The sequence below is a fragment of the Phyllostomus discolor genome, chromosome 10, assembly GCF_004126475.2.
Source record: "Phyllostomus discolor isolate MPI-MPIP mPhyDis1 chromosome 10, mPhyDis1.pri.v3, whole genome shotgun sequence".
NCBI lineage: Eukaryota > Metazoa > Chordata > Mammalia > Chiroptera > Phyllostomidae > Phyllostomus > Phyllostomus discolor.
The window spans coordinates 39,477,238-40,053,953 of record NC_040912.2 but is presented as its reverse complement, the minus strand read 5'-3'; the positions used below and the strand labels follow the sequence as shown (position 1 = coordinate 40,053,953).

At 34.9% G+C, this 576,716-nt stretch overlaps 1 protein-coding gene and 1 pseudogene across 13 annotated transcripts; both read right to left on the bottom strand.

Moving 5' to 3' along the window:
• Positions 1 to 105,948: 105,948 nt before the first annotated feature.
• Positions 105,949 to 559,681, bottom strand: CACNA2D1 (calcium voltage-gated channel auxiliary subunit alpha2delta 1). Of its 13 annotated transcripts, none has more exons than XM_036010681.1 (41): positions 559,260 to 559,681; positions 477,835 to 477,916; positions 460,689 to 460,805; positions 329,140 to 329,199; positions 293,566 to 293,607; positions 272,813 to 272,942; positions 242,662 to 242,793; positions 235,705 to 235,774; positions 233,464 to 233,514; positions 231,169 to 231,268; positions 202,376 to 202,534; positions 197,252 to 197,356; positions 181,735 to 181,813; positions 180,825 to 180,874; positions 179,304 to 179,393; positions 174,444 to 174,521; positions 172,221 to 172,295; positions 171,872 to 171,946; positions 168,255 to 168,311; positions 164,241 to 164,312; positions 163,124 to 163,195; positions 160,725 to 160,786; positions 156,360 to 156,436; positions 155,080 to 155,100; positions 154,368 to 154,428; positions 146,180 to 146,277; positions 142,908 to 142,995; positions 141,450 to 141,512; positions 140,704 to 140,807; positions 139,785 to 139,871; positions 138,401 to 138,468; positions 136,111 to 136,149; positions 134,316 to 134,387; positions 133,279 to 133,431; positions 133,142 to 133,194; positions 131,557 to 131,612; positions 131,034 to 131,163; positions 128,832 to 128,941; positions 127,622 to 127,704; positions 125,777 to 125,865; positions 105,949 to 110,035 (listed from the first exon to the last, which is right to left on the bottom strand). In XM_036010681.1, exons 1-41 carry the CDS (start codon positions 559,352 to 559,354, stop codon positions 109,999 to 110,001), a joined length of 3,342 nt encoding a protein of 1,113 aa, XP_035866574.1. In that variant the 5' UTR covers positions 559,355 to 559,681; the 3' UTR covers positions 105,949 to 109,998. The 13 variants fall into 13 exon arrangements, 12 of the variants coding, with proteins under 12 accessions (XP_035866574.1, XP_035866575.1, XP_028381147.1 ...); XM_036010682.1 differs by having other exon boundaries at positions 164,241 to 164,297; XM_028525346.2 differs by lacking the exon at positions 125,777 to 125,865.
• LOC114508241 lies at positions 187,909 to 188,009 on the bottom strand (annotated as a pseudogene).
• Positions 559,682 to 576,716: the final 17,035 nt, after the last annotated feature.

Sequence of the window (576,716 nt, the reverse complement as noted above, 5' to 3'; positions counted from 1 at the left end):
TGAGATCAATATATTTCTGAAGGGCAATTTGGTAAAAAGGGTTAAATTCTGAGTGCACCACAATTTCCACTCAGCAAATTTACTTCTAAGAATTTATTTTAAAATATTTTGACTCATCAAAATGGTGGTATAGGTAAGCATAATACTTGCAATCTCCCATGCCACATCAAAAATACAACTAAATTATAGAAAAAACATCATTCAGAGCAACTTTAACTCTAGTTACAACTAAAGATATAAACAAGAAACAACATAGAGATGGCAAAAGGGGCGGAGACATAGATCCAGCTGGTCTCACACCCACAGGTGGCAGATAGAAATTGGGAGGGCTATTTTAGCTGTACAGGTCCCCCCTGAAAAGCAAGGGGTCCCAGCCCCACACCAGGCCCACTAGCCCAGGATTCTAGTACCAGTTAGAAAAGTCCCCATAACTTCTGGCTGTAATACCTAGCTTGGATTTTGGTTGAGTGAGGTAGAGGTCTTCTGGAGTCCCAGGCAACTCCTCTTAAAGCACCAGCACAGGAACTTACTGGGACTTTCTCTGGGTTTCAGTGCTGAGACAGCAACTCGAAAGGAACCAGGGGCACATGAGAGAAACTGAAGTGTCTGGCATTAGGATGAGAGCTGGAGGGGAAGCTTTATTACAGGCAAAAGTGTTAGCAGAGACCATTGCTCTTTTCCTGAGCCCTCCCTCCCCAGACCTGGCAGTCAGTCACCATTTCTGAGTCTCCATCAACCTGGTGATTCCCTGAGAACTTGACCCACCAACTTCTGAGCACACAAGTTGTTTCCATACAAATGTCCTATCCTGGCTCAGGCTTTAGACTTTCCTAAAACATCTCAAACAAATAGCATCTGGCTTCTCACTAGTGGCCCCAGGTCTAGCACTAATAGCAGCTGGCCTTGGTTCACAGTCTGGCCTCTTCTGGGCACCTCCAAGCCCAGCAAAGGTAGTGGCCATCCACAGGCACTTTGTAGCTCATACTTGGTGGCCCTGGGAAGAACACAAGCTGTGACTGACTTTGGCTTACACCTCCTGGCAGGCCCCAGAGGCAGCACACCTGGTGGACAGCTTCAGACTATGTGAAGCACAACCCAACCACCTCCACAAATGACACACTGGAGGTGGAGACTCAGTGGATGTCAGAGCCCTGCTAAAGTAGGTGGGCCCTTACACAGCTGATTTTCCATGGTGGTCACAGCCAGTGCTTGTGGCCAATTCCCCAGAGGGAAAATCCCTCTCACTGACATGCAAAAGTCAATCAAGGAAGGCTCAACTTCAATAGGAGGATGTACACAGTCCACACAGTAGGACAAACCTGGGGTGCCCAACTTGGGTAAATGATTAGGCTGCACATGCCATTGGACCCAAAAGCAAACCTACTACATTACACCACTCTACCAAGCACAGGAGACATAGCAGCTCTACCTAATACAAAAAAACAAAACAAAACAAAAACAAACAAACAAAAAACCCACACAGGGAGGATGCCAAAGTAAACAAACAAAGAAATATGGCACAAATGAAAAAAAAAAAAAAAAAACAGAACAAAACTCCTAAAAAAGAAAACAAGCAATCTACTAGATGCAGAATTCAAAATACTGGTTATAAGGATGCTCAATGAACTTAGGGGACTTAAGCTCATAAACTTAAAAAGGACTTAAGTTCATGAGCTTAGAGAGGACTTAACAGCATAAAAGGGACATAGTAACCATAAAAAAGAATCACTCAGGAATGAAGGATATACTAACGGAAATGAAGAATAATTTACAGGGAATCAGCAGTAGAGTAGATCAAGCTGAGAATCAAAACAGCTATTTGGAATATAAGAAAGTAAAATCACCCAATCAGAAAAGCAAAAAAGAGAAAACAATAAAAAAAAAATGAGGATAGTATGAGCAGTTTGTGGAACAACTTCTAGCATACAAACATTTGCATGGGGGTATTAGAAGTAGACAGGAGAGTACAAGAAATCGAAAAAACTATTAGAAGGGTTTTTTTGTTTGTTTGTTTTGTTTTGTTTTTAAGATAACAGCAGAGTAGGTAGATCTTGCATTTACCTCCTTTCAGAACCAAACTGGGAATTCAATTAAACTGGGGAAAAAATCAGCCCAAATGATCAACTGAAGACTGGCTCTAGATGAGATTTATAACCAAGGAGCTGGAAAAGAAGTCACGTCAAGACAGGTAGAAAAGGCAGAGAAGAAAAAGGGGCTGGCTCTGCTCCCATGGGTGGCTGAGGCACTGGAGGGATATCTTAGCTGCAGGAGGTTCCCTCTGAGAGGCATGGGGCCTAAATCTCAGGTCTGGTCCTCCAACTCAGAGCACCAGAGCCAGGAAAAGATGCCTACATAGCATCAGGCAGTGAAAAGCAGGGGGCTTTTGGCGGCCAAGGAGAGGTGGAGTCCATTGGAGGTACAGGACCCTCTTAAAAGAACAACATGCAAAATTCCATTCAGAGCCACTTACCCTAGGCTCCAGCAGAGGAATGGTGGTACAGTCTAGAGTCTCCTGAGAAGGGTCTGGGGCTTGTGTCTCTTGGGGGATGTGTTGGGGACAGCCACTAGGATCCTAGTGCTGATTCAAAGGCAGTAGATACATTTTTAGGTAGAGTAATCCCCTCTGAGTAATGTCAGCCTAAGTACAATTATTTTACCTTTAGGAATTTCTCCCACCCCACCCTTAGGAATTTCACTCACCTCACCAGAGAAACCAATGGCATAGGTCTGGACTAGGTGTAGCAGTCAATGGGCAGACTCAAGAAGGATACATGACTGGTTGTGGGGAGATGACTTCTCACCACTTTCCTGGGAACCACACAGGTACTACCCCCGTCACAAGAGAACAAATAGAAACACTCTTCCAGTTTCCAGTATACCCAACCTCTCTTCTCCAGAGGCCCTACCTGCCTGAATACTAGGGGTTCCACCCTGCCAAAGTCAGGGCAAAATCCAGGACAGACTCAGTGGCTCTGGGGAGAGGTCCACACCCACCACCTTACCTGAAGGCTGAATGGAACTTTCTCCTCACCTGAGACCCATTAGCTTCATTCTCTTGATCCTGCCACAGTTTCTCTCAGTGACTAAGCTTAGCAGGTAACTGGAGAGCCCACAGAGGCAGACAGTGCCTTAGGTTGCCTTAGGGTGTTTGCTGGCCCACCCCAAGGGACCCTGCTGGTAAAAGCTGGCCTTGGCAAGCATCTTGGTCCTTTACACACACAGCCAGGTCCAGCAAAAGCAGCCACAAACCGTGGATTGTTTGTTGCTTCAAGCAGGTTGCTGAGGGCAAGACATAGCCTGTTTGATGCTGACCTGAGCTAGGGTCGCTTCCTAGGGGCCCAGAACCAGCAAGCCAAGTGACCATTGCCAGACAATTTTAGAGCTAGAGCCAAGAAACTTGAAAACAGTATATCAAAGAGAGATCATAGATGACAACAAACTGTGCTGAGAAATATCCAGTTTTTTTCTTTTTTAATTGTTTTAATTTTTTGCTTCTGTTTATTTTCTTTGCTTATTTTCTTTTCATTTTTCTTTTCCTTTTCCTTTTTTCTTATTATTTTTAATCTTTTTTCTTTTCTTGTTTTTTTCTGCATTTCCTATTTCTTTTTCCTTTTTTAATTATTTTTACTTTATTTCCATATTTTTATTTATTTACATATGTTATACACATGCTATTTATTATATATATATTTCTATATTTCTTTTCTTTTCCTTTTTTTTCTTTTCTTTTTTTTTCTTGGTCAACACCCACAAAACAGCTTGCATGTGGTGATTTCACAGTCAGCAAGCCTGAGGGTTGATTCCATGTACAAATGGGTCAACAGCAATTAAGACTCAATTATAACAGGAGACCCACAAAAACCAAACAAGGACTTCCTGTACACCCAACTCAGGATGTCAAGGAGACTGCACCACTAGATCCCACAGGACATTTACTACAGAAAGACATCCCATGCAGTGCGAGTCATGGCAGATCTATCTAAAACAAAGGAACAAGCACAAAGAGACAGCTAAATTGAGGAGACAAAGCAAGGGCCCCAAATGAATGGGAGGAGTCTCTAGAAGAAGAGCTAAATTAAATGGAGGCAAGCATTTTATTAGATACAAAGTTCACAGTAATGGTTATAAAGATGCTCAAGGAACTTAGTGAGAACTATAACAAATGAAAAAAAGACTTAGAGACCATGAAAAAGGACCAGTCAGAAATAAAGAATAGCCTATCTGACATTAAGAACACACAGAAATGAATAAAAAGTAGACTGGATGAAGTAGAGTATTACATCAGTGATTTGAAAGACAAGGTAGAATAAACACCCAATCAAAACAGCAACAACAAAAAATAATTATAAAGAATGAGGATACTTTAAAAGAACTTTGGGATAATATGAAATGTAGCAATATCTCTACCAGAGAGGTACAAAAAGGAGAAGAAAGTGGGCAAGGGATAGAGAACCTGCTAGAAGTAATAATGACAGAAAACTTCCCTAACCTGGTGAAGGAAAGAGTCATAGATGCTCAGGAAGCACAGAGAGTGCCAGTCAAGGTGAACCCAAATAGAGCTGCACAAAGACACATTATAATTATGTCAAAGTATAAAACCAAAGAGGGAATATTATAGACAGTAAGAGAGACACAATTACTTACAAGGGAATTCCCATAAGGCTGTCAGCTGTCAACGGAAACAGTTAAGGCCAGAAGGAACTGGCATGACATACTCAAGGTAATGAAAGGACAGGCGTGCAACCAAGACTACTCTCTGCCAACATAGCTATCATTTAAAATTGAAGACAAGGGGTTTCAGATGGTTACAGAATAGCTGGAAGTTCTGTCCATTTGCTCCCAGCCCCACACTGGTCTTGCAGCTAAATCACAGAGCAATCAACTAAAAAATCCAGCTGAGTGTGAGTGAGAATGTATGTGTGGGTGAGCATGTATGTGGGTAAGTGTGTGGGCATGTGTGAAAGTGTGGCCCATGCTCTCCGGGCAGAGTAGCTACCACTGCCACTGCCCTGCCCAGTGCCTCTGGCAGTGCAGATGTGGGGTGGGAGCCATTTTGAGGAATTTAAAATATCCTACCCAGGAAGAAGACTCTGGAGAGCCCACACCTAGGTGCCCAGGCTGGTGCCCTTCACCTCAGACAGGGCTGCAGAACCCAGTGCCACTAAGAACCAGGGTATGGAAACTGCGGAACTTATTGGGGAGGCAGCTGTCACCTCTCCAACCAAGGGCACCACAGGAACCATGAATGGGGCAGAGTCTGACTGAAGAGGCTGGTGGCAGAGACCATCCTAGGAGGGGGAGCACAGCTGCGGTGGCTCAGCAGCAGAAGCCCGATGCTTTTTTGTGTGTGTGTTTTTTTACTTTTTATATTTACATTTTTAATTTATTTTTTCACATTCTTTAATTGTTGTTTAAGTACAGTTGTTTCCATTTCCCCCCCGACCACTACCCCCCACCCCAGACATCCCCACTTCCCACCCTTGGTCCTTCCCCCCCTTTCGTTTTGTCCATGCGTCCTTCATACATGTTCCTGAAAACCCTTCCTCCTTTCCCCCCCATTTTCCTCTCCCACCTCCCCTCTGGTTACTGTCTGTTCTTAATTTCAGTGCAATGTTGACTCACTAGAGGGAAGCAGTGTGAACACCCCCTGCAACAGCCCTGTGCTGTAATATAGCTGCTGGACTCGTCCCTTCCTTCCCCATCTCCATTAGGATGATAGGAGATATGAAAGAAGATGATGCATAACAGGACATAATCTATTAATTAAGGAAAGAGGGGAAGAGGCATGGTATGAGAAAGAAATGTGGATAGGTGGCCTCCTGTATGTGTTCCAGCTGGGTATTCAATCCACACCTAGAAGCCCTCTCAAGGCAGAGGAAGTTGTGATAGGGGCTAAGCCCCTCAGTCAGCCAGATAGGGGAAAGCTCCCAGCGATAAACAGTCTCTCTGCTTTGGGGCAAGATGAAAAACTACTGGAGACAAATCCACCATCTTCTTTTTATCCTCCCTTAAAGGGTCAAGGCACAGATTTTGTGTGTGTGGGTACCCACCTTTGGCCCCAGCAAAGGGAGTGTGGTGCAGTCTGGAGTTGTACAAAGAGAGTCTGAAGTGGGAGGCACTGGGGAGAGTCATGGGGAAGCAGCTGTGGGGTTTGGGGGCCCTGATATACCTGAGCTCCACAACCATCTTCCTTGAGAGAGCTAGACCCTCCAAGGGGAAAATCAATCACCTTACCCTGTGAAATACCGCTCCCCCCACCCTCTGGAAATCCCCTCACCACAACCTCTGTAAACCTGTTTGCTCCATTCAGCACATCCTTTTTTTTATTTTTTATTTTTTTGCTCTGTTGTCAGTTTTGCTCTGTCCAGGTGTTCTTCTCCATTTATCATTTCTTTTTTCCCCTGCCTTCTCTCCCATCCTTCATCTTAACCCTTGCTGAAGAAGCAGCAACATAAACAGACTCGGGGTAGTCAGAGACTGGAAGTAGGGCGCCACCAATCCGTACACTATCCTGGAAAACAGCCTGGTACTCTTCCTTCAAAGGAGAGCCACAGGAACACCCTTCTGTTGTCTGGCAGACCCAACATCTGGAACCCTAATAGGGGTCTCACCCTGCAGAGTACAGGTTGATAATCCTGGACAGATTTAGACTAGTGGCTCTGGGGAGGGGTAAAAAACACACCAGCTTCCCTGAAGTCTGAAAGGCACCTGCCATGGGAGGCCCAGAAATCACCGCCTCTGTTTCCACCAGAAGCTCTCAGAAATAGTCAGGTCTGTGACTAGTCTAAGATTGACAGCAGGCCAGCAGGCAGAAACAGTCAGAGGTGGATCCTGAGGTGACTTGGGACATTTGCTGGCACACCTCTGGACCTAGTGCTGATAAAAGCTAGCTTTGCAGAGCAGCTTGGCCTAGCCTGGGGGCAGCCAAGCTTGGAGGAATCAGCCACAAACTGTGGATCACCTGTGGATCAGCTTCAAAAAGGTGGCCGAGGGCTAGGGGTGGAGAGTACCTGTCATTGGCTTACACCAGACTCAGATATCAAAGTGGTGTCCGAAGAGAGAAACCAAAAGGCAAGGTTTAAACTATACTGAGACAAATCCACTTGGCTTTTTTCTCATTATCTCAGCTATTTATTTTTCATTTTCATAGCCATTTTATTTATACATATCTATTTTTTTCTTTTATTTTGGTGCTCTAATTTTTCTTTCATTTCTCTTAATTTACTCTTCCCTTAGAGTACTCCACTGTTCCCTTCTTTCCATTTATTATTTTTTGTTACCTTTATTGTGTCCCTTTTCTCTATTTTCCTCTTTGATTACTCTCTTCCCCTTTTTCCTCTCACAATCATTTTTGTTTTGATTGGTCTTCTCATATTCTTTTTATTTTTCTCCTTTCTCTACTATTCCATTTCTTTCTTCCCTTTCACTATTTTTGCTTTTTTGTTGATATTGCTGTAGTGGGCTGGGGGGTTGCTTTTTTGGGGGTTGTTTTGCCTTGTTCTGCCAGAACCTATATAATAGCATACAACGTGTGGTAGGGGTTGAGCCCCTTAGCCAGACAGACATAGCAGAGCTCTCACTAACAAATGGGCCAATAATAATCAGGATACAATAGGAGAGTCTATATAACCCACACAGAGCTCATTCCTAGAGCATCCAGTTCAGGAGATCAGGAGTCTGTCCCATTGGGTCCTAGAGGACTTTAACACACAAGGCCACTCCACAAGACAGAGAGTCAAAGCAAATCAATCTAATGCATAGAAACAAACACAAAGAGACAACTAAAATGGGGAGACATAGAAACTACCACCAAACAAAAGAAAAGGAGGAATATTCAGAAAAAGATGTAGTGAAATTGAGGCAAGCAACTTACCAGACATAGATTTCAAAGTAATGGTTATAAGGATGCCCAAGGAACTTTGTGAGACCCACTAAGAATTTAGTGGGACCTACAGCAGCATGAAAAAGAATATCGAAAACTTGAATAAGAACGAGATGGAAATGAAGAATACAATATATGAAATGAAGAACACACTAGAAGGAATTACAAGCAGGCTAGAGAAGCAAATGATCCAATCAGTGAGTTGGAAGAGAAGGTGAAAAAAAAACCACACAGTCAGAGCAACAAGTTGAAAAAAGACTCAGAACGAATGAGAATAGTCTAAGGGAGCTTTGGGACAATATGAAACATAATCTTCATATAATAAGGATATTAGAAGGAGAAGAAAAAGTGCAAAAGATAGAAAACCAGTCTGAAAAAAAAAGTGATGGGAAACTTTCCTAACTCAGTGAGGGTAAAATTCACACAAGTCCAGGAAGCACAGAGGGTCCCAATTAAGATCAACCCAAAGAGGCCCACTCCAAGGTACATTACAATCAAAATGGCAAAATTTGAAGACAAAGAGAGAATCGTAAATGCAGGAAGGGAGAAATAACTAGTAACATACAAGGGGGCTCCAATAAGGATAGTAGCCAATTTTTCAATACAAACACTACAAGCCAGAAGGGATTGGCAAGAAATATTCCAGGTAATGAAAAGCAAGGACCTGAAACCAAGAATAATCTATCCAGTAAGGCTTTCATTTAAAATGGAAAATGAAATAAAGAGCTTCCCAGACAAAAGAAGGCTAAACAAGTACATCTCCACCAAATCAGCACCATAAAAGATGTTAAAGGGACTTCTTTAAGAGGAAGAAATAAAGAGGGGTGGCACTCAGGTGTAAAGAGAAAAGTGGCAATAAACAAGTATCTATCAATAATAACCTTAAATGTAAATGGATTAAATACTCCAATCAAAAGACATAAGGTAGCTGACTCAATAAGAAAACGTGACCTTGTCTACAAAAGACCCACCACAGAACAAAAGATTTACATAGGCTGAAAATGAAAGAATGGAAAAAAATATTCCATGCGAAGGAAACAAACAAACAAAAAAACAAAACACCTGGAGTAGCAATACTTATATCTAAAAAATAAACCTCAAAATAAGAACTATAACAAGAGACAGAGAAGGTCATTACATAATACTAAGTGACTAATTCAATAAGAGACAGTACCCTTGTAAACATATATGCACCCAATATAGGAGCAGCTAAATATGTAAAGAAATTCTTGGTGGACTTTAAGGGAGAGAGCAATTCAATCATAGGAAGGGATTGTAATATCCCACTGTCATCAATGTATAGATCATCCAGACAAAAAAATCAGCAATAATTCAGCAACCTTAAATGACACACTAAATGGATGGATTTAATTGATATTTGCAGAATATTTCATTCCAAAGCAACAAAATATATTTTTTCCCAAGTACACATGGAACATTCTCAAAAATAGGGCACATATTAGGACACAAAATAAGTCTTAACAAATTCAAGAAGATTGAAATAATATCAAGCCTCTACTTAGATCACAATGTATGAAACTAGAAATCAATTACAATAAAAAACAACCTCAAAAACATTCAGACACATGGAGGTTAAATAACATGTTATTAAATAATGAATGGATTACCAAGGATATCAAAGAAGAAATGAAAAATTACTTAGAAACAAATAAAAATGAACACACAAAAATCCTGTATGTATGAGACACAGCAAAAACAACCCTACCCCTAAAAACAAGAAAAAATCAAATAAATAATTGAACCCTATACCTAGTAGAACTAGGAAAAGAACAACAAAGCCTAGAGTAAGTAGAAGAAAGGACATAATAAAGATCAGAGTGGAAATAAATGACATAGACACACAAAAAAATAAAAAATATCCATGAAACCAAAGAGTTAGTTCTTTGAAAAGATAAATAAAAATTATAAACACTTAACCAGACTCATCAGGAAAAAGAGAGTACCCAAGTAAATAAAATCAGAAAAGCAAGAGAAGTAACAACCAACATTACAGAAACATGAAGTATTGCAAGAAAATGCTATGAACAACACTATGGGAAATAATTAGACAAACTGGGGAAATGAACAAATTTCTAGAAACAGAGAACCTTCCAAAACTCAATCAGAAAGAATCAGAAAACCTGAATAGACCAATAACATCTAATGAAATTGAAGCAGTAATCAAAAACTCCTAGCAAATGAATGTCCTGGACTGGATGGCATCACAGGCAAATTTTACCAAACATTCAAACAGGAAGTAATATCTATCCTCCTCAAACTTTCCAAAAATTTTAAGATGCAAGAAGACTTCCAAGCTCTTTCTACAAGGCCAGCATTATCCTCATTCAAAAAACAGATAAAGACAACTGCAAAGAAATGCAGGCCGATACTCCTAATGAACATAGATGTCCACAACAAAATATTAGCAAACTGGATTCAGCAATACATTAAGAAGTACATACATGATGATAAAGTTGGATTATTTTGAGGATGCAAGGTTGGTACATATTCACAAGTAAATAAATGTGATATGTCACAAAAACAAAATGAAAGGTAAAAATCACATTACCATATTGATAGAAGCAGAAATGTGTTTGATAAAATTCAGTACCCATTTATAATAAAAACTCTCAGCAACATGTGAATAGAGGAACATACATCAATATAATAAAGGCCATATGTGAAAAACATATAGTCAACATCATACTCAATGGGAAAAAACTAAAATTGTTTCTGTTAAGATCAGGAATAAGACAGGAATGTCCACTTTAACTGAGGCAGGATAGTACAAAGCTAGGAAAATTCCTGGGCCAGTGGAATGGGGAAACTGAGGTAAAAAATAAATAAGACCAAATGGTTTAAGCAACTTATAGCCAGCTGGTGAATCACAAGAAATTATCTCCCTTAACCAAGGACACTTGAGAGTGAATGGCTTATACCTCTCCTCCCTAACCAAAGAATACAAAGCTTAAATTACCCTGATATGTCCCATAGAGAACAGAGACCTAATCAATGTGTGCCAGCTAAACCAAGGACAGATGGAGTCAGGGGGACAAATAACAAAAACCCCATTAAAAGCCAGGCGAATGGATACCATCAATAAATCAGCAAACAAAAAGGGATGGCAAGGATGTAGAAAAAGAGGAACACTTTTGCACTGTTGGTGGAATGCAGAATGGTACAGCCCCTGTGGAAAACAGTATGGATTTTCCTAAAAAATTTAGAAGGAGAATATACCTTTTAACCCAGACATCCCACTTCTAGGAATATATCCTAAGAATCCCAAAACACTAATCAGAAAGAAATGTGCATCCTTATGTTGATAGCGGCATTATTTAAAATAGCCAAGTGTTGAAAATAGCCTAAGTGCCCATCAGTAGATAAGTATATAAAACAGCTGTGGTAAATTTACACAATGAAATTCTACTTGGCCCCCCCAAAAAAGGAACTCACACTTTGCAACAGCATGGATGATCCTAGATAATATTATGCTAAGCGAAATAAGTCAGTCACAGAAAAAAAAGTATCATATGATCTCATTCATATGTGGAATCTAATGAACAAAATAAAATGACTAACTAAATAAAACCAGAGGAATGGATACACGGAAGAGCCTGATAGCTTTCAGAGGGGAGGGGTTGGGGGAACTAGAAGAGATTAGCCAAAGAACATGTGTGCATATATGTTAAGCCTATGGACACAAACAACAATGTGGTAAAGGCCAGGGAGGAGGAGTTTGGTAAAGTGGGGTAAAATGGGAGACATCTGTAATTATGTCAACAATATATTTTTTAAAAATTATACTATAAAAAAGAAGAAAACCTGTCTGAAAAAAATAATGACAGAATGTTTCCATAAACTAGTGAAGGAAATGTACATACAAGTCCAGGAAGTGCAGAGCTCTAGATAAGATGAATCCACAGAATTCCACATAAGACACATCATGATTAACCTGTAAAAAGTTAAAGACAGAGAGAGAATCTTAAAAGCAGCAAGAGAAAATCAATTAGTTACTCACCAGTGAGATCCCATAAGATTATCAGCTGATTTCTCAAAAGAAATTTTGCTGGCCAGAAGGATTTGGCGAGTAATATTCAAAGTGATAAAAGGCAAAGACCTGCAACCAAGATTACTGCACCCAGCAAAGCAATCATTTAGAATCAAAGGACAGATGAAGAGCTTTCCAGACAAGAAAAAGCTGAAGGAGTTCATCACTATCAGTCCAGTATTACATGAAATATTTAGGTCTTTTTTTCAACATTTTAAAAAATATTTATTTAATTTGAGAGAGAAGGGAAGGGAGGGAGAAAGAGAGGAAGAGAAACATTGACATGTGAGAGAAACATCAATCCATTGCCTCTTGCACACCCCCACCTGGGTACAAGGCCTACAACCCAGGCATGTGCCCTGATTGTAAACTAAACTAGCAACATTTCGGTTTGCAAGTCAGCACTCAACCCACTGAGCCACACCAGCCAGGGCTAAGGTCTTCTTTAAGAGGAAGAAAAAATGATAAAAAACATATGAACAACAAAATGGCAATAAATACATAGCTATCAACAATTGAATCTAAAAAACAAATTGATAAGCAAAACAGAAACAGGCTCATAGATACAATGAACATTTTGATGGTTGCCAGATGGGAGGAGGATTGGGTAGATGGTTAAAAAAGGTGCATGGATTAATAAGTACAAATTAGTTGTTACAGAATAGTCATGGAGATATAAAGTATAGCATACAGAATATAGTCAGTAATATTATAATAACTATATATGTGTCAGATGAGTGCAAGATTTATCAGGATGACCACTCAGTATGTCACATAATATTAAATTGCTGGCATGTGCTACTGAAAGTAAAATAATATTGTGTATCAACTATAATTAAAAAAACTAAAAATGACTAAAAAATAATAATTTGACATGTACAAAAACACATATATGCTTGGTTCTTTGAACACAAGCGTAGTAATTTGGAAATAACCTGAATTACCACTGTTGGTAAATTATTAAAACACATGTAGAAGAAAATGCAGAAATATATCATACAGTCATTAAAAGTGTGAATTATAACTATATGTAATAAGCAGTTGTTCATAAAATATCAAGTAAAATAGAACATGTTGCTACACTCAGTCTAATAGATTCTACTTTATGGAGTATGGTTCCAGACTATTAAACCAAAGTCTGGAAGAATATACATCAAATATTAGAATGATTACTGGGGGTTAGAAAATTAGAATTTTTAATGTTTTTACTTCATACATTTTTGTACTGCTTGAATGTTTACACAAACCAAATATTATTTTTAAATTGGACCATACTAATATTAGTTTAATTTTGAAAGAAAAGTTTGGTCAAAAAATAAATCACATATTTGAACTCAGTAATCTCACTTATCATAGTTGATCCAAAAATATAAAAAACAATTCAAAATATGAAAAGTATTTTACAGAAGAATTCTGTAGAAATAAGCAAAATGATTAAAAATAAGGAAAATACATAGAATTATTTCATTGGATCGTAACTTATATCATAAAATATTAAGACTACCATATATGCCCAACAAAAGAAAATACATATAACATTTGAGAAAATATTGCAAAGCCATTAAAATGTAAATGTGAGGCTTTGTAGGAATTTAATACAACATACTTGACAAAAGTAAGTGAAAAAACAGTAAAAGTGAAAAATTTTATGTGTATAATAAACTTATACACTGTTTGCATATAGATGATATATTTAAACAGGCACTAAGGTTGGTAGAATTCTTGTTAGCGTGTACATATATCTAAATTTTAAACTCTTGTTAATGTCGTTCAACTTTATTTTGTGAAAATACTTTTTAAAATGAGGCATACTTTCTTTCTTTCACATGAAGTCTCATTGGCTAGCAGGTGAACTCTGGGGAGACAATTAGTTTTACTGTTGGTTTTTCACTATTTCATATTACTCATCACAGCTTGTGATTATTTGTTTATTTGTATACTTATTGGTTTATAATCCTTACAAACTTAACCATACATTTATAAGTTCTATTTTTTTAAATTTATTTAGTAAATTTTAACAACTTGAGGGCAATCACCACATCTTTATTTACATTCTTTTCTAATAAAGTTATTATAATATTTCTACATTTACAATTAGGTGGTATTAATCACTCAGAAAAATATCATCCAGTTGGGGGAAATATATAAAAAAGAGAGAGGAGCACTGTAAGGAGAGTGGGGGATGAACACACAAATGGACATTTACAGTCCTTTGTTAGGTAATAGCCGCTGTTGTAAGCACTTCAAGTGTATTAACTCCTTTAATTCTCAGAATAGTCCTAAGAAGTAGGTTCTACTGATAAGCTATTTTTGCTGAAGAAAACAGCTGAATTATAAAAAATATAAAAAACTAAGTAAATCCTGTATATAAACCCAAGCAGTCTTGGACATTCTGGCTGCAGATTCCACCCATCTTCATGAGCTATGGCTCATCCATATTGTTATTAAACAAGTAATTCAATTAATGTTATATGACATATACACTGAATAATTCATTTAAATAAAACTTGAATATATGCATATATATTGCACATAGTGTTAAAATTTTGCTATTTGTAAAGGTTGAGGATTTAGTGTACTTACAGGAGTTGGTCTCTGGGAACCCATTATGATCTATCTACACTGTAGTTATGATCTAATTAATAAAGATTTCTCTATGAAAAACTGTCAGATAGCATTCCTTTTGTCTAATTCCAAAACATCATTTAAAATTAAAAACTGAAATTTCATATATTTAACTTACATAAATTCTAGACTATTTTGGAAGTTCATCTGTGTTTATTGTTTTTTAAGACAAGCCAAGTAAAAAAGACCAGCAATTGTAAAATATAGTTGGAAGAATTTTCCTTGAGTCATCTTGATGAATTTATAGCAGTTGAATAGGAATTTCTATATATAGAGAGAAGCTTCCCACTAAGTCTACTTAAAGCCAATCATATGAGAGATTATGTTGAAAAGCCATTTGCAATGCAGCACTGAAAGATTTCCAGGAAGACAAAATGACTATTTTTAGCAGATAGATTCTTTGACATGAAACAAAAGTGTTCTGCACCTGTACATCCTATATGCTTGGTAAATTGTGAACTTACAGATTAAGTTTTATATCTGTGGCCAATGCAGTACAAAGTCAGCTATTAAGCTATTTAAAACATAAGAATAATTAAATTGTATACCTTAGAGATAATACTTTACAGATGTAATCATAAATTTATGATCGTTTTCTATTTCAAAATGACCTCAGACTATTTTATAGCTATATCTGGAATGGTCCTATCTAGTCTGATATTATTTTATTATTTAGGTACATTTGACCATAAGGAACATAATTATATTTTCAACCAATGTAGTAATAATACTGTGAGACATTAGGAACCTATGCAAGCAAAATACTCATATTCTTATACCTTTTTTACAACAATTAAAAGGGTAATAGTGATATATGACAATTTAAAAAATTTGAAGCATCCCATGCCTTCTGTAGAGAACAAATCTCATTCAAAGAAAGAATAAAACAGTGAATATAAAAAAGATAATATATGTAAGTACAAATTTAGCAAGATATTCTTCATCATTTTTATATCTTAATTCTTGTCTTTTTTTATTGTATTATATCTCCCTCTCCCTTCCCTTCAGTCTAAATATTAAGCTTCTCTCTCGTCATCATACAAAGGGTAGATTCCCCTCTAGTTACTAATCAATGGAGCTATGCAGCTTACTTGGAGTATGGTCAGGAATCTTACCTCCCATTCCAAAATTTTAATTAGCTTATGGTTTAAATAATCAGAAGAGATGTATTGTCTACTCACCATATTGTTTTTAAAAAATCCAACATATTTAGTTAAAGAATTTGTTATTTGATATTTCCTTTTTGGTCTTTAAATTCCTATGTCCACTCCTTCAAACAGAGCCCACTTAGATTCACAATAGAAAATATCGGGTAATATAAAACACATGAACTCTGGAATCATACAGAACAGGGTTGCCATCTGTGTTTTGCTATTTTGTGTTCATGGGTTTATAATTAACTATGTAATTCCTCTAGACATTAGTTTTCACATCTGTCAAGTGAGTCCAGTGATAAAACCCATTAAGTTGTCATAAAGCTTAATTTACAACCTATGTCATTTAGTTAATTCTATATGTGTGATATGTGTTATATTTCCTTTTTTCTACTAAGGTCAATTCCCCTTTGGACAGTTATTTTTTAAAAGTTCTAAACAGTCTTCTTTGATGGTACCTATATGATAGGAGTTATAAACTCTGCCTCTGAATTAACAGGAGTGACCAAATTATATGTAAACCAAATGTTTTAAAAAGTTCAAAATGTTATGGTATTTGTTTGAGAATTAGATGTATCTTACAGACTAATTTGGATTCTTGATGTTTAGTGTCCTCTTTCTTTCTGCTCGTAACCCAGATAACTGAAATGAGATATAAGGAATGTTTACAGTTTAGTTTATCCTCTCATGTTCTTCATTAACTTACTGTGGGTGTTGTTTCTTAAAAGGCCAAAGTTCATGGCTCTGTTTTTAATTGCAATTCACTCTTTCCTACTTCTTCCAGGAGCATCAGCTTTATCATTGCTTGTGAGATTTACAGCGCTTCCTTCCATCGTCAACTTGCTAATAGGCAGTTGTTGAACTCCCTGGAGTCTAAACTAGGAAATATGAGCAGTATGTAATTGCTACAGCTGGAATTCCATTCCACTTCAGAAGCTTCTTAACAGCATTCTCATATGTGTGAATATCCATTAGTGACCCAGGGGGATTACTCCCTGGCACCAAGTTTACCTTTATGAGGGCCCTGGATGATGAGACATTCCCTCCCATAAGCAGAAAGTGAAGAGATGCAAGGGATTCAGAGGTTCGTGAATTCTAAAAGAAAGTGCGTGGGAAAAAACAGTGCTTTTAAAAGAATTCAAAAGGAAAACTGAAATGTGGCCTCGGGAGTATGCAAGTTTATTATTTATATTGCCAACATATTTATCAAAACATCCAAGGGCAATAAAGCTAACTAACATGACTTGATCTTCCTGTGTCTGTTTATGTGGATGGTAATTGACAGTAAGCAACACTGAACTTTCGCTTCCTGTTCTCTGTATCTAGGACAGACAATACTGTGAGGATGACTCAGTTACTCCAACAGCAACTGCCCTTTGAGGAAAAGGCTTCCTGATTTCACCATGTCTCTTTTTAAATATTTCTACTCTTCCTGCCCACCCCCGACAGTTCTTCAGCTTCTCTTTTTGCAACCACATCTCTAACCCCTGCTCCTTGGATGCTATAACAATCAGAAATACTTCCCTTCAGAGTTTTCAGATTAAGGGAGAAATATTTTTGTGTAGATGTGACTATTTTACAGAAGAGCTTCACGAGTGTTCTTGCATAAATGATTTCTGCATTATTACATTTGTGCAATCAGTATGAAAGGCTACCACATGTTGAAATAATATGCAGAGTGAGAAGATAAGTAAGAAAAAATTCTAGGGTTAAATTTGTCATTTAAACCCATGATATTAGCAAAGTGAGAAAAGAATTCAATCAAATCAGAATCTGGAAAGTATCTATTCACATTGTGTAGTCTTTCACAACTCCTAGTAGAAAATTTGCTTCTAGTAATATACTATTTAACATTAGTATAGCAAATGTTTAATAACGTGACTTATAATTATGTTTTGAGCAAATATAAGAATGAATGAATGAATATAAGGATCATTTAATTAGAATTAGGAATTTTCTATACCAAGAGTCATGGTTTATATGTATTGTGAACAGATGGGTATTCTGATTTCATCCATTAGAGCATGTTTCATAGCCTTGGCTGAACACTAGAATCATCTAGGGAGCTTTATAAAAATGATGCCCCACCTCCAGAAATGCTGATTTAATTGGTCTGTGGTGGGCCTTGGCATGGGTCTTTATTGAAAGCTCCCAAGGTAATTCTATTATGTAGCCAGGTTTAAGAATTACTACATTACAACCTTATAGCTTCTTAGAATGACTTAAAGATTATAGAAATAACATCTCCTAATGAGAGAGAGAGACAAAAGAATGGGGAGGAGGGAGGGTGACAGAGAAAGAGGAGAGGAAGAGAGGAGAGAAGAAGAGAGGAAAATGGAAGGGGAGGGAGAGGAAAAGAGAGAGAGAAGAAAGAATAGAAGGAAGGGAGAAAAAGAGAAAGAAAAAGGAAGGAAAGGAGGGAGGAAGGAAGTAAAAAGAAAAGAAAGAAAATTCTGGTTATTCCACATATGACATATTTATGCAACAACTGATAAATATATATTGAGTTCTTACTGGGTGTCACATGTTGTGTTAAAAATTGATGCTATTTAATAGTGAATATAAGCAGAGTATAGTGAAGCTTGTAGTTTATTGAAAGGAAACAGACATTTATCATATAAAACAGAAAGGCCTATGAAATAATAATTGGAAAAAGCTGTGAAACAAAAAGCAAATACTGCTATAGGAAAAAGGGTTTTCTATATTCCTTGGGAGGCAGGGGTTTCCCAATGAAGTGAATTTGAACTGAGATCCTATACAAACAAAGATGAGGGAGTGAAGTGATATAAGACCAAGGGAACTGCATGTGGAAAGCCCATGAGCCTCCAGGGACCACTTGTTCAAAGGAAGCCAGTAAGGCTGTCATATAGAGATAAAGGGGAAGATTACTTGATAGGTATCTGAATAAATAGGCAAGAGTCAGTTCATACCTGTTGGCCATGTAGTGTTGGTTTGTGGAATACTTTAAAGCTTGATTATTACCCTAACAGTAGAGAAAGTAAAGTATTATCAGGCTTGAATTTGTAATGACCATCTTTGAAGAATGTGTTTAGAGGAGATAAAAGTGGATAAGGGAGACCAGCAAACTACAGGCAACCTGTTTTATTATACTTTGCAAATATTGTGATTTTCACAAATTGCAAGCTCTGGCAACCCTGCATTGAACAAGTCTACTGGTGCCATTGTTTCAACAACAATTTGTCAGTTCATGTCTGTGTCACATTTTGTTAGTTCCCACATATTGCAAACTTTTTCATTCTTGTTATATTTGTCGTGGTGATTGGTGATCAGTGATCTTTGATGTTAAAGTTTCAATTTGTTGGGAGCCACCCTGCCTGGTTTCAGCTGTAACTGCCCCCCATGGCTAAGGCTGAGTGAGTGACCTTCGGACCATAAGCCACTAAGGAGACAAAGCTTATCTCCCTGGTAGGAGTGCCACTTCTGCTCCTTTTTCAATAACTGGCCCCCAATGCTTGGTCAGTTAGCCAAAGATGGGTAAGGTTCCCCAAAGGGAGAATGACTTAAGAAAGGCATGATCATGTGGAGGCTCCAGGGAAGGACTTGGGAAGCTATGGAGAAAGGGGGTGATGGACCCTGGCCCCTTGGCTTTGACAAAGACTGAGTCCTCATTCTGCCTGTGAGAAGTCTCCTAATTTCTTGGCTATCTTGCCTCTGCCTGACTTAATCCTGCAACAATGACAGAGGGTAGTGCAGCCCTATGCTGGAAAGGGTGGGTTTCCCCAGGTGATCAGGCCTGAGAAAGAATACATAAACTCCTGTGAAACCTGTTTTGCTAAGAATGTTCTCAATTAAATGAAAAAGGTCTGAGCAGGAAATGAGTTTGTTTCCCAAAGTTTTGTAGCCCTTTAACTAACAGACCCTGCCTCAGAATAAGCCCTTATAGTTCTTCATATGCTATCTATTATTTGATCCTTACTGTCTGACAATGATTAATGAACTTTACCTGTATTCCTGTGCAATTTAAAAGCCAATAAACACCTATGAAGGGAAGGATCGGGCACTCTTCCCTAGAGAGAGTGGCCAGGCCATTTCGAGGCACTCTTCCCTTGAGAGAGTAGCTGTGCCACCCCTTTTTGTGCACAGAACTCAGTAGTCTGTGTGAATTTATCTCATATCTCATCCATAACACTGAGGATACTGCAGGCAGGTGCCTGTGACATCAATTGTTTTGAAGAACCACAAACATCATTAATATAAGATGGCAAACTTAATAGATAAATGTCGTACGTGTTCTGTCTAATGGGCTGGTTATTCTGCATCTCTCTCCCTCTTGGGTCTCCTTATTCCCTGAGACAACAATATTGAAATTAGGTCAGTTACTGACTCTACAATGGCCTCTAAATGTTCAAGGGGAAGAAAGAGTTGCACATCTCTCAGTTTAAATCAAAGGCTAGAAAGATTAATAAGGAAGGCATATCAAAAGCCAAGACAGGCCCAAAGTTAGGCCTTGTGCCAGTTAGCCAACTAGTGAATGCAAATGGAAAAATTGTTGGAAGACATTAAAAGCACTTCTCTAGTGAACACAAGAATCATAAGAGAGTAAAATAGCCTTCTTGTTGATTTGAAGAAAGCTTTAAAGTCTGGACAAATATCAAACCAGCTACAACATTTTCTTAAACCAAAGCCTAGTCCAGAGCAAGGCCCTAACTCTCTTCAAGTCTATGAAAACTGAGAGAAGTGAGGAGGCTACAGTACACAAGTTAGTTGAGTTGGTTTATGAGTTTTAAGGAAAGAAGTCAACTCTGTAAGATGAAAGTACAAGGTGAACCAGCAGGTGCTGATGTAGCAGCTACAGTAAGTTATCCAGAGGATCTGGCTGAGAAAATGAATGTAGGTGGCTACACTAAACAACATGTTTCAATGTAGATGAAACAGCATAATACTAGAAGAAGAATCCATTTCGGACTTTTATAAGTAGAGAGGTGAAGTTAATGTCTAGCTTCAAAGTTTCAAAGGACAGGCTGACTTTTTTTTTAGGAAATAATGCAGCTAGTAAATTTAAGTTGAAACCAATGCTCATTTACTATTCCCAAATTCCTAGGGCTCTTAATAATTATTCTCTTCCTGTGTTCTATAAATGGAACAACAAAGCCTGGATGACAACATATCTGTTTATAATATGGTTTATTGACTATTTTAAGTCCACTGTTGAGACCTACTGCTCAGAAAAAAAGATTCCTTTCAAAAATATTACTGTTTATTGACACTGCATGTAGTTTCCCAGGAGCTCTGCTGGAGATGTGCAATGATATTAATGTTATTTTCATACCTGCTAATATAACATCCATTGTATAACACATAAATCAAGGGGTAATTTTGACTTTCAGATATTATTATTTAAGAAATATATTTCATAAGGTTATAACTGCTATAGGTAGTGATTTATCTGATGCATCAGGGCAAACTAAAATAAAAATTTTCTGGAAAGGATTCACCATCCTAGATGTCATTAGGAACATTTGCAATTCTAGGGAAGAGGTCAAAATATTTTCCAGGAGTCTGGGAGAAGTTTTAATTCCAAATATCACCATGATGAATGACTGCAGATATGGTGGAAATAAAAAGAGCACTAGAATTAGAAGTGGAGTATGATGTGACTGAATTAAAGCAATCTCAGAATAAAACTTTTAACAGAGAAAAAAGTTGTTTCTTGCGAATGAGCAAAAAACCAAATGTTTGTTTTGAGATAGAAACTACTCACAGTGAAGATTTTATGAAGATTGTTGAAAAAAACAACAAAGGACTTGGAATATTACATAAACTCAGTTGATAAAGCAAAAGCAGGATTTGAGAGGATTGACTCTAATATTAAAAGAAGTTCCATTGTGAGTAACAATATCAAACAGTATCAAATAATTTACTAGAGAAATTATTTGTGAAGGGAAGATTCATTGATGCAATAAATTTCATTTCAATTTTAAGAAATTGCCATAACTACCCCAACCTTTAGCGACCACTAACCTGATAAGTCAGCAGCCATCAACATAGAGGTGAGAACCTCTACCAGCAAAAAGATTATGACTTGCACAAGGCTCAGATAATGGTCAGTATTTTTAGCATTAAAATATTTTTAATTAAGGTACGTATATCAATTGCAAAATTTTCTTAAACATAATGCTACTGCACACTACAGAATAGTGTAAACGTAACTTTTATATGTACTGGAAAGCAACAGTAAAAGTGCGAGTTGCTTTGTTGTGAAGTTGGTTTTATTGGGGTAGCCCAAAACCAAACCAGTGATATCTTTGAGGTATGCCTGTAGTCCAGGTAAGAGAAGATAAAATATGAAATATTGTGAGGAGGTAAAATGTTGAAGAAAAGGACCAAATTTGGGGTAAAAATGATAAATTATTTTTTGTACATTTTGAATTAAAAGTACTTTTATATCACCCAAATGGAAATATCAAGCAAGTTATGAGTTGGTGGATCCGAAGCTCAATAGTTTTTTATAGAACAAATACAAGTTTGGGAGTCATTGTCAAACAAAGTGAGTTAATAAATGCCATTGGATGATATTTCCTTTGGAGAAAGTACAAAGTTTGAAGGAAGAGAACCTGGGATCTGGTCTTTAAAGACATACAGTGTTCAAACCAACCAGAAATGTAGTCTATGTTTGATTCAAATTTTCTTGCATTTATGCATCATGATGTAAAAGTTGCCATGAATTTGGAATCAGTTTAAACCAATGTGGTCATTAATATCTTTGCTCCTATACAAATGAGTTCTCAAAGTTCTACATTTTTTTACATCTAATATTTTATATTTTATCACTTTTTTGAATTTTTAATATTTATTGATTTTATTTTTGAATAATTTTATTGTATTTTTTCCATTATCATTTAGTCCCCTTACACCCCCACAGCTCCCCACAATCACCACCCTGTGGTCCATGTCCATGAGTCCTTTTTCCTTTTTGCTCAATCCCTCTACCCTCTACCTTACCCCCCTACCTTAGCTGTCATCCCCCTCTCTATCTATGAATCTGTCTCTATTTTGTTTTATAGTTCATTAATATTTGACAAAGGAAGCAAGCACATACAATGGGCTAAAGATAGTTTATTCATTAAATAGTGTTGGGAATATTGGACAGATACATGAAGAAAAATAAAATTAGATCACCTCTTACACCACACACAAGATTAAATTCAAAGTGGATTAAAAACTTAAATGTTAGACCCAAAATCATAAAAACTGTAGAAGAGAACATAGGCAGCAATACTCGGACATAGCTCATAGCAATATTTTATCAGACAACTACTCAGGCAAGAGGAATAAAAGAAAAAATAAACAAATGGGACTACATCAAACAAAAAATTTTTCATAGCAAAGGAAAACAACAAAAAGACAACCCATAGAATGGGAGAATATATTCACCAATATATCTGATAAGAGGTTAATATCCAAAATGTATAAAAATCTTATAAAGCTCAACATCCAAAAATCAAACAACCCAATTAAAAAATAGACAAAGGACCTGAATAAATACTTCTCCAAAGAGGTCATATAGAGATGACCAATAGACATGAAAAGGTGCTCAGTGTCACTAATTATCAGAGAAATTCAAATTAAAAGCACAATGAGATAGTATCTCAACCTGACAGAATGGCTACCATCAATAAATCAACAAACAAGAAGTGCTGGCAAAGATGTGGAGAAAGGAGGACCCTCATTTGCTGTTGGTGGGAATGCAGACTGTGCAGCTACTGTGACCTCAAAAAATTAAAAATGGATTTGCCTTTTTAACCAGTGATCCCACTTCTGGGAATATATCTGAAGGAACCCAAACACTAATTTGAAAGAACATAAGCACTACTATGTTAATTATAGTGTTATTTACAATCACCAAGATGTGGAAGATGCCCAAGTGTCCATCAGTAGATGAGTGGATAAAACAACTATGGGATATTTACACAATGGGATACTACTCAGCTGTGTAAAAAAAAAAGAAAGAAAGAAAGTTTTCCCTTTGTGAAAGTATGGATGGACCTGGAGGACATTTGGTAAGTAATATGAGCCAGTCAGAAAAAGAAAAATATAAATACCATATGACTTCACTCATATGTAGAATCTAATGATCAAAGTTCTACATTTATAATAGTTTTTATAATATAGACTGAGAAAGATCCATCTGCTGTTCAGAAAAAAAAGATTAATCGAAAGGGAATAAGAAGTTTCAAGATTATTATAGCATCCAAAATGTTATGAAAATTAATATAGATCTAATGAATGGTGAGCTGGTAATTACTTCACAATTAGTTCTCTAAAAAAAACTGATTTGGAAAAATTGGCCATTTTTATGATGTTAATACTCCCATCATGGCTGATTTCTATCTTCAATGGTGTCACTGAACCCAGAATTTAGAAGAGATTCATAAAATTGGTTCTTGTAAGCTAGTGTGAGCCAGCTCACTATGATAAATGCAATCTAAAGAGACCACCTAGATTCTACAATTTCATAGGTCTAGCAAATGCAACATCTGAAATTGCACCCAGATCATCTCACAGTTGTGCTTCTTCCACTCTCCATGCTAATAATAGTCTTATAGACCAATGGTTCTCCAAATAAGATTTGGAGACTATCAGCCAAATAGTATCCGTGAAATTCTTAGAAATGCAGACTCATAGTCTTGGCCCCATACATACTGGCCAGAAAATCTAGGACCAGGCAGTGTGTATTTTAATAAGCCATCCAGGTGTTTCTGATGCATAGTAATATCTGAGAACCTTACATCTGCATGATAACATATCTGGAGGTATTAGATGCTTTTCAGAGAATTACCATCCTCTCAGCCATGTTGTCTGCAAATATTAATTCTGATACCAGTGTAAAACTGTTGTGTAAGAAGATCAACCTGGTAGCCTTGTTAGATTCAGCAAAGAGAAATTGAAAATTGAGAAATGAGCTAAGGTCCCAACATTGTACCAATTCTGAATGAAGAAAGGAATGGTCCCAGGGTAGAATCTGTAGAAATAATCTGTTATTGGAAGGGAAAGATAACACACAGAAATTTAAAATGCCTTCAAGGTTTTCAGCTTGGTTAGCTGGAGAAGCAAGGGTTTCACAAAAATAATTAATAAAAAATCCTGTTCACAAATGTATCCCAATTTCTTTCCAACTTGTTGCTATCGCTTCCCTTCTCTTGAACACACTCAATGCTTTACAGATATACCTCATAAAACACGTATTCTCTTGAATAGTATTTTATTTTTAAGCTCTCCACTTGAGAATACAGGGCTTTGTTCATCTTTATATCCCTTGCCAAGCTTGGCAGAATGTTTCCCACATAGAAGATTCCCCTAATGCTGAAGTAAGAGATCCATTTGTAGGGATTATTTCAGAAAGGTGATGAATTTTATCAATACTTAGCTTGATGCCTTAGAACAAGGGGAATCATGATGTAAAAATATGGAGACCAGTTGAAGTCACTATTTTAGGAATGCTCACAACCACATATAAACCTTCAAACAAGCTTTAATCACAATTTAGTTCAATCCAATATATTAAGTGAGTTTCTTTTGCTTAAGCCAGCATGCATTCTATATATGCCAAGTCATTGATTTTAGTGCTTCCCCTGATATTTTTATAGTTCCTATTATTTTGGGTTCCAGAAACTATTAAGCCTTGCATTTCATGTTCATGTAGAAATCAACCTCAATTATGGAACCTATTTTTAAATTGAAAATGTAGAATTATATATCAAAATATATTTTAAATATTAATCATCTAACATTTCTTCTCAGAACTATTTTAGTAAGATAAAAAGCAGTTATTTATCTCTACAATTACATGCCAAGTTATGCATAAACTTTGACAAAAAGTAAAAATAGAAGTTCCTAGTAAATTTATTAAGTAAATAAGCATTTCTGAATTGATAGGCAAAATTTAATTATGTTTACTATCAAAACAAAAGAAAAAAGAAAGGAAAAAAGAAAGGAAGGGAGGGAGGGAGGAATTTGGATAATTAAATGAATATGGAATTTTAGGAAAAAAGTGGTATATTTATTTGAGTATAATTCCACTTCTTATATTTGTTTCCCCTCAAATTAATTATATGGACCTCAATAAAGAAGACTACAAGTACTGGACTAAAATGCCAATAATTGAACTAGTTCTGTTATGACCTTAGGAAGTCTATTTCATGTAGGTCTCAATCTGAAAAAAAGAAGAGATATATATTTATCAAAAAGTGCTGTTTAGATGACTAAAATTTTATTCCAAATAAATAAATTAGCATAGAACCTGAATCAATGGTAACATAAACATGTACAGCCTAGAAAAGAACACTCTACAGGGTTAGAATTTAATTATTTGAAAGTTAATCAGATAAATTATTATTCATTTTAGTTGTCATAATTATATTGTGCTTATGTTTTTAAGGAGTATTTGTCTTTTAAAGATTTATTAATGTATGTACAGGTGAAATAATAGAAAGTCCTGATTTTACATAAAGTAATCTGGAGGGAAATGGATGAAACAAAATTAGACATATTATTGAAATTAGACTATGTATTCATGGGTTTTACTTTATTATTCCATTCACTTTTGCATATAAAATTTGTAATAAAAAATAACTAAGAAGCAATGAAGGAACTATACTTTCCCATGCTCTAAATAATTTTGCTAGTCTCTGAAAAGCTTGTCACGTGTGTAGGCAGGTGCCTAGGCTGCACGCCCGTGGCTTCAGTGATGCCAAATGCACTGAGTTCATTAAATGGGGAGTAAAATGCCTGCTTCCACAGCTCCTTCCTAACAGTAAATAGGTTCATCCCTCCCCATATAAACAAATAAAAATAATTTTTATGCAAATAAAGTACATTATATATGGATAAAGTATTTTTTTAGTAAATATTAGTATGAACAATATCTTTTATGGCTCATAGTTCTAATCTACTTGGGTGAGTATATTTATATGTTGATAAGACTTCAAGGAATAAGGCAATTTTAGCATAAAGTTATAAGAGTAATGAAAATATTTCCATTACTATAAAAATGTGAATATTTTTCCAAACTTGTGCCAATCTACCCTTGTGGAAAAGCTAAGCAACAAATGTGGTCTATGAGAATGAAAAACAAAATGCATGAACAACATTGAATTTCATTTAATCTAACCAGATCCTAGATAATTGCTAGGAGGCAGTTTTTAAATCATTTCAAAATGAACAAATGTATCCCAAGATTACAAAAAATACAACCGGAGACATGGAAACAAAGAACAAACTGACAGTGACCAGAGGGGTGTGGGGAGAAATAACGTGGGAAAGAAGGGGAAGGCTCAAGTCAAGTAACATGTATGAAGGACCCATGGACATGGACAAAGGGGGGAGAGGATTGAAAGTGGGAGGTGGGGAGTGAGTAGGGCAGGGGAGAGTAATTGGGGGAAATGGGGACAACTGTAATTGAACAATAAAAAAATTATTTTAGGAAAGAATAGTACTTGTCCACATTGAACAATAAAAAATACACACATTTGTCCCATTTACACCTAATTTTGGCTATCTCCCTTATTGGTTATATTTCCATTATATTTACCAGAATAACATTGCTCTTAACTCAGTAAACTTTTCATATGAGTCATTGTTAAGTCATTGTGGTGAAGGGTGAATGTCTGACTCCCAAAGAATTTTTTATGATAAGGAGGTATTGTACTTCAAAGTCACTTTTTAAAGTGACTTTGGTGACTGATGTATTTTAAGTAAGCATGCACTTACAAATGTTAAAAAAAAAAGCCTAAATTTTTGGTTTTATCTTTTACAATATGATTTTCTGACAACCAGATACTGGTAATTAAACATAGTTCCAGTGTAAACACAAGAAGCCATAAATCATAGTATCTTTTTAAAACTAACTTAGCATACTGCATATGTATCTTAGAAAACCCAGAACTTGTTAAGCTTGCTCAAAACAAAGCAAACAAAACCTCCTTTATTATACTTGAGATATTATTATTATTATTATCAGTGGTAGTGGTGGTGGCATTTAGTGATTAAGACAGGCAACAGGGACAAACATCTAATTCACGAAAGCTGAAATTTAAAAATAAAAATCCCTCTGTTTAATCTCATCACTTATTCTGAGCTGTCATCTAATTCGGATAATCAGAATATTAAAAAGCAGTCTTCTGTGAAAAAGGGAAAGGTTAAGTTGAACAATATTATTTTTATAAGTTACACTAAAGAGCATTGACACTCATGGAGAAAATTCATGGCATTTTTCTACTTAAATGATTATTTGCATATGGTTTAATTTATATGCAAAGAGTATATTAAGAAACCACAGAGGGTTGTCTTTTTTTTTGACCTTACATTCTTAGTTTATGGCAAATAGTATACCATCCATAAATAATTTTCTCTAATTTTAAGTTAATGCTAATGACTTATGAAAGGAAATAAAATATGTCCAGATTAGGTCTGCAGGAAAAAGTGCTTGGAGTTTTAGTTTTGTGATACTTTTTTTTTTCAAACAGAAAAGCCCCTCCTTGGCCCACATGAAATTATTATAGGATGTTACTCACTATTAGTGATAACCTTTGACTTTTGTCATGCTGTCAAGTAGTGGGCTGAAAAAATAAGTAGCTTTGTGACAAGATCACATACTCTTTCCAGCTGGATTTAAACAGAATTAGTATCCAGTTACATTGCATTCATCATGGTGACATGAGCATGAACGATGCAGCATGGAAACAGACACCTGACCCTAACTTCTGAACTCAGAGTTATTCTCCTTTACCATGGGTGCTTCTTGGTCTATACTCTGAATAATAGAACAACTCTTTCAGTTTGCCTGAGAGGCTAATCAAAACTGAGCATACTAAAAAAACATCAGATGTTTCAAACTGTACTCCAATCTTTTTGCATTTAATTTTGTATTGTATTTTACTTTATATTATACTTTATTTTATATTAAAATTTATTTCATTAAGTTGCATGCTATTTTTCACCTTTTTTGTGCACAAATCTCCTGATATGTATTGCCCTTTGGAGTAGCTGCTAAAATCAGAATGTGCTCTTGTAATAGAAGGAAAATTGGCAAAGAAAAAATTCATTTTGTATTTGTCACATGCATACTTTAAAATGGAATTCAAATGTCTTTATTGTATGGAAACCATAAACATTTTGGGGAACTCGCTCAAGAAATGTTTGTTCCCTTCTTGGAAGAAGAAGACGTTAGCGCATGTACACCAATCTACAAGTCATTTTATTTATAAACTGTAAGAAGAAGAATTTAACAAACAGAACTCATCTTCTCACCAGTATTCTTTTGTGTCCATCAAATCTCTCTCTCTTTCTCGTACACACACACACAAACACACAGAGTTGCAGATTTTCTGTTTTTTGGACTTTCTATAACTTTTATGCCACAAGAACATTTAGGTTCATTTGGGTCTTGAAGAAAACATTGTAATTAGTGATGTTAGACAAAACGTTATTTTCTGTTTTTTTCTTTTAGAATAGGTGAGGTGTATTTTTTAAATTTTATATAGCTCTCAATACAGAAAGAAAATATTTAATATATTCTTTAATTTTTTTATTCTTATGCGAGTACATTTTTTCTCATTGCTTTCAGAGAGGGAGGAAGGAGGAAGAGAAAGAGAAACATCAATGTGAGAGAGAAGCATTGAGAGGTTGTCTCCCATACATGCCTCAACCAGAAATCAAACCCACAACTTAGGTGTGTACCATGACCAGAAATTGAACCCAAAGCCTTTTGGTTATGGGATGACGCTCTAAGGACTGAGCCACACTGGCCAGGGCAAATATTTAATATATTATAGATTTAAAAAAAATTCAGGTTAGGAATAATATTTTAAGAAAATGTTGCAAAGAAATTAAACAGAAGTGCTCTAAGTTCTGTGTAAGGCCATGATTGTTAGATTACATGAGCTTATGAAAGTTTTAAGGCATGTGTAGAATTAACAAACCATCATCCTCTGCAGCCCATTGGGTTATTGTACACTTTTGCAAGAAAGATTATCATAAGGATTTAATGTTGGCTTCTAAATCAGTGTAGTGTGTGTGTATATATTTATGTAACACACACACATATATGTAATAGATATTAGCAATATGAGGTTAATAATGGTATGATTACTAATTAGATGTTGTTTGTTTTTTACATTTTCAACCTTATAATTATTTCTCATAATCCCCCCATGGTATGAACAACTATTTAGTTTTAATATCATGTGGATTATAAAGGCAACAGGTATATCAAAACATCTTCTCCATACAGTCCAGATTCCGACTACTCTTTACAATTTAGATATTTGGTGAGTTTCTTCCCCAGAAGATACATTTTTGGTCAAGCCCCTGGTAGAGAAGGGCTTCCTAGAATAATGATTTCTATAAGGAGTCCAGTGACAAGTGTCCTTATAAGAAACACACATAGGAAAGATATACCAGGAGAAGTAGAAAAGCCTAATGAAGAGCTGGAAATTAGAATTGTGCAGCCACAAGCCAAGGAATACCAGCAGCATCCAGGAGGAGGCATGGAAAGATTGTTCCCCTAGAGCCTCTGGTGGGAACTTGGCTCTTCTGACTCCACAACTTCAGACTCCTGGTCTCCAACACTGTGAGAAAAAAAAATTCTGTTGTTGTAAGCCACTCACTTTATGTTAATTTATTATGGCAACCCTAAGAAACTAATACAATGTCCAATTGCATAAATTAAATACACACTTCAGTTGTAATTACAGACCATTAAACAGACACGGACAGGAGCTTCACTTCTTTGGAGTTGCCACCAAATGCAGAGAGCCAGGCACACTGTAGGTGATCAATAAATAAGTGTGAAAAATGGCCTCTCTTTTCTTTTAGTACCACAGTTTGTATAAAGTGAACAATTTAAAGGACAGAAAGTAAAGCAAAGATTTCATAACTTGAGGGTTTTTTAATTTTATTAACATAATGGGGAAAAATTTTAGTGTTTTTAATGTTGTGTGGAATGGACAAGAAACAAAAGGCCTCAAAGAGAATTTCATACCTGAAAATACACTGTGCAGTGTGTGTCTTTTTCATGAAAAGAAAGTTTCAATGGAAAAAATTAGCAATTCAATTTGCTTTTGTCACAAAACCACACATAAAATATCATAAGAGTTTTAAACTATTTTATGTAATATGAGATACATACAAGATAAAAAAGTATAAAGTGTTTTATATGTGTTATAAAACACAGTTAAAAAGCAACCATGGGACTACTTCCGGCCAAGATGGAGGTATAGGTAGACATACTGTGCCTCCTCACACAACCAAAATAAAGACAACAACAATTTAGAAATAAAATAACAACCAGAACTGACAGAAAATTGAACTGTATGGAAGTCCGACAACCAAGGAGTTAAAATAGACACATTCATCTAGACTGGTAGGAGAGGCGGAGTCGGACGGCAGGGTAAAGAGGGGTTGCCGCACAAAACGCAGTGGCCCTGGGCACCCAAGATGGCAGTGGGCGAATCCTGGGCGTGCAGGCAGCGGCTGGCGGACCGTGGGTGAGGGGTGGCAACGGGCAGACCCAGAGAGGCAGCAATTGTGAAGCAAGGCACTGTGTACAATGTGGCTGGCTGACCGGGTGGTCCCACATTTGAGTGCAGATAAACCAGGCAAAACTGGGTAAAACAAAAGCAAACTAAGCAAAGAAATAGAACAGGAACAGAACCACAGAAATGGAGATCACATGGAGGGTTAGCAACAGGGGAGTGGGAGGAGGAGAGACGGGGAAAATGTACAGAGAATAAGTAGCACAGATGGTAGGTAGAAATAGACAGGGGAGGGCAAGAATAGAATGAGAAATGTAGAAGCTAAAGAACTTATGACACATGGACGTGAACTAAAGGGGGGGGATGTGTGTGGGAGAGGGTGTGCAGGGTGGAGGTGAATGAAGGGGGGAAATGGGACAACTGTAATAATATAATCAATAAAATATGTTTTTTAAAAAGAAACCATGAACCCCTTCCCCCTATTCATTTAAGAATTAGAACATTAGGAACAAGATTATTTTTACCCTTCTGTTTCTTTCTTGTATCATGACCCTTTCTCTGCCACTCACCCCCTTGTATTAGTTTTATTTGGCTGCCAAAAGGATTAACAAACTTAATACCTTAAAACCACACCCATTTATTATCTCAGAGTTTGAGTTCTGTGCTAATGAAAAAATTAGATTCATTGAAAATGGTTGACCAAAGCACAAACTGCAAAAGCATATGTTCTTTTTGTATTAAATCAAAGTATCCGAACATTAGTTTCATATCATTGTATTAATAAACAGCTTCTGTTTCCCTACGTAATTGGACCCAAAATGCTGCTGGTTCCTAAGTCTTTTTTGCAAGGTTCTGGGTCAGCATACCCAATGTATTCTGAACCAATTTTAAACAGATTCAGGGATTAGATGGAAGTGCAAATCTACTTCTATTTGTAGTAAAGCTAGATTAGAAAATGAAGTTTGATTACCAGAACAGATTCAGATGTTACACTAGTCCTTTGCCTACCTCTGAATTTACCCACCCAGCCAGGAAGAGATTGAGGAAATACGGTGTCAGATTTGATGGAACTTTGTATCAAACTAGTTTGAAGGAAAGAAATAGAGAACCTCATTGACCTAGATAGATGACCAGGAGACCCAATTCTATGATCCAAAGGGAAATGATTAACATGGACTTAATTGTGTCTGGCTTCTGTACTGAAGGCAGCCCAGCAACTAGAGTCATCAGGTAATCACATTACATTGGCTGAAGGCAATGTTATTAAGATATCCATTCATTTTCTTTATTCTCACCTTAGGATATTTTTATTGATTTTAGAGAGAGAGGAAGGGGCAGAGAGAAAGAGAGAGAGAGAGACATCAGTGTGAAAGAGAAACATCTACTGGTTGTCTGCCATCTGTGCCCAGACTGGGCACTGAAATCACAACCTAGGCATCATATGTGTCTTGACCAGGAATCGAACCCACAACATTTTGGTGTACAAGATTATGTTGTAACCAACTGAGTCACCCAGCCAGGGAGGGATCTCAGTTCATTTTAAGACAGTATTTTAGTCAGCAAGTGAAAGGACAGAGAGTAGAGAGTGTAAGATTCATCCCTACAAGACAAGAACACAGGCTATCCATGCAAGTGTGGGCTTTGAGTGTAGCAGCACTGAATCTAACAGAGAATCTAACAGAGTAACGGCAGTGCTAACTAGGAATTGGAACACATGTAGATATAATAAGTATGGTTGTAATAAGAGGACAAGAGAAAACTCAGGTTCAGTGTGTTTTCTGGTATCCAGAGTTAAATTATAGAAAACTATTGTGCATACATAAATGTATCAACACCAAGGATAGTAAGCATTTTGATATGAAGCCAACCTTGGCCAGGAGGCTTTGCTTTCAGGTTAAAAGCAGGTGTGCATAAATTTGAAAGATACTTTAAAAGAAGAGAACTGAAGACAATAATAAAAGCTTTAGAAGAACAAACTTCATCAATAATGTACAATTATGTAATATTTAGCTCTCTTAAGAAATGGTGATATGAAATTATACTAATCCATTGTTTTATAAACCTATAATATATTACATTAAGAGCATGATGAATTATGTTTTTTATGCAATCTTAATTTTCCTTACAATAAGGCTGGATTCAAAATGAGATACATTTGTTGGTTGGGTTTTTTTCCTAAACACGTGAACTCATAAGTTCACATTCATGAACATCCCTCTCAGTACATGAAATTTAAGAAATGTTACTATATTTGACTATTCCTATCATAGGAATACCACAAACATGATGACTAGGACATTTTATTAGCATCTTCTGGGGTCTTCCTGATCTCAGTAAGTGTGGCACAGCATGACAGCAACATCTCGTCTTCGGAATCTAGGAAAGACTGTATTTCCAGGTTTCCTTCAGATTAAGTTCAGAGCATATGGCAGGCTTCTCACTGTTAAAATGGCCTCTTCTAGGCTTGTGCATTTGTTCTCTGTTTTTTATGTCAAAGTGGGTGGAGGCCATATGTTCAAGCAGCAGGGTCACAAGGTGGAGAAACCCGTGTACCTGGGCCCCTGAGTCACCACTTGACCAAACCATCATCTTATTTATGACATAAAAAAGAAATACCATTATGCATTATACTACTAAATTTGGGTGATTACCTTATAAACATTAGTGTTGGTTAATTTGACTAATTCTTCTAGACTGAGTAAATATCTTCCATTTCACTATAGTAACTATAATAGTCTCGTAACTTTTATCTTATCTCAGCAACCTCATTTTAGTTTACTTCCCTCTAGCTCTTCTCTCTCATCCTCACCTGAAATATAAATACATTATAGCAGCATTAAGATATAGTAAATAACAAACTATAGAAATGATCCTGAATGTATAGTCTTTAAATACTATGTATGTTTTTATTATCATAGCTAAACCTCAAAAACAACTTGAAGAATTATTTCATGTCAGAAATGAAGCAGGAATATAAAGGCAAATGGAAAATTCACCAGCTCACTCATCAGGAGGAGGAATTAGGCCCCAATCTAGAATCTATCATCCAGGGAGCTGGAGTTTTAATAACCAACAGCAAGAGAAAACATGGTATCAGATCTGAATTCAGTGTAGAATTATGGAAATAAGACTTATAAATAAAGCTGGAATTTACAAGGTTTTTCTACCCAAGAAAAATAAAAAAGAGAGTCTATAAAAACAGCTGTGTGCCAGTTTAAGAACCAGAAAAGCTTACCTGTGTCAAAGCTTTGGTGGCAAAAAGATGTCTTCCATTAGAAGTAAAAATCCAAGAGTTCTCACAACTCTGGTGGAGAGAGTTGGTGGGGTGGGGGTAAGGGTGGGTCTCTCACAAATAAAAGTAGAGGACCACCATTTGAAAACATCTGCCATGAAGAAGACTCAGTAAACAAGGGGTCTGCTGAAATGGATCTGTTAGACACTCAGGCCAATATGCAGAGCAGATATGCAATACAACATTTATTTTCCCACAAGCAAAATAAAAATGATTTCTCATCACTAGTATAAAAGGCATACATCTTAAAATGCCTATATAATAATGGACTTTGTTTTTTTGAGGATACTGTATGTTTCCTAAGGCAGCTATAACAATTGATCACAAACTGGCTTAAAACAATAGTTTATTCTTTCACAATTTAAGAAGTCAGAAGTTCAAAATCAAGTTGTCTGAAGGGCCATGACCCTTTGAATGGCTCTAAGGGAGAATGCCCTTTGTCTCTTTTAGCTTCTGGTCACTCCCAACAGTCCCTAGCATTCTTTGATTTGTGGCAGCATAACTTCAACCTCTGCCTCTGTCTTCATAGGGCCTTATTCCCTGGGTCTTCTCTGTCTCTCTATGTCTCCAAAGCTCCCCACTCCTTATTAAGGTGTCAGTCATTAAATTTAGAGCCCACCTTAATCCAGTATGCTCTCTTTTGAATTAATTAGGACTGTGAAGACCCAATTTCATACATGGCTCCACTCTTAGCTGCCTGGGATTAGGACTTTACCATATCTTTCTGGGAGACACAGTTCAACCTACAACAGATATATAAATGCTAGTGGTGACTTAAAAAGACATTCTCATAATTGCTGTCAACTATTTGGCAACTTTTCCAGAGAAAATTATCAAGAGATATAAAATGTTCATATTCTTGTCTTGTTTGTATTTTTAAATGTTCATACTTTTTGACACAATGCTTTCACTTCAAGAAATGCATTCTCTAGAAATATTTGGAAAGATGTAAAAATTAGATGTAAACTACAGAAGCTTAATTTATTAAAAAACATTTAAAAAGCCACATGATTTAAATAGTATCAAAGCTTTTAAGTTATATATCAATTAATTTTAATTATAGTAAAGTGCTAATGCAATAATATAAATTAAGAAATAATTCATTCCATGGTTTTTTGAGCTTTGTTATTCATATGCTAAAAGATGTTTTTCTAGGTGTGAGTTTTTCTTTTTCTTTTTATATATTTATATATTTATTTTTTCCCTCTAATGTGCTACACATGTGTTACTTTTATAAATCAGGAAAAACATAAAACAATGTTTATTTAAAACCCACCTATTCTTGTGGTCATTCCAGCTGCAAGGCCCTCTCAACCTCCAGTTGTAACTGATTGTATCTGTTCATCTGCTATGTTTTGTTTTGTTTTGTTTTTCTGAATTGCAATTATGTCTTTCCTCAGGCGCTTTTGATCAACACTGTTATTGTTTTTCATGTCCTACTGAAATAATAATGTCCTGTGTGTGATTATAGATCCAAGGTAAACAATGACTCTGAGAAAACAGCTACTTAAAAAAATCAGAATGCTGCAAAAACCTCTCAGCCCCACATTTAGTGACTCACATGACACTCTAAAACAAACTGAAAAACTGTGTTGTCTCACAGATGGAACAGAGAGCTGTCAATGAAAGGGCCCCAAAGTAGCCATTGCAAGAAGAAAAAGGATCAAGGAAGATTATAGTAATCCACATATTGAAAGCTAAGGAATTAATTAGCTAAGAAAGACTCAAAGTTTTGGGGTTATTTCAATATAACAGAGGATTTTAATCGGTTTTGTGTTATTCTTGTTTTAAAAAGGATATAGCCTAACAAGCAGACTCTGTCTAGAACTCAGAAATGAGCACATGCTGAAAATATTGAAATGCCCAATGTGCATAGAGCTCCATGAAGACCTGTTCAGGCAATCCACCTATTGATCTGCAATGTAGGGATTTATAATTTGGTCAGGAACTGAACAGCCTGACATTTAGAACACTGTAAGGGGAAAAAAATTAGATTAACTTTGAATATAAGTTACCAGAGTGTTAAAATACCATAGAGTAATGCATTGAAACAAGAGAAGTTAGACCTCAGAGCATAAATTTCAAATTGAATATTGGGGTCAAAGAAAGTACAAAGAAAAACTCAGGAGGTGGAGCAAGCTTGAAAGGAAGAAGGAGCTATGGTCCAATAGCCAGCTGCAATATCTCTGTAGTGAATCTGTGTTCTTGATGGCTTCCAAGATGAGACTTGGTTCTTGATGAATGTGACATTTTAGTAATAATATAGTGAAACATCTTGAATTCCACTTGATTTTGTGTCTTCCCCTAAAAACTTCATGGATAATTAAAGTTTTGAGATGGGTATGCGTCACATTTTAGTGAACTGAAGTTGTATCCTGTTATGTAACAGAGATATACAATTACATTGAGTTGCCACTACTTCTAAATCTGTTACATACTTTTTCTAACCTTAGATTTTTTTTTAAACAAGCAATTACTGCTAAGAAATGTATTTAAAACAGTATGTCATGCTATTTTTTATATCAGATTGTAAAACTTTAACAAAAATGATAGTATTGAGTGTTGGCCAGTAAACAGAGAAATATGCAAATTGGTACACAATTTCTGGGAGGAAATTGCTATATCTGTTGTGAATGTGACCACATTAAGGAATTTTGCTTCTGGGAATTCATCCAGCTAAAATAATAGCCTATTGTATAGTAATATATAAATAAATATGCTAACTCTAGTCTTATTTACAAAATTTATTTTTTAAGGACTAACACCTAAAATAAGTGCTTATTAAATGTGAAATATTAAATATATATGAAATAATACAAATTAAAAGCTAAATATATATAAATAGATCACCTAACAGCTATTAATACAAAGAAAGGTCATTGATACAGGAAAGTGTCTTTTACCAAAATGAAATTAAGAAGTAGATTTTAATTATTTAAGATTATTAAGAACATATGTGGTATGGCCCGTTTTTATGTAGAGTGTATGGCACAATACATACCAAAAAAAGTTGTCAGTTGAGGTGTGTGAGCAATCAAATGTATGGGCATTATTTGCTTTTTGCTTTCTTCATTGTCTAAAATTATACAATAATTTTAGGTAAAAGTGGGGAGGCAGTATATTCAGTACTTTAACCATATGAACTGCTAATTTGGCTTGTGCTGTATGATCATGAGGTTTTCTAATAACCTTAAAGCACTATCCTTTTAATAAGCCTTAAAACACCAGAGTTAAAACAATGAACACAGAATTGTTGTGAAATGTATTAACATATTGTGAAAACATTCTTCATTTTATAGTTATAAAACGGTATTAACATTATAGCAGAGATTATGTGCAGAGCCTTTCTTGGACTCTTGGACAATTTTTGAGTGCTTAAACTTGAACAATTTAAGCTGTGCATGAAATAGAATTTTATTCAACAAACATCTGTGGAATGTACCAGGCACTACTCTAGGCACTGGGAATTGAGTAATGAACAAATCTGGGGAATTCCTACTTTATGAAGACCTCACTGTGAAAGAAGAGGCAGATAATAAACAAAATAAATAAGCAAGCTATATAGTTTATTAAAGAAGACAGGTGCTATGAAGAAAAATAAAGCCAGGATATGTAAATAGTGCCAGAGGGAGTGTTGCAAATTTTAATGGGAGGATCAGAGGGTTAGGGAAGGGTACCAGTTACATCTCATTTACTTACTCAGATCTGTTCCCCACACTTTTCTGTCCTGTCCTGTGCCCCAGAAAAATTATCTCTATGACTGCATCTTCCAGGCTTTTTTGTCCTCTAGATTCTGGTTGATTTTGGACATTGGAAATTATCAGTAGGAAATCTGAAGGGAGCAAGTTCTAATTTTTTTTCTCAACTACCCACCTGAGTCATAGCGGTGGTCCACTCCCCTGGCCACAGTTACTGTTAAGCAGCTTGTATAACACAGAGACAGTTCTCAAGTGTCTCTTAATAGTCCCTACATTTGTCTATCAAACCTATGGATTTTAAGGACTTCTCATCAATGATTCTTTCTAGGTGATTTTTCATCCTTATTGCTCCTCTTTATTCTGTTTACACCTACATAAATAGTTCTTATGTTAAACTGTTGAAATACCCTTTCCAATGTGTTGTTTTATGCCTGGAAAATTTTGATACTTTAATTTTTACCAAGTATTGGCAGCCCCAAATAGACCCTTGATTGGATTTGTGGCTGCATTAGTATCAGGATTACTCAAATTATGACTGGTGCTGGCATGAGATGAAATGCTAGTGGTGAGCAAGGTATTTGCAAATCTTGTAGTAGTGAAGCTCTTAGTTGCCATGGTGATGGTGATGCTTATAAAAACTGAGGGATGAGCTAGCTGTTTCTGAATAAGCTGAAAGCTTGAAAATAGAGAGATATACTGAAGGCCCAGAGCATGGGTGGAAAATCAACTGGCTTTTGGGCAGTTGCAAAAGAATTATCTTATTTAGTCACAGGAAAGACTTGGCCAAGGATCCAGCCCAAGGCCTGATTGCTAGCATTATGGAATTTCAATTCCAGTTAAATGTACAATATCTTCAGTCTCTTCTTCTGGGAGAAAGATAAAGAGTTAACAGGAATAGCACCCTGAGATGTGCTACAGAGACCTTTGGGCACAGACAAGACAGAGACAACATAGCAAGCACTGAACACTCAGATCCTTCTCCACATTACCTGGAAGATGGAACTGCCTCTTTCTCCACCCAATCCCCCAGAGAGCATGCCTCCCCATCTACAAAAACTCTTAAATAACTTTACTAATAACAAGGAATTACAGATTCTCTTAATTGTCATTCACAAAAAGTTTCCATCAGAATAGAAAGTAGGCCCATAGAATGATTTATATCTCAGTGTAGTCCAGATATAAAAGTGAAAAATCCACTCTAAGCATGAGGCAGCTTTAACAAAGGATCGTGCCTATTTTCATAGTCAGGAGTTTCAGCAACATAGGTAGAAATTATTTACAAGAGTATAAGAAAAAAGAGGATAAAATACAAGATTGATTTTAGTTGAATTTAAGAATCCCACCTGGGATGAATTTATACGTTAGCTCAAGCATTTGGGAGAGGAGTTAACAATGGCTTGGTTCATTAACCAAATGAAAACTGAACTCCATGGTGAAATACTGTAAATGAGCTGACAACATTTCCTGGCACGCTAAAGAAAGGAGTGTGAAAACTTAAGGAATGTTGGATGGATCAACTTTGCACAAGTGGGTCAGCTTTGTCCTACTATCTTCCTGGAAAAGCTAGCAGATACAGGCATACCTCATTTTATTGTGCTTTGCTTTATTGCACTTCACAGATGTTGTAGTTTTTACAGATTGAAGACAAGACCCTCTACCAGAAACAAAGACTGTGAGTTTCTTTATTGTGATATCCACATTAGTGTGGTGGTCTCAAACCAAACCCTCAATGTCTTCTCCAAAACATTATTGAAAGCTCTTGGTTGACTGTCTTCTGTAGGCTTGAGATAATGAATGAAGATGATAGATTGGAACTCAGTTCTTTGAGTTTAATTTTAATAATAAACTCCTAGTCATAGGTGCCAGAAGCAGGCTTAACACATCAAAGAAAATTTGGTCATAAATACTTGGAAAACAACTTCAACGTGTCCACTAGTTATACCCTGAATCTTTTTCTATCTTCTCTTAATGGAGGGAGGTGGTGGTAGAAGTCTACACCAGAGATGAAAATACAGACATTTTGGAAGACTATTACCTCTACAAAGAGGCTCTTCACTGAGGCTAATCCCTGGTTGTGTAAAATGCCACTGATACAGATTAGAATGAGGCTTACTGAAGTACAATGACAAGTGGAGTCTTGGTCTGAGTCTGTCTCACAGTCAAACCAGTGACCCAACCTGTGCTTATTTACCTAGCCCAAGCATGCACGGTAAGATGTGCATATTTAGTAACTGGCAAAACTCTCCATGTTAACTACCTGATCTTGGATTAAGGGCCATCAGGATAGAAAAATTCCAGTGGAAGCTGCTTTCAATGCAAAGTAGTACAGTCAAGGCAGCACTGTATTTGTAAGAGAATTACAGAGATTAGGACCATCTTTAACGTCTTGACAAATGCAGGGTGTGTGATTCCTCTCACATCTGTTTAACTTGTCTCTTTAGCCATTACAAAGCCAAATGAGTCTTGAATAACAACTGAATTTTCTTAAGGATCCTCAGTAGCTGGAGCTAATGCCAGCTGCTGTTCTTGATATCATTGCAGCAAATCAATCCTTAGTACCTGATAGACAGCTGTTGAATAAGACATCGCTTTCTTTTCAGTGTTCACCAACAAAGATAAGCAGAAGTAGTTGACATGCATCTGGAAATGTATAAGAGTTTTATTTACTGGATATGACATACAGAAGTAATCGAGCACAACTACATTGCACTTGTCTGGTATAATGCCTCCGTAATGGACCAGCAAGGTGATCAAGGTTTCTCTGGACTATAACAGAAAGAAGAGGTGACATAGCCCTAAGGTAAGGAAGTGAACATACAGATACTGCTGACCTTTCTAGGTGCCACTCAATTAATTTCAGTTATCTTTGTTGATGATAACTTACCTTTAAAGTAGTCAACTTTGTGCCATGTAATCTATTCTCTAGATACAGCAATTATTTAAAACAGAGCATATTCTGAGAGTGGGAGAGGAATGGATGCTGTGGTTATTTTTCTTTTAACTAGCAGATCAATTCCCTGAGTTTCCCTCCCCTCCCCTACCCTACCCTGAGCTCTCAGTGTCTAGCTCCCAGATTCCCTCTCACTTTGGGCCTCTAAGTACTGCCAATGTGACATCTCAGCAGCCAATCACAGCATAAAAAGAGAGAGACAGAGATCAGGGTATTTACCTCCTTTATTCTGTCCCTGATGGATTGTTTGTTAGTGACTTCGTTTCTCTATCTGTAATCACAAGCTCCTGTCGAAACTTTCCTCAATATTACAGTTCTCATTACTTTCAGATAACAACAGCTTTTCTCCCTTTTGCTTTCACTCTAGGGATGGTAATGGCTTCCAGCTGTTGCTAATCTCTGGGCGCTTCACCACCTCTTTGTAATTTCCTTTAGCCTTCCCAGGCTTTGTAAATAGTCCCTAATTATCTCTTCAATTACACATTTGCACGCTAGCAACTCTTCTGCCAGACCCCAGCTGACTTGGGAGTGAGATGTGAGAAGGTAAGATTTGCAAAAATATTTTAAGAGGGAGCAAATAATATGAATATGTCGGAAAAGAGTGCTTTATGCTTAGGTAAGAGCAAACACGAAGGCCTTGAAGCAAGAGAATAGCCAATTACATTGCTTCAGGAGCAGAAGAGAGGAAAATTTTGCTGAAGTGGAAAAAGGAAGGGGAAGAGCTGCAGGATGTGAGGTTGGAAAGAGTACAGGTCGAATGAGATTATGTAGGAACAGAAAAGTACTTGTAGGGACTTTGGGTTTTACTTAGAAAATGAGAAGCCATTGGCAAATTTAAATGCAAGTTATGTTGTAACAGAATCACTCTGTCTTCTGGGCTATGAACAGACTGTAAGAGCAATGGTAGTGGAAGCACTTGGAATAGTGATGCAGTACTTCTGGCTAGAGATGATGGTGGCTTAGATTCAAGTGATAGCTGTGGAAGTGATGAGAAATAGTTACAGTCTCAACATATTTTAAAGTAAAACCAACGACATTTGCTTGTGGATTGGATAAAAAGTGTGAGAGAAATAAAAGAGTCAAGAATGACTGTCACCATTTTCGCCTGAGCAGTGGGAAAACTAGATTCACCATGCATTGAGATGACCTGTTTCAAAGGAAAACAGAACACTCTTTATATAATCAATACGACCTCAATTATTATGAAGAAATTCAGAATTTTATTTATGTGATAAAGCAATATATTACATGTTATTTTAGTTATTCATTTCAAAAATATATAGGGTTTTTATATTTTATTTTCTTAACAGTGTAAAAGGCTGTGTAAATTGAAAGGAATCATTTGATAATGACTACTCTCTTTAGAATTATTCCTCTTTCTTTCATGTAAATAATACACTTGTATTGCCGTACTAAAAAATGATAGAACTGTTTCCTGAGTACAGCTAGAACTCTGAAGGTCATAAAATACACTATCAGAAGTATGTTTTAAAATTCAAGGAAAAAATAGTACATGTGGTTAGGTCACTGACATCAAAGCAATGACGTGTCTCACAAGGACAGATGTGGGTTTTCAAAAATTCAAAAATTTCACAAATTAAACACTTGTTTTTTGCATAAACAACTGAAATATATTGTTTCACAGTTGTGCAGGCTGGAGGTCTGAGGTTAAGATGTGAGCAGGGTCATGTCCCCTCTGAAGGGGCTAGGGCAGGATCACTTCCAGGCCTCTCTTCTAGCTTCTGGTAGTTTCTTGGCTTGTGGCAGCCTAACTCCAGTCTTCACACAACATTGTCCTGTGTGTGTCCCTCCTCACGTGATGTTCTTTTTTAAGAACACTACTCCAGGTCAACCTTGCCTTAACCATGTCTGTAATGACCCTGTTTCCAAGCAAGGTCATATGCTAAGGTATGAATTTTGAGGAATTTAATCCACAACTGAATTCCAGGGCTAGTATTTATTAACTGTGTGGCTTTGGGTAAGTTACCCTTTCAGAGTCTCCTGTTCTTCAGTCGAATGGAGGTGGTATTGATAGTTAGGTAGATAAATTCATATAAAGAACACAGGGTGTGCATCACCCAGAGTAATCTCCCAATAACACTGGCATTCAAACAAATGGGCATCGAACCTCTGGAGGATGTTTCTGGAAGTGCGCCCCCTTCATCACATTGTTTTCTCAGAAGTCTTCAGTAATTAGAATCTTATGTCTTTTTGAAAGAATCTGAAATTATTGCTATAAACAGCCCTAAAATTTGCACAGGATAAAAATGAACAATACCAATGAATTAAGATATTGTTTAAGGCTTTATATTTTAAAAGGTTTATTGACCCTGGCTGGCATAGCTCAGTGGATTGAGCGCAGGCTGTGAACCAAAGTGTTGCAGCTTTGATTCCCAGTCAGGGTACATGCCTGGGTTGCAGGCCATGACCCCCAGCAACCGCACATTGATGTTTCTCTCTCTCTCTCTCTTTCTCCCTCCCTTCCCTCTCTAAAAATAAAATAAAAAATAAAAATAAATAAAAAAGGTTTATTGAAACTTAAGAAAAAGAAATTTATTAAATACTTATGCAGGTAATTTAAGTTGAATGTGATTAAAGAAAAATCCATTCTTCACACGTTGATTCATCAAGGCAAAAATCATAAAGTAAGAGAATATTGCCTGTAATTTCTTTTAATGCAAGCTTTGTTGTATTTATTTTCCTCTGGATGTTATTTGTTTAGACAACTATTTAATGATAGGCATCTGAAAGACTAACTTTGTCTTGTAAATCTTTAAAATATCAAATGTATACCTGTCAAGGGCAATGGACTTAGAAAAAAAGTAGAATATCTGAATGTCTAAAATAACAATAATAAGAGTAAAAATTGCCATTCTCAAACCACAGTAATATAGCATTTTATTAAGGCTTTAGAGTTTCAATGCCTTCTCATTGAAAGTGTATTAATTTATGTAATTCCTACAATGGCTCCATGGCTGTCCCAGTAATTAATTTGCACTTATGGTACAACATGACTCAGATTATAAAAGTGTTTCTATTTAAAAATCAGTCATTTTCCTATACCTTCATGGCTCTCTGGACACAAATCAATAGACCAGTTATCGATGGCTTTCCTCTCCCCTGAGACTAAATATATCATGATGATTACTTCTTGCTCCTTCACTCATACCTATTTTTAAATGAAATGCTACATTGACCCTCTGTGTAGTCATCAGTATTTCTTATGATAGTATTGGCACATATACTTTCATGAATAATAAAATAAAACAAGTAACATGATATCACTAGTCCCCCAAAATATAGAAAGCAGATACAAATGTATTAACTATTTAAATTATCATTTTAATCTAATTTTATCAATCTCAGTAGACAGCATTTAAAACTACATTTATGGGTTCTTTGATTAGGTTTATTATTCAAATATACCTATTTGTTTTTGCATTTAAGTAGCACTTCTGTTTTTAAAACTTTGCCCAGTCTTGTTTGCACCATTAATTTGCATTGAAAAATATTTATTAAAGCCTAACAGGTGTCAATTTAAGTCTGGTTACTGTTCAAATTTTCAGAGTTTAACTTGGTAGAATCTAAATTAATGCCAGAAGTTAAATGTTGTCCTCAATTTCTCTTACCTATACTCTAAACCATGCAGTCCTCTTCAATAATGGCCTTTAAATATCTGTTCAATGTATACACGAATCATTTGTGTTATAGCACATGTACGTTTCCCTAAGAAGCATATATCTAGTCAATATCTTAGTCTTTGTACATCCAATTTTAATTGCTCTGATTCTCAAAACAATGACAAAGATAGCAAAGATGCCTCTGAAATACAAGCCTGAGCCATTCATTTCTTTTAAATCCTCTCCAGCTTTCTATAGCTTCAAAAATCATATCCAAAATCCTTAATGATATTGCAAAGTACTTTTTTTTAAAACAAATACATTTATTCAATACTTAAAAGCAAGTAAAGTATAAAAAGTGATGAACAACCACACCAAAATTCATCTAAAATAATTCTTTATAAATTAGATAATGCTGCTTGTTTGTTTTACCACATGAGATTGAATCTCCACTACGTTAACTTAAGTTGTGAATTAGTTCCTGTTGGTGTCTGAAGTTCACATGATTCCAAATAACATCCATATGCCTTACCATTTCTTTTATGGGTTGCCCTCCTCCTTCAGGATGAACTGAATGCACTTTTACTTGTAGACACTTAGAGTAATGGTGGGTTTTTGAGGACTCGTTACTTTTTCCATCATTCACTGTTAATAGTCTTTTTCATAGTTTGATGGCATTGCTCTGATGTCAAAGTTGATAGGGTATCAGCTGTAATTCTTTGTTAAATGTCTCTGTCCTATACTTACATTTGCTAATTATTGAATATCTCCCCCAACTTCCATAACTTTGCCTCCTAGACACTGAATCCCAATAAACAAACAAAATAAACAAACCTCCTTGGCTCTTGCCTTAGCGTCACTGAAATCCTTGGACGTTGCTTGACTTTACCACACACTCCCTAGCCTCCAGTCTTTGCACATGCTCCTGTCTGCCAGTTTTTAATCTAAAAGTTGTATCACTCAATAAGCTTGTTAGATCGTCCCACCTTTTTAAGAACTAGCTTAAGTGTTCCACCTGTCATAGCATCACATTCCAATATATTAATCACTTTGTTTATTTGCCAATATGCCCCATCTAATTGGAAGTTTCCTAAGTGTCTTCTGTTGACGTAAGAACATTCAAACCGGAAGAGAATTCTTACAAGAGTTTATTTGAGCTAAAACTGATGAAAATTGCCAGGAAGCAATATCTTAGATGTTCCTGGGAACATCGGTTTTTTGCAGTTTCTTTTATGCATTTGAGATTAAGGAGGGAATGTAAAGAAGGATACATGAAGACAGGAGAAAGCGAGGTGAGAATTAAACTACTGGACAGTTGAGAAGATTATGTGCTCTTTTGAGGGTAGTTATTTCAAAGGTGTGTTAACCTAGATTCACCAAAACAATGGACAGGGCTTGCTTAAAACAAAGATAAACCTTTTACTGAAAAGGCTTTATGCTTGGCGTGTGACTACCCACCATCACCTGCCCAGTTAGGAATTTATGGTCAGGTCACCCATCTACAAATAAATTGATTTGATGCAATGAAATTTAAATTTCTCCCAGAGCATTTATTTTATTTTAAGTCACCAAATAAAATAAAAGTTGCTAGCACAATAGAGGACTGGCAAATTTTAATATGTTAATAATTACAATTGTTGAAGTTCTTGCACTTCACTCTGCAGAACTGCTCTCCCAACAAAACAGTACACAGTAGACACCAGGAGCTGTAGAGATGACACAAACCAAACTCTGGTCATTTCACTTCTCACCTCATCTGTAAAGCCTCACAGGGTCTAACCCCATCTCCTGCCATGCACAGACCTCCCCAAGACTCTGTACATATCTCACAGTTCTCTTGTGGTTTTCAGTAGATCCTTTATGGTTTTCTGTAGGTATCTTGCAGTTTTCTGAGTGCTTCATTTTTTCTCTTAGAGTCCTGGTACATGTAATTCTCTCTGCCCTGAGTTACTTGCATGACTCTCTCCCTCATTTAGGTTTTGCTCAAATAATAGACTCAAAGAGAACAAACTGTCCTGGGCACCCTGTATCAGCTCCTTGTATTCCATCACGCTCTTGCTTTATTCTAGTATCTGTGTTTTCTTAATAGATCTTTTCAATACCTAATATTGATTCATATATTCATTGAACCCCCCCCTCAATTAGAATATATCTTCAATGATTTTAGAGATTGGTCCTATAAACAATTTTATTTCTAGCACCTAGACTAGAAATTCATACAAATTCACACAACATATGTTCATAGAGTATTTCTGGAAAAAGGAAAGATGAATTAAAAATTTTATACTGTGTAATAAAAAACCCAGTTTATTTACTGTTTTAAACCAACTGATTGGATGAATTTGTCATACACTTAATAAATTAGGTGTGCAGTCATTGGTCTTTAATAAATTTAAAATAACAAATGGATATGTTGGATTTTACAATTATGTATAAATAATCTTATCAGAATTACACTTTAAAATATTTGAATACAGTGAAGATTTATATATCTAGAAAAATTATAATAATAATTAATTATGGATTACAGACACAGGATGTTTATTAATTATTCAAACTTTTTAAAATGTTTCTATTTTAACAAAGTTGTCTTTGGGATATTAATTCCATCAATATTTGTTGAGAACTGACCATTGCAAGGCATTGGGGACATAAGCATGGACCCCAGCTGGATCAATGACGGTATTTTATTCCTCAGCCATAGTGATTCAGGTGTTGGCAAGTGCCCCAATCTGACCCTATGGAAGCCAGAATCTTTTCAAAGGACTTTTTTTCTTAAAGATTTTATTTATTTTTAGAGAGCAGGGAAGGGAGGGAGAGTGGGAGAGAAACGTCAATGTGTGGTTGCCTCTTGTGTGCCCCCTACTGGGGACCTGGCCCGCAATGCAGGCATGTGCCCTGACAGGGAATCAAACCAGTGACGCTTGGGTTCTCTGGCAGGTGCTCAATCCACTAGACTACACCAATCAGGGCTCAAAGGACTTTTTAAACAGTAGAGGTACTAATTCCTTTTCTCTTTAGTTTTGAGGGGTGTGAATTTTTGAGTATGGAGCTGCAGACAGCTATTTCCCCACCTTGTAGAGAAGCCTGACTATGGCTAAAGATAATGAAGATGACTCACAGAGAAAAACAGAAACCAGTGATAGAAAAAATCTTAGACACATTTGTTTTGTGGTTTGAACTGGTCTGACTTTGGAGTTTTTTATGAGGTTTGGATGTCTAGCTTTCCCTTCAGTTTCTGTGCTGCTACTGTGTATGTCTAGCACATTGCTTGTTATTGATTTAACGATTATAATTTGATTTTTGTCTTTGTAACTTAAGAGTCCTGACCAACATAAATATTTTTGATAATCCAATATCTGTTATTTAAAAAATTAGTGTACTTGAATGCTATGAAATTTTATTAGGCTGTTAAAGAAAATGTAGGTAAATCAATACTTTGAATTTACTTCCATATATTATATGAACAAATTAAATATAGCATATACTTTGAGACATCATTTGGGCTAGGGCAACTTTGTACATTACATATTATAATTTCTTTGTTTATAATAAATGTTCATTATGTTTATATTTATTTATTAATGAGATAAAAATGTAAAACTATTTAAATGTAAAAAACAAAGGGATAATGAAGAATCTGTTTACTAATTTATGACAATTTATCCTAGAATACTAAGGCGTTGTCTACAATGCTAAACCATGTATGCATATTTGTTGGCTAAAACTTTGTCTTTAAACTGGGGGCATAGTGGGAATCTCATTCTGACCATTTTTCTATTTTTATAAGTCTCCACCCATACATAATGAGGCTACTCCATAGACGTAAGCTGTGCTTCTAAGATAAAGTCACTATCCTTATTCAAGTTGTTTTGTGTATAACTATACTGTTGGAATTCAACAATATGAAACAAGAAGTATATAGTCAAAAGAAAAAAATCTTCCTATAAACAGTTGAGAGAGGAAACACAGCTATAGTTATGCATATATCATTTTGTGTAGAGACAAATTTGGGGTCAATGTCCTTTAAACTATAGGACTATAGGCAGTGAGAAAGGCTGTAAGCACCCTGGCTTACCTTCTCTGTGGTTCCAGTTCAACAAACACAAATGAAATAATTGGTTGGCACTTTGGGTTTAGAGTCTCACAGAAATATGATGTGACTTTCCAGCTGTTGCCATGATTAACTTCACATAGGAAATATGATACTTCTCATATTAAACATTGATGCCACATAGGTATTACTGAATCAACTTCTGATTTAACATTGCTGGGATCTTTTTTATCAAGTAAAACATGATGTACCATAGTGAAAAGAGAAGGATTTTTTTTTTTCCAAGAGTGAAATCTCCACATTTATTTTTATTTCATGCACACAGAAAATGGCAGAGAAGTATCCTAAGAAATGGGCAAGAAACGGCCATGGCGCTGCCATAACACGCCGGACTTTGTGAGTTAAAGGTACACTATTCAGTTTGAAAACAAAAGATGTAGTTTGTTTTTAATTTCTAACATTTCCTTCAGTTTCTCATTTGTTTTTTAGCTTTCAGTTTTTCAAATCTCTTTTCAGTGACACACTGAATTACAAATGATGGCACTTAAGCAATGTGACATTTCAATATTTACACCAACAAAAAAAATTTATAAGACATAATATCATCTAGTCTGAATGGTTAGTAATAGTGATAAAACATGAAAGGCCTCCATTTTATTTTAATTTTTTCTGTGCAAACTATCAGAACATAGCTTTATTCACATTATAAAAATCATCTTAAATCTTATATGATCTAATATCCCCCATTTCGTTTCACCATTTCTCAAATCTCTCATCATATTGCCCACACCTTCACCAGACTATGGAATCTGCAAGTAAATAGAGCTTAGAAATTTTTCTCTCCCCAAGGTCTCCTCACTTCCCTGACAATTACTCAAAAAATATTTTTTTCACTCTTCACTTGTTCCTTCCATTTTATTTCACATTTAATCAGAAAATCACCACAACAGACTTTTCATTTCACTCCAAACAAGGTTAGTAGGACAGAGTTCCTCTACTGAACATTTTGATGCTATACCCACAAGGCCAAGGACCCTGGGTACTGTTCTAAGAGCATATTTTTTTATTTTTATTTTTAAAGATTTTATTTATTTATTTTTAGAGAGAGGAGAAGGAGGGAGAAAGAGGGAAAGAAACATCAATGTGTGGTTGCCTCTCACGTGCCCACCCTGCTACTGGGGACCTGGGAAGCAAACCAGGCATGTACCTTGACTGGGAATTGAACCTGTGACCCTTTAGTTCACAGGCTGGCACTTAATCCACTGAGCCATACCAGCCAGAGCTTCTAAGAGCATATTTAAAATGTGGATTCTACTACTTATAAGCTTTGGGATTTATGACAAATTACTCAATTGTTTTTTTTTCTGTATTTTTTCCATTACCATTTATCCCCCCTATACTGTCTTCTACCTTCACCTGTTTCCCTCCTTGCTGCAAGCATCATACTGTTGTTCATGTCCATGAGTTCTTTTTCTCTTTTGCTCTATCCAAGTAAAATATGGACAAAGGACCTGAATAGACACTTCTCCAAAGAGGACATACTGATGGTCAATAGATATATGAAAAGATGCTCAATGTCACTAAACGTCAGAGAAATGCAAATTAATTGTTTTATGTATGTTTTTCTAATATGTGTCAAACATTAATTTCAAATTTAAGTCAATAAATATTATCAAAATAAATAATAAGCATATGGCATACATAAAATATGATTTACAAATCAACAAAATCAAGGATTATAGTCATGTGATTTTTTTAAAAGATGCAGAAAAAGCATTTGGCAAAATTTAAAAAAAAAGAATATGACTTTATATCCAGTTTCCTTCCATATACATGAAGAAAACACTATATTTTAATCTTTTTTTCAGTTTATATTATCTTTTAAAATCTAATTTGTCAGAAAAGAACTTACTCATAGTAGAAGAAATACAAACAACAACAAAAAAAACTAAGAAAGATTTCTATAAATGTTCATTAGATGAACAATATTATAAAATTAATGATGCTTGGTCATGACATTTTTACTGAGGGAAATAGATTATAGAGCATGTAGTTTCTTTTGATTCTCACATATGATTATTTTCTGAAAATAAGGAGTTTGATATTTTATGTTGTAAATAGTAGTGTATGTTTATGGGATAGTTTTTAAATATTTAAGAGACATATCAAAACCTTAGGAAGGATAATGTTCTTTTTAATGGAAACAGAACTGAGAAACTGGCATGCTGCCTTCCTCAAAGACATCCAGTCTCTTCCTGGCTAAAATGATGTTTCTTCTTTCAGTTTGAAGCAAGTTAGCATAACAGTTGACATTATAAAACTTTGGGAATATAGTAAGAAATTAAAATGGTTTCAGTTTAAAATACCTTCCCTTGCTCAGAAATTCTATACTGTCCAATTGCATAACAAACTAACCAGATCTTCCATTCACAGTATGACAACCATGACAACCTGTTTCCTTTTTATTCATTTACAAATGCATCGTACTGATAATATATTTAAACCATATTTAAAGGAAAGTTCAATATTTATGCTATTTTTTGATATTTTACTATATGCCATAAATCTTTTTCTAATTTTTAAAAAGATTTTATTTATTTAGTTTTAGAGAGGGGAAGGGGAGAGGGAGAGAAACATTAATTGGTTGTCCCTCACACGCCCCCTACTGGGGACTTGGCACATGATCCAGAAATGTGCCCTGACTGGGAACCAAACTGGTGACCTTTCAGAGTGCAGGATGACACCCAACCCAATAAGCCACACCAGCTGGAACTATGACATAATTTTTGATGTAAAAGAAGTGATAGATAATGATACAAGGAAGGTTCATCAATAAATGGCCTACATTAAAAATAACAATAAGTTACTTCCAGGTGCAGGTGTGTTTCCTACTCCCATAATACACAATGAAGTTATGAATTAATGAAGACAATAACATCTATAAATGTGGATTTTATTATGAAAATAACTAATTAATTACTTGGGGGGCTGCAATCACATAGAAAGTGAGAAAAAGTGAATTGGAATCAGGAATGGCAAAAAAACAAAAGAGGTAAAAGTAATACATCCATCAGCAGAATGTTAATATAATGTAACTGCCTTTTGGAAATTCAAACATAGCATAGTAGAAGAAGAGGATAAGGTTGGTTCCAGTTCATACTCTCTCTCTTTTCTGAACAGTGAGGACTGGGAAAAATAATAGCCACCCTTCACTGAGGAGTTACCTTCTCAGGTGCCATAAATATATTTTTCCCTAATCATCAAAAAACAATTTAAAGAAATTATCAGTGCCTGGCATATAGTAGATAATTAATAACTACTTATTACTATTAGTTTTAAATATGTATGTACATTAGAATAAAGTGTTTCACAATAATTTCACCTGCCAAATAAAACATGAACAAATGTGTGTTGAATAAATGAGCTTAAAATCAGCAGTAACATTTTAAATGTTCTCTTCAGCTCTAAAAAAAATTATCTGAGCCCTGGCTGGCGTAGCTCAGTGGATTGAGTGAGGACTTGTGAACCAAAGTGTCACAGGTTTGACACTTCCCAGCCAGGGTACATTCCTGGGTTTCAGGCCATAACCCCCAGCAACTGCACATTGATGTCTCTCTCTCTCTCTCTCTCTCAACTCCCTCCCTTCCCTCTCTAAAAATAAATAAACAAAATCTTTTAAAAAATTATCTCTTTTGTAGACATTTTTAGCCTTGAGCATTTCTAGTAACATCATTATCTCCTCCTGTTCTCATTTTACTTTCTCCCCAGGTTAAAAGGAAATGATTACTCCTCTCTCAATCACAGGTACTTCCTTTGCCTGTGGTCATTTTAAGTATTCTCCATCTTTACAACTCTAACAACTTCTGTTTTTGACAATCTAGTTCTTATACCACAGTTTAGAAACAGGAAAGCACAATCAAGTACAAACTGACCACTGAAACAATTTTCATTTTTGAAAATCCAGATTTTATTGAAAATATTGATATTATCAAAGATAGCCACAAGGATGGTACTCACTCATATTCACAGCATTTTGAAAGATTTTTTTTAGTTTTGCAGATTTTCTCATATACATGATCCACAGAAGCAGAACACTTTGAATTTTATCCATAAACTTATAAATAAGATATGCATTTTCAAATCTTAGCTATGGCTTTATAAGGAAAGAAATATCCATTTTGATGCCTCCATGGGCAAAACTGCTGACAGGAAAGCTCTCACTGTAATGCTTGGTAGTCTGCTCCTGGCTTACCTAGGGTGTCCTAAGTTTTGCTCACTCAGAGATACTAGTTTGCTGGTCTTCAGGAGGGATCATTTTTTCAGTAAAAAGTAGTTACCCTGTTTTCCAATGAGACCATATGGCCATGCTTTCTCCAACCTGCTCTTGGGAGAATCTCCACAGAACTGGCTTTTATTGTGATACAGTTTTTCAGATTACTTATATGCCGTGTTTATAATCCTGGGATATTCCTCGGGTTTGTCTTCCTTGCAGCTGTTGTCTACAGTATACTTCTCTTGGTATGCTTGATCATATGAAATTTTTCACAACTTCCCTTGAGCGTCTTTTCCACTATCATAGTCAGGAGCTACCGAAGCCAGTCAGAAGGAGAGGTCAGCCACTATCAAACACGGCATCATTGCTTCTGTAAAGTAAATCTAGGACTATAGGGGAAAATTTGATTGGATCAATAAATAATTCCCCAATAAATAATTTATTCCCACTTGATCAATGAGGAAATCAAACCATTGCCAGATTCATTGACTATAAAGACTCTGCTTTTCCCAGTCAACAACTACCATCAGCACTACAGGATATTCTTGCTTTCATGGACCTGATCCCGAACCTGGGGCAGATGAGCATTGATTGTAGAACATCCTTTCCAGCTGACTCGGAACTTAACCTTTCAATCTTTCTCAAAAGAAATTTGCACGCAGACACTATCCATCAGCCCAAATTGGCACTCAAACAGAAAACTATTTTCTATCACAAAGGTGGAATGCACTTGTGCCCTGAAATAATTTATCTTTATTCATCTGCAGAATGGGAGCATTGAACTAGCAAATCTCTAAAATCTTGGCCACACTAAAAATTTTAAGACCACCAATCTATATATCCCTAGAGAATACAGAATTTAGGAGTTCTGAGGTATTTTCCATAGACAATATATCTAAATTACAGTGTGTTTACAGTATAAAAGTAGTGTTACTCATGAACTTAAATTTATTTTGCAACCTTCAAATATTTTTCCTCAGGGTGGAAATTTCTCATGCTTGATCACAGCCCAAAGATAACTTGATCCTGGAAAATACACATACACCATATCTTTATTCATCTAGAAGTCCTATCCTGTATGTGAAGAAAAAGAAAAAAAATGAAGAAGAGCCACACACAGTTGAAATATTCCATGTGTCTGGTCTTTACTGAGGCATATTCTCCTGAGAATGACCATTTGAAATATGTTTTACAAATTGAATTTTTAATGGGATATATGTAGTATGAGGTCAGGGGAAATTCTTTGGTTATTTCTTTGAAGTTTAATGTTTTAAATACAATGCCAGTACAGATTTAGGAATCTTTCAAAATTACATAACTGTGGTTTAGTCTTGCTTTTTAACCTAGAGGTATAATCTTTTTTCCCTTTTGAAAGATACCAGCAAAGCACTGCTCTGAGAAATCTCTCCCTTTCCCACCCCCTTGCCTTTTGGCCAAAATTATGCTCACATCTGTCCTGAGCAGAGAAGTCCCAGCCACCACGTGCAGTCTTTGTGCTTTCAGAATGCAGTCCAGGAAATTACTACCTGTGTGGGCAGATCCTCAGTGTGTTACTGCTAGGTTCCAAAAAACTGAGGACTCAGCAAAAGTGGGAGACAGAGGGAGAGACAGAGGGAGAGAGAGAGGGAGAAAGGCAGGAGAGAGGCAGGAGAGAGGCAGGAGAGAGGCAGGAGAGAGGCAGGAGAGAGGCAGGAGAGGCGAGAGGCGAGAGGCGAGAGGTGGGAAGGAGGGGAAGGAGGGAGAGAAAGAAAGAAATCTCTGCCTCTTTCACCAAAATAGTATCTTTACTGTTTCATAACCAGGGTTACAAAGCAGAGTCAGGAATGTGTGTTCCCTTAATCAGGGAAGCAAAACAAAGCACATAAAAAGATTCTTAATGACACTTAAGAATATTTTCACAGCGATTAAATAATACGTTCATCAATTGAAAACTGTAGAGAGTTTACTCATTTCCTCATCACTTCAAACCTGTTTACTACAGATTAGTATTGCCACTTTACAGATGAAGAAATTGAGGCACAGAGAAGTTCAATAAATTGTACAGAGATACAGGGCTTAAGAAGTGGTGCTGGAATTTGACTCATGGACATCTTACTCTGACCCACACATTTAGCCCCTGGACTGTACTGTCTCATTACTAGACTAGATTCATGCCTAAGACCTATGCATCTTTCTTAGAGCCTTCCTGGCTCTACATAGAATAAAGAAAGAGTTGTAATGATTTTTTAGTTCTTAATAGGAAGAGCATAGGGGAAAATCTGCTATTTTGAGGGCTCGTCACTTCCACACAGGCTTTAGCCCTTAACAAATGCTATTATAGAAACTTCCTATATCATCCTGTCTTTTACAACGCCACAAGACTACACCCTCTCTAACTGAGTGGGGTGCTATGTAACTAAGCCTCTTTCATTCTACCATTCTCTTGAAGCTATTCAGATGATTTACTATAGTGTGTGGCAGAGCAGTGATACAGAATCTAGAAATACTCCTTTGTACGGGCCCTGCAGTGCCTGACTTCCCATAGTATATTAGATGAGTGTGTTCCAGGAGAATGAGATCTGCAGATAATAGAGACAGCAATCATTGTGTGTCATTATTACTGTTAACCCAGAAAACATGCACTCCAATTTAATATTCTATTCAATGCAAAACTTTTTTTGAGGAATATAAAAGCAATACTGTGTGGTAATTTAGGTTGCCATTAATATATGATCAATTTAAACAGCCAGGATATGCCAATAGGATGTTTTCCCATTTTGCAAGTGCAGCACTTCCTATTTTAACTCTAGTTTAATTGTCTGAATGATTGGCAGTAAACAGCAGCCTCAGGCGTGTCTAAAAGTGGATTTGTCATCTCAATCTTCTGTGAGTTCCTCCTTTTCCGTTCCTGACAATGGAGGTATTCAAGCAGAGGATGGTGGCCCATCTTCCAGTACAGTGACAGGGAGAAAGAATACTTATTTTAGTGGGGAGTTGAATGGGATAGCTCAAGAATCCTTCCTTTTATTAGCATTTATGATTCTGAGATATTCCATGGTGTTGCTATCTTAGAAATAAAGAAGGATATAAATCTTAATTACCAGTTTAAATTATTTAGAATATAGTTTAAACCCAAACCAATTTCCATACAAGTGGTGGTAAATGGAATGTTTTTTGGTTTTTGTTTTAAACCTGGCTAGATTCCTTGCAACTAATCTATATGGTTATGCCATGTGGTTGGGAACAGGAAACACCTGTCTCCCTGCTTGCTAGCACTCACTTAACATGATCTCTGGCAAAACAGTTTTTTCAGCGCCAGTCCAATTCACCAGAGGTCATTTCAATATGGACTATTTCAACTTGTAGTACAGTGTTTAAAAATTTTCAAGCACTTTCTGGGTATGAATCATTATATAGTCACCAGAGGTTTTTAACTATTGTCTTGAGGTCCTCTGAAAGAGATCATTTGCAAATTTCAGATTCATTGGGATTTCAATACATAAAATACCTTATTTTTACATTTTTATTGTCATAGAGAGAATATATCTCACCTTGCAAAATGGAATGTGCATTTCTACTTCTTTGTTTTTAAAAAGCATAATAAATAAAATCTATTGTAAGAGTTTCAAATGTCGGTACAATATATTTGCCTTAGGGCTTTTAGTTTCTTTTTTTGCTTTTTACAGTGCTTGAAAACTGAATCCTCATATTTAATATCCCACTCAAGTTCTGGCTTTGAATTTTGCAATGCAAAGTTTGATAGTTACCACCAGTACAGATGCTTCAGATATGCTAGCAATTTCATCTTTGGGAATGGTTATATAGATTTTGTTAACATTGCATGATTTCATAATTGGCAATCTGCCCAGATTGACCAAGAAAACAATGAGTTTGGGCAATTACTTTACCATTCCCTGTGGTGAGTATTCTTATTTCTAAAATGAGATTGAAATAGAGTAGACTTGTTTTTGCCCCAACTTGGAAGGGTTAAGAGGCAAACTCTGACTTAGAAATAGTAAGCTGCAGAATATGTGTTATATAAAAAACCATTCACAATTATTGCAATTGTTAGTCATCCTGTAAAACTATGTGGCTGCTTGAGAGAGCTGTTTCCCTCCCTGATGTAACTATTCTTTTCTACCTGTGGACCAGAAAAAAATTATTTGATATCCCAAGTAAATGCTATGTAGCTCTGGCTCTAAGGGATTATGGCATATGTACCTTGCCCCTTAAATTATAATTTTAATTATAATTTAATCTCTCATTACATTTGAAATCTGTTCCATTAAAAAGTCAATTTGACTGACATCAATTTTCAGCAGAACAGTTTCTTCAATGGAAACAAAAATAAATTTTATGCATAGATTAAAATTTGGCAGCCTACCTGTGTGAATTGTTCATGATCCATTATTTTGCCTTTGTATATGAGTAGAAAACTATCTTATTAAACCTAGCTTAAGCATTCAGGCAATAAGCAAAAAACAAGACCAGTGTTTAATTAAGCAGGCAGAATTAGAAATGCTGGCTGGTTCCCCACCCATCTTCCTTTGCAATAATATCCAGCCCCATGCCAGCACTCCCTCCTGTGGTATCTAGAGAAGTTTTTAGACAGTCAACTGTTCCAATAAGAGGTTGGCCCATGAGAAAAAGGGAGTTGGATGGTATCAGCTGCACCGTGTCAAAAATAGTTGCTAGGCATGAGTTCGTTGGGCATAAGTTGTGCCTATACACATAGAAAGAGGCAGACACTGTCAGCTTTTTTTCAGAAATCTCGTATCTCCCAAAAGAGATGCCTTTCTAGACCCAGAAAATTCTCTGCCAGCTCTAAATTTATTGCATAGTTTTAAGAACTACATTATACTTCGGGAGTCATATCCTTACCAAAACTGTAACTCAGACCAAAAGTAGCTCAGGAGAACAAGAGCAAGACTTTTTCCTTACATCAAAAATTTACCAATCCTTAAATGGAACTATCTCAAAATTGAAATTAATTCTTCAACTACTTCATGCTTTATTATTGGAATTTGGAAACAAATAGAAACTGGAAGAAAGTCACGTAATTCCTTATGAAATAAAAACCAAAATGGAAGCCAGGACCTATCTTTGCCTCTGAACCAATAGCCCACACCCAGGTTAGCAAAACTCATAAAAATACATTTCCTGAAATACCCACTTAAACTGTAAAGGAAGTTTGAGCCTTCTTTTCCTGTCAGCATGACTCAGCACATTGTAGTGAATCAGTGGTGATTTAAGTAACCTGCTTGTCTTAACCAATGAGAATAGAGCTCTATGGACTTTCTCTAGCTTCATAAGTCTTCCTGAAACAACCTTCTCACCACTTTTGAAGTCTCCTTGTTAACAGTTTGTTTCTTGCCAAATAAGAATATCCTATCAAGTAGAATGGTCTTTTGCTACTCTTTGCACATAAAATACTAATTTTAAGAAGAAGGGAGGAAGGGAAGAAGGCAACACATTTCATAGGTCAATTTGGATGAGGTAAAAATAAAATTTTTGACTTTGATTTGTCTCCAGTCATAGCCTGAACTATTGAGCCATCTCCCCTGAGAAGAGATTTAGTGAGATTCTCCTGCTCTTGAATATTCTCAAACTGCAAAATGATTGTGAAGACACAGAAAGGATTAGTTTATAATTATTATTCCTTTCAAAAGATTTTAGGAAGGTGTTTTTAGGGACATAGTGGTGTTAAGTTATTCATTTTCCTGCTTAAACAAAATACAAAAGGAGATTTAGTAACAAATATTCAATAAGAATTTGGACCACTCCACCATTCCAATTCGAGCCTCTTTCCTTCTACCACATCCCACTCTGAGTCCATAGAAAGCGGAAACTTCATTGAGTAAGTCTTCATGTTTATATTCAGACTACAGATGTTTCTTATGTGTTAGTAATCAACTCAAAATAATAATAAGCTGATGTTTTTGTGAGAAAAAATAAAAGTGGAACACATTCTCAGTGGTGAGTTCTCTACGCAAGGCTGACAAGTTAAAATCATTGTTATATATTATGGAAGCAAAGGGATAAAATGCTTCATGTGGTAATTTCAAACCCAGAACAAAGCCTACTGTGGCAAAATTTGGGGGGCTTACTTAAAAATAGCAGATGTTCTAATCTATTTCTTATAAGCTTTTGTAAGGTCTAAAGAAAGGACGGAACATCAAAGACATTTGTATGGAGGCAGAAAGGAATCTTTGTTTAAAAAACATTCTTATGGACAAGGTTCTAAAATGACATTTTACAAAAAGTCCTGAAGAACTCTACTAGGCCAATTCTCTGACACGTGCTAAATACAGTTCATATGGGCAAAGGCACAGAATTGGAGATAAAGTTGGTTGTGATAGGAAGAGAAGAGAAATAGAAAAAGCCTGTCCTTTATTTAGCACCTCCAAATTAACTCCTATTGTATACTGTTTGCCTAGAGCAGTAACATTTTTGTATCCCTCCCAGCTAATATAAAATGGGATTTCCTGGAGCAACATGGGGAAAGGTAAAAGCAGACTGTAGCTTCAATGTGGGAGCAAGGTCTTTTATCACAGCAGTTAACCATCATTGTTTGCTAAATTACTGAGTAAGCATTGCCAGAATACGACAAGGCTGGTCAATGGGTCCATGATTTGTTATAGAATAGTTTAGGATCCATAGAATCTGAAGACACATGGGAACCCTGCAGCCTTCTTTTGAAGATGAATTACTTCTGCTCACACAACCTCAGAATTGAAATGTGGATTTCTTATTAATTTCTGGTCTGAAAAGACAGCATCAGTGAGGTGTATCTTGCCAAAGGTGATGTCAGCCTTAAAGACAAAAAAAAAAATTGACGTGATTTCAAAGAAATGTCAGAGAATTCTGGGTTTCCTTGACATAAGCCACTTTTATCTGGAGAAGTGGCTATGGAAATGTACTGTTTCTGTTTGCATACTTTTCAGAGTTTGCATTTTCTGCAGCCTGCTGTTAACAGAAAGTGGTCAAAATTAATTATTCTTCAATAATAGCATATATCTTATTATGTGAAAGACTACTTACCAATTTAAATTATTCATATCCATAACTTCAGTCTTCATAACAAAAATTACTTGGACAAAATTAAATTAACTTGTACAGTTGAGATTGCAGTTTTTCAGTGCAATAGTCATGATTTTGCAGGAAAATTATTAATAAAAACAGTTTTTGAAATATAAATTTAAAATTATATGAGAGAAACTTCTAATGCAATACAATGAATTTTTGGTACATGTTCAAATGCAAGTGTTCATATGTATTGGAATAAGTAGAGGTAGAAGAGGTTTATAAATCTTTTCTATCTTAAAAATGTCATGGCTCCAAAAGGTTGAGCCACTTTTATCTGGTTTACTTATTTTTATTGTTACATTTTCAGTGATTCACATTACATACATTCTACCTGCATGTGGTTTAAATTTTCTCTTTAACTTTACTTTGATAATCAATGATGTCCTCTAACTTTCATAGTGTAAAAAGAATTTAATATTATTTTATGAACACTTATAGTTGGAGCCCCATAGAATTTTCCTCTACTGAAAAAAAATACATACACACACACACATATTTACTTTTAGACACTATTTATTGTTAAATACTATATTCTGAATATCCATATCATCTTTAAAGGCTTATTTTTGTAATTAACCCCACTTTGCCACCATGCATAAGATACTATGTCCTAATATCCAACTGCTAGTCTTTTTTATTTTCCTGTTCTTAAATGTTTCTATATTGAGAATGTGCATTAAATATTTTTGGTTATTTACATATCTGAGAAAAACTTACTATAGTTCTCAAACAAAAAATTTCTAACTACAGATTAAATTCTTACAGTATATTACTTTAAAACTGTAATGATTACATGATTTTGTTTTCTGGTTCACTTCAGTTAGTCTAATATTTGTTCAGTTTTAAATAATGTTCATCCTTCTCTAAAATTGTAGAATAATATAAGTAATATTTTATTGTATTTCTTTATTTTGTAAAAGTGTATACTCCAAGTCCTCACTAATTTTTTCTGGTATAGGGAAAGCCTTTCAGTTTTCTGCATAGTTGGTTCTTTTTTTTTGATAGTCTAGGGTTTTATGTGTTGTTTTTTTTTGTTGTTGTTAGTGCATACTTTATAACTACAAAAGTTATGACTTTTTGGTACTTTATAAAAATTTCTGCCCTGGCTGGTGTGGCTCTGGATTGAGTGCCAAACTGCAAACCAAACAGTTGCTGGTTCAATTCCCAGTCAGGACACATGCCTGGGATACAGTCCAGGCCAGTAGGGGGTGTGCCAGAGGCAACCATACATTGATGTTTCTCTCCCTCTTCCTCTCTAAATAAGTAAAATCTGTTTTAAAAATTCTTAATGTTCAACATTAATTTCTTTTTTCTTTGTCCTCAACACATATAATATTTTTTCCTAACTATACTTACTTGTCCATTTACATGTCATTATGACACTACACTGAAATAATTTTCTATTCTCTACTTAATTGGATTTCTACAGTGTCTATTGTATCTATTGCCTGAACTATAAATTTTTACTCTACTAAAATACTTTAGTTTTGTTAAATCATTTAAAAATCTCATCAATGAATAATGACATAAATACTTTTTATTACTCTCCATTGCTTCATTGCACTGGCTAAAACTTGAAGCAAAATGTTAAATAGAATAGGTAAAGAAGATATCCTTGTGTTTCTACTCATCTTAGGGGAATGATTATGACACTAGCTTTAGGTTTTACAGAAATGCTTTTTATATATTGTGGAATTTTCCTTCTATCACTACTTTTCTGAGAGTTAACTCTTATTAATGATTGTTGCATATTGTCAAATTCCCATTTTTGTTCTTTTTCTTTTTTTTTGTAACTCTTGAACCACTTTTACCCATTTTGCCTACCCCCAAATGCATGTCTCTGGCAACTGTAAATGTGTTATCTGTACCTATGAATTCATTTTTTAAAGATTCCATATGTAAGTACATATGAGTGAGATAGCATTTGTCTTTCTCTAACTTACTTCACTTAGCATAATGCACTCAAGTTCTGCCCATATTTTGAAAATGCCAAGATTTCCTTTTTTATATCTGAATAATATTTTATTTTATATATACCCAGAAGTAGGATGGCTGAATAATAGGTAGTTCTATTTTTAATTTTTTGAGGAAACTCCATGCTGTTTTCTATAGTGGCTACACCAATTTTTATTCTCACCTTTAGTGCACAAGTGTTTCCTTTTCTCCACATCCTTGTCAATACTTATTATTTCTTTTCTTTTTAATAATAGCTACTCTTAACAGATGTGGGGTGATACCTCACTCTGGGTTTGAATTGCATTTTCCTGATGGTCAGTCATTGATGTTAAGTGTCTTTTCATGTACCTCTTGGCCATCTACTTGTCTTTGGAAAAATGTCTAAAAGATTTTCTGCCCATTTATTAATGCGATTCCCCCCTCCTCCTCCTTCTTCTCCTCCCCCTTCTCCATTTCCTTCTTCTTTCTCCTTTTGTTTCTTCTTGTTCTTCTTCCTCTTCTCCTCTTTCTTCTCCTTTTCATTGGTGTGTAGCAGTTTATTTATTATTTTTGTTGTTTCTGTGAGGAGGGATAAGAATTGGGGTCTACTAGTCTGCTAATGCTGACTTCACCTATTAGCCTTTCCCTCTTTATTATCTGTACCTCCTCTGTTCAACAGTGAGAATCCTAGCTCCCACAATCCACCATTCATTTTATATGTTTATTTATAAATTTTTTGTGTTTAGTCTTATAGTTTTCATCAAACATCATTTTCCAAGGTTGTTAAAATAGTTTTTCTCCACTTCCTCCTCAGTGAGTTTATGTCATATATTGGCTATTTCCATTTTTCAGCCTGTATTCCATTGTCATCCCCCAGCACCCTGGTTGGTGCATTTTTTGTTGTTGTTTTCTAAGACTGTATACATTAAATTTCATTCTTTGTTATATATAGTTGGATAAGTTTTGACAAATGCGAGGGCATATATCCACCATACCAGTATGATACAGAAAGTACTCCAGTGTGTTTTCTGCATGGGTTACTTCCCACCTAGTTGAGCAACCACTAGCAACTACTGATCAGTTTTTCATCTTGACTGTATCACTTTTTCCAGAAAGTCATATAAATGAAATAAATTTAATTCGTAGTTTTTTTCTGTCTGGTTTTTTCACTGAGCAAAATGCCTTTAAGATTTATTTACATAGCATGAAGCAGTAGTTCACTTTTATATAATTTCTGATAGTGTTACATTGTGTGTTTCTCTGTTCTCTTGTTGGACAACAACTTAGTCGCTCCAATTTTAGTTCCTATGAATAAATCTGGTATAAAAATAGTTTGTGTGTGAACAATGGTTTTCAAATAACCTGGATTAAAACCTAGAAGTGTGATTGCTGGAGTATACAGTAAGTCTACATTTAATTTTATTAAGAAACTGCCAAACTGTCCTGTTCCACATCCTTGCTGACATTTGGTATTGTTAGCTTTTGGTTTTAGTTACTTAATAAGTGCATAGTGACACCTCCATATTGTTTTAATTTGCATTTTTAATTATGAATACATTGAGCATCATTTCTGTATTTATTTTCCATCTGTTTATCTTTGGTGAGATTTCGTTCAAATCTTTTGTTCATATTTAATTGTTTTTTGTTTTCTTATGATTATTGAGAATTTTCTCATATTCTCTAGAGCAAGCTGTTTTTCAGATAGGTGATTTTCAAATGCTTTCTAACTGTAAGTGTTTTGTGTCTTTTTATTCTCTTAACAGTGTTTTTGCATGGTAATTTTAAATATTAGCTAATGTGAAACTTTTGATACTTTTTTCAAGGATTTTGCTGTTGCAGCTCTCTCTACAATTTGATCATCAAAGACAAGGTGATGCAGATTTCTGCTACAGATTTTTATGCATTTTATAGTTTTATGCCTTACAATTTGGTCTACAATCCAATTTTTATAAGATGTGAGCTACTTCATTTATTCATTTTTTTGCACATCAATATTTGAATTTTCCAACCTCATTATTTGCAAAGATTATTCTTTCTCCATTGAATTGCCTTTGAGCCTTTTTCAAAACCCGTTGACTACATTTGCATGGATCTGTTCCTAGGCTTCCTATTTGATCCATTGATCTCTGTCTCTCCTTGCTTCAGTACCACATTGTCTTGATTACAAAATATTATAGTAAATCTTGAAATCGGAAAATGTGAGTTCTCCAACTTTGTTTTTTTCTTTACAGAATTGTTTCAATGATCTAGTTCCTTTGTCTTTGCATATACCTTTTTAAAATTGTGTAGTCAGTATCTAATACATGTTTGATGGATTCTTGATTGGGATTGTGTAAAATCTTTTGATCAAATTGGAAAGAACTAACATTTTAGTAATACCAAAGTTTCCAACCCATGGAAATGATATATTTCCCAATTATATCTCTTCCAGTTTATTTAGATTTCTTTGATTTATCTCATCTGTGATTTATAGTTTTCCACATAGTTTGTTAGATTTATACCTATCTACTTCATTTTGGGGCTTTTATCATAAATGATGTTTTTTTAAATTTACATTCCAATTATTCCCAACATATCAGAATATAAGTGATTTTTGTAAATTGATCTTGTATTTGAAACTTTGCTTAAATTCATTATTTCCAGAAAAATAATTTTGTAAATTAATTGGAATGTACTGCATAAAATTATGTCATTTGAATATAGTTAGAGTTCTTTTCTTTTTTAAAAAATTGTATTTATTTACTCATTTTTAGAGAGGGGGGAAGGGAGGGAGAAAGAGAGGGAGAGAAACATCAACGTGTGGTTTCAACTCAAGCAGCCCCTACTGGAGATCTGGCCCACAACCCAGGCATGTGCCTTGATTGGGAATCGAACCAGTGACACTTTGGTTCGCAGGCTGACAATCGATCCACTGAGCCAACCAGTCAGGGCTAGTTCTTCCTTTTCAATTTGTGTGGTTTTCATTTATTTTTTCTTGCTATATTGCACTAGTTAGGACTTTCAGTATGATACTGAAAAGTAATAGTAAGAAGTCATCCTTGTTTCAGACATTAAAGGTAAACATTCAGCCTCTCACCACTAAGTATAATTCTGGCTGTGGATTAGGAGAAAGATTTTACCTTTTATCACAGTTTACTCAAGTTTTTTTTTTTTTTAATGCATGAATGGGTATTGCCTTTTATCAAAACTTTTCTACATCTTTTGGGATGATCTTATGATTTCTATTAATTATTCTGTTAATATTGTCAGACTCATTGATTCATTGCCCAGTATTGAACCCAGACTTGCATTTTGTAGATAAACTCCACTTGGTAATGATGTCTAATCCTTTTTATACATTGCTGGATTAGATTTGCTAATATTTTGTTTAGAAATTGTGTCTATGTTTGTGGGAGACATTTATACTAATGTCTATATAAATGTCTACTAATACTAACATTTCTTCTAATGCCTTTGTCTGCTTTTGGTAATATGCAAGAGCCATGCAAAAGTTGGAGTGTGTTTCCATTCATTCTACTTTCTGGAAGTGATAATGTAGATCTACTAGTATAAATTTTCTATAGTTCCACCACTGTAAATAACTGGCATAATTTATTTATAAATATTTGGTAGAATTCGCTATTGAAATAATTTGGTATTGGAATGAGTTAAAACCTATAATTTTAAATTATAATTTAATTTCTTTAATAGGTTTTAACTACAATTTAATTTCTTTAGTAGACAGAGGGTTATTCCACTTATCTGGTGAGTTTTTGCAGTTTATGTCTTTCATGAAATTGAACTATTTTAAGTTATTAAATTTTGGGGCATGGATTTTTTGGTTGCATTTTCTTCTTATTACTTTATTCAGTGATTATATCTCCATTTGATTCCTGATATTGATAAATTGGGTCTTCTCTGTTTTTTCATGATTAGCCTGAGTAGAGTGTATACTTCAGCTAATAAAACAATGCAATTTATAAGAGATACAAGAAATAGAAACAACATGTAAGGAATAGGACATTTTACTTTGTATTTCTCTCTAATAAAGCAGGAGGATAATTAAAAAGGGATATAGGAGGCCCTATAATATAAAGAAGATAGATCTAATTGACATACATCAAACTCCCTTCTCTAAAAACAAAGGAATCAACTTCTTTTCCAGGGTCCATGGAATAATCAGAAAAATTGACCATATATTACTTCCCAAAGAAAACTTTCTAAAAATACTAGCTAGTAATACTACTGCATACAATGTCCTCTGATTACATTGTACAAAAGTAAGCATTCATTAATGACAAAAAGGGAAACAACTATGGTAGTAAATCCTAGTAATTCTAATCTTACTAGGTACTAAGCAAGTTACAGAAGATGGAACTTCCTGCCTTGTAAAAAAGGCAAAATGAGACCAACTCAACTAAGATATATTCCCCTTTGAAAAACCACCAACTCAATCAAAATGACCCTAGTGCATTTTGTAAAAATTGCTATGCGCTAGTAATGAATAGCATAATTCAACATTTAATTTCTACTTATATTCAAAATTTTTTTGGTTTGTGGCATGAATATATCAATATAATGTCTCCTTTAAACTTTCCATGGAATTATTTATCAATATACACATATTTCTGAAAATGCATCTGATTTGTTATATAATTTTTATGATGGTCTGAGGTGATTCGGGAAACATTAGAAATAACTATATGTCCTGTATTCCATAGCTTATCTTAAAATGTTTCTATGTTCTTATTAATATTCCAATAGAATGGGAGAATTTGCACTTTATAGAATATTATCTCCTTAATGACTTATTTCTAGATAATAGATATCTATGTCCTAGTTTGAGGTCAAATTACTTTTCTAAGATATAAATAAGTGCATTTAATCATAAACATTGAAAAATGTAGACTTTTAAATATCGTCAAATTTTTCTGTAATAGCATCTACAATCAAAAATCCATTTCACAGAAATTAAGGCTTTGTATTACTTGGCAGCTGCTACCAAAGAGGAAATAAATTTCTCAAGCTAGCCATAATTTTATTTCTGAACAGAGTTGATGATAATAGGTTAATTTCATGTTTGATAAACTTATAGTTGATTTCTATTCTAATTAAATGATACCTTTTTTTCATTGAGTTAGTGGATCATTTTAAAAGGTCTCAAAGAGTATCAACAATAAATCTGTAGTTTTTAAGAAAATGTGTTTGAAGCAGGGGTAATTGAATAATGTGTGGTTATGACAAATAATTCAGACACTGTTGTCATTATAAGACTATTGAAATTTTATAAAAATGGAAAAACTGAAAAACAGAAAATTAAATTATTTATGTCAGTTTCATATACAAATGAGTGACAAATGCTGCGTCTAATTTTCCTCAAACTTCTTTGGAGGCTATTTTAATCCCACAGATCTGTGTGTTCAATTCAAATGCAAATTTGTTCAAATTGCCAAAATTCTTGTTTCAAGAAATGAAACGTGAACCCTACTTTTTCTATAGTTATCTGACTGCAGTTATTTCACAGTAAAACACATCGTCTCACCAGCAACACAACATGATTTTAATGCCTTTCTGTTTAACTCATCAAGGATGGTTTCTGTCCTTAACACTTAATTGCAACTACATTCATTTGCTCTTACACTCATGAAGGTCAATGGTTTGCTCTCTTATATCTACTTTGTTTAATCTCATCAACACCATTAACCTAATAGGTGAATAGACCCCTTTCCTTCCTCCTCTTTTTTCAGTTCCTCCTCTTCACCTAAGATTCTCTCATTTTCTTCTGTATTCCTATTATCAGGCATGAAATAAATCTGTAGCAAAAAAGTTAAAATGGTAATAATTATTCCATCTTCAAGTATACTCTGTATACACTGTGGCAAAAATATTCCAGAGTGTGTAAAAACAAAAATAAAAAAAAACTTTTCAGATAACTTGAATACCACTTCTATAATTTTGCTGAAGCAATATGCCTTTCCTAAAATACATCATAAAGTAAACTTTAATGATATATTAACCATATTGGTGAAAGGGTGTAAAATGAATGGCTTCTTCTGAAACAAAAATGAATACATACAATACAGTTGCTTTGTTAATTTAAATGTTTTAGAGTTCATTTTTCAAACTGTTTCAGTGGCCTAGAGCCAAATTCTATGCTTCAGGTGAACAAAAATCTATCCTTTCTAAATGAACAGTATGGGCTGCCAGTCTACTTAGAGGAGAGAAATGTTTAATGTATTTTTTCTGCTATAACTATCAATAATGATATACATAAACTATAAAAAGAACCTTTTTGTGAAGAAAAACCTTTGCTTCACTCCTGTGTTAAGATAAATGTAATGCACTCACAGAAAAACAAAAATTTAAACTAAAATGTAGTACCATGTCACATCAGTCTTAAAAGGCTTACTTATGTCTCAACCACATGGATGAACATCAGAAAAAAATAATGTCAACTAGATATATGTTTTCAGCAAAAGAAAAATGTATGTGTTTTCATTTTCTGGCTTAAAATACTGCTGTTCTAAATGTTTTTCCCCAAACCTCATGAATATACCATACATCTAAAATAATACCAATGAATTATGAAACTGTAAAGTATTTAGTGTTTGAATAAATTAATAATGAATCTAAGAGTATGGAATAAATGCATGGAGCACGTCCCACACAGTTAACTCTTCACAGGCATAGTATGTTTAAAACTTTGAAATCAGATTATTTTCTAATAAAGCCTGTCATAATAGTTTATTTTATAATGTGATAAGAAAATTAAGATCTAATAAAAATAATGTCATCAAGGTTTATTGATGACATTATATAAGGACAATGGACAGTGATTATTCTTTATAACAGCAAATATAAAAATGCTTAATAGTTTCAGTGCAGTTAAATAGAGTGGATTCAAACATTACTGTTTGTCTTAGAATCTACAGGAAGGAAATATATTATTTAAAAAAACTCATGGATGGAAGAAATGAGGCCAAGGTGGGGATAAGCTTTGGGCAGTAGAAGGGAGGCCTCAGAAAAGCCTCAAAAGTGGAAAATGTTGGTCATATCAGAACAGCACAAGTGTTATGTTGTATTTTAAGATAGTGTAATATTATATCAGAGTTAGTAAAGGAAATCAAGCTGCTGAATGATATAAATGCCCTCTATTTCAAATTGATTGCAAGCCTAGTTTTATATGTCAGTTTCTAAGAAGGAAATGGAGACATCAAGTACCAAACTACATAGCTCAGACTTCTATTCGTGATTTATCTGTGAATCACTATTAGACAATACTGTCAACGAGAAAATCACTCCTGCCTAGACAAAATCCCATTATTTTTTCTTAGTCTCCCCTTTTCCTTGTTATGTTCTTTTCTATATAGCCAAAATATTGTTAAAGTTGTTTTAATTTCTTGCCTTATGAAAAAGGTAATATTGTTACATGTTATTTTTCTGATAAACTTTAAACTTAACATGTTTAGTTTTGAAAATAGATTCCTACTGTATTTACTTTGTGTTAAGTAAAAATCAATTTAGTGATAACTGACATCTTCATTATGAAATTTCTACCCAAGCTCAAAGGATATTTTACCATTTATTCATTTAAGAGTTCCATAGTAGTATGTATTTTTTCCTCATTTTCTATTAGTTTGACCTACATATTAATCTTTTTATTTTTATTTTCTAATTTATTATATATAGGAAGACTCCTACTATTGTATATTATTTTGTACCTACCACTTTACTATATAACTTAGTGTTTGTGATATTCCCTAAGGTTTAGATAGTACCACTTCATTAACAAATGATAATTTCACCCTTCTCCTTTCCAATTTTAAAGTTCACTTATGTTTCTTTCTCATTGCATTCTTTATACAGCACCATTCAAAAGCACCCTTGAGCTGAAGTGCATAACTTTATTAGACAGTTTTACAATTTTTTTGTAAAAGAGGTAGATTCTAGAATTTGGAAGTACTGAAGAGCAATGAATGAAAAATGTAACTATGAGAGGAATGCTGGTGAGAAGGCTCTGAAGGGGGGCAGGTGACTGATGTGGGTGCACAGTATTCCAACAAATGATTTTCAACCTCACTTTGCTGGTGAAGTAACCAAGACAGAAGTAGTATCTGCTTTTTACTTTTTTCCTGGTTTTCTCTTGTATCATTTGGTTTGGTTTGCCGTCTTTATCCTAATTAATTTGAGGGTTTTTTTCTACTTTTTTTTGTTTATTCTATTACAATTATCCCAAATTTTTCCCCCATTTTCTCCCTCTATCCAGTCCACTCCTGGTCTTGGGCAATCCCCTCTCAATTGTCCTTGTCCACACATCATTCATACACGTCCTTTGACTAATCTCTTCCCCTTCCTTCCAACATTACCCCCATTCTCCTTCCCTCTTACAACTATCAGTCTGTTCCATGTTTCCATGTCTCTGGTTCTATTTTTCTCATCAGTTTATTTTGTTCATTATATTCCAGTTATAAGTGAGCTCACATGATATTTGTCTTTTGCTGATTGGCTTATTTCACTTAGCAAAATAGTCTCCAGTTCCATCCATGCTGTTGCAAAAGGTAGTACTTCCTTCTTTCTTCCTGCTGTGTAGTATTCTGTTGTGTAAAGGTACCATGTTTTTTTAATCACTCATCTACTGATGGGCACTTGCATTGTTTCCAACACTTGGCTAATGAATAGCATTGTTATGAACATTGGGGTGCATAAGTTCTTTTGTTTGGTGTTTCAGTATTCTTTGAGATTCTTAAGCTACTCTGGCCATCTGCTCCTACTACTCTATGGTCTTTCTTTAACACCAAGGGCTAAGTGTGGTCATCTTCTCAAATGTGTTAGAGTTGGGACCTACTGTCTACTTGGTTCCACTGGTCACTAATCTTAATTCTAGAGTAATAGCTCTCCCCACCCTTCATGCTTTAGTCCCAGAGTCAGGGCTCAGCTTCCCTGAGGGGACTGAGTCCCAGTCTAATCTCTGGTGACCTGATACTTCAGAGCAAACCTTTTATGTAACCCACTAGTTTACCTATTTTGACAACATAATAAAATTATCTGGGGAACTATAAAAAAATTTTACATGTCTGTGTTTCAACCCCAGATACCTGATTTCATTAGTCTGAGGTGGGTTCCATAACTGTGTAGTCAGTATGAGAGCCACTGATTTTATTTGGCTGTAAAATACCATCTGCTTCCCTTCTCTTTTTGGCTGATATTCCGTCACCACATGGACACCCATGGATGAGTATGGCCTAAATTAGCCTGGGTATATCAAGTTCCTTTGGCCATGGCTCTCTGTACTGTCTCCCAGGTAGATATTCTGTTATTACCCTGCCTCACCTATCAGCCCATTCAAATCTGGTAAACTCTTCCCTCTCTCTTTAGCTTGTCTGGGCTACAAAGAGCAGGCACAATTCACACTTCAGTCAGTCACATGTGTAGTTAGTGGCAAAGCCAGGGCCTGAAACCAGGTGTATTAGCTTCTAGACATCTGTTCTTTGCATTATGACTCAATGCCTTTAACTTAGTTCATTATTTACTTTGCCATGTTCTAGATTCTCCCTCTTTCCCTACAGTTGGGCTTAGTACACTCAATAAATATAGATTGGTGATTATTTATTTTTTTACACATTTTCTCCTTTTGTACACATATCTCCTTTTGGACAATGCTGAAAAGATCATGATTTATTATTCCACATAGTAAGTAACAGCTGGAGTCAATTAAAGTGAGTCTAACTCATATACCACATGGCACAGAAGCTGGATGAAGTTTTTATTTAAGCTAGATGTTGGTAATGTAATATGTAATGTATATAGAGTCTTTATCACATTTCATTCCACATGTCCTTGAATTTAAGCACTGTTAGAAGGTATGATCACATGATGAGAAATTATGTCTTATTTTTTTAAAAAAATCACTGTTTTTCTTTCATCTACATCTCACATCTATGCTTTAAAAGAAATTAAAAATTCCTTTTCACACTGTAAGACTGAAAGCACCTGAAGCACTACTTATGGATGTTTCTTAAAAGTCATACTGTTATTTTTGCTCTTTAAATCATCAAAGAGCAAGTAATAGGTCTTTTTTAAAAATGTCATTGATAATTGGGATTTTGTATTTTAGGAATAATCTAGACAGAAAAGCTAATCAGTCCTAAGGCCTAAGGCCTTACAAGGCCTAGGAAAAAGACATTCCTAAAGACCACATTTATATATTAATATACCATATTAGACATACATATCACATTATACAGCTTAGTACTTTGGTAACTAAAAACTTCAAGAAGTATCCTATAATTGGCCTGTAATAGCTAATAACAAATGTATTTTTCAATGTTTCATTATCAAATATAGTTAATTAAAATTTAAAAATTATAAAATATTGAGTTTATGTTGTAAACCTAGGAATCCACACTCAATTAGCATCATATGTGAAACCCAGATATACTCATAGACTTAAAGCTGAAAACAGAGTCCGAGATTACATTCTCCATGTTATCAGATCACATGTAAGGACTGAGCTCTTATTTTCATCCACTCAGTAGTTATGTCAGTTGTCTGATAGTGGATAGGGATCTTTGGGAAAGGTTTCTAGTCTAAAATGAATATTTCATCTCAACAGAAATGCTTAAAGTGTAGGTTAGTCTAATTTTATTTCATGACTTATTTTTATAAATAAAACAGACCGTTTTTCCCCCATATACTCCAGTAACTGTGTCATAGAGTACTCTGATTTCCTTCCTCTTTAAATTGAGTTAGCATCTTCACATTACAGTCACACTCTTTATTTGCACACCCTTTAGTGTGCGTCCTATATGCGAAAGCATAGTTGCACCTTAGTGCAAACAGAGATCCTTATCTGTCACCAACATGGAGAAGATCAGGAAATCTCTGAGTTTGATGAAAATTGTGGCTAGGCTTATAGAACCAATGAGCCTACTGAGGCCTCACAGTTGAACTGGAAAAAAGGACCCTATAGCTGAGGCTCTAGGATAGTCCAAACTATAGTAGTATATGGATGAGTGCAGAGAATCAGATACGTGCAACAAGGACTAAGGTGGGATCCAAGTTGACAGGAGGAGAACCATCAAGCTTCACTTCAGAAAAAAAAAAAACGATACATTTTTTTATAAAAGCAGAGACCATAAATTATTTTTTCTGGTAACACAGTTATTAAATGGAGACAGTCACCAATATCTTAAGCCAGATTTGATGCTATCAAGGAGAGACGTCAGCACTTGGAGCAGAGATTGCACTCCTAGGTACTTCCTGTCCCCACTTAATCCTTCTGTCAACAGTTGAAGCAAAGAGTCCCAAGAGCCCATTTTTAAAACCTTATGTATCTGCTGACTCTGGGCTGCATTCCTTTTTTCTTTTTCTAGTTCTTTAAGATGTATTGTTAGGTTTTTTATTTAGCCAGATTTCTACTGCAAACCACAAACTGGGATTCAGGAGCTAAAACCAAGTTTCAATTAGGGAAAAAAATGGACACTTTTAATTGTACTCATTTGTAACTGCAAATATTGTCTTCTCACATTAAGAATTGTTCTCAATAAGTCTGAAAATTATTATAGCCATAGTTTCTTAGGTCTAAGTACTGTTCTAAACACTTTAAGGTCCCATCTAAGATAGACACTATTATCATCTCCATATTATAGATGAAGTAACTGAAGCACAAGTTAAATACATTTCCCAAAGCACATGGTTAGTATGTGGAGTACCTGCCTCCAGACTTCTTGTGATTCAATACTACAGCACACAACTTCTCATGACAATTACTTTCCCACTGCTTTTTGAGTGACCTTTTAAAAACATCTTTACAAGCTTTTAATATCTTCTCCTTGGTTTATTGTTCTGACATTAAATGAAAATATTACATATCTAAGTATGAGCTTTTTAAAACTTAAAGTGATGGATATTTGGTGATCTCTTTCATTCTAAGAGGTGTCTCACATAACAACCTATTTTCTCCCCTCCTTCATCTTTTGTCTTTGTTTTGTAGAAACCCCCAAATACTGGAATGATGTTAGCTTAATTCTGGGGTACAAATGTCCACACTGAAAGGTTTGGTTTTTCCATTTTCCTCAAAATAGTTTGGCTAAGAGGTTAGGCAAAATAAGAATAGACTAGATTTTGCTCACATAACTAACAAAAAGACATAGTGATTTTAACAACAGTAGAGACTGGTGTCTCTCTTCCACATTTCTTTCTGGGAATAGGCTGCTATCGGGTGGGGACAGTATCTCAGTGTTGCTGGTCTGAGATTGATGGAAAGAGAGATCTAGAGTGGTAACAGTTAAATGATAATGCCCAAAAAAGGATGTGTATCACTTTCTTTGATAATTCATTGGTCATAACTAGCCTGTAAAACCATCATAACTGGTCCTGTAAAACCATCAATTAATGTGCTTGGGAATGAATATGGATGCTTGTGATTTGTGTGTTCAGGGTTGGGGGAAGGTAAATGGTATCTAACTTTCACTGAATTTTACTCCTATTTTCCACTTTCACACTTTATCATACCTCCTGACTGTAAGATGACAGCCTTAGAGCTTCTGAGTAAAAATTTGCTCCTTTCTTTAAAATAGCATATTCTTGGTTGCAACTTCTCTCTTCAACAAAAGTATTGATCTTTCTCATTGATCAGGGATGCTCATTCCCTTCCACATGTTCTACTCAATGTTATATTCTTCTTTGTAATTCATTCCATTTATTTCGGTGGAAGCTCAAAAAGGATGGGGTAAACTATAGGTATTATCTGACTTCTATAGCCTGAAGTCAGAATACTTTTTTTCAGTTTCATATTTTTATTCTTACATTGAGATACACCTAAATATGTGAGGAAAATACCTCAAGTGCTTTGAGATCACTCTTTCCCACAAATCAAAAATATATTTTAGGTTTGTTTTTACTAGATTTATATGGAAACTATATCAAAACTTTAAAACTGCTATTATAGTGGGATTACAAAGATAACTGGTCCTTATCTTGAAAAAACTTCTGATTTATCAGGGCATGAATATACAGTGTTAGTTTAGAAAATTAAAAACACCCTACCTGATGTGGCTCAGTGAATTGAGCACTAGCCTGCAAACCAGAGTCACTGGTTCAGTTCTCAGTCAGGGTACATGCCTAGTTTGCAGACTGGGTCCCCAGTAGGGGGCATGTGAGAGACAACCACACATTGATGTTTCTCTCCCTCCCTTCCCCTCTGTCTAAAATAAAATAAAATAAAATAAAATAAAATAAAATAGTAAAATAAAACAACTATGAGATTACAGAAGATGGAGAAATTGTATTTAACTGATAGATACAAGAAAGTCTACATAGGAGAATATTTGAAGTGAACATTCCTCCTTTTCTTTATACCCCCTGTCCTGCCTCTTTTACTTCCTTTTTTGTATTCTAGTTTTTGTGCTCGGCCAACTAAGGGTGGAATATATTCAATTCCTTCATAGGAAAGTGAGAAAATTTCTACTTCATATTTAGAGTTCATTTTAAACATGATCTAAAATCTCAGACATAGTTTTGTTATAGAACTTACCTAAGAAGCAAGAAATTATTTGGGCACACACATGCAAATCAACACCTTTCTTTAAAACATCTGTTATAGAGTTCAAAAAATCTATCTATATTGAATAAATAAGATTGCATAAAAAGAGAGCTTAGAGATCAAAGGAGTCATTACGTTGAATATGTGTTTATTTCTAACATTAAAAAAATTCTGGCCTACCACATTTAAACATATGATTTCAAGTACTATTTATATATTAATTCCAAAATCTGTATTTTTCCTTCTGGATGTTCCTGCTGATATATACACTCATATTCTATAGCTACTCTACATGTTGTTATCCCACAGACATAGAAAACTCGGTCTTGTCGAATGAGCTCATTATTTCTCCTCCAAATCCATAGTCTCTCCTGATTTCTGTTAGTTAGTAAATAGTTTCATCACTTATCTGGAATCCTGGTTAACTTTTAGTTCAATTTGTTCCAGTTAGGGCTCTTTAGTCTGAAGTAACAAAATGGCTGAAATCTCACTGCTTGGTTATGGTTTTCATTGCCTCCTGTTTACAGACCTGTATCAGAACTGCATAGCAACAGGATCTTTCTGACATGGAATGTCTGTGTGGTTTTGTGAAACATTTTGCCTCCATTGTCATACTTATTTCCAAGGTGCTTACAATTTTTTTCTGCACCCCAAATGCAGAGAAGGACATGACAAGAATTGGCAACTCTTTCTTTGTTCAGGCAAAGTGAAGCTTCATCACTAATATAATTCTTTCAACTATATTGAGAGAAGAGAATAACATTTTACTAAATTTTAAAGTATGAGCTTTTGAAATGGACATGGTTCAGTTCTATTTAACACATGCTTTTTTATGGTTATATTAAAACAATCAAAGTATAACCTAATTTGTTCACATAACTCATTACCTTATTAAGAGAATGAGGAAATTCCATACTGTTTTCCACAGTGGCTGCACCAGTCCGCATTCCCACCAACAGTGTACTAGGGTTCCCTTTTTTCCACAACCTCACCAGCACTTGTTGTATGATGGCCATTCAGACTGGTGTGAAGTGGTATCTCATTGTTTGTTTTGTTTTTAATTTAATTTTGTTGTTGAAGTACAATTTTCTATCTTTTACTCCCATCCCAACCCACCCACCCAGCCCCCTCCTCCTCCCTCCCATTTCCACCTGCCCCTAGTTTTTATCCATGTGTCCTTTATACTTGTTCCTGTAAACCCTTTCCCTTTTCTCCTGAAATTCCCCTGAAATCCCCTCTCCTCTCCCCTATGAACTCTGTCAGTCTGTTCTCTATTTCAGTGTCTTTAGTTATACTTTGCTTGTTTCTTTTGTTTTGTTGTTTAGGTTCCTGTTATAGGTGAGATCACATGGTATTTGTCTTTCACTGACTGGCTTATTTCACTTAGCATAATGTTTTCCAGTTGCATCCATGGTGTTGCAAAGGATAGGAGCTCCTTCTTTCTTTCAGCTGCATAGAATTCCATTGTGTAAATGTACCATAGTTTTATGATCCATTCATTTACTGATGGGCACCTAGGTTGCTTCCAACACTTGGCTATTGTAAATTGTGCTGCTATGAACATTGGGGTGCATAGGTTCTTTTGGACTGGTGTTTCAGGGTTCTTAGGATATAATCCTAGCAGTGGAATTGCTGGGTCAAAAGGCAGATCCATTTTTAGTTTTCTGAGAAAATTCCATACTGTTTTCCATAGTGGTTGTACCACTCTGCACTCCCACCAACAGTGCACTAGGGTCCCCTTTTCTCCACAACCTCTCCAACACTTGTTGTTTGTTGCTTTGTTTATGATGGCCATTCTGACTGGTATGAAGTGGTATCTCATTGTGGTTTTAATTTGCATCTCTCTGATAGCTAGCGATATTGAGCATCTTTTCATGTGTCTCTGGATCCTCTGTATGTCCTCCTTGGAGAAATGTCTGTTCCAGTCCTTTGCCCATTTTTTAATTGGGTTGCTTGTCTTCTTAGAGTGGAGTCGTGTAAGTTCTTTATATATTTTGGAGATTAAATCCTTGTCTGAGGTGTCATTGGCAAATATATTTTCCCATACAGCTGGTTCTCTTTTCATTTTAATACTGTTTTCTTTAGCTGCGCAGAAGCTTTTTATTTTGATGAGATCCCATTTGTTTATTCTTCCCTTTATGTCCCTTGTTCTGGGGGACGTATCAGTAAAAATGTTGCTGTGTGAAATATCAGAGATTTTTCTGCCTCTGTTTCCCTCTAGGACTTCAATGGTGGCATGGCTTATATTTAAGTCTTTTATCCACCTTGAATTTATTTTTGTGTATGGTGTAAGTTGGTGCTTGAGTTTCATTTTTTCGCATGTCTCTGTCCAGTTTTCCCAACACCATTTGTTGAAGAGACTATTTTTACTCCTTTTTATGATGGTGCCCCCTTTGTAAAATGTTACCTGACTGTAGAGACTTGGGTTTATTTCTGGGTTCTCTGTTCTGTTCCATTGGTCCATGTGCCTATTTCTATGCCAGCACCAGGCTGTTTTGATTACAGTGGCCTTGTAATACAGTTTGGTATCAGGTATTGTGATCCCTCCTACTTTGCTTTTCTTTCTCAAAATTGCAGCAGCTATTTGGGGTCATTTATGGTTCCATATAAATTTTTGAAGTGTTTGTTCTATGTGTTTGAAATATGCCATTGGTACTTTAGTAGGTATTGCATTGAATCTCTAAATTGCTTTGGGTAGTATTGGCATTTTGATGATGTTAATTCTTCAATCCATGAACACAGTATATGTTTCCATTTGTTTCTGTCTTCCTTGATTTCTTTCTTCAGTGTTGTGTAGTTTTCTGTATACAAGTCTTTTACTTCCTTGGTTAGATTTATTCCTAGGTATTTTATTTTTCTTTTTGCTATACCAAATGGGATTTTCCCCCTGATTTCTGCTTCTGTTGTTTCATTGTTGGTATACAAAAATGCCTTTGATGTCTGGATATTGACTTTGTATCCCGCTGCCAAATTTGTTTATTAGGTCAAGCAGTTTTTTGGTGGAGTCTATAGCATTTTCTACGTACACTATCATGTCATCTGCAAACAATGACAGTTTCGTTTCCTCCTTTCCGATTTGGATGCCTTTTATTTCCTTTTCTTGTCTGATTGCTGTGGCTAAAGCTTCCAATACTATATTGAATAAAAGTGGTGAAAGTGGACAACCTTGTCTTGTTCCTAATCATAGTGGAAAAGATTTTAGTTTTTGCCCCTTGGCTATGATGTTGGCTGTAGCTCTCTCATACATGGCCTTTATTATGTTGAAGAATGCTCCCTCTATTCCCACTTTGCTGAGTGTTTTTATCAAAAATGGGTGCTGTACCTTATCAAATGCTTTTTCTGCATCAATTGATATGATCATGTGATTTTTGTCTTTGCTTTTGTTTATGTGATGTATTATGTTTATGGATTTGTGAATATTGTACCATCCTTGCATCCCTGGGATAAAATCCCACTTGGTCATGGTATATGATCTTTTTAATGTATTGTAGGATGCAGTTTGCCAATATTTTGTTGAGAATTTTTGCATCTATGTTCATCAGTGATATTGGCCTGAAGTTTTCTTTCTTTGTTGTGTCTTTATCTGGTTTTGGGATTAGGATGATGCTGGCTTCATAAAAAGAGTTTGGGAGTCTTCTATCATTCTGGATTTTTTGGAATAGTCTGTGAAGGATAGGGGTTAGCTCTTTGTTAAGTGATTTGTAGAATTCTCCTGTGAAACCATCTGGACTTGGACTTTTGTGTGTTGGGAGTTTTTTAAGTACTACTTCAATTTCATCTGCTGTTATTGGTCTGTTCAGACTTTCTGCTTCTTCTTTATTGAGTTTTGGAAGATTATCTTTTTTCTAGAAATTTGTCCATTTCACCTAAGTTTTCAAATTTCTTGGCATAAAGTTCTTCATAGTAATTTCTTACAATCCTTTGTATTTCTGTGGTATCAGTTGTAGTCTCTCCTCTTTCATTTCTAATTGTGTTTATTTGGATCCGTTCTCTTTTTTTCTTGATGAGCCTACTTAAAGGCTTGTCGATTTTGTTTATCTTTCCAAAGAACCAGCTCCTGGATTCATTCATCCTTAGAATTGTGCTTTTAGTCTCTATGTCATTTAATTCTGCTCTGATCTTGATTATTTCCTTCCTTCTGCTTGCTTTGGGCTGTCTTTGTTGTTGTTCCTCAAGTTCTTTTAGATGTAGGGTTAGGTTGTTTGTTTGAAATGTTTCTATCATTTTTAGGTAGGCCTGTATCACTATGAACTTCCCTCTGAGGGCTGCTTTTGCTGTGTCCCATAAGTTTTGGGTTGTTGTGAGTTCATTTTCATTTGTTTCCAGAAACTTTTTGATTTCTTCCCTTATGTCATTCTTGATCCATTCATTATTTAATAGCATGCTATTCCATCTCCATGATTTTGAGGTTTCAGGTTTCTTCCTTCGGGGTTGGTTTCTAGTTTCAGCCCCTTGTGGTCAGAGAAAAAGCTTGATATGATTTCAATTTTCTTGAATTTGTTGTGGCTTGTTTTGTGTCCTATCATGTGGTCTGTCATGTTCCATGTACATTTGAAAAGAATGTATATTTTGCTTCTTTGGGATGAAAGGCTTTATATATATCTGTTAAGTCCATTTCCTCTACGGTATTGTTCAATGCCACAATATCTTTGTTGATATTTTGTTTGGAAGATCTGTCCATTTTTGACAGTGGGGTGTTAAAATCCCCTACTATAATTGCATTGCTGTCAATATCTTTCTTGAAGTCCTCTAAGATTTTCTTTAGGTATGTGGGTGCTCCTATGTTGGGTACATATATATTTACAATGTTTATGTCTTCTTGGTGGATTCTTCCCTTGAGTATTATGAAGTGACCTTCTGGGTCTCTTTTTATGGCCCTTTTTTTGAAATCTATGTTGTCTGATACGAGTATTGATATGAGTATTGCTACCCTGGCTTTTTTTCCCTGTCCATTTGCTTGGAAAATTTGTTTCCAGCCCTTCACTTTTAATCTGTGTATATCTTTTGTCCTGAGGGTGGGTCTCTTGTAGGCAGCATATGTGTGGGTCATGCTTTCTTATCCATTCAGCTATTCTATGTCTTTTGACTGGAGCATTTAATGCATTTACATTTAAGGTTATTACTGATAGGTACTTATTCATTGCCATTTTCGTGCCTGTGTTCCTCTCTCTCTCTCTTTTCCTTTTTTTCCTTAAAGCAGACCCTTTAGCATCTCTTGCAGCACTGATTTGGTGGAGGTGTATTCTTTTAGACTTCTTTTGTCTGGGAAGCTCCTTATTTGGCCTTCTGTCTTGATTGAGAGCCTTTCTGGGTAAAGTAGCCTTGGTTGCAGACCTCTGGTTCTCATTAATTGGAATATTTTTTGCCAATCTCTTCTGGCTTGGAGTGTTCCATTGAGAGGTCAGCTGCTAACCTTATTGGGGCTCCCTAGTATGTTACTTCCTGTTTCTCCCTTGCTGCTTTTAAGATTCTCTTTGTCTTGGTATTTTGCCATTTTTAATTACATATCTTGAAGTCACCCTCTTTGCGTTCCTCTTGATTGGAATTCTCTGTGTTTCCTGGATTTGTGTGACTCTTTCTCTCATCAAATTAGGGAAGTTTTCCATCACTACTTTTTCAAACAGGTTTTCTGTCCCTTGCTCTTGTTCTTCTCCTCTGGTATCCCTATTATACAGATATTATTATGTTTCATATTGTCTTGCATTTCTCTTAATCCCTCTTCATTCTTTCTGAGCCCCCTTTCCTTTTCTTGCTCTTTCTGGGTGTTTTTTTCTACTTTGTCCTCTAGCTCATTGATCTGATCTTCTGCTTCATCAGTCCTGCTTTTGATTCCTTCTACTGTGTTCTTCAGTTCAACAATTGTATTCTTCATTTCCTCTTGGCCCTTGTTGATAGTTTCTATTTCCTTTTTCATGTGGATATAGTTTGCAGTGAGTTCATTGTAGTTTCCCTGTAGTTTCTGGTAATTCATTGTGAGCTCATTGAACTTCCTGATAACCATTGCTTTGAACTCAATGTCTGGTAGTTGAGTTGCCTCTATTTCATTTAGCATTCTTTCTGAGGCTTCCTCCTTTCCTTTCATTTGGGGGTTGTTTCTTTGTCTTCCCATTGTTTGTGAGACTCTTCTTTTGAGCCTCAGCTTCTTAAATTGATCTGTTCTGGCTCCCTGGGTTTGTGGTGTGAACTTCTATGGTAGAATACCAGTGAGTTTCAGTGGTGCAGTTTCCTTAATCTCCCAAGCTCACTGGTCTTGGGCAGTCATTTAAGTTGGCTCTGTGTTTGTCTTTGGGTTTTGATTGTTGTTGGGTCTTTCTTTGGTGGTTCCTTCCCACCAGCTGGTTAAATGAGGGTCACCCTGTCCACCACCTCTTGTATTTTGTTGTGCTGATGAGGGCAGGTTGTGTTGAAGCTGGTTCTTCTGTGTGTATAAGGTTTTGAGGATTCTCTCTTGCTCTTGTTCAGTTATTTGTACTCGGTACTGTCTCTACTGTTTAGTTGTATTTCCAGGTAGGTCCTGGATTGAGGTTTGTGTGGTTTCTACTCCCTCCCTCACCTTCTTCTGTTGTTATCTGTCAGTGGTTCCTTTGTTGTTGGGTTTCCTCTTCCAGTAGGTATCCTGGTGTTCACTGCTTCCCCTACACTTTTTTGTGATCAGTTGGAAGGGGAAGGCAAAATGGTTTAAGACAGCAAGAGACTATTCTATGATATTTACAGTAGCAGCCAGAGAAGAGATAGGAGATCCTTTGGCTATGCATAGTGTTAACTGTGGTCTTCCACCCAGCTAGCTGATTTTTAGAAAGGACGGAAAGAAGATAAGATCCTTGTTAGGGAAGAAAGGATTGTGAGTTGGATCTAGAAAGCAGTGAGGTTGTGGGAAGTCAGGTTCTGAAGTAAGGTGAGAGTAAAAGATAGTAAATAGTTGTAGTGTGTGAGAGAATAGAGTTAACCACTACAGTAATTAGAGTTCAGGAAACTTTGAAATGGGGTGAGATCTGGGAGGGGTGTTGTGAAGTATTTACAATTGCATGGAACAGCAATTATTTACAATAATATTAGAACAACAAGCATATGACAGAATCTATGAGATCTAGATAACAAGAATAGGGAGTATAGGACCTTGAGTAGTGTGCTAATGGGACACAGGTGAGTTAAAGCACAGTCAATTAGCAATCCACTATGAAAGAGATATCAGTGGAAACCTGTCAGGTGATACAACATGACCAGCCTAGCATAGCAGACTACACAGAAAGAAGAGGAATACAAAAGTACTATTAAAAAAAAGATGTAAGAATATTGGAAAAAATAATAATAGAAATATGCAATAACTTGCAGGTTCTCTGGAATAGCAGAGTGAAATTTGTCTCACTGTCTCAGCTGTTGTGATGCCCCTTTGGGTTCAACTCTGGTCTTTTCACAGATCCAGGTTTTTGTCTTGCTTGTAGATATTTTTTTAAAAATTAAAAAGGCAGATGAAGGAAGGAAGAAGAGATAAAACTGGAGGAAAGAAAGGAGGGAGGAATAAAACAAGAAAGCGGGAATGAGAGGAAAAAAATTAAAAGAAAATAAAAATAATAAAAATTAAAAAATTAAGAATTGTTAAAAATAGAATAAAATTAAAAAGTCTCTCAGTTTCAAAGTGGCCAAACTGGTTTTTCTGGTCTTGCTGGCTGCAGCAGGCTGAGGGGTGATTGGAATGGATTTTCTTCCTCAGTCAGCGGCGCTCACTTTCTGGGAAGCTGTCGTGGCTCCTTGGCCCTGTGCTCTGGGTGTGGGAATCAGGCCTTTCCCCAGGGTTACTGCTGTGAACTGGGGTGTGGGGATGCTTTCCTATGAGTGTGCGCCCCCCGCCCCCGCACCCTCGGCCAGACTGCCTCACCCTTCCCAGTGCTATGGGGGTGCAGAGGGTCCTCCACACAAGCACAACCTTCTGTGAAACCTCTGGATCCCTGCCTGGCTGGGTGGCAGGGAGGCTGGAGCTATTGCTGTAGGAGAATTCCCCAGTGTCTTTCTTTTCACTCCTTCCTCTTGAAAAATTCCTCCTACTCAAGCCTGCTACTCCATACAGTAGCCTGGCTTCTCCTGCAGCCCAGCTCTCCAGCCAGACCGGTGACACTGGGGGTCAGGGCCCATTGCACGACCCAACCCCACCGGTGTCCACAGACTCTGAGGGTGCTCACAGCCTTTGTGTGTTTGCTAGCAACTGGGTTCCTCCTGGTGCTGCTCAGACCTTGTTTGGTTGGGGAGGGAGCAGTTGTCCCAGCTCTCTCTCCCAAGGTCTCTGTGGCAAACCGGCAGTAGGCACTGGGCCTGGGATGCAGCCCCCCACCCCCATCCTGCGCTGGTCCCTGGGACCATACTGTGTTGTTCACCATCTGATTTTTCAGTTCTGCCACAATCCTTGGTCCCCTATTTTCACATATTCTGAGGTATGTTGGTTGCTTGCTCCTCTACTCCATAGATCGGCCAGGATTTTCTCCCGTGTGCAAGGGGGAAGCTGAATCTGCTCCCCCCTACTCCGATGCCATCTTCCTTCCCCCTCTCACTGTAGTTTTAATCTGCATCATTCTCATGGCTATTGATGCTGAGCATCTTTTCATATGTCTCTGGGCACTCTGTATGTCCTCCTTGAAGAAGTGTCTGTTCAGGTCCTTTGTTCACTTTTTAATTGGATTGTTTGTCTTCCTGGTTGGAGTCATGTGAGTTCTTTATATATTTTGGAGATCAAACCTTTGTGCAAGGTACTATTATTTGCAAATATATTTTCCCATTTGATTGGTTCTCTTTTCATTTTACTGATGTTTTCACTAACTGTGCAGATGCTTTTTATTTTGATAAAGTCCCATTTGTTTATTCTTTTCCTTTATGTCCCTTGCTTTAGGGGACATATCAATAAAAATATTGCTGCATGTAATGGAACTATCTTTTGACCCAGCAATTCCACTGCTGGGACTAAGGATCCTGAAACACCAATTCAAAAGTACCTATGCATCCCAATGTTCATAGCAGCACAATTTACAATAGCCAAGTGCTGGAAGCAACCTAAGTGCCCTTCAGTAAGTGAGTGGATCAAAAAACTGGTACATTTACATGATGGAATACTATGATGGAATACTATGCAGTAGAAAGAAAGAAGGAGCTCCTGCCCTTTACTATAGCATGGATGGAACTGGAGAGCATTATGCTAAGTGAAGTAAGCCAGGTAGTGAACAACAAATACCAGATGATCTCACCTATAAGCAGAACCTAATCAACAAAACAAACAAGCAAGCAAAATATAACCAGAGACATTGAAATTAAGAACAAACTGACAGTAACCAGACAGCAGGTAGGAGAGGATAATGGGGGAGAAAGGTAGAAAATTTGTCAGGGAACATGTATAAAGGACACATGGACATAGCCAAAGGTAGGTAGGACCAAAGGTGGGAGGTGGGGATGACTGGGGTTGGGGGGGTGATGCAGACAATTGTACTTGAACAACAATAAAGAAAAAAAGAGTAACAGAATGGCTTAAAAATAATGCACTTATTTATGACTTTATATTTAAAAATGAGTTTACAGTTTATCATCCTTATTAAATGCTCATTGTCATGTTAAAGGATGTATAGTAACCTAATTCATCCAATAATACCCATTTTATCTAGGGAAATGCCTGGGATTAGATCACACATATATGCCTATGTCTCATAGTTTTAAATACCACATTTTAACCACAATATGAGAGAAAGTTGAGAAATCATTTTCCCATTTAGTCATCACTAAAATGGAAAGGGATGAACAAAAAGAAATTAGGAGTCAAATATATATTTCTGTACATATGTGGGAATTTTTAAAGAAATGAACAAGTAAGCATATTCATGGCAGGGGTAAGGTCACACACTGGACATAATCAACCCACAATCCGCTCCTGGAATGCACTTTTGGCGGCATCTGGACTGATCGTTCTTGAATTAGAGCCATTCAGATAAAGCAGTAAAACTGTGATATTTAGAAACAATATTATTTTATATAACATTTACATCATATTACATGTGTGTATTGAATACTTTAAAATAACATAGGCTTTAGAATTCTACCATACAGAATGATATGGTGGAATTACATGCAATAAAGATGTATGCATACATTGTTTCATAGTAAAGGCAAAGACAACCTATGGAGATATCCACAGATAATTATCCTCCTTCAGTTGTGTGCACTTCCAACTTCGAAACAAAAGAGATAACCTAATGGAGCTTCAGGATCTTTATAATGACGGACACTATAGCGCTCACTATAAACCAGGTATTACTAACCTTTTTACAATTATTAACCCATTTAATCATGGCAACTCTATAATGTTAGTACTATTACGGTGATACTATAACCCACTCTGCCATTCTTTTGGCATTGTTTCTGTAAATGCTGACCCTAATATGTAACTTGTTGATAAACAACATGTTTGTATAAGAATCCTAGGAACTAACTTCAAAAGATACAGACTCCAACTTTCAGTCATCCCAGGTCTGGGAAATTTATTGACCTTCAAATATAAAACCAGGATGACATATATCCAGGATGACAAAACCAGGATGAAGTACACCAGACCCTCCCTGGAGCAGTTCTGAGTTCCTTACAGAATAGTTTCTACTGGTCTGCACACAGAGGATTTTTCAACACCCTCCCCTTGATCTATTTGGGCTGTTTTCTCTCTCTCTCCCTCTCTCTCCCTCTCTCTCCCTCTCTCTCCCTCTCTCTCCCTCTCTCTCCCTCTCTCCCTCTCTCTCTCCCTCTCTCTCCCTCTCTCTCTCTCTCTCTCTCTCTCTCTCTCTCTCTCTCTCTCTCTCTCTCCCTCTCCCTCTCTCCCCCTTCCCTGCACTGAGATGTTAAGATGGGCTTTGGGGCAAGAGTACTTCATCTTCTCAGGCTGCCAGCATTTGAATAAATCAGTTTTCCTTTACATCAGTACCTGTCTCTCGACTATTGTCTTTGAAGCAACAGGCAGCCAGACCTGAATTTGGTATCAGTACTGTTATTCTCTTCATTTTTTGGAGGCTTAAGTAAATTGCTCAGGATTAAAATACTAGTAACTAGGAATAGTTCAAGGGAGAGATGATGGTCACACTAGGAAGGTGGTGACAAAAATGGAATAAAGGAGATGGATGCCCAATACAATTCAGAAGTAAAATTGCTTGGTCCTGCTCAAATAAGATATTGGAAAGTGAAAAGAGCATAAATTATAGTTATTCCTAGGTTTTTGGCTTGAGAACTTTGTGGATGATACTGCCCTTTAGTACATTGGGAAGGGGGCTGGAGCCATTTTGGTGGGAGGGAGAGAACTTGAGGTGGTGGAAGGTGGTGTATCTCCTTAACAGTTGTTTTCCTAAACAACTATAGAGTTGGATTCTATAAGAAACAGACTCTACAACAGAGACTTGTATATACACGTTTTATTGCAAAAGTGCCTTAGTAATGATACCTGTGAAGAAAGGAAAGAAACAGGATTGTGCAGGGAAAGAGAGAGAGAGAGAGTAGTGTCACAGAGTTGTAAAAACAAGTCTCACTCAATCTTGTAGGAAGCTCTGGAGCTGAGATGTCTCCTCAGAATGGACTGAATTAAGCAATTACTCTAAGTCTTTGTAACCTCCCCATCTAGTACCTACTAGGTGGGCATAACTTGGAACAAAGCCACTTCCTTTACCCAAATGTACTTTCTGGGAAGGGACTTAGCTGTGGTGAGCCAGAGTCAACTCTCCTGCAAAATGGGAGAACAAGTGCCTCAGTTTTGAACATAGGGATCTGGGTGTTGTCCCATATCCTCTCCTACACCTGTTAAAGCACTCAGGTGGAACAATCAAATTGGCTGCCTAACTTATCAAACTAGTTATACAAATCTAGACAAAATGGAAAAACTAAGGCTGGAGATTGAAATTGGAGAACTCATAATAAGCATTCTTCATACATGTGCCACAAAGCCAAGGGTATTGTGTGTAGCAGGTTGACTTATGTCTTCCAAAAAAAATATATGTCTAAGTCCTAATCCTTGGAACCTGTGAATGTAATGTATTCAGATAAAGTGTCTTCTCAGATGTAACACAGTTAAGGATCTTGAGATGAGATCAGGCCCTAAATCAAATTACGTTTTCTTGTAAGAAATAGAGAAGGAAAGGACAGGCAAAATGAGAGTTACTCTACTACAAACCAAGGAATGCCTGGAGCCAGCAGAAGCTACTAAGACAGGCAAGGAAGGATTCTCCCCTGGAGTTCTGGAAAGAGTGTGGCGCTGTTGACACTTTAGTGTTGGACTTCTGACTTCTAAAACAATGGGAGAATAAATTGCTTTTGTTGTTAAGTCACTCACTTTGTGGTGATTTATGGCAGCCCTGAGCACCTAATGGTAGATATAATCAATTCCCTATGCCTAAGAGATAAAATATTAGGAAACTAATGTCCTTAGACACTGCTAAGGAAAACATAGGAATACATTTTGTTGTTATTTGTGAGTTATCTAGGTTAGGCTCAGTAATATTTTGTATTTTTCTAGTATTTAGTAAAAATATGAAGGTTAAAGCACTAGTGAGGATTTTTCAATAAATTATTTTTATATACATATTGATCCTACCACACATAAATGAAATTTCATAATGTGTACTTAGCAATAGGGTGGAAGAGGAATACACAAATAAATGACATTTTGAGTCAAAGAAAACTTGAGCTTTTGGAAGACTGGGAATAACTCTTGGCAGGCTGGAAGAAACACAACAGGGTTCAAAAAGTTGATGGGCTTTCTCAGTGAAAACCACACTCCTCCACTGTATTCAACTGCAATGTAAAAATAGAGTAAGAGGTTGTACTGAGTGCTCACTTGCCTAAGGGACAATGATGTAACTATGCCAGTGTCATAGGACTGAAACATCCCTGATCTTCCCACCAGTGGGGCAATAGCAGTGATGGAAGGGCTCTGGGTCTCTAAAGGGTGGTTCAGTACAACCTCAAGTTCTTGACATCTCATGAAATAAATACAGAAGCATTGGAAACACATTTGGGACACACTCCTTCCAGATTAAGGAGCATGTGATTCAAACATGCTGAGATCAACAGCAAACTAGCCAAGGGGGCCATACTCTAATTTAATAAAAAGTATCACCTTACACCCTAATGGTGTTCACCATATATTCTAGGGTGGAATGTCCCTGAGACATCACTGTTATAGAGAGATTATTAAGACATGCACTGGGTATGGAGGAGCACACACCATAATTTTGATAAAACAATTTTAGTTGTTTTGGATTAGCTTGAAATAATATGCTTTCAGGTTTAACTTGATATTCTCTCGAGTTTTTAATTCATAATTGTATTTTTTAAAATTTTAATTGTTGTTCAAGTAGAGTTTTCTGCTTTTTACCCCCATCCCAGCCTACCCCCCAGCCCTCTCCACGTCCCTCCCCTTTCTACCCCCATTTGTTTTTGTCCATGTGTCCTTTATACTCGTTCCTTCAAACCCTTCCCTCCTTCCACTGAAATTCTCTCCCCTCTCCCTTCTGGTCACTGTCAGCCTGTTCTCAATCTCTGTGTCTTTGGTTATATTTTGCTTTTTTGTTTTGTTGTTTAGGTTCCTGTTATAGGTGAGATCACATGGTATTTGTCTTTCACCACCTGGCTTATTTCAATTAGCATAAAGCTCTCCAGTTGCATCCATGCTGTTGCAAAGGGTAGGAGCTCCTTTCTTTCTGCTGCATAGAATTCCATTGTGTAAATGTACCATAGTTTTTTGATCCAGTCATTTACTGATGGGAACCTAGGTTCCTTCCAACACTTGGCTATTGTAAATTGTGCTGCTATGAACATTGGGGTGCATAGGTTCTTTTGGATTGGTGATTCAGGGTTCCTAGGATATAATCCCAGCAGGGGAATTGCTGGGTCAAAAGACAGATCCATTTTTAGTTTTCTGAGAAAATTCCATACTGTTTTCCATAGTGGTTGTACCAGTCTGCACTCCCACCAACAGTGCACTAGGGTCCCCTTTTCTCCACAACCTCTCCAACACTTGTTTGTTGCTTTGTTTATGATAGCCATCTGACTGGTATGAAGTGGTATCTCATTGTGGTTTTAATTTGCATCTCTCTGATAGCTAGCAATATTGAGCATCTTTTCATGTGTCTCTGGATCCTCTGTATGTCTTCCTTGGAGAAGTGTCTGTTCAAGTTCTTTGCCCATTTTTTAATTGGGTTGCTTGTCTTAGAATGGAGTCATGTGAATTCTTTATACAATACCTGATACCAAATTGTATTACAAGGCCACTGTAATCAAAACAGCCTGGTACTGGCATAAAAACAGGCACATAGGCCCACGGAACAGAATAGAGAGCTTGGAAATAATCCCAAGTCTTTACAGTCAGTCAATTAATATTTGACAAAGGGGTCAGCAACATAAAACGGAGTAATAATAACCTCTTCAACAAATGGTGTTGGGAGAGCTGGACAGCTACATGCAAAAAAATTAAACTTGAGCACCAACTTACACCATACACAAAAATAAATTCAAGGTGGGTAATAGATTTAAATATAAGTTGTGACACCATAAAAGTCCTATAGAAGAACATAGGCAGGAAAATCTAAGATATTCCATGTAGCAACATTTTCACTGGCATATCCCTTACAGCAAGGGACATAAAGGAAAGGATAAACAAATGGGATCTCATCAAAATAAAAAGCATCTGCATACCTAAGGAAAACAGTATTAAAATAAAAAGAGAACCAACCTTATGGGAAAATGTATTTGCCAATGATACCTCAGACAATGGTTTAATCTCTAATTCATAATTGTCTTGATTCTCCATTCTGGTTTCACAGCATTTTTATTTCTATTAATTGACAAGACTGCAATAAAAAATGTATGCAGAACCATTTTGGGCATTATGTAGTTAATTAGTTAATTTTGCTATTTTTGCTATCATCTTTCTTAACTACATATTGTATATATACATACTCATATGTCTATAAATATAGCATCTTATGTGTACTTATCTGTAATCTGTGGTCTAATTTTTCAGAGATTGCTTTGCAAATTCTGTATTTCCTCAATTTAATGCCATTTGGTTATGATAATATTTTACCACAGGGAAAGAGGTTGAAGTATCAAGGTAATAAAAAATTAAATGTTTTGTTTTTTAAGAAATCTATTTTATTGATTATGCTATTACAGCTGTCCCATTAACCACCTTCATTCCCCTCTACCCTGCACACCCTCTCCTACCCAAATTCCTTCCCTTTAGTTCATGTCCATGTGTCATAAGTTCTTTAGCTTCTACATTTTCCATACTATTCTTGCCCTCCCCCTATTTTCTACCTACAATCTATACTACCTATTCTCCATACCCTTTCCCCCTCTCTCCTTCTCCCACTTCCCTGTTGCTAACCCTCCATGTGATCTCCATTTCTGTGGCTCTGTTCCTGTTCTAGTTGTTTGCTTAGTTTCTTTTAGTTTTTGTTTTAGGTGTGGTTGTTAATAATTGTGAGTTTTCTGTCATTTTACTATCCATGCTTTTTATCTTCTTTTTCTTAGATAAGTCCCTTTAACATTTCATAAAATAAGGGCTTGGTGATGATGAACTCCTTTAATTTAACCTTATCTGAGAAGCACTTTATCTGCCCTTCCATTCTAAATGAAAGCTTTGCTGGATGTAGCAATCTGGGATGTAGGTCCTTGCCTTTCATGACTTGGAATACTTCTTTCCAGCCCCTTCTTGCCTGCAAGGTCTCTTTTGAGAAATCAGCTGACAGTCTGATGGGAACTCCTTTGTAGGTTACTGTCTCCTTATCTCTTGCTGCTTCTAGGATTTTCTCCTTTGTTTTAATCTTGAGTAATGTAATTATGATGTGCCTTGATGTGTTCCTTCTTGGGTCCAACTTCTTTGGGACTCTCTGAGCTTCCTGGACTTCCTGGAAGTCTATTTCTTTTGCCAGAATGGGGAAGTTCACCTTTATTATTTGGTTCAAATAACATTTCCACTTGTTGCTCTTCTTCTCCTTCTGGTACCCCTGTAATTTGGATGTTGTTTCATTTAAAGATGTCCTGGCAGTTCCCAAGCCTCTCCTCATTTTTTTGAATTCTTATTTCTTCATTCTTTTCTGGTTGTATGTTTTTTTCTTCCTTCTGGTTCAATCCATTGGTGTGAGACCCAGCTTTCATTCCATCACTCTTGGTTCCCTGTGCATTTTTCTTCATTTCACTTATTGTACTCTTCATTTTTTTCATCTAATTTTCGACCAAAATCAACCAATTCTGTGAGCATCCTGATCACCAGTGCTTTGAACTGTGCATCTGATAGGTTGGCTATCTCTAGGTTAGTTAAAAGTACTGGTTGTTGGGCTTGCAATTCTATTTGAGCCATCTTTTTTTTTCCTTTGGTCTAGTAGCACCTGTTACCTATGAGGGGCTGAGTCTTAGGTGTTCAACAGGGTAGGGCACCCCAGTAGCTGGGTTGTGATGTTGTATGTGGGGACAGGGTCTGAGAGGAAACAGTGGTGCTTGCTCCACTCTCTGTCAGATCTCAGTCCCTTCTGCCACTTCCCCCAAGCAAACTGGGCCCCTATGGTGAGAATTCCTGTGTCAGTGGGCTTGTGAACCCTGTGGGACTTTCCAAGGACCTCTCCTGTGAGGCTGTGAGTCTCTCCATGCCTCAACCCCCACAGGTGTTTTCAATTACTGCCCCAAGGCTCTATTTCCCAGCGCTGTGATCCTGGGTTTGCGCATAGTACCTTGCTTCACAATCTCGGCTTCACTGGGTCTGCCGGTTGCCACCCCATGGCCAGGGCCTGCCAGCTGCTGCTTGTGAGCTTAGTGTCCACCTGCTGCAGTCTTGCGTGTCCCAGATGCCTTATGTGCTTGGTCCCAATGCTCTCTGCTCTGCGACCCATGCCCAGCTGCCTGGCTTCGCCCCTCCTACCGGTCTGGATGAACAGGTCTATTTTAACTTCTTGGTTGTCCAACTTCCATAAGTTCAGTTTTCTGTCAGTTCTGGTTGTTATTCTGTTTCTAAATTGTTGTTGTCCCTATCTTGGTTGTGTGAGGAGGCACAGTGTGCCTCCATCTTGGCCGGAAGTCAATAGGTCTCAAAAATTAATTTTTTAACAAAACAATTCCCTGAAGAAGTAACCACAATCAGATTTCAGATTCCCGACCCCTGTTGTTTATCCTAATTCTTTTTAAAAATCAAACTTTGTCATTCATTTTTACTCATTTCCTCTTCTATCAGGTCTAGTGCCTGGGTTGTTTGTCTTTCTTCCCATCAATTGACAGCCACTTAATGTCTTTCTTGAGGCTCTGCTGACCCTAGAATTTAGGGAAATATAAAAAGTCTCCTATCAATAACTTAACAGCTCTGTACTAAACATTAAATAAAACTTCCTCCCAAATCCTGATTTTTCATCCCAGTTTAAAAAATGTTTATACCTTTCTTATTTAAAAATGATTCATGTGTCCTGGCTGGTGTGGCTCAGAGGACTGAATGCCAGCCTGTAAACCAAAGGGTTGCCAGTTCAATTCCCAGCCTGAGCACATGCTTTGGTTGTGGGCCAGGTCCCCAGCATGGGGTGCTCAAGAGGCAAACACATTGATGTTTCTGTCCCTTTCTTTCTCCCCCTCTCCCTTCCCCTCTGTTTAAAAATAAATAAGTAACATCTTTTAAAAATAAATCCATGTGATTTGCTAGTTTTTCTATAACTTTTGCCTGGTTCACTTTGCTAATCTCAGAACTCTCATTCTTAATTTTGATTTGATCCCTGTAACTAGGTAACTTGTACAATGTTATCCAGACTCCCAGATTCTAAAATGATTTTTTAAAATTTAAAAGAATATTTTTGAGTTACATATGAGATAATCTGGAATATTCAGGTTGATGTAGTCTATTAGATTTTCCTGATTTGACAGGGGGTGGCACTAGGTAGAATGAATGCTAAATTACAGAAGAAAAACCCTCTAAAAAATGTGATAACTGAGCCATTTGTTAAGCTGAGATGAAAATATTAATAAAAAATCAAGGAAATATTTGACTACTAAAAGCATTCTTGATATGCTGGTAATACCAGAGGGACTATGTCTGTTAGGAGACTGGGTACTTATTTTGCTAAATGTTGCTATTATTTTCTGCCAGTACCATATCATTAGGATTTATTCCAAATATTGCAAAGGAAATATTGCTGTGATGATTCAAGAACCTGTTATACTGTGATATTAAGTAAATCTCTATTAAGGTCACATTAATAAAAATGAAAGCTACAGTTGAAACCAGGTTATTTTTATTTAAATTCCATAGTCCACACTTTCTTTTTATTATTTTTTACTTTATTTTTACTTTAACACCATTACAGATGTCCCCATTTCCTTCCCCCTTTTCCCACCTCTGCCCTTCCCCTACCCACCTTTTCTTCAGGCCGTCACCACACTGTTGTCTGTGTCTATGGATTATACATATATGTTCTTTGGCTGATCCCTTGACCATTTTTCATTCAGTCTCCCTCTACCCCCCACCATATGACAGTTGGCAGTCTGTTCCATGCATCCATGCCTCTGTTTCTATTTTGTTCTTCAGTTTATTTTGTTTATTAGATTTCACACATAAGTGAGATCATATGGTATTTGTCTTTCTCTACCTGGCTTATTTCATTTAGCGTAACCATCTCCATCCTATCCTATCCTATCCTATCCTATCCTATTCATCTCATCATAAAAGTAAGATTTCCTTCTTCTTTACAGCAGTGTGGTATTCCATTGTGGAAATGTACCAGTTTTTTATTCACTCGTCTACTGATGGGCATTTGGGCTGTTTCCAGATCTTGGCTATTGTAAATAACACTACAATGAACATTAAGGGTACCTATATTCTTTTGAATTGGTGTTTCAGGATTCTTAGGATGTATTTCCAGAAGTGGGGTGGCTAGGTCAAAAGAATATGGTCAGATCCATTTTCAGTTTTTTGAGGAAACTCCATGCTCTTCCACAGTGGCTGCACCAATCTGCATTCCCACCAACAGTGCAAAAGGGTTCCCCTTTTTCCACATCCTCGCCAGCCCTTTTTGTTTGTTGATTTATTGATGGTATCCATTCTGGCAGGTGTGATGTGATATCTCATTTGCATATCTCTGATGATTAGTGACGTTGAGACTTTTTTCATGTCTATTGGCCATCTGCATGTCCTCCTTGGAGAAGTTTCTATTTAGATCTTCTGTATATTTTTTAATTGGATACACAAGAATAAACTCAAAAGACTTAAATTTACATAAGTCAAGAAACTATAAAAATCCTAAAAGAAAACACAGTTTCTCTTTAAAAATATACCACATTTTTATAGATTTTAACAGAGATATGTTTCAAATATTATGGCAGTTTGTAGTTTGAGGTATAATTATGCTACCAGAGAAGGCTCCAGTGAGGCACTGGTTGTAAGTAGCATTTAATAGGGAAGGATAGAAGTTGTGGGAATCATGTGTTCAGGCAATGAAACATGAACTTCTGTGTTGTGTTTGAAGAATTATAGGTATTTGGTAAGGATTAAGGTAAAATTTCACTGGGGGGTGCTGAGATAGAAAATGGGGGGTAATATGAGGTTAGATATAGGCAGAGATCAATTTCTGATTGGTATATATATGTTTAAGGCATTTATATTTTATTTTACAGACAATGGGGAGTAACTTAACATTTTGACACAGAGAAAGGATACTATGAGAAAGAAATTAAAGACAAATAAATGATCATGGAGGATGAGTTGAAGTGGAATGAAACCCAAAGTAGGGAAACTAGCTGGGAACCATTTAAATTGCTGGGGCAAGAGTTGATGAAAGTTTGAAGCAGGGAAGAATCACTGGATAAGAAAAATAGTAGAGAATCAAAATTATTGAAGAGTTAGGCAGGCATGTCAGAATTTAGTAATTTAATAAGTCTGAAGTTTTTAGTTTATGTGACTAGGCCTCGTTAAATCTTGAGATGCAGAAGCAAAAAGCAGGGGCATATACTGAGATATGGATCACAGCTGTTTGCTTGGCATGTATTTAAGGTGTCTAGGAATGGTATCCAGTGGAGCACTGGAACCCAGAAATGTCCTGAGTTTTAAGAAGATGGAAGATGATAGGCAGAACATGTTGAGATTGAAATGTCATGCAGAGCATTTTTAGAGGAGAGGTAGAGATGAAATTTCAGGAGACTGGAACTAATGGTAGGAGAATGGTTATTGAGCACAGAAAAAGCTTCAAGAAGATTTGCAATAAAAGAAAAAGAGAAAGTGAGTAGGGGCTGCATCTCTATTCAGAGAAATTTAAATAGGCCCATTACTGAGATGGAGCTCCGCCTTGCCAGCACAAGCTGTTACCTGAAGTACAAAGTTCTCAATTTCTGCCCACATGAGCTGTGATCCAGATGGCTGTTCTTTTTCCATTTTAAAAATTGAAATATATTTGGCATATACCATTATGCAAAGTTAAGGTGTACAACATGTTAATTTGATACATTTATTTCTTGTAATATGATTGCCATTGTAGCAATAATTAGCACCTCTATCATTTTACATAACCATGCTTTCTTTTTAGTGGTTGGAGTAATTAAGTTATATTTTCTGAGGAAATTAATGTATTATAATATAATATTGTTATCTATTTTACTATACTATCTTTACTATGCATTGGATCTCTAGGACTTATTTACTATTCACTGCAAGTTTGTACTCTTAAACAACATCCATCCTATCACCTTCCTCTCTACCCCCCAACCCCATGTAACTTCCATTTTACTGTTTTGTTTTTATTTTGTTTTGGTTTGACTTTGCTATTTTCCCCACATACAAGAGATATCATACACTACTTGTCTTTCTCTTGACTTATCTCACTCAGCATCATGTGTTCAAGTCTGCCCATGTTTTCACAACTGGCAGGATATATCTCACATCTTCTTTATCCATCCACTCATTGATGGCCATTTAGGTTGTGTCTATATCTTGGCTATTATGGATAATGCTGCAATAAATATGGGAATACATTTATCTCCTCAATATCTGTTTTCATTTTCTTTTTTTAAAGATTTTATTCATTTTTATTTTTTATTTATTTTTATTTTTTTAAGATTTTATTTATTTATTTTTAGAGAGGGAAGGGAGGGAGAAAGAGAGAGAGAGAAACATCAATGTGCGGTTGCTGGGGGCCATGGCCTGCAACCCAGGCATGTGCCCTGACTGGGAATCGAACCTGCGACACTTTGGTTCGCAGCCCAAGCTCAATCCACTGAGCTACGCCAGCCAGGGATTTTTATTTATTTTTAGAGAGAGGGGAAGGGAGGGAGATAGAGAAGGAGAGAAACATCAATTTGTGGTTGCCTCTCACGTGGCCCCACTGGGGGCCTGGCCTGCAACCCAGGCATGTGCCCTGACTGGGAATCAAACCAGAAACCCTTTGGTTCACAGCCTGCACTCAATCTACTGAGCTACACCAGTCAGGGCCTGTTTTTATTTTCTTTGGGTATATGTCAGGAGTGGGATTCTTCAGCTATTCTAATAAGTGTGAGGTGATATCTCATTGCAGTTTTGAATTTCCCTAATGATTAGTGATGTTGAACATCTTTTCATATACCTCTTGGCCATTTGCATTTCTTCTTTGTAAAAATACCTATTTGGTTCCTCTGTCCATTTTTTTGACAGCTAAATAAATTTAATTCTTTTTTAAAAATTCAATATAGTAAGCCCTGGCTGGTGTAGCTCAGTGGATTGAGCACGGGCTGGGAACCAAAGTGTCCCAGGTTCGATTCCCAGCCAGGGTACATTCCTGGGTTGCAGGCCAGAACCCCCAGCAACCCCACATTGATGTTTCTCTCTCTCTCTCTATCTCCCTCCCTTCCCTCTCTAAAAAATAAATAAATAAAATCTTAAAAAATATATTTCTTTAAAAAAAAATTCAATATAGTGATACCTTTTCACCATTTCTACTATTTGAACAAGGCACATCCTCTCCCCACCATATTCCTGTCACTGACCTAGTTCCATATCTCCATGACCCTTGTGAGGTCCTAACTGCACCTTGTGTTAAAAGGTCAAGCTCTTTTGGCTTCTGAATCTTGAGTCCTTGCAGGTCAGCTTTTATTCCACCTTCTTCCCTCCTGTTTTCTACTGAAATTAGTGAGAGCCTCCTCAACTACTCTTCTCCCTCTGGCACACTTCTGTTCTCTTCCCTTTAAAGTTCCCAGTTGTATGTCAGTAGTTTTATTCCTTCCCCTCAAATATCTGTTTCTGGTCCTCCTGACGGGGTAAGTGAGTTTCCTGCCAAATGTGCTCTTTCCATAGTTTATAGATGTGTTCACTGTCTTTTGTCAGCATCCCTTTGTTCTGTGCAGAGAGCACCAGTCCAGAAAACCAAACCTGCTCAATGACAGCATGTAAAAGTCATCTGTTCACTCCTCATTTCTTCTTTTCTCTTCCAAAACTATGGAACCTCAACTGAAAGAAGAGATGTAAATGCCTCCCAGCCCTCCAGATGTTAGAGCATCCTTCCAAGGAATACAGATACAGTCTAGATTTCTCCCCAATTTGTCAACTTTCAAAAGGGAATTGTACAGTCATTTAAAATTTTTGTTTTAATACAAGAGTTCTTTTTTTAAAATTTTATTTTAATCATTGTTCAAATACAGTTTTCTCCTTTTTACTCCAAATCTAGCCCACCCCCACCCCTCCCCACTTCTCTCCCATTACTACCCTCCCCCTAGTTTTTGACCATGTGTCCTTTAAGTTTGTTCCCATGAACCCTTCCCAATGTCCCCTGAAATTCCCTCTACTCTCCCCTGTGGTCACTGTCAGCCTGTCCTCTATTTCAGTGTCTTTGGTTATATTTTGCTTGCTTCTTTGTTTTGTTGTTTAGGTTCCTGTTAAAGGTGAGATCATATGGTATTTGTCTTTCACTGCCTGGCTTGTTTCACTTAGCATAATGTTTTCCAGCTCCATCCAAGCTGTTGTGAAGGATAGGAGCTCCTCCTTTCTTTCTGCTGCATAGAATTCCATTGTGTAAATGCACCATAGTTTTTTGATCCATTCATTTACTGATAGGCATCTTGGTTGCTTCCAGCATCTAGCTATTGTAAATTGTGCTGCTATGAACATTGGGATGCATAGGTTCTTTTGGGTTGGTGTTTTAGTATTCTTAGGATAATATAGGATATCTAAATAAGTTAATTTAAATATTTTCCTTTCAAGAGAAATTAAACTCATTTATGTTTTTCATACATAGTAATTATTTTAAGTACTGTTTTCAGACCATCAATATTATGCAGAAATATATTTTAAAGCACATTAAACTTACTTTGAGTATAATCCTCGACTCAAATTGAAAATAATTTATAGAAAAATGAAAGCACTATAAAAAGTTGTTAAGCTCTACCTACTTATGTGTAATTTATAGAATAAAATTAAGCACTTAATTGCATAAGTATATAACCATAGATGTTTTGTCTGCCCATTTATTTTTAAAAATTTTTAGTTCTATGAGTTTTTATATGTTTTGGATATTAACCTCTTATCACTTGATACATAATTTACAAAAAATTTCTCCCATTCAATAGGTTGCATTTTCTTTGTGTTCATGGTTTCTTTTGCTGTGCAGAAGCATTTAAATATGATATATAATTCCATTTGTTGATTTTTGCTTTTGATATTTGTGCTTTTGATTTTTATCTAAAAAATCATTGCTAATACCAATGTTGAGAGGCTTCTTTTCTACATTTCCTTCAAGGGGGTTTATGGTATCAGGTCTTTGATATTGGTTTAAGTTTATGATCTACTTCAAGTTAATCTTTGTGAGTTTATAAATCAGGAGTTCATTGTTTTTGTTCTACATGTATTTTCTAGTTTTCCCAACACCATTTGTTGAAGAGAGTATCCTTTCCATATTGGTGTTTTTGACTCCCTTATTGAATATTAGTTGACCATATATGTGGAGGTTTAATTCTGGTCTCTCTATTTTATGCCATTGGTATGAGTCCATTTACAGGCCAGTACCTTACTGTTTTGATTACTCTAGCTTTGTAGTATAGTCTGAAATAAAAAAGTGTGATATCTCTGGCTTTGTACCTTTCCTTAGGATTGTTTTGGCTGTTAGGGGTCTTTTGCACTTTCATACAGTTTTTAGGATTGTTCTTTGTTTTCTATGAGGAATACAATTGCTATTTTCTTGGGGATTGCATTGAAGTTATAGATGAGTTTGAGTAGTATAGACACTTAATAACAGTACTAAGTGTTAAGTATAAAGAATTAATAACAGTATTAATTCTTCCCATCCATGAACACAGGATGTCTTTACATTTGAATGTGTCTTTTTAAATTTCTTTCAGCAAAGTTTTAAAGTTTTTATTGTACAAATCTTCACGTCTTTGGTTAAAGTTATTCCTAGGTATTTCATTGTTTTTCATGCTATTGTGAATGAGGTAGTTTTTTAATATTTCTTTTTCATATGTTTCATCCTTAGTTTATGGAAATGTAATGGATTTCTTTATACTAATTTTACATCTTACAATTGTACTAAAATTGTTGATTAGTTCCAGCAGTTATTTTATTTTTTAGTGGCATCTTTAGAATTTTCTACATACAAAATCATATCACCAGCAAATAATGATAGTTTTACTTCTTCTTTGATGTTCTGAATGCTATTCTTTTAGCCTTGCCTAATTTTTCTAGTTAGGTCTTCTTGTACTCTTCTGCATAGGTACTCTGGGAGTGGGCACCCTTATCTTGTTCCTGATTGTAGAGGAAATGCTTTCAATTTTTCTCTGGAGTATGTGAGCTGTGGGTTTGTCATATACAACCTTCATTATGTTGAGATTATATTCCTTCTGTACCCAGTATGTCCAGAGTTATTTTTTAACTAAAATAAAAAAGGAGGCTCCTGTCATGTTACATTTTGTCAAATGCATTTTCTGCAAATGAGATCCTAAGATTTTTATTTTTCATTCTATTAATATCAGGTATGTTGATGTGTTGATGTATCTTGAATCCCAGCAATAAATTCTACTTGGTCATGGTGTATACTCCTTTTAATATGTTTTTAAATTTGGTTTGCTAATATTTTGGGGTAAATTTTTGCATCTATATTCATCAAAGATGTTGGTGTAATTGTTTCTGAGATTTGAATGAAAACATCCAGGACAGTCTGGATCTTCCATTTATCTTCCAGTCCAGTAACTAAATCTAGTTCAGTTTCTATGAGGCCCTATTTTCCCCCTTGCCATTAGCTTCTTATTACCAAGATCCTCTATAGCAAAATATTTCCTTAGAGTTAGTAATATGCTTATTTATGTAATTTTTGGATGAATTATCTCCTTTTGATCTCCTATACTTTGTGCTATAGTTGTATTTGTCATTATCATCATCACCATTATCATCATCATCATGCAATTTGAAATTCTGGCAATATTTCTCATACCTTAGGAATCTTCTTGATGCCAAGTTTCTCTAAACATTTCTGAAATCATCAGCATCAGAATTATTGAGCTTCTAAGTAGAGACAGACCCATAGAGAGAAGGATTACAGCTACAGGGGAGGGGGTGGAGGGATTGAGCAAAAAGGAAAAAGGACTCATGGACCTGGACAACAGTGGTCAGTGTGGTGGTTGTTGGGGGAGGAGGTATAAGGAAACTGAATGGAAATGGTGAAAAAAACTTTCAGAAACAAACAAAAAAGAAGTAGCAGCCTTAACAACTATTCTATAGTGACTCCTATCATGTTTTCATACACAAATATTTATGGAGTCAATAGTATAAATTGTACAGACAAGGAAAAGAAAGACAGAGATGCTGCTATATAATATGCCCAAGTTAGGGAGCGGGGATGTGGACCCAGGCAGCCTGATGGTAGAGACTGAATCTCTACCATGTGCCACATGGTCTTTCTGGCTTCAGTATGATTTCGCTGAGGTTCTGTATACCCAGATGAACAGGTAGTCTGAAGTCAATCTAAAATATTCATCTTTTAAGTGGGTTTTAAAAGTTTTTTTTAAAAATATTTTATTTATTTATTTTTAGAGAGGGAGGGGAGAGAGATAGAGAGAGAGGGAAACATCAATGTGAGGTTACTGGGGGTCATGGCCTGCAACCCAGGCATGTACCCTGACTGGGAATCGAACCTATGACACGTTTGGTTCGCAGCCCGCGCTCAATCCACTAAGCTATGCCAGCCAGGGCTGGTTTTAAAAGTTTTAATTAGCTTTTTATTTTATTAAGGAACAGTCATTACTTAATTAAATATAATATGTACAAAAGCCAGATTGAAAAACATAATTTCCTAATTTTATTCTGACTTGCAGTATCATTTACCATAAGAATGAACCTAATTGACGTGTATCTCTGATAATATTTATAGAAATCTGTGGTTCAACTCTGAGACATTTGATAGCATTACTATGACTAAAATAAGAATAAAATTTCTAGTAGTAATAATTGTCCCAAGAGTAACCCTGTTTATCAGCCACAATCAATGAGAATTTATTGATTATTGGCTGTATGCAGCTGTATAACTGGGATCCAGACAGAAAAATAACATTAAAAAGTACAGTCCTCAAAAATATTTCATTTGAGTTGGAATCATAGGGTATGTTTCCAAATATATGTTCAAAGGGGATTTGTTTAAAATTGAATCAGTAATGCACATCTAAGTAGGGTTTTATAAGTTTAATTTATAAGGTAATCAGAATTGTTACATGTCCCTAGGTATTGTCATACAGCCTACCCAGTAGAGCCACCTCAGATTCTGAAACAGAGTGGGTACATTTATATCAAATATAAAGCATTTATATCAAAACAAACTAACAAACACATCCTCTATCATTATCCTGGCATACACATTATCATGCAGTAGAAGTCATGTCCCCTCACCTTTGTATCTTCAGCACTGCACAAAGAGCTCATTAACAATATTTGTAAAGTGCAATCCCCTCCAGATTTGTCCCATCTTTTTTTTTTTTTTTTTTTAAAGATTTTATTTATTTATTTTTAGAGAGGGAAGGGAGAGAGAGAGAGAGAGAGAGAGAGAGAGGGAGAAACATCAATGTGCGGTTGCTGGGGGTTATGGCCTGCAACCCAGGAATGTACCCTGGCTGGGAATCGAACCTGGGACACTTTGGTTCCCAGCCCGCGCTCAATCCACTGAGCTACGCCAGCCAGGCAGATTTGTCCCATCTTATCTCAACCCTGCCCCAAGCATTCTTCAGTGTTCCCCAACTCGGGTAATTGAACCACTAGTCACAATGTTAAATTTCAGAACCCTGGGAATATTTCTAATTTTTTCCTTTCTTTCAGAACAATGAGTAAATCATGAAGTCTTCTCCCTTTTCCCTTCTAAGTATTTCTCAAGTTGTTCCATTTTTCTTTACCGTCTTTCCTATGCCAGTCAACAGAAGTTGCTCTTCTTGATTGTAGTATCTCAATTGATTTCTCTTCCTACTAGTGTCCATCTACCAAAAACCTACATTTCATTCAGAGTAGTTTTCCTGAAACTCAAGCCCGATAATACTGTTCTCTGCTTTAAAATCTTCAGCAGCTTCCAATTGCCTAAATACCCTATGTGGTCCAGAGAGGACCCCAGGCTCTGACCCTTTGTCTCTCCAGCCTCATCTTCTATCTCATCTCTCTGTGCATCACCCACCCCTCAAACCAAACTGAACTCATGTTCAGGTACTTCCAGTTCCTTGAACGCACCTCTCAGTATTCACACACTCTCCTCTATTTTTAACAGTACTGCTACCTCCTTCCCTCACCTCAGTCATGACAGCCTTCTCTGGCAAGCTCAGTCCATCTAGATAACCCTACAGTAAGCTCTAATAATGCTATATATTTCCTATATCATAGCATTTATTGCATACTATTATAAGTACTTATTAATTTTTTATATTCAGTCAATAGTTCCATAAGAGAAGGGACTATTTTTTAAAATCTTGTATAAGCTTTACTTCTTATACTTCAATTAAATGTTCTTAGTTAAATGAATGAGTAAATGTTTTAAGTGACAAATGGTGCAGATATTAGGGTCTTAAAAGCTTCAGCCAAAAATGATGATTACGATGACCAGAAAAATGACTGTGGGGACAATTCATAACACTGATGGATGGTGTTGTTGAGTGCTTACTCATTGCTGAGTCCTATGCTAAGTGCTATACATTAAATATATCATTTAGTCATTATGGCAGCCCTATAATGTAGTTACTTTTATAATGTTTCATGGATAAGGAAACTGAGTCTTGGAGACATGGTGTAGTCTGCCCATGGTTCCAAAGCTATTAAGTGGTAAGTGAAGGTCCAAATCTAAGCAATAGATTGCAGCTCCTGTTTGTCTGTACTGCCTTCACAATGACGACTAGGGCAGTCTCATCTCATTTAGGAACTTTACAGATCAGTATGACTTTGAAATTAATAAAAGAAGAGATTGAAGCACCAGCAGTAATGACTGACATATGCTTGTGAACAATTTCACTATTTAAAAGTTATTATCAACTATCCCATAATTAATATGTGGAAAAAATCAGTCCTTCCCAATAAAGGAAATTAGCAATCTTATTCAAATCTAGGTTCATTAGACATTGTCCTTATGTGAATGAGTGTTACAAGTAAACTTTGAAGACATGTTAGAGTCAGTCCTGAGGTACTCAAAAAGTCATGATTATGATAAAGCATTTAAAAAATTGTCCACTTAACAAAACTCAAATTTTGAAAAAAATTCAGTATGCATTTTAAGAAGTATATTTTAATGTAGTAATAATTACAATTTAGTACATTGTTTGAGTCATGGTTTACACTGAAAACATTAGTGGCAGAAATATAAAAATTGACTAATCCATCATTACAGTATGTTGAAGAAGTATGTTAAATCTGGAACATTTGATATTGGCATATACTGAGTAGTTTTATCGATTCATTATAATAGATATGAACCTATTTTAATGTGGCATACCTACTAATTGTAGCAGATTGTATTGATTTTGTTTATGAAAGTAAGTTACATTTCCCTCCTAAACATTTATTTAAAAGAGTCAATTTATATAGGAAATATTTAAAAATAACATTGTTGATTGTATTCCAATTTATAGAAAATTTTGAAGGTGTTCTGTGAATAACTCCACTTTAAAATACAAAGATTTGAGAATCAAAAAAACACCCAAGGCATTAAATTCATTTACCTCATGTAAGTCATTAAAATTTTTCAGTGGTGGCCCCAAACTAAAGATCAGAGATAATAATATGCCTTTCTGAACTAAAATTCTAAGGCTTAGTTGAGTATATTGCAAAGAAACTACCAAAACGTGTCTGTTGACATACAAAGGAATATTTTAATGCTAGCTGTATGAGTCTAGAAAGTAACAGGGCTACTGGGCAGCAGCGGACGTGTGGTTGTTCTGTTTGTTGGAGGTGTTCTGAGTGTGTCTGCAGGCAGAGGAGGGAAGTAAGCCTGCAGAGAGGGAGAGAGGAAGGACTGAATATGCTTGAGAAGGGAGATTTGATGACATGAGGTCCCTAAGGAAGAGGTGGGGGTGGCATCCAGATGATTGATAGAGGAAATGAGGGTCAGGGATTGATTGAGGAGATAAATGGTACAGAATGGAGCCAGATGTTCAAAAAGCAAACGTTATCTACCTTATACTTTTAAGTGGGGTTTTTCCTGTTAAAATGCCTTGATCAGAAACTGATACCAACATTGGTATCCATGTACCACATTCCTCCCACATACAGCCATTTTTGCTTTCTTGTGGGATTCCTCTGAAGAAAAGTAAGCTTACATGATACTAGATTCCACACAATATCAGGCTCATTAGTTTATTATTAGATGAGCAAAGGGCAGCAGGTGGCAAGCTGGTATCAACATAAAAGGGACCTCACAGTTTTCTGAAAATCTCTTCACAGTAGACTTCATTGTCTCAGCTGGTGTAAAACAGCTAGCAGAAATAATTAAATGTTAGTCATGTGTAATAAAAGGTATGCATGGTTCAGATATTCTAACATGTTTCATTCAAATTATTTTTTTCAGTTTCTTTAAAGAAACATGGAAGTATTTTTCCTAGTACTTTTTTTTTAAACACTAGAAGTCCAAAGTCTGATTTAATAAGTTTCTAAATGACTTGATGGCAAAAACACATGTGAGAAGGGTCAGAGTTATGTGAAGAAGTTGCAAGTACATTTGTTTATTTCTGAGCTGAGGTTTGTGATTATAGAACTGCTTTCCAATTCCAACTTTTATGTCCACAATGTAGAATTTCTATCCACAAGAAAGTGGCTTTCTTAAAATACATTTATGACAAAGACCACTGTTTCTTTCCACTAGATTTTAAATAATTAAATAACCCAAACTATGGTGACTTTAAATGATAAACTTTTATTCTGAATATACTGTTTTTGCACAAGATTTAACACAACATTTTCTGGGATTATAAATATTTTTATAACAGTATCATACAAATTTTTACAAAATGTTTTTTATCAGGCTAGTTAATTTCCACAAAAGTGTCAAGAGAACATAATAAATGGGAGAAAAGATCTTTTGTTCACAAAGCCACTTGGCCTTTTGCATGGATGCACACTGAGCATTTTAATAAAAGTACCCTAAAAAGCATGATCCAACATCGTACAGCACAACAGAAAAGATAGCTTTGTCAGGTCACACTGTAAACTCAGTTGGCATCTATACAAGACAGTATCCCATTAATCTCAGACGAATTTCTTCGAGTGAGTTTTTAAATAAGGTACATGAAATTATTGGTAAGGGTGGCCTAAGTCTTTGAAGTTCTGGATTTTTTCCAACACTTGATACATTTGATTTATTGATTTGCTTTTTATATAAATGCACATTGATTATTAGCAATATTAACATTCTGCTATGGAAAAACACAAGTTCCAGACAACAATACAGTATTTGAAATTGTGAGCAAGTGAAATAATCATTCTATGCTACACTTGAAAAAAAATCACTACACCCATTTGTTTCACTGGATTAAACTCTATACCTTTAGACATTTTAATGTTAACTAATATGATCAATGGAATAGTTTAGAGTTTTAAATTAAGAGATAGAATTTAAGCTTTGGTGGAGATAAAGATTTAAATAAGATAGAAAATGCAAGAAAGCATCAAATAAGCAAGTAACACTTGGGTTGCAAAGGCCACTTAAAAGGGATACTGCCTATTTGAACCCAGTAAGGCCAGTTTTAAAGTTAATAAAAGGAATATTATAAGAAAACTTACAAATGGCAGCAACACTGTTTAATTTTTTCCAAGTTAAGCAATAATGCCTCAAGCATTAGAAACATGAAAAAAGATCATACTAAAATCTCATAGGCCCAGGACCTAAAAATCTCTTCAATCAAACTTGCTATGTCATGTTAAAAACCTGTTACAAATATGGACCACGATTGGTGTTTGGCAGTAATGCTGGTTGTTCAAATGAAGAAAACTATTAATGCAAAACTTGTTCCTGTAACTCAACACCAATGGAAGACTTATTTGAATTTGAATTTGTTTTAATGACAAACTACATAAAGCTATATGAGTGTAGCAAAAATTAAATCAGTGAAAGTTTTAAAGGTTCTTTTCTTGATCTCTTGTACTGTTTCGTCTTTGAAAATCAATGTTTATAATGTACTATAATTTAAGCTCTTGTCAATAATTAGAACTCACAGAAAAATGCTAAATTAAACAAAATAATTTGATGAGATGAGTGTTACTGTCTTACAAAGTGGTAAGTCTACTAAAGGCATGAAACTAGTATTAAGATTCAGAACAAGTTTTAGAGTGCACATTCTTACCCAATTTATAATCATGTGGTTATCCTAATATATTAGCTTATTGTATAGCAGAAAGTAAAGGATCATAGCAAGACTCATGCATGGAAGTGTATTTTGATGGCAAATGAAATCAAATAGGACCCTGCCAAGAGATGCCAAGTTTAACTGAGATTAATACAACAATAAAGTAGTTGATGAATACATACTACTTCAGTGACATTAGCCATGAAAATATTTTTAATAGGTTTTAAAGATAATTTTAAGGTAGTTTGTTGTATGCTGGAAGCAATTCAATTGTTTTAATGTGTTGCTTATATACACAAACATAATTTTATATTTTCATATCCCCTTCCCAACACTTTCATGATTTAAAATAGTCTAGCAAAAGTTAACAATTTAAGATTTAAATATTGAATTAACAAACAACATGACTCAAACATAGCTACTAGAGTGAGAAGTTCCATATTTTTTAAATCACTTTGGTGTTTTCTAAAATGTCAATACCAGTTACAAATGAGACTACAAAATCACAACAATGCATTAGAAATGGTAACTGATGTTAACTCTTAGAACAACAGTTGGCAAAGTGAATCCATTTCCCCTTTCCCCCATTTTTAAATAAAAAAATATTTTAAGGAAATGTATGCAAATGGTACCTAGGGTATATTGGCAGTAGGAGGGAATTACAAATGTATGCAAAGCTAAAGACAAAACAAATATATCTTTTAAGCTATGCTAAAGAATTGGTTATATGTTTGATATGTGAACATATTAAAGCATGCTGGATAACATTAATAAGATTTTGACTTAAAAAGGATAGATAAGATAATTTCCAGCATATACACAAACCAATATTTGGCATGTTCAAAAAAAAAAAAGAACAAATGCATTTTACCATAAAAATATCTGCATACTTCCAGCCTTCAGCAGAATTATTCACTATAACTAGAGTTACATTCATTATTTTTACCCTTTCTTCAAATACTGCTTACTCCTGAAAATAAGTTTTAAAAGCATAAATAATATTCTGCATCCATATTAATCTATAATGAAATATCTGATTCACTATGCTAACCATTTTTTACCAATGAGGCTGTATAAAAACAATTCTGATTATTCATAATCAAGTATTCATGTGCATACATATAGATTCAAGGTTTCCTATTTGTTCAGATTATTGTAAAATCCTCATCAATCTGCATGGACATTTTGGTCAAGCGATCACACCGTTTGAAATGGAGGGAAAGTAGCAGCAGCAGTAGAAATTTTTGGATTGTATATGCCACTATTCAAATGAACAAAGAGGAAACCTAGGATGAATCTTCATTGAGAACATATATGTACTTTTCAAAAAATAAATGTGTCAATTCTGATTTATGTACTTAAAATATCTGTACATAGGCTTTCAGGCAAAAGCACGGATCTGTATAAAATCTGTTAATTCCCATTTTGCCACTGATCTAACCCAATCATTCAGCATTTACATTGCACAGTATATTCAGAGTAGCTTAACAACATTGTTAAAGATGACTTAAGTGCATTACACTGCAAGGTTCAGATTCTTACATAATAGTAATGTCACTCATTTAACTTTTCAATGGACTATCCTCTACAGTAAGAGAAAAACAAAAAGTTAAAATAGCAGCAGCATCATGCAAAGTACCCTTGGTAACCAAAGTTCATTTATCACGAGAAAAACATTTTCCCCTCCCCCAACAAGCTTGTCTTAGAGCATTTTGAAATATCTGGCTAGCACTACATAACTTTACTGTGAACAAAAGGAACATTACATTGAAGCACTTATTAAGGGCTTACATTTATGAGGAAATATGTCCATATTCAAATTTCACCCTCAAGCACCTTTAGTTTAATAATTTCTTAGTTATTTCCAAACAACCAATTTATCACCCCACCAAAACTTAATTGGTCATCATTTATGTTATATTTTTGGCAGAGAAGCCATTCTTCATAAGGCATTTTATTCATGGCAATTTTTTCAAATAGAAAATTGGCCATTATATCTATCTCAAAAGATTACATCACTTTTAATTCTCTCTCTCTCTCTATATATATGTATTTCAGTAATAACTACTCAAAACAGAAATAATTTTTAACAGAATAAGGGAGGCAAAAAAAATCAAACCAACTTCTTTTCTCCTACAGATTGTCTTGTTAAAAGAACAAGGATTGCAGTAAGTCAAATTTCCAGGTATAAATCAAGACAATTTGTATGCTTCATAAACAGTTGTGTGGGGAGCCCTTTTACAATTAATCACACACAGTGCAACAACAAACTCTCGAATTTTCCAGTAGAGCACATATAAAATTTTGCTTTGATGTTATACATGGATGATGCAACATTCACACAAGTTTAAGGATGTGGCACCCTGACATGCAGCCAGTGGATGCCTTTGGAGTCTGCGCCTTAGTTTTGTGCCATATTACGGGCCCAGCTAATGCCATGGTTGACCCTATGCTAATGCATTTGAGGGCTCATGTTTTGGCAGGGTCTGGAGTTTAATTATGCAGATTTGGCTTTGGGAGGTCATAACTGGCAGTGCCTGATGCCAGATAAAAGCCAAAGAAGGACAAACTGGATTCCAATGATGGACCACAGGGAGGGATTTAATCCAGAAACACCACCACAGTCGGTATAATCCTCCTGTTGGAAATAAAGGAAAAAGAAAAATCCTGAAAAATATTTAGTGAGACATCTTTCATATTTAGTCCACTTCTGAACTCACCTTATAAAACTGCTTTAATTTGAATCCAAATAAATTATATTCTCCTAGATTTTACTGTATGAAGAATGCTTTATAATTTTATTGTAGATTGTGATGATAATAAAAGAAGATATTTTAACAGTGAATGCTGTTTTGAGTAATGTACCAATTTCTAAATTAAAAAAAAACACTCATATGATCAAATGTTCCTATATATTTATAAATACAAGAAGTAAAAAGAAAATTTAATACTATGTTTTAAAATTTCTATAAATTATGATATTAGCAATTATGCTCAATTAGGCAAATTTTTGATGGGTAGAATAAATAAATGTGAGAAGTGAGTGTCTGTTTTCCATATCCCTTACATCCAGTTTCAGAGGTGAACATACCATACTGCACATGTAGCATCTGGACCTTCATCAAGAATTAAAATAAAAAGAATAATGTATTTGAACCATAAATGAAAGTACACTCTGAAAACCTTCATCCTAAAAAAAGGAGCTAAGTTATCAAGTTTGTTTAAAAAACCATGAGTGCAATAAATATACTCATTTGATTACCCAGTGTCTAGTTGTGGCTCATTATGTTCCTTACTAATGAAAAATTATTATTTCTCTTTTGTTCCTACATTCTGTACTCTGTAACATTTTCTACATCCTTTAATTCATTTTAATATATTGAATTTAATAGAATACCCTAATTTCAAATTATTTTTTCTAAACATCATTTACAAATTTACTAGTCCAAGGTTCAACTTCCAAAAATTAAAATAGTTCATGTAAGAACTATTTTAAGTAAACTTTCTATTTTACTATTTTAAGAACTATTTTAAGTAAAATTTCTTACTTTCTTTGTTTAAGAAAGTAAGTAAACAAATACATATTCTATTTGGAGTAACTATACAAAGACTCAACTCCCAGAGAATAGAACACTGACCCAGTTTGCTCACTAGGGTTTAATATAGTGCCTGCCACCCAGTAAACAAGTACAATTTCTTTCTTGAATTGCATTTTAAGGTAGCAGATCTCTTTCTTTGTTTGTTCAAGAGAAGTCTGAGATAAAATAACTTATTACAAAAAATTTCATTTGTCCAAGACAGGCTCTAATTCTAAAGAGAATCATTACAAATTAGTCCTCATCCTATTCGACTTTTCAGGGGCATTTGACAATGTCCAATAAATAGTGTCTCCTTGATTCATTTTCTTCTGCAGCTGCCCTCCGCACTTGATTGCAGTTCATCTCACTCTCTTTGGCCTGACCTTGTTCTCTTCATGGTCCCTACGTGTGAGATTTTTGTGGGGGTTAGTTCTCACTCTTGTTTTCTTCTTTACACTTTCTTCCTCGTGATCTAATCCAGTCCAATAGCTTTAAATTGAACAAATTTGTTAATTACTCACTTTTTAAGTATGAAAATAATGTTTCTTTTTAAATTCAGCTTTACTGAGTTAAAATTAAGAAATAAAATTGTAAGATATTTAAAGTGTACATTGTGGTGACTTCATATATAATATTATAAAAGGATTGCCCCCATCAAGATAATTAACATCTATCACCTTACATATGTATTTTTATTCCTTTGGTTAAAATATTTAACATTTACTCCTCTTGCAAATTTCAATTTTACAGTGTTATTAACATAGTCATCACTTATAGCCACCATGTTTTCTTAGATCTTCAGACTTTACCCTTTTACCACCCTCTTCCCATTTCCTCCAGCCTCTGCAAATACTGTTTATATGAGGGTTTTTTTTTGTCTTTAAGATTCCATACATATGTGATACCATGCAGTATTTGTCTTTCTCTGTCTGGTCTATTCCACTTAGAGTAATGCTTTCATGGCCCATCCATGTTTTTGCACAAGGCAAGATTTGATTTTTTAATGGCTGAGTAAAATTCCATTATTTATATAAACTTTTAGGTGTTTTTCATATCTTGGCTATTATAAATAATGATGTACCAAACATGAGGGTGCAGATATCTTTTCCAGTTAGTATTTTCATTGTTTGGATAAATACCTAGAAGTAAAATTTCTAAATAATATGGTAGTTCTATTTTTAAAAATTTTTGAGGAATCCTATATTCTTGCATAAAGGCTGACAGGTTTACATTCCCACCAACAATATACAAGGCTTCTCTTTCCTCCACATCCTTGCCAGCATTGATCTCTTGTCTTTTAGACAATAGCCATTCTAACAGGTATAAGGTAATATTCATTGTGGTTGATTTGTTGCTCTCTAATAATTAGTGATGCTAAGCATCTTTTCATCTGCCTGTTGGCCATCTATATGTCTTATATGGAAAAATATCTATTCAGATCCTCTGCCCATTTTAACTGGATTATTTATTTTTTTGATACTGAGTTTTATGAGTTCCTTACATATTTTAGATACTGGTCCCTTATCAGATTTATGACTTGTAAATATTTCTTCCAATTCATTAGAGTGCCTTTTTTGTGTTTCTTCTGCTGTGCAGAATCTTTTGATACAGTTCCATTCCTTTGAGTTGATTTTTATGTGTGCATAATGTAAGACAGTAGTCTAGTTCCATTCTTTGCATATGGCTGTTTGGTTTTCCAGCACCATTCACTGAAGAAACTATTTGTTTCCCAGTGTGTACTCTTTGCTCCTTTGTCATAATTAATTCACCATATCTGCATGGGTTTATTCTGGGCTCTATTCTGTTTCATTTTTCTATGTGACTTGTCTTTTTATGATAGTGCTATATTGTTTTGACTATTGTAGTTGTGCAATACAATTTGAAATCAAGAAGTGCGATACCTTCATCTTTGTTCTTTTTCAAGATTGTTTTGGCTATGTAAAACTTTTTAAAATTTTTAATTTTATTTTGTTAATTGTTGTTCAAGTTCATTTGTCTCCATTTTCACCTCACCATGCCCCTCTGCTCCACTCCATCCTCAAACCCACCTCCTTTGGCTTTGTCCTTGTGTCCTTCATACATGTTCCTTGATGCTCCCCCATTATCCCTCTCACCCCTCCTATCTGCTTACTGTGAGATTGTTCATTTCAATGTCTCTGGTTGTATTTTGCTTGTTTGTTTGTTTTGTTGATTAGGTTCCTGTTAAAGGTGAGATCATATGGTATTTGTCTTTCACCACCTGGCTTATTTCATTTAGCATAATGCTCTCTGGATCCATCCATGCTGTCACAAAGGGTAGTAGCTCCTTCTTTCTGCTGCGTAGTATTCCATTGTGTAAATGTACCATGGTTTTTTCATCCACTCATTTACTGATGGGCACTTAAGTTGCTTCCAGCACTTGGCTATTGTGAATTGTGCTGCTGTGAACATTGGGGTGCATAGTTTCTTTTGAATTGTTGTTGCAGGATCCTTAGGGTATAATCCAAGTAGTCGAACTGCTGGGTCAAAAGGCAGATCCATTTTTAGTTTTCTGAGGGAATTCCATACTGGTTTCCACAGTGGCTTCACCAGTCTGCATTCCCACCAACAGTGCACTAGGGTTCCCTTTTATCCCCAATCTCTCCAACACTTGTTTGTTAATTTGTTTATGATGGCCATTCTGACCGGTGTGAAGTGGCATCTCATTGTGGCTATGTGAGATTTTTGTAGTTTCATACATATCGTAGGATTGTTTGGTCTATTTCTGTGAAACATGCCATTGGAATTGTGACAGGTATGTACTGAATCTCCACATTACTCTGGGTGGTAGGGACACTTTAACCATGTTATTTCTTCTAATCTATGAGCATTAAATATTGTTCCATTTATTTGTGTCTTGTCCCATTCATGGTTAAATTTACTCAGAGGTATTTTATTCTTTTTGATGCAATGATAAATTGAATTATTTTATTATTTTCTCTTTTTGGATATTCAATATTAGTATATAGAAATGCAACTGACTTTTGGAACATGACTTTGTATCTTGCAATTATTTAAATTTACAAATTCTAACAGCTCTGTGGTGGTCTTTAGGGCTTTCTATGTATAAGACCATGTCATATGCAAATAAAGAAATTTTACCTCTTGCTTTCCAGTTTGGATGCTTTTTATTTCTTTTCATAGTTGAATGGCTTTGTACAGAATTTCCAACACTATTCTTGAATACCAGTGGCAAGAGTAGGCATCCTTGTCTTGTTCCTGATCTTAAAGGAAAAGCTTTTAGGTTTTTACCATTGAGTGTGATATTATTAGCTATGGGATTGTCATGTATTGCTGTGGGGTATGTACCCTCAACACCATCATTGTTGAGAATTTTAGCAAAATGCATGTTAAATTTGATAAAGGCTATTTGTGCATTTGTTGAGATTTTCACGTGATTTTTATCCTTCAGTTTGTTAATGTGGTATATTATATTGATTGATTTACACTCACTAAGCATTCTTGCCTCCTTGGAATAAATCTCATTTGATCATGGTATATGATCCTTTTGATGTGTTGTTCAGTTCAGTTTGTTGAGGATATTTACATCTTTGTTCTTCAAGAATATTGGCCTTAATTTTCTTTTATGTAGTCTTCTAGTCTGGTTTTGGTATTATGTTAAGCCTGGCCTTGTAAAATGAGTTTAGATGTATTCTTTCCTCTTTAACTTTTGGAAAAATTTGAGAAGGATTGTTATTAATTTGTTTTAATTGTTTTGCAGAATTTACCAGTGAAACCATCTGGTCCTGGACTTATGGTTTTTGAGGGGAGGTTTCTGATAGTGATTCAATCTGTTTACTAGTAATTTGTCTAAGTTTTGTATTTCTTCATGATTTATTCTTTCATAGGCAGTATTTCTAGGAATTTATCCTTTTTTCTCTATTGTCCAAATTTGCTGACATATAACTCTTTGGAGTAGTCTCTTTGTTCTATTTCTTTTATATAAGTTTTAACACCCCTTTTATTTCTAATTTTATAAATTCTCTCTCTCTTTTTTCACCCTGGGAAGTCAAGCTAAAGGTTTGTCTATTTTGATTATTTTTCTCAAAAAAAGCAATTCCTTATTATTAATCCTTTTATTGTCTTTTTTAGTCTCTATTTCATTAATTCTGCTATGATCTTTGTTATTCCCTGTCTTCTACTACCATTGCAATTAGTTTGTTCTTTTTCTAATCCTGAAGGTGTAAATTTAGGTTGTTTATTTGAGATCATTTTATAACTACTGCAGGTGTTTATGACCATAATTTTTCCTTTTAGGAGAACTTTGCTATTTCCCATAGTTTTGGTTTTATTCCATTTCCATTTGCCTCAAGATATTTTTTTTGAAATTTCTCTTTTGATTTCATCTTTGAACCATACTTGTTTAGTAGGATGTTACTTAATCTCCACACATTTGTGAATTACTTAATCTCCACACATTTGTTTAGGTTCCTGTCAAAGGTGAGATCATATGGTATTTGTCTTTCACTGCCTGGCTTATTTTGCTTAGCATAATGCTTTCCAGTTGCATCCATGGTGTTAAAAAGGGTAGGAACTCCTTCTTTCTTTCTGCTGCATAGAATTCCATTGTGTAAATGTACCATAGCTTTTTGATCCATTCATTTACCGATGGGCATCTAGATTGCTTCCAACACTTGGCTATTGTAAATTGTGCTGCTATGAACATTGGGGATGCAATACCTATTAAAGTATCAATGGCATATTTCACAGACATAGAACAAACACTTCAAAAATTAATATGGAACCATAAATGACCCCAAATAGCTGCTGCAATTTTGAGGAAAAACAAAAGCAAAGTAGGAGGGGTCACAATACCTGATACCAAACTGTATTACAAGGCCACTGTAATCAAAACAGCCTGGTACTGGCATAAAAACAGGCACATGGACCAATGGAACAGAACAGAGAACCCAGAAATAAACCCAAGTCTCTACGGTCAAGTAATATTTGGCAAAAGGGGCAGCAACATAAAAGGGAGTAATAACAGTCTCTTCAACAAATGGTGTTGGGGAAACTGGACAACTACATTCAAAAAAATGAAACTCGAGCACCAACTTACACCTTATACAAAAATAAATTCAAGGTGGATAGAAGACTTAAATATAAGCCATGTCACCATTGAAGTCCTAGAGGGAAACATAGGCAGGAAAATCTCAGATATTTCACACAGCAACATTTTTACTGATACGTCCCCCAGAACAAGGGACATAAAGGAAAGAATAAACAAATGGGATCTCATCAAAATAAAAAGCTTCTGCGCAGCTAAAGAAAACAGTATTAAAATGAAAAGAGAACCAGCTGTATGGGAAAACCTATTTGCCAATGATACCTCAGACAAGGGTTTAATCTCCAAAATATATAAAGAACTTACACGACTCCACTCTAAGAAGACAAGCAACCCAATTAAAAAATGGGCAAAGGACTTGAACAGATACTTCTCCAAGGAGGACATACAGAGGATCCAGAGACACATGAAAAGATGCTCAATATCGCTAGCTATCAGAGAGATGCAAATTAAAACCACAATGAGATACCACTTTACACCAGTCAGAGTGGCCATCATAAACAAAGCAACAAACAACAGGTGTTGGAGAGGTTGTGGAGAAAAGGAGACTCTAGTGCACTGTTGGTGGGAGTGCAGACTGGTACAACCACTATGGAAAACAGTATGGAATTTTCTCAGAAAACTAAAAATGGATCTGTCTTTTGATCCAGCAATTCCACTGCTGGGACTATATCCTAAGAACCCTAAAAAGCCAATCCAAAAGAACCTAACTTGTTTATTCCAAATTTCCTCATTGATTTCCCATTAGATGGTCTACTGCTGAAAGTAGGAGATTAAAGTCCCCTACTATTATTATATTGCTCTCTGTTTCTCCCTTTCAGTCTGTTAATGTGATTGATATATTTAGGTGTTTTTACATTGACACATAAATATCTACAGATGTTATGTCCCCTGGTTAAGTGACCCCTTTATAATGACTTTGTCTCACTATGCTTTTTCTCTGAAAGTCTATTTTTTTTTCTAAAAAAAGCTACCTGAGTGTCTTTTGGTTTCCCTTTTCATGGAATATCTTTTTCCATTCCTTTCATTCTGTGGGTGTCCTTAAAGCTGAAATATGTCTCTTGTACATAGTTTATAATTAAGTCTTGACTTTTAAAATCCATTTAGCTAATGTATGTGTTTCAATTGGATAATTTAGTCCATTTACATCAAAAGTAATTACTGAAGCCCTGGCTGGCATAGCTCAGTAGATTGAGCGTGGGCTGCAAACCAAAGTGTCACAGGTTCAATTCCCAGTCAGGGTACATGCCTGGGTTGCAGGCCATGACTCCCAGCAACCTCACATTTATGTCTCTCTCTCTCTCTCTCTCTCCCCCTCCCTTCCCTCTCTAAAAATAAATAAATAAAATCTTTTTAAATAAGCAGGATCAAGAAAGATAATTTATTAAAAAAAGTAATTATTGATAGGTATGGACTATTTTGTTAATTGTTTTCTGGCTGTTTTCAAATTCCTTTGTTCATCTATCTTCTCTTGCTCTCTTCCTTTGCAGTCTGATGTATGCATCCTTGTAGTGATATGTTTAGATCTCTTTTTCTTTGTCTTTTGTGTATCTAGTATATGGTTTTGCTTTGTGGTTACCAATGGCTACACAAAACATCTTATAGCATTGTATTTTAAGCTGGTAATATCTTAAGATTGAATGTATTCTAAAGCTCTACATTTTTACCCTCTCCCTACCACATTTTGTTTTTGATGTCACAATTGACATATCTTGAGTAATCATTAATTTTATTATAGTTATTTTCACTACATATTTTTGCACTGAGATCTAGTATTTATGGGAAGATTTTCAAAGGACTGTGCAACACATCACACAAATTATCTCAGTTGTTTATCATGGATGCCCTGCAAGGTAGATATTGTGTCCTGATCTCACGGAGAGTGCCACAGTTTCAGAAAAGTTAGCTGTTTGCCCATGATCACACTGCTGAGAAGACAACCCATAATATGATCATAATCTGCTTCACGCACCAGGATGAACTCTATAAGTGATTAACTCACTACCATTACAATATTAGATTATCAATGAGATGTATATTTTCACATGTTTTCCGGTTACTCATTAAAACTTGTTTGCTTCTGCTTTAGGAAGTGTCTTCAACATTTCTTGTTAAGGTGAGTCTATGTTCTTGAGAACTTTTAGTCTGTAGCCTTCTTTTCTTGTAATGACCTTTTCTGGTTTCAGCATCAGGGTAGTGCTGCTTCCTACAATGAGTTTGGAGGTATTTCCTCCCCCTCAGTTTGTGTGGTCATCTTTAGATTCCTTTTATTTGTAACTCTTTGGGCTTCCGGAAAGTGGAAGTATTTTTCTTTCCCCAGGCTTGAAAAATAGTCAGCCATTATCTCATCAAATAAGTTTCCTGCCTTATTCTGTCTCTCTTCTTCTGATATTCTACGAGATACCTTTCAGTCTGCTTGATGTTGTCTCATAAGTCCCAACTGCTATCTTGACTATTTTTCATTCCTTTTTCACTTTGTTCCTAAAATTAGATGAATCCAGGCCCTGTTTTGAGTCTACTGATCCTTTCATCCACTTTAGTCTGCTATCGAAGATATCTCTATTGAATTTGTCTGGTATAGTTAGTATATTCTTTAGCTTTGTGACTTCTATTTGGTGCTGTCTTATATTGCTACATCTTTTTGGTCATTCTCAGTTCATGCATTTTTCTCCTGACCTTGTTGAGCATTTTTATTACTATTATTTTGAACTCTTTATTATGTCAATCACTCTTCTGTTTCATTAAGGTCTGTTGTGAAATTTTATCTTGTTACTTTGTCTAGAATATATTTTCTGTTTCTTCATTTTTCTTGATTTTCTGTATTGGTTTCTGCACATGAGATAAAACAGCTACGTCTCCATCTTGAAGTGGATATTTCTTAGTGCCTTCCAATAATTGGAGGTGTGCAAATGCCTGGCCTTGTCCCAGGAGTGCAGAAATCAGTCAGAATCTAGTTTCAGGCTGAAGGAAAAGTAAGCAGCTTTAAAGTATGCTAATAGGCATCTTTCAGGGACAGGCTTGGAGATGGGCATTTTTGTCAGCTCCTTCTGCACTGAGCTCTGGGAGGAGAGCTGGTGAAGAACTGTTTGCTACAGCCCTGTAGCACCTGTGAAGGCCAATCCTGCTGGCCACCAGAGCCAAGTGATAAAGGGGTGTATCCTTAGAGTGGCAGCTCCTAAGTCAAGATGCCAGATATGCCCAAAAGTCTTCTCAGGGAGACACGAGAGATGTGGAGTGGGTCAGAGGAATAACATAGAGGCATTGCCTTCTGTGCCCCACTCTACTGGGAGGATTACAGTCAGCCCCTAAATGTGTGCTACATTAAAAGACTTACACTCAGGCAAAACAGTTTTAAAGTAAGCAAATGTTCTCTGATAGGGAAAGACTGGGAGTAAGGTATTTCTGCATACTTCCTGTTCCCTGCACCCTGGGAGGATAGCCACAGTGAGTCCTCACAGGCCCTTTAAGAACTGTTTCCTTCTTTGCTATAGGATCTCACGGGTACAAGCCCCTAAGGACTTTGACAGCTAGGTGTTTTGGGGGCCTATCCATCAGGTGGAAGTCCTAAAAGTTGGGGTCTGTAACTGGGATGGGGGCCTGGCTAGATCACAGGGGTCACAGAGAATCCCCGAGGCAGTGAAAACTTGCCTTCTGGGGAGAAAGGATGGTGCGTAGGAGACTGCCCAAGGCAACAGTAAACAAGCTAGTGCCAGTGTGCTTTGCCCCAGCAACTGAGCAGTGAGCCAACAGGAGATGCAGCAGAAGGAACTTGCACAGAGTGTGTGCCCGGCTAGCATAACATTCCGACAAGGGAGAAAGGTCCTGTTACATATTTCTGGAGAATATGGGATTTTGGGCTGGGATGTTAAAATGGAGTGAGTACAGAAACTCACTCTTTCCTTGCCCTTGCCAGCCTGGTCAGGGGGTCAGTGGCCCACATGTTCCTGGGATGATGGGTCCTGGAGATCCCATGGTCTGACAAGTCCCATGCCCCTCCTCCCTGCGTGAGAAGCAGTGACAGCACCAGTGACTGGCACTGTGCGACCCTGCTCAGCCAGGTACATGGAGACTGGGTCAGCCAATGGCTGGAGGGATGGGGTGCAAATGCTAGATCAGGGGTAGCCGCTGGAGGAAAGGGCAGCAAACCACGAATAGGGTGCCGGCACACACAGACTCCAAAGGGCCTCTGCAGCTGAACTGTTACTGGGAAACAGCTAAGCCTCCAGGATTCCCCAAACATGGTATTTTTAAATGGGAGGATTCTAGGGGCAGCCTTGAACTCATCTGGCAGAAGGCAGAGGAGTTATTTGCCTTTTGGCGTTTTAAAGGGAACGGGCTTTAAGTCAGATGCCTGTTATTTTTCCAAAATTGTATAGCCTTTAAACAAAAGACTCTTTTCCCTTTTTCACCAAACCCCTACCTCCGAAGTTTATGGGCAGTGGGCAGCGGAACCCCACATGGCTGCACAGTAACAGCACTAGATGTTCGGTCTAAACACTTCATTCTTCAGGAAGGACCTGGGAGTTGTGAGTTCCCTCCTGATTTTACGATGGTGTGCCAGATGTGGGGTTTCTGGTGATAGCGTGTCTCATCCTTTCCTACCCATTTCAGTGGGGGCATTTCCTTGTTCATCCACTGTGTAGGGGTGACTCACCTGAATTTCTTTCAGAGGGGATTTCTCTGTTAACAGGTACATGTTTGGTGTGTCTGTGTGTCTTGGAGCCTACCAGGTCACCACCTGGGACCAAAAGCTCAATAGCTCACATTTTTACATCTTTAGCACCGAATTCTCCCTTCTCTGACCTCCACAACCTCTGCTCTTATATTTTTTTGGAAAGATCTCAAGTGTGCCCCCAAACATTATTTTTTTAAAATTGTACTTTCTAGACTAGTGGATCAGGTCAAAGACAAGTCATCTGAGTTTCCTCCCCTTTTCTCAAATATAATCCATCAGCATGTCTTCTTAATTCTAGCTTCAAAATATATCCTGAAACCTACTACTTCTCACTGTCTTATGTCCAGGTCACCATCACTTCTTGCCTCTACTCCTATAAAAGCTTCCTCACTTGGCTCATTGCTTCTACTCTTGCACTTCTATAATCTTTTCTACAGAAAGAAGTCTCGTAAAAACCATATAACAAATAATTTCAGTCCCTTCTTGAAATTTCTTGTCACTTTCAGAACAAAATCTAAATTTCTTAATAAGTCCTACAAAGCATACATGATCTGGGATTTGACTGTCTCTCCATCTTCACCCTCCTGTATTCATCTCTTCTCTCCCACAACTCATTTTTTAAAAATTTATTTTTAGACAGAGCAGAAGGGAGGTAGAAAGACAGGGAGAGAAACATGAATGTGTGGTTGCCTCTACTGCGTGACCTACTGGGGACCTGGCCTGAAACCCACACATGTACCCTAGACTGCAACTCAAACCAGCAACTCTTTGGTTCATAGCCCGGTACTCAATCCACTGAACCACACCAGCCAGTGCTTCCCACCAGTCATCCCACTTCAGTAACACCAGCTCTCTGTGCAATGTGCTTACTATCTCAGGGCTTTTGTAATTGCTCTTTTGTAATTCCAATTCCTTTACCTCCAGGGAGTGTTGCCAGATAAAAAACAGGGTTCTCAGTTACATTTGAATTTCAGATTAAAAAAATAGGTTATTTTGTAGTTTAGACATATCTCGAATAGCCCACAAATAGATAGTAGGTATATGGTATGTACTTGGTAAATAAATAGAAGGTATTCAGTAAAGTAACACATATAGTGACTGGTTAGAAACACTACAGACATAAAATACTAACTTAAAGGCTTAATTGTCATTGTACCAGGAGGATCTCCCAAGTTCTAGTTAAGTATCAATTTGACGGGATAGAAAATTAGAATACAAATACCCACCAATGCATTAAGGGTACATTTTATCAAAGAAACTCTTATTAATGTAAAAATTATTCTAGACATGTATTGCGAAAAGGAAAATATTCTCTCTGGCTTGGTTCTATTGTCTTTATATTTATATTTTGCAGGGTCTTTTTTTGTTGTTGTTTCATTTCCACTATGATGATGAGATAGATATATGTGTTTCAGTTTGGGAGATGGTAGTTTAGGTAAGTTATTTAAAGTCCCTGAAGTCTGTAAGTTGATTCACACTGAAAAATTCTGCCTCTTCAATTTCCTGGTCATGTTTTCTCATGCATTTTGCATGAGTAAGCACGTATACCCAGACTTGAAATTATTCTAATGAAAGTAAATTGTGAGCTACAGTCTAAAAGCATTCTAAATTACAAATGCACTGATATGGGTAAAACATTTTTAGCATTTTTCTGCCTTAAAGGGATCAAACTCCCATTACATCATGACTAGCAAAATCAAGTCTGATTTTTAAACATTACTGTAGTAGAAAATACAAGATTGTTTTAGTGTGATATATTAACATAGAAAAAGGATGCAGTGTCAATATTTTATACACACACACATACAGGGGTGTGCAAAAGTAGTTTTATAGTTGTGAGTACACATGTTTATTCTTATTTATTAATTATTTTATTATTTATTTGTGTTACAGCTGTAAACTTACTTCATCCCACCCCTGTATGTAGTTATTTTAAAATACAATCATTTTATTAGATTTCCTTCTCAGGATGTCTCTCGAAGGGTCATAATAAAGATATCACTGAAAATTCCTCATTTCTATTTTCTTTTCAATTACTCATTAGAAAGAGAACCAACATCTACACCATAGTTATATACATAAGATTTTGCCCGAAGGCTAACTTCTTAAGACCATGTAATACTGGTGGTTCAAATTTTTTCCATTTTCCCACATTAAACAAGTATTACTAAACCATTACTCAGCCTTTCTTTCAATAACCAGGACCTGGGGGTGACTAAATGCAATATCGTGAGCACAATGATTTTTAATTTATTTAAATAAGTTTATAAACAATTTTTCCCAAGAGAGAATTTTCTGGTCATTTGACTAAGAAGTTTTTGCTTTCTCTTAGAATTATATTTTCTTCAAAAGGCAAATGAATCACTGGTGAAGACATCTACCAAATAACAGCTAACTTTGAATTTAGATAGATCAATACTTAACTCACCCATTGCAGCTTTAAAGAAAAATCTATATAATCCACCAACAAATAATTGGTTTTCCTATGCAGTACCTTAACATATTTACCGCATTAACTGAGGAGGTAGGTAGTAGATTTGTTAATTATTTAAATATATGCATGCATGCACATGTTTATTTCTGCATAATTTTTCAGGTACCAAATCATGTGTTTTTATAATAGGTTTGAATAAAATAATGAACTTCCTCAGTGGTACATACTTGTATTATTGGCTCACTTTAGTTTTTTCTTTGATAAACAAACTTTTTCTTTTGTTCTTCTTTACCACTTCAGTCTTCATAAAGTTATTGTCAAAAGGTCTCATTTGAATACTAATGTTTTAATGAAATCCTTCTTGTATGGGCCTTCATAATTAGATTCCTATAATCTGTATCCTTTTTGGACTCCACAGGGTGTAAGGATCCTTGTTTTAGACAGAGTCACTCTTTATTTTTATTTTTATTTTAGATTTCATTCATTTTTAAATGAATGGTTGGAATGGATGGTTGGAAGAAAGTGAGGGAAATACTAAAGTGTGGTTGCCTCTTGTGTGCCCCCTGCTGGGGACCTGGCCCACAACCCAGGCATGTGCCCTGACTGGGAATTGAACAGGCGACCCTTTGGTTTACAGGCTGGTACTCAATCCACTGAGCTACACCAGTCAGGGCCAGAGCCACTCTTTAAATGCTTAGAGGTATCATCCTTTAGAAGATGATACCACTATCTCAGTTTTTTGTAAGTATAATCTAATGCACACAAATTCCTAGTTACAGACAGACTAACATTGAAGTTTATATTTTACATTTATTGGTGCTAAATGTGGGGAAGAACTGCCAATTAATCTCTCAGTTGTTTTTCTGGGGGATGAGTATTTTGTTATTTTTATCAACTTTCTATTGTGTCAGAGAACACACTTCCTTTGTTGTCATCATAACAATATTCAAACTGCATAGACTAGGTTCACTGTTCCACAGTGATGACTGTGTTTTTAAAATCCCCATGCCAAGCCTTGTTAATGTAAAGTATATGTCACCTACACCATCTTCCAAGACTACCATTATGTATTCCTCAAGGACAATATAACATCGAGGAATCCCAGATGTGCTCTTTTCATCTTTCAAAAGTTATTTCATTAAAATATATTGATCCTATCCAGTTAAGTCCATGCTGGTATTTATTTTCTTGTTAAATTTATAGTTAGGGTAAAATAGGAAAATATTTCATAGGAAAATTTAAAGTTATATTTTGGGAGGTATTAGGTAAAAATAATTAACTCATTGTTACCTATAGATTTTTAAGGTAAAGGTAACATGGAAAGTGATCTATTCAAGATGAAGCTGAAGTGTGGTAGAGGGAAGTAAGTTTCTGAATAAATGGTAAATTTTTACACTATTATTTACCTATAAAATATAATGGAATTATTTTTTGCCCTTAAGCTTTAGTTTGCTCATTTCTATTATGATTATAAATAGGGACACGTATAGAAAATGTGATTTTTACAATACTTTTAATATGTAAATGGTATGATTACCTGTACAATCTTCTGTAAGGAAACAATTCTTTAAGGGTTCAATGATATTTCAAATAGCTACCTAGATGTCAATTTAAAAATATGTTCATACAGAGAGATAATTTAATATTTTTTTAGTATTTAAACCAGATAGGTTTCCTTCACTTGAATTTTTTTTTTGCTGTGAAAACCATTATTTTATTATTCCTGGACAAATTCAGTTGTTTTCTGAATATCTCTGTGCTACTCTACCTTTTTCCTACTCTGATAGGCTCACTCCCTTCATAGTAATGGCCACATCTCCATCTAGTGGTATCCTAATCAACAAATACCTGGATGGCAATGAAGAAAGAACACAACCTAAGCTGTTCTAGTAACTAATCGTGGTGAATCGAGAGCATTAGAAAATAAACTGCAAAACTATGAATGGAACCCTGAACACAAACTCAGGCCCTAAAGCGTCTATTTAGACATATTGATTGTAAAATTCAGGTAAATGACAAAGGTTAAAAATAATCATAATTTTGCTCTGGATAATGTAAGTGATGTTAAGTAAAATAAACTTAGCAGCTGGAAGCACTTGTACCAAAATATTTAAATAAGAGCATTGATACTTTAGTAGTAAAATCCTAAAAAGTCACTTAAACCATGTTTGTTTTAAAAAAGAAAAGAAACATTAGAATGACTGAGTATTAAGTAATGATTGATAAAATTAAAATGGTTCATTAATTTTATGTTAGCATCTTTTGAAAATAAATTGGGATGACCAGCTCTTATAATTATCCTTAGGATAACTGCCTTTAGTAAAATTTAGACATCACGAAGCATGTATAATTTTTTTCTTCACATTGACAATGTTTATTGAAAACCCTATGAGAAAATACTGATTTTTAAACAAATATAGGTTGCTGCTATATTCTGTTTAAGATTAGAAAATTAAGCAACATTTGAAATTAGCAATTTATGAAAATAGCATTAGGACTGGGGTTTTTATAACCTGGTTTCAGGACACAGTGCACTTAGGAATATGGATTATTTTTTAAAATTTCAAGCCAAACACAAAAACAAAGAGAAATTAGAGAAAGTGACTGACCATCCACACCACATGAAAACTTGCAGTAAAATGAAGGTAGGAGCTGACATCATGGTACAGGCACGACTCGTTGTGCATATAAGTTGATCCTATTTATAACGGGCAAAGTAGCAAGTACAGGAAAAAGAAAGAAAACACAGAAAAGAAGACATACAAGATGAGATTTCATGCAATTTGCTGGCAGTTAGCAGTTTATGTGAGCCTCCATCCAGAGCAGATTCACAGTCACCATTGCAAATAAGCATTACCAAAATATTCCACTGCTGAAGAAACACAGACATTATTAGCACATTAAGCTTACTGAGCAGGAGTTGTACTTTCATACACAATCCACTGTTGTAATTTACAGGAACTTAAATTATTGAAAAGTTTCATCTTAAATATTTGTCATGCCTTGCTCAATTTACAGAGTTTCCTACAGTGAAAATATTTTTGAGTAAAGGTTTTTTATATGATCCCTCAGTCTTTGATGGCAAACAGCTGATGAGCGAAGTTTCCCTAATGAGTGGCACTGCCCTTGGACCCACAAACAATATTCTTTGGAGAATGATTTGACATGGGCAAAGCTAAATGTGTAGTAGATAAAACAACAGAGTCCTCATATCTGACCTTTATTTAAGTAAAATGAAAAAGAACAATTAGCTGCAACTTTGAATCATTTTCCCTAGGGAAAAGGAATGATCAGTAGTCCTTGGGGAGATAACTTAGATTTACTTACTAAAACATCTTATTTTTTTTTTAAGCCTTATTCTCCATCACTAATTTTATTTCTTCTTTGCTCCAATTGTAATTTATATTATCTAATTGCATAATGTGTATCTATGGAAATGTATTATTTTTACTGGGCCAAATGTGGCTATGTATTTTGAGTAGGTAGTACACAGTAGAATGGAAATCTATTCTAAATAAATAAATAACAACCTGTATAAATGCACATTAATCATTAAATAATTGGGCCTGTTTTCAGAATAATCAGTTCCTACAATGATAATGCTCTATGTTTGCATACTTACTGGTATACAAGCCATTAAATGCAAAGGCACATCTTGAAGAATCAGAGAATTGAGGAATATTGTATTTAAAATTAATTTTTTAAGGGGGCAGGTATTTTGTGGCCTTTGTGTTTGAGAATAAAGTTTCTTAACTGAAATCATTTGAAAGCATAAAGCTGATTACAGACCCAGTAAGTCAGAATTTTCCTACAGGTTAGACCTATAGAAAAATTAGCAGTATATTTAAATAACATATATTAAATATGCTCTGTGAAATTTTATCAACTTAACCCTACTGACCTTGTCTAATTTCAATAATATAAAAACTAATACGCTTACTTTTTCACTTTTTTATTGTTGTTCAAGTACAGTTTATAAGAAATAATATAAATCTCATATGTAATAGATCAGGAACAAAAAAAGTAGAATTACATAATAATTGGACAATGGTTGTTTAATAAATTTTTAAATACCCTGAATGAGGACTAAACCAAATCTCATAAAACTTTCATATCTTCAAGTTTGGAATAGAAATGAAAGTAGGCAACTCATATACCATAAGTAACAGTTACTGCCAGTTATTATTTTTAGAAAGTCTTTAAAAATCATTAGATTAGTAATGTTGGATTATGAGCAAATTCATTGGAATTGTGTTTGAAAGTACAATTTCTTTGAAAAGGACAGATAAAAGAAGCAACTCTTAGCTTATGCTAACCATGAAAAATACTGAAATGAAAAATCAGTTTATCAGAAAGTACATCATGTTAATGAGAAACACTATGGCTCTTTAACTTCTTGTGGACAATGACCGTGGAGAAAAAAGTATTTTAACACAGTAAACATTTGGTCTTACCAAGTCATTGTTATCAAAGCAGACGTCAGGCCCTTTTCGGTATCTGGGTTGCTTAACCATATCGCAGGGATTTGGACCATCAGCTAGACACTTGTTAAGGAATATGAAATCACTTTCTCCCCACACAATTAAAAATAGAAAATGTAATATATTTATTTCCCAAAGCAAGTAACAAATACCCATGCTATTATTCTAGCCCAGCACAACCAGTTCAAGTACTTAGGGATTCAACGAATTAAACTGCCATACATTTTTTCTTGTCAGAGTAGGGGCTGTGTGAAGAGATCAACTTTTTAAATTTTTTCCTGTATATGGCTCCTGGCACATAGGAAGTACTCAATAAATATCTGTCGAATATAAGTGGATGCAATGTACAGATGATGTAGAGTGTGTAAGACAGGGTCTTACTAGTAAAACAGCACAAGGGAGAACCTGGATGCACTCTATTTAGCAAGACAGAAACATAAGCCAATTCCTTATAATAAATGTCAATTCCAAACATAGGTGAGAACTGTTTTTTTTTTTCCCAAAAAGAGCATGGGTAAATGCAAAAATTATAGGTGCTGTACAGAACCTCTGTGTACAATGTCTTAATAGCCACTACATGTCATTTTGCATGTTTACCACCAGAAGTAGTTTTAATGTTATTGGCATTGCAGTTGTAGCATATGACAGGATTTCCTTCCTTTTTTAAGGCCAAATAATATTCTTCGTGTATATATATCATATCTGACTCTACTTTGGATGACTTACTATTGATAGCTTGTAAGTCACAACACTCTTTTTCCTTCTGCCCAACATCTGGGCAAGCTGATAGGGAAGCAGGAGGGCTCCCTCCTTCTGCACTGCCTGTGAAGTTCTGAACATACAAGTCCCAGGCAGCACAGGCAAAGAACCCAGCACCCATGCCTAACCTCCATAAAAATCCCAAATCAGTTGCTACTCCCTGCTCTCTCAAGCCATTTCATATCTACTTGGGGACTTGCACTGCTTTCTCCATCAACTTCATTATGTGAGTAAGAAACTTTTCACATTCTTTTCATGGGTGTGTAGCAATGTCAGTCTTGACATAAAACTAAATTTTATCTTTGTGAGGTAGTCATTCTGTAATATTCTTCTTTTTATGAGCATAAACCATGTGACAAGGTTAAAAATGCATTATTTTATAAGATGGCCTTCTATTCCAAACATCTCTAGCTTCAAAGGATACAAGTCTGCTCTGCTTGTATGAGCAGGCGTGTGTCACAGGGACACGTCCCTTTGCTCTCAACAATTATGAATACTAAGTTGGTGTTCATAAGTTTTTCTGCATGAAAGATTCTGCAAAATATTAAAAAATAACAACATTATCTTTCGGGAAAGAAATAAAAGTCTTTCAAGGATTCTTAATATATTAAAATGAAAGACAAAGTATCACATCTTTAAACACAAAGCATTACCAACACAAACAGTAAAACAGAATGAGAATGATTTTAAAAGACATATCACTGTTTTGTTTATTAGTATGCATATATTACCTCTCTCAAATGAAATCTAAAAAACTGCAATAGATGTTTGAAGTGGATTTTCAAAAATGTTAGTCCTTAATGCAAAATTAGCACTAGTCATTGAAACTCATAGAAAAAAAGTTTATTTTACATGTTTAAGGAACTGTGGTATTTATCAAGGGAAATATGCCAAAGTTGCCTTATTTTACAGAGAAGAAAACTGGGAGGACCAATATGACTAAGCATCTTGCCCAAGCTAATGGCAAAGAGCAGCATCACTCTGTTCAGCAAACTTTCTGTGATCATGGAAATGTTTTTGCTTCATCCAATATGATAGACAATAAGGCTATTGAGCACCTGAAATGTGACTAATGTGACTGAGGCACACAGTTTTAATATTAATTAATTGTAATTGGTCATTTAAATGGCCACAGTCGGGAATTACTGAACTAGACTACACAGATATAGACAAAAATGAAGAGCTTCAGATTCCATAAAGTGTCCCCCACCCCCCACCCCGTATATCCTTAGCTGCTTCTGCCTTCTTTAGCAATCATGACAAAATGTAAATATGTTGTACAAGACTAATTTCTTTATGGTTATATATTTTCAAAGAAGTGAGATTTTCTTGTCCACCCCCACCCCAACTGAACTTAGGACACAAGCATAAAGCAAATAAAAAGACATGATCCAACCTAGTATCTTGATTATAATGATCTTTGTAATTTAATTTAGCCTATTTTAAAGCAACATTACTATTACTGGGCATCAGTTAATGAAAGGCCAAAGGACTCAACCTCTTTCTGATGTACCCATAAAATGTGCTGTAATGCTGTTTCCTGAAGTTGCTAGCCTAATGCACTAATCTCTAAACAAGATGGTCTCACTTTTTCTGAATTCATGCCTGAATTCATGGTCCTCCCCTTTCTTTTCCTTTTCATACCCTCTACCTCCTCCTATGACATAAAAGTTAGCTAAAGAAAGTCATAAAAATCATACTGACCATGTCTATTAAAAGTTTCTGCAAGTTTCAGTTAACCTAGTCCTGAAATTATTTTTTAACTTATAAACTTCTTTTCTAAATCCCTAGCAACCAGCAATCCCAGCCCTTTCACATGCTCAGATTACCTCACCTCCTCATATTTCGTCTCCTCTATGTTAATATTTCTTCTAGAACAGCCAGCCAGAAGCCACTAAAAACAAAGTTCCCCAACTCTGCCTTCTAAGCTGCGCCTTTATGCTCAGTTCTCAGGGCTCCTGTGACATGGATTATCACCCTCCTCTCAGACTTCAAAAACCCCCTCTTGCTTTCTCCCCTATGCCATTATGACCAAATTAAATTCCCCAGCTGTCCCCCCAGCAAATTCAAGATGCTTTATGGATACTGGTGACTAACATAAACCTTGACTTTAGAAAATATTTTCTCCCAGTTCTTACAGCTTCAATCAAACACAACTTTAATTCTAAATTTCAGTGAATACTAGAATCAGAACACACCCCCTGATTTTCTCTGTGTAAACCTGTTTATTAACTATATGTAAAAAATCACATATATGAATTAGAATGACTCGTACTAATCCTAATGTTACTAAATTGAATAATTCTGCAATTTCTGGGTAATAGGAAAATTTTAATATGGGTTCTTTTAGACAAAATTACATATAAATAATAGAATTTCTCTATGTTCTACTGATTTCTTGAATGTATATTATAGTTGAAGGGACTATAACTTATCAAAGTTAGAATTAATTTAAAAAACCTACAGAGAAAGTGAAGATCTCTAGTGTGCTCGCTCATCTTAGAACAGTTACTCATCTCTCTCAGACTCAACACCAATCTGCTATTTTCTGTAATGATTATAAAAGTGAATACAATTTCTTAGTAAAATATTGTAGAAATGGTCCAGAAATGAAGAAAAAAATTACCTGGAACAGTTTCCACAGTCTAATACACCACTGAATGATTTACTATCATTATCGAAGAAATACTGCGTTTGCTCAGTAATGCAACTCTGCTTTGACAGAGAGGCGGCAAAGTCATCGTCTTCCATCTCAACTGTGGGGAAACAGAGACCACTACTGTGAGGGGCACTACAGGACAGTCCCCCAGAGCCTTCCCTTCTCACGGAGCAAAACAACTGTATAAGGGCAGGCACCTTGACCGGCCTGTTTACTGCTGTGTAATATAGTGGCTGTGTAAAATAGGTGCCCCCCAAATTTCAAAAGAATAAATTAATTCAAATATATAGCAGCTACGAAATACAGGCTGATGTGAGATAGGAAAGTTTTGACAAAAAGATTTCAACCTACAAGTGTCTAATGGATGACACTCTCTCTCTCTCTCTCTCATACACACACGCACACTTCTCACTGAGTTTTTTAAAATTCAGCAGATACAGAAAGAAAATTTTGATTATTATTATGATACAATATCTGAGCATTTACGTACCTGCCTCAAGGAGTCGTGGAAAAGTCAAACTCAAGATAAACTGCTGAAGAATAGACCTGAATTTTAAATATGAGTAATTACTTATAAAAATCTACATATTTTCCTTTCTAAATTATATAATAAAAACCTGAGGAATTTTTCATATTCATTTAAACAGTTATTTTTCATCTTTCTGAGAAAAATTGTGAATTTGCTAATAAAAAGCTATGAAGCATTTTACATAAATATTTCTTAAATTATACAAAACATTTTAAATGTTTCTGTTGAAGAGGTCATGAAATGAGATTGTTTAGGACCAAATGAGGATGCATGCATGGGGAGGCATGGGGACTCGAAGAGGGAGGATAGGTTTCATAGTCAGGATTTTCTCTTTCTTTTGGTTTTTAAAACTGTGTGGTGGAAGAACCCTAAAAACAAATAAAAATCGCTTTGTACCATGGGTTTATAAACTATTTATAATAGAGAATATATTTGTAAAAACATAATGTGACATTTATGAAATAAAATATACATACCATATATATGGCATAAGATACATTTCAGTTTTATAATAAATGACAATTAATAAATGTTAGTATGGTATATTCATCTGGAACTGCATTTAGTAAAGAAAAAAGGGGGATGGTAAGTAGGGAGATATTCTGATCAAAATAACATAAAGGCAATCAAGTATTTCAGAATCAATATAAGATTTAGAAAACCTATGTAAATTTATATATAAATCTCATTTTTACAACATAAAGAACAATTGTCAAATTTTTTCCACAAAATTCTTTTTAATATAAAATCTTTGCTACTTTATAATCACTTGATTTTAGCTGGGAAAGTGTCAACATCAAATGAATGTTAGAGATTAACCTATTTGGGATAAGCATGGAAAATACAGTGGGGCACTGATACAAAAGAAACAGGTAGGAAAGAAGGGAGGGAGAGAAAGGATCCCAGATACAACAGGAGCTTTAGTTACTTGATAACCAGAACTAAACAATGACAAATTTGATCTTTCAGACTCTTGACAGTGCCTCACTAAATAGTTTAAATGTCTCATTTTCATAGGTGGCAGGTTATAGGTGAGAGGGTGAAGGAGGTAGGGGAATGGGATCAGTGAAAAGAAAGAATTAGATCCATTTCAGCAAGATGATGCCTCAAACTATGCTGGCCTTTGTATGAATGGCAAGAGGTATAAAGACAAGCCATCATGTCATGAATTTGGTCAATGAAAACATACAATTTGGATATTAAAGGCATAAGGTAGGAGAGATATATGCACCTACAATTTAAGGAATTGAGTTTAATATGAGGAAAAAACAAAAATGAAAAGTGTTTCAAAGGACCCATAGAAAAAAGAAGCCTCTGAAGAGGCTGAAGTTTGTTTGAGTGTAACATTGTTTTCATATTAAAAAACTGAATAATTGTTACAGCTTCACACTGATCACTTAGGAGAAACTATGTGTATTATCAATATGTGCTATTGGAAATAAAAATGTAACTCCCATACTATTTACAGGTCACAAAATCCATTTTCATCAAATTCTTTACTATTTGACATCTTCTCATTACCAATTAAAATACAGTTTTGACTTACCAGGCGGCAGCAGTGGCCCACCAGCCAATATGTAATATGTCCGCTATTGATGGCTAGAAAATATAACAAAAAAATCACTGCATTAATCTACTCTGAGTGTCTCTTGGAGAGGTAGTGGTGGCTTGGGTGTTACTAACCACGTATGCTGAGCGATGCCCTGCTCCTTGTTTTGGTGCAGCACCAGGCTCACACACTGATTGATAATCGTAAGATTTGTTAAAAGCATAGACTGATATATTAACCAGATGTTTCATCAAACTTGGATCAATCTCTCCAAAAAATCTTCCAATCTAACACAGAAAAAAAATAACAAAGTTTCAAATTAAAGTCAAATATTAACACCTCACCAGTACAATGAAAAATAAATAATACAAAGAACTGTGTACTAAAACCACTCAGGAGCTTTAAAATAAAAGCAAGTAATAAACCAGGATACAACACTCTGGATGAACGCAAACAAGCTTAGGTGTTCTTATTACTCAATGGCTCTGTGTGATATTTGTGCAAGGAATATATGTAATTTACTCAGCTTTAAGGATACAATCAAATGCCTCCTGGGGACAAGAAATGTAGCATAAATTTAAAAAATGGATGGGGCTTAGGAACGTAAGAAATTTGTAGGGACTGTACTGAACTGGAGTGAGTTCCATCTGCAGGGACAACCTCTAGGGTAACCCTGGAGTATTAATCTAGAGTTTAATCCTAAATTCCAGCCCATAAACATTGTAGATTCAGAAATAACATTAGTTGGCAACAAATCCTACTTTGTTAAAAAAACTGTGTGAACCAAATAGCCTATGTGCTGCTGATTTGCAAATTAGGAAGTAGAAAGTTTCACACCAGTCACATGCTAAGTTAGACATTATCAATTGATAAATACTTAATATATGGAAATGTTCTAGATTTCTGAGAGATCAAAAAAAAGTTTACACCATGCTAAGATCCTTAGCGATATGTTTAAATTACTGTGAGTACTAGAAAGTAAGCTTAACTAACATAAGAAAGCCTAGATTTAGAATTAATTTCTTAATGATTTATATCATATTAAGCACTTTAGAATTTATAAGAAAAATGAAACTAGTCATCAGTTTCTATTATGGTATGGAGGAGTTTTGTAATGTTGATCAGAGAAATACACTTTGGAACCTTAGTTCTTTCCTCTTTAGATACATACCTGGTTAGTATAATCATCATGATTTGCCATTAAAAGAAATCCACCATCATCGAGAATCACACAGTCCATTACCTATTAAAATAATAGTAGCAGTGAACCCATTTTTTAGGAAGGTTAGAAGGTTACTTTATCAGTAATCCATTATATATTTAGATGATTATAACAACAGGAGAAAAATTCAAATCGCTATGTATTCTCTTGAACATATATGCTCAAGAGATTCTGATGAAATAAATTAAGGGCAAACATAGGTTCATATCAGTCCCTCAGGACTTGGTATTCCACCACCATCCCTCCTGTCAGCTCAGTGTTAACAAATTTTAAGAACAAATCAGAAGTATCCTTTCTACCATTCCAAAGTCATCTGAAGGAGCCAGTAAATTGGATAGATCAAAATATTTAATAATGTACAATTATTTTAAGCACATATTTAGGATCTCACAAAGAACATTTTTAAATGAGTTTTAGTCACTATGCTTAACAAACTTAAAAAAAAAAACAGAAGCCTGAGGATATTTATTACTATGTTATATTAAAAGTAGTTGGTTGAATGATTTTAGATTAAAAAACAGCAAAACAAGAAATGCCTGTGACTAAGAAAAAACATTAATCCTGAAATATAGAATAAAATCCCACCTAGTTTAAATCATGTTTAAATGCAGAAATCAATTTAATAAATTTTATTTTATAAAAATCACAATTTAAATCATAGTTTTCAGAGTTGGGGACATATGCATGCATTCCATTTTCCTACTGTGAAGGCAGCTTGCTAATAACCTTTGCTCTAAAAACATAGTTTTCATAATATATGTTTACAAAGACTCTGTAAAATGGACAAACTAAAAAATTACTTGTTATTGGCATATAATTTTGATGACTACAAGTGATAAGATGAAATAAACCCCTTGCTTCCATTGGAAATATACACATGCAGGTAAGATGACTAGAAGAGTGGAATTCATCCTTCTTTGTTCAGTATAGGAATAATTTATCTAGTATCTTTCTTCAAGCGTCTTCAGCATTTAACAAAGAAAGGCCACATTTGCTCTTGCAATCTCTCAAACAGAAATAAAATAGAAGACAATGGAAAATCCCAGTCCATATTAGTGGAACTTTATAATAAATTATCTAATTCCTAGGTTTAGTTAAAAAGCACTTCTCATTATTGTAAATGCGGTGTTGGGCAAATTCAGAGAAAGTGCAGAAGACGAGGGAGGACTGCTTTGCTAACTAACAAGTCCACTTCAGTTAGAAACTCCCTATTCAGGGACAGAGGTGAAGATGACTATGTACAGAAGAATCTAACACAATTGAGATAGAAGAGAATACAGTCCATATTGATATGGCTTTATTACAATTTTCTATAATAAATTAATCTCTTTAATTAATGTTTTTAAAAACAGATGCATTTAGCCCTGGCTGGTGTAGCTCGGTGGATTGAGCACGGGCTGCGAACCAAAGTGTCGCAGGTTCAATTCCCAGTCAGGGCACATGCCTGGGTTGCAGGCCATGGCCCCCAGCAACCGCACATTGATGTTTCTCTCTCTCCCTCTTTCTCCCTCCCTTCCCTCTCTAAAAATAAATAAATAAAATCTTAAAAAAAAACCAGATGCATTTAAAGTCAGGCATTAAAAGCATTTAGTTCAAATTGTTACCTATAAATTAGTTCACAACTCCAAAGAATAATGTTTTAGCATTTGGTTAAAATTCCCTGCATTGTTTTTTATTACAAAATCTTAGCAAGAGTAACAAGAAAAAACATAGTTAAAATTTTTATTTCAAAGTTTTGTCTTACATCACTGTTTCTTTTGCAGTCACAAACTGGACCAGCACACTGAAAGACAAAATATAATTATCACCTCATTTTTTAAAATTGAATTTTAATTATTTCATATTATTACTATTTCCCAATTATAAATCAGAATAATTTATCTAGTGTAAAGTAAGATTAAATATTGGTCTAGTCCATAATAAAAAAAGAGAATTACTTCATCTTTAAAATTAGAAAATAACAATTAATAGATATGTACACTAGCATTTTAAATTATAACATTGAAATATTTTTTAATATATTTTATTGATTATGCTATTACATTTGTCCCATTTCCCCCCTTCTCTCCTCTCTACCCTGTACCCCCTCTCCCACCCACGTTCCCCCCCTTTAGTTCATGTCCATGTGTCATACTTATGAGTTCTTTAGCTTCTACATTTCCCGTACTATTCTTGCCCTCCCCCTATCTATTTTCAACCTACATTCTATGCTACTTATTCTCTATACCTTTTCCCCCTCTCTCCTCCTCCCACCCCCCTGCTGCTAGCCCTCCATGTGCCCTCCATTTCTGTGGTTCAGTTCCTGTTCTAGTTGTTTACTTAGTTTCTTTTGGTTTTGCTTTAGGTGTGGTTGTTAATAATTGTGAGTTTGCTGTCATTTTACTATACATGTCTTTTCTTTATCTTCTTTTCTTAGATAAGTCCCTTTAGCATTTCATAAAATAAGGGCTTGGTGATGATGAACTCCTTTAACTTGACCTTATCTGAAAAGCACTTTATCTGCCCTTCCATTCTAAATGAGAGCTTTGCTGGATAGAGCAATCTGGGATGTAGGTCCTTGTCTTTCATGAATTGGAATATTTCTTTCCAGCCCCTTCTTGCCTGTAAGGTCTCTTTGGAGAAATCAGCTGACAGTCTGATGGGAACTCCTTTGTAGGTTACTGTCCCCTTATCTCTTGCTGCTTCTAGGATTCTCTCTTTTGTTTTTACCTTGGCTAATGTAATTATGATGTGCCTTGGTGTGTTTCTTCTTGGGTCCAACTTCTTTGGGGCTCTCTGAGCTTCTTGGATTTCTTGGAAGACTGTTCCCTTTACCAGATTGGGGGAGTTCTCCTTTATTATTTGTTCAAATAACTTTTCCACTTGTTGCTCCTCCCCTTCTGGTACCCCTATAATTTGGATATTGGAACGTTTAAAGGTGTCCTGGATGCTCTTAAGCTTTTCCTCGATTTTTTGAATTCTTATTTCATCATGCTTTCCTGCTTGGTTGATTCTATCTTCCTTCTGGTCCACTGTATTGTTTTGAGACTCAGATTCCTTCCTTTCACTATTGGCTCTCCTTTGCGTATCTTCCTGCATCTCTTTTATGGTAACCTGCATCCTTTCATCTAATTTGCGCCCAAAATCAACCAATTCTGTGAGCTTTCTGATCACCAGTATTTTGAACTGTGCATCTGATAGATTGGCTATTTCTTGGTTGCTGAAAAGGATGAGTCCTGGGGGACTGATCTGTTCTGTAGGAAACATGTCTTATGTCTTTCCCTGTCTCTCCTTTTTTTTTTTTCTTTTTTTTTGGTCTGGTCACTCTTGTTACGGTGGGGGGCGGAGCTTAGGTGTTCACCGGGGCTGGGCACCCCAGTCGCTAGATTGTGACATTTTATGTGGGGGCGGGGTGGGGGCGGGACGGGAGGGAACAATGGTGGTAGTTCTGTTCTCCTGGGCTCAGACCCTTCTCTGGGATTCTGGGCTGCGAGCTCTGCCCTGGTCCACAATCGCTGCCCCACTGGGTCCGCCAGCCGCAGCTTGTGTACTCAGGGACCACCGCTGCGCTCTTGCACCCCGGATGGCTGTTGCACCGATTCCGCGCCAAATTTTCCCCGACCTCCGTGTGCTGCCGACCCGCGCCAGCCCCACACCCGCTCGGCTGGTCGTCGTCCCCTACCAGTCTGGATGTACGGGTCTACTTCAAATTCTTGGCTGTCCAACTTCCATTCAGATAAATCCTCTGTCAGTTCTAAGTGTTATTCTGTCTGTAAATTATTGTTGTTCTATTCTTGGTTGTGCGAGGAGGTACAGTGTATCCACCTATTCCTCCATCTTGCTGGAAGTCCCCGAAATATTTTTCTTTTTATATTTATTACTTGATTAAAAAACACCGTGTTTGAAAAATAGCAACTCATAATTCTATTTCAATGTAGTGGCACTTAAAGTTTCTTTTGCCAGTGTCTGTATAAGATTTTATTTTTAATTTTCTTATTTACATTTGAGGTTATTAAATATATAGCAAAATAATATATTTTAAAAAATTATCTTACCGGATCCCTGATTGATGTTTTGGTGAAGTTCTCTATCCAGGAATTTACATCAATTTTAATTCCAACAACTGAAAATTTATGTAAAAGAAAAATTGACAAATACATTTAAAAAATGTAGCTTAGATTCTCAGATATTTATTTTTCCTCTCATATTTGAAAATTCCTGAATAGGCAAATTAAGTTTCTTGAGAGTAAAAAGAAAACTCAACTTAATTTTAGCAATACATTGAGAAGTTGATTTGAACTAATTTAAAAAACTACAGTTTATATCCACAACACAGTATTCATTTGCCATAACCTGGACAATTAACTAATAAAGACAGTAAGCTAAAAATAAGTGATAGTGTTAGGAATTGCCTTACAAATACAAGGTCATTCAAGCAGAATGTGTAAAGAGTCTTCCCTAAGCCCACCAATGCATGCAATAGGTGCTTACAAAATGTGTGTTGAAGACTGAATAGATGAGAAAATGGGAAGATGAGTGGGTGGGAGTGGAAGAATGAATGAGTGTCTGAGAGAATAACTAAGTAAATCAAAGCAATTGAGTGAATGAAGGACGGGGTGAATTGGTTACTGAGTGATGGAGTGAATCAACGTATGTAGTGGAACCAAAGAGGGATAAAACTGCCCTCAGGAGAAGGAAGGCAATGTACCTACCTTCTACAGGTGGCCTAACACACTGTCTTTGAAAAAAGTCAAATACTGAATCATACAATGGGAAAAATGTAACTGTGACTTTATTGTATCTACTTATTCTGGCCTACTTCCAATTCCCACTGATGCTCAGTTTTACAAATTGTTTAGTTTTCTTGTTTAGTTTTATTTTAGCAAAAGGTCACTTTCTACCTATTTTATTGGAAGCTTTTTAAAAATAGATCTCTGATACCTTTTAATAGATATGGTATAAATATGGCATAATGTATTTATCTTTTCTCCCCAATGATGGAATCTAAACATTCTATGTTCACATCATTATGAATATTCATGTGTATTATTCATGTGGCCATGTATTGTTTTGCATATTTGAAAGTGTCTTTCAGGTTGAACTTGTAGTGTGGGATTGATAGGTGAATCCAGCATTTAGAATTTTGATATGACATTAAATTGATTCCAAAAACTTGTGTAAACATTGCATAAACATACAAACTTCTTTGAAAATTCCTCACCTCTATATATCATCCATTTTATTTTATCCCTAATCCAAGGAAATTTTTATTTTATTTTTTTTTATTTTTATTTTATTTTTTAAAATTTCTCCTCTTTGACTTTATTTTGGTTGAAACATTTTGATGGCTTTCCTGATAAGCACTGACGATTTTTAATATAAATATTAGGTCACAATTAATTTTGGTCATGTATATGTATATGATATATATATGCTTACCTGCAGGTTTAAGAAGTGTTCCTTCGATAGATATTTCTACAGCTTTGCTTACCATAATGCCTGATTCATAAGCACCAGGTCCGCTTTCTAAAAAAAATGGAAAAGAGACCTGTCTAGATAAATCAAATAATATTGAATTTCCTTAAACAAGTAATGATTCCAGTATAGATATATGGTATGTACCAAGTAATTGGAGTATCCATGACATGATTTATATTAATTAACTTTGGGATGTGAATTATTCAGCTTGGCTGCATCTATTGCACAATATAATGGGTGCATGCCAAATCTCTGCCTCATGACATTTGCTAAAGTATTAGGAAGGCAGCTGAAATGGAAAGATTGATCATAGATTCCCCAAACCTGTATTTGTATTTTAGAAGATATATGTCCCTGGACGAAACTCTGAAGTTTTCTGAACTTCAATTTTCCCATGAATGAAAATGAGGAAAAATAGTACCTATACCCAGAGAAGTTGAGTAATTAAATTAAAAATTTGGGGGGAAATAACAAAATAAAATATTTTAAAATATATCTATTATTAATTTCTATAAAAATATATTTAACAAATTGATTTAACTGGAAGAAACTGATTAATTACATTTTAAAACACTCATTAAACATTTTTCAACATATTTTCACTTTGTGAAATGAGGAATTATCTACATGTGTTTCCATGTATCATGCATACCTTCAGATAAGCTGTCTCTATGTGACTGAGTAACTGTTTCCTGGATATGAATTTTCCCTCCTCAATTAACCAGATGTTCCTGTCTTTCCAACGTCAGTATGTAGTGCATACTTAGTAATGACCATTCTGAGCAATTAACTTACAATATATTGTTTTGGGGGAATGCAGGTAGTAGCAAGAATTTATGTTTTAAAAATTGAAAACACTAAATGCCAAAGTAATACTTACTGTTAAAGTAGGGGGCAGTGAATACGTAGTTATCATTATCAAGACTCCTTTTGTAGAAGCTGTCTTCATATGTTTCTGGGTTTTCTTGCCAATTTTCTCCAGCCCTGAGGAGGAAATGGCTCATCATTTTTATTCTTTAATCTAGCTGATAACCTAATTTTCCCTTTGTAGACAAAACTGAAATTTACAGATATGTCTAAGAAATTTAGAGGTGATTGATCAGGTAAATGATACTCATTACTAAGCAATATATCAATTATATAAAGGGTCAGAAAAAGCTGACTCTTGGTATTACTTTGCCATTTACTAACTAGGTAATTCTGGTCAAATGAGATAATTGGTCAATTAATATTAATAATCCTGCACAGCCCACATTACAGACTATTCTGAAGATAAACAGAGATAAGGTCCATGGTCCATCAAAGAACAGTGAAAACAATGAAATGCTATACAGAGATAGCATATAGGCTATAACCATTATGTTCATTAACTAGGTTAGTGTCTACAAAGAAAAAAATATTTTAAAATCTTATATAGTATATGTGATAAGCAAATACATCACTGAAGAACATATAATAGCATTTAAAAAAATAAAATATTTTAATAATGTAAGTACTTTCAAGTGACTCCAGTTTTATCTAGGAAGGATGATCAGTTTCTCTAAAGAATGGCTTCCTTACAATGTATGGATTCTTACAGTAATCTTTAGTAATGTACTTATTTTTAAGGATGCTATTTGAACTTACTCTTTGGGATAAACTCTGGTAATCCCACCATCAGTCACAACAAACCGTGCTTTCACTCCCTTGCTGGAACAGAGGACAGAAGAAGGAAATATTTTATTCAATTTATTCTTTCTAAGGTATTAACTTAGGTGTTGCTGATACAAGGAAAAATAAAACAAATTCCTAAAATATAGAAAGCCAAAGTAAATATATCAATAGGTGCAATTTCATTTCACTAGTTAAAATATCTAAGAAATAAGTACTTGAAGGAAGGATGCTTAAGGAAGTCATCTCATCATAGGAAATAATAATTCAGCTGAATTTTGAAGATGCAATAGGAGTTAATAAGAATGACAGTAAAAGCAGTAATATATCACATGTAGAGCAAAGAGTATGTGTAAGAGAAAGCTAGTGAAGAATGATTGTGTTTGGTGTGATAAAAGCATAATGCACAAGGCAAGAAAGAGGAGGAAGTAAAGTTTCAAGTGCAAGCATCTTAAGAATGGTCAGCTCATGAATGATGTTGAAATCCATGCCGGAGAGAATCACCTTTAGCTTGGAACTGGAACTGCATTTTGAAAGCAAGACTGGGAAATGTGAGTTGTATGGAGAATAGACAGGGGGCTGTTGTATGTAGAGGAATGGGAAGCACTAAAGGCATTAAAATCAGTTTCTGGAGGTTCTTGGAAATGGAAATTAGGACTTTGAGTATGAAAAAGAGAAGAAAACATTGTTAGAAGTAATATTTAGCATATGGTGATTGACTGGAAGTAGGGTGGAGAAGAGACTGTAGATGAGAACCATAGTCAGATTTCTTGCTTTCTTCACTGGGTTTCTTCACTTGGCTATTAGAAAGCCAAGTGAGCTCCCACTAGAAACTATTTTACCACATATGTTGAAACACACACAAACATGTCTATTCATATTGCAGTGTATACACTACATGTAAAGCTGAGTAGTGGCAGATGTTACTCCAGACACACACCCACAACTGCAAATGCAAGTTGTCAACAACTGCAAAATGATTTTCTCGAGAAATTGTTATTAAAGATAAATAATGAGACAACTGTCAGAGATGAGGGCATTGTGGAGCTGGGTGAAAAAGGTGAAAAGGTTAAGCAAAAAAAAAACACAAACAAACCAAAAAACTTGACACAGACAACAGCTTGGTGATTACTAGAGAGAGGCAAAGGGGAATTGGGGGAGGTAGAAGAGGGTAAAAGGGGGATAAATGATGATGGGGGGAGACTTGACTTGGGGTGATGAACACACAATATGACATAGACATGATGTATTATAGACTTGTACACTCCAAACCCATATAATTTTATGCAATGTCATCCCAATAAATTCATTAAAAAAGAGAAAAATAGATAAATGATGAATTTTAAGTTTGAGACCAATTTCCAGAGATTTCCCGGAAAAATGCTAATGTGAAATGGAGGACGTATAATTTTATTAATAAGAACAAATACTTACATGGTTTTCTGCTTACTCCAATAATTTTGGACTAGTTCACTTGTAAAACCTGCATCCAGCAGGACACGATTAATCAAATCCGTGTTACCTAATACAGAAGAATAATAGCTTCAATTACATGCACATAATTTTTGAATTAAGATAATGAGATAATATCCATTTCTTAAAAAAATTTAGAATAAATAATATTTCTATGAATTTAAAAATATATCATATGAATTTCTGTGCTTTCTACATATTTTTTATCTTGCCTCACATTTTTCAGGTTATGGTACAATTAGTAGTAGAAAAGCCAGTTCTATAAAAGAGGAAACTTATTTTTTTAACTTTATTAAAAAGATAGATAAAACACATCAATAAAGAAACAGTGAGGAAATAGTATTCCTCTTTGATTTTGAAATTTTTGGAGGTTAGTATAGTGATTCCAAACCATCATAATTTCATAGGCAATTTTATATATACATATCAAACCACTTAACCACATATTTTTGTTTGTTTATGCCAAGGAACATAAATTACCACAGACTTCCCTTATTCCAAGACTGGCATTTGGAGTCTACTGATAGGGTCTTGGTGAAAGTTCAAGCTCAAATTCAAAGGTAATGAAGTAGATATACATGATGAGAACCAAGGGTAAAATTAATACATATTTATAAAACTTTACCTTCATCCTGTTCTTCTGGCTTCTCTGCTCTAAGTCCATAAAGTTCTGAATAAACTGTAAGTACTCCCTGAATCTTCACATTTATAATAAAATTTCATTTTATTTAGATAAGGAATATATGGTTTTACTTAATATCCTATAACTACAAGAGGTAGGGATAAAATAGGCTGGAAATATTTGGATTGGTTTTAATTATTTTAATTTAATGTATCTTTCACCCAGGATTAAAGGATAAATATAATCCATATTTTAGACTTGATTTCAACTCATTTTAGGAACTATCTTTTTTTATTATATTATTTTAGAAAGAGCATCAATTTAAAAAGTAGCCCATTTGGAAAGTGAATGCAATAATGTAGCTGTCTCCAATCCTTTCAGGTAAAACAAACAAAAAAATGAGACCATTACTGTAATTTGTAATATAACCAAAGTTGTAAATAATTTCATAATTTCATTTGTATTTCCATTATCCTGTACATCGAAAATGTATCTTGAAATATGTCCCCTGCAGCTAATTACACACAATATGTAAACAGATTAATAGTATTAATCTTTACCATTTTACATACACACACAATCTCATTTTCACATTAGTTCAAAATGAAGAAAAATATGAGAAGACAACCACTCTATATTGTGAATATTTAGGTAGGTTAATAAATTATCTTCAATAACTGTAATTGAAACTTTTCTGATGGATTAAATACTTTTATAAAGCAAAATTACTCCTGACTGTACCCATTTAAAAAAAAAAAACTATTTAGATCAGTTAAATTGCAATCACAGTATTTTTAGTTTTACATATTTCTTTTCTTTTAAAGATTTTATTTCTTTTATTTATAGAGAGGGAAGGGAGGGAGAAAGAGAGAGAGAGAGAGAAACATCAATGTGCAGTTGCTGGGGGCCATGGCCTGCAACCCAGGCATGTGCCCTGACTGGGAATTGAACCTGCGACACTTTGGTTTGCAGCCCGCGCTCAATCCACTGAGCTACACCAGCCAGGGCAGTTTTATATATTTTTTGAAACCATGATGTAAAATATGACTGAGGAAAAATCTATAACAATCCGAGGAAAATATAAATTATTTTATAGCTATTAGCTACTTTTTATAATTAAAAATCCAATAAAATTTCAACTCTTTACATGGTTATATAATTACCTCTAACATTTCTTATTGGATCAGAGGGGAGGCAGGTAAAGGTGAGTGAAATGGAGAGAGCGATTGCAGAACAGACAAGAGTATGAATATTAGTCCTATTATACTAAAAGTATTTTGTTTAAACATATTCATACTTTCCTAGGATCTATAGATATACAGTTAAAGAATAATTCAGTAATATTATTTCAGTTCTATCTTGGGAATGCCTATTATGAATAGAAATAAACAATAATGTAAAATAACACTGAAAGGCTCTGTCTCAGTCAGGGTGAGTGCACATTGAGTGGAGAGATATCGAATCACTAATACTCAGGCATGATCGATGTAGACTTCATCTCTCAAGACAGGTTTTCAGAGTAGGTAATTGTTCTTAGAGGTGACGGTTATTTCTTTTTATGAGCTAAATTTAAATTTGAGAGATGGCTGTAAGGATGAATTTTCACTGTATTACTGAGAAAGTGGTTTGTTTAACTGATAGAAAGGGAATTAGTTTTTTTTTTTAAAGGAAGAGAGAAGGGGAGGAGGAAGAGATAGAGGAAGAAGGAGTAGGGATGAACAAAAAGTCAATTATGTATACTTTTTAAAAACTTATATTTACTAAGGTAAATTATTTTTGCCATGCATCTGGTTTTCCTTTGTTACTTCCCATTTGCATCACATTTTCCCTAATAGTGCTTTTATAAAACATTTTTAGAAAAGCTAAGGTTTTAAAATGTTTTAAAAGCTAGGAACCCATACATGTCTATGAAGTTTTATAGTATGAATAATGAAAATTTCTCTGAAAGACACGTATAATATTAAAAACTACTAAAATTTCTTTTATCCCCATTGTGTTTACTTCATAAAATAGGAAGTTATAGAAGCATATTTTTAATACACAAAGTTAACAGTGATCAAAATAAAATGTTAGTAAGAAAACAAAGCATTAAGTAATATATCTTTATATTTTATTTTTATTCTATTCATATTAAACCCATTCTATAAATTGGAAGCTATATAAGTTGATGAAAATGGGTTATATCTTTGTTTTCCTTTATGTAGCAAGAACAATGTGAAGGTGGGAGGTGGGGATGGCTGGGGTGGGGGGCAATGGTGGGGGTAAATGGAGATAACTGTACTTGAACAACAATAAAAAAGAGAGAAAAAAAGAAAAACCTTCAAAAGATCATTCAAAATTAAGCTTCTTAAATTTGATAGGAACAAAGGCAAGACTATCCTGTTTATATTTAAACATTTGCAAGTATCTATTACCTGGCTTTGAAATTTTGATTTCACTTAATAATGTAATAAAATTTCTTTACTAGGGCTGTATTTTCTTATTCTTTACCATAAAAATTTTATAAAGTAACTAAATAAACCATCATAACAACAAACTAATTTGAACCAGGATTTGACCACTTTGGCTATAACCACAGTGAAACAATTATGGTGAATGAATGCATACTTACAAGACGGATTGTTTGGAGTTTTTCTATCAATAAACTCATTGAAATTTAAAAGAAATTCGGTGTTATTATCTGATATTTTAAGGTCATTGCAGTAATCTCTGAAAAAATATTTGAAGACATTGGGTATTAATATCAAAACATTAAAAAATGTACACAGAAATTATAGTAACCCTTTTTTTTTACTTAGCTATATGACTTTGCAAGTCATTGATCTTCTTGTTACCTCCACTTCCTCATTTCTACATCAAAACAACACTTTAACAATAAGTGGTATTATAGGTGATACATATTAAGCATTTGACTTCTGGATAGTATATGATCAATAAATGTTAGTTTTTGTTATTCTTATTGCATTATTATCAATGTAAGTTGTAGGTTTGCAGTTTCCATATAGAAATTAACTGAGAAATTAAAAAACATTCATTTTCACTAATTTCATAATAAACTCATTATGTTAACATTTTATTAGAAGTTACTGTATTTAAAAAAAGCAAACCAATTTAAAAAGTGGCACTGATTTAACTATTTACAAATACCTAATTCCTAACTTAAGAAAAGACAAGCATGCCTCTGCATTCAATCAACTCAAGATTTTGTTTTAGTACATGAAACAAAAAATGTTCTGATACAGATTTGCATTTGGAAAAGAGAGGATTATTTAATAGTCCTTTAAGATAGTTGTCTATTCTTCTTCTCTAATCCTCAACTGAGGATTTGTTTATTGATCTTAGAGAGAAAGGAAAGGGGGTTGGGAGAGAGAGAAAAGAGAAAGAGAGAGGGAGAGAAAAAGACAGAGACAGAGAGAGAGAGAGAGACAGACAGACAGACAGACAGACATGAGAAACACTGATTGGTTGCTTCCTGTAAGTCCCCTGACCAGGGATAGAATTCACAACCTTTTGGTGTATGGGATGATGCTCCAACTGAGTCATCAGGCTAGGGTTGTGTCTATGTTTTTTCTTTTTTTTTAAGAGTTGTAATACTGAATTTGAAACAATGTCAATGAACTTTTTGTACTGTTTCATTAAAACTGAATACACTATCTTATACTTTTGAATGAATCATTTTGCATCTATGATTTTTAACACAATTGGTTATTTCAAAATATGAGTTATGCAGGTCTTCCATGATGACACATTGCATTATACAATATTGACAATGCACACTCATTAATATCATCACTGATTTCAACAAACAGGTCTAAATATTAGGAGGTTCACAGTAACAAATACAAGTTTCCCAAAATTCTTATTTAAAATCTCAGGTTTTGTCGTTGGCAACAAACACTGTTATCTCCTTCAAAGTAAAAATCTCATTTGATTGATTTTTGAGAAAACATCTTCCTAATATTCAAGTCATTCTTCGAGTAAAATGATATTTCATGAAAAAAGAACCTATTTCAGCTCTTAATTCAAACAATCAGACACGTGTTTTCCTTTGAGACAGCCAAGTTACTCGGATACACTACAGAATTTGCATCTTCATTGCACAATGTTAAAAGATATTTTCATGGGTAAAACTTCAATAAAATTAATAATCTTCACTGCTTCAATCAAGGATATATTAAAGTACAACTGCCTTTCCCCCGATCCAGGCACCTGGCAATGAAAACTGCAATGGCACTTAAGTGCTACCACCTTAATTCCTGTTAAAGTGACAGCTCACCATTGCTCTTGTGCCATCAATGCAAATGACAATATGATGAAACAGACAGATATCATGACAGTGTTAGAAAAATAGCTTTGACCTAGTGGATTCTCTGAAAGGGTCTCTGGAACCCACAGGATTCGAGAACCAGACTTTGAGAACTGTTGTCCTAAGGAGTTTTAGAAGTGCAGAATAAATATAAAGCAACATAAATGTAGGATCGCAGTTGTGATTAGTTTGATACAACCAACAGATTAGCTAATCAAATATTCAAGACAAAAATTCAATTAAGCAGTAGTCATTTTCAGATGCAAGTTCATTATCTAAATACAAAATCTCAGAGGGGAGTAGAAAGAATGTCAGAACTTCAAAAACAAAACAAAACAAACAAAAACTTTGTGGTTCATGAAAAATTTTAGTTTAGAAAGTCAAGGTTGAGAAAGCTTACATGATTTGTACTCATTTTATTATTTGTCAGAGCAGAAAGTGACTTCCAACAATGCTAGGCTATTTTGGAAATCACACTAGCCTAGTAGTCAAAGGCCAACATACTGAATTTTGGTGTCACAAAATTGGAAGCTGAAAGCAAGGTACTAGAAGAACTAAGTAAAATGTTGCAAATAATAATTAACAACCCATTTTAGAATTCTGAGTTATTATTAAAAAGCATTTCTATAATTATATTTTATATTTGCTCAATTAATCCTACAAACCACTTTATCAGAAAGTATTTACTATTTTAAAAGTAAAGGTAATATTTTAAAGGTAAAATCTGAAAGGAAACTGAGATTCAAAGATGTAAAAATATTTACCCAAAGGTATGTAACTAGCAAAACTCAAGCGCTGAGGAGAAGCCAAGTCCTTGCATCCCTAATTAGTAGTATGTTTTAACCATACCAAGGGCTTTGAACTTTCACTCTGGGCCCTTCTGCTATTGCCAAGCTCCAGGCCAAAAGGAACTTTGACCTTTTCCAACAGGAGGCTTTTAGTGTTGTGAGCAATGATTTAGACAAAGTCTTTTTTATTTTTTCCTTGCTGGTTGGCTCATGCTCCATTTTGAAGCAGTCTAAAGATAGCTGGGGGGAAAGGACAGTGAGGACCAGATGGGGGTGGGAAAAGTGGGGGCAAGAAACAGGGTTGGAAAGAGACTTTGCTTGATGTGATGGAGCATGATGCAGTGTGCAGATGATATTTGTTGAGTCATACACTTGAAACCTGTATAATTTTGTGACCCAATGACACCCCAATGAATTCAATATAAAATAAAAACATCATTAACCTTCAAGATATTAGTGATTACTTCTGATTATAGTAAACATCATCCTGTCAAATAATAGTTTGACGTTTACTGATAACAAAAGCCAAAAAGTGTTGAAAGCACCCTTAAATAGAGCTCTTGAATTAGGATGGGAACAAAAGTGAAAGGATTTTAAAAATGAATTATGTAAGTAAACACTGAATGTTGTGTTAGTGGATGACTTCTCTAATAATAAGAATGATGGAGAAGGACCACAGAAAATTACCCAACATGCAGAGTGTGGTGCCTGTTCTCCAGGAAGTACGTAGCAAGAGGCTGATGGATACACAGAAGTAATGCCGCTGAGTGTGGCTGGCAGGGTACGTGAATGTCTTGCACAAGATGGACAACAATGTGAACATTTTACCTAACACATTACATGGTGTGTTTGAGTGTGACATTGTTGTGTTACAGAATTACATGCTTATGATTTTGTCATAAAAAATGGTCATTATTTGTGCCAGGCCCTATATTTGAGAATCAAACATGGGTTAGACAGACAGCATTGATGTTGGTTGCCTGGTAGCCGAATGGTTATTCCACAGAGGCCTGGGAGCTTGAAGGCTCAAGATAATCACTCTTAGGTTGTTGTCCCAAAGGAACCACATGTGACAGGGTGGGCAGAGCAATAGCTGTAGTTACCAAAACTGCTAAATAGTTCCCCCAAACATGTGGGAAGACCTGCTGATATACCTTATATGTGGTACTATTTCTCTAAAAGAGATCAATTTTATGCACATTGATCCTTATTTCATCTCCTTTAGGAAAATGATTCCTCAGAAAAGTGAATCTGCGGGGTGGAGAAATATTTGCATAGCTCTGAAGGAACAAACCAACTTCGACTTGCTCAAATACCTTCAGGGCCTGAAGGGCCAAAATACGTTTTGGTCACTTTCTGCTTCTGACCAAATGGGCTTTGAAACTTAAAAGAATTTGAAACTACAAGACCTTTAGTACTAGAAATCTGGCAAATGAATTATTTCTAGAATACTGAAAATGAGTTTGTTCTCACTGAACTTTAGACTATCACATGTTGTTATGTATCTCCCATTCTAATTGATCTTTGAAGTGCCTTCTCATTCCTGAATATCCAAGAAAGATAGTGATATTCATCAGTTTTAGACTTCTCATCCCTAAGACTGCATGCTTCCTAAAGGCAGGAATGTGCCATGCTTCTAAATTCTCATTGTTTTCCTTTTACAGTAGTTTTAAAATCAAGGAAATTGCAAAAACTGATACTTAATCAAGATCAAATAGCTTAATTTATTTAGGAATTAACAAAAATGGTTATATCTTTAAAATTTGCAAACTTTATTCTTTTTTTTTTTTTTTTTATAATTTTTATTTATTTATTTATTTATTTATTTTTTAGAGAGGGAAGGGGGAGAGAGAGAGAGAGAGAGGGAGAGAGAGAGAGATACATCAATGTGCGGTTGCTGGGGGTCATGGCCTGCAACCCAGGCATGTGCCCCGACTGGGAATCGAACCCGTGATGCCTGGTTCGCAGCCCGTGCTCAATCCACTGAGCCACGCCAGCCAGGGCAACTTTATTCTTTAAATTATTTAAAATAACTGCTTTTTAATCCTCTTTATTAAATAACAATCCTTGCCCTGGATGGTGTGGCTCAGTTGGTTGGAGTCATCCTGTAGGCCAGAAGGTCGTGGGTTTGATTCCTCATCAGGGTACATTCCCAGATTGCAGGTTGAGTCCCCAGTCTGGGCATGTATGGGAAGGCAACCAATCAATACTTCCCTCTCATATGGATGTATCATTCTGTCTCTCTGCTTCTGTCTCTGTTCCTCTCCTGCCCTTCACCCCCTACTTCCTCTCTCTCTAAAAGCAATGAAAAAAATGTCCTGGGGTGAGTCTTAAAAAAAAAAGTAAATAACAATCTTTCCTCCTCCCCTTTCTCTTACTACCTCTTACTACAACTATAAATAATAACTTTATTTAGAGCTCATATTTTACCAAAAACTCTGGTAAATACATTGCATGCATTATTTCATTTAAAGCTTATACAAACTCTATGACACAGGCAGTATTAATACAACATCAGCAAATAAAGAAACTGAGGTACAGAGAGTTTGAGTAACACAGCCATGAAAATGAACATCTGGGTAACAGATCCAGGTAGTCTTGCTCTAGAGTTTGCTACACTGTTTCTCATTAATAACAGTGACAAAAATCTATAACTGCTGTCCTATACCACATGGCTTTCTGTGTTTTCTCACCAATTTTTCTTTTTCCCAATTTCCCATCATTTTATTTTCCACAACTCTTTGAATATAAATTCAATACTCACTTTTCCAGGAAAACTTCCTTACAAAAATATTTTACTCATATGTACTGCATGTTCTTTTGATATCCATTAGCATTTGTATATTTAATATACATGCTAATATATTAGAGTAATAAGGAAACTGATTCAAATCCCATATTATACATCTCTAAAACTGTTTCCTGATCTTTGAAATGGGATAATGACACTAATTTATTACATAGTTCTTTTGGGCAGTAAATATAATTATGCATGTAAAGAGCTAAAAACACATTGAAGTGGGCATTCATAGCTTTGTGCCACAAGTTATAACATCACTTCCCTTGTCTGGTATTTTTGCTCTTGGAGAAGGAAATACAGGATTCTATGAGGCAGTCAGCAAGGATGTCTAATCCAGTGAACATAGGAAAGATATTACCAGATCAGGGGTTTGACTGTGGGGTGTAGTAAGCGGTGGGGTGTGTCTGAGTATAGTCCAAAATAGAAAAGGAAATTGTGAGTAAAAAGAGGTAAAGGATAAAAGCAATCCATTTGGAAACTGAGAAAAGGTCAGTGTGGCTGGAATTTAGAGCAAAGTTTGGCTAACTTTTTCTCGAGAGGTCAGATAGTAAAGTAAATGAATCAGGCTCAGTGGGTTATATAGTGCCTATGCCACAGCTATTCAACTTGGCCATTATAGTGAAAGACAATACATCAGTACATGAGTATGGCTGTGTTCCAATAAAACCATACATATACAACAGCCCAGCAGTCTGGAGGCTATGGTTTGATGGCCCTGATTTACAGCAGAGAGAACCACATTGGTAAACTGGGACCTAGTGACAGGGCATTTGAAAGTCATAATATAAAGGAGAGACTATTGTGAGGACAACACTGAACCATTGGTTTGTATTTAGCAAATGAGAAACAATTTATTCACTTTTTAGAAACCCTCTGTGTTACAAAAAGAAGACAGGGTTGGGAAATAAGAGGGAAATGCTGGAGGTGGGGAGATGGGAAGCAACTGTAGTAGCTCAGGAGAGAGAAGGCCTGCTCCCAGACAAAGGCAGCAGTGTTTGACTGACAGACTGGACACTCATAAGGCAAATTCTGTTTGGTAGGACTTAGCGATCAATTAGAAGTTAGATATAAAGCAAAGGGAATAAAGACAACTACCAGGTCTCAAAATTGGGCATTTACTGAGGCAACACAGGAAGAAAAGTTCTCCAAAGAGGACAAATGTTAAGGAGATACTGAATTTGAAGCATGTTAAAGAAATTCCTGCTAGGTTTCCATAAATATGAGTGTAATATTGAAACATGTAGTATAGATATAAAGTCTGAAAATAAATATATTGTTGTTCCTATACTGTAATCTAATGTCAATAAACCACATGGTATGTCTATTTTGTTTCTAGATGTTATGGCCATCTTGTAGATTAGGAAGGCATCACTCCCAGTTGTAGACATTGGCTAGATGGGTGGTATGTTTGTAGACCCAGAACAAGAGGGGAAGAGAGCCTAAGGCAGCACCCTTGTGGAAGGGATCAGAAGAAAAGAAGCATATGAAACAAAGTGAATATGCACCAGGCAGGGAGGAAGATTTTAGGAGTAGTGTGCCATCAAGCAAGAGGTGGTAAAGAGTGTCAAAGAAGGGTATGATGAGGAGTATTAAATACTGAAAAATTCAAGCCACAGAAGATGCTTAAGATCCATGAAGCCAAGAATATGCTCTGTTAACACAGATGTCTCAAAAGGTAATATATATTCCCTATTTCTAGAAAGAATAAAAAATTCAGGTTTCCTTATGCAAAAGTAAAATAAAAGAGTAACTTAGACCAATTTTTATGAGACTTCTTTGAGTTCTTAGAGTAATTTCTTTGAGAAGTATAAAATGTGAGAAATTAATAGTACAAGTTCCTGAATCTATTTTCTTCAATAATTTAGTCTAGATCAGCGATTCAACCTGTGTGCTGCAGGAATTTTAAAAACATGTGACACCTGACTATGCAGTCGGGGCACTGACCTCTTTCCTCTTAGATTGTCACATAAAAAATGACAACAGCCAGCACAATGGTAGTCTTCCACTGTGAATGAATCAAAACTATACCTTTTTTTTGTCAGATCGGCAAAAAAGTGTATCTTTTGGTGTGCTGCAGTATTTTAGTAATTAGTTTGTATGTGTTATGAGATGAAGAAGGTTGCAAATCATTACTCTAGATTAATAAGAATTATATTAAGTTGAATATCACATGTGTCCACTAAAGAGTGGGAATCAAACACTAAGAGAAAGAATAAAAAAAAATAAATAAATACACTTGGATAATTGAATAGAGTTTCAAATAATTATAAGAAAAAAAGAAGTAAATATAAAAATGCATATTAGGAATAGACAAAGATTTTATGAGGGAGAGATATTATTGGGCAGAACGAAAAAAAAGTCAATCTTAAAAAGCATGTGAAAAAATGTCACTATATAACAACGTTTTCTCAGAAAGTTGTGTTGGTGTATTAAAAAAATTAATATGAGGTTAAGACCTTCTATGAAATATATATATTCTTATGTGTACATATACACATATATATCTGTACATATCTATTCATATCTATCATTGTGTGTGTATATATAAAAACATGTCAAAACATACATAGAGTCTGTATGGTACACACACTCACAAATGCAATAACACAACTGGTCGTTTTTGTTGCATAGTTAGCTGCAACAAAAGCAATACCTACATCTGTCTTGTTCACTATTGTGTCCCCACGTCAGCCACTGCTTAACACAGGGAGTACCTGGGTGGCTAAGTAAATGAATGAGCAGGGTTGTCTTTCAGTTTTAAAGTTATTGTTCCCTTTGGTTTCATAATTTGGCATGAAATTAACCAAGAGCAGTCTTGACCCCCAAGTCAGAGCTGTTATCATTTGTTCAAGCTATAAAAAATAAAAAAAAAAATAAAGTAAAATAAAATAAAAACAAAACCAACCTGGGTGCTAAGAATGTATATCCATATTCTTCAAAATTATCTGGCTTCAGTGTCTCTGAATCTGCAAAGATAATGTTACAGGGTTAGATAAGAAATCCAGAGCATAGATCCTGAGATTCTATGGCAATAAGAAGGCATTAGAAAGGTAATCTAATAAGAAAAGTTAAAATAGTCTACTTATAACCCAAATCAAAACACATCAATTAATAAAATTTCCTCCATACTTACAGAAATAAAATCAACTTTAATTTTATAATATGGACTAAAAAGTTATATCAGAGAAAATGTTATGTTTATAATTTTCCCACTTACTAGCTATACTATAACCACAATAATTGATATCAATGTTACATCAGAGGCATTTTATTTAAAATATCAACATAAAAATTTTTACCAATATTATAGTAAAGAAAATGATTTCAATAAATGCCTTAGTGAATTAGTGACATTATTCACATTAGTATGAATTAGTAAGTGGAAGGATAAAAACACAGAAGTATTTGTCTAAGAAAAAACTTGAATGTGAAACAGGTTCTATTCGAAAACATAAGCATGTTTTTTTCCCATTTCTGGACACTAGGATTTGAGTGATCATGGAGGAAAATATAGCAAATGAGAAGCACAAAGGATAATATCCAATAGGAATGGAAAAATCAGTGAAAATGTCAAGTGTACAAAATAGAAAAAAATTGAGCAACGAGAAAATACTTGCCCTTCATTTTGCCCTTTTTTGCTGTCAAAATCCATCAGAAAGAGAAAGCAGGGAAACAAAAAAAAAGAGGGTAAAGCAAAAGGGGTCACAAACAATATTTTATTCAATGATTTTCTTGAATAAAAATATTGTGTATAGATCAAAGGTTCATTTATGTACAGCTGTAGTCTGGAAAAGAAGACACATATTTTTGAAAAATAGAAAGTATGACCTGTCAGTTACTACTAGAGCACTCTCTTGTACTGTAGTTATTTCAAGGGTCCATTTTTCAAAGTGTTTAATGCAGGTGCAATACCAATGATGTTAGCCTATAAACAGAAGCATTTACCAATCATCAAAGACCCACCAGTCATCCCCTCATTTATCTACAAAGAACTGGCTCATGCAAAGTTGCTGGTTGTTAAAAGACCATCATATCTTTCAAGTGACCATGATATAACTGTATAAAATACAACAATGCACTATGCACCAGGGCTGCAGAGACAAAAACAGGACTCACATAAAAATGAAACAAATCTAGTTTACTTAGTTATATATAAAAGGTATATATAAATATACATATTTTTACTTTATTGTACCAAAAATTTATGTTGTTAGTAATAATTGAGTGATGTGCCAAGGATATGATGGTCATTTTACTTTACTAAATCTAATCATCCAAAACAAAGATTAATGATGACTTGAAATATGCACTAGTGTTAATAATTACTCCACATTCCAAAGGATGCTTAAAAAAAAAAACTCATTTGAGTTACTGAGGACATTAATTTGGATTATGAGAAAAAGTTAATTGCCAAACAAAGCCAAAAACTGGTGAAATTTAAGGTATTCAAACAAAGTAGACCATGTGGAGCACAATATTACTCTCGCCAAGAGCAACAACAACAGAAAAACAGAAGAAACAAAGAAAAGGCAAAGCGTTACTAGCACAGTGCCATGAGTAGAGCATGTGAAACAGTTTGCATCCGCTAGCAGACCCTGAACACAACAGCAACAGAGGACACAGCACTGCAATGATTCTATGAGCACAAAGCAAGCAGGGAAGGGTGGTGGGGACTGCCAGTGAGACTGGAGTACCTGCTCATATTCTATCCATGTAGAATATTTCTTGTTCCTTGCATGTTTGGAATGGGTTAGAATCATTGCTGTAGATTTGATAGTAACAGCTACTAAAATATGTAAGCCTTGGGTATTCCAAAATCTAGTCAATCTAGTCATCTTTGAACATCTGATACTAGAAGATAACAAATAGACCCTAAAGTTGCTTTCACAGTACTTACATCTGGCCTGAGTTATTGTCTCTTCTATTTTGGCTTTTATATAGTAAAAACTGTAGGTTGGTAATACCAAGGCCAAACTGCAATAGAAACAAGAGAAGCATAAACACAAACAAACAAAAATGAAACATAACTTAAAAAACACGTCAAGTTCATGGAAAATTCAGAAATCTTCCTTATGGGAAGGAAAAGTCATATTACTTCGATAGTAACACATTCAGCTAATAGAGGACTTAATTCTGTCTTGCCATCCTGAGTCATCCAGTTCTCTATACTGTAGAGGATCAGAAGAGACATATGGAAAATAAGCTTCTAAATATGCCCATATATTAGCTGAGGAAGAAATGCCATGGGTACTATATTTCCAGAAATGTATATTAAAACACTCTGTTGAAAAATAATAATACTAGGGTATGTTTAAACAAAATAAATAAATTTCATGAATTATATGTAATGTTAAAGTGCTTTGTAGCAAATGTATGCTATTAAAAATTATAAATGTATTATTATATGTATATATGTACATAATCATCTGAAATATATTCTTTAAAGATAAGTCCACAGAGTTTGTTAATGGGAAAATTCAAATTCCTTTATAGCACCAAGAAAAATTTCTTGCTCATCCCATTGGTTCTTAACCAAAACTTCAAGTTCATTTATTGTGGATATTCCATAGTACTCGGTAAATTGTTGTCAGGTACAACAGGACATACATCATGAGCTGAGTACTTTACAAAAGTTGTGGGCTACTCTAAACTTATAAAAGATGTGCAAACTGGAGGAGAGGCCCAGTGCAAATCTTAGACCGAGTTCAGAAAGTTTCAGACATGAGTCTGTCAGACAAACCTGTCTTCAAATGTTATCTTAATGACTAAACAAAATAATGAGCTGACAGGCAGGTGACCTTACTACTCTGAAGTTGCCAATTAATAAATCACATAATGCATTAAAACTATTAAAAGAGGTCAGAATGTTTGAATATTGTGCAATTTCCAATAATACTATGGCATAGATGTAGTTCTTTTACTGTCACAATGGCTAATATACATGTGAAGGACATAACTAATTATTTCATATCCACATTCACTATTGCAAATTGCCTTTGCAATTCTTTTAATATAGAAGGAAACTTATAAACTAATGAGTGAAAAAATTAGTATATATCAAAGATGGGCAATGAGACTATTTTCAAAAAGTGATGCTAGATTAACTTGACCAACTGAGTCATTCAGCATTTGCCTTTAATATTTAATATAAAATTTAGCAATGTATAGGAAAAGGTGTGCATATCCAGGTTTCTAAATATGTCTAGGCATTTGTAGGGGATCTTCTTTAAAATAATTCAAGCCTCATGTTTCCAAGGATTTTGGGCTGATGTCCAAACTATAATCTCATTACATATTTTATGGACAATACAGAAGAGAAAAAACCCATAAAACTCCAGGTTTTCCATCTTATTAATATGTAGCTAAAAATTCATTTCATGAAGAATAAAAATCAATGGTTTGTTACAACTTAAATACACAGTCAAGATAGCAGAATGGGTGATTGCTTGTTACCTCCAGCTCCCAAATCTTTCTCCATCACTAAGTAATTCATAGACTTTCCTTATGAATAAAGGTCAGAGAAATAAAATGTTATGTAGATTTAATGAAAATCTCTACATTCATTTTATAGGTAACTTCCTTTAAGTGGATGCAGGGATTAAAACGAAAGTAAGCAGTACAATTAGCCTGAAGGCGAGATGACCTTTCATGATTCACTTGCCATTTATAAAATGTAGAGCAGAATTACTGAGCATTTGAAAACTGTCTCCTAAAAATTCCCCACAAGGGAAATTAGGACATTTTTACTACCCCATCAGCATTTATTGCTAAGAGAAACTTCTAATTAAAACTGATAACATTATATCATGCAGCTGCCACAATGTCATTCTGTAAGTTTGTACTACATCTCATGTACCATGGAAAATAATGTGGAAAGTCATGAGGGATAAAATAGAAGTTTTAAACTGGCACATTAAATATATATCTGGCCTGCAAGTCTCACTTTGTTATTTCCATCTTAAGGCAACAGTTATTTCTTCAACCTATAGCAGATAAGATCTTTACCCACATTCCCAAAGATGCTCTCATATGCAGCCTTTGCTGTCTCTCTCCATATAAAACCAATACACCAAGGCTGGTTTATTTTCTCCTAGAGATTCAAGTCTAATGAAGCCAGTGGCCACCAGATGGACGGTAGATCCCACATAATATTTTTGTGACTCACATAAACATGATTAACTAGTTAAGTGGAATATAACACACTTTTCAACTCCATCATTTATCACTGTCAAACTAAACTCTTCATTAAAAATGAGAGAATTCTATTAATATAATTAATTACTATATTTCAAAATGTGGTTTCTAAATTATACCAAGGCTTAAGGACATAAAAATCATTAAGTGAAATTTTGATACCTTATTCATTAAGTCAATATGTGCCATTTTTCTTCAATTCAAATATAACATTTTGTTCTAAATTGCTATTTGTGAATGTATTTGTACAGAGATTCAGGGAGGTACTTATAACGGAAAGAGATCGAACCTGGCTCAATGCTGTAGACTGGGAAAGGGAATGCAGGTGGGAGACACGCAGAAGTAGGGAAGGTGGGCCTGTTCAGAAAACAGTGATTTGTGTGCAGAAGGCAGAGAGAGAAACAACAGGGCAGACGGGTTGGGTTAGACAAATGTATGTGAGTATCAGACCTGGGAGCTCCAATTTAACTTGGGTGAAAGTGGGAAGAGACTAAAGTTTTGTGAACAGGAAATGACATGCTCAACACTGGAGAAATAAACATTAATTTGGCCACGCTGTGTGTTATGTCTGGGTGTGTGAGGAAAAGGGGTCGAATGTGGGGGGCATTTGAGAGACTATTACAAACACATTTAGGTAAGGTCTAATGAAAACCAAAAACCTCAAAGTATAATTATAATTGCAGTAGAACCATTTGTCATTGTTGAATCACTGTCAGGGTCAAAAGGAAACAGTTTTGTAACTCAGAATTTGTCCATCTAAGGAACAAAGGTACAGAGCATATTTGTCACGGTGCATCCAATATTTTTTTTTTTTACAAAGTCATCCCTAAAGAGACAGGGCTCCTAGATTCCCTCTGTCCTGTTATGTCTTTTTATCCAAAAATAAAAAAGGAAAGCTAGCAACAGTCATAAAAAAGAAAGAGAAAATAATGACTTGCACAAGTACATAAAGACTGTTTGTGTAAAGAGATGCCTAGTGGAAATGAGAGAGAAATCAGTAGACAGACAAATAAAAAATAATTAAACCAGTCATTCTGGTGTTTCTCAGTAGGCTCAAAAGTATGTCAAAAAATGAACAAGTGGAGAAAGACTGGCATGTATTCAGTCACGAGATTAACATCTATGTTCTCTTCTGTATCTACTCCGTATACCCTCCTAGAAACACAAAAGGCAACAGTTTCCAATGATAACAACACTAGGACTCTAGGGAAATTCCAGCACTCTGGGCTCCCCTGAAAGGTTGTATGTATGTTGGGGAGGTTGTCAAGGAACAGCTGAGCACACCACAAGCTATTAATTAGACTACATATTAACTACATATTGATATGTAGCCAAAGGGTCCTTCAGACTTGAATATTTCAATGAAAGTTTGAACACCATTCTTTGAATTTGACAGGGTGAGAGAAATTAAAAATCTTAATCTTTAATTTTGTAAATAGTTACAGAATGTCTATCATGTGACACAGTCTCATGTGCTGGGGATTCAAAAGTAAGTGAAGAAAGCAACAATCATAGAATCTAACACACTTTTATACTGTGTTATTCTGCCCAATTTTCCAAGGCCCAGTCAATTGGAGGAATTGGGATATTACAAAATTGCTACTCATGAGGAAAAATTATCAACTGAACATTTTATATCAGATTATACTATGATGTAATAAATTTACATTTAAGTTAATTTACAACCTAAAATGTGAGTAATGTAAACTAATTTAAATGAGGAAATCAGTTGAGGTAATTACTACAAACTAAGGGTATATTGTCAACATTTATTGTTACTAGCATAAGTATACAGAATATCAAATATATTTGTCACACATGTGATATAAATTCAGTCCTAAATTTTACATTCCTAACTTTCCCCCATATTTTTCATTTTGAAAAAAAGAACCTATGATTTTAAATACTTCAATGTTGGAAAAGGTAACATTTCTATTTTAATTACACTGAAAATAGCTATGCAAATGCAGATTAATATTCATCAACTGGCAAATAGCTACTAAAGTTGGTGAAAGACACAGAAATGAATATTCTTTTATACAATGTACATGTACATTTAGCTGATTACCTGTAATCTGTGCCATTGACAGGAGTCCATGTGTATGTCCTGTTTCCTTTGTCAATGTATCTCTAGAAAAAAGTTGGACACAGTTATTATCACCTTTTCTTCTATGTAAATTTATATGAACAGCAGAACATGAGGATCTATTTTTAAATTCAATGATCATTCCATTATGGGTAAAGGTATGTGCAAAGCAAAAATTTAGGACAAAAATAAACATACAATAAATTTTGAGAACATGCAAGTGTAAAATCTTTGTAATTTATGCCAAATTACTAACCCCAAAACTTGGAAAACATTTCCTGAAAAATAAAATTTAATAATGGAATAGGACTATGAAATGTTAGATAGTCTTAGATATTCCATGCTAGGGTATATATAAAAGAAATGGGTAATATCAGGAGATTAATGCAGTCAATGTCTGGATCCAAATGTATGATTAGCATATTACTGTTCTTATTGAGCCATTATTACAGTTTTATCTGTCATAAGCACCTAATCAGTCAATATAACAAAGGTTGAAAGAAACAACTAAATATACCAAGAAAAGGAAGTAGAAAGCTAAATAACTTCAGGGATATGGAAATCCTTCATATATAAGTACTGAACAATAATAGTGCATAAATTATTATTCTTTATTCCATTAGATATAATGATGACAAATTTATATCTTTTACATTTTTGTTATCTCCAGCTTCATCATCCTCATCAGAACAGTAACATTCACTGAAATATTACCTGGAATTAGGCAACATACTAAGCACTTTGCTTAGTCACTGTCTCATTTACTCAGTCCTTGGGATAGATATTGTTTTCCACAAATTATTGATGAAGAATTAAGTTTTAAAGAGGACTTTAATTGAAAGTATGACAGAAAATATATGATGACAAATTCATTGTACAGCAACTACACAATGTTGCCTCTATACATCAGACATCCTTATGGCTTTCTTTATGTGAGTGAACAATGGGAGAAGGGAGGACAGGAGTACTCAGAAAACTTTTGCACTAGTAAAATTCTTTAAAAAAATAACATTTACATACTTGTTACTATTCAAAAACATGGCAATCTAGTATTCTGCAAGTTATAAAAATAATATCAAAGTAAGATTAAGGAAACATACAAGATAATATTTTTTCACTGTTAATAACAAGAAAACTGTATAGGTGAATATCGGTGAAAAAAAGAATTTGCACTAAATTGAAGAATGAAAATATTAAAGTGATTTAATAGAAACAAAGTTGATTTGTAAGTTGAAAAAAGAATATGCAAATCAGGGTTCTGGTTGGTGGAACAATATGGAGAAATTGGCAGAACTGATGAATGGTGTACATCTTTCCTCTAAGGGGGTAAACAGCATAGCTAACATGTGAGTAAATATGTAGACTTGAAATTTCAACAAACTGAAATTGACATATACCTCCCCTCATGTTCTTATAATGAGGACTCCTAATGATATTAAAATGAGGAAAGCCAAATGAAATATCATATCTAGATTTTAGCCCCATTTTAGGGAAAGATCTGCTGAGGAGAAATGTTACAGAAAAGCTTAAACTCGGCCCTGGCCAGATAGCTAAGTTGGTTGGAACATCAACCCAATATGCCAAGATACCAAGGTTGTGGGTTCAATTCCTGGTCAGGTCACACACAAGAAAGCACCAATAAATGCATGGATGGATGAAATGACAAATCAATGTTGATCTCTTTCTCTCTCTCAATAAAAAAATAAATTTCCAAACTTAACAGCTTCAGAGTTCTATATTTTTTTCAAATACTCAAATATATGAATGTACATTTACTCCACATGTGACTGATAATAGATAGACACACTTCAAAACCCCTCATATACAAGTAAAAAGTTCTTCCATGTCAGTGGAATAATAATAAAACAATAAACTTTTATTACATATCTGTACCAGTGATTTATGGAGTTAGTTTTGTTACCTCCTGACTTAATTTCAAATTTAAATGCAAGGCAATTGTTATACAAAGTGTATAAATAGTATACTAAGATAAATCAACCAAGAAATAAGTAAAAATAAATGTAAAACCCCAAATAATTAATACATGGAATGCAACAATTAGAACATCTGCATTAAATTGTGCTTTACTTCTTATAGGCTCCATAAAAATGGAGACATAAAATATAATTTTTAAGAACATATTGTTAATATAAGAATAAATCAAGAAACCCAAAGCAACATTATTTTATAAAACTTAGTTAAAAATCATATTGAAAATATCCCTGCAGCAAAGAAGAGTACCTTAAAAACTTTTTATTTATTAGAGACACCCCTGTTTTATAAACAAATGCAGCTTTAACAAAAAAGAAAAACAACTCCCAATATTAATTATTAAAAACATGCATATTTTTATTTAAGAATAAGCCTGATTTAATTATTACCTCATCTTGAGATTTAACCAGAGTTCTGAATGTTTTTTCTCCACTTTCTCCATCTATCATTTTATTGCGGATCTAAGGAAAAATGAACAATTACTTTATTGCAGGCACTCAATTGGCCTACCAAAGTATTATTATTAAAGTATTATACCTTATTTCAGAATAAATTGAATGAAAATAGTAGGCAGCTATTCTTTGAGAATACTCTGGGATGTCCAGAACATCCCAGCATTACGCCTTGGCCATGGATAATTATAATAGTTAAATTCTATTGTACAATGAAGGAATCAGTGTATAAAATGCATAAAGCATGTACAAATTCAAACCCACAAATTATAAAAGAAAAAGGTGGCCATCACATAGATAAGAGAAGGAGTTAATCCATCTGAAAGAATCTTAAAAATCTCTACTTTGAAGTATAAAAGCCAGTTCAAATCCTCGCTCTGGTACTTACTAGCTGAGTAATATGAGACAAGCTATTTAACCTCTTGGTACCTCAAATATATCACCAGGACAACAGATTAATAATGATATAGCAATGATGATGATGATAATGCCTATTTCAAAGATTCTTGAGAATCAATGACTGACACATATTATATAGTTAATAAATATTATTATTATTATTAATGATTATCCATATCCTGATGGGGGACCCTCTCAGAGGAAGAGACATACAATTTTGGCTTTAAAATAAAATGGAAATTTTCTGAGTAACAAGTACTAAGATAAACATGTCAGTTTCTCTGTGTATGTTGCTCATTGGGTGGCTGAATGGTTAGTTTCCCTCCAACTTTCAACTCTATAGCAACATCCTCCACATGTATATGTTTTTTAATTAAAATTTACAAGTTTCATTTGTATTGAAATACTTAAAAATATCTCTACCTGTACAATGAGATAAAAACAAAGGTCACACCCAAATTCAAATATTTAATTTTTTTCATATGATCTTTTGGATGAGGGAGCCCACCTATAATTTTTTAAAGACAAAAAAAATCCAAATTTGTATACCTAAGAGAGGACCCAGTGCAATGGAGCTGCTCAACAGATACTTGTGGAATGGGTGTTTCCAGCATTCACCTGAGGGTATTTGTTCAAGCCTGCTTATTACACTCACCTCCACTTTGATATCATTCTCTAATTCTGCATCAAGGAAATCCAAAGTGACTGGTTCCTGAGATTTGGGGTTCTACACAAAAAATGACAATATTTAAACATATATAACATTGTAAATGATGCCATATATAGAATTCAATTAATATCTAAATATAAAATTAATCTGTAAAAGTTACTTACCTAAGGCATACTAAATAGCTGGCAATATAATTACATAAAGATATATTCTTTCATATATATATTTTAAAATAATAATTAATATGCTAGGAATTTGAGCTTTAAGTGTAGCAAATTTTAATTACTAATCACCAACTAAAGACAGTCTCATTTTTAGTGCTGCATTACATTTAGAATCACAAGTTCTAGGGGAAAATGACTTTTGAAGATCCACTCACAGCTTTTTTCTTTAATTAGGATGGAACGGGGCAAAATATAACCATGTAGAAAATATATTTAGTAATAAAAAGGAATTATATAGATATGCTTTCTTATTTGTATTTATAAAGAAATAAAAATTAAATGAAAGACAATATTTTAAAAACTATGTTTGAATTTGTTAAGCCCAAGAAACTCATCTAAATGTATTCTTCCTTCTTAAAATGCATAAAGATACAAGTTTACTTCTCATATTTGATTCTCAGGAACTTTATATATTTTTTTAACAAGTAAGATTAAGTACATTTTATAAGATAAAATTTGTGGTTAAGTAATAAGGATTTTAATAAAGATTAGGTATTGTAACTTAAGTCTAACTAGAATAATAACCCTTGGGTTCACTAAATTCTGTTCCCTGTTTTAACATCTTCTACTTCTTGCAGGAGCCCAACAATAAATAAAATTCACTGTGGAATGAGGAAGGTTATTTACTTATTTATAAATATAACAAATTAAAAGTTAGCCTGGCAAATTTACTTCATATGATATTTTAAACATTTGTCAATTACAAAATGAAAACTTATTTAACTATCTGATAAACAAAACTATACTGATTATCAATAGCACTTGCTAAGTGCAACATGCCATAGTACAATTTCATAGTTCACTAGAACAATAAAATAGTATTGTGTCTATAACATTTTAGAAACTGGATATTTAATGTTTAATAAAAACATATACCACTTAACAATGATAATTAATTAGGTAGAAGTAATAAATACAAACTATGTTGTATTAGTGCAAGGTCACTGGAATTTTATTAATTTCAGCCTCACAGCCTCTTAAAAAATATATTGAGATTATCATTATTTAAACACTGTTTTAGGAGGACTGACTACCCAAGACAGTAACCATAATTAAAATGGATTGAAATTAACCATATGTTATTTATCACAAATGACAAATTATGTACATGTGGCATGTATTAATTTATAATTCTAACAAAAATGCCTTTCTTCAAAGAGTAACTCCACTTAATAAAAATGTATGATTCCCATGGGTTTTGATGAATGAAGATTTTTAAAGGCAAATTTATATAAACATTCACTGCTTATGAATTCAATATCTAGAATCAAAAAAATTCTAGAATACTGAAAATAAGTATTGTATCATTCAGTGCTGACCATTGTTGGGACAGCATCTTATTGATTTGAGATGCAGCATGTTTCATAAGAAGAAAATAAAAATCAACATTAGAAATAATTCTAATCCTTTCTTTAAAATAACCAAAGGATACTCTAAAGTTGACAATATTATTAGAACTGCTTATTTAAAGTCCCATGAAATAAATTATCTTCACACAAACACCATCATACCAGCATTAAAATTTTAATAAACTCACTGCACAACGAAGTCAAAATAATCAAAACATAAATAAGAGTATTATCTTACATGCAATGGATAATGCATAGCATGACCAGACCCAAACAGCATGCATGGAGGAGGCATTATCAGGAAGAATTGGCAATATGAAGATGATGTCCCAATCCAACATATAAAGACACAGAGAAGAAAATGAAATCATAAAAGAAACATGTCAGTGTACTTTTTAAATGGCAATCTGGCTGACCATTTTTAAAAAGACCCATCATAGGCATAGTGATTGAAAAGCTCAAAAGCAGAATCTTTTAATAAGAAAGCACCAAGAGAGGCTTGAGAAGTGGAATCAAGTTCCTCCACTTCCAATATTTTTGTCTGATATTTTAAATATTGAACATTTCTTATTTGTAAAATTTAATTATCAACTGACAGAATAACCACATAATTTGTGGAACTCAAATAAAAGGCAATGTTGTTAACAAATTTTAAATCGAAATAATTAGTATTATTAAAAATACTACATACGTAGTTCTAAAAATATTTCCAAATTTCAGAAGTCTTGTGTGGTTGCTAGTTTGCCATTTGGGGTTTCCTTAAAGGAAAACAAAAATAAAACAAACCAATTTTCAGTTTGCTCATCTTTCAATTATATCATAATATTTACATGCAATATTTTCATGAAAATACTACAAAAATAAAAATTCACTAAGATGTACATGACTGCTAAGGTAAAAACACAGAACGAAACATGCAAGAAGAGTAACATAAACAATTACATCAAGGAAAGACAAGTATAATTTTAACCTCCATAGGAATCATAAAGACATAGAGATTGATGTCAACAACATGAGATTCAAACTGTCATGGAATCTGAGAACTAGAATGAAGCTAGTAATCCAGTGGCTGTACTGTTCAGAACAGCCTGGATTACTTTAAAAATTAACAGAAGGCTGGATTGTATCCCTGGCCAAATTAAATTAGAATTTTCAAGAAATAGTGCCTGAAAATTGATGTATAGATATATTTTATTTCCTAGGCAGATATACTTTGTGGGGAAGAAAACAAGTATTAGTTCAATCTTCCTGCTTTTCAAATGAAAAAACTGAAGCACTATGGGGCTTAATTACTCAAGTTTACAGTGATAGCTGTAAGTAGAAGCAAACTAAACCTCAGCTCTACTAATTTCTGGCTCAAGGATTTCTTCTTAATATCACACTACCTTTCTATTACAGATGCTCCTCAATTTATGATGAGGTTATATCGCCCAAAATCCCATCATAAATTGAGAATATTGTAAGTTGAAAATGCATTTACTACCCCTAACCTACTGAACACCATAGCTTCAGCTAACCTACTTTAACGTACTCAGAACACTTACCATTTCCAACATCATGGGAGAGTATTGTACCACATATTGCTAGACCAGAAATAGATCAAAGTATGATTCCTACTGAATGCATATTGCTTTTGCACCATTGCTAGTTGAAAAATTGTAAGTCAAACCATCATAAGTAGGGGACCATCTCTATTACGCCACAAACTTTCTTTTGTAAGAAATATAAGCTATCATATGAAATCTTAAATCACATTGAACTATTTCCAAAATTCTAAATTCTTTTACTAAACTGTACTAAACCACAGGAAGTATCCTTTTACATTAATTTTTTTAGGGTGCTTAAAGAAATATGCATACATTTAATAAAGTTTAAATTTTCTTGCCAAAGAAAAAAATGTAATGAGTTTGCCAAGCAACAACAATTCATGTCTATTTTTAATTTTGGACTTCTTTAATTAGCTAAAGGGAAATTTCTCTAATTTCTAATCTAAATATATTCATTTAGAAATTCAAAATATTTTGGCTTAAATTTTATGGCTCATAGAAACTCTCATATCAAAATTGTATTTTAATTCCACTTAGAAGTTAATTTTACAAACAAATTGTTAGGATTACACGGATGTGACACTAATTTCACAATATTTAATCAATTTATTTTTAGAAGCCATCTGATTATGATTGTGCTGATTGTTAACATTATTATTACATAATTTGCTAGCAATTTTTAGTTAGCCAATGCATACATTCTGTCATCATTAATAATGTTTTTGCTCCAACTTATTGAGAAATGATGCTCGTCTTCAGCTCATGCTCTGGAAGCTTGATGTCAGGAAAGGCAGCATGAATCATATAGTTTGGATCGAGAAGCTTAATTCCAACTCTGATTTAGTAAATTTGAAGGCACTGCTAACTACATTCAGTTACCTGAACATTGGGTCTCCTTGTTCTTAAATTAATTGTTGGTATACCTACACCAATAGGCTAAAGCAACAGAAAGATGGTAATTCATCATATTACATTTCAACATAGGTAAGGGTTCTAGGCTATAATTAATTTTGATCAGATATTTCCTTTACCAGAAATAGGTATCATAGAGTTAATAAAGAGTCAATAAATAAAATATAAGTTTTAAAATATTTTCAGTAAATAAAAAATGTTAAGCTAGTAAGAATACTCTGAAGTTGTTTTTAGGGAAATGACTATTCATACTCTCCTTTTTTACTAGGAAAAGAGTGAGGAAGTGGGAAGTAAGAAATATGGTTTGTCTCAGACAATTTTTATGCTGATTAAAAAAGAAAAAAAAAGGAATTTATAGAATTTACATAATTCAAGTGTGTTAAAAATAAACATTATAGGATTATTTAAAAAGTCAATTTTAAACCCCTACAAATTGAGCCTAAGTGACACCAAATGTTGTATCTGTGGAACTAATGGAGAATTCATGTGTAACACTATAGATTTGTTTTATTTTTAGATTTAACTTGTATTGTACTTTTTTTCCCTTTTGTCAATTTAGTTCCCATACATTTCCCCAAAAGGAAAAATGTCTCATGGACATGGACAACGAAGGGGATGTAGATTTATTTTAAGTATTGACCTATAAAACATAATTCCTTTTATGATAATTAATTCCTTTTATGATAAGTATTTCTTAAGACTGATCAAAATGAGATATCTAATATATATACCTAATCTGATTATGCAAATGAAACAAAAATGGAAAAATAATTTTTGAAATAAATCATAATGATTATTTTCCTTTTTTTCTATTGGTAATTGTTGATTAAAGGATTAGAATGAATTTTGTTAGTATACCTACTTTTACTATATTGGTCCTTTGTCAATTTCTAAAACAGCTCTCACACACTATATCATCCTTTTTTTAAAAATTTTATTTTAATCATTGTTCAAGTACAGTTTTCTCCCACCTACTCCCATTCCAGCCCACCCTATATCATCCTTTTATGATATTCTTTTATCTATCTGCATTGCATACACCATTAACCACAAAATAGAAATTGTGCTGGTCATCAATAACAGTTTTGTTTGTAACAGTAAAAAACTGGGATGGAGACAAATGCCCATGAACAGATTTGATAAACCAACTGCATTGCCTTAGTACTGTGGGCCTGTATATTGCAGCAGTTTTCAGTTTTACCAGACCCAATTATATTCTTTTTATAACCAATGTTTTTGCATACCTAATCTACTATCTATCAAAATAATTTTCATCTATATACACCATTTATAAAAACAGTATTATATCCTATATAAAAATGATGGAAAAATAAAAGGAAGGTAATTTTGAAGAAAACACTATCTTTCTGAATACATAAATGCTTGGTGTGGTGATATTAATAGACACAACTAAGTAGTTAGTTGCTTATACCTGCACATAATGAGTAAGTTGGCATCTAAAAGAGATAAGAAGAGTCATACTATATTGTTGACATTTTCCTTTGTAGGACAGTTTGAAACAAATGCACCATAGGTATTGATGTACATTCATAGAATTGCCATGAATGCAATAGCTACAAGAACAGATTGATGCAAGTGTTGTCTATGGTATCTTGAATGTCTTCAGTGGAGTTGCCAGTTTTTTTTTTAAGAGTTGCTAAATTTCTGAGTTGGTTTATAACTCTTCATAAAGCTTGAATAAAATCAAGCATACTTTTCTCTTAAAAAATAGAAATCATAATATTTAACTTGATGAGAATTCACAAGTATGAATTTCAGAAAAAAATACACTTTTCAACAATATTTATTTGAAATGGTTCCTAAAATATTTTTCTAAGTGTTCTGTTGCATACTTTTAATAATTTTATATAAAATATAAAAATTTAATATAATCCTGAGAAAAGTACCTGGCATACCTGGTTATAATAAGGATTTTTATGGAATTTATATGTTCTTTGTAATTGTGTGAATTTTTATAAATTAATTTCTAATATGAGCCACATATATATTAATATTTTCAAATAGTAACAAAATATTTTCTACATAAATATTGGTTATTAGCAGAAGACTACAGAAAAGGGGAAAATCTTTTCGAATTATTAGGTCTAATTGATGGATTTATATATATTTTTTATATGTGCATTATTCACATTACATTTTACTAGTTTGTCTATGATATATTTTAGTTTCCTTTGGAGAATGGATTAAGACCTGCAATCATGAAAATAGGGATCCTTCACACCCTTCAGCACATCACATTGTTATTACTTTTAGTCAGCTTAGTTATGATAACACAATTTAAAATAGACTGGATAAATAAAAACCAAAAGAAATATCACCATTTTTTAATTCTTAAAATGAAAAAGTATCCAACTATGCAAAATCATAGACTGCTTAGCCACTCATAAACAACTCTATGGAGATGAATTTAATGTGACATGTTTAGAAAGAACTCTGATAGACTAATAATCATGTGAAAAATGCCTATAGTGCATGCATAATAAAATACCTTTAAAATGATGTAGGGTGACCAGCAGCTATATTTAATTGCAAATATTTAGATCATGACAAACTGTATGGTAATAAGTTCCAAAGTGAGAAAAACTAGAATAGACATTCATTATAATCATTTATTATGTTTTTGCTTTAATATCAATGGTTCTTATATTGATGTGGCAATATTTAAATGACTCAACTTTGCGTGTAGTGTGTGTGTGTGCTCATATATTTGTATATGTCCTAAAATATCACTAACATTAAATATCCATGACCAGGAAATTGAAAGTATTATGCAGAAGTCTACATATGTTTCACTATAATATGGTTTAAATAATCTTCAGGATTATCGTCAAAGTTGACAATTTGAAAATATTTATAAAGTACAATTATGAGATTTTACCAATTTTAACTAGTAAATAAATTTACCCTACCTGTGAACATTAATAAAAAGTAAAAAATGTTAGTTGATATATTTAAGAAAATACTTTATATTTTAAAAATATAGACACAAAGATAAAATGGTCAATCTACAGAGTTTTATTACTTTCTGATAACTCACTGATTAATAAATACTTCCCATTTCTGAAGCCCATCCCATTGGGTTTTACTTATTGAATTGCATACATATGTTTACAAGTCTGATCAAAAGTAGGGGAAAAAACACTCTGGAAGATGAAAGGGAGAGATAATGCAAGAAGAAAAGGGCAACAGAAATCATGGCTATGCATTGTGGAACATCGCTTACATTTTTTGGTTCACACTGGGGTGAGGTGATCGCCTTCACTACCTTACAGACTTCAACAAAGTTTCAAGAGGGGTGTGAGGAACTCAGGCACCAGTGGTGATATTCTTATTTTTAAGATAAGAATATTGATTTGCTACATTTTGGATAGCGAAATTGGTAAGAGAAAATGAAAAACTGCTTTCACACATTCATATTTTATAAACTGTGGTCTTTTCATCTATTAACATTACAGATATAATAATGTTCTCTTCTATTTAGTGGAATACAGTGAACTTTCAAATTACAAGCCTATTATTAATTTTATAGGACACTAATCACTGTAAACAAATTATATACATACCTTTGGCTGAAGATTTGGATGTAATAAAACATAACCATTAGGATCAATTGCAAAGTAATAGCCATTGGGGCACAGCTAGAAACAAACACACAACATCAATAGCAACAAACACATTTAGATAGAGATTCTCATTTAAAAAAATCTTAAATATACATTTTAAAGCACGAAAAAGGATAACACAGTATCTTTGTTTTTTATCTTAAGGATCCTTTTTAACATTTAGTTTCTTTGCTAATATGCTAATATAACTGTACAAATTTTGAGAGTTAATTAATGCTTTATGGAGAAATTAAATTAGTACAGAGGTATTAAAACAGAATAGGTATTAAAAGGGTAAATTGTATCTTACTGTGAAACGTGGTGTTAGTCTTTTAATGTCTTCCAAAGACACATCAACTCCCATCACACCAAGAATCAGCTGGTTCTGTAAGAGAGCAAAACCGGTAGTATGTTTTATAACCAAAATTTACATATTTCTACACAATCATTACATTATTTATCCCTTTGTTAGACATTAGTTGTATACCATACTAGCTCAAATTTTATATACATATATGTAACATACATAATATACTTACATATATAATATATATAATGCTATACATGTATCAATTTACAAGATTAACAATGATTCTCAGCTTTGACTGTTTTCCCACAATTTTATCACTTTTTATTATTTAGTTTAAAAAATGAAATTTTGATCATTGAGCTTAAAAATTAAAATATATATTAAAATTTTTATTTGATACTTCTTGTGCACATCACCCCTAATACTTAACTTTATTGCTACAGTACAGTCAGCAGCGGTAGCTCTGTGAGTGTGTCTATATGTGTGGCTGTAGACTGACTTTGTGGTGGACTCCATCATTCAGAAACACAAATATGTCTAGGTTAAAGATGCTGAGCAATATGGAATGAGAAAACGATAGATTTTTGCTGTTGACAGTGTCTGTGTATTGGTAACTAGCCTGAAAAGCCTATGAATTTATTGGTAATAAAGAGCAGAAATCCTCAAAACACTGTTTCTGCTTGCTGCTAATTTCCTTTAAATACCAAAGAATGGGCAACATAGATTTAGTTGCAAGTCAAGGAGGCTGGTTAGCAAACTCCTATCACAGTATTCTACAGGACATAAAAATGGAAACAGTGTTAAGATATGAAATCAGGATTTAAAAAATATTTTATTTATTTATTTTTAGAGAGAGGGGAAGGGAGGGAGAAAGAGAGGGAGAGAAACATCAATGTGTGGTTGCCTCTCACACACCCCCTACTGGGGACCTGTCCCACAACCCAGGAATGTGCCCTGACTGGGAATCAAACTGGAGACCTGCAAACTGGTTTGCAGGTCAGCACTCCATCCACTGAGTCACAGCAGCCAGGGCAGGAATTTTTGTTTGAAATAGAATTATATAAATTGTAAAATAAATGGAAATGTCACAAAGAAAATTATGAAATCCAGTCTATAGTTATTATAAGGACTCTTGAAACTTTGTGTAGGTGCCTAAAGAATGAGAAAGTTATGTCAACAACTATGCTGTTTCTTGAGAACCAATCCTAGTTTGAGCAAAGTCCCAAATTAAAGCAATCCTTATACAGTCATATGAGGAGACAGAGAATTACTCCTTGGTGGATTATATTATGACCCACAGATACTTAACAATGGTAATGGGCCTCCAAAGAGGAATAACCAATGCTTTCTATGGCTGCATTATTAAAATAAGGAGCTCAAGTGAAATATATAATAATGAAACAAATAATGTTTATATGTAATAGGTTTCATTGTATCATACACCGGAAATAAATGTCCCTCAAATCAAGAATGTCAACCAGACTGCAAAATGAAATTCAGTATTCCCTGGCATTCTTCAATTCTTTTTGATGCAAACTAAGAAATAAGAATGCAACCCTACTTTTAAGCCAAAAGTATTTAAAAAGTAGGAAATGGAAATTAACAAGTAAAAGATACATATTTTTCAGAACTTTCGCAATTCTAGGTGGGTAGTATTTTATTGCATTGGCAATATACTAGTGTTATAGAAATAAATATTTTTTCATGAAACTCAAATGTTTTTCCTGAACCTTAAAGATAGAAAAAATAAAAATAACTCTTTATTTGAATCAGATTCTTAAGTTACAGATGATTAAAACAATTGTTTGAATGGGAGTTGGAGGAGGAATGACTCATTAAATACATCTATGTACATGTGGTACACACATCACCATGATTTTGTTTGGACTTTCTTTCTAAAATACATGAATATCATAGATGCATTTAAAAATGTGCACACAATGGTATTGCCCTTTTATCACATAATAACTCCCAGTCTCTGAACTTGTGTTCTCATCAGGTCACAGTTAAATAGAGTTAAGTTGAATCTTATTTCTGGGGAAGCAGAGAACTTGACCTGTATTTCCTTTTCCCCAGGTGGTTATCACATAAGCAGCTGTTGCCTTTTACTTACGACCCACAGACAGTTATACTGTATGAACTTCCTTATAGAAATATCCACACTGAGATTCAAAGTCATAGTTTATCATTTATTATTATTAATGTTATCAATTAACTTTTAACCTTTAAGTTTGTCTTATTTTCAACTTGGCCAGTTATATTGAAGACCGGAAGAGTTCCAGTAATGACAAGTCCCAGTTCCTAAAATAGATTCAGAGAAAAAAGGCGAATTAAAATGACAATTTAAAGTCTTATACTGCATTAGTCTTTTAGTCTTTGATATGTCACACTGCATTTTATACTACACAAAGAGCGGCAAAAATTAGTAGTAGAAATAACAAAGATCTATTCAGCATCTATGAATTATCTAAAATATTACTTTACAAGAGCACTGCAAATAACTTAAGATTTTAAAAAATCAACTGAAACTAAACATGTCAATAAGCCTGCCCCTCCACTCTCTTTTCTTCATGGTGATAGCTCACCTAACATCAGAGGTTTCCATGAGCAGAGTGATCCTAAAATATTATGTACTTCAAATGATTTATTTACCTTCCTTTGTTGAAGCTTCATTCTTATTTTCTGTTTCATGCCCAAGCCCAAGGTTTCATGCTAAATCACAAGTGTGTAGCAGAATAACATTATGAATGGAAGAAATATGTATTGCCACTGCATTTCTGGGGTCTTTTTGGTAAACCCTGTGGGGACTGCCTGATGAAGTGGGGTGTGCTGGGTGGAGGGGGCAAAGGAGGACAAACTGGGAAAACTGTAATAGCATAATCAATAAAATAGAATTAAAAAAATAAAGAAGCAATGTTGTTTCTAAATACCCTTCAAAATAAAGAGTAACTTTTGACAAAGCAAAATGATGCAGACAAAACAAAAACTTCAGGCATCAATTATGAAAGACTAGTCATAAAGCAGTTTATGATAACAATAACTAATCAGTATGTAGATAATGTCATATATTAAATTAACCCATGGATTAGTCCAAATGAACTGATCTTCAAGTCAGAGGTTGCCTTTTCTTTGTTACTGTCATCTGCAACAAATATATATGGTTGGCCAAAAAGTTTGTTTTTTTTCCATAGGTTGGCTCCAGTACCACTTAGTTGTCTTTAACTTCATTTGAAACAATATCATTAGGCTGTATTGTGACAACTGGCATATCAGCATGCATTTAAAAAAATCAAAATTGGTGAATTTTTGTGTAGTCATTTTAATATTGAAAATGGAAGAAAATAAACATTTGGGCATACTATGTTTCATTATTTCAAGAAAGGTAAAAGTGCAACTGAAGTGCAAAAAGAGATATGTGCAGTGTATAGAGAAGGTGCTGTGACTGATCAAATGTGTCAAAAGTGGTTTGTGAAGCTTTGTGCTGGAGATTTCTCACTGCATGATGATCCCCAGTCAGGTAGACCAGTTGCAGCTGTAGTGGTCAAATCAAGACATTAATTGAAAACAATCAATGTAATACCACATGAGAGAGGGCCGACATACTCCAAATATCTAAATCAAAGTTATTGGTGAAAATGAAAAATGTATCTTTTATTTTACAGAAAAAACTAAAAAGACTTTTTGACCAACCCAATATATATATCACCACTATTTCATGTCAAACACCATTTTGAACAAAGTCACTATGTAAATAATTTTTAAATTGTTGATGATGTTAGTGGAAAATATTAATGAATGTTCATGTGAATAGTAACGCTACATACAAATCTCATGACCCCTGTTCTCATTCCAGTAACAGCATGGGCTCACAGAGAAAATGCCTTAGGCTGTGGTTTAAGATTGTGCATGTGGGAAGGGCCAAAACAATGGAAACTGAATCAGGTGAGGAAGGACAATCATAGAGAGGCTTTTAGCAGAACAAGACAGCAAATTTGGGGGGAAGAATAAAATTAAGAAAACTGCATGTACTTGGGTGCACAATGATACACACATTAGTTCTCTAGACCTAAACAAGAATATTTCAAAATGAAAACATCCTTAATTAAATATGCAAATTAATATTCACAATGAAAATATTTCACCTCAATAAAATCAAGGTTACAGATCATTCATAAAACTAGTACCCAAAAGATAATTCATTAGAGATTCCTTTTGGCAAAATTTCTATTTGAGTTATAATATATATACATAGTTTTATACATACTAGTGTAGTATAATATATATAGATAGATACAGATATAATATTTTTCTTTGGATTACTTTGCACTTATATAGAATACCCTAGCGGGCTTATAAATATTATAATGTGTTCTAAAATGAGACACTAGACTAATATATTAGATAAATTCATGTATACACTAGTGTCCAACTTTCATTTTCTTCCTTATTTATAAAGCAGACAAAAAAACTAATCTCTATTCCTTGGCACTGCACAAGTGTCTAGGGAATAAAAAAGAAAAATTAAACAAGACTTCTACTCTTCTGGAATATATCTGATATTTATTTTCTAGAGTCCAGCTCTTTTTCCCCTCTTTTTATTCAAAAACTTACTTTATCTCCTGATATTGTCCCAGTCTTATTTCTGTCCTTATCTCCCATTATCTCCAAAAGTAGCTGAGGTATCATTCCCTTGATGCACTCAGCACTTCCATAACTTTCACACTATACCCCACGCATGGTTCACTGCTCACCTCCTATTATAGAAACCTTACCTGAGGTCATAAATCAGCTAATATGTCACCATTTTTTAAATCTTACCCTACTCATTCCCAAATATATGGCTTTTTTCTTCTGAATTTCCTGAGTTCTTTTCACTTGCTCATTATTTTTTATTACATTTTTATTGGAATATTTTTAGTTTTTTCCTTCTTAATATAACTGTTATATTGACCAACATACAATTAGAATCTGCTATGTGCAGAGATTGTAAACAAATACTTAGAAATATAAGATGGGTCACTTTTCAAGTCAGTAAAAAGAATGCTCTGTGCATTTTTTTCACATTCATTTTCAGCTTATAGAACAACATGTTTAGAAATAAAATGTCTTCTTGCTGACATTTGTGCTATCAGTAAGAACCTTACCAACAATGCACACATGTTGGTTAATGAACTTCTGGTTACAGGAAATACAGCAGGGCATAATGATTGGCTCCTCCTATCATTCTCTGTACTATGATGGTTTGGGAAAGGGAAAAATTTGACCATAGCTTTAGATGACCATGTGACCTTAAATAAATATGTGATGTCAAGAGGGAACACTGGAAAGTAATTTTAACTAGGGCCTGAGGTAAGCAAGCTTCGCTTTATCTGTCTTAGCATGCAAGACTGCTGCTAATAGTGCCAATTTTTCTTCTAACTTCCTGTATATGTTTATTTTACAAGAACCAAGTGATAAGTAATTTTAAGTGGGTTGCATTTTGCCCTTTGGGTTCATCATTGCATTCAGAAAAGTAGAATCAGCATATAACTGAATTTCAAGTAGGAAAATGGGTTATTGAATCAGCACGTACTTTTGAGAGCTTAGTATTTTGATTCCTCTAATATATTACATTAGCAAAATCATTAATAAATCTTATTAACATTTAGCATGTGAATAAACCTAAAGTCTGGTAATTACTATCTATAACTTTCACATAAGTAAAGTAAAATTCACATTAAAAGAAGATTTCTCAGCTTTAGCCCTATTAACATTTTGAACTGGATGATTCTTCACTGTGTATGTGTGATGGGGGTGGGAAGGTCTTTTGTGCGTCCTAGAATGTTTAGCAGCATCCCCGGCCTCGATCCATTGGGTGCTAGCAGCAGCCCCTCCCCACTTCAGTCACTGTGCTAGAAATATTTCCAAGTGATATTTAGATATTTAGATATCTAAATATCTAAATAGATATTAGATATTTCCAAGTGATCTGTGAAGGGCAAAATCACCCCCATTTGAGAACCAGTCCTGCAAAATAAAATGGAGTACCTGCTTGAAATTTTAATTGTGTAATAGACAACTTAGCATGTTTTGTTATTTCACACCAGATTTGATCACTTCAATGGCCTATTTCATAAATACCTGGGATTGACCTAAGCAAGGGATTTTATATGAAGAGGTGATTAGCCTTGTTACGTAAGTCAGGATAAGGTAAATATTTTTTAAAAGCTTTTCATTTATTTATTTATTTTTATTTATTTAAGATTTTATTTTCAGAGAGAGAGGAACTGGGGGAGAGGGAGTGTGGCTGCCTCTTGTGTGCCCCCTACTGGGGACCTGGCCCACCACCCAGGCAATGTGCGTCCTCCAGGGAACAAAGCAGTGAACCTTTGCTTTGCAGGATGGCACCCAACCAACTGAGCTACACTGGTCAGGACAAGATAAGCTAGAATTTTTAACTAAGTATATGTACTTCTGAGTTGTGTTGAATCTGGCTTGATTAGTGGAGGATACACATGCTTCTGCTAGATGAAGTCTACTTTAAACATACTTCGAAATTCTTGTTGCAAACCTGTAGTAATAGGTACTAATTCACATGGCCTTCAGAATTTTTAAAAAGATTTTATTTACTTATTTTTAGAGAGAGGGGAAAGGAAGGAAAAAGAGAGGGAGAGAAATATCAATGAGTGGTTGCCTCTCACATGCCCACTACTGTGGGAGAGGCCCACAACCCAGGCTTATGTCCTGACTTGGAATCGAACCAGCAATGCTTTGGTTTGCGGGCCCTGACTTGACCCACTGAGCTACACCAGCCAGGGCAGAATTTTTTTATGTAGACATTCAAAAAGTTATTGATGTTCCCATTAATTCAAGATTCTAGGTTAGAAATTTTACATTCTCAATGGATCAACTAGAAAATAATGTAATACTTTGTAGTTCTCTACTATGCAAAAGTATAGCTTTATATGTAAATTCTAGTAAAAAATGTTTGATAGAAGTTTTTTTAGAAAGATTTAATGAAGAAGAAAAGAGAAATGTCACCTACAAAGAAGTCAGCAGTGTACTCTTATGATGGCAGTGTTTAGTTGAACAACCACCTCTTACCAGGGCATCCAGGTACACGTTGGTCCACTGGACTTGCTTGGCTTTGTCTCCCGCTAAAACCATTGGTCTTCCCAGAACATCCAAATATTCCTATGTATTAAAAAAAGTTAAATGATTGAAAACTAGTAAAGCTGTGTCAAAGAAATCATTTCCACAGAAGAAAAATTTTCTAGAATTAAAAATAAATATGGAATTAAAATTATTAAGACAGAAAGTATGTAACCATTTAATTCTTACTTTGGGTACTCCTTTAATGGTAGATCTACATGCTTTAAATCAACATTATTTGAATTATATTATTTTTACAATATATCTACCCCAATTTTTCCTAGTAACAATCAAAACATTCTCTTTCTGTGATAAAGCCAATGATAAGTAAAATACGTTCCTCGTGAATTGTTTTATGTTAATCTAAACTATTTTAAGGCTCTATGATTTACTGGACGGAATTGTACAAATCTGAAATAATAAAGCAGCCATGTATTTGCTTTCATATCACAGATTTGTTTGGCTGAAATTCAAAACTACATTTAAACATATCACAAAATAAATGTGATGCTGTGCCAAATCTAGACATCAGACTCAAATGCAGCTGCTGCTGTTTCATCTCAACATTCGATGCATTCAGTATTTGTTTCCACAAATTCCATGTTATTTATACTAAATTTTGACTAAGTCTATTTTAAAGACTCTCAGTTATGTTCAAGATTGAGTAATAATTTAAACAGTAATTTAAGAACTCTTAAAAATAACATATATTAATTACCTTAATTGTTTCAACGTACAAAGTTATTTAGCAGGCATGTTTTCAAATAAATGGCTATAGAGAAAACATCTCTTTGTTATAAGTTTATTTTAAACAAGTAAGTATATTTACAGGGGTAAATATTTACATGGGTTTGAGGATATATATAAATTCTGATTAGGACTTTATTTGTTTAATTTTCTATGTGGTACCTACAACCTGAAAAACTCATTTAAATTATTTGCAATAAAATAAAGTTCAAATTTGTGAAATAAGATTATTAGTAATTTTGATTTTATTTATTTTGTATGATGTTTTCACATCTGAGAAGAACAATATATTTATTTATAAGGATGTCTGAAAACACTTGGAACTTTTTTGAAATAAGAACCAATACATTGTGCCCTGGCTGGCCTAGCTCAGTGGATTGAGTGCGGGTTGCGAACCAAAGTGTCGCAGGTTCAATTCCCAGTCAGGGTACATGCCTGGGTTGCAGGCCATGACCCCCAGCAACCACACACTGATGTTTCTCTCTCTCTCTCTCTCTTTCTCCCTCCCTTCCCTCTCTAAAAATAAATAAATAAATAAAATAAAATCTTAAAAAAAAAAAGAACCAATACATTGCCATATTACTCACCATTCTGTTACAAATGTAATATTATACATAAATGTAATAACATGCTTTCATTTTCACCTATTTTCTGCATGTTGCACATATATAGAGCAGAAAATATCTTATAACTAAAAAAATACAATCGAGTTTTTAAAAGCCATACCTGAGTATTGATTCTTATTGCTCCAATGGAAGGAATTTCATAATAATAACCTGAAACATATATATACATATTTATGAAAATATGTGAGGTCACACAATTATTTATTGCATTGTAAAAAGGCATTTTGCACTTTAATTGTGCAAACACTAAAATATTAATGCCACTGATAAATTTTAAAAGTGATTAAAACATTTAAGAATTATATTCATAACATTATATTTATAATAAATGTGCAGTTTATTAGAAATTTTGCTACATTATCTTACATTGTATAAAATAAATATTATTTTTCTAAAAAGTAGTAGAAAATGTGGTATCATTAAATTTTTTTATCAATTATTAAACATACATGACCATGAGTATCTGATAATTATGTTTATATAAAATATTTGCTAATATAACTTTCAGAATAAATTTAGGTTATTTTTGTTGCTATGTGATCACTGTTTATTTTTCGAAAGGCAACTTGCATTTTTCTGAGTACAAAGAAATATAGACTTACTAACAAAATATTAATATCTAGGGATGTATAAAAATACATTTTTAAAACCAATAATTTAACCAGATAAAAAATGTACATGTCACACTTTCTTATGTCTAAGTTTTATGTAATTCAGATGTTCTTTCATTCTTAGTTTTTTAGGTAAGGTTATATTTGATAAGACTCATTAAGCATCATTCAATAACACTTACCCTTTTATGAATTTACAATAATATGACCCATGTCTGAATTTTTATGTAATGGGACAAAGTCTGTTGTGCTGTGTGTTTTGCCTATAGAAAATATGCTCAGCAGCTTATTCGTATAAAAATTAGCTACAACTTTAGATTATTTTAAATAGTATGTAGAAACTACAACTACCAAGTTACTTTATTTCTAATAAAATGTGGTCAAGAAGAAAGATGTCACCTTTGTTTTCACACGCCATCCACTGGATGGGTCCTCTGTCATAATTATGTTGACCGACTGAAAACGTGAATACTCGTACCTGGGGAATTGAAAGACAGGTATCTGTTAGTCTGAATACTAGTTAGCTGAACTGCACAACAAAAGAACTAAAGTAAAGAATAAATAAAAGCATGTTTTTCAGTTGATTAATGTAACAAGCAAAACTGAGATCAGTAAAGTATTCTGGAAAACACCAGAGGGAGAAATATCACCATAGACTTCAGTTGCTCTGTTTAAAGTAGTACATAGGTGCTCTGCACTACATCCTGATCCTATGGCAGGAACATGACGAAGGGATCATTAGGAGAAACAGTATCTTTCAGGTCCAATCTAAGTTCACTTGTTTTATCTGGTTAAAACATATTATCCATATATCTAATATTGCACAAGAGAAAATTCCCCTATTTCAAGGTACGTGGTTACAAAAATGTGTTCATAAAGGAGGTCATTATACTTTTAGTTGCCTTAAGCTCCTAGGATATTTAAAGGAAATCAAAATAGTTTCTAACATGCTATAAAATATGCTAATATTTAAAAATTTAATTGAGATGGTTCTTAAATTATAGTAACTTAAATATTTATTGGAAGTCATTAAATTTAAATAATGTTATAAAATATAGAAGATAAATTTAATGATGTTAACAAGTATCTAATAGTGGCTGTTTAACACATACTGATTTTTACCAATTTAGTAATCCAAAACCAATACTCTAAGTTCCACATTTTAGCTTTTTCTAAAGATAAACATGGAGAAAATCACTTTTCCATGATTTCATGTGCTGGTTTGAACTATTATGTTAAGAGCTTTTCCCTATTTCATGTCGATTGTTTGAATTGACATTTTCTAATTGTTTCATCTGTTTCATCTTTTCCACATGATTGCAGAGCACAAATCTCAAAAGAGATTTCACATCTGTTCTCTATTCTTTCACTCATCTTGGTCACACAGAAATCACATTAAAACAAACCCTGTCCCAAAACGTACATTGGGGATGTTGTTGTTTCACTTGTAAAGTTTTATGTGAGCAACCCTTAAGTCGTCAAGGTTCACTTTAGTAGTTATGTGAAGAGCCATTTCATGGTCACAGCTGAGTTTTAACCACCTCAAGTTGCAAGAATAAATGACTGGTTCTAGGTTAACAGAAGTTAGTCACTAGTGACAGTCTCTCTCTCTCTCTCTCTCCTCTCAAAGTGTAACAATTTGATTTTCTTAAATTCTTCATTTGAATCATTTTATAGGCTGTATATATAAAAAATATATAATGTAACACAAATATATATATTATATATAATATATGTAAAGCAACACAATATATATAAATGTGTGTATGTGTGTGTGTGTGTGCGTGTGTGTGTGTTTAGTGTTACTGCTTATACAGTTGAACTTACTCCTAAATGGAAATACTTTTATAAACAGGTTAGCCACCCTAGTGATAATTCGATTTAAGTGCCATACCCTAAACAATAGTTACATGAATTCAGGGCAGGAAAAAATCCAGATGCTCCAAAAAGCGCTTGGGGATTGCCTTCATAATTAACATGGGAAAGCATGTCTCCAATTTTCAACTTAACGCATTGATTTCTCTACTTGTTCCTGTTCCCACAACAGTGTTCTAGTGAAATATCTTGCATAAAATACTTTTCAGTAAAAAGAAATAAATGGTAATGGAAAAATACAATAAAGATTTCATTAAAAAAGAAAGAAATACAGCTAATATGTCTCTGAAATGCAAGCATTTCTAATAACATGGAGGCTACACTTAGATACACCATGTCATTGTCTTGATGGATGTTATTCATCAGGTAGTCCAACTAAGTGCTTAAATCAGTCAAAAAAAGTACCAGTTTTTTAAAAAAGAAAAGCTTGTGATGTGCTTTACTACAGAAGTTTTACCTAACCCCAATGGGCCCTCAGTGGAGCTCTTAGAAGTTCAAATTAAGGAACTCAGGATCAGGGCTGGGCGTGGAAATGTACAATCTGTCCCAATTATAATTTCATAAAATTTAAAAACACAGTCACTTTTTCCCTCAATCATTATTCATTTTTCACATAAGTCCTTGGCTATTTGAACATAAGTTACATTAACTGATTGAATCATTCTCACATAACAGATGCAAAATATGTACCCTTTTCTCAATTTATAACTGCCTTACTGTCAACATTTTTATTTTTAAAAATTTTGTCTTTATTAAAACATACTTTTTTATTTTTCAATTATAATTACTATCAACATGTTTAAAGACACTTTTTTTTCTGAAATTTTCCGAACTCCGAATGGCTACTAAAATCTCAATAATTAGGAGTGTAAACATTTTATAATTTCTGCAACTGCCTTATGCTTATGATATTATAGAGTCTTTCTAGTATATCTTAGATTCTTAGTTTTCTCTTGGTGGATACACACACGCACACATATACACACCAAACAAATGCATGTATATATTTAATGATTTTAGATTACCCTAGAGTTTTCTGAAATGATTTAAAAATATATATTTGGTTAAGAAAGAGTTTACTAAGAATCACTCAAAAATTTACATTCCTTATATGACAATGTAAAAATCAATATAAAAGCCCTGGCTGGTGTAGCTCAGTGGATTGAGCATGGGCTGCGAACCAAAGCATTGCAGGTTTGATTCCCAGTCAGGGCACATGCTTGGGTTGCAGGCCACGGTCCCCAGCAACCACACATTGATGTTTCTCTCTCTCTCTATCTCTTTCTCTCTCTCTCTCTGTCTCTCTCTCTCTCTCCCCCTTCCCTCTAAAAATAAATAAATAAAATCTTTTTAAAAAATCAATACAAAAATTGCTTCCATCCCAGTTGTCATAACAGTGTTTATTTTGGTTTTCTTTACACACACCAGATAATTATAAAATAAGAATTAAAATTTCATTGATTTCATAAACATGTGCAATATACATTTTATAGCTGCATCTACATGAATCAGTGACATTTAAAAGATGCTTTTTTACGCACTAACTTTCCACTTGGACTTCTGGATGGTATTCCTTCTATTATATATTGTATTACTGCCACCCTGTGGAATAACGTACTAACTCTAAAGTTCCAGATGCTCAAATCCACAGAGAAGATTGCTATCCCCAGCTTCTGATGTTTTCCACTTCTTTAACCTTACAGTTCCTGTTTAGCTATAATATTGGGTAAAGAAAAAATAAAGTGATTTCTTGAAATATGCACAATTTAAAAATCAAGTTAAATTACATTCATAAAAATGTGTATTTTTCGAGCTCTTTTCTTAGTAGTATATCTGATGGTCTCACATAAAAACAAATAAAATGACATCAAAATAACTCAATAGAGTTCAGTACACTCGCACAAGTTATGTATTTCATCTTACATATCAAACAAATTACTTCAAACCAACTACATCAAGACAAAGTCAACTTTGGTGGAGAAAAGATTCCTTTACTTATGTCTTATGGTACATTTATAATCACAACATTAGATTCACATGACAAATGCACATGGGAAACTTTCTGCTCTAAGTTAAATGAACCTAGAAAATTTGAAAAATGTTCCTCAACTAATCTGTGTGAATTTGTTTTAATCTTCACCTGAGCATATATTTGATTTTTGAGAGAGAGGAAGGGAGAGAGACAGACAGACAGAAAGACAGAGAGAAACATGGATGTAAGAAAGAAACTTTGATCAGTTGCCTCCTGTACAGGCCCTGATGCAGGACTGAACCCACAACCTAGGTATGTACCCTGACGGGAAACTGAACTTCCTTTTTGACATACAGGATGACACTCCAACCAACAGAACCACCCAACCATGGCTAATATGTGTGACTTCAGATAGGCTCATGTTTCAAAATGTTCATGTCCATGAGGTTCACATATGAGACATGTACAGTCATAGATGGCTCTGAAAAATATTTTGCATAATGTTGGAACCCAGATCTTTAACAGAAATAATATGGGAAAGTAGTGTTGAATAGACATTGAATTAGGTTAAAACAGTCCCAAGATTGCACTATTTTATCTATTGTATCTAATGTAATACCTTATACATAAACGGAAAGAAATAATTGTTAAATGAAAAAAAGCCCATAGACAAATGAGTGGTCTCGACTTCTCCACAAAGGGATTTAACACATACGTCATGTCATCTGACAAGTAACTCAGTTCATTATAATGAGCAGAGCCACAACTGGGTTCGTAGTTGTATTGCGTTTTGTAATTTTGGCAGTTTAATTATATCATGGTAAATTCTTACTTTTTAAAATGTTATTCAGACTTGCTCAATGCAGTTAAACTTTTGCAGTCTACCTAATACACATATCATTTATGTACTGCGTTATTCCTGGAGAATAAAACAAGTTCTCAAAATTCTTGACTCATGCTTAGTTATATAAGCATATTCATAAAAGCAATAGTAATTTGAGAGCATATTTAATAAAATCAAACATAAAACAATGAAAAATCTGTCCTTATTAGCCTTAAACTTTCATAATTTGGCCTTTAATTGTTTCAAAAACAATTTTTCTCTGAACAGAGAAATTATAATTCCAATAATATAAAGCTGATACATCAAGTCTGGTCTACTTGATCAGAGAAAACTTCTAATTAACAACAAATTTTGTCATTTAAAATATATTACTTATTTGTTTCCTATAATATACCGATGATTTATAACTTTATCCTACAGTTCTGGACTTTTGCTAATCTGTTTTTTATTTTGTTTTGTTTGTTGAAGACCAAAATAGTTGTTGCCAATTAAGATTTTTCCAAAGCCACAGGGTCAACCTATTTTAGAAAGCTGTAGGAATTTCTTGTTTCCCAGCAGAACATAGTTACTGGAAACTGTCACCTCAACAATTATCAGTTACCCAGAGTTCAAGTTTAATTTACAATAGGCAAGTCTCCAAGGAATAATGGAAATGAGACTATGAAGAAAGCAAGCCAATAAAACTAAAATAAAAACTTCAGCTATCGAAACATGTTAGAAAAATGATGTCAGAAATGGGTTTTTATTAATTTACTATGTGTACTAAAACTTTTGGCATTAAGCCTATAAAAATACAAGACTGAACTGAATATTTTAGGAGAAAATTCTACAGTGGTTTCCATAACTCACAAAGATACCAAATCCAGAGCATTGAGTACCCCATCTCTAGTTTTATAGTATTATGCAATAAATAAATGTGTCCAAATTCATCTTCCACACTTAACTTATTTTATGAAGCCCAATGATCTGAAAGGTACTTGCAGCCTGCCAAGTTTTGACGGCTTAGTCTAATCCATCATAGCCTTTTGAGGCTGTGAGGCTCATGTCCCCTAGTGGTAAAACCCTGTTGTCCAGCCAGAAGGAAGGCTGCTGGGTGGGTGAATGACTGGCATCACCACAGGGCTGCCCCGGAGAAGAGAAAGATAGCCTAGCACATTCCATAAAAGGTTATGGAATCTGGACTGTAGATCATTTAAATTCTTGATTGTCACTTGGTAGTTCTGACTTTCAACAAATTACTTAACTTCTCAAATTTTGGTTTTCTTATTTCCACAATGGGGATGAGGGTGGTTATTATAAAAATAATTTTATCATGATTAATCCAGTGCAAAATGAAATATGTAAAACATTTATATTATATGGAAAGTTATAAGCTTTATAAATATTAACGATGATAATGAAGATGATGATTATGACAATTATGGCAGCGATGACAATGAAGATTCCAATGTCTTCTATTGTCAGACTACCAGAATTCAGTGAGGTAACATTTTCCATCAGTGGGTCACCAGTCTTTCATGTCTCAAAAAGAACTTAACTCAAAATAATACCTTTTTGGAGAAACAAATTTGGCTCACTTTATTACATTTAGCAATAAGCTCTAGAGAAAAGGATCTAATATTGTCATTTGTCCATAGGCAATATGTGTATTTGGAATGTCCAAGAGTCTGACGGAAGAAAGAATTTAACTGTTTGTTGGATCTGTTAAAGTAACAATAAAAAACAACTTTAAAAAGGAAAGCAAAATACAATAGTCATTTAGATTATAAGCACATAATCTTCAAAACAAACAAGCTCATACTGTTCTCACACGCCGTATATGTGGGTGCATAACTTCGATATATGTCTTAGGATTATGTTGATATTTTTAATGTATTAATACAATTATAATGAATCACTGTCACATTATTAGTTTGCACAGGGGCTATGATAATCTTCTCTGTATCGCTCTAATCTTAGTATATGTGCTGCCGAAGTGAGCACACAGTACTAGGTTGTAAGAAAAAATTTTGACTTGTGCTCCCCTGGGCCTTCATGTATAGTACTTAATAAAGAAAGAATAAGCTATGGGCACACTGCGTTTCTAAGCAATTCGTAGCTCTGCAAAGATGATTATCAGCTGAGATGTCAGAAAATAAGCAATATAATGATTTATTTCAGATGTTACCTTCATAATGCCAAATACTTCACTGATACTAATAATGAAAATCCTCATGAAAAACTATGTGTTGGACTGATTAGGGTAAATGAAAAGTGCTACTGATACAATCATTTTATATAAACTTAAACTCTCTCTACTTATAAGATGATGTGTTAGAATGGAACATCAATTTTACTCCACATTCCAATTATAAGACAAAAATATTGTTTCAAATAATTTCCTAATTTAAAAAAGATCAAAGCTATTGAGTTTTCCCTGGCATTTATGAATTTCTAATAGTTTAACTCAGGTGCCTATTTATTGCATATTTACTGATATGTTTGATATATCAGTAAATATTTAGCAAATATTGTATTATCAAGCACTCTGCTAGCCTCTATGGGTTGAACGGTGGTTTACAAAGTAACACAAACCCTACCTTCATGGAGCTTATAATAATAGGAAGAAGTTCAAATTAAAGAGTAAATAAACACCTAAGTAAAATGATTTTTGAGATGGTAATCTTGGAGAAAGGTAACAAAAAGCAAAAAGGTGCAGACACAGAGAATGATAAAGGGGACTTGTGGGGAGAGGGCGCTGCACCCAAAAGCTTGAGTGGGGAAGACACTTCTGCAGAGCTGTGCTGTGAGCAGAGTTCTTAATCTGAGGAGAAGGCAGCTACTGAAAAAGCAGAACTGAGTGTTTCCCAAGGTGTAATGTTTTCACACAAACCATGGGCAATCCCAATTCTAGGTGCCACCATTCTACCTAGAAGTCACTCTAAGTGCGTTTTCTTCACTCAGAGATTTATGCCATATTATATACTTTGTGCTTAATATATTACCTTATTTTGAGTGGATTTGTTTTAGATATTAAAGAATATAAAATGCATGCAAGTAATATCACTCAAACCTAAAGAAAATATATCTCATAAGAAGTTCCTTAGTTCAAGTAATTGTCAACATTAATTTGATCAAAAGATAAATGTAAATAAATCTGTCAAAAGGACTACATATGTGCACACACATGCACAAAACCTGCTTTTGGTGATCTACCGACAGGGCCAATGTTACAGTGTAATTATTTTTTCAGCTATATAGTAACTCTAGAATAAATAATATATTTGACTTTTACCCATAAGGCATTGTTCCTATTCTAAAGCTAAGAGTATTTTGGAAACTGTTGAAAGTGCCAAAATATCTGAAATAAAACTTTTTAGAAGCAGTGCATTTGTTAAGTAGTATTAAATAATTTTATAATCTGAATGCCCTTCATTATCATATGTTTGAGCATTCATTCCAAAGGCTTTCTTCTTGCCTGATGAAGAAGCCAGAGACAGTAGAGAAGGCAATGAATTATCCTCCATGAATAATTTTCTCTGCCATCTGTTGAAAAATTAACTGACAATCTTCACTGTTACTATATAAAACACATACACAGAGTCAGCCATTTGTGACTTGACTTACAGTTTTGTAGGCTATATCTCTCTCCTTTGGATTTGACAGTAAAATAGGAAAGACTTTGCCAATAACTTTTTAAAGAATTTAAAAAATAATGTGTCTATTGTCAGATGATTATAACTTTATAGCTATGCTGTCTTTGTTTTGAAAATGATTCCCCCTCTAGCATATACTTTTTCCCAATTTGTTCTCATTCATTTTTTAGTTATTCTGAAATGTTCATTTTATTCATTTTAATGTCTTTTTAAAAATTAATTTAGAGAATTAAGCTAAGAATCCGAAAGCTGTTTTCTAGCTGGCTAGACATGCTCAAGTGTGCAATGTCAACCAATCCCTTTGCTATTCTGCAGAAAAGCCACTATCTTTAATTCTGCGGGGCCTGGAAATTATCTTTCAACTCTGTGTCTGGTTTTACTTTTCTTTATTCATTTGTTTGGACTCTAAGATAGAGTTCGTTTAACTTTTGGCACCATTTTTAAGGACGTCTCGCACACATGGGTGAGCCCTAAGGAACGGCACTGGGGCAGGTAAAGATTAGAAAGTAAATTCATTTTAATTTGAAACAGCTGTGTGAGGAGATTAACATGATTTCGGTTTTAAAACTCTATCTATCTATAATTAGGTCGATTCATTCCCAAGAGTAATAGATTTCAAAACAGAGCCCAAACATTTTGTCCTAACTCTCAAACATTTTAGCCTCATTAAATTGTGTTGTATATCTGCAGCCTCATTCATCAGTTCTCTGGACCAACCTCATCACACCTACCTGGTGCTCTGAATGATTTCTAATGACAGCTGGATGAAAAATGCATGTAAACGAAGCATTCAGCAGCCATATTAATGCCAAGCAAGGGGCTTGGGGGAAAAGTAGGATTCAAAGAGTACTTTTCAGATGTTTTTTTAAAAAATGTATTTTATTAATTATGCTATTACAGTTGTCCCATTTCCCCCCCTTCACTTCCCTCCACCCTGCATACCCCATCCCACCCACATTGCCCCCTTTAGTTCATGTCCATGTGTCATAAGCTGTTTGACTTCTATTTTTCTCATACTAGTCTTACCCTCCCCCTGTCTATTTTCTACCTACCATCTGTACTATTTATTCTCTGTACCTTTTCCCCATCTTCCCCTTCCACTCCCTTGTTGATAGCACTCCATGTGATCTCCATTTCTGTGGTTCTGCTCCTGTTCTAGTTATTTGCTTAGTTTGTTTTTGTTTCTGTTTTAGGTGTGGTTGCTAATAATTGTGAGTTTGCTGTCATTTTACTGTACATATTTTTTATCTTCTTTTTCTTAGATAAATCCCTTTATCATTTCATATAATAAGGGCTTGGTGATGATGAACTCCTTTAACTTGACCTTATCTGAGAGGCACTTCCATTCTAAATGAAAGTTTTGCTAGATAGAGCAATCTTGGATGTAGGTCCTTGCCTTTCATGACTTGGAATACTTCTTTCCAGCCCCTTCTTGCCTGTAAGGTTTCTTTTGAGAAATCAGCTGACAGTTTGATGGGAACTCCTTTGTAGGTAACTGCCTCCTTTTCTCTTGCTGCTTCTAGGATTCTCTCCTTAATTTTAATCTTGGGTAATGTAATTATGATGTGCCTTGGTGTGTTCCTCCTTGGGCTCTCTGAGTTTCCTGGACTTCCTGGAAGTCTATTTCCTTTGCCAGATTGGGGAAGCTCTCCTTTATTATTTGTTCAAATAACTTTTCCACCTGTTGTTCTTCCTCTTCTTCTTCTGGTACCCATATAATTTGGATGTTGGAACATTTAAAGATGTTCTGGAGGTTCCTAAGCCTCTCCTCATTTTTTTGAGTTCTTGTTTCTTCATTCTTTTCTGATTGGATGTTTATTTCTTCCTGCTGCTTCACAAAGTTGATCTGAGTCCCAGTTTCCTTCCCATCACTATTGATTCCCTGAACATTTTCCTTTATTTCATTTAGCATAGCCTTCATTTTTTCATGTAATTTGCAACCATATTCAACCAATTCTGTGAGCATCCTGATTACCAGTGTTTTGAACTGTGCATCTGATAGATTGGCTACCTCTTTGTTGCTTAGTTGTATTTTTTTCTGGAGCTTTGATCTATTCTTTCATTTGGGCCATTTATTTTCTCTTGACGTGCCTGTTAGGTAGTGAGGAACCGAGCCTTGGGTGTTCACCAGGGTGGGGCAATCCATGTAGCTGTTTTGTGATGCTGTATGTGAAGGAGAGGTCCGAGAGGGAACAATGGTGCTTGTTCCTCTCTCTGCTGGATTTCAGTCACTTCCCGGGCTTCCCACAAGCAAACTGGGCCCTTCTGGTGCTGATTCCCATGTGGGTGGGTTTGTGCACATTCTAGGACACTGTGGATCTTCCCAACGAACTCTCCTGCGAGGCTGGGAGTTTCTCCCACTGCCGCCTCAACCCCCACAGGTGTTTTCAATCAGTGGTTTGAGGCTTTATTTCCCTGTGCTGGGACCCTGGGTTGTGCTGTCGGTCCTGCTTCCCCTTTGTTTCCCCCTTTGTTTATCTGTGCGTGAATGTAGGACCTCTGGCTCCACCAGCCACTGCCTTGCTGGCCAGCTGTAGCCTTGTGTGCCCTGTTCCACAATCCACAACCTTGCTGGGTCCGCCAGCTACCGCCTTGCCAAGAATCTTCTTTGCCCAGCTGCCCATCTCCACCCCTCCTACAGGTCTGGATGAATGTGTTTTCTTTAACTCCTTAGTTGTCAGATTTCCACACAGTTCGATTTTCTGTCAGTGTTGGCTGGTTTTTGTTTTAAAATTGTTATTGTCCTTCTTTTGGTTGTGTGAAGAGGCACAGTGTGTCTACCTATGCCTCCATCTTGGCCGGAAGTATCAGTTTTCAGATATTTTTTAAAAAGCTCATCAAACTTCATGATTTTGTGATTTTAATATTTGTAAGCTATAAGGGAACTTTTTTAAAGAGCATATTTTAAATAGTTATAATCAAATGTAGAATTTTTAAGAGTATCAAAAATTTATATCTATTCAAATCTACTGAATTTCCTTTTTACACATTGGTTATTTTTAATATTTTAATTTTTATTGTATTTTTTCCATTACAATTTAGCCTCCTTATACCTTCTTCTACTTCCTCCCACTACCCCCTCAGCAATCACTGCACTGTTGTCTGTGTCCATGAGGTTTTGGTCATTTGAAAAGATAATGTGGCTAGTGAAATTCTAGGGTGATAAATTTATGGTGTAACAAATATTAATTTCATAGCTATGGAATTAGCCTGTCATACAAATCCTTAGATGACAAAGATAAACAATTATCTTCCCTATTAGTGTCTGTGGGCTGCAAATGCCTCAGACAGGGTTGGTGGGTTGTTAAAAATTGGGAAGTTTGGATGAGGAAGGAAAGTAAGAAAGGATTCCTCAGTTTGTCCACAACCCTCTTGATATTATATGTGAAGATGGTGAAAAAAAATCTCCTTTATACATATACACCCTATTTTAGCATATATACAAGTGCCATTTGCACACAAGTGTCCCTGACATAAACAATTTACTATGTAAATGTTGTCTGAACAAAACACTCATACATTCAAGGGTAGAAATGAATTAGAAGTGTTTGTCTGCCATCATCTATTTTCACGCAGAACATGCGAACACCAGGAGATGAATACATGCTTAACAAACTTTTCCCATGTTAGAAAAGAAGCATTGAATAGCGAAGTAGAATGCATTTTAAATGTGGGATGGCAACGTTTCCAGAAATATAATTTTTACTCGTCTACTTCAGAAATCTATGATCTGTATTTCTCTCAATCCCTCTTCTTTCATAGGTCTCCATCTACTATACTTTCTCAGTTTTGTATCAGTAAACTTTCCCTGTCAATGTATCCCTTCACTAGCCTATAACATATGATAATTAATTAGCTTCTCCTTCTTAAAAAAATTTGATGTGTGTGTGTGTGTGTGTGTGTGTGTGCATGTACACAACCTGACCTCAGGTTGACTGTCTTATTTTCTCCCAATATTTCTTAGCAAATTTCCAAAGATTTAAAAATATTTTATATTCAGATTTCTTCTTCCTCACCCCTCATTTACTCTTCATCTACCTATTGGCTCTTATTCACATCACTTTACTATATGAGATCTCATGCTAGAGTCATATACACGGTCTTTTATTACTGGAGATATAATAAGGAACAGGGGGGATGTTCATTTCAAATGGAAATAAATCTGTGTGGCTATATCTGGATATGTAGGCTGTATATATGTATAAGTGTGTGTATCACAGAACTTTGCTATAACTACTAAAATCAGAATCACAGATAAAGTATATAATTCCAAGAACATCTTAATTTTTATGTTAAACAAAAGGTAACATTTATTTTAAAATCATAGAAACCAATAACTACTAAATTTTCAAAGTAGCTTTGGCATTAACAAAGGGTATGTGCCCTTAAGAGAAACGTGTGTCTTTAAATATAAAAGATAAACAGCAGGATTGTTGAATATGAGAGATTCATTAGTTTTACAAAAGTAAATGTGATATGAATCATTTAATATGGTGTAGCAAGTCACCAAATGCCTTTGTTTAAAAAAATGAGTTCCTATAAAAGGTGAAAGGGATGAGAAACAGTGTTTCAAGAAAATAATACTTAGATTGGACATTTTTAGGATGTGCACATAGAAAAAATGACCTTAAACTAGTAAATTCTCCATTTATTCAATCAATTGAACAAATAGCAAAAATAGAGGATAGACTACAATTGAATAAAAAAAGGCATAAAACCTTTCTATTTGTAAAAGACAAAGAAAAAATAACAAAATTTAGGATAATCCTCCAAGATATATTATTGTGTTAGTTCTGGGTGCAGAGTTTTGGAAGAGAAAAATTATGAGTTTAAATGAAAATTACTTATTACTTCTCTTTTTATACATCTATATTCTTCCATTTAAAATTGTTAAGAATTGTGTGCTCCTTAAAATGAAGATATATTTTAGGTACAAATTTTGATAAAGAATATAAAAGTCATTGCCATATTCATTTAAGGATCTTCTATTTTATGACGAAAAGCATCTAGAAATTAAGGAAATTTCCTGGTGGATTGTTTGGAAATCATAATAAAGAAAGAGATGATTTATCTAAATTTATACCCATTAAAATGATACAAATATTAGGACTTCTATACTTATATCATAAAATGACTAAATATACTTAAATTTATTACTAACTATGAGGTGCTAAAAATCTCTTTAAAATTATAAGAGTTAGATTAACTGGTAGAATTCTGAGATACACTGAATTTTGGGTTAAGTTTATTTTGTTTTCAGTTCTTCTAAACATGGTAATATTATATTACTTAGCATTTAAATAAGCTGAATATTTCTCGCCCCACATCATGTTTTATAATTATAAACTTGTCCATGAACAGAAATAATGTTTCCAACCTTTGCTGGTCTCCACCTATTTATTATCATGTATTAACTATCTTGGAATCTCTGCTCTCTGACAGATGACTACAGTTCAGTGTTAAACAAGATGCTGACCCTGTCTTGTAGGACCATGAAATCCAGAGAGGGGACAGGGGCAGATCCCATGGGTAGAGTACAATGAAGGGACACATAAAACTCCACACAGTGTGCTATAGGATCAGACCATAAGTATCTGAACAAGCATGAAGGGGAAGGGGACTGTTTGAGACATCCTCCAGGTGGTGGATATTGCCCTGAATACGAACCATGAGAAGGTACTAAATAAGGTATCTTCCCACTACTTTTAATTCTGATCATTTCTTTTAAAGAAATATTTATGAAATCACGTTATCATTTGAAAGTATTCACAGTCAACACTTCAGCCCATTTATCAACTTTTTCAAAAGGAATGGCTTCTCTACACCATTAAATAACCAGGTGTTCAGAAAAAAATGATAACTCCTTATGTCATGTAACATACTTACAGCATATGTAGTATTCAAGTATTGAGTATTAAAAAGATTTGTGATTAATTTGAAGTTATATATGTTTTCAATTCTTCAATCATGTTCAATCACACATAGGCTAAAAAGCACCTAAAAGTATTTCAAAGTGTTTTAAAATTTTTTTCATAATTCTTATTCACAATATTTTGCCTATAAAAAACTATCTAAACCTGTTAATCCATACATATGTCTCTCTCACTTAAATCTACACGCATAGGACATGCTTATTGATTTTAGAGACAGAGGAAGCAGAGAGAGACAGAGACAGAGAGAGAGAGATGTGAGAGAACAAACAATGATCAGATGTCTTTTGCATGCACCTCAACTGGGGGCTGAACCCATAGCCTAAGCATGTACCCTGAGCAGGAATTGAACCCACAACCTTTAGGTTTACTGGACAACACCCGACCAACTGAGCTACAGCAGCCAGTGCCATATATTTATCTTCATAATTCCTCAAATGCATATAAAACAATCCATTTAGAAAGTCATGGGTAATGATGAACCACATCTCTTTAAATGATGTGAAAAGCAAGGCAAATTGGCATTTTACTCTGCAATGTCTTCTTGTGAATTTTTTTGAAACACAAGAAATAGTTTATAATTTATTATTACTATTATTGGTACATCCTTCACATTTTAGGAAACCAAGTTGAGAATCATGGTTCTCTTATGAATTGTGGAGAGTCAGAAAATTGAAAGGAGTTGACAATAGGACTGTCAGAAAAAATAGTTATAGTAATTATTTTCTACCATATCAGCAGGTTCAGCTACATGTTTCTCTATTATACTGTCCTCTGCAGTCGAACAGACACTGAAACAAATATTTTCAACCTTGATACTCATCTTCACATTGTTTTCTTGTTGAAACAGTATACCTATGAAAAGATTTGTCTAAAATCTTTTTTTTGAAAGGAATCGGTTTTCAAATGAGGATGCAGGTTATGTTGTTACATATTACTTTTAATAAATTTACAAAATAATCTTTTGTTTATATGAAATTTTAATATTACTATATTAATCCTTAACAATTAAATAATATCATAAATTTATCTTAGAGAAGTTTAAATTACACCTATTTTTCATTCTCTTTTGGTTCCTCTCTTCCTATAGCATTTTCTTATACAGAATTTATGCAGAAGAATCAAATGGGACTCTATAGTTCACAATTATTTTGTTAGTAAATTAGTCATAAAGTACTTTGGAATCTCATAAAATGTTATATTTAGTGATTCTTTGATTCAGTCCTTGGTTTATAATGCATGATCTGTATGGCAACCATCATCTATTTCTATATATAATATACTAGCATTGGTATTTTTATTTGTTTTGTTTTGAAATCTTCACTTGGGGACATGCTTATTGATTTCAGAGGGAGGAGGGAAAGAAAGAGGGAGAGACACATAGATGTGAGAGAGAAACATCAATTGTTTGCCTCTTGTACCCATCCCAACCAAGGACTAGGGACTGAACCTGCAACCTAGGCACATGCCCTGACTAGGAATCGAACCGGCAACCTTTAAGTTTATGGGAGGATGCTCCAACAAATTGAGCCACACTCATCAGGGGTGCTCACTGGTGTTTTTTACTAAGTATTTCCCCCCACTTCCCCTCATCCACTATCTTTTTTTAAAAAACACATAAATTAAAATTAATATTAAAATGCTGTAAAATTGCACTTACTTTTTTATCTTTGTTGTATTTGGCAAATATCTCCTGGGCTCTCTCTTCTCCTCCATCTGTGAACAACATGATGATCTTATTGCAGTTAGCTCTGGAAACATTATACTGTAAAAAAAAAAAGAAAAAATACATATATATTATTCATAATAAAGACTAGAAAATATAAAGCATATAAAAGAGCATGAACAGATTGTAAGTAATGAGAGAAATATGTGCCTGATATTCATATTCTAAGGACTGGTTCTGGGATCAGGCCAGGCTCACCCCAAAACAGCCTTCCCTTCAAGCCCCACCCCAGACACCTGGAGGTCTCAGCTCCTTCAGGCCTTTGATCAAATGTTACCTTATCGATGAGAACTTCCCTGAAAAGTACAATTTAAATGTAATCCCCCTCCCAGGCTGTATTTTCTTCACCACATTTTACACACACTCTGTGTGTGTGTGTGTGTGTGTGTGTCTGTGTGTATGGTGTATATATATATGTGTGTGTGTGTGTATGACAGAGAGAGAGAGAACATATTTTATATTGCTTATTGTTGCCTTCTGGTTATTGAATGTATCGTAAGTATAATGAGAACATTAAGTTTTGTCTGCTTTTGTTCAGTGTTGTTTCCTTTCCTAGATAAGTCCCTAGAACATAATAACCTCTCAGTGGTTAATTAGTAGATTTTAAATTAATTAATGGTTATGATGTCAATGTTACACCCTTATAATTTATACCAGAAACAAGCAATATTTATAAAAATTGTGTGTATCTTTTCACATGTATTTTCAATCCCTTTACAAACATTTCCCCCCCTTCCCTCATTCATCCTACTTTGTGCACTTTACATTTTGAAACTGAAAACTCCTAGCTGATCCCTAACATCCAGTGCTTTCTCATATCTTTGTAAATGTACATATCTATTCTTAGAATATCCTCTCCTATTCTTTCTCAACCTGCCACACATTCTAATCCTGAAAGACGAAAGTCCAATAAGAAATCCTCTCGAATTTTCTTTAAATTCCCAAGAGAGCAGAACATGGGAGAACAATGGATTAGCATCAAAGGACCACAACAATAAACAAATGATTTAGAAATCTGGGCTGCTGTGAGGTCTGAAATTATACTATTTTGCTACTGCAAAATGTGTTTCTGCAACAGTGTGGAGAATTTTAAAATCACTAATTTATGGATGCTCACCTTCTTTCAAAATGCCAACTCTCTGGTCAGCCCAGTGCTGTCAGTAGAGATCTAACACAAACCTAATTTCAAATTTTAACTTTCCAATAGCCATGTTAAAGAAAGTAAGAAGAAATATCTGAATTAATTATAATAATATATTTTATTTAACCCAGGCATCCAAAAAGTTACCAATTAAATATAAAATCAATATAAAAATTCTTGAGGTATTTTTTCTTTCATGGTAAGTTCTTCAAATCTCCACGTGTATCTTATACTTACAACAAACACATTTCAGTTCAGACCAGGCACATTTTTAGTTTTCAACAGGACATACGACTGTGGTTACCATACTGGATAACGTAGACCTGACCTTTAAGTTACTAGTTTGTATTTTTAAATCCTTCATTCTCCTGTAGTATTTATGTTATTGGACGTCCGTGCTCTATTTTATTTTTCAAATAAAATAAGTCCCATTTCCTGTTGTAAAAGCTAATAAAGACAACATTTTGCTTCACTGATAAAAAGGTCCTGAGTTATACAATCTCATCCCATTGCCCAGGCCAGTAGAATGCAGGCAGTGCGAGCTTTCATCTCAGCACTGTGAAAATACAAGCATCGACCAGTACAATCTGTCTCATTCAAACATGTCCTTATATTTGAAAGTACCTGTCTGAAAATTTGACTCTCCAAAGAATTACATATTTTATTATCAAAATACTTTTGAGAAAATGTTGACATCCCTTAACTAAATTTAATTTCCCTGATTTGTCTTTTGTATCTGCATATTAAAAATGGGTAAAATAATATACATCTAAAGGACTGTCTCATAAAAGTGATAAAGTAAGTAAAGTTTCTACCATTAAGGCTTGGTTTCCTTTTGGAAGTTGCATACATATTTAACTACTCAATGCAAATATCATTAGGTTAGCACACTGGGTCCTGCTGACCATGTGTATTTTGTATAAGTGAAATAATAAAGACCTTTCCCAAGACAGAAAGATGTAAAAGTGGAAATAAAACATTTCGTTTTCAACATGAGTTTTCCTAGGAGTAGCCTTCTCAGGACTTTTGATAAAAGCAAAGTACATTACTGCAACTTTTCAGTCGATTTACAATTATCTAAAGAATCGTGGAGTTATAACAGTTACACCTTACTGGCTTATAACAAATTAAATAAGAGAAAGAACTTGACTCTTTCAATAGAATTATAATTCAAGGTGTTAATTTACTTTAATATGCTATTTCATAGCCTGCTTTGTTGGATCTCTGCATGGCCACAGAAAAGAGCAGCATCTATCACACACACACACACACGCAATCAAAGTTTTCTGAAAACTGTTTCTCAAATATTTGGCAGTATTTTATGAACTGCTACCTGAAGAATAGTTCAAATCATAATTTAAGGTTTGCTATGGGATAAATGATATGTTTAATTCTATTTGACACTTGCCTCAGTGACCTTAAAGGAAAACCTTTCAAGAACATATGAAAAACAGAGATGGCACTGCATGGTACTAAGAAGAGTACATGTCTTTGAAAGAGACAACAAAATATGCTCAAACTTCAAATAAGGCAGGCCATGACATTTGGGAAAATTATTTTAAAATGAAGAAAAGTAATACATAAGAGATGTGTGGAAAGCAGAAAATGGAGATTTACATCAGGAATAACAGAAACATATTAAAAATCATTTATAATGGTGGTAAAGGCAGTACTAGAGGCCAATAGGAGCAAAACTATATTTAATCAGCAACTAGTAATGAATCTGGCAGTTAATGTGGCCTCTCTAATGAGACTGCCCTTGAAACAGTACATTAAATTGAGACACCTTAGCATTTCACAATTGAAACCTGAATGAGAGGGAAGTGAAGCAAATTAATGACACTGAGAAAAACTATTAAACTGCCAAGATCTAGAAAACTCAATTATTGACTCAAGAGAGAATAATTTTCATGTTAAAAACTTATATACCTTTTCTACAGAAAGAATCGATCTAAATCTAATGGTCAATTATATTTGAATTTCAAAGTTTTAAACTTCCACATTTTTATTAATGAGCATAAATCATTCAACAAACATTTTATGAATGACAACTTCCCTTGAAAACTGAGGTGGTGAACTGCTTTGCTATTTTTTCTCCTGACTTGCTTCTCTAATGGCATCTAATAAATATCCCCACCTCAAACTCAACATAACTGAAACTGAGCACTTTCTACTCTCACATTTCTTGTTTAGATTCCTGTGCCGTCATCTACTTAGTACTCTAGTTCAGAGAAAATACAGTCACCCCAATCCTCCTCCCCACTTCAGTAATCTCTTCCCCATCCAGTTACCATGTTACTCCCTAATATCTCTTCATTACTGTTCCAACACCAGAATTTCCACAATAGCTCAGTTAGAATACTAGTTAAGCATGTCATTTTCATACCATAAACATTCCATTTGCTCCTACACACTTAACTGACAGCTCATGGTCTTTACATTTTCATCAGTGCTCCTGTATTGCTATGACCCTGCCAAGCCAAACTGCCTGCAATACTGACAATGCTCTATGCAGTCTAGCATACTTCTGTGCCTTTATCCATGTAGTTCTTTTTATGTGAATTGATTGGCCTTCTCTCAAATACCTACCTAGATTCTACTCACTCCTCAAAAGCCTGTTCTCATGGAAATGCCACACTTTCCTCAACTCCTCTGGGTAAGCTGAATCCCTCCTCCATGCTGCCCCAGTAATACACTCTAAATGTCCTGTAATGGTCCTACCACATTTTACTAGGGATGATGGTTTAGTGTATTCTAGAGCTCCTTAAGAGCAGAAGGTCTTGATTATTTCTCTAATTCCAGCTCTAGCACTGTGACAGGAAATACTGAGATGCTTAATAAATATTGGCTGAATGAACAAATGAATGAACCAACTAATCAGACATTTCAAAAACTGTTTAGAAGATTCACTCAGGGTACAACAAAGTCAAATTTGCAGAAAAGGCCACATGTAAGGGCTTATTCAGTGATTCAGCAAATACAATAGGAATTGTGTGCTGATGCTGCACCAGCCATGTGCTAGTTGTTACTTATAGTAATAAAGATCTTGACTCCAGCACCAGCCTAACAGTTTGCATTAATGTGAAGCTTGCTGGGTGTTGGATTTTGTAAACAATGTTGTTCACAACCCTCTGATAAACACACCGTGGTAACCTCCACTGTATAGTGAAGAAACCAAGGTATAGACAGAGCTGTTAGGTCGACACACTCACCCATAGTGAAGATACTGTCTCTTGAGAGATACAAAACTGAATGATGGCTCCTGTTCTCAAATAGTGTAAAATGAAAAGATGGCATGGGCATTTGAAAATATAGTCCAGAATGAGATACTTGCACTAATATTCATTGGGCAGGAGGCATGCCAGAGTCCAATAGTCTAACTAGAGATATGGGTGGGCAATTTGTTCAAGGGAGTGTTCCCTGAGGTAGGAAACCCTTCTCTGGGCCTTACCTTTATATTCAACTTACTGTCTACCATTTGCACCATTCTGTACATGTAGGAACAATTTAAATACCCTAATTATATGTTCCAAGCAACCATATGATGATTAAAAATACAAGTTTTCAGATAAGTACTGTGGTAACTGAGATAAGAAAAAAGAAATGATATTTTAAATATGCTAGGTGTTAAGTTCTTATGCAAAATTAAGTTATTATGGTATGTATTTAAAAATATTTGGAAAATATGATAGAAAAAAGATTTAAAAGGAAAACAAAATATGCATTTTGTATGCCTCTTGAATTTTTATTTTAAAATAAATGCAGTTCGAAGATTCCTATTGCCTGGATACATCTGCTTCTGAACAATGAAAAACAGCTCTGTTATCTAACCCTAGATAGCACCAACTATCCGGATAATGAAATTAAGTTACTGCAATTCAATAACAAAAGAAAAAGGGGGTGGCATTGATACTTACATTGAGCAGCTGTTCAAAAGCAAAGCTAAAGCCCTTCTTATAATCTGTAATCCCTTTTGCTGTGATATTATTCACGGCATCTTTCAGTACTTTCTTATTTCTTACATTTGCTTGTACAAGGTGCTGAAAACAGCTTACATCCTGGGCATTGCTGTTAAACTGCAAAAGATAAAATAGTAAACACAGAAACAAACATTAAAATCAACCATGCAATTTTTGTTGAATGTACTATTTATACTTCTCAATCCCAATTCATTGCTTTCTCTTTAAAAAATACAGAAAAGACTGGTAACAAAAGAACACTAAGAACCAAATAGATGTTTTCACCTAAGCCCCCCAAATCACAGTGTAACTCTGAGCCCATCACTTACCTCCTGCAGCCTGGTTTCCCTGATTTTAAATTTGGGATTTGCATTATTCAGGTCCTTCCAGCTCTCAAATTTTATGAGCATTTAGACAAAAACAAATAACTAAACAGATGTATTAATAATTCAGGAGTGACATGGTGATGGCTGGCAGATTTCAGGGAGAAACTGAGTATTTTACTTGCCCCTCATAAGGAGAAGCTAGGTGGAAAAATAGTATACTGAATTAAAGGCAGAGAAGTTTAATAATTTTGAAATTTGAGCATAGAGTCTTCCTATGGGGGTTAAAACAGGAAAGCAACTTGAAAGCATCAAGGACACCTGGTGGCCTTTTAGAAATATCACTCTAGAGGTTTTAAATAGTACACAGTGGAATCTGGGAGGCAAGCAAAGCACAAGAGATCCCTGCAAAGAGTAGCTGTCAAGTGCTATGTCCCTGAACAACAAAGAAGCTTAAAAGGAGAGAACATAAACTCCAACCCTACTTGCCCTAAATTGAAAATTTAAGAACGATCACCAAAGTAATTTCACCAATCTCATAAAAGGTATTCACATAGCTTATTGGATATTTCTGCAATAAGATTCAGAATTTTATCATTTAATAACTTTGCTATTTGTGTGAGTCCCTTAGGATCCTGGAGTTTAGATGGTCATATCTTCAAAACAAAATGATAAAAGCATTCTTGCTAGAAGATAGAGGGCTTGCCAGGTAAAGCCTGACGATATTCTCATATTAAAAACATACAATTAAATGATTTTAATAGGTAAATCACAAGCCAAAATATAAATTTTATAAGCAACTTTATATTCTTATAAATATAATGCATCATTTTTTCCCTCTGAAGATCACTGCAATGTAATTATAAGGTACACCACACTATTCCTTAATCCATTAAGCAACTAGCAGGTCTGTTATATGTCGAGAATTAGAGCAGGTGATAGTTTTGTGCCTTCAGACATTATGTAAACTGGACATGCATGTACACACATGGATGTTTGTATGCATATAAACACTTACATGGTGTTCCCTATGAGCTGCGTTTATTGTGTACTCTATAAATATTAATCACTCCTCTTGGCAAATGCCCTACAAGATTAGTGTTGTCATTATCCATGAAGACACTTAAGGATAGGGAAATTAAATAACTTATCCATAGTCCCATAGCAAATAAGTGGTAGCCCATCAGAATTCAGACTAGCACTGAGGCAGAAGAGTATGAGATTTTAACTATTCCCACACTGCCTCTCAATATATAGCAATAAATTATGATTATTTCAGAAAAAGAAATAATATTTTGCTCTAGGATACATTATCAGGGGGATGAGTTGCAATCTGAAATGTGAGCAGGGGGGAAATTTTCCTGGAAATGGCCTTTCCTGAGATCCCAGACAAATGTTTCATTGAAGACTATGGAATGGAGGAAGAACATTCCAGGCAAACAGAACAACATACAAAAAGGCCCTAATATTGGGGTGGTGGCGGGAGAACTTTTAGGAAAACATAAAAAGTAGTTTAATTCAGTCACATATGAAGACAAATGACAGAAAATGGCTCAGGGAAGGAGGAAGGAGCTAGATCATGCAAGGCCTAATGGAAATGCTGAAGAATTAGGATTATATTTTTTTGTCTAATAGAAAGTCATGGGAAGATTTTAAGCCAAATTCAAAATAATACACAATTTTAAGAAATCAACTTAGCAATTGTTTGGGAAGTGGATTTAAGGTGAGCAAAATATAAAGGAAAGGGAATAATTAAAGGCTATTGTGGTAACCAAGCAGAATATATACATTTGCTTTGGTATTTGTACAAATGGTCAGAAAAGAAGGGATTCCGGATCTATTTTGGAGAAAGAGTCAACATGTTGTGGTGGTGGACTGGGTTAGTGGCTGAAGAAGAGAGGAGTGTCCTGATGACTCTTGGGTTCCAACCCGGGCATCTGGACGGCGAGGACTGGTGGAGGGACTCGAGGACTGGAAGACTAGGGGAGAGGATCAAGGAGCTCTAGTGGGGGGTGTTTTCAGTATAAATGAGCTAGGCAAATGGGATATTGAGAAATCAGAACATGTAAAGCATGAGGCTCAGGAGAAGTCTTGGGTCGAATTAAAAATAAATTCTTCAGCATAGACATTTGGTTTAACAAATATCATGTGAATTAAAAGTGAAGCAGGGGAGGAATCCTTGAGAAAAATGAGTAAGAGTTAAGTTGCTATGGAGGCAAGAAAGAAGCAAGGGACATGGATTGTCTTGGGTGTGAGAAAGATAAAAAAGTCCTCAGAAAATGACATTGCAGAAAAGTCTCCAGAAGATGACATTGAAGTTCGGAGACAGAAGATGAGGACTTGCTAAACTCATTCCTACTATCTATGCAGGCAGAATCCAGAGGAATGCACTGAAGAGCAATGGGAAATGATAGCATGTGTCGAGAATCACCTTGAATGTGCCTTGGCTGAGAAGCAGAGAAGAACAGGGTGGTACCTGTCAAGGTAAACCTGGGGTCAAAAAAAAGGCTGCCTTAAAATAAAGGGTCTCATCCTGGCTGGTGTGGCTCAGTTGCTTGGAGCATTGTCTCATAAACTGAAAAGTCACAGGTTCGATTCCTGGACAGGACTCATACCTAGGTTGTGGGTTTTGCTGGAGTGCATAGGAGAGGCAACCAATCGCTGTTTGTCTCATATCAAGTTTCTCTCGCTCTCACTCTCTCCTTCCCTTCCCCTCTCTGTAAAATCAATAAGCATGTCCTTGAGTGAGGGTGAAAAAGCAAATTAAAATGAAGGTTCACTAGAGCAAGAGAAGATTGATACTAAAGAGCAAAGAAAGAAAAAGATACAGACAATAGAAAAGAGGTGAAAAATAAAGTACTTGTGAAGGTGGGGAAGGATGGAATGCAGCTGGCATCTCTAAACGACCCTTGAAGAAAACACGTATTGACACCACTGTTCTAGGAAAGAAGAGTGGGAGCTGAGCACAGGTGTTGGGGGGACATAGATCTGCCACTGAAAAGATGATAGTTACTATCTGTGTGTTTTGTCCCCAGTGAATATGGAGGCAAGGTCGTCAGGATAAAGTAAAGAGGAGATGGTTTGAAGAGAGTGAAGATTAAGTAGCAAGTAAAATTGTTCTGCACAGATAAATAATTTGAGTTCTTTCTTATTTTTACATTGAACATTACCTTCAGGTGCATCATATATATGAGAACAAAGCTCTAATACGTTTTACTGTTTTCTATTAATTTGAATGTTTAAAACTTAGTATCTTCTGATTGAAATCTAATTCCCACTGCCTATTTCATCCCTTCCTGTTCTTTGATAATGAGACACATTCTTAATCTACATGTTCTGTTCTGAAAATAAAAGAATGTGAGAAGTTCCATCTTAGAAAGTAACAAAAAATAGTTTACCAATATATTAGTAGCAAAATATTTAACCTTAGAGAATTATTAGCTATAGTTATAGGAACTATTATTAACTGATTTAGTTAAAACATGAATCATGATAAAATTATGGTAAGCAGAGAATGAGCATTAAATAATATATTGACCTGAGTCTTCTGATTGGCCTTGACCTGCTTTTAACCCAGAAAAGTGAAACATCTCATTAAGTCACTTCAACACAAGTTGATTAAATGTAAATTCAATTCATTAAATACAAATCCAGTGGTATATAGTAAATACTACAACTATATTAATAATAAAATTCATAAATAATGCAGAGAAAGAAATAACTTACAAAGTGTAAGTCCCCATAGCAAATCTTAATTCTTCTAAGAAAAGGGATCATGAATTTTAAAAGTCTAAATTAGATAAGTACATATTTCAAACATCTGATATTCATTTGCTTTTAGAACAGAAAAAAAACCGGGTTTATTTTCATGAACTGAAATTGCAGTCTTTGTAACACTTGCCTAGATTTTATTTTATAAACCACGTATTTAATATACAAACCACATATATATTAAAAACCATAGGCAAAATTTGACAACATAGCACTATAACACTTTGAACAGTATATAGTGAGTAAAAATAAGAAGCTCTGTTTTTGTCATCTATTAAGAAAATATGTCTTCTAAAAATGTATTTTTAATTAACCCTGCAGAGTTAGAAATTTAAGCTAACATCACACTGATTCCTTTCCTGATCCCCCAATATTCAACCAAGTAGGTCCCTTCTAGAACTGCTGAGAAAAGTCTCTGTGAGCATCTGAGAGAGCAAAGTGTGTGGGGCGGCGACGTGAGCATTCGGTCAGAAATCACGAGGGACTTTGCAACCCTGCTCCAGCATGTGGACGTTCTTTCGGTTCCCCCTTCCCACGTCCTGTTCCTCCTGCCTGCAGTGCTCTGCCTCTCCGCAGCAGCAGGTTGTCCCACTTCACTCCACGTTGTTTCCTAATAAAAGGCTTTTATGACCTTCCCTGACTAGGCCAAATCACATCATCATAAGCTCTCCTAAGCCTAGATTTATCTTTTTTACAGCACATATGACAGTTATGATTTCATATTTCTTTATATACTATCCTGACTAACTGGTTTAGAAGCCTATGTTGTCAAAGAAAATGGCCCTGCCACCACTACACCCTCAGACTTGGCATAGAATGGGTATGCTATACATGTTTACTGAGGATATGTATGGAGTTTAAGCAAATTGGAAGATGGCACAAAATGTTAATCAATAATCAAGCTATAAACTATCAGCATAGAGACTATTTTAGCTGTGCAATATGTGTTTACACTTGTACATTCATAATATAGTCTTTTCAAACAGTATTAAAATAGTCAAGTGAAGATGCAGGTAAAACACTTAGCATAAAGCCTGGCATGCAGTAGATCACTCTATCACTCACAAATTATTTTAATATAAATATTGGTATACTCAATACCAAAATCAGAATGGATTCCTAGATGCACGAGATTCAGATCAACAAACAATATCTGCTTTAGTGAGCTTCAATTAAAGTTCACTAATGAGATGATACAAGTGTCCGTCAAACATTAGTTTAATGTTTAAAACATTCTCTGAGATAATCATGAGGAGTAAATTTCAAAGAACTATCCTATTAAATATCACAGTTAAGTACACACAAATCAAAAGATACTCTAGGATCAAAACAAACAGTTAATATCTTAAATAAATTAACCTAAACACTTGGCTTTGTAAAGACAGTATCTATTTCTGCTGTAATGTCCTCTGATGGGTAAGAAACCATTCCGCAAAATGTTTCTGAGAGCAGCTCTGCTGCCCTTTGGATTAACCTGGGATACAAACAGTAAAGTGCTGGCTTTGTCCTGATATGCGCCACAAGTCAAAGAAGCACCAAGATCCTGAAGAGCAACCTTGTCTAGGAAAGGCATCTGTAACACACCTGCGTGGGACACCAAATTTCCCTTCGAGAAAGTTGGTGGACTCAAGTAGGTTTGCCCTAAAGCATTAATGATTAAAGAAAGTCCTGAAGGTAATATTCTTCAATTTAGAACTGCCAAGAAAGAGAAATGGCCCATATAATATGTATCTGACCACTCAGCATACCTTTAATTTCCACCTCTTCACCTCATCCATGGATTCTAAACTCCTATGAAGGCAGACTTACTTAGGGCACTTTGTCATAAAGCATTCTTTAATGGGCAAAATGAACATAATTTATATTTCCTTGGTTTTTGAAAAATTGTTCTATATATAAATTATTCATTAGAACATGTTCTAATGATCTTTTCTCTCTCTTTTTTGCATGTAAAAAAATAGCAAAACTGGGGGCTCAACCTGTGCCGGTGATCAGCAAAAGCAAGAACTTAAATCCAGACTGGCCTGTTATAGAACATGGGCATTTTTTAAATTAAAAAGTATAAAGAAACCTTTTCACATAATTTAACTAATTAATTTATATAACAAATTTAAATTAGATAAAATAATTTAAATGAATTATCTCAATTAAATAAATGATACAACATATATGAAATACAAATCATGGTAGCGGAAGCTATCCACATTTTGGACACCAGAGGGCGATGCAGGAAAAAAATAAAAGGAAAGTGAATACAAGCTAAAATCTTCAAAATCTTGGTTAACTTTTTATTCCCACTAAAAACACTTTTTATTTATTTTGAATCTTATATTTTTCATAATAAATTTAGAAACTAGAAAATATTATAAGAAACAAAATTGTTTTCCTAACCCCCTGAGAAAATGGTTTGGTAACACCCATACACATATGTACATATTCCCAGTTAAGAATGATTTTAAGATTGTTAACCTATTGCCAAGTTACATTCCAGAAATCTTGAGTCAGTTTACAAGATATGTGTAATAATCTTATTTCATTGTAATAAGCACTTAATACTTTTATTACTAAATTATAAGTAAAAAGTAATTCAATATTTTAATTACTTGAATTTATTGGATGGCTAAAAAGTAAAAATTGTCTCATATATTAATTTTCATATAATCTTGTGAATCGTAAGTCCTATTTTTCCATTTTGTTGATCATCTTACAATTTTAACATATTCCTTATGATTTTTAAATAATTTGATGCTTAGAATCCTATTTGCAAATGAAATATTCATTTAGTCTTTACAAATATTTGATGATTTTGTTTGCTTATTTTACATTTTGGTGTTTAGTCAAGTCAGAATTTACTTTCCCCATTAATATGAGGTGGCAATTACATGTTTTTTTGTCAAATAGCCAATTTTCATCTTTATTGAAAATTTATTGGTTCATGATCCATTCTTTATAATCCATTAAGATCTGAGATAAACCTAGAATTTTATCTCTTTCTTCTTTCCCTTATGTCACCAAGTTTTTACTTCTTAATATTAATAATAAAAATATTAGCCAATATATTCAGAATCACAATTGTGCCAACCTAAGCACTTTACATATATCAATTCAAGCTTATGTTTTCAGTTTTAATATGGTTTCCACTATACAGCTGAGGAAATGAGGCGTAGAGTCACAGAGCAACCAAGAGTGGGAGCCTTACTTCTCACCTAAACACCTGACATACTGCTGTCTGTGGTGTCTAATCATGTTCAGTGTCTACCAGAAGAGTAAGCTGCCATACCCTGTCACATCACTTTCTTCTCAACTGTTTTCTTATTGAGCTTTGGAACTATCTTTTTTTTATCAAATTAAAATTGTATTTACCAATAAACTTGAGAAAACCTGACATTTTCACATGACTCAGTTTTTCATTCCAGGAAGAATTATTCATTAATTCTTCATTTATAATTTTATCTCCATTTCAACTCTTTTACATATGAGGTCTGTACAGAAGGTATCCCTCCATGTAATATGAAAAATAGAGACATTTATCAAAGATACAAGAAACACAGTGCATAGGACAATGATGCTGCATCCCCCATCAAAGTAGGCACCTTGAGACCTCACACAGTTCTCCCAATTACAATCAGCTGCCCTGTTGTATTTTCCTGAATTTCATCTACATTCTGAAATCTCTTCCCTTTCAAAGGTGGTTTTAGTTTTGGGAAAATCCAGAAATCACAGGGTGTCAAACTGGGGCTGTGGAGGGGCTGAGTCACCTGGTTGATTTGATGTTTTCCAAAAATCTCTGTATAAGATGTGATGTATGAGTGGGTGCATTGTTGTGATGAAGCTGCCAATCACCAGTTGCCCATAGCTGCAGCCTTCTGAATCATCCAGATAGTGTCCATGGAGAAATGTTCAAATTTAACGCAAAATTTCATGCAGATTCATTGCTCTACTCACTCATTTTGAATGTGATGGTCACAGAATATATATGCTTACTCAATGGAGTCTATTGCCCCTACTAACTAGAACACTGAAATGGTCATTGTTCACACATGTGCATTCCAGTCTACTCCCCTTGGCTGCCAAGTAACATCGATTTCAGGAAAACCATTCTTGTTATATGAACAATGGCTGACTTTTTCTGGACAGACCTCATATATCTCACATGTTCTTCTCTTTTTTAAAGATTCAGGTCCTAAATATATTATTAAAAGTACTACTAGACAATCAAAATTACAACTAAATTATAGAATATCCACCATTCAGAACAGTCAGAAATCAAGTTGAATGGAAGTGTCACAACTACAGAATTAAAGAGACCACATCTATCCAGACTGGTAGGAAGGGTGGAGACACAGAACAGGCTGGTCCTGCATCCATATGTGGTGGATAAAATTTCAGTAGCAATATCTCAGGAGAAAAGGGTCTCAGCCCCACACCAGGCCCCCCTACCCAGGTTCCAGTGCCAGGAAAGTAAGTTCCCATAATTTCTGGCTGAAAAAAACAGCAGGGATTGAGTCAGTGGAAGAAATTTCTTGAGTCCCAAGCAGTTCCTCTTAAAGAACCCAGACATGTACTTACTCAGACTTACTCTGTCTGAGCTCCAGCACCGTGGTAGCAGCTTGAAAGGCACCAGAGGCATAGAGGAAAGAACTGAAGTGTCTGGCATCAAGGAGAGAGCTGGGGGACAGCTTTCTCCCAGAAAGAAGGGCAAGCAGAACTACTGAGCTGAAGGTGGATGCCATATCTGAGACTCCATCAACTGGGCTAACACTGTTTGCTCCACCCTGGAGATCCCCAGAGAGTCTATCCCACCAAACTTACAGCTGTTAACAGTAGCTTTTCCATATGAATGGCTGGTCTTGGTTCATTGTTCACAACTTCCTAAATCCTTTCAAGCAAGCAACAGCTGGCTTCAGTGAACCCCAGCACCAGCACTTCTTCCAAAGGGGTCCCAGGCCCAGCACTAGCAGCAGCTAGCCTAGATTCACAGCTTGGCTTCACCTGGAATCTCTAAGCCCCAGAACAAGTATCAGTCATCTTAGATTGCTCTAAAGCTCAGGCAGAGTGGACCTAGACAAAACGTAGTTGAGGGCTGACGGTGGCCTGCACCACCTGGGAAACCTCAGGGCCTGTGCAACCAGTGGACAGCTATAGAACATGTCAGAGAACCACCTCCCTGCCCCTGCAGAGCTGATTCTCCATGGAGGGGAGAGGTTGGTGGTCAGTGGTCACAGCCAATCCTTACAACTGAATGGCCTGGTTAAATCCCTCCCATTGACCTGTCAACAACAACCAACACTCAACTACAAGAGGAGGGTATACTCAGCCCACACAAAGGGTACATCTTGATTACCCAGCTTGGATGATAAGGGAGGCTGTGCCACTGGACCCTACAGGACACCTACTACATTAGGCCATGATACCAAGACAGGGTGTCATAGCAGCTCTATCTAACATAGAAACAAATGCAGCGAGGCTACCAAAATGAAGAGACAAAAAAACATGGTCCAAATGAAAGAACATATCAAAACTCTAGAAAGAGACTAAGCAAAATGGAGGTAAGCAACCTATCAGATGCAGAGTTCAAAACACTAGTTAACCATGGTAAAGAAACTTTGTGAAACCACAGCAGCATAAATGTGATCAAGTCAGAAACAAAGGATACATTCATTGAAATGAAGAACAATTTACAGGGAAACAACAGTAGAGTGAATGAAGCCAAGAATCAAATCAATGATTTGGAACATCAAGAAGCAAAAAACTACCAATCAGAGCAACAAGAAGAAAAAAGAATCCCCCCCCCCAAAAAAAAAAATGAGATTAGTGCAAGCAGTCTCTGGGACAACCTCAAGCATGTCAACATTCATATCATAGGAGTGCCAGAAGAAGACAAAGCTAAAAGTTGGAAATCTGTTTGAATAAACAATGAAAGAAAACTTCCTTAATTTAGTGGAGATAGACATCCAAGCCCAGGAAGCACAGGGTCCCAGAAAAGATGGATGCAAAGAGGTCCACTCCAAGACATATCATTAAAATGCCAAAGCTTAAGGATAAAGAGAGAATCTTAAAAGCAGCAAGAGAAAAGCAGTTAGTTTCCTATGGGGGAGTTCCCATAAGACTGTCAGCTGATTTTGCAAAAGAAACTTTGAGGCTAGAAGAGATTGGTCAAAAATATTCAAAATTATGAAAATAAGGGACCTACAGCCAAGACTGCTCTATGCAGCAAAGATAACATTTAGAATTGAAGGGCAGATAAAGAGCTTCCCATGAAAGAAAAAAACTAAAGGAGTTCATCATTACCAAACCATTATTATATGAAATGTTAATGGGACTTCTTTAAGATAAAGAAGATCAAAACTATGAACAGTGACATGATAATAAATATATACCTCTCAAAAATTGAATCTAAAAAACAAACTAAGCAAAGAAGAATGAAGATAGAATCATGGATACAGAAAGCATTTTGATGGTTGCAAGATGGGAGGGGGATGTAGGCGAATGGGTGAAGGGGTGAGGAGATTAAGAAGTACAAACAGGTAGTTACAGAATAGCCATGGGTATATAAAGTACAGTATAGGAAATGGAGTAGCCAAAGAACTTATATGCATGACCCATGAATACCAACAATGGTGTGAGGATTGCCTGAGGGATTGGGGGGTGATGGGTGGAGGGGGGCAAAGAGGGAAAGACTGGGGCAACTGTAATAACATAATCGATAAAATACAATTTAACAAAATAAAAGTACTACTAGGTAATTCATGGGTTTTCCTAATGATGTAAATTTGATTTTAATTTCTATTATTAATCTCTGCTCAGAGAAAAGCAGAAGGTGTGGTCACCCACTGTTAGACACCAGGAAAATCTCTGCTAGTGGCATTTGGCGACTTGAACACTCCTGTCCTCAAATTGATGTTGCTGTTCCCTGACACTGGATGCTCGTGTGTGGTATCTTGAGTCTAGTTTACAAAAACATTAATTTTGCTAAAAAAAAACTTTCCATTTTTTAAATTCAATTTAGGAAATCCAGATTTAGTCCAGGTGCTGCCACTAACAAGCATCAATGGCCACAATTGATTCAATGATCTATTCTGACCTTTAGGTTTCTCCTTTCTGAAATAAAAGGGAAAGCCCCTCAAATTCTAAAATCAGATCATTTAGATCTGATAGTTTTAACTATCAGAAAAAAATATATAAATAGGAATACTAAATTCTGTATATGTAAAAAATGGCAACGATAAAATAGTAAAGATATTGATAGCATTATCAAGACAAATTTGTTTGCCTATAATTATAAACCATTGTCCATAAAAATTTTTGATGTTTTCATTTTTAAACATTTTTTTCAATTAACTTGAACTATAACATAGCAACAATTCAGCCTACTGACCTTTGTGAAATAGTGAATGCATTTCTGCATGAGTCCCAAGTGTCACTTTAATGTATTCTATTTGCATTGTGATACTGAAAATATTTAAACCTTTAATTATATGCCTTTAAAAGAATCCCAAGCAATTGAAAGTGTGCTATTCTCTTAGTCTTTTGCTTTAACAGTAGTTTCTATTTAGATTCCTCACTTATCTTTACATGATGTTTATGTTTCTCCATCATCTTTAAATCAGTCACTGCGCAATCCTGACTTCACACCTCTCCTCCAACCAGAAATATGGGAAGAGTTATCTCCATCATTCTTAAGATATAATAATCATATGAGTATTATTTGTTACAAATATTTTTTTCATGAAATCCAGATGCCAGCTCCCAAAGATGAAATTGTAATAAAATGACCGCATGTTCATATACTCTTTGTTCTCTTCCTCTTTACCAATACTATGATGCAGAGTTGGCCAATCTGTTTAATATTTTTATGGTGCTTACAGCTAATTACTTGTAACATCTTCCCTAGTTGAAAAAAGAGCAGTTGTGGTGATGCCTGATTTGGCTAAAGAAAACAATGAGAATGACACACATCACTATTGCATTTGCTGATTTAGAGATATTGCACACTGATAATATATGTGAAGATGACTCTAGTTATTTAAAAACACAAAGATACATATTCACTGATTGAAATTTGTTATAAAATTCTGATATCTATGTAGCACTTTTTTTCCCCAGAATGCTTATGATTAAAAAAGAAGTAGAATCAATTCAAAAAAGACCATTATGTGCCTTGAAATGTTCTATGTAAAGTAACATTTGAACAAAACAGTGTCTCTACATTCAAAGAAACATCCATTATTGACAAAAAAGGAAGTAGACAGATACATTAAATAAAAAAACACATATACACACTATCAGGTGGAGAGAAATGCTATAAAGAGAAGCAAAGTGAGATAAAGTGATAGGTGATAATTGAAGTGATAGATTAAGTAAAGCTGGAAAGCTGTTTGAGATAGGGTCGTCAAGGAGGGTCTGTCTGAGTAGGAAGCATTTGGGCAACGACCTGAGAAAAGCTGGGGGATAAGCATGCTGCTATCTACACTAGGAAGCACCAAAACTCAGGGTAAACAGAAGTGACTACTAATCTGTGAACATAAGATATGCAACTAACAAAAGAGACTGATCTGTTTTGAAAGTAAGATTATTAATATTACCAGTGAGTTCTTTTAAACATAAAAACAACATCTGGGATCAACGGAAAATGACCAACTGAAGTTGAAGGAATTATATTCAACCTAACTCAGTTTTATTGAGATCAAACATATGAGTATATGAGGTCTATCCAGAAAAAGTTCAGCCATTGTTAATATAATGAGAACAACATATAGTTTGAGCAACATCAATGTAACCTGGCAGCCAAGGACAGTGGACTGGAATGTGCATGTGTGAACAATGAGGACTTCACTGTACTAGTCAGTGGGGGGTGGTAGATGCCATTGAGTGAGCATGTGTACTATGTGGTTGTCACATTCAAAATGACTGAGTGAGTACAGCAACGAATCTGCATCAAATTTTGAATTAAGCTTGAACATTCCTCCACAGAAATTATTTGGATGGATGATTCAGAAGGCCACAGCTATGGGCAACTGGTGGTTTGCAGCTTCTTCATGACAACGCACATGCTCATTCATCATGTCTCATGCAGTTTTTGGTGAAACATCAATTCACTCAGGTGACTCAGCCCCACTATAGCCCAGATTTAGCACCCTGGGACTTCTGGCTCTTCCCAAAACTGCAATCACCTTTGAAAGGAAAGAGATTTCAAACCATCAATGAAATTCAGGAGAATACAATGAGACAGCTGATGGCAATTGGGAGAACTGTGTAAGGTTCTGAGGTGCTTACTATGAAGGGGACTGAAGTGTCACTGTCCTATGTGTAGTGTTTCTTGTATCTTATATCTTCGTCAATAAATGCCCCTATTTTTCATAGCATGTGGCTGTATACTTTCTGGACAGGCCCCTTATGTATATGTATTTGAAATATATATTCAAAAAACTTGAAATATAGGGCAGAAATTAATAAAAGTAATAAATAAAAACATACCTATAGAGAGCATAGAGGAGAGATTTCATGAGGAGAGAAAAAAATGTTTTGAATATATTTTAAAGGGTACCATAAGCATGCATCATCTAACAAAACACTAGAAAAGCGAGTGAATTGTAGGAAAAAGCAAATGCCAATATTTGTATCTGAAATTTATCAGATAACATGAAAACTGTCACTATGACAAAGCCACTCACAATGGAACATACTACAAAAAGATTTTCATGTGTTAGTGCGTGTCTTCAAGCTCTAGTGTAGATGTCAAAATTCTTAAAATGCTTTTTTAGTCCCTTAAGAATTTGCTGAAATGGGATTTTGCTATTCAAAATTTAAGGTAAAATGTATGCATTTACTGATAAGTACCTTAGTATCACTTTATACCTGCTAAGTAATTAGTAGCAAATATGATCGTTTACTAAAATAACTGTTAGCAACTCTGCTAAGGCTATATAGTTCAGGTCAGCCCTAGCCCACCTCTTTGCTTTAACACAAAAGTAAATGAATGAAGGTACTTTGGAAAATTTTATTGACTCGCCATGACTCATTTGTGCTTACTGGGCATGGAGTCTTTTCCTAGTGCTTCAAGCCCCCAGCAAATAAGTCAGTAACCTTTATATTTTTTAAAATAGCTTAGTTTTAAAAGTATTCCCTCTGCCTCACGATAAGTATCTCTTTGCTATTTCTAAAACTACAAAATGCAACTAATTTTTAAGTACTAAAAGGTGTCTTTAGTGCACCATATAATTAATGGAAAAAACATTTATCATGCTTGTCAACACCTTCCTATAAACTCTGTTTACTTGCAAAGCAATTAAGTTATCCTTTAGCAATCTCTCTTTTTTTAACTAAATAACCTTGACTACTTGTCCTGTTATTATAATCTCTCAATTTGTCCTCTATTTCAGCCTTTCCTTCACAGTCTATAATTTCTTTTGTGTGTAATTTAAATGAAGAAAATTTAAAAGCAACCATACTTATTTTAAAAAGTGTATGACAGATGGAGCTTCAGTTTTTTAATAAACTTAATTTTACTCCTTCCTCTTTTTTTAATACCACCCTCCAAAAAGCAAATGGCTACAAAATAAAAACATGCATAAATATCCATAGCTGTGGTAATTCTAGGAAGTACCAAGATATTAAAATCCAAATCAATAATAATCATGATTATCTACAGAAGCCCCAGACAGGTGCCCAGGACTTTGCAAAATGTGCTCCCTAATGCACCCAGATTCCCTGGTTTCCTCACTGCTGAGGAATTGCTTGAGAGACTTGCTAAATGCAGGTACAGGATCCTTAGACCTGGGTGGAGTTTGAGATTCTGCAGTTCTCACCAGGTGCCAGGTGCTGCTCATGTAGCTTAACTAGGGCCCCACTTTAAGTAGCAAGGGTATAAACTATAATATACTCATCTGTTGACATAAATGAAATATTAATCAACATAAAGTTCTCCTGAAATCTAAATGGATGACTATTTTGTAACACATGAAATGCAGCAAGTCTCTTAGAATTCATTTGTCAGAAAACTGTATCGGCATGCCAAATATTTTTTATTTTACTTGATCCCTGGCAAAAAGAGGGCATGTTTTGGAAGGGTATAAAAATAATTTTTAAATTTAAATGGTGCAATAACTTACAACAGTGCTCATTATCACATGCAGAAAAGTTCCTAAACTAAGAAAACCATTAGGCATACTTTAGAGGGAAAACTAAAATTTGAAGCTCATAGGAAAAGGAACAATCCAAATCCTGTTTTTCTCACAGATACAGTGCAAATCCGTATTTAAACAACTTCCACTCTGACATTAGTTGGTGTTAAATTGCCAGGTCAAGAACTGGCAAGTGTCTGAGACTTCATCCTACTTGTAGGAGTTAGCCTCCTACAGTTTCAGAGATACTAGCAAAAAAAAAAAATACAAGTCCTCTGGCCAGAGACAAAAGGCAGTAGCCAGAGTGAGATCTACAGGGTCCGCAGGAGTAACACCAGCTTGAGTGTGGTTGGTAGGGTATGTGAATGTTTCGAATGAGATGGACAGCAATCTGAACATTTCACCTAAAATGACATAGGGTGTGCTTGAGTATGACATTATTATGTTACAGAAGTGCATGCTTATGATTTTGCAATAAAAAAAAATCAGTGTTATTTGTGCCAGACTCTGCATTTGCACCCAAATCCCACTTCCCACAGGGGGACAAGTGAAGGGCCAGAGGTCATCTAACATAACCAGCTGTTGTTGTGTTTCAGGCAAGAAATCCCAGGATGAGGAAGCCCCTGATCCTGACCAGAGAGAGACCATATCTTTTTTACTTTAATCCTCACCTGAGTATATGCCCATTGGTTTTAGAGATAGGGGAAGAAGGGAGAGAGAGAAAGGGAGAAACATCAATGCCAGAGAGAAACATCAATTGGCTTCCTCTCACACTAGTCACATCCAGGGATCGAACCCGCAACCTAGGCTATGTGCCCTGACTGGAAATTGAACTAGCAACCCCTTTGATTTGCAGGACAACACTCCAACCAACTGAGCCATACTGGCCAGGTCAGAGGAACAATATCTTAATTACTCTGCAATGTAAATCTCTTCTGGGGAAGAAGGCATTTCTATCTTCATTATCCTGGAACATACATAAATCTGAGTAGATTGGCTGTTAATTCTTGAGGAAATGTGACAAATGCATGAAGAACTGTCTCCTAACAGTTGGTAGACAAGTACTGGAAGAATATGATGATAACAACAATAATAATTGCCATATAAAGGCACTTTACATATATCATTTCATTTGGTGCCCAACAATATTTTGGCAAGTTAAATACAATTCTGTCCTTTTCAAGGAGGAAGATTTATAAGCCTTTCATAACCTGTACAAGGTCATGTAGCTAGTAGTTTTACAGGTCATACCTGACCCCTGTGCAATTCAGTGAGTACATCTAAGAGGCAGAATTGTCGGAGAAGAGTGGGCAGTAGGCCATTTCACAAGAGGTGAGCTGCACTAATGTCGCCAGGTCATGATCATCTTTTTCCCACTCCCTATGTGGCTGTGGTTCCTCACTTCTCATTTTGTACTACATTGAGAGGCTGTCACTCCTAAATTGTTGTTTACTGACTTCATCTAGGCAGACAGGAGAGCTTACTAAAAAAAATAAGTTTTCTCACAATACCAAAGATATTATTAGGAATTATATTTTGATTATTTCTGATGACTAATCGAAGACAGCATTTTATGAGTGCAAATTAGAAAAGCTTTCTGGAGGAAACTGGACTCAGGGATCTTTAATGTAATCATGACATTTGCATATAATTCTTCAGTAAGGAACTATGTGATTTTATGGAAATATATGACCACCTTGTTTGGTTGCTAATTTTTCATATTGTCTGTAATCAACCTACATTTTCCTTTCATTATCTACTGGCTTGCAACTTTATATCTAAAATGTTAAACTTCCTTACTTTTGTAAACAAATTCCACTCTTGTGTCAACATTTGAAATTCTGCCTGTAAATCAGAATGTGCTGCAATTGAATTGCTGCTCCCATCATCTACCACTTACTTTTATCAAAGTGTATAACTGGATTAAAGGGAAAACAGCTACATAAGGCTTGTGTCTGAGCTTTGCTAACATTGAGCTTCTCTTCTGTAACAACAAACAGCACTGGAAACAACAGAAACACTAGAAAATGATGCAGCATTCATCTCGACACATTAGAAGGTTTTTCCAAAAAGTATTCAGCCATGTAATATGAAAAAATAGAGACATTTATTTAAGATGTAAGATACAAGAACTATTGTACACAGGGCAATGACACATCAGTCCCCTTCAAAGTAGGCATCTTGGGACCTCACACAGTTTTTCCAATTGCCATTAGCTGCCCTGTTGTATTTTCCTGTTTCATCGACAGTCTGAAATCTCTTCCCTTTCAAAGGCGATTTTAGTTATGGGAAAAGCCAGAAGTCCCAGGGTGCCAAATCTGGGCTGTAGTGGGGCTGAGTCACCTGGGTGATTTGATGTTTTGCCAAAAAACTCTGTATGTGATGAGGCTGCCGCTCACCAGTTGCCCATAACTGCAGCCTTCTGAATCATCCATCCAAATAATTTCTGTGGAGGAATGTTCAAGCTTAATGCAAAATCTGATGCAGATTTGTTGCTCTATTCACTCAGTCATTTTGAATGTGAAGGCCACACAATACATGTGCTCACTCAATGGCATCTACTGCCCCACTGACTAGTACAGTGAAGTCATCACTGTTCATGTATGTGCATTCCAGTCCACTCTACTTGGCTGCCAGGTTACATTGATGTCCTACAAACCATTCTCATTATATTAATAATGGCTGGACTTTTCCTGGGCAGAACTCATATATATGATTTAAGCATATAAATTTCTTTTCTTTAAATATAAGAAACTTAGAAATAAAAACCTAAAAATGAAAAACCTCTTGATTTTTCCATCTGGTGGTCCTAGCCACTTTGAAAAGTATGTAGATCAACTCTTTGGATGACTGACATTTCACGTATGTGGATGATGGGGAATACATAAGGGCTTCATAGAAAAGTTACTTTCAAAGTTAAGTATACAAAGTTACTACCAGCTTTCGTAAGGGCCTTATTACTATGCCTCCCTGAAGTTATAAAAGCTCAAAGTAATATGGTTTCTTTTATAGGCTTTCAAACAATTTTAGAGAGAAAATTAAGCAAAATACATGCACATGTGTGCATACACACACACGTAAGTATAATTTGAAATTCCTTAGAATTTTCATACCATTAAATTGTTAAGTTTGTATTTAATGAGAATCAATGTCTGTTAAAGACAAAAATATAATTTAACTTTTTTCTCACCAAAATATTACATAACAATTAATTCTCTTTAAGTGTATAAATTTTAAATATTTTATCCCCCTTAATAAAGAATAACTAATACAATTGAAGAATTTCTTTTAAACTATTAAGTTAATGTGGTTGACAATATAAGTGTAAAAACAATATGTGAGGTTAATAAGAACAAAAATACATATTAAGGGAAGTAAATAAATATATACAGCCATGGCTGGTGTGGCTCAGTGGATTGAGTGCTGACTTGTGAACCAAAGGGTTACTAGTTCAATTCCCAGTCAGGGCACATGCCTGGGTTGCGGGACAGGTCCCCAGTAGGAGGCATGTGAGAGGCAACCACACATTGATGTTTCTCCCCCTCTCTTTTGCCTTCCCTTTCCATGTCTCTAAAAATAAACAAAATCTTTAAATAAATAAATTTAAAGAAGATATGCTGCTTAGGCAAAAAATGTATCCCAGATACAGGGTTTAAGTGTTTATATGCAATTGTAAGAGTAATCCAATTCAAGTATTCATTTTCAAGTCAAAATACAGCAAATTGCCTAAGGGAATTCTTCTACCAAAACAAAAATAATATTCCTCTTTAAAAATGAAAATAAATATATATTTAAAAAGAATCATTTTTCTTTGTTTTCATAACCCAATTTTAATATTAGAATTTCTATGAATTCTAACATCTTGTAATTTTATTTAAATATATCAGATTTTGTGATCAAGTTAGTATACTTATTTTATATTTTTCTTTAGTTTTATCCCCATCACTTTGTGGTTAAATCTAGACTCATTAGCAAAGATGGCTATTCTCCAATCCTGTCTTCTTCTTTGGGAAAGTTACTAAGGGTTTCTCTTTCTTAATCTGTAAAATTAAGTATAACAATATTATCTACATCACAAGTTTGGTGTAAAGACTGAATGAGTTACCATTAAAAACACATAGAACAGTTCCTCCCATATGAGTAGCATTTAAAAAGTAACTCTAATAATTCCTTAAGATTTGTGATTAAAGATTAATATACACATAAGATAAATAAAGAACACATGTCTACCTTAAATGTTATTCATTTTGCTTTTTTCAAGCACAAATCTATGTTGGGAATGATACAACCACTTAAAATCATGTAGTGATTTTTCAATCATGAAAATGAATTAATGATTATTCTGAAATTATAAAAATAAACAAAATGTATAGCTAATAAGAAATTTCAAGTAGAGTTGAAAAAATATTTATCACCTTAAGGTAAATAAGGAACATAAACTACTAAGGTAAATTAAAGTAACTAATGTAATCTAAACAAAGCAATATATTAGGAGCTGAGACCAGCAATAAATTTCTTTGGGGATTTAGTGGGAAATCATGACTTCATCATTCCAATACCATCCTGCAATATTTGCCTTACAGTTTGCATGAGTTGTGCATCGTTCAATATCACTCTTCTTCCCTACATTTGACTATGTAACTGAGATACTTTCATAATTTTTAACTGGGGATATTGAGATACATTATTTCTAGATTAAATGCACTCCCAATTTTTTCTATAAACAGCATACTCTATTTGCCCATTTGCTTTTAGCTCCCATAGTCAACTCGCCCCAAGTAAAAATTTACAAAGAGCTGTAAATGCACCAATAATGTCTGTATTAACCTTGGTTCACAGAAATCACAAGGAAATATCTTGCTATTGTTTTTCTTATGGAGTTAGTTAACAGTTTCCTTTAAAAAATACAAATTTACCAACCATAATATTTTTAGGAAAAACAATGGTCTTTAAAACTTGTCAGGCATTAAAAATGTTAATGTCAATCCCATGTAAGTTCTTTGGTTTGCAGGCTGACACTCAACCCACTGAGCCACACTGGCCACTGTGTAAGTTCTTTAATTAGGAAAAAAGTCACTAGCTGTTAGCTAAATGTTGAAAACATAAAATTCATTCAAAGCTACCAGTATTATTGAGTCAGAAATTTTTAAAAAAATAGTATTGTTCAGTTTTTGATTGAGACAGCTGCTTTTGGTGTTCTATAAATATTTTCATGCCTGCCAGCTCAAATTTAGCTGCCCAGTTTCTGGAAGACCTTTGCCTGTTAACATGAAGGACTGGGAACACCAGAAAATTAACATCCTTGGGAGCAACTATGAACTTTGAACACCCCAGCACATTTTCTCTGATCCATGTAATCTACATTGGTTCTCTGAAATGCCCAGAGGATTAATTTTCACTTCGAGTGGTAATATGTTTGATATCTCATCCTCTGTTAGATTTCTCTCTTTCTCTTTTGTTTTCCTTCTCACATATCTCTGTTTCTCCTAGAATTACTTTCCAAATAAACCATGTGTACTTAAATCCTTGTCTCAGAGACTATTTCTGGGAAAAGCAATCTAAGTTGATATATACAGTGGTCTGAGAAAGCAGACACTCAGAATCTGTTGTTGTTCCATTTATTTATGCATTCATTGGTTGATTCTAGAATTAAATCATTTACCAGCCATATGGTAACAAAGACTCCACCAGTAACTGTCTGTATCTCAATCATAACTGAAGTAAAAAAAAAAAAAAAACCTTCTGAGGCTATAGCATCACATTTGCTAAGATTTTTGTCTGTGGTAATTGTAACACAATACAGACTGAAGAAGAGGCGCTGAGCATTTGAGAAATATAGTAATAATCACAAGGGCTGGGAGTTGGTTGGTTGTTGTTAAATTCATTAAAGAAAATTACAACCTCAGGTCAGCCAAGTAGTAACTAAGGGCAAAGTGTAAAAGCCAATAGACTTCTACGGTAGCTAATAGAGAGATTTTCATCTCTTATTGTAAGAAAGTCAGTGTGCGCTAGAAATAGGACATAAATTGCTTTTGAGAGTCATGTTGTAAGGGAGGCTGCATTCATAGCCTTGGCAGGTTTCTACAGCAAAGTCAGGACACTGATTGGCAAAGAATAGAACCCTAAAATAGGAATGAGGATATTTGAGTCGATGCAGTTGAGAACACTGAACTGCCAGAATTCCCTCTGGATAGGCAGAGGAAACACTTTCCCCTGGAGCGTAGTAGTTTCTCTGTTCCTAAAGATTATGAAATATGACACTTGCTCTCCTGAAGATCTGATCCCATCTCCCCTCATGGCGCTAGGCAACGTATAAGTTAAGTCTCAATATAACCCAACTGAAAATGTAGTCTCTGCCCCAAGAATACAAAAAGAGAATGAATGTTCAACAAAAAGGTGCAAGATCTACCTAAAGTGAACCAGCATATACTGAAAGAACATGCCAGGGAATGGATGTTGAGACATCTTGAGGCAATTATACCTGGTCATCAACCTGGAGTGGAGGAAGATGTACCCTGAGATGAGAAAACACCTGGACTCCTGCACCGTGGCAAAGGCTTGGCTGGTTCGCTAGTGCCCCTGAAGGTGTAAGATCAGAAGACCTTCCCTAAACAAAGAGTTCTGGCAGAAAAGCTTGAGGCTGTACCTATAGGTGTGGGCATGCAATGTGCAAATCTTTTTGTCTCATATCGTGACCACTAGAGAGTGTTCATCACATAGGAGGTACTGAACTACTGAGTGGAAGAGATGATTTGTTCACTGGAGGTCATCCAGCCTTTGTATGTGGCAATTGTAGTACTTGCAAAATGATCCCATGAATGAAGCGGCTTGCTAGCACCATAGAAAGAGGATATGCATGGGCTTAAAAGCACGGGCTCTTTCTCACCAAGGTATGATATAGCTATTGCCACTGGTGAATATCCAAGCCATTGGAAATTGCCCAATACTGAGTCTTCAATATGGTATCACTTTTCAAAAAGACAACTGGCAACTTGATATCAAATAGATTACATTTGATTTTAGCCCTCTGTGGGGGGGGAGTGGGATACATTTTGTTTTTCTTTTATTGATATATATTCCAGTTATGAGTGCCCTTTTCTGTTCACAATGCCTCCTTCCTCTGGGCTCATCCTACTACCTGATTTATCATCATGGGTTATCACCATGGAATCCTGCATAACACCTCCTTAAATCAGCCACCTATTTTATGGTAAATGAGATCCAATAATGAACACATGGCTACAGGATCCACTGGCTCTGCCATGTACTACATCACTAGGAGTTGCCACATGACTAAACATTACAGCAGTCTCTTAATATTCAATTAAGGTTCCATGGTGGAGACAACAATCTTTAAGTTGGACTACTGTCCTTCAAAATGCAATATGTACTTTGAACTATGGTGCTATGTTCAATGATGTGCTGGTACCAAATTTCATATGCTCATGAAAAAATGGTTTAATATTCAGAATTTTTAAGCCAGTTGACCTCACATAGATATCTTGAAACTGACCATGGTGGTAGTCTTTATATTATGAAAATTAGCAAATACTACAAATCAGATTTCCCTTCCTCCCACTGGCTCTGCTCCCAAAAAGGCAGAATGCATGAATGTAGGAACAAAGGAAAGGAAGTAGGAATGTCTCCTCTCACCAAAACTCAAAGTGATCCACTGGGAAATGTGTATTTCCTATCTCTGCAACTTTACTCTGCTGAAATAAATGTTCTGCTTTACAAGGCTTTGTGGATGCATGTCAGATGAGGTGGTACTCTTACCAGGCTCATAGTAAGCCTGATAAGAGTAAATCTATAGTTACTATTCGGGTATTTTGGGCTTCTCATGCCAGTAGACCAACATGAAAGAAAAAAAAAAATATTCTACTAGCAGGGCTTCAGATGACAAGATTATCATGAATGCTGCTGCTATATAATGCAGGAAGGGAGAACAATGCATAGAACTTAGAGATTCATTCAAGAAGTTCCATGCTGGGTGATAACTGTGAAAGGACCCCTGTTTGAATAGACATAGAGACCAGGGATTCAGAGAACTCTGGGATAAAAGCTTGGTTCATCCCACCAAGCAAGCTATTAGCAGCACAGAGGTTGGCCAAGGCTGCAGAGAAATTAGGAGGGTATTAGAAGAGAGTAAAGATGAATATAAACTATGGGCTTGGTTCTAACTCTAGCATCCCACATTTTTGATGCATTGTTTGTTTGTTTGATTTTAATTATGACCAGTTGCCATGTTTAAGGATCAGGGACTGGATACAGAGGCCACTGGCCACATTTCTAACTCCATCACTGGCAACTTTTTGTTTTCAGTTCGCCCTCTTGTGGCCAGAGTATGTTCTGCTCACAAATGGGCAAGGCTGGTACTTAAATCCTCAGCTCCTTTGGTCTTCAGGCAGAATAACTTTCAAGTTTTTTTCTATACAGCTTCTCAAAATCTCAGGAGGGTTATGCTCCTTTAAATTGAACTAAGATCCTTTAGTATCTTTTTTATGTTTTTGCAATTAAAAAAAAATTTACGCCCTGGCTGGCGTAGCTCAGTGGATTGAGCGCAGGCTGGGAACCAAAGTGTCCCAGGTTCGATTCCCAGCCAGGGTACATTCCTGGGTTGCAGGCCATAACCCCCAGCAACCGCACATTGATGTGTCTATCTGTCTGTCTCTCTCTCTCTCATCTCTATCTCCCTCCCATCCCTCTCTAAAATGAATAAATAAAATCTTAAAAAAAAAAACGCTTAAAAAAATTTTACTATTGTTCTATTACATTTGTCCCAATCTTTCCCCATTGCTGGCCACTGCCCCACCTCCCCGAAGGTCAACCTCTACCCACCCTGTTGTCCCTGTGCACGGGTCAATTATACCTGTTCCTTGACTAGACCCTTCCCCTTCTTTCCCCCTTTCTCCCTCTCCCCTCTCCCCTCTCCAGTCTGGTCATTGTCAGTTTGTTCCTTGTTTCCATGTTTTTGGTTCTATTGTGCTCCTTTGTTTTGTTGATTAGATTCCTGTTAGAGATGAGGTCATATAGTATTTGTTTTTCACCCACTGGCTTAATTCACTTAGCACAATGCTCTCCAGTTCCATCCATGCTGTTGGGAAGGGTAGAGCTCCTTCTTTCTTTCTGCTGCATAGTGTTCCCATGTGTAAATGTACACATTTTCTTTTTGGATCCACTCATTTACTGATGGGCACTTAGGCTGTTTCCAGCACTTGGCTATTGTAAATTGTGCTGATATGAACATTGGGGTGCATAGGTTCTTTTGGATTGGTGTTTCAGGATTCTTAGGGTATAATCCCAGCAGTGGAACCTCTGGTTCAAAAGGCTGTTCTGTTTTTTTTAGGAAATGCCATACTGCTTTCCACAGTGGCTGCACCAGTCTGCATTCCCAACAACAGTACACTAGGGCTCTCTTTTCTCTGCATCCTTGCCAGTGCTCATTGTTTGTTGACTTGTTAATGAAGGCCACTCTAACCAGTGTGAGCTGGTATCTCATTGGGGTTTTAATTTGCATTTCTCTAATGGCTAGTGATGTTGAACATTTTTTCATGTGTCTATGGGCCTTTTGTATGTCTTCCTTGAAGAGGTGTCTGTTCAGGTCTTTTGCCAATTTTTTAACTGAATTGTCTTCCTGGTGTTGAGCCATATGAGTTTTTTATATATTTTGGACATCAAACCTTGTCCAGGGTACCACCGGCAAATATATTTTCCTATAAGGTTGGTTCCCTTTTCATTTTGATGATGTTTTCTTTCATAAAGCAGAAGTTTCTTAGTTTGATGTAGTCCTGTTTGTTTATTCTTTCATTTCTTCTGCTCTAGGAGATAATTGGTGAAAATATTGCTAAGTGAGATATCTAAAATTTTGCTGATTTTGTTTCTTATAAAACGTTTATGGTGTCCTGGCTTACTTTCAAGTCCTTTATCCATCTTGAGTTTTTCTAGTGTATGGTGTAAGTCAGTGGTCTAGTTTCTTTTTTTCTTTCTTTTTTCTTTTTTTTTTTGCATGTACCTGCCCAGATCTGCCAACACCTTTAGTTAAAGAGGCTATTTTTACTCCATTTTATGCTCCTGTTCCCTTTGTCAAATATTAATTGACCAGAGACCTGGGTTTATTTCTGGGTTTTCTATTCTGTTCCATTAATCTGTATGTTTGTTCTTATGCCAATACCAAACTGTTTTGATTATAGTGGCCTTGTAATATAGTTTGATATCAGGTATTGTGATCCCCCTACTCTGTTCTTCTTTCTCAAGATTGCTGAGGCAATCTGGGGTCATTTTTGGTTCCATATAAATTTTTGAAATATTTGTTCTAAATCTGTGAAATATGTCATAGGTATTGTAATAGGGATTTCTTTGAATTTATAGATTGCTTTGGGTAGTATGGACATTTTAATAATGTTAATTGTTCCAAGCCATGAACACAGTATATGGTTCCAGTTATTTGTATCCTCCTTAATTTCTTCAGTATTCTGCAGTTTTCTAAACACACGTCTTTTACTTCCTTGGTTGTCTATTCTTAGGTACTTTATTTTTCTCATTGCTATAGTAAATGGGACTACAAAAATGCCTTTGATTTCTAAATATTGACTTTGTATCCTGCTGTTTTGCCAAATTTACTTATTAGGTTGAGTAGTTTTTGGTGGAGCCTATAGGATTTTCTATGTAGATTATCATGTCATCTGCGAATAATGACAGTTTTACTTTCTCCTTTCCAATTTGGAATTTTTAAATTTCCTTTTCTTGTCTAATCACTGTGGCTGGAACTTCCAAAACTATGTTGAATAAAAGTGGTAAAAGTGGACACCCTTGTCTTGTTCCTGATCTTGTTGGGAAAGCTTTTAATTTTTGCCTGTGGAGTATGATGTTTGCTGTAGATTTCTTATATATGGCTTTAATTATGTTGAGGTATGCCCCCTCTACTCTCACTTTGCTGAGTGCTTTTATCGTGAATAGGTGCTGTACTTTATCAAATGCTTTTTCATCATCTATTGATATGATCATGTGATTATTTTGTCTTTCATTTTGTTTATGTGGTGTTTTGTGCATGTGGCGTATTGTATTGATCTGCAACTACTGTACCATCCTTTCATCCCTGGGATAAATCTCACTTGATCATGTTGTATGATGTTTTTAATGTATTGCTGGATCTGGAGTGCCAATATTTTGTTGAGGATTTTAGTGTCTAAGTTCATCAGCGCTGTTGACCTGTAGTTTTTTCCTTTATTATGCCATTACTTGATTTTGGAATTAGAATAATACTGGCCTCATAAGAACAGTTTGGGAGTTTTCCCTCTTCTTGAATTTTCTGGAATAGCTTGAGGAGGATAGGAGTTAGCTGTTCTAAACTGAACTAAGATCCTTTTATTGGCTTCCCTTGTTTATTCCCTGGCCTCACTTTTCTCCCCAGTCCTTAATTGGTAGTGTTTCCTGGAATAGTGTCCAAATTAACTACTTCCATTTGAATCCATGAGTGAAAATCAGGAAAAAAGATTAAGAAATTAACCATAAAATATCTGCTTATTTTATATAAATTCCATTAGATATGCCACATCGGTACTGAATTTAATATTTTATAACTTTCTCTTACTATGTCAAAGATCATATTTTGTTAGCAAGCATTACAATGCCTTTTTAATAAACAATATGTTTATGTAGAAACTAAATGACTACCTTTTCTCATCATTTTATTTGAGACATAAAGCATTGCATTTTGTCGAATAAGTGGTAACACATAGGGTCAGGATGTAAAATGAGGTTGACATGAATCAGATCTTTTGTAGTATTAAGTTTAACTAAATAATATCAAGAATACAGATAAGCTAAGGATTTCTAAAGATTCAGAAGAAGCAGAAAAAAATCTGGATATGGAGGGTAGAGCCCAGGTGCTATGGGCTGAATTGTGTCCCCCTGAAATTCATATATTGAAGTCTCAACCCGGTACCTCAGAATGTAGCAGTGCCTGAAGATAAGGTCTTTAAATATGTGATTAAGTTAAACTGAGGGAGTTAGGTTAGCAACATCATCCAGTACGACTGGTGTCCTTATAAGAAGAGGAAAAGACACTAGGAGTGTGCATGTACATGGAGAGGACTGTGTAAAGACCAGCAACTAGGCAGTCATTGTAAGCCAAGGAAAGAGGACTTAGGAGAAATGGACCCTGCTGGCACCTTGGTCTTGGACTTCTGACCTCCAGAACTATGAGAAAATTTATTTCTGTAGTTTAAGCTATCCAGTATGTATCATTCTGTATGGCAGCTCTAGAAAATATAGAATGGGTCTTTTCTCACTATATTGGAGACATGTCTCTTGCCCATACGAAAAGAGATCTCAGAAAGAAGTTTATGGGGTTCCTTGTACAGCAGGACTATTTAATCTATGGAATAGCTCCAATATATTAGCCAAAGAGTTCTATCACCTACAGACATTTTTTCAGGGAGTCTTACTTTGTTGATCCTGGGTTCTATTTGCTATAGTTACTCTTAGCTAGGGATATCACACAAGAAGCATTTTAGGAATAAGCCTCTTCCTCTCAGTAAATATCATTACTCTAGTTACCTGGAGCTCTGGTTGACAAGGGATTATGACCCATTCTCCTGCCTTTGTTTTGCCCCCAGGGTTGCCCTCTCAGTGAAGGCAGAGAATCCATGGCAGGCCAGCAGCTTTAACTTCTTCCTCCTGGGGGTTTTAGAGACAGACCCACTCTTCTGTGTTGAATACACAAAGTCCTTTTTCCTTACCTTCACCTCAATGAATATATCCATTTCAACTGTGAATTATATCCATCAGTTAACAACCATGACTTTTTTTGCCTAAATTCTAAGAATTAAAATGAGATATGGTAACATTCAATCTGTTCTATTTTATTTCTTTCAGAGTTCAGTACACTCTATGAGTGGGAAGGTCTAAGATAGTTCTGGGGAAATAAAACTTCAAAAGAAACACATTCAAATATCTATTGGTTCTCTTGTTAAATTGAAAAAAAATTATTAGGAGTTAGAACGGTATGAATGAGCACAAGGGTTTATGTCACTTCTCTGAGTGAAGAAGAATATCTGTAATGTTTTTCTTTCATATTCATTACTTAAATAAATTCAATCATGGGTAAAACCTTAAACATTCAAAAAGGACTCTGTTTTGCCCTGGCTGGTGTGGCTCAGTGGGTTGAGTGCCAGACTGCGAACCAAAGGGTTGCAGGTTTGATTCCCAGTCAGGGCACATGCCTGAGTTGCGGGCCAAGTCCCCAGTAGGGGACGTGTGAGAGGTAACCACACGTTGAGTTTTTCTCCCTTCTTTCCCCTCTCTCTAAAAACAAACAAACAAACAAAATCTTAAAAAAACAAAACAAAACAAAATGACCTTGGCGTATAAATATAGGATTAGTAAAAAGATCAGAACAGCTCAGTGAGATAACATGTAATAGATTAGATATATCTCAGTCTATCTATGATAAAACACTATGGAGTATTTAAAGGCAGAAGGAGATAGAAATTGTTGATTTAATTCACCAAAAGCGAAGTCATCTTATACTTACTGAAGCTACATTCACAAAATCGTCATCTGAGAGGGTTTCCAACATTTCGGAGACAGACGTTCGGATCAGTTTAAGTGTTAATCCACTAACACTTCCACTCCTATAAAAAGATGGGTCCGTGCATATTAATGAACACATATGCAGTCACAATAGGACACCTAAGTAAAGGCAATTTGTGTACTGGCTCTAGATTTCTATATAACATTCAAATAATCTTATCTTTAAAAAATCAGTAGTAAAAAGGTCATATTTTTAACAGAGTAGAAATAAAGAAATCTTGTCTTTCTTTCATACCAGTACTAGAATGTATATATTTCTAAATACAATGATAAAATTAACAGTCACATGGCAATCTTAAGAAAATATGGATACTTATGGCATGTTCACTTATTCAGGAAACCTATCCTAAATACCAGCTTAGTTAGCCAAGTCAGAAGTGACAGATTTCAACCTCTTTAGGTTAACAGATAAAGTCACTGCTAAGGGAACCCATAGTTTGACTTGATTAAACTGGTAATTATAAAGCAGCATAACAATTATGATAATACAGATCTTTTTGTGGACAAAACACCTTGTTTTGTATCCTAAAGTAGATATTTTCTGGGGTTTAGTCCTCATTTGTCTCATTGCTACACATTCTATGATCCTCAGTGACAATCTCACTGATCTGTGGGGCTCAACTCAAGACAAGTTACTCCCAATTCCACATCTCTAGCTTCCAACTTTCTGTTTTACACTTTGTTGCTTGTTAAACAATTCAATGCCTGAAAAGAAACAGCTTTCATTATCCTCTCTGCCTCTGCCCACCACCTCCTCGAGATAATTTTTCCTGATGTCCTTATCTAAGCCACCTTGCTTCTGTCAATTCTTCCACCAGAAATTCCACTCTCTTTCCTCTCCCCTCCCATGTCTGGTAGTTAAATTCTAATTTGCCTTATTAATGAAGTGTTTCCTGATACTTTACATCAAATTGCTCTCTCTCCTTGGACCCCTTTATCCCTACGGCATATCTAAGGTCTATTACCTTCCATCTTAATTTAGTTCTTTGTAAATATGGTTTAGTTTCACTAATACATTTGATTTATCTCTGAGAGCAGGGAACAAATCTTAACCATCTTTGAGTAGCTATTATGATACTGTATATGTGATGAGACACTCTATATATGCTGAAATAATTTTTAAAATGGCATTTTTTAACTTTATATAAATTTTCTACTTTGAGATGTCCATGTGGGTTCTAAATATTTTAATATGAGCAATTATTGCTGGAAATCATCATATATCCAAAGGACTATAATATATTAAATTACCCTATAAGTATAGATTTATACTTAAGGAGAATATCAAGTGTTCAAGTATGCTATAGACTCCACAATAATTTAATACAAGATGTGGCTTAAATGCATTTTAACAAATGAAATCAGAAATAATATTTAAGTTACATTTATCTAATTCATTTATCTTCTCTTCTCAGGCTAGACTATAAGGTTTTGAAATTATTTGCCTTAGGTTAAAATGGAGAAATTTTCAAATGTTGATGTAAGCCTGTGGTTTGGGTTTAGTTGCCTACAAGACACTGGATTTTCTTAGGGAAAATACTCAAAGCATTTCATACATTGTTTTTATTCATTAGTATTACACTTGAAAACAAACTCTCTATAGCAGGATATATTCTTTTCTGCACTTCACCATTTCATCTTCAATTTCATTGGAGGACTATATACACATATGCATACACACCCACCCCTTAACTTGAATCAATGTAACACACAAAATTACCAATATAAGAACTCCTAGAATTCGTTCTTATGCATTAACATTTCCCTGAAAAAATCCTAGTATTGACATTTAATACATTTAATTTTTATCTATTTTGTGGCCCAAACCCTCAAAGTTATTTGAATCTTTAATCACTAGGTGCTAACTAAATGATTCTCATTTGGGGGGTGCATAGCAAGAGTTGTTTAGTTTTAGCAACCCTGTACTTTAAAGTTATTTTAACTATAAAGCCAAAAATCAGAAGCAAATGAATAAATTTTCAAAAACTCGTACTTTAGAACCATGCCATGTCATTATTTTTAATTCCAACATAGATTCTACTCATTTTCAATAAAAGAGTTTTGGTTTGTTGGTGTCAATACAGTTTCTTTGTCTGGACATAAAAGTAATTGTGATCACTCTTTGTTCTTTTGCCCCAATACACCATCATTTCTCAGTGCCAGCACATTACCTCTATCTATGAATTCACCCTGTATTCTCAGTACACAAATAAACATGTGTTGTTTAACTACTCACACATCAACCAGAATTAGCATGTCTTTAGGAGATGCAGCTCCTTGGATGTACCTGAAACAAATACCAAATAAATATGTTTTCTCTTTCAAACATTGACATTTGTTAAGGTGATATTTACTGATCTCTGAGATAAAGTATTTTCCAAACAGACCTACTTTCATTCTCTCTCAGTCAACAATACTCTGCCTTTTCATTTATAGCTTTACATTGTCAATATTTAAAAAGCCATATTTAATATATTAGTAGATACATCAGGGGTTTGATGTTTCAATAATGCTTTTCAGATGTTTATTTAAAAAGATAAAGAAATGTGTTTAAATACTAAGAGAAAAAGAACTTTAATTCTAGAAGGACATTTTCCAGAAAAAAAATCCTGAACTTCAATTTGTTGACCACATGTTTTAAAGCACATTGTATGGAATAATAATATTAAAAAATAATAACCAGGCTGTGTCATATTTTTAAATGTAAAATCCAAACACAAAAATACATGTAAACTGTCTAGGAACATGAAAGAGCAACATCAACACAAGAGAAATAAAAAGAACAATAAAGAAATTACACAGGAGAACATATAGTTCTTTTTCCAAGAGTTTCCAGTGGTGGCTCTCAAACTTGACAATATCTAAGATACTTAATAGTATCTAAGAACCACCTGGAGAGTTCATTTAATTTGATTCCCAAATTCAACCCAGACCTACAGATTTAGAACCTTTGCATTTAAATGAGACTATAAGAGAGCCTTACTCAGATAGTTTAGGAATTGTAGAGAGATAAACATAATTGCAGTTGAATGATCCCAAAGTTTATGGTGCCTAGCCACAGAGTGATAGAGTACAGGGACCTAATTTCCCCAACTGGAAGGGCTGAACCTGAACTCAACTTTCTACTTTTCTCTGATGTTTTTTATTCATGACTCTAAATTTAACTTCTCAAAAGGCTGCCAGATAATGTGTCAATTAGTTCACGGACAACACCCAGAACAGTTAGTACCTACTCAGTACTGCATGTTCATGAAACAGAGTTCATAACTTGCACCCAAGTTTGTGTGTCTATGAGAAGGTAAGGGAAAGGGTTGCTGGAATATTCCCATGGAAGGCAAATCTAGCTCATGTGTAGCACATTAACAAATGGCCCATTGGCGGGGAGATGAGAGGATAGAATATTGTCTGCCTCTTCTGTTTGGCACCTAGCTTCTTAGTTTCCCTAAAATAACTGGTTCCTGAACCCAAACCATGTGATGCCATGATCTTTGCCACCACTCAATAACACATTGTGTTTCACAGCCACCACACTTGGAGAAATATTAACGAGCATAACATGTGGATTACTAATATCTTGTACTATTATACATGGTTGGTACTCATATAAATTGCCACTGGAGCATTTAACAAGGCATCTTAAAAGCTTTAAATACATTTACTTGAATCAACCATTATGTCTTATAATTTGTCTGAACCCTAGAAAAAAGTAAAAAAGTAATCTAAATGTCCAATAATAGGGGATTTTTAAATAAGGAACTTCATAGTCATTCTTTTAAAGTGACGTTAAGTGTGTCTCTTATGAATAAGTACTCAAAGGTATTGATATGAAAAGAGTAGGTTACAAAAACAGTGTATTTTATATAATGTGAACTCATTCAAAAAAGAAACATCCACACATTACATATATATTTAAAAAACTCAAAATATATCAGTTGTGAAATTATGAGTTATAGGTAATGTTTTTAATTTTACTTAGGAAAATGAGTTGCTCTGGTAGTAAGAAACAAATAATACTTCCTTTTGGAAAAACAAACCTAAGCAATATAACTATGACAAAGAGCAGCTCGTACAGCTCAGAGCCAGTTCTCATTAGCACTCTGCCAAGGCCTAGCTGCCTCCACTCAGTCTAGATGCCCAGGGAGAGCTGCGCCCCAAGCACACTGGAGGACTGTCAACAGACATCCCCACAAGCTAAAAGAGTTTTGAAGATAAAACTGAATATAAAACTTAAGTAGTATGTTTGAAATGAATTTGGTAATTAATTTCAACAATATTCATTATTATTCCCATGTGAACTAAACTTCTTCATTTACCTTTACCTTATACATTGATGAAAATTTAAAAAATACCTGAGCCCTCTAAATAGTTAGACAGTATTTACCCTGATAATGGAAAGATGTCCTCCAACATTTTAACAACAAAAAAACTAACCTCCCTTTGTCTATTTCATCTTTTCGTAACGACCTAAAATCCTTACCATGGTCTTCTGCGCACATCATAAAGGTCAATTTTGTTTGGAGTTCGGCTGTTATCAACCCATGGAGAAGCTTTAAAAGAGGGAGGGCATTAAAGTTATATTAAAAATTAGAGGAATTACATGAAAACATTAGAAATTTATAAAAATAGTATTTAAAATAAACCAAAAACACCATTGATACGTTCTACTTATCCACTACAATGTTAAAACAGGATATATCATTTTAATGCCATATTTTTTCCTTTGCCACTCAAGGAAATTATGCTTTCAATCATTTAATCATATTTTCATTCAAAGTCATACTAACTTGTTCTACAAAAATATTGTTGCCTTTTTGGGTTGTTATCACACAACAGCATAATTTTTAACCTTATTATTAATATATTTGATAATGGCCAGTCCATTTGAAACTATAATTAAAAGGTTAAAGTATATTTTAAAAACTACACAAAAACTGTTTTCTTTCAATTTATTTAAATGATTTGAAGTAATTCAAGTATAGGTTCAAGAATCTTTTGTTTGTGTTAGAGCCTTTACCACTTTCAGTAATCAGGAGAAAAAATTCTTTGTCTAACTGCATTAATTTTAAATGTAATTAATTTATACTTATTCTAATTAAAACTATATTTTAATTAAAACATGTTACAAAGCTTTACACACACACACACACACACACCCCTTAGACTTAATGGAGAACAATAAATGCTGATGAATTATAAGATAATTTTATGCTGAACAAAGTCCTCTCCTTAACATGTTTAGATTTATGACCCTTGAGAAAATTTCTGATTATAATTCATATGACTTATGTCTTCCAATCTATTTTGCCCTTTACTGAGAAACTATGGAAGTTATGAAGAACTTTACTGAGAATCAGCTTTATTAGTCAACTAAGAAAATTAGGCCAATTAGGATATGTCAAAAAATACATACTACAGAGCTTCTCCTTGACTGAGAAATTTCCTTCTTCTTAATGACTATATTATAAAATGATTTATTCACTTGAAATGGCTAATCATGTTTTGGTGAAATAGTAAGTTTAAATACAGCATTCTTCTAACTATGCTAGTCCCTGAGGTAGTCAAAACAAATAAAATGGTAAATTTATTTTGATTCTTTCATTTTGTATTTGCAGAAACTTTGAGCCAGTGAGATAAATATCAATACTTCTTTTCTTTTTGTGGTATAAATGGAATTAAGCAACTGGCATGCTGTTAGGCATGTCAGGACACTTTTGACTATTGAATAATATCTGACTCCCATGTTAGACTTTTAACTTTAAAATTAAAATATTAAATAAATTGTATCCTACTTTCAGTACAAAGTTGTGTATTGTGCTCATTATAGATTTATTGCCTCTCAGCTCTAAACTTCTTTTAACTTGCTCTATAAAAATGGATCTGGGCATGTGAGTGATTTTTATTTTACCAACAGCACAATTTTAAGCTCTGTCAGCCACCATGAGTGAAACGTGGCTAACCAATGAATCTGATAAATTATTTAATAAAACTGGAAGAAAGTCACATTTAAATGAGATTTCTGAATTCTTTTCATATCACATTTATCTAGGATTTTTGTTTTCACTATAATTTTCAACTGAAATAGACTGTGGTCAGTATTACCATGCTCCATAAAATTTGTATCTATTTTTAGAGATGGAAAAAGGGGTCACAATTTACAGGATAAGCTGGACCATTACACTTTCTTATAGCACAGTAATTTTAAACCCTTTTTATTTGATGACACACATAAGCTAAGTACTAAAATGTTGTGGCACACCAGAAATTTATTTTTTGCCAATCTGACAACACGTAGGTATAATTTTGCTTCATTCATACCAAATAGCTACTGTTGTCTTGGCAGACATCTGTTTTTTATTTGACAATCTAAGGGAAAAACAGTGAGTGCCCAGGACTAAATAGTTAAATATTGCATGTTTTAAAATTTATTGTGGCTCACTGATTGAAAATGGATGGTAAAGCATATAATCTTAAGTGGTATATATAAAAACATTAAGTCTCCTCTTAGAAGTCTTCTGAGATATCTATTAGGACATAATTAGATAATGTGACTTCTTCTGTGATATTACTAATTAATTTGTTAAAAATTCCATTGTGGCATTTAACTGGTACATTATTTATATAAGCTCAGAACTATGGAAGATCAAATAGTAAAAAGGATTAATAACCTTAGTGCAACTCCCTAAAATGATCAGTTTCATAACAATGCATAATGAAAGATACATGTTTTGATAAGAAATCAGAGCTTGTAAAATCCCTGCAAAAAGTGTGAAATGTTGCTCAGTTTAGATGTCCCTTTTGCTTTCCAATAAGATTTTGGATGATATGAGAAAGGAGTGGAATTGACAGCTTACAATGCGGGGATATCATTTCTGAATACCAAAGTTAATGGTGATAATAAATGTTTATAAGAATGTTTTCCTCTGACCAAAAATGAACTGTGGGTGTATCTTTGATGAAATCTATTAAACCACAATTCTACTTCACATGATATGTAAGATGTACGTACTATGTCAGTTGTTGAACTATGATTTAAAAAGGTATTTAACTATACATTAAGTCCTCTGTAGATGCAAAGGTGGTCTGAGAATTGCAGTCCCTGGCTAGGCAGTCATATCTAAAAAACAAAACCTGGGGGCTAGGTGAGAGGGTTGAAGGGATTAAGCAAAGGAAAAAAAAAGGAGTCAGGGACACAGACAGCAGTATGGGGACCGCTATCAGAGGGCAGGGGGGTGGGGCGTGTAGAAGGTTAAGGGAGGGTAAACGGTGACAGAAGGAGACTTGACTTCGGGTGGTGAACACACAATACCATATACAGATGATATGTTATAGAATTGTGTGCCTGAAACCTACATAACTTTATTAACCAATGTCACTCCAATAAATTCAATAAAAAGTAAAAACAAAACTCCATGGAATAGGAGGACATTGTGGTGAATAACTAGCAGCCTATGCATCAGATACAGATGAACAGTTAGAAAACCAGTAAGATCTACTATTATAACATCAAATTTTGTGTTTTCAGCAATGTCTTCAAGCAAACCACCTTCAGTATGAGAGAGAGAAAAACAGACTACATTCATAACCCAGTAAATACATAAAAGATGTTAGACTTAAGAGTGATTTGTAGACTAAATCTTAGGACTAAGATTGTTTGCACAAGAAGCTCACTAGAAAAAAATAGTGAGAAGTGAACCGAGTGCTGTTGATGTTGCTTGTGTTACCAAAGAAACCACAGGCCTATTCTTCAGAAATCTTGTAATTGTTGTAAACTGTAAAGCAACTTTGGGCTCTAAACCTGCACTCAAAACAACTTTCTATAAAAGCTGTTTATTCCCAAGCATGCCCTTCAGATGTGTGAGAAAGGGTTACAGAGCTAACATGATTGGGCGTGGTCTGATGGGCTAAGAAACTTACTTCATGCAAAGAATAGGGTTCTTTGTATTGCTTGTCTGCTGGATTGTAGTAAGTACCATGGACCAGTGACTGCTCTGTAATTCCTACTCTCTTTTTTACAAATGACTGTTTTTATTGGGGTCATCCAGAAGACAACAGTATCATATGCTAGTTATCTGGGCAGTGATGAGAATCATACAGAGAAAGTAATATTCTGCTGTATTTTAACTAGCCATATTAGGAAAACTAATATCCACAGGAACAGAAGTGCATGTGACCCAGAGATACTAGATATTGAGCTGAATGTACTAACTTAATGGGACTTGGAATTATCTCCTATGGGAAGAAGGCAAGTGTGTTTATGTGTGGAAGTCTATGCAGAGACTGCACTGTCAGAGGAACATGGACAGCACTTCAGTAGACACTTCTTCTTCCAGTAATAGCACTCAAGTTTTAACTGACTAATAGAAACTATACTTCTCAGTCTCTTGCCATGGTGAGGTATTATGATGAAATTCTAGGCAGTAACATTTGATCAGAAGTGATATATATATCACTTTTTTTTTGGTCATTTTGTTTGCCTTCTACTAATTTTTTCGGTTTTTGTTTGTTCTCAACTGTGGATGTGGTGGTCTTGTCCCAGTTTTAATTGTACAGATGAGGACCAGCCAAGGAATGGCAAGTGTTAGTGTGGCCAAAAGGTCCACTTAGTTTTTTCTGTAAAATAAAAGACACATTCTTCATTTTCACCAATAACATTATTGATTTGGGTAATCTGAGTTTGTCAGCTATCTCCCACGTGGTATTACATTGATTGTCATAGAACCCCAGTCTCTGGAAATCTCATAGGCCAGGCGACTTACCTTAACCAATTGATTTAGCTACTTTGAGTTTATCAGAAATGTGTGTGTGTGTGTGTGTGTGTGTGTGTGTGTGTATGTAACCGCAAGGCTGATATGGCCCCTTGTGAAAATGAGTTTGACACCCCTCCTCTAGATAATTATAATTCTGTTTCCTGCACTGGCCACTGGCTTTCCCTGCCTCTTGTTTCATTTTATTTAGAGACTGAGTTCTACTCTGATACTTGTTTGTAGCTCTGGTATCTATGATTTTTACCCAGTTATCCAGTTTAATTTAACAAATACCTTTTATGCAATGTATGCAAGGTACTGTATTAGATGATATAGGGCATACTTATATACAAGTAGCCTGCAGTTGCCTACATTGTAATGCTTTTTAAAAAGAGAATACGCAAAAAAATTCTGAAAGAAGATAAAATTTGATAGATGTCATTATAGATAAATCAAAGTTCTCTGAGAGAAACAAATAAAGGAAGGCTGCTTTTGTGAAAACCTTCACATGGAAAGTAGCGTTTGTATTCTATTTTGAGTGAGGGATAAGAATCATATGACCAGAGATGGGACTCTAAGAACAACACGTATAGAGATATAAAAAGAAAAGTTGGGTTGTAGAAAAGCAAATGGAATTAAAACCAAAGAAGTAAAGGGGGGAGAGAAATGTAGGAGTACATTATGAGGATGGGACTGTACAGTAAAGGCAACACTGGAGGCGTGAGGTGGATCAGCATTGAAGGACCTGAACACCAGGGTGAGAGAGAGCCAGGCATCAGTAAGAGACTGATGTCTGATTGTACAGTTTTACTAGAGAAATGAAAATCTAAGTTGCACTCCAAATCACTTTTTTAATAAATTCCTTCAATTGCTTTTGGCATTCCATTTTAATGTGTTTATAATTTTTTCTGTCTCGCCCACTTGTGAGCTCCTCCAGAGCAAAATTCTCTCTTACGGGTATTAGAATTCTTAGGAGACATCAGTTACTACAGAAACAGGAGTTCTGCCTGGCTCTTTCCTCCTCTGAGGACAGACTTGACTACACTGACTTAATTAATCACATGAGTTTTGGATTTTAATTTTGTTTCTGAGCAATGGACTCAATGTTCAGATGATATCATGTTATTGGCTTGAGAGTACCACTGTTATCTCAGCTGTAATATATCCAGAATAATTCTTTCACTGACAGATAAACAAGTAGTGGAAACTCATATATGGATACATAATACTATGGTCAAGGATATATCACCATAGCTTTTAAAATAAAATAACATTACAAAGTGATTTGCTGCTAATTCTGCAGAGGCCAGACAATCCACGTAAAACATTTTAATTTCACAGAAAGGGTTATTTGTCTGTCAGCAGGAGTGGCTGATAATAGGGACAAGTTGTGTGGTCAAGTGGAATATAAATTAAGTAAATAGAATATAAAGACCTAATCATTTAGATGGCTAATATGCAGTTATTATCTGTGGTTCAGAAATAAGCTTAAACACAGCACATTCTATGAAGTAAAAGACACTGGTAAATAATTTCACATATGGGCTACACAGAGAAAAGTGTAAACTCTGAGAGAGAAAAATATTTCTGTAAGCAAATAAATCCATTAATTGATGATAATGATATACTCATAAAAACAAAAACAAATTTTAATTCTATAAGAACGAGTTTTTATAAGTCTGTAAATCCTCTTAGATAATAGTGATAATAATATATATCTTAAATATTTAATATTTGGTATACCTTAGACAAGTGCTTAAAATGTTTTCTAAATTTTTGACAAAAATATTTTGAATTTGTAATAAAATACACTAAACATAAAAAGAATTGCATTAGTCAAGATGGATCTAATAACAAAAATGGACAACATAAAGTATAGAAACTTGGCAAAATATAAACTATTCTTTTAACTGTTTCCCAGGGTTCACTAGTGATTAACTTTTCATTTTTGCTATAGATTTATTTCTCTTTGCCTTTCTTTATAAGAAAATGTAAAGGACATTACAAAAGGGTTTATTCATTTCAATGTATAAAATATATTCATCTTCATTGAATATACATATATCATTGCTGAGATGCCCTTAAAATGAAATCAACCTGACAAATAAGGAAGCTCTGTTTTCATTAAAATTTCATTCTATTTCTTACCGTGCACATTTTAACAAATCCACATTTATTCATTAAAGAAGAGGATCAACACATGTTTTTTTATATTGAAGCACAGACTTAAAATGTGGAGAGAAATATTTCAATTAGTTGCTAAAAATTCTGTTCAGTTCTCAATGAAATTCACAACTTGGTCCATGCTGAGCACTTGAGTCTTGGTCTTTATCTCAGAGTTGTTTTAGGATTCAGGATAACCTCCTGTTCCAGGTCCACAGATACATGCTCCTGCTCTCATAGCAACCTGGCCTGATTCCAGGTACTAAACCAGGTACTCTAGCTGCTTCTCAGTGTCTTGATTTGAAGTAATTTTGGTACATATTGAGCATTGTAAGGAGAAATACTCTTTCCTTTTAAAAGTGGTACTTTAAAAGTTTTAAAGTTTTCCTTTAAAAACATGGGAACTATTGTTTTTGATTTGGGTTTTCTTTTTTAGTGTAGGAGAAGGTAACAGAGTGTTTTCAAGAAACATTAAGTCTGGCATTTGCGATTTTTATCTGGTACCTATTAAATCAGGAAGCACTTACCCGGGTAATATCGGGCTAGGCCCGTGGCGCTGCCAAACACCTGCCACAACAATGAAGGATCTTCATCTCGATTTTTTTTGAAAACCTCATCTAAGGCACTTGTCCAGTTGAGTTCATTTAGTACAATTGTTGCTGAAAAAAAAGGAAAGTATGTAATAAAAACTTATAATGAATAATTGAATCAGTCTCCAATGATATGCAAAATAATGTTATACATTTTTATTGCTCTACCTATAAAAACACTCTAATTCGGTAGCTATCAAAATGTTTAGACATGGAATTATTTCTTCAAAGAGATTTTTGTAGGGCAGGGGCTTTTTGACATTTTGGACTAGGAAATTCTTTGTTGTGGGAGCTTCCTCTGCTTTGCAGAATGCTTAGCAGCATCTCTAGCCTCTGCCCACTAGATGCCAGTACCATCCCCTTTGTTGTGACAAGCGAAGCTGTCTCCAGCCAAGCAGCAGATAACCCCTAGAGGGAAAAACTGCTCCCTGTTGAGAATGGCTATAATACATAAAAGAGACAACAGCAGAGCTCTCTGTGTTGAAAAGGAGTGGGAGACATGCCTCCCCTTCAGACAGTTCTGAAGAAACCTACGGGACACCCTCATCTACTGATGATTCTCTGTGATATACTAACATAATCTGGTCTGTTCCCTGAGTTTAAAAAAGAGATGTTTGTCATTGATCATAGTTTAATAACTGTGTTTATACAACAATAAAATGTATACATTTTGGCAAAAAATTAAGAGAGGTTTGACAATATTAGTGTTAGAAATATGAAGTAGCTCATATTTTATTACTGCCTTTATGAACACTAATTTGAACACTAATCTTTCTAGTTAGCTCAATTAATAATTTGAATATGATGCTAATAAGGATCAGGTCATTGATTTTGATACCTGCTGACTTGGACAAATATTACAAACATATGTCATTCATTACAATAAAAGAGAAGCATTATTAATGTGGGATAAAACAAGAGCTATAGTAGTATATAATTTTTAAATAGAGGCCTCTGTAATCATAGCATCCTATGTCTAACATACTAAATGTTATACTGGCTTGGAATCTTATTTTCTCTTTGTATAAAAAGATGGCAGGAAATCCCATATCTTTTTTTCTTTTTTTTTTGGTAAAATATGTACCATGCCCCCAGCAGATTAGCACATTGGGCCTCTCTCTCTGTACTTGAGAATCGATGACCAAGCCTGAACAGTGGAAATTAGCTTGGGATAAGGAGCGGAGATACTGTTAAACTTCTATTCTTTTTGGTGACCGCAGAAAATATATAGGAAGCAAATGCAATCATGTTTAAACCATGCACAAGATTTTTTTAAAGGTTAAAATAAAAGAACTTCTATTAAGAAAGATGTAGAGCATATTAAAGTTTATCACTTACAAAAAAATGAAAAACAGGGTATTGTAAAAGTGTTTTAGGACCAGCATCCTAATGCATTTCTCATTATTGAAAACTAACAAGATTTCCATCTTTATAGATGTGATTACTTTCAGAAATATCAGTGTGTGTGTGAATATTCATGAGCTGGGTCAGATTCATAGTGCATCTGAGATACCAGTGAATTAATAGCAAAAGCATGATTCAATGAACACTAAGTGATCGGTTATATGAAAATTTATATTCACACAGATAACTTGAAATGATACTAACTATTCATGAATATTTATAGTAGTATACAAAACATAACAGAAAAAAGGGGGCATTGTACTTTTCTTTAAACATTCATGAATTTAACACTAGTATTCTATTGAATTATGTTTATTTATGATCCAGATAGTTTTCATTAATCTCCAATCTAGTCTATCTCTTCAATTTCCTTGACTATTTCATTCACATTTCACAATATTGATATCTAATTATTTTTAACATTGTTTCATTTGTTTTCAAGGCTGTCATTTTTTCTTAAGTTTTATTTGATAATTTAACAACTGCCAAAGATTAGGCTCTGATACACTGTGAATTATACTTTTATGTACTTAGGGAAAAAGTCAAGCTCTGAAGTATTCTCACTATATTGGTACATTTGAAAATTATCTTTTTCAGATAAGACATTATTGAAGTAGATTTCAAAAGGTTTCTCTCAAAATTTGACCATGTGCAAATGAGCAAAGTACACAAAATATTTTCAGGATAGGCCTTTGAATTGATTTTAAATTTTATTCCAAACAAAAGAAATGGTATTATGTACATATCTAAGGTTTATCAAATTGGTGATGGTGTGTAGCAGTGACTGAGGGTACAGACACTTTCATTTGTTACTGGATATTTATAAAGGCTTTGGAGTGTGCTCTTTATTCCATTAGTCACAACAGTCACATTCTTTATCTGAAGGTCTGGAGCAAGAAATGAAAATTCAGAGTTGGCCATGGGAGTGTAAAACGAGTGCAATCACTAAAAAATTTGGTTGAAGCTGTCTTTCAAAACTGAAAATGGCCTTTAACAATTTCTGAATATTTATACTATGAAGAGACTGTGGATCTCCAGACCTCAACCAGAGAGTTTTAAGCAAGAGTTATTTATTTATTCATACCATTCACATTTCTTAAAATATCAAAATCAGAAAATAAAATATATTAGTGCACTAGGAAATTTTTTTCTCAAGGTATATTGAAAGCAACTATCAATATAAAAGAAAATATGTAAAGTGTCAAAGAAAAACACAAGAATAAATAGTTTAGATCCTTCTTGGTTATTTGGCTATGTTTTTCTGATCCACATTATGAATTACATTTGACTAATAAACATGTATTATTTGAGTATCCTGAAATTAGCAGATTTTTGTATTCTTAACCTTATAAAAAGACATACTACCTCAATTCAGAATTCTGACATTTCTCCATTTCTATGCTATTAGCATAACTCAGAACAAATAATACTGAAATAACTGGGTAACCTACAGATGAGGAAATAGTAAAACTAATTCAGAATACTGGCCATGCTAAAACAAATTTATGTCATTTCCTGAATCTACTTTCTTTCCTTGTTACTTTCATTATATTTATATATACAATCTCTCCCTCTTCCTCTCCTTCTCTCTCTCTCTCAAATCAATAAATGAAAAAATAAAATAAAATCATAAGTACATTTTACTTAGGGAGATGATTTTAATCAACTATTCTGGCTACAACTGGGTAAAAAGCCAGGTACATCTGAAAGTTAGAAATTATTACTGGGAAATCTTTTGCTTTATATTACAGTTTCTGTGGTTATGCTGCTGCTGCCTTTCTCTGGCCTCAGTATTTTTAGAGTCTCCAATTTTCCTTACAGTATAGTAATTAAAATTAAAGGTATAAAATATGATCTGTCATGATGAAAAAATAAAAGAAAACCAAATTACTTGAAAAATTATTGTCAGCTAATATTACTACAGACATGAAACTGTATTGTTCATTCTTATAAAGACTTGAAACACAAAAGATTATTGTGGCACTCTGACTCAATGAAGTTTAACAGATTATGAATTTATTTGTCAATGTATTGTATATCATAAACACTTTTAAAATGCAATTAGTTTTCTATAAATCACAATCTTTATTTGAAAGTCTAGAACAAGAAATCAAAATTAAAAATATTTTATTTAATTGCCAAAACATAGGTATAAGTTAGTAGCCAAATAATGTTTCATACAATAACTCTGAAATAAAATATTTTAAAAATATTTCTTGGCCACAAATAAAACTTTACATTTTATTTGGACAGATATACTTAAGAACTTGGATAATAGTTTTGATTGGTTGTCTATAAATTATTAAACAGTATTTAAAATAATCGTATTTTATATATTTCATCAATTACATAGTGTATATAACATTGCATTTTTAATATTTGTGTATTATACAGGGGTAGGCAAAAGTAGGTTTACAGTTGCTTGTATCAAAAATAATACAATTAATAAATAATAATTTTAAAAACCTAGCCCTGGCTAGCATAGCTCAGTGGATTGAGCGTGGGCTATGAACCAAAGTGTCGCAGGTTCGATTCCCAGTCAGGATACATGCCTGGTTTGCAGGCCATGACCCCCAGCAACCACACATTGATGTTTCTCTCTCTATCTCCTTCCCTTCCCTCTCTAAAAAATAAATAAATAAAATCTTTAAAAAAAACCCTGTGTTTCATGTATTCTTAACTATAAACCTTTGCCCACCCCTGTATTCATGCACACCCTCCTTCTCCTATATCCCCCAAAATAGTAATGTTTTACAATCACAGAAACTTCTAATTTCTTGTGTGAATAGATATTAGAAGTACATCAGTGACTTTTTTTTTCTTGTTGTTGTACAAGAGTAACTGCTCAATAGTGATCTAGCCTTGAACCTACTGTCAGTAACTAATGAACTTAAGCTAATTGTCTTATGGCTACTTTAAAAGAAAAATTAGTCCTCATTTTCTGTCAATGTTAAAGAAAGGAAGATCTTTAAGTTTGTTAGAAAATTAGATTTTGCAAAAATAAGTCTTTTATAGAGGTCCAAGGCTAAGCCTATTAAAAAGCAATGAATGCTGGGAAAGCAAACCTTGACTTTGTGGCCTCTATTCTGAGCGTTACAACAGGATTTCACTGATAATTGATTCACAGCGTCAAGCACACATCTCTATTCTTCTACTTAGTTTTCAAAAATATGGCCTTGGTGGTCGACAATCTCTCTTAGAGTATTCTATTGTTCAATCTGGCTCCTTAAGAGAAGAAAGGAAAATCTAATTTGTCACAGAATAAAAGAAGCAGTTTACATTGCTGCTGATTCTTCTAAAGTACATGGCATGTCTATATCTTGTTAATGACATGGAATACAGAATTGTTTGTAAGTTCTGAATGCAATCTTCTTCTATAAATTTCAGCCTACAAAGTGTCGCACTGTTGATCGCTTTTAAGTTTGAATACATTTTGTTGATTTATTTGGGGTTCAGGGCCTTGCCATGCATTGAAGGCACAATGTGACAATTTCAAAACCATTAAGGTTATTCATAATGCCAACCACAGCTTTGAAATGAAGCAAATACATGTAAAAAAAAAAGAAGGATATTTTATGGTTTATTTAAAATATAAGGTGACTGGCAATCAAAAGTATTTTTTATAAAACATAAAAATAGATTTGACAAGTTTTTGATAAGACCTATAGATATTGAAGGTAAAAATTGCTTTTAAGTGGTAATATAGATACAATTAAATACAAGATTTAATTGTACAAATGGTAAATATAGATACAATTGTATAGATACAATTAAGTATTGTACAACTACAATACTTAAATATTTAAGTACAACTACAACTACTTGTACAACTACATGTACAACTACAATACTTAAAACAAGAGAACTGACCAAAGTGTTTACTGTACTATTTCTACTTACTAATAACACCATTCTCTTTTCAAAGCCTAGCATTGCGAATATATATATTAAATTATATACATATATAATTTAAACTATTGCCACTAGTAATAACAAATAAGGTAAATAATAATTATGAAGTACTTACTGCATGTTGCAGGTATGTTAACTATTTCCTCTGCATTATCTCATTTGACTTTAGAATGACTCTTTGAGAGAGATACTAATATTATTTCCTCTTTTAAATGACCAATGTAAAGCTTAGAAAGAGCACACAATTTCCCAAAAGTCATACTTAAGCTGTAGAGATAGCATTCAAGCATGTGTCAGATTCCAAAATTATCACTGTATGTGACCTATTTATTTCTATCCTTTCATTGTATGCTGAGCTCTAATTACTTAGCATTTTATTTAAAAAAGAGAGAGAGAAGGCATAGGTAAACACAGCTTGCCCCCTCACATAACCACATCAAATGTACAATTACAATATAAAACCACCACCACTCAGAACTGTCAGAAATCAAGTTGAACGGAAGTCTGACAACTATGGAATTAAAGAAACTAAATCCGTACAGACTGATGGAAATGGTGCAGATGTGGAATAGGCGGGTCCCACATCCCCATGTGATGAATAAAATTTCAGGAGGGATACCTCAGGATTGAGGAGTCGCAGCCCCATACCATGCACCCCAGCCTAGGTTCTAGTGACAGAACGGTTAAGTCCTCACAACTTTTGGCTGTAAAATCCAGTAGGGATTGAGTCATGGAAAAACTGCAGGAGTCCCAAACAGTTCCTCTTAAAGAACCCTCACGTGGGTTTACTCAGATTTGCTCCAGCTGAGCTCCAGCACCAGGGTAGCAGCTTGAAAGGCACCAGTGGCATAGAGGGAGGAACTGAAGTGTGAAGGAACTGAGGGAGGCATCAAGGAGAGAGCTGCGGGAGAGAAAGGTGGGCAAAGGCCACCTTTTCTGAACCTTCCCTTTACAGAGCCACAGATACATTGAACTGGTACCATATCTGAGACTCCATCAAACTTGCACACTGTTCGTCAAACATTGGAGATCCCCCAGGGACTCAGTCCCACCTAACTGCTTTTCCATTTGAATGACTGGTCTTGACTCAGGCTTCACAACTTCCTAAATCCTCTGAAACAAGCAACAGCTGGCCTCAGTGAGCCCCCAGCCCCTGTATCTCTTGCTAAGAGGTCAGAGCCTGAGGACTAGCAGCAAGGAGCCTAGATTCACAGCTTGTTATTGCCTGGGAATCTTCAAGCCCAGCACAAGTAGCAGCCACCTGCAGATTGCTTTATAGCTCAGGCACAGTGGCCACAGGCAGAATGCAGGTGGGGAAACCAGCTGGGAAACCCCAGAGTCTTCACACCCAGTGGACAGCTGGAGACCACATCAGAGTACCACCACCGTGCCCCTGCAAAGCTGATCCTCTGCAGAAAGCAGAAGTTGGGTGTCAGTGGTCACAGCCAATCCTTGCAGCTGTCTAGCCTGAGTAAATCCTTCCCACTGACTTGTCTACAGCAATCAAGGCTCAACTACAATAGGAAGGTATACTCAGCCCACACGAAGGGTGCACCTTGAATATCCAGCTTGCGTGATAGGGAAGGCTGTGCCACTGGACCCTACAGGATACCTACTACCTTAGGCCATGATAACAAGACATGGAGTCATAGCAGCTCTATCTAATAAAGAAACAAACACAGGGAGGCTGCCAAAATGAGGAGACAAAGAAACATGGCCCAAATGAAAGAACAGATCAACACTCCAGAACAAGCCTAAACAAAATGCAGATAAGCAATCTATCAGGTTCAGGGTTCAAAACACTAGTTACAAGGATGATCAAGAAACTTAGTGAGGACATCAACAGCATAAAAAAATCCAATCAGAAACAAAGGACACACTAATTGGAACAAAGAACAATTTATAGGGAAATAATAGAAAAGTGGGTGAAGCCAAGAATCAGATCAATGATTTGGAACATAAGGAAGCAAAAAACAACTAGTCAGAACAACAAGAAGCAAAAAGAATCCAAAAAAAAACAGAGATATGTAAGCAGCCTTTGGGACAACCTTCAAGCTTTTCCAACATTTCTCTTCTCCAAAAGGAGAAGAGAGAGGAGAAGAGAAAGAGGTATGGGGATTGCCTGAGGTACTGGGGGTCGCTGGGTGGAATGGGGTAGAGGAGGAAAGATTGGGACAACTGTAATAGTATAATCAAGAAAATATAATTTTAAAAAACCAATGCCTTTATAACAGTGTTTTTTAATTGAGAGCCTTATTTCTCTCTATGGGACAACCAGCAATGTCTAGAGATATTTTTTATTGTCATGACTGGCAGGAAGCTATTGACATCTGGCAGGTGGAGGCTAGGCATGCCCTAAACATCCTACATTGCACAGAACATCCCCACAAGAAAGAATTACCAAAACATCAATAGAGCCCTGGTTCAGAATCCTGGCTCAAGCACAACTATGAACACAAGACAATGGATCCACTTCGTAAAAAGCAATATTCTCGATAAATATTGTCAACAAAAAGCCGCAACAAAACTTCTTCAATATGAAAGCTGATAAACTTTTAAAACATCATTTCTTATATCAAATTATCTCACTATTTCAGGCTACATTTTGCTTCCCTTTGGGTTGAGCAAATTTTCATTTTAGTCCCAGAAACTCTAACACACTGTTCTCATACCTGAAAAAGGATTCAAAGGTTATCCTCCCCACCTCCTGCTTTTGTACATCCAAAGAATATTCGAGTTCTGCTTTGATGTTGTTGTGGTGGTTATTTTTAATTATTCAACACTTATGTGGGATTCTAAACTAAACTTATTTCATCTCTATAGCAAATGTTCATTCTATCCCATAGTATATGAGGTAGTCATTAAAAGAGTTGCATATGACGGATGAGCTAAACCAGATGTCACTGATTTTATTCATCGACCTTAAACTCTATAAACAAAAATGTTAATAAGAAGAAACCCACTGATCCAATTAAGTGCACAGACAAAAAGATCCACTTTGAGGAGCAGACAGTGTGCATAAATATTAAAATGAATGAGTCTTTTCAGTGGATTTGGCTAAGGGAATCTCATCTAACCCTAGCGTAAATGAGAGATTAATAAAATGCAGGGAGATGGGAAGAACAAATCTAATCTCTCTAATCACTTTGCAGGCACCAGGCTGCATCTCCCACTGAGGATGGGGAAACAGAAGGCTCCAAGGCAAATATAGACCCTGATGAGGGGATAAGCCCTATTCCTACAGTTAATTTGGTACAAATGTTAAAAAGCCCTGTCCTTGTCAATTCTCTAACCTCTGTATTGCTGAGATTTCTGGTCTTGCTCCTTATGTCTTTCGTTTCCCGTAAATTGAGCACCTGGCTAATACCCAGAACACAGATGTTCTGCTTTAATGAATTCTGCAAATAGTGGAGCACATAGAAGAAGCTCAGAAGAAATCCATTTTATTATTAAAGAAAATAAGAATGGTGCAAGGGGAATAGCAGTCCCTAGGATCTAATGTCGTGTTTAGTAATTGAAGGATTTTAAATGTCACTCTCAATAAAATTATAATTGTAAGAGTTTTCTTGGAGGATATAGTGATTTTGCATAGAAATAACAAGAATAGAAGACAAGGTAAAAAACTTTGTTTTTATCTTTCAAGCATTCTAACTTTTTCTGTTCCTAACAATATCAAACACACACAAACATTCACAGTTAGTGACTCTGTTAGTGAAAAGTTGCTGTCACTGGCACAGAAGGCTACTTAAAATGCATCATGTAACCCCCTGTGCTTCTGTGGTTCTCTCATCTAAAAAAGAACACAAATACACAAGGATCCTAGATAGCCTTCATAGTTAGTGTTAATGTCAAATAAGTTTATGAATAAAAGGGAATCAGAGAACATGGTTTTATTATAGTCCTTCCCTTAGCTGGGTTAAAATGTTGTTGCATGGACGTCACCTTTAGATGGCTTGCATAGACAATACCTTCTTGTTTACACTTTTGCATCTTATTTTAGTTTTGTTGGTTACTTCCTTTTACTTTAACAATTAACGTACCTCTGTATTTATTTTGTAATAAAGCCACATCCCTTCTGTTCACCCCAAAAATTGTTTAAGAGCTCTCATATTATGAGATAATCTTCATTAAAACCATAGTTAAAATATAATTTTAAGTTTGGCAACTTTGTATAATTTATAAATATAAACCGGGAATTTTAAAGTAATTACCTGAAGAGGACAGTACAATTTCTTCCATTGATACAAAGCCATTTTCATCATAAATTTGACTATTTGTAATCAAATTGTTAAAAAAATTGTTAAATACCTATTTTTATATATTGGAATATATAACACTTTGTTACTTAATAACTGCATAATAAATGTTGCCTGTCCTTACCATGGTCATTGTTATCTTATTTCCCTCTTAACACTCAGCCTTTAAAAGGTTTTTTAAAAATAGATTGATAGAGGAGTTCTGATTGAGCTGCTAAGATATTAGGATGAATGATTTAAAGCCTCAGTCTTGTCTCTCTTTAAGGAGCCTTTGTTCTTACCCTCAGCCCTAAGTTCATGGCCATCAGCATTGCTTAATCTCCTTGCTAAAAATGTCATGAAGAAAACAGTGTGTTCACCTTTCCAAAATAATTCACGTGGTTATAAGAGAATGCAAACTTAAAAAAGAATTCTCTATAATGATAGTCCTTGATGCCCTGTATAAGTTTAGAGAGGAGATAATTTGTACAATGGGTCATTCCCAGGGCTCCCTGAAATAGAACCACATTGGTGAATGCTACCACAGCAGCTCAGGCACATGAAAACTCTGGTAGAAGAAATTAAATCATCCAAGGTCTAATATGCATACTAGACAAAACACATACAGAATTATACACACATAGTTCTGTTAAAGCTGACAGAAAACTTCGGGTGAGAATCACACACCAAATCAGATATGGGAAACCTCTTGCCTTTGCTCTGAGACTCCCTAACCACATAGGGAATTCAGTGTCTGTACAAAGTTGGATTGCTGAATTAAAAAAGAAGGATCAAATAGTTTTGGAGCTGACTAATGAGACACAGTTGAAGAAGGATGACAAAGCTCCTGGGGACTGGGTGACACTGTCAATAAGGTGCACACTGCTTGCTACTTAAGGATTTGTTCAACCATTTGTAGAAGAAAGAATTGCCCGGTGATTTAAAGATGCAAAGATCAGATGCATTGAAATACAGTATATGGTAGCCAGCTATAAATAAGAAGAGCAATCACTTGGTTTAAATACCATCCACTGCTTCCTAGTGAAACAAAACAAAATAAATCAAAATTGAACCACAGATTGTTACTTCCAGAGTCACGTTACCTAAAGGTATGTATACAATTGAATACCATTTCTAAGACAACAATGTGAGGTTAATATGCTTAAATCTCTATGTGCCCACAAACAGAGAATTTCTCTAATGCATATAAACATTAGAGGAGGGCTACATTAGGGTAGTTCTCCTGAAATGATGATGAATTCAATTCTGAACATGAAGTGAGGTACCTGTGAGCTATCTATTAAATGGGATTACTCAAAAGGCAATACAAGAAAGGAATATGAAGCTGAGCCATGAAGTCTATATAGAAGAGTCAGACTTGGGAATCACTTTTTCCGTGACAGTTGGAACTATCTGGTTTGCATGAAGTCAACAATTATTGGCACCATAACCTATGGGGATCTGTAAGTATTAAAAAGCTTTACTTATCAGAGAGAGATTGCCAAAAGGAACAAATGAGGACCTAACTCTCATAAACATCTTTTCCATAAAAACTTACTGTTGTGTAGTAACTTTAATATCTATTGTTTTCATTTTACAAAAATAACAAAATGTGCCTTTCAAATATGATTTTCACATCTGCATTAAAATAAGAGTACTCAATACAAATTCCATATATCTATGTATGACTCAGAGTCCATCAAGAAGAGAAAATATGAAAAGGTATACAAACCAATAAAAATGCATTATCTTCTAATGCATTTTTTGAATTTTATATTTTTAAAATGGTTATTGACTTAAATCAAGTACACAGGGATACAATGCCTGCATCTCTTGTATGCAGAGCACATTAATACTTGCTGCGCACTTGGAAAATAAGCAATTTCCCTTCTGCCTCTGTTAGAAGGATGAGGTAATCTATTGTGCCTTTATACTTACAGAGAGCCTCAAGAGAGTGAGGCTTGATGATTACATGGTCTTATAAGACCATAAAGTTCTAACACAGGACTCATATGTATTATAAAGACACTTCAAATCGCCAAACACACTCTCCTTACCATTATTGTGAGGCTCTATTTTGCAATTCACTCGCACCTTTAACTTTGGAAATGATTTAAACCTGCATCAGAAGCTCTGAATGCATGAATGCCATTCAGCCTCATTCATCAGAAAGCAACAGTGACAAGATTTAATTACTTAGAAACATATGAGATTTTTCTTCCTAAAAAGGAAACTTCAATCAACCTTTCAGTAAAATTTAATATCAGAAGGTAACATACAGATCCAGACTTTTTAAATCTTCTTTCTCATAAAACAGAAAATTAGGCACATAAGAAATAACATATGCAATTTAATTTTAAACACATAGTCACCATTCTCTGATATAAACAAACTTTATTGAAATGAACATTACCGTTCTTCCCAAAACGTATTTTCTTTTATATTAATCTTATTCACGTTTTTAAAAGAAGACTTCGCTGTCTTATCATGTTGTATTCTGAATCAAACTGGTGAAGACCAGGATTTTTTTACATGATTTGTCAGTTTCTCTGGTTTCCAAATAAATCTGAAGCAAAAACTCTTCATTTCTTTGATTCAACTGAAATTCTATTATATACAAATCCTACTTAAGTGTCAATTGTCAACTTTCTTGCCCTTTCATCTAATACTTATAAATGTGACATCTCCAAAATTTTTTGTTTAAAACCAAAAGAATGTGGATTTTATTGTTAACATTTTGGGAGGCAAATTTTCCAGCTACATATTCTTAAACAAGCTAGCAATACCTTCTTAGGCAAGAAGGCAGGGAGGAGTGTGTATGTATCGCCATGGGCATCGCATCACATTCCATCTTCTATTTAAACCACAGTATACTTATTTATGCATAATTGGTAATATTTCATTAATTAATTTTCAAATCATTAATTATAACAGAACTTCTAGACCAGTGGTCCCCAATCTTTCTGGCATCAGGGACTTGTTCCTAACAGGGGCCCCCAGATATTTGGGACCCTGTTCTAGAAACTGCCAAAACTTCACATGGTTATTTTCTTGTTAGACAAAAACACATTTCTTTATGGCTTTGGAAAACAGATATGATGGGATTAAGGTTGAATTTACTGTTTCTTTACATCCTCAAAAAGGATTCTCTTGAAAGTAAATTTCTGTCCTCACTTTCAAGGATACATCCAGTTATGTTTTTAATATCACTTGCAGTCCATCTATTTAATCATTTATAAAAGTTACCATTTTTCAAATAAAATAAAAAATTCTAATGTGACTGTCTTTAATAAAAGATATAAAAAATTTCTTTTATTAAAGTTAACATACTTTTCACAGATATTTTTAGTTCTTTACAGCATAAAGATGTGTTCATTAAAATTTTCCTGAAACTGATGGACATTGATTGGAAGATGAAATTTATGCTATCAATATCAAAATATAGAATATGGAAGTATACTTTTTCCCTAGGTTAAATATTTTTATCTGAAATTTCAATGAACACAGTTTACTTTGAGTTGTGGACATAATTCTACTGTCAAATGACATACATGTATGAAACATGTATGTATACACATGTGCATCTATGCAAAGTAAAATGAGGATTAAGGAAGAAATATGAAATAGTATTCTAATTTTTTTTCATTTTTCAGAATATATAAAACAAAAATCTTTTTTCAAACTATGGTTTTTATTTTGGGTCAAAACTGATATCTTTAACCTTTTAGCTTTTTTTTCTAGTAACTGCTTTAATGTAATTTCCTTTTTTTATTCCTGCAACCATTTTTATCTATTTATGTTTTAATATATTTTATTGATTATGCTATTACAGTTGTCCCATTTCTACCCTTTATTCCCCTCTACCCTGAACACCTCCTCCCACCTACAGTCCCCCTTTTTAGTTTATGTCCATGGGTCATACATATAATAAGTTCTTTGGCTTCTACATTTCATATACTATTCTGAACCTCCTCCTGTCTATTTTCTACCTACCATTTACACTTCTTATTCTCTGTACCTTTTCCCCTTCTCTCCCCCTCCAACTCCCCTGTTGATAACCCTCCGTGGGATCTCCATTTCTGTGAGTCTGTTCCTGTTCTAGTTGTTTGCCTAGTTTGTTTTTGTTTTAGGTGTGGTTGTTAATAACTGTGAGTTTGCTGTCATTTTACTGTTCATATTTTTGATCATCCTTTTTTTTTTCCTTAGATAAGTCCCTTTAACATTTCATATAATAAGGGCTGGGTGATGACGAACTCCTTTAACTTGACCTTATCTGAGAAGCACTTTATCTGCCCTTCCATTCTAAATGAAAGCTTTGCTGGATAGAGTCATCTTAGATGTAGGTCCTTGCCTTTCATGACTTGGAATATTTCTTTCCAGCTTCTTCTTGCTTGCAAGGTTTCTTTTAAGAAATCAGCTGACAGTCTTATGGGCACTCCTTCATAGGTAACTATCTCCTTTTCTCTTGCTGCTTTTAAGATTCCCTCCTTATCTTTAATCTTGGGTAATGTAATATTAATGTGCCTTGGTGTGTTCCTCCTTGGGTTTAACTTCTTTGGGATTCTCTGAGCTTCCTCGACTTCCTGGAAGTCTATTTACTTTGCCAGATTGGGGAATTTCTCCTTCATTATGTTTTCAATTAAGTTTTCAATTACTTGCTCTTCCTCTTCTCCTGCTGGTACCCCTATGACTCAGATGTTGGTACATTTAAAGTTGTCCTGGAGGTTCTTAAGCCTCTCCTTATTTTTCTGAATTCTTGTTTCTCCATTCTGTTCTGGTTGAATGCTTATTTCTTCCTTCTGGTCCAAACTGTTTTGAGTCTTGTTTTCCTTTCTGTCATTGCTGGTTCCCTGTAAATTTTCCTTTATTTCACTTAGCATAGCCTTCATTTTTTCATCTAATTTGTGACCATATTCAACCAATTCTGTGAGCATCCTGATTACCAGTGTTTTGAACTGTGCATCTGATAGGTTGCATATCCCTTTGTCACTTAGTTGTATTTTTTCTGGAGCTTTGATCTGTTCTTTCAGTTGGGCCATTTTTTTGGTCTGGGCATACCTGTTATGTAGTAAGGGGCGGAGCCTTAGGTGTTCACCAGGGTGGGGCAATGCACATGGCTGCATTGTGATGCTGTATGTAGGGGAAGGGTCTGGGAGGGAAAAATGGTGCTTGCTCTGCTCTCTGTGGGGTTTCAGTCACTTCCCCTACCACCCACAATCAAATTGGACCCTTCTGGTGCTGATTCCCAGGTGGGTGGGCTTGTGTACATTCTAGGACCCTGTGGTCGCTCCAATGAACTCTCCTGTGAGTCTAGGAGCTTCTCCTGCTGCCACCTCAACCCCCACAGGTATTTACAGTCAGAAGTTTGAGGCTTTATTTCCATGCACTGGAACCCTGGGTTACGAGGTCTGTCTTGCTCCTCAGTTGTTCCTCCTCGTTTATCCTCACATGAATGTGGGACTGCCCCATCTGCCAGCCACCACTGCCTTGCAGAGTGTCCTCTCCACCCAGCTGCCCATCTCTGCCCCTCCTAATGCTTTGGATGACTATTTCTTCTTTAATACCTTGGTTGCTGAACTTCTATACAGTTCAATTTTCTGTCAGTTTGGGTTGTTTCTTGTTTTTAAATTTGTTATTGTCCTTGTTTTGGTTGTGCAAGGAGGCACAGTGTATCTACCTATGCCTCCATCTTGGCCAGAAGTCCTCATTTTCTAAGTAGAACCATGGACTTGACTATTGAAATAAAAATGGAATTTAAATATTTGGGAATATTTTTCATTGATCTATAACTCACCAATAAATAAGAGACAAATGTAAATGCAGACACTATAAATGCAATTATTTGTAACCTTCTAATCTGGAAGATTCTTATATACATATGAGATTATTATATGTATATGATTATATAAACAGATTAAATTTGTAGTAACTATGTACTAACAAAATGAAACTCTAAAGAAGAAAACAACTATGTATAAGTAGTACTGTACGTTACCAAAGGAATTTGGAGAAGAAATATGAAGTTTGGAAGCAAAAGGTTACAGAGGATGATTAAAAACAGATTGTAAGAACCTATGCACCCCAACATTCATAGCAGCACAATTTACAATAGCCAAGTGTTGGAAGCAACCTAGGTGCCCATCAGTAAATGAATGGATCAAAAAACAATGGTACATTTACACAATGGAATACTTTGCAGCAGAAAGAAAGAACAAGCTCCTACCCTTTGCAACAGCATGGATGGAACTGGAAAGCATTGTGCTAAGCAAAATAAGCCAAGTGGTAAAAGACAAATACCATATGATCTCACCTTTAACAGGAACCTAATCAACAAAACAAACAAGCAAGCAAAATATAACCAAAGACACTGAAACAGAGAACAGGCTGACAGTGTTCAGAGAGAAGAGGGGAGGGAATTTCAGGGGAATTTCAAGGGAAAAGAGGAAAGGTTTACAGGAACAAGTATAAAGGACACATGGACAAAATTAGGGGTGGGTGGAAATGGGAGGGAGGTGGGGAGGGCTGAGTGGGTGGGCTGGGATGGGAATAAATGATAAAAAAATGTACTTGAACACTAATTAAAATAAAGTTATTTATTTCAAAAAAGAAATAATAAAAATTTCTTCATTATAAGAAATAATAAAAAACATTTAAATAAAGCTGAGCTTAGCAATGCTATAGTTATAGTAATGGCATTACAATATAACATGCGGTCCCTTGTAATGCAAAAATGTTATATTTTACTGACAATTAAAAAATATATATTAGAAATAACACATATACACATTTTATAGCTTACTAACCCAGGTTATATGCAAATCTCTTTACTTCAATATGGTTCCTAGCCTAGTGATTATATAATACATATTAGTTCAAATATATTTTGTCACAATTACACATTGTACATTTGTGTCAGTGGGAAGAGTACTTAATACCACCACTGTAAACAATGGATCAGTTTTTGAGTTTAAATAAGCTAATAAATTGGAAATAATATAATTTCAATATATAAGTTTTATATACTTTTTAATACTTTGATTTGACTGGTGACTTAGAAATGAGCAAAAATAAAGGTTTAAAACTGTCAGAGTCTGCCCTGGCTGGCGTAGCTCAGTGGATTGAGCGTGGGCTGCGAACCAAAGTGTCACAGGTTTGATTCCCAGGCAGGGTACATGTCTGGGTTGCAGGCCATGACCCCCAGCAACCGCACATTGATGTTTCTCTCTCCCTCTTTCTCCCTCCCTTCCCTCTCTAACAATAAATAAATAAAATCTTTAAAAAACCCTGTCAGAGTCTGAAATCAATTTACCATCAGCCTCCAGAGAGAATAAGCTATGATTTTTTGTTTTCCCTAAGCTGTCAAACTTTTGAAAGTCAGAACTAAGACAAAAGAGAAAAAGAATGAAAGATTGAGGATAAGAGAATGAAAATGACATTTATTTTGTAGCTCTAGATAAGAAAAATCTGACTGATAAGGGCTTTAAGACTGGGTAATATTGTCTTAAGATTTATTTTGGAGATAATACTTTAGATTAAAATTTTGATTTTTAAGCATTTTAGGAAAATTAACTAAAAGTATCAGAGTATATTTGTTGTATGAGTGTGTACGTGCATTTATAAGCATATCATATTATATGTATGCATATAAATATGTATGATTACAGTAGGTTAAACATTACAGTAGTTTGCTTGTCTGTTTTGCTCACATCCTACAAATACACTGCTTGTAATTGGTGTATCTGTGTGTTTACCAGGGAGTAGGCTTTGTAGCATGTCTTCATTCAACCCAGGAACCTAGACTGATGAAGGTTCTATCCTTCTGGTTCCACTCATCTGGTCATGGGTGGAAAGAGAATTCCAGGAGGTCTAATCCTGGCAATGAAATCCACCAGTGTGAAAGTTACACATATCACTCCCACCATAACCTACTGGACAGCAATAGTCAAGTATCACTACCCTGCTGCGTAAGAAAATTTGTGTGATCTACCTGTGTCTAAAGGAGAATTCAGATACAGCTGACTAATGCAGTCTCTACTAAGCTTCATCAAACTACATTACATAGATTGAAGATGTATTTATGAAATGGAATACTACAGAGCAGAAGAAAAGAAGCAACTCCTACCCATTGTCACAACATGGATGGAACTAGAGAGCATTGTGCTAAGTGAAATAAGCCAAGAAGTGAAAGTCAAATACCATATGATCTCACCTACAAGTAGAACCTAATCAACAGAACAAATGAGCAAAACAGAACCAGAGACTTGGAAATAACAAAATGACAGTGACCAGAAGGGAATGAGGAGGGGGTAATGGGAGAAAGAAGGGGAAGGGGCATGAAAAGGAACACTAATAGAAGACTCATTGTCATGGACAATGGGGGAGGGGGTTGACTGTGGAAGTGGGGGGGACAGGGTAGAGGTAAGCAATGGGGAAAGGGTGGGACAACTGTAACTGAACAATAAAAAAATAACCAAAAAAACCCCCATAAGCTATAAGGTAGACAATCGTGACTTCTCTTTTAATAGTGATTTATGTGGAAGAATACAGAGGAGCAAAACACAAAGGCAGAAAGTCAGGAATGTGTTTGGAACTATCTTTGGACATGGTTCTGTGGAAAAGACAATTCTGAGTGGGGTAGAAGGCCTGTTTTGATCAAAGCAGAAGAAAAGATTGGCCAAATATTGAAACTCTTGAAAGGTAGAGAGAAGAATATCGAGAGATTGTTATTCCGTTACTATGTGACATAATTTCTAATGTTTACTATGTACATATAACTTATACTTTATATAGCTCATATAACTTATATATAGTTTGCTATACTGTAATATACTAAATACCTGTGAGTTCCAGCTACTCAACAGCATTATTTTCCTTTTATATTCTGATTTTCTCATATTCTCAATATATATTAATATTAGCTATATAATTAGATCTTTGCAGATTAGGTCTCTCTTTTTCTCTCTCTGTCTCTCTCCATATATATATGCACACACATATACATATATATATATACATACACACATATGCATACTGACTTTCTTAGAATACATAAAATTTATATCACTTTCAATTTCAGCACTTACTTTTTGACACATATAAAAATATATATATTTAATGCCCTATAATTAAAATACACTTAAATCCACTGATATGTATAGTTAATTATATTCATTCATAAAATTGACTTTATGGTAGCAAAAGAATAATTTTTATTATATGTTTAGTAAACTTAATTGAACTTCAAAGATTAAAACTTTATGAACTCCATATATTTTATACAAAAGACTGCATATTAATAAACAGATGGCCTTCAAAGTAAATATACTCTCATATTCATATTTTCAGATTCAAATTCTATTCATTACAATATTAAAACCTATTTAATAGGTTTTAATTTTATTAAAATTACTTAATAAAGTTCATGTCTACAAGCTAACATAATCTTGTTAATTATCCTCTAATCCAATCCCTGACTTACTTTCTCTCACCACCATGCAATCTTCCTTTCATCCTCTATTTAACATTACACATATAAAATAAACTGCAAAACAGTTCTTTTCCAGAACATTTGAGATCTTGCTTCCCAGCAAAGCTGTCAGTTTGGCTCAAATAAACTCATAAAAATTCTCTACAGTTATGGATATTTCTTGCATTGAGATACAGGGCTCTCTTTCTCAAGGATGCCTGGATGACTGTGTTCCACAGAGGACATTATAGTGGATGGCAAGGAGCTCCAGGCACAGCCTAGGATGGGGCTGGCCTGGCAGAGTGTGGCAGGGTTATTCTCTTTGGGTATACTAGAGGGGTGGGCTCTGATGCAGGAGCCTGCCATTCTTCCAAAATTTTGAAGCTTTTGTGTCTTCTATTGTTTTAGTTTGTAAACTAATCATACAAAAATAAGATAATTAAAAACTAAGAGGGAAAATGATAAACTCAGGAGTTAAAGATTTTAGCCTTAATTGCTAGGCTTAAGTGACTACTATATGTGGAAAGCTGTTATTCCAAAATTGTATAGCTTTTGAATAAACACTCCTTTAGCATCAAAACAAAGGAATAAACCTCTATAGGTATGGATATTTCTTAAATTGACATATAAAATACCTGCATGGTCTTTTAAAATAATAGATGACCATCATGAAATCATATCATTTTGACACTTGATGAAAGCTGCTTTTTCCCCAACATCCTTGAAAATTCTTGTCTTAAATTACATTTTAAATTGAGGACAAATATGATGGCCCTTTCAGAAATTATTTTGTTTTTCAAATACAACTTTAGACTTGTGATGAAAAAGTCTGTTTTATTTATTTACTCTTTGTAACATGGCAATTATTTACTTTTTTTCTAGACCAGAAAACTGGTATTGAAGGTAATTCTAAAAAGAAGTTGTAAGGACAAAATATCAGAAAAGGCTAATAGCTATGCAAAATTATTGCATAAAATTGTTTACATTTAAGGGGAAAACATTTTTAATGAAAAGGGATGTTGTTTTAAAATTAAGGACATAAAACTTCAAATAATAAACAATAAATAAAATACTGGAGGTAACTGATATTTTCCATTAGCCCTTCTAGTAGAAATGGGGAAATGTGGTATACATATACTCACAAAAGAGTAAGAGCAGTTTTTCTTGTCATTTATCATTTACTTGTTTTCTCTCTTTTCTTTTCTTTTCACCTTTGGGATGAAACTGATAACCGAATAGGGTCAAAGAATTAAGCTATTCTGGAATGAGTATGTTCTTCTATGAGTCAAAGAAGCCCTACTATTTACAGATAGATAAAGATTAAATAGAGAAGCCATTTTAAGAGTAAAAGATGCCAACTCCACACAACATTATTTTCTTTTAAAAATAAAGCCTTCCCCTAACTACTTGTGTAGCTCTCCTGGGGACGTTTGCTTTATACCAAGAGCGATATGATCATCACCATGCATTTCCCTCCCAGGGGTGGTGATTACCAAGAAAGCACAGAAACAACTGGTCTTCAGAGACTTGAAGGGGTAATAATGGGACAGGTCCTCAGTCATGCTCCAGAGTGGATGAGTGTAAGATAATAAAGGACCCCAGTGTCCACAGAAGCCTACTATTAACTTCCTCACAGCTTCTAGTTATTATCATTTGCAACAAACAATTAAAAACAAAATTTTACACAAGACAATCAATCAGCAAGGCCTTTGGTACTCCCTTTACATTGTGACATACCTCAAGCAGTATTTTTAAAAGCATCATTCATTATTCATTAAGTTAAACTGTAAATGACTTAATTTTCTCTAATCACAGTAAATAGAGACAAGATGTCATCTCAGTGCTAACACAGCTCATAGACCCATACTTTTAAAATCTGATCTTTGTTTCCTGAGACAACACACCAGTAGCTTTGAAATCTTTAATCCATTTAAAGTCTTTCTCTTTTTAACAGGATTGTAGAAATACTTTTTAAATGCCACTTTATCTCCAGGGAAAAATCTGCAGAGGATTTTATCCACGAAGCAAATGCCAGATGATTAAAATATTCTCATCTCAAATTCCATACCTCCAAAATTGGACATTTTCTCTCCAATTGTCAATCCCTTTTTAATTTGCTGTGAACAGCACTGTCAGTCTGTTTTGGAAGCTATTATAATTTAAGATTTCATTATCTTTCTTCTTCAACCCCTGAATGGCCTGTCACTTGTTATATCCATCATAAAAAGCTAGCCAAGTACACTTCTGATTTCTAGCTATCAATTTATAGAGGCATTGAATTGTGCACATTCTTCTTCATGTCTTCCCTCAATGTTCCCATTTTAATTTCTCTTTAGAAACAAAGAAACAGTGCATTTCAATTTGCATTCCCCACTACATAATGAAAAATATAGCCATAACTGGACCTTTAACAGTTCTCTGAATTTCTTATTTAATAATAGTCTAAAATAATTCAAAGAATATTTTATTTAAAATGCATGTCCTAATGAAATATAAAAAATGAATAGAAATCAAGAAAATTTCATTAATATAATTTACAATATTTGATCTCCCCTTTAAGGAAAAGGCACTGAGAAATAAATGTCAGCTCCTATAAGTTATAGGAAAATCTGTGTATTCCTTAGTGAGTTATACGCATAGTAACAGAGTGCCAAGATATGGGTGACACATATGGGCATTATCCTTATTAGATGAGAGAGATAGGTACAATTCCAAGATTAACCATAGATTTTTAAAAAACTTTTCTAAGTACACTTGACTCACTGAACAACCTTCACAAGGCTTCTAAGAATAACAGACTTTCCATTAACTATTCCTTATATATTTGGCCAAATATGCAACATTTTAAGATAAGCTATATAATTAAATATAGTACAAGTGACATACAGTAAAACATTAAGAACCATGCAACATTTTATGCCCTAACTTTGGCTGAATTGGTAGCATCTGTTAAGGCTGGAATGAAGTGTGAAGGATGTCACTATTCGACAGTGTACTAGGTGGTTCCTGGGAGGTAAATACAAAATGCCACATGGTTGCCATGGAAGCAACTAGCAGTGAGTTTAGACATACTACAGAAATGAGGGTCTGCTGGGTCAAAGGAACTACAGAAGAGAAGGGTCCAGCAAGAAATTTCTAAATAATCCAAGAAGAAGAGTCAGCACAATTATCTACAAGACCCATCATCTTCCTAGCACTACCCTCAGCAACCCTGCGCACTTACCATACTCTTTCTCGGCCCCCCTCCTTGCTTCCACTTGGCAGGGTAAAAAGTCACATGGCAGCTGGCAAATGCCCCACCCCTTCACCCCTGCTCCATTCTGGGCTTCCATTACCGCTAATCTAGGGTAGGGAAGAAGCAGCAGCACTAACTCAAATGTGAGATTTTTGACTATAACATGGGAGCAAGTATTTTAACTTCTGAATTGAAACCTTCTTTTTTTCTTTTTTTGTGACTTTTTATGACTAAAAGTGAACAAGGTCATTTTATTATTTTAGAGTCACCAGGTAAGTAATTGTTAACCACATTTATTCATTGAAAAAGTTTCAGTCTAACAAAGTAAAATGAGATTTTTACAACAAGCCACATGTCACACTTGTACAGTAAGGTGATTCATATAGAAAACACAATGAATTATGCATTTTATCAAATGTATGGTGCCCACTGGCTAATATAAAATTTTTGGATAAAGTAATTATGTGCATTAAATAAAATATATTTGTGGGATGTGGTCAAATAAATATGAAAAACATTGGGAAAAACAACTTAAATTTTGTTTTCTAGCAGAATTTTTCTGAGCTGTTGAAAGTAATGTGTACTATGAATCTCCAAAGAGAGAGCTATAAAATAGATTTCTCAAATGTATTTGGCCAGCAAACCATTATCCCACTTAAGATTCTTGGTACAAATGTACTACCTATGGAAATATTTAGAAAATGTGGCATGCCCTAAGGATGGCTTCACATTTGGTGACAGAGAAGATAGATCAACCACCATAATAGATGCCTACATAAAAAAGCTAAGTGGACATCGTAAAAGAAGCTATTTTCAAAGCTAATTTACAACTTTATTTTCAATGTGATCAAAGGTGTTTTACAATTCTACATATTATTATCGATTAAAATATCTCTTAGGTTTCAATTAAAGAACTGGGATGCTTCACGAATTCACCCAGTGGGACAGTATTCTAAAATGTGATCAGTTTGTGATGTGCACCAGTCAGTGTTACCTGCACAGACTGGGGAGAAAAACAAACAAAACAAAACCTTGTCAGCCCGAATCCAGCACCATCATGGACAAGGGTACTGTGGTTGAATGAGCAGACAATCAGCCAGGTACTTACAGTATTTTTTTTTTCCTTCTCTAACTTCAGTAACTATAAATTTTAATCTCTACATCTGCAGAGCCTATATACCCACTAAATAACTTAGGGAATTCACCATGAAAATGATCAAACAAGTTATTGTTGCTATTTATGCCTATAATTGCAAATTAATTGTCTTTCCAATCAAGCCTATTTATCTATTGAGTTGGATGAGAACTGAACCCTAATTATTTCAAAGAGAAGTGCAAAAACCCAGATTCTGAAATAAAATGCAAAAAGGGAACTTGCAAATCTAAATTTAGCAACCAAATATTTCTAAGCCATATATTTAATACAACGTGTGAAATATGTAACTGAAATTTTCCACAGCTTGTTTTATATTTATTCTTTTGAACTACAGTGTAAGCCTATAGCATTTTTCCTCTGGAAATAAATTTGAGTTTTAGTCAGCTCAGGAGGCCATACCAAAATATTACAGACTGGGTGGTTAAACAACAGAAATGTATTCTCTCACAGTTCTGGAGGCTGGAAAAGCTGAGATCAAAGTGACTGCCTATTTAGTTTCTATTGAAAGTTTTCTTCCTGTCTTGCAGATACCTGCCTCCTCACACTATCCCTCATCTGGCCTTTCCTCTGTATATGGACCCCTGTTAAAACCACCATCAGATTAGGGCCCCAAACTATGACCTCATTTTCCCTTTACCTACTACTGGCCCCTTTCTCCAAATGCAAAATTCCATTGGGGGTTAGAGTTTCAATATGACTCTTATGGAGAAAATTCAGTCCATAGCTACTTATAAAACATATTAGTAACTAATCTGTTACTCTGAAATCCTAAGTGAATTAAAGAACCATTATCTATAAGATTAGAGGAATATTTAATTTTTGGCAATTAGATTTACCTGTGTTCAACATTTTCCTATCAAAAAAAATGAACACTATACCATTATGAAATGCATATATTAGAGAAACATCATTAAAAGCATTGGAAGTAAGTACAATCTCCATCTGAGAAGGATTTGCTTCTCATTGGACCATTCTTATTAACTATGATCAAATTACCCCAGCCTAAAATCTATATTTTGAACCTCAGGCTTGCCCCAATGTATTTTTTATGATGTTCTTACTATTTTATTGCCCTATTTCTAATGAGGGGTAATGTTAATTATTTAAGCTAATTCTTTTTTTTTTCCACAAGAGATTATTACTTTGTTACAGAATCAATTGTACTTCCTAAGAGTTCCCTTTCTTAGGACTTACAAGATTTCTGGTTTCATGCCTCAGAATCAATCCTTTATATTTGAAGTAGCATGTTAAAATAAGAAAGAAAAGCTGCTTTGCTACTTTTAAAAAGCTAAGCTAAGTGGTTATATTATAAACACAATAACATTTTGCTGACAGTTTTAAAGCTTCACTTTTTCAGTAAACATACAACTCTGTAGCATGGAATGATGCACCCTTCAGAATTACAGAACCTTTTCTTTTTGGTAAATTATCTGGTTCAAAAAATGAACATGAAATTTAAGAATATATTACTACTAAAAACATTTTATATCACTGTGTCATGATCCAAATTAATATTTGTGATATATATCAGCACAGAAAACAACTACTCTGAAAAGCATAGTTGGTTGGGACTGAGGGAGGGATTTCTCAGCTCTCCTTATCATCAGTGTACTTTTTGTGGTTGATAGTGGTATTTTACTAAGTATTTCATTAAAAGTGAGTTTAAGACTATATTGAATGTTTAATATGCATCAATTGATAAAGAATATAACATTATTTGACATCTAAAATAATCAATTTTTAAGTTATTTTGTTATCATGCATTATTCTTTCATTGCTTCTTTCTTTTCTTTCATTCTGTTTTCACTGGGCAAATTTTTTTTTAAAATTTCCACCATGATTCACAAGTAAGACCAGCCAATAGTTATCTATGTTTTCCCCCTTCTTTTATAAACTATATCTATTTTTTGCATAAGAAGTGATATGTTGATAAACCTGTCACATTTTTGTGTCCTAGTAAAATTTTCAAAATTTAAAAGTTCTTAATCCCTAGATAATTTTATAGAAATCCCTCAGTATAAAGTATTTTCTTTGTCCAGAAGTCTGAAAATTTCCAATTAACTTTGTGATTACTGACCTATTGAGTCAATTTTGATTATGTTTTATAATGTTATCCATTTTCTCATATAATACTTTATTATGAAATTATATATAGTGTTCTTTTATTATTTTAATCTCTTTTATCTGGAGTTATACTTCTGACATGTAATATTTCTCTGTCTCTCATTTTCTAACAGCCTTGGTAAATGTGCATTTTTTAAAAGCATGTAATTTTATTGCTAAAGTGTACATGAACACATTTTGTTATTTTGAATTTTTTTTTATTTATTTTTAGAGAGGGGAGGGAGGGAGGGGGAGAGAGAGAGAGACAGACAGACAGACATCAATGTGCGGTTGCTGGGGGTTATGGCCTGCAACCCAGGGATGTACCCTGGCTGGGAATCGAACCTGAGACACTGTGGTTCCCAGCCCACGCTCAATCCACTGAGCTACGCCAGCCAGGGCGTTATTTTGAATTTTTAAAGTTTGCACATTTAGCAAAGTTCAATGAAATATAATAATTAAATTCAGGCTACCACAGTAGAGATAAAAACTACAATTGTGAGTATGCAAAACAGTTTATTCTCATATGCTAATATCATTAATTATCATAATATTTATTTGTATACAACCGGAAACCTAGTTTTGCCTACCACTGTGTTTTGTGAGAGAAATAACTTGTTGAAAAATTGGATTATTTCTATGGAAGTTTGTTATCATCTCCTGAGACACTGTTAGTACTTCTCAAAGCACCCTGTATTTTATTTTAGACACCTACAGAACCAAGTGCAGAAACAGAAATACATAATGTCATAGCTGGAAAGAATTTGCAGTAAATTAACCCAACTTATTTTCAAAATTATATACATTGACAAAACATTACTTAAAAGGTAATATCCAGTGTTAATAATGTTGGCATTAGAAGGGCACTAATTCATTGCTAGTGTAAACCTCAGCAGGCATTAAACTGCATATTAATAAAATTCATCACTAGCTATACCCTTCTAAGATGAAGTCTTATATTTTATCATAGGAAATAATTAAAAGATACAGAGATTTATTTATTCAGCATGATAAAATAATAATATAAATGTAAACTAACTATGGAACATATAATTAATTAAAGTGTTATTTTAAAAAATATTATTAAATATATAATAAAGTTCCTGGTAAGTTAAAATGTCAGGTATAAACTTTATAGTCATTAACTCATTTTTGTAATGTGTTAATATTAGTATATCAATTTAGTTTACTATATATGTGCTACCAGTACATTCAGTGAACACACATATATATTAGTATTACTGCAATTTTACATATTTTCCTTTACACTATTTTGTATTTCAGAAAACCATGCTTCCTTTTTACAATAAGAAAAATAATGTTAACATATTTAAATCAGAGCAATTACAAAATTCATAAGATGTTTATCAGGAAATCATATATTATTTAGACCAAGGTTCTGATAAGTACAACTCAATCAACTTTTTTTTTTAAGATTTTATTTACTTACTTTCAGAGAAATGGGAAGGGAGCAAGAGAGGGAAATAATCAATGTGTGGTTGCCTCTCGCATGCCCCCTACTGGGACCTGGCCCACAAGTCAGGCACGTGCCCTGACTGAAAATCAAACCTTGGGTTCACAGGCCAGCACTCAAACCTCTGAACCACACCAGCCAGGGCTCGATCAACATTCTTATTTTTTTAAAAAACAGAACATAGCATTAGTTCAAGAGCACCTGTTTTGCACAGAAAACAACAGGCAAAACACTACCATGAACATATGTAAGCATGAAGAGTTTGTATGCTTACAAACCTCCTGGTACCATGATGTGAATCTCAAACCAGAAATCTATCACCAGAAATATGCCAGGAAAGCACAAAAAAGGATCTAAGCATTTTGTACTAATGTATAAGGATTTTTGTAAACAGGAAAAATTAAGAGTTCTCTGCATATTTTCCTCTAGGATTTCTATCATTTATTCCTAACCATGCTAATGAATGATCAGAAAAAATACTAACTTGCATGAAACTTATTTTACTAGAACAGAAAATTTTAAAAAGTTATGGAGAGATGTCTTTTGATATTTTGCAAAACTGTACTTTTATTTAATTGACTATTCTTTAAAGATCCCAATAATTTAATCTTCGCTCATTGGTTTCTCAATTCAAAGTACATTTATAAGGATTATTTCTGAGGACTAAATTTGAATGTCACACTGTTTTGAGATTATAAGGAAAATACACCAGAATGCCTTCATAAAAATTTAATAATAAATAGAAAATTAGAAGGAAAAGTATAGACCTCAAAAATATACCAGGTTTATACGATATTCATAGGAATATTTCCTTGGACTACAACTTTTGTCCAAGGCCACACCACCCCTCCTCTGTTCTTGCTAATGTATCCAGTATCACTTTTTCTTTTTATGAAGGTAAAGCAGATTATGCAATTCCTCCAAGAAAAAAATCATAGCTTTCCATTTCTGTTATGATCTGAATGTTTGTATTCTTCCCAAATTCCTATGTTGAAACTCTAGCCCCCAATATGATGGCACTAGGAATTGAATCCTTTAGAAGGTAATTAATGTTAGCTCAGGTCATGGGGGTAGGCACTCCACAGCAGGATTAGTGTCCTGCCTCAATAATTCAATCAAATTCCTTATAAAAAATAAGAGAAATCAGAGTGTGCTTTCTCTGCATGTGTGAAAAGAGGTCATGTGAGCACACAGCCATCTGTAAGACAGGAAGAGAGACCCCACCAGGAACTATATCTGTCAGTATATTCATCTTGACTTCGCTTGAGAATTGTAAAAAATGTCTGTTGCTGAAGCTATGTAGTAGACTATGGTACTTTGTTACCGCAGCCTGAACTAAGACAATCTTAAAGTAAACTGAAAGTCTTTGCAATTATCCACAGAGCTGTACACAATAAGGCCTCTGATGCTACACCTGCTCCCTCCCCTTTGCTCACTCTGTTCTGGCCACACTGGTCTTCCTGCTTTTTATGCACCCACCCTATTCCAACCTCAGGATCTTCGAACTTTCTGTCCCCTGCCTATAACCTTATTACCCAGATGCCTTTATGACTGTCCTGCTCACCTACTACAGATTTCTGCTATGTTGTCCTATCCACAAATCTTTTCCTATTAACCTATTTTAAAATATCAACTTCCCGAATCCTAACCTATAAACTATCTACAACCCTTCCCTATTTTATTTTTGCCTAGAGTATTTATTGGACAACATATCCCATTACTTTAATTGTTGTTTGTTTATTTTATACCCTTCTTGCAACCACCAGAGCATAAACACCATCAATGCAGGAGTTTTTGTCACTTGTTCATTGCCATATTGCCATTATTTGGAAAAGTACATGATGCATAGTCAATAAATATTCACTGAATAAAGGAAAAAATAATGTTACAGGTGAAATAAAGATAACATTTTATATTCTTTCATTCATATTATATATTTAACATATAAAATATATCTGAAACAAATCATATTAAATTAATAAAATTTCACCAGATTATTGACTTTTTTGAGATACCTGAATGATAATACTATGTGTAATAAAACTAATATGATCTTGATTATTTTATTATAAACTTTCAGATAACATTTTATATCAAACCTACAATGCTACTTTATTATAAAAGTGATACTTAACATATATAACCTACATTATTTTGGTATTAAAAGAGCAAAACTTTGTTGACTTCATTTTTTTCTACATGTAATTTTCCCTAAAATATCCCATAAATAATTTAAAATATTTCTTAAGTAATAAAATATGCCAAACAGATTAAACTATACTCTCAGGATAACTGAAATTAACATGTATCAACAACTATTACATCAATCAAAGTTAAAGGAGAGAATGTTTATTTCAAAAACAACATATGTGAGAAACATAATGGTAACTCTTCAGTTTATGCCTAATATGCTTTTTTAACATTTTGAAAAGTAGATTTTGAAAATCTACTTTGGTTATAAATCAAACCACGTACATCCTAAGTAATCTAGCTTACTCATATTGTCATTAAAACATCAAATAATTACTTCCTTAGGTCTGTTGTTTGTTCCTTTTCCCAACACTTCTTTTTATCTTGAGCCTACAGAGCACTGGGGGGGAGGTCTCTTTGACCCATTTCCTTGAGTAAGGCAGAGAGAGAGACACACACAGTGAAAGACTTAAAAAAAGCATGATAAGATGTGGTAAGAACCAGAGAGTCTAAAATGTACATACATCTCTCTTCTTTTACCAGTTTGTATGTGTGTGTAAGAATATTTGCATGTGTGCATTTGTGCTACATAGTTTTGACTTTTAAAGAATATACCTATTAATTTTTAAGTTTTTGATGTCAATTGAAAAGGCAGAATTATTTACTAAAAAATAGAGTAGAAGAACATCTCCACGGAAGCAGATTCTCCTACAAATGTCTCTCTAGTGAGGCCATCTGGGACATGAACAGCTCATGAAAATCAGGGTGTTTCTTTTGCACTAATCAGGATTTACCACAGATTCTTAATTACATGTAAATAAAAGTATCACATTAGCTGCTTTTTGAAACAGAAATGACATTCATAAGATAGGTAGGAACATGGTATTTGAACAGTTCACATTCTCTTACTTACAGCCCTCATAGATGTCGGTGGGAATATGGACTGCTGCATGCTGATAGGATACTTGTCGTCCAAAATTAGCATCATCGATAAAAATGGGTTTTATCCTCTGGCTGCCTGGCTCACTGTCATTTTTTTCAGGCTTTATAGGAAAAGATGGACAATAAACAGAATGTTAAAACTTATGTCAACACAGATATTCTCACATTCACATCATTTGCCAAATGCATGTTCTTCAAAAAAGGAACTAAAAGAATATGTTAAAATACAGTACCACGATGCATCAGATTTATTCACATCATAACGTAACTTCTCTCCTAATTTCCTCAATGGTGAAGTCACTCCTTAGGGTCATCCTGACAAAGCCAGAGCTTTCTAACACCCAGGACTTACTAAAATATATATTGAAAGAGCAGGGTAAGTATCATTATTTTTTCTTGTTATTTTCATTAAATTCATTGGGGTGCCATTGGTTAAGAGCAGCACATAGGTTTCAGGATAAGAGTCTTTATATACAACCAAATTAAAACTATCCCCTTGGAGGAAATGTCATTTTTATGTTACCAAATTTATATTATGCAGTAGAGGATAATCCCGGTTCAATAACCAATGGTACACATGATGGAAAAAAGATAACAACAGAAAATTACATTATGACATGCCTCCTTGACTTGTGTATGTTTCCCAGGTGAGTGTCATTTTGTTTTAAAAAAGAAAGTATGCTAGAAGAGATCTATTGTAACTCCTAAGTACAATTAAATCCTAACTTGAACAACTTGTGTCCCAAGTACAATTAAATGCTAACTTGGACAATTTCTGTGGCAAGATAGGAGCCAAAATCCAATCAATAATGATTCAGAAAAATCCCACAGGAGTTTAAGACTGAAGATTCATTTTCTGTCTCTTCGAACGATGCCTGTGATACTAAATTGCCTATTGCTTTCCTCTGGCAAGAGTCTCAGTCATTTATTCAAAATGCATCTGTAGAATAATTGTTTTTGGCTAGTTATGTTAAACTTTCTTTTAGTTCAAATATAGTTATTTTAACTCTTCCCTAATTCTTGTCATTAAATTCAGACCTACATTATCAACTCGTTCATTTTAGAGACTAATGTTCTCCAAATTCCCAAGGTAAACTCCTCAAAAACAAACTGAAGGAAAATCACAACATTTGACTATTTTGGTAGCACACTGTAGTGATGCAAATGATAAAGGATGGAAAATACTTAAATGGACAACCAACTTTACGCAGAGGCTGGGAGAATGTGCAACATAAAGTCAGCATGTCTACAAGGAAGCGAAAGTGATTTTCCATGTGGCTCTGGAAATTCAAGTGGTCAGATAACACCTAAGTATCTTGAGATATTTTACTACTTTTATATGCACAAACACAAACATGTTAATTTTTTTTCTCTAGGGAAATTGCAGCACTGAAAAATTACTTAGACAAAATATGAGTAACAAGGTTTATTTCTTTAGCAATGGCTTCTAAAGGTGTAGGTCTGACCGATCATTAGTTAATAAAATCAATTTAACAGTTCATGACCAAATCCTTTTTAAATGAAATATCAAGGAAAGAAATAGAAAAATACACTCCACATAAGGCAGAGAACTACATCTTAAAATCTGTGGTTTAGTCAGTTATGACTGTGTGTGCAAATACATGTGAGTATATGTGATTTGAATTGTAACATTTCCCACCGATGAAAAAGATTTGAAAACAATTCAGTATTTTTTATGTATATGAACACCACAAAGATATAATTGTTCCTCTCTTAATGGACCGAATATGCAGATAACAAAACAGTAGTGTTGAAAGTCTAAAATTTAGCATCATACTTACATGTGAAAATCACAAATTATTCTCATCTAAAACAGAGGTTAACCACGTGTAATGTGAAGGACACGCAACAGGTGAAGGTTACAAGGAACAGAAACTGTATAGCAACAATGAATACTTAACCTAACACACTTGTTTTGATTGCAATGACTAATAAAAGAATGAAAATGGTAACTTGGATTTTGTCTTGGATTCGTCTGTGAATTTTAATACACTTTAAAATGTCCCCTCTGTTCTACGGTTGTCTATTCCTGGGCACTATTGACTTGAATAAGGAGAGGGCATGTAAAAACAAACTATTTTCATTAACAACATGGATGTAAAGAGGGTTCCAGCTGATAGATAATGTCATTATTATTCTCAGCTGCAAACATTCAGGATTAATGAAAAGTCTCAACATCTACTTTCAAGTAGTCGTTTCTCAAAGTGTCCTCTTTGGGGAAGCAGCATCAGCATCTGTGGAAACTTTTTAGAATGCAGGCTCTCGGGCCCCACTCAGGACCTAGTCAATCAGAAAGACCATGGAAGGGGCTAAATATTCAGTAGTTTGACAGACCCTCTGGGTGATTCTGATAAGCACTAAAATTGGAAGTCCAGAGCTTTAAAGTATCAATACTTTAAATTTTTAGGCATACATTTTTATTTAGTAGAACTACTCATGAAAAAATTAGGATTGATTAGTAATAAGCATTTTAATGGATACCTTAATTTTCTACCCTCCATGTATAAGGCAGTTTTAGTATTGTCATGCATGCACATGGTAATATGGCAAATGATATTTATCAAAGGATGCTTCAAAAGACAACAGCCTCTTATCATACTCTAGGCTAGGGTTTAGCTCCACCCTGAAATAAATTGGGAAAATGCTGCTGGTTATATTTTTCTATTAAGAGAATATAGGAAAGCACTTCAGCATATCAAAGGTTCTGAAATAAGTGTCACTGAAAATCTCCTTAACATAGTGTTCTCAAGCTTATATAACCTTGAGACTTATTTCAAAAGATAATACCTGTTAGAAAGAACATAATGGTATTTACAAATTGTCATGAAAAGTCATAGTGGAAAATGTAGATGTCAGGAGATCTGTTTATACTCTGATGCATTAATAACATCTCGAACTTGGGCCAGTTAATTAAGTGTTCTTTTTTCTTCTTCTTTTTAAAGACTTTATTTATTTATTTTTAGAGAGGGAAGGGAGGGAGAAAGAAAGAGGGAGAAACATCAATGTGCGGTTGCTGGGGGTCATGGCCTGCAACCCAGGCATGTACCCTGACTGGGAATCGAACCTGCTACACTTTGGTTCGCAGCCCATGTTCAACCCACTGAGCCACACCAGCCAGGGCTAATTAAGTGTTCTTTGGGCACCTGTTTTTTGGTTACAGGATGGTCCTCACCCTTGAAACAATCAGAATTACCTGATGATCTGCCTCGCCCACCAACAATGTAGTGTAGCACAATGGGGAGAATGTCTTCTGAAAATAATCTCTCTTTTGATTCACAATGTAGTGTATTCAAATATTCTCTCGTATCTTAAATTAAGAACCCTCAAACTAAACAATCTATAGAGGTATTTTGTTTATAAAAATATAGTTCCTACCCTGGCTGGCATAGCTCAGTGGATTGAACACGGGCTTCGAACCAAAGCATCGCAGGTTCGATTCCCACTCAGGGCACATGCCTGGGTTGCAGGCCATGACCCCCAGCAACAGCACATTGAAGTTTCTCTCTCTCTTTCTCCCTCCCTTCCCCTCTCTAAAAATAAATAAATAAAATCTAATTTAAAAAATATAGTTCCTTTTCTATAATTTTAGAAAATAACGCATTATTTTTGTAAACATATCTTTTCCAGAAATCCAATTCACATCTACTTCTAGCCAATTGTAGATATACAAAAAGTAGAAAGCTTAGATATTAACACACAGACAAACAGAAAGACAGTGAACTAAATGTATGAATTAGGGTTAGGGATATGTGGAAGTTTGTAAATGTTTCATTCATTTGCTCAAAAAATATTCAGTTGGTAGAGTGAAGAGAAGAATTTATTGATATTAATTTTTACAAAATGCCATTTAATATCTAAATCTGGAACCAAATTAAATGTCCAACAATAATAAAATGGTTACAATAATAATGACGGAGTGAGTACATTATTATATATATATGTATGTGCACATATATATGTTTCTAAAATTATTCAAAGTTTAAATAGCAAATGTTAAACAAAAAGGAAAAAGCCGTATTTATTTTGAGAGGAAAGAGAGGGACAGGGATGTATGTGTTGATGAGTACACAGTCAATGTTATCAGCACTGTCATTGGTTTTGTAGTTATGAGATATAATTGCAGTTCTTTAGGTGGTCTTCTGCCCTACAATAATACAAGAAGCAGGTATTATATTTTAATGAGAAAAACATTAATTTTTCTTTTAAGTCCTTTCTGAAGTTATACGATCATCTTACTAAAGTGAAAGTTGCTTATATTTACTCTGAATCCTCTCACATCTAAAAATTACAATTTAAAAAATATTGATTTATTTGTATATATTTTATGGAATTGTTTTCACTTTTTTAAAGATTTTATTTAGACAGAAGGGAAGGGAGGGAGAGAGGGAGAGAAGCATCAATGTGCAGTTGTCTCTCCTGCACCTCCTACTGAGGACTTGGCCCGAAACCCAGGCATGTGCCATGATTAGGAACTGAACCCATGGCCCTTTGGTTTGCAGGCCGGCGCTCCATCTACTGAGCCACACCAGCAGGGCAAGATTTTTTTCACTTCTAAATCACCATATAAAGGGCTTTTAGAATAGCCTTAAAATAATAGTACACTTAACTTGTATAATCGTGTATCAAGACTAGTTTTAGAGAACAGTTGTTGAATATATTAAGAAAAACTATTACTGCTGTTCTCCATGGTCCTCCTTTTATAATATATGTAAATTAAAATAATTTTATGAAAATATCAGAATTTTTAAATGCAAATCACTTATTTTCTTAAACTTATGAAATTATTTTTTCAGATACCATTATAATCCATGTCTCTACCTACCGTATTTTTTGGACTATAAGATGCACTCCCCCACCCCCAAATTTGGGAGGAACAATGGTTGTTAATGCTACTGTTGAGTTCTGTTTCCATTTACATTGGTAAAATATTATGTTACTTATGTTATTAAATATTTTACCACATTTTTTGTTTCAAAATTTTTTTCCACTTTCCTCCTCTAAAACCTAGGTATGTCTTATGGTCTGAAAAATACAGGTATATTAATATATTATGTTGTTATATAGTATAATTTTATTTTATTTTTAAAATATATTTTATTGATTATGCTATTACAGTTGTCCCACTTTCCCCCTTCACTCCCCTCCACCCTGCACACCCTCTCCCACCCACATTCCCCCCTTTAGTTCATGTCTATGTATCATACTTATAAGTTCTTTAGCTTCTATATTTCCCATACTATTCTTGCCCTCCCCCATCTATTTTCTACCTACCATCTATGATATTCTCTGTAAGTTTTCCCTCTCTCCTCCTCCCACTCTCCTGCTGCTAACCCTCCATGTGATCTCTCTTTCTGTGGTTCTGTTTCTGTTCTAGTTGTTTGCTTAGTTTGTTTTGTTTTAGGTGTGGTTGTTAATAACTGTGAGTTTGCTGTCATTTTACTATACATGTTTTTTATCTTCTTTTTCTTAGATAAGTCCCTTTGACATTTCATATAATAAGAGCTTGGTGATGATGAACTCCTTTAACTTGACCTTATCTAAGAAGAACTTTATCTGCCCTTCTATTCTAAATGAAAGCTTTGCTGGATGTAGCAATCTGGGATGGAGGTCCTTGCCTTTCATGACTTGGAATACTTCTTTCCAGCCCCTTCTTGCCTGCAAGGTCTCTTTTGAGAAATCAGCTGACAGTCTGATGGGAACTCCTTTGTAGGTTACTGTCTCCTTATCTCTTGCTGCTTCTAGGATTCTCTCCATTTTAATCTTGGCTAATGTAATTATGATGTGCCTTGGTGTGCTCCTCCTTGGGTCCAACTTCTCTGGGACTCTCGGAGCTTCCTGGACTTCCTGGAAGTCCATTTCCCTTGCCAGAATGGGGAAGTTCACCTTTATTATTTGTTCAAATAAGTTTTCCACTTGTTGCTCTTCCTCTTCCCCTTCTGGTACCCCTATAATTCAGATGTTGGAACGTTTAAAGATGTCCTGGAGCTTCCCAAGCCTTTCCTCATTTTTTGAATTCTTGTTTCTTCCTCCTTTCATGTTGGATTGCTTCTTCTTCCTTCTGCTCCACTCCATTGATTTGAGTCCCAGTTTTCTTCCCATCACTTGGTTCCCTGTAGATTTTCCTTCACTTCACTTAGCATAGCCTTCATTTTTTCATCTAATTTGTGACCAAATTCAACCAATTTTGTGAGCATCCTGATCACCAGTGCTTTGATCTGTGCATCTGATAAGCTGGCTATCTCTTAGTCACTTAGTTGTATTTGCTGTGGAGCTTTGATACGTTCTTTCTTTTGAGCCATTTTTTTTTTTTTTTTGTCTTGATGAGCCAGTTACCTATGAGGGGTGGAGATTTAGGTGTTCACCTGGGTGGGGCAACCCGTGACGCTAGGCTGTGACACTGTATGTGGGGGCGGGGTCCTAGAGGGAACAATGGTGCTTGCTCTGCTCTCTGTGGGATTTCAGTCCCTTCCACCACTTCACCCAAGCAAACTGGGACCTTCTGGTGCTGATTCCCATGTGGGTGGCTTTGTGTAAATCCTGGGACCCTGTGGGTCCTTCCAATAAACTCTCCTGTGTAGCTGGGAGTCTCTCCCTGTGCCTCAGCCCTCACAGGTATCCTCAATCTGTGGTTTGAGGCTTTATTTCCCCGTGATGGAGCCCTGGGTTGCTTGGTCTGTCTTGCTCCCCAGTTTCTCCTGGTTTATCTGCATGCAAATGTGGGACCTCTTGGTCCGCCAGCTGCCTAGTGTGCTGTGCCTGTCCACAATCTGCCAACTCGCTGGGTTCACCCACAGCCACCCTGCGCCTGGAGTCTGCCAGCCACCGCTTTTTTTGCCGAGACCCCTCTCAGCCCTGCCACCCAACTCAGCCCCTCCTATGGGTCTGGGTGAATGCGTCTTGTTTAACTCCTTGGTTATCGAACTTCTATACAGTTCAATTTTCTGTCAGTACTGGTTGTTTTTTTGTTTCTAAATTTTTGTCCTTATTTTGGTTGTACGAGGGGACACAGTGTATCTACCTATGCCTCCATGTTGGCCAGAAGTCAGTATAATTTTAAAAAACAGCAAATATTGGACACAAATTGAATGGGAAAAAGAATCTGGGGAAAAGCTACTTAACATGTATTATTTAGTATATAAATTAGAAATTTAAAATAAAAGCTTCCCCTGGAATTACTTTTTCCTTGTTTGTTATTATAGTTCTTTTTAATATTTCCACCCACAATATCCTTCAGAATTCTTCAGACCACCCTATATAAATGTGTACAAAGAAACTGAGAAGATTGATTCTCAAGTGTATTCGAGGGCATTTGGTAAAACACGTAGGTGAAATATGAGAAGAATGTTCCTCAGACTATTCCTCTCAATATAATTTCACTTATTAAATAATAGATTAGATCTCTCAGAGACAGAGGTACTAGCCAGTGTTGGATGGGTAGGTCATTCAATTTTACAAGCAGTATACACTAGCAAATTTAATTTGGAAAATCACAATGACAAGTTGGTGACAGACAGAAAAGGCTCTTGCATATTTAATATATTTTTCTCAAAGTAAATACTCTTAGAATTGATATATATAAAACACGTTTGTTTTTAATATTTTATTTTTCATGTTATTAACTTAAAACTATTTCTACTGAAAATAAAATGTTCAGATATTAAAAGTTTATATATTTCACCTAAATTGCAATAGAAACTAACTTAATCACACTGCACAATTCAGATTGAACATGCTCCTTGAGAAACTGCTTTCACAACCATACTGTGGCTAGCTTTATCTCACCTGCTCTCTGTTATTTTTGTGTCCCACAAAGTGAAATTAGCTGATACTAAATAAGAATGGTTCACTGAGACCTTCTATAGAAGTATTAAAATTGGTACTCCTATCTCACTAATGAAATTAAACAAATAAGCTCCTGTGAAGTGAACCAAATTCTTCAATATTAGAGGCCATAGTTTTGTATACAATTCTCCAGTATATATGGGTATTTGAAAATTTCCACCTCTAAATGCATCCTTTTCTTTTTTACAACTATTATAAATGAATTATTTACAACAGGGCCTTGCATTCACTCTATGGATTAAAAAGAAACGTTGCCTCTGTAACCACTACTTCATCACTGGAATCGAAGCATCCTGTGATGCTCCATTAGTTAAGGATGGTTAACAATTCTGACTCCCACAGAGAAAAGCTTCCTTTTTACTACATCTCTTGTGTCAATTAGAAATGGAAATTCATCAAAGCAGCTGCAGCTGACCATGTCCAATTACTGAAGAACAAATAGAGATAGGAAGCTGCTGAGCCTTCATCCAGCTGCAGTTGTTCTGGCCAGGTCATAGGCCGGGCTGGGATAGTAAATGATGGATCCAGTTACAATGGCAATGAGAACACTGTCGAGTCTCCTGAGTTAATTAGTTTAAGCTGCTATTTTTCTCTTCAGGATATGACTCAGAAGTATTGAGCGAGTGAGGACAATTAGAAAGAAAATATGAGTTCCTTGATAATAAATTAGACACTAAGGACTTAAATAATTGTACTTTCCCATTACTAAATCATAACAAGAAAAGAATTAAATTATGAACTTAATAGACACTATTCTTGCAAAACATGAGTTTAGCTAAGCATAATATGTTTGATAAAGAAATCGATTGTTTTAAATGAATTCAGAGAACTCCAGTTCTTCAGGTAATTAAAATGGTATAACTCTTTAGGCTTATCTTGTGGAAAAACAATAGCATTAATTCTTCAGAGGCAATTTATTTAACATATTAAGAAAAGAATATTTTACAGCTAATGTGAAAGGTAAATTAATAACATTAGTGATCAAAAGAAAATGGCAGAAATAATTTTAGTTAAATCAATCTTAAAGATTAGATTCACTGTTAAGCAAGCCTCCATGTATTGTTCTACTCCTAATTATGACATGAAATAGAAGGAAGAAACAGTCTGAAATAAGCCATCTTTGGGGGGAAAGGGGAACAGTAAGCAGCTGAAACTGTTTAAAAACTTAAAGAAAGATAGGAAGTTAAAAAATACTCTAGAAAATATTACAGCAAAAATATATACATTTTTTAAATGTCACTGAGTCAAAGAGGAGTATGAATGTGAAACACATAAAACAGCTAGCTAAATTAAGTCAAAAGTGATACTGATCACTGAAATAACTTGTTTATTAAATTTAAAAGAAAAATAGACATTTTTCAGATATAATATGCTGAGGTTGCTGGTAGTGATTACAATAATATTTTTAAAAATTGGAATACACAATCTGAGAATTTATTCCAAATAAAGCTGATGAACTCTCAGTTGGCATGATGGAGGAATCCCCTGCCCCAGGACTAGCACCCGGAAGAATGAGGGCCATTAGAATCACAATACAGGTAAGTATGATGATGAGAAGAGTTGTGGCTGATTTAAATTTGACAAGTAGTGTGCAATTTTCAAACCATTGGCATTGTAAATATACACATTTTTTAATAAGTATGTAACCTAAATTTTGGGAAGAGGCTGACAGGATATTTCTTTCTATTAAGGCACTGTGAAATGGTATCTTGAATTTGAAAAGCACTGTATGATTTCAGATAGCCTAAAAGTTCGATATAGCACACCTATGTGGAAACCATCTAATATTATATATGATAGTATAAAAGAAAAACACCTAAATGAAATCATTCTTTTCTAAAAATTTAAAAGCAAATTTTACATTGTAAATATTATGATAGACAGATATACTTTTTAAAATACTGTCACAGCAAAAGAGTTTAAAAAACTTTCAAGATGAAAAGATCAATTATTTTCCATTGATATCCAAGGCAAAGTCTAGATAGATAATGCCATACAGCTGTATAGCCCAAGAGCCCACCCACACTCCAAGACTGCAAGATCCCACCAAATTTACAATGACATGGAGACCTCTCTATGGCCTGCTTGTAAGATTTCCTATGATCTATTTCCTGCCACTTTTCATCCAGATCTCCCATTCTGCTTCTTCTTGCTCATTATGTTCCTGCCTCTGTGTCCTGTTTTCTGCTTCTTACACATCTCAGGCTCTTCCTGATTTAGACTTTTTTGTACTCGCTATGCCCTTTGCTTGGTGTGCTTTTCCCTGGTCTACTTTCACAACACCAATTTGCTCTTCAGGTTTCAGTTGAAAAACACTGTCTTGGACATTTCCCCATCTACATTATCCCCCATGGAATCTTGAAAATATCATCCTATTTATTATATCCAGAGCTCTACTCTACTTTAGTTATCTAACTTTTTGAAAAGATTTTATTTATTTATTTTTAGGGAGAGGGAAGGGGAGGGAGAAAGAGAGATACGTCAATGTGTAGTTACCTCTTGTGCATCCCCTACTGGGGACCAGGCCCACAACCCAGGCATGTGCTCTAACTGGGAATCGAACCAGTGACCCTTTGGTTCACAGGCTCAGTCCACTGAGCCACAGCAGCCAGGGCAAGTCATCTAACTTTTTATTTGCCTATATTTGTTGTCTCACTACACTAAAATTATGCTCCTTGAGGATAAGAGACATCATTGACATCATTCAGTTGTATCCCTGATACTTAGCATATCACTTAAAACTGCCCTTGCTTGCCATATTAATGTCATTTGTTGAGTGACTAAATAAAGGTGAACCCATGTTTTCTGGTCCCCAAACTTATGCTCTTTTCTCAGAAAAATACTGGAAGCAATTTGGTAAATGGACAGAGAGTGCGTCAGTCAGGAATCTTGGTTCTCGATCTCATTCCAACTCTGTTTCCTCAGATATTTTTTTCTTAAATAAGAAACAGAGGGAAATAAGGTCTGTAAGTTTCCTTCTCATTCTAAAAATTCTAATTCTAAAATGTATAAATTTTAACCTAAAGAAAATTGTCTACAAAGCTTTTTATAAAAAAATGCTAAATAACTGTAAGAACATTTAAATGGTGGAATGCTGGAATAAAGAAGCATTTACAAAAAAAAAAGTCTCAATATCCAGACCCCTTGCCCCTGAGAATTTACATCTTAATTTAGAGCAATACATTTGTAGCATAAACTTACAGACATCAATCAGACAATTTTAGGTACATATAAATTAAAACATCTGTTAGGTTTCTCAATTTCACAAGTTTTAATCTTTCAGTTATATCACTAAGTGATAATCAAGAGACCATCTTTTTGATAAGATCTTAAATAAAAATAAGTACCCCATGTATCAGTGGTCTCCAAAAGAATTCACTGGGTGAGTTTAAAGAAATCAGAACCTATCTGTTGCCAGCAACAGAAGTAAGAAAAAGAAGAAAGCTTACCAATATTTATTACAGGGCCTGACATGAGCACTCCCCTCCTCCCACCTCACTGTGTGTGAGCTGGCTTCATGCCCCTGACACACTCCAGGCACCACGGAGAAAGCGGAAACCACACACACTGACAAGCTGCAGCTGCCATCTCACTTGTACGGTCGCTTTCAATGTGCTTTTCTCCACCTTATGTGTATTTTACACATTGTCTGTTCTGGTTTAACCTACCCCATATAAGCCAGTAGCTTTAAAAATGTCTGCAAATTAATGATTAAAGATTAAATTCTGGCAATGGAAGCTGCACTGCACACAGAGATGATGCTTCTATTTATTCCCAGCATTAGCTCTTCTTCATCCTCATTACAAGATAAAAACAGTGATTTCATTAGTTTCATTAGGCAAAATGGTCAAAAAACTTAAAATTATCAAAAATATTTTAAATATAATTTATATTTACTACTGATAATATGTCCCTAGGGCCTGTTGAGATATTTCCAATGGTAATATAAAGTCATCACAATGAAATAAGACACTTAATAACTAGCATCCATAAAAACTTTGAAACTTCTAGTGATTTTGAATGTCATATGTCACTTCAAACTAATACTTTGTAAAATTTTAATAAAGGTTTAGAAGTCTCTTTTGAGGTTTTTCAACACATTAGTTCAATAGTAAATATATAGAATTTATAAGTAAATATTCTTATATAAGGGAATGCACTTTAAAAATTGATGTGCATATGCAAGCAAAAAACAAACAAACAAACAAAAAACAGTTGAAGATACTGTTCAAAAGAATCCCGTGTCCTTCTTTGCCAAATATAGGGTGAATTTATAAAGCCAACCTAATGCACTGAATTTTCCAAACTTAATGAAAATTTGTTAAGTTCTAAATAAATATGCCATACACTACTTCTGGAAAGAAAGAACTGGATGCAGAATCTACAAAAGAATTATTCATGCTAAAAAAAAAGAGAAGAATCAACGTTCAAACTACCCTTGCAAAATGAGTGTGTGCCCACTTTGCATGTGCAGAAAGCATTAAAGAGTATATCTAAATAGACTCAAGGTTTGAAAAGAAGTCCCCCAAAACACAAGACAGAATTTCTACAAAAATATTGAATCTAATCTAATCTTTATTTTAAATGAGTTTCGCAGGTCTGTAGCTCAATGACTCCTAATGTGGTCATATTTCACACAGGGATGTAAGCATTGATTTTAAGGTACCTGTGGTCAATATCACTGGGAATAGTGGAGCAGGTCAGTGGAGATTATGATTCAAAGTCTAACAATGTTTTAATCATAGAGAGTTTATTTTACCTACTGCAAATCACTGACAATGATGAAGCTGTCCGGATAAAATACAGCCAAACATCACAGTTAAACCTGGACAGAATAATGGGTGGGTATAATTAATTAAAATTTTCAGTCAAAACTATCTCCAAAAGTTTTAACCTTCAGTCTTGATTTACAACAGCTCCGTTGTGGGGCCCTCTCCCATGCCCATGGGTACCACAGCACAGCGCAGAGACTCATTGCAACTGCCCTGCCTGCACTGCCCTCAGCTCCCTGCACTATCAAGTACCTAGTGTGTGCCTTGAGCTCATTAGGTTTTACTTGTCTTACCTGAAAATCATTAAAATAATAGTACATGTTACAAAAGATTAGTGTGAACTTTAAATGATACATTGAATATAAAGCATTTACTGCCTACTAAAGAATGAACATATATATATATATATATATATATGCTTATAATCAAATCCAAATATACATCATTCAAAATATTTAAGCCATTTATTTTAGATGCACACATATGAAAGCAACTCTGCTAAAACCAGTTATTATACAGCAGTGATTAATGTTCCATCTCTATGCCATTACCTAGTTCAGCATTCAACATTAGTCATTAACAGAGCCTGAAATAAATACTACATACTGTAAGATAGTAAGAAATATAAGAGTTAGGAAAAAACCTACTTTTACTTTTTATTAATAATTAGAATAGGTTTCACCACTGATGCATAGACCTTCTAGAATTGGATTTATTTATTTAAAATAAATAAAATCATGAAAGATAGGGCTTTTAAAAGGCATTTAGCTGGGAGTTAAATTTAACATAGACAAGACTCTGCTAAGAAAATAAATAGCAACATAAATATGCAAGGGAATTCAGCAGACTAGCCAAAAGTCCCAGACAGGTCAAATTTTTAACATGATCAATAAAATAAAATGTAGCAAATAAATCAACTGAATTTATCGACATGGGAATTCAAAGTTAAATTTATTTCACTTAGATTTTAGTCAGAAACATAGATCTTGGAATTAGGTTAATACGAGTTTTAATGATCTGCATTCTTTACGCTTGCCTTGGGAATTAATAGTGTAGCTTGCTGATACAACTCAAGCCTTCTGAGAAGTTGCTTCAGTAAACTTGAGGGAATCTAAAAATTTATTGAGACAGTTGTTTCTAAAATATTAAGCCAACTACCTAAATAAGTTTCAAAACTAAGTAAAATATAAATGTGGAATTTCATAAATAATTGTTGCACTAACAGCTTTTTTCCATTTTATTTTGACATTTAATTTGTTTTTCATATATAGACATATAAAACCCACAATGATATGAAGACAAATTTCATTTTAGTCTAAATGTTTTTAAAGATTCTACTCTCATTTTTATTTTGTTTTGCATTGTCTTAAGTTTTTACAAAAATGCCAGTATTATATTCATAAGAATAAAATGAGAAAATAGTTCAACCTATTACTCTTTCATTATTATTAACACATATACACAAACATGCTCCATTTTGAGCTAAAATCACTTCAAATTAATCTTAAGTTTATTGTAGTAATATTGGGAATTATTATTTAAAAAATGTACTCATTAACATTTCTTGATTACCAACTCTGAGACAGGAAATGTTCTGAATGTTTTATATGTGTTAACTAATTTAATTTTCCTATTAACTGTATGATAGGTATTACTATTACCTTTATTGTCCAGTAAAGGTAAGTACAAAAAAGGTAAGGAAAGGTAAAATAAAAACATGAAGCACAGAGAGCTTATGTAATTGGGCCATTGCCATTGAGCTAGAAAATGGCAGAATTGAGACTCACATCATATGACTTCTCAAACATCACACTCTCCTATCTCCTCTGCTTAACAATGTGAATAGTGATTTTACATGTATGCCTTCATGTCATCATTTAGGGGAAAAACAGTTGTATACTAAAGTATATAGGAGTAAATGTCATATTTCTAATTTACCTTGAAATATTTAAGCAAATAGGTGAAACAATTCTGGAAATGCATTATACTCTTTTCTCTACCATATACTTAAAATATGTTTCCTGATAAAAAGTAAAAAAGTAAAAAGCAAAAGAAAATCTTACATCAAAACATTATACCCATTTTAATGTTGTAGCCTCAATGGAATTAAAATTCAACAACTATTATTTACCCTAACTATATGTTGAATCAAAAGACCTTTAGTTTGATGGAATAATACAATAATCCTGATTCATGTTTCATGGAGATTCATTAATAGCTTAGCTTTTCAGATCTGTCCAGACTAAAAACCAGAAATCCTGACCTTATGTCACCTGCAGCAATTTCAAATACATATTCTAACTTTGCTACATATTTCCAATTTGAATCGGTTTTAGATGAATGGGAAGCCACGTTGTCTGTTTTGACATCACTCAGACCTCACGACCATTGATGGTCAATGAGAGGAAGAGCAGGTGAGAGATGAGGATACAATGTCCTTTGCCTCTGTCTCCTTCTGCAGCCTGCCTTGGTACATGAACAAAAAAAGTTTATATTACAAATTAATTCAAATATGGTCCACCATCAAAACCAGGTTTGCCATTCCTCTCTTAACTTTGTTTCCACCTAGCCTTGAAACAAAACTGACATTTTCATTTCCACCATGATTACAAGGGATTTCCCATTTTATATGCAAATAGTAAACACTTTGAAAGGTGAACAAACCTTCACAGATGCTGTGTGAGTAATGCAGGTACAGAAACACAAACACCTACCCAATTTAACAAGCACAATTCTCAACAATGACTCTAAACAATTAAAGAAAGTAAGATCCTTACCTCAAGTTGCTAAAAATTTAATAGAGAAGATTATCCCCATATCAAATACTATAATGTGAGGTTTTACATGCCTTTATAGCCAGAAATGTGTAAAAAGTTGTTTAGAACACCCAAAGGAAGGAAATACCATTTCCCACCTAGGAAAACCAAGGAAGGCTTCACGAGGAGGTAGTGTTTGAATTGGTTTTTAAATACTTAACACTTGATTAGAAAATTCTAGGATACCATGATTAGGTAATCAGAATGGAGACCATTTTAACATTACCCAGCACACTGGACACAGGAAAAATCACCTTAAATTCCTAGTAACGGTTTGTGCCTTAGGTCTTTCTGTGAGAATTGTGGCTCACCAAACAGTTTAGTCCAGCTATACATGCATTGTTTTCCGTGTAAGGGGAAAGCTTGTCTAAAAGACTATAGTCATAACTTTGTATTATATTATACAATACTAAGGGACATTAACTCTACCCCTTATTTCAGTCACTACTTTAACTAAATTTGGCTGTCACTGTTTATTTTTATACACACAAGGTGAATATAAATAGCACTGATCTCAGTTGAGTAGCAGAAACATTATGAAATGCCCCTGAGAAATTGTCTTATATCCAAGTCCTTGAGAAGTTTATAGCCTGATAGCCCCCCCACAAACTCACTAATTCAGGTGTAGCCAATAGGAGAGCATTATGCTAAGTGAAATAAGCCAAGTGGCAAAAGACAAATACTGTATGATCTCACCTATAAGGGGAACCTAATGAAGGAAACAGACAAATGAACAAGATAGAACCATAAACATGGAAATAAGGAACAAACTGACAATGATCAGAGGGGAGGGGAGAGGGGGATACTGGAGGAAAGTAAGGGTAGGGTATAGTCAAGGAACATGTATAAAGGACCCATGGGCATGGACAATAAGGTGGGGTTGACTGTGGGAATGGAGGTTGGGTGGGGTAGGGGAGAGCTATGGAGGAGAAATTGGGACAATTGCAATTGAACATCAATAAAACAAAATTAAATTAAATTTAAAAAGAAGGTTTATACTCCAAAGGAATAACTGATCACCTTTAAATACTTGTTTGACCTTTAACTGAGGCCATATATCATCATTATAATGAAAATCAATAGATTATACTTAACATGTGTTTCTTTATATTTGAATCTTAACTGAGTGATAGACCGTCATAATAAATATGGAAGATAACAGGAATCAGAAGATCCTAAATTTAATCCTGAATTCACCATGTACTAAATTTATGACCTTCTTCATATGATTTATTTCTATTATGAAAACTACCCTATCTTCCTCTCCAGCCACTCATATTTCACACTCCCCACCTCTGGCTGTCACCTCCCTTAAATACTGGCATTCAAAAGATTCTACCTTGAACTATCTTAAGTGATTATTATTATTTTATATTGTGTAGATGTGGGAAGCACACTGAGAGTAAGACAACAGGGAGTAGTGGAACTGTGGCAAACTGAAGAATGTATCGATCCAAATGCATTCACACTCCTTTTGTTCTCAACATTGCATCAGCATAGCAACATTTATCTGTACTTGGATCTGGCCTTGCCTCACATTTACTGGGGAAATTTCGGCCACTTGTTTTCAAAGACCACTCATAAGCAAAACATAAAACTATTCGAGGATAAATTCAGTATTTAGCTGCCTTGTGGAAATCTCAGCTTGAATAGTCTTGAGCAAGTTTGGGGTATAAATGTTATTGATATTTAAAAAAAATCTTTGCCTGAAAGAAACTCTGTAGGTCTTTCCAATCTACAACTGCCTGCAGATTACTTTGAAGACCTAAGTGCTTTTCTTCCATTCAGCCTTAGAATATTATTTCTAATCCATATGCTTTGACTTGATCTTTGGTAAACTTATTGGGAAAAGACTTATCAAGTAATTACAATTTACTAGTTGTTATAAAAGTTATGCCAGGTGCTGTGAATACCCAAGAGCTGCCCTCCAGAAATTTATACTCAAGAGAAGGACCCAAGGGAATAATTTATAAAAACTGGGTATGACTCCAAAGAGAAGAAACTGCCATTTCATTGCAAATGTCAGATTGACTTAGAAAAAATACTGCTAAAGTTTCTTCAGGGTCTTAAATACCAAATAAAGGCAATAATAACTGATTTGAAGATATTGATCATGGAAGAAAAACAATGAATAAAACATTTAGGAATATTTATATACTAACATGTATATTATTAAACCTATATAAAACTTCAGAAGCATAAGAGAACATTTGAATAGCTCTGAAATAAACATGTGAGAATATGCCTAAACTTGGGTGATGGAAATGATTGATGTAATAGAGACAGGAAATAAGAAAACATCATGATTCCACTAGAAATAGTCATGGACAAACAGATCTGCTGCTAATACTGTAGAACTGGGGGGAAATTATAAGTGATAACCATAGGCACAAGATTTATAATATTTTAGTTCACTTAAGGAGTTATAACACTTAAAGTAGAAACTTCATTTAGATCTCTGATACTTTACACCATTCAAACATATAAGGAAAAATTTGTTAATTAATAGTGTTGCTTCAATATTTAGTATTCCAATTAGTTATTTTGTTCATTAGATATTATATGTTGATGTATGAGATGATAAAAGTACATTACATAATCTCTAATCATCAATTTTTATAAAAGGTATGGCTCTGTGGAATTTGAGAAAATTACACATCTAAAGTGGTATATGGAGAAATCATCACAAAGAATAGTGATGGTAAGCCAATCCAAATCAGAACAATAAGATGCCATTGTGATTTGTGAGCATTTAGTATATAAAACTTCAAGCATAACATGTATAAAGCTCTGAGTATGGCAGCCAATTAAATCCACCTATATTGCAAAGCTTTTGGTGACAGTGAGTAAATTTCATCATCTACTGAAATCCAACTTCATCAGATAAGCAAGTCTTCAAAAAAATTATAACCACTGAAAATCCTAATGCAGAACATCAAGGTGCCACGTTTACTTACATGTCTCAACTTTCTTTCATTGTCAGATAGTAAACATTTCTACTGCAGAACTCAATTTCATTGTGCTGATCAAAACATACATTAAGATGAAAATACTCAATACAGCATATAATTTTATAATCACTTTACTGTAAAAGACAATTTTTCCTCAGTTCCAAGTTGAAGAATTATACTGTATTTAAATGGTGGAGGCACTCAGATTGAGTAGAGTTTGTGCATTAACTTTAATATGTCCAGGAGAGTAATTTGAGAAAATATACAATAAAGATTAAATTTTATAAAAGAAGAGCAATTTGAAGATATCTGTAGAAACTAATTATCTCTTAATTAGTATTTTCCCTGTTCTGTCTTTAGTAAGAGACCCTATATTTTTATTCACATACATGCCTGTCTGGTGAGGGGTGGATTATATTCCATATCCTACTGCAGCTAGACAAGGCAAGTCACTAAATTGTGGACTGTGGTGCTGATAGAAGTGATGTGTGCAATTTCCAGAATGTGCCTTTAAAGGCAAAGGACATGACCTTTGCCTCCTGCTATCCAGAATGCAAAAATCATTATGGATACTGAAGCACCACTCTTGGACCACAAAATGGAAAAGCTATACTGAGGAGAGCAGAAAACATGAAAGAAGCACCGTGGACTTTGGATGACTGAGCGTTGCCATGTTAGACCTTATATACAGAATGATACATGCAACAAAAATGAGCCTTTGTCTTGTCTTCACCATTTTTACTTGAGGTTTCTCCTAAATAGCCAAGCCAATATACTCATCATAAAACATGGTTCATTTTTATTCAGTGTCTAAGGGTTTTACAAAATCATTAGTATTGCCATACCTAAAGCACTTTGAACTTTGCCATAAAAGTATGAAATAATCTTACAGTTCTTTACAAATTATCAAAAATTTTATATGAAACAACCTAATTCCAGGAATCTTGACTATTTTAGCAGGATTCCAATAATATGCAGAACTGGAACGAAATGTATGGATTACCTAATCAACTGTAGCATGTCTTAGATGCAGAAAAACAGTTTGAATTTAAATAGGTTTTAGTGTGCTATGGGCAACTACAATTTTAGGGCTGGACAGTGGCCTGAATCAAAGTCTCTGATCCTTTTTTTTATGTTCTTTCCACTATATAATACTTCTTGCCAATTATTCTGAAACTTTTATTTACATATAAAGGAGTCAAAATAATTTCTCTAAATGATGACAATACTTTTTAAATCTTAAATTTTAAAGGTTGAATTTTGCTTTTTAAAAGATTTTAGTTTTATTTGCTATAGCTCAGCTCATGGCCTAAAAAAGAGAATATAGACTTTTTATGGGGATAATTAAAACCCACAGTAATATTAGAGACTTTTTGTATGCAAGAAGGCCAAAAACAAGATAAGTTCAGTAGGTTTACTTATATTAATTAATATATATTATAATAATACATATTTTTGATTCAGATAAAAACTATGAGAATAAACAATAATCATAGTATATTTCTTTAATTGTTTCACTAATATACTTCAAGCTCTTAGAAGAATACCTAAAATATAGGAGGCCCTCAACAAATATTTTGGATAAAAAAGATAAGTACATTTAAATATTTTTTCTCATTGCAGAAATCAAATACATGAAAATTTAAAACTAGTATGTAAATTGTTTTATGATTTTGTAATTTTTTCCCACCATAACTAAGTAATAAAAATGTCTCCATAATCTGTCCAAGTGTGGCAATATTAGAAATAATTCATTTCTGCTATAGTAATCTATGTTCTAAAGTCTTTTAAATATGTACATTAAAGAAATTAATTTTAAAAGGCATATTAATAACCTAATATGCTTCAAAGATTGAACAGACAGACCAGTTTCTGCTAAGCTTACAGAATGTCATTCATATGGTAGTAGAAATAATGGGCTTCCCCTGGCTTATGCAGTTTAGGCCAGAGTATACATGTCTAGTGACCGGGGTGACAGCCGCCAGGACACAGAGACAGATGGGATCCAATCTTTGTCTGCAATGCAAATGGCATGCAGAGAATTCAAGTCAGTTCAGTGGACTGAGGTCTGGACAGTGTACAGTGTGCGTTCACATCAAGAGAAACATGGCATTTCTGCTTAGGAAGATGTCAGTAAGTTGTTAAAGATCACATAAGCACTATAATTCATCCTTACCTTGTTGTGTCTAACTGGTATTTTTCTTATGCTATCACACATTTTCTGAAAAACTAAATCTGCTAAGTCAACTTGTTGTATAAAAGCAATCATCTCAGTATAACTAAGTTCACCTTGGAATTTAAGGTAAAATTTTTAATACTCACATCAAGATCGTCCTTTGCATTGTAGTAGACAACCTCATTACTCTATAAAAAATAAAAAAAAGAATGCTTTATTGATTTGAAGAAAAACAAAATATACAAGATGAAACATTGAATAAATTTTATCCATATTTTAAATAATAATACCCTCATAATATTCCTTTCACAATATATTCTACAAAGATCCATAAAATTATCAATATTTTCTAAGAACATATTAAAACACTATATCAGTGATATTAGAAAAGCACATTTTTGCATTGAGGTAAAAGATCTCAGTAGTCTCAGAATAATTTGTCAAGAAAAGAATTAAAAATTAATCATGCAAATAAGTTATACATATATTTTATATATATACATAGCGAAACACATACATGCACACACACACACCCCTAAACCATGAAATGATAAAAATGATAATTCAAGAAAAATTTAAGGTAAGTGGCTTGTTAATACTTTGCTGAAACCATGACTTTTAAACATATATATGTATATGTTCATATATATAGCATTTATATATGTCATCTGTATGTGTATATATATTACACACATATATGTCAGGTGTTGACACCATTATTGAAGAACAGTATATCTGCACAATATTGGCAGAAATTTCTTCATGAGATTCAGATAAGGGATCAAAAGTAACTGTAGATATAGACAGCAAAAGAAAATATCAGATTATCTAATGTACTAATAGTCTCAATTTCTACCAAAGCATTGAATGAATGTGTTGGCCCTTCAAGAATAAATATAAATGGACATTTCTACTAATCATCAAGGTTGCTAAAATATGTCATAAACATAAATTATGGACACAAATTGTGTTATAAAGGAAAAATGGAATGGAAAGAATGAATAAAATGATTGTCAAGAAATTAAAAATTCCTATTTTGAGCCTTTGAGGCTAGAACTATGTAAAGTCTTCAGTAGTAACATGCACTTGTAAAAACCACATTATTTTGTGTTTTTATAAATACGGAGGATGTTCTAAAGTTTTATTTAAAAAATGCGATACATGAAAAATATTTTAAGAAAATTACTTGGAAAACAGATTAAATTAATGCTTCTTAAAATATCTCCACCCCAAAATTACTAGTGCTTCAAGCTGTAATAAATGTTACATAGGCAAAAGCATTCTATGGATATGACTTTAGAATATGCATACACCAGAAAGATAAAATTGTCTCTTTTCTGTGGAACTTCACAGATTTTCAGTGTATAAATGCATATTATAGATCTCCAAGAAAAAAAAATAGGTCTTTTTTTGATTTCCAGATTTATTTGCCATAAATTCTGTCTCCTTTTTTTGATGTGAGAAACCTACCATGAGGCTAAAGATCTATAAAATATATATCTCTCTGAAGACCAAACAACCAAACCAAGTATTATATACATAAATATAACAGCTAACTATCCAGAACACTGAATAAAACTCATGAGTTTCAATTTATCTCATACAGAGTCAATAATATTTTTAAAACTAGAAGAAAATTTTACCCTTCATGATAGCATGGATGGACCTGGAGAACATTATGCTAAGTGAAAAAGCCTGTCAGAAAAAGCCAAATACCATATCATTTCACTCATATGTGGAATCTAATGAACAAACTGAACTAACAAGGAAAACAGAGACAGACACAGGGAGAGAGCAAGTGACAGCTCTGCAGGCAGGGGATTGTGGGTTGTGTGATTGGAGGGATCAAGCAAAAAGAGGAAAAGGAACGATTCATGGACAGGGGCTACAGTATGGTGTATATGAGGGGAAGGGGAGGGTGTTGGTGTAAGAGAGGATAGGGAGAATAAATGGTAATGGAAAAATATAATAAAAATATAAAATTAAGGATTAATTTTATCAGTTAAGGATTTTTAAAGAATTATGTAGCTAGAGGATTTAAATGCATGCAAGTTCTAATTCCTGAAACATTTCTTATAGCATTAGCTTTGTAACAAAGTTAAAATATAAAATCATAACTCATCATAAACATAAAGCAAGAAAATCTTCTGTATTCACCTGAGACCCAAATCTAATTACTAGTTTATTGATCCCTCATGCAACTCTGTAATTTATACTTAGGAGATAATTTTCAGTTTAGAACGTGCAGTCCATCAAAAATTAAAACACTGAACAAGTTGATCTTCATTTTAGACTTTATTTTTGCCAACTGCTTGCTTATATGTCCAAAATTGAAATGTGTTGAAAACAAGGTAAAACTGTATTAAAATTCAAGCAATTCAGCATTATTTTCAACATTCATTAAATACTGCTGTGCCAAGAGAGATACAAAATAAGTTAAACATACCTACCCCTATCCTTTAGGTACAACAATGGATACAGATTGATCATATAAAACCAGTCATGTCTACAGCTACACTTGGTGCATGGTACTGGTGTTAATGGACTAAACTGATTAGTGAACTTTTTTCTTGTGTGTCACACATGGTCACATGCAACAAATAAAGATAATTTATTTATTAAACTTGAGATTAAGAGTATCAGCTACAATAACAGAAGAGGGTAAAAAATTATAAAGAAATACTAGTTTTAACTCAAACTAAGTATCTTGATTCCATTAAGATAGACTGTGCTGGAATTATAATAAAAATTGACATGCAGAAAACTGAGTTTATTTGAGAATTTCCAAATGCCTTTCCCTTGGTCTCTGTCCTATATTTTATACAAAGCCCTATTACCTCTTCTTTTAGAAGTTCTATATTGCTTCCAAAAATGTTATTGAACATGTATATTTCAAAGATTACTTAAATTTTATACAACTGTACAAGTGTTTCTCGACTTTCAAAAACATAATTCCAAAAGCTGTTTTTTTTTCCTTTTAAGTAAACTATAAAAAATACATTAATCACAAAATAATTATATATGTCAAATATTCATACTTCTTCTAACTGGGTAATTTGTATTTCTACTTTTTAAAAGCCCTCATTTTTTAATATAATGTAAATTCCTTACATGGTCAAAATATAAATGCAGCCATTGCCAGTGTGGCTTAGTTGGATGGAACATTGTCCCATAGCTGAAAGCTTGCAGGTTTGATTCGAAGTTGAGGAGCATACCTAGGTTGCAGGTTTAATTTATTTTATTTTATTTTATTTTATTTTATTTTATTTTATTTTATTTTATTTTATTTCACATTTTTTAATTGCTGTTCAAGTACAGTTGTGCAGGTTTAATCCCAGGTCAGGGTGCATGCAGGAGGCAACAAATAGATGCTTCTCTCTTGCATTGATGTTTCTCTTTCTCCCTTCCTTTCTCCCTTCTTCTCTCTCTAAAATCAATGAAAAAAATGCCCTTGGGTAAGGATTAAAAAAATAAGATAAAAATTTATAAATGCAAAGGAAAACAAAAGTGTGATTTTTATAGAAAAACAACTATGAAGCCCTTAAATGTATGTGCTTATCAGACTGTCATATTTAATAGGAACACAGGCTTCAGTGGGATGTGTGACTGATGACATCCAGTGCCTCACAACAAAATTTCTTCTCCAGTAAATGTGGCATTGCTTTTGGCTGAGAAATATTTTTTATAAATACACTTTCTTTTCCCAAACCTCAAAACTTGCATTGATAGCATACATATTTCATTACTCCCTTATTTTGCTTTACAGGAAAGCTCAACTGATCAATTTTAGTAAGGGTCAACCTATGTAATGATTTGGAGAAACTAATTGTGCATTTAATTTTTCATCTCAGTCCATCTATGTGGCAGTATGACACTAAAATAAAAGGCAAACATTCATAGGGCAGTAAATTTATATAACTAATAAAAATATTTTCCAGTCTCAGTTCATCATACTTTCTTACAGAAAATTGCAGTGATTTGTTTTAGAATGGCTTCTATTTAGATAGCATAAGAATTATTTGGCTCAGAAAAAAAATTCTAAATGGAAGCTTAAGAAAAATCATAATTTGATGAAATCGCATTGCTCTTCCCTATCATATTCATTTATAGCTATCTCCTTTGCTATATAAAAATACACATTAGCTCTGCTATATAAGAAGATACATTAACAACAGCATCTTCTGTTGGTGGTAATGATGACTGGTACAGCCACTATAGAAAACAGTATGAAACATTCCCAAAGAACTTAAAATGGAACTGCATTATGACCCAGCAATTCATTTCAAGTTATATATCTGAGAAAACGCAAAACACTAACTCAGAAGAATATATGCATCGCTATGTTCTTTGTAACATTATTTGCAATTGCCAAGATCTGGAAACAACCCAAATGCCCATCAGTAGATGAGTGGATAAAAAAATACTGTGGTATATTTGTGCAGTGGAATACTACTCGGTGGTAAAAAAGAATGAAATCTTACCATCTGCAACAGCATGGATGAACCTGGAGGCTATTATGGTAGGTGAAATAAATATCATAGAATTTCACTTACATGTGAACAAAATAAAAAGATACTCATAGTTTCAGAGAACAAACTGATGGTTACCAGAGGGGGGCGGGTTTGGAGGACTAGGTGAAAAGAGCAGAGGGATTAAGAAGTACAAATTGGTAGTTACAAATAGTAATGGGGATGTAGAGTAGAGTATAGTAAATACAGTCAATAATATTGTAATCACTATGTGTGGTGCTAGGTGGGTGCTGGAAACATCAGGGAGAACACTTTGTAAATTATATGATTGTCTAACCACTATGCTGTATACCTGAAATAATACAAAATAACATTGAATATAAATTTTAATTATAAAGAAGAAAAATACTAAAAATTAATATTGAAAATGCATAAATGTAATGTCAATGTACTATTGCACTTAATATTACAAATAATATGTCCAAATCCATATAACTAGGATTTAAAAAAATAAATTGCTTCCAATGAAATAAGACATAGATGTATTTCTCTTTATATTTGTTTAGATAATTTTCAATAAAAGTATTTCATATTACTTGCTAATATTATAAAGAAAGATGTGTTTGGCTTTGTTAAATTAAATAAATCTAACATCAAATGACTCAAATCACCAAATCATCAAAATATATCCAGAACCAATCTTAACCAGGTTGGGATAAAGGACAATTTTCAGGAATATTACACAATTCACACTGAATCAGCCCGGCTTCTGTGTTCCAATGTTTTTACAGGGATACATTTTAGTCAACGTAAAGTCTTTGCTAAAACAAAATTAGAAGAGGAAACTGTATTACAACAGGTAAATGTCCTGAGGGGGGTTACTTAAAGAAGAGGCAAAAATATGAGCTGAATTCCTCTCTCTTTACCTGTGGAGATTTGGGGGTCTTATAACCAACAGAGGGTTACAGAACCCACTAATTCTATAATTTTGTTGACTTCACTCCCTGATGAAACAAAGATGAGGATCATACCTGACCATCAAGGGGCAAGTTCTTGCTTCCCAGTTCTCATGAGGTAGCTCAGCCAGTTGCTACAATCTGCTCCAGCTGAAGAATATCTCTTATTGCCCTTGGATGGCTTGACCACGCACATCAAAACTGTCCCAGGTTTCCAACAGGTGAAAATTAACAATTTCAAATAGTTGCGGAAGTCTCCCCTTGTGGATGAGTTCTAGCATGTGTTTGCAAATGTGCCTGTGTGTGTTTCTTAAACGTGTACCTATCCTATTCATCCCATACTCAAAATTCCCTTACCCCGTCCTTGAGAAAATAGTTATACTGCATCTTTTAGTACTTAAAAGCTATAGCATATCAACTAATTAGCTCAGGCACATATTATAGAATTGAGTTGTCTTGGTTATGATCCTCCTGGCTAAATATTTTATGTAAATTATTAACCGACGTTACACTGGAAGGTATTTCACACTCAAACACAGAGTTCGATTTATTTAATCTTTAATCGAAAACACAGAGGTTTTCAGTGGATTTCAGTGCATTATGTGCCTGATGGTAGGATAAAGCCAGGAAGAGCCTCAAACCAGATTCATAGGTTAGTCAAACCTTTAGAGAGCTATTCGTCATAATTTAAGCACCACCCAATGACAAGAACAAATTGTTTCATTTCTGACTTTAACCAAGTAGTTTAGTTATTTATTAGCTCCTTCAAACAAATTTACCCAAATAGTCTATGCTAATATAATACTGCTGCTTACTGAAATTTAAAACATCCCCTAGCATGTTGAGAGATAAATTACTTTAGTTTCCCAGCATCTACTGGGAGTCAAAAATTAAATTTGAGTAAAATAGACCATTCCATCTTTAAAATGCATACTGTAAGTGACAGTCTCATGCATGCCACTTTCCTATAAAAGTTGGCCTCTGATAAATAGTTGATGTTAAAAATTCAAAGCATAAATACAAAGCTTCCACATGGAAGTAAGATGTTGCCAGGGACAAGATTTAAATATTGGAACTGAAAATTAAAATTTTATATCCAACATCTGACGTGTGCATGTGTATGTGTGTGTAACACATTCCCAATTCAAACAGAGATTAACTTCCTGTCCAATTTATTAACACCCTTTTCTTGGCTGCCCCTTGGCTCTGCACAGTGATCCACAACCTGACAAATGTCAGGCAACTGCGTTGTCTGCTAGAGTCTTCAAAACCTTATCCTTACTGTTGTTTTTATCACTCTTCAGTTCCTAATATGAAATCAATCAGACAAAAATTAAGGATACCTTCTATAAATGAGTTATGTTAATTCCTGCCCACAAAGATCCCTATTGTTTAGCTCAAATCAGTTATAACTAAGATTATGTGATTAATATATTTTGTAGCAATTTGACCTGGTATTGACTGTGCCCAAGTCAGCCGAGGTACCTGGGAAGAGACAAGCAGCAGCACTGTGGCACTGTAATAAACAAAGGAACAAGGAACTTGTGTCAGTGAGGCTGTGTGTGTGCACGATTGTGTGTGTGTTCCTGGAGGAGCTGGGGAGGAAAGAATGTGAATAGAATGAATGTTTCCAAAGATAGGCAAATGTAGCTGAAGCAGTAAACTCAAGACAATGGTCCTTTAGAAGGAAAAACAATTGTGTCATTATCTTTGTATGAAGTTTGGAATACATGAGAATATCATTTACAAAGATAAAAAGAAAAAGTAAAGATGGGCACAAGTCTGTCTGAAGAGCAAGGTTACCAGATGACTGAACTGAAGACATGGGTCAACCCTACATTCACATTCTGTTCCGAGAGATAATAAGTAAGACAACCGACATGAAGAGTTTAGCACAGATCCTGTTACACAATATGTGGCCTATATATGTTAGATATATGATAACGCATATATAGCATATGTTATTTGATAATGTGTTATCAAATATTATTTTATATATTAATAAAGAAAAATCAGGAATATCCATAGACTTCATCTATTAGCTTTTTCTGGATCTTATATATGAATCAAAGTGAATTATTATAATTCGATTTTCTTAGATTAGTTAGTATGCTGTCAGTCTAATTCATTTAAGGTCATTTCTTCGAAGGTTCTGTATAGCAGAGTGAAAACATGGGATCTCTAGTTTCTGTTATTATTTTTAATTGGATCAATTTGATGAGGTAAATTTTTCTTTTTTTTTCCTTTTTTCATTGCTTTTAGAGACAGAGGAAGGGAAGGAGAGGGAGAGAAGGAGGGGAAAGAGAGACAGAGAGAAACACCAACAGATTGTCTTCTGTACACACCCTAACTAGGGATAAAACCTGCAACCTCGGTATGTGCCCTGATGGGGGATGGAACCCACAACCCTTCAGTGTAAGGGATGATGTAACGGAGCCACACCAGCCAGGGCAGACAAGGTAAGTGTTTAAGAAAGTCTAATGCAAATGGTAGCTAGATTCTATATGCATCCTGTCCATCACATGTGTTACTGTGTTCCAAACTTCTCCGTGACTCTAAGCAAACTCTTTCCAACCCCAACTCCCCCTACACATCAGTCCTTATTGGCTTCTGCCTAGGAAAAGCCCAATCTTGCAATAAACCAGACGTTTTCTTATCCATTCGAACACCCTAACTGTGGAATCTTGATGGAGAAAATGACACAAGATGCCCTCACAGAATGTAAATGGGCACTTCTCACATTTTAAAATCTACAGTAAACATGTGGACCTGCTTTGTTTTGGTAAATTTTCTTCTATTCAGAAACTCTCCCATCTTTGGAAAACTGTTTCTTCCAATCATGTGATTCCATTTGGCTGGCAGTTCCTACCACTCCTCTAACCACTGACATTAACTAAGTCTATCAAATTATAGTATCTTATTTCCCTATAACTTAACTACAAATGTTTCATTTTTCAGGAGTAGTTAAGGTTGTAAAAGATAAGATGCTTAAAGCTTGACTGCTGATATGCCTGAGGCTCCCTGCATCTCCTTGCTTTTTAGTTAGAGAACCACTAATTTATTATTTTTCTTAAATTGGTTAGATTGTGGTTTCTAACTCCTACAATGCTTTTTTCCATTCTAATTCCTGTTACTAGTAGTTAATAGTATTTGCTTGAATTTTAATTTCTGTTGGTGGCATTATGAGAGCATAGCTATTCTAGAAGTAATTCTCCTACTCGTACCCTGGACAATAGCCCCTCCTGCATCCCATTTCTTCTTATCCCATTTCTTTGCTATGTGTCCATCTTCTCTTCAATTACATTCAGGTGGTTTGCAAAAGAGAAAGATTTGTGAAATAAAACTCTAGATGTGTTCTGACATAAAACTTCTTTTTTTGTACAAAATTTAAAATTTTGGCTGAAGATTAAAAATCAAAGAAACCACAAGATCGAAATTTTCTTAGTTTACATATTTTTTTAAAAAATCATTTTAATATTTTTCTAGTAAATCTCTAATGAACTAAAGGTCAAATATCATTTTGTGCCAACTTAATATTATGTGAATAGTACACCTTCAAAAATTTTTATACATATCAACTTCTCACTAGCCTATACAAATTAGTTGCATAATAAAAATACAATAACTGCATAAGTTTTTTAATCCTCACATGAAGACATTTTTCACTGCCTTTTAGAAAGAAAGAAAGAGAGAGAGGAAAACATCAATGTAAGAGAGAAGCATTGGTTCGTTGCCTCTTGAAGGCTCTCGAACTGGGGATAGAACCTGCAACCTAGATATGTGCCTTGATTAGGAATTGAACCCACAACCTTTCCTTGTATAGGATGACACTTCAACTGAGTCACACCAGCCAGGGCAATAACTGCATTAAGTTTTGATGATATGCATGACTATCACAGTTTCTATTAAAAAGTTAAAGTGAAATACTATTGCTAAGATGTTCAATGATCTATGGACTATAGTGAAAAGTGTACATAATTTATTTCTCAGGATTTTTAAAATTCATTTATAAGAATGAATATATATGTATATATACATATATACATACATATATATATATATAGAGAGAGAGATAGTTTTATATAGATGCAAAGCTGTGGGTAAAAGTCTAAGTAAATGTGCTAAATAAATCTGAAATTCTAGACTGAGAACTTGATTGTTAAAAATAAGGCAGTGGATGGATGTTATCAATCTCAATTCTGCATATTTGAAAGCTAAAACTAACAGTAGTTAAACTGAGTCTAACTCAGGTCTTCTTATCTCTAATCTAGTACTTGCTACTTCTATGTACAGACTGATGATATGATTGCAGGAATGATCTAATTTTTGCAGGAATGATCTAAGTTTTAGAAACAGTAAATTCCTTATATACTCTATATGGTGAACCTAATAATAAAGACAACATCTAATAATTATCAGAAGACATTCATTCACTGTATCTGTTCTTTTAGCTTTGCTTTATAATCTGTCATAAAGGGTGAATTTAATTTAATATTAAATATTTTAGCTTACTGGAAGAACAGAGCTGGAAAATGCATAAGGCATACTTCTGTTACTGATAACATATACCATTTTATACTGGTTCATTGAATAATTGCCATTATAAACTTGTGACATTATAGTTGTTTTTTTAAAGTTGTCATTACGCTGCTTATAAGTTGAAGTATTACTTAAGAACTGGCCCAGCACATTAGTCGCAACACTCAAAGCCATCTAAGAGGCGTGTTCACAGGGAAAGATGATAGACCCAGGTGTCTTCACTATGCTTAAAGTCCTCACTGCAAAGATACTTAAGTACTCCAGAACCACGCTGTACTATGAGGCTGGTGATGCCATGAGAAATATCATCCTAGCTGAAAGAAATGTTTGTAATATTCACCAAAGGAACTGTTCATTATGTCTACAAAAAAGAAGTAAATTTTGAAATTTAGAGAAAGAAAATTAAATTATGTTGACTTGAGTAGAGTTAGTGTCTGAGATGTAGGAACTGCTACTGAATGGGCAGATAAATGAATAAATGAAATCACTGGCTTTTGAGGAACTATTAGAAATTCTAGACTGAAAAATAAGATAACGCACAGACATGCCCTTGTGGACACGGACACACACCTGCACACATACAAAATGCATCAGAGAAAAATGTGAATAGCTTTTTAATAAATTTTAAACACCCTATTTTTTTAATTATAAAAATCAAGCATGATAAATAAACCTTGAAAACTATCAGCAGGGTTGTTTTTTTGATGTGAAGATGCACTCACTATGGTTCTGGCAATGTTAGCATTGCTTCAAATAAGTCAAAATATAGACCACTTTCATGCTTATAAGAAATCAAGGAGGAATTCCTATTGAAGTGTGATTTCAAAGTTCCTTGATTCTTGAACTTAAAGAGAAATCAATTCCTACTAATCATTAAGACTATAGCAACTTATTTCTTCATCTGACAAAATGTAATAAGAATCTGCCTCAAGCTTTTTTAGTGCTCCAAATAACATCAATAAATGCATGATCTAAACTGTAGGAGAAAAGTAAAGTAGAATATGATGAAATAAATATATTATTTTCTTCAGCTACCATATCTCCTAGGAAACACAGTCCAGAATTGAACAAGCACATCTATAACACAAAGGAACTTGCTTTAAACTCTTTTAATCCATAAATCCAATGAAGCCTTGGGTATAATCATCCAAAATATTAAAATTTAATCCACCAAAATATTTCATTTTCTATGCTTCTTCTTACCGACTTAGACAACCCACATATTCTCTTGACTTGTGATCAAAGTTAATGCCCTGATCATAACAATATCTGATATCTTACCAATAGAATTTTGTGGATTTGTCCAGAGGCAATAAAAGCACTGACTTTCCGAATTAATCATTTTCAACTTCAAAATACTATCAGACTAAAATAAAATATAAAGACTTGCACTATAGTCAATGAATTACTGAGTGTAAATTAATCTGGCCAGAATTAGACCTTCAAAGGATGTTAAGTTTGTCTTCACCATATCAGTTTAATTCATTTTTCACTGGAGCTATATAGGTTGGGAAAGATGGAAAAGGAGGAGACATTTATTATATGTCCTTTATGGGATAGGCATGTACATATATTACATCATTTAAAATTTCTAAAATTCCTTGGATATGAAATACCTATAATATTTTTAAAATATAAACTGATTAAAATTCATTAACCTTGTATCACAATATTGTATTACCTAGCATATTTCCTACGCCTTTGTTCCCACCATCCCAGCTCCCCACTATTTAGACAATGGGTTTTGACACTCTAGGTGAAAACGGAGATTGGCTAATTCAAATATTGATACATCATTGTTTAGTTTGAATATTGTATTTGGTTTAAGTACTTATTAGGTAATAGTCTTAAAACTCAGGCTTGTTAAGTAGAAAGAGATTTATAAATTTCAAAATGGATACCTTTATACAGAAAGACGAAGCTAGAAGTCTATACAATGAGCCTAATGGAGTTAGAAAGAACTCAAGATGTAGAATGAGGAGTGTTCCTTTTCATTAAAATGATTGGTGAGGATGTCCTCAGTTGGTACAGAAGACCAAAGCAGAGTTAAGAGTGACATATATATGGCTTAGCTCCTCTTAAAGGTAGAAAACACAGTGGAAGAGTGAAGATGTGTTTGTGAGAAACTCTAGAGCACAGGGGAAGCGGTCCCTGTGGTTAGGATTTAAGTATGGGGAATTTATTTGGGAGCTGATCCGGGAAATACCAATGGGAGAGTGGAGAAGTAAGACATTGAGGTGAAGGAATTCAACATAGTGTGTTAAGAGCAGGTAGGCAACCAGGGCTTTGTTCCTCTGGGAACTGCTCAAAGACTAGACTGTCATTCTGAATTGTTACATTAAAGAGTAAGAACTGCAGAAGTCTTCACCCACATCAGTCATCATTGGTTGAGGGTGTTCACCACTGCATATACCTGCCACCAGAGAAAGTCCTCCAGCACAGATGTGCAGATGCTTAGAGTAGGAAGCCATGGAGAGTGTGTGCATGCGTGTGTGTGTGTGTGTGTTCAGGAGATATGGGCAAAATCTACTATCGGCACACAGTGAGTGTTTTATAAATATTTACTGAGCACATAAAAAAGACTTTAGCACTCACTGCCTAGTTAGCAGTGCGACTTTTTAAGGCTTTGGTTCCTCATCTGTAAAATGACGAGTTAGTTGGCAAAAACAGTCTCTAGAATATTTCCACCCATATAGTTTTAGGCTTCCACTGAGTAACTGTTTTGCTTTAGATCTAGAAGACCTAGTAGGTGTGTTCACCTATTTTTTCCAGTGAGTCTTTGATCAGGTTTCTTCTCAAGTGAACACCTACCAAAACTTACACATCTTTCAATTCTGAAAAGCAAAGGCAAAGATGTCTCTCTTTTTCTCTCCCTTTGAAATCTGTTTACCATATTTCTGTAGGAATATGTAAAAGTATAAGAACTTCTGCATCATTATTTTTCTTTATGTTTCAAGAGGTCAAGTCAAAGTATATTCATTTATTCCTGAAAAAATAGTAGCTGTTTCTGAGGATGAATGTGCTGAGATAAAAATATCATACAAGCTTAAATCAACCCCTTTATTCCTGGCAATCTCCCCAATATGGCATAAATTAACTGCTACCTGTCATTAGTGCAATGAATGTCATTCATTTGTGCTTAACTGAAGTAGAAAAGTGTTTTTTGTTTGCTTGTCTGTTTTTGGCAGGGGATAGAGTACAATTTAAATTTGTTCTACTCTCTATAAAAATAATTTTGTAAACAGTACAAAGAAAGAAAGGCCACTGCAGAAGAAAATAAGTGGAATAAATTCTGACATTTTAGAAGCACGACATTCCAACTGAATAATATATTATTGCTTTGTACACAAAAATTCCTAGTAGCCTGCCCTTCCTTAACCTGGTTTTAGGAATTGTGTTCAATTAAGTTGTATTTCAAAGAGGTCTTTACTTCAAACTGTTCGTTGTTTTAGATATAACTTGTCTCTAATTAAAACATGAATAATTCACCCTGGCTGGTGTGACTCAGTGGACTGAGCACTGGCCTGCGAACCAAAAGGTCACCAGTTCAATTCCCAGTCAGGGCACATGCCTGGGTACAGGCCAGGTCCCCAGTAGGGGGGCGTGCCAGAGACAACCACACATTGATGTTTCTCCCCCTCTGCTCTAAAAGTAAATAAATCTTTAAAAAAATAATTGTTAAAGTGTTAATTTATAAAAGCCACAATCCAAAAGGTTGTCAAGGAATCCAAAAGACTTCCAATGTAGGCCTAGTTAAGTTGTACATTGTATTTCATCTTTCATTCAAAGTTTTAAAAAGAAGGGAAAGGGAAAGGAAGCTCTCTGGGCCATGCTTTATTCTTTAGGCATACTTTTACAAATTATTCATTTTAATTTTCACAATGTATAATTATTTAGAAAAAAACAAAACCTTTATATTTTTCAAGATATTATACACAAAGTTGTATCAAGAAGAGGCAGCATGATGCAGTGCAAATGTACTGAATGACAAATTAAAAATATTTGAATTCTATCTCTCAGTCCAATTCTCAGCCTGTGTCAGCAAGCAAACAAATTAATCTATCTAAAGTTGTTTTGTCTTCTCATCTATGGACTGGGCAAAGAAATTCTAATTCAAAGGATTACAGTAATCATTTAATGCTATAATTTATCTGAAATAACTTTGCAAATTTAAAAGATATATAAAATATTAACATTATCATCTATATGCATTATTTTCAGACTATTTTATACAATTATAATGAAGTTTACAGTTTAACATACAATCATTTAAGTACCCCAGATATTTGTTTCAATGATATAATTATACAAATAAAACAGAATAAGAGAAGGTTGAAACATCAAATAACATTCTCCTAAACTTTGTCAATATGTTTATTTTGGTTAAGTATAAATAATAATGTTTAGATAGTTTTAAATAAGAAATTGAGGTAAAATATGAACTGCTCAGCTAATAGACTTCCCTAAATGAGGTTATTTTAATCATAAACAGTTGGAGTCACTTTAGTGGAAAGCACAAATACTTCAGAGAAGCCCAGCCAATTACAAAGTTGTCTACATTTTAAACTATGCTTCCAGATGTGTCACCTAGCAAAGAAAACATCAACTTATTCATCTTTTGATCATGCTGGCTTCTTTCCTAGTGTATGAGAAACTCAGTATGAAAAATATTTTACATTTAAATTTCAAAGTCAATATCTAGGTGAGAAGTGTGAAGAAAATATATTAGCAGCTAATTAACCTTTGCAAACACTATTTCCTCTCCACCAAATTAGAAGGCTCTGTTCTTTCTTCCAATTTGTTGTGTATTTTAGTCACTTTCATGGATTACTTGTTTAGTAAAAATACAGCAGCTCTTCACACACCCAAGAGAAACAAGGGAAGTGAAAGCAGTTCAAGTGAAGTGAGCATCCAAATTTTATAGTTGAAAAGTAAAGTTTTCAAGTAATATACAGAGTACAAGGTAAACCTAAATATGATTAGTCAAAACTGATAAATATTACTATACATAATGGCCTTTCCTGACACCATCAAGTAAATGATACAAAACCACAGTTATGTAATTAGTCTAGATGTGTTTAAAAATTATTTAGAGATTGCTCAAAAAGGGAAATAAGATCTTAATGAATGTCAAAAATTGAGGCTAAGAGTTTACATGTAAGGGCTTAAAAATATTAGTATTTCTAATGTAGCACTGCCAGATAAAGCAGAGGACACCCACTTAAATTTTAATTTTAGATAACTTTTTTTAGTAAAAGGATGCTTCAAACTTATATAAAAGATGTTTATTTATCTGAAATTCAAATTAACTGGGCATCCTGTATTTCCATGTGGCAAATATAGCAACCTTAATTTGTAACACATTTATCATATAACTTAAAATATATTTTATAGTATTTCTGACAAGTTTAAAATTATTGTTGCAGGAGTTTTTTTGAGGATGGAGAATGCAGTATCATTAAACATAAGCTTTGAGATTAAAACTGGAACAATGATTTTAAAGAAGTGACATCAAATTACAAACTGTCCCACTATTTCAAAAACCACCCAAGGAGTATTTGTTTTTCAAAGTTGAGATACATTTTTAGTCAAATGCATTGTATGTGTAAATAGTATTTCCAATTTCACATATATAATTATGTGGCATTGTTCATTTAATTCTTATTTTGAAATACACTAAGGAATCATCAAAATGATTACATTAATAATTCAACAGTAGCATATTATTTTGAGATGATTTATAAAGCTCATGAGAGACAAAGACAACCGTCATCTCTCAGATCACCTACGTTTATTGCCATGACCTGACCATCCAGGTGGTTACACACTCACTTTCAATCTGTCCATTACTTGGTCCATCTTATCTACACTTACACGTTGGGCCAGATGGAAAAACATTCCCAGAGGCCATTCCTGTGTCAAAGGTGACAGGGGACACAAGACTTGGAAAATTTTAGTTTAGGCTAAAAAGTTATAAGTCTAGCAAGTAATGTGTATGTTAAGCTTTTGTTTCAGAAACTACACATAAGGCCCATTCTGGCTCCTGGGAAAAGCAGTCGACCTCCGGGGCACTGGCTAGAGATTACCGCCTGGGGACACGCTGGAGGCGTCTGGGCCTTTTGTGTGACCACCCTCACCCCTTGGGAACAGCTAACTGCGAAGAACAGGAAGGCTGCAGGGTGATCACCTAATCCTCCCAGAATTTCAAAGCCCTCCCCGAACCTTGCTTGTTCTCCCCCACCCCCTTATAAAAGATCTGGCCAGGAAAGAGAAGGGAAGATGATTTGTTAGGGTATGAACCCACCATCTTCTCAGATAGTCAGCCATCTGAATAAAGCGCCCATAAAAGATTCAATCACTGTCATTGCTTATTGGATTTGGTAGTGATGGGCAGCCCAAACTCCGGTGTCTTTTCCCATTACAAAGGTACTTGAAAAGTCTGACACCTTGGTAAAACTGGAAAATAAGGTGTTTTAAGGGAGGAACCAAGCTACATTCCGTTGCCACCAGTTATTTTGTGTTGATGTTGAGATGAGGAGGAACCTAGCTTCCTCAGGAGCTAATGAAAAGGACTTAAAAGTACCCATGATAAAAACTCTGGGTCCTTATTACTTCTAAACCAAAGGCAGACAGACTAGCCATGTATAAACAAAACAAAGTAAACTATGAGATTAATTAGACATAATTAATAAAATAAATATTTGATTTTTAGATTTTATTTCCTGTATGTTAGCCACTGAAGACTCAAATTTTCATAAATTTAAGACAATTGCTCTACTGTAAGTTGCTCACTTACCATTTTTTTCCAATCCCCATTTAAATGACTCTCTGGCCTACAGGTGTACCTAAAACTGACAAATCATGTAAAAAGGTGAAATAGATCATCAGATCTCTAGATGTATAATATACATTTACTTGTGGAAAATATTAGTTTTATAAATCTCAATGCCTTAAAACCTTTAACCACAGCTTTCAGTGATGTTTTGATGACCACACATTGATGTTTAATTAACCAGTCATTGATTTATCACCGGACTGTGGGTAGGGCTATCAGAAAAGTTGCAGTAAAAAACCTCCGAAGGGAATTTTAAAGCTCAGAATAAGCATCATTCTTCTAAGGTAATAATTCTATTTTTAGAGGAAACTATAAAACACGTATTAAAGAGGTAAGTTAAGACAAACATTTCAGGTATAATAATTGTTTAAAAAACTAATCAGAAGAAAAAGGGTAAAGAACCCACAATTCTGTGATTAAGCATTGAATTTAGCCATGAGTTAGCCATGAGCCTCCTCAAAGACTGAGAGAGAAGGAAATTGTGGTCGGTAGCATTATTCTTCTTGCCTGATGAAAGGATAAATGAGATTTTTGCTTTGAGCCAGAAATTTCTTCCTGTAACCAAAGCCCAAAAGACATGGTCTTCAAAAATCTTTTCTTAGCAAAGAGATTCTTCAAATAGTGTCTCTTCTCCCCATCTCTGTCTCCATACCTGATGAGTAGTACATAATGGGCTGGCCAAAAAGTCCATATCATTTTGTTCCATAAAATAAAAGACATGTTCCATTTTCACTAATAACTTGATTGAATTGGATATTTTGAGTATGTTGGCCATGTGCCACATGGTATAACACTGATTGTTTTCAGTTAGTATCTTGATTTGATCACTACCGACTTCAACTAGTCTACCTGGCCATGGAGCATCATGCAGTGAGAAATCTCCAGCACGAAACTGTGCAAACCAGTTTTGACACGTTTGGTCAGTCACAGCACCTTCTGCATGCACTGCACACATCTTTTTGTGTGTTTCAGTTGTGTTTTCCCTTTCTTGAAATAATAAAGCATAATATGCCAAAATATTGTATATTTTCTTCCATCTTCAATATTAAGATGGCTACACAAAAATTCACCAATTTTGATGTTTTTTAATGCATGCTGATATGAGAGCGGTCACAATACAATCTAACAAAATTGTTTCAAATGAAGTTAAAGGCAACTGAGTGCTACTAGAGTCATCTTACAGGAAAAAAAATGAACTTTTTGGCCAATCCAATATTTCTACACACAGAAAATATCAGTCTAATATCATTCTTTAAGATTTCTTTATATTTTTCAGCAAAAGTGTTAAGTGAAATATTTTCTTAAGAAATGTGCTAGTTGTGTATGTATAAAGAAGAACACAGAACCTAAGATTACCAGCACACATTAGTCTTCCCAAAAGAGGAAAGAACACAATATAGCAAGTACATAAAAATATATAGCATGTGCATGCTCAGATAAATGCTGGAAAGAAAAGAACTGCACTAAACTTGAGATGTAAACTATGATTCCAAAACTGAATGCCTGTTGATCTTTGTAGAGCCATCTTTTGTAAAACAGGTATAAACAATAATATAAAAATAAAGTCTATTTATTGATCATTTAATGTAGAAATTTATACTACCTCATGCAATGCTCACCTCAAATATTAAGGACATGTATATTATTACGGTTCACAGGTGAGGAAACCAAGTTTCAGGAGGGTAAGCCGATTTCCCAAAGTCAAATAGAATTTGAATCTAAGTCTAACACCAAAGCTCACATCATTTCCTCCAGAGCATATGAGTATCCTTGTATCATTCAGTAATATAAAACTAGTGTACAATATATCTTTAAATTGTGAATGTTCAATGAATCTTTTCTTAGCAAAGAGATTCTTCAAATAGTGTCTCTTCTCACCGTCTCTGTTTCCATACCTGATGAGTAGTACATAATGGGCTGTACTACTCCTCAGGGAACAACACTAAATGCTAAACTTCTCAACCTCTGAATAACAGTGTTTCTTCCTGGTAAGATTATGAAATGCTTTTTCCCCTCCCTCCCTCCCTCCCTCCCTCCCTCCCTCCCTTCCTTCCTTCCTCTTTCCGTCCCTCCTTTCTTTCTTTCTTTCTCTTAGCAAAAGGAAATCAAAGCAAGAATTTTCTCCACATTCATTTCTGAGCTTTTCAAATCTCCCTGACAGACTATTGCCAGGACATCCAAGTATAATGCAGATGACATAAAGAGAAAAATGACAAACAATGAAAACATACAGAAAATAAGGTTTCATCAGCATGAAGAAAAGGTGCTACAAATCACTGTCTTCATTACTGTATATTTCACTAGAGGGCAGCCAAGACAGAGAGCTAAAAGTTGAGGAGAAGCACACTTAATTAAGTACATTAAGAAAATACTATTACATGTGGATAGAAGTGTATTCGGCATGTTATATTTGCTTAGACACTATCAATGCTCACACATTAACAGCATTAGGTACTGTATTTTTCCCTTCATACATTCATTTCTTTCAAAAAGAGGTTTAAAACTACAAATAAAATTTCCTATCATTAAAGACACAGTGCTAATATGTAAGATTTAAAATATTAAATGCACACCAAAATGTAATGTTGGCACACTATGTAGTCTACCATCTCACTTTTGCTTTAATCCAATAAGCATTTCTTTTAAATTTTGAGAAAATCAGTGCAAACAATGCCTATTCAATTACTTGTTTTGTGGATGACTCCTTACTTTTCATATCAGGCATCCCAGAAGGAAACTCTTTGTCATCAAACTGCTGGCACAAAGTGAGCTACAGGGAAGTGAGACAGCAGTTCAAGTTCAACTCCTGACATTCTCTTTTCCAGTGGAGAAGCTGAAAAATCAATCTGCAAGCAGCGCAGAAATCAGTCTTCTTGATTCTTCTGTTTAATCAACTTTCACTCCAAAATCCCAAGTAATTTAACAGTACCTTGTTTTTTATAAAAGAAAATTAGGTATTTTCTTCATGTATATTCTCTGTACCTCTTTAAAAGCATCTAAATAATTGAGAAAACTATTATTTTAATAAAATTGTAAATAAACTAATTTTCTGTCCTCAAATGATTCACCTGCACAATCTCAAGTAACAATTAATAACTAAGCTATTAATCATTATTAATCATTTGCGATGTTTTTCTTACTTTTTTCTTTCAATGTGCAGAGGGGAATTGAAATAAAAACTTGAGAAGACCCTTTTCATGCAAGTTTGCTTAGATTTTTTTCACAAAGTCCTCTATTTGTAAATGTATTATTATCTATAGGTAAAAATATCTTACATTTTACAGTTTCCACATTACCAGTTTGCCTAGCACTAACATGATTAAATAGTTCCTATCAAACTACACAATAGATATTTACTACCTGTTGAAATAAAAGAATATTTTGATAAATTTAATTTGCTCAACAGTAACCTTGAATTTTATGTCTGAAGAATTTCCAAGCTGTTGAAAGCTATGGCTCCTTGGCAGTCTCTGGCAGAATTATGAATTGTAGTACAATTGCTGTCTTCATTCTAAATTCACAAAGCTTTCAACATGGCTGAGCAGTGCTTTTGTAGACAGACCTTGGCTCTTCTTACTATTGTTGGGTGTGTGTGTGTGTGTATGAGCACAGAGCATGACTCAAGACAATTTATAATCATTAATAAAATACCCTTGACATTTGAAAGAACTGAGAAAGTAAGAGTAAATAGGTCATGAAAGCCCCATGCCAGAGAATCCAATGTTCTACAGTTCTCAACATTCTTTTGGTGCTTTTTCTGTATGCATTTTGAAAAGAAAAAATTAGTTTGATGAAAATGCCATGCAATGTGATTATCCATTTGTTTTGTAAAATAAAATGATTCATGTTTTCTACCATTCTCCATTGCAACCACAAACTAATAAATAGTTATGAATAAGCATTTAGAAATAAAAGGATGTGAGATAAAAGAAACTTTTGAGATTAAAAGTCTAGGTTATCAAATTAATAAGTTAACATTATGAATCAGAATTTCAGAGAAAGCCATTTAAAAACTAGAGAAACTTCTGGGAAGCCTCAGGATTAACGTCCATCACACAATAAAATAACAGAAACATTGTATTCTCTGTCAGGTCATTCCATTTTCCTTCCAGACAAAGAAATAAGCTGAAGTCACCTTGAATATATAATAGGATTATTTTCACTCAGCATAAAGATGATGGAAAAAAACTTAGCATGAAACCATCAAATATATATTTTAGGTTTATTGTAAGTTGGATTTTGTAAACTATTCTCAGTGTAACTAATGCTCTTTATTTGAAAACAAAAAAAGCTCAGAACATAAAAACTCTTGAGAATTTCAAATAAAAGTGTGTAAATGTAAAATTTATTAGATTTTTACCAATTGTGAGCTCAAAGGTAATAAGATCCCAACATTCATTCAAACACTAGTAGTGCAGACATGTTTTGAGGACATTTTAAAAGTTTAAAATAGCTGTGCCAAATATCTATTTATTTATTTTGCTCAAAGCAAGAACTGATCAAAATGGATGTTTTGATTTTGTATTTCCCTTGTTAGTTAACATTTCAGAGTTACTTGTCTTGGAAATCTTTAAAAAATATATTTTAAAGAAAAAACAGCACATTTTTAAGTATAATTGATATCAATAAAATGTTTAGATTATGGCTCTGACAGGTGCTGCTCAGTGGTCTCGGCATCGACCTGTGAGCCAAAAAGTTGCTGGTTAGCTTCCCAGTCAGGGTTCAGGTCAGGTCCCTGATTAGGGATGTAGGAGAGGCAATCGATGGATGTTTGTCTCACACATCTACATTTCTCTCCTCTTCTCCCTCCCTTCCCCTCTCTCTAGAAATAAATAAATAAAATATTTTTTTAAAAACAGAGAACTTAAATAAATTAAAATGAAATGAAATAAAATGTTTTGGTTATGTGTATGTGAAAGGTGTTTCATGATGGTGGGTTGTTGCACATCATGCAGATTCCACCTGAAAGCAAGCTGAAGAAATACAAGCTACGTTTTTATTAAACTAAATTTGACTGCTAATATAATTTCAGTAGTGTTTGTTCAGCCAACAGTGAATGCAGTCAATTTCTCATAAGGTGACTTTATTCATGTTTCCTTCATTTGAGATGGATTCTCATGAAAGACCTGTGTAAAGCCTTTTATGCATAAATTCAGTTATGTGTCAAAATAACCCTGTGGAAATGGCACCAATTATCCCCATATGATTGATGAAGAAACTGGTTTAGACATTAAATAATTAGCTAAAAGTCACATTGTCATAAACAACCAACTTTCTTCTAGCACAATTTTGCAACTGCTGTTTTAAACCTGAATTCATGTAAAAAATCACATTTTATATAATTAATTTTGTCTAAAAGTAATATTTTGCTATTTCTTTTATCTAGTTGTTACTTTTACATAGATTTAAATGTTGTTGCTGTTACATAGGCACCTTTTTCATGGGTAGTTGGAGAAAAGCAACACTTTTTTCTATTTCAGGTTTGTGTTACCTGGCTCAAATGTTTGGCTAACTTATTGGTTCAAAAATTTTACAGCTTGTTCATTTGAGTTTGTCCACGAACTATTTGTCACAGAGGATTAAGAGGCTATGTTTTCCACTATATCATAAAGCTGTCTACTGATGAAAATGTCTCATCATTATCTTCTATTTAATTGACAGTCTAAAGTCTTCATAGATAGATAGACATTTGGGTCACTACAATTCTGTGAAACAAATTTGTTTATGGCATAGGAGAGTAGAGAGGATTATTTGATTGAAACTTTGATTAATAAATTCAAGGTTGTCCTCCCTGTAGGATGTCTGTAAAATATTCTGGAGTCAGTTTGTACACTGATGAGAAGGTAAAAGAAAAACAACTGACAGACACAGAGAGGATAACATGAGAAACAAATCCATTGAAAGAGTAGCTTGGAAGTTAGAAAATGTCAAAAAGGCATGGATTTTAAGAAGTAATAAGCAATTGTGCATGGATGGGAAAGAGTAAGTCACTCCCCTAAATTCCCATAGCATTTTCTCATATTTACTCAAACCCAATACTAAAGTTGTTAGTTTCTAAAATGTGTAGACAAACTTCTCTAGGCTTTATTGTCATTTTGCTAACTGATTTTTGAGAGGGAAAGAAACACCAATTTGTTGTTCCACTTATTCATGCATTCATTGGTTGATTCTATAGGACCTGACTGGGTATCGAACCCACAACCTTGGATTATCAGGACAATGTTATAAACAGCTGAGTTACCCAACTGGGGCTTCATGACTTTATTTATTTTTAACCTCTAAGTCTAAATCAAAGACCTCCTAAAAATTGCTTCTACTTAGAGATGTCTTTTTTTTTAACTAAATTTTCGGTTAAAATATCCGCCTCTCAACCATATCCAGACCCTGTTTCAACAGCTTCGCTTCTTGTATTCTGGACAGATAGTATCCCTGTACTGAAACCTATCTACAGAGTCCCCGGTCCCTATGGTCAGTTCTCTGGGCAGCTCCCATGTCAAAATGTATCTCACCACTGACTGAACCCCTTGGCCCACTTTAACTGCCTGCTTCTCATACATTGTTCCTTCATTGTAAAGTTCCAAGTTTCACCATAGTGTCAGTCTTTTAGGATGAAAGCTGTCTCTCCAGGTCTTCAGTTCATGGAACATTCTCTCTTTTCCACAGCATGATAGGTAAAGCCATGGATGTATCTATAACTCCACTAAATTAAATTTTTTCCTGCATGTGATGTTATTCTCAAGAAACAAATTATCTCTTGGAATAGTTTTTTCCCCAGGGCTCAGTCCTCAAAGATCTACAACAAACAGAATTATGTATTAGTCTCTGCACTCTCCTAAATGTCTAAATAGAACTGATTTTTTTTTCTCTATTTCAATTCCACAAAGGTGTATCAGGCATGTTCTGGGCACTGAGTAAACCAGAACTTCATGCAAATATGAAGACAAATATATTAATAACAATAAAAAGTCTTAAATTTGTTACTCTCATGCTGAGTACTTGACACTTTCAAATGTAGTCATTCTATGTGAGTGCAATCTTAATACATAAATGGAATTTAAGTAATTTCAGGCAAGGTTCATCTAGTGCCTATTATGGACAATGCATATTTTCCTTCTGAAGGCATAACAAGCTACCTTAATCATTAAAAGGCAATATACCAACTTCTTGGAAGAAATAAATCTAGAAGGAAATAGTGCCTCCTCTATTAAAAATCATTTTTGGAAACCTTCCAAAATGCTAGTCATATTCACATGAACTATGTCACTTAATTTCCAACAACTGTTTGGAAATGAGAATGTATGTAGCAATAGAATCTGACCTATGACAATATGAGTTAGGAGTTAAAACATTGTCAGGAATCTGTTTTCAAGTGTTCATTTGCTGAAGGTCAATTGGTTGTTTCCCAAAGAAGAAGAAATACATGGACAAGAGTTCATGGGGACACTGAGGAGTGAGAAAAAGGTTACAATTAAGTCTCCTCAAACTCTCTCAGGGAAAGGTGTTGCTAACCTCATTGACAGGAGTATTTAAGAAATAATGAATGAGCTGTTTTTCTCAGAAACTTTGTGACACAAGGAATATGAGAACTAGCTTCAAAGTCCTAGATATTAAGAACCTGTAGAGGTGGTATTTTTATTATCTGGTTGTATGGGCCTTTTTATAATTTGGAGATTTTCTCCTTTTCAGATATATGGTGTGCAAATATTTTCTCACATTCTTAGGTTGCTTTTCTCTCTGTTGAGTATTCACTTTGCTGTGTAGAAGTATTTTAGTTTTGTGTAATCCTCACTTGTTCATTTTTTGTTGCCTGTGTTTTTGCTGTCATATCCTTAAAATCATTGCCAAGAACAACGTCATGAAGCTTTTCCTCTGTTTTATCTATGAGGTTTACAGTTTTATGTCTTATGATTAAGTCTTTAATCAATTAAACAAGTGTTGGCAAAGATGTAAAAAAAACTGGGATGCTACCACATTGTTAGTGGGAATATAAAATGGTGTAGCCACTATGCAAGCACTATGGAAATTCCTTAAAAAAAATGACAAGTAGAACTGTTACCATAGGTAGCTAGCTGGTTATTAATAAAGGAATGGTGCATATGGAATCAGACATTTGGCTTAATAAACTAGGGAGCTGAATTGAATATTAAGCCTGACTTACTACAAAGTTGTAGACTTGAGTATGTCAGTTATCTCCCACACAGTATAATGTTGATTGTTCTCAGTTAACATCTCTATTTGATAGCTATCAACTTCAACTGGTCTACCTGACCATGGAGCATTGTCTATCAAGAAATCTTCAGCATGAAACTTCACAAACCACTTTTGGAATATTTGATCAGTCACAGTACCTTCTCCATATACTCCACAAATCTTTTTGTGTGTGCGTTTCAGTTGTGTTTACCTTTCCTGAAATAATAAAGCATAATATGCCAAAAATGTTACATATTTTATTTCATCTTCAATATTAAAATGGCTACACAAAAATTCACCCAATTTTGATATGATTTTTAAGTGTATGCTGATATGACAGCTGTCACAATACAATCTAACAAAATTGTTTCGAATGAAGTTAAAGACAACTACGGTAAGCGCTACTAGAGCCACCTTAAAGAAAAAAACAAATGAACCTTTTGGCCAATCCAATACAATCAATAGAATACCATTTGGCCTTTAAAAAGTAGAAAATTTTGCAATATGACAATATGGATGGACCTTGAGGACATTACAATAAACAAGTTAAGCCACATACAAAAAGACAAGTAATTCATGATCCCATTTACATAAGGTATCCAAAATAGCAAAATAAATAAAATCAAGGACTGTATTGGTGGCTACCAGGGACAAAGGGTAGAGGTAAACGAGGAATTGTGAAATCGATAGACATAAAGTTTCAGTTTCAGTTAAGTGAGATAACTGTGTTCTGGAGACCTGCTGTACAACATTGTACCTGTAGTCAATAATAATAATGTACTGCGCACACACACTTGATTAAAAATGTATATCTTGTGTTACATGTTTTTATCATAACTTTTTAAAAAGAAAAGCATTTCAGTATTCTATTCGCAGTGGATCATTTTTACATTAACTCTGATTCTAAAAAATACTGCATGAAATTATTACTTATCTAGCCTTAGAAATAACTCTCTAGCTCTGGAAATACAGTCATTCTTCCCACTTCTCCATAGAGCCCATATGACTCCAAATCAAAATTTCCACTGATTTGGATGCACAGGGTAACAACATTCCGAGTAGAACAGTGTCCTCCAATTGGAGGAAGGGTGGCAAACAGCACTCAGCCATCATGGGAGCTGACAGATGTTCAATGGACTGGGTGAACATCCATCCAGGGACATGTGCCAACCTGATTGGAAAGACCTGATTCAAATCCTGGGATTTCTTGAAAATATTTTCCTTGGTAGAAAACTAGTGCTTATAGGAGCATGGAAAAAAATACTGACCATCTAACAGAGGTAATTATGATGCTGGAGACTACAGAGCTACTAAAGAGAAAACCACAGACCCAAAATGATGTCCACCCTGCTAAAAGTCCCACACACCAAACCTAGATTCAATACCTAATCTAATTGCAGTTTCAGTCTCTCTCGGAAATGTAATCTTAATCAGCCAGTCTAAATTTACTGATCAAATCCCAGCAAAATAATCTGGCAGTTGGGTTTTCTCCATCCTCCCACATAGAAAGAAGAGATGATCTGCATAATAAAGACTTTTGCCTTTCTCTTACTCTCCCCTCTCTCCCTGCAGAAGATGTCCTGGTCTAAAAATAATGTTTTTTTTCTATTGTTAATAGTTCTCTTGCCCCAAGCTTCTTCGTATAAAAAAAAAACAAACTTCATTTTGCACAACCCCTAGAGGACCCTGCCCTTCTAGCTGCTAGATGAGATGCTTCCTAAGTCATGAATCACTTAATAAAGCCAGTTAGATCTTCACATTTACTTGGTTGATACTTTTTTAAGAGAGCCAAGAATTTTGAGATAAAGAAACTAATATTCAAAAGACTATTATTTTTCCAAAACCTCCTTGTAAATTAGTGGTAAAGCCAAATTTGAAATAGATTTCCATTACCCCAAGCCCAGTGTCCTGCAACCATGGCTTGTGGACCTGCATATTGAAGAAAAAATGTGAAGTTCAAACAAATATTTTATTATCTTTTCAGTAAAATTGACAATAATGTTTACAGTAAAAACAGGTGCCTCAGTACAAGAAATTATTTTTCATAAAAAGTTACCATATAGGCTATTGTCTGTTACGCATTATGATAAACTATAGTTTTCTTAGTAATACACTAGCTATAGCTCTATTGCTCCATAGGTCTATAGACCTTTCCCCAGGAAGTTTACATTTTAGTGCTGAAAAAAGTAGAGAAATGCAAATTATGCAGTGAGTACACACTTAAATAGGAGGATATGCTGGGAATTAGAGAGTCATACAAAAAAGACAAGAAGTCCTATATCAGGGGGGTCAAACACAAAAAAAATTAGGAAGAAAGAGGAGAGAATTCAAGGCAGAGATTACCAAAAGGTATGAAGATGAAGGAAAAAATATCATCTTCTGAAAACATCAAGTATGTTATGGGTAGTCTGTTTTGAATTTAGCATTTCAGGAGCATGGTAGTAGCTGCTGGGGAGATGGTGCAATAAGAAATAGGGAAGGTAATGTGAACGTAAGAATGTCTAAACCTGTAGAGAATTTTTATGAGTTTATTTGAACAAAACTGACAACATATGTCAGAGCAAGATTTCAAATGATCCTGAGAATAGCAGTTCTGCAGCATCTTTTATGCATTTGGAATTGAGGGAAGATAATAAGAATGATTACATGGTGGTGAGAGAGAGCAAGGCAAAGTCTGGATTACAGAATAGTTAATAAGATCAGGTGCTCTCTTCAGGGTCGGTATGCTTATTTCAAAGGAGTGTTAACTTGAATTCACAAAAACCATGGAGAGGCCTTGCTTAAGGCAAAGATAAACCTTTTACTAAAAAGCTATATGCTTGAGCCCTGGCTAGTGTGGCTCGGGTAGACAGAGTCTCATCCTGTAGACCAAAGGGTTCAATTCTTAGTCAGGGCACATGCCTGGATTGCAGTTTTAGTCTCCAAAGGGGGTGCATACAAGAGGCAACCAATTCATATTTCTTTCTCACATCAATGTTTCCCTACCTCTTTCTCTCCTTTCCTTTCCCTCTCTCAAAAATCAGTAAGCATGTCCTCACGTAAGGATTAAAAAAGACAAAGTTACATGCCTGAGATATGACTACCTACTGTTAATTGCACAGTCAGGACTTATGATCAGAACACCCTGAGAGGTTACTTTCCATAGAACCCCTTTGTTCACCAAAAGTAAGATGAGGCCAGTTTATGAAGAGTTTGGTATACCATCTATGTTAAATAAAGAGTTACTAAAGATTTCTTTTCATCAGTGCATTTCTTCTACTGTTAATCATTTTTTTTATTTTCAATTACAGCTGATATACAATAGTATAGTAGTTTTAGGTGTACACTTCAGTGATTAGACATTATGTAACTAAGTGATCATCCTGATAAATCTCGTACCTATCTGATACCATACATAATTACTACAACATTATTGACTATATTCCCTATGTTGTACTTCACATCCTCATCATTATTGTGTAACAAACAATTTGTAGTTCTTAATCCCTTCACTTTTTCACCCATTCCCCCCAGTAGCCCTCCTGGCAATTATCCAAATGTTCTCTGTATACATGAGTCTGTATCTGTTGTACTTGTTTGTTTTTTAGATTCAATTATTGATACATATGTATTTATTGGTCTTTTATGTTCACAGTTTTTATCTTTTCTTCTTCTTCTCCTTCTTTCTCCTTCTCCTTCCCCTTCCCCTTCTCCTTCTTCTTCTTAAAGAGAACGACCTGTTAACATTTCATGTAATACTGGTTTGGTAACATAAACTCCTTTAGCTTTCTCTTGTCCAGGAAACTCTTTATCTGTACTTTGATCCCAAATGTTAGCTTTGTTGGATAGAGTAATCTTGGTTGTAGGTCTTTGCTTTTCATCACTTTGAATATTTCTTGCCAGTCCCTCTAAACTGCTAAGTTTGTGTTGAGGAATCAGCTGACAATCTCATGACAGTTCTCTTGTAAGTAACTTACTGCTTTTCTTTTGTTGCTTTTAAGATTGTCTATAACCTTTAGCATTTTAATTATGGTGAGTCTTAGTGTGGAACTCTTTAGGTTCATCTCATTTGAGAGTCTCTACTTCCTGGACTTGCATGTTTATTTCCTTCACCAGGTAAGGGAGGTTTTCTGTCATTATTTTTTCAAATAGGTTTTCAATTCCTTGCTTTTTCTCTTCTCCTCTTAGCACCTGCATGAACAAATGTTTGTATGCTTGAAATTGTCCCAGAGGCTCCTTACACTATCCTCATTTTCTCTATTCTTTTTGCTTTTTGCTATTCTGATTGGGTGTTTTTTGCTTCCTTATATTCTAAATCACTGATATGATTCTCTGTTTCATCTACTCCCCTGTTGATTCCCTATAATTTATTCATTTCAGTTAGTGTATCTTTCATTTCTGAGTGGTTCTTTCTTATGGTTCATATGTCCTTTTTTATGTTGTTGAAGTTCTCACTAAGTTTATTGAGCATCCTTATAACCACTGTTTTGAACTCTGTATCTGGTAGTTTGCTTGCCTCCCTTCATTGTTACCTTTCTGAAAATTTTTCCTGTTCTTTTATTTGGAACATGTTCCTTTGTGTCTGCATTTTGGCTGCTTCCTAATGTTTGTTTCTATGTATTAGGTAGAGCTGGTAAATCACCTGGACTTGGTAGAGTGGCCTTGTATAGTAGGTTCTCTGTAGGACCCAGTGTGGTACAGCCTCCCCAGTCAGCAGAGCTGGGTAGTCCAAGTGTACCCCTGTGTGGGCTGTGTACACTATTCCAATTGTAGATGAGCCTTGATTGTTGTTGGCTTTATTGGGAGAGATTTGCCACCAGGCTGACCAGCTGCGACTACATTGGAGGAGCTACTATGCAGGAGTCGACTCTACAGTATGTAGTATGTAATATGTAGTTTACCATATGTATATGTAAATTTCAATACTTTGTAATGCTTATACATTTTCTTCATCTTTTTATTTCTTTTCTGGTTGAGACAGTAATACTGTAAACCCCATTTTAGTGCAAGTAAGTGATGTCCAAATTTTTCTTCAAAGACACAACTCAAAGTATAGAAAAGTTGATAAAATCACTGCATTTAAAAAATGTCTGTGGCACTGTAGTTTGACACTGGCTGATGACAGTGATCAACTCTAACATAAACATCAACAGGGATAATTCTGGGTATTTTGCATGGCTAAAATCTTTACAATTCTGGCAGCAATTCCAGGAATCTCCCAATAATTTAGCAATATTTTCATTAGCTCAGTCCCAAGTTACAGAGGCAGCAGATTGGCCTTGAAAAATGTAGAGACCGACTATTCACCTCTCCACTTCCTAAATCACAGATATCTGTCCTTTCCAATTTCTACCTTCCTTCCTGAAAGGAGGGCATAAAAGAAAGAAATATACTCCAGCCCCATTTGGATTTAAATTTGCATTATCCGAGGATAATCACCATGATGTCCTACTTTAGAGGGCTGTATTGCACTACAATGTGACCTCCTCTTTCATAGAAATAATACAGAGGTCTGGAAGATCATTAGAAAGTATTAAAAACTGTTAAAATATTATTGGCTTAGTAATTAATGAATAAACATTTTAATTTTTCTATTTTTCCAAATAAGAAATAAAAGATAAGAGTTACCCCCCAGTATAACTAACAATTTAAAGCCCATGGTTATTTTTTTCTGCTCTGCTGTTTTATAATGCTCTTACCCTGAGCATTTATAAGTATGCATAAGCCAAACAAGAAAGACGACATGAATTTGACTGAGTCTTTTCCATTAAATTGGTTTCCAACAATTTAGGGGTAAATCAGTTTTGCACTATGGCTCCTTTCCATCTATCTTAATGATGAAGAAAGACTGACAAGAATCTTAAAAGAAAGCAGCAGTAAAAATAATTGATTGTTTCTCTACATAGAAGTGTTACAAAAAATATTAAAACATACAACTTCTTGATTTCAAAAAGGCAATTCTACCAAAGGTGGAAACTAAGACAGACTCATGATCACTGTGATGCTCTATTAAATTCATTCATTTATACATTAAGACAAAACCCCATTCCCCCGCTTTTTTTACTCTGCCCTTTTTAATCACTAAAAATTCAGCTCTTTTATATCCGGAACTTATACCAAATTATAATTTAGAAAAGTGTTTACCTTTATACATTGTAACCAAAATAAATGAAGTATGTCTTTATGGTTCACGTATTTACAATTATTTGTGCTGCAACCAACAGAAGTAGTGCAATTCCATGAAATGAATAGGATAGAATAATTAAATATATAATACCAGTATCTATTAATTTAACTCCTATAAACACAAAATTATAAATATTACTACTTTTAAAGCAATACTTCATAATGTGATTTGGGCAAAGCGATTATATACATATAGGCAAAAGTAGGTTTACCGTTGTTTATATGGAATAAGACATGCAGTTTATGATTATTACAATAGCTTTATTAATCTGTGTTTGGTGTACTCACAACTAGAAACTGTACTTTTGCCCACCCCTGTATATATAATTAAAGCTAAACTAGAACTAACTTTCCCTGACTGACACTCAAAAACATTCAACTTCACCAGACAAATTTTTATCTTCTAATTTAGTTTCTCTGTGGAGCTGAAGCTAAAAACAGCTCCTCAAATGTTTTAATTACTGGCCAATTTCTAGACACCTGTACTAAGCCTACACAGTAACAAGCTGATGCTAATAATTCATACATAAAGATCTGACTTATTAAAATACAAATTAGGCACCCCTTATGTTTATACATGTGTAAGTACATTTAATATTGCAGGCTTAGTTGGAAAAACAAAACTGCTGGAGTTAACCAACCATCACCATACAATCAAATGAGATTTCAAACGCAATGGGAAAAGATCAGTTCTGTAGAAATAATAGCAATTATTTCATGTGGAACAATTAGTTTTCCAAGCTTTTTTTCCTATCCCACCTGACCTTAAAACAATAATTTGTCGATCATAAATGACACAAAATGTCACCTTTAACACCAGTAATTTGCTTGGAGATGGAAAGGCAGTTGGCAGACATAGCTTATTTACAAATACTGCTTTAAACTAGTAAATGCATGAACACATAAATCTTAATCCATTTAAAGTGTATGCCCTTTGTTCCGTCCATTGTACATTCAATTGGGAATTAAGCTGAGGGAGGAGAGTGTGAATTACATGATCCTTTCTTGTTGCCAGTATTTCAGTACTTTGCCTTTTGTTCTTGTTGTTCATTAAAATTCTCCACATTACACAGTAGGGAATGTTAATCAACATTCTGCCTAAATAATATTAATAAAACTTGCCCACTTATACTTGAGGGAAGAATCAGAATATTACATTTCTTTTTGAAATGTTAATGTACCTCTTAGAAAATTATTTCTGCCTTCCAAATCATCTTAGTGTTAAATTATTAAAGGGCAGAATTAAAGAAATATTGCACTGATGCAAATAGTTAAATAGCTCACAAGCTCAAAGTCTTATAAAGTTTAAAAGGAGGACTTTTGTAAATATGGTGGCAGTTAACTTCAAATTAAACATTTTTAAATGTTCAGTTAGTATTGATAAAATCTGCAACTGTTTTGTGTGCTTTCCCAAAATAAGGGGGGATTTAGTTGGGATGATTTCTAATATCTAACCATGGCCACACAGAAATTTTAATTTGAATGTATAAATGGCCTTGAAGGAGTTGTTTAACCTTACTATATATATGAACTGAAGCACCACTTAGTTTATCAACAAAAAATCAGGGGTGGGAGAATGAGTCTTATTTTTGCACTATTTACCTATCTGAGCCTGAAGTTTAGGCGATCTTCATTCAGATCCTATTCTTCAAACACAAAACCACCCTATCTGACCATTCTATCACCTATGGCATTTCAAAGGAAAAGGCTATTGTAAAGACTTTATGTATGACTGATGTGGTAAGATATGGGAAATATCAATTCTCAGTGTGCAAAATGTGACGGATGTGTGTCCCCTGAAGATCACTCACAGTCCTTCAAAAAGGACTGAGAAAATGAGTTGACAAAGCTCTAAAATGGCCTGGTTTGTTTTCCCATTAGCAGTCTCCTTTAATGTCAGTCAATATGTTCATATGTTCTAAACAAATTACAAGGTAACCTAGGGGGAAATTAAGAACAGAATTTGTCCAAGAATTTCTCCACACTGTGGCTACTATATGCTAAGAACTCTTAACATTTACTGGGTAAACAATTTATTTTTCTGTTTCACCACATAAGACTTGGTAGTTAATGGCTTTTGTGTCAATGTGGAACTAACTTTTCCTCTTGCATAAATTCTGCTAGCAGTGCTTAGGTTTGGATACAGGTACTGAGAAAGTTGATAATAGGAGTTACATTGCAAGGTAATTTTTCCACATTTTGACATCTGACAAATAAGAATAAAGCTTCAAATTGCTGGTGCATTTTAATTTAATTGGATTCTTTTTTTCTTTCTGAGAAATATATAAATGATAGAGAACCTTACAATTAATGATGTCTTAGATTCAATAAAACATTGAAAGAGCTAACACACTAAAAGTATTTGTACCATCTAGAATGGTCAATGATTACTTCCATAAAGAGAAATGAATCATTGCTAAATGTTAATTTAGTGTTGATCAGCTTGATATCAAACCATTTACAATATATCTGGGAAAAGTAACTTTATATGCATTAAGCAGTAACATAATAATTGAATAAAACAACAATTATATTAATGGCATTACTGCATCCCTACTTGCCAAGTTAGTTTTTACATTATTCCTTAGAAAAATAAAAAGATATAAACTAATAAATGACTATGTGAAAAATTATTAAATTACTTTAATTCAAAGAAAATCTTTTTGAAAGCAATGGAATCTATATATAAAAGTATCTAATCTGGATAAACTTGATTTTGGGATTCTCCGAATTACTTGTGATTTAAAATAAAACAACCAATTTTACAATAACAATCCTAGGCAGAATATATGGTCTGGCTTTACATCTATTATGACTTTATGCTGGATTTTAGTATGCCACCTAAGTTGGAGGAGAAGATTAAATAATCAAAAAGAATACTTATTTGGATAAATAAGTCCAGCTGTTTTTTTTCTATTCAATAAACAAATTCGTTTCCTTTTATCTCAAAGCAACAAATTACATTGTAAAATCTTCACTGCATGAGCTTACAATTTTGTAGTCATTGCTTTGTATTAATTCTTAACACAAAATTAAATTTTAACTTAATATCTGATTTTTTATTTATATATTATGGATGACAAACTGATCTTTCTTAACCTACTTATGACAAAAAATTGTGGACCAAGTTAGTATCTACATGATACTGATGAATCAAGCAATGTGATCAATTTAGGGACAAAATCAAACCTATAGTAGTCAGATAGAGTCTTCACTTAGTAGACTAAAAGTTTGTTTAAGAAATATTAATTTGAGAAAAAGATAGTAAAAATAAATAATAGAAGTATCAAGTACAGATTAATCATTCATGTAAGTGAATAAATATCATTTAGTGAGTTTTTCTTTCCTGTACAATATAATCATAAAAACACAAAGTAAAAGTGCTAATTACTGAACCTCAATTTAGTTCTGCTGAAGCATAACTTTCTTAACCTTCAAATTTGAGATTTTAGTTTTGTAAAACATTCAAAGACAACTGAATAGTAAAATCAAGCTGTCCCTTATTGTCTATTCCTATTTTAAGATCCCCAAAATAAATTGTCTGGAATGTTTCTATGATCAAAAACCTCCCCTCAAAAATTCAATATAAGTGAAAAAGTCAAATAAGTAACAGAAATATTTTAACTGACTATTACAGACAGACCTTTTCACTGTGTTAACTGGTTGAAAGAAGATAAACAGAGGATAGGTTGAACAGATAGATAGATGGATGGATAGACAGCACTCATTATAAGAATAATTTATGCTATTTGTATAATCATCACAATGATTCTTGGAGCACAAAAGTTAATACACAGAAAAGTTAATATTAGTTGGCATTTCTAAAAGTAGGCCAGAGTAGATGAAAGATTACTCCTAGCTAAAGAAGAACAAATTTAATTTTATGAGGTTTAATATGTTCTCACTTTAATCACATTGCCCACCATCAAGGTGATTATAATATGCATATCACGTTTCACAAACAAAGTGTTTAAATGTAACTTGTTTTCAACTAGCATATTCATGATGTCTACAAAGTTTATTTGGATATTGTAATTTAATGGTATTTTATTATAATTAACTTTATAAATACCATTCAGTATGGAAGAACATGTCAATGACCATTTTAAAGGATATATGGAACATAACCAGGAACATTCTGAATAATTTAATTGGTCCTGACTATCCAAAGCAGTTTTTTTTGTTTTTTTTTTAAGATTTTATTTATTTATTTTTAGGGAGGGATGGGAGGGAGATAGAGATAGATAGATGGAGAGAGAGAGAGAGAGAGAGAGAGAGAGAGAGAGAGAGGAACATCAATGTGCGGTTGCTGGGGGTTATGGCCTGCAACCCAGGAATGTACCCTGCTGGGAATCGAACCTGGGACACTTTGGTTCCCAGCCCGCGCTCAATCCACTGAGCTACACCAGCCAGGGCTCCAAAGCAGTTTTTTAAAGCAACAAACTATAGCTGTTTTTTGTTCCCATAATATCATAAGATTTCATCATTAAATATTTTAATGCAATCATTACTTTACAAATACCACAAATCGTCTTTTAAACCAAGTGGTAAAAAAAGTGTCCTTACTGCAAAATCCTCCCTCCACTGGTGGGCTGCTTGAACTTTCTCTGCTTCCAAAGCCAGGCGCTGAAAAGAAAACAATAAATCTTAGTATTCGAATGACCACATAAACATGTAATTGTTAGAGTGCTTGGGCTTTCAAATCAATTATGAGCATAAAAAACAGGAGCAACTCCTTATTTATGATTTACAAATTCTAAATAATTTAGTAATCTTACCTACTAAAGTTGATATACAGTATATGTATTTATTGTACCTTTTAGTAATATAAGTAAGAGACTATTCCTCAATACATTAAGTCCATTAGCTCTACCATCATTGGCAGTAATGTTCTCTTCAAGTGGCACTAACATTTCAGTTTCTTGAAAAAGCTTTAATCAGTAGAGTATATTAATCTTGGTAAATTTTTGTTCGTACATACCTTTATAGCATATATTTCTATAAAAGTGGAAAGGAATTGACACTGAGAAATCAATAGTGTGTATTAAGCACTGTACTAGGCATCTTTTTAATAGCATATTGAGTTTTTTTTAATCAAAAGCCACAAAAATGTAGTAATTTCCACCTTGCTAAAGAACATTCTTAACAGTCCTTTCAGAGATAATCTGTGAGCACTAGCAAGCTGTCACAATCTGCACAGCTGCAAATGGCTTTATTTACTTTCAGTCTTGAATAGCAAATGAGTTAGAGAATCGCATACTCTTATTTTCCTAGGTTGGAGATAAAGTGTCTATTATGTCAGTCTGCTAATCACTTTTTGCGGATAGATTTGTTTATTTTCCTTCCCTTGTTTTTAGGCTTTCTCTTTGTATTTCCCAGTGTTACTATTATGTTTTCCATGTAATAAGATTTTACCAGAGATGAAACATTTAGTGATTAAGAACACAAATATGAAACCAGACTACCAACCCTACTGCATACTAACTGTGAAAACTTGGGAAAACTTAAGTTTCTTCTCCCATTTTCTCATGTGAATAATGTGAGCATTTACCTCATGGATTGTTAAAAGAATTAAATGAGTTACATATAAAGTGCTTAGAACAGTGCTTGGCAGACACTAAGCAATACGTGTAACAGCTATCTTACTCTGAAGCATAATTACGATTCCATTTTCACTTTGTGTCCATGTGAGAAAATGGCTCAGTGTGTGGATCTGCGGTTTGCCCCCCACCCAGAGTTAGAAGATAGCGGCAGTAACAGGACAAGTACAACATCAAATATAATACATGTGACCACATTATACTCATTTGTTAAGAGATAAATGATCAGGCATGGTTTTACTATAAGTCTCACAGAGGTTCACTAGTTCATGTGTTTAATCTTTCACAATGAACTAGCCTCAGTGTGCGTTCTTTCTGTGCAAGTCCAGACAACACTGGAAAATGGAAACAACCCTTCAGAGCAGTTTTTGTATTAGTGTACTGACTTCTATTACCTGCTATTTAATATAACCTGTTTATTTTTCTAAACTATTATGTAGGTATTATCCATGACTACAAAATATTGCTGAATGGGAGATCTCAATTTAAAAGTCCCTAAGGTGAATTGAAAGGAAAATTGTTCAGCATACTTAAATGACAAAAATTTCGGTTATCAGCTACCAAGGAGAAATGGAGTACAATAGGAGCAAGTCAATGTTAGACATTGTACCAGAGAAAGAAACCAAGACAAGGTTCTTTATCCATACAAAAACAAAGAACGAAACAGGGCAAAGCTAAAAGAACAGTGCATATGTTTCAGTAGTATTACATCGCTCTACTTTTGGAAGCAAATTCAGTGTGAAAATGTAGCAAAAAAGTGAATAAAAATGGAAGTGATTTCTTTATTAAAGAAAAAAACCAGTGTGGGAAGATAAAGAGACAAAATGAGAAAATAAACATGAAGGTATACTCTCAACAAAATGTAAAATGTAAGTCTTCCCTCAATGTAAGAACAGCTGAATGTTCATATGTATGCAGTAAATAATAAACTTAAACATGAATTTAAACAAAATACTGGGTAAAATAAAATAAGTTAAATATTGTTTTGTAGATTAGGAAATATTAGAACTCTAGAATGTCTTTACCTCTTAGGGGGGACTATTAAGATTCTTCCTTTTACAATGCACGGAAGAAGAATGCCACCCCAACAAACAAAACACAGAGAGAATATTCAGCCACAGTGGCATACAGTTCTCAAGGAAGGAGCTCAAACTCTAGCAGGCTGTCTCTACTCCAGACAGCATAAGAAGAAAGTACAACTAATGGGTCTGATCCAGAATCACAGGGCTTATAATGTAAACATAACCAATGCTTAATACACTGTAATGACAGTAATCATCTCAGTTTATTTTTAGGAAAAAACTAAAGAGGAATGAACAATGGCAACAAACTGTAAGATAATTCTCCTTGGTGGAGGAAAGTTTAAATCAGCTCTATTTCTAATATATATTTTTAAACATTAATTTTATGAAGTAAATGCCATTTGTTATAAGATTCAGCAATAGTTTTAGAAACTTAGATATAGTTGCATATAAGAAAAACATATATGTTAAAAAGTTGGTTTGAAGCTCAAAAGTTGCTAATTTTTACATCCCTAGTTTGGAAATGTAAAAATACACAGTCACAAAATGCACTACTGTTATCTTCTTAGTTCATGAAGAAATTAATAAAATAATTTGGAATCCAACAAGATTAATGATCAAACATAATACTGACTTTAGATATTTAAGAAGTCTATCTTGGGGACTAAAACAAATAGTTACTGACGGTGTTCTTTCTTGTGGCAAAACACCAGCTAGTCTTGACTTACAGAAAACTGACATGTCTTCTGGATACTTCAAGTCCCTAATTAACTTCTTTTCTGGTCAAGTGATATTTTTCTTTAAAGCCAATGATCGACCACTAAATGTCATGGGCAAATGTGTTAAGACTGATAAAATTCCTACATAATAAAATGTGAAAATAATTCTATCATTTGCTTGGTAGAGCATTCCTGCTTTCATATTGGCTGTTTAATATAGCCTGTAACAACAACACATCAGAAAAAAAAGAAAATGAGTTTTTTCTCATTTAATTGATAGTAATAGTATCAATCATTAAAATTAGACCAAGCACCAAATAGAAACAAAGAACCTGGCTCAGCATAAGCACCTCTGACAGAAAACTAAAACTTAATTCTGCTCATATGAAAGCATGCAGAAAGATTCATTAAATGACTTGATTATAAATGAAACAGCACACAGGATATATATAAAAATCCTTTGGGTATAAAACACTAAAGATATATACAATGTCATAGATATATAATAATATATACATCCCTAACTAGCTATTGGTTTGAACATTTGAAATAGAAAATCATTTTAATGATGATTTAAGGTTTCAGAAGTTTATCAAAATGGACTTGAACCTAAGCCTTCTGACTCCAAAGTTAATTCTCATTCCACAAGAACAAACTTTAGTTTCCATTAAACCTATCAAAAGTGTTAACATCACTAGTCATTCATAGACTATATGCAGAGAAAGTATTATCAAAATCAAAAACATCAATAGAGAATTATTTCAGGTTAATGAGAAATTGCCCAGCAAGATTTTAGCAATTGCTACAGACTAAAAACAAAAATATCACAAAAATTGTGTATCAGTTTTAGAACTTTCTTTACATAGGTCTTGCGCTTAAATCCTGAAATCCTCAGAGACTATTGCTAATCAGAGAAAAAGCTTCTGATATGCAGGGTCCTGAAAGGAAAAGAACAGAAACAGAGAAAGGAAGACTTCTTATCAGATCAGGGAAAGATCAGCTCCCTTGAAGGCCTATTCATTCTCAGCTGTCACTTTCTGACATGTCTTTATCTCCTCCACTAGCATTGAATTCTGTTCAGGTGATATGAAAGTCTAATCAAAAGACTATAATTATACAGTGTATAAAGAAATAATTCTATCATTCTCCTTAACTATACCTAAATATATTTTCTCTTGGAAAGAGACTCTTCTAAACCTGTAAATAATCTGCTTCCTACACTGCAAGTTAATTGTGGATAAAAGATACAAGATGATTTCTAAAATGCTTAATTAGACAAAAATTTCTTGGACAGCTTTGACAGGAAACTTTCAGGGATTTTAGGACAGTTCAGTTAGACTTCAATAATGGTGATACTCGTGTTAATCAAGAACTAACTTAGAAACATCACTCAAAGAAACATCTCTAATTCAAAACAATTTATGTGGCTAGTGTACGTGAAGACTTTTCTTCCTAATATGAACAAGTATAAAGGACCCATGGACATGGACAACAAGGGGACAGGGGGTCACTGATTATGGGAGTTAGGGGATAGGAGGGGCAGGGGAGAGCAACAGGAGAAAATTAAGACAACTGTAACAGGACAACAATAATAAATAAATAAATAAATAAATAGCAAGAGAGCTCCACAAAAAACCAATGCAAGTAAAATATTCATGTGTTATGTAATTAATGTTCAATTAATTAACACCCAATAAAAAATAGCAAATCATTGTGTTATGTCCGGTTTGACAATCTTTTATCATTCTAATGAATTTGGCCTATCTCCATCCAATGTTCTTAACATAACGAAAAACTAGGATAAACAATTGAATAGGCTAACAATACCTATTGAAAATAGAAGATATAGATGAATAACAGACTCGGATGTTTTGAAGGAAAATGTACAGGTACAATCATTTTGGAACTATTGTATAATGAGCATGCACTTTTAAATGAGACAGGTTTGGTTTCCAATTTTGGTGCTGTCATTCACAAACTGAAATTTTAGGCAATGAACTTAATACTTTTTTTGCAGGTAAGAATAACAATAGTAATAAGCACTTTATATATTTTGTATTTGGTATGCTAAATATCTAGTACATTGTAAATTCAATAAAGTTTTGATACCACTTGAATCTTACAAATGTAACCTCACAGAACAGGCTATATAGAATTATAGTCACCAATGACCACTTGAACATGTGTATATAAGAGTGAAACAAATGAAAATATCTTAATGGTCCCTATATTTTTACTGTATGCTGCCCAACTGAAAAGCTCTCCTATGTAGACCTACATGGAGGTCCCAAAGCATATGCATCCAAGGAATGTGGGTTTAATATAGTAGTCCATCCAATAAGTTTAACTTAATTTTATTTTATTTTTACCATAAACAAAATGAGAAAGGAGATTTTATAATGAATTTTTTAAATTTCATTATAAAATATGAAAAATAGTAAAAAGTATGAAATAGTCTGAAACCCATAACCCAGAATTCATTTTTTAAATATTTGCTTTAATAATTATTTATGGATAAAATAAAATACTATAAATAACCTTGAAGCTCACCTTAGTTACCTCCTTTTATCAATTTCTCTACTTATAGCAATTACTATAATGAATCAGTCTATACAAGGTCTGTACAGAAGGTATCCAGCCACACAATATGAAAAAGAGACATTTATTGAAGAAGATAAAAGATACATGAAACATTGTTTATAGGACAATGATACCTCAGTTCCCTTCAAAGTAGGCACCTTGGGACCTCACATAGTTCTCCCAATCGCCATCAGCTGCCCCATCATATTTTCCTGAATCTCTTCAATGGTCTGAAATCTCCCTTTCAAAGGTGGTTTTAGTTTTGGGAAAAGTCAAAAGTCACAGGTGCCAAACCTGGGCTGTAGGGTCCCTCAGTCACCTGGGTGATTTGATGTTTCACCAAAAACTCTTCATGAGATATGATGCATGAGCAGGCACATTGTTGTGATGAAGCTTCCAATCACCAATTGCCCATGCCTGTGGCCTTCTGAATCATCTGATAGGCTTCCACAGAGGAATGTCCAAACTTAATGCAAGACTTGATGCATTTTTCATTGCTCTACTCACTCAGTCATTTTGAATGTGATGATCAGACAGTACACATGCTCACTCAATGGTGTCTACCGCCCCCAATGACTAGTACAGTGAAGTCACCATTGTTCATGCATGGGCATTCCAGTCTACTCTCCTAGGCTGTCAAGTTACATCAATGTCATGCAGATTGTTCTTGTTATATTAACAATGGCTGGACTTTTTCTGGACAGACCTCATATTCTTTGGCACCATTTTACATGTATTTTTAAAGTATGTAAATGTTATGTTGATACTGTCGATTCTTCTAATAGGTTGCATGTAGGTTAAATGCCAAAGAGAAACTCTATATGCTTTACTAGGGGTGGGGTATGGATTTGTCTAAGGAGAAGACAAACCCATCATTCTTGCAAGTAATGGTTTAGACTGAACAAGAGAATCATTTAATTTCAGGGAGTTTTGAGAAACTGTTTGCTCAGGATTTTGGAAAGTACAGATAAGGTGCCTAGAAGACGGAAGAACCCTCAAGGAAACAAAGCTGGAACCATCTTTAAAATGCTTTTTTAGCTCCAAAAGATGCATTTATTGCATCTTTATCATCAGAACATAGCAACAGGCCTTATTTGTAAATACAGTTCTGTCTATTCTTTCTTTCCATCCAGAGACTATCACTCTCTTCACACAGACATTACTGATGCAGTTTGAGAGATGCTAAGTCAACACTTAAGCAAGGCAACCTATCCACAGATGTTTTGATCCCTCCTCACTATGGTGTTATGGGTTAGCAAGCCCACTTTGACAAAGATGACTAAACATTTGATGTTTTACTTCTGCTTGCCTAAAATATATCTTTGCAGACTTTCTGCTTTTGTTTAATAACATGAAACATGAACACATAATTACAATAATTAAATTTATTTTTTTCCAATTCACATTTGTTTTTCCAGCAGGGCAATCCCAAATTGATTCTAAGACACAAGGATTTTTTAAATAAATTCTACTTTAATTTAGAAAAATACACTTCAATGATTTGAGAAATTCTACCAAATCCTGATGAAATAGCTTAGCAGCAGCCTGTCTGAGTTTACTGAGGAGAAAAATGGGAGTTTGCCTTCTTGATTATTGTTTCTTATAAGAAACAGAACAGACAACATAATGTGTAGTTTTTAATATATACACTGATTAAAATTATTTGCAAATACACTGATCAAGTAGAATAAATTATATAGCCTTGTTATTTGTGTCTACTCAAATATTTAATACCTGCAAATACTGTAATTATGACATAGATGAGAATTATCAAGATTAATAGTAAGATACTAATATGTGGTTATATTAATCCACATCACATATAAATCTTACTCTGCATAAGATGCGATGTAAGGTGACATATTAATTCTCTTTGACAGCTATCATTTTCTTATAATTCATTTCATTCCAGGTGATACAAAATAAAAATTTTATAAGATAAACACTATATTTCCTTGTACTGTAAGCTTTAAGGGAGTATAATATATGCAAAACACAAAAATAAAAATTGCTAAAATCAAGCAAGTCATCACTTATTTTTTCATTTGTAGCCCAGTGAAAAATAAATCTTTGGAATATGGCTTCTGGATCATGTTTTATAGATTTCAGTCATGGATGTGCCAAAGTCAGGAATTGCTTTTGAAATTAATCACAAAGCTTCAGGTCTAATCTTCAGAGATGTAATTAGCTCCAAATAAATTGGCAGACTCTTAGAATACAGAAGCCAGGATAAAAGAGATGTCATTTGGTAAGAACAGTATAATTCTTTTCAGCAGTAGTAAATGTAAATAATATACAACTGGTAAACATCATTAACTTTTTTGGCTCTATAGCACAAAACAATAAAATGAAAAACTGTTTAAGTAAATATAATTTCCACATCAGCTTTACACTTGGACAACTCTGAAGAGTCACCAGATGAGCTTGTTCAACATACCTACACCTCATATGAACCCTCTCAACTCCCCCTCCATCCAAAGACTCTGATTTTACACCTGTGATTATTCCCAGAAAACTGTATGTTTAATATAGTATACCTTTTCCTTGGGCTAAACTTTGAGAACCCAGTTCTAGAAGGAAATATTTTAGCTATATTAACATATGGATTTAATTACTCTTTGAGAACCACTGTTGTAAGTAGAAGGACAATTTCATGGAAGTCAACAACTAACTTACTGCCCTTTACTAGAACCATATCATGACGCAAATTATGCTGTATTCAATTTTCATTCTCTCTCTTCCTCCCTCCCCCATAATGAAACACTAAATGTGAGTTCCACTGGTACAAGAAGCAGTTCTTTCACGTCAGCACAACTCATGAACCTTATGCAATGCAGTATAGACTAGACACCCAAGTAATGTGTGTGCCAATGTAGAAATAATTAATTTCCAAGTATTTTCAATGTTTTATCTCAGTTGGATCAAGATTTATAACTACATTCACTAGATCATCATTCTTATTTTGACATTTTGAGGGGCCAGAAAAGTTTTCTCCCTACATAATAAACATGTTGCTAAATAAATACATCACCATTCAATTCTTTAAAATTGCTAGATCAATTCATTATTACCTGATCCTTAAATTACATAGAATTTGGTTGGGGATGTGACTGGGATCCAAGCTAATCCATGTAATCCTACTCCAGGATTCCAGAATTAATATATAATCAGTTGTCTTGTTCTTGAAACATTGAATATTAATGTGGTTTCAAAAAACTAAGAAAAGAATCAGTGTGTAGAAGAGAATTTGGATAGTGGAGAAGACAGGGGAGGGGAGGGGAGTACATAAAACTAATCTAGTCCTTTATCCTATTAATAATGGACTCTAGGTTCCCATGTAGTTAAGTTACAATGTCAGAATACTTACATTAGGGGATTATATATTCAAGAAACTCAAACAGCATCCTTCAACTGAGAACTGAATTCTGTTGAACATTCCATGCTAATTCCAAAGGCCTTTAATCACTATGCCAACCAATAAACTGTCTATGAATAAATCAAATAATGAACCAAAGTCACCCTAACTTGGTCATTTTATACCCCTATGAGACTTCACAATCACACAACCAGCAATTACATTTCACTACTGTGAACAACTAAAACAGCATAATACAGTGCAAACAGCTCTCCCACGCACTAGGTGTTTGCAGCAGTAAATGAAATAACATCCTTTTATGCCAGTTTTCTCAAATATAAAACAAGGAATATTATAGTGCATATATTGTGTTGTATTGCAAATGTTACGTAGGATGCTTATGAAGTCCTCACTAAATGGCAGCTACCGGATAATAAAATCTGCAGGATAGATAAGTGACTTAAATAATAAAGTTAATAAACAAGAAATCTTGAAAATGTTATTACGAAGAATTATTATACACTTTTCTTAAAAAAAATTAAATGAAATAAATTTTCTAAGACTTAAGCATCAGAATTGTTTTGACCATTTTCTCTGAATTAGTCCTACTTCCTCCAATGGCCAGGTTGGGAGACCATTCTCCTTGAGTTGGTCTCTCATAATTAAGCATGTCCTGTGAACAGAGGCAGGGAGAGCCTTTGCTCCTGGCTATCTTTTCAAGAATAACAATAAGCCTGGGAAGACAGAGAACATATCTCCCTCCAGATTTATTTGTTGCTCAGGAAAATAAAAATAACCTGCAGGGCAAAAGTTAGGTAGGTTTGGTGGCAGGCCTGATTTAAAAGATTGGTTTTATCACGCTCAGGTTTCCTTGGCTGTGACACAAATTTGCAGCACATCAATGGGCACGTGCACCACTCACATGGCCTCCATTGTACCTGAGAGTCTGGAGGAAATTTTGGCAGCACAATACCAAGCTGCCTGCTGTGTTGGGATCATAAAGCCCATTGTGTGTGACCCAGGGAGTCTACTGAATCTTTGGAACTGCAGTGAGCTAGCTTGTTAGCTTGAGAGAATGGTAAAATCTCAGACCCTTGATATTTCTTGAAACCTGCTATCTAGTTGAGTGTGCTTTCATAAAAAATGTTCACTGATAAACCTCCACATTTTATAAACAATCACTGTCACATTTATTTTGACACATTTATTTTGTCTTCAGCTCTTTCCTGAGCATGCATTTTGTTCACTGCTTAAGTCTTAGTGCTAGAACAATGCCCCTCAATGGGTATCCAAGCCAGCAGGAGCAACATCACCTGGCAAAGTCTCAGAGACCACTTGACGCCTATTTCATCAGAAATTCTTGGGGTGAGCCTCATCAATTTGTTTTCTCTCTCTCTTTCTCTTTCTCCCCTTTTTAAAATTCTCATCCAAGGATATATTCATTGATTCCAGAGAGAGCGGGAGGGAGAGAGGAAAAGAAACACTGATTGCTTGTGTTCCCTAAGTACCCAACAGGACACTGATGATATGTGCAACAACCACACCCCCAACCAGGGGCCCAACCCACAACCTAGGTATGTGCCCTGACTGGGAAAGGAACGTGCAGACTTCCGGTGTATGGACAACGTTCCAAGCAACTGAGCCACACAGGCCAGGGCTCAATCTATGCTTTAGCAAGACCTCCCAGGGATTCTATAGTACACTAAAGTTTGAGAGCCACTGCTCTAAAATAAAAATCATAGCACTGTTCCAGTAGAAGATTTATCTCCTACTCTTAATATCAAGCTCTTATATCTATGGCAAATAAAATAACAACAAATCATTCAAAAGCCTTTAGAAAAAACAAACCTGGTAAATCAGACACACTGGAGACAAAATGGTGAGGCAGAAGTCCCCCAGCTGGACTGACAAGAATTCAGAAGTTTAAACATTATTTAGAATCTTCCGTTGACTAATGTTATAGTTTATGAACTTTGTTCCTGAGACAACTTTATTTTGGAAACTAAAACAATAACAAGAGAAATATATTTGCCTTTCTAACAAAATATGTAAAATGACTGCATGTTACAGAGCACAATATTAAATGCTTACAGAAACTTTAAAACATTATTGAATCCCCAATATAATGTCCTACAATTAATTAATTAGAATTAATAAAAATGCAATTTAGAATTACCTAAATTATCTTCTCTCTGTATTCTTCCTCTTTGAAATATATTATTGAAACACACTGCTTTTATTTACAGTTTTATAATTCTCCCTTCCTTCCTTTCCTTTTTTCTTGGATCCAGGATACTAAGTGGGCTCTTCCTTGCTTAGCTCTTGTGAAGCCACTACCCATAATTTGCCAAAACTTGTAAAGGCTTCAGGTTTCACTTTGTTTCAATATGTAGGTTGTCAAATAAAGCATAAAGCACAAAAGCTTATGCAAAGTAGAAGCGGCAAATTTGCTATACTTGTAAGGAAATGATCAAATCTTTGTAGGACTCAGGTAATATAAGAGAATTAATAAAGTACATCACCTTTTTAATAAAAGGAAAAAGATGTGGGAAGGGCACTTTTCACTGTCAGATGGTTTGTATGAAGCTCTGCCTTCCTATAGATCTAAAAGTGTGTCAAATTTGAGATGGGTCAACTTTGTTGAATGTGAAATGTGAAAATAGCAAAAACATGATTTGTGAAATGTGAAAATAGCAAAAACATGATTTAATTGAACATGATGCAAATTGACATAATAAAAAGAGGTAGTATAACAGATTGAGAAGTACCTTTAAAATTATTCTAATACTTTCTGTTTTTCTTGTTTCTAAGGTGAAAAACAGAAAGGGAATACAAAAGCTTCGACTCTCTTCCAAAACCTTAACTAGAGGCAAAAATATAAATATTTAGGACAAAAGAACATCTTTTTGTAATATATCTTTAGTTTCATATATGCTTAAATATGTTTGCATATATATCAAGAAAATGAATACATTTTTTAAGAAGATTGTCAGGAGGGGCAGATAAGAGAAAAGTCTTCCAAATTTATTTTAATACCCTACAGTGGAAAGTACTTAAAATGTTTATATCATCAGTAAAGGTTCTTTTCAAATATAATATATCTTTCAGCATTTTATAATGCCTAACGTGTTTATCAGCATATTCTCTTGTCAGAATGCAAGAGTTTTAAAACAGCTGGAGTTATTAACTTTTTAAATAAACTCACAGGTACCCATTACCTTCCCCTGCACCACGAGGGCTCTGTAGACAGACAGTAGATATGGGCGGCTACTGCACATACAGTACTAGTAAGTGCAAAGCCTTCCTACATTATGTGGTAACTAAAAATATTGCCTAACATTTTCCATCACCTATTCTGAATGCAGTTCTGAAGATTTCATTTTTTAGTTAAAATTTTGTGTAGAGCTTGTTTAAGAATTCAGAAAACCATAAAACTCATATTGACTTTGAAAATACGGGAGAAGTCATTTCATTTCTCTAACTTCTGTTTCTTTATCTGTAAAACACAGATAATAATAACAGTTTCACAGAATATTTAGGGATTAAAAGAGATTTTTGCAAAACAAAAAAGCAGTGACATTTTTGTCAATAATAGCTATTACTAATTAAGGCTGCTGGGAATCCTAAAACACCAATTCAAAAGAACTAATGCACCCCAATGTTTAGAGCAACACTATTTATAATAACCAAGTGGTAGAAACAGCCTAAGTGCCCATCAGTAGATGAATGGATTAAAAAACTGTGGTACATTTACACAATAGAATACTATATAGCAGAAAGAAAGAAGGAATTCCTACCCTTTGCTACAGCATGGACAGAATTGGAGACTATTAAGCTAAGTGAAATATGCCAGTTGGTAAAACACCAATACCATATGATATAAGAGGAATCTAATGAACAAAATAAACTAATGAGCAAAACAGAACCAGAGACATGGAAACAGGGAACAGACTGACAGCTGCCAGAGGAAAGTGGGGGGGGGGGGGATGGTGGAAAGAACAGGAAGGGACGAGTCAAAGAGCATGTATGAATGACCATGGACATGGACAAAGGGGTTGATATAGACTGTGGGAGTTGGGGTGGGGGGAAGGCAGGACTGAGGAAGGCAAAGGGGGAAAAACTGGGACAATTGTAATAGAATAAATAAGAATGAAAAATAAATTAATTAAACAATAATTATTCAGTTAAAAATGGAGGGCAAAAAGGAAGAGTTCTTTTATCTTTTCAAAGGTATAATTAAACAGGTATATATCATTCTGCTCTAAATATATGGCAGGGAGCCCAAGATCCTGTCAGATTCTATCTGCTTCAGCCACTTTCCCTGTTTTTAATTTTACAATCACGATTTGCCATCTCTGGTGCTCCTTCTACCCCCGCCCTTCCTCTGATTCTTATTATATCAAAGAAGATTTGTTTCTTTTACCACAGGCCACTCTTCAACTCTCAGTAAACTATCATTCCTGCCATTTAAACTTAATTTATTTTTACTTTTGAATAATTTAACTTTGAGTTTCATTAACCCTCACAGGCCATCAATTTGGTGACTGGGCTAGTTTAAAAAAATATGATCTTATACAGTAGGCAATTTTCTGTTTTGCTAATGTTGCTAAGGAAACAACTCTTTATTTTCATTTTTGTTCACACTGTGGAAGTAAGTGCATTACATTTGGTGGTACATAAAAGTGTGTACTGTGTGCTCCTCCCCCACTTGTATATTTTTTGTTTCTAAAATTTTGAAAATTACTGTGATGGGTAAATCAGTCCAATTGGTTAAATATGCAACTTACTAAGTTTTAAATATTAGAAACATCATATACTACTAAGTTGAAAAAATACATATGGCATTCCTGTTTCCCTCTTTTTTAGAGAATGTTTTTTTAAATTGCTGTAAAATACCTAGTAGTTTTTTTAGGATTTTTGTTGTTAACTTGACTAATACTATTATTTCTTTTTGTTGTCATGTATGTTTTAAAAATTTCAGCAAAAACTTCCAGTAACTGACTATCAAAAATTCTCCCATTATTGTCTATAATTTTTTGTTCATATTTCTTAGAAATAAACTAAGAAGTGACAAAATTTTCAACACTAGCTCTCAAGTGGAAAGTTCAAGGTTTCTTTTAAGAAAAATTAAAGTTTTATATTCATTAAAAAATGAATAGTTAAAATGGAAGTTAAAATATGTGTAGCTCCTTATAACTTATGAAGTTTCTTTTACAGGTGGTATGCATTTAATCATCATAATGAGATATAAATAACAATAAAGGCTGAAATTTTTCTATATTTATTCTTTGCCAAGAACCTCATAAAAATCATCCATCATCCATCTATCTTTCTTACATATTTAGTAGATACTATCATTAACTCTATTTATAGAGAAGTAAACAGACTTTAGAGAGTTTAAGTTGTCTTACTTTACCTGCTCCCTGAAGTCTGTTTATTGCTCTGTAAATGTAGCTAATGATAGTATCTATTAAATTTATAGGAAAGATAGATGGGATAATCTCTCTAAAGTGCTTGACAAAAGTGGTGGAGAGGCTGGAATATGAATAAGGCCACCTATTCCAGACTCCTTGCCTCTGTCTCACCTGATAAAGGAACCTATACAACTTGCTCTCAAAAACTCACATAGTAGAGGAAAAACTGAACAAGGAGTAATATCTTCTCATTCCCTATACAGTAGAGAGGAACTCAGATATGTATTAAACAATCAATTAAGAATTTGAGAAAAGTCTCCTTCAGAATTTACTGTATTTTATGTTGATTTTCTAAATTAGTAGCATCCTTTTACACCTGTTTAATTTTCTCTCCCCATCCCACTGCACTCCACTGATTTTCTGCATCATTCATTGACTCAGCCAATACAAGGTCTGTCCAGAAGGTATCTAGCCATGCAATATGAAACAGTGATACATTTATTGAAGAAGATACAAGATACAAGAAACATTGTACATAGGACAATGATGCCTCAGTCCCCTTCAAAGTAGATACATTGGGATCTCACACATTTCTCCCAATTGCCATCAGCTTCCTCACTGTATTTTCCTAAATCTTATTCAGTCTGAAATCTCCTCCTTTTTGAAGGTGATTTCAGTTTTGGGAAAAGTCAGAAGTCACAGGGAACCAAATCTGGGCTGTAGGGGGCCTCAGTCACCTGGATGATTTGATGTTTTGCCAAAAAACTGCACAGGATGTGATGCATGCGTGGGCACATTGTTGTGATGAAGCTGCCAATCACCAGTTGCCCATAGCTGAAGTCTTCTGAATCATCTGAATAGTTTCTACAGAGAAATGTTCAAGCTTAATGAAAAATTTGGTGCAGATTCATTGCTCTACTTCCTCAGTCATTTTGAATGTGATGGCCACACAGTACACATGTTCATTCAATAATGTCTACCGCCCCCACTGACTAGTACCGTGAAGTCATCATTGTTCACACATGTGCATTCCAGTCCACTCTCCTTGGCTGCCAGATTACATCAATGTCATGCAAATCATTCTCATTATATTAACAATGGCTGGAGTTTATCCAGACAGACCTCATAGAACAAACCAGATAAAGCTGTGTAACTAAAAATTAGGTAAGTCTTACTAGTTTCAATAGGAAAGGACACCAAAAATAAAAGAAAGGATCAGATCAAAACAAACAGCTAAAAAATGTATAGTGGAAGCAGGGTTTCCTCCTCAGAACTCCATTAACTCTAATTCTTTGCAGAGACATCTGTAATATCTATGACTAAAAAGGCAAGTGAAGGGAAGGGTACTGCTTAGTTTTCTCACATAGACTGAATTTACTTTGACAAAGTTCAGGAAGGCAAATGAGATGTTTCTGAAAAAAAAATAAAGAATGACTTACCCAAATAATCTATGAGCTTTTAAGAAGTAATCTATCCTAAAGAAAGAGAAAATAAACACAAATATATCTGCAGTAAGGAAATAGGCCATATTTGAATATACATCTAATTGGTTTTCTTATCCAGACACCAAGGATTGTTGAAAGAAATTGCTAAAAATTATTTCACCAAAATCTCTATAAGGAGTTAAAAAGTACAAGGCAGTGCAAATTTGATGTGTGCTACAGAGCACAGCAAAGTGGAGGGTGCCGAATATTTCCTGTCATTGACATTACTGGGGCACAAACTACCCACAGTATTCTCAGAATGCTCCAGACGGATGGAGATAAAAGCTTATAATCATATGCAGGACAATCTCAAAAAAATAGGTTTTGGTAAACATGCTTTTTAAAGTTTATTATATTCCACTTTTCTTTTTTTAGAAGATTTTATTTACTCATTTTTAGAGAGAGGTGAAAGAAGGGAGAGAGGGTGAGAAACATCGATGTGAGAGAGAAACATTGATCATATGCCTCTCATAGTTGCCCTGAGAGGGGAGGGAACCCACAAGCCAGGCATGTGCCCTGACCAGGAATTGAACCCGAGACCTTTCACTTTGAGGAATGACACCCAACCAAGTAAAGCACACAGGCCAAGGAAACCCCATTTTTATCTCCAGATTGGATAACATGTAAGAGCAAAGGGAATAAAATAAAATAGTTCTTGAAAAGTGATCACATATAGCACACACACACATACACATAGCAGGTCCTCAAATAATGTTTTGTTATAAGGTTGAAGAGGTACCATAGGAAGTTAACTCCTGTTTACATTGATTAGTCTATATGGTAAAATGGGTTTTGTTATATATCATTTCACTTAAAGTCATAGAACCTATCAATGGTATTAAATAAAGACTTATATATACAATGATATCCAAAAATGATGCATGATGGATTTAGACACATCTAAAGTATAACTGTTGCTCTTTCTCTTATTATGTATAATCTCTAAATTATAGTTTCTTACCCCTATAAAAAGGAGATAATCTCAAATATCCTCACAAGTTTATGGTGAAGATTTAATGTGACAACAAATATAACCCATCTAAGATTTAATCAGTATTAATGAATACTAGATCTCTAACACTGTCTTTCCTTGATTTTTAAGGTTGACAATAAAAGATGATTTTATAAAAACTCATGTATTTAAATTTCACAAATATTTAGCTTTTAAAAATATCATCAGTATAAAATCTGGCATAATGAAAAACATGATTTGGTGAATATTAAAAAAAGTGCCTATGTTCAACTGAATATCTATGAAAGCTATGTCTTTACTCTCAATCAGTCTCAAAGGTTGAAGGTAGATAAATACATAATCCACAAAAGAATACATTTCCAAAAGGATTCAAAAAGATAACCTACACATAAGTGGATAAACATAAAAAGAAAAACAGATGGTAACAGGCAAGGTTTGGGGGGAAATAATGGATAGCTATCAACTGATTAAAATTGATCAAATTAATTAAACCAGTCAAGACATATTTGTGATCTTCTACTTTATGTATGTAGAGCTGACTTTCAGAGCTCTGCAGAATGCTGTGTGTGGTACCTTCCAGCTCAACTTCATGCTCAGAACACGGCCCTTCGCAATCTACCAAAAGAAAACATCACAAAGAGAAAGAAATATAAAATACAGAATGAAAGTATACTGATAAAATATTAGCCTTCATTAAATGGGTTTGAGAAGAAGGTAGGAAACAAAACAGGAGTTTAGGAGCCAGAGAGAAAGTGGTATCTTGTGGGTTAGTGAAACATGAGTGGATGCAGGGGTCATGCTTAAGAAATATTTTATTTATTTGGCTTATTGCTTGTCAAGTAAATTGATGTTGCATTAATCCATCTACGAAAATGAGGTAATATGTTGTTGAAAAAAATCATTTTAAGAACTTAGTAGAATGTCCACCTGCTAAATAACCAGTAAACAGAAGTAGTTTTTTTTTTTTTTTTTAGGAATGCACCAATTTCAACACTAAGAAAAGGAGTATTCAGGCTGCAGTGTTCTGCTCTTGTTTAACACATAGGCATAAAGTAATAGGATCATTTAAGCAGAATGGTAGAGACTCATGAATGGGACTCCAGAAAGATGTAACAGGCTGCATTTGTGCTTAAATTTTTCCCTGCTTGAACAATAGTGTTCTGAAGTATCTTCACCCAAGATTCACTCTTTTGGCCTACACATACATTACCTATTCCAGAGAACTCAAACTGAATATCCATGGAAATAATCATCATAAATTTCTTTAGCAAAGAACTACCACAAATTAGTTTATTATATTATTTTTAGATGGGACACAAACAGGATACCAGATAATGAAAAATTTCTGGAAGCAAAGGAGAATTATTTTAGAATAAGAGGTACCACCTAACTGTGGCATGTCTGGGTGAAGCGTCAGAACAGTGGATCCTAAAGAGTAATGAAAGAACACAGAATAACTTGATTTTTAGAGAAAAAGGATAGAAGAGGGACAAAGGCTCACACAAGGAAGATTTCTGTAGAAAAACTTCCTTCATTCATAGAGTTGTTCCTGAACTTCTACTAGGCTAACTGTGGAAAAGACATTGGTGAAAAAAAACAAGTGGCTGCATTAGAGCTACTCAAAGAGAGAGACATGCTTTTACTTTCAGAAGAACTGAAACAATTTTTTTTTAATTATAGATGAATTAAAAGTTTACATTAAATAAAATGGAACTATAGGAATCACAAACTTTATCACAGATATATTTTAAAGATAAGTGACTTAAGAATGAATTTGTAAGCTGAAGTAGTTAGCTAAGCCTACTTTTCCTTGAAAAAAATTCCCTATTTTAGAGTTTGCAATCAAACAGTGCAGTGTCTGATCATGAAAAACTGCCATTGTCATCCTCTTTAGTGAATGTCTTTTAAGATTCAGAGACTAAAACTTTATAACAGAAAGCAATAATCTTAGAAGGCTAAATGATACCATTCTTCACATCCACAGAAAGAATCTCCACAGCGAGACTGTACTGCCTTGTTCTATGCATGAAGAATTGAGTTTATCAGTTAGTTTTTTTCTATCTTGAAAGTGAGCCAATCTGTCATTGCTTCACATCTGTAATTGTATTAACTTTGAATAAATTGTTTTAAATAAAAAATTGGGTTCTAATGGGACAAGGAGCTTAATTACTAAAAGACAATAGCAATTCTTCGCTATCAATCAGACATGCACAAAAGCGTGACCACCTAATGAGGATTCAGCTTCATTAACTTTCCTCAAATCTCATTTGTAATATAAAAGACCACCATATATTCAATTCTCAGAAAAATAAATTTAATCAACCCAACAGTGTATGAATTTGTTTATACCATCCTCACTCATTATCTAACTGCAATCTCATGCTTTCTTCAAAATGTAATATCATCTTCTTACATATTCTCTGATAGAACTTTGGACTATCTTCAACTGAATAAATTAATTTTCTCAATAGCTTTAAACCCATCAACATTTCTTCTTGGCATTATAAAAAATTAAGTCATAAAACCGGATGTTGTGAAAGACTAAAAGAAATCATAGACATCATTGAGTCTATCCTTCTCATTTTACACAATAAACAAGATTCAGAGAGTGAAATTTTATAACAGAAAGCAATAATCTTAGAAGATCTGTGTGATAAAGTTCACAATAACAAACCAGTTGATATAAAGGACCTGTCTGTCTAAAGACAGACACTAAAAAGTCAATAAGGCTATGAAAAAATATCTTTGTTAGAAAGGAAAGTGTGCTATTGAATGATATAAAATTACATAATATCCTCCATTGCATTACAGGTAAACAACTCACATTTAATAAGTACACCAGTAAGGAAGGAAATAGCAAACACTATGATTATAAAGGAGATGAAGGCTTTATGTACAACTGCAATAAATCTGCAAAGATTTGCTATTCTCTCCTCATCCTGATCACTATATGATCCCCATAATATATAATCATTTATTAAGGGTTTGAAAAGAGAAATAAAAAAATTAAAGGTTCATAAAGTTATTAATTTAACTGTTAGTTGAAAATATGTACTTACACATTTATTTACTGTATATTTTATACTTTTAGAGATATATTTTTGCATCTATTCAATGTAAGGATTCTAGTACTCATATTTATTTAAATATCTTTATAATTTATTTTCAACCTGAGAAATAATTTTTTAAAACCTATTAGTTTAAAACACTTTGCAATATTAGCTTTCTGATAAAAGCTTTGAGAGCTTCCCAGTGTAATCTAGATTCATCGAGCTGCTTTTCAGCAAAAAAGGTGTTTAATTAGGTTGTCTCACACTTCTCTAAATCTGAAAACCTAATCACCACCTTCAAACTCAAAGAACAGAGGCAAGTTGCTTTGAATATTATCCTGTATAAAACCTTTGGTCTCTTTCCTTCCACTCATTTCCACCTTCTATCTGAGAAAACTTTGCCTTTAAAAGTATTTTGTATTCTTTTTAAATCAAAGAAAAGTTATTTCAAAAAGTCAAACAAAGTCACAGCATGAATAAACCCAACTAATTTTTTCTTCTATTTTACAGGGGCGCACATGTGTTTATGTGGTGTATGTGTATATGTTATAAAGTTCAAGCACAAATAAGCATTTGAAGGCAGCAAACCAAAAACCAGAAGCAAAGAAATCAAAGAAAACTAAAAAACTGAATTATAATATTAGTGCCTATATTTCATAAAAACAGGCTGCAATGTACGGGCTTAGTCAGCTATTGCTATAATTTTCTTTCAAATAGGCCTCACATTCATCCTGGAAACCCAAAGAAAAATTACTGAGAGCTCAGGGCTCACAACCCTCCAAAATAATTTTAATACATAATACAAGGAACTACTTAAAATCATATTTTCATTATTTCATGATTTTAAAAATATATATTTGCTCCCCCCAAATTTACAATTTAATGTAAAGAAACAGAGAAGAAAAAATATTATAAAAAATAGGATGAATAGTGTAGTATCTTAAATTCACTTAATATTCAATGGATTCCAAAGGGAAAAAAAAAGAGGACACTTACTCACTTAGTACTGAGTGCTAAGCATGATACTAGGTAATTTCACAATAACCCTAACAATAGGTATTATTATCACTGTATTAAAGGTGGACAAACCCCTTCGAGAATAGGTCTAAGACAACATAGCTAATAAAACAAGAACTAATTATGTATTTTATTTGATAGCAAATAAATTAATCTCAAAAGATGCAGGAAATTTAAGAAATATAGATCTGAGCGGTGTGAGTCTCACAAAAGTGATCAATGAGTTGATTTTAGTTCCTGAATCTAAATGGAATGCAGGGGAAGGGGACAGTGGGGGGAAGGGTTTTCAGGAACTACTATAAAGGGACACATGGACAAAAACCAAGGAGGAGGGTGGAAGCAAGGGAGGGAGGTGGGTTTGGCTGGGGTGCGGGGGAGTGGTGGGGAGAAAACGCAGACAACTGTCGTTTAAACAATGAAGTAATTAAAAATAAATAAAATAAATAATTGGAATGCAGGGACTGCACAGGAAAGAAGCAGAGTAAGGATAGCTCATATTATAGAAAATCATTCCTACAAATAATGGATTCCTTCTAAGGAAGTTAAATCCTGGAAATAGAAGTCCATTTTGTTCAGAGGATCATCAGGTTGGTTTACATGTTCACATTTGAGAATCAAACTATGAAAAGTAGAATTACTCTGCATGAGGTAAAAAAAATTCTAAATCCCAGGCAAACCTGCAAGATATCACAAATGGAAGGAGACACTTTAAGATGGTATGTAGAAGTAGGCTAGATGAAGAGAGACACCACTGGCAATTTCTCATCTTCAGATATTCATACATATTTTTAATAATTAAGAAGCTTAATTTTCAATTTACTGCTATTTTTGTGGCAGAAACTTAAATCCCTTTGTAACTTTTTCCCCCAAATCTTTTAGTATGATATACATGATCACTTGGGGAGATGAAAGAAATGGTTCAGTTTCTTTTGAGCCAATAATATCTATAAGAAAGACCACAGCTGGGGAAGCAGAAGTTTTAACACAAAATGGCAGTTAGTTTTTAAAGGCATAAAATCTTGAGAAAAGACTTTTTGCAGGAAACAGTAAATGCTCAGTTTGGGATTTTGAGTGTACATGGGACCTGGGAAACTGGGTAAAGACTTCAATGCTTTGGGATGTGTACATGGGATCTGGGAAACTAGAGCTTAAAAAACATTAAGTGTTGACAATCATCTTCTTATGTGCAAAAAATTTAAATACGATCATAGAAAGAGAATGTAAGGAGAATGGCAAAAAGGACACAGGGCCTGTCTTTGAGAATCAGCTTTCTCAGGTAGAACAATCAACTGAACCTATAAAGAAAACAGAAAGTAAGGATTCAAGATGCTCCAGAATTGGTTGGTTCCAAAATACCCACTTCAGGAGCTAAAATAATGGGGGTCTTAAACCAACTCCCTTTAGCTGGAGGCCTACAGCCTCGTAGATTTTCCTTTCTGCTCTGTAATACTATTCTATGTAGATCTTCTTTTAGATATTCTATGTAGATCTTCTAATGCTAATATAACCTGAGTAGCCATTTCCTATTTTTTTAACTTAGAAGTGTGAGCATACATGTTCTCACACACAGACACATGATCCATTCTGTCTCTACACCTTCCAGATTGGCTCAGAAACTATTATTCTCTTGTACAATGACATAAACCTTAATTTACATGGGAAATGTTAGTTGATTAATAATATTTTAGTCACAATTTCCTTGAAACAAATAGAAGCTATTTTATCAAGTTCACCCTTAAGTCATCAGTTAAACTAGAACTAGATTCCATCTGTTCTATTTCCAATTCCCTTTGATGCATTTTCTGCCCAACTATATTGGCGAGTGGTGTGCTCATCTCAAATGGTGCACAGAGATGTAATGTGAAGACTTAGACATTGGATTAGGATAGATAACTGCATTTTACCTGGGCTCTAACCCCTCACAATCCAAAATATTAAACAAGACCAAACAGGTAAGAAAAATGCTTAAATATCATTAATGTTAGATACAGCTGAAAATATTTTTAAGTTATTTCAAACAATAGACAATTTATACATTATCTACTTTTTGATGACTAGTGGCCACATGACAATAGCAAATTAATCTCTTCTACCATGTGTGTCCAAAATAGTCCCAGGCAAAATGACAAATATCTGGGATATTTTAGCAGACTTAGAAATTAACAATAATTGCTTTCATTGTAGTTTGCCAAATTTTCTGAGATGTGTGGGTTGTGGGTTATTTTTAATCCTGAAAAGATGTAACATGAAAAAATAAAATGCTTTACTTATATGGTACATTAAAAAATTAATCTAAGCAATGCATGTATTACACCACAATCTATGGAAATGTATACTGCATTGAAGTGAGTATAAATAAGTTACTGTACTAAATTTCTTAGAGTTTTCTAAATAAATTTGGCAATGGTGTCAAAAACTTGTGGAATTCTTGAGTTTTTATCTTCCCTCATTTTACTAAAAATAAAATATTTAAAGAATATATATTAGCTCTGGCTGGCGTAGCTCAGTGGATTGAGCGCGGGCTGGGAACCAAAGTGTCCCAGGTTCGATTCCCAGCCAGGGTACATTCCTGGGTTGCAGGCCATAACCCCCAGCAACCACACATTGATGTTTCTCTCTCTCTCTCTCTCTCTCTCTCTCTCTCTCCCTCCCTCCCTTCCCTCTGTAAAAATAAATAAATGAAATCTTTAAAAAAAAGAATATATATTATTAAAAACAAACATATTTAACATGCTTGTTAGTTAGGATACTTGATATATTTTTAACTTTATATTTGGCTGCTTTATAACCTGAACATTCATTTGGTGATCCTGAGGGAAATCCAAGAATATCTCTGTATATAAATGCTTTAAAACTATTCCTTTACTATGTATGTTTCATCAATTTTATTTTATGAATTTTTACAAATGTATCTCACCTGTATAAACACTGTCAGAGTATACTAGAATCTCACTACAATAATTTCGGCATCAAAATTGTAAGATCACATTGTTCTGGTAGCAAACATCACAAAATGAGCAAGTTTATATTGAATTAAATCTCTAACACTAACCAATCTCATTAGAGTAAGATTTCAAAGTAGCTGCTGAAAGCCCTATGTATCCCCACGCAAGCCAGCACCAGTCACTGGCAGAACCTACATTGTTCCTCTGTGAGCTGCTCAGTAGAGCTGGGTATCGGTTACCTATATATCGAATGTTTTAAGTGCTTCTGAACAGATTTCTAAAATAAACTGATTTTTATAATTCAAGAAAATTAGAAATGTTTAAACCATATATGTGCTATAACTTTGTAAGCCATAAATCACAAACAAAAATGTAAGGCATTCTACTGCAAAAGTACAGAACTGACAAGCATATAATTTTCTAATATATTAGGCAGAATAATAAACTACAAATGGTCATCTTATTGTATAGTAAAAAAATAAAATTAGTGCACTGTGATATGTCATAAGCTCTTAAGAAGCCCAAAGGCTTTGTTAAGCCTGGTCATTGTTCACAAATTCCTTTATGTGGATGTGCCATAGATATGGCACAGACAAGATAGAAATCATTTTGCAAAGAGTTAAACATCCAAGTATAATTACCTTTAATACAATATGCATGAAAATAAGACTTCCAAAAAAGAAGGTTAAGTTACATTTTTAAATCTTTCTTAATCGCTTCAAAATATCTATCTAGCTAGCTAGCTAGCTATGATCATCTATCTGCTACCAGGGGATTCCAACTACATTTTAAAAATTATTGAATTTATTGGGGTGACCTTGCTTAATAAATTATATAGGTTTCAGGTGTACAATTCTATAATGCATCATCTGTATATTGTGTGTTCACCACCCCAGTCAAGAATCCCTCCATCACCATTTATTCCCCCTTTATCTTCTTCTACTTCCCCCTATCCCTCTTTCCCCCTGTTAATCACCACACTGTTGTCTGTGTCTATAGTTTTTTTTTCTTCTTTGCTTAATCCCTTCACCTTTTTCACCAGGCACCCCCAACCCCTCCCCTCCGACAGCTGTCAATGTGCTCTCTGTATGAGTCTGTTTCTGTTTGTTAGCTCATTTTAACTTAGCTTCTTATCCTAATGTCAATGATGTCTATTGAAAATTATATATATATATATGATATATTCATGTCATATATATTTGGAATAAAGGTAATGACACGCCACACTTTCTTTCTGACATTAAAAACAACTTTTATAAGTGTCAGGGTCTGTACTGAATTTCAGTTACAGAGAAGGGAATCCCAGTCACTGTCCTCAATGAGCTCATTGTCCTTTGGGAATCCCACTCATTTCTATACCCTCAGTACTAAACAGCAACAACAACAGCAATAAGCTATTATATACCGTAAATAAAGTACCATACTAAGTACTTCATAGGCATAATCTTATTTGATCATCGTAACCACCCTACTAGTAGATACCATTAGGTCCCCATTTTACAAATGAGAACACCATGGCAAAGAGACATTAATTACCTAGAGAAACAGTAGGATGGAACGCATATGTCAGTGGATACAAAAATACTATAGCCAATCTTAGTCTGGCCACAAGTACTCTGTGTGAACCTGGGCAAGTCTTTCCCCCTCTCCAGGCCTCAGGATTTCTACCTGCAAAATGAACACAGGGAGCTCTGTGACCTACAAGGCTCTAAGACAATGGTTTTCAAACATTGTTGCATATTAGACATACCAAGGAGCTTCAAAATACCTTAATATTATATTCAGATCCCAGACCAGTTAAAGCATAATGTCTGCAGGTAAAAGCCAGGCATAGGTGTGTAAAGAGAGAGAGAAACATCAATAGGTGGCCTATCACATGTACTCTCACCAGGGACCTAACTCCAAATCCAGGCATATGTCCCAACTGGGATTTGAACCAGTGACCTTTTGCCTTGCGGGCTATGCAGGATTTTAATAGGCCTGGGTTTCCATCTAGTTTGTTATGAGAAAGGGAGAAGTTGGCCCCTCCCATTTACATTCAAACCAATTAAAGAGATATCTGGGACTGGAATTTTAAAAGAAAACAGAAAAGGCATGTCCTTGCCCTTGGGATTGCCATCAAGAAAGGGAAGGGTGTTGTGGTAAGAATAGCTAAGGTATCCTAACTCCCTTCTCCATTCATAGGATCTTGCTCCAGTGGTAATTGGAGTTTTCAGCCCTCCTTTTCTATTCAAAACTGAGCCTTCAAAACCACAAAAATTCTGTAGACCCAAATTACACATAGGTATGAGGAGTTTCACTTAATATCCTAAATTGGGGTTAAAATAATTTCTGCTAAAGTCTTCAGATTTACAAAGAAGAGCCGAATTTCCCTGGTCTCATTAGAAGAACCAACGTGCAGACATCTTCCCTCCCAGGTACTCGTGCTAGTTTACAGCTGTGACAGTCACAGGCAGCACGTCCCCTGTGATGCCAACTTGTTCAGAGAGCGAAGTCTTATTTATGCATTTTTAATTATTTTCACTGATTTATTTTGCTTTTACTGGCTTGCATTTACTTATTAGTTACTTGCACTAACGGTCAATTACAGAAACAGTGATTATCGTATGCATGTTTTGCTTGTGAGTGCAGCCTTGGTAGACAGTGTGCTATAAATGTTCATAACGAGAATAGGAAACAGGTACATTTTAGAAAAATTAATGAAAGCAAAATGTCTTGTTAGTTTGTTATGATAACTAATGTAAATTATTAAAGTAATTCAGTTTCTTTTTATAGCATAAGCTTGGGTACTCTGGTACGTGTAAAGGTATGTTGAGATAATTCACCCTAAACTCCTTTATTCAGGTATAAATTATGCTGGCTTTGTGAAACAAGGCTTTATATGATCAGGTACCTCCATATACAGGGGCAAAAATCCCAACTGTTTCTGAACACTTCATCTTTAACCCTATTTCCACAGTGAAAGAAATTATAAATGATTAACATTTTTCTCAGCCAGGAAATAAATACCTTCCTATTGAGTTTTACCCCCTTAAATTTTTTTTATTAAGTTACATGAATTCCTATCTTATGGTTCAGCAAGTCCATTCCTATGCAGGTAACTCCCCCCCACACAAAAGAAAAACATATATCTATGAAGACGTACAGAAAAGGTTTCACTGAAATTTTATCCATAATAGTAAGAAAAAAAATCAGAAACAGCATAAATGTATGTCAGTAGAAGGATGGATAAACAAGTTGTGGTATATTATTAGAAAATCAATACTACACAAATGAACACATAAATGATTTTATAAAGTAGTACAGTCTGTGAAAAAGAGATACACAAAAAGCATACTTCATGACCTCATGTTATTTGGTATAAGACCAAACAAAACTAATCTACAATACAACAGGGGAGTTCAGCCTTATTTCTATCTCCTCCCTGATGAATGAAAAATATTACTTCTTATACATTATTTGCATGCCTTTTAATTTGTACTATGATATTCCATAACATTTTTTTATTTCTTGATGAGTTTCCTATACTCATTTATTTGTTCCTCCAACATCTTACTTTTTTCTGTCATAAAATGCTATCTGTTGTGAACACACCCTATTTACAATGTTATTCCATATTTTTAAACATAATGCATCTTGAGAAAGAGGGTGAACACTGAATATGCAAAATGACAACTGAGGGGGAATGTGCGTACACCCACTGAGTGATTCAGGAACATGACACTGTTCAGCTCATCTAATTGAAGCTGAACGCACAATAAAAAAGACAATGAGCTATGCAGCTTTTGAGATTAGAAAACCTGCTACTGAGGTGAGGAATGATAGTGCATGTGCATGCACTCAGGCATGCTAGTTCTACGTGACTTGTAGAGACGTGCACTTTATTGAGGCTTCTTAATGAAACACTGTTTAAAAAGGATCACGAAGTGTATATGCTTATTAATGATTCAATTATTTCCCGTCCTAGGTGGTTCCATACACCTCCAATGTCCCTTGTTCATTCACTCAGCAAACACATATGAAGAACAATTCGAAATCAGGCACTGGGCAAGATGCTTGTGACCCAGGAGTGACAGGACCAGGCTTACCTCTACTGTGGAAAAGAGCTATCAGCCATGTAAACCTGTGTGCTGAGAACTAGCAGGTGAGGGTGTCAGAAAAGACTAGATGATATAAAGAAAGAGAATTGTCCATTAGTGACACTGAAACTTCAGAAAGAATTTCAGTTAAACTGTGTTGTATATATTTAGCTTGTTGAGTCTTATCACATTTATTTTACCCTCTAGAGAATGTGTATTACTCACAAAAATACTCGGAACAATATATGATGTATCTGAATAACTTGGCTAGTATCATAGACTCAAAAAGATTACTTAACAAATACTACCAGATTATCAAACATGATTATCAATTGATTGGACAATGTTGCTGCTTGCCCATCTCCCTTTACCTGGGATTTCACATGTCCAGGCCTACCCATCCCCCAGCTGCTGTGAGCTGGAACTGCAAACTGTTCACAGCTACCCTCTTCTGGAGAATTACGCTCAGCTGACCAGACTCTCCCTAGAGGTTCTAACCCTCTTCCTTGCCTCACTCTTCCTCCATGCATCTGCAGACAATGCCTGATTAACATGGAAATACAAAAGATCAGCCTCATGCCTGATGTGAGACCAGTTTTTGGTATGGTTCACGCTAACATGTTTCTCATGGGATCAAGCTCAAGTTAGTCTTCTAGCTGAAAACGTGTCCTCATTTAGCTATTCCCCTTAATTGTCTCGCTGACCTCATTCTCTTACCAATTTTCCCTGACAGCATCCCCTGAAGAAACAAAAATTCCCATCTCAGGTTCAGCTTCTAGGAGGCTAACTTAAAATGATACCACCAACGTGTATCATACATACAATGGTATCAATTAACTGCACATAAGCCATCCATCTAGTTATTTTTAGACAATTTACTATTTTTTATTCAAGGATTATATTTTTACATACAAAAACACTGTCAAAAATGTACCAGTTTTTTTATTCCTGCTCATGAACGAGGAAGGTAGGAGAGGTAAGTATCCGTGATTACTATGAAATCAAACATTTATTTTATATTAATTGTTTTAAGTGTCAACAAGTAACAATGATGTATATTTTATCTTATTTCCTAATTTCTTAAATGGTAACAATACTACCACTATTAACATTCAATAAAACAAATTGGTTATTTAGGAAATAAAATAATTAGCACCCTTTAAATATTAAGTGTATGCAAATAAGCATATTTAACTGCAAAAAGAACAGTTTCTGCCCTTTCTTGAGGCAAAGCCTGAAGTTTATTACCTTATCCTTCAGTTTCAGAATAGCAGGAGGTATATTGTGCATTTGGTGATATGGTGTAACAGCAGGATATAAATTTAAAAGAAGGTAAAATTTATTGTTCTGATACTGACATTACTAACTTGGAAGAATAACAGCTAATGGAATATATTAAAAATAGAAAGATATAGATACACTTTTATGTGTGTTATAGCTAAAAATCAAACCAGGATTAAGAAATTATAATTATTCATTTTTTATTTTATTAGTCCTATTTATATTATTATATAGAAAATAAACATTTAACCATACATTCTTAGACTTATTTATAAAAGCAAATGAAAACAAGGAATAAATGTACTGAGTGGAATGTAAACTTACTTCAAAATTGTAAAAACCTCCTTAGTTGCTATGCCAAATGATTGTCATTTTTTGTAAACATAGGCAGTACAGGATTTTCAGGCAGAGAAAGTCCTTGTTGTATGAAACTATCCCTGGCCCTAACCACCAAATGTCAGCATTTGTCAGCAGCTGTTATTGTGACAGCCAAAACACCCTCACACATTTGAAAAAAAAATTGTGGGAGAGGGGGTAGAGGGAGGGCAAGAGGGGAGATGTTATATCAGCCCTTGGCTGAGAACACGATAAGAGGGCTTACAGTAGAGCAAGGGGAATTCAGTAACCTGATGCTGCCCTAGTAGCTCTGTGATCTTAGGCACATTACTGCTCTCTCTGGGCCTCAGTTTATTCTTCCGTGATGTGGGTTTCACAAGAGTTGCCTTAGAAAATCACTGTATAATCAAATGAGGCAGGGACGATGAAAAAGGTTTATAAAATGTCAAGCACCATCCACAAATATAACATTTTGTTTCATTTAACAATTATCCTATGCTGTATTTTTATTATTAATTTGAAAAGATTTGACATTTTAAGAAATATTACTGGCTAATATGAATGCAAGTGTACTAATTTGGAGACTCTGATTTTTGAGTTATCCAAGCCAGAAGCAACTCTAATCCTTGACCCTGTGTTACAGCCTTAATGAGGCTCTAGTCACCTGCTGGTAGCTCCAGTGGCTAAGGAAAAGAAGCTGGTACTTAGTGGAAATTGAATAACCTCTTCAGGATTTGTTCTGAAAAACCAGTATTTTTTTAACTGATGACAAGAAGAATATGCCCATTTTAATTTGCTTCTATGGATTTAGGCAATTACAGACTCTTCCAGTCAGTTTTCTTTCCCCTAATGTTTTTATAAATATACAAAAAGTGAATGCGGTGTATTACCAGAGAGAGAAACAAGTATGTACATAAGTACAAAACCTCCTCTTTCCTTTATTGTTGAAGAAAATTCTGGGCCTCATAAAAAGCTTATAAAGCTGTCTATTAATGGCAAATAGCAACATGTCAAATTCTGACTTGCTGTGAACTTGTTCCATATACCTTAAGGGCAATGAAAGGGGGCTTTCACAGCCTGAGTGTGATAATGTAAGAATTAATAAAAATGACTGAATTTCAGATTTTTCCCTAAAACTGCATCTTACTTTTTAAATGTTTAATAAATAAAATTCATTATATATGTATTTATATAATGTATATAAAGGGTAGCACTTGGATTCTATGCTGTAACATGAGCTCTCATTTCATAGTATTAGTGACTTGATAAAATTAATTCAACACAAAGCAATATAAATTACATCAAAAATATTACAGACTAATTGTTCAATAGTTTTGGTAGAACTAATTGTTCTACCAAATTTATTTTTTGCTGTTTCTGAATCATCCTAGTTATATACAAATATTTTATATTCAAATATAAAAATTAACACAACAGGTACTTGTCATGTGTTTTTTCAGTAAGAAATACCTTTTTGAAGAAAAATTAAATCATTTTAAGATGCCATATGTTCTTAGCATTCAGAATTCTAAATCTACCAGTTGCACTCTTCTCAAATTGTTTTTTTTTAATTGCTAATTTGAGTATTTTAAAAACTATTAAAATGATTTGTAAATTATTTTAAATATTTAATCACAATTTTCACCATTCACAATTATTATTTTCCAGTTTTATCAGTTTATGTTTATAGCTAAGAAAAGTCCAATTTATGGAGAAAAAATGATTTCCAGTAATTGCTATATAATTTCCCATATTTTTTATTCAATGAAGCTAATGCAGATTCAGACACACACAGGCACACACATGCAGCACACAACACACAGACCAGCTTTAAAGAAAATGCTACAGAGAAGAGATCCAACTAAACCCACTGAGGGAAAATAAGCTGGGGAATGGAGACCATTCGTGGATTCTCAGTGCACTAGAAACTCTCCCTGCCGCTACTTTTCATTTGTGAAAGCTGTCATAAATCTATGGTCCACTGATCCACTTGCATTTGGCATAGGGGTTGCTAGATTATTTATCCAAGGGATTTCTGTCAGACTGGGATTAAGATGTCTTAAAAATTCCCAAGTGGGCAATTCAATCACAACACAATTTAGAGAGCCACAATAGACCTTGGTAACAAAGAGTGAGTGATAGGTGAGCCAAAACCCCCAGCTTGATCTAAAGAAAGCAGACAACATAGACCAATGGTGTCAATCAAACTGCCTCCTGAGCCACCTCATAAATATGAATAGGGAACAAACAGATTGGTTTTTCTTTCCTTGTTCCCAACAGTTATAAGTAGATATTCCAACACTAATGAGTTTCATTTCTGTGTATATGCCAGAAAAGTTTCTAGCTCTAATTCTTTCCTACAGTCAAAGACACAAAAACAGGCTTTATGTATGAAATAATGGAGGTTGTGAAATGTTTTATTGCTGTTGCTAAAGTTGCTCCCTATACAGCCAGTGCCACATTTTAGACTGTGTGAACCAAATAAATCTTTCTCTTTTGCTTCTAAAAAATGAACAAAGCATATTTTTGGTACTTTCAGGCCAACATTTATAAAACATCCTCAATGTGAGTATGAGTATTAAATAATCGTGTTAATGTTGAATTTTAAAAAAATCAAAAAGAGCTGCCAACTATATAAAGCAAATGGCTTCGGGTACCTGAATTCTTTCAGATCAGCAGTCAGTCAAAATTCCTCAACTCAAATATAAAATCAGTGTTTCTCACTGATGCTGATGTAAATAAAATTATGATCCAGAACTTCATCTAGAGAATAGCATATACTATACAAATATTTGTTGTAAAAATAAAGGAGGTAATTAGTAATTGGGTCACTGTTAAGATTACTTAAAAACAACTCTTTTTTAGAGCCTCTGGCTGGCATAGCTCAGGGGACTGAGCTTGGGCTGCAAACCAAAGCATCGCAGGTTCAATTCCCAGTCAGGGCACATGTCTGGGTTGCAGGCCAGGCCCAGCAACCTCACATTGATGTTTCTCTCTCTCTCTCCCCTCTTTCTCCCTCCCTTCCCTCTCTAAAAATAAGTAAATTAAAAAAAAAAAACACAACTCTTTTTAAAATTATGCCAAATTTGCAATAGTTTGAAGCTTTAATTCTAATTTATTTGCAGTATACTTCACCTATTATATTTATTGGTTTGGAGAGATACGTTTTTGCCTGTTAACATCTGTAAAATCTGGATGGGTATTATAATGGATGACAAGTCATAGTTTGTTGATTTTTAAAAATGCAATATTGGGTTCTACAATGAGTGGCATCCTAGATTTAAAGAACATTAGCGTAATTAATATTTCTCTGCCATTACTCTGATTTCCAGTTACAGTAATTGTCTCTAACATCCACTGGAGTTCTAACTGCTGATTTCCCTGCATTGTCTCTTGGGGGTATGCTTTGACTTCTCAATGAAATTGTGACATTCTCAGAGCAGAGACTTATTCTTATATTTCTTTGTGAACATTTAATGCCTTACAAAGCGCTAGGCATGTAAAAATTGTTCTGTGTATAATTCGGAGGTGGGACCTTTGGGAGGTGGGAGTTTTGGAAGGTAATTACGTCATGAGGGTGGAGCCCTCACAAACAGGATTACTGCTTTTGGAAGAGGGCCAACCAGAGAGCCTTCACTCATTTTCCACTGTGTGAGCAAAAGAAGTCACCCGCACACAACCCGGGAGAAAGTTCTCACCAGAACCCTTCCAAGCCGGTGCCCAGATCTCAGACTTTCAGCCTTCAGAACTGTGAAAAATAAATTTCTGTTGTTTATTAGCCACACAGTCTACAACACTTTGCTATCTCTGCTAAAACTAAGTACCAAGATATGCCACAACGTTTGCCTTTTAATTTATCAATATTTGCTTCTACCATTTCAAAAATTAAGTTCTCTTCACCTTTGCTCGGCACCTCCCTTAAAGTGTTTTCTCTCTCTGCCTATCTGTAGTCTTTTACTCCTTAGCATTTGAGTATCCTCAAGGCTCCCCTAACTTAGAAACAAATCCTGTGTGTTTTCCCCATCTGGTTTGGGAATAGCAATGGCTATCTCACAGGCATGAGAGTTACATTAGCTAATGTTTGTCATACACTAAGTACCATGCCTACTATATTCTAAGCACTGAACATATGGACATTATCACAACTATGAAATACTAATAACATTAATACATAATGTGAGGCTGTTGAAAAAACAACACCGACCTATCTTTCACAAAATTATAATTAAACACATGGAATACAGTCAAGGTAATGACAATGTTCCACTAACAGGTTTCCTCTTCTGCATAAACAGAGTTACTGTCCCATAATATTGGTTAAGAAAAATCTATCAGTGTATGATAAAAGTGATTTTCTAACTGGCATGCCTCCTGCAAACAATTATTTCCAAACTCTGAAAAGAAATAATGACACACCAGTATCTTTGTATATTTTGCCAGATGTTTATGAAAGTATTTTGTAAATTATGTCAGCTAATTTTGTAATAATTATTCCTACCATTGATAAAAATCCAATCATTAATTTTCATTATTCTTTCGTATATAGAAAATTATTTCAGCACTATGAACTTAATTTTCCTTTTTTCTCTTTATGTTTTGTATGATTTCACAAAACTTTTTGTTGTAAATTAGGGTTGAATTGGCAGCCATCTGAGGTGTGATGCAACCAAGCCAATGAATTTCCTATCTTCAGAGGGCTGGTGAGCTTCTCTGTGACACAGTCAGTGGTGTGGAGTCAAGCAATTTGCAGTCAGTCAAAGAAAAGGCATGAGGAGACTTCATGAATGTTGAGGGTGGCTTTGGATAGGAGAGGAAAAAATCTCCCAAAATCCAGGCTAATACAGTAAAGATGTGGATTAAAATCACTCTGAGACACACACAAAAAACAGTATTTTACACTAATGGTAAATAATGATTGATTATTAATTCTCAAAGAAGTTGAGTGGTTACCACTTATGTAAATATTTATGTACAATTTGGGGGAAAGGTAGATATTAGTAGGACAATGTGTTAAGACAATGACTATTGTCTGAAGTAGATATTCACCAATTTACTTCAAATAAACAACTTTAATTACTTTTTAGAGAAATGTGCAAAGCAGCTTAGAACACCCTCTTGCCTGGTGTTCTGCATGCACCCGAAATAACATGTTAAGGTATGAATGAGCCTTCCTAATGTGGTTTCGGTCTGATCCTTGTTATGCAGACTTTTCAGTGGTGCTTTTATCTTTAACAAAGTTAAACATCAGTACAGATAATTTTTTTCTGAAGTTGCTATAATTGACTGAAATCTTAGTCAATTTCTCTCTAGTTTTCTAAACAAAAGAAACAACTAGGGAGAACTGAAAATGAGAAGATGAATTCTTTGAACCTCTGTCTCAGTGGAAAGCAGATCAATTTGGTCAATCTGATGGCTGGAGAGCCTTTATTGCTCCTTCTCAAGACAGTCATTTGAGAACACGATTCTGTGCTCACAACTTTGGTTTTTTCTAATATTAGGTTTTCTTTGATAAGATTTCTTAAGTAAGACTCCTTATCTACTATTCATTTTATGTATTGCATGGATTGCCTAGAGGGACTGATTGATATCAGAATATTATAGATATACTGGGAAAAGTCACCATAGAAGGAATAGCATCAAGAGCCTTGGAAAAATAGTAACATTGTATTTTCAGGCCTCCAGAAACATATCTACAATGGGACTTCCCTTGTGTTGGAGTGGAATTTCAGAATGTCTCTCTCGGACCAGAGTACTATAGAAACAAATATTTTTAACCTTGATCTCTGTGTGACTTTGGTAACAAGGGGTCTTATATGTTGTGAATTGGAAATAGCACTTAAATTATTGGCTAGGTATAGTCAGAGATTACTGGAAGTAAGGCTGAGTCTGTGGGTAGAAGGGAGGAAACCAGCCTCATTGATCTGGAACATGGATTTCGACAGAATTATAACTGATAGAGAGTTAAGCATAATTATCTAGGGATTTCAAAATGTTCATTTCCTCTGAGCTAGTAATTTTATTCTGTTCCTATGAAATATTTTACTTAGGGAGGGGAGAAAGTCTAATGCACAAAGATGTTCAACAGAATGACTGCATCATTATATTCTGCTGTTTCCTTTATTGCCATTAAGATTTGCAAAAATAAAAATTGTGAATAATATAGAAGAAATACATGTTGGCTTAATAAATGGAGGAGTAAATTCTTATGTATTAGTATTAAACAATAATAGTATAAATAGTAGAAATTATTTACTGAGATATTCTACGTACCAAGCACTGTGCTAACAGCTTAGAAAGGATTATTCCATTTAATATAACCTTCAAATAACTTGTATTAGACACCATATTTAAAAAAACATTTTTATTTGTTTTTATGCTTTTGTTTTCTAATTGCACAGCATCTCTTTTTTGATAATAGAACCTTAATTTTTGGTGTGAAGCCACTTTTGTCCTTTTTTGAATTTGTTTGCTTTGTGGTACAGGTTTTCACAATTAAATAAATAGGCATCTAACCAGGCCTGACCAGAGTAATGGTTTCAGAAATAGACAAGGGTCCCCCATCACAGTTGCCTCCATATCCAGCAAATAAAAATATAGAATACTCAGTTCAATTTGAATTTCAAATATACAATAAATCATTCCTTAGTGTACATGTATTCCATGCAATATTTAAGTCACAATTTTTAAACATGATTCATTGCTTATTTGAAATTCAAATTACTTTGGAATTTTATCTGGAAATGCTACAAAAAGAGATGGTAAGACTAAGTCCAGTACTTACACTGAACCATTGCACAAGAGATACTTCACATTTTCCTATAATTGCTAAATTCATAAAATGTAAAGCCAAGAGTTGCTGGGCGCTATCTTTTGTTCAACATGTGGAAAGCTGGCCTGGGAATGAAGTCTTCACAGACTATAGCAAAGCCAAGATTCTGATGACATCATTTGAGCTCCTGGATCCAGTATGGCCACTGGATTTTTTTTGTTGTTTGTTTTGTTTTGTTTTTTGGTCTGGATCAGTGCATTTCAAAGTTATTATGGCAATACATTTTTTTCATTGAGCCATGAGTTTGGTTTACCTCATATGGCACTGAAGTATTCTTATCTAAAGCATCCTCACTGTCCAATAAATGAAGAAACAAATGTTATTTTGATAGATTTAAGGCCTCAGAGTAAGTATATATAGATTTTGTATTTAAAACAAGGAAGCCTTGGTACAATATTTTATTTCTTTAACAATATTGTAGACCGTCTAAATGACATACATGTGTATATCTGTGTGTATATATATATACTGCAAAACAGTTCTTATATTTTTAGTATATTTTAGTCCTCCTCCAAGGATCTTTTTGTGGATTTGAGAAAGAGAGGAAAAGAAAGAAAGAGAGAGAGAGAAAGAGAGAGAGAGAAACATCTGTGTGAGAGAGAAACATCAATTGGTTCCTTGCTTTATGCACCTGACTGGGGGTCAAACCTGCAACCTAGGTATGTATGCTGGCCAAGAATCAAACCCATAACCTTTGAGCCACCCAGTCAGGGCTGCAAACAGTTCTTTAAAAAATATTTACACACACAAATTTTTTAAAAAGACACCTTCTTAGGGAGCCAGTCTCTTTTATTAGCTTGCAGGATGCATAAGGCTCATATATCTAGGGGAAACTTTACATCTCCAAATAACACAGAAAAACTCAGCTAGCCCTCCTCACCTGTTGTGCTTCTATAAAACTATACTCTCTCATTCAAAACTACCTCATATATTTGAAATCTGGAATAAAAACAGGAATCCAAAACAAAACCTATTTATAATTAAAACTGTAGAAGAATACACATCTAAAATACAAATTTGAGTCCTGGCTGGCGTGGCTCAGTGGACAGTGCCAGCCTGTACACCAAACTGTTGCAATTTGATTCCCAGTCAGGGTACATGCCTAGGTTGCTGGCCAGGTCCCCCAGTAGGGGGCACACAAGAGGCAACCACACATTGATGTTTCTCTACCTCTCTTTCTCCTTCCTTTCCCCTCTCTCTAAAAATAAATAAAGTCTTAAAAAAACAACAACAAAATACAAATTTCATCATGTCACTCCCCTACTCACCGGCAAAGTATACTTTCCCTGTGTTGACCTGCAAGCCTTTTAATTACCTATCCATTGACATTCACGCCTCTTTCTGTTTTCAAATATTCCTTATGTTATTTAAGTTGCTCACCAGACAAAGGATATTTTTTCTGGGCAGAGTAATAACAGAAGAATATGAAGCAGTTTATCAAAATCAATTTGGTCTGCTACATATTCATGAGATAATTTTTATAAATATTCTGAACTTTCCTTTTCAAAAACTAAATTGCTGATTGATTCTTCTTTCTATGACACATTCTGGAACTTAAAGCATCACAAAAATAAGCCAGTTTACTCCCAAGAATGGTTTCATTTTTTCAAGTATTTCAGTCATACAAAGACCAGATTTTTAGCAAAATCAAGTAATGAGAGCACAATGAATCCAAAAATATAAAGACAAATGGTGCTTGAAATAGCAAAAAAAATGCCATAAATAATCAATTTAAAATCTAGCAAATATATCTGAACAAAAACAATAGCTATAAGCTCCAGACCTGTTGGCTATTAGGTTAAGTGAAATCATTAAGACTCTGGATAGCTAAAATACTTGCAGAGGGAGGGAGGAAGGGAGAAACCTGGAAAGTGAACCAACACTGTATTTTATATAAAGGTGGCATTTTAAATCACATTATATTGCAACTTTTTTATGCCAAACCAGTAGATAATTATCTCACCATTACCTACTTTATAAAGTGGTATTTCCTTTTTCTTCATCATGACTTTGACCATCTCCATTAACGACACCAGCTCAGAGTCTTTTATTCACATCCCGCATACGACGGGCCTAGCTTGTGAGTGATGTATGATGTGTTCCTCTCAATCACCTTTTTGTCTAAACCTTTTAAACAATATACTTTGAATTAATTCAAGTCACACAAGGTGACAGTATCTTGAAGCTATATGATCTAAAATAGTAAGCTAATCAGAACAAGTAGAAATCATGATTTGTACTTCACATTATGCTTATGTCTGTTATATCCCGTTTTCTTATTTTGTTTTGTCTGTTTGTTTAAATATCAGAAAAAGGACCCTGTATTCGACACAAAGAAATTTGATAGCCAGGTTCAAATAAATTAGACACATTTTAAAAGCAAAATAAAAGATTATTTTAAAAATTTAAACACAGGAAGAAAATTTCAATTCCGGTGTATATAGAGTTGCAATATTTTTACTGCAACTGTATATTATTGCCACAAGCAAGACTGACCAATAGCAATGATGAATTTTCCCACAGTCACACAAAAATAAATTTCATCATGATAATGACCATATGTCCATTTCATTAATTTCTAATAAAAGAAAAGCACAAATAAATTGGAAGCTATTAAAATTTGGAATAATTTCAGAGGCAAAAATATCACTAATTTTTTATTTTTAAGACTCTTCCAATTCTTTCTCATCATTATTGTAGTCATCAACACCCATACAGATAACATGGATCTATTTATTTTTTAAATGGGGAGACACTATACTAGGGCTTCACCAAGACTAGGTTATTTAAATCTCAGACAACCTCTTTTAGTTTGTCTGAGATTTTCATCCCCCATTTAAGAGATGAGAAAACTGAAAACGAATGCATAAGGAGGCTGCCTGACTTACTGAAGTCCAGACAACTAGTAAATACTGACCATGGACTAAAAAGTTTTCCTGTAGACCTATAAGCATTAGGCTGGTGATATTCTGCTTCTCTAGTAAACAGAAGAGTAATTTGCAGTCTATCTTCTAAATTGTTTTCTACTTGATAATATTTTCTCTTAAAAATAATAATCCCCTACCATAAATTGGAGTGTAGGACTTTTCTACACCATGCAGTTATATTTTTTGTCATGAATTTATTAATCACCAGGAAAGAGGAACAGACCAGAGTGGTGTAACTTCTAATTTTGATGCACATTTTCATTTTCCCTGCAGCAGCTTAGAGATGACCACCATACAGATGCATCTCAGCCCCTGCATGTAACAGCTATGGATAAGAAGTGACAGGTTATTACCAAAAAGTTTCGAGCAGTTCAAGTGCTTTAGGTTATGCCATGAGCCAATTAAAATCTTGAACAGTTACATATTTTGGGTTGCTCTCCCCCAACGTTTCTGTATCATTGAAATAAAGAAATTAGCCTCTAGTAATGAGAAAGGAGCAAGGCCTGCCAAGTTTGCCTAAATGGCCTTCATGGGCTCCTCCACTTCAAGGCCACCTCTTTTCCCTTCTGTGATGCCAATATTAATTATACATTGTAAACATGTATCAAAAAAGATGTTTTTAAAATTTATTCACTTATAAAGTGACAGTGATATGCCCTAAGAAACTTACAAATGTCTAAAGTAAGTATCTAATATATATTTACCTGAAAAATAAAAGAAGCATCTTGGAACTACAAAGTTTTGTGAGAGAGACCCAAGTGGTCTATAATCATATGGATAAAAGAAGTGTAAGTCAAATATTTATGATTTAGTAAGAAGTAATTTTATAGTTCACTTATTGATAATCATTATAATATAGTGTGCTTCATAAAATTATTTTATATAGATTCCTTTAAAACAGAAAATGGCATAACTGATTCTTCATATGATTATTTTTTCACTTTAAATAAAAGCAGGGTTCTGAGGCTTCTAGTTGTCTCTGGATCATATTTTCAGATCCATACTATTTGTATTTTTAGTACAGATCACTTCTAAAACACTGCTGCATTATATACATAACAATGAGGCCTGTCTAGAAAGTATATAGGCATGTAATATGAAAAATAGAGACATTTATTGAAGAAGATGCAGAAACATTGTATGTGAGGCAATGATGTCTCAGTCCCCTTCAAAGTAGGTACCTTGGGAGCTCATATCGTTCTCAATGTCTCTTCCACTGATCAAAACACTCTGCAAAATCCTTTGTTGGAATCACCATCAGCTGGCCTGTTGTATTTTCCTAAATCCCATGGATGGTCTGAAATCGCTTCCCTTTCACAGGTGATTTTAGTTTTGGGAAAAGCCAGACATAGCAGGGCACCAAATTGGGCTGTATGGGGATTGAGTTACCTGGGGGATTTGATGTTTCACCAAAAAAACACTGCATGAGACGTGATGCAGATCTCTACTCATTCAGTCATTTTGAATGTGACAGCCACACAGTACACATGCTCATTCAAGCCATCTACTGCCCCCACTGACTAGTACAGTGAAGTTGTCATTGTTCATGCATGTGCATTCCAGTACACTCTCCTTGGCTGCCAGGTTACATCATTGTCACACAAACTGTTCTCATTATATTAACAATGGTTGGATTTTTCCGGACAGGCCTTTTTGTACAAATATCAAATAAACATTATACTTTATGATTGAATATTACACGTAAGAATCACTCCTAACACTTTTATACAATGATTCTCAAGATACCTATGACATGGATTTCTAACTCAGGGTGAAGCAACTAATTGTTGTTACGTTCACTATTACAAAAAAATGTTAGTTTACTACAAATTCTGGTAACACATTCAAATGGCTTTAAGACAAGTTATAGGATATTTTCTTTAATGGTACTTTTAAAGTATTGTAAATAGCAATAATTTTGATATATACAAAAATTTTTTATTCTACAAAGCTATGCAGTTTAGGGTGGCAAAAGGCCTGTGAGCTGTAATAAAAATGAAAATAAGAGGTTCTTTTTACCCTATGTTGTCAAAAGTTTATACCCATATATGAGGAATCCCAGTCCCCATTCAAAAGTAGGAACCATTTCTTTAGGTACTAGCATAATAGCATTTAAAAGAGTAAAATGAGGCTTCTGATGGAGGGGGTGGGGGGAGAGACCCACTGTTTGAAGAATCAAAAGAAGCGGCTGAAAGATGCAGTTTCAAGATTGCAGAAAGTAGTAGAAGGGTGGGAGTTACTACTGCATGCCAGGGACTCAGATAACATTCACCGAGGGATGGGACTTCTCTGAAGGACCTTCTGAGATAATAATGACCAGAAGCTAATCTGACTCTCGGTCAATTGAGATCTGGGTGTCCAGGGAGAGCTATCCAAGACTACACAGGTGGCACACATATACCTGTACCTGCAGTCCCGTGCACCAGGTGCAGTTTTCTGTACTGAGGAATGGAGGCTTTTACTCCACAGTTCAAGTGAGCTTTTCAATTGTATCTAATTGTAACGGAAGAGATGATCGATCATAAGTGCCTTCTCTTCTCTGAAGATTTCCTGCTATCCTCAAAACACAAAACTGTGTACTGCTTTCTAATTTATAATAGAACACTCTATCAATACAGATAGAGTGTTCTATCTGTATTTCCTTCAATACAGGCTATTCTCATTTATTATAGCTAAGCTCTTGAAAACACATCCTATTTATTTTTTTATCCCAAGTGTCTAATACAGCATTTGCCACATACCAGATACTAAATAAATAATCCAAGTAAAAGTTTTTATATGTTTTTTTCCTTTAGTTTTTGTACTTAGCTCGTAGTGCTTTATCTTAAAATGCTAAATCACTGTCCAGCTTACTCTAAAATTGTAAGTTCTGTACTTTCAATGCACTGGATCTCAAAACATCAAAATCCCCAAAACCTGCTGCACAACCTCTTCCATTCTCCTCAATCCACCAGACTTACAACCTTTTCCCCCAAGATATCCATGGGAGTTAAAACTATCTACAGTATATGGAAAAGAAAAAAAAATTTACCTAGCTAGGCAAAGTGATCAATATGAAGTACACTTAATTCTCTTGTTACTTTTAATTTTGGGCAGAGAAAGAGCATCATACTATATTTGAATTTTAGTTGTTTCACCTTGGGTAAAGCATACCTCTGAATGGTAATGGCATATTTCCCTTTTAGGGCTCTTGTGCAGATAAGGCAATTTATATGTAAAGCAACTGGCTCATGGTAGGTATTTAATACATTATTGGGCCTTTTTTATACTTTCTCCACTATCAGGCAAGTCCAAAACACCACAATTTCTAATTTAAACCACTGCAATATTCCTAGTGGATGCCCCTGATTCCATGCATGTCCCCCATTTCCCACACAATAGCTACAGTGAGGCTTATTACAACGTAAATCAGATGTCATTCTCCTGCTCAAAATCATCCAGTGGGCCCTGACTGGTGTGGCTCAGTGGATTGAGTGCTGGTCTGAAAACCAAAGGGTCACCAGTTCAATTCCCAGTCAGGGCATATGTCTGGGTTGAAGGCCAGGTCCCCAGGAGGGGGCACGTGAGAGGCAACCACACATTGATGTTTTTCTTCCTCTCTTTCTCCTTCCCTTCCCCTCTCTCTAAAAATAAATAAAACATTTAAAAAAATTACCCAGTGGCTTCCCTTCCCTCTGCCTGCTGGGCTGATGTGATATGTCCAACTCCCAGTGCCCTCCCAACTCTCAATGTGACATTACTACCATAAACTCTATGGCCCCCTTGTGAGTCCTTGGTCATGCTAAGCACACTCGCCTTGGAGCCTCACTACATCTGAAAATCCACTGTCCAGTGCACTGGTCCCTTCTTGTCCTTACTTTACCTCAGTCATCAATCTACCTTAGATTATCATCAGTCCACCTTAACAACCTATCAGTCTGTTTCTTTCACTGCTATTTGTCCAGAATTTAAAGCACTACCTGGTACACAATCGACTCTCAAAAATATTTGCTGAATGAATACATGGCTGATAATAATTTTTGAAAATCCTAGGCAGCACACAGCAAAATAATAAAATCATGGAGAAATATTATCATCACTTTAATAAAAAATAAGAAGAGCTAGTATTCAGAGTGCTTATTTACTACATATCAGGTATTAACTGATTTGGTCCTCATACAAAACTTAAAATAATAGGTATAACAATTGTCCCCATATGGCAGTTGAAAAGCTAAGGTTTAGCAAGTTATGTAACTAACCCAAGGTACCTTAACACAGTAACTGATAAAGAGCCTGGCTTTGAATGCAGGAATTCCAAGTCTGTCTGAATGAACACACTAATTTCCAAAAGAACTTCACAAAAACAATCGTTTGATCTCCTCAAAATTTATTTTCTTGCAGAGTTCATAAAATCATGTTGATCTACTGTTATACATGTCAAATGATTTGTTACAATTCAAAAAACATTTTTTTTTCCTGTCATGTTAGAAAGGAGAAGAAATAAGACAGGACCTATTTCTCAGTCAGCCCACTCCTGATAGTTCACACAGGTCTGAGGACATATAGCTCTGTCTTTGCAGAAGCTGTGTAAACTGCTCCTGTTCATCAATCATGTCATGGCTGTTTACTCATCCCCAGGCCACATTTCCCTCCACATGGCATCTGGGTCTTCCCCTCAGCAATGCAAAATGTGCAGTGACAGGTGAAATTTCTATTCATGTCTGCATGTGACATTCAAACCTAAGGTGGAATGTCCGACTGTTGGTAAACAAACTTATGTCACTAATGAGACACCATATTTATTCTTGATAATACTGTCCACTGGGAAAAAAAATATATCAACTACTTGATAATCATGACAAAAGTTAGTATTTAGAATTATATGAAAATTGTTCTCTTTGTTGCTTATCTTTTTCTGTTTTCTCGTTTTATACAATAATTTTAATCTAAGTAGCCTTGTTACTTGGCTGAGAAAAGGAGTCAAATGTGGAAAATAAATCAAACTGGCAGAAAGAAATGCAAGGAACAGTAAGAATTATAAACAGAAATGTTTATGTAATGTACAGCACATGCTATAGACCCTGCTGATTATGGAATTAAATTATTAAAGATATAGCCAGGAAACAAGGGAAGAAATTGCAAAAGTAAGAATTAAGAACTAAGAATTCTTTTCTCCTGACAAATGTACCTGAGCAGGTTACCTACTGTGTACTTCAATAAACTCATTATAAAATTAATCTTCTCACTTAGATTTTTCTTCCAGCTCAAGTTCATTGAAGAACAGTGCTGACTTTGAGATTGGTGAACCATCTATCATAATGAGATTTAGGGATTCCATTAATCTCTAACAACTGTCCACAAAATTTTGTGTAGACATTTTTTATATATTAATCTTTCTGGGAAAAGTTTCATATCATATATCAATTTATATTTTTTAAAAAATTCATTTATTTATTGTTAGAAATAGGGGAAGGTATGGGAGAGAAACCTCAATGTGAGAGAGAAACACCCAAACAGTTGCCTCTTGTATGCGACAGACCACATGGACTGAACCTGCAACCCAGGTATGTGCCCTGACTGGGAATTGAACCAGCGACCTTCCACTTTAAGGGATGACATCAAACCAACTGAGCCACCCTGGTCAGGGCTACACATCAATTTTTCAAAGGAATTAATAACCTAAGAGAAGTATAGAATAGAACAATTTAATAGAATGTGACAAAATAGTTGATATTTAGTATTTGTATATTTTACATGCACATATCCATCTATCTATCTCTAACAGAAGCTTTCCTAAATACTTAACCTACTCTTTTATTTGGATAAACAGCTACCCTACATAATGAAATATCAACCAAGCCTGGACAAGATGACAGTTTTTAAATTGTTGGTTTTATTAAGGTGTTGAGTGGACAAAATGATCTCTTTGAGCCTTAAATTTTTAAATATACGGTATTTCTAAAATGGTATCTATGACCCATGTAATTGAGCACCAATATATATTATAATGGCTTTCCATGCAAATGTAGACTTGGGGTAGGTCTAAGGTCTACAAAGAAATTAAATGCTATAAAGATTATAATTCTTTCCTGGCTGGTGTGGCTCAGTGGATTGAGCGCCAGACTGTGAAACAAAGGGTCGCTAGTTTGATTCCCAGTCAGGGCACATGCCTGGGTTGGAGGCCAGGTCCCTAGTAGGGGGCACACAAGAGGCAACCACACATTGATGTTTCTCTCCTTCTCTTTCTCCTTCCCTTCCCCTTTCTCTAAAAATAAATAAATAAAGTCTTTAAAAAAAGATTATAGTTCCTTCATCATTCAAAATAAAACCAATTCCCAAATGCAAAATGTATGTTAGAAAACCCAATAAAAGTCTACTTTAATTTTGTTTTAATCCCAAATATAAAATTATTTTTTAATTGTGTCCTAGATAGCTGTTTAGCTAGTTTACTAGATAGTCAGTCCTTCTTAGACATCTTTTACAAGGTTCAAGTGAATAAAAATGTCATTTATGGCCAAGAAATTTTCTTACACCAAAGACTCCGTGGTTCTCACTATTCACAGTTACTAACAGCTTCAACTGGTATCACCAACAGAATCAGAGCCGCCTCTCTTGCTCTGCAGCTGCCATTTACTGAGGGCTGACTCATACTCCGACAGGCACTTCACACGTAGTTCTCATCTGTCTTCACAACAACGCTTCAAGAAAGAGACTGAAGTACATTTTAGATGAGGTGGGCAATTATTGTTTAGACCTCCTTTCTGGGATGAAGCCTTTTCCTATTACCCATTCTTTCTGGAGAAAGGGAAGAACCGATTTAACTTTTTGGGCAAGTGTGCAGGCTCTGAAACACTTTGTCATCCTGCTAGCATACTGGCTCTTCAGAGGGATCGATTAAAAAGCAATTGAACTACAGGACCCATGGAATAGGCTTCCTGAGGACAGAAGAGGAAGGAGCTCATTCAATCATCCATTAAAAATCAGAATAGACCTGTACACCAAAAAAAGCAATTCATATCCTAAAGGAAGAAGAAAAATGGAATTCAGAAGCTTAATCCTATAATGTTAGAGCTAGAAAGTATTTTAGCTGCAGTTATTTTTCTACATCTCAATTAAATTCCAAATTGTATGTTTTTATGTACTTTATTATATACTGGATATTTTCACATTTCCTCTAAATGAAAAATTAGTTGAACTAGACATATTGTCCCGTTTAACATATTTTTTTTAAAAAAATGTTTTAGGAAGCCCACACTTTGAATTATGTAAAATATTAAAATTCCCATTTATACAAGAATACTGAACAACTTTACACTATCTTATTACTTTTTATTTCTCTGAATGTATGCTAATAACTAAAAATATCTTCTTTAAAATCTTGAATATGGGTTAACAAAATTAAAAGATGTTGCTATAGAGGTCAATATAGATTCTAGAATATAAAAAGCTGAAAAATTTTGTGACAGCAAATTTATTCATTCTAAATTAGCTCAATACCTTCAGCCTGAAAGAGCTTCTTCTCACAGGCTGAGAGAAGTTGATAATTAGCTGAAACTACTGTCATGGCCTTAAGTGGCTCACAAAGAAGAGGAAAGGGGCTTTAAGAGCCAAGATACACAAGTGCTACTGATTTTCCAGAAGGAAAAAAAATGTATGACAAAGTTGAGAATTTGGTATAGATTCTGAGAAAGGCTCTATGACAGATTTCGAGCCCTGAGAAGATAGAGTCAAGTATAAGACTGAGATTGGTTTAGCAAACTATTAAGATCTCTTCCAAGCCTGAAATTGCAGACCTATCAATAGTAAGTGACTGGTTTGGGTTCTTTGGATAAACGTGTTCCCAGAATAAAGAGAAATGTGTTAGATTAGCAGAGCCTAATAAAAATATCACATAAGAGCAGTATAAACTAGTTGTGAAGAGCAAATCCTCTTGGTTTGATTAGACCTGCTTCTGTTCTACTTATTCCACGCCCATAGGCCTTTATCTGAAACTTGAGGCTGAGTTTAGAATTTTGAATTTTTTTAAATTTTAGAAAGGAACTATGATAAATATTCTGTATATTATATTAACATTTCCAGCACTTGGTAGTTAAACACACTGAAATATCTGAATATTCATACTAAGATAAATAAAAGCTATATAGAGCTTCACTTCAATTTAAGTCACATTTTGTCTGTAAATAGGACCTGTGTACCTAGAGTTGTGTGATGCCAGGTAAATTATTTAAATCAGCGGTGTCAAACTCATTTCCACTGGGGGCCACATCAGCCTCATAGTGGCCTTCAAAGGGCCAAATGTAATTTCAACTCCCTAACAGTTAAGGAGCAGTTACATTTATACATTCCTAAAATTATTTTGGCCTTTTGAAGGCAACCACAAGGCTGATGTGGTCCCTGGTGAAAATGAGTTTGACAGCCCTGATTTAAATGCTATAGGCAAGTTATTTAATCACTACAAGCTTCAGTTTCCTCATCTTTAAAAGAAAGATCATAAAAACTACCTCATAGGAGGCTGATAATTTAATAAACTAGTGTATGTTAAACACCTGATATAATATCAGCAAATGCCATGAAGTCAAGTGTTTTATATATATATATATATACATATATTTTATAATTTTTGTCTCAAGTCAGTGATTCAACACTATCTACACACTGAAATCACAAGGGGATCTTTAAAAAAACACACCAGTATCTGGGTCTCACACCCTATCAATTGCATTGGTATCTCTGTCTCTGCTGGTAGAACCAGGACCAGAGCAATTTTTAAAGTTCCTGGGTGATTCTAACATTCTCTCAGATTGAGGACCACTACTCCAAATATATAATCATAGAGACGCCTGGCTTTTTTATAGCATTTAATGACTATGTCTGAACTCACCCACAAGTAAGGGAATGTCCAATTATTGAACAAGATATGCCTACCACTGTACCTACATAAATTGTCTTTCCATTATAAATCTCTCTTAAATTAGTTGGGTAGGAACAGGATTAGTTTAGTAGGCAGTTTCTCATAGTCCAATGACTTTTGGGAAAACCTACAAATCACAGGTCTAGTCCCCGAAATACAAAAGATCAAGCCTTAGATTCAAAGAGCACCAAAATCGAGCCTCTGGCAGAGTGTATCACTCACCTTGTACCCTGTCTAATGACTCCACTTCACATGGTTCTTTCTGTGATGAGACTGAAGATTCAAACAGATGATGTTCAGGCTACAGATGACAACAGAACGCTCATCTGCAACTTCTGAAGCAACTAACTTGAGAAGCCAAACCATAACTCTGCAGCAACATTCCCAGAACTGCCAGAACTTAGTCAAAGACTTCCAGCTTCTCTATTTTTTTTTTTTTGGTCGGGGCTTTCAACTCAGGCCCAACCAGAGGAAGCCAAATGTGCTCCCCAAACTAATCATATAAGATGTCTTGCTTCCAGCTAGCCCACCTCCACCTCCAAGGCCAATAGCCCCAATCACAGCACACCTGAAGCCTTCCCTTTTTCTCACTGCGATGCTTCCCCACTCTCCTCCCTGCCTTTGAGTCTCTGCCAAATGCAACTGATGGGTGCTGCTATAGGAGCTCTGAATAAATAGCCTTGGTTTTTCCTAAGTGTGTGGTCTTCAGTCATTTCCAGAGTGTGTTGGATGAGGAGCATGATATATTAGGAGTAAAGCTCCAATTCTTGTTACAGTTTTCCACGTGTTCACTTATACTTTAACTGTTTATTTTTAAACTTTGTATTGAAGAATATGTATACAGAAAGTACATATATCACAAGTATAAAACTCAGTGAATTTTCACAAAATAAACACACGAGTTTAAGAGCCCAGGTGAAAAAAAATTCATGTAACTAGAAGGCCCCAAACACTCTCTTTTGCACTCTCTTCTAGGGAGGAGTCTCCCCCATATGATGACCTCTATGCTAACTGCTAAAACCATAGGGTACATTGGCTTGCTTTGCATTTTGTTAATAAGGAACCAGAGAGTAGTGTCTACATTTAGTGTCTAGTTTCCTTCACTCAATGTTATGTTTCAGTTTTGTCATTATTGCATTTTGACAGCCATGTGCTACCACAATACAAAAAGTGTATGTACCACAGTGTATGTTTCGTTTTACTGTTGATGGACATTCGGGTTGTTTCCAGTTTGGGGCTATGAAAGACAGCGCTGCAATGAGCATCATAGTGCATGTTGTTTGGCAATTACATGTTTCTGGGAGGAATGTATGTTTCACTGTGGCAGAAGCAAAAAGTACCTTTTAATTAAAAAACAAAACAAAACAGGGGAACCACGTGTTGGTGCTAAACCAAGTGTTGGTGCTCAACTAAACCTAAATGAAGAAATTTAGTGTCCTAATAGGTATGACCCCATCTTGTTTTTGCTATCATGCTCATGTAATTGTAAAGATTATATTGCATTTTTCTAAAAAAAATTTAAAAACATTGCAGATGTTATGTCAGTTTTACTTCTAGAAATATACAGACTAGCTTATGTAAAATGTAATTTATACTTACTGGAAATATATATTTCTCATATATAAAATATTATAAAACCATCACTGGCTTTCTTATTATGTAGTATAAAAAAGGAAGAAGCTGCTTGTACTTTAGAGAGCCTTAAAATTAAGCAGGACAAACTTCTTCCTTATATAAACTGTTTGAGGCTGGAACTACCTCTGATACATAGAAGGCTCTGGCTAAATGTCTGAAATAAATGAATCTTCAAAGAGCCATGTCAGCCAATGTTCCCCTTGAAATGCTCTTTTAATGAGGTGGTAAGACACTTGATAAAATTAATTAAACCTGCCTTCCCGGCCCTTCTCCTGTCGTTTGTGTTTCTGGCTCTAGATCTCAACACTGGGAGCCTGCAGGCCATGCCCCTCCATGGGAGGCTAGAAAGGTCTTGAAACAAAAACAGAAAGGAAAACATGTTTGTTTACATTTCACCAGCTCACGTATGCATTCACATGCATGCCCTCCAGCCCTCAGGCAGGATGAAGAGTCTCCTCTAATGGGAAAGCAGCTTGAGTTGGCCCGAGAAAGAGGAATAGGAGACACAGGTAAGCCACCAAACCTGGCAGCTCCCAAGGCTATTATTCACATTTGCTGCTAAATTAACTGTGCTTGGTAAGTTATTTACTTTACGTATTACATTTTTAAAGAGATGTTGATGCCAAACTTCACTGAAATGTTTTGGAAAGAACCAAACAATTGACACAACTCAATGGCAAAGCCATTTTGTAAGATTTTAATATATTATCATAATAGAAAATTGCATTGTGCAGTAAATAGAGAAGTATGCCAAGGAAAAGGTCCTTGGTCTAATTAAAGAGTAACTGTTTTTATGCTTATTAAGTACTCTCTCCCAAGTGGGAAGGACAAAGTTATAACAACATTAAAGAAATATTAGCACCCTAAATTCTATCACTTTAGCTTAAGAGATGTTTATATTTTTCCTATTTATTTACTTATTTTTTAAGAGAGTGGGGGAAGGGAGAGAAATAGAGAGAGACGCACAACCCAGGCGCGTGCCCTGACCAGTAATCAAACCAATGGCCTTTCGCTTTGCGGGACAATCCCTGACCAACTAAGCCACACCAGGTAGGGCAATATTTTTCTTAATTCTTATAATACATCTTTGTCTAATTACACACTTATAATAAATAATAGTAACTATGGTGTGTATAGACTTTTAAAATTTCAATTTAGCCCAAGAAACACTGTCCATTCTGAAACAAGCACTTTATAATATTTGTTTTAAAATTATACAATACTCACTGGATAAATTAGAATTCTAACTGTTCTATTATTGTGTGGCATTTGGACTATAATTTTGCGGGGTTTTGGTTTTGTACACTTTTCCTATTTTTTAAGTTATTTTTTGAGTATATACATCAAGCAAACAGAAATATGAGTTCAAAAAGAATGCATATATTTATTGTTTCTAAAATAATTTGCTGGTTCTAACACATTTAAATAGTCACAGTATTTCAATTTAAAACTAAGCAGCACCCTAAATTAACATACCACCATCATTTGTCCCACACTCACATCACATTCATAAATGCCACCTACAACATACAATGTGTTATCTGCTAATGCTTTCATGAACGATGCATATTTCAAAGGAACAAGTGTTCACTGCTTTGTGTTTGCCAGCAAGTCAGAAAATCCATCCATTCCAACAATAGTTTGAGATAAGACTCTCATGAGGTAAAGAAAAAATAAACTAATTTGTATTGACAACACATCACGTGTCATACCTTATGCTACAGATGTTTTCATGTGTCATCTAATTCAAGGCTCTGCAGTATATTGTAACTGCACTCAATGTTACAAAATTCAGGATAAAGACAGTTCATGTGGTTTCTATCCCAGCAGTGCAAATACACAAAAAAATAAAATTTAAAAACTAGTGATACAGGTGCTTCAGCATTGCTCTCAAACAAAAATGTAATAACATTTGAAATCAGTTCATTTTTTTGACATGAGAGCAAATAGTTGATCTTTCAGAAGACAACTTTTTGTTTACTGACTTGGAGCTTTTTATGGGAAAAATGCTTCATAAAGTTTAATGTAGGTGAGAGAATTAATTCTAAAGTATCTTAGAGTGAATGTTACATACAAGGATATTCCAGAGAACATTTTATATTTGACACACCAATATTTTCATAACATAACCTTTTTCTATAATTTTCTATAGGCACTTACAAGTATTGTTTAAGTTAACGTGTTGAAAATTAGTGTATATACACTAAAATCACAATGACTTTAACAAGGTAAAAGCACACAAATGATGCATTCACATAAAAAAATAGACATTGCCAGCAAAAAGTCATTTGTGCTCTAACTTCTACCACCAGAGATTAATTTAGTCTTCATAAGTATTTTTGGTTTTTTTTCTTCTTTAAAAGAATTTTGTTGAATTTATTGAAGTGCCATTGGTTAATAAAATTATATAGGCTTCAGGTGTACTATTCTATAGTACATCATCTGTACATTGTACTGCGTGTTCACCACCCAAGTCAAGTGTTCATCACCTTTTATTCTCCTGCTCTACCCTCTTCTACCTGCCTCCGCCCTTCTGTTTGGTCATCACCATACTGTTGTCTGTGTCTGTGAGGGTTTTTTTTAAAAATTTTCTGCTTAGTCCCTTCACATTTTTCACCCAGACATCCAACCCCCCACCACTGACAGCTGTTTCTATTTCATTTGTTAGTTTATTTTGTTCATTAGATTCCACAAATTAAGTGAAACCATATGGTATTTGTCTTTCTCTGACAGACTTATTTCACTTACCATACTACTCTCCAGATCCATCCATGCTGTTGTAAAAGGTAAGATTTCCTTTGTTTGAACATCCAAGTAGTGTGATATTGCATAATTCACCACAGCTTTTCTACCCATTTGTGCTGCTTCTATATCTTGGCTATTGTAAATAATGCTGCAATGAACACAGGGGTGTATACATTCTTTTAAATCAGAGTTTCAGGTTCCTTCACATAAATTCCCAGAAATGGAGTCACTGGGAATATAAGGCAGTTCCATTTTTAACTTTTTGAGGAAACTCCATACTGTTTTACACAGTGGCTGCACCAGTCTTCGTTCCCACCAAAGGGAACGAAGGTTCCCTTTTCTCCACATCCTCACCAGCACTTGTATGTTGATTTATCAGCAATAGCCATTCTGACAGGTGTGAGATATCTCACTGTGGTTTTAATTTGAATTTCTCTGATGATTAGTGGCATTGAGCATCTTTTCATATGTATATTGGCCATCTGTATGTACTCTTTAAGTGTCCATTCAGATCCTTTGCCCATTTTAAATTGGTTTGTTTGTTTGGTTGGTTGGTTGGTTATTTTGGGTAGGTTGAGTTGTAGAAGTTCTTTATAAATTTTGGATATTAGCCCTCTGTAAGATGTATCTTTGGTGCATATGTTCTCCGATTCAGTGGGTTGTCTCTTCATTTCCTGAAGGTTTCCTTTGCTGTGCAAAACCTTTTTAGTTTGATGTAGTCTTGTTCATTTTTTTTCTTTTGTGTCTTTTGCCCAAGGAGATAATAAAAAATATATTGCTATGAGAAACATCCAATATCTCACTGCCTATGTTTTTTCCTATAATTTTATGGTTTTGAGTCTTACATTTAAGTATTTAAGTCATTTTGAGTTTATACTTGTGTATGTATTATAGGTTGGTCTAATTTCAGTTTTTTTCATATATGTATCCAATCTTTCTAACACCATTTATTGAATAAACTATCTTTACCACATTGTACGTTCTTGCCCCCTTTGTCAATTGACCATAGTGGCATGGGTTTATTCCTGGGCTTTCTATTCTGTTCCACACTGATCTATATTTCTGTATTTATGCCAGTACCATGCTGTTTTGATTATCATGGCCTTGTAGTATAGTTTGATATCCAATACCATGATTCCCCCAACTTTGATCTTCTTTCTCAAGATTGCTGTGGCTATGAGAACCCTAAAGATTCTACCAGAGAAGTACTAGAACTGATAAATGAATTCAATCAAATAGAAGGATACAAAATAAATATACAGAAATCAGTTGCATTTTTATACACCAATAATGAACTATCACAAAGGGAAACTGAGAAAATAATTCCATTTACAATTGCTTCAAAATAAATAAATTAAATACCAAAGAATAAAAGGTATGTAAAAGACTGTACTCAAAAAATTATAAGACACTGAAAAAGAAATGGAAGAAGATACAAATAAGTGGAAGCACATACCGTGTTCATGGATAGAAAGAATTAACATCATTAAAATGTCCATACTACCCAAAGTAATGTCAAGATTCTGTTTAATCCCTATAAAGTTATTAATGGTATATTTCACAGAACTAGAATGAATATCCCAAAATTAATTTGGAACCACAAAATACCCCAAGTATTTAGATATTTTTTAATCTAGCAAAGCTCTGATAAATTCTTTGTGAATTGTATTGAAGTATTCATTTAATTTCTGCTAGCTCTTCCATTTCCTCACTGATGAGAGTTTTTCCCATGAGATTGAGAGAAGTGGGCCTGATAAAAAGAGTAATACTGAAATGGCAGTATCAGGACAGCCTTTGAATATCTATATTTGGCACATATTATACATTACAAGAAAGACCTATTTTTCCTTTTCACTCTTAAAACCACATCAAAACCAAAAAGATTTCTTTACCAAAACAATTCACATATAGTAATTACATTGGCATATGACTTATGCCTGCTTAATTCACCATGTTTTTATATTTTAAGTAGATTTATACATAAAACAATCTTATATAACTTTTCACATGCTATTTTATAGAGCAATTGGCCCAAATCTGAATTATTTTTCTATGTGTATAAAGTTGTTTCCAAAAAGTAATAGACAAACGCTTCATGTATTTTTTCAGTATAAATAACTGACAGTCTTATCATGATTATGATAACAATTGCTTGTTACATTTATGTTTATTTAAATATACATAAAGATATATATTTCCTGACATAAATTTATTTGATCCTTCTGTAGAACATACAATATATCCTGAATATAGAAAAACATACTCAAAACTTTATGTTGATTATTGTTCATTTTTCTCTGAAATGGCCCAAAGATGTTTCCTCTAGTCAAGAGTAATGTAGAGCTATGTGAAGAACTAGATAATATTTTAATTAAAATGTTAAGATTTAATTACCGAAAGCACGTACATAATATATGCTGTTTTACATCCCACTGTCTTAATAGGTTTTATGAATTAAAAGATGTATAGTTAACAGAGTTGCCATAATACTAGATACACTTTTTTAAAAATACCTTATTAATACATCTAAACTAAAAATGTTACACAGGATGGTATAGGGAATATAGTTACTCAGATATTTTTTCTATATATTTATCTCTTTATATAAAAATTAGATAGTTTACCACATGGTAAATAAATATCTTCAGTTAACTGATGTCTTTATTATCTATCAAATTATTTTATGATTTTAGAAGCCATAGCCTTAGAATTTTCCAAAATATCCTTTTAGCAAAAGATGAACTGTTCTTCCATCTTAAGCATTTTACATTATTTTACCACAAGAGGGCTGTAACTTTCTTTGAATTTTTTAGAAAACCCAGCTAGAAAACTGAAAATAGAATCAACAATTCATGAAAATTAAGTAATAGCTATCATAAGAAAACATTTATTTACATAAAAATCTAATTTTTGAAACTGAAATGAATATGAATAATCTTAGTTTCTCCAAAACATGCTATGTATTTGAAGAGAAAAATTTTTTCCTACTTCTCTCTCCAAAACAGATATATCCTTATACGTTCTGGATTTACACCAGACTTTTCCTTTAAACAGAATGAGTAGTCAATATGATGGTTTATGAGAACTAGCAATAAAGTTGTTATTATTTAAGTGCTACAACTTATCTCTTGCAAATAATAATCTTTATCCAATATCTAACCCAGTGACCTGAGGTAAAAGTGGAGAATGAGAAAAATTACCAAAACGTGCTCACCAAGCTGAACAAGCAAACTAAAAGATGAAAGTAATGTCTAACAATGGTACGCTTTAATTCTGTTCCTTTTCTTTTTACTTAAAATTACTCACAAAGCAGACGGGCGTTAAACTATATAAAGGAACTAAATATTCTGCTCAAATATTCTCTATGGTGCAATTGGCAAATCAACTGCTCTCTGCAGATAAAAATATGGAAATGCTTGTCTCCTGAAAGAAACATTCCAATCCACTGCTAATGTGGGGTCTAGGCAAACTGACTATCCCTTAATCCTTTAGTCAGTGCCTTAGAAAATATTATTCAGCACAGTCACCAAAGGCCAATGGACTTTTATTTGACTACAGCATAGGCAACATTAACAGTTCACCACATCCCGTGACACTTTGAATTGCCTGTACTCCATGCTATTCTCAAACAGCACTTTAAATTCTTATACCAGAGAAGTAAAGTATTAGTAACAACAATGATAATAATAGCTGGAATAACCATACATTAATAGTCTTAAAAATACTCATAAAAGATCTATTGATAACTCTTCTTATTTTATATTTTATATTAATTCTCATAATTTCATAAAGTCTGAATCTTCTTCACTTTTCTAGATTTTGTCTGAAATGCTAAGGAACACTGGTTAACTAACTACTTTGCTGGGTGGATTTTTAGGTTTGGAGTGACAGTGTCAGGACAAGCCAATGGGCCACAGATAAAGGAACAAAAATGACCTGGGGATGTTCCTAAACCAGCACTGTACACGAGGCCCTGTGATGTCTCTGCACTGAAGAACTGACATTTCTAGAACTCAAAGTGCTCATCCACCTAATGGAAATACACTCACCACCTGCCTCGTTGCTGACTGATGGTGCCAGGAACTGTGCAACAGCTTTACATGAATTAGCCCTAATTACCCTACAAGATCCCAAGTGAAAGGATAAGAAGTGAACCAAAATGAGAAAGTGAACATCGGGCAACATTCTCAGTTATATAGCACCATGTGAACAAAAGACACTTGTTTGTCGAGGTAAACTAACATTGGCAGGGCTGGGAGAGGAGCAACACAGAGAAGAGAAAAGGCCTCTCTAGAAACTCGTACCAAGTTACTAGGTAAATCTCAAATTATGAGAATTGAAAACCAACTTCCAAAGCAAGAATGTTATATTCCACACAGACATTAAGAGGTTATGGATCCATTCAGTAGTACAAGTTCATTTCCTTCGAACAGCAAACAGAGTGTGATTCCGAGAGCCAATCTGCATTCAGAACGGGTAATTGATAGTGTCCTTGGCACCTGCGTTCCACACTGGTAGGTGCTCTAGTCACTACCAGTGACTTTCACTAACGTGCAGTCTTTCCTGCGTGATTTTCAGAGGACCTTCAACAAGTTGCATTTGACATTCACAAAAAAGCATATTCTCTGTGATACTATTTCTCTCTTTAGTTTTAAATTAAATGTGACATTCATAATTTAATCTCTATGCTAAGCAAGTGTATATGAGAAAAAATTGAATTGTAGTGAGCATTTTCTTCATTGACTTAAGTTAAAGTAAAGAATTCAAACAAAGCTTTTAGAAGTTTTTGTCCCTTCCTTCTTTTTTTGTTTGATTTTAAATTTTATTTTAACGTCCCTTCCCTCTTAGCAGTGTTTTTTACATTGAGTTTTTTCTAAAAGTATCTGACCTGATGATATAACAAAAGCAGAATAAACTTAGTATTTTTGAGTTCTATTTGACTGATATGTTCTTAATAATATTTCCTTACTTATGTCAAAGTTTCATGCCACTAAACTAATTTACCTTCTACTGCAGGTGATTTTTATTCTCAATTCTAAAATTTTATATGAAGAGTGAACTAAATAATGAATAATCTAATTAGCAATATTTGTTAAAGGAAATTTGTTTCCTCAGCAATGGTGAGTCCATTTACATTTCTGAGTACTTTAATACAATTATAAATTAAAATGTTCTTTATTTTAATGAGTCTCTCTAAATGTTACATACTAACACTTGTAAAAATAAAGAATATATATATTGTACTAATTATATGATATTGTGGGTAAAACATACTTTAAAGTATCTTTTTCTAATAGCTCGGTACTTATCCAAGGCTTATATAAATTATGTAATACCTCAGAACAACAAACAAATGTGGTTTACATCATAAAAATAAGTTTTCAATTCTCCTCCCATCCTTAATAAAATTTAGAATACTAAAGTTAATTATTTCCCCTTAGTTTTTAAAGTTTAGGTTAAGTTCAGAAATAAAACAGAAAACCTAATAACTAACACTTTTAAAGCTAGCTCAGTTACTTTTTACTGAACACAGGGTATCATAGTTGTAGATGTTACTGGCAAAACATCAAATATAAAAACCCACGAATATACAGATATATACTTCTATCTTGTTTCTTATATTTTTTGTCTATATTCTGCTAGTAAGGTTATCTTAAACCTTACTCATTTAAGTATTATTAATTTTACAACCAAGTTGTGTATAATTATTAACCTCATGTTAACATTTTGATCCCATAATGGGATGACTTTCTGTTCGCAAAACAATTGGTGCATTTAGTGCTTACCTAAAACTGAAGACTTCAACTAAAAACAAGGAACTAGGAAGTCACTTAGGATAGTGTAAGTATTACTTATTATTACTGCTACTTATTATTGTTTATAGTTATAGAGTAACACCTTTTCACACACTATCTCCGATGTAATCTGACTTCATCCTCTCCACCATCCTACATTTTACGTGGCGTATAGTTCCTGTCTTCTTTTGTGGATGAAAAAATCAAAAGGCAGAGGTCCAGAATTTTGTCACACATTAAACCATACAACAAAGTCATATTGAAAAGAAAAGGTTTCAGGATCTGTCTTCTATTCCAGAATCTAACATGTGACAGAACCTACATTATGTTTTTTGTGTTTATTACTAGCAAGGGGACTTATGCTGACCATTTAAATCAGTGGTTATTTTTGACACCTCAATTCACTTAAATCCAGTCTAGAAGGAGAGCAACCAAATCACATCACACCAGTAGTCATTTCCAAACACATACTGGAGCTATGAATCACTCATTTCAGGGATAGTACTAAGCAGATCAAGTCTCAAAAGAAAGCCTCAATGAAAAAACTCACAGTACTTGAAAATGCCTAAGAGTCCCAAAGCTTCAAAACTATTATGGGCTACAGGCTAAAACCATCAGGAATCTATGAACATAAAGCCGGCAGCCAGGCAGTAAGTAACACATTAGTGCCTCCTCTAGGGTAATTTCCAAAATTTTTAGAAACTTTTTTTTAATCAGCTAAATGCAATGGAGTCTGTCTCCATTATAGAGCTCTTAATATTTGTGGATTGGGAAAATAAATAATAAAACCTGCTATAAAACAAATAATCCTTTGAAATGGTTTTCTTTTTCATTTATCAGAAAATGCTCCTTTGACACACTGTGGCCCATGCAACTGTGTGTCACCTGCTTTGCCTCCAGCTTTTCTATGGTGCACCTGTGGCACCATGCAGGGCCATGACTCATGGGCCCACTGCACTTCCATGCTTTTTCTTTCATTTTTTTTGCTATAGCCTGCCTATTATAATCTAATCTGTTCATCACTGAGAATATGACATGCGATATGTAGACATCTACTAAGTACAAATAAATATTAAATTTATTGTAATCAAAATAACTGAAGGCAAACTGAGGAAGAGTCCTCAATTAGTCCAGCACAGCGAAAGAGACCTCTAACATCCTCCAGGAGAGTGACCGTGAATCATTTTTACACACGCCTGCCCGGAAATGCTTACGGGAAGCAAACGTGTCATGACCTCTTTACATTCTCAGACACAGGGCCAAGGAAATTACAGGTACGTGAAGAATTTTGTTGAACAAATAACCTGCAAATTGTCAACAAAGAGCAAGAGGCCACCAGCCCTTAACAGTGATAGTTCCTGTTGATGAGAGTTCTTTTGGCCTCTGGCCTTAGCCTTCTCCAGTGTGTACTCCCAGAGTAAATATTTTTTGAAACCAATTAGATCCATTTTAATTCCCTCTGTACTTCCATGTAATTTACCCCCCAAAATAACTAAATAAACATGAAAACAAAAACTTTTAACATGGCATTCTGTGTTGCTACCAAAAGGACAGAAGAAAAAATAATTTCTCTCCTATGTGGAGTTTCTCTAGTCCCACCAATTTATTTTCTTTTTGTTTCCAAACATGGTTTTCATCCAGTATTCCTAGGTCAGGTAGTAGCAGTGCCATTCTTACTCCTAGCCCAACACAGGTAAGCACTCCCTCCTCTCTGCCTCCCAGAACCAAGGCTATAACTCTAACAGCATGGTCTATACAAGCCATATGCTCACATCTTGGTTTGCCAGGAGAGCCTGAGTTTTTGAGAAGAGGAATCTTGGCTTAGATACCTTTGTATCTTCAGTGCTATCACCATGCCTGTTACACAACAGACATTCATTAAAAGTTTGTTGAACTAAAAAGTGTCATTCCATAAGATCATACATATATTGGCTCTGATGGGTCTGTCTTTGTGAACAGACTCCATGCTGCTTGAAGACAAGCATGGCAATTAAATCCATTCATCCTATTATTACCAAAACTCACTACAATATCTGACATGGGATATCTCCTTGCTGAATGAAAAAAAAATTCCTGCATAGATGAATAATGGATTAGGATATGGACATTTTGAGATAAGTAAAATATTACTAAGTAATATATTCCTAGGAGGCTCTTTACAATATGTTAGGAGCCAATATATTCAACTGATTAAAAGAAGGTAGCAAAGAAGAGGATGGAGACATCTGCAATAGTGTCAACAATAAAAATAAAGGAAAAAAGAAAAGAGCAACACAGTAGAAGATGTAGTAATGACTATACTTATTTTTATAACTGTATTTTAGTTAAGTTTATCTCTTTTTGCCTTTTCTCTAATTTCTTTAGTAGCAACAGAATATTAATTTAGAAATACTATTGTGTCAAAAAATAAAAGACATTGAAGAGTATGTTGCTAGTAGAAAGCTAGATCTTATTAACCCCAGAGGACAATAACTTAGTCATATGAAGCTATATTTGTGGGCCTAAAGCGATAAATTTAGAGTATATTCTAAAAAAAGATCAAGTCTATATGAAAGCACAACAATGGAACTGATATTTTAGCTCCATTCAATCATGATTCAATGGACTAATACTTTCTAAACATGGGGGTGGGGAAAAGTAGATTTACAGTTATGACTACACAAAATAGAGTTTCTTCTTGTATTGTTATGTATTAATTATTGCAGTATTGATTTGTATTACAACTGTAAACCTGCTTTTGCCCATTCCTGTATTCAATGGACCTCATCCTCTCAAAAAAAAAGTACCAGAAAACACTAGTATATTGATACTCCTTGTTTCTTCCTAATTTCTCCTGATTAGTAATGCTAGCAGCTAAAAATAGTTATGCTACTCGTATATTTTTTTCTAGTAAATTCATTGTTCTCTTCAAGGCACATTATGTAACAGCAAGCTTTTCACTAAAAAAAATGATAAAGAGTAATACTCTCAATATCCAACAAAGATATCAAACCCTTTATTGCTAAAGTCAGTGCCAGAGTTTTCCACAGGGTGGAAGTATATCTAAATTATTTGCCTCTTTTTAAAATTACAATATTAGAAGGCAACTGCATTTTTCCTGCCTGGTAAATTACTCTGTAGAAAGCAAGAAGGCCCATTGGGAGTACTTAACCTATCCACAGGGTCCAATCGAACCTGCCTATGTGCCTATGTTGTGTGCACACACAGAGGCTGCCACGCCGGCGCCACAACAATAGGCCAGTTTTCAATTTCTTTACATATTTACAAAATCTTTGCTGCTCTGCTTGAGCTCTTCCCCTAGTCCACGGTAAACAGATAAAGATATTAGGCATAAAGAGGCAAGAACTAATGTAGATATTTGTTTAGCCAATAATTGGCTTATTAAAAATGAAAATAGTACTGAACAATAAGCACAAACGGCAATTTCAGACTCTCTATGGAGTATATATTTGGAATAAGAAAAGGATCTTCAACTTGAGAGTCATACACATTTGGGGGTAAATCTCTTCCCTGGCATCCACCCACCAGCTGTAACACATGAGCGAAGTAATGTCCAGGAGCTTCTGTTTCTGCCTCTGTAAAACTGGAATAACATCACTGACCGCATAAATTTACTGTGGTTATTAAATCAAATAATTATTTCTAAAACAGCAGGTGTTATATCCCTTCACCTTCCTCACTTCCTAATTTATTATACTTCAAAAGGATTCAACTAATATTTGTGATCTAATAACACATTTTATATTTAAGATTTAAACCTACATCTGAGTTTAGAAAACAGCCTCTTTTTATGGGAGTATGGAACATACAATGAATTCTAAAATCCTCAAAGACTAGGCTCATGTATAATGTATAAGTTACCTGGCAGTGTCAATGCATCAAAGAATTATTACAAGCCATATTTTACTTCCTATTGTTTTATATATCAATAATTTATCAATTAATTTATTAATTTACTCTATTAAATTCTGAAAGCACTCTTCCTTAAGTTTCACCTAAAATGAACCTTTAAGATTTTGCTTAAAAGTTGTTTTTAAGTGTAGCTATGCAAACATTTCAAAATTAGAGTTGAATTAAGAGTACACAGCCTAGGGATCTGAGATCTTTGATCTCAGGCTTTCTGTATTAACAATTCTATCTGTTGTATAGCAAAACTGATGTAACTCATATGTATTTTGAAAATAATTTTTTTCAGATTTTCCTGGTAGTTAATGACCTAATAAGATATCTTTATAAGGTTTATTAATGGTTTAAATTACTTGGTTATTATTTATTAAAAGGTAAAACTATGTCTTTGAATTTAAGCATTTGACTTAATACTTTTATCAATATTTTGCTATGTATATCAGGAAGTAGCTGCAGAGAGATATGTGCTAATCTGGACTACATTTTGCTTAGCTGAGGGGCTTCTGTAGCTCCAGGGAACTGCTTTTCAGACCTGCTTACGGTCATATAGCTGAGGATAAGCCAAGATCCCTCAATAAATTTCAAACATCCTGGGGATACACTCCTCAACTCTATGGGATCAATTTGGAGAGTCATGACAAAAGGGGTCCCAAGAGATCTACTTATACCATCACCTTTCAGATCTCAATTCCCTAATCATCCTGGAACGTCTGAGGGGAGGCAGGTGGGGGAGAAGCAGAGGGAGTGGGAGGAAATGTATGTGTGCTTCTACATATAAGCATCTAAAGTCATTCTCCAAAAATCTTCCTCAGTGGCTTTGCCTTCATAAAGGAAATAAAACTTGTCATCAAAAGGTATTATGAAGCTCTAATAAGAAAAACATAAAATGTCTAATAGGGATTAATTAACATTATGTGAATGCAACTATCCTTAAAAGAACAGTAAGTGAATTTTATTACCAAGAATAAAAAATAATAGTATAAATAATATCTACATCTAATCTATAGATATATCTATACACTATCAGTATACAGACATATTAGTATAGTATTTAGATTAGTTCTAGATCTATACATTATATATCTATATAGATCTAGATTTAGATGCTATACTAATAGTATAGTATATATACACTGTACTAACATAATCAGTAACATAAAATGTTTTAATTAATTATATAATGTATCTAAGATATTACCTTCAACCAAAGTCTATAATTAAAAAAAACAAAGAAATATAAAAACACAGCTAAGAGTAGTCATAGCTACCACAAGCAATTCTCATTATGTTAATATAAACATGTTTTTCATATCATACTCAAATTCACAACTACTTCACTTTTCCGTATGACAAAAAAAATTATTTGTGAATTTTAACTAATTTATACTTATTACTCCTAGTGAGATTTTTTTATGTTGCATCTTTTAAATAAAAGTTCACTTTCTAATGCTCACATACTCTGTTATAGTAGTAATCACTGAAAGAACATGCCTCTGTCAAAGGTGAAAGATCCTCTTCAGCAAATCAAATAACACAAAGGTGATTTTCATTATATAAAATAGAAATTTTTCCTTCTCCAAAGGAATTCACTGCATTGAATCTTAGTCTTGATTTGTTTCTTTTATATCACATATACACATACTACAAATCAATTTTATGAGCCAGGCTCATACTGAATTTATTGCAAATAAATAAATGCTTTGCAAAAGCACAGAAAATATACTTTGTTCACATTTTATTAAAATGAAGAGTGTACCTTAAAACCACATTTAGCAGCACTTTCAGAAAGTCACTCATTGTACTATGAAAGTCAGTCTGCTTAGAAGCACAAATTAAATTTTTTAAAGAAATATTTAAAGTATTTAAGTTGTTTAAGTTTTAGTAGTTATGGTATATAAGGGGCGCCCAAAAAATGAATTATCTTCTGGAGGGTGGGCCCCTTGAAGTACCGGCTTTCCACTCTCTAGGTAAACAAATGTTCTTTCTAGGAACCCATCTGTATCAGTGTACCAGCCAATGCTGTTTGGAGAGGCTGAGTTCGGCTTCAGTAAATATTTGTCTTTAGACTCTTTCAATGTGTTTGCCCATTTCATGATGGGTGATTTATAAGCACACCTGCTCACACCACTGTTTGACCAAAAGTGGCATGACCCTCTTCCTCCACCCTCCTTATTTACCTGTTCTCACCCTGAGCAACTTTTTTTGTTTCTCCAGATGAAAAAGTCTTCAAAGGGAAATGTTTTGTTGATGTGGAAGAGGTGAAATAAAAAACAGCAGAAGTACTTATAAGGCATCAAAGTTGACGAATTCAAGAACTATTTTGACCAGTCGAAAAAACATCTCAATAGGTGTATTGCATCAAATGGAGAGTACTTTGAAGGTGACTGAAGTTTAAACATGTAAGAATAAATACACAATTTTTCATCAAGTCTGGGGTTTTTTTGTCTCTCCTTCTATGTTAAATATATACTTGTGCCCCAATATCTATTTAAATTCTGTATCAATACATTTTAAACTGTGCTGTTTTGATCTTTTGTTTTATAATGAAACTAAGCCTTTAAATATGTTACCTCTTTTTTTATTTCAAATCCTCCATATCTTTCAATACACCCTCCCTCACCCAATCTTCCACAAGCACCATTAAAGAATAAGTTTTATTTATAATACACCTTTCCAAAGAAGAAAAGAATCTAGGCTGGTTTTAGTTACAAACATTTAAGATTCAATTCTACAGCTGGGTTCATAATTTGGAAATTTGTTTTTAAAAGATAATTTGACATAATTTGCTATAATTCCCAATGTGAACAGATTAGTCACCCGTATATTTACTTGTTATTGTTAGTAATTACTATTATCAAATTCATATTAAAATAGCCAACAGTGACTAAATGCATGCTACTTGCCAAGCAGTATGGTCCTTTATGTACTTATCTCCTTCAACCTCCACAACAAACCCAGGAGGAGCAAGGAGGTATCAGCATCCCCTGTCAGAGACGAGAATGCCCAGGTACCTGGAGGCCTTGTAGCTTACCTGTTCACACACCATACTACGTAGGGATAGCCAGAAAACCAATATAGCTGGACTCAAGATCCCAAGCTCTCAACGTTTATTCTATGTTGCCTCAAAAAGCAAAATCACAGAATTATTTATATTTAGCTTTAGCTTTTGAATTTTTAGAATTATGGTTTGTGGTTCTTGCATTTAAATGTCAAAATTTCCACTTTCAAAGGTGACCAGAAATCTCACACTGGCTTCATAAAGGGAATAGGGACCAAAAACTTTCAAGAGTTTTCTGGCCTGAGCTCACTCTTTCTCCAGCAGACTAATTTAAGGGTAGAAAGCCTTTCATATTTCACCTTGATTTGTATCTTTAAATGAGGGTAAAAAGAGTTCTCATTTGTTAATTAATGTTCACACTAATGAGATAATTTGTGGGTTTTATTATTTTTTCAAAGGCATTGAGCTTCTCAGGGGGAAACAGTTCATAGAAGCAAAGTATATTCTTGATATTAAAATTGACATTTTTAGCCCTGGCTGGCGTAGCTCAGTGGGTTGAGCGCAGGCTGCGAACCAAAGTGTCGCAGGTTCGATTCCCAGTCAGGGCACATGCCTGGGTTGCAGGCCACAGACCCCAGCAACCACACATTGATGTCTCTCTCTCTCTCTCTCTTTCTCCCTCCCTTCCCTCCCTAAAAATAAATAAATAAAATCTTTTAAAAAATTGACATTTTTATCTCAATGGATAAATACTTCATATGTATATTCACTTATTAGAACATTACTCAGCTTTAAGTTCAAATCCTTCATGACACTAAAGGATGAGGTATCCTAACCTACATACACAGTCTTTTATTTATTGGAGAGATTTCTATTATCCCATAGGACAAAAGGAAGAAAGTGAGCTTGAGGGAGAAAAAAAATCTAAAATAACTCTTAATCATAATTACATTTTTAAATGGTCTTCAAAGACATTTTCTTACATGCAAATTTTATGTTTAAATTTAGTTTTAGTTTTCTATAGTAGAATGGCAGCCCTTACCTACATTAAACTGAATCAAGTAATAATTGCTAAGAGATGTGCTTGAAGCCCACGTGGAAGAAAGAACAATAACATGGTCAACTGTGTTCATGCCAGTTGGAACAAAAGGAAATGGAAATTAAACAAGAAAATAAAGCGAGAAATAAAGCATGGAATGATTATGATTAGAGTGAGTTAGTAGTCATAGAACAACACAGTCACATGAAGGAAAACTATTTCCAATAAGAATAAAGTTCCTCATTACTGAGGAATTCTTGAGGTAGTATCCTCTTTCCAATTTCTTCCATGAATAGGATACCTGAATTCTTTAAAAGTGTCACTAGATCTTTTATTTTATTTGATAGTCATAAGTACGCTGTGAGCTGGTTTCATATGTTTCTCTGGGTCATACATAAGTAAGTTACTTTCACAATGTCACGTGTGCAAGTGGGTCAAGAGGCAGGGCTGTCACCAGTCACATTATGTTGTTGTACACGTAATTTAAATGTGTACGTGTGTATGCATGTGTTAAAACTGAGGTCTGATTATTGTCATTGTACACCTATTCCTTTATGTGGGACTTCTAGGTCTTTGCCTTCAAAGTTTATTTGTGGATCAATAAAATTGGATACAGAATTTGTGAACAAAAATATACAGTTCAATTTAAAAGCCAGAGAAACAAAAACAACATGAACAAATAAATAAATAAATGTCATGAAAATGCAAGGTTAAGCAATAGAAAATACTATATACAAAGTGATTTGTACTTGGGTACAGATAACATGTTTCTTAATTTAGATGATTGCTCAGGTAAAGGAGGCAATGGAGGTATTTAAGAAGTAGTTCAAAAGCTTTGAAGGGTATGATGGCCTGGGTCACAAATGCAGACAACAACTGTCCCACAAATGTCATCTTCAGTAAGATGCATATATTGACAGCTTGATAAAGCACATTGAGGTCTGTGTTAACTGGTGGCTAAAAGATCAAGACATTAGGCCTTTTAAAAATCTAGTTCCAAAATCTTTTCCTAACAGTTCTAACTTTCCAACTTTAACATACATAAAACCAATTACTAGTATTACTTTAAATGTATAATTTTAACTATGTTCCACTTCTACTGACAACAGCAATGTGCTTTCCATCACAACCATATGAATTATACATGGAAAACATTTTCTCACACTTGGAAAAGTGTAATAAAATCGAAAATCCAAGAACAGCCCAGAACTGATTTTCTAACCAAGCATAAAGCATCCTCCAGCACATCCACTCAAACTGAGGAAGAAGCACTGATACCAAACAAGAAACGTAATGTGTCTGTCTCCTGGACAGCCATTTCATGGCAAATGCTGGGCTGGCCGCAGAACACTGAAAAGGTTCCTAACATCCGTGATCACTGTCTTATCACTCAAATCACCATCATCACAGGTGAGGCAAGTTCTCTGAATGCCCTCAGGCTTACATTTGCTCAATCCTGCAGGGACGCATAATTTGTTTTTACCCTCCTAAATCCCTGGATAATTCTCTATTCATGAAAATGTCTCCACTGCACCATCCAAACCCACCTGTAATGGCTTCCAACTGGAACAGAACTCTTTGATTTTGTGTTTCCCAAGATGGAAGAAAACTCTAGCAATGGAATAATTAAAACACTGTATACTAACATGGGTGACCTTATTATTTAATAAGTAAAAATAGAGCCCCAAATTTTGGTAAAAGATAATCATTCTTAAATATTCATTTTTTAAAATGTTGCAAATTATGTATCCAGCTAAACACACACACACACAGAGTTCAGAACATGCTTTAGTTAGTTTTGTAAAATTCACTTTAAAGAGAAGATTGTCAAGTCTCCATTTTCAATTACGATGAACTAGAAACATTACAGAATAAAATGCAGGCTCATGTTCAAATATTCCGATACCTTCATCTTCTGGCATACTTAAACATCTTTTCTATTATAGTTATATAGTTTACAAGCATTTTACTGATGTTATTTGTTACATATATATTCTATATACATGTATATAAATCTGTGGCCTCACCCCAATTAAAATTCAGGCATTACATTGTCTGAGTATATGAATCCTTTGACTTCATGGTAAACTTACTTCAGGCTGTCATAGCAACATCCCTTCAGAGCCCTAAGCTTCTGAGTTCAAGAACCCTGATCAATCCCTGCTTTTAAAAATCATCTAAAAATTAATTTATTTTGTAAGTTCCTCATAGTGCCTCATGTTTGTTGTAGAAAAAAACTAGAAAATACTGATAAACACAATAAGTAAATATAGCCTACTCAGTTAATAATATATATTTATACACTATACATAAAATTGTCTATATTTATATAGAGCTATTAATATATATGCTTAACTTATAAATATTTATCACATTAAAAATATATTTGTGTAACCTGTTCTTGCTCATGTGATAGTAGAATGTGAATGTATTTTCAGGCTATAAACAAATATCTGGAACCATAAACATGCTTCATTTTTAATTAAACACTCTGCTATTATTTGGTATCAAAACATCTAAGAAACATCATAGAACTTTTTCAGCACTTCATGAAAAATGCCGTATTTTAAAAAGTACTTTATGAGTGTAGTTGGGACAAAGTCTCTGCTTTGAGCCCTGTCTGGTCTGCAAGTGTGTGTTTGTCCACAGGCTGGGCTGAGAGAAGGGACTCTGACCTTTGGTCTGCTGACAAAAGAGTTGAGATATCTCTAGGAGATCCTCCAATTATCAGTTACTTTATATAAAAGTGTTTAATTTTATTTTAGAGGTATTAGGACAGTTTTATCTTTAGGAAAAAGGCAACCCATCACCTTTGGCTATTGATACAAGCACTCAGGTCTGTGGGAAAATTAGATAAAATTTTGGTGCTCTTTTGTCTTAATGCTGTATGTTCTATCAAAAACTCTTCACTTTCACCCCTTCCTCGAGGTCACGCAGCAAATACACGTGCACACTGAGAGCAGGTGAGACAAGAGAAGGCTCCCACACCTATGGTCCTCTTCCATTACCTAGAACCTCAGCTCAACCACCAAAGTCACCAGCTTTGAGAGGAAGGGAAGCCAGGCTGCACTGGACAGAGAACAAGTATATATTTTGAATTGCTGACCATATTAGCTTGCTATCGCCTCTTTTGTGTTTCTTGAGGATTTTTAAATGTGAATTTGGAGTAGAAAATAATGTTTCACTAATTAGTTCATAATCATACCAGACCAATTGTTTTTGGAGCCCTTTTGCATATATAACTCTGAGAGCAAAGGTAGTATGGGGCCTAACTCTTGCCACAGGGCTCGCCACGCTGGACCCTGAAGGTGTCTGATTCTGTATCCTTGATGCATTGGTGCTTTCTCATGGGAACACAGGCTGTCCTGGGTCCATGGCACTAGATCGAAAAAACCAATCTTTTAAAAATATTAACTATAAGACGAGAGCCTCCATGGTCATTTTCATCTAGTTTGTAAGATTTCCTTAGGAAAAATTAAGTTGGAGATGCTTTAACATTATTCACTAATCCTGAATTTGAAGAGATAACTATTGTACACAGGACAAATCTGAACTCTAAGAAATACACACACATACACAAGAAAGAAAGAGAGGGAGAGAAGCCCTAAGCTCTCAAATGCTGAACTTCAATATCTGATAAGAGGAAGCCTAATTATTCCTACCTTAGAGAAACGACACTAGAAAGTAATGCAAATGTGTGAAAAGGCCCAGGTGTGCACATTAAGCAGCTTTTATTGCACCCAAGCTAATACCTCTAAAACATGGAGCAAACCGGCAGAAGATACCATAGATCATGACTACATGTATTAATAATAGCCACAAAAATGACAATAATAAAATACTCCATGCCTAAGGTTAATGATGCCCACTCAGGAATGGGGCATTAGCTTTGACAATTTTTTCTAAATTGCTGGCAGACTTTCATGGATCCACAGACGTCTCCCACGAGAGTTCTCTTCCCTAATGGCCCTCTTTTTGGAAGACTGATAATTGGGGACGGGGCACTTCTGGTGACCTCAGAAGAGAAGGAAGCTCTCCAGTCCATGCAAGCACTAAGCCCAGGAGTGACCCTATTTAAATTGTGCTGTTTATTTTCCTAAGCACCTTGCTCTCACAGTCATCTAAAACAGAATTTTGATAATTATAAAAATGTTAAACGTAAGATGTGAATCAATATTTTCTTATTCACAGGCCAACACTTTAAATAATCAAGTGATGTGATTTCTAATAAAGTTGACATTATGAATTCAAGTTGGTAATATTTTTCTTGAACCTGATATCATTTGATACATGATTCTTTTTATCAGAATGTTAACTCTTTAACCAGAATATAGCTACATCTCAATTATTTCAAAAAACAAAAACAGTATTGACGTACCACATCAACATTCTACAGTAGCGTGCAGCCTGATCATGAAAGGACAATTTTGCCATGCTGAAGGAAGACAAGACCCTTCCTTGGCTCTGACCCCCTCCACGTGTTGGCATTCTCTTTAGCACATTATCTTCAGCTTTGCCTACATCATGGTTCCAAAGAGAGCTGAAATCATCCTTAATTTTCTCATGTGGCAGAAGAAAGGTTATAGTCTTTCAGCTTTTCTCAAAACAATCAAACAATACCCCCGAGCCTAACTCTTAGAATACCAGCACAGATTTTTGTACTGATTGGCTTAGGCAGACTTATCTCCCATCCTGAACTGAGTTGGTTTAGAATAATCAATACACATCCCTGGTGCAATAGGAAAGCTTTAAAAAGAGGGAAATTAGGAAATGGAGGGTGAATAGGCAACTAGCAAAACAGTCCCTACACCCCCCTGCAACTTCCTCTGCATTTTAATGAAGCTCCATAACACCATGTGGAGAGAGAAAAACAGAAAAGAGAGCTGACCCTATAATGAATAAATTATCATAGTGGGATATTACTTTTTCTTAAATAGCAGATAAGTAAAAATCTAATTTCCTATTGTTACATCCTAGAAATTATTAATTTTAACTTCATTATGTAACTTGGAACCTACAAGACAATTCTTAAGGATCCACAGCTAGTGCCATTAATTACCTTTTCACTGAGGGTGATAGTTATTACAGAAGGTGTCTAAGCTTTGATTGTTATTGCTTAAGCAATGACTTGATGTGTAATATCTCAAATTTTAATAAACAGATGTAACCATAATATAGTAAGACATTTTAGGTTAATTTTATATGTAGCAATCTGCTTTCCAGTTACATACTGCTACAGCAATATGTAGCATTCTTCTAAGAAATTAAACATTGGCTATTTTTGTATATTCTTTTCTTCTTAATAAGATTTGTGATTTACTGGTAATTTCAAATACTTGTCATTTGAAATATTTTTCCCATATCACTCTTATTCTTTCCAAAAGCTACCAGCAATCAAAAATCAAACTTTACCACAAGAATATATCAGTACTTTATTTGTATAATTTTTGTACTTTTTAATAATCATTTGTCCAGATATTTCCAAGTGTTAGTCTGTTGTACATATTCATCTAAGTATTTAAACAGATGAAGCCAGGGACAATAAGCCATAAGGACCACAGCAAGTTAGTTATCTCTATCTGAATTCAAAAATCTTCATCAAAGCAGAGGACATAATGTTGATTTCTTACACTTTCCTGTACCTCTTATCCATCTCTCAAAGTCATGATGTAACAAGTTACTAAACAATATTAAACAAAACCAGAAAAACCACCTGCTTCTGTCACCTACAACATTTTCACATTAAAAAAAAACTGATATAATGGAATTTGCTAGCATGTAAAATAGTTTGCTATTGTGATATCAGAAAACAGATTTAGAATGTTACACTAGCAGCAATCAGAAAAGGGGGCACAAAAGAACTTATGGGGATATTAGAAATCATCTATATCTTGATAGGAGCTTGGGTTACATTATATCACTGTAAGTATGTGTCAAAACTCAGTTCCACTTAAGGTTTGTGAATTCCATTGTATATAAATTGTGTCTTAAACACAAAAATACACACATATATTAAAAATTTAAAAAGTACACTATATTATTGTGACATTACAATGAGATCCTCTTAAAGTAATCATTTTATTGGTTATCCTCAGGAAGGGCAGTGGGTGTAAAGGGACTGAGCTCTAACGTATTTTTTCATTTCCTTTTTCAGAAATGTGAGTGCTTTGGCACTGCTAAGTCCTCTGTTCTTTTTGTATTTTCAGAACCATACATTGAAAACATTTTCCCAGCTTTTTATATGCCATATGTTAGATTCATTAAAATAACTCCCAAGATAATTAGAAAATGCCAAGGAGTCCATCAGCGGTCACACCGTGTGGAAGAGGCAGGAGATGAAAGGCAGACCTGGACCTGCCTTGTGCCAAATGCCTGCATTCCTAAGGGTGCCCTTTAATGTTTTGTCAATAAGCAGTCGTGAGTTGTAGAACTATAAAGGACATGTGAGATAAAAAGTCTAGCAAATATTCACTTTACATTTCTATGGTTCACATACTTTTCATTACCCGCACTTGTAAGCCCTTCAAAATACAAGGGTATCAAATTCTTTACCTGTCATTTGTTATATCTCACTTATTAGACAATACAATAATGGCTATTTTGCAAAGATGTTATACCCTACTCTTATTTATAACCTTAAAATAAGAATGTGAATACGTTTTGAGAGAGGCAAAATAAAGATACTGTATACTGTAATTTTGATAAGCTTCTCTCCTTTGCAATAATAATAATAGTTATGATTCATTTGAGTAGTGATAATATGCCAAGCATTTTGCTGGCTGCTTTACATAGTCCTCAAAACTATGGTCTGAGATAGTTATTCTTGTGGTACTCATTTTCCTATAAAAAAAGTAAAGCACTGAGAGGTTAAGAAACTTGCCTGTCAGTAACAGCCAATAAGTAGTCAAGGCCCGATTTGAAAACTGGCCAGGTTGCCAGGCTTTATACCAATGACACTGGCCATACTCCCTCTCTTAATTAAATGTGTATTTGTTCATTTATTAAATGTGTATTTTCTGAATGCCTGCTGTACTCAACAGTGAAGATACAGAGTTCCTGGACTCAAGGAGTTATGAAATCGCAGGCAACACAGCACTAAAAATACCACTGTTGTGTGCTAAGAGCTAAGCTCTTTAAGCCCAAAAAGAAAAACTTAACAGACACAAATTGTGGTAGCAGAGAGGATGAGTTGGGGGACAGAGAGAAAGACTAAAATCTATGAAGGGTTTGTGAAGAAAGCCCACTACAGAGTGTGAGAAGAATAAAATGAAGGGTATTCAAAGATCAGTACACAACATGTGGGCATCAGGGGACATGGGAGAGTCAGGAGCTAGAGAGAAGAGGGAAAGAAACAGCTGGAGGAAAGGGGCTTATTCTGGAATGTGGGCTCCGTTTGACTTTCAAAATAGTGTAGATAATATCCTGAAGGGAATGAAAAATGAGTATGGAATTTTGGTTAGAGAAATGAAATGATAAATTCTGAATTTGAAAAAGATGACTGGCAGGAGTGTGGAAAATGAATCAAATCAAAGGGCAGTGAGAATTTAAAGCAAGAGGCCAGTTAGAAATACAGTTGAGAAAAGATAAAGAGGTGAAACACAGATCAGAAATGATAAAGGCATGCACTGAGGTAGAAATGACAGCCATGGGGAGACTGGTTAAATCCACTTAAAAGGAGAATCCATAGGGAAAAGAATTTTTAAGCTATGATATTATTATAACTCACATATAATATAATATCTAAGAACATTAACCAAGGGCATAAAAATTATTGACTTTGGAAGTTGACTTCATTTTATGAGGGTATTTGACAAGTACTGACACATATCTTAATATACAAAACTAAAACAAAAAGAATCTGGTACGATATAAAACACTGGCATACAAATTAAATGCACATTAATGTTAATGATGTTTCATGTTAAATCCTTACCTGTTATCTTTCATTTAACAAAATTCATGGTCCCATATAATGGATTTTAATCATACAACTTTTATACTAGTAAAAACTTAATGTTTATTCTCCAGAAACTTGCAAGGTTTTACAGCAGATTCCCTGAAGCTACTGGAGGCTGAGTTTAGTATGTCTCCATATGGCTAAGAAAACATGAGGCGAAAATATTTTTTGAGGTGGCAGTTTTATTGCAAAGGAACACTCTTTCTTCCTTGACAACTCAGTTTGCTGAGTAGCTTCACCCTCCCCTGGACTCTGTGTTTGGGGAGTGTTTCTATTCTGACTTAAAACAAAACAACATCAAAAACGGAGGCCACCAGCAGATTACTCATCTAATCTTTATTCTAACTTACCAACAAAAAATATGAATTATATTTTGCTTTGCTAGATACTAAGTAGCCATTAGAAAGTGAATTAATTATACATCATTAAGGACTTAAAAAGATTGTATCCTGACTACTCTCACCTCATTCTATCTCTGTCATTTAATTTGGTTAATTCTTATTCTTCATCCCAATAGTGAATATAAACAAATTAACATTCAGCATAAATCCCCAGGATATCCTGTGTGTTTCTAAGAATGTTCTTCTTAGGGAAAAGTTTTGTTTTATATATATTTAATGGTGGACAAAGAGAGCCATAGCAGTTGCTTGCTTTCATATACCTTTTATTGGTTAACTTGTTAAAAAAATTCATTTGTTTCACCCTATTATTTCCATTCTTAATTCTTCATGCATCTTTTTGGTATCAATGTTCAGGGGTGAGATGAACACATGTGTTTAAGACCAAGCAATACAATATCTTGTATGTCCCCTCAGGTTGTATAGTCTCTCTTTGTCCAAATAAATAATATGGTGTTTTAAAAAATAACTATCAGAATAACACCATTTTATGTATCATTGTTGATATAAATAACTTCATGCTATTATCCATCACTTGGCTACCATATACTGGAAAAGTCAACAGGCTCAGGTTGTGAGAAAAACTGGCCTCAAGAGACCCCAAAAGGGCAGAGTTGATTAAATTTACCACATCCCAGATTCAGGCTTTCAGCTTTACAGACTTAGAGTCCTGGTTTCATTAGTGCCCTTGGAATGGATCCACTCTTAGGTGTGAATGTAAAACTTATCTATTAATTGCATTTAGAAAAAAATCTGAACTCGGTATACAAGGTTCCACTTAGTGTGACCTTTCCCTACCTCTACAGCTTGATCTTATCCCATTGGCCTCCTTTATATACTAAACCTTCAATATGCTCAGAACATTTCATTTTCTCTGCTTAGAAAAGTGTTTTTTACTCGCTGAACAAATGTTTCTAGCCTTTAGTTCCAATGTCACCTCCTGACCCCCCTACAAACTACTACTTCCCTCTCTCCCTAGTTATTCTGTACCGTATTACCATGTTAATTACCTTCAGTATGTTTTTCTCAATGTCATCTGTCTGCCTCACCACTCCGGAATAGAAGGTTTTTGAGGACAAGCAACTTGCCTGTGTGTTCATTGTTCTATCCCCAGAATACAAAACAAAGCCAACCCCATTAGTGGGATCTTAATAATTATTTCATGAAAGAAATGATTAATCCGGTTCACAAGATTTTAGAATAATACAAAACTGTCAATTGTTTGTAAGAAATATTTTCTGGATTATTATAGTTGGCATAACTTATACAGTATCCCTCTACAGAAAAAATTTCATAAAAAGCCAAATGATAAACATCTTTTGAGCATGTGATGATAATTAAGGGGTCTTACATGAATTCCCATAGTTAATGGGAATGATTAGAATAGACTAATGTGTCCAGAGTTTTTCCCCATAGATACCTAAATGTCAAAGACCAATGGCTAAATGTCTCCCTCTGGAGGTCATTCTTGATTGATCACTGCCAAAGCTTTTCTCTATGGTATCTCTTCTTTCTTCAGTTGAACTAATCACCACCGTCTTTCAGATTAGTGTTTTCATCCTTTAATAAGTGAATACATTCAGTCCAATTACTCATTCAGTCTAGATTATTAAGACTCATGCTTCAGTCTTCCAATGTGTAAATGTGCCTATGCAGAATTTGGTTTTCTTTCCAAGTGTGGTGGGATGCTTCCACTTTAGCTTTCAAGTGCTAATGCAAATATATAAAAGTGTAAATTTATTCTTAAGTATTGTGTGCATTTTCTAATATATTTTGTTGAAGATCACATTTATTTTGGCCTTGAAGTGATGCTGATTAGAGTATGTAATTATTGCCTACATGGGCACAAGATACAGACATACACTGATATTTTACACATATAGTATATACAACAAGGAGAGAATAAAAAGTAGTACAGAATTATGAAAACTGCTTTTAAAGTACAATTGAATTTTCAAAATTAGCTTATTGTTCTATTTAGAACACCTTAGTTATTAGTCATAATCTAACTTATGAGTCAAAGCTTAAGGATTAAGAACCTTAGTCAAATCATCCATTAGAATATGCTGTAATATTATTTTCACAAAAGAAGAGCACAAATAAATAAAATAATCTAAATCTCTAAGTCATTTAAAATTTGAAGCAAAAATTTTAAAATAAGATGACTCATTAAACAATGTCTGACTTAGTAACTGCTCTGGTTATACCACCACCATTAGAAATAATGTGTATACTATCACAAGTTTCAAAATTTAAAATACCTTCCCACAATCAATATGTACTGAGAAACCATTAGAGATGACATCAATGATGGCGGTAATACATACCATACATACATACCATATTTTTCAGACTATAAGGTACACTCCCCCAAAAAATTTTGGAAGAAAAGGAGGGTGTGTCTTATAGTCCAAATGTAGCTTACCTGGCTCGCTGTGGGGCAGGGGTTGGGGGGAGGGTGGCAGTAGAGCAGGGTCACAGGTTCTTAAACATTTTACCACATTTTTTGCTTCAAAATTTCTTTTTCCTATTTTCTTCCTCTAAAACCTAGGTGTGTCTTATGGTCCAGTGCATCTTAGAGTCCTAAAAATACGGTACAACCTGAATTTGGAAGCATTTGTTTTGCTCCTAATACTGATGAGATTATACTATACTGTTGCTTTTATTTGTGTTTATACCAACTTTACATATTTTTCATCAGAAAATATCATTTTAAATCTTCCATTAATTTCAGTGAATAAAAGAGTTGGATTTTGCCTTTTTGAGGACACTGAGTATGGCATCTTGCATAAAGCATTTCTGCCAAGCAAATCAGCTCCAGTCAGCTCTGCTCCTTGAAGGATTGGCCCAGAACACAAGACTGGAATCTGGCCCCAAGCCCACAGCAGCCTATATCTGACCACCAATCACACACATTACTCCTGTCTTTACACTGAAAACACTTTGCACCTGTCATCTATTTTCAGGAAAAATGCATATGCATCTTGGGATAATATCCATTTACAACTGGCAACTCAATCCACTGGATTAAATCACACTCTTTGTTTTGATTCTAAGCCAATGTGGTAATGGCTAAAATATGAACACAGGCACTAAGGTGCAATAATGAGATTACAATAAACAAATGCAGGTATTAATGAGAGAAAAAGTTCTATACCACAGGACTCTACAACCTAAAACAGGTTCTCTGAACAGAATAACTATAAATAAGTCTTTCCTCTTTTTATGGTGTTAAAGTATCCTCTTTTACTAAATTGAATTGATGAAATATAGTCATTGTTAGTCATTTAGGCTTGTTCTCACATTTAAAAAATATACTGGCCCATAAAATAAAAAAATCTGGGAAGCTCTGGTATAACTTTTGCTATCATATAAAGGAGAGAAGAAACAGATAAATGGAACACAGAATATAAGAAGATTTATTTTGTTTGTAGCTTTCTTATAAAGATGGAAAAATTAGTGCATGCATATATTTACAAGATCTGAACCACAAGCCAAAAAAATGGAAGAGACTAAACATAAAATAGAAAGAGGGATTGTTGATGGAATGAGACCCAGTATTGGATGAGATGGAAGGTAAATGTTTTTGAAAACAGGTGAGGCCTCTTGCTTCTGACAGAGGAAAGAATGTTTCTCTGGGACTGAGGGGCAGAGGCACATATGGATATAGAGAAAGGTTGAAGATGTCAGAGTTGAAGGAGGAAGGAATCCTGCCCCTAACACATATGACTAAGATAAATCAAATATTCTCTATTCTAGAAAGTATATACCTACAAAGGTTTTTTTCCAATTCCCTTCAGACAATACAGTCCTGCAATCTGCTGGTTTTCACTTACTCCTTCTTCCTATAGAGAAGGGGCAAAAAAAAAAATACTGCTTCTGTGAGTTTCAGCCAAGAAAATAGTTCCTTGGTCAGTCTTAAAACACATAAGACAACCCAGTTTAATGGACAACAAAGGTGTATATTGCTTTCCTTGAGGAATTTCCACTCTTGGCTGTTCCCGGCAGGCCTGTCAATTGAACCCTCCAGCCTAATGCAAACTTGCCTGAGTCAGCAGGGATTGTACAACTAACCTTCCCAGTTCACAACTGCCACTCTGACAAAACAGGAATTTCTAGTTAAAAACTGGGGTGCCACTTTAAACAGTTTAGGGTGACAGAATGAAATATATCATCAAGAAAGCTCCTTTGAATGTATTTAAATATTAATCATACCCCTGTCTTGAAAACATAGTGTTCTCTTTTTGTTCAATAACCACTCATCTGACCTAAAAGAGGAATACAGAAGCCAATACATTTGAAAGTGGGTGTGTTTTCTTCTGCTTATTAGAAGAAAACTATAATTTCTTACAAAAATAAAATATTTTAGCTGATTTCAGAATAAACGCTGGGGTAGATATGGATAGATAAGCTGACAATAGATAGATGTGTTTAAAGTATGGTAGACCCTTTTGTGATTGTCATCTAATTAAGAAAGGATTATGGCTTCAACTCAAATTTTATTAGTTAAAATTTTAGTTAAAATTTTTATTTTATTTTTAATTATAGACCTGTCTGTCTTTCTGTGTGTGTGTGTGTGTGTGTGTGTGTGTCTCTGTATGTGTCACACTTGGTATTTAGATCATCTGTGAGTAATCTAAAGCTTTAATATGAACTTCTTTATAATATTATAATATTGAGCCTAACTGAAGAACCCTTTGCTACTGACCATCATGGTCTCTGGACCTTGGGTGGTGGGTATCGATGTTCCTCCTCCACAAATGACCAATCAAGGGCTAAAGTGGCAGAACACTGCTGACAAACTTGCAGATACCAAAGGGTCACTGAATACATACAGAGTTTGATTGTCAAATGGCTAATGAATATCATTTGAGTAAATATTTAGAGTATTTCAGCAAACTTTCACAACCCAAAATCTATTTGCATAAAGATTACAAGATATCATGGCTGGTGGCTGAAGAGCTCTGAGAACCATTCGGCTGGTAACTTTGTTCCAACATAACATTATTTGTAGAGGCATGCTGTTTGGTTTGATTGGTGATTATGGCTGAAATGATTATCAGAACTCTTTAATCACATACTTATTAAGTACATACTAATTTTAGTCCTAAATGCTATAGGAATCATACAGTAGGTTTCAGGACATAATCATAATCATTCAGAAACATTGATGTTAGAATGCTAAAACACTGAAAAGCCAGCCATGGCTTCCTCACACTTTCTACCTCACACAGGCTAAAAGTGAGGAAGCGGACCCCTCACTGAATGTCCTTGCCTGCATATGCTGTGGCAGTTAAGAGCCTAGACTCTGGCACCCTATTGCTTGGTTTCACTACTGACTCAACCACTTATTAGCTGTGTAACCTTGACCTAGTTTCTTAACCTCTCCCTGCCCCTTTTAAAAATGTTTTGGTTTATAAATTGAGATAATTATAGTAGGTATACTATAAGGTTAGCATAAAAATTAAATAAGTTAATATATATAAAGCACTTAGAATACTGCCTAACACTCGGCAATTGCCATGAATGGTCCTATTAAAGATATCATCAATATCAACATCATTATGGACGATGCCACCAGGATCATATGGCATACAAGTATTTTTCCATAAGAAGTAAAAAAGAAATATCAACAAGGCAAAAACAGCAGATATTTACTATAGGGAACTAAAGATTTCCTTTAGGAGTAATGCTATACCCATGAAATAATAAGCAAATAATTCAAGCAAGACCCAATTACCTAAGGTTAACCCTAATATAGGCAAAATATGACTTCAAAGACATCATCTTCTCAAGTTCGTTATTATCAAATGACTATGTGACAAAACTTCACTAAGAGTTCTACATATACTATGGAACTCTATCCCTAAAGCACTCATGTGAGTAAAAATTATTTGCACCACTTTACAATTGAAGAAGTGGGTTTCAGAAAGGTTGTTCTATACTGTTCAATCTCCATCTGGTTTTAAAACTACAAAGGTATCTCTCAAATTATTTCAAACTACATCCAAGAAACATTAGCTCCAAAAAGTATTTTATTTTTTAAAATATATGTCACACACATTTGTACATTTGTGTGTACATATGTATAAATAATATTCAAATGATATTATAGATGCATATGTACATATATAATATTCAAATAATGTAATTATATTTGTACATATATATCACTTAAATATATAAGAAACATTGAACTAAACAAACATAAATAGGCTTCCTAATGTAGGACCTTACCGTGTCTTTTATATACTCAAGAGTTTAGTGAATCTATGAAGAGAGATATATTATAAACTGAGTCCACAATTTATTGGACCATGGCCCAGTTTTAAAAGTGTCCCTCAGAACCCACGTGCTTTGGAAGACATTCCGGCAAACCCTACGTGTTATGGCCTTCCTCTGCTTAGCAGTGTGTGGGGCTCTAATAATCCTGTTATATCTATACTTCTCAGACTACTTTTTCCCTTTTTGTTTTCTACAAGGTCAAGTGTGACAAAGGACAACCTAAAGTGTATCCTTTTGTCATGGTATTTTTATTTTAATAAGTCTTCCTGAGGCCGACCATGTCTCCTTTCAGGTACTAATCAATGAAGGGATAAGAACTGGTGAGAAGGAACGTTGTTTTACTAAACAGCCCTGATATCATCATAAAGGATAATATACTACATAATTGTTTCTTGTCAAATATAAACCATCATATCACAGAGATTATAAGCACTATGAGGAGGAGAAAAGATGCAAAAATTTCTTTCCAAGTGGATAAATTGAGGTAAATGAGTTTTTGCCCTTGGAAGGGCCTGGTGTCTTCCTGGTATTTTTCTTTCAATGGACCTTGGTATTTAAAATGTTAAAAGGGATTAATCTTTCCTTGTAGACAATGTATTTGGAGGTAATGCCAATTTCAAATGCTGATGCAGAAACTGTCCAGCTTGCCCTTTCTTCCAAAAACAACAAAGCTTGTCATGTTTCCAGGCTGACAAATAAGAAGCAGTAACTTTATTATTGTTGTTATTGCTGTTGCTATTATTATTTTTTTATCATGTAATACCCATTGACCTACATGTAAAAAATTGTGCTAGAGGAGATTCAGTCTCTTCTAGAGAACACAGAAGAAGTAGAGATACTTCCAGAATTTCAGTAATTTAATTGATCTCATGTTGACCATCACCATCAAGTTGTGTTGCAATGTATTTGGTACTACGGCCTAACTGAACTCAAATACACCCTTATAAGACATATAAGATAAGATTGATTTTCCCCCGCTGACAACACAAGTGAGCCTTCTGTAACTGCCTCTATAATGTTTCCTCTATTGCAGAGTCAGCATTAGCCATTCAAAGCATTTCTTCATCGACATATTTGTATGCCAGGTGATCATCAAGGCACAAAGGGATTCTTTGGTAATCAAAATAAACTTCATCCCCACCGTTTTAGAACAGTTTACTTCAGTGAAGAGAAACAAAAAATTAGTATTAGATTGACCAAAAAGTTAATTTGTTTTTTTTCCATAAGATGGCTCTTGTAGAGAGCTCAGTTGTCTTGAACTTCATTCAAAACAATTTTGTAAGATTATATTGTGACAGCTGTTACATCAGCATGCATTAAAAAAATGATCAAAATTGATGAAATTTTGTGTAGCCATTTTAATATTGAAGATGGAAGAAATACACATTTCAGCATATTATGCTTTATTATTTCAAGAAAGGTAAAAACACAATTGAAATGTAAAAAAAAATTATTTGTGCTGTGTATGGAGAAGGTGCTGGGACTGATCAAATGTGTCAAAAGAAGTGATTTGTGAAGTTTCATCCTGGAGATTTCTCTCTAGATGAGGCTCCACAGTCAGGTAGACCAGTTGAAGTTGACAGCAACCAAATCAAGACATTAATTATACCAATTAATCAATATTATACCACATAGGAGATAGCCAACATATTCAAAATATTCAAATCAATAAAATTACTGGTGAAATTGTAAAGTGTTTCTTTTATTTTATAGAAAAAAACTAAACAGACTTTTTGGCCAACCCAATATATACATACAACAACACACTGAGGAAAACTGTGGTCATTGGCTTCCAAACAAAGACTTTAATCTAAACATGAATGATTAAACCTAGATGGTCTTATTTTTAGAACATTTCCACTAACTCAAGAAAACATTCACTCTGGTACTTTTTCCTTAAAAAATATTTTAAAAACAACATAAATGTGACTCTATCCATAGAACTCTGAGATTAGAAATATGACTTTAAAAATTAGATAAAAATGATTATTTCAATGGAGTATTAATCCATTCTTCTTGAAAGCATCTTAAACCAGACATATGAAAATGAAAATAATGGCCTGGATAAATTTAACTTCTTTTCTGTTTTAGTGCTATTAGAACAATTATCCAATGTTTTTGGCCATTTTTCATGAAGAGGAAGCAAAGGTCGGGAAAGCAAAAGCATGTTTGATTTTCCTCTAAATGGTATGAATTAAGTGTACTTGGGTACAGTAAGCAAAATAGAGAGAGACCGACTTACCTCAATCTCTGTGTAATATAAAACATGACAATATACCTTATTCCCTGCCAAATTACTAGGATAAGGCAATAGAGAAACTGACCAAATAGGATTTTTCTTATTAATTTGAAGAATTAACTTGTTAATTCGAAGAATATTCTAGTTTAATATTATGATGCAGGATTTCACTGTTTTCAAAAACTGCATTACGCCCATGAACTCATTCTAATTGGCAGATAAAAAATATGATGTTTATTTTTACAGGTCCTAATGTTTCTGAGAAAACAGGCACCCATTTACATTTCTTTTGCTCTCAGCACATCATGGTGGTGACAGATGTTTCTGAACTGTTCCAGTGTCCCTGTCCAAATATAAAATGCGCACTTAATGATGCCCATGTGAGTATATTCATAGTTCTAGCCATATCTTTATACATGTACCAAAAAATTGTTCCCCTTGGTAATTATATTTCTATTCAATATTAATGAATTATTGGCAGAGAAACATCTTTTATGTATATATGCACATACAAAAGACGATTTTGCACATTATGATGATTATAGATACACATTTATGTTTATGTCAAAGTAAAGGCTCACAATGTTTTACATATTTTTATTTCTAAAGCTTTAAGTTCATATGCTTGCTTTCAAGGCATACGGTTCAGATATCATTTATTGTGAGAGAGGAAAAGAAATGCAGCTTAGTGTCAGCTCTGCTGTCTTTGACTAATCTGCAGGCCACCCACTTTAATGGCTCTTCATAAATAATTCAAATTTTAATTATGCTGCCAGCCTCTGACCTGAAGAGAAATGAAGAAAGAAAAAGAAAAGAACAGACAAAGGAAAGCATATCAGTTGAATGAAGTTTTGCCTCCAGTAAATGACTGGTGTCTAAAGCTCCACTTTCTTACTCAAAATGCACCTGCTTCCTAATTTATGATTTTTAAAAACAAAATAAAATTAGTGTCATCTAAGGTACACCACTGGTGATGGAGCTATTAGTTTTAAAGAAGGCAAACGTGCCCTTATTTTAAAGAGCTTTATCTCTCTATCATATATTTATACATATACACACACACATATATATAAACTTATAGATCAAAATATATACCTATATTATAGCAGACTTCCCCATCAAGGTAACTCCCCCCTTTCTAATTTCAGTCCCTATGTTGTCTCCTTTTGTTGAAAAGTCAGCAGGGTTCATCTTTTATCAGTCATGTTCATAGTACTGCAGTAACATATCTGATCTATTATATTAAAAAAGGGACACATAAGTCTTCTTCCAAACCCCAGTCTTACAAACAATTGTTGGAGGGACCATTGCCAAATCAATGGCTGGCTGAATAGACTTAGAAAAATCTAACTGCATCTGTTGTGCAGAAAGCAGGCCAAGGTGGATCTGACAGGCGATACATGGCTGAATGATCGCCTCCCACCTAAACACATCTTTTAATTGCATCAGGCCTCTCAATGCACAGTTGAGCATCTGCTCATTAGAAGCAAAGCACTATTTCTCAAATTGAAATGCTAAATTTCACTATCATTTTTTTTCTAAATATTGCCTTACAATTTTCCTAAAGCAATGCAAACCCAGTCTTATTTGAATCTAAGATCTCTGGGGCCAAATCTAATCCATGCATATTAATGATTTACTGTTTTATTTTGGGGTGTCTATATAGATTTTCCTCCCTCTATTTAGCAAAGGACACATTTGGATTTCATTCAAGAAATCCCCAAATCCCATTTGCATTAGTTCATTTAGTTTATTTTGGGGACTCACAGATATATATCCACAAGTTTACTTCATCTGCTCTGGGTTCCTTTTCTTCTCTGAATATCTTCCTTCTACTTCAGGCCCTTACAAGAGATTTGGAAAAATCTATAGGCTCTACACAAAAGTATCATGTAGCTGTCTCAAGGATAAATTTATCTTAAAATTATATCTTATTTTTCAACCACTTGACATTATTTGCAGCCCATTTTCAATTTTCTTATACATTAAGCTTTTGATTTTTCAATCATTATTTTCATTATTCCTTATTCAGGATTTGATTCTGAAAAGTGAGAGGCAAAAAATATATTTTTAGTTAGCTATTTTTAATGGTTCAAATTCTGTCTACATGAAGATAAAAAGTTAGATAAAATTATATTCTTCCTCATTAAATCATCTATTTGAGCTACAAGATGGCATATTTACTTGTGTGTATGCATCTAATGCATCATTTTTTATAAAATTCTATAAACCATAAATTACCTTGGAAAAAAGCCACAAAAGCATTTTCATTCAGTAAACCAATTTTGAAAAATAAAATTGTCTGGCTCCGCCGAGGTAATAATGAAGGTCCATCTCCTTTGTGTACCTGAAATCCAGTTTCCAGATGTGTAAGTCAGGGTGCTGTTGGTTATCAGTGAGTAGGCTCCTTCACAGGTTACTGCTGTTATAATACACTTGTGCTCCCACCAATTTCAATTAGTGTATGCTTCTACATGTACTCTTAAGTTAGTTTTGAAAAATATTGTGTGAAAATGGTTAGGAGTTTACTACCATGTGCATGTAAAATAAATTATAATAACTATAGAAGTCAACACAAAAGTAGTATCTTATGATACCCTGAATAAAGCAGGTCAGTGCTTGAAGCCTGCCCACCCCAATCTACTGATGGAAAATGTCTTCAAGTAGTTCTTAACAAAAACGTGATTGGCCTTTTTCATGCCCCGATAAACCGTAAGAAAACTGTATTGCCCGAAAGAAGACTGAATTCAGACAGTATTTAACTTGTTCTATCAATACCAATTCTAATTCTCCTTCTTTATACCTTTAATACCTTCCCTGTCATGATAGGGCTACATTGACTAAAGCAACAGCAAATAGGGCTTTATGCCTTTAAGTCTAACAACCCTACAAAATAGACACCATTTTTTCCCTTTTACAGGCAAGTCATGACCTTCAAATCCAGATGTGTTCACTTTCAACTGTGGTGGTTTCCCCAGGACACATACTATACAAGCCCCTTTATTACCTGGCCTCCACTCATATCTCCCACCATTTCCTTTAGACATCATAACTTCGCATGTTCACTACCTGAAATTCCCTTGGGCCCTCTCTTCACCTCAGGAGTTTAAGAATTCTTCTCTATTTTTCCATGGTACTTGTACATCTATTAAAATTATTTGCCTATTTTACAATCTTTCCCCACTGAACTGTCAATTACATAAGGCAAAGACACCATCTTTCAACTGTGTATTTTCAATACTCAGCTCAATGTCTAGAACATAAAAGATACTAAGTAAAAACTTTCTGAGCAAGTGATTGACTCATAACAGATAACAGGGATAAAGTGGCAGAAAAGAATTAACTCCTTCCTTTATAGTCTCCCCTCCTCCCAAGTCATAGCATTAAACGGAGACTTCTAAGACACAAACTGCAGACAAGAGAGACTCTATGGCCTCATGTCATTATATAGTTCTACATTGTTTTCCTGTGCTCTGGTTTCCACAGCTTGAATTATAGAGCCATAACTTGGCTTCAGCTAACTTAAGTTCTTTAGTTGTTCTCTCCTCAGCTATCACTGACTTCCCCTGTTATTTTTTGCTCTTTTAGACTTTACTCCTGTATCTTCCTGCTCATTTGGAGTCAATAGCTATGCTCCCCACCACTATACCCAAAGTAAACACTTTCATGACTTGTATTACCACAGATTAGTTTGGTCTATTCTTGAACTTCAAATATATTAAATCATATAATATGTAACCTTTTCTGCTTGGCTTCTTTGGCTCTTCACTATATACTGAGATGGGTAACTGTTGTCATGTGTAGCAGTACTTTGCTCTTTTAATTGCTGTACAATATTCCAATGTACGAATATACTACAGTTTATATATCCAATATTTTGTTGAATGAAATGTGAGTTGTTTTCAGTTAAGGGCTATTTTGAACAGTTCTACATGACTTAAAGTACACATATGCATTCATTTTGATTAGGTATGTTCTAAGAATTGATGAATCACAGAGTTCAATATAGCCAAAGAATTTCCAAAGTGATCGCTGTAAAATGGGTTTCCCCACATCCAATGTATTTAAGTTCCAGTTGCTCAATATACAGAGGTGGACTTAAGGAGGTTTACAGTAGTATTAAACAGTACAAATAAGTAATAGAATAATTAAGAAATAATTCAAGGATAAACTTTGTGTTTTGTGTATCAGAACTGTAAATCTACTTTTGCCCACCCCTGTACAGACCAACAACTGGCATCGTGAGTCTTCTTAAAATATTGGCCATTCTGGTGAAATGAACACAGACTTTCTTAATGTCTTTTATTACTAAGCTCCTTTTAACCACTTATTTAGGTCATACTCATTATTTAACTTATTTCAATATGGCCTCTCTCTGCTGTAGTATCCATGATTTCCAAGTATTTTCTACATAATCATTTCTTGAACTGTGTTCCTTTTTTAACTATAAACTTCTTCCCTTCCTGCACTGCATGACATGTTAATATCATAAGTCCCTTGAAACTCTGGCTCTGCTTCCCACTTCCACTCCATACCCTAATGTTTTAACCGCAGATTCAGTTCTTTGCTCTAACTTTCTGATGCCCAGTGTCACCTAAATGAAACTACACATCCACTACCACCCTTTCTTGCAGAAGTGTCAGTCCTCTGACTCCTCTTGCTATCAGACAGCTACGGCAAAAATGCTTATTATCATCTCAAAGTCATCATGTAAAAAAGGAAAGCCACTGCTTTCTCTAGAGCCTAGCTTTTCTTTACAGTTTCTCCCCCCTACTCAAAATACCATTATTCACTTAGTTACACAATCTCAGAATCTTGAGTCACTTATTTTCACTCTTGTTTCTCCTCTATATGCAGTAAATACATTATCTTGATTCTTTCTCATATTTTTCATTCCTATTCCATTAAAATGGAAATTTGCAATTATAATTTGATGTACTATCTACTATTCATCAGTAAACCTGTTTCAACTGGTCACAGTTCACACAGGCTCGCTAATCCTCAGTTTGGTGATTTTGGTCCTCAGACTATCACCATGAACACCACCAACCACAAGCAATAACTGACATGTCATAACTCTGAATAAAAGAAAACATTTATTTTTCTCTAAGCATCGAAACTGTTCTGTCGGTAAGGCTTATTTTTATTATCCTTATTAGGAAGTTTAGGGAAATTGAGCTTTAGACAGACCATTATTAATTAGAGCCAAAGAGATAAAAAGGCTTCAAGAGTAAGGCAAATGGCTAGAGTGAGGAAAGCAGCTAATTGCAATGTAAAACTCTAATTAAAAATCATTTCTTCTGCCATGGTTGGTGTGGCTCAATGGACTGGGTCTCAGCTGGCCTGAGAACCAAAGGGTCGCCAGTTAGATACCTAGTAGGGGCATATGCCTGGGTTGCAGACCAGGTTCCCAGTAGGGGGTGTGCAACAGGCAACCACACATTGATGTTTTTCTCCCTTTCTTTTTCCCTCCCTTCCCCTCTCTCTAAAAATAAATAAATACAATCATTTAAAAAGTAATTTGTTCTTTCCTGAATCTTAACTTATTCAAAATAAACAGTATTTATAATCCAAGACAATAGGTGACGGGCTAACTATCCAAACAGTACACACAGAAAATTATAAATTTACAGAAGTTGAAATGCACTTAAGCAGAAATCCAAACTGATTAATTTATGACACAGAAATGATGATGGAATTTTCCCCTCATTATACCCTCTAAGAGAAAGTTTCTCTAAATCATGAATATAACCTAACTTGCAAAATGTCGAGTTTTTAAAAAGTACAATTTTGACAGCAATGAAGTTGACATATATGACAAACATCCAAAATTGCTCTTGCTGAGTAACTTTTGTACTGTAAATAGTGAAGTGGTGGCCTTAGTTGTCCAATAGTAATAATAGCTCTAGTAATAGGGTCAATGCCCCATAAATATGCCAGCAATACAATGGTAAAAAACCATTGTGTGGCCTTAAAATATGTCTACAAGTTCTTTGCTACCCCTTTCTTTAAGTTGTAGGTCTGACAGTGACTCATTCTAACAACTAGCATAACGTAGAGACTGGGTCATAAAGGTACAGTGAATTCCTCTTCACACTCTTTTGGATGGTTCTCTAGAACAGCCAAACAGTTTACAGAGAAGTCCATGCATCAAGGAACTGAGATTTCATGCCAATAGCCATGTGAGCAAGACACCTTAAAAACAGATCTTCCAGTGCTAATCTAGCCTTCAGATGACCATAACCATATGAGAGACCTTAAGAATTACCCAGCTAAGCCACTTGTGAATTCCTGAGCCATGGAAACTATGAGATAACAACTGTTTGTGGTTTTAAGACACTATGTTTTGGGGTAATTAATTACTTAGGAATAGATTCCTAATGCAAATATATAATAAACAATCTTGACTTCATGTCCTAAATAAAACCACAAAAGAAATAGATAGGAGATGTCATTTATCTATCAACTTAGATGTGTAATAAATGATAATACCCAGTGTTACAGAGGAAGTAAAAATGAAGGCACCCTCAAACGCTACTTACAATTTCAGATGGGAGAACTTTGCAGTCTGTATCTATATTTTTTAAAACAATTATAACATATCTCTGCTATGGTTCACCTTGGGATTTTATGCTAAGGAAGAGTTTCATACATATATTTATATATAAATGATCATGGGATTGATATCTGTGATATTACAAAAAGGGGATATTTTCTAAATTAGCCACGGATATTGGTATATCCCTATGATGTTGCCATTAAAATATTTTACATATTATTTGTGTATTATTATATATTGTACATATGAGTAAGATAACTATATTTAATATTACATTTTAAGACAAACATCCTTAATACACTAAGTGCAAATAACTGATATTAAATGTGTCAACAGTATAATTCCAATTTAATAAAAAGTTACACATGTGAGCATGTATGTTTGCACATGTTTGTGCCTAAGGACAGAAAAAGGAATTGAAATAAAAGCACCACATTTTTCATAATATTTACAACTGAGCATAGAATTAGAAGAACATTTTATTTTCCTCTCCTACTTACCAATTTCCTAAAATTGAGAAAGCAAGTTTTCTAGTGAAAAAAATAATGCCGGTCATTGTCACACATTGTGAATACTCTTCTGAAAGACCACATGTCATCTGACCCCCAGATACCCCTCTGAACTCTTCTTAGATGCTCTCCCACTTGCTCATTAAGTTCCAGTCATACCCACCCTTCTGAGCCTGGAAAGCAAACAGATGTCTGAGCTTTAGGGCCTTTGACTAAGCATCTGCTCTTCCTGGAGTGGCACCTTCACATGTGCACCTGGCTGCCTCCTCCACTGAATTTCTTCTCACATCAGCTTAAAGGACATTTATTGAACATCAAATTTAAAGCAGCCTACCCAGGCAATAAATTAAGAATTACATTCTTCTGGTTGCCCGAACCCTTTTTACCGTACACATTTTCTCTTTCCACAGAGCTGGCACCCAAGATCCAAACCATAGCCGCTCCGTCTCGGCACCATGGATCACACTTTCCAGCCCTTCTACACAGCTGCCTGCACTGCAGTCCCCCGACCTATGAGATGTGCCAGGAAGAACAGGAAGCAGCTGCACTAGAGGTGCCCCAGACCTTTGTGTCCAAGACAACCACCATGATCAGACATTGAAGTGACACACCATGCCCAATGACATTGTCTGGTCTCTGTGCAACACACGCTCTTCTTCATGAACCCCCTCTGCCTGGGTTTCGTGACACTTGTCTGCTCCATGAAGTTTAGGTACTGTGAGATGGTGGGTGTCGTGACTGGGGCCCAGAGCTATGAGTCCACTGCCAATGTCTGAACATCTGGGCCCTGGTCTTGAGCCTTCTTCTTAGCATTGTACCATCATCATTATTTTTGCCACTGCACACTGATAATTTTCCAAGCAACTCTAGATGGGACTAGTAGCTGCCCATAGCCTGAGGCTATTGCCCTTTTCCACAGCCATTTATATACACATGTGTATACAAATGAATTCAATAAAAGACTTGTAAATTGTGAAAAAAATCTTTTTAACTTTCTTGTTTGTTCATTGTATCTCTCCCTTGTTTAATGTTGTTGACCATCATCTATTTTTCATACTGTCTCCCTTCTTGGCTTGTAGGTGCTGCAGTCCCCACTTATTCCTTCCTCATTCCTGATGAGTCCCATTTCCTCATTCACTGAGGTCTGTCACTGCCAGGTTATCCTCACTGAAGCATGACAAAGGGTCAAACAAAGGAAAGAAAATCACTATATTGTCAACAATGTGGGGGCTCATATGAATGCCCTCTAGTTCTGTGTTCAGAGAGAGACAATTATTTTTTGTTTGCTGTTTATAGCCCCCCCTCTAAATCAATGCCTGGTACATTTTAGTCACTCAAAAATAAGTAATTGTCAAATACATGTATTTATGAATGATTGAATGAGAAATAGCCAATGTATTTTGTTCCATGCATCATAAAAATGACACAACATAAGGGAATGGAAAAACAAGTGTAATTCTACGCAAGAACATACACACTGTGACCTAAAGTGTGCGGCAATAAAAGTGTACTGGAGGAAAATCGCTTGCTCATGAACCAATCTCACATGGGAGCATTAAGTCAGTTTGATGTAAAATATACACACATCTGTGCAGTACACAGCTCTTTCCACCAGGCAGCCAGCTCTTTGGTGCTGCCAATTAAATCACAGTGTAAATTTATTACTTCATTTAAACATCAACATATACTTAGGACCTACAGCAAGATCCTTGTCTCTGTCATGTAGTTTCTTAAAAAGAACTAGAAATATGAGATTTGAACTAGTTCCCCAAATAATCAAAATTTTAATACCACTCCCCCTTTTATAATACTGTTTTAAATTCCATGTATTTCAGAGCATGGGCCCAGAAGTGTTTTCCCATTATTTAACAGTTTCTTTTTAATTTTTCTGATCTTTTTGAATAGACAGCACAGCTGTCTGCCTGAGATGAAGGCAGCACCCGCTATCAGGTTGCTCTCTGATTGTATCAGTCCTGATTGTATCAGTCCTATTATTATCTCTGGAAGGTGTCTTTCTGCAGAAAGCCCGTAGTTGTGTCTGCTTTTGTATACTCTCCAGTGTGACAAACACCATCTAGCTGGCTTTATACACTGTCATTTCCATTGAAAACCTGTAATTACTTTCCACAAGAAACACTTCATCGTGCTAAGCTGATTAAAGGCAACACACACTGGAAGGGAAACAGCGACAGTGCCAGACATCAAAGCGTGTATCTCATACACAATAGTGCAGTGGCATGCACACAGTAAACACTAAATAAGTTTTAGAAGATATTATTGCCCTTTAGCACACGGTATAATTAATTTTCAGTTGAAACATAGATTTTCAAAGAGCAAATTGAGCACACCATAATTGGCTTTTGAACTGTTATTAAAAACACTCCACCAAAATAATAAGCCATTTCAAGGTCTCCACTCACATCATCTCATTTACATCTACCCCAAATCAAGTACTTGTTAACTATTCCCATTTCTGGATAGGCAAACCAATCAAACAATCAGTTTTACTTTATTATATTCTTTAACTGAGTTGAGTCCATTTTATTTTAGTTGATTGATCAGTAAGCTTGCGATGTCTAGTTATTTAGATATAGGAGTGTTAAAGCCAGAGGTACTGCATTACAATTAGCTAAACTTTATAGTGTGCATTTGTCATTTGTCTGAGTTTTTACTTACTTGTTTTTAGTCACTGAAACATCTCTCTATGTCTGGAGAATTTCTCAAGGTATAAATTATGTTGGGAGGCAGTGCCCACAGCCAAGTACAGAATTCAAAAGCTTGTTTTACCTGCCTTCTTGCTTCTGGGACTTGGCCAACCATTTTGATTCAGCCAATCAGATGGACCCACACCGGATTTTATTTTTTATTTTTATTTTTAAAGATTTTATTTATTTGTTTTTTAGACAAATACCATACAAGTTTAGAGGGGAAAGGAGGGAGAAGAGCAGGAGAGAAACATCAATGTGTGGCTGCCTCTTGCACATCCCCCACCGAGGATTTGGCTTGCAACCCAGGCATGTGACCTGACTGGAAATTGAACCAGAAACCCTTTGGTTTGCAGGCCAGCACTCAAACCACTTAGCCACACCATCCAGGGCCATACCTGATTTTAAATGAGAAGCTAGTAACCCAGAGAAACAGGGGCAGTAAAAGACCCACTACAGCTTTGGCTGCAACATCCAGCGTTAGGGACAACAATGGTAGTGCCAGTGTCTAGTGATGATGGTCGCAGTGTAAGCCACAATACCTGTGTTTAGGGGTTGTGGCAAGCATATCCTCCCAGACTGGTTCTGTAGGCAGTTTTCTTAACTCTATAAATTACCCAAACACTCTTTCAATAATTATGTCTGCTCTTTAAATCAGTCTGTTATTTGTAACTGTAAATAACTTACTAGAACAACTTGAATAACAATACTTTGACAAGTTATACATTGACCCTTTGATGGTGCCATCTCCATATATGCCAAGGAGTGCACACCCTACTCCCGTATCTCTGTTTTTTCCTCACAAGTGCCTAGAGGACTGGTCTCGCTCTGGATGAAGCTAAAAATCTTCAACATTAACCGAAATTCAGATAGTACATTTTTCTTCAACTTTTAATCCAGAAATCAATTTAGGATCATGCAACTCTAGAATTTAGAGCCAGAGGAGCCTTTTATGTCATCTACCCCACCCCTTTTACACAGAAATAACTTTTTTTGTCTTGGGTCAAACTGCAAGTAAATGGAAGAGCTAAAACAAGAATTTAGGCTTATGATTTGGAATCCAATTCAGTGTATTTCCAAAGCACAAAGTATACAACTATTTTTTTTCCTTTGCAAACAACTGAAAACTCCACTGGAATTGGTGTGATCACTAAGGGATCTACCATGCTATGGGGCACGACGTCCAGATGGAAGCTGTGACTCACTGTTCACTGACTGAGCAACTCCACATCATCATCAAGGAATCAAGTGTCCCATCATCCAAAGGCTCCTCTCTTATTCTCAGGAGAGTTAGGGTCCAGATCAGGGGGAAAGAGAAAGGCTTCTCTCCCTCACACAACTGCTGAACTACTGAAGAAGGGACCCAAGGTTTGCAGTGATGGGATCACATATTAAACCACTCCTCCAGACAATGGAAGGGCATGTATTAATTGAGTCCTGGGTTGTAAGGAGAGAACCAGTCAAGAGACACAGAGAGGGCAACCCGTCGGTGTCATCCAAGCCAAATGGATGACACATGAAGGAACTGGGTATTAGGAAGACACTTACAATATCTGCTACATAAGATAATGTGGGGACATAACTTTTTCACTAAACAGTTCCATCCCTGAAGCAGTGAACATATTCAATGATATTGAGTCAAGTTTTACATAGATTCTACATAAGATTATCCCCAAAAGCTTTCAATCCTCTAAAATATGTACTGCATATAAAATTGACATCTTATTTATACAAACATTCCCATAAAAAGGGGTAATTAGAGAGCCATAAGTATATAGTGGGTGTTTTATGAGAAGATATGCTAGTTTTATACATATTTTATACAGGTTTTATATCATTATGATGAATATAAATGAAAAATGCATAAACATATGATTATGAACTTTGACCAAAATAACTTATGAATTCAAAATTAATTTAAAGCTCCATAACTCTATTTTAAAATGGCATTTCCTTCTATGAATGTAACAGCATAATTCCCCTAATAACTTACAGAGATCTTCTTCTCCTGCGAGCAATGTCTAAAAATTTTTTACGATATTGTAAATATCAAGAAAACCAAGCAAGTAAACACTATATACTATATCTAATCTGTTGTCACAATTATGTTTTTATCCATTGAATGATCAGGTAAAGTTTGAAGACATCTGAACCAAAAAAAAAAAAAAGAAAAGAAAAGCAAGCCCCCACAAGTTCCAGTCTGGGTAAGAGTTGAAACTGATGGCTCTTGACCTCTGGGCAACCCCTGTGAGACAGGGAGGAGCTGGGGACAGAGAAGTTAGTGCGATTTAGGAGGATAACTCCTGGCAGGAGGAGGAGATGTGTGATTCTCTCAGTATAGTTAGCCGAAATGATTACCCCATTTTCTTACATTTATAGCTATTTCCCAAACTGCCAATAAAAAAGCATAATTCCATTCTATTAAAGAAAATGCAGTATAAATAAAATTGTAAAATGGGAGAAAACTCACAGAGGGTTTGGATATCTATAGGGATATCCAAATCATTAAAATGGATTCCAAAGTGAGTATACATCGCCTAGGTTATTTAGGATTTTTCTCTTTATATGTGTGTGTATGGTGGAACAGAGAGAACTCAGGCACACCATGTACCTTCCTGATGGAGAGTGTAACATAAACATTACAATTCACCCAATGTAAGAATCAAATTGAATAACCTTGTCAATGACATGACAAGACTGGCTGTACTTTCAGAATTTTTTAAGTATCTTTTACTTTATAACAGAGCCATAATTTAAACCTCTGATTCAAGACACAGATTTTTTTTGCCTCCTACATTTCTTTAAAAATATTACAGAAAACTGGCCTTTACAATTGTATTTTGAGCCTATTACATCCTCCCTGAAGAGTACCAACCTTCTTGCTGCTTTAAGAAAAATGGAAGTTGAAAAATTTCATTTCAGAAAATAAACAAAAGTAAATCGATCTTTTCAGCTTGTACTTCAAAATTCAAACTGACCTTCCTCAAGCTGTTTAATGTTTTATGATACATTTTCTAAGGAACCTGCCTCAAAGATTACTTCTAATAGAAGGAGAAGAACATTCAGTGTTTATTATGTATCAGTTGAGCACAAGGTGAATAAAAAGGAAAGGCCAGACAGAATCCAGCGACTAAAGAGCTTATGGTTTTGTAAAAGTTTAAAATTTACACAGAGAGAACAGCTATAACACACAATAAAATTTCATAGATGCTGGCAGATCTGCTTGTTCATGCAGTTGGATCTGGGGATTAAAACATTTACAGAGACTTTCAAGAAAACAATATCTGGGAACATGGAAAGCAAGATTATAAGGATTTAGGAGTTAAAAGTACATGTTTTTGAGGTAATAGAATAATGGGAAGTATCTGATAAAACTGTTTTAATCATTGCCATGAAGAACATCCAGTTTTTAAAATAAGGTTATACATGCCCTGTCCAGTGTGGCTCAGTTGGTTGGAGCATCATCCCATTACTGAAAGGTTGCAGGGTTCAATTCCTGGTCAGGGCATAATCCTAAATTGCGGGTTTGATACCCAGTCCAGATACATAGGGGAGGAACTGATGCTTCTTTCTTGCATTAGTTTCTTTCTCTTCCTTCCTCTCTATCTAAAAAGCAATGAAAAAATGTCCTCGGGCAAGGATAAATTACTTACTTAACTAATTAACAGAAGCCCTAGTTGTGAAGACCCCAAGACACCACTGCCATTCATAGCTCTCTGACCCAGAGACCCTCTGGAGTACCGCTGAGTCACACTACCTGGATATTTACAAGAGGGAACCTCCCAAAACAGAATTATCATCTGAGGAGAGGCCCCTGGTAGAACAGGCTTTCCCTGCTAGGTGAGTGTTCTAGGAAACCATCTGTGTTAGTATACCAGCTGGCATTGTTGTAAGAGGCTGCATTCAGCTTCAGTGAATTTTTTTTTGAATACTTTCAAAACACGTGTTCATTTCATCATGGGCAATTTATGACTGCACCCACTCACACCACGCGGGTTGTTCAGCAGTTTTTGACCAAAATGGCATGACCCCCATGCCCCACCTTACCTATTCACCCAATCTCACCAAGAGTGACTTTGTTTTCCCAGATGAAAAAAGTCCTCAAAGGGAAACATTTGGCCAATGTGGAAGATGTGAAACAAAAAAACAGCAGAAGCACTGAAATGAATCAAAACTGAGGAGTTCACAAACAGTTTTGAGCAGTGGAATAAGTATCTCAGTAGGTGTATTGCATCAAATAGAGGGTACTTTGAAAGTGACTGAAGTTTCAACATGTAAGAATAAACACATAATTTTTTATGAATAAATTCCAAGTTTTTTGGAGTCCTCCCTCATAAGCCCCTCTCTGATGCACCTGTCCTCCAGATCCCCCTGCCCCACTCCCCTTCTGAATGGTGTCCTCTGCACTGTCAGCTCCCAGATGGTCACATGCTATGAGGTCCTTCCTCCCTCATACGACCCTGTCCAAGTGCTGTCCAATAAAGCTTGCTGTGTGTTACTGCCTCTCATGGTCATATCTTTTCCCTTGATCAGCCCCAAATCCTCCAAACTCCCCCTACACAGCCCAACTCTGGATAATCTTACAGCCCTAACCAGGCTACCAGATTATACTGCCTCAAGGTTATTTTGTAGCTTCTCCTAAAATAGTGATTTGCTTATTTATTTTTAATATATAAAAGAGCTTCGATGTTTGTTCATTCTTCAGTTCCCTGATGGTCCAAATAACTGTTAATAAGGGGACAGAAGCTGGATAGAAATCTTAGCTACTGGATAGGAGGTGATAAGGTCTCAGAGACAGGCCTATAGGTACATTACGACAGACAGCAGCTTTGGCTTAGAGAACACTGGCTTGATCCATTGTGAGAAGAAAACCATGCATATATCACTTTGTCAAAATGGATCTCTTTGGAGACTAAGTTTGAGTGGTATATATAAATACATGGGATGGTGAACAAAATTAGGAAAGCCCCAGGCAAAATGGAACCAAAGGATACCCTAATTATTTTGTCAACAACATAGTGAAGAGTTAGGTATGGGGGACCCCAGGACTCTATGTGTAGAACGTGGGTTAAAGAATCTCTCACTTCGGGCTACAATCGAGTTAAACAGGTTAAATAGGCAGCATTGATCAAATGCAGTTCGGAGTATGTATTTGAAAGAATAATTAGTTCTATTACTTGTAGATCAAAGATGAAAATGGCACTGACAGAGTTCACTAAGCAACTCCTTAGAAATGAGAGCATTTCATAGGCTATGCAAGAGCAGTATTGTTTCTCTCTTTCCCGCTTCTTGTTTATTCCTTTTCCCTTTATGCTCTCCAAGCCCCTAACAGCACAGAATTGCTTCCTACTTTCACCATTTCTCCTTCTCTCCCATTTCTACTTATGGGAGAAGTTTAACGACAGACATTTTTATGTCTGTAATTAGCTTCCACAAATTAACTTGCCATCCAGCAACCCCAGTCATCCAGAGAGCAACATGAAAGCATTTTGGGGGAAAGAGTCCCAATGACTGAAAACCATCCCTTGTGTAGCAGGTTGAATAGCATCTCCCATAAGTCTCTGCTCTTCCTGCCTCATCTCTACCTGTCTGTGCTCTTCTGCTTCCTTACTCAGTCACTCCCTGTACTCCTTGTCTTATTACTGCACTTCTGAAGAAGAAATGAGATTTATAACCACTCACAGGAAATGGTAAGCCTCAAGTGCTGAATTACCCACACAAACAGTCTACCCAAAGACTATAAAACTCACAGGAATGGACACAAGGTCCAGTCTAGTTTTTTAAAAATTATACAGTATCCTATAGCTTTTTACAAACAAAGATAGGAAAATATGCTACAAAAACATCTCAAAATCTAATTGATTTTCTCAAAATCTTTAATTTTCCAGTGTAGCTATTCCCACCTAAGTTTCCTTATTTTTGTATTCCTAGTCACTAACTCTGATGATCGATGTAGCGCAGCCTGTTCCGGGAAGGCAGGTTAGATCATGTCTCAGTTCCTCATCTGGCCCTAAAAAGTTCTGTTTTGTTCTCGAGAGGAGGACAGAAGCAAGCAAAAAAAATAAAAAACATTCCCCAATGGGTTTTTACTTCCTTAGCCGGTACTTTGTTTCATTGCATATTCAAAAGTGCATGTGTGTCTTTTCCTTTTGCTTTTGTTTTCCATTTAGAAAGGTGAAACAAACTCTCTGCCTTCTCAGAATGCATCTGACTCATGTATAGATTTCAAAGGCACAACAGGTCCAGCTCACGGTAAAGGCAGAAGGTGCTCTCTGCCTCCTACACCATTTAATAAGCATAAGCATATACAGATTTTTAAAAAGTAATTTCTTACTTTTTAAATCATGAACTGATCTAATTTACAGTTCACTTGCAATTTATCATCACTGTCCTCTGAACACTCTTTTTCAATAACACATGTTTTCAACCCAGGACACTGCAACTTAGCACCATTATAGTTTTTTTTTTTCTTTTTGTATGGATTTCCAGAAAGTAGCTTCAAGACCAATTGTCCAGTTACTGACATGAATCAATTAACACCTGGGAAACCAAGTCTGCACTTTTTGTGTTTCTTTTTGCACTCTAGAGATCCCCTTTGTTATTTCTAAAGATCAATTTCTTAATAATTTATATATATTTAGGCAGACAAGTTTAGCAGTAAGAACAGTAGCCTTAAGAAAAAGGGATGTTATTGCCCTGGTCAAGTGATCCACATGCCTGGAGCATTGTCCCATAAATCCAAAGGTGGCTGGTTTGATTCCTGGCCAGGACATATGTCTGGTTTGCTGGATTGGTCCCCAGCTTGGGCACAAGCGAGAGGCAACCAATCGGTGTTTCTCTCACTTCAATGTTTCTCTCCCTTTCATTCTTCCTCTCTTCCCCTCTGAGTATGTTCTCTGGTGGGAAGTTTTAAAGAAGAAGAATGTATTCCCTACTCAGTTGGAATGTTCTAGAAAAATAACCATTTTGAATTCTATTACATCTCCTCCAAATGACATCCCATTGTACAGTTGTGTTTGTTTTTAGTTTTCATTCTTATATACAACATCTGTCCTATATGTTTTACTGCACTGTCTTTTTAGTGAAAAAAAAAAAAAACCTGCAGCTGAGAAAGGAAACAAATATCAAATTCAGGTCTCCCAGGAGGGCTGACCCAAATTCTCAAAAGATAGCATTGAAATGCACTTTCTAGTTTCAGATCCAGAACTTCATAATACTATTCTTAAAGAGACAAATGTCACACGTTTTGGCAAGCTATTTTTGACAAGCATTTAAAAATGATGCAGATAATTAAAATAATGAGAAAACAACTATAAACTCCCTAATGACAAAGTATAAAGAGGTAAAGCTCTAAAAGTCACAAGGACTAAGAATAGAACTTGTTTATATTCTTACTTTTACCTTGGTTACAGCCTTTCACACTGTTATGCTTTTGCCAGCTCATATGTGGAGCAGGAAGCTGATGGTTCGTGCTCACTGATGCTATCCGACTACTGTATAAAATGTTAGGAATGCTGAAGGTATGATCTTCCCAAGTATATTTTTATAGAGGTCTTCAAGCACCATGGAATAAATATCCCTGCAGTTGCCTTCTTGATGTTCATTCCAGGATTAGAACTTATTTTTTGTTATCAAATATTTATTTAAAATATTATGTTTTCCTTGCTCCCTTTGGTCCCATCTCTATCCTCCAAAAGTTTTAATATGAATGATTTAAAGGAAATGGAAGGAGCACAACAAAAGCTGACTTCTTTGGCTTCCCTACCACACACACACACACACACACACACACACACACACACTCCTGAATACTTCAGCTTCATTAAGAGTCACTGAATTGATATATTTGTTGAGTAGTCTATGCAGATTAAAAATTATTCCTACTTAAATATTTGTATCTCACAAATGCACTCTTGTCTCTTACAGACACTAGTTTAATTATTCCATATCTGTAAGGAATCCAATGCTAATTGAGCAGGTTTTCTTCCAGTATTAATTTTAATTATTCCAAGCAGCATGAAGCTCTTCGTAATTTCCCACCTGACAACTAGAACCCAAAAGAACAGCTGCCTATGGTTTTATGCTCCCATGAACACATGAGATAGCAAAGTCAATAAACTTAGGCATGAATTCTCTGCATGTTCCACTGAGGTTATGAAAATGAACCCTTTTGGAGGAGTTCAGAGAAATCTGCAACTGAGAATGATGTCCAAGTCACTGTGCAAAGCCTGATGACAGTCATAGATCTCAAAGGAGCTGCAGGGAGAGAGGCTTCCTGCTGAAATGAACACAACCTATAGTTAAATAATAAATCACAGCCATGTAGCCAGCCTGCAACAGCCACTACCTATCAGAAAGGTACAATGACTACATGGTGCAAATATTTAGTTCCACACAGTTGTATATCTTGATGGGATTCAACTGCAGTACTTATCTGTCCTTCCTAAAGAAGAAGATGAATGTATTTATTTATGATGAATTGAGAGTTGAAATGATATTAAATTTATCCAATATAAATAAGCACAATGAAATCTAGTAATATATCTCCACATTTAAATATATTCCCCAGCATGACTCTAAGAATAAAGCACCCAATATATACATAATTTAGCACAAACACCTTTTGACACCTCACATATTTTTCTCTTCTTTTTTTAAAGAACAAAAGGCTTTGTGTATGAACACACAGTATTATATTTGCTCTCAGAACATGCCAATTCAGGATACAATGAACCAGATGAATTATTCATTTTGAAGTTGCAGTTGTTTGTGGATAAAACTGCAGAGATCCAGAATAAAAAGATAAGTAAAAACGGAAATAGAGAAAAAGAGACTCACCATTGCAAAGAATGTACACAGAGATATCATTAATTTCTAATTTTGAAGTATTAAACATGGAAGTGTTTCAATTATAAAATCAAACATTATTTTCAGTGAGTAAAAACATACAGGGGAAAGAACCACCATTTAATCTTCCATAGCTGAAATATAGTTCATTGATCCTGAATCTCTCTCAACAAATACTTAATCAGCTATTGGCTCTGAAACCACAGCCATCCCCCACCCCAAAAACCTAGTATTTATACAGCCTTTCTGCAAATGTAAACTAAAAGGCAAGGGACTGTCTTCCTAATGCTTGTAACCCTAGTTGCTAGAAGTGCTAGTCGTAGAGTGTCTGGAATTAATCAGCGATCAGTAAATACTTCTGAGTAAATATCCTTACCACTTGGCGCCAAAAAACAATGACATATTATGTCTTTCCCAAGATGATTATTTTCATGGAAAAGGTTTTGCCTTATCCTTCCCTTTACTTTTTTTGTACACTGAAAAAAGAACTAGCATCACGGCCGTGACCTGGAAGCTTAACCTGAAAGCACTATTGAACAAACCGAACCAGAAGGAGTTGGAGTATCATTTCAGAAGTGGTAGTTGTATTCTAGGTGGAAGCCAGTCAACTTCTGGGTGACAGTAGAGTGTGTGAGAGGTAGACTGAGAGAGACAGGCCAGCACAGTGCAGGAAGAATCAAAGGGTGTCTCAAATATTTACATGCAGACACATAGGAGGAGGAATGATAAGTAGTTGCTATTTCAATTTTATTAAAAGCAAAAATATACAAATCAAGAAGACAATAGATGTACTTTTCAGCAACATTAAATTGTGCCTAAAACAAAAAACTACTAATGTAGCAAAGATACAAGGTCCAAGCTAAATTTGGGAGTATTACATAATTTTATAGATGGAATACAAATGGAGTATATTCATGCTCAATTAGAAACTACATACAGTATTCATTTATTAAGTTAATTTTTCCCGAATAATACAGGTGTTTAATTTAAAAGTCAACCAGTATAATGAATTTTAATAGGAAAAAAGAGTACGATTTTAAAAAAATCTTGTCTTATCTTTTCCTACTCCCAGGTGATTCCCCAGCGACAACCATTTTCAATCATGTTACCTTTCCCTGGTTATATAATTCTATTTTAAAATATAACATGCTAAAACTGCTATACATTGTTTTTTAAACTTAGATCACATCCCTAAAATTTCTCCTAAAAGGAGTATTTTGTTTTCTTGTGTCACTGCCTATGCCCCACTCCACACACACACACACACACACACACACACACACTTGTTCCCTCCCTCATTTTCCGTAGAGGCAGTCACAATTCTTAGGTAATTCAATATTCAGTGCTGATATAATTATGATAACATAAATATTCCTCATGGCTAAGCCATGCAGTTTACTGTCATAACCTATTGATTTCCCTGGAGTTACACATTGTCAAGCTTTCTAAAGGAAAGGTCAGTCCCTTCAACAGGGTCAACACATTGAGCGATCTACCTGCTTCATATTTTCCTTGGAGACATCACTCCAGATCCACCCCCACCCCACAATCTTGCACCTGTTTGGACTGTTTACTCCTGGCCTGCCACCTGCTGACATCCAGGTAATTCCCTTGTCTTTTCAGTTTTTAAATCCTTTTATTTAAATCTATGAATTCATTTTATTACCTGCTTCCTTATTTTGTTGGAGTGCTTCCACCAGTAAGCTACCTGAGAAAAGTGCATAGGAAAACAATTTTTTGAAAATCTGCTTGCTATGTTTCACACTTGATTCATAGTTTGACTGGATATAATCTAGTTTGAAAATGATCATCCCTAAGAATTTTTAAAACATTTCCTATTGTCTTTAGCTTCCAGTGTTATTCTTCAAAAATCTATTGCCTTCTGACTATTATTTCAATACGGTATCCTTTATTGTTCTCTCTGGGGCTATACTACTATCTCTTTAACCTCTCACCAATGAGGTTAAAAACTTGTTTTCAAACCTCTTGCCAATATCTTTTCTTTCTTGTACTTCATTCTTAGTGATTCCTACCAAACTGGGCTCATTTCCTTTAGTTATAAGAAATGTACACACATATATATTACTAAAATATATAATATTTATATGAACATATAAATATGCATTCATCATGCACATAAAATATATATCAAAATCATACATATATCATACATAAACATATCATTTCCTAACATCCATTTTCTTTTTTAAACTCATTTTATTTCTGATTACCTAGGCTGATTTTCCAATTTTCTAAGACTTTGTCTTCCATTTCTTTGCCTTTGTTTTATAGGAAGAGTACCCTAGGATGGGAAAAATTAAGATCTCAACTTTATCTCCCTTCCTTTCAATTTAATGTTTTCAATTCTGTTATCAGTTTCTATACATTTTCTAAAGTGCTTTCATATAACACTTTGATATTATTTCAAAAAGGAAAGATGTCTTGTCTAAAGATATTTATTACAGTTTCTGAAGTTTTCTTCTGCTTCCTGCACTATCTCTATGTTTGCTTTTGTCCTTTTCTTCTTTTAATCCTGTTTATCGCTTTGACTTTATTATGTTCAAAGCTTTTCTCAAATATATGGAAGTCTTGTCTGTCCATATTCAAGAGTACAGCATTGATCAGAACTGTGGGGACCTGGCTGGAGGTGGACACCTCCATGGCATCAACCTGGGGGATGCAGAGCCTGGGAAGGGGTGGGAGAGTACAAGAAGGTTTTAATTGGTAACCAGGTTCTGTGTACCTGAAATAGAATACATATGTTTAATTTAAATTCAAGAGCTCTCACCATTGAATCAAAAAATAATCTGAGCTTATGAACCTTTTTCGAATATATCATGGACACAGAGTATGCCAAGCACAGGGAAAAGGGTATGTGATAATATTGCCATGATTAAAGAAAATGTTAAGTCCAAGGCAGAAATGACTATGAGTTATTTTGGAAAGAATTCTCACAATGAAGACTAGTGTTGCCACAGGTAGTTCAGTTGGATATTTGCTAATATTTTTGGTTGTCTGTTCCATAAATAATTTTATACATTAAGTGCATAAAAATAAATTATATTTAGAAAATAAAAACAAAGAGTAAGGCTGACTATTGAAAAGCTGACTGAATCTTTCTTATGAGTGAACAGGCTTGCTGATATTATGGGTTTTACCATAGGGTGACCTTGACATTTTGTTGGCGAATCCCAAAATGCCAGTATCTGTACATCTCATCTCTTGGCCCAATATCGCCAGAAATTAAGTCTCCAAACTCCTCTCTAATTCTGGAATTCAAGAAGAAACTGAGAATCTCACAGCTCAAAGTACTGATTCCCTTTAACTCTAAAATTTTCCTCTTTTAAAATGATGATACCTTTGTAATAATAATAACACTTCTTTTATCTCCTGGTATGTCTGCATACACAACTTCTTAGGTTCAACCCAAGGCTGAGTTCAGTGAGGGAGGGATTTAAGAATGGAACTTGAAAACGCTATCAGTCAATCTTTATTTCTTCAGCCCTACCTCACACTCAACTTTTCAAAGTCACCTTGTAGCTCTAATTTCTAAGCTCTCCCAGAGTTTGGAGGCACAAATGGAATTTTTTCTCCAAGTGGTATGAATTTATTGTACATTATCCTGATGTAGGCACTTAGCTTTTTGCTCGTTCTGCTCTTGTAAGTCAATAATCACTCTCTTCTGGCTCCAAACGTTTGTTAGCAGCTCTTGGCTGACTTTATCTTCTAAAACCTTCATGTTTACAGATTTAAGCCCCTTTATTCCTTAATTTTATTTTAATAGAGTTGTGAGAGAAAACAGAGATAAACATGCTTGGTTAAACCATCATGCTTAATCATAACTCTTGCAAACTTTTGAATTACTTTAACAGTAACATAAGCTGGAGCAGCTACATTTCATATAGTTAAGTACGCTAGTAAATTATTTCTTACTATTGGTAAGTGCTTTAAATTGATGATGAAATAACTTTGTGTTCATTATGTAAAATTTAAAGATTCTTTCTGATTGATGTAAAAGTCATAGAACATAGAAACATGGAAAAATAACTTGATATCAGTCCCCTTTATCACAGAACTTTTTCTCTTGAATCTAGGAACTCAGAGGTATTTGCACTTACAATTTCTACACAGTGGCATGACTTATCATTTATCTTCACTAAAATTAGCCGCTCTGATACATCAAAAAAGGGGCCTGATATGAGCTGTTTTATTAGGAGAAAAAATACATTTATAAACAAAAAGATGGATTAAAAGTTAATAACAAGCTGTATCTCCTAGAAAATATGAATGCTATCTTTCTGAAATTTGATAGGGGAATACACTAATACATTTAAGAGCTAACATTTAACATATTTTTCCATGTATATTTTTTGTTGTTTATATAGCTTTACCATGTTTTTACAAGATGATATATTCACTTTATAAAAACCTAAATATTGCAAAAGGCAGTATTTTATCTTTTCTTATGGCTGAGTAGTAGTCCAATGCTAATATATACTACTTCTTCTTTATCCAATTGTAAGAAACCTGAAACATTAATTCAAAAGAATATGTGTAAGTACCTCTATGTTCATTGCAGCGCTATTTACAATAGCCAAGATTTGGAAATAGCCAGGTGTCCATCAGCAGATGAGTGGATAAAAAAGCTGTGGTACATTTACACAATGAAATACTACTCAGTTGTAAAAAAGAAAAAAAAGGAAATTTTACCCTTTGCTAAATGAAATAAGCTAGTCAGAGAAAGACAAGTACTATATGATTTCACTCATGTGTGGAATCTAATGAACAAAATGAACTAACAAGCAAAACAGAGACAGACTCACAGAGAGTAGGCTGATAGCCAGCGGGGGTGCATGCTGGAAGAACAGGGGTGGAGGGACTGAGCAAAAGAGGGGAAAAAAAGGAGAAAAAATTCATGGACACAGACAACAGTGATTGCTGGGGGGATGAGGGCTGGGAGGACATGGAAGAGGGTAGTAAAGGGGGTCTAAATGGTGATGGGCAGAGACTTGACTAGGGGTGGTGAACACAAAATACAGTGCACAGATGATGTGTTATGGAGTTGTGCTTCTGAAACCTGTAGAATTTGTTAATCAGTGTCAGTCCAATAAATTCAACAAAAAGAAAACAGATCATATAAATATATTACCCCATTCAATAACGTAAAAATAATCTTGGTAATCAACATGTGACATATGTCTCCTTACAGCTAATATTAAATAAAAATTCTAACACCACCTTAATTTTATTGGGGGAAGAGGTTTGAAAAACAATCTCAAACTTGTTTTCCATAGGTAACTTTAACTAATTAGATGTGAATTTCTTCTAATCTTACTGTAAAATCTGTAGTGGAGTGGAAAGAATGTACAGAATTTGATAGACTAGCCAACCTCGTCCTTCATTTTCAAAAGAAATTAAAGAGAAGTTTCATTGTACCTATAGAATAAGAAGGGTGTCTAAAAAAAGAGAAAAAGATTTCTAGGATGTAGTAGTTACATTTATTCCTTAGGCTTTTCTTTTTAGTCTAACTGTGGTCTTTACCACAAATGATCTGCATCTTATGGCATTGTTCAGACATTCTATATAGCACAATCTCTCAGGAATATATATATATATATATATATATATATATATATATATATATATTTAAGATGCTGGAGGCCAGCAATACAGAATTTTACTACATAACAGAGGAGCAATAAGCAATCTTAAAAATAACTCTGTATTCATTCACTTTTACAAACTTATTACCAAATGGGACTCAGTCATAATCTTCCACAGTTACTCTTGTTGTGTAGATATATCAGAAGCAGGATTTATTGCCAAGGGGTGGTTTTCATGAAAGTCAAGTAGGGTACAATTGAGGCTTCAATAAAAAATAAAAATTTTCCTTATTAAATACATTAAGAGAATTATTATTAAATGCATGACTAATTAAAAAATCTTAATAAAAATTTCAATTCAATACAAAGAAATATTTCCAGCATTGAAGAACCATAAATATAATTTTGAACTACTAAATAATATTTAATATGAAATTTTAAAGTGCTCTAGTATAAGAAAGGGCTCTACAGATCTGTCTCACACAACTATTTTCCATGACCAGGAACTCCAAGGCAATGTGGACATCGCCTCAGACTACCCATATTCTCGTTCTCAATGTTAGTGATTATAAAGAAGGAGTTGATGGCAACTTTCAAGTTTGACCCCAGCTCTACCACTTATTAATCTTGTGATTTTGGTAAATATAATTATGTGAATTTTTAGAAAACTCTTTAAAATTATAATTAACTGAGAAAAGCATGTGAAAACTTTACAAGTCTGGTGCATGAGTGTAAACATACACAAAATGCACTGTCATAACTTTTTAAAATAAACATTTGTACTTTTAACTTTGTAGGTGAATATTTGTATAAATGTGATAGAATGATATACACCAAAAATATAAATCATGTTTCTCTCTGGATAATAGAATTTAAAGTATTTCCCAATCTCATATTTCTTACATTGAACATGCATATTTATAAATAAAGAAAATATTACTTTAAAATAATAAGTACTAAATAAAAAATAAATCTATATTACATATTATGTCAATGATTTCTAACAACTGTTTAAATATAATTTCAAGACAATGTAGTGTACATTCCTTCTGACTAAATTTTATTTATGTGCAGTGCTTCTAAGATCATGTACTTTTCTAAATAACCCAATGAAAAAAACAATGGTTAAGCCATTATACTTTCCATTTTAATGTTAATATTGGTATCTTTTACATCTGACTTTCAAAGGATCAAAGGTTGCCAAGGCAAACAGATAAATACTTCAGTTTGCTGGATTTTACTTTTTTTATTTGTTGTATTTGCCAACTTAGCTCAGTTAAAAATTGAAGAAAAAATAGTTATAGGTGTCTTCATCAATTTTTTACAGACGCTAAAGGAATGGTCGGTCCTTGCGTTCAAAATGCTAAAAACATTTATTCTTCCAGGCAGCTGTATGCGTCGGTCATGAAAGAATATGGGGAAGCCAGAGAACACTGTTTCTGTCAGGTCCTCTCACATGCAGGGACAACATGATGTCAGCAAAAGCAGGTGCAGTGGCATCAACAACACAGAGGAAGAATTGCTAGAAAATACAACAGCAGTGAGGTGTGCTCTTGGCAATCTTACAGCTCCTGCAAGAAATGTTTTGCTTGAATCTCTGCATGACAGCTTTTCCTTTAAAAAATATTAGAACCTTAGTTAATTTACTTGGTTCATATTTGGAAAAGAAATATATATTTACCTATTTTGATTTTTTATTTTAAAAGGCAGACATTTTTCTCCTGACTCAAAAATACCCAATCACCTTAGCAGCAGTAATAATCATAATTTAATGTGGTACAGAAACAACTAAGATAACTATCTATCCACCCTTATACCCATGATAATGTGATCATTCAAAGCAAATATGACTGAGGTTAACAATGGCTTTAGTACCAGTACCCTCTGTTTTATCATTCCACTTCATATTTCACTGTGGGGAAAAAAAAGACAAATGTCTTTGTTCTGCTCTAAATTTATAAGCATTTTACCTTCTTACATAAGATAGTGCTGGATAATCAACAAGGAAGAGAAGATAGTTAAAGCTAATACACAAATAAATTTGAATAGAAATTTATATCTTCATACAAGAAATTTTGTTACACATATCAAAAGTAACAAAAATGGTCAGATTTGGATTTTCCCCATATTTACCTAAGGGTAATTTTAAAAGCAATGCTTTCCTACTGATTAGTGACATGGTAAGAATTTTGTATAATTTGCAACTAGATAATTTATCCTAAATTAATATAAATTGAAAAGCAATTTATGCTTTGCTTGAATGAATCCAAGTGTTTACTTTCTTGGTATTTTTCACATGGTTGTAATTAAGTATAATAAGTGTATACCATTTTGCCAGTTAACAAATAGTTTCACTTGATGGGGAGATTCTGAGAGCGTAATAACCCTTCCCCTCTGCACTCTTCTCCTTGCTTCTCCTGAATCAATCCATCAAGCCATTTGCTTCTGCTGAATCAACCACGTACTAGAACTCCTGGGAACTGGATCTATCAGGATTTTAATTAATTGGCTAGGGCTGCCATAGCAAAATACTGGGTGGCTTAAACAACAGAAATGTATTTGCTCACAATTCTAGATGCTAGATGTTCAAGTTCATATTGTCAAGAAGATTGGTTTTTCCTTAGGCCTCTCTTCTACCCATCTTCTCCTTGTGTCTTTAAGTGGTCTTCCTTCTGAGCTGTCCATGTTTTAATATTCTCTTTTTATGAGGATACTAGTCATACTGGATGAAGGCTCATGCTAATGACCACATTTCAACTTTACCTTTTTAAAGATCCCATCTCCAAACACAGTCACATTCTGAGGAACTGGGGCATAGGTCTCTGACATATGACTTCAAAGAGAGACACAATTCAGCCCAAAATAAAATACAAGAGAAAAAAAAAAACTGTACAGGGTTTCTTTCCCCAAAGGGATAAAATAAAACATTTACTAGAATTTGTATGGAAACCATGCAGGAAGAATGAAAGGTAAAGATATAGGAAGAGTTAGCATCTGGTATCTACCTTACCCACACCTGCACCCAAAGTTGGATGTGGTCTGCTAGGAGGGATTTTTGTTTTGTTTTGTTTTGTTCTGTTTTGCTTTATTTTTTGACCTCAAAGGCCAAGAAGGATGAATTCAGCAACTTGTTGTGTGTGGTTTTGGGGGAAAGACAGGTAATGCTACAGCAATTTGAGAAAATATGGGTGAATATGATATAACTGCACCTGACCTAAAACCTTTTCTGTGGATTTGAAATTTTAATTTTTTAAAAATAGAACCAATCTGAAAAGAAAAATAGAAGAAGGAACTCCGTAAGTAGGGTGAGTTTTCCTTGCTCTTGAGGAATGTGCAGGGAGGCTCTAGGCCAAAGGAATGACTGAAACATTTGGTAGAACAGAAGCCACCCAAAATCTTTTGTGTTTCAACATCTTTTATATTTCTATTACCAGACTCTAGTCCCAGGAGGGGCAGATAAAAATTATAGGCCCAGAGAGAAGACCAAGTAGAATGATCAGAATATACTTTAATGAAATGGTATATACAGATAGATGAACTCATGACTGGTAAATACAAATAAAAGATAAAAATAAATTTGGGAAAAAATAAAACCACGAGTTTCTATAAAAAAAATAAGCAGAAAAATTAAAGGAGAGGGTAATCATTGCTTATATCTGAACTAGTAGCCTGAAAGTTCAAATATAAGAAGTTCAAACTAAAAAAAAAAGTTAAAGGAATGAAAATCATGAAGGAAAAATTAAGAGATATGGAGATGATATCTAGGCAAAAAACCTACATACAAATTGTAAAATATCCTCAAAGAATATAAAAACTATAACAAAAATATGCTGGAAAGAATTGCTCTTGAGATACAAAAGGATCTGAGTTTAGAAATCAGAATGACTCCCAGATTGATGGATGGGAAATGATTATCACCTAGACATATCCTAGTAAAAATATTTCCATTTTTTTATTTTTCAGTTACAATTAACATACTATTTTTTGATAAAATGTATTATCTTTAATTAGCCTACCCTAATTCATATGTTATCATTTTTTCTTTTTTTCTATTGTTGTTCAAGTACAGTTGTCTGCCTTTTCCCCCCTCCCTTCCCCACCACCCCAGCTCTCCCCACCTCCCTCCCCTGTTTCTACCCACCCCCATCTTGTTATTGTCCATGTGTCCTTTATAATTGTTCCTGTAAACCCTTCACCCTTTTTCCCCATTATCCCTTCCCCTCTCCCACCTGCTCACCGTCTATTATATTAGTTTCAGATATACAATGTACTGATTATACATTTTCACAATTTACAAAGTAATCTCCCTGGTAAGTCTAGTCCCTATCTGGTAATATATATAGTTATTACATTATTGAAAATATCGACCATATTCCTTATACTGGACTTTACATCCCCATAATTGTTTTTATATCTGGCAGTTTGTACATCTTAACCCCTTCCCCTTTTTCACTCATCCACTTAACTCCACTCCCATCTGGTAACCATCAGTTGGTTCTCTGTATCTATGAATTTGTTTCTGCTTTTTTGTTATTCATTTATTTTGTTTATTAGATTGCACATATAACTGAAATCATAAAATTCTTGAAGGCCAGAAATTAGTAAAGCTCTTCCAAGCTTTGAGGCATAGTGAGTATGCTGCATGAAAAAAAAAAAAAAACAAAGGAAAAAATCAGAGTGACCCTAGACTTCTCATCTGAAGCCTGGAGGATAGAAGACAGTGGGATAATATCTACAAAATAGTGAGAGACAAGACTGCAGCCCGAGATATAAATTTATATGAGAACATAAATTTAAATGCTTAAAAAGTATTCCTGAAACAAACTGAAGGGACACACTCTCAAGGATTTTTTCTTTTTTCTTTTTTTTAAGAGATAGAGAGAGAAACATCAATGTGTGGTTGCTGGGGGCCATGGCCTGCAACCCAGGCATGTGCCCTGACTGGGAATCAAACTTGCGATGCTTTGGTTCACAGCCTGCGCTCAATCCACTGAGCCATGCCAGCCAGGGCTCTCAAGGATATTTTAATACAGGATAATCTATCTCTTGAAGCTGTATCAGTAGGACTGAGGAGGCTAAGGCAAGTAGAAAAAAACAGAGTATCAATATAGAGAAACAGTACATATTATTTGGGCCAGTGAGAAAATAGGGGAAGGGAATTAATCAAGAATGGATTAAACACACACATACACACCAGAACTTTCAAACTACCACATGGGAAAATTAAAGAGAAACAATTTGAACAGAACAGAAAAAAAAACTAAGGAAAAGAGTAAAATTCAGCATTTTGTTAAACAATAAACAGTAAACTCATAGAAAAAATAAAACTGAGTTTTTTGTCATAGAGTTAAATATGAATGAGCTAAATTCTGCCAATAAAGGATAAATTGTTATTTTAGATCAAATACTAAGAATTAGTTACAGTCCTGGCCACTGTGGCTCAGTTGGTTAGAGCATCATCAGGTAACCAAAAGGTTGCGGTTTCAATCCCCAGTCTGGGTGCATTTGATCCCTGTCTTGGTACAAACATTCCCTGTTAGGGCATGTACAAGAGGCAAACAATTGATGTTTTTCTTTCACATTGATGTTTCTCTCTCTCTAAAAAAATGAAAAAATATCCCTGTGTGAACATAAAAAATATTAATTTAAAATTAATAAAAAACAACTCATTATATATTGTTTAAAAGAAACAGTTTTCTAAAATGTTTTTAAATGTTTCAAATAAAGAGAAAGATAAATCTATGCCCCATCAATAAAACAAATCAGATAACATAAGATACAATGGATTTTGAAAAATTCACCTGTTTAAAACTAAAATGTTATCCTCTATTGATTACATGGAGATGAGGAAATTACCATTCTAAAAAATTGTATTTTTAATTAAAATACAATTAAAATTAAATACAATTATTGGGGATATTGGTAAATAGGATCATATAAGTTTCAAGTGAACATATTTATGATACATGATCTGTATATCGCATTGTGTGCCCGCCACCCAAAGCCAGATCATCTTCAGTCACCATATATTGGCCTCCCTTTTCCCTTTTCCTACCCCCGCCTTCTCTTTGGTTACCACCATACTATTGTCTGTGTCTATGAGTTTCAATTTTATATACCACATATAAGTGAAAGCATATGGTTCTTAGCTTTTTCAGAATGATTTATTTTGCTCAGCATAATATTCTCAAGGCCCATCCATGTTGTCACAAATGAGAGTATTTCATCTTTTCTCATGGCTGAGTAGCAGACCGTACTATATGTGTACCACGCCTTTATCCAATTCTCTATCAAAGGACACTTTGGTTACCTCCATGTCTTGGTCACTGGGAATAATGCTGCAATAAATATGGCACATAAAACTTTTTGAATAAATGTTTTTGAGTTTTTTAGGCAGACACCCAGAAATGGGGTAGCTGGGTCATATGGTAATTCTATTCTCAATTTTTTCAGGAACTGCCATAATGTTTTCCATAGTGGCTGTACCAGTTTATATTCCCATCAGCAATGAATGAAGGTTACTTTTTCTCCACAACCTCTCTAACACTTGTTATTACCTATAGTGTTGGTAATAGCCATTCTAACAGGTGTGTAGTTTTGATTTGCATTTTCGTAATACCTAGTGAGGGTGAACATATTTTCATATATCTGTTGGCCATAAAATTCGAGAAAATTAAATCTTCAGTAAGAGATAATACAATCATTACTGTATTTTACCACATGGCCTATCCCATATAAATCAATTAACATCAACAAATACTAGAGTGAATCACAATATAACGTATTCTCTCTTTTTTTTATTTTAATATCTTGTTATATATTTTCATAATAACTTTTCAAAATTACTTCTCACTTTAGAACATAAGAGGCATTATTAGTTACAAAGTATTATTTTCAAGCAGAACCATTTTTTCCATCATTATTTATCCCCTCATTTTTTCTTACTCGGTTTTAGTTAATCAGTGATTACACTTTGAAAAGACTGAACAGTAATTTTAATTAATTCCTAGATCAATGTCACAAGGTGGGAGGCATTTTTAAAAAATAATACTTGCTGGGTAGTAAAGGGATTCCAGGTACAGAAAAACTAAACAGAGATTCTCAAAAATCAAATATATGTTTTACTTCACAAATAATAATATTGCTTATGTTTTAAAGTCCATACTTATGTTTTAAATAGAATCATTAGGAAATACAAAAGGAAGTAGGTAATGAATAAGGTAGGGTTTTTTACATTATTTTTATTGTATTTTTTCATTACCATTTATCCCCACTATGCCCTCTTTCATCTCTACCCACCCCCTTGCCAAACCAAACAATAATATTTTATACTGTAGCAACTTATCCATTTAAAGTAACTACTTTAAGCATATTTAAAAAACTATCCTTATCATTTATTAGGCAAAACTGTTCTTCACATTACCTTTCTCACTGAGTATTGCTTGTTTGTACTTGCGTATATGATCTTGATACCTCAATTAATTCTTTTCATCACTAAATTGCCTTTCTAAACATTAATCAAACTATTTTTTCAGATTAAAACTGAGATTAATATATAAAAATCCTCAGACTTTCAGGTTTTAATTCCAAGTCTCCTTTGTCTCACCACCCCCAAATTCTATTTTTTTAATTTAATTTAATGTTTTAATTTAATCTTTACTGTATTTTTTTCCACTAGCATTTAGTCCCCTTATACCCCTCTTCCCTCAGCAATTACCACACTGTTGTCCATGTCCACAAGGATCAGTTGCCTCTTGCACACCCCGAACTGGGCACCTGGCCTGCAGCCCAGTCATATGCCCTGACCAGGAATCGAACCAGACACCTTCTGGTTCCCAGGCTTGTGCTCAATCCACTGAGCCACAGCAGCCAGGGAAAGTTCTTATAAAGAGAAAAATCCAGTGCCTTAAAAGAATATATACCCATATATTTTTAACATCTCTGATAATGAGAACCAAATATAATGGGATGGTTTTGCGCTTGATCAAAAAATACAGCCTAAGCAACTGAGTCAGGATTTAATATATAAAACAAAATATCTGATTCCGTGGTACTTGAACATACAGCACCACAAAATGAATCAGAAACACTGGGCAGACCCATGTTTGATGGGCTAATATTAGTTGAGTATCATCCAATTTTTAAACATTAGTTGTACCATACAAATGACTCTGCACTTATGTAAGCTACCAAGCATCTTTTGGAGCTCACTGCTTCTTAAAATACATAATTTTCCTTTTTAAAACACTGTCACTAAATGGAGAAGTGGCAAATTACTATTGTCACACAAACAACAAAAATGTGCACTGCCAGCTCCCTTTGTAATGGACGCCTACTTATGTGGCAATAAAACACTGGCAGATCACAGGGATAATTCCCCTGTACATGCAGCTGAGAGGAAAAGTACGACCTGCCTTGGCAGGACCTGCCTTTAAGTCTTTAAACTGTCCTCCTTCCAGTATTTATTCAGTGTGCCTTCTGTGCAGCTGAGAAATGCTGTTTCGCACCCGTGAGCATGTCTGAAGTACTCCGGGAGAGCTGCTGAAGATCTGTGCGGTAACTAAAACGTAGCAACTTTTCTTCAGGGCGGCATTAGGTGCCACTTGCTGCTTTTTAATATGCTGATTTAGCTTCCAACAGTGACAGGGCAATTGGTGTGAAATGTCAGCTAAGAATGAGACAAGACCATTTAGTGAAGAGAAATTTGATCATGGATGTGCAGAAACATTAAGCAGCAGCAATTTTTCAGGCCAGATGACTGGCAGATAGCATCGTTGAAATTATAGAAAGAGTTATTCCCTCCAAATTCCCGAAAGATAACATATTTTCGAAATTATAAATCTCCAGTAAACCATTATTTGGGACAAAGGAATGATAGTGAATACATTAAACACCTATAAATTTTAAAAAGAACGAAAGCTTTGAGAGTTTCAGTTCTTTGTATTCCATGTGATAAATTCAACAGGCAGCCTTATTTTCCCTTTCCTACTCCCATAATACATCGCTCTCTCCTTTAATGGGGCAATAGGTCCTTTAAATATACATCATGTCCCGAATTTCTCACTATTTGTAATTAAAAGTTGGTCACCATATGACCTCACCTTTAACAGGAACCTAAACAACAAAACAAACAAACAAAATATAACCAAAGAAAATGAAATAGAGAACAGGCTGACAGTGACCAGAGGGGAGAGGGGAGGGAATTTCAGAGGAATTTCAGAGGAAAAGGGGAAGGGTTTACAGGAACAAGTATAAAGGACACATGGACAAAAACTAGGGGGGACATGGAAATGGGAGGGAGGTGGGGAGGGCTGGGGGGTGGGCTGGGATGGGAGTAAAAGACAGAAAACTGTACTTGAACAATTAAAATAAAATAAAAATTTTAAAAATTGGTTAACTTAAATATACATTAAGTCAGAACTGCAAATGGTTCACTTAGCTCTGCATCTGCCTATGATGCTTTCAGTGCTAGTAAAATGTACTTCTCTAAATACCACCTAAATGAAACATACATTACCAAAACATGCCATTAGTTTCATGGGATATAATACAATGGATATCTGTAAGACATTGAAGCTCAAATTTAAAAATAGGAACTATTCTAATTAATTTTTATCTTTATGCCACAACTGCATGTGCTCCTTACTATCTAGATAGAGTTTCCCTGAAATACTCCCAAAATATTGGGTTGGCCAAAAATTTCACTTGGTATTTTTGCATAAGATTGCTCTAGGAGTGCTTAGTTGTCTTGAACTTCATTGGGAACAATTTTTTTGGACTGTATTGTGATAGCTGCCATATCAGCATGCATTTTTTAAAAAACATAAAAATTGGTGAATTTGTGTAGCCATTTTAATATTGAAGATGAAAGAAAATAAGCGAGATTGTTGGCATATTATGCTTTATTATTTCAATAAAGGTAAAAATGCAACTGATATGCAAAAAAAATGTGCCATGTATGGAGAAGGTGCTGTGACTGATCAAACGTGTCAAAAGTGGTTTGTGAAGTTTCATGCTGGAGGTTTCTCACTGGATGATGTTTCTCAGTTGGGTGGACCAGCTGAAATTGATGGGGATCAAATTGAGACATTAATTTAGAGCAATCAACATTATACCACACAGGAAATAGCTAACATACTCAAAATATCCAAATCAATAAAGTTACTGGTGAAAATGAAAAAGTGTCTTTTATTTTACGGAAAAATAAAACCACATGAACATTTTGACCAACCCAATATATTCACTTAGGCACAAAAGCCTCAGCACAGTGTGTGATTTGTAGATGCCCTAAAGAGTTGGTTTTCATATACAAACCCAAGTAATTACAATAAGCTTCATAAACACTTTTAGATTTTACAATCTCTGTCTCCATCACCAGACAACCACACATCTTTCCATTAAATATTTAATGCATTACCAGTAATAAGACTGGAAAATAGAAAGGCTAGATCTTCCCTCTTTGTTCCTTCCACCCATCCTTCTTCTCTTTTAGTCTTTCTTTTTGCATTGTAATTAAAATTAAAAGAAGCTATCATTACCACTTCTTTTGTATAGCACATCTAATATAAAATTAAACATGAAAATATATAACCTTATTTTTAAACAAAAATACCATTCTAGAACTACTTAAAACTTTCTAATCTATAATTCCTACTTTATCACACTGAAGAAGAGAAAGAAGCAGGGGAAGTAAAAGAAAAAAGAGGAGATAGAGGAGAGGAAGTGAAAGAGAAGAAATTATAGAATGAAATAATGCACACAAAAATAATAAATATGTTTATATGTGTCTGACACATAGTAAATCAAGGCAGACTGAGGAGAAATGCTGCCATAAAGCTTGGGAATTAAATGGATCTGGATTCAAATCCTTGGGCAAAATATCTCCATAAAATAGATACAATATTAATACTGTACGTAGAAATACATTGTAAGGATTAAATAAGTAGATGCAAATAAAATCCTTAGCATGGTCGTTAGATAAGTAAGTGCTTAGCAGTTATCATGAGCACTTAATATGATTCTTCTTCTATTTAAGGTGTTACCTAAGATATTTATTTTTAAAACACTTTAATATTTCATCTTAAAAATGCCATCATTTTCTGAGAAGTTCTGAAAATTAATTTCATTTTTTCTTTTTCATTGAATTTATTGAGTGACACTGGTTAACAAAATTCTGTAGGTGTCAGGTGCACAATTCCACATCCCATCATCTGTACACTGTATTGGGTGTTCACCCCAAGTCAAGTCTTCATCCATCACCATTTATCCCCTTAGATCCTCCTCCACTGTCCCTCAATCCCCCTGTCCCTGGCAATCACACACTATTGTCCATGCCCATGAGTTGTGTGGGGTTTTTTTTCCGCTCAGTCCCTCTACATACCCCACCCAAGCCTCACCCCTGACAGCTGTTCCTGCTTTCTCTCCATGAGTCTATCTCTGTCTTGCTAGTTAGTTCATTGTATTCATTAAATTCCACATGAGTGAAATCATATAGTACTTTTCTTTCTCTGACTGGCTTATTTCACTTAGCATAACACTCTTCAGGTCTATCCATGTTGTTGCAAAGAGTAAGATTTCCTTCTTTTTTAAGACTGAGTATTATTCCATTGTGTAAATGCACCACACCTTTTTTGTTAATCCAGATTTGGAAGCAGCCCAAATGTCCATCAGTACATGAGTGGATAAACTTAGTATCATTTCAATGGTTATAATTAGTGAGTCAAATACAGTTACTAATGAAGACATCAGAAACTGTATACTTTTTAAATCTATTTTGATCTTGTAATTTAAAAAAATGCCCATTTGCAAGGGCAAAGCTGATGTGTGCAAAGGCATTTTAATAAAAATGAACACTTCTGCTGAGTCAAATTTATTTCTATGAACTTAAAGCCAAACTGGCTATTGAACATCCACATTTTAAAGGAATATCCTGAGCACATAAGTATCACACTGGAAGATTTATTTCTTTCTCTTTTTAAGAGGTCACATTATGTTGTTGTGCTGAAAAAAATAATGGCATAGGGATTAATGTACAGGACAATAAATTCTCTGTAAACCCTCTTGTAAAAAATGAGTCATTATTATTATTTATTATTGGACTTTTAAGTTGACTGACCTAGAATTTCTGAGAGAAGGCAGTATAAACAATCAGAGGTGATTGGTTTCTCAGGCAACAATAGACTAACATTTATAGGAGTAGCTGTGATGGAGGAGTAATGAGTCCTGGGACTAAATGGGTAAATTAGCCAAAGAAGGAGCAGACAGTCTTTTGGAACTAATGCTTCAGCTGTCAAGACACAAGCTGGTGTCTGCTTTTAGCTGGGCTTTGGTGGCGTCAGCTGCCCTAGCATACAAGGCCTGCCGACAGCAGGATCACGGGTCCACAGTGTGGCACACTGGCATGCTGCCTGCGGCTGGGATAACACACACAGGATAGATCATGTGAGCAGGTATGTGCAATCAGAAACTGCAAATCTTAGGCTGAACATATTTTTAAATACATTTGGAAGACAGATGTTTGCCCCAGCCAGCCTGTTAATTTTGAACTGATTATGTTGCCAAAAGCAAAGACACTAATCTGTAGAGAACACTCTGAGTTTTTGACATTATTATAATAATTAAAAATATATCTATCATTCAAAATTAAGTTCTGCTTACAGAACCAAATTTAACTCATTGTACTAGGCCAAATGCAACCTAGCTGTTCCTAAGTTTTCAGAAGCCCTGTTATTTAAAAACAAATAAAGAAAAGGGAGAGAAGGAGTTCACAGAAAGACTAACAATAATTTCTCTAAAAGAAAATATAAATAATGTCCATCTGCTTTTGGCTCAACCATTCAATTCATATGACTTAATTCTAATAAAATAATCAAAAGTTTTTTCCATGTGTAAAGATGTGCACTGCTGGTCCCATGGTGTAATGGTTAGCACTCTGGATTTTGAAGATGTGCACTGCTGTTGTTTTTATCTACATGAGATGATAGATGGTAACTAAACTTACTGTGCGACTGACTTCAAGCTATATGGATGTCAAAACACTATGCTGTAGACTTGAAACTTACACAGTGCTGTAGGCCATTTATATCTCAGTGTAACTCTGATCTTCAGGCACAATAGCACACCTACTTCCTAAGGTTGTTCTGAAGGATAAATTTGATAACACCTGTGAAGCACTTAACACAATGTCTGGCAAGACTGATTGCTCAGCCCTAGATAGTGTAGCTCAGTGGATTGAGCACAGGCTGTGAACTGAGTGGTCACCAGTTTGATTTCCAGTCAGGGCACCTTGCCTGGGTTGTGGGCCAGGCCCCCAGTGGGGGCCACACGAGAGGCAACCACACACTGATGTTTCTCTCCCTCTCTTTCTCCCTCCTTTCCCCTGTGTCTAAAAATAAATAAAATCTTTAAATAAAATAATAAAAATAAAAATAATCTTAAAAAATAATGATTGCTTAGCAACTGAGATTCACCATTTGTCAAGAACACTAGGCTAACACTAGGCAGTTCCTACTAACCCCAGTATGCACCCATCCCTCTCACAAACACTAAATGAGATATTCTCATAAGGAGAACGCCAATCAAATTTTAATGTATATGGGGTACAGAAAATAAAAGGGAGTTAAATTAGACAAGGACATGGATGTCAGAAATAATTTCTTGAAAACCAAGCTAAACAATAATAATTGGGCCCTGCATTTGTGGAAGTAAATAGCTTTACTATTGAAAATACTTTAGGAAACTGCAGCTAACTCCCTAACTTTGGTGGTCTAGGCATTCACCTACCTGACAGGGGAAGGTCAGAAAAACAAATTCTCAAAATTCCTTCAAGATGTATGATCCTATTATGTTTTAGTTAAATTAACTGGGCATTCCATCATTCTAATGGCAAACTATGTCAGGGAATTTTAAGGAAAGCACAAGAGAGCTCATCTTTGCAAATGCAGTTCCCGACTTTATAAGCTCTAAAAATATATAAAGAGTAGATTCAAAAGAACTCCAGTGCATACAAAAAAAACCTGTGTAGCTTTGGGTATTTCACATGGGGCTTCTGCCTCCATGATACTCAGTAAAAGTTAGACAATGAATGAACAGAAGATTTAGAGTTTTTGTAATTCTGTAACAGAACAATTAGGGGTTAATGAGGAAAAGGAAAAACTAAACATCAATAGATTAAAAATAAAGTTAAGAACATTTAGGAATCTGATCACTCCTTAAAGTTCAATTTTGGAAATGGCTTCAACAGTGCTTACCATTAGCAAACACTACTTAACCAGATCATCTCCACTGTTGTGACATGCTATGGAGTTAGATCTGAAGATTGCATTACTCGAATCAAAGAGGCTGGCCTTTAATTAGCACTTTTTACCCATATTTACTTTTATACAAAATACATTTAATAGCACATTCAGAGCAGAGCATTTCTATAGTTTGCAATTTTATAAAATAGAAGTGGAATGAAATATGGATTTTTTTTGGCCTCACTCAGGATTATCTTTTTAATGATTGTCACAGGTTTCACCGACTCTCAAGTCACCAGGTAAAGTTCAATGAGTATCATCCAAGAAAGAGCACTGTATGAATAGTTAAAAATATCAAGTCTAGTCCCAGATCTGCCACTAATCAACTGTGTGCACGGGCTGGCCAGCCTTGTGGGTGCGTAGCTTCTGCAGTCTGACAGGGCCCTTCGCTCAGGTGGACTCCACAACTGGCTTAATGCTCCTCTGCTGTCACCCTGAAATTCTTGATCACTTTTTAAGACGGGCCTCACATTTTCACTTTGCAAGTCACTTCACTTAATTCCCATTTTACTCAGTGCAATCAACACACCCAACACTCTCTTTTACTCTAGTTTTTGCAAGTGTTCCTTTACCAGAGTATATATCGTATTTGTCAAACTGCCCACACAACAACGCTCTTGTTGATACTTTAAATATTAATTCTGATCCTATAGAATTAAGTCAACACAAGACTATAAGAATCACATTTCTAAAGGGATTTTATTAGAATAAGATTATAATTGTTGCCCAGAACCTTTTCTTATATGAACATTTTCCATTAAAAATTTAGGGGCACTCGACCATTCATTGTACTCTCCACCCTCAAGATATATTTGGTACCTAGCTTTTTTCCAAAAGTGGCTTTGTTCATAAGGTCACATTTAGTTCAGAACCTACCTTATGGAATGTGGGTGGGAGGAAGTACTCTCTAGCACTGAGAAATTTACAGTAGAAGCTGTTGTTTAAAAACTCTTTATTGCAAACCTTTACAGAATATATAAATCAAAACAGAATGTTATAAAAATTAAAATGCTGAATGTGCTAGGGAGCTGCACTATAGTTACAGGTATATGGATCTGCTGTTTCCTTCTTAGTCATGTAAGATATTCTAATAGCACTTACTACTTCACTGTCCCCTCTGTTTGGCCCAAAATTCCTGTTATAATGATAGATTGAAAAATCCATAAGGATGCTACTAAAGTAAGAGAGGAAATGTGGTGGTACGTGTAGAGATTTCCATTTAGCATGTTAACAAATGGTATAAAGAAATACAGGCATCTTCCATTTAAGCCAGAAAAAAATCAGAAAAAATAGGATGTTCTGAGTGAAAATTCTGATAGCTTATCATTTACTATGTTAAATGAAAAAAAAATACCATGTTTTTGCATCAATCTACACCTCCAACTTTTAAAATTCTAAAACAGTAAAATATATTGCATTGATAAGTGTAAGAAACTCTTATATTAGAGCATAAAGTGCTACAAACACCACTTCCTAATGAAACAATGAGTAGGATTATTAAGATATAGGTGTTTGCTGGCCTGACTTGGTTCCTCGGTGCCAGCAGACAACATGCACATATCCTTGGCTGGCACCTGGGCTGTTCTTCAAAGCATCTGTGCATGATTCTCTCTTCCACTGATCATATTTGGAATGTACATCAAGACTCCTCCCAGATATTGCTTTGTTAAAAAATACTGAGTTTGGAGTTGTATATGTAAGTAGTTGCCTTATAAGCATCAGCAAAAAAAAACAAACAAAAAAACACAAAAATATTTTATTGCGATATCTGTGTATTCTGTGAAAGTTGGATTTCAAAAATCAGGAGGAATTCTCTTGTGAAACCAATACCTGGAAGGACATTCTGAAGGTTCTAGGTCTGTGTTTTATTTAGTGCGGAACTGTGCTCTAAGTAGGGGTCAGATGCTACAAGGCAAACAAAGCAGATGAAGATTCATTTTACAAGAGTTACATCTGATAGTACTATGGGACCCAATTAAAGGCATAATTAGTGTGGCTTACTTAGTTATAATAGTCATAATGGCACCTGTACAGAGAGATCTGATTGGATTGAACAAATGACAAAATATATTTTGGCTGAAATTACTGAGAAATAACGTTGAGTATGAAATGTGGTGCATAGAGCTAAAAGCTAGATAACCTACAAACAAGGATTCTAGCCCAAATATTTGTCTATGTAAGACTTGGTCAAGACCTTCATCTGAGTGTCAGGTGATGTACGGTGAAGATTAAATGAGTTAATGTGGGAAGTTTTTACACTAATAAAGGCTGCACAGGAAACACCAGGTAATTTATATGTGTGTGTATGGATTTAAATTACTTGCTAGTTGTATGAAACTTGAAAAATTTTTAATTATATGAATTTTTATTTTCTTACCTTTAAAGTGTTATCAATTATACCTATTTTCAGAATAGAAATTGTGTTAGAAATGTAAGAAAAGAGTCTAGCAAAAGCATTTGGATCACAGCAGACATTCAAAGTACTAATTGTGAATTTGCTCCTTTCTAAAACTTCAAAACTTTCACTTTTCTCCATTTAAATGACTTGCTCACTTACTGATTCAACGTTGTTATCACCTAGGACTCTTAATTTCTTAAATTTCTACCTATATCACAATTTCATGTTTCTCCACTCTTCCCTATAAACCTACACTTTATCCATATAAAATTGTCTACTTTCTTGTACACATATAACTCTTGGTCATTACCAGACCCTACCTATCACGGTTAATGATTTCAAATATTTGAATTGTCCAGGATGTTTACAAAATTTACTCTGAGAATCTTCAATCTAAGATGAACTCAATGGCTTTTTCATTCATCTGTTAATGTTGTTTCTAGCCTCTTTAGAGAACCTGAATTGATTATGCATGCAATTATATTAAAGGAGCCAATGTTTTTCTTTCTTTGCTTCTTAAAATGAATTTTCTCTAGACTTTCTTCCCTAAAACTCATTAAATTTTGAAAAGGTCTTGACATAGACACCAGCTAGCTGTTCAAATATTTGAACTTAGAGTACAATTATGTACAGGGAAGTGAAAACTCTATTTCTCCTCCCCCCTTGCAGTCAGGGCTTACCCAGTGTGATGTACACAGAAGTAACAGAGTGGAACTTCTGGAAATATCTTGAGCTACGTATGTCCACATTTCTTGTTATAAGAGACAAAATAAACCTGTAATCTGTTCAAATAATACTCTGGTTAGCTCGCTTATTAATCATATCTGAACACAACTTTAGCATTACAAGTTCTATAACTTTTCCATCCAATACCACACATACAACTTTTATACCTAAAAACAATCTCAGTTGATTAATTAAAGTATCTAACTTGGGTTAAAATGAAAACTTTAAGCTTAATTTAAATTAATTTGTACTTGTATTACTAGTTTGGTACTGCTCCAGGTAGAGAAACTTCAGGAGTCTATTTGAGAAGTATGGGAAACTTCTGCTCTACTCTTGGAGCTTCTCCTGATGCCACCTCTCCCATACTTCCCAACTCACAGGTGGTGATGTCAGCAAGGGCACCACGAGGAAGCTCCTAATGGACAGTCCTTTCTTGGCTATGCTTGTGAGCCAGTATGCTTTGGAAATGGTGGCTATTCATCCCTGACTTGTTCTTCTCTTGAGGTGCTGTCTGCATTGTTTGGAAGTATCTAGAACATCTATTGGCAATTCAGCATCTAATGGCAATACAGCATCTCTGGCTGCCATTTACAACTACGCCTCAGTTCCCATTTGGTAGAATGTATCTACCCCCTTTCTGCTGAACTGGGTTTGCCTCTGGCAGAGTGCCCTACTGGATTGAGTCCCAGACCAGCTCTATCCGACAAAGCCCACCTCCGCTTTGATTTGTGTGTGAGCATATGCCCAATGAAGACGCCCTTCATTGCTCAGCCATCAGGCAGGCAATGCCTCAGCATCCAGATATATCAAATCCAAATAAATAAAAGTAATCCCAATTTGGCAAAATAAATGGTGGATTACCTAGTCCCTTTACCACTCAGACTCAATGGGAAATAAATACATAAGCAATCTGAGTAATCCTCTCAAAAGCATTTACACTATTTTTCTCTGTGAAAACAGAAATAGCACAATTTTTCATGTTTTCCAAAGTAATTTTTCCTTATTCTCTTCAACCTAGATAAATTTATACCCTTAAGATAGGTTTTGGGCTAATGGTCAAGACACACACAATTTCTGGACAACACTCAAGTTTATATGTAGCTCAGCACCTCACTCACTCGTAGAACATGAGGGTATTTTATACCTTCTATTTTTGCTTTATGTTAGGAAGACTCTAGATTTTTTATCAGTCATTTCATTTATCCATACAAAACTACTTTCACTTTTTCTTACTTTGCTTCCCCAAATCTTCAGTATAGTCCTCACGATGCCCGTAGCCTCTTCATTCTTTGCATATAAGTTAAACTTCTACTTTACCAAGAAAAAAATGGTCATCCAGTGACTTCAACTTTTTTCTACCTGCAAATTTAATTATCTTTATTCATATTTAATACCCCTTCTCCCTGAAGTGAAAGATACCACAATCTTTTCTAAGATAATCTTTATGACTCTAAGCTTGGAATCTATATTATCTAGAATTATCCTTCAACATTGAGATATTTTTATCTTATTGTCACATTTAATAATCCCTTTCTATCTATAAGCAAATTTACACATCCTTCATTTTCAAAAACAAACAAAAAAATAGTCTTTAGCAGTATGCCATAGTTCTTTTTCACTGTCTTGCCAAACTTTCTGAGAATGCAAATTTCTCGACAATTTCTCAATTCCCAGTCACTCTTTAACACTGTGTAGTCTTTATTCCATTTCAATATATTCTAATGAATCTCTTCTTGCAAAAGTAAACCAATGATTCCTAAAACCCAGACACAATGCATTTTAAATTCTTTGAGTCTCTGCAGAATTCCACATTTCTTCATGGATCTTTTTATCACTTCTTTGGACCTAGTTTTCTGAGGTCTCTTTATTTGTTTCTGAGTTAAAGCCTCTAGAGATAAAGGCTAGGAATCTGTGTTTTTAGCAAACTCTATAGGCACTAATGATAAGCACGAAAGACAGGGAACTATTGGTCTAAAAGCTAAAGACACATAAAACAATTTCATTAAACAACAGTGACCTACTCCTTCCAGAAAAAAACTATTTTAATAATCATTTAAAAACATTCATTATTTTCTTTTTTTCATTATCTAATCATAAACTGAATACCAAGGTTGAATTAAGAGTTGGGGCATATTACAGTATTTAAAGCTGCATAATAGATTGGAGCAGTTTTAATTAAAGTTACCAGGACAGCCAGAGGGAGACAGGATACACCATAATTGGAAAAGTGTCACTAGAAAAATGTGTTTATTATAACCTTGATCCTATTTTCTTTGAGCAGAATGTCTAGAGACCTTCATTAACTCAGCAGATCCCCTTGGCTGTGCTAGGTGGTGAACAATAAGACCACTTATTTAATTCACCTCCATCTTTCAGGAGACACCATTGGAGGTTGGACTGCTTTGTTGAAAAGCTTTCTCCATGAGCTGTTCATTAACACTTGCAGATTTTTCAGCCTAGAGCAGGCTAAAATAAATGTTAATAACAATGATGGCTTGCTTCTTTTTTGCTTCTAAACATCGTTTGATATGAGATTGCTTAAGAATAAACCAATAATCTTAGCAGAAAAAATTATTATATTGAGGCAGTTTGTGAGACATAAGCATAGCAGGAAAAAATACTCATTTAGGAAATATATCTTGTAAATAAAATGGCTAAAATTGCCAGTGTGGACCTACAGGGGAAAAAAGCTAGACTCATAAACAGACATCCTGAAATTAAATTCCACCACAGCCTCATGTTATCTATAGAAATCTTGAACAAGAACCCTAGTCTTTTCTCATTTTCCTCATTTATAAAACAAGAAGAACAGATGTTTAATGTGCCTATTTCATAGGATTTCTGTAAGAGACCAATGCACATCAATCATCAGAATCATAATATGTTTATACAACGCCACAAAAACAAAACCAAAAAATGACTTAAGTGGAAAGTCTGTTTTGCTATAAAAGAGGTAGTTTTATGGCAATAGCAACAAAATTTTTTATATTGATTTGTCTTTCAGCTATTTCTAAGGTTAGCTGATGGAGCAGATCAAAAGATCATAGTACAATATGAGGGTGAAGAAAAGGGAAAATAAATGCTGAAACTGAAAGAAAATATTGGTTAAAGTAGTTTTGAGTCAAACATATAAACAAATGTGATAAGCATGAAGCCATAAAATAAGGTATGATTTCATTTTTAATCAACAGGCTATAAAAGACAGAATTAAAAATTTAATGTTCAAATACATAAAATCAGTATACATGCAGGCATAATAAAATTTATCACAGACATTATAATTATTCCACTAAAAGAAGAAAAAACACCTTAGTTGCTCATTTCCTTAAAAAAAAGTGAATAATATAAACTCCTAGGGAATTTCTTTAGTAGATATATGAGAAAACAACCAGTTCAATTTACTTCTTTTTGAAATATTTTATCTATAATACATATTCAGCGGTATTTTATGTTGATAATCTTGATACTGAAAAACAAACATTTAATATTTTTTTCAAATTCAAATAAAAATAAAAAATGTTGAATAATATATATTTTATTTCATTAAATCTTTTTTAAAGTATCAGTAGTTTCTTTACTTGATCATTAATTTTTTACCAAGATATTTTTCCAGTACATTTCAAGATAGGACATTGTGGGCCTATTAATTTCATGCTCATATTTCTAATACATGTGCCCAGAGTATGTATATATTAAAAGAATATTGATATTTGCCAAATAAATATATATTTATATATAAATCTGTGTCTGTATCTCTATCTACAACTCTACTTGACTACAGAGTGAATATTTCTGTAGTTATATTTAATCTTCAAATTCCTCCAACTGTCTCTTCTTTTGTCTGCTTCCTATTCCTTATCTCTTTTTTTCATCTTTTTATTGAATTGATTTGGGTGACACTGGATAATAAAATGATAGAAGTTTCAGGTGTATAATTCTATAATATATTAACCTGTTTATTACATTGTGTGGTTACCACCTCTAGTCAAGTCTCCTTACATCTCCCTTTTCTGAAGAAGACTAACTGATACAGGATTCACTAAAAAATTCATAACCTTCCAGAATATTCTATTAACTAAAACATACTTCTTAATCTAAATGAATGATAATTTACAGCATACTACCTAACCCTCATTTCTTCCTTATTATGATTATACACTTCTTCAGCCCAAATGACATATTTGAATACAGATCTTGAAATCAGACACACCTGAATTTGAATCGTCTTACATTCTTCCTACTCAAAATACAGTCTTTGTACCAGGAGCATCAACATCCCCTGGAAATTAATTAGATTTGTAGTATTTCTATACAGATGACTGAATAAAAATCTGCATTTTAACAAGAGCCACAGGTAAACTACATGCACATTAAAGTTTGAGAAGCACTAGCGTTGCTTATTAAATACGTATCCTTGAGCAAGTTAAAAGTATCCTCAAAAATGCAGTTTCCTCGTTGGAAAATGAGACTAATATTGAGGTCTAGAGCTTAGTACTACTGTGAGGAATAATTAGATAATGCTACTTACTAAACACTCAATAAGGTCAACTAGTATTAAATTTTATCATACACCTCAAATTTGTATATTCATAACTTTTCCAATACACTTATAAAATAACATTGGTATCCCACACAGGTAAATTTGAGCTCCTTTAGTCCAGAAGTCTCCCTAATCATAAGCCTGCAACAAAAATAGAAGCAAATCCAAAATGCCATCTTGCATTAATTTACAGGACAATGTATGTAGCCTCAAAATAATTTTTAAAATAATGTGTTTTTTTATTTTTGTGGAATCAAAACAACTTGAATAAAGACTTTAATTTGAAAATGAACGTAAATGTTTCTCCCTGACATAAAATCTAACTAATTCTACATTTAATTAGGTATTGTATTTTCTGTATTCTGCCATCTTGCACTTAAGGCAGTCACTGATCCCCCAACAGGACTTAAGTCATGCACCAGGTGTCTAGACCATCAAATCCAACTGATTAAGGGGGAAAAAAGTCTCAATAGGCTTCCATTTTAATCCAATTAAGACAAGATTCATTCTATTTCATTTCATTTTTCAAGGGACTTTCACATCCAGATGACCTGCTGCCTATATCTGGGGGGGTGGGGGGGGAAGGGAATGTAAGCTGCTAAAGATCAACACAAATGGAATCACTTTCAGTTGTCATTAAGTGATTAAGTGAATATTAATCACTTAGGTAACAAGTATCTCATTTTTATTAGCAAAACTTTTCTTGAAAACACACTTTACATCTATAAATGATACCTAAAAATGGTATCACATACCCCAAATTGAAGGTAATAATGTTTTGAATCTTCTAGTCATGAAGTATTATCTTATCATAAATTACTTACATATGTCTTAAAAATGAAATATTTTAAGTTCTGGCAATAGGGCATATCAAATATTCCAAAGAACCCTCCTATTACATTACAACAAGATCCTGGATATTTTAAGAAACATGAAGATTTATAAGTGCCCAAAAATTAAAGGAAAATTTCTGTGACAAGATATATATATATATATATATATATATATATATATATATATAGTAAGCTGAAACTCTGAATAGGGGTGATAAGTGAACAGAAAATTCTGAGTAGTCCTGAGACAAATGCCTGCAACAGTGCTGAGATTTGTAGAATAAGAGGGATGAAACTTAAGCTCTGACATTATAGCTAACAAAAGTTATATAATAACATTATGAAAAAATTAAAACTCTATGAATAGCATAAAATTTGCTAAATGAAAACAGGATCATGATTATAAATAGACGAAAATCATAATGATATCAATTTGCAATTTTGTTTGAGTTCCTGAAATACCAATCAAAATCCAGTAAAGATCTTGAATAATAACATGCTGAATCTAAACTTCGGACAATTTGTAAAAGTTCAAAAATACTCTGAAGTTCATGAGCCTACTAAAGAAGAAAACGGCGAGAAACTGGCCAGTCAGACATCTCGCTTGGTATTTGGAGCTCACAGGGGAACGCAAGGTAATTTAATATATGGCCCTGGGAACACTGGGTAGAAAAACTGCAGACTAAAATTATAGACAGATATTGGTTGCAGGTGGATTAAATAAACCTAAAAGACATAGAACCTTTTAAAATATAATATATAAAATAGTGGTTATAACCTAAGGATAGGGAAGGATTTCTTACACAAAATACATATCCAAAAACATTAACAATTTTTAAAGTTGACTTCAACTATACTAAAATTAATAACTTATGTTATCAAACACACTACAAAGAAAATGAAAAGACAAATCATATTTAATGACAGAAAATAAATGAATAAATTGAGATACAGAATCATAAAGTAATATTTAACCATGAATAAAAATAAAGCTAAATACAAACATCCAGATAAATCACGCACACATAATATTGATGGAAGAAAGTCACTGAGAACTACATATGTATAATGTAGTTATACATATGTAGTAATTTTAATAAACATGTAAAACAAGCAAACTAGCAAATATGTTGTTTAGCAAAACATTTATCTGAGGTACAGCTGTTTTTAAAAAGCAAGAAAATAAGTAATGAAATATCTAGAGTATTGGCTACCTCTGGCAGGGAGGCAGGGTGAGGGACAGGAGAGTAGTACTAAGGCAGCTGTAAGGGTATTGGCAATATCTGTGGGTTTATGTTGGTTGATAAGTTTAAACATTATTATTATGCATCATGACTTAACATATATATAAATGGATGCATATACCAATTAAATACACTGTTCCTGTATATTAAAATCACCTAAAACAAAAAATAAACTAATAAGCTGATTACTGTTAAATTACAATGAAGCTATGGTATCTCACCTTTCTTGAACATATTAGATGAACAGTTTCCATGGTAAAGAAAGCATACTAAATGAAACCTCCAGATAAAGCATGAAACAGAAGTAACAGAAAGTAACAGAAGATAATAAAATGAGCAGACCGATTTAAACTCACCACCAAGGCTTTAGATCTGTTGCTTAGAAGTTTTTCAATATCCCTGGCTGCAATTTCTACCAGCTGGCGCGCGTTATTTGGTTCCACAGTATACAAGTCTTTGTATTTATCATAAATCTGTGTGAAAGCAAAAGAAAATTATTAAGAACAAAAATTGCTTATTTGGTTCATAAGTTCACATTAGAATGTATTCCAAAATCATCAATAATTGATTAGAAAAACCCACTATACCTTGATCTTTTCAGAGTTTCGGTGTGTCAAAAATAAAGATATAAATATGAGTCTGCTATGAGACCACAAGCTCAACAAAATAGTATGTCAACAATAAGACATCTTGTACAAATATGGTTTGTATATGCAATTTTGTGACTTGAAATTGTATATTCATCCTCAAAACCGGGCATTAACTGCCATCAGCATTTTTTTTAAAGGCAAGCCATTCTAGAAAACTAGAGAACTCAAGAATACAAGGTCAAACCTAAAGGATGTGTGCAGTGCACAAAAGTAAGACGGAGGCACATAGGATATCTTGAAAGAGTCTTCCCATTGTTTTTCCTGCTGTAACCACTGAGGCTAAAGTGCTTGCTGCTAAACCTTACTAAATGAAAGGAAGAGACAGAGCGAATAAATGAATATGAAGCCACTGCTAAGGTTCATCCAGGTGACACGGGGAGCTTCATTTCATAGAGAAGTAGTTGAAGGTCATCAAGGTCTACATTAAAGCTTAGTTAAAACTGTAACTGTGTAAATATTTTTATTATCAAACTGAATGTTTTGTTTTTACATGGCTGAATCAAACTATACTGAAAGTAAGCTAGATAGCCAAAGAACACCTCGACAGCATTTCTGGGCTCACATTGATGTCAATGGGAGTATTTCCCTAGTGCGGCATCAGATGTACTTGGTCTGCGAAGCCTGTACACTCCTGGAGGGAAAGGAAGAAATTAAAGCAAGCGGGGGAGGGGAGAACCAGCAACCATGTTTGTGGCTGGAGGGCTCAGCCGAGAAGGAAATCCCTTATGCATCCAACAGATGGGCTACACATGCATGACTAAACCATCTTTGAAAGCCAGGGCCTGGCAGTTTTTTTTACATTTTATGAAAAGAGAATTCAGGCACATGCAGGAACCAGTTCAACCCTGTTTTTTTTTGGTACAGCTCCAGCATTCTGTTACTACCAACAGGTTCTACAGCCTGGTCCCAGCTGAGCATGGATGCTGCTGGTGAACACTGTTACAAATAGACACAGATACATATGCTAACATTTATTTCTAACAAATTATGTTAGTTTTACATAAAGTCAATTTTTATAAGTGACAAAAAATGGTTTTAAAAGATTTAAATCAAACTTTTATTCCTAAAATTGTTTGATATATTCGGGATATGAGGTTTTTCCTCATACACAACTGAATTTTGATCCTGTAGGTTTTCATTCCAACTATTCAAACAACAGTAATTCATATACAATCCCCACATTTAGTTTCATCCAGGGTTCCTGCATCCTACAGGATTGCTTGTGCTTTCTTCTGCAGGGCAGATTATCGAGCTCTAATGTAAAGACCCAGGTTACCCATGATGAAATCCATCCAACTCAAGGCTCGCTCTTTCATTTCAGCCTAAGATGACATGCAGAAACATGACCTCCTCAATAGATTCATTGATCAGGGTACAAAAAGATAAACCTCAACATTACTTTAATTGATCCAGGATATTTAGTTCTTTGCAGTAAAACTCATACAGCTAATTGGTGTGAAAGGCAGCTGTGCATTAATATCTTGTTTCTTTCTGTATGAAATCTACCCTCCTCAGACCTCCTTCCTGTGGTAAAGGGACTAAAATATAATTCAGAGTTGGTGAAGATTAGCTCAGGATGTGTAGTCTGTACTTTGCATTATGTACCATAAGTAATGTCGTTTATTAAGTCACTACCTACATATGCCAGAAACATAGGTACTTTGAAGAATGACTAAATTATAAATCAGAAGAAAAACACTTAGTTCAAGTTTTCTTTCAAAATTACCATATGTAAATTATTCTCTCAAATTCTGTTTCTAGGCACATTTTTAAATGCTTAGAAAATAAAAACCAAGATCTAGCTTGCAAATTAACTTTAAATAAGTGAAGTTAAGAAAGCTTAAGTCTCAGTCCCCAATGTAAATATCCTGCTGTACTTTTTGCATATAAAACATCTGAAATATTTTCTTGGTAATAAAAATGAATTTAAAGCATATAACTGCCCCACCAATAGAAATAAGTCTTGCTTCTGGTTTTAAAGAATACAGTATTCTTTGCTTCATGAAGTTTGAGAAGGCTCTCAAAAAAGTCTATTGGTATATGTTTTATAAACACTTCTCAAAGTAGAAAGTGTCACATGGATTTTTAACATTATTTCATAATGTACATAAATTTATAGTTTTCTACCACTAAAATAAACCACATTTCTACATTTCATATGTTAACATATGACTATTTTAAAGAATCTTAAGTATCTTTTCTTTTCCTCTTTCTAGTACTTTTTTTCCTTAAAAAAATACCTGCTTCATCCTTTTATCCAGTGTCCTTTCTGAAAGAACAGCATCATGGTGGAAATAATATGAGTTTTCGGCACCAAACAGAACTTCATTTAAATCACATGTCAACATCTCACATACTACATGACACTGGCTCCCACTTCTTCTGCTAGAAAGAATGCGGCACATAAAGAGACTCCAAGACAGGATGTTTTTTCCTCCTGACTGATACACAAATATGCTTTAAATTTACTGTAGTTTACGACCTCTCCCTGACATCCTTGATGTAAGTTATGACAAAAGAATATTTGTCGCTTGTACATTCTTTCTTTCTTACAGTCTTAATTAACTGGTTTTAATGTACTTTCACTGTTACATTAACAGACAAAGATCTGTGGTGATGACAACAGAGAATATGGTTCCCCTAGCTTTTTCAATGGAAACTTCTTTCTAAGTCTCTTTGCTCTAATTAAGTCCATAGTTTCAAGATAATCTCCAGAATAATACATTTAAGATAACCTCAAATGTTAATATTTAAGCTTGACTTTGCTTGGAAATCTGCAAGCCTAGTACAAGTAGCAGCCATCTCAGATTGCTTTATAGTGCATGCAGGTTGGCCTGAGGTAGAACACAAGTGGGGGATGACCTTGGCCTGCACCAGCCCGGGAACCCCAGGGCCTGCCCACCCAGTAGACAGCTACAGGCCATGCTGGCGCACCACCACCCTGCCCCCACACAGCTGATCCTTCACAGAGGTCACAGATTGGTGGTCAGTGGTCATAGCCAGTCCTTGCAGCTGACTAGCCTGGGTAAATTCCTTCAACTGACCTGACCAAAGCAATCAAGACTCAACTACAAGAGGAGGGTGTACTAAGCCCACACAAAGGGCACACCTTGATTATGCAGACTGGGAGATAGGAAAGGCTGTGCCACTGAACCCAAGGATGCCTACTATATTAGGCCATGGTACCAAGACAGGGAGTCATAACAGCTCCTCCTAATACATAGAAACAAACACAGGAATGCTACCAAAATGAGCAAAGAAACATGGCCCAAATGAAAGAACAGATCAAAGCTCCAAAAAAATTACTAAATGAAATGGAGATAAGCAATCTATCACATGCAGAGTTCAAAACACTCGTCATAAGAATGCTCAAGGAACTTAGTGAGGACCTCAACAGCATCAAAATGATCCAGACATAAATGAAAGATACCCTAAATGAAATAAAGAAAAACTTACAGGGAAACAACAGGAGAGTGGATGAAGCTGAGAATCAAATCAAAGATTTGGAACATAAGGAAGCAAAAAACAACAAATCAGAACAACAACAAGAAAAAAGAATTTAAAAAAATGAAGACAGAATAAGTAGCCTCTGGGACAACTTCAAGCATTCCAACATTTGTATCCTCGGGGTTCCAGAAGGAGGAGAGAAAGAGCAAGAAATTAGAAGTCTACTTGAAAAAAAGAATGAAAGAAATCTTCCCTAATTTAGTGAAGGAAACAGACATGTGGGTCCAGAAATCCCAGAGAGTCTCAAACAAGATGGATACAAACAGGCCCACGCCAAGACACATTATAATTAAAGTGTCAAAGCTTAAAGATAAAGAGAGAATCTTAAAAGCAACAAGAGAAAAGCAGTTAGATACCTACCGGGGAGTTCCCATAAGACTGTTAGCTGATTTTTCAAAAGAAACTTTATAGGCTAGGAGGGATTGGCAAGAAATATTCAAAATCAGAAAAAGCAAGGAACTACAGCCAAGATTGCTCTACCCAGCAACGATATAAGGATAGAATCAAAAGGCAGATAAAGAGTTTCCCAGACAAGAAAAAACTACAAGACCATTATTCATCAACACCAAACCATTATTATATGAAATGTTAAAGGGATTTATTTAAGAAAAAGATCAAAACTGTGAACAATAAAATGGCAATTAATACCTGTCACTGACTGAATCTAAAAAACAAACTAAGCAAACAAGAACAGAGACCAAATCATAGATATGGAGAGTATTTTGATGTCTGCCAGATGGGAGGCTGGTGTAGACTAATGGGTAAAGAGGTGAGGGGATTAAGAAGCACATATATGTAGTTATAGAATAGCCATGAGGATGTAAAGTACAGTATAGGAAGTGGAGTAGCCAAAGAACTTAAACACATGACCCATGGACATGGACAATGGTGTGGGGATTCCCTGAGGGAGAGAGAGGTGCTGGATGGAAGGGGGCAAAGGAGGAAAATTTGGGACAACTATAATAGCATAATCAATAAAACATAATTTTAAAAATGTAATACCTAAAAGGTGACACCACTCATTGAAATAATTGATTAATAAATATACCTAAAAATGTTTCAGAAATCATTATACTTAGTATTATGCCACAATTCAGATACTCCTGAGATGCTCACTGAAAGCTAGATATGCTTCTAATTTTGAATGACATAGCAAATTATATGAACAATAGTTTTCAGACAGCTTCTCTATACCAGTCACTTTAAGAAACCTAAAAAAAAAATTCAATCAGCCATTGTACTAGCGTGAACACTGGGATTCAGGCTTTAGAATATCAGAGTAGAGAGAGTTTCACTCCCATTTCACATCATTAAAGAACCAAACCACTGTCCAGACCCACAAAAAGTGAAATGGTAATGAGGCATGGTTAGGCAAAGTGAGTCTGCAATATCATTCTGCTTGGAACTTCCCTTGGTCCCAGCAGGATGTAGGGAAATAGAAAAGCCTCATGGAATGAGCAGGTAAAGTAGCAGAGAATAACAGGCCAGTATCTGCTGGGAGACTGACCTCAGTGTACAAACACAGGATCCAGATTCAGAGAATGGGAGACTGACAATGGGAAGCAGAGGTCTGGCTGGAGGGTGATGATGAAAACCACCCAGAGCTGAGTGAGAGCTCCTTAGCAAAATGAGGAGATTGACCGAGTTCTTGTAGGAATCACACTCAATATCCATGTCAAGTGAACAGAAAAGAGCAAACACACTAGACATTCTGTCATACAAGTTTCCACTTGTACCCAGATGATAAGACGCAAAGTCAAGAACATTAGAGAATACTGAAAGGGAGTCAGAAATTTAAATTTATTAAATATGTAACTGATTCCCTGGCTGGTGTGGCTCAGTAGATTGAGCTCAGGCCTGCCAACCAAAGCATTGCTCGTTCGATTCCCTGTGAGGACACATGCCTGGGTTGTAGGCCAGGTCCCCATAGGGGGGATGGGGGAAGCAACCACACATTGATTTTTCTCTCCCTCTTTTTCTCCTTCCATTCTCCTCTCTATAAAAATAAATAAGTAAAATCTTTTAAAAATACATAATTGATCACAAAATCTTTTAAACTAAGAAAAGATAACCTTGAAATGGTGAGACTAATATTTTTCTTCTTTTGGGAAAGAGAATGGCAGCTCATGAGTAAGTTAAGTACCCTAAAAAGAAACACAGTCAAGTTTTGACTTATATGTAAGTTTTGACAACTTCTTCCCTCAACACTTGCACAATTACTTCCCTCCCATGAAAATTGTCCTGCACAAGCATTCAAGATCTCTGCAATGCCCACAGTAACTTTGATGAGGAAAGTTTCCTCTTTGACAGTTTCTGATGAAAGAGGAGACCTAGGAGTTTCATTATAAATGGTTAGCATTATTTTAATGTATGGCCTTGGCCTTGCCACTTGCTCAATTCTATTACAACATATCAGACTTTCGAACAGCTAACTTCTTAATCATTCACCTGTAAGGAGCCAAGAACCAAAGATCGATATAAGTAATAGTACACTGAGCCAATCAGATTATCTGACCATACAATGACAGTTGGATGTATCAAGGACAGAAGTAGAAGCAGGAGTGGAAAGACTAACGGGAAGAAAACAGTATTCAGACACTGAGTGATGGAAGTGATGGCTATGGTAGGCACAATGATGGTCTCCCAAAGATGTCCACATTCTAAAACGCAGAATCTGTGAATATGTTGTTGCATGGCAAAGGGGAATTAAGTTTGCAGATGAAATTAAGTTTTGTAATCAGCTGAACTTAAAACAAGGATATTATCCTGGATTGTCCTGGTGAGTCCAGTGTAATTGCAAGGGACTTTACAAGTAGACAAGGAAGATGTGACAATGCCAGAGAAAACCAGAGAGATCACAGCATGAGAAGAAAGTTTCAAGAACATGGAGATTTTCACCTGTTTTGACCACTGGTTCAGCCCAGCACATAATACAGTGCACGCACGTAGCAGGCATTCAATGATATTGATGGCGTCAATTAGCAAATGGCCACTGAGACAGGTTACTGCACCAGGCTTTACTAAGAATTGGAATGCTGACTTATAACAAGTGCCTCCTTGTATTTTAAAATCAATATTTATTTTAAACCAAAACCAACAAGACTATGTAAGGTGTTATGCAGTTACATAATTGAATATAAATACAACACGTAAAGGATAATTAGATTAAATACAGCAAACAGGGTAATGACCAATAGAAAGAAAAAGGTTAACACTAATAAGAATATTAGTGTTCCAATGAAGAAGTACAGAAAGCTGTGCCCTCAGAATTCAGAGGACAGTAAAATCACATGGGTTATGCTAGTCAAAACAATGGATTGCAGCCATACTCTGGAGTAAACATAAAAAAGTAAATAAATAAAGGTGGGAGAAAAGTAGAATTTATGTAAAACAAGAAATTATTGGAAAAAAACTGAAAAGATAATTGGGACACTTATGAAGAGCTATAGAATTCAGTGTTGGTTTTTACCTTATTATATAGTCAACTCCAAAGTATTTTAGCCTGAAAATAGCTAGCTCAGAACTTCTAGTGCCTATTTCAGCAATTAGTACATGAGAGGAATTCAAATATAACACAGGCTTGTTTATTTTAAGCAACATCCAAATACACACACGTGCACAATTTTATACATAATACATACATAGACATACATACACACAAATGCTTGGTCATGTTCTCAAATTTATAGTGCATGCTTTCCAATAACTACCTCAAACTGGCATTCTGCTAACAGGAATTTGATGATGACACTTTTGAGAAACATGTTAAAGGTGTAAGGAGGAACAGAACAAGTGAAAACTTGCTCACTTTCCCCATCCTACACATATGGTGACTGTATTTAACTACAAATGTAAGTGAAATATTAGGGGTCATTCTTGGAATAGAGAAACTATAACAATGAAAAAGGTGAACATGAAAAAGATTCACAATAAGAAATGGTTTTAAGTTTGGAAACATTTCAAATATAAGATACTTTTTAAGTTTATGTTTAAGAACACTTAGAATAAAAACAATGAAACTATTAAGATATGTATAAGAAGCTATCTACCTGTTTGGTATTTTTTTTTTTAAAGAGGGAGGACAGGATGGTATTGGAATTTTAGGTAATGTTGGTTCGGGAAGGCCTCACTCTCTTTTTTTTTAAGATTTTATTTATTTTTAGAGAGGGAAGGGAGGGAGATAGAGAGAGAGAGAGAGAGAAACATCAATGTGCGGTTGCTGGGGGTTCTGGCCTGCAACCCAGGAATGTATCCTGGCTGGGAATCGAACCTGGGACACTTTAGTTCCCAGCCTGAGCTCAATACCAAACACCTGAGCTACGCCAGCCAGGTGTTTGGTATTTTTTAACTCCACAGATAAATTAATAACCTAGCCTCTTAACTTCTACATATCCAGAACTATATGTGAATTGTGTATGTATTTTAACCAGAAAATTCACGTGTAATTCATTAAAAGTAGAAGCGATCATACTTGATGCTGCTAAAACTAAATTAAAAAATAATTACCTATATGCTGAAGGAGATGCTTGTTTAAAGTTCCTAACCCCAAATGACCTAAATTCACTTCACAGCCAACAAAAGAAATTTTAAATGCAGCAGTTTAACTTGCCTTTAACCATTTAGTAGCAAGTGATTTTTCTAAAGAAAAAAATGCTACCTACCAATACTGATGTGTTATTTTACAAATTTCTATTAATTTAAGGAGTTTCATACATGTCTTCTTGCCTCAAATTCTTGTCATTTTCAACCTCACTGATACTGATGTTTTGCTGAGATCAGTGTTTGTTGTGGGGCGATATCCTGTGCATTGCAGGCTGTTTAGCAGCACATTTGGCCTCCACACACACACTAAACACCAGCAGCACTCATCTCCCCCACCCCCAGCTGTGACCATGTTTCCAAGCATTGACAAATGCCTCTTGGGGTACAAAACTGCCCCAGGCTGAGAACCACTGCCTTCTATATAAAGGCATTAAAGATGTCTTCAGGGAAAAAAGCATAAAAATTATATGTGGCATATTGAGAGTGTGTAGTAACAAATAATGGTCTTTTATGCCATTCATCTTCATTGTAAAGAAGAAGCTAACACTTGGCTGTATCACTTCCATGAGTTTTTAGCTTCCGTGTCCTTTGTGAAGCTCACAGACAAGAAGAGAACGCAGCCACTCTCTATCACTCTCACTGTAATTAGTATTACCAAGTCCATAGATTGCTACTTGGAGAAACAATGAACAATAATTTATCCCTCAAATACTAGCATAACTTAAGACTTATCGATTGATAATGGAACAGATTGGTAAAGTAAAAAAGAAAACATTTTAATAGTCTTTCACTATTAATGTTTGTGAACCAACAGTACTTCACTTAAAAACATGTTAATAAAACATTCAAAGCCATCATAAGATCAGAAACCCCATTAGAGTTCATTTTATTTATTGTCTTTGAAAAAAATGTAATTAATCACTTTTAAAAAACAAACAAAAAATATATGGCTTCTTTACAATTTCTAGTGAATGAGTTAAGGAAGTCCATACTGTCTCTACTGATAATACATTGTGCAGTCAAAACAGATTTCTCTCTATTTAGGGGGAAAAATTGTACCTTCCATTAAATAATGATAACCTCAATTTGCCTATATTATTATGGTAACTAGTTATATTTCATCATTGAAGGATGTAAGGCAACTCTGAAAAATATAAAATGTGAAATAAATAATATATATTTGAAAAGTAATTATAACTTTTATAAAGTACTTAATATGAGTATTAGTTTTAAGAATAATTATATTACTTTAAAGTAATAGACATATAAACCTATATTCTAAAGAGAAATAAGCATCGACATGTTCATAGCATCTGTTATTGCTATCACATTGCATTTTATATTCTGTTTTACCTCTACACCATTTCTGTGAAGAAGGGAGAGTGTTACTATCTGCCTCATTGACAAGAGGTAAAGGGAAATCCAGTATCATCCAGCTACTTAGCAGCATTACCGAAAGGAGAAAAAAAGATTCCCACCATTATTGTTGCCTCTGCATCTTGTTAATTCCCTAGTCAGAATCACTAATGATTAATTATGTTCTGCTTTAGCGTACCTTTTTTTGCAAATAAATTAATATATTAAACTCCCTACCACCTAGAAAATGAACATTCTATTTACATAAGATGATGCAACCAGTGTGTCAAAGAAAAAGTGCACCCCAGGAATAACTAATGAAATTCCTCACTCCAAACCCTTGTGTAAATACCAACTTAATTAAGAGAACTGAATGCTCAATATTTAGACACATTTCATATGTACACTTTTGAGAGAATATTGAAATATGAAGGTATCAATTTTAATAACTTTAAACTTATGAAATCACAATGGTGATTCACAGCCAAGGAGTGCTATCATGATGTCTTAGCAAACTGATTTTACTTTTGAAAATAAACTTCCAGCTTAAAAGAAAAGTTACTCCACAAACTTTTGAAAATGTTTGCATGCTCTGGACTAACAGGAGAAATCCAGACAGAATTTCCATTCAGAAGGAAGCTTTATAACAACCAGGAGACAGGCCTCATTTCAATTGTCTTAGCTAACTAGAGAGATACAATAATCTCTGTTATCAAAAAATCTGGATTCCCTTGATGTCCTTCATTATCAGAAGATAACTGGAGTGAAGGGAATTGAGGAGAAGGGAAGTATGGAGCAAGGTCACATAGTATGAGATGCAAATGAATATTTCAAAATGTATATATGTACTGTGAACACTTCAGAAATATCCACTGTTCCTTACAAGATCCTGGGAGGCTGAGAAAGATTCCAGAAAAGCTATAGCAAAGACCCAACATTATACCTAGGAGAGGAAAGGAGCAAGGAAGAAAATGTAGTGAGAGGCCTGGGATTAGTGTGATGGCCAGAGGCTGCAAATGTCTATGCCTCCAGCCATGGACAGCAGAAGATACGGCTCTAAACACCCTGGGCCCCAGGGCTAGGACTAGGGTGAGGCAAGTGAAGTATAAAATTTCCTAGGGCACAAAATTTCAGGAGCTACTCTTACTCTGACCCTCAGAGACAGCAGCCTCCTAAAATGCTGCAGCCACAGCACATCATTTGCCTCACTTTAGTCCAGATTCTGCTGTCCCCTTGACCCACCTGTCCCCTCCTGAGAGAGAGAGAGATCTATTTGAAATGAGAGGACACTCTATAATTCTTTTAAAATAGAGCCTTCACACCTGTTTCAAATACTAAATATGTTCCGATTAGAGATAAGTTACTGAAGATGTAATCAAGTGTAAATAACACCATCCATTACCTCTTTTTTAATAAAGAGGAAGTTATGAGAAAAATTTTGGATTTCTAAAGAGAAAGGGGAAAGTGTAAAGGAAATGGTGCACAAAGGAGGCAACAATTCTCTCCGAAGGTGATAATTTGCTTACATCATCGCGGGTTGTCCTCAGGCCAGGGTGAAGCACATGCATAACTGTGGGTTTCTGACATGTTTGTGGAGTTTGCTTTAATGCAACTTGTTATGCAACTTTAATGCAACTTGTTTAATGCAACTTGTTATTTTTTCATGAAGCAGATTCTTATTACTATAGAACCTACTGATTTAGAATATCTGATAATTTGGATATTGAACAAAATTAGGTAGATCTTCATCAAGAAATATTTATCAACAAATTAAATTAAAAAGATAGTTGTTGGTCAGTGTTTCCAGAACTTAAAACTTGCTTTTAAGAACAGTAAGACCACTTTAATTTTTAAAAAATATTATCTATTCATTAATAAATATAAAAAGATTAGCCTGTGCATTTGCCAGCATAGTAACTAAAGGGAAGTGTGTGTTTAAAAGTAATAAAATGTCTTTTAAAATAATCTATAATTCAGATTATTTAAAAATGCAGGGATCTTTTTCTATTTTTCTTAATTTATACAGATTAAAATATTTAAATACAGTATCCATATTGTGTTAATTTATCTTTAATATACTTTTAGACATAACTCTTACAAGGACAGTATTCAAATAATTCATTTCAGTGGGGGACAGCCAGTTGTCACCCACTATTGGTTGCATCCCCTTCCACTGTGACAGAGTTGGTATATGGCCACTAATGACTCCATGAGTTCTGACCTTTGGAATGTGAGCACAATGTCTTATCCCTTTTTTAAATCCTCACCTGAGGATATGTTTATTGACTTTGTTTTATTTTTTAAATGTTGTATTTATTTTTAGAGACAATGGGAGAGAGGGAGAAAGAAAGAGAAATATCAAGGTGAGAGAGAATGAGAGAGAAACATCCATCAGTTGCCTCTTGCATACACCCCTACCGGGCACCGAACCTGCAACCCTTTGACTCTGCGGGATGACACTCAACCAAATGAGCCACAGCGGTCAGGACTATTTATTGATTTTAGAGCAAGTGGGAGGGAGAGAGAAACATCAATCGGTTGCCTTCCATACATGCCCTGAACAGGGATCAAACCCAACTAGGGTCAAATGTCTTACCCTTGAAGTGACTGGGTATCTGCATCTCTGGTCTCTTTCCCTGGATATCAGGCTGAAAATTAATGGCAGCTGAAGGAATCAGCTGGGACCCAGGGATGGAAGCCACATACTGTGGATAGGAGAGCCAACCTGCTGATCCTAAGCTGCTCACCACTAGACGGCAACATGAGAAAAAAACACAGTATAGGGTGGTCTTATCTCTTTGTTACACCGGCTCAGCCTGTACCCCAACTAATAAATATTATACCCTCAACAAAATACAACAACTGAATTACCTTTCTTGAGTTTTGTTTACAGGTCAATAAATATTTTACATGGATTATGTCATCAATCTTAACAATTCATTGAGCTGAAACACCTTGGCCAGATCACAAAGCTATGGACTAGAAGAAAATAAGTATATTTTCTTCAGGTGAAAGACCATGAAGACAAAATCAAGAAAAATAATTTTCTGTACTATTTTCAGCAATCCTTTCAATGATATACACACACACAAAAAGCGTTTCTGTGCATACCAACAGTAATAGAAGACTTTACATTCTGCATGTAAATTTTCACTTTACAATTTCCTTCTATACTTTCTTCACTAAAGTAATTCAAGTGACGTGTTCATGAGTGAATAATTGGTAGCAGAATTTTGGCTTCGTCAAATTTATATTTTATATTAAAAGAGCATAGCACATTATGCTAAGTGAATAAGCCTGTCAGAGAAAGACAAATACAATGTGATTTCACCCATATGTAAAATCTAATGAACAAGCTGAACTAACAAGCAAAACAGAGACAGACTCATAAATAGAAAGCAAGATGACAGCTAAGGCAGGGGCATAGAAGGTTCAGTGGTGGTGGGATGGGGCAAAAAGGAAAAAGGACTCATGGACATGGACAACAGTATGGTGTTTGTGGGGAGAGAGGTACATACAAGGACTAAATGGTAATAGAAAAAAATACAATAAAAAATTAAATATAAATAAATACAAGAGCAGTAGCATAACCATGTTGACCACATGCCTAATCAGGGATCTGCTTACCTTCTCAAAATACAAGTAGCAATATAAAAAGGTAATATATTAATTTATGTTCTAAAGCATAACAAGGTTTTTTTTTTTTAATTTTGGAATTACATCCAACTTAGTAGTTATGTAGCTTAGACCAAAAATTTAATCTTGCAATTGCTTCATGCATATTAAAGATGATGATGTTCACTTCACAAGGTGTTCTGGGAATTAATAAGATAATGAACACAAAGTGTTTAGTACAGTTCTTGAACTAATGAAAAACAAATTAAGTCCTTCAGTTGTATTTAAAAAGGTTCTAATGTATTAAATTCACTAAGCAAAATCATAATACATTATTATCTCTTTCCCCCAATTTTATTTTTTTCTTCTCTGAATTATTTTATCTACTTAGCAGCTGAGCATATGCAGTTAATGGACATTTTACCTTCCAATTAATGATTAGATAATGGAATAATTCACTAAGAATATCTTATGGGAATACATCAAACTAAAAAGTTTTTGCACAGCACAGAAAAACATCAACAAAATAAAAACACAAGCCACAGAATTGGAGAACATATGCCAATATATCTGATAAGGGATTAATATCCAAAATTTATAAAAAACTTACAAAACTCAACACCAAAAAAACAAAAAACCCAATTAAAAAAAGAGCAAAAGGACCTGAATACACACTTCTCCAAAGAGGATATACAGATGTCCAACATCTGTATATGAAAAGATGCTCAACATCACTAATAATCAGAGAAATGCAAATTAAAACCACAATGAGGTATCATCTCACACCTGTCAGAATGGCTGCCATCAGTAAACCAACAAATAACAAGTGCTGGTGAGGATGTGGAGAAAGGGGAACCCTTTTCACTGTTAGTGGGAATGCAGACTGGTATAGCCACTGTGGAAAGCAGTATGGAGATACCTGCTTTCCACAATAAAATAATAAAAATGGATCTGCCTTTTGACCTAGTGATCTCACTTTTGAGACAATATTGGAAGGAACCCAAAACACTAATTTGAAAGAGCATAAGCATCCCTATGTTCATTGCAGCATTATTTACAATCACCAAGATCTGAAAGCAGCCCAAGTGTCCATCAGTAGATGAGTGGATAAAACAATTATGGGACATTTGCACAATGGAATACTACTGGGCTGTAAAAAAAGAAGAAAGTTTTACCCTTTGGGACCTGGAGGACGTTATGCTAAGAGAAATAAGCCAGTCAGACAAAGACAAATACCATATGACTTCACTCATATGTGGAATCTTATGAAAAAACTGAACTAACAAGGAAAATAGAGACAGACTTGCAGAGAGCAGGATGACAGCTAAGGTGGTGGCGGGGAAGTTAGGGAATGGAGGGATTGAGGAAAAAGGATTCATGGACATGGACAACAGTGTAGTGATTGTGGGGGGAGAGGCATATAGAGGGACTAAACGGTAATGGAAAAAATAAAAATTAAAAAGGAAAGAAAAACAAAAACTCAAATGTATCAGAGTAATATCCCATTTAAGCCTATTCACACTGAATCTTTAAAAGAAGTTAGACAGGTAATTTTACAAATTTCTCATTTGCAAATTTAAAGTATTGAATTCACATAATAATATCTATCAACCTTCCTTGAGCTGGTATCTTATAGTGCCATAAAGCAGTTTTTATTAAATTGCAAAGATGTCTTATTTCAGTTATGTTGCTTCATTACAGCTGCTTATGATCATTCAAGTAAAATGCTAGTTCTATCCTGCAATGCTAGTAAAAACAATTACAATAAATAATCATCACTTCCACAATATTGAATTTCAAATTAGGACCCTGTTAAGTTCTTCCATTTATTCAACTTCTGGTCCTCATCATGTATCCAAGCTTCCCAATCTCATTTCCAAGTTCACCCCCAACCCTGGCATCCTTTGGCCAGTCTCTGCTTTAAATTTCCATAGCCAAAAATAAAGCCACCACTGACAGGCTTCCACCATGAACCTTCTCTCTAGACAAAAGCAGAGAGGCATATGGATCGTCTATCTATATAAAATGACACACTTCATGTGCCCTAATGCTTAAATTATTTTTCCAATAATGAATTGTGTTCCATCTCTCACCTGTCCTTTGTTATACATGTATATATACTTCTTTCCTTGTACCTTTTTCTGTCACTGTAATTAGGTACATGTCTCAGAAACAACCAAACAAAAAAAAAAACTCTGGGGATTTTCTTTCATCCTCTCCATTCTATTTTGTTATCCATACTCAGACAAAGCCATTTATTCATTTAACAATTTTACACTCTTCTTAGTAATCTATGCTTCATAAAGCATAGTGGAAATCAGGTGAGACTTTTTTTTTTTAAGGGTTCACTGTGAAGAACAGATTCAGTGAGAGAGAATTCAGATATTTACACCAAAAGTAAAAATGAGGTCAGCCAAGAAAGTGGTTTCTGAGGCTGAAGAAATACTGGAGGAGTGAAGGCACACTCCCAAAGCAGTTTATTTTTAATCTCAATCTGTCAATAAAAAGAGTCATACAGCTTCTAACCAGAACCTGTCAATTCCTGTTTCTTTTTTTCTCATTGCATAAATGCTATTGGCTTCACAGAAGTTCACTTATTATCCTACACACTTTCATATTCTTACATATTTCACCACAATAAATCATTGCGGGTCTCAAGCACCAGCTCACAGGGGCTTTCAGGCATCTTTGCACCCACACAGTAGAAATTACTGATTAGCAGAGTGTCAGTTCTCTGGGGAGAGGCACTGTGTCTCTGTCAACCTTCGGTAGCCTGCACAGTGACTGGGGCAGCTTACGTGTTGACTAGAATACTTTCGATCATCGCTATTCACAATAAACACCTTTCATTCCCAAATATATTCACCTCACAGATATTTAAGTTTGTTCAACAGACTGTTAGATTGAAACCTACAATTGTTTTGTAAACAGTTTCTGGAATATTTTTTCAAGTGTTTGCTTAATTCATAAGGTTCTCTTATGCATTTCTATTAAAACATAAGGTAACCATACACACCACTTCCCCTCTAGAGAAATATTCACACATAAATATCCATATAATAACTAATATTACGTCACACGTGAAACTGCTTTTCTACATTGCTCCACAGTTCTTGGGAAATACAAGGCATTCACTAAGAACACAAGACAAAAGTACTTCCAAATTGTTACAATACATCCCTACAGAGAGTCTTGACATTTAATTCTTCATACATCTAGCAAAACCTACAATGTGGATGTTCTTACCCAAGTAAAATAACCTAGTTAAGGTTACATATAAATATTTATATAAGGTTATCATTTTCAAAACTCATTTGAGTGACTTTCATAGCCATTACATGGTAAGAAAAATCATAGTTTACAATGACTCTTTTTCAGTGACTCACTCTAGTCTCTACACACAGTTGTAAACACTTTTCAATTCTTTTTTAAAGTAAAATCTACCCTCAAAGAGTGAAGAAGTGTTCTTACTGAGGGTATTGAAAAGAATTCATCACAGTACTTAAGTTACCACCATGTGAGAGATTATAAAATACAGTCTGAAAAATGGAAACCTGACATCCCCTTTGAACTTTAGGGAAGTGTAAGTATCACACGGACTCGTGGAAGTGAGGGCTGTTTGTAAACTGGAAAGTGTTTGTGGTGAGAAAGCTTTGTTAACTGTTGGCATTGTCCTCTTCACAATGACAAGCCATACCAAGCATCTCTCTCAGAATTTTATTAGCAGATCCACACAAAAAAAACATATCTTATTTATAATATGGAAATACAGCTTCCTAGAGGTTAGAACTGCATTCAAATTAAAGATTAAGCTTATGTGGGTTCTACTCACATCAACAAGCTGATTGACTCCACTTGCTGTTTTCGCCAGTGTGACAAGGTCTTCTTGCATCTTATCCACCCATGATTTGATACTGCAGAAATTAGAGAAGAGATTATTCTATAATCTCTCTGGCAAATTAAGGCCACAGACAGCGATTTTATATTAGTGCAAATAATTAATTAAAGTTCCTTTAAATCATTTTTCTCCTTCCTAGCTCTCATTATATCTACCCTTCCCACTAACAAATTATAAAGCCAATGAAACATTAGTGTAAACCCTCTTAAAATGCTGAAATACTCCCAGATCAAAAAGAGAAAAATGATGTGAATGTCTTGTCTAATAGGAGAGTAAAGTTTGATTAAATTTTATGAAAATCCCATTTAAAATTAGTAAATATCCTAAACTAAACTTTATTCTTTAGTTTATAAGTCTTCTTCTGAATATAGTACTAAGGGCATGCTAAGTGTAGAACGTTTTTTAAATGAAAGAAATGAGAAATATTTTAAATGTCTCCTAATTTCAATACCCAGGGATAACCACTCTTAACATTTAATGTATTCCCATTTTGTCTTTTAAAATTATTTCACATGGTTAAAAGCAAGTTATGTATAATTTATGTATCTTTTCTTTTCCTGAGGTCATACGATAAATACTCTCATGCCATTATAAGTATCTTATAAACATTTTATTTTAATGGCCACTTAATATTCCATTATCTCTTGATCTCATAATATACTTGACCATCCTTCTGTTTTACAAAAGATATTTAGGATATCATCAGCTTTTAACCACTATAAATTACACTACAACAAATATCTTAGTGCATAGAGTTTAAAAGTATTTCATTTCCTTAGCTAGATTCTTAGACTTGGAATTACTGGATCAAAGCTTAAGTTTTAAAGGAATAGTTTTGAGCATTGAAATTGTGATTGAAGGATTAATGCAATGGAAATCTTACAATACGAGCAATGGATGCCGGGACATTTTAGAAAATCCTAAGTCAGTGATCTACCTTACTTTTTCTTGGTATTAGAGGCATCATCAAATACCACACAATTTCCCCCTTTGGATCAATATAATTTAGTTTGCAATCCCTTCATATATATTCATTTATCCAGCATCATGTTGTAAAAATACCTAAATTGTATATTCTTTTATTTTTTTATTGTTCAATTACAGCTATCCCCTGTAGGTCTCCCCTACCCTGCCCACCCCCCAACCCCACTGCTCCCACAGTCAGTCCCCACCCTGCTGTCCATGTGTACATTCTTTTCTGCTCATGCAAATAAAACAAACACACTGGTAAGAATGACAGATTATATTTGAATTTGAAATTCTCTCTGCATATATATATACACACATATATATGAATCTATCTGTTGCTTATTTATCCTACTTCTTTACATTTTACTAATACTAAATGTTTTATAAAGTGCTGTTTTATAAAGGAAAGTGTATTTTGTGTTTCATAAGTGTTTTAATCACATATATTTAACTGTATTGATCTTCCTTTCCTTAGATAGATATGAGTTTCAATTTTACTATAAGGCTGCCAATTTTTTAGGATAAATTTAAATGTAACAAAATAAAAAATTAAATGTGGGAAGACGTATAACATGGAAAAGGGATTTAAATGAGGTATAGGATAACACATAAAATAATGATAAGCTGATAACCTAAAGTGGAAGAACCAAAACTGATAGTCACAAAAAAGGATGAAATGCCTTAAAGGACAACACAGAGGCTTGACTTACATGTGAAATGAACTAGTTATAAAGGAAATACATAAAAGCTAGTGATACTTTCACACAAATGAAAATAAGGAAGAATATTTATTGAACCATGCTGTATGAATATGATAAAAAGAAGGTAAGTCAATATCAAGAAACAAAAAATAAATGGGAGATTATAAAGCAAAGAGAAATTCAGACTCATTAAAATGAATGATGCATACCATGTTATTCTAATATTAGACTTTGTGCTGCTTATGAACTGGTGCATATATTTGATACATAGTATAAATACTAATATTAATATTACTATTAGACAAATATAAATGTTTCCCATTTTACATGTAAAACAGTAAATTACAGTAGGAAATGGGTAGAGGCAAAAACCACTGACACTACTTTCTAATTCAGATCAGATTACCTCATTTCTCTAGGAGGTTACTGAACAAGTCCTAAAACCCAAGGAAAATGAGCCATCTCTTCTCAAATATACTTCCCAGCATTGACAAAGGGTAAAAAGTGTTATACATTTTATACACCCCTCTAGCTGGGGAACTGAGAAACAAGGAGTGTATATGTAAAAACATTAACTTAACTCATGTCTGAGTTCTGATTTATGCTAAAATGATCTAAAACTTGAATTCTAACCAGACGCCTGAATGTACTGTCACTGCCAGTGTTCACTGAGGTGAACCTATTTTGGCTGAAAAGCAACTCAGGACCCTTTCAGTCTTCTCTGCCCCACTGACAAGCTATCAAGAACAATTTGTAGGAGCAAGGACTGTCTTTCATAGATATGACATGCTAGCTGGTTCTCCTCTGCCTTCCAAACCAGGAATGAGAACATACTGACAAGGAAATAAGTGAAGACCCCAATCATCATAAAAGTAGAAAATTACACAAGGGAAAATACTCATATGTGCAAATCCTTTATCAGTTTTTCCCTTTCTAGGTAAATTGTCAAGCACATATTTATAATCACTAAGTGCTATTTAATTAAATGTGCCCAGAATATACTATAAATTTTTGGAGACAGTTACAGAGGATATATAGTCTTTTCATGAATAAGAAAACAATATAGCACTCAAGGAAGAATAATTTGTGGTTTTCTCTTTGTTAACCCATTCATAGAGTATTAGTATTTGCTGAAGATATTAAAAACTGAAATGCAGAAATGAATTATTTTTGCCTTACAGTCTCTTTGGGATTAAAACTGGGTTTTGGAAGGAAAGAGGCAAATAACAAGAATATATGGTGGTGAATAGGGGGAGAAAAGTAACTTTCTCTTTCATACTCTTAAATAACTGACTAATATCTTGTAACAAAAGAGGGATGAACAAGTAAAAAACATAACTTATTTAATATGTTTTGCATGCCACAGGAGCCTTCACAAGGAAATAAAAGCCCAAAGAAATGGTTAAACCTGGGTGTTCTTATGCTAGGTTTGATAGCAAATGGAAGGTTGTAGATGAATAGGACAGGTCAAAGGGTATCAGCTGTGTGTAGCAAACTAAGAGAAACTTAACAAAACCTGTTCATTCAGATTCTGTTCTCTGTCTCTTGTCTTTGGAGATAAAGATGCTCCTTTCCTCCAGGTATGGGGGGGTGCAACTCTCCCAAGAGGAAAGGTCACAAAGTTTTTCTTGCATGTGTGAAGCCTCAGAGTCCTTAAACTTAAAATATTCAACATGCCAAGCTGTTATAATTTGAGGTAGCATATCCTGTATCCCATCGGGAACCAGCCAAGAGTCACTTAAGTTTGATTAGGTGAAAATGTAAGAAGACAGGTAAGGGAGACTATCTAGAAATGAAATTTGAAAGACAAGTGGAATTTGACAAAATTGAGGAGAGAAGGAAGTAACACATATTCCACATTTCTGAAATGTGGAATATGGCATATTCAGAAACTGCAAGCAGTTTGAAAGGTTGGATGAACAAATTGTATGGAATGAGGGCAGGAATGGCAAAGAAGAAATTCAGGCAGATAGATGGGCCCAAACAAGAGTCTTCAATAACATTCTGAAGCATTTAGACTGTACTCTCAAAATAATAAAAAGATAATGGAAAATGTGAAGTTGGAGAGTTATAACAGCAATTACACATATATAAACATGATAAAATAATTTCTGACAGCCAAGTAGATGGTATCTTAAATGGAGAACAGAAAGAGAGAAGTGAAAGTCTAGATAAGAGTAAGAAATGAGCATGCAAACCAGCTCAGTAGTGGTGAGAAGAGAGGGAAGAGGAGGAGGGGCCAGATAGAAGAAACTAGGTCGACAAAAATTGCAAGGTATGAACAACAGGAGTCTGTGCACTACTAGATATAGGTGATAAATGAAAGAACGAACTTGTAGATAATTAATGAAGTTCCTCAGTCAGACAATAATCTGAAATTTTCATATAGAAAGTACCAGAGAAAGAACAATTTATAAACACTGATAAGTTTTTTTTGTTGTTTCAATTAGAGATGTTTTTGAGAGGTTCATATATCAATATCCAGTAAGCGATTTAATATATACAGGCTTGGAGCTCTCAGAAAAGAAGTTTCCATCAAATTTAAAGAGTTGGTAGTTACAATGTATATAAAGGACATAAGTATATCAATGTATGCCTCCCAAAGGAGCGCATACATGGGCGGAAGGACATACACAATAGCTAGAACTCTGCGAGATAACCTGTGACAATATAATAGAGGAACTGAGCAGTGGCAAGAGAGAGGGAAACCCAAGAGCAATGGTATCACCAAAGCCAGAGAAGGAAAAGGAAAATGTTTACAGAGACAGAAAGGAACTACAGAGTCATCAAATAAGGTGAGAAAAATTCATCCATTTTATGTGTGAGACTGAGAGAAACAGTATGAAACTTAGAAAAGAATCACCAACAGGATTTACTGCTCCTTTTTGTTTTTGTATAGGCATGTTTCTGCGTAAAAGGGAAAGGCAAGTAGAGATGGAGACATCATAGATTCAAATAATTTTTGAGAGAGTGAGGTCCTTCAAAAGACTACATTCCTTAGGCTTTTTCTTGCTCATCCCTGAACATGAGGGACAGTGGGGGGGGGGGGGAGGATGAATAAAGAAATAAGCAAAACAGGGAAAATTTAATCCTTGGCTTGAGAGAAGTTAGTTTCCATGAGATTGGAGAAAAAATGTAAAAGATTTTATGTGTGTGGAAATAACCAGAATGGCCAGATCAAAAGTTGAGACAGTTCTACTCACTGGTCTTGATTTCCTTTGTAATGAAAGAGACTGTCACCTGTTCAGAGACAGGTAGTGAGTATTAAGGTAGGGTAGCTGAAAGTAAGTTGGAGGTTTGTGGCTGGTGGTTATTTCAGGACATGCCCTATGCTGGAGGTCATCAGTTTTCCTTGGTACTAATCAGCACGGTTGTGTGAATTTCTTCATCAGTTCTAAGCTGAAGAGGGCAGGATGAGAGAAAAGGGGCATTCAGATGAACATGGTGCAGATGCCAGCAGGTGGGCAAGGACAAGGGAAAGAGAATGGAAGGTCTTGAAAATTTCAAGATCTCTACTCATTCTAAATAACAAAGACTACCAAAAATAATCATTGAAATGTTATAGCATCGTATTCATAAACAATACTTACTGTATAAACTCTTTTGTAATGGAACCAAATGTCCTACTATGATATTTCTAGGAAAATGGGAAAACATTGTATTGACATTCTCAATTTTCATCATTTTTTGAAGTTTTAGCCTAACAATCTCGTAAAAGGATATGCTGAAAGACTAAATGAAGAAAATCTCCTAAATACACATGTTCCTCTCTAGATGTCTTGAAACAATATATAATTTTTAAAGAAAATATTTTTTCTAAAATCACTGTAAAATCAAATGGATTGCTCTCAGGAAGTTTATGAGTCTATTTGAAAACCCTTTCTTTAGGAATAGACATGTATTACAATACCTGACCAGCTCAAAAACAATGCACCTATGTATATCTGGTTATATGGCTACAATAGAACTCAACTAGTAGATATAATGTTTCCAGGAGGGTTTTCAAACTTGTGAGGTTAGGAACACACTCTGTTAGAAATATACCATATTTTTATGACTATAAGATGCACTTCCCCCCCAAAACTTGGGAGGAAAATGGGGGTGCACTTTATAGACTGAATGTAGCTTACCTGGCTCACATGGCGTGGAGTGGGGGGATGGGGGTGGAGTGGGGTCACAGGCTATTAAATATTTTACCACAATTTTTTTGCTTCAGAATTTTTTTTCCTATTTTCGTCCTCTAAAACCTAGGTGCATCTTGTGGTCCCGTGTGTCTTATACTCCTAAAAATAGAGTAACTCCCTGGTTTCAAGTGCCAAGTGGTAACAGAGGTGTCAATGTTATGAAGATAGAACTAGAGCCTGGCACATAGGAGAAAAGGAACAAATATTTGTAGAAGAAAATGATGCAAGTCTTCAGACACCGGGTATGTAGTCAATGTGTGCATGCCACAGAACTTTTTGTACCCCTTTATTGCTGCCATTTTCCCACTGACTCTTGAAACGCTGTGTTCCTTTAGTTCCTGTGACCCTGTACCTGGTCTCTCTTCTGTACTATCATTTGCCTCCTTGGTTCACACTCTCCTGAGATCAAATACAACTGTCAACGTGTGCGTTTGCCCATTTCCTCTTTCTCCTTCATCTCCTCTCTTCATGTGTATCCCTTCCAAACCTCAGCACTTGAACTGCCCAATTCCATTTCTTCCACTACCACCTTTACACTCGTAATCCCCACATTTGAGCTCTGTTGCCACCTACAATTTGCTACATCATTTTGTCTTGATTTCCCACCATTGTTTTCCAAACTATCTGTAAAACTGAAGTCAGTATGCTCCCTTCACATACAACTAACCCCCTGTGTCCCTTCTCACTGTTGGCAAACCGTATCCTCAGTCACCAGGTGCACACCATCAGTGTCTCCATCATACCCCACCTCCAATCTCTTGTTAAACAATAGTGTCTCAGCATTTCCCCCATACACAGCTAACAGCTAAATATAGCAAATCTTATTTTATGCCAAACTCCAGCCAGAGGATTTACATACACTCTCATTTAGTCATCATAAAAAACCATTGATCACTTCGTACAGATGAGAAAAATGAAAGTGTAAAAAACAACCCAACTTTCTATCCTCTTATTTTCTAAGACCTTTAACTTCAACTAACCTCACACAGTTCCATGTGTGTGGACTGTCTCTTTCCACACTGTTTCTGCCTTATAACCTGTTTCTAAAATTATCTACCTTCATTATGAATAAATTCCACAAATGTGCTAACATCACCTTTTATAACCTGTTGAATTAAAAATATTCTCTTCTATCCACTAAATTCCAAAGTACCTTAATTATGTGCTCTGCACTTATTTGCCTGTACACTTTCATGATTAGCTGGATATACTTCTACCCTTATTTATCACTGAATCCTCAAAATTTTTATTACAGTGGCTTGTATATAGTAGGCAGACAAGTATTTGTTGAATAAACAGAAAATATATGGAAATGAAATAGCATTATTGATTTTTGAATCAAAACTCTATTTGAGTAAGTGATTTATTTATTAAATTCCTTTTTCTCCCCATAATCCACATCAGAAAAACATGACCTGCCAGATGTTCACATCTGCAAAAGCCCCCATTTTTCAACAAGTAGCAGATTTTCAAAATAAAACTTAATACTTTCAAGAAATTAGTAAATCTCTGGAGTGCACACCTTATAATTCCAAATCTTTCTAGTAGATATTCAATGTCATACACAAAACATTACCTAGTAATCCTTTTCTGCCCCTACAATAATGCATTCTGGAGTCAACTAGCAGTGTGTTTTCAACTGTTTAAAGATGTCTGCAGATGCAGTATAATTTGGAGAATTCACTATGAGATCTCTAAATATTTTAGTGAATAATTGAGATCATTTTTATATCTATTTTCTACTTCACTTTATTGTACAGAAACAGCCCACATTCTAAAAGCAAATATATAAAACATTCAAGTTTTCACTAAATGTGAATGAAAAATAACTTGCCATGCAATTATTGTTTCTTTTCAGATTAGATTTGCCTGTGATGTGGCTTTTAAATAGTATTGCATAGTTCAGGAATTATTTTTTATGAATTATGGTAATCCATTTCATTTTGCATGTACTTGAGGAACAGCAAATGCAGAACAGCACAAATTAATACCCAGTTTAATCTGTTGAGAAGTATAACAGTTGAGTACAAAGTGTTAAGTCTGCACAGCTACCTATTTAATGTTTTAAATGCTACAAGGAGATTTTCTTTTTTACTGCTTGGAACAATGGAGCCAAAGTGATAGCTAACATTGTTATCTAACTGTCCTTCCTTCCTATATTTGATGTGCTAAATCCTCTGAAAAAGAGACTAATGTGTCTATATCTACTGCTATTAGTAAGGAGAGAGTATTAAAACAGACATCTTCCTTCCATACCCTTCTTGAATTATCCAACTAGCAATTATCAGAGACCAGAGCAAAGAAAAGGGTGAGGGGGATACAAAGGGAGAAGGCAAAGCAAGAGGCTGTTACAATCAAGGATTTAGAGGAGGAGTGAGAGAGTGAGAAGTCTTTGCAGCCCTTGTCCTAAGGCAAGGCTTGGCCAATGCCACAATTTTAAAAAATAATTTTATTTTTAATCCAAAGAAATAGACATAGCTACTATGCCCGTGAATCTGGGGAAAAATAAAAATATCACAAGCTCTAACAAACTGACTATTTCAATTGTGTTCAAATATAAACAACTTGTTCATAAATTTGAGTAAGATTATATATTTCAAAAGTGTTCCACTTGCTATAAATATCACACCAATGCCAAACTGCTCCTATTTTTGTTATATAATAAACCACCCACAGTGTTCCTGGAGTTGGGTAAAAATTACATAAGTAAGCCAAAAATTTAGATAACCTAGACACACTGTTTTGCTAAATTTGCATTTCTTATGGAAAACTGTATCATGAAATATGATCGTGTGTGTGTAAAAGGAGTGCTCGGTATTACACTAAATCTAGGACTGTTTGTGAAATAGGTATCATGCCAGGAGTTAGTTCCTGAAATTATTAGCAATTTAAGCCCTCATCAATAAACCGCTCTTCTATTTTTAGAAGGCTATTCCAACTGGTGAAAAGCTTTAGAATTCCATTTTTGCTACAGTCAATCTTGTAAGCAATGTAAAAAGGGATCTGATTTTTTACTAATCACAGTGTAAAGGTAAAGTGCTTGAGAGTGGAGAAAAAGGCTTTATCACTAAAACCTGATTCATAAGTTGTTCAGGTTTGTCTGCCTTCATTTTCTGTTGGCTTTTGCTGTGTGTGTGTGTGTGTGTGTGTGTGTAAAATCAACTTTAAAAATATACATACTCCTAATTCTCAAAAACCAAAGATTCTTTGAGATCTACTTGTCCAATATCTTGAATTAATTTTTCTTTTACCCAAGCATTTTTCACTGTTCCTTTATTTAGTTAATTTTTTTTTTGCCTCAGCTGCAGCAATTTCTTTCCAGCTTCCAAGACAACAAATGAACAATACACTCGGGGTTGGTATTAATGTCGTTCTGTGGATGGGCTAGAGGGGGGAGGGTTCTCATACAGGGATTGGATCCCTTGAGGCTCTGAGAGCTTGTTTTCTACCCTTCCATCAGAGTTAGTTACAACCTCCAGCAAAGTCCCTCTGAAGCCTGGTGCCAAGGGAGGTGTCCCACATGGCTGCACAATCTGCTGCTGGTGTTTCTATGAACCAAATGAGCTGAATTTCTAATTGCTCATTACAAAACCTCCATTCACTTTATTGCAAGTCTTCCTTTTCATTGTTTATCTATATTTTTCCACTCATTGTAAATTGTTCACAAAATTCATTTTAGCCTATTCATGGGTATATTATTTAATGTCATGATAAACATTTCCTCATTTCCTTTCTTCTCAGAATTATTAACTGGGCTTTCACAATATTTCCAATACTGCAAACTACTAATACTATTATATTTGGGTTCTGATTTAAATGGCCAATCCACTTTCTCCACATGGATCAGAGTCCGCAGTCAAGTCATTTTAACTGTTTTAGAATTATGTCAGTTTTGTCACTTTTTTTAACCATGTTTCCTACAAGCCTGAAGTTACCTCTTTAAGTCTCTTCAGCTCACAGAAATCACCCTTCAAGTGTGTGCTTCAGGTCCTTCTTCTGGGCAATCCAAGTTCTCAACTCCTCAGGAATTATTCTTCTCTCTTAGTTTCTAAGATACATACATTGCCTGTCTTACAAAATGTCACACATACTTATATATTGTCTTAGGCTAGAATTATTTTCTCCAGCAATCCTTAATTTCCTTGAGTGTATGAATGGCAGATTATAGTTCTGTATTCTGAGACTATCCCGCATAGTTATGAACACACAATAGATAACAGATAACACCTATTAGGCACCTATGTGCCCAGAGCTATTCTAAACATGTTTTGTGAACAAACTATTTAATACTCACAAAAATCTACTGAGGCAGGTACTAGTATGAGTCTCACTTCACAGATGAGGAAACTGAGTTATAGAGAGGTTAAGTTACTTGCCCAAGATCACAGAGATATTAAGCGGCAGAGCTGAGCGGTGTGCCTTTAGAAGCAAACAGAGTACACTGCCTTAATAAGTGCTAATTGATGGCTCTTTCTATCTTTAAAGCTGGTACCAGATAATCATCCTTGACTCTCCACTCATCATGACTTAACAAATGTCTCATGTTTTCTACATCTATAGAATGGCATAGCCCTGGGTCCTAAGTCTGATTCATTGATATAAAGGGAAAAAAAATGGCAATTACAGAAGTCTTATTTTTACATGGTGAGAGAAAAGTTAGTTATAGTTAAAAATGAGAGTTTAGGTAATTGAGAAAACTCAGGTATTTTCTTCTCTAAAAAAATATTCTTGAAGCCCTGGCTGACATAGCTCAGTGGATTGAGTGTGGGCTGTGAACCAAAGGGTCCCAGGTTTGATTCCCAGTCAGGGAACATGCCTGGGTTCTGGGCCAGGGGCGCCATGTGAGAGGCAACCACACACTGATGTTTCTCTCTCTCTCTCTCTTCTCCCTCCCTTCCCCTCTCTAAAAATTAAATAAAATCTTTTTTAAAAATCTTGGAAATATGCACACGATTAATTCGATGATATAACTTTTCCTCAAATTAATTTTTCATCAAGGTTATCAAATAAACAGGAACTATATTTTATTTACAAAACTGTAAATTTTACAGCATTCATTAACAAGACACCCTCAATTTTCGGTGTACAGCAACTGACTCATATTATTCACAGCATGCACACACTTGACATATAGTAGCAGGTTAGATGTAGAGTCAGCCCTGATGTGTTTTAAATATAAAATATTCTAAAAACAACATTAAATATTTCAAATATGAACGGAAAATGTGACTGTTTGGCTGGCCTTCATTGTTTCCACAACACAGGCTCAGACATACAGACAAATGTGCAAATGTAAAAGCCTGTGCCCACTGCTGTGGTGGGTGACCCCTTGACAGACATCCCCTAGCGTGAATCCTCTGACAGCTGCTTCAGAACAGAGTTTACTGAACAATCAAAGAGCTGTCGATGCAAATTTATTAACTTGCAAATTAGAAAAACAATAACTCCCTTCCTGAAGATCATCAGAAAGAAACACTATAAAGAGAGCCTCTCTCCAACATTTTTATTCCTTGAGTAAGCCCAAGATGCTGGAAAAATGAAATGAAGACTTCAAAAATGAGATGGTAAACATCTTACAGCTCAGAAAATAGATTACATTTTAATTGCTTTCAACCTTTTTATCCCCACGTGGTTCTCACTGACCCTCTGCGCCTGAGCAGCACATTCACTGTCCTTGTGTCCCCCCCCACAACACCCCCCCAGTGCATGGCCTGAGTGCCTGCCCATCCCAGGCAGAGATGGCTTCTTGGATGGGAATTACAGCCAGCACCCTTTCCTGACCTGCTCAATGTAAATACAAGGCTAAATTTTTCTTTTAAATCATTAACACAGTGAAATTAACAATGAGAATTGGGGTTAAAAATAAATTTATGCTTATCAAATGGTAAAAAATTACAGTTTTAGCACTATGCAATAATTACTTGTGAAGAAGGTGAACATTGATGAAAATTTTATATAAATGTTAAAGTAATACAGGAAATAAGTTTTAATTTCTTGATAATGTCAAACATTTTTATTTGAACTAATTTTTCAAATTATGTAGTATCTGCCAATGTTTAAATAACAATACTATAAATTTTTGACCTTTTATGCATTCTTTGTGGAAAAGTAGGTCAGAATGTAGGCAATTAAATAGAAAAAACATGTCAGGGAAAAAGTGTTTTATGTAGCTAAATCAAATTGAAGCATCTGTATCATACCCTCAGTAAATTTTTAAAATGCTGCAAAACATTATATGAGTCATGTATTTATAGTTACTTAGAAGTTACTTTGTCAAAATAAAATTTTTCCTGGTTAAATAAATCTTTAATAAAAGATGATTGATTCACTTTACAAACAAAAAAGGAATTAAAAAATCACAAAGTCTTAGGAATATTTTCCTTATTAGGAAGCAAGTAACAAGATGGATACTGGAACTTAAATTATTTACAAAAATATGAAATAAACACTTTAAAACACCATGGTCAATTTCCTAATGGAGTCTCATTTGCATTGACATTTGTATCTGCCACATGTGAAGTACTTTTTCACAATTAGAAGAAAAGACTTAGAAATTGATCCATTCAGTCATTTTAGAAAGAGATAAGATGCATTTCACAAGCCCAGTGAAAAGAGAATAGTACTTCAGCTCGAGGTCCTTGCTGTAAGATGACATGTCAATGGAACTCATCATTTTTATGAAATATGAAGGAATTATGAAGCAGCCAGGAACATGAATTAAACATCAACATTCCAAATGAATCTTTGCAGGCTTCTAATTTTTTTTATTAATAGCCATTCTGTCACTGTTGCTAGTGCTCCATTTAGAGCACAACCCAATGTGGATTTCAACAAGCAGTTTTAAAACAGAGCATCCTGTATTGTAAAGTGAAATTCTAAAGATTTCTGAAGCCAGATCTGTGAATCATAGGTGACTCAGCAGCCTCCCACAAGCCTGACAGCCCATATATTCTCTCTCAAAATGTTCCTTCTGTAAAAAGGATGCTGAATAAAATCCCATATTCCTATTCAGAAAATACAAAAGACAATACATTAGAATCCACACTACCTGTTTTAGGTCACCTGAAGTGACAGGAGAAAAAAAAAACACTGCACATAGTATCTTGCTGTCCACAGAACTGTGTTTTCAACTATCCATGATCTATTTCCCCCAAAGCACAGAATCATCATCTCATATCTCTTGATAACATCAGGGAAATGGTACCCTCATAGGCATTCACGTCACCTTTGAACATTCTGTAAATGAATCTTAAACTGAGGTTATTTCTCCAAAGATAAGAAACATTGGATTCATTTCTAGAAAATGCAAAAGAAAACAACTTGGTCTCCTAGTCCAGTTTCCTATTTAATGGAGGTTTTCCTTACACATTCCCCATGAAAAATTATCATGCCAATTCCCCCCAATCCCCCGGTGATAGGCATTCACTACCTTACCAATAACTTTTTCATTTGGGAGGTGAAACTGTTAGAAAGTTCTGAGTACAAAAGAAATTAAGATAGTTATCTTACAAATTATTAGGCAACCATCTAAAATCAGATCTACTTCTTATATACATTTATATGTTGTTTAATTTTAAATGATTTTTGTCACTTTAGAATTTAGAAGTGATAAATATTTCATAAATAAAAGTGTCTCCAGAAATCCAATTCCATATACTTAGTAAAAGAACACACAAAATATATCTTACAATGCATGTAGCTGACTCAGATGTAGCCATCTGACTACCAGATTTTTGTTTGTCTTTTTTTTAAGATTTTATTTATTTATTTTTGGAGATAGGGGAAGGGAGGGAGAAAAAGAGGGGGAGAAACATCAACGTGTGGTTGCATCTCACATGTCCCCAACTGAGGACCTGGCCTGCAACCCAGGCAGGTGCCCTGACTGGGAATTGAACCAGCAACCCTTTGGTTTATAGGCCGGCACTCAATCCACTGAGCCATGCCAGCCAGGGCAGATTTTTGTTTGTCTTTATCCTTAGATTTAATCAGAATGAAAGGAGTAAATAAAAATATAGGTATGTAAAGGGTAAAGTGAGAATTCTTATTTTCTTGCTGCAATTTTTTTAAAAAGCAATCGTTAGCAACTAAAGGCAAGGTTAGGTGATAATGATTAAGTAGTATATCATGTGAGTTTAATAGAAATATGTTCTGACCATAGGGTGACCTGACAGCCATATATCTCCAAAGTTCTGGGACCTGGGTTTGAGGTGGAAGAATGAGCTGAGTCTGCACTTCCAACTAGGTCTTTGGACTATGGATCAAAGGAGGATCCGACAGCCAGTGTCCAGTGAGTCACGGAAGTAGCTCACAGGAACAATGATTCAAAGGGGCAAAGCAGAAAGACCATAGGAGGCTCAGACAAGAAAACAGCACCTGGAGATAAAGATATCCAAATGCCAAAGACGGAGCAAGCTGCTTCAGAACTGTGGATCAAAGAAGTGGCGAAGATTTGTGTAAAGGACCTATTTATCAAATCTCTGTCTTATCCACCTGTGGCTACAAAGGAAGCTGCTAAAAGGCTGTTTAAGAGAGAGGATCATAACGTTTTGTTTAAAGGCCTGTACTACATACAATTTCTTATTCTGAGATCTCAAAGTGTGTCATGAAAAATGCCACTGCAATGGAATATGGATTTGGTTTTCCTATTTCTTTACAAGTTTAAGAAGCAAATAATATACTTTCCTTTAGGTTAATATCAGGGCTCAAATAAGAACTTTATTTTTGACTCTCCAAATCAGTTCTTTCCTGCTAGATTTTTAGGAAAGTCCATGGAAATCACATTGAATAAATTCAAGAAAAGTATATATACTTTTATCTAAAGAAAAAACCTCTGTCAGGATTGTGATAAAGGTCTTCTAATTTCATTTAAGCTGTTCTTATTCTCCATTTTCTCTCTTCTCACTTCACAGAAGGGGATGTTTGTGAAATGAATGGGCAGACAATAGAATTAATGGAAGAGACACCATTGTGCCCATCACAATATCTTTCATCTTCATTAGAGGAATCCAGAGGAATACACAGAGCTGAGAAGCCCAGGGGAAATAACATGTTCCTGAATAACCAACTCTCCCTGAATTTATAACACAGCCAGCAGGTAGTAGATAAGATTAAATGAAGGAAAATGAAAGTAAAGGAATTGAGAGAAATTCAGTGGACCCAAAGGAACAGAAAGAAATGAAGAGAAGGAATAAGAAGGTGGGACACAGAGTTGGGAGGAGTGGGGAGAATAGCAAAAGAAAGGAGGCCAGAAACAAATGCACATTTTAAAAAAATGAATGTGGAATTTCTCTTAAGAAGATGAAAATTCACTTTTGGCATTTTGTACATTTGAAAAAAATTTGGCTTATCTCCCAAAAGTTTGAATAATGCACTGTATACTATTGCTCAAACAATCACTGCAAATTCTAACTTATGACATTAACAGCTCTATAAAACTAAAATGATACAGCCTTTAATCCAATTATGATGGGATATATAGTTGCTTTAGTCTATTTTACACAGAACGGTAAAGGCAAACCTCTTAAATGACTATTTTTATTTACAAGAATTTCTGCTTATATTCAACTTATTGTTAGGGAAAGTAATGTTTATTGATTTCTATGACTCAAGTAGACATCTTTTCACTGTGGACAATGGATTTGAGATCGATAAATGAATGATGATTTGTTTATACCAGTCATACAGTTGGCTCCCCATAGAGCAAAAGAGTTCATATTTGTGCACGTATACATTTTAGATACTCTTATATTTGAACATTACCATGAAAGACACAATTTTAATGATTTCATTGCACTAAAAACTAGTGCTATAGCATATGCTAACTCTAAACCTTGGACAGCCATTTTTCACTTTCTCTTGAAGAGCTCTAGGTACCTAGTAAAGAGAGGTTTAAAGAAGCAATAAAGTTACATTGCTTGATTTTTATGACCCTACAAATTATTTTCTGTTAAACTGAGTAGTCAAGCTGCTACAAGGAGGAGGTCTTGGTTATTCTCTATAATCATAGCTGGCGGTTTCTTTACTACTTAATATTTCAGCCAATGAATTTGTAAAACTTTAAACTCAGATCCTCAAAAAGAAAAATGAACCTAAATGGCAAGTAACACCGGAGCCAACCCTCCTCCTAGACTGCTTATTGCTATAGCACAGATATATGAGCCCACACATTCATTAACACTTTGGGTAAGAGACAGAGCTTTAGATCTTGAACTTGTCACTCTGTATAGAATTTGACACCATCATGTATCAAATAGCATGTTCTTGCCTATTTCTTCGGCTTACCATGTTATCCCTCCAAGTCTTCACAATTCTTCTCATTTTTTAAGCCCCAAGTCAAATGTCATCACCTCACAAAATCATTCCTGAGCACAGCAGCTAAACTTATCCCTTTATCCTGACCCCTGTCCTTTATGTTGGGACAGGGGACTCTAATGTTTCTTCAGGACACTCACAACCTTGAAATTATCATATTGGTCTTTTTACTTGTTTTCCATCTCTTTCCTCTAGTAGCATGTAAGCATCACAAGAGAAGGCCTTTCTCATCTGAAAACAAAAGCACTTAGCTTTGCACTGGGGTAAAATAGTTACACAGTGAAATATTAATTGAATAAATAAATGAATGACTCTGGGGGAAAGTAAAGAGAATAGTCAAATTGAGATAACTGCACTTACGCAAAAGGCATGATAAAGCTTCCAATGAAAAATCATGACCTTAAATCCAAAAACTTCTCTTTTTCCTTAATTGATGTTATAGAGGAAAATGGGTCAAAATAATCCTGGCTATCACAGAGACCATAACGTTTCTATTAAAGTGACATAAAAATGAATAAATAAATAACCCTACACTTCAAAAGTCTGAATTTTCATATTTAATTCCCATAAAACTATTTCGGGTCATTTTAGAATGAGACAAATAACGATCATTGTTTTCCTATAGCAAAAATTAGAAATTCCAACAAGAACAAAGCCATTGTACCAGCGACTGTAATGTAATCAAAGAGGAACCATTCTGGACACTGTCCACCTCCCCAGCTTTGATCTAGCACTGCACACCACTGACAATTGCCTCAGCTACCTAGACTTTGACTGCCAATGTTTGCATTGACTATGGGAATGCTCCTCATTACTTGCAGAAACTTCAACCCAAGGTTTTTCCCTATAAATCTGAAGTATTGGTATACTAGGATAAATTTTTGGATTCTTCAGAGAAAAGCAGCTACACAAGTTGTGTGAAAACACACAAAGATTACTGTTTAACATGGCATGGCTTTGGCAATTGCTAAAGTTATTTACAAAAGCTCATTAAGTTCTATGAAGCAGGAAACTAATGACAGCTGATTTCTCATTCAAAATCAAAAGCAGAATTGAAATTAAAGTGAAAATAGAATCTCCTTATTTCTGCATTTTAGACTTTAAACAAATCAGTGTACCATTTTATTTTAAATTAAATTGTTAGACACTTTTAAGACCAAGGAATGTGTTATTTTTACATATTTTACATATTCTTTGACCTAGCCTCAGTTTCCTAGATAGCTGCTAACAGACTGGCATTCTCTTGCTTATTGAACAATAATAATGGAATTAAAACCCTAAGAATTCTTTATCCATAATAGCTAGAGCCTACAAATTCCCAACCTATTCAGAAATTTCCAGGTGCCTCAGCTAGGTTACATTTCAGTGTTTTATGAGAAGCTTCCATAAACCGATACCTTCTGTATTTCCCATCTTACCTTCTATCAACATTTTCTCTTCTTTGCTGTATATAACAATGATCCTTGTATCATTCTCATGCCAGAATAACATGAGTTCATTTTTAAATATTTTTGTATAAAAACTCATAAATTTAAAATAATTTGAGTAGAAGATATTACTAACATGAATACTCAATATATATTTAGAAGATATTATTGAGTAGAAGATATTACTAACAAGAATACTCAATATATTTTCCTAATATATAAATTCTTTCTTCACTTTACACTTTCTGGGCTGGAAATAACTCTTCCTTGAAATCTTCCTAGAAAATTTCTGGTTGTACTTAAAGCCAAATTCAAATATTTACTTGTCAGTGAATCACTACGAGACGTATTTTTACTTACAGTATAAGAAAGGTATTTGTACTGTGTAGTGATTGTCAAGTTCTCCATTGTACTCTGAGCTCCATGGCAACAGTAAGAGTGACAAAGTTTCACACAGGAAGAACCACTGTGAGTACAGACTGCTGCTGACTGGTCAGCCTGACTCCAGCTTCCCCGGCCTCCAACACCTCCACAACCCTTTCTTCAGAGTAAATATTAACTCATGGTGTCTTTAAATAACATTAAAATTTATTTTCTAATCATAAAATTAATATGTATACATTAATTAAATTCTGAAGAACAGCAAAAATTTCCTTACCAAAATAAGCCAGAATAAAGAGAATATAAACTGATCCCACATATAAACATAAGTAAGAAACCTATATAAAATATTGATGAATCAAAATAAAGAGAAAAACTTTTAAATGCACCATGACCAAGAAACATTTATTCCAGGAAGGAACAAAGGTTTCAACATTAAATATCCTAATAACCTGTACATATTAACTGTGTAAACTTGAACAAAAAAATCACTAGAACAATCCTTGCAACATACTAAATTAATAAATAATGATTAATACTGTATTATTTTCAGCATTATTATTCTTAACCTATAATTTAATCCAGGAAATTAAGTTTAAAGGTAAAAATTCATCCAATTATTTTGAATATCTGCCAAAATGTTCTTACTAATATTTAATTTTTATTCTTGCTAAAAAATAAATAGTAAGTTAAGAAGAGAAAAAACTTCCTTAACTTAATAAATATTATCTGCCAGTATACAGAGAAAATACTTACAGGTGAAATTCTTAAAACATTCCAATTAATCAGAATAAAAGAAGGAATGCCCACTCTCACTGGTACAAAAATCCTATAACAGAACTCACAGTTAATAAAATAGGATGGAAAAATAAACAGGAAGCATAAATGCTGGAAAAGAAAAGAAAGCTTATATTATTTGTAGACAATATGACTGTCTACCTAACAATCCAGAAGCATAAAATGAAGAATTACTGAACAAACACATAGTTCAGCATGAGATTTTATAAACTTAATATGAAAAATGTAAACAACTAAATAGAGTAATATGCAGAGGACTCAAAATTATCAGAAAAATAGCTGAAATTATTGGAAAGAAAGCCTCACCAATAACCAGTTAAACAACACTTTATTATACACAGATCAACAAAAAATTTGAAAAACTGACAAATACTAGGAGATAGATAACATGTGAAAATGAAGGTATAATTTTAAATATATATATAATTTCCTGATTTGCTTTCAAAGAGCGTGTATATACTCTATACATATACACTATATGTATGTATATATACTATACATACACCACATATACACTATATATGTATGTATATACATGTGGGGTTTTTTAAAAGATTTTATTTATTTATTTATTTATTTTTTAATTTTAGAGTCAGGGGAAGCAAGGGAGAATGAGAGGGAGAGAAACATCAATTGGTTGTGTCTCGTATGTGCCCTGACCAGGACTGAACCCATAACCCAGACATGTACTGTGACTGGGAATCCAACCAGAGACCTTTCACTTTAGGGAATGACACCCAACTAACTGAACCACACCAGTCAGGGCCATATGTACTTATGTGTACATATAATATATGTATCTAGCCATATAATATGAAAAATGGAGACATTTATTGAAGGAGATACGAAATATAAGAAACATTGTTCATAGGACAATGATGCCTCAGTCCCCTTCAAAGTAGGCACCTTGGGATCTCACACAGTTCTCCCAATTGTCATCAGCTTCCCAGTTGTATTGTCCTATGTCTCATTCACAGTCTGAAATCTCCTCCCCTTCAAAGGTGATTTTGGTTTTGGGAAAATCCAGAAGTCTCAGGACACCAAGTCTGGGCTATAGGGGACTGAGTCACCCAGATGACTTGATGTTTCACCAGAAAACTCTCCACAAGACATGGAGGAGTAGTGGTGTTGTGATGAAGACGCCAATCACTAGTTGCCCATAGCTGCGGCCTTCTGAATCATCCAAACAGTTTCTGCAGAGGAATGTTCAAGCTTAACACAAAGTTTGATGCAGATTCATTCCTGTTCTGGCTCAGTCACTTTGAATGCCACAGCCACACAGTACACATGCTCACTCTAGCCTACCACCCCCCATTGACGAGTGCAGCGAAGTCGTCATTGTTCATGCATGTGCATTCCAGTCCACTCTCCTTGGCTGCCAGGTTACATCAATGTCATGCAAAACATTCTCATTATATTAATGTTTGGACTTTTTCCAGACAGACCGTGTGTGTGTGTGTGTGTGTGTGTGTGTGCCCGCACGCGCGTGAGCCTGTATTTGAAAGCAAATCAGGAAATGTTTTTTATTTCCCTCTTTATCTCTAGGTCTCTATCACAAGGAAATACTCCCTGATATCCACAAAGTGGTGGGTACAAAGATGTTCACTGGAACATTATTTATAATAGCAAATAAAGGCCAACCTAAACAATAATACTTAAAAGATTAATTATCACTGTATCCCTAAATAGTTGATGATACATCAATTCCATGTAACATGCAAAAATCAAAAGATCAAGTGGAAAATAAAAGAACAAGAGAAATAATTAATGGAAAGATCTCCAGATCTTCTGTGAATAAGTAAGTCATGATAATGCAGAGAGTATGAACTCATCCATGTATATGTATAAAATAAACAAATATTTGATTCTACAAGCATTGACATGAGGAGTTATATAAACAATGAACAATATTGGAAAGCCACAAACTGAACTAGTAACACTGGAGCAGGTACCAAAAGCAGGAAGATGGGTCATAAATGGCCTCTGTACTTTATTTTGTGCCTATTTATTACCTTCCTGACTCTTTTGTAATACAATGTATCATAATGTAATGATATTGGAATATTTCAAGGCTAATTCACCCCCCCCCCCCACAGATAGAAATGGTTTACCATTTAACAGGATCTGGAGCAACTCCCTACTAATTAACAGTATAGCAGTGACAGGTAAAATTCTAGGGCTCTGTACCAGACTTCTTGGTTTTAATCCTCGTTTGGCTGTTTATTTAATGATGTGGGATGGTTACTTTATTGCTTTAAAAATTAGGCCAGTAATGGCATATAACTCACAGGGTGCTTGTACAGATTAAATAAAGTCCTTAACTATAAAGTACTTAGTATAGTACCTAGAACACAATAAATCTTTATCAAGTTTTTGTAGTTGCTCTATAAAATTCATAATATTAGGAACTAAAGCTTCTAGTTGAGAAATAAATGTATCACTAATCCATAGCTTTAATTCTTTCAAGAAAGAACAGTTACTTACATTGGAATAACTGCACAGTTGATAAAGAACTCCACTAAAAGATGACTTGTTCAGGATAATATTTTTTAAAAAATAACCTATAGCCCTATAATGAAATTCTATGAGGTGCTGAATGAGCAAATTTATTACAAGACTATAGGCCTGGAATGTTGTACAACTTTTATTTTCATGCTTTTATTAAAATTCCCCTCAGTATTCTTTCTATATCTAATAACACCCTATTATTAGAAAGAGAAAATGAAACTAACTGATCTTATATATCTAACACATAAGGTAAGAATCTTAAAATCTCTAGTAATTTCATTTGTATATAAACTATAATACATATTTTTATGTAATATTCAAAGTGTGCCAAGTAACAGAATTAATTTATACATAACTTCTATTCCAAGGTAATATTCTCAAAAATAAAAGTACAGCAAATAAATGTTAAAACAAAAATAAAATATAAACATTAAGATATTGTGTAACTTTATTGTAACATTTCCAAAACAACTAGAAAATTTTAGCATAACCATGTTTCTAAAATTCGTGCAGTCCTCTGGAAATTGGTGTGAGATTCCTCACTATATGAAGGATATGCATGAATTAGTTATCTCGTAACTAATTCATGCATGTAAGAAATAACTCACAGCATTGATTAGTACAAATCAAATATAAATTCAATAAGGTAAAATCTAATTCCATGTAAAATTACAGCAACATATGTTAGGAGGCAGGTTTTTATCTCTAATCTTACCTAAAATATAAAAGTCAATAAATTTTTTCAAATTTAGAATATGGTTTACAGACAAGAATCTTGAGAACAGTTTATAAAATTGTAAATATTGATAAATATGGGGAAGGGAACAGATCTCACAAAGAAACTGTAACAATGAATGATTAAATATTATCATTATCTAGAATTAAGAGAATTGCCTAGTTTCCTTTATATATTCTTATTTTTACTATCCTTAGGTATAGCTCTAAAAAATACAGATTACTAACAGAAACAAGAAAAGACCAAACTGCGAATTGACCAGATGTTAGCATTGCCACATTATTCCTAAACTAACTTAACCCACATGTTCCCTTTTCTTTGGGAAAGAGCACTGTAATTTAAGTTACTACAATCAACAACTCTTTATTCAGTTCCGAACATCATATTAATATCCTTCTTCTTTGCTGAGGATAGCCACACAGTCAATAAAAACATCCCAAATGCTTATAAATTAAGTCAGTTGTTTTCAGCTCGTGTCCCGCAAGTATTTTTAAAACATGCAACACCTGACTAGTTAGTCAGGGCATTGATCTCCTCAGAATGTCAAATAAAAAAGGACAACAGCCAACACAACAATAGCTGTCCAGTGTGAAGCAATCAAAATTATACCTATTTTTTGTCAGATCAGAAAAAATACACTATTTTTGGTATGCTGCAGAGTTTTACTAATTAGTTTATGTGTGCCATGAGATGAAAAAGGTTGAAAATCACTTGACTAGGTGATTAAACAAGATCAGTCACCAGCAAGCCTCGACTCATTACAATTCATTTTTAAGAACTTAATTTTCTGTGCTGTCAGCCCCCACTTTTTAATTGTTACAGGATCTCATACATAATGCATGACTATATTAAAACACACTGCATTGGCTGTGACATGGCATGAGTTGTCAACTAAAATATAATCATCTTTGACCTCAACCCACCACCTGACATCAATAAAAAATGAAAATTATGCCTACAAACTGGCTAAAAAGGCTTTTAAACTGTGACATTCAGAACTGAGTGAATACAAAGGATACTTAGCTCCTTAGACACTCTCCCATTCTATCACAAATCTCTTCCTTTTCTGCTTTAATGGGATGAATTATACTCACTGTTATTTACTGTTAAGTCTACCCATTAGTCTATGTGTATGCTACAAATAGGTTCAATGTGCTCATGCCATTCAAAAAAAGAAAATGTTATTAGTGTTTTTCATTTGCTTATATCTAGATAGAACTAGAAAAAAAGGAAGCTAGAGTTTAGCAATATAGCCTCGATTTTATTCAGGGACATATTTTCCAAAGAAACCCCTCCCAGAGAAATGGAGGCTATTTAACAAAAACTGTATTACCCATGGGAAGCCCTCCTTCTGTTACCATCTAAAGGTTGACAAGGGTCACTCCACACGAAACTGGACATGAGTGACATTCAAGGCAAACCAGGTCCAAACAGCTCACTTCCCAGGAAACACTGCGCTTCTCCAGTACAGTATAAATGTTTTAAGGTCAGAAGAATACAATGTCTGTCAATGTGTTCCATGTATGTTAAAAAGACGGGTAATTTAGGAAGAGTCTGACATTTAAAATAGGAAATCATGCTTTCAGGGTCTCCCCCTCCTCCAACTTGACACCTAATTAAGCATCAATACAAAACAATAAAATTGAACAGATGTACTAGTCATTAACAGGAATTATCCATTCCCCTATCAAATCTGAATGTACAGAAAGGCTCTATTGTAATAGGTTGGCTTAATTGCCTGAGAATTCCCCTGAGAAATGTACAAATGGATCAAGACATCTCACATGCGCACATGCACACGCACACACACGCCCCACAGACAAGCGCAGGTGCTCCCTCTAAGCTTTGATCCATGCCTTTGTCGCTGTTATATCCATCTTGGCAAATGAGAATTTATGGGAGCCACGATCAGTACTAGAACATCAAATAAATAGATGGGAAATAAATAAATCTAAATGAAAGGTAACAGAATTCAGATTTAGCAACACCTTCACATACATTTCTTATATACCAATGCTTTTCATAAAAGAGCTGTTTACACTTTTTAGTAAAAACAGAGTGCAATAAACCTCCCCCTTGCAAAAGAACAAAAAAGCAAAAACAAAACAAAACATCACATACACAAAACATGACAGAATTGTATCTTCTGGCAGTTTACTGCAAAACATTTGTTTCGTTACAAGGACCTGATTCACAATTACTGCAGTTGCACGGTTTGTTGATTAAATCAGCCTACAGCCATCATTAAGGGGAGCTCAGAAATCTTGAAATGTGCCAAGCAATTCTTCTCACATCATTATGCAAGGCAGAGAATCCAGAAAGTTAGAACAATTATGTTTTCTGCCCCTTTAATTAACAGCCCTCTTGAATATGTATTGCATAGTATCTGTTGATTGAGGTGACTTAGTTACGTAGAAAACAAGACATTTCTATAAAGGGTTAAGGACATAGCTGGATTTTAGACTTTAGAACTTACAAAACAGATACCAGTTTTCTAATCCTTAACAAGCTAGGGGCATTAAATTGATGGAATATAAGAGATTCATTCCAGTAATATTATATTGGATCTGAATATCTGTGGAATCACTGAAATGAAAAATTGGCAATCCCTAATGAAGTCAGAGATCTATAAAGAAAAAAATGAGTAGGATAGATGTAAGAACACAACTTTCAAACTGAATGCCACACACACACACACACACACACACACACTCACACTCAGAACATTAAGATTTGCCACTGTTCTATTGGCCCTACTCCATCACCCATGAGGGTCTGCAGTAAACTGAAAGCCTTAGCCCCCCATACCTTAGCACCATAAGTTATATTTAAGGCCACTAGGCACTACAAAAGCCTTAGTAGCTGCTTGTATTTCAGATTCTAGAGATGACATTGTTCCTGGGTGTTTTCAGTGATAAAGATTTCCTAGCCACACCATAAAATCTCACCTATTGGAAACACAAATACCTGGATCAAATTTGCAACCATCCTGGCCTCGCTGGGTGACTTGGCCAGCTGGCACACTGTCCCCATACACCAAAAGGTTGCAGGTTTGATCCCAGTCAGGGCACATACCAATCCATGTTTCTGTTTCATTCATTTATTTATTAAATGAATTAAGTCATTCACTTATTAAATGAATGTTTTTCCTAAAATATTTTTTCTCCTTGGTTTAAGCCCCTTTCCTTCCTTCCTTCCATCCATCCTTCCTACCTTCCTTTCTTCCTTTTCCTTCCTTTTCTCTCTCCCTTCCCTCTCTCATTCCCTTCCTTCTCTCTCTCCCCCTCCCGCTCTACTTCCTCTCTCTACATATACCAATAAACATATCCTCAGGTGAAGATTAAAAAATATCTCCAACCATCCCAATCACAGGAGTACGGAGGTACCAAAGGGTGAGATGTGTGCCCTACTCAAGCCTCTTCCCATTCAAAATGTTTCCAGTCAGTCCCATTGGCCCAGCTTCAGATGACTTGTCCCTTCTCTTTTTATGGAACATGTATTATCTACACTAGTTAGTTATTCCACCAATTAATCAGATACTGCCTTCAACACTTCTAAAAGTTCTATATTTGTTTTTGTTTTGTTTTGTTTTGATTATAGAGTTACCAAGCTTCTGCTATATATTTTTTCCTCCTCAAAATTACAGATTTTTGTGGGTAGGACACACACATTTGTGTATTTATCACAGTGCTTAGTAAATATACTCAATGCCTCCCAAATATTATTGATTTCATAGTAGACTGTCTTAATTGCCTGCAGCCACAAACAGTGTGTCTGCAAGGTCTCTGGGGTGGAAATCAGTTACTGGTGATCGCCTCAGGCGCCCCAGCCCCAGGAGCAAGCTTAATGACTGAAAACACACCAGCTCCCTGTCACTGGGACAAGCCCATGTGTCACAGCATTTCGGTGTCCGCTGGAGCTGGGGGCACAGTAAATAGGTGTCACAAAGGGGATCTTCACGTCATTGAACACCTATCTCTTATGAAATATAATAAACCTGTGTAATTTTCTCAAAAAAAAAATCATTCTGGCTGGTTTTGGCCAATTCAGCAGTTTGGAAAATTGGTTAAGAAGTATAGCTGGATCCCAAGCACTTCCAGATTGAGTTTTAAATTTTTCTATTTTTAATGAATAATTTTTATATTTTTAAATGACTAGCTTTTAATGGATATTTTTCTACGTTGCTATATGTCTTAAGCAACTCAATGCCTATCACTCACACACTAGAAATAAAACAAGATCAAACATACACAACACTATTCTTACAGTTCACCCAATTATCATAACATGAAACAGCTGGGAACCGGATGATGCCAGCAGAACACCCGTGACTTTCAGTGGCTACTGTCCTTGCTTTACTTCCCTAATACAAGGCTAATGTTCCCTTCAAAAAGTACCAACTAAAAGGTAAAACATAACCTTTCAATAGGAACTGTATATTCTTTTCATACAACTAAACAATAAGATATTCCAAAACAGCAGCATCTGATTAACTCAGCAGTGTCTGCAATGGTCAAACCTTCCTTATCTGAAATAAACAGTTCCACACTGTTTTTTTTTTCAAATATACAACTCTGTGTCTACTTAGAAGAATTCGTATGGGTTAGACTCCTCTTGAATGTATACATGCATGGGTTTCCATATACTATCTAACACCATTAAATTTTTGTCAATAGCCTTCTCAGACACTAACAATCACTGTGTTTGGCTTTCAACAGAACTTCAGCTCACTGTTAATGAAAGTAAGCCGTATTGAGCAATGTCAGGTTTGTGCTTTTAAGAAAATCTCTTAGGGAAAAAAAAAAGCAAAACCAACAGAACTTTAGAAAATGCTGAACAATAAAATAGAGGGTTATTAATTCTCTGCTACTTGAAGATAGTTTTCTACCCTTTGGCATGCTGAGATAATTATGTACACATGACACTGTATTACACATGCTGTTTGCCTACTTCAAAACTGTTCTCCGATGCAAGAATTATTGATTGAAGCTTCTCATGCATCATATTAAAGTCAGGAAAAAAATACCTAATTTCCAGCAGAGCTCATCCATTACTCAAATTTTGTCAAGGAAATTCTGGATGCATTGTACAAAACTGCCAGATTCCATTCCTAATAAAAATTGATTCTTTTTTATTGGGGTCATATAGTCAGCTTTAAAAGTCTAACATCTCTTCTTTTGCCAAAATCTAACATTCCCATTATTGATTAAAGCTTCAGAGTCACTTTGGAAGGTATTAGATTCTCTCCTCCATTTGGATCAGGATTAATATATTAGATCAATGCGATTGTAGACATCTGTCAGATTCAGCTCTTGATGCTGGCATGTCTCAGCACCTATTGTATCAAAGAAGTGAGTATGGCCAGCACAGATCTTAGGAAGTTTGGGAAGCAGACATGTCCAACCTTTTGGCATCTCTGGGCCACAGTAGAAATAGAAGAGCTGTTTTGAGCCATACATTAAATACATTGTGACACATAATCACACACACAAAAAAATCTCATAATGTTTTAAATGCATTTATGATTTTGTGTTGAGCCACATTTATAGCCATGCTGGGCAGCCCATGGGCCACAGGTTAGACACCCCTATAAGAATGCAGGGAGGAAATTAAATAAAGATTGTAAAAGATGGAATATTTTTGCTTTCTGTCCATAACTTGAAACATCTGTCACCTTCCTCCTGGATAGAAGCTCACCTCTTCTTGTCCTACCTAAAGAAAAGATTTCATCTTACTAGTTGGCACTCAAAATATTGACTGGTCTGTGAATACTAATATTCAGGAGTCTCTGTGGCTTAAGAAGCAACAATCCTTTATGACAAAGGTCTCTCATTTATATTTTCTGCTTTTTGCCACATGAATATTGGACCTTAGACTGTACCACTCACGTTCTCATTCTCCTTCTGGTTCTAGAATTCAGATGGAGATGGAAGCACAAGTCTGCTTTGTTGATGTAGCTTTCACTTTCTCTCTCTTGGCTTTAGCTCTCACTGTTTCCACAAATACTTGAGCATTCTAGGCCCAAATTTTAGATTCACAAGAGATTATTTATAGCAAAGCCATTCACTCCAAACACGGCATTAGGCTATCAATCACTAGGGAATATTTATAATAGGATGTTATGCCTTAAATTATGTACCTTTATATACAACTGCTCCAAAACCTCCAAAAACAAGAGCAGTGTTTGACAAGAATTCATGCATTTCTTTTTAATACCATCAAATGCACCAAAACACTTTCTTCTAACCACCAAAAAGATAATATCTGAAGTCCACTTGGTGGGAAATAGGATTGGCCTTCCTCCTTTATACCATTAAATACTACAACAGTAACTACTAGGAGATCATGCCAATCTGGGTCCATGCAAGATTAAAGAAAATCATTAAGACATGTGGTTGACACTAAAAATTTTTTTAAAGATCCTAAGTGCATCTAAGTCATACCCTCTTGAAAATATATGTAATCTAAATATATTATAACTTAGACTTGATCTTCTTACTGGGAGTTCAGCATTCAGAACCAGAAGAATTTATTACCTGTCATGTATAGCCTGTGAAATTTTAAGCAGGATACTTAACTCACCTTGAATCTTTATTTTTCACACCTGTAAGGTAGAGCTATTTTGCAGTACTTTTCTCTGAGGGATGCTGTAAGAACTGAATGAAATAACAAATGGAAAGGGTTTAAGAGTATTTAGTATATAAGTGTTCAATAAGTAGCAACTGCTCATATAATTGACTTAAACATTATGAGTGATGATGAGCTCAGTTTCTTGAGAGTCCCATTTCAATTTTAATTATTTTAATTGACAGGAAGAACTTCTTTAAGGTGTACCATACTCTGTCTCCCTATGACTTTTCACTAGTCCTAAATTTCTAAAATTAGGGCTAATTTCTAAATTTAGAGCTAAATTCTAATGGCCCTAAATTTCTGATACGCTCATTATATGTCCACTTTTGTCATGAATTCTCTAGGTTTGCAGAAAATGCCAAATGTTTAATTATTATTCCTCCTAGAATATGATTCCTTGATATTTTAGAATTTTATTTATTAAAAAGAAATGAACACACTAATTCAAACAGGTACATGTGCCTGTATGTTCATGGACACATTATTTACAATAGCCAAGATATGGAAGCAACCTAGGGCCCATCATTATTTGAATGCATAAAAAGATGTGGTATATATATATATACAATGGAATATTACTCAACAGTAAAAGATAATAATATCTAACTATTTGCAACAACATGGATGGACCCAGAGGTTGTTAAGCTAAGTGAAATATGTCAAAGATATTAATGTGTGGAATTTTTAAAAAATCAAAACAAATGAACAAATAAAACAAAAACAGACTCACAAAAACACAGAACTAACTGATGTTTGCCAGAGGGGATGGTGGTAAGGGATGGGTGGGAAAAACAAAAAGGAATATAGTCAATAACAGTGTGATAACTTTGCACAGTGACAGATGCGTACTAGACTTAGAGTGGTGTTCCCAGCACAAGCATAATGTCAACCATTGTGTTGTACACCTGAAACTAATAAAATATTGTACAGAAACTATACTTTAAATAAATATAGATATGTAATTCAATAAGGGAGAAAAGGCAAGAAAATAATCTAATTTTTCAATAAACATATTAAATAAAAATTTGACTCTGAGGCCTGAAACGAACATTCAAGTTGTCATCGGACCAAAGTGGAGTTCTAGGTCTCAGAGCAAACAGTATGTTTTGATTATAATCAACTTGCTATGGCTGCTGCTATTGCTGGTGTGTGTGTGTGTGTGTGTGTGTATGTCTAAGCCAGTTTTCACCTCTATACCACAGGCTATAAACTAAGTTTTTATATGTATATTCTTATTAAACAAGAGTGATGGAGAGAACTACCAAAAGAAGGTATTTTTTAGTGACTTATACCAGTTATATTTTATTCACAGTCTCTACAGTGTGTTTCCCTAACTACTTGCATTATAAAGATGCTTTTTAAAATCACACATATGTTAATACAGTCACATGTCTACAGAATGATAAAGTTCAGAGCATGGGTCAAAATAATCCTTGGAAATATAATTCATAAGGCATTTTTCCTCATGAAGTTATTAAACATTTAATTCTCCCTAAAAAAAAAACCTACAAAGACAACCCTGACAAATAATAGAAGCACCTAATATTTTTAATCATTTAAAATTTGTAAAACACTTTAACACAAATGTACTCCTTCATGATTAACTTTAAAATGATTGCATACACTTACAAAAATAATGTTTATCTAATTTATTTATATTTTTCTAAATTTTTCTGAAAATAGCATTTTTAAAAATATGTGTATAAGTCTTTGTATTTTCCTCAGATGCAGTGAAAAATTATTGACTACTCAGAAAATTTCCTAAAATTTCACACTTAATATACCTACTGAATCGTTCATTACCTGTGTAAAGATATCAAAGTAATACATGGAATGAAAGGTTACAAGTGAAAGTAAAGCTTCCTCTGGTTTTGGCCATGTTCATACTTGAGATAATCTATTCTTGACTACATTTCTCAATTCTTCAGCTGTCAGAAGCACCTGCTCACTCCTATAAAATATATGGAAATTAACTTATATGTACTACTTTTCTATCTTCCCCAATATATCCACTGTTGTTCTCTCTCCCTCCTCCCAATTTTTCTTAAGTATGATTTTATTGTTTAACTTTTCCAATATTTCAGCTTAACAATTAAATATGCCATGGGCATTACACAATATTTCTTACTCTCTAAGAAACAAAAGAGAAGAAAATGAGTACCTTGCCATATCCCTTCACCACGTCCCCTCCTCACATAACCCAGTTTCTCTTCACTATAGCATTACTTTTAAACTATCAACATTTATTACATTTACATTTTGTTCTCTAATTATAATTGTCTCCCATTATACATTACCCATGAAGCAGAAAGTTTCTGTCTGGCATTAAAAGCATAATTCAATTCAAATCTCAAATCTTCTCACCTCCCAAGAAGATCATGACATTTAAACAGGCCAATTAGTTTTGTGACTGATTAGAAAAGTATAAAAAAGCCAAGTAAGTCCACAACAACTCCTGCTTGTACTGTCAAGGATTCATATCAGCTTTGTCATTACTTCCTTTACATCAAAGTCCATACACAGAGAAAAACATCTCATGATTATTGGCTGTTTTGAGCATTCATTTGTAAAATCGATCACTGAGTCGCCCATAACGACTGTATAAAGAAAAGCCCACTGCAGCTCTCTCAGAAGGCTTTGTTCATAAAGATGGGTGGTGGGAGGGAGGGGTATCCATTAAATGAGCATTTGGATCATAAAAAGTGAAACTTGATCAGACAAGTTTTTACAAAACTTTCTAACCTGCCAATTGTTCTTTTACTGTTAATGTATTAAAAAAAAAGTCCTCACTAAGCAACAAAGGCTATGTAGACACCAGAGTCATATAGAAAATGTATTCTCAAATTATTTATGACTGCCTATGTCATTACCCTGATAAAGAGCAACAATATTTATGGAAGACAGTTTAAAAGACATTCCTCTGGAATCTGGGTTTTACCTGTGGATGAAAGCCATGTTCTTGGACCACATTATCATAAAACATTGGAAGATTACTCTTCCAGAGTTTGACTTTGCTATTGTACCTTCAGCTGTAATGGATAGAAGTTTACAAAATCCAATCTTATAGTTATTGATCCTTCAACAACTCATGAACTGAAAACTCATGGGAAGAATTTCTTTCAGACCTAAGTACCAGGAAAATTACTTACGCTCCCCTGTGGAATTAGTACATCACTTCTATATATATAAATTATATAACAGATTTATTTCCTTTCTTACTTTGGCCTCTAGGAAACTCAAGAATAAAATTTTTAGGTCAATTTTTTAAATCTAAACTCCTGCAGTTCATGCTGCCTTAGCCTCTTATTTACATTTACCCTTTTCCTGTCTTAACTTTTCATTATTTTTACATTCTACTTATAAGTACATAAATAAGTACAACAATATTAGTTGAATCAGATTTTTCCTGAGACTTACTTTACCCATATCACAGGAGACTATTTTGAAAACCACATCTCAGGGAGAGAATCAAAGTTTCCTAATTTGAAAAGTACATCCTCAATAAAGATACACTGAATCCCAAAGTAATAACAATAAAGTTCAAATTGAAGCTGGGTTATATACATACAGAGTTAGAGTGAGAAAGCAGACATACATAATAAATAATTTCATATGGTACTTCTTTTCAATTTAAGGAAATTTCCTGATTTTTCTGATGGGCAGGCTTTTGTCCTTTACCTCTAAAACTTATTAGAATTAAGAGAAAGGAACACAGAAATAACTAGTCCTTAGCAGGGCGACTTTTCTTAGAACTCTCCTCTGTCAAGAGGGTGATTTAGACCCTAAAGACTTCTTTTGTTTTCTTTGTCTGAAGTCACTCCCAGATTAGTCTGTGACTTGCTCGAACAAGTTTCCCAGCAGTGATTCTGGGAGATCCCATTCACTTCTGACCTGCACGGGCTCTTTTCAAGTACTGCACCAAAAGTGGCTGAGGCCTAAACAGAGGCGTGCTGGCCCATTCACAGAGACTATTCAGAGACCTGTTAGGGGAGGGGCGGTGGGCGGGATGGCAGCCCTCCAGAGAAGAAAGGAAAGTGACCCCTTAAATCAGAAAATGACCTTCTATTTGTCACTGGTTGTCTCTGTAAGTGTAAGGGGACCACCTCCTCCATAATACGCTTTGTGATACCGTCAACATTACATGGCCTAAAATGGTGCTTCTGAAAAGATTAGATAAGTTATTAGTATTTAAAACTAATCAAGTGACATGTTTAGATATACAAAAAGAGTATACAATCTATTATATGACTGGCATTCATAAATTTAAACAAATTGTGTTTCTTCTAAAAACAAAGGGTAAATATATTTGGAAATGTCTCTGCATAAAAACATATAATGTAGGAAGGGATTTGGAGATGACTTTAAGTCTCTCCCTGCCTAACATTTGGGATTCAATCATTCAATTGCTTCTGTTGAAATGGTATTGTGATTTCTTCTATACCATCAGTTCCACAGTAGCAGTAGAAAGACTGATACTGATTATTTTATCTAATAACCTAAAGTCAGTAGCAGAAGTTGTAAAATTAACCACTAGGGATATTTATACATTTATCACTTAGAATACAGCCTTGATCAGAAAATAGTATCATTAGTCATTTGGGTATTTTTCTCCTCTAGATAAGACCTTGTACTTCAGCAGCTTTCACTGAAATTTTTGAGCCACTGATCCATTCCAAAAGAGAAAAATAGGTCCTGGGGCTAGTTTTCCATGCCAATGATGTTTATTGGCAAGTTTGGCAGCTGCACCATTGCTACTCTGAACTAAAAACTATTTGTCATTCAATTATTCATGTTCAGCCCTCGTTCAGAGGAGAAAGCACTGGGGAGAAATAGAGCAGCAAACATGTAGACTAAGAAAGAAGGAAGAGGATTTTGAATGGTTAGTTATAAGGGAAAGGGGCATCCCAGAAGAATTTGGTATTTGAAACAAGAGATAGAGAGAATGTACTAAGTAATCCCAATAAAAATGGACAGCATCTTGTTCTTCACATATAAAAAATAAATTAGTTACAAATATGTATAAAAAATTCAAAGGAATGTTGAATAAGCTCAGGCCTTCAGAGTAGAAAGAAACACAGTGCTGTTTATTCACATCGTGTTTTGTTTATCACCTGTGCTCGACTTTCCCCACATCCATCAACACAAGGACTTTCATCACTTTGCCTAAAACCCTGTCAAAATAGTTTTTTTATATTAATGCTTTTATGTACTGATATATACATGCTAGATTCCTATTTTATTCAAAGTTTTTTCCCACAGATTAAAATTTCCAACATTGAGTTTAGTAAATATTTATAAAGTGCCTTTTTACACTAAGGCATGTAGATAATCAACATTTTACTTATCTGAAAAGCCGAATGATTTTTTAAACTATACAAGCCAAAAGCAGCTTCTAGAAAAACTTGCAAATCTGTATGAAGTGTATATACACCACATACAGTCAAGTGAGTGCTTAAAATATGAAATGTTGAAATATACAGAAAATAACTCTCATTGAGTTATAGGATACAATTAAATATCTCATTGATCAAGTTTCATTTGACTAAAACACTAGAGAATAAATACAATAACTGAAAAAACTCCATGGTTTGTTTTTTTTTTTTTAATTTCAGTGCTATCGACTGAATTTTGTGCTGCCTTCAAATTAAGATGTTGAAGTTCTACTCCCTCATTTGACTATATTTGGAGACAGGACCTTTGGCAGATAACTAGGGTTACAGAAGGCCATGAGGGTGGGGCCTTCATAACAGTATTAGTGACTTTATAAAAGGAAGGGAGAGATGTTCTCTCTCTGCCATGTGAGGGCAGAGCAAAAAGTTGTCTACTTGCAAACAGAGAAACAGGTTCCCACCAGGAACCAAACTGGTCGTCACCTTGAACTTGGACTTCCCAGGCTCTGCAACTGTGAAAAATAAATGCCTACTATTTAAGCCACCCAGACTGGGGTATTTTGTTATAACAGCCCAAGCTGACTAAAACAATTAGGTGTAAAATATTTTTGAAATGTGAAAAATAAATTACTGGTACTAAAATGAAGAAAAGGAAAAAATCCTACTGTCCTAGAAAGAATATATGCTTTAAAATATGAAGTGAACATTGCATTAAAATGTTAATGATAAAAAAAAATGTATAGCTTATTTGTTTGCCTTTAACACAAATGACAAAAACGACTGGCTGGGAGAGATAACTTTTATATATAATTTGAAATCAGTCAAAGTTAAGGCAGAAATTGATGGAAAGTTTATTTTGCTGCTGAATATAGCACAGATGAAGTTTTTTAACTGAACGTTGATGAAGAACACAAGGGAAAATGAAGCATGATGTAAGAATCAATTAATGCATGTAGAGCGAGCATAAATCACATCAATGTATTAAAACACTCCTGCACCCTTCAGACCCTACTGGAATACCGAGTCTAGTGCAAACAAATCCTTCTCTTCTGTCTGCAGTATGAGCTTTCTCCTCCTTGTTCCAGCATCTTCAAAACTTCACTGTTTCACAAGAGCACAAATCTAAGAATCACGCACTCTCTGTCTGGACTGCAAGCTCCCCAAGCAGCTGGATCCCATTTTGCTCGGCTTGTGCTTCACTCCTCCTTCCCTTTCTGCCCCTGCTATTCACTTCCCAAAGAGGCTGGCAAGTCTTCACTCCCACTGCTGGAGTTAGCAAAATAGTTCCTCATCTCAAATTAGAATGGAACATAACTTACCAAGAAAAAAAAATGATCAGATCTTGAGAGAAAAGGACTTTTTCATATCTGTTTTTTCTGCCCCTATACCTCCATCCTCCACCTGTGGTGCCTACCAGTAAAAGCCTCCCAGTGACGCTCATAATGAGTGGGTGAGCACAAAGGCCTGGTGGTCAAACATAGTTGAAATAGTTCTATCGTAACTTTCTATCTAATACCTGTGGGTTAAATAGGCTTTACAAATTGGCCTGGAAAGCTTTTTTGTTTTTTATGGTAAAATATATCATTTGATTTCCAAAGAATTCACTTACATATACACTTGCTTTCTTGGAATCTTCTGTAAAGTCCCCTAGCGACCACCAGCTACCATTAAGTAAGCAGCATCTTTTGCCTATTCACCAGGCAATTACCATAGCAATAAGTACGTTCAACAATGGAAAAAAAAACATTCTAGCATTGAACCCTCCATTTGGTACTACATTCTCCTGTAGAAACGTTTAAATCAAATGCAACTGCACATTAATAAGTGAAAATTATGCAATACTTTGGAGATACGTTTACACATGTGACTTAGGGAAGAAATTAGCTCTTGTTTCAAACATAACATTTTAACATAATAATCATAACCTTCTGAAGCCAACTGGGTACCCATTAAGAACAAGAAATTAGCAGAAATATCCAATGCAGGTATGAAGAATAAAATAAAATAGGGTTCCATACCCATTTAAAGACACTATCTACAAAAGTACCAAGCTCACTGCTGTTTCATTGTAAAAATATGTTGACAACTTGAATTCTAACAATCAATAAAGAATTATATCCATCTGAGGCAATTAGATTAGCACCCTCTACACACTACACAAATATACATAATAGGTATATAGCATAAAGTGGTATCAATGTAAAGATATAATATATTATGTGGTTAAAGAGTAATTGTAAGTTTATTAATCATTGCACTTAAGATATTTCTTTGAAAAAAATCATTTCCAATGGCCATATGTCCTTTACAAAACTTTAAATGCCCTTACTATGATGGCTAGTGAAGTAATCCATATTGTTATCCCTATCCCAACATTCTTACCCTTCAAAATGTAAAGTACTCCTTGCTATTCCAGTATCTCCCCCTCTTAAAAAGGGCATTTTCTTGAATATTATTCTCTATGTAAAATTTAACATCAATGTTGGAGCAGAAAAAATCAGATCTGAGACAAAAATATATATTTTTAACAACACTGTTCGTTTTTCATGGCCAAATTTAATAGATTTTTTTTTCAAATGAACAAATGTTTTAGGTATGCTTGGAAGTGCCGAGGAAGACAAATTTTGTTTATGAAGCTATAATATGTTAATATGGTGATGCAACAATGAAGGTTACCATGAAAATATCAGATTTCACAACCCTAAATAAACCCTTAATTCTCTGAGGCAGTCAGAAAATCAGGAAGAATAACTTTAATCAAAAACTGGCTTTCCAACAGTGTTTCAGACATTTTCCTTTTCATACCTGAGAACACAGTAATAAGTTTTCTTATTTTCTTAGCTAGATGTAAATGAGAAGTAGCAATGGTAATTAAAATATATTGGAATGGCATAAATTATTTAAATTCACAGTAAAGGTTCCTGAGTTCAAATTTGAATTGGAGCTAATTACTTTAACTCTAAATCTGCCTTTCCATTGGCAGGTTGTCTTTTTTATAGGAAAAAAAAAACAACAGGGAAGAGGTACTTACTTTCTACTTACAACTTCACCTTTAGTCTACCAAATAGCAAATTTCTAGGTGTTTCATTACACTCCACAATCAAAGAGGGAAGCTATGATTTTGTTTTGTGTTGGCTTACTTTACTAGTGGCTAAATGGAGGTGTGACTAGACGGAGAACAGACAGATTAGAAAATAAATTCCAGATGTTCTAACCACCAAATGTCTGTTCTGAGAGCAAAACTGACAAAACTGTAAAAATAAATTCATTTAGGCCGTTCATTTTTCAGAATATTTTCCATTTCACATCTGTCCCACGAAGGTCAGAGAATCTCTGCTATTAGCAGCACTAGGGCACGTGAGAGGACAGTGGCAGGATGCATTCTGGGAGGCAGAGAGCATTTAAGCAGGCTTCAGGGTGTCAAAGATCACTAAATTGTAGGTTTATTTGTTTCATCAGAGTGGCACAAAAAAAAAAAAGGAAAAGACTTGCTTCAAATCAGTTTAAGGCCCTATATAATGTACACCTTTTGCAGACAAGATAAGATTATATAAATTTACTGCAAAGGTATATGCAAATAATCAGAATTTCACCTCAAGATTTGATACTCCGTTGTTTTCCAGAAAAAAGGAAAAAACAGTATAATTGAAAAAATCTATAAGGTAAGTCAGACAATCAGTGTAGAAGATTACTTTTAAATCCCTCGACTACTTTCTTTCAGACAGTTGTCATTCTGGCTGTCGTTTCTACCCAGAAACATGTTAATGCATATCAGAGATAAATAAGGTGGGGTACCTGATAAACAACTTAATTGGAGTTTTTATTTATATATTACACACGCTCTAATTTTTTAAAGATTTTGAAGATTTCCTGGGTTCTTCATTTCCATTCTTAAATATACATTCTATCGATAAAGTCACATTTAGGTACACAAGAGTATAAGGTGATATTTCTACTGGAATATCTCCTAATTTCTCTGCCCTAGCAACCTCCTAACCATGAAGCTGATCCACTCCCTGAGTGACCATACATACTCTCAGCCTTAGTTTCCCCATCTTTAAAATGCAGATAACAATACCTAATTTATTGGATTAGTGGGGAGAATTACATGAACTAGCACATGTAAAAAAGTAAGCAGAAAAGTTAAATATACCTCACATGCTATTCAGTGACGTGATTTAAGTTTAAAAATAAGTACATACAATAGGATCTTGGGAAAGAAGACAGAGTTAGCTGAACTTTTTCTGGAATCTTCAGGGGTTTGGATACAACAAGCAAACTGAAGATGAAATAGCATTCCAAAAAACCGTGACGGTTTTCATAAAGGGAGCTATAGGTGTAGGTCATCTGAATGACAATCAGTAGAACAGGTTAATACAGCACAAGTCAGTGAAAGAACCTGTAGGACTAAGACTGAGAAGAGCAGTTCCCTTCTTTGGGTCTGCAGCTGCCTCCGACACTGAGCAGGCGCACTATCTTTCTTCTGTGTACCAACCTTACATCCTTTGAGTAAAAGAAAAGCATGATGAGAAAGTTGAGTATTTTCTCTGCTCTCAGGTAATTGTGCAAACCTGGAGTCTAACCAGAACTGAAGTTCGACAGACTCATGCTTCCTTAAAGCAGGTCTACATCATCAACAGCCAATTAGCAAAAAAACGAATAGCAAAAATACAAAATACTCCTCCTCCTTAAAAAAAAGGATTTATTGAGCATTTCTGTGAATGTATCCAGTTCCAAAGATCTCGGGAAGCCCGACCCCCCATCCCCAATGCAAAGGACTCAGAAGACATTTTTCTCTCCCAAAATGTTTACAATTGGTTTTGAAACAGCCCCTCCCCTCCACACGCAGGTGAATGTGTACACTATGTATCAAATGTAGAGAAGGTCAATTATTGATTGAATCAACAGACTTATAAAAGTGAAAAAATCTTTCATGTTTATCATAGAAATTACATTGTTTTGAAAAAAGTGTTCTTTTTGGTGATTTAGTAACCATCTACTAAAGGTGGTTTCATTTAAGGTTGACATTCCTATTTTTTTCCCATGAAGAAATATAAAAGGACCATGTGTTCTTTCCTCCTTCTAAGGCACATTGTGTAAAAAATCAGGAAAAAATTTACTTAAGAGCTGTACTTCTAAGCAAGACAACTGGCCCATTAACAAATTTCTCCATCAATATCTTACCATCTGTTGTTTTCACTGCACTTGTCAATATTGAGCATCACTCACAGTTCATATAACCATGTAAAATCTCAGAAAGCACAGAGTACCAAGGTGAAAAAAAATCTAATTCAAAGATGGTTTCAGAATCTGACAACACATTCACCACTCAGGTATATAATTAGATGGAAAGAAGTTATGCACTCTGCATGCTTTATGTGTTGGGAGGAAATCCTCATAATTTCTAACGGTAGATTGAACAGGACTGGCAAAAATTATACAGTGCAACCTCCAGTTTTCGCTCTGACTCACCTGACTTTTTGCCCACTCATCTAATCCTGAAGCCTCAGATTATCCAGATTAATCTGCTTAACTTCAAAAGACAGTGAAATTTTAATTATCTGTGTCATAAAAGGGTACTGATCTTATGGAAAGCCAAGACAGAATACAGCATGAAAATATTTGGCCTTTAAATACCTTAAAATGTTTTCACACAATGGATTTTTTTCTTAAATTTTGTATGGTTTATTTGCACAGATTAAAACCAAACAAAAAAGGCTCACTGATACAGAGAACAGACTGATAGTTGTCACAGGGGAGGGAGTTTGGGGGCTAGGTGAAAAAGGTGAAAGGATTAAGAAGTACAAATTGGTAGCTACAAAATGCAAAGTACAGCATAGGGAATATAGTCAATGATATTTTGATAAGTATGTATGGTGTCACTGAGTACTGGAAACATCAGGGGGAATACTTTGTAAAGTATATAATTATATAACCACCACACTGTACACCTGAAACTCTGAAACTAATACAAAATAATATTGAATGTAAACTGTAACTGAAGAGTAAAATTTAAAAAAAAGCAGGAATTGTTGCATAGTTTGTAAAGTTGGTTGTCCCATATGGTGAAATTTAAAGGAAATTAAAAAATTAACTTCTTTCCTAAAATGTCTTTTTACTTTAAAATATTCCTGTGAGAGGTAACATGTTAAATTACTATCTGTTTACAATGAATAAATTTATTGCAATTGAGAGGATAAAACACTAAATGCCTCGGAAAGAAAATTACTAGGTCCTATCCAATAATTACTGGATTGAAATGGTCAGGTGCCTCTATACATCATTAGGAGACAGCAAAGAAAAGAAATAAAATTTTTAGCCCTCACCTTGAAAGATAACGTTCCCCCTTCCCTGGTAACAATTCAAAAGTGATATAAACTTGATTTTATTATCAACAATTTCCTTGAATTTTGTAAATGTGAAATTATAACTAATTAGTGTTCCAGCTCAGTCCTGAAAGATTCAAATATAATAAAATGACAGATTACAAGGAAAAACAACAAAAAGGGCAATGACATTTGAATGACCTTGAAACAACCTCTGTGTACATATCAATGTATACACAGACATGTACTCTTTTAATGAAGTAATGGAAATGAAGGTCATCTTGCAATGTGGAAATGCTGAATTCTTACATAAAAAACAATGCCCAGTATGTTCTTGCAAATAAAAAATGTATAATCCATGTTGATGGCTACACAGGTGTGTTCAAGTTATGCAATGGCTCAAATAATAATACCATACCTATACTAACAAAAATACAGATAAATGAAAAGAGGAACCAATAAGATATACATTTAAATTAAAATGATATTTACAATATGTAATCTCCTGGGTATGGTACTTGAATGTAAATAAGCAAGCAAAAAGGACGTACATTCTGTACATCTGAAATTGTTTTAATGTAATACAAACTAAGACTTGAATACATTTTTCCAGAATGTAAAATCCACTCATAAGAATATCTACTGGTGAGTGACCTCTCTTACGCACAGCTACCAACTGCCACACTGTGTTACTAAACTTTTCATTTGTATCCAGATATAAAGACTAAGAAAAACAATTATAAAGAAATGCTTATTGATGTTCTAAATGTAAAAATATCAAGCAAACCTGTAAAATAACTAGACATTTGAGTTGTTGATGCATATATATATATATATATATATATATATATATATATATACAGAAATATATATATATGATAACTGGAGTGAAACAGACAACTCATTAAACTACTCTGAATCTCTATCAATGTATGTAAAAAAATAAAATGGGCAAAATACATTCGTGACATTTGTTTGATAGGCTTACATGAGATAATAATGTAAAAATGCTATGCAAACTAAAGACTGCAGAGTTAAATATAATTTTCCCTTCAAAGAATTATAAATTATTTGGACTTTCAAATATACTGTATTACTTTGGTAATTTTTAAACTTTTCCTATGTGCAATTTAAAATAAAAGTACCTTACCCTTAACTCTTTCACTCAACCCAAAGTTTGAGTAATGATTTTTTTCTGAGTTGATGTTTCCTTCTGAACTGCTACATTGGTCCCTTATTTTCCAAGCTTTTCCTTTCCAAATATTAAGTTTCATGTAATTTTAAACAATGCAGCTTTCAAAGTATAATAACATAGGTCCCATAATTTATGTCTTTAGATGGAAAGAAGGCTTTAGGTCTTTAAAGACGAAGATGAATATTTGGGTTAGTCTCAATTCAGTTAATATTTTTTTAATATTAATATTAGCATTTCTCACACTTCATTCACCATTTTAGTGACTACACAATACATTTCTGTCCTGGGGATTCCTTGATCTCACCAGTTGTTCATGTCCAAATAACCATTCCTTGGTTTGTAACACTGCCCTACATTTCTATTTATTATCAACACTTTTAAGTTCACCATTATGCTAAAGCATGTTTTTTATGACAGCAGTCCTGCTACATTTTATATCCAATAATTACAGAAATCTATGATAAAACCAAGATCTAAACTACTACTCAAAATATTAAAATGCATGGTCCACAGACTGGTAACAGAGTCAACATGAATAAATCAAATACTTGTAGAGAATGAAAGTTTGATACTCCCTAACATTACAAACTAAGATCCCCTTCCTTCTATTTCTGTAGTCCTTAACTGAAAACAATGTCTAACAAAATTTCAAACCAAACATTAAAATCTGCTTACATATATCTAGCCAGGTTCTGATGTTGTGAACTTAAATGTTTTTCTTTTTAAACTCTTGCATATTTTTCACCTATTTTCAGATTGTTAATAAAAGCTGCATGTCCCTTCTATCTACTTCATTCCACATGGGTTACTAATGAAAATAATTTGTCCTTGGAACCAGAAACCAGAAAGGGGCATTCCTTCACCATCCTCCCTTCTTCCCTCCCTCCCTCCCTCCTTCCTTCCTTCTACCTTTCCTTTCATCTGTCCTTCCTGCCGTCTCTGCCTTTTTTTTTCCTCCATTCCTTTTTTCCTTTATTCTTTCATTCTTTCTTTTCATTGTAAGCTAAATGTTATTTTGATATCAGAACAGGGAACCTTCTACATTGAAGTCACCAGTTCAAATGTGATCAATACAGTCACTAATATCTGGCTGGACCATGATTATTATAAAATGAAATAAAGTTTTTAGTCTCACAAAAGTCATAACCAGCACTAAAAAGCACTCTTGTTTTGACTTAGTTCTAATTATCTCCAGTGATTTAACAAAAACTTTGTGTTTTAAATGGCTATGTAGAATTGAACTAGTCTCAAAAGATTAAAAAAAATTAGGGAAAAATGCTCTTAACAATGAAACTTTAGGTTTACATGTCCCTTTTATAAACTGGGAAGCAAGGTGAGTGGTGAAACTTCTACATAACAATTTTAATTCACTGCTTGTAACTGGGTAAAAACTAAGAGGCTCCATCTTCCCTTTTACCTTCTTTCTTTCCATTGTAATACACTCAAGCTCAGGGGAAAAAAAAAAAACAAAATATCAAGAGTACTTGAAGCCCTGGCTGGCGTAGCTCAGTGGATTGAGCACGGGCTGGGAACCAAAGTGTCCCAGGTTCGATTCCCAGCCAGGGTACATTCCTGGGTTGCAGGCCATAACCCCCAGCAACCGCACATTGATGTTTCTTTCTCTTTCTCTTTCTCTCTCTCCCTCTCTCTCTCTCTCTCTCTCTCTCCCCTTCCTTCCCTCCCTAAAAATAAATAAATAAAATCTAAAAAAAAAAAAGAGTACTTGAAAGATATCACTATGATTGCCTCTTACCTTCTCAAAATTAAGTGCACCTAGACCATAATAAAAAGCTTTCTACACATAAGTTACCAACTCACATGTGTCTAATCTTCCATGTTTATAGAATCACTCATGTATTCAGCTAACTTTTGGGGGCACCTAAAACATGCCAGCTACTGTGTTAGGCATTAGGAAAAAAAGATAACTTAGACATTCATCCATTCATTCCATCAATGTTGACCACTTTTAGGGACTGGGTGATACAGTAGTATATAAAAAAGGCAAAATTATGTACCCTAGTTGACCATGCATTTTAGTGAGGAAATTAGAAAATTTAAGAAATAAGTAAATTATATTATTTAGATAATCATATTATACAAATATTAAATATTTATAAATGCTAGAGAAAAATTAAGTTGGGAAGTGTCAGAGGAGAGCTGTAATTTTAGTCAAGACAATAGGGTTTAGTTCTATTTTCAATAGACTCAATAAAAGAAAACAAAAGGCTTTGTTTTGTGTTGTTTTTTGTTTTCCTTTTTATTGAATTTATTGGGGTGACACTGGTTAACAAAATTATACAGGTTTCAGGTGCAGAATCCCACAACACATTGTACATTGTATCGTGTGTCCAACCATCACGTCTCCTTTGTCACCATTTATCCCCCCATACCCTCCACCAACCCCTCTCACCCCTCTCCCCTAGGCAATCACCATGCTATAGTTTGTCTATTAGTTTTTTCTTTTTTTCCCTTTTTGGCACAACCCTCCCCAACCCCACACCCACCCCCCACCCCTGTCAGCTGTCAGCCTGCTCTCTATCTATGAATCTGTCACTATTTTGCTTGTTAGTTCATTTTGTTCATTAGACTCCACATATGAGTCATATGGTACTTGTCTTTCTCTAATTTAGTTCACTTATCATAATGGTATCCAGGTCCATAGGCTTTGGGATTTTTTTTTCAATTTTTTAAAAAAGTTTTTAAAACCTATACGGAAAATGTGACAAATGCTATTAAAGTTATCCAAAAAATGCAGGTTGTATAACAGAGGGAGCTCTGAAAGAGGCACAGAGGAAAGGAACCAGCTGGATTATGAAAGACTCACAAGGGGGCTGGGCAAAGCAATGAAAGGAATAGCCTGTGCAAAGTCACAAGGGCAATCTTTAGGTAATAACTACTGGGGTTTTTTTTTTGGCACATAATAGCAACGGCCACTTAATCCACAACCTACAGTATTCCAGACACTTTATCTGTATTAACCCTCACAATCTATGTATGGCTTTATTAGTATTATTCCCATTTTTTAAGAGATAAAACAAGACCAGAATGAAGTTCTATCTTAAAAAGTAGGTTGAGGCCCAAGAGTCTGAAATTTATTCTGTAAGCAATGCAAGTTAATGAAATCTTTTGAATAAAGAAAGAGCACGGCCCTGGCTGGTATGGCTCAGTGGACAGAGACTGGCCTGAAAAGGAAAGGGTCACTGGTTCGATTCCCAGTCAGGGCACATGACTGGGTTGTGGGCCAGGTCCCCCAATAAGGGGCACATGAGAGGCATGTTTCTCTCCCTCTTTCTCTCTCCCTTCCTCTCTCTCTAAAAATAAATTTTAAACTTTTTTTAAAAAGGGAAACAGAAGAAAGAATATGAACACAAGTTTGGTGTTTTTTTAAAGATATTAGACTGCAATGTAAAAGACAGACTGTTATGGTTAGGAGACAATGTTAACAGAAATTATAGCATTTATTTGTAGTAATAATTGTAACATTATTTCTATTAACAGAAATAATGAAATTGTATAATTCAGTTAAGAGATGGGAAAGGCTTCATCTAAGCCAACATCAACAGGGACAGAACACAGGGAGAGGAAAAGATATGGCAGTCAATTGATTCCGCGTGGAGGGAGACAAAGGGGCATAGAAAAGGGAGATATTGAAGTGACTGAATTTTCTACAGAACACTCAGAGGGTGACACCCTCAGCCAAGAGAAAGGAAGAGAAGTTCAGACTAAGAAAGGGTGGGGATGGAAAGTGCTCTAATTTTGAACTTCAATGTATCTTCAGTCAAGATACTGGGATAATGACCAGACTCTGACTGCAGGAAGAATCATCAAAATATGTACCTTCGCACTAGAATGTTTTTGGTAGCACAGGACAGAAAACTCAAATTGCTTACACATTTACTGGAATTATTTTTTATTTATTTATTAAAATCTCTAAAAGTTATATGGACTTCAACTGTGGTTTACTTAGGACTCTGGTTCTCTTCCCCTGTCAATGTTTTCACAGTGCCTTCTTCCTTGTATCAGCACATCACGGTTTTACCTAGGGTGGCCAATTTATGTAGCAATCTTCAACATGACATATACCCTGCAAAATCCAAAAGAAATATTCTCTTCCTTATACATTGAAAGCAGTCCTAGATATCATTCTAATCCAACGTGGGCATCATCCCACCCCCATCAGGAGAAATGAGGCTGCACTGATTAGCACGGAACCAGGGCCCCCCTGAACGATATGGACGCTACACAGAGGGTGAAAACTAACATTATTGTTGGGAAAGCAACCCCACTGTCCTCCTCCACTCCCTCCAAGGCAGGCAGAGGTTAACTATTCCATAACCTTGAAAAAGAATGTTTTTTTAAGTTCATATCCAAAAAAAGCATTTTTCTTAGATTTTGCAACTTTTAAAGATTGTTTGAGTTTCCAGTCTTGCCCAAATCCAGCCACACTCCCTTGTCAGGTGTAGTGACAATGAAAATATGCAAGGTATATGAGAAAATACATTAAAAATGTTAAGTACTGAATAGTTTTTGTAAGTGTGAGAGATGAAATTTAGAGCTGTTAGGTAAGAAGACACTTTTTCTCCCCCTTTCTCCGAGCCCCCTGCACTTCCAATCCCTACATCAAGTTAGCAGCCAAAGGATACCAAAGTACACACCAGAGTCAAATTCTTGGACGGGAGTTCTAAATAAGTTCCCGAGACTCTGGCCAGAAGAGGGACATGGAAATGGCTGACAGAAGCCTGTGACCTAAAGGAACTTCATGGCTTCAGTGAGAAGGACACAAAGTGGCATGTGCAGGGACATGCATATCTAAGGATCTGCAGCAGGGACAAAGGTCAAAGCAGATCAGCCTCACTTCAAAGGGGACAAGATGAACTCTTCCCTCCCGAAGCCCAGAAACTCCTTAGGCCCCCCACCCCAGTTCAAGTGGGTTAGTGAAGAATCCTCAAATTTACTGTTAGTTATAAGTAACTAGTTTAAGTTTTCTACTGCTGTTCTTCAAGATGGCTCAAATTTCAAATAAAGTCCAATTATATGGGAATAAGTTTAGTGCTATTTCTTGCATACTTGCTTTTGCATGGATTATAGAACATTTATGTAAAGCCAAACTCTTGAGTTCACACTTGGCACCATTAGAAAACTTTTAATACTCACTCAGTACTTTGCACCCTCAGTCAGTACTACTAATTTCACACAAGCAGAAAAGAAAACCATGAGACAGTGCCCTACATCTCCCGTAGTTTCCCTCTGCAGTCAGCAGAAAAGATATCTGCCGGACCAGCCAAGTCCAGAGACAGCAGTGATTTACCAAACAGGGCCCATCGGAGCACTGAGATTTCAGAATTAGGTTTCAGCATTTGTTGCTGTCACTCAAGTGCTAAATCTATATTTATTTGGGGCAGTGAGTGGAGACTTAAAGTGGAGAGGAAAGATACTTTCCTCTTCTGAGTTAGCTGATTTTGAGAATTACTCTCATTGAGTGACAGTGTTTCAAAACTGGTTGAATAAAATGCTACTGGGATTGTAATAACTTTTGTTGAGGTAAAATGGGCGGGTTAGCAAAAAATATTGATATTCCCTTTGTCATTTTAAAAATTATTTGATTAGCCATTTCATATCAGTGTTCTTGGGGGTTCTGAACATACAATATCTTCAGTGCTGAATGAAAAGTGCTCTCAATTTAAAAGTGATGATTTATGTCTAATGAAGATAATTATAATATGAAAATAAGACAATTAATGCATTTCTTTTTAAATGTATTATTAATGTGTATATTAAAATTCAGATGAATGATCTAAAATACATAAAATTAAGTTTTAAATTCAATGTACAAACTAAGATGTAAAAATAAGTTAAATTTATGCAAGCAGAGTCACATTTCTAAAGCTGGGAAAATTACTTCTAAGTAAAGGCATTGCAACACTCTGGCCCCCACCAAAAAAAAAAATGACTGTCAAAAACTATAGGAGATAATCAGTGGGAAAACGAGGGACAAAGTCTAGGAATTTGTACCATAGCTGGGTGGCCAGTACCAACAGTCTGTGGAATTCAGAAGGGGATTTTAAGGAACATGGCTCAGTATGTGCTTATGTATTATATAGTGCAAATGATCAGACTTGTATATTTTGAGCTACCTTTCAAGTGTAGAGATTATAGTTTAAATGGTGTTTGTTGAAAGACCTTCCCCAACCAACCATCAAAGAGGGTCACGCCCTCAATTCTTTCCATGTTGGGGTTTATAGCTGGGGTGCTTGTGTTATATGTAAAAGAAAAAGGATGTTGATAATGGGGGAGGCTATGCTAATCTGTGCATGTTGGGGGAGGAGCTGTACGGGGAATCTCCGTACTATCTTCCTCTCAGTTCTACTGTGAACCTAAAACTGCTCAAAAAACTAAAGTTTGTTGTTGTTTGTGTGCTTTAGTTTTCATTTTGGAGAAGCACTCACTCAGAAATCACAGCCTTAGTATTCACTTCACCATTGTTTTTTTCTGTAAATCTTTATCTACACTACTTGGATTTTTTTTTGTCTTGCTATTTTACTAGTTTTAGACTTTCCACTTTCTTTTCAACTTTATCCAGAAAATCAGTTTCAGAAATAGATTCAATAACTATAATAAATTATGTTTAAATAATTTCAAGTGACAGGTCCACATAACTCACATAAAAACTAATCTCAACATTCAAATGTTCTATTTACTATCCCTCTAAAAATATTACAAAAAAACCAATAAGACAGATCTGTTAACATTACAGGTCTTCTGTCCACTTGAAGAATGCAATTGGCACAGACAGAATTCCAGTGCAACTTAACAGCTGCCTGACAGTTGTCTTCAACTCTTTGCTCAAGTGTTGTTGGAGGGACTTGCCTACCACCTTCGGTAATATTACCACAAGACAGCACACACACTGGGTGTGTGAGCTTACTTTGCTAGAACTATGTAACACATATCTGAAATTCAAATGGGCAATGGGAGATGGATTTGATATCCATATTTGAGTACCTATACTTGGGTTTGAGTTTTTTATACCACTAGACAAGTAAAATAAGCATGCACAAAATAACTCATATTTCAGTATCTCTATAAAATGTATATTTTATGTATCCACCAACTATTGGAAGATTGCTGATGCTTTCATAATTTACTGACATTTATTTAATAATTTTTTTCTTGGTTATCTGCAGATTGGCCACAAAAACAACGAAGAGCAAAGCCTGCTAAAATTGTGAATAGGGATTCCTTTTAACAAAATATGAATGAACTGCACATGACCAAATATAACTGATTAATAACAATGACAATGACATGCAGTTAAAAAACAGCAATAATTACTGTGAATAAGACAGTTTGTATGTGTAGACTATAAATACTGCTTGGTACTCATAGGGAGTAAAGGTACCTTGGAAACAACTTCACAGATCCCTACTCAGTCAGAGGTCCAGGGCACACAGGTTGGGTCAGAGTGTGGCACCAAGAAAGCCCAGAAACAGGGGATAATACCTCATGCGGTCAGCATTGCTCTGTGCTCTGGCCATAATATTGACACTTAATGGTCAATAGTTTTTCTTCAAGAATGTCAGCAATCAAGAAAAACAGTTCAAAAAATGTTGGTCATGTTTACTGGATCAATAGATCTTTGCCACAAATAAAAATAACATTATATAACTTAATACATATTTTTCTCTTGCTTCATATAATCCCACTTATCATAACCGATTATAGTATACCACATATTAAATATTTCATAAGGACAATATTATATACAATAAGAAATTTATTTCCACACTTAAAATAAAAATTAATAATATTTGGAACACTCAGATGTCACTGCATGCTACATATGAAATCATGGTGACAGAAGATTGTGTGAAACAAAACATAAAGGTTCAAAAAGCACAGATACTCTTCCTATTTTTTTTTCTTTTCATCTTTCCCTTCCATTTCTTCAAGCCCTTGAGTTAGAGCCATCTGGATGAACCACTACAAAAGCCTTGATGATCCCTGGGTAGCTCTCTTCCCCAGAATCCATTGTGTTGTAATTGGCTGTACAAAAACACGGAGAAGGTTACCAGAGGGAAGGGGTGGGATGGTAAAGGGGGCCACACATATGGTGATGAAAGATGATTTGACTTTAGGTGTTGGGCACACAATGCAATATACTGATCAAGGAAATGTACACCTGAAACTGATGTAACCCTATTGACCAGTGTCGCCCCAATAAATTTAATAAAAAGAAAGAAAAAGAACACTGAAAAAAAAACTTGGTGAGTTCATTTAAAAAAAAAAAGAAAACACCAAGAAGGACCCAATTATCTGAGGCTGATTCAATAATAACATATGTAGAGGGTGGATGCTGTCTTGCTGCTCTTTAACTCCCAAGTGTGTAGCACAGCATATTACACAAAGAGACTTCTAGATTAAAAGTATTCATTAATGCAATTCTACTCGCAGGGACTAGACACTGTGTAGAGCACAACATGTGGTCAATGAATAGTTTATAAATAAGTAGGCACTTTTTATTGAACTGATATAACTTATACATGCCTGCCTGATAAACCTTCTAAAATAACTCAAATATATTCTCCCTTCAAAAATCTTCAATGGCTCCCCACTTCCACCAGGATGCCACCCTCCTCCTCTGTCTTCCTTTGGTCTCGTCCCACTATTCCTGTATACAAGGCAACACAGCTGAGTGATGCCTTTGATATCAGAGTGGATGCTGGACTGCATTTGAAACTTGACTCAATAACTTACTAATGTGTGATAGTATAAACTCTTTGAACCTCAGTTTTTACTAAATAAAAGTAATGAACTCCTGGCAAAAGTTGCAATCATAAGATAATAATAAAAATGTACTTAAGAGATGGGGCACATGGAAGATGAATTGTATGAACTGTTACTACTGCAATAACTTTCCTTTTCAATCAGGTTGTATACTCCTTACCTTTGCTTTATATGGGCCCCTGCTAATTTGAAGCATGGCGAGTTCAACCTATTTTACTCACACCTACATTGTTCATTCTATAAGGCCAGTCAAAAGCTACCCTTTTACATAAACATCATATTCAAGTTCCAGGCAGCTGTAAACATAAGGGGCCGTCAGCTAATTAGGGGTGGTCCCAAGACAATGTGACTCAGTGAGGAAAATTTATCTAAAGGGGAAAGACCAGACAGGTGTGAGGTAGGACCCAATCTCAGCCCTTTAAAGCTACCAACAAAACTGCAGAGACTGAAGCTTTAAAAGAAAAGCTGTGATGGGAAGGATTGCAAACCTTCTGTGAATGCTTCATGACCACAGGTGCCCTGAATTGTTACTCTTCCTGAATTCGGCATAGCCCATATAACTTTAGAACATTAATTACTTCTTAAGATATATCTATAATTCCCTATATTCTAAATGCTTTAAGAAGAAATAAAATGCTAGATTCCTTAGGCGCTCTCTCTGTCAGTGTCGTCTACATGGTAGGTATTCAACAAATATATGATTGACACTTATGCATAGATTATCGGGTAATGAAAACCTATTTTTAATGCCAGTATGTCTTAAAATATGTTACATTCTGCAGGTCATGCAATCCAAATATAATTAGATATATATAATTCTGAATGCACAGCTATCCAGTGGAGTTTTCTTAGTCAATGATTCCCTACCCTGGCTACACAATAAAATCACCTAGGGAGATTTTTTTTTCTACATACCAATGCCAAGCCAATTATCACAGTCTCTAGGGTAGAACCTAAGCACTTGTACTCATTGGAAATTTCCTAGGAGATTCAAATGTGTATCTGTGCTATAACCCCTCTGCCTCTCCCATAATTCCAAAGAGCAACATGAACTGCTGATAGTTCCGGAGAAAGTCAGTGTCTAAAACCTCTTCTGCTCACTATTGTTCCCTGAGTTTTAAATATTTAAGTATTTGAAACTCTGACTCTTACCAATACCTTTTAAATTGCTACACTTACTTTGTCTTGAGTAAATACCATACTATGGACAAATATCTAAGTAATAGTTCTCTGATTTCTTCAGAAACATACACACATGCACACTTTTAACAACAACAAAAAAATGTGTTCTGCCTTTATCCACCCCCCAAAAATGGTATGTTTGTGAGGTTTGGGACATTTACCATAGCTTAGGTTTTGTAAGGGAGCCTGAAATATTCCATTTCATCCTTTCCTTATGAATCAATCCATCACAGCAGTTTAATCCATTCTTTATTAAATTTTTTAGCACCCCTGCACCACTCTATCCAACACCCTTTCATTTTGATTGGCTTAGCCTCAAGAAAAACTAATACTTGTTAAGAAGCAGTAGAAAAATTACCTCTCTTATGACCTCAGTGGGCTGAAGACGTAAGCTATATCTGGGGCAGCTGACGCCAGACGACTGCTTGCTGCGACACTTAGGAAGTCCCTCACACCTGTCAAAGGAGGCCAAGACCGCCAGAGAGAGGGCGCGACTGACTGAGCAGGAGCTTAAGGGCAAACAATACTCCCGACTGCTGCTAGCAGAGCTCTAAAAATAAAGCTACAAAAGCATTGAGAAGGCAGAATGAATTCTTAACACTTGTTCTCTTCTATTTTAGTCTGTTACGAAGCAGGTGACCTCAGCACCAAGCCATGAGTTTTTCAATGTTCTATACCCCTCACTTTCAGAAATGATCCTCCGTTGTGTTGATCAAGACAATTCATCCCAGCTGTTGCAAATTCATAATCACAAAGAGAATCTTTTTTAATCTTTCAAGACTACTCATAGGATTACATTCTAAAAGCAGGTTCTTTGATACTCATTTGCGTCTTTGAAGATTGCTTTCATATGTATTATTATGGGGAAAATGTTTATTCTATTAATACTTAATTTATTTTGAGGAGACTCTAATCTAAGAAGCAAGAGTTAAAAGTCATTGATGTATCTGGAGAAATGATAGTTTAAATGTCCTGCATTTAAAGATTACTTGTCTAGATAAAGAAACGCTATAGATTCCCTAAAAACATCTTTAATGACCCAAATAAGGTCATCCTTATTTTAAATACTGTTTTCAATGCTTGGTGTCTGAGCAGTTCTGCATGAGAGGACAACATAATTTTGCAGCTGAGAGCAAGTCTGGAATCAGACAGACCAGAGCTGTGTGTCTGCAGCACCACCACCATCTATGTAGACCAGTCAGGTTTTTCAACTGCTCAGGACCTCTGCTTCTTCTGCTTCATTTATAAAAGAGAAAAGAAATTCTGTCACCATTTTCTAGGGTTGAGGTCAGAATTAAACATGATAACATAAATAAAACAATAGCATATTACTGACACCTAGCACTCAATTATGCTTATTGCCAACAACAAATTATTAAGTAGCCGATGATAAAAAACTCAAGAAGCAATTATTTAAACTGCTGTAGACATTATCTAACAGGCTCATAATATTCACATCCAAGAATCCAGACTCTCAATGCCTCTTTTTTATACAGGTGCACGGACACTTTGCCTCTGCCCATTTTTCTGGCATATAAAGCAGAGGAGCTAATAGGGGTGGGAAATATCTTGGGAATGTTCTTCCACAGTAGTAAACCTCAAGAGAGGAACTTCTGCATTTTGGTTATTTCTCACAACATATGTCTAAATTTGATAAAATGTCGATATGATTTCACATAAATTGAAAGTGTCTCAAGATGTTAAATTCCTTACCTCAAGTGGAAACTAAAACTAAAATGCACATGCGCACACACACACCATTATCTTTATAATTGCCTTCCTCTTCTCACCAGAAGCAGGATACAGAGATGGGCATGTTATAGACATGATGGAACGTAAAAACACAAAACACAACACCCAAGAAACACTGACAACACAGGACACTGTGGAGTTTCTGTCCTTCACTCACATGACTGGGTGGCTCACTGGGAACTGTGCTCGCTGCCATGGCGCAGCATCATGAGACGGGCTCCTACCAAAAATCACTAGCCTGAGAGAAGGGCAAAATTCAAAATATGAAGAAAGGTTTGGGTATGGCTTTCGCACCATCATAAAGTTGGAAAGCCGTAAATTGAACCATTAAGTCAGGGACTAAATCTCAACAATATAATTGAGTTGCTACCCATGAGAAGATCACATAAGAAATAATCTTACAAAGTAAACTTTGATAAAAAAAATATAAATGGCCTTGTCTCTCATCTGGGTTCTTGACCATTCTTCCCAGAGACTGTTGAGTGCCAATTGTGTTTTTGTGCTTGTGTGTGAAGCTCTCTGTGCCTATAACACACCATTCCCTCTGATTTGGACCTCAAAGATAGAAATAAGTTGTTAATCTGGTAAGTAGTAGTTTTATTGTTGAAATATATATATAAAAGATTTTAGCCCTGGCTGGTGTAGCTCAGTGGATTGAGTGCGGGCTGCGAACCAAAGTGTTGCAGGTTCAATTCCCAGTCAGGGTACATGCCTGGGTTGCAGGCCATGACCCCCAGCAACCGCACATTGATGTTTCTCTCTCTCTTTCTCCCTCCCTTCCCTCTCTAAAAATAAATAAATAAATAAATAAATCTTTAAAAAAAGAAATATATATTACATTGCTTCTTGCTTTACTCTTTAGACTTGAAAATATCAATTCTTGATATAAGTGGGAAAAATATGCAGAAACCTATGTTTAAAGAATGCTTGAAATTCAAAGTCTATTTAGAGAAAAATTGTCCATCCCCCTTGAATTTATCAAACATTTTGTTAAGCTCAGAATTAACTAAAACATTTCCCAAGTTGCTCCAGAGATGTAGAATGATGAGAAGATGCTCTAAAATGCTTATAAGCTATTTAAAGAACTATTAACAGTTTGCTAAAGGTGAGATATTTCATTTGTTAAAGTATTTTAACTATAATCATTTTACCTTAAAAATTAAAGAAATGTTATTTTAATTAGTCTACATATCTATATGTACCTGTGACACAAACTAAACAGATTTTTCAAAGGCTACATTAGTATTTCTGAAATAACTTTTCTGGGCAGTTCTAAATTAGACATTTTTTAGTCAATCAGTCTTTATCTTCTACATTTTGAATGAGGAGCCACTTTTATATCTGTGCAAAAGGAACTCTGTATGGACTTATTAATTTTCCTTCAAAAACATCTAACATTTACCTAAGGGAAAATGGGTCATCAGCAAGTTTATTTCTACTCATGCCCTGATTTCTCAGCCAAAGCAGCAATGTGTCTGCATTTTCTGGCCTGGGCCATCTCTCCATCTCTGCCTGGCTGCATGTGTCTCATCCATTTGACCAACATCTCCCTGAGGAGCTCCAGGACAATGGCTGATGGGTTTGGCTCAAAGGCTCCACAATGCTTTAAAAAAATAAAAGGACCTTATTCTATTATGCATCATTTCTGGAAAGACTTACTGAGTTTTACTTTACATTCTTACTTATAATCATAACACCCATAAACCCAAAATATATTTTTAAAGATTTTATTTATTTACTTTTAGAGAAATGAGGAAGGGAGGGAGAAAGAGAGGGAGTGAAACATCAATGTGTGGTTGCCTCTAGCACACCCCATACTGGGGATATGGCCTGAAACCCAGGCATGTGCCCTGAATGGGAATCAAACCAGCGATGCTCTGGCTCGCAGGCCTGCGCTCAATCCACTAATCTACACCAGCCAGGGCAACCCAAAATATTTTAGGAAAAAAATAATAAAAATAAAATAAAGCTTTAAGATAGGACATGTAAATGCCTAATTGTTAAATATTGTTATAACTATTTTATAAATTGTCTAAGGTACAATCTTGTTATATTGATTCTTTTTTTTTTCAGGGACTAACACTGCCTGGACCACGGTTGGCAATGTTTATTAAATTATTTTATTAATTGTATTAATGATTGTGTATGCATATATTACATATACATATATACATATAGATGCACATACATACAATGAGGCTATACATTGAATTACTTTATTAATGAGGATATATTATCATGAATAGGATTTATAACTTACTTTAATCCATCAGCCAGAATTCTACTCAATGAAATACTAGGATAATAAATCAAGATATAATTTTCACCTAGTCACCACTTCACAGTCACAGCATACAAATTCCGCTGTCTACATCAGATGGTATCTAATCTGCATTTCAAATACAACATGAGCTCAACAAAAGCCAAGTCCTGAAGAAAAGGCTGACCACCAACCTAGACAGGAAGTTAACGTTATACAAATCCAACACAGTGGCTTAGTGAGGAAAATGAATAGCCTAATATCACATGTCAATATTGTACTCTGGAGTTTCAAAGTATTCACATAAGCATTGCCTCATGTGAATGTCACAACGCAGGGAGCTTGGTAAGGTAGAGTGTTGAATGCATTGTAGTGATGAGGAAAAGGATACTGAGACATCAAGCACTGTACCCATGGACCCATGTCTAACATGAAAGCCAAAAGTTACAAGTGAGCTACACACACTATAGAGCTTGCTAAATGATGCATCAAAGAAGGAAACATAAATAGTGGGAAGAACTACTAAATATAACTCCAGAAAATGAAATACTGCATATTAATGTGTGGGAAGCAAGAGTAGCAATGAGCATTAAAGACACGCATCAAGCATTCTAATCCAGAGAGAACGGGGTGAAAAGAGTGTCAGCTCCTGAAAGAATACACACAGTATTGATTCGGCCTGCGAGTGTTTTTGATCCATTCTAGGGAGGTGTATGTGTCCAGAATGTTTATTACAAAAATGTTTTCTTTAAGAAAGTGAACCTAGTTCTAGCACTAATAGTTTAGAGTAAGCCTGACCTCTGATTCTATAAGACTACACACCCTGGGAATGTGCACCTCTGTGAAACTGTGTACTTAATGCACTGCTTATAGCCACACATTTGTACTTATAATCACATCATTAGCATTCTAAAAATGTACATGTTAACAAACTACTATTCAAATTTAAAAGGTCCCAAAGTAAAAGGACTATTACCACAGTACATTATTTTAGAAGAAGAAAATAAAAACTTTCCAAATTAGCCTCCTTTTGTTCAATAAATACATCTTTAAAAGCCTAAGCATTATGTTTATTTCTTGGGAAGTCTGTCTGGCAAGAATCATGTTATTCACCTACCACACAATTTCCAAATCTGGAGCAAATCCATCAGTGCTGTGCCAGAGAAAGAGTACAGGATGAGACATAAGATGCAAGTCTCCCTTTGTAAAAGAATGCTAGAAAAACTCCCTAGGCATCAAGCCTGGGACCTGCATAAAATTACCTGGAAATTTTGCCTGTAAGACCTAAAAAACAACCTACATTGCATATTTTGGGAAGTATAAATATAGAAAGCATTCATAATTAAATGTCCTAAAGAAATTATTTTTAATGATATCTCATTGAAAATGAAACCATTATAGTAATTATTGCATATGATGACAATACTATGCTCCACCAGGCCTTAACTGTCTGAATGTGATGTCATGACTAACCCAACAGAAGGATGAAGTCTGTATTAGTGTAAGGCAGTTGCTGTAACAAAGTACCAGAAACATATTGTCTCATAGTGCTGAGGGCCAGAAAACCAAGATCGAGGAGTCAGCAGGGCCATGCTCCTTCTGAAGGTGTTAGAGAAGGATCTCTTCCAGGCCTCTCTCCTTGCTTCTGGGTAGTTCCTTGGCTTGTGGCAGCAACTCCAATCTTTATATGACACTCTCCCCCTGTGTGTGTCTGGACCCAAATTTTCCCTTTTGAATGTATATTTGCCATCTTCTAATACAGTCCACCTTACTCCAGAATGACCTAATCCTAACTAATCATATCTGTAAAGACCCTAGTTCCAAATAAGGGCATGATCTGAGTTCCTGGAAGTTAGAACTTTAACATATAAATTTGGAAAAAACACAAGTCAACCCACAGCAGTGTCCCTTGCAGGGACTCACAAGTAGTCTCACAGATAATGAATAAATTAGGATTGTTCTTCATATTAATAGTTTGCATAACTTGGAAATTCACAACTATTTAAAATTATAAACCTCTAGTCTGAAATACATAGCAAATATCTCATTTCTTTTTTTAAAGATTTTATTTATTTAGAGAGAGAAGGAAAGGAGGAAGAGAGGGAGAGAAACATCAATGTGTGGTTGCCTCTGGCACTCCCCCAAGTTGCCTCTGGCAGTCGCCCACAACCCAGGAATGTTCCCTGACTGGGAATTGAACCAGTCTCTCCCTGGTTCACAGGCCAGTGCTCAAACCACTGAGTCACACCAACCAGGGCAAATATCTCATTTCTTAAGGTACTTAAGGGAAAGAATACATCTAGGACGTGAAGAAGCTAAAAATAAGTTTCTAAGTCATGTTTTTTAAAATATATCCACAATCCAAACATATGTATAGATGTTTGTTAATATTCAAATATTTCCCCTATATAGTGCATATATAGAGTAAAAATATAGAATCTGAATTTCCTAATATGATACCATAACTGTATGACATACTGATAAAATAGCCTGGGCGCAGGGTAAACATATAATTTGTTGTCTGAACATGGACACCTTTGAGAGTGAAGGGTTATTATTATTTTTTAAGACTTTATTTATTTATTTTTAGAGAGAGGGAAATAGAGGAAGAAAGGGAGAGAAACATAGATGTGCAAGAGAAACATCAACCAGTTGCCCCTTGCACACCCGCAACTGGGGACCTGGCTTGCAACCCAGGCAAGTACCCTGACTGGGAATCAAACCGGTGACCTCTCAGTTTGCAGGCCAGCCCTCAATCCACTGAGCCATACCAGCCAGGGCTGAGGGGTTATTATTAACAATTAGGATGGATAAACAGGCAGAAACAAAAAGGGTCCTAGTCAAAGCCAACATGAGGGTTAACAAAACGAAGAGCTGGGCGGAAATAAGATGCTGGTAATTACAGGATACTTTTTACCATATGTGTCTGTAGTAGAAAAAGGAAAGGCAGGGATTATTATGATGATGTATGAATACTGAATGCCTAAAAGAAGGGAGAAAATGTGTGGAAGTGCACTAGATTTTGCATAGAGTGTAAGTGTAATGTATTTATGTTTTGTTAACAGTAGTGTTAGAGAGGTATCATAGAGAAGACTGTGTGAAAAGGAGACATAAGAGTGGACCTTTCTAGGCTCTCCTAAGCCAGTGAGAGAAGGATGGCTATGAAACATTTCAAGAGTGCTATTTAAGCCAAATCAACTAGAAAGATAAAATATCGTAGTATTTGTTTGCAGATAGGAAAACAAAAGGCAGAGAAATTACTCTTTGATTGAATAAAGGAAAAAGATTATCTTGGACCCGAGATTCTGCATTTCCATTTTCCCTCTTGCAATAACAGCATTGCCTCCTAACCAATGTAGAAAGTGCACACTAGTGTTAAGTCTCCACACTCCACCACCACTTTGTGTTGTCATGCTTGTCCATACACTGGCCTTAAAGAGAACCAGCATGTAGCTCTCCTCCTCTCACAATAAAAGTAGATGAGCAATAATGTCCTGGTATTCTTTTCATGCTCATCAAGATATTTTTGGTGTGTGACCAGTCCAGGCCAGCCCTATAAAATTTTAAAGCTCTATGTAAGACAGAACACTATACAATCGCCTTCACATAAAGCTTAGTAGTAGAGTGAGATGGTCCCAGTAATGCTTGTATTTGGGGGGGGGGGAGGGGAAAGGCAGTCTCTGTTAATTATTTCCCTCTTTAAAAATTAAGCATTTTCAGCCAGGAAAAATCTTCATTAGTTTACTGTGCAGCTTCCCCAGAAGAAACAAATACCCCTGACAAGAGTGTGTGTCCGCATTCATCACGGTTTGCCCACAGGCCACCTTGGCAACTGTCCAGCTTTTCTGGTATCTACAAAGCATTTTCCACAACATGCAACAAGGACAGGATAGATTGTCTCATATCCGCTCCAGACCCAGCAGGAAAGAACAGATACCAGTATACTTCTGTTAAAGATATGTTTCACTGTAAAACTTTCCTTCAGGAAATTCACAGATCTCCAGGAACAGAAGAATTTCACCCTTGTACATCTGATAATACATCAAATAATTACACTTCCCACTTCACCAAGCACTACATTTAACAACTAAATTCAGAAAATATTTTGAACTAGCCAATTTACCTTTTTTAATAGCATACATAGTATCTGGGATTAATGAATACAACTCATTGATGTGATAAAACATTTGCAAAATGCAAACAGCATGTCAGTATTTGGGGAGCGAACCAGATATAGGCACAACTGGCAACAGGAAAACACATCATGAGCCAATTTATTATTCAGTTTATGTTTGGATCAGTGGTTCTCACCCAGGGGTGATTTTGCACCACAACTGACATTTGACAGTGTCTGGAGACATTTTTTATTGTCTTAACTTGGGAAGAGGTTGCTATAGGGAGTGACCAAGTGCAGAAACCCAGGTGCTACTAAACATCCTGCAATGCACAGGATATGCCTCCAGTACAAAGAACAGTGATGTTCAAAATGTCAATAGTCCCAAGCTTGAGAAATCAGCCTAGATTATGAAAAAAAATTAGTGACTGTATATATCACTAACTTGGTAATATCATCTTGGTGCATTCTAATAGACTTCAATAATTATTTTGGGTCAAGTTTTTCTGATTTTTCTATAATTATGAATTGTCAACAAATACTATAAACGTATTATGAAATACAATCAAATATTATAAAATTAAAATAAAGTAGTCTAGCCTTTATCATGCTGTACCTGAATTTAGGAGTGACCAGGGGCTGATAAGAAATATAAATGAGTCAAATTAAATTGCATATAATATTAATTGAGGATTCCAAAACCCTCTTAATTTCAGGTTTCACCCCATTACCAACTCATGACTTTCTTTTCTTTATAAAATAAAATGCTGCTTTTAACCTACTACATCATGAAGGGCAGAAACAGAACAACTCTCACTGTGAGATAAAAGCATGAGAAAAGCTTTCAGAAATGTAGCTAACTGGATAACTGGAGGTAATGAGACAATTCAATTCTGTCTCTTAAAAAATGTTAAAATATCTTCTCTGTGATACATTTTATGGAAAAACTGCTTTAAATGTTTTTAGGTCCTTGTTTCTTTACTTTAAACAACAACTTTACAGAGTACTTGCCTTTAATAAATTTGTATTGTGTTTTATGTGGAACATATTTTCTATCCTCAATGTACAACAACATAAAATAGAAAAATCAGGGCAGAAAAAAAGTTATCAGGTCACACTTTCCTCTACCTTTGGTTGTATGAATTAGTTCTTTAAGTACATAATTCAATTTTTCTCTTACCCTTCTTCAAGTGCATGTCCTTCAAAGCATCTCTGTCCTTATCCTAACAGTCTGTGCCTCTTAATCTACCATTCTGCAATCCCATCAGCATTTTTATAAAATAACACTCTCGCTTTACTATTATAAAGTACTGCATATATCGACAGTAGTTCTTTACTCGCCTTACTTGGCTTATCATCATTTTATCATGTGTCACTGATAGCTATTTTAAGTGATATCTATCTAAAATGATCACTTCTTTAGAATAATGTCTGACGTATCTGAAGCTAGGCAGAAAACCCCAAGAAATCATCCTTTCAAAACAGCTTCTATGACTATGCCCAGACACTGGTGAGCAAACTTTCGAGCCCAGATATTCCTCTTCTGACACGGTGTTTGGCAGTTGCAATCATGAGTCAGGACAGAACTACAGAAAAGTCCTCTTTTTAAAAATATGGTCTCTTTATATGGTCTACACATTAGGGATTTATCTGTGCTGATTAACTCCCTTTAAAATGACACCTCTAGAAAGATTTTGTTTATTCAATGGTTTGGGAAAGAAGAGTTCCTTTGAATTTTTTTAAAAGCTGATGGAGGATAAAAGCAGATATCTGATCAACAAAGGGAGAGCTCATGAACATTTGATCCACTAGGAACGGAGTAAATAAATGTAGTGGGGAAGAGAAGCCACATTTCAACACAGTTGGTGAGGGCCTCCTATATTACTAAATCTAATAATGTCCAGGTCACTTCCCAGGCACTCACCTGGAGGCAGGACTGGCTCAGAAATAATCAGATCACTTATGCATACACGTGCCTTAATTCACAATCTAATTAAAAATGAGAATGGTTAGAGATGTGAGCAACACAAAGACTTTCATTTCAAGATCATCTAAGGTCAACAGAATAATTTCATAGATAATTTGGAATCAAGACCCTGACCTCATAAAAATTCCATGATGCAGCAAAAGTTTTGGTTGCCTCATCCATATATTTTCTTTAAACATATTTTGCCTTCCTGTTGCCCCATGCAACTCAAATAAAAAGGCTTAACCAACCCCTAAGGAAAGCTGCCGACATCTGCTTTAAATTCTCAGCCACATTTTTGGCCAAATTGAAATATATTTAATTAAAATATTCATGTATAAGGGTCATCTTGCCAAGATGTTTTAACTATGCACATATAAATGTAATAGTAATTAATATTTTATTAAAATAATTAACTATAATATAATGGTTACTAAGGTGTTATACAATTTCCACTGGTAAGATTTCAGCAGGTTTCTCAGAATCATGGCCATTGTAATGTTCTAAATCACACATTCTCTTTCATGAAGGGGATTTTTAAACTATATAGAAACAATTACGATTTTCACTATGTAAAATCCATGAAGTTATGTTATAAGGGAATTTATAGATCAAGTATTTTTTGTGAGCTAATCCTGAAAATCACCCAGAAGGCCAGTTTAGCAAGACTTTGTCAATACTGTCAACATGGCCTTGTTCTTGCCCTGACATCCTAGCCTGACGTCCTAGCTGGGAGATGTAGTATCTTTGTAAAAAGATCTAGTTTAATTCGATTAGTTTTAAGTGGCCCACTAAAGAACAGAAAAGAACCCTTCAAGAGATTCTTAAAACACATAAACTCTGATATTCTTAGGAAACTAGTTTATCTCAATTGTCTGGAAAACTCTATAAAAAATCCTTGAGAAAACTGTTCAGGAATAAGTGTACAGTGACAATATAACTCAGAAGAGACTGCATGAGAAGTCATAAAATAAAGTGCTGATAACCTTGTTGTACCCGTCTTTTGCCAGAACTTAACATGCCTCAGTTTCATTAGGTAAAAACCCTACACGCTATTTGAGAACATCTTAGGCACCACCATCAGAAAAATCTCCAGTCAAACCAGGAGAAAACAAGACAAATAGACTGTCAAAAATTCATGTTTTTTTTATACATTTCAATTACAATGAACACAGATACCTAAGGAGAAAAAGTTTGCAATTCTCAGTGCTTACTACATCAACATGAGAACCACTCTTACAAAATTTTAATTTTAATTTTAATTGTCTTGTGCAAGAACCATATTGTTTGATTTTGGATGTGTTTCAGTACAGTGAGAATGTTATACTTTTATGCTTTGGCAGACATTCTCAGATCTGAGATACCAATGGAGATTTTTTTATACAGCTTCAGTCTCACAGGCCAAGTACACTTCACACAGACCCTGTTTTTAAAACACAAAGTGTAAAAAAGTGAAGCATGCCTCAGGTACGGCAGTCCTTCCTTTCACTGCAGCACCGAGATATTTGTTCTACTTACAGCAAGCATTTACATGCATTGGAAATAGAAAATGTCCACAAGAAAATACAATAAAAGTCAAACTTGCTTGTAAATAACATAAAATTCTAGTCAGAAACTACAACATGTAACAATCTGAAATAGGCAGCTCCTTCCAAACCAAAACATGACGATTGCTTTAAGGAAAAAGGTCCTAGCTAAACCAAAGATAAGCAGTGAAGCAGGTATATCATCTGTAAAGACTCATTTTTAAAATATGACAATCTTCCACTTTAGTATTTTAATGCCATTTTCAAACTGAAAACAGTAGTCTGGTTACCTTGAGTAGGCAAACCAGTTAAACTAGAGTTAACTCAGGTTGTGCTCTGCAGATCTAGCTGAAGAGTAAGTTTGGGCATGGAGAGAGCTTCGACACTTGTATAAACGTTTGAAAAAGTAATGTTATAACTACCAGATCTAATCATTATAAAACAAGCACATCTTTTTAAATTCTACTTTTCCATTAATTGATTTTTCATTGTGTTCCTCAACAATAAACATTTGCAATGAATATGAAATTTATGAAAATAAATATACTCTATTAATTTAGAACAATTAGTGTAAAAAACACTGAATTGGATGATTATTCTGACCAGAATCTCCAGGTGTTAGCAAATTAATTAATGCTAATGGTATAACAAGACAAATCCTGAACAAATCAGATAATTAGTAGTACTTTCAAACAAAATGTCTAGGTATGCATAGAGTACCCGGATGCAGAAGAGAAAGGGCCCTTTTTTTAAGGTAAATTTACTGAGCACCCACTACTGAGGTATTCTGAAGAAGCATTTTTAGGGTGATCTCTTCTTTGAAAAGCAGAAGCTGTAGCTAATCTCCTAAATCTATAATGTACTTAAGAGGATACTTTAGGTTATATGAACATTTCTGCATTAATATTTTATACTAGGGGCACTAGTTAGAAAGGTTACCATTCCATACATACATATTTTTAAAAAAACAGATGCAGGTTAAGATTTTAGAAAAATCACCCAGTTTATACAGGCAGGGAGATACACATAATTTCAGGAGAGATCTAAACCTTCATAAAAAATAAACATTAATTTGGAAATAGCTTAATCCTTTACATGTCAAAAGAACTGTCTTATAATTTTTCTACACATTGTTGGCAATAGTGTAAATTGACTTAGACCACAGCACGTATTTTTTTTTCTCTGTAGAGGGTGAAAAGTTCAGCCAACACTAGTAAGGAGTTGTTAACGAGCTACTGGAATTTACCTTCCTTACAGGATGGATCAGCATCAACATATTAGCAAAGCAGAATTGCCCTGGAGGAAAGTAGAAATAGTATGGCACCTGACTGCTTCTAAGAAGTGTCAGTTAGTGAACGTGTAAAGTGGAAAACAAATGAGTATTCTGTTCATTTTCTAATTTTTGGTGTCTTTATGATGGTTGTCTAATAATAAAACCTGTGGCAGTAAGAACTGTAAGATGGCTCCCATAGACCATCCACTCCCTGGCGTGGGGGGCGGTGCGGCCTGTGATTATTAAGGGATGTCACTTCCATGACTGGGTTATGTTTTATGGTCAAGAGTGAAGGGATTCTGTAGACAGAAGATCCCAAATTATTTGATTCTGAATTCATCAAAAGAAAGATTATTGTGGATGGGCTACTTAATTAGTTGAAAGTTCTTAAAAGAGAGACTGAAGAGAGATTTTCCGGCTGGCCTTTCAGAAAACAGTAAGCTGCCACGTGTGAGAGGACCTTTGAGAGGGCTTGTGGAAAGGAAATTCAAGTGACCTCCGGCAGCTGAGAATAAAGGGAAGGAGGGTGGAGGTATTCCTACAACCTCGAGGGAGTGTCAACAACCACAGAAGCTTGAAAGAAGAACAGAAAGTAGCCTCAGAAAGGAATGCAGGCCAGTGAACCACCTTAGTGAAGCCCTGTGAGACCCTGAGCAAAAGACCCAGCTAAGCCATGGCTAGACTCCTCACCATGGAAACCGTGAGAAAAGGAATGTACATTGTTTTAAACTCCAAGTTCGTAGAAGTATATTACACAGCATAGAAAATACTAAACTGAAATAAGTAAATGAATCTAGATTACTGAATTCTAAACAAGTGACTCATTCTATCAATCTTCAGATAAAATGTCTTTATGAAGATTCTGTCAAGTTTCATTCACTGTACTTTGTTTTTTTTATTTTTTATCACCCCATACTTTATTTGCTTTATTTTTTTCCTTTGTTCTCTCACCCACCCTTCTTCTTTCCTTCTTTTGCTTTTTTCAAGCGTTTTAAGAAAATCCCAAGTCATTTCACTCCTACATAATCCTCTATAAAATATGGACTTTTTTCCCTCTCTCTCTCCTTTTTATTCATTTATTTTAGAGACAGAAAGGGAAGGAGAAAGAAAGGGAGAGAAAGGGAGAGAAAGAAAGGGAGAGAAACATCTGTGTGAGAGATACATCAATTGATTGCTTCTCTCACACCTCCATTCAGGGACCTGGCCCTCAACCTAGGAATGTGCCCTGACTGGGAACCAAACTGGTGACCTTTGGTCTGCAGGCCAGTGCTCTATCCACTGAGCTGCACTAGCTAGGGCTCAATCACTGTACTGTAAATTATTGGTCAGTCTTTGATCTCTTTTGTGTAATCTCATTAACCTTATTTTTTTTTGCACAAATGTTGAGGATTGAACAGTTTTCCTAACTACTCTCATTTAACCACAACATTACACTAGGAGAAAAGCTAATCAACTGAGCACAAGGAGAGGCCACACTTTATGTAATTCCACACACATTTCAAAACATCAAGATGCATGATGAGTTCTAACATAAGTTCTTGAAAAAGTAGAACTGATATTTTAAATGATTTAATTAAGTTATACTATTTTCTTTAAAACTCCATAATATTCATTTATTCATCATGTTAAGATACGATATGTTCATTGCTCCTCTTCAAAGAAACAAAAGCACCACTCTAAGTTACGCAAGCATCACAGTTATTGCTGATGTCGTTTTAAACTCTCCATGTTTTACAGTTTGCATCAATTGCTAGAAACATATTGTCAAAAAGAACATCTAGGGGCTCTCTGATAGAACTGAAATCATCAGGTAACAGTGGGCCACTAACATTATCTCTTGGTACACAAGAATGCAAGGTCACTCACTGCATTATATATTTCTTAATACTAGTATATCCTTCGATTAGATGAGGAAAGAAGCCGGGTACCATACTATGCTTTAGTGTAATTTGAGGGTAGCACAGAGTGTTAAAAGAGAGAAAAATGTCAAACTTCACCATTTTTCAGAAATATAATATTCCAAAAATATCATGAGAAAGGAAACTAAAATATGAGGCCAGGGTTAGAGCTTTTCAAGAGCATTCCCACAGACACAGGGGTAACTCAAGCGCTGTAGCACTCACATTCGGAGACCCCAGTGGATGCCTGAAACCATACATACTATCAAATTCTGAATATGCTGTTTTCCTTATACATGCATTCCTATGAAAACATCTAACACAAATTAGGCACAGTAAGAGATCAACAATAACTAATAATGAAATAGACCAATTATAAGAATATTCAATACACTGTGATGAAAGTTACATATTTTTAGACTATAAGACGCACCCCCGCCCCCAATTTGACAGGAATAATGGTTGTTAGTGCTGCTGTTGAGTTCTGTTCACATTTACATTGGTGAAATATTATGTTATTTATGTTATCAAATATTTTACCACATGAAATTTTGAAATTTTGTTTCAAAATTTTTTTCGTATTTTCCTCCTCTAAAACCTAGGTGCATCTTATGGTCCAAAAATACAGTGTGTGAATGTGGTCTCTCTCAAAATACCGCATTTACCTGGACGTACTAAGTGGATATGCTGGACAAAGGAGTGATTCAAATCCTAAGTGGGATGGAGTGGAACACTGTGGGATTTCATCACGTTGCTCAGAAAGGCACTCAATTGAAAAGTTATGAATCGTTTAGTGCTGAAATTTCCCATTTTACCCTTTTGGACTGCAGCTGACCTCAGATCTTTGCAACCATGGAAAGCAAAATCACAAATGAGGGAGGATGAGTGCTCCAAGAAAGATCTAGTGATGCTCAAAGGGCATGTGAGTGGCAAGTATGGGACACTGAAGACTACGTTGTTAGGAAATAGTTGAGTGTTGAGCAATTAGATGCTAAATTACAAGCAATTAGGAGGTGCTAAAGTCAGGAATTCTTCCTCTCAGGCTGTTTCCCTATCTAGTTTGTGGCAAAGACAAACAGGAACTCAAATCACTTGACTCCACTAAATTCTCCTGCCTCCAGTCAAATTATACAAGGCCTGACGGAAGAAAAGCCTGTTTGAGTGTGGTTGGTAGGGCAATAATACGGGTGTGATAATTTATAATTTTAATTTGAACATTTCACCTAAAATGTCATATGGTGTTCTTGAGTGTGATATTATGTTACATAATTACATGCTTATGGGTTTGTAACAAAAGATTTTGTAGTAGCCCTGGCTGGTGTAGCTGGATTGAGCGCAGGCTGTGAACCAAAGTGTCGCGGGTTCTATTCCCAGTCAGGGTACATGCCTGGGTTGCAGGCCATGACCCCCAGCAACCACACATTGATGTTTCTCTCTCTCTCTCTTTTTCCCTCCCTTCCCTCTCTAAAAATAAATAAATAAAATCTTAAAAAAAGATTTTGTAGTAAAAATGGGCGTTATTTGTGCCGGGCCCAGCATTTCTCCAGTGCTTCCTATGCTCCAGTGCTTTACATGAATTAACATTAATTCTAGCAAAAGCCTTATATGGTTTCATCAGTGGCACACTTGCTCAAATTACCCAGCTAATAATTTGTAAAGCTGAGCTTTGAATCCATACTTTAACCAACCAGGGAAGTTCCATAAGAGAATTTAGCCCTGATGTTCAAAAGCATCCATTTTTAAGAATCAAATGTTCCTCTATGGTACTAGTCATGAACCATTTTTCAGAGAGCTAAAATAAAGAGTCACTCAAATCATTATCTGCATTCTGTGGTTCAGCTGAGGAAACCCGATTAGAAAGACTGCTGCCATCCCACAGGTGATCACTTTTTAGAATTCAAGTACTGCCCCCACCATTCCAGACTGCCTACGTTGAGTCCTTGGAACTTCCAGGACAGAGCAGCATGTTTCTGCGGGGTTTGGAAAATGTGAAAGAAAGTATCACAAGCCTCCAAATGGGCAAAAATATTAAAACTATAATTAGCAAGTAGATATCCTATCCCAAAGATTTTAATGGTGCAGTCACTCCTAATAAAATTAGCAACCCTTTATATGTATGACAGCTCTTCTGGATTCTAAAAAGCATTTTTAGTTGTATAATGTCTTCTCAATGTGTCCTACATACATATAACACATCTGACTCTAGGTGCATATTTCATTAGTGTTTTATAATATTTTCATTTCATACAAATTGTGTTTATGTATTATATTAACATGTAATGTACTATATTACAATACTATATAATATATAAACATTATATAATACACACACATATTTTATGTGTTACCCTGCAGTTAGGGTGGTAGTGTAAAGGAAACAAAAAAGAAATAAAAAAATAGACCCTGAGCAGTCTGTTGACCCCAGGTTTTAGAACTGCATGCATATTATGAGGACAGAATCCCAAGGGCCAAATCTACTTCACTTGTATAAAAATCCAGAAGGGGTAGAATCAAATCCAAGGCTTGCAACCCTCAAACCACCCCTCTGTCACAGTCATTTACACCCAGGGACTCAGCTGGCTTTCCAATGCCACACAGACAGGTTGTGTCACATCCGATAACTTAAGGAGACAAATGGACCTCATCTAATTATCATGCATGGTTGGCCCTGTGATGAGTTACCCTCCCCCATGTTTATTTATTACCATTGAGTATTGATATAAATTTTAAACAATTACTCATTGGCAGACCTTGACATGATGTGTATCAATCCCCTGGGAGCTGAGTTACACATGCACGATAAAATTTTACCTCAGGAAAATTAATTCTGACTTCTACATGTACATTGACAGGAAATTCAGATGTTTTGCGAAACAGCCAAGCTTAAATGTTTAATTCAGAGGGATGTGCATAACCCCCAACTGTACCGGTCCTCCTGAGGCTTCCCATGGCTCATCAGTTTGTCCCTCTTAACATTTTCACAAATGCAAATTTAAGTCAGTTCTAATAGCATGTCATGAAAAGGAAGGGCTGATATTTTTAAGGTGACAAACATCCTAAAAATTTTACACATTCTTTTGTGTGGCAAATGTCAAAAAGGCAGGTTCCTGGCACTTGCAAATGTGCTGCTTCAATGGTTATCATCAAGTTGTACTCATTAGTCATGGTATTGATGTCTAGTTTCATCAAAATCTCTCTTATGTCCACAGATCGATTAAAAATGTGCAGCAGACGTTAAGTGTTTTTTTTTTCCTACCAAGAAGAGAAGAGTGTGTGTAAAAGGCTGACCTCTGTTTATATTGGAAAGTGGAGGGGTGGAGTTAAATGAGTGTGACTAATCATCAGTTGGATGAGGCAAATGAAAACTAGCCTTTTTCAGGATGCTCTTGGCAGATTTTTACTGACTTCTGTGTTGGTTGCTGAAGATACAACTGGTCTCAATTTTACTCTTCTGTGTGAACCCAATCTGGAGAGTTGTCTAGAATCATTTCTCTAAACATCATGGGCATATCTCTTTATTAACTTTCAAATATTCTGACTTGAAGCAGAAAACTCACATTATTGTTTGACAATGAGAGGTTGTCAGTGGCAAAATTATAACTTTTAAAAGTAGATTCAACTTCCTGTGGCACAGTTATACAACAGGTGTTGGCTGAAATGTCAAGATAAAATGTATCAAAAACTTCATGGTTCTGTTTTCTTTGTGGTCTCTTTTCAGGTACAGGTTGTGTCCCTAACTTGGAGACAAAACACTTCACTCACTCAACTTCACTGCATCCCTCTTTATGATTAAAGGAGATGCAAGCTTTAGAAAGAGACACTTTTAAGGCCTGATCTGCATTCCTTTCCCCCTTTATTTCAGGTTTGCATCATGACCCAAATGGTATATTAGCATAATAATCTAATATCACTTTGTTGTTTCATCAACTTGGTTATTTCTCGAAGGCAGAAAAATCACATGTGGTACAAATAATGAAGCCTGACCATTAAACAGCCCTTCAATGTTCCACATGCATCCTCTCATCGAACCCTTGCAGTGTAACACTGAGATTCTGGATTAACTTAATATTATCCTTATTCAGCAGATGGAGAAATTGAGACTTAGAGTTGTTTTGGCTCTATTTTACATTCTCTCCTTTTTCCCTGGACCTCATTGCTGAGACAATCAACCAGCCACAGCTGGACCAGTAAGATGATGGATGCTAACGCATCACAGCTCCTGCCGTACAACAGCAGTAGTGAAATCCAGCAAGTGTAGGACTCTAGAATTAAGCTGCTTGAGATCGAATTTTGCTCCTAAGAAAATTCAGAGTTCTTCATACTCTAACTCCCGTCATCTATAAAACATGGATAATAATGATGCTTATCTTTGGGGACTAAGGTGAAAGTTGGATGGGTTAGAAAAACATGCAGAGTATTAATTTACAGTGCCTAGCATAAAGAAGAGGCTCCAAATTGTCAGAAAGCAATATTATAATATGTAAAGAAAATTACAAGTAATAGTGTCCATGCATTCTGCAGGGAGAGACATCAAAACTAGCTCAAGTAAACTGAATAGCTATGAGAGAAAAAAGAGCAAAGTCACAAAAGGGAAAATACAAAGCCTACCCTAACTCTTATCTGTTATCACAAACCACAAGGGTAAGTTTTCCACACTGCACTGGTACCAATGAGATCAACATTGATTCATAGATCTGCTGGCATCTGTAATCCTAACCATTCATTCGGTCGTCTTGGAGGCCTGGGGAACTGCTGTGATGGCAGCTGGCAGTAATTTCCAGACCTTCAGGAGACCTGAGATGCCACTTTAAGGGTTGACCAGAAACGTGCTTTGCAGGAATATTCCATTTGTTTGTGGTTTCTTATCTTATCAAATTTATCATTTTGTTTGATTGACAAGGAACTGTTCCAATTCAAATTTCTGCCTTTTGCTAAAAAATGAACATAGGGTGAGGGAATACAGTGTGGGAGTAGACCTCCCCTATTCGTCAAAAAATGAATAAATAGTGATAAATTGCCAAAACAGGAACTATTTCCTCTTTTTGTTGTTTCTTTTTCATTGGTATTTCTTTCTACCATAAGTACATAGACTTATTAAATCTAGTAACATTTTGCAAAACTACATGGACCTTCAAAATAACAACTCTTAAAAAAAAAGAAGTGAAAGAAAAATAAAGAAAAAAGGACGAAATGTTGCTGGGTCTAAAGGGAATAGAGTAGTGAACCAGACTCTTAGTACCACCAAGAGAAACTATCATGTCATTCTGGCTTGAGAATGGAATTTGTAATTTGAAACATTCCTCCAAAAACATCTCCACTAAACTGAAAGAGTATGTAGTCTATATTCTAACCATCTGCTTTAATTCTCAAGGCTATCTCATCTTTCAAGCTATTTTGTAAGACATTGTTTTTCTTCTTGATCCTCTCCTCACCTGACAGTCAGAACACTCACCCACCAATCATAGTCTCTCATCTCTTTCATCTCTCTGCCATTCGTTCTTCCTCTGATGTCCTCAAACTTACCCTCTGGTAACACTTACTTTGTTGTCACTACACCTCCCCAACCCCAGGAGCCATTTTCAAAGAACTGCCTCTTCCTCTGCCCAGGCTAATAGCAACTGGACTGTAGCAATGGAATGAGACTGGACCTGGCTATGGAGAAGTGACCCAAACTCTGGCAACCAGAGCCTTTTATCCAAATCCCATCTCCTGATCACAATTAAATGATGTGTAGCAGGCCATCTGGACCATATGGTGGCTGTCAACATTTCTTTAGAAGGCTACAGTTTGGACTAGAATTCTAGTCTCAAACTAGTTCAAAGCTTTGATGGAGAGAGCACAAACCCTCACAGCTATACAACACCAGGAGCACTGGAGAGCAGATAAAACCAATTGGCAGGGAAAAGAGAAGAACGAGGAGTCAAACAAACAATAAACCTCTAGGCTGGAGCAAGAGATGATCCCAGTGGCAGTCACACCCCTTTCTACAGTTGCTGGCACATCCTTGACCTTGACTCTCGTAATTGATCATTCAGCACCACTAAACTGAAAAATATTTCCCTTTTTAGTTCACAATAGTCCTGTGGTTCTCTACTACTACTATTTGCAATCCCAAACAGCCTAATATAACTCCTATTTTTAACAAAGCAAAAGAGTGCCATATTTCTTAAACTGTCTTCCTCTAAGCTTAGTATACCTTTATTTTTCTTCACCTTGTTTAATTCCTTGAAAGGACAATCTACACTTGCTACCTTTATTAGTCTTAGCTGCTACCAACTCCTAAAGCACTGAAATCATGCTTCAGTCAGTAACACATGGCTGAAAGTGCTCTCATACTCTCAATGGCCTGGTGACTTCCTCAAAGGGCTCATCTTTTCTGATCTCTCTGCAAAATGAAACTGTAAACCAAGTTTCTTCTCTGCAAACTCACAGTGTGTATCATGACAGATACTAAACAAATATTTGCTAAATAAATGAATGAACTTTTTTCTGCCTTCCAAGAATGCTCTCTGGATTTGTCTCCAATGTACCTTCAGATACGTTTTCTAATGGCCAATATCATCTACAGAAACACTGCTAACTCAGAATGTCCAACAGTGAGCCTATTACCTTCACTCCCACCACCACCTTGGTACTTCTCCTGTCTTCTCTAGTCTACAAAGTTCAATGAAACATGCTCTACCCGTTAGAGATCTTAGATTCTAGCTCTTCTCTCCTGATTCCCCTAATCCCAGAACCCACAGGACCTGACACATTACTCCTGCATCATATTTCATTCCTGCTTCCCCACCACCACTGTTCTCTTTTAGACCTTGGCCACCTCCCACTCTGGGAAATGCTGCAGTTTTTCCACCAACTGCTCCTCTCATTGCCTCTGCTCAAATACTGGTCTTTAATCCATCTTCTGGCTGGATTAAACCACAATTCTTTTTAATTTAAAAATCCTAAGATAAAGGCCAAATTTTAGTATGCAGAGCTGGGCTACCACAAATGTCCCGTGCTGTGAACACTGCCTGTCTCCCTTCAGGTCATGTAGAAAGATGGCACTGGTGCAACAATTTTATAATTTGGACTCGAACCAATGATCCAGTCACATCAACATCTCTTTCCACCCAGGAGCCCCAGGCCTAACATGGGACAGACCACATTTCCTCAGCACACTACGTGCTTTTACTTGGTCATGTTTTGACTGTTCCTATTGCTTCATGGTCAGCTTGGAATTGTGAGTGTCTTCCTTTGCGACTGTCTTCTTCAGTTTGGATTCTCAGAATGTAGTTCAGTGCACTTTGTAAATTGTACTGAATAATAATAATTGCATTAATCATTGAATTAAATTGCATGTGATGTTAAAATATAAAAAGCAGGAAATATTAAAAGAGACAGCATAAGTTAAAATTATTCTTTTAGATATGATGTATTGTGTACTTTGAGGTCTACTTTAATCTTCACAAGAGTCTATAGAAGCCTACATACCTGCAAGTTTTTTCCATTTCTTGTAATACAGGGTCCAGCAGAAGGCAGGCTTGCTTGAGTGTGGTTGGTAGGGTAATAATATGGGTGTAATAATTTAGAGTTTTAATTTGAACATTTCACCTAAAATGTCATACAGTATGCTGGAGTGTGATATTGTTATGTTACAGAATTTCAGGCTTATAATTTTGTAATAAAACAGGGACATTATTTGTGCCAGACCCCATGTAATGGAAAAAATTTACTAACAGAATTTCTTTTTTGATTATTAGTACTTCAGCTTTTAAGAAAATGTTATATCAACACTTCTTGTCCCATAAACCACTATCCCAGGGCTTTATTAAAAATAAAATGTTTGCCCTGGCTGGTGTGGCTCAGTGGATTGAGCACCAGCCTGTAAGCCAAGGGGACACTGGTTCGATTCCCAGTCAGAACACATGCCTGGGTTGTGGGCCAGGTCCCCAGTGGGGGCCACTTGAGAGGCAACCACACATTAATGCTTCTCTCCCTCTCTTTCTTCCTCCCTTCCCCTCTCTAAAAATAAATACAATCTTTTTAAAAAATTTTAAATAAAATGTTTGTTTTTCTTGAGATCTAGACAATTTTATTGTCTTTGGTTTCTAAAGTGAATTTCCATATATTAGTATTTGAATATCTAAAAATGAATATTATGTTCAGTAAACAGCATTTCCAGGATAACCAAGCTCACATGAGAAATGGGGAGACAGGATTTTAAAATAACCCACTCCCACCTTTAGCATCTTTAATTTTGTAACCCAAGGGTCCCTTTGCCCCACTTACACATGCATCATCCCTCATAATATTTTTATCACAACACTTCTTGATCACTGTTTTAAAACAAGAGATTTTCCCAGTTTACTTAAGCCCATTTATTTTACTGAGCCAGTCTTCCTTGAATCCTCAGAATAAGACACCATTAACCACCATTAACATCTACCCATCCCTTTACCTAGTCTGACAGTAGGCACCTTATACAGAGAATGATTTTATTATTTCCCTCCTCTTTTCCCTAATTATTCCCCAGTATGTGAGCAAATGTCAGTTTTGTTATTTGACAATGTTGGTTGAAGTTTTGGTTATGTATTACAGACCTATTTGTGCCCCAACATACATCAACAATTTCCCATAGAGAGAAATGTCCAGTGGTGAAAGGAAGGACCCTAAAACAGGGAGAGAAGAATCCAGCGAGGAGGATCTGGAACTGAGGTCTGGTTTCAGGTTGCTTGGAAGAAAACAAACCAAAATTTCTCCATTTGACCTAATATTATATGCAAATAATACATTATAATTAATATTAAATATGTGTGCATAAGAAAGAGAGAACTAGCAATTAGTTATTTAACTGAAAGAATTCATAATTAGGCAGGAGACCATTACAATAAATTTTTAATTACTCAGAAAAAAGAACTTCAAATTGCCAATAAGATTATCCCTAAATCTAAAGCATTTAAAATGGGCAACAACATTATTTTCCATTACCATCATTTCTAGCTTGAGTAGTTTCCTCGTACATAATATAGAATTTAAAATATATCCTAATTTTTTTATTCCAGCAGAAGCATATGGTAAAAAAAAAATCAGTAGAAGCAAATGTTAAAATAACATTTAGCCAGAAATACCCCGCATTCATATTCAAATAGAACTTTAAATATTGCTTCATATATAACAGCCGGATTCTGAATTATTGAAATTAACTGTAAAAGTGCACCAGTTTGTTGAGGCCACAATGTCAATCTTTTCCTTGTTTATAATATTGTTAGAATCTGTATAAATGGCAAATTTTAAAGGAGCAATAATCATTTGACTCATTTTTTAGATTGCTAATAGTAGTTTATTCACATGTATTAAAATAGTACAAAATATGAATGCCTACAAGGAAAAGAAACCTAGAAGTTTATATTTTACAAATAAAATGTTAAAACAGTGGGTACATTTATCTTTCATTCCAAAAATGTCACAATGCCAAATATTCTTACAAATTTCAAAGTATCCTATATCTAAGCAGCAGAAATAAAATTGCTTAGCTTGCAAAGACCTTTTAAAAGGTACCCAATATTCCATGTGCAATAGTTTTTCTCATACTTAACTTGTTTAAAATATGGCAAAACTGTCTTTGGAATCCCACTTGTATTGTTAATCATCAATTATGTTAATAACCCATCACTATATGACCTGAGCATATTCAAGTTGTTTTCGTAAACAATACTTCATTTGATTTTCTTTACAAGCTATTCTAAATGCTAGTGTTATAAAAATATTTTGAATGGCATTTAATCCCTAAAATCAGTTGTGGATTGGCAGGGATCTTAAAGCATGAGCATGTGTCAATAAACTTACCTTACTGAGGGTCTTTTCTACTCTGAGAAACCACTTGAAGTTTTTAAAAATATATGTGTGCACACACATACATATGCAGTATAGGGGGATGCAAAACTAGTTTTACAGTTTTGAGTATGCAGAACTGTTTATTCTTGTATTATTATTTATTACTTATTGTATTAGTCTCCATATGAACAACTGTGAACCTACTTTTGCCCCACCCTGTGTATATTTGCACACACATAAATTATTAAATAGAATATTATAAAAATATAAAGTAGACAATTTAATTATGCAATATTAATATTTTGATCCTCAAAGAAAAGATTTTAAATACAGTACTTTTCACAAAATGCTATTGTTTTTCCCTCAACTGACAATTTTAATCAATACCCTCTTTTCTTTCAACTCTGTAAACAATATGACACAACTGGTTATGCTCCTCTTCTTGTGCACACAGGAGAAAAAAAATGAATCATGTTAGCTACATGGTTGCCTAGCCCAGTGAAGCTCTAAGTTTACTGGAAAGCAACCGTGTGAAAGGCTCAGGAACAGTTGTACTACGCAGACAGTCCATGAAAAGGACTGGCTGACACAGTGTGATACGGTGTCTGGTGCACACCAATGGCCTTAAGTGAAGGTGCAGTGGATGAAATACAGTAGAGTACTTGCCCCACAGTAAGCCGCTTACACGCTTTTTGAAATACTACAACAGACAGCTCTTTTGTTACAAATGATGAAAGGCTGTCACTTTCATAGCAGTAAAATGTTACTTCTTAAAAACACTGAAACAAATTCTGATTTTTTTTTCAAAATTCTATTTAAGCATGTTAATGCTAGAACTGATTATGTCCATATATGTAAGACAGTGAAGGAAATCAACAAATTGGCAATCTGCCTAAAATATATTTTACTTTAACCATTTAAATCTCTAGTTTAAAACAGTCTGAACACACATGAAAGAAAACAAGATGTAAGTTCAGAAGAACAGACTACTTACTTGGAAATACACTTGTATACTGAAAATTAGGGAAAAGAAAAGAACCTTCTGTGTATGTGCTTTGTGTAATGACACTCCAAAGAACACATCAGATAACAGAGTTTATTATGTGTACCATTTTAAAGTTATTTTAGAATTCCCAAATGTTTTATTTTTTCTTATGAATATATACCTCTAAATATAAATACTAAATTTGAATACATAATTTGCACATGTCATTTATATTTTTGCAAAACCTTACCATGTGTAAACCCTGTAAGGGAGAGTGTTTCATTGTGCTATTTCTATCAACACTGGAGAAACAACAGAAAGGTGTCTATACAGCAAGCTTCTTGGAAGAAACAGTAGTAAATGTTTTATCTTTTTTCAAGGTAAACAACTTGCTTTAAGTTCTTGTTTTATAGGTATTTAGTAAATTTAAATTAGTAAAGCCATAAAAATAAAGGCACATTTTATCTACTTGTTATAACCCATAATCAGCTCAGAATTTTGTATATTTCTAAAATTTATTTTTGGTTTATATCCATATCCATTGGCCTAATGCTCATTCAAATTCCAATCCACAGAGCAACATGTATACCCATGCACAAACATTAATAAATTTTATATCACATGACTACTTATGTGGAAAAATATATCTACTGTTGCATATATTAAACATGCACCTGTGGAATAATAAATGTCATGTTCTTAAGCTGATGAGAACCAATTAAAGATCTGATATAATGATATATTAATGTTCATAGTTTTGAGGTATCGTTTTATATTTAATAGTTTATCTCATATTTTATCATAAGACACATGTTTGTACACATAGTATGTGAATAGTAATTGCTAAGCCCAAGTGAGAATGATTATGTCACATCTAACACACAGAAAAGATGTCCAATCCAATGTCACATCCATTCCAATGACATAAAAAAATATTCTTTTCTTCAACCTTTAAATTAAAATTTGTCTGATAATAGATAAATATATATCTAAAACACTTAAAACCCAAGTACTATTCATTTTTAAGATGTTATGTTTATTTCATGTATATTCTTACAAATATATTTATCTGGTTATACCAGTGTTATCCATATATCAATGTTCTTCCAGCCAATTATACCTGATTAAGTGGCATTTTGATATGACTGACAGAAGTTTAACATGAAGAGTAGTTATAACCACAATGTTTAAAAAAAATTGGATTTGTAAATGGATTCTACAATTAAGAGAGACAGGTTTAAATTAACATTACAATACTGGCTAGCATACATATTATCCTAAGTTTTAAAATAGAAATGTTTTCACATGTGCGTCAAGAAATTATTTCTAGAACAAGTGAGAGCTCCATTTTTGAAAATATATTTTAAACTACCAATATAACAAATGTGTATACTATAACATGAAAATTATGTATTTTTCATTTACATATATACCAATATGCATTAGGTGGTTGCTACCATACGGCATATTTATGTTTCACACTTTATTGAGACAGTCATTTCTTCAAGAAAAACCCAACCTAGCAAAGCACTGTATCAATTCCTTTGTCTGAAGGAACCCATTATTTTAGTATTAACACTTAGAACACTTTAACTACTACTTTCATCCAGAAGTATATGCTACGAGAATGTATCAGAAAAGAGAGAGTAGAAAATTAAAGATATTAAGAATGATATATTTTTGTTTTATTATAATAAAACTTCAGCCCTTAGTATCATAAACACTCTTTAAAAAAAAAAACGGAATTACTAACTCTAATTCCGGTCCCACTCCAGTCAGTGCATAATTTTATAGTGTGCTGATGGAATCCTCTTCTGATAATCAAAACTTCTTACATTACCTTTCCTCTGAAAAGTAAAATTGTCAAAACACAAAAGAATTTACTAATGACTTCCAGAGAAATTTATACATAGAAGCACAATAATGTGCCTTTAGTAAATGCTATATATAATCTTTGTACAGTTTTATAAACCCGGTATTTTCCCTCCAAATTTGAGATTTATCCTGATAATCTCAACACTCCACGTGAATTACTGTCTTTCAAGAAAAGCAAATGGCATCACATCTTGCTGAAAATAATGCTTCATTTTTAAAGATTTTATAAAATTTATTCAGAAATCTAACATGAAGTACAGATGTCAACTATCATTTTCCCTCTCCTCAGAAGATGCTGTTACTAACTTTACAAATAAATAAATGAAGATGCAGGAGCCTTACAAAAAATATTGTTAATATTATCTATAGGAGGCTGGCTTAGAGATACAAAACCTCTTGTTAAGCTTTTATTTCATGAATGTTCCATATAATTTGAAGACATTACATTCCCATTGTTAAAAAATAAATTTCAAATTCTTTCAAAAAACAGAAACTGTGGTTTCCTAATTCCTATTTTTGCCCACTATTTATTTCCTTTCTTGTCTCTAGTAAATATCTGACCATAAAAAATGAGTTACTTTAGTTTTAGAAAATCATTTGTTGCAGCTGTCCTTAAAATCATGATTTTTACCATGGTATGTTCAGGAATAAAAGATGGTATTTTGTTGGAGTTTAAAGTCATAGTTTCCCCCAAAGGTGTGATGATGCATTCCCACAAATGACAGAAGTATTGATAAATTGTCAGTTAAAAATAAGGCTTTAAAACTGTGTAAACTAAACACACGGACTCCTTTTTAAAGAGCCACTTCTTTATTTGACACAAAATGCAAGTGAGCCATTTCAGGTCCTGCTGTATAGGCCAAGTTAAAAATAAATAAAAAATAAATAAGAGTATAATTTTTTAATAAGGGTACAGAATTTTGAAGCATCTTTAGGGTAATTCTTACTTTTCTCATGTTTCAAAATAATCTGCTTGGAACATGCTGCCAATTAAATGAAGAGCTACAGATGGCATTTTCCCTTTGCTTCTTAACAAAAAAGGATCTGCAATCATTTTTATGGAAAATTATCTAAAAAGAAACATGACTGTAAATCAATGACGAAAATATTAGATACTTTCCTTCTCTGGGTTTGCATCCGTCAGATACTTGCACTGACACCTAATGTAAAAAATGCTTCAAGCTGAATCTTAAATAATAGCTTCGGGGTTTCGACTGGTAAAGATTCACTGTTAGCATCCTCCAAAATCTCCAGTGTTCAGCACTCGGTCAACAAGAGGACAGTAAATAATTCCCAACATCCTAAATACCGGGAAGGCTACCTTGGGCTTTGTTTTTGTTATGTAAAATGCATTAAAGTGACTCATCCACTTAACAGTACCTACTCTCAGAAGCTTTAAAGCAGCTTCAAGAACTAAAATAAATGCTTTCCCAGAATGCCTGATAGGCTATTCAGCGCACTTAAAAATATGTATGTATTTTTATGTGCCACCGACTTTGAATCTTTTTTTCCAGCCTAAGAGAGGAGAGAATTATTTTTCATTCCCTTCCTGCCGTGTGATTACACGGCTACCTTTAAACACTCTATTTCCAGAATAGCAGCGAGGTTTTTTTTTTTTTTTAAGTTATTTTAGAAATGTTAAAAATAAAAGAAATTGCGGGACACTCTGGTAACGCTCAGTCCCTCCCTCAAAAAATGGGTTCTGTTCATTCCAAGAACAGGAACCGCGTGTCTTCCAGCCCGTAGATGCTCCAAATGAAAGGTTAGGGCGGTTGGACAGCGTGGTCCCCGTCCCTGTGAGACCCCTGGGTGGACGGTACTCTGCCACGGGGAGTGGGGACACTTCCTATCAGAAAGGCTGTCAAGTGCGCCCAGAAAACTGGGATCTAAACGAGTCTGGACACTCCAGGAATTAGAGAGCATCCCAGAGGCCAAGTGCGGCACAAGTCCAGGATACACTGACAAGCCTGAAATTACCTATTTGTAACATACCCGACCAAAACACAACTTTTTATTAGAGTAGGTTTGCTGAGAGCGGCTAACTGGCGGGAAACTTTCTTTGCCTCAGTACCTATCAACTCTTTACGTCCAAGATTCCTTCAGGAGACGGGTCCAGGCACGGCGAGCCGTCGGCAGACGTTCCCGGGGAGCGCGCGGCCGGGGCGGCCGGCCCCGCGGACTCGCCGGTCGGGAGCCCTTTCCCGCGGCGAGCCGCGCGCACCTCCCGCGCGGCCTCTCCGGATCCGAGCCCGGCCCAGTCCCCACCCCCCACGGGCAGGAAAGCCCCGCGGTTCGGGGACCGGCTCCGGAGCCCACCAGCTCCAGCGGCAGCCTCGCCCGCGCTCCCAGCCCTGCCTCGCCCGGCGACTTACGTGATGGCCGAAGGGAACGGCTCCTCAGACGAGGGGCGGATCAGCAAAGACTGGAAAAGTGTCAGAGTCAAGGCCAGCAGGCAGCCAGCAGCCATCTTCGCGATCGAAGATCAATCCCGCCTCCCTCCCCAGCCGGGGAAGGGAACGGGGCTGGAAACCGCGGGAGGAGAAGGAGCACTCCCGTCCGGGCCGCAGACGTCCGGAGGGCCGGCGCGCCCGGCCGGGGCGCAGACCGGGCTGGGGCGGGGGCGAGACGCGGCGCGGGGAAGGGGCGGCGGCGGGCGGACCCTCCGGCGCGTGTCGGCTGCTCAGCGCCGAGGCTGCCGCGCCTCTGCCGCCATCAAGGGCGACTTTGGAAACCGACCTGGGCGAGCTTTCCAGTGCCCGCGCACTCTCACTATCTTCTCTCTCTTCCCCCCTCTCTGTTTCTCCCCTGATTTATTCCCCTGATTGCCGAGGAGAAGGAGGTGGAGGCGGGGGCGGAGGCGGGGGCGGAGGGGTGGCGGCTCTTGGGAGGGGTGTGGGGGTGGATGTAGGAAAGGGGGGGCGGCAGGCGGAGAGACTTGTGGCAGCGAGAGGCTCCGTCTGGCTTCTCCCGGCAAGTCAGAGGGAGGTGGCTGGGGGTGGGCAGCGGGAGGGCTGGGCGTCAGAGCAATCGGGCGGGGACGGGCCGGGAGCAGCCCTCCTTACAAGGCAGAAAGGAACTCTTAAAGTCGGCGCCCGCTGGCTCCTCCGCCCGGAGGAGGAGCGGACCCAGCCCCGCGGGCTCCCGGGGGACAGCCAGCCGCCCAGCGGGCATCAGGCTGCAGAGGCTCCAGCCCAATACTTGGCTTGCGTCTTCGGGGTTTATTTTTGCACATGCAGGCAGCGTGCCCCGAGCCCTTTTCCCGGGCGCAGAATCCATTGCCAAGCCTGGGAATAGTGAATAAGTGATTTGACAGCAAATGTAGGAGGGGTTTATATTTGCATTTTAAAGCACCGTTTTTGACTCTCAACCAGGTGGCACCATTTATTTGCCCCGCAGTGCCAGAAGCTAGAGCCTCTGAAGTGACTGAATGTCAATTGTGCCAGCGGCCCCACCCCAGGTACAGTTCACCTGGTGATGACAGAGCCTCGGGGCCCAGGCTGAGGACTGTCGGAGAAGCACCTGATGCTGTGAAATCTTTCCAGTCCTGCCTTTCAGTAGGACAAAGGGGTGGAGGGACGAATTATCCATCTGGGGAGGAGAGTGCTGCGAAAAGGGCTTTTGTACCAACCTAGTGAGACTACTTCCAGAAGGTTCCCAACGCCCTGCTTTGGCCACTGGTCTGCCCTACCTTGACAAGGTTGCTGCAGGGTGAGTTCACTTTTGCAACGTGAGAAAAGCGCCCGAAATGTAGAGGAGCAATTAAGGAAGGGGTGGAGAGCTAACAAGGAGCAATGCCGAACCAATTTCACCTCCACCCCTGGAGAAGCAGTGGTAGGCCTTCTCTTAGAAAGAACAGAAGAGTCTTGGAATAGGCCTTTTCCAAACGCACAGGCCTTTAGGAGGGAACTGGTGTGCCAGGAGTGGAAGGATTTCTTTGAACATCTTAAATTCTTAAGTGTATTAGAGCACTTCTCACGTGAAGTGCTCAGAGAACATGATCCCTGATTGGGGGGCGGGGAGATGACCATCCTGCATATGCATAAAAGCTATAATTATAAGGTGGCTGTAAAATTTTTTAAATCTCCTTTCTTTAGTTTTAGGGGGAGCTTATGAAAGGAGAAAGACCCTTATATGTGCGGAATTGATGTTCCAGCTCTATGAAGGCAACGTCCCAAAACAGAGAGGACATAATACTACTAACTAGCAAAATTTAAAAAGTATATGATTTTAAGATTCTTGACCCAGTGATGTTTTCTTCCCCCTTACCTTTCCTTTTGGTGCCGTATTTGCTTTTATATTATCTACATCTCTTTATTGCTCTTTGTTTCTTTCTTCCTACTCTGAGAGGTCTCACATAAGGCACCCCACCGGGACTTAACTTTGTTTTATGCTAAGCACAGAGAGCGCGGCAGCAGGAGGTAGCAAACAGAGATGAAGTGGGATGCAATACGATTGAGAAAGAGAGCTCAGGAAGGATATTTTATATAACTGAAGATAGCTTTCCACTCCAAAATTAGATAACCAAATTGTCAAATCCATCATTTTTTTCCAATTTTTAATGCTGCAAAAGCAGATTTTCTTCCCCAGCATGGGGATTACAAATAGCAGAACTAGATGGCCATTATTGCTTACGTGATATGTGGGTATCATAATAGCCTCACTACATAAAAATATTTTTATAATGTATTCTGTCAATTATTTCAGTAATGACCTCAGACTTCCTACTAAGGTATATCATTTGCAACTTTATATCTTTAAGAGAAAGAGCTTAAAGGATAAAAAAACATAATAAACTTCTGGAGAAAGTAAGTCAGGCTTCATTATTAATGTTGTTGGCCTTTGAGCCATATCTCAATTTCTTTGGATCACTCTGATGAAGCACTCTGTTCTCTAATATCCGAAGCTGTTGAAGAAAGATATTGCTTCTACAATTCTTTCTGAAAGGGTTGGTTATCAACTGTAAGCCTAAATCACTGCTTAGTGCTCTGTTGTAAGATTTGCTATTTATTGCTTTTTATCAACCTAAACTTTTTTTAATGAAGATATTCATAATGTGGCTTTTATTTCTCATGTGTGATAGTTAAAACATCCACATAACATAATACACCAATTGGGTTAACCATAGCAATCTACGATGCACTGTCTCATTTTAGCTCTGTTATTTGGGAAAAATTCACAAATATCAGGTCTCATCCCATTGGTTTTGATAAAATTTTGCATAACCACCAAAATTTTCAGTTCAAGATAAACAGTTTATAAATCATAAGGACTGATAATGAAACTTGTGTTATGGACTATAAATGAGTAAAAAGTCAGAAATCAATACCTACCATTCACTCAAGAGGAAATTTTCTAATTTTCTAAGAAAATAAAGACTAGTGAAGACTTGCAGATGTTCGTATTTAATCATTTCTAGAGGAAAGTTAAAGAAGATTTAGTTCATGCAAAGCAGTGACTTTTTCCCTTTTTTATTGACTTAATTGGGGTGACACTGGTCAACAAAATTATACGGGTTTCAGGTGCACAATGCCACGAGACATCATCTATACACTCTATTGTGTGTTCACAACCCCCAGTCAAGTCTCTAAGCAGTGACTTTTATGACAAATTTATGGTTTGTAACTTTTGCTCTCAATTGTTATCATATGTAAATACTTAATTTGTTCATATACGTTTCATTTTTTATTATAAGTGAACAAAGAACAATATTCACCTAGTAACCATAAAAGGTTCATTCTTACTCCCTTTTTTGTTTTAAGTTATACTATATGTAGTGGTAGTATAAAATTCTATTGTATATTTGTATTATGTATGAGCATGTTTTTCTGAATTTTTTTCAAATCTAATTTCTTCAACATTTTGGCTTAATGGATAGGACAAAGTAACCTAATTGAAATCTATCTATCTGTCTATCTATCTATCTATCTATCTCTCTCTCTCTTTCTCTCTCTCCCCCCTCACCCCTGTCCTACAAATACACATACAAATAATGGAAAAGAAAATAATTGCTCTTTGCCAAAATAACTTAAAAGGTAATAATTAATTTCCTAGTTTTTTTGGCATATCTTAAGAAACATAAGGAGAAGAATACCATGACAACAGGCCTCATTTGTTTATATGCAGACAGGGGCATATGACCTGTCTCTGAGATAAAGATACACGGTAAGGGCCAAACTTGAAAATGCTTATGATTTGAGGCTATATCACACTTGTATGCATGCACAGATACGTGCCAGAGAAAGCCAAAGTGAAACAAGAATGAGCAGAAAGCTTCAAATATCTATGTCCTTGCGGAATCTTTTTAGAAGATAGGAGGAATAAAGGGAGCAATTCAGAAGTATCAATGCTCTGGAGAATGAATGGTTAAGGCAGTGGATAACGGTTTTTAAGGCAGCATCAAGTATTTTTAAACTAAAGCAGCACTCAGAGGCCATCATAGAAAGCAACAATGAAAAGACACTATCTTAGATAAAGAGATGCAGTCAAATATTTCTACAAACGACAGATATTTAGAAAAAATTTTTCCACCTTGTGGCTTTGTCCAGGTGTCCTTTATGCAACAAGTTCCTTGACGATCTTTTCCCTTTGATGGGGGGTAGGGGGAGGTGAACAGAGTGGTGATGGGAAAATAGAGACAACTGTACATGAACAATAAAAAAATATTAATTTTTTAAATAATTTTTCTGTTATATTAAATACTATCATATCTTCAACCAAGCAATAGCTTTTATGCTGTTCTATTTTTGAATCTCTACTAATCATAAACTTTTTAATTTATCCCTGTCTCTTCTTTTATTTTTGCTCTTTCTACGTCCTTCCCCCATTTAACACAAGAACATCTCAGAAAAAAATGGTACCTTCTGCATGACTTCCCATTAAAAAGATAAAAACTAGTAGACTCTAAATCCAAATTTCATAGTAAGATCCTTCACTCCATAAATAAGGCTGGATTGGTGCCATTTGAACTGTAAGTTATAGCACACTCTCTATGGAATCCATTTATTGGGGCCAACAGTCAAAGGGAAGTAGAGAATTCAGTTACTTACCTAAGTCTTCACTAGTAGTAAAAATGCAGTGGGGCACGGCTAATAACAGGTAGATAGTAACATTTGAAAAGGTAAAACTTAACAACTATTAGCACTGTTTTCCAGTTCTTTTAACTGTATGAATGCAATCTTCCATGAGAGAAAAGGGAAGATCATTTGTTCATACTGTTCTTCTACTAGGTATTTTAATATACTTTAAATACAATAAACACCATTAGAACCTAGTACATTTCTATAAGAATTTGAATATGTTATGGATCAAATATACCTCCTGTGTAGATATAATATACAATTAATCTATTAGATGACTGTCCACAGAAGCACCACTAAAAGCATATATTTAGGAGTTTCTCCCTCTGCAGTAATGAGGATGGGGGGGAAATAGGAGAACAATAATTTTATTTTCATAGTCACATGTATTTTTATGATCAAAATGCCTACTGTTATTGCAAAGGAGCCCTGACTGTCTGGATATATCAGTAAACTTGGAGTTAAATTCCTCCAATTCACTGGTAGATGACAATAATAACTATTTTATTCACCTAGTATATGGGAAATATAAATTTATATGTTTGACATTTGGAAACATTTGAAAATCAACATACATCAAATATTTGTATAGAGTAATAGTATTTTCTTCAAAATATAAAGGATGATGGGGTATAATTTCTAAGGGTTCCTGATAATTTGGGGAAAAAATCCTGTGATGCCTAATGGGTTGAAGGATATTGCTGTATGCTATCTAATGTTCTATTTTTCATAATTGAAACAATATTTCAACATTTTATACTTTTAAAGCTAGGAACAGAGATTTAAATAATCCTAAAAATAACTTGCATTGTCTAGAGTTGGAATTTAAATACATTGATTTTTTTTCTTATTCACAATTCCTTTAATTTTTACTCTAAGGTGACCCTTTCTTTAAGAACAAGATTCTCTCAGAATACCCATAGCTATCCAGAAGAAAAGAGTTTACTTCATAAATCTGCTAACCTAGGTGAAGACAGTCCAAAGTAAAACCATAATAAACTTGAGTCTTGAGTTTCAAACTGAGTATAGAGCTGGCCCACTTTATCTGGGGGTCCTCAATGCATGGATTCAACTAAGGGGAACAACAGTACTAGGGGAAAAAAAGCTATGTTGTTGCTGACACATACTACTATGTAGTGAGGCCTATGGTGGTTGTGTCTGTAATAAACATGTACAGATGGTTTTCTATTTATTACTCCCTAAACAATACAGTACAACAACTATTTACATAGCATTTATATTGTATTAGGTATTATAAGTAATCTAGAGATGGTTTAAGGTGTACCAGAGGATGTGTTCAAATTATACACAAATGCTACACTATTCTATGTAAGGGACTTGAGCATCCATGGAGGTCCGGGACTAATCTTCCAAGAACAACTGTTGGTATTAGATGTTACTCCAAGTCTTTCTATTTCACAGAGATCAATCTATTTTTTGCCAATCTATTCACTTTTTTGGATATAATTTATACTGTCAAGATACATGCAGATTAAATTTTAGTAAATATAAACCAAACAACTTAAAAATGAATGTTTTTGTTTCGATAATATTCTAATAACTTTTCATAATCTAGCTGCTATTAAGAATGATTTTAACTTTGTCATTCAATTGTTTAGTAGTCATTTTTTATATAATAAGAGCCAGCATGTCTTTTTTTCTGTTAGTACTTGAAAATATACTCAAGATTTGATGTTTTTCAAAAGACTATTAGAATGATTTTGTACTTCCTATATATACTGGATTTATTATACATTTTCTCTAAACTTTATTTTTATTTCTCAAAATACAAAAAACTTTTGCCTGTGGACAACCACGAAAAACTTACCAAAGATTAACTGTCTTCATAAACTTAGTTATAACATGGTGATAACGTTGCATATGGAAGCCTTAACAAAGGTCCAGAATGCATCAGAGTGTGGGAACAGAACCCAATACTCTGCTGTTTTCCCCTTTCCTTCCCCAAGTTAACAAGCCAGCTTCAGTTCACCTGTCCTACCCTTTCTGTTGATCATTTTCTTCCCCAACAGACCATAGTCGAGTGTCTTCAACACATTACCAAAAGAGGGGACCTTTTTTAAGTAGTAGGGAGAAAAGGAAGTACAAATATTAGGGAATACAAAGAGAAATTACCCAGAGAAGAGGAAAATGGAAACATGAAGGAAGAATGCTATGAAGGAAAAGATGAATTTGCTCCTACAACACAGATAAATGCACTGCAAAGAAGAAAAGGGTAAAACAGAGACAGCAAGAAACATGAAAGCCAAAAATTCCTGGAAAGAAATGCAATATAAATGAGGCAAAAGATTAAGGCAATTTAATTTACTTCAATATTCAATCAGCTAAAATTTTTATTGTGAAACAAATGTAGCAATATTCAGTGCCTCCCTATATATAGAAAATATGAATTATCTGTCAAGATTTTTCTCTATGATATTAATACATAACCATCTTTTAAAATAAAAAAATAAATATTAAAGCATTACATAAGTTACAACTACCATAACATGTTGGCAAATTCCCTATGTGTAGGCAGCAACTTGATCACTTGACATGCCAATTTTTTATATGATCTCTCCTGAAAAATGGCATAATCCATTTTGTATGAATATTGATTTTATGTACAAGTATTTTTATAGTAAGACACTCACAAACTTTTATGAATGGACATTCTTTCCACTTTCAACCTTTAGAACTACTTCTTTCTCTCAACTCCTTTTATCGGAAAAACTCAGGCACAACAGGAAGGTGTAAATGGGATTAAGGGAAAGCCAGCAGTGACTTAGCTGCTTCAATGACATTGTTCTGACCTGAAACACTGTCCGCATTTAGAAAATGTCCAACAGCCCTGAACTCAGTGTCACATGTCCCAGTATCTTTTCCATGCTTTACATTAATTTTACATTAATTTTTTCTTAATTAATGAGAAAACTTGAACCCATTAATCTCTAAGACCTCCCTCAGATACTCAAATTCTTGACCCCAGATTTCTAATGACTCTTGAAATCATTAGAAACACGTGCAGTGGTGTGCTAGCAATAGCACAGGCATATCCAGTGAAAAAACTTGGCTCTGTCATTTAGTCCTTCAGAAACATAGGCCAAGTTACTTCACTTCCTTGAGCCTCAGCTTTCAATTTTTAAAAAATGGGGAAAATCCTGTGAAAATTAAAGGATACAGTGTAGTTCCTTCACTCATCCACAGCCACAGCCAAAGTCAGGGATGCTGCAGGACAACAGATAAAAGGCATTGAGCCATACAAAATGAAACTTTTTTCAATTTCTATAGATTTAAGAATTGAGAAGAAATCTATTTATAGCGAGTCACTTTAAAGAAAGCTAAACAGTTATCTGTAAGAACAATTAAGTGGCATGTAATATACATTTAATGAATTTTATGGTGCACATAGGCTCTGAAGAAGTAGTGTTATTTTGCTCATTCATTTGTAATTTGTATGTGTGCCTGCATTAAAATGTACACTATACAGGGTCCAACACAAATAATGCTTCCTATTTATGAGCTGGTAATCTATACCAAATCTTTTATTACAAAATCATAAGCTTGTAATTCTGTAACATAACAGTATCACACTATAGCACACCCTATGACATTTTAGGTGAAATGTTCAAATTGCTGTCCATCTCATGCAAGGTATTCATGTACCCTACAAAGCACGCTCAATGGCATTACTTCTGCTGGACCCTGTAGATTATTAAACTAATGATCAATAAAACTGGAGATTATTCATTTGGAAGAAAATGCTTATAATAAAGAAAATATTGTCTGAAAATAAACCATTTTTAAGGTTCAATTTATGTAGGCAAATTTTAAAAATCAGAAATACCTAAGGGCTTATTTTACAATTTGCTCTTTTTTTTAAAGCTTTACTTACACATAGTTCACATACCACACAGTTCACCCATTTAAAGGATATGTTCCAATGGTTTTTAGCATTATAGAAAGAGTTTCACTATCATTTTTATTTTAAAAGATCAATTATTGCATATTTAAACTATGGTGCAGTATTTGATGAGACCTGCAAGTATACCTATATAGATATGTAACAAATATTAATGCAACTTAATATAACTGTTAGACAAATTTTAATGACCTCAATACTTGTATGTATTTCTGATGACTAAGGGTTTTCCAAATATAAAACCTTAGCTTCTCTAATTTCTACATAGTTCACCTCAAGGAATTAATCATTACAAAAAGTTTATTAAAAGTCATTAAAATCATTACAAAAAGTTATATTAAACCTTATAAAAATAATCACTTAGTCCTAATGACATAAATTCATATAAAAACAACAAAATTATCATTTCAATTGGCATATGTGCCTATGGGTTCCATTGTGTTGTCATTTTTGTACTTGTACAATGAGAACAGTATTTATGACAATGGAGTTTGTGAGGCTGTAAATGGCAGTTGCATTCATCAGCTACATCAACTCTACTTCTACATTTAATCACTAGAGCGATTCAGAGCTTCATGTACTCTTCTTCCATAAATAGCAATACCTCACAGTAAAGTACCTTTATAGTACTGATTTTTCTCCCTTTCGATGGAGATGAGAAAGACAAAACTATGTATTTTTTACTGACTTTGGAGAGAGGATAGGAGAGAGAGAGAAACATTGATTCATTGTTCCACTTATTTATGCATTTATTGGTTGATTCTTGTATGTGCCCTGATTGGAGATTGAACCCACAACCTTTGTATAATGAGACAATGCTATAACCAACTGAGCTACCCAGTCAAAGCCAAAAATATTTTATAAAAATAAAACATTATCACAATCAAGCAAATGAGAAGCTTTAAAAGCTGAATATGAAAATATGAGAAAGATAAAAATCTATAAACATTTAATTTTGAAAAATTTTATTAGATTTTCAAATGTACACTATGGGTAGGATTTGTCATTTTATTTCTCAATGAAATATTAAGACAACTGAATTTATACTTTTTGTTAATTATTTTTAAATATAAGTAAAAATATTTTAAATACTATAATAGTAATTGGATTCTAAAAATATAGGCAATCCCAAACCTACATATAAATATGTGTTTGATAACAGTCATTTTTATTCTCGTTTTTAAATACAAGATGCATTTTCTCATATAAATAACATGTGGATTTTAGTTAGCAACCTGAGCATGAATTCAAAATTCTACTTAGACTCAGTTGGTGGATCTAGAATCACCATTTCTAGCTATAATATCTAACAAACTTCAAATAACATCTAAATTAATAACCTTGGAAACATCAGCTGATGAATGTGGGTTGATATCATCACTTAATCTCATTGATAGCATTAAGAATAATTTATCAGGGCCCCAGCTGGAGAGCTCAGTTGGTTAGAGTGTTGTCCCAATATGAATTCCCGTTCAAGGCACACAGAAGAATCAACCAATGAATGTGTAAATAAGTGGAACAACAAATATTGATGTTTCTTTTTCTCTCTCCCTCCTCCCTCCCTTTCTCTCTGTAAAATCAATAAATAAAAAATAAAAATAAAATACAAGGAATAATTTATATTTCATTTTTTAAGTCCAAAATTTCTTTCATGCACATAGCATAGCATAAATGTGTGAGTGTATGACAGCAACCTGAAGAACTCACCTTTGCACTGTTTGATATAAACTAGAAGTTTAGATATGTTTTCCTTTGTTCATATATTTATTCTTCTAGTTGGTCATCTATTTGTTATTAAGAACTTGCTAAGAACTAAACATTCTGACAGAAAAATCATGTGCTTCATAAATTTATATGTTTCTACTCACAGCCCAGAAATGGGGTGAAATGTGTGTGTTTGTTACATATATAAGCTATCCACTTCCTTTTTAGTTTTAGGATGCATGATGTCCATTGATATTAAAAATAAAAGTTTTAAAACTTAAAACTTGTATTCAGAATGCCAGGTCAAGAATCCTTGTAAACTACATGGCAGGTGCTTACATAATATGGAGCAGCTACTTTGGGAAAGCTTAAACACAGAGTTACTCTATGACCCAGCATTTATGCCCCTTTCTTTATACAAGAAAGATGAAGACATATGAGTACACAAAAATATACACATGAAATATCCATAGCCAAAAAGTACAATAAAGCCATATGCCTATCAACTAACAAATAGATAAATAAAATGTGATATATCTATTTATTAAATGAAATATTATTTGGCAATAAAATTTAATAAACTACTGATACATGCTACAACACAGATGAACCATGAAAACATGCTAAGTGAAAGAATCCAGTCACAAAAGACTATGTATTGTCTAATTCCATTTATATGAGATATCCAGTACAGGAAAATCCATAGAGCCAGAAAGCATATGAGTGTTTGCCTAGAACTAGGATGGCTTATTGCTGGTAAATGGTAATTGACTGCCATTGGATATAGGAAGATATAATGTTCTAAGATCGATTGTAGTGATGGTTGCACAACTTTGTAAATACACTAAAAACCATTGATTTGCACACTTTATGTAGGTGAGTAGCACTTTAACTATATCTTAATTATATCATATATGTGTGTGTATATATATACACATATATACCATACATATATATGTATACACACATATATACACATATATACCATACACACACACGTAGCCATACCTGGTACAATTTACTTAGCTGTATATTTTATAGACAACACTGCCTTTATTCAAGTGCCTAAGCCATAGTAGGCACTCTACAAATATATTATTAAAGAAACAAGAGAGGTAGGTAAACAAGTCAAAAGCATTACATGCAAGAAAAAATAATCAAAATTTGATACCATGTCTGCTTAAACTAAACCCCAACTGAAAGTTGTCCTAATTGTCCCCCTAAGAGCCAAGATCAATTCCTGGGAGAGGTGAATTTATAGAGATGGAGGTTTGTCCTTCCCTAAGCAGTTTCAAAGCATGTATTTAGCACCATGAAACTGACAACGAAGCTGGACTGAGGTGCTTCGGGTAGAATATCCTGATAGGAGAAGGCTGTGACTGTAACTTTGAAGCCACAGTACCATTCGGATGCATCAGTAGTTCTCAAACTTGAGTATGAGTCATAAACACCTGGAAAAAACAGATTACTGGTCCCAAGCCCTGAGTTTCTGATTCAGAAGTTTTGGGTGGGGCCCCAGATTTTGCATTTCTAACAAATTCAAAAGTAATACTTATTCTGCTTGTCACGGAGAATTCTACTGGTTATTCAAAAAGTGAATGTGGGAGATGATGTTAGGTGAGCAGGGGAAAATAGAGGAAGACATAAAAAGAAACAACACGTTGAAGACAAATTTTCTACGTCAATAACTAACTTCCTGAGCAAAGCGTTTAACACCAGTGCATTATCTTGGTACATGGTGAGAATGGTTATTCAGTGAGGTGAGCTTTATTATCTGAGTTAAATTGCCTGTCAGATCTCCTGCTGTCTTTCACATTTCAAATTTACTGATAGCAGCCTGGCCCCTGAACAGCAGCTCCAGCAACATGGGGTGGGGTGCAAGTTGGAAGTCTGCTCTTCAGCATGAGAGTTGGGATGTGTCAAACACCAAGACTCCATTCTTCCCAAAATATGTACCCTTCAAATCCATCTCTCTCCCCAACTTGTCTTAAAACTCCACTATCAAAGTAATTATGCTGGGTTAGTTAAGAAGTGCATTCAAAGTGCACCAGCCATTGGAGTGGAAGCATCTATCTCATTAACACAGAAGTATCCATTTGTCATTATGAAAAATCTGTTTATCAGATTAACTGTCACCTGGAAAAGAGACTCCCAGGCAGTAGGAAAAGATATTTTGGTTTTGGTAAGAAAAGTCAGTATGGATTTGATTCACTTCAACTATTTTACTTCAAAGCTCAATGATCAGGATTTGTTTTTAAATTTCTTATGAAAATCTATTACAAAACAATAATGAATAATAAAGAATTATTAACAAAAAGTACGTAAAACATACCCTTAGATGTTTCTCAAATTTACTTTATTGGACATTGAAGGGCAGTTATATTCATTTTCACTCCTTCTAATAAGACATAGCCTCATATAGGTCACAGAGTCCTTTCAGAGAACAAAAGCAAAACAAAGGAAAACAATTTTATGGTTAAAAATTAAGAAGTGATCTTAGTGCCTAGGAGAGAAGAGTAATCTGGATACTCCATAGAAAATGTGGTTATGGAAATAAAAATAATCCAATAGAGAAAATGCAGATTTGTAATTCAGCCTTCCTCTTCTTTCAATTCCCTGGGTTTTCCAAGGAAATCTGCACCATCTGCAGACAGATGTTTGTATTTTTTATGTCTATTATGTCAATATGAATAAACAAATAGAAGTGCTAGTGTAGAAATTAGCACTGGTAAACACATGGATTGAGTTACTGCAAGATTTAAGTGTTTAATTAGAGTTTTGTAAGCATAATGACATTTGAAAACAATTTCCAAAGCCAAATACTGCATTGTTATTGTAACTTTGATAATTCACTGTTATATTCTGTATCAGATTATGTGATTGAGCAAGCTAATTCTTGGGTTTAAATTAAATTATAAATAACATTACTATATAAGAAATTACTATATGATACCATAAAAGAAATGAAACCTCTGAAATGTTATGGCTGCTTTAGCAAAAATTTACAAAACTAACTAGGTCAATTCTCATTATAATATGCTTGACATTTCCAAATGTTATCACTTATAATGTTTGATTCTGTTTATACCCCTTTATATATAGAACAATATACTGTTGTTAATAGTCATATATCTAGAAAGACAGATGATGATGATGATGATGATGATGATGATGATGGATAGATAGATAGATAGATAGATAGATATCTTTAATACAAAAAAATGTTCCAACCTTAGAGCTGGTGTAAAAATATTATATTCCTGTATACCTAGTATACAGGAATAATGCTGACCCTTAAAACTAAATATAACCATGACTCTTAAAACTAAATATAACCATGACCCTTAAAACTAAATATTGAGGGTCATGCTAAATTATATCAATTATCTTGGTCTTACTTTTAAAGGAATATTCAACAGAATAGACATTTTTGTGCCTAAATATTTACAGGTATTTAGCACTGATTAAAATAGTCACAGAATTATTTATGCACTCATGCTTTGATTTTTGTCAATTGTGGTATTTTATATGAGGAAGATGAACCCACTTTAAAATTAACTTTTTCTTTTATAAGATTAAATTTTCTTTCTGGTTATATAGGTAATTCTGTATTAATTTAACATTGATTTATGTGACAAGTAAAACCTTATATTTTAATGATGTAACATAGAAGAAATTTATTTGTTTGCTTATTTAATAATCCATTGCAGGCTTGCTTGTCAGCAAGCAGATTTCTCCTAGTGGTAATTTAAGGAACCAGCCTCTTTCCTTCTGATGGTTCCTCTGTCTCCTAGGGCCCTGAAGTCTTTTGCATCCATACAAAAGATGGGGAAACTAGGCAAGGAATCTTCACTTCCTATGAGCTTGATACTCATCACTTCTAATCTCATTCCCTGTGGTAAGCTAGTCAAAGGGTCTAACGTAGATTTGAGTGGAGGATGACAAATGAGGTCCTTGACTGGGCAGTGAATTTCTCATAAAAGTTATGGAAGCTGGAGTACAAATTTAGTTGGCAAGTTAGGTATCTCTGCCACAGGCTATCCTCTGACCACCAAATATCTATGCTTCCTTCTTTCCAATTACAGAACCCTCTCCCCTCTTCTTAGTCCTTGTTCTGTTCTTCCGTCCAGCCCCATGTCAAGGAGCTCTATACAATGCACAAATCTCTCTAACTCATCAAAATGTGGCTCTCCATAATGCAGCAACCTCTAAAGAACTGTGTGGCCCCCTCCCCTAGCTACACAATTACAACATAGAGGTCAGGCAGTGCAAAGATTACTGTAAAAAAATTCTTATTTGCCAAAGAATAGTATACACAAAAGTTACTGTTTCTCAGCAATGATCATATCCTGCTGAGTGCAAAATATTCTTGAAGAAGTTTCATGTTAAGGCTCTAATTTCTCTGATAAGGACTTCATTATCTGTTATTTTTTATGCTTGCTGGTTCTAACCTGTGGGAAGTTTGTCCTTGACCATTATTTTTTGTGACTGCTTCTGAAATGAACAATAGAGAGTATACCCACTGTGATAGCCAGAAAAATATCCTCCCTCCAAAGATTTCTCTCCCAATACTTGGAACTTATGAATATGTTATATTACATGCCAAAGGAGAAGTGAAGTTGCAGAGGGAATTAAGTTTGCTACTTAACCTTGAGATGAGGAGATTGTCCTGGATCATGTGGGTGAGCCCAAATTAATCAGAAAGTTCCTTTTAAGTGATGAAGGAAGGCAACAGAGTCAATGTCAAAATAATATAACTCAGGAAAGATTTGACTAGTCATTGCTGGCTTTTCACATGGAAGAAGAACATGAGCTGAGGAATGCAATGGTCTCTAGATACTGGAAAATGGAAAAAAAAAAAAAAGAACAGATTTTTCTCTTAGAACAAGGAATGCAACCCTGCTGTCCTTGGATTCTAGCCCAGTGAGACCCTTTTAGATTTCTGACCTACAGAACTGGAAGATATTTGTGGTAATTTATAACAGCAGCAAAAGATTATAGAGCATAGTTCCTATTATTATAAATTTGGAGGGACAAAGGCTTTTTTTTTACAGTTTCAGGGTTGTTGTTTTTGTTTTTTAAGGCCCATTTTTTAGTTCTATTCTTAATAATTATAATTCTCTAAAAATTTAGAGGCTTCTGATGTAATTACTTCCATCAGTACTAATATACAATTACCACATTCAAAAGTTATTTGCTGGACATAATAGAGTAGCTTCCCCCATCATGGCTAGACTTTCCACAATTTCAGTTACCCTGCTCCACAGAGGTCCAAAAATATTAAATAAAAATTCCAGAAATAACAATTCATAAGTTTTAAATCACACACCTTCTGAGTAGTGTGATGTAATCTCATGCTGTCCTGCTATATCCCACCTCTTTTTCCAGCATATCTGATGTGCTACATATACTTCCCACCCAGTAGTTCCTTATTAATAGTCTCAGTTGCAGCTCAACTGTTGTGGTATCCACTGCTTGTATTCAAGTGCTGTGTGCAGGAGTAATTAAGCTGGCAATTCACATATGCCAAAGAGAAGCCAGTCTGTGGGGTGTCCAACCTGTGGCCGGCAGGCTACATGTGGCCCAGGATGGTTCTGAATGTGGCCCAACACAAAAATTGTAAATTTACTTAAAACATTAAGATTTTTTTGTCATTACGTGTTGCAATGTATTTAATGTGTGGCCCAAGACAACTCTTCTTCTTCCAGTGTGGCCCAGAGATGCCAAAGGTTGGACACCTCTGCCATAAAAGCTTTCTTTAAGTAAAAAGGTGAAAGTTCTCAAGGAAAGAAAAAAAATTGTATGCTGATGTTGCTAAGATCTATGGTAAGAATGAATCTTCTTTCTGTGAAATAGATTAATTTGTAAATTAAACTTTATTATAGGTTATGCATGTGTAGGAAAATGTAGTATATATAGGGTTTGTACTATCTGTAGTTTTAGGCATCTACTGAGGGTCTTAGAACAAATCCCCCTCATATAAGGAGGCACTACTATAATGCTTAATCATCATACTTGAAACAGGGTATTTTAATTTTTTTCTTATTTATAAAAGCTTTGCTAACTAGGATTATGATCTCGGTCAAAATGGAAAACTTTAGAGGTCTGGCACTACATTCTTAGAGGAAGAAGAGCAAGTGCAAAAATGTTGATTAGTTGGAGAATTAAGTGTTTGAAAAATTGACATGGAAAAAAGGTCAGGGACATACAAAGACTATAACAGGCTTTGGGAAAAGCACTAAAAAATAGTCCTTACCCTTTTAGACTTCAGAATTCTGTTAGGGAGAGGGGTGAAGCAAATAACATATTTACCAAAGTTGAGAAGTGCTATAGACAAAAAGTATAAGGTACCATAAGAGTTCAACCGCAAGACTTAATATCAATTGATGAGCTAGTAAATAGTTTCTTACAGAAAGACACATAAAGGAGAAATGATGGTTTGCCAGGTGAAGAGTAAGGTTTAAAACATCCCAGGAAGAGGAAAATCATATGAAGAGATTGAGGCACATTTCCCATTCTGATAGAAATAGCTAGCTTTTAGTGACCAAAGTTTCTTTTGAGAATAATTTAGAAAAGTCACATAATATACTAAAAAGCTTCAAAGATCTCCTAAATCAACTAGGTCAAAGGGACCAAAAGCCTGGAGAAAAGGACTGCAAAAAGGGAGCCAATATTCCTCAATAAACATTGAAAATTTGGAATTTTCCTGGGCAAAAGATGAGGGCTGAAAAGTTAGAAGAGAGCTCAGCAGTCTTGAAGGCTCAAAGAAAGAGAGGGAGAGACTGTTGGGTGAATATCCTGATGAGAACAGAAATTTGAAGAATCATGCCCTATATATAGCAAGTTTAATAAGCTCAGAAGAAAGAGTATGAAAAGCATAGCAAATATTTCAATAGTTTAACTGTTCTGGGGAGACAAGAATGAGTTTGGGGCTTCTAAGAAAAGAGTAATACATTTATCTAAAGCCAGAGTGAGTGATATGCCCTAGGAGAAAGAGAACTCCAGAAGCAGAAAAAAATATTATCAAAACCTCAACAAAGAAGTTACTGACTATATTAAGGAGATCAGTCTTAAGCTATTTTCCTAGAAGAAGAAAGGGTAGGATAACATTATTTGAAACCTTTCTTTTT

Excerpts from the sequence above, each read along its gene's own strand:
- CACNA2D1 (XM_036010681.1), bottom strand. The coding sequence starts at position 559,354 with ATGGCTGCTGGCTGCCTGCTGGCCTTGACTCTGACACTTTTCCAGTCT. Across the intron at positions 164,313-168,254 it reads CAAGGAGACCCAATGTTCAG|AACCCCAAATCTCAGGAACC; the intron begins GTAACTGAATGT and ends TTTTTTGTGTAG. Across the intron at positions 140,808-141,449 it reads ACCAGAGTTTATCCCAAAGA|GGCTGGAGAAAATTGGCAAG; the intron begins GTAAGTTCAAAT and ends TTTCCTCCTCAG.